This window comes from Sus scrofa, chromosome 13, assembly GCF_000003025.6.
Source record: "Sus scrofa isolate TJ Tabasco breed Duroc chromosome 13, Sscrofa11.1, whole genome shotgun sequence".
NCBI classification, from domain to species: domain Eukaryota; kingdom Metazoa; phylum Chordata; class Mammalia; order Artiodactyla; family Suidae; genus Sus; species Sus scrofa.
In genome coordinates, this window is record NC_010455.5 from 50,509,424 (window position 1) to 51,086,139 (window position 576,716).

The 576,716-nt window shown below is 40.3% G+C and overlaps 3 protein-coding genes and 2 long non-coding RNA genes across 14 annotated transcripts; 2 read left to right on the top strand and 3 right to left on the bottom strand.

The window, feature by feature from the left end:
* ARL6IP5 (ADP ribosylation factor like GTPase 6 interacting protein 5) lies at positions 354-28,581 on the top strand (the record flags this gene model as incomplete). Its single annotated transcript, NM_001048073.1, is given in 3 exon segments — positions 354-533; positions 24,519-24,736; positions 27,618-28,581. Coding segments are annotated over 3 exon segments (567 nt in total). The 3' UTR covers positions 27,791-28,581.
* Positions 31,984-44,923, bottom strand: LMOD3 (leiomodin 3). Its single transcript, XM_013981880.2, has 3 exons — positions 44,363-44,923; positions 40,049-41,428; positions 31,984-32,378 (listed from the first exon to the last, which is right to left on the bottom strand). Exons 1-3 carry the CDS (start codon positions 44,654-44,656, stop codon positions 32,352-32,354), a joined length of 1,701 nt encoding a protein of 566 aa, XP_013837334.2. The 5' UTR covers positions 44,657-44,923; the 3' UTR covers positions 31,984-32,351.
* LOC110256266 lies at positions 46,388-80,985 on the bottom strand. The gene is made up of 2 exons (XR_002337627.1): positions 80,709-80,985; positions 46,388-47,031 (listed from the first exon to the last, which is right to left on the bottom strand). It is a non-coding gene; the product is annotated as an uncharacterized LOC110256266 (long non-coding RNA).
* FRMD4B (FERM domain containing 4B) lies at positions 93,487-470,813 on the bottom strand. Of its 10 annotated transcripts, XM_013981882.2 has the most exons (25): positions 470,214-470,641; positions 352,745-352,872; positions 232,698-232,763; positions 230,096-230,190; positions 221,172-221,264; positions 204,901-204,985; positions 170,424-170,480; positions 169,633-169,655; positions 141,503-141,586; positions 139,373-139,438; positions 136,820-136,877; positions 134,333-134,419; positions 117,886-117,962; positions 116,483-116,621; positions 115,714-115,855; positions 114,756-114,889; positions 114,536-114,655; positions 112,952-113,180; positions 110,441-110,497; positions 108,927-109,074; positions 106,682-106,801; positions 104,461-105,272; positions 100,073-100,205; positions 96,685-96,773; positions 93,774-95,500 (listed from the first exon to the last, which is right to left on the bottom strand). In XM_013981882.2, exons 3-25 carry the CDS (start codon positions 232,761-232,763, stop codon positions 95,385-95,387), a joined length of 3,030 nt encoding a protein of 1,009 aa, XP_013837336.2. In that variant the 5' UTR covers positions 352,745-352,872; positions 470,214-470,641; the 3' UTR covers positions 93,774-95,384. The 10 variants fall into 10 exon arrangements, with proteins under 10 accessions (XP_013837335.2, XP_020924864.1, XP_020924868.1 ...); XM_013981881.2 differs by lacking the exons at positions 352,745-352,872; positions 470,214-470,641 and adding an exon at positions 261,375-262,858 and having other exon boundaries at positions 93,487-95,500; XM_021069205.1 differs by lacking the exons at positions 352,745-352,872; positions 470,214-470,641 and adding an exon at positions 239,949-241,073 and having other exon boundaries at positions 93,487-95,500.
* LOC110256517 lies at positions 532,721-547,452 on the top strand. The gene is made up of 3 exons (XR_002338107.1): positions 532,721-532,897; positions 541,045-541,225; positions 547,022-547,452. It is a non-coding gene; the product is annotated as an uncharacterized LOC110256517 (long non-coding RNA).

Sequence of the window (576,716 nt, forward strand, 5' to 3'; positions counted from 1 at the left end):
GACACTCAAAAGGGGTATTTTTAAAGGAGGCTGCATTCGAACTGCTAGGGAAGGAGTTGCCACTTCGCTTCAGACAGAGGACTTCCGCTGGTTTCTTTCTGTCCTTTCATCTCTGTTTTGCACTTGGTCTTTCTCTGGGCCTCAGTTTTCCTGTAACCAACCTCTTAGAGCCAATCAAGAAGTAAAGAAGAGAAGAAACGCCCGCCCGCTCTCACTTTTCTTCCTTCCACTGCCTACTAACCACAAAGCCGACTGCGCCAGGGCCGCTGTCATCTTTCACCTAGCTCAGCTGATCGGTTGCCGCCGCCGCCGCTGCCAGATTCCAGAAGCAAAGAACCACAAGCTGGTAAGATAGACATGGACGTGAATATCGCTCCGCTCCGCGCCTGGGACGATTTCTTCCCGGGCTCTGATCGCTTCGCCCGGCCAGACTTTAGGGACATTTCCAAATGGAACAACCGCGTGGTGAGCAACCTGCTCTATTATCAGACCAACTATCTGGTGGTGGCTGCCATGATGATTTCCGTCGTGGGGTAAGTGGGGTCCCCCTCCTGGGCACTGATCGGGGTCAGCACCGAGTGGGCTCTGGGTGGAAGATCCCAGGATATAGAATCGCTCTCCACGCCCAGCGCCTGCCCGGGTAACTGCAAGAGGCCAAACCAGTGGAAACTAGTTCGCAGGGCGAGGCCGCAGCAATCAAGAAGTCCCCTGTTCTTTTCCATCCTTCGGGCTGAAGTGTGATGGAGGTCCTAGGGGTGAAGAAATGTTGTCAACCTCGGACAAAAAAAAAATGACTTTCCCCCCGCCTGTGCCTAGATTACGCTCTTGTTGGTGGGTGGTATTTGTAGCCAGCCCTCCAGTCTTTTAAAAAGAAGAAAGAGGAAAGTGGTGTAACCTTATCCTGGGGCTGGCTGGGGCGGATGCCGCCCTGGAAGGAAGGCTTGAGGTGTCGTGGTGTGAATCCGGATTCTGCCTTCTGGGGTGTTAGTGTAAAAAGGGCATCAGAGAGGCGACCCGCTTGTTGGGTTTCTCTGCCTAGTGGCTGCCACATGGTACAGGAAAGCTGAGCTTGGGAGCAAAAGGGTGGGTGTTGCCTGGTGGCGCATCTCGCAGTATGGGATGAAGTCGGCCCTGACTCTGGAAACGGCGTCGTTTTGCTCTTTTTTCTTACAGGAGTTGCCAGGTTTGGTCACCTTATCTGCACACTTGATCTTAAAATGAACAGTGCCCTGTGTTATACACGATTTCACACACACACATGCACACACCTGAGCAGCTAGAAACCACTTTGTCTCCTAGTTCACCCTTTAAGAAATGCTTCACTCACTTTTGCAAGATGGGTGGTGATATTCTAGGTCTTGCTGATCCCATGCATCCGTAAAGAAAAAGCCACCTTCAGACTTTATGAAGGAACTCTCTTACCATTAAAAGAAGTATCAGACTTTTCTATTTGAAAGCAAACACAGAGGGAAAGAAAAAGCAAGCTGGCCTGGGAGAAAGGAAAAAAACCTAATCTTGATGGGTATGGGAAAGGGTGAATAGGGTGGTTTCTTAAGTTGCTTTGCTGTTCTTTGGCTTATTTATTGAGTCACTTTTCCGTGCCAAGCTCTGGCACACCAGGATCAATCAGACATGAATCCTGGCCAAAAAGCACATGACAGTTGTTGAGAAGCTGCTATAGGACCAAATATCTAGCACAGAGGAAAGAGAGAAAGAGTTCACAGTTTCTAGGTGTGGTTCAAAGGATTTGCCCCATGCAGAAGAGGACTCGCATTTGTGGGATTCTGGAGACGATTACACAGATCCTCATGATGTGTTACTTAAGGAATTTCAAACTCAGAATGGCGTGGTGTGTGGAGGACATGGGTTCTGAATTATACTGCAGCCAAGTTAAAATTAGTTGGAGTAGGAGAGGCCCAAAGCAGCTGCCTTCTGAACTGTCCCCTAGCTTTATGCTTAAGGCTTATTTCCCTGAGCAATAAAACATTTAAGATAAAATCAATTGTAAATAGGATTGCATCTACTGTTTTGCTCTCTTTTTCTTTTCTCTTTCTTTGTAATGAAGCGAGCAAAAGCATCTTATCTAGTGATCTAGCTATAGGGTCTTTTTTTAAAGGGATCCCCCCCTCCCAAAAAAAACATGTAGAAATGGGCAAGATTTGATGCAGATTAATCAAATGAACAGGAATATATTGCTTTTCAAAGACATGTACTGCCCGGACCAAACACAAGCTCAGGCAGCCTTGCCTCCTTGATGGAATTCATTTTTCACTGTGAATGCCAGGGGCCGGCCCCTGTCTAAATATAGCTCTCTCATGGTGTCTTAGCCCACTGAACTCAAGCAGTTTGGGTGTTGGCCCTTCCTATTTTCTTTTTCAAATAGCAGGTGTTGATTGGCAGTGAAATTTTTGAAGGTAAAAGTGAAAAATAACCATTTTATTTTTTATTCATCTTATTTTTAAAATCTTAAAAAAGATTCATACGAGTGAGTTGTTTTGAAAATTCTATGTCAAGTGTAGAATTTCCTTTGTTCGGTAAAATCTGGTGTATGATCTTCAACTGTATTTTATGTGTCTCCAAACACACAGCCTTTAGTTCTTTCCAAATTGCTCTTTTCTTTCTTTATAATCTAATCATAATAAAAGCTAACACTGATTGAGTGTTCTGTGTGCCAGACACGGATAACTTCACAAATTCCCTCATACAAATTTAGCGAATTAAGTAAATTCCCTCATATAACCCAAGAAATTATTATTTTATGGCTATTGCTATTATTTTTGTCATTATTGTTAAGGCTGAGGCTCAGAGAGATTGCATGACCTGCTCAAAGTCACAGATCCAGGGTTGTGCTCTTAACTATTATGCTGTCTTCCTATGAATCATGAGGTTTAGAGTACTAGTATCTTAAAGCTGGAAGAAACCAAATATCTTCAGGGTCAGGGAGCCTTAGTTGATTATGGGTCCATTCCTCATTCTAAAGAAAACTCTCCTCTTTTGGTGATGTCAGTAGATGAGAGTGTTGGAACAGTGCTGGAGGCTGTTTGTCTGAATCGTCTTCCGGCTTCTGATGGTTTCTCTTGGTATCTTGGTAGAGTGTGTGGGAAAATGAGGCCTGGGTGTTTCCTGAAGCAAGGACTGTTTTTGAAGGGTCTTCTTCAATGGTTCTGTCCCCTTCTGGACAGGAGGGGCCACGAGGTCATTGGTGGAGGGCTCCAGCCTCAACTCTGAAGGCTCCTAGTTGAAAAGTGTCTGGGGTGAGGCTGGAATCTGCTCTTAGAACAGGAAGGGAGGAAGAAGGGAAGGGAGGGAGAAGACCAAGTGGATATCATCTAGTTCCAAAATACCCAAAAGAGATGCCCAGATGAGATGGAGTTTAAGAGGGATTCAGATAGATTTAATCTGCATGTGAGGACCTGCTCACGCAGGACCTGGAATCCTTGGTTAGAGGTTGGTCTTAATCCTACAAGCATGGCCTCCCAGGCACACAACTTCCACTCATTAGATCTACTCTGCCTTTTAGGTTAACTTTTAAGTCTCTTAGCTAAGAGCCCTTGTTGGGGACAGTTGTCATATCTTCTAACTCTTCACAAGGTATATGATAGTGGTTGTTTAGGTACCAGAGCCCAGTTATATCAATTTTAACTAACCAACTGCTAGCCATGTGACCTTGGGTAGGTCCCTTGAAACACCCTGTGTCTTAGCTTCCTTATTTGTAAAATGAGACTAATTATAGTACCTGTGTCATAGGTCTTCTGTGACGATTATCTGAGTTAATATTGGCAAGTTGCTTAGAAGACTGTCTGGCTCCTACTTTTGGCATCACAAAATTTATTTCAGAATTTTCATTATTTTTATCATTGTTGATGCCATCATAGACTCACTGAGAAACATAGATAGCATCTTTACCCCAGAAGCTCCATCTACCCAAACACCAGTTCCCAATTTACTCATCTACTCCTGCTTATGAGGGCTCAGCTTTGGTACCATCTCTTTGAGGACATAGTCTCCCTTGTCCTTCACTCCCCACATCTGTGTCTATATCCTGCCTGGTACATACCCCACAAGCCTTTAAGTTGTTTGTTCACTTGTCTCCACTCTGTGCTATAGACTCCTTGAGGCCAGAGACCGTGGGTGTTTTTTGTGACTATTATTTTTTTCTTTTTCTTGTTGTTGTGCCTAGCATTATTTTTATTCTCTGTATCCTTGAGGCCTACAATAGAGCAGATGCTTAGCTGGTGAATGCAGAGAGGAAATACATGAATGTAAGGTTCCAACATGATCACAGGGGCATCATTTAACTTCCTGAATGGAATAAATTATCTTGAAGCACATAGCAGCATGCTAGCACAAAAGAGCAACAGGCTCCTGGATACCAGTTAGAATCTGGATTTATTGCTGACTGTGCTTGCTACATATTGCTTAGGAGTACTATGGCATAAATTATAATTTTTTAAAAATTCAGATTCTGCTAATTTCTATTGCCCTTGCCAATTTGGTAAAATACCCTTCTAAAGAGTTTCTTCCCCCTTCCAGGCACTGCTGACATTTTAGATTGTAGATTCTTGGTTGTAGGAGGCTGCCCTGTATACTGGAGAATGTTAACACTGTCCCTGCTCTCTACTATGTGAAGACTGGTAGATTAATTTTTATTTGTTTTATTCATAAATCATAATTTGGAGAAAGAAGCACCCTCCCTTTCAGTTGTGACAATCAGCAATACATTGCCAAATGTCCCCTGGGGTTCAAAATCATCCCTGATGTAGAATCACTGCTCTCTTGCCAAGATCGTGATAATTTCTCAATATCATCTTTACTAAATGCACGTTGCTTTATCACGAGTTATAAAAACAGAGTTCTTGGCAATGACAGAGCAAAGCAGTTTGACCTTAGCTCCTGGCTCCTGACTTTTCAAACCTAGAAATGGAGTGGATTTGAAGCTTTGTATAGCTTTGATCATTATCCTTAATTTATTAAATTTGTTATGCTATCATTCTTTTTTTTACTCTGCCTAGAAGACAACTGGTTCCGCAGACTCCATCTTTTATTTTTTGATAGACTTCTTGCATTTGCTTTTATTGGCTTTCTGTCCAAAAGTTCATGCTCTGGAGTTATACTGCTGTAGAATAGGAATTAAAAGACTACATGAACATAAAACACTCTTAGACCTAGTAAATGATAACACTTAAATGTTAGCTGCTGTTATTATATTAAATCATAGGTTATAGGCATATTTAAAATTCTTGCAACTTGTATATTTTCTTGAGCAGAAGTATTAGATGATTATTTTAGTAATTTTAGTTACAGTTTAGTAATTTTGTCATAATTTCAACTTGTGTTTCTTATAATACTTGTCTTCCCTGGGAGACTTGAGTTTCCTTTTGAAATGCAGATATCACTTCAGAAGAGATCCAATGACTTAAAAAAGCATAAATAACAAGCTGAGGATTGTGTTTTTTGCTGAACATGACTTTGGGTCCATTAAATCAAGAAAGGAACAATGCCTAAGATAGAAGGGGACATGACTTACCTTCTCTATCCTTGACAAGATATGTGTCAGGACTAGATATTATATCACGTATAGCAACAGACATCTCTGCCTCTATTTTCAAAGTCAAAAGCAAAGGCAACAGCGAATTGCACTTACAATACAGATACCAAGCATATGATACACTCTAGCCTTGCACAGGAATTTCTGTGTGCTTAACGGAACTCCAAAAGATTTGAGCTAGAGAAATCTGCCCAAAGCATGGGCCATGGAACTGCAGCATCTTTCACCCTGGGAAAGTTTTAGAAAGGCAGAATCTCAGGCTTGTTCCCAGACCTGTGGGGTCAGAATATGCATTTTAACAGCACTCCTAGATGAGTCACAGGTGCATAAAAATTTTAAGAAGCCCTGATCTTAAGAAGCACCGATCAAGTGTGGTTCAAAGGAAACACTAAGAACATTGAAATAACTATACCTATAAGCCCAGGTGTTACCTTTGGGGATTCTTCATATGCATTTCTTGGCTGGGTCCAGGCATCTGTATTTTTTTTAACTCCCCAAGTGATTCTGATATACACCCCTAGTTGAAGATGAGAAGTACTGATTCCATCCAACCCCCCAACTTTCACATATGTAAAGGCCTGAGATCACATGGCTCGTTGGAACCAAACTTGCTTATTAGGACCCAAAGTCACGTTCAGCAAAGAACACAATCCTCAGCTTGTTATTCATGCTTTTTTAAAGTCATTCAATCTCTTCTGAAGTGATGTCTGCATCTCAAAAGGAAACTCAAGTCTCCTCAGGAAGCAATGTATTATAAGAATAGTAGCTTCGGAGTTCCCGTCGTGGCTCAGTGGTTAACGAATCCGACTAGGAACCCTGAGAGTGCAGGTTTGATCCTTGGCCTTGTTCAGTGGGCTAAGGATCCGGCGTTGCCGTGAGCTGTGGTGTAGGTCGCAGACTTGGCTCGGATCCCGAGTTGCTGTGGCTCTGGTGTAGGCTAGCAGCTACAGCTCCGATTAGACCCCTAGCCTGGGAACCTCCATATGCCACAGGAGCAGCCCAAGAAATGGCAAAAAGACAAAAAAAAAAAAAAATAGTAGCTTGTTTTATTTTTTGAAGTAAAACACGTTGTTCTTTAAGCCATTACAAATATTCTAACTCACCAAATTCAGCACAATACCTGACTTACAACATTTGTATCATTATTATCTTCCTCTTACAAATTCCTCCCTGCCCTCAGAACTCATAATTTCCCATGTGACAGAAACCACACACAGATTTTGCAAACATACACATGCCTCTGCTATGGATCCAGCCAGAAAGACACTTTTATTCTCAATTGTGTCCACTGTGCCTATCAGTGCCTCTCTTTTAAGGCAATATAATGTAGGTGCTGAGTGAATGAACTCCTATTTTCTTAGCTGAAGTACCTCATCTCCACATGGTCTGTGGTGGTGTTACCACTGGGCAGAAACTAAAGTTACCACTTTGTGCTTGCAGTTGCTTGAGATAGTAAAGGAATTTCTGAAAGGCTGGTAATCTTACCTGAAAAGAGCATTATTGTAATCTTTTCAAAATGAGTGTGGTTCCATAATATGTTCCAGGCCGGTAGCTTCCTGCATCTGATTTTAAGAAATGGTCAGATGGTTTGTACCTTTTAATGCAACAAGAAAAAAAAACCAAGTTTCCAGATGGTAGAGGGAGAAATGAATCAGAGTGCTCTCAGACGCTCTGGGTGGGAATGTAGTAAAACATCTGCAGGTGGAATTAATTGTGATCTGTTTATGCTGAAACCTAGTAAAAAATGTTTCTTAGGTTCAGCAGCTTCCATGCCAATTCTACCATATTATTCTTATTTGTGTTGCTTCATTTGTTCACTCCATAAAAAGTATGAAGCACTTAACCAGCTTCTCAGGCACTGTGCTGGTAGATGCAGTGGAGAAGAAGTCAGCTGTGGTTCCTGCCTTCATCATGTTGAGAGTCTAGAGAGGCACCAAGAGGTTGCTGAATACATAATGATTTTTATACGAGTACACCAAGTACACGGAAAATGTACCTATAACATACATCATTTTCAACTTGACTTACCTGATCTCCCCTGTATGTTAGATTCCACATCCCCAAACTCTCAGGTGTTGGGAATGGCAGAAGCATTGAGTATGTGAATGGGGACAGGGTTATTAAATTGAATCATCCTCACCTGCAGCTCAGATGGCTTCTATTCCATTGAACAAATGTTTACTGAGTACCTGCTGTGTGCCAGATACTGTCGACACCCTGAGGACACCAGTGAGAGTACAAGTCCACCCAACCTTCCCAAATCCTCCCATAATTCATCTCTTCCTGCCCTCCCTGTACTTTTATTTGCCCTGAAGGCGTGCACATGGCATGCTGGCAAGTCTTTCACTAGCAGGTTGTGTGTTTCTTCTGAGTACAGAACTTTAAGAGGTCTATCAACACTCAATAAGATTTTCGGGAGATTCTGAGGGTACTGTCACTGCTGTGCCTTGGGTTCGATCCCTGGCCCAAGAACTTCCACATGCCACTGGTGTGGCCAAAAAAAGGAAAGGAAAAAAAAAAACCCACTCAATAAGGTTTTAATCTCAAAATTCTTCACCTAGTAAGAATTGTCTTTTGTTAAATCATTTTCTGACATTGTGTATGTATGTAACCTTGTCCTTCTTGGCTTATCCTCTCACACACACTTAAAAAAAATTCCTTGCCACTGTCAGCCTAGGGCTGCTAGTTGCTATCCCCTTCCCCTATGTAAGGATTTACAGTGATTCTGGGGAAATGTGCAAATAAGTAAGCATATTTTGGTTTCTTATTACTCCTTTCTTAGAGGGCAAAAGCTCTCAATCAGTTTACTAGGGGGCAGAGACTGTACAGGAAATGTAATTCTAAAAGATGAACTTGACCTGTCCACTTAATACCAAATTGAGCAATACCCTTGGAAATTTTCGGACAAATGAGTCACTTGAGTTTCAGAATACTTACTTTTAACATCCGCCTCTGTCTCACATAATGAGCTTGGCTTCCTTTTGCAGGAAACCCTTTTATGCATATGATCTTAAGCAAAACCTGCATGCGGGCTGCCTCTCCTTTCTGCAAGCATTTACCACGAATGGATAGGCTTTCCTGGTCTTTTCTCTCACAGAGCATGTGTATGTGGCAACACCTCAATGGCAGAAAGCCCATCTGAGGTGGAAAACTGGGGTTTGATTCCCGCATCTACTAACCTGCTTTGTATCCCATCAGTCAAGTCCTCTTTGTCTCCAGGAAACGAAGGGCATGCAGAAATTAGGTATTAGTGGGAGGGAAACAGACAGGAACTGCTTGTAGGAAGGGAGTTTATGTGTCACCAGGTTCATTAGCATTTGTCCAAACCCCTGTTCTCTTGCCCCAGCGCTGGAAGAACTTGCCATGTGACAACAATTTAATTAACTCCATGAAATGCATTCAGAAAGTGCAGTTTGAAAACAAATATCTTTCCACTTGAGTTCTAAAGCATCCTCTTCATGAGTTCCTAATTGTTGAAGGCAGTGAGGGTTCATTATCCCATCCTGTCTTTACTTTTTTTTTGCTTTTTAGGGCGACACCTGTGGCATATGGAAGTTCCTAGGCTAGGGGTTGAATTGGAGCTGCAGCTGCCAGCTTATGCCACAGCCACAGCATCTCTGGGATCTAAGCCATAATGGTGACCTACACCACAGCTCAAGGCAACGCCAGATCCTTAACCCAATGAGCAAGGCCAGGGATCGAACCTGAGTCCTCATGGATATTGATTGGATTCATTACCCCTGAGCCACGATGGGAACTCCTCTCTACCTTTAGAAATTTGCCACAATAAAAAGGTTAAAAAGTATTTGTTTTTTTTGTTTGTTTGTTTTTTGGTCTTTTGTCTTTTTAGGGCCATACCCACAGCATATGGATGTTCCCAAGTTAGGGGTTGAATCAGAGCTGTAGCTGCTGGCCTAATGCCAAAGCAGTGTGGGATCCGAGCCATGTCTGTGACCTACACTACAGCTCATGGGAATGCTTAACCTACTGAGCGAGGCCAGGGATCGAACACATGTCTTCATGGATTCTAGTTGGGTTTGTTAACCACTGAGCCATAATGGGAACTCCTCTCTACCTTTAGAAATTTGCCACAGTAAAAAGGTTAAAAAGGATTTGTTGCAGTCAAATTGGTCCTCTTGTATGGTGACTCTTTGTAGCTCCATTACTATGGGAGGTTGTGAGACTTATGGCCTCTGAGCCAGGTCCAGCCAGTTGTTTATTAAAACTAAAACCAGTTCTTAGCTTGATAAATACAAAAGAAAACATGGAGGTTCATAAGGTCTGTCTTATGGTGGAACTTTTAATCTGCCCACTGCTGCCAAGATGGTGGATCATTTGGATGTGTTTAATTTGATGGCACCAATACACAGGGTGCAATAAGCATGCCGTCCACAGCAAGTATGCAATCAAACCATGGACCTCCCTGATTCCATTGGTTAGGAACATCTCAAGGTTTGGTGACCCTGACCTTTCTGTGATAGGAGAGACAGGCCCCGGCCCACCTTAACTGCTTGCTATCTTTCAGACCCAGGAGACACTGATCACCTTAAGACTGCTTTGTACATTTATGTGTATACTTTACTGTCAGAAATTGTTCCTGCCAGGAAGGAAACCATGTAGGAAAACCAGAATAACCACAGAAGACTGTTGGGGTTATCTGGGGAATCAGAGAGCAAGAAGGGCCTCTACAGATAGGTTGCAGATGCATAAATCTCTCTCTGCCCCACCCACTCTTCCTCCTGGCCCCCACCCAGCCAGCACTAGCGACAAAACTTACAAAGATTTCTCCATCCAGCGAGCTCAGGTGCTCTTTGATCTCATCTGGTCCTCTTATATTTGTACAGTTTTTCCTACTTTGGGTGTTTCATTTGTTCCTTTCATCACAGCCCTGTGAAGGTATAAAAGTGGGAACAAATACTGTTTAGTGTACAATGAGAATAACTGTGATTTTTTTTTTTTCTTTTCTTTTTATGGCTGCACTTGTAGCACATGGAAGTTCCTGGGCTAGGGGTCAAATTAGAGCTGCAGCTAAGGCCTACATCACAGTCACAGCAACACAGGATCCAAGCTGCATCTGTGACCTATACCACAGCTACAGCAATGCCTGATCCTTTACCCACTAAGCGAGGCCAGGGATCAAACCCTCATGGACACTCTGTCGGGTTCTTAACCTACTGAGCCACAACATGCATTCCCAATAATTGTTATTTGTCCAAGATAAATCTCACATCACTTAATTCATAGAAAGTTCCTGAGCTTACTTTTAAATAACATGAAAGCGTGCTAGATTCCTACTTACCTCTTTTCTTTCAACAAATATTTATTCAATTGCTACTCTGTGCCTAGCATTGTGCCAAATGCTGGCAAGAAAATGTCATGGTCCCTGCCTTCCTGGAGCTTCATGCCTAGTGGGAGACAGAGACATTCATCCCATAGTCATTTAAATAAATGTCAAAGTGCCACTGGATTCAGGGCCATCAAGAGGCAGATGGTGCTATGACGTGGTCAGGGAGACTGAGAAAAAGCAGATTAAGCTGAGATTTGAAGGAGATAGGAGTGAATCAGGCAGAAAGAATGGCTTGTGCACAGGTCTGTGATGGCCAGGGGCAGGGTAGTTCTAGAGATAGATAGAAATGCCCACGGATGGGGTGCAGAATCGGGAGGAGGTGATGTGAGAAAGCTGGCAGGCACAAATGCTATCGCCCTCTGGGATCCCTCCTACTGATGGTAAGAAGCATCCCTTCCTCCTCACAGATTCAGCTCCAGCAAATTGCAGGCTTGGCAGGTGAAATGTGGCCTGGCTTTCAGGCTCTATTTACCCCCTCAGCCCAGCCCCCTTGTCCCAGGTACAAACAACACAACTATATGCAGTGGCCCTGACTGCAGAGGCAGGTGAGGCCAGACCCTATGCGGCCTTGCAGAATGTGTAAAGAATTCTGGGTTTTGTTTGCTTTTGTTTTTTGCTTTTCAGGGCCACACCTAAACCTATGGCATATGGAAGTTCCCAGGCTAGGGGTCAAATCAGAGCTGCAACTGCCAGCCTACACCACAGCCACAGCAATGAGGAATTTGAGCCCCGTCTGCAACATATACCACAGCTTATGGCAATGTCAGATCCTTAACCCACTGAGTGAGGATTGAACTCATATCCACATGGTTACTAGTCGGGTTCATAACCCACTGAGTCACAACAGGAACTCCCCTAAAGAATTCTGTTTTTATCCTAAGAGCAATGAGAAGCAAGAAAATGGATGGGTGGATTCACATTTGCAGTGATCCCTCTGGTTGTTTAAGGACCACAGAAAAACATCACCAGTTTGGAGAAGTCCACTATGAGTAAATTATTCCCCCCTTTCTTGGTGAGTCAGGCACTTCCTCAGGAACCAAACTGCAAAAACAGCTATTTGGATTAGAAAATTGACAACTCAGTGCAAAGCTGCTTCTACTGCTCAAGAAATGTTTCACTGCCTCTTTGGTTCTTGTTGGCATTACAGCATGGCAGGCTTTACCAAATATGCCCTTGAGTTGATCTGAGGATCTCTGGGGTTTTTTTTGTTTGTTTGTTTATTTGTTTGTTTGTTTTTTAAGGCCAAACCTGCTGCATATGGAGGTTCCCAGGCTAGGGGTCTAATCAGAGCTACAGCTGCCAGCCTATACCACAGGTTACAGCAACGCCAGATCTGAGCCACGTCTGTGGCCTACACCACAGCTCATGGCCATGCCAGATCCTTAACCTACAGAGCGAGGCCAGGGATCAAACCTGAAACCTCACAGTTTCCAGTCAAATTTGTTTCCGCTGTGCCATGACGGGAACTCCTGAGGATCTCTGTTTTGATAAAACTTTATCACCAACCCTGCAACTGGTGGCCTTGGAACAAATTTATTAACTTATCTATTCCTTACCTTGCTTATCTGTAGAATGAGGTCTGTTTTCAAATTCTATCCTAGCTCTAAAATTCTGCAGTGGTCCAGGATTTCTTTTTTCTCCTTTTAGCGACCTGTGCTGAAACTGTAGCAGTAGCGAGCTGAGTAACGTTGGCAACTTTAGGACCTGTGTCCACACCCTTCATAGCCAACTTCCTTCAGAGAAACATGAGGATGCTGAGGAATTTCCCAGAATGATCCTGAGTTGCTGGAAGAATAGGGTTTGAAAATGACTAGGCGGGGTGGGGTGGATCCCTAGAGCTGGCTAACAACACAGCATGGGTTTTACTGCTGTCACAGTTACATCAACTGGCACCATGTTTCTCTCTCCTTAGATCCTTTTGAATATGTTTCTTCACTTCTCTGGGCCTTTAGTTTATTCACCTGTGTAATGAGACTGGACTGATTCATCTTTGAAGACCATGCTACTGGATTCTTGTTGGGATTTTAAACTTTTTTATGATGATTCCACTAGAATTTTTAACTCTTACATTTATCTACTTATTAATTGAACAGAATACATATGTATGCAGGTATATATTTTTAACTCACAGTAGAAAGACATACTTAATGTTTGTGATTTGTAAAACCAGGCCCTTCTTATTTTCACCAAAAGACAGAAAATCACAATCTCTCCTGCTACTTCCTCTTTTCTCTCCTTCCTCTGCCTCCTTCTGTCTCTCCTCTCATTCCTTCTCACTTCCCTCTATCTTCCTGCCTCCTTCCTCCCCTTCTCATTCATGGACTACTAAAAATTGAAATGGCACCTGCGGAGCCCAATGGCAGTTGTTCACATGAAAGCTGGGGTGGCATATTTATGGAAGTTTTGTCCTAAAGGTCCTTGGGCTTCACTGTGACTGACGTCACTGAGAACCCAACTGCTGAGTAAAAGTTTTACTCATGTCAAGTAAGAACTGGCTCCCAAACTCCTAAACTCACTAGAAAATGAAGTTAACTTCTGGAGGGTGGTCTGTGTATTTTGTTTTGTGCCAAGTGCAGGCAGGTGCCAGGGCAGTAGGGGTGGTGTGCATTTTCACTCTTTCTTAGAGTAGAATTGCTCTTAAGCAGAGTAAGGAAGAAAATCATTTCTGCTCCAAGTAACTTTGTTCATTTTTTCCAGTTGGAACTTTGGTTGCTTTCTAATTATAGATTGTGGCTGGGCGTGTGGTAAGTTTAGACCAGTTGGTTCTATAGGAGGCTTTGCTCTTTTCTTTTCCCTTGAACATGAGCAACAGGAACAGGTGAAAAGCAGATTTGGAATTGCTTGAGTCAGGCCTGAATTTTTCTTTGTTCTTTGTGCTTGGCTTTATTTAGACTTTCAGCCTAGTTGTCTACTTCACTTGTCCCAAGGGAAATAGAAAAAAGCTTGGTATGTATTTTATTATATGAATTATTTTTATGTTTTTATCTTTGTTTTGTTTTTAGGACCATGTCTGCAGCCTATAGAAGTTCCCAGGCTAGGGATCCAATAGGTACTGCAGCTGCAGGCCAACACCACGGCCACAGCAAAGCCACATCAGAGCAGCATCTGCAACCTACTCTGCAGTTTGCAGCAATGCTGGGTCCCCTTAACCCACTGAGCAAGGCCAGGGATCGAACCCACATCCTCATGGACACTATATTGGGTTCTTAATACACTGAGCCAAAACAGGAACTCTGTGAATAACTATTTCAATAGGTATTCTAGGAAGAACCAAGTCCAAGACCTTTGACACTTTGCCACCAATCAACCATCTCCTATTTGCAGCTCATGCAAAGGAGTTTTCTTATACTTGAACCCTCTGTTCTAGTTCTTTGAGTTAATGTTGATTTTGTCAGCATCAAGGCTATGTAGAAGGGTTTATTTCATTCAGGCATCTTTCCCCGATTTCTTTTTCTTTCTCTCTCTCTCTCTCTTTCTTTACAGCCATACCTGCAGCATATGTAAATTCCTGGGGCCAGGGATTGAATATAAGCTGCAGCTCACTGTGGCCAGGCCAAAGATTGAATCTGTGCTTCTGCAGTGACCTGAGCCACTACAGTCAGATTCTTAACCCAGTGTGCCATGGAGGAAATGCTCTCTTTTATTTTTAAATATCAATTTCTTTTACTTTTAAGTAACACTCAGCTATTGAAAAAATATGAGAATAAAAACAAGCAAATGGGAATAAACTACCCATGATCCTACTACCCAGTATATTTACTGGAGTCTTTTGGTCTAACTTGTCTCAGAATCTTTTTGGTGTTAGAAATGAAATGTATTCATCTGTGAGAGCTTCTGAGTCTTTCCATCCAGTCTCTCCACCACCTGCTAAAGAGAATTTGTTTTGGCCCTGTCCAATTTTGTCTTTCCCAAGACCTATAAGGAGATTTTTGTCTCTCCCAAACTAAATCCAGGGTTAAATTGGATATAAAAATTAAAATTTTTTTTTTCAATCTGGAGCAGAGTATAACCATGATAAAATTGTAAAACGGAAAGAAAAAAGAACAAAGAGACTAAGTAGATCCAATTAATAAAAGAACTGAAGGAGAAGGTGGATAGCCAGACTAGCACGTGTACTAGATACTGGGAAAGCTTGGAGTACGGGGGTGGTGTAGGTTGGTTAGCAGAGCATCTGAAGAATGGGCAATAAACCAAGGTTTGAGTGGAGAAGGAACAGCTTAGCTGTATAATATGACTTGAAATGGCATGAATGTTATTGGAGAAATAATGCAAGGAAAGACTGGATTGTTGTAGTTGGCCCATTCCAAGCCTGAGCTGTGGGGTGGTGAGAAACTACTTTTTCATTCTTATATATATATTTTTTTTAATTAAAAAATTTTTTTTTTTTTTTTTTTTTTTTTTTATAGCCGCACCCATGGCATGTGGAGGTTCCCAGGCTCGGGGTCTAATCAGAGCTGCAGCTGCTGGCCTACACCACAGCCACAGCAATGCCAGATCTGAGCCATGTCTGCAACCTACACCACAGCTCACGGCAACGCCAGATCCTTAACCCATTGAGTAAGGGCAGGAATCAAATCTACAACCTCATTGTTCCTAGTTAGATTCATTTCCGCTGAATCACTATGGGAACTCCTTATGTATTTTTTCTATGTTCATTTTAATTTTGATTACAAAATAATTTACTAATTGTAAAAACTTCCTCTTCTGAGTTATATAAGTGATAAATCCACCTAACAGAATTGTTTTTACCCAATGATATATTATTGTCTTTCCATATTAAGGTAGTTGTATGTGCCACCACTTGTAAAACTTGTTCATCATAAATATCACTTATATGAGTACTGTTACAACACAGTCTATGAATTTGTATTCATTTTCTTTTTTAATTACTCAATGAATTTATTACATTTGTAGTTGTACAATGATCATCACAATCCAATTTTATAGGGTTTCCATCCCACAACCCCAGCATATTCCCCCAACCCCGAACTGTCTTCATTGGAAACCGTAAGTTTTTCAAAGTCTGTGAGACAGTATCTGTTCTGCAAAGAAGTCCAATCTGTCCTTTTTTCAGGTTCCACATGTCAGTGAAAGCATTTGATGTTGATGTCTCATTGTATGACTGACTTCACTCAGCATGATAATTTCTAGACCCATCCATGTTGCCAAAAATGCTGGTATTTCATTCCTTTTAATGGCTGAGTAATATTCCATTGTGTATATGTACCACATCTTCTGGATCTACTCCTCTGTCGATGCACATTTAGGTTGTTTCCATGTCTTGGCTATTGAAAAGAGTGCTGCAATGAACATTGGAGTACATGTGTCTTTGTGAGTCATGTTTTCTCTGGATAGATGCCCAGGAGTGGGATTGCTGGATCAAATGGTAGTTCTATTTTCTGTTTTCTGAGGAATCTCCATACTGTATTCCACAGTGGCTGCACCAATTTACAATCCCATCAAGAGTGACATAGGGTTCCTTTTTCTCCACATCCTCAAAAGTTTGTGGACTTTTTGATGATGGCCATTCTGCTGGTGTAAGGTGGTACCTCACAGTGATTTTGATTTGCAGTTCTCTAACAATGAGTGATGTTGAACATTTTTTCATGTGTTTTTCAGCCATCCGCATGTCTTCCTTGGAGAATTGTCTGTTTAGATCTTCTGCCCATTTGTGGATGGGGTTATTTGTTTTTTTGATATTGAGCTATAGGAGGTGTTTATAAATTTTGGAGATGAATCCCTTGTCAGTCGATTCATTTGCAAAGATGTTCTCCCGTTCTGTGGGTTGTCTTTTCATTTTGGTTAGGGTTTCCTTTGCTGTGCAGAAACTTTGAAGTTTGATTAGGTCCCATTTGTCTATTTTTGTTTTTACTGTCATTACTCTAAGAGGTGGATCTGAGAAGATGTCGCTGTCATTTATGTTAGAGAATGTTTGGCCTATGTTTTCCTCTAGGAGTTTTATAGTGTCTGGTCTTATATCTAGGTCTTTAATCCATTTTGATTTTATTTTTGTGAATGGTGTTAGGGAGTGTTCTCCTTTCATCCTTTTCCATGTGGCTGTCCAGTTTTCCCAGCACCACTTATTGAACAGGCTGTCTTTTCTCCACTGTATATTTTTGCCTCCTTTGTCATAGATTAGTTGGCTGTAGGTGTGTGAGTTTAATTCTGGGCTTTCTATCCTGTTCCATGGATCTGTACTTCTGTCTTTGTGCTAGCACCATATGGTTTGATGATTGTTGCTTTGTAGTATAGTCTGAAGTCCGGGAGCCTGATTCCTCCAGCTCCATTTTTTTCTTTATCAGGATGACTTTGGCTATTCTCGGTCTTCTGCACTTCCAAACAAAATTTACACTATTTTGTTCAAGTTCAGTGAAAAATGTCCTTGGTAATTTGATAGGGATTGCATTGAATCTGTAGATTGCCTTAGGTAATATAGTCATTTTAATAATATTAATTCTTCCAATCCAAGAGCATGGTATGTCTTTCCATCTGTTTGTGTCATCTTTGATTTTTTTCATGAGTGTCTTATAGTTTTCAGAGTAGAGGTCTTTTGTCTCTTTAGGTAGGTTTACTCCCAGGTATTTTATTCTTTTGGATGCGATGGTAAACAGGATTGTTTCCCTAATTTCTCTTTCTGATCTTTCATTGTTAGTACATAGAAATGCCATCTATTTCTGTGTATTAATTTTGTATCCTGTGACTTTGCCAAATTCTTAGATGAGCTCTAAGAGTTTTATGATAGAGCCTTTAGGATTCTCTAGGTATAGTATCATGTCATCTGCAAATAGTGATAGTTTTACTTCTTCCTTTCCAATTTGGATTCCTTTTATTTCTTTTACTTCTCTGATTGCTGTGGCTAGGACTTCCAAAACTATGTCGACCAGTACTGGCGAGAGCGGACATCCTTGTCTTGTTCCTGATCTCAGCAGGAATTCTTTCAGCTTTTCACCATTGAGAATGATGTTACCTCTGGGTTTGTCATCTATGGCCTTTATTATGTTGAGGTAGGTTCCCTCTATGCCCACTTTCTGAAGGGTTTTTAATCAGAAATGGGTGTTGGATTTTGTCAAAGGCTTTTTCCATGTCTATTGAGAGGATCATATGGTTTTTATTCTTCAGTTTGTTAATGCAGTGTATCACACTGATGGATTTGTGGATATTGAAGAACCCTTGCATCCCTGGGATAAATCCCACTTGATCATGATGTACAATCCTTTGAATGTATTGTTGGATGTGGTTTGCTAGTATTTTGTTGAGGATTTTTGCATCGATGTTTATCAGCTAAATTGGCGTGTAGTTTTCTTTTTTTTCCTGGTATCTTTGTCTGGTTTTGGTATCAGGGTGATGGTGGCCTCCTAGAATGAGTTTGGGAGTATCCCTTCCTCTGCAATTTTTTTGAAATAGTTTCAGAAGGAGAGATGCTAGCTCTTCTCTAAATGTTTGATAGAATTCACCTGTGAAGCCATCTGGTCCTGGACTTTTGTTTGTTGGAAGTTTTTTAAACACAGTTTCAATTTCAGTTATTGTGATTGGTCCACTCATCTTTTCTATTTCATCTTGGTTTAGTCTTGGAAGATTGTACTTTTCTAAGAATTTGTCCATATTTGCTAGGTTTTCTGTTTTATTGGCGTATAGTTGCATAGAGTAGTCTCTTATGATCCTTTGTATTTCTGTGATGTCCATTGCTACTTCTCCTTTTTCTTTTCTAATTTTATTGATTTGAGTCTTCTCTCTTTTTTGCTTGAGAAGTCTGGCTAAGGGTTTATCAATTTTGTTAATCTTCTCAAAGAACCAGCTTTTCGTTTCGTTGATCTTTTCTATAGTTTTCTTCATTTCTATTTCATTGATTTCTGCTCTGATCGTTATGATTTCTTTCCTTCTACTAACTTTAGGTCTTGTCTGTTCTTCTCCCTCTAGCTGCTTTAGATGTAAAGTTAGCTTGTTTATTTGAGCTTTTTCTTGTTTCCTGAGGTGGGCTTGTAATGCCGTAAACTTTCATCTTAGAACGGCTTTTGCTGTATCCCATAGGTTTTGGAGTATCATATCTTTATCATTTGCTTCTAGGTATTTTTTAATTTCCTCCTTGATTTCTTCAGTGATCCATTGGTTGTTTAGTAGCATGTTGTTTAGTCTCCATGTGTTTGTGGGGTTTTTTGCACTTTTTTTCTTGTTGTTGGTTTCCAGTCATATAGTGTTGCAGTTGGAAAAGATGCTTGATATGATTTCAGTTTTCTTAAAGTTACCAAGGTTTGATTTGTAGCCCAGGATGTGATCAATCTTAGAGAATGTTCCATGTGCACTTGAGAAGAATGTGTATTCTGATGTTTTTGGATGGAATGTCCTATAAATATGTATTAAGTCCTTCTGGTCTAATGCTTCATTCAGGGCCTGTGTTTCCTTCTTGATTTTCTGTCTGGATGATCTGTCCATTGCTGTAAGTGGAGTGTTAAAGTCCCCACTATGATTGTGTTGTTGTCGATTTGTCCTTTCAAGGTTATTAGCAGTTGCCTTGTATATTGTGGTGAACCTATGTTGGGTGCATAGATATTTAAAATTGTTATATCTTCTTCTTCTTGGATTGATCCTTTGATCATTATGTAGTGACCTTCCTTGTCTCTTAAAATATTCATTTTAAAGTTTATTTTGTCTGAGTATTGCTGCTCCAGCTTTCTTTTGATTCCCGTTTGCATGGAATATTTTCTTCCATCCTCTCACTTTCAATTTGTATGTGTCCCTAGAAGTGAAGTGGGTCTCTTGAAGACAGCATATATGTGGGTCTTGTTTTTGTATCCATTCAGCCAGTCTATGTATTTTGGTTGGGGAGTTTAGTCCATTAACATTTAATGTAATTATTGATATGTATGTTCTTATTACCATTTTATTAATTGCTTTGGATTTGTTTTTGTTGCTCTTTTTTCTTCCCTTCTTCTCTTGTTCTCTCCTATTCTGGTTTGACGACTATCTTTAGTGTTGTATTTGTGTTGATTTTCTTATTTGTTTGTGTATCAACTGTAGGTTTTTGGTTTGCAGTTATTCTGAAGTTTCGATGTAAGAGTCTATATACATATGAGATTGTTTTAAGTTGTTGGTCTCTTAATTGCAAGTGCATCTCCAGTGTCCTGCATTTGTACCCACGTCTTCTCATGATTTCTGATTTTGCTGGCATAATTGTACATGGATTATTTCATATCTTAACTGTATACATATCTTCACTGGTGAGCCTTGTCATTTGCGGAATTTTTGTTTCTGGTTGTGGCCTTTTCTTTTCTGCCTAGAGAAGTTCCTTTAGTATTTGTTGTAAGGCTGGTTTAGTGTTGCTGAATTCTCTTAGCTTTTGCTTATCTGTGAAGCTGTTGATTTCTCCTTCAAATCTGAATGAGAGCCTTGCTGGGTAAGGTAATCTTGGTTGGAGGTTTTTTCCTTTCATCACATTAAGTATATCATGTCACTCCCTTCTGGCCTACAGAGTTTCTGCTGAAAAATCTGCTGATAACCTTATCGGGGTTCCCTGTATGCCATTTGTTTCTATTCCCTAGCTCCTTTTAATATTTTCTCTTTGTCTTTAATTTTGGTCAGTTTGATTAATATGTGTCTTGGGTTTATTTTATGTGGTAGTCATTGTGCTTCCTGGATTCGAGTGAGTGGTTCCTTTCACATGTTAGGGAAGTTTTTGGCTATTATCTGTTCGAGTATTTTTTCTGTCCCCTTCTCTCTCTTCTCCTTCTGGCCCCCCTATAATACAGATGTTGGTGCATTTAACATTGTCCCAGAGCTCTCTGAGACGCTCTTCATTTGTTTTCAATCTTTTTTCTCTTTTCTGTTCCAAATCTGTAATTTCTGCTAATCTGTCCTCCTACTAATCTGTCCTCCACCTCACTTATTCATTCTTCTGCCTCCTGTATTCTGCTGTTAGCTGCTTCTAGTGAATTTTTTATTTCAGTTATTGTATTTTGCATCTCTTCTTGTTTAAGTTTTATATCTTGTATCTCTTTGCTCAGTGTTTCCTGTAAGTTATCCATCTTTGCCTCCAGTTTATTTCCAATGTCTTGCATCATCTTCAGCATCAACAGTCTAAAGTCTTTTTCCTGGAGGCTGGGAATCTTCTGATCACTTAGCTGATTTTCTGGGTTTTTTTCTTTCTCCTTCATCTGAGTTATAGTTCTCTGTCTTTTCATTTTTTATAGGATTTTGTTGTGGTGACCTTTTTACAGATAATAGGGTTGTAGCCTTTCTTACTTCTGGTTTCCACCCCCCTTGTGGCTGAATTTGGTACAGTGGCTTGCTGTAGGCTTCCTGATGGGAGGGTCTGGTGCCTATCCACTGGTAGGTGGAGCTGATTCCTATCCCTCTGGTAGGTGGGGCTTTGTCTCTGAGTGAGATTAGAGGTGGCTGTGTGCCTGGGGGTTCTTTAGGCAGCCTTTTTACTGATAGGTGGGACTGTGATCCCACCTGGATTGTTGTTTGCCCTGGGGCTTCTCAGCAGCTGACTGATGGGTGGGGCCAGATTTTCCCAAAATGGCCACCTCCAGAGAAAGGCATGCTGCTGAATATTCCCGAGAGCTTTGCTTCCAATGTCTTTCCCCCACAACAAGCCACATTCACCCCTTTTTTCCCAGGAGCTCCTCCAAGAACTGCAGTCAGGTTTGACCCAGATTCCTATGGAGACTTTGCTTTGCCCTGGGACCCAGTGTACGTGAAAGTCTGTGTGCGTCCCTTTTTTCTTTCTTTCTTTTTTTCTTTTTTTTTTTTTTTTTTGTCTTTTTTGCCTTTTCTGGGGCTGCTCCTGCGGCATATGGAGTCTCCCAGGCTAGGGGTCTAATTGGAGCTGTAGCTGCTGGTCTACACCATAGCCACAGCAATGTGGGATCTGAGCCGCATCTGCAACCTACACCACAGCTCACAGCAACACTGGATCCTTAACCCACTGAGCAAGGCCAGGCGTCAAACCCACAACCTCATGGTTCCTAGTCAGATTCATTAACCACTGAGCCACAAAGGGAACTCCTGTGAGCACCTTTTAAGAATGGGGTCTCTGTTTCCCCCAGTCCCATAGAACTCCTGTGCACAAGCCCCACTGGCCTTCAATGCCAGATGCTCCAGGGGCTCTTTCTCCCATTGCCAGATCCCCACACGTGGGAGTTTGATGTGGGGCTCAGAACTCTCACTCCTGTAGGTGAGTCTCTGTGAACCAGTTACTTTCCAGTCTGTGGGGCTTCCCACCCTGGACATGTAGAGTTGCTTATATCACATAATCACCCCTCCTACCTCTTGATGTAGCCTCCTCTTTGTCTTCTGGAGTAGGATATCTTTTTGAAAGTTTCCAGTCCATTTGGTTGAAGATTGCTCAGCATTTAGTTGTAAATTTTGTTGTTATTAGAAGAGAATTGAGCTCCAGTCCTTCTACTCCACCATCTTAATTCTCTATATTCATTTTCTTAGACTATTCTGAAGAGGAGATTTTTGCCTTTAAAGGTGTTAAGTATTTGCAAGAGTTTTGAATGAAATAAGCAACTTATTAATGGTTTTACTTTTAAATTCTGTGCTACTTGTTATCAACTATAATAAAAAAAATTTTTTAATAAAATAACCAAAAAAAAGTCTGTGCTACTTTTACCACTGTTTAACTCTGTTCATTTTGGTAGGAATTTTTAACTTTTTTTTTTTTTTTTTTTGTCTTTTTATGGCCACACCCAGGGCATATGGAGATTCTCAGGCTAGGAGTTGAATTAGAGCTGTAGCTGCTGGCCTACACCACAGCCATTGCAACACCAGATCCAAGCTATGTCTGCAAACTACACCACAGCTCATGACAACACCAGATCTTTAATTCACTGAGCAAGGCCAGAGATCAAACCCACGTCCTCATGTATACTAGTCAGGTTCAATAAACAATGAGCCAAGATAGGAACCCTGCAAGTTTTAACTTTTTAAAAGAAGTTTGACATACTTATATCCCTGATTTCATCCATTAAGATATGCAGTACTCTCATTCCTAATTGAAAGTATTTAAAATAGGTTTTGTGTTTCAGAAGACCAAATCAGAACTAAAATTTAAAGGGTCTTTTTAAAAAAAAAAAAAGAATCTTAGCTATCTTAAATATGAATTCCAATATGAGTATAAATCTTTCATCTTTTCTATTTCAGAGAAAGCAAACTCTTGGCATCACTGTTCATTATCCTGTCTTCCAAATCAGTCATGTTTATATTCAGAGCGTGATGAAAACACACTGACCCTCTTTGTCCTTCCCGAGCAAAATGTTCATTAGCCTCTTATGAGGGTAAAAGTTAGTAATAAATCATACTTGACAGTCACAAGTGCTTGTTAAGGATTTTGTATACACAGTGGGTTGTGGGGGAGTGGGGTGGGGGGGACTCCAATGCCAAGTCATTCTTACTCATGAAATACTTGATCTAAATTTACTCTTCGTCATGTGTTTTTCCCCATTATCAACAGTAATGTAAACATTGGCTCATGTAACAATGAAACTGGAGGTTCTGTGCTTGGAAATCTGTTGATAACCCATCTTCTAATGACACTCTGAGCCTTTTAAAGAATTATAAAGTCCTCTCTAGGCCAGAAATCATAAACTCAAATGCCTCCATGAGCCAGGCAGTTTATGTAAGAATGCAATGCAGGGCAGCTGCTAGAAAAACAATTATTAATGGCAACTCCCTGGGGACCTCTGTGTCTGAGATGCCATAGATAGTGGAGGGAGCTGAGGCTAAATGGGGAGCATTTATTCTATCTGAATGAGAAAGCATTCCAGCCAGTGGCTGACGTGGGAAAGTAGGCCTAGTTTGGTTAGATTTTCTTGTTTCCAGGAAAAGCAAGAAATCCCAAGTTTTATGGATTTTTAAAAACACATTGGAATTCAAGTAAAAGTGTCTTTAAAATTATTGTACAGTCCAAACACAAATGTGGCTGCAGGCTGGATCCAGTTCATGGAGCACCCTATGTGACCTCTGTTCACATCCATCTCTCATGGAAGCTTCTAGGAGGATTTAAATAAGCCCTGAGTGCTCAGAAAGTACACTCAATGTGTACTAGGGCCCAGGATATACAAAGGCTAAACACAGTCCATCCAAAAGAGGGGCTAGTCTTTTAAATGGTGGATGTTTCAGAGTTCCCATCATGGTTCAGTGGAAACAAATCTGACTAGTATCCATGAGGACACAGGTTCAATTCCTGGCCTCACTCAGTGGGTTAAGGATCCAGCATTGCCATGAGCTGCGATGTAGGTCACAGATGAGGCTCTGATCTGGTATTGCTATGGCTATTGTGTAGGCCAGCAGCTATAGCTCCAATTTGACCCCTAGCCTGGGAACTTCCATATACTGCAGGTGCAGCCCTCAAAAGACAAACAAAAAACAAGCAAACAAAAATCTTTAAATGGTGAGCTTCTAATGAGATGGGCTGTTTGGTGAGAGTCACGCTGCCTCGGTGGGAATCTTGGCACCAGCATTTTCTAATCTCTTTGCCTAACTGTCTTCCTTCGAGAAAGGAAATAATCACATCTACCTCATCAGGTTAGGAGGATTATATGAGACCATGTAGATAAAAGGCTTAGTAGTGCTTTGTTGTTCCTCCTCCTGACATAAGCTCCCTCTTTTCTCACATCCCAGGTTCCTGAGCCCCTTCAACATGATCCTTGGAGGCATTGTGGTGGTACTGGTATTCACGGGCTTTGTGTGGGCAGCCCACAATAAAGACATTCTCCGCCGGCTGAAGAAGCAGTACCCTACGGTGTTTGTCATGGTGGTCATGCTGGCCAGCTACTTCCTCATATCCATGTTTGGGGGAGTCATGGTCTTTGTGTTCGGCATCACTTTCCCTTTGCTGCGTAAGTGAACCAGAGTCTTCCTTTCCTGGTATCATAAAAAAATATAGGGGTGAGGAGTTTCCCCTGTACTAGAACGCAGTGGGTGGTATCTCTGCAGTGCAAGGATACAGGTTCAATCCCTGGCCCAACACAGTGGGTTTAAGGATCTGGCATTTCCATTGCTGTGGTATAGGTCACAGCCGCAGCTTGGATTTGATACCTGGCCCGGGAACTCCATGTGCCACAGGGTGGCCAAAAATGAAGAAAAAAAAATGTGGGCACAATTGTTCAGAGGGAGTTACCTATGCTGATTCAGAGGTGTGTTGGCTGGTCTGCAAACTTATCAGAATTTTCTGAAACAGCCAATCAAGTTCTAATAACCCTCAAATTGCACAAAAATGTAGTGGGGCACCTTCTCTGTGCCATTCTTTTGGGGACACAACAGTTAACAAAACAAATACAGATCCAAAGTGCTATAGCAGGAAAGTGGTAGGGCCTGCATTGGACTCCTAGCATACTGAGTCTGGCATAGAAATGAATGTATTTCATTTGGAAGTTAGCTGTTTACTTACTCAGAAGGTCATATTTAGTGTTGAAAGTTTCGGAAGTTGGCCCAGAATATAGATACCAAATACTCCAATTCTGGTGAAGAGGATTAGACATTTTCTAAATTTTATATGCATTCTTTACTGAGATTCCCAAACACGTGAAGCCTGAAATACAGAACAGATAAAATCCAGTCTCATCAATAGAAATCTGATTAAAATTATAGTATATTAAGTGACAGGAACATCCCTTTAACTTTAATAGCATTTCATTTGTACATCTATTCCACTGAATAAAATCAATCACTTGTTTAGAGTTTTGTTAGATTAAGCCCAGAATATTTATGTATATATCCCACACCTTATTAGATAAAATATGTGAATCTGGGCGTTCCCGTTGTGGCTCAGTGGTTAATGAACCCGACTAGCATCCATGAGAATTTGGGTTCGATCCCTGGCCTCACTCAGTGGGTTAAGGATCCAGTGTTGCCGTGAGCTATCATGTAGGTCGAAGACACAGCTTGGATTGTGTTTGGCTGTGGCTGTGGCGTAGGCCAGCAGTTACAGCTCCAATTGGACCCCTAGCCTGGGAACCTCCATGTGCCGTGGGTGCAGCCCTAAAGAGACAAAAAGACCAAAAAAAAAAAAAAAAAGAATACGCATAAGCTCAAAATGAAGGAATGGAAAAAGATATTCTATGCAAATGGAAACCAAAATAGAACAGGGATAGCTATACTCACATTAGACAAAAAAAAAAAAAAAGAGAGAATCTGCAAATTCAAACTTTTGGACATATTCTTCAGGTTTTCCTTATGTACTAAAGGCTTAGTATTTCATTGATTCTGCTTAAGCACACATGGAATAAAACACAGGCCAGTATAACAAAATGTATCACAGGTGGAGAGCCAAGGGTTCAAGTTTCCATTCCTAGACCTTTGGAAACGTGCCATGTTATTTGGACCAGTTATCCTATATGGTCTGTAATTCGCTATCTATAAAGTAAAGAACTTAGATAAGACCAGTGATTCCCACACTTTGGTGCTTGTGAGAATCATCCAGGATGATTTTTTAAAATATAAATTTCCCAGCCACATTCCCTTGGAGATCTCAATTCTTTGGGTCCACAGTGGTGCCCCAAAAACCTGTATTTTTTATTTATTTTTATTTTATTATTATTATTATTTTGTCTTTTTGCCTTTTCCAGGGCCACTCCCGTGGCATATGGAGATTCCAGGGCTAGGGGTCTAATCAGAGCTGCAGCCACTGGCCTACACCAGAGCCACAGCAACGCGGGATCCGAGCCACGTCTGCAACCTATGCCACAGCTCACAGCAATGCCTGATCCTTAACAACTGAGCAAGGCCAGGGGTTGAACCCAAATTCTCATGTTTCCTAGTCGAATTCGTTAACCACTGAGCCACAATGGGAACTCCAAGAACCTGTATTTTTAGAAAACTCTTCAAATGATTCTGTCCCTTTAGATTGGGAGCCTCCAGAGAACATGCACATGAGTGCCTCTGAAAACAAAGGCTCCAAAATCACCTACGTCAGAATCATCCACAGTGCTTACTGAAATTTTACATTCTGGAGCCCTACGTCAGTCTTCACAGTCTGAATCCAGACTGTGGAGAGTGAGATTTTGTCTATTTAACGGGCTCTCCAGATAATTTGTATATGCACACAAATATGAAAACTGCTGGTATAGATCACCTGGGGTGTCTGTTTAAAATGCAGATGCCCAGGCCTATCCCTTTAAGGTTCAGAAAGTCCAGCAGAGGGGCCAGGGAATCTGTTTCTCAATAAATAAACTCAGGTAATCCTTAATGATCAGACACCTTTGGAGAACACCAAGGTTACACAAGGTCCATGAAACCCTTAGCTTTTTACCTAGAAACCTATATCCAACACTGGAAATCTACCCCTTAGGAGGCAGCTTCTAAGAGGATTTCATCAGCATGCCTCTTGCAGGGAACAATATACAGATAATCCCTGCACTGAGCATGAGTTCTTTTCTGGAAAACTTAGTGTTAAGTCAGTTTTTACGTAGGTTGGAATCCCATGATTTGCTTTGAATTTCAGGGCACTTAAATAGCCTCCAAAAGGTAAGGATGTCAGTGTGTGCAGGAAAGAGCGTGGCTGGCTGATTGTGGTCCTTCTTGCTGAATCCACTTGCCGTCATACACAAGGAAAACCTTATGACTTTTCAAAGAGCTTTCTAGAAAGTCTGAGGATCCATGAAGAGACCTGTATTGATTAGAGAACCCGATTGAACTTCTTAATTGAAGTTTTTACAAAAGGGGTGAAGGGGAGAGAGAGAACTGTAGCTGTGGTGCTAATCACATCTCACTTCCCTGTAGTGATGTTTATCCACGCGTCGCTGAGACTCCGGAACCTCAAGAACAAACTGGAGAATAAAATAGAGGGAATCGGTCTGAAGAGGACGCCCATGGGCATTGTCCTGGATGCCCTAGAACAGCAGGAAGAAAACATCAGCAAGTTCGCTGACTATATCAGTAAAGTCAATGAGTAAATGGAGCTGACCTGGCGATAGGGTTGCTGCAGAAATCGACGTGCAGTGTGCCCTTGTCCAGACCTATTTTCCGTTTGTGTTTCTGACGTAGGAGGTTCCTGCACCATCCAACCATCCGTGGCAGCGTGCACGTAGTGGCCATGCTGTTCACATCTCTGCTTTTACAGAGAGCAGGCCTCAGAGACTGAAAAAACCACCCTCCTATTGTGTCTGAAGTTTCAGGTGTGTTTATGGAAGCTGATAGGAAATGGAGCACACCTATTTTTTTTAAGGGGAATACAAATAAAAGAATCATGGATTGTATAGCAACAATACAGTGATCTTGTGGGAAAAAATTCAATTGTAAAATATTGAGGCAGTATGAGTAAATGAAAAGACTGTTAAAGTAGATGATGTCATGCACTAGCCTGTTTTAATCTGCCCCCCCATCCTCCTCCTCCAAAAAATTTCCTTGTTAGAATTATAATGTGTAGGGTATATATTAGTTTTGTTTTTATTATTACGCTTTTAAAATCAAAGATGATCTCCATCACTTTGCCTCCTGTTTGATGTGCAGTGGAAGTTGGATAAATCAGTTTCTAGTTTGTTTACAAAGCTAGCTGTTTGTGAGAATATTTTGTCAACTTTTTGTCCGTTTTTGAAAGGCTAGTAATGTGTTTGCACTAGCAGGCATTTGTTGCAGACTAAATGCCATCTTCTTTAAGGAGGTTACAGTTCTGTAACCTGTATTATTCTCAATGGTCTTGTTTAAAAAAAAAAAAAGAAAAAATCAAAATAAAACTTGAGTTCTGTTTCTGTTGCACAGTTTTTCTTGTTCTAAGGAAAAAAAAGATGTCCACGGTAAATGTTTCCCTTTTTTCTTTATTGTTTAGTTTTTAACTGGAACATTGAGAAAGAAGGAAACAAACGTGCATTTTACTCATTCCTTAGGGCAGAAAGAGGACATGAAGAGCTGATCTTTTGAAATCTGAAAAGCATCTTTAGATGACCGAGCAAAAAGGCTTTTTAAAAAATGGGAACGAGGAGTTCCCGTCGTGGCGCAGTGGTTAACGAATCTGACTAGGAACCATGAGGTTGCGGGTTCAGTCCCTGCCCTTGCTCAGTGGGTTAAGGATCCGGCGTTGCCATGAGCTGTGGTGTAGGTCGCAGACACGGCTCAGATCCTGCATTGCTGTGGCTCTGGCGTAGGCCGGCAGCTATAGCTTTGATTAGACCCCTAGCCTGGGAACCTCCATATGCCACGGGAGCGGCCCAAGAAATAGCAAAAAGACAAAAAAAAAAAAAAAAAAGAAAAGAAAATGAGAGTGATGAGCAACTTCTGCAGTTCATAAAAATTTTAGATAATTCTTGGTATCTATAAAAGCCAAGTTTTTTTTAAAATAAAGCCATTAGAATTAAGATAGCATGAGTTTTTTTTCCTTTACTTTCTTGTACTTACCATGTATTTAGCAATAGGTGATACAAAATGTTTTGCTTGCCAGCTAAGTGATTTCATAGATGAATAGAAAATATTTAGGTTTCCCTTCATTGAATTATGAAGACAGTTGGAGCAGTAGTAATTGAAGAGACTCTGTACCTCCTAGAATAAGTAGCAATGCATATGCCACTCCTGATTTTTCTTGCATTTTAATTCCACAGCCAAACTGCAGCCTTTGTCACTAGCACAGTGACATAACCATGACTTCATACACATGGTCTAGAACTTGTACCCTTAGCAAGCTATCAAGAATAAAATTTATCAAAGGTTTTTTTGGGAGATGAGACTTTATTTACTGCACCTCTGTGTTAAATGTCTGAGAAACTCAGTGACAACTCTATCTATGTACAATGAGGGTGTTCTATACAACAAAATCACTCAGCTTGTGCTTCAAATAGTGTTTAATAAAACTTTAATACTCTATTCATTCCCAGTCAGGGTAAAATCAAATTCTGATGGGATCTTTTTTAAAACCTGACATGGGTTTATACATATTTTAGGCCCATTTTCTACATGGTGAATTCTGCAGACTAAATGTAGCAAATTTAGAGAAAGTGACAATGTGAATGAAAAAATATAGTCATTATAATTACTAATGGTTGGTATTCAATTCTGGAAGGATTATAATATAAAAAGCTAGCATGGTAATTCTATAAATTGTTTCATTTTAAAAACAAGTTAAAATCTTCATTAAGATGTTTAGGGTGGGAGTGGGTGAATAGAAGAGCAGAGTTCTGTCTTTGGACAAAACCTGTAGACTGAGGCAGTAACTTTGAACTGGAATCATCTTTTCTTTTTGCACATCTAAGAGTAAAGTCCTCTTTCAGGACTATTAACACTTTTTGAAATTCCTGATTTATTTATTAATACTGGTGCTATATAAGCAAACACAAAGGTTTTCCAGAACTTCAACTCCTCTCATTTACATTAGGCTTTTAAACATTTTCAGAGTGCTTTGTCCCATCAGAGTTTACCCTCCTAAATGCAGAGTATGCTAGACATTTTTAAAGTGTTATTTAGTGCAGCCCTTTTAAAACCATCTGGCTTGGGGAGTTCCCATCGTGGCGCAGTGGTTAACGAATCCGACTAGGATCCATGAGGTTGCAGGTTCGGTCCCTGCCCTTGCTCAGTGGGTTAACGATCCGGCGTTGCCGTGAGCTGTGGTGTAGGTTGCAGACGCGGCTCAGATCCCACGTTGCTGTGGCTCTGGCGTAGGCCGGTGGCTACAGCTCCGATTCAACCCCTAGCCTGGGAACCTCCATATGCCGTGGGAGCGGCCCAAGAAATAGCAGCAGCAGCATCAACAACAACAACAACAACAACAACAAAAAGAGTAAAAATAAATAAATAAATAAATAAAACCATCTGGCTTGGTATGCAAGAAAGTTTACAGAAATAGGAAAGTAGGAGAAAACAAAACTCTCAACCTTTGGCTATTCTAAAATTAGTTACTTGATTGAAAACTCTATTTAAATTTGGATACTTTTGTATCCACTAAATTATCTTTAAAAAATGGGGAGTTCCTTTGTGGCTTGGTGGGTTAAGGATCTGGCACTGTCACTACTGTGGCTCTGGTTACTGCAGTGGCACAGGTTTGATGCCTGGCCTGGGAACTTACAAAGGTATGGCAAAAAAAAAAAAAAAAAAAAAAAAAAAAACCATATTTCTTTCCCATGGCTTGTCCTTCCAAATAATGCATTAATTTTGTCCCCATTAAGTCCATTCTCTCCTAGCCTGTTTTGCCTGTGGTGTTACCACCTATGATTTATAAAAGGAGAACAGAGCCAGGTACTAATTAGTTGCTCAGGTAAAGAAGAGAGAAAAAGCAACAAAGTCTGATTTCCTGATTTCTAAGGTTCACACCACTTCTACACAAAATTTCAGATCTCTGCACCTAGTGACTAGAAGGAATAATTAATGGTTCTAAGAACTTTTTTTTTTTTTTTTTTTTTTAAGGTAGAAAGAACACTGGGGTTGGAGTTTTCTGGAAGATTTTTGTGGAGTCTCTCAGGACATTCTATAGAATGGTCAATGGGAGCAGAAGCATGAGATGTTTTATCAAGAATAATACAAAAAATTTGTGGCAAATAAGACAATTACTAAATTGAGAAGAGGCAACGGAGGGCCTTGAATGAGAGGATAACAAATTTAAATTTAATCCTATGGCTAGTTTCCTTTAGAAGATTTTTGAGAACAAGATCAAGATCATTCACAGACTAAACTTAAATACACACACACACACACACACACACACACACTCAGCTAAAACCAAAAGCTTAGCAATAACCATATTATTCATAAAGTTTTTTCCCCTGAAACCAGCATGCTACCTCCCATTGTCTCTATACGTATGGAACAGGGCAGTTTCACATATATGCATGGTTTATTTTCCCTGTTACTTTTTCTGGAAATACTGTTTTCTCCATGTACCGTGGCTTAAGTGTTCTGCTCTTCACAGATACCCCTATCAAAAGTATACCCTAACACACAGGGAAATGGGCAAGAGAGAAAGCTATCAGGATTGGAAACTGGAGCTCACAGCTGATTCTCCAAGAAAAGCTAATTAAAAATTCTCCATTTTCAAAGACTTGGAAGGGCCTGGAGTTCAATTTACCCCTCACCTTTCCATAGAGTGAAACAACGTTTTGTTCCCTTTAAGATACTGTGTGATGAATTACAGCAGAGTAGACATAAGGAGAAGAAAATGGAAATATAATAGTTAGAACTTTTATAGTATTTATTGTTTTTTACCAGGAGAAAGCAATAGTAAAGCAAACATTTATGAAAAAAAAATTTTTTAACTTTGGTTGGAGGACTCTACATTTCATGTAAGTCACTCAAACTGACTGCAAAGTAGAAAAGGTGCAAGATAAAGACTGATATTTTATCTCCTTCCCCCTGCCTTTTCAGCCCCTATCTTGTCTTGAGCCAAGCATTCTGCCTTTCACAAAATACTCCTATCAGATGTTAGCATTGTTCCCAATTCCACCACCTGGATCCAGAAGTACACCGCTGAAATCATCTGCAAGCTCTAATCCAGGAGTCATTACATCAGTTTCTTCTTCTAGATTATTTCATTGCTGCTTATGCCAGTTCTTTTGGCAGTTGCACCTGTGATTTAAGCATTTTTAAAAAAAAAAAGGAGAAAAATTAATCTGGATATTCAAGTGTTTTACAGCAAAGATGACAAAATGTACATGTCTCAAAGGGTATAAAATGAATTATAAATCCTAGCCAGAGTCCCCCCACCCAAATCATGATAAAACGACAATAAAAACCAGCCACCATGAACTGGGCATTTACTGATGACAGGGACAGATCCAAGGGCTCTGAGCACTCAGTGAAGCTTATCCTATAAACAAGAGGGCAGCTACTGGAATGTGCCTGGTTCAAATCCTAATACTAGCACTTACTAATTGTGTGGTACTGGGCACCAATTTTCTCAGCTATAAACTGACGGTATCTCATCCACAAGGCAACCATAAGGAGTAAATGATACTAGTTAGTAATCAACATTAACACTTCTAAAAAATATTTTAATTTTATGGCCACACCAATATATGGAATTTCCTGGGCCAAGGATTAAATTACAGCTGTAGCTGCAACCTACAAGGCAAAACCAGATCCTTTTAACCTACTGCACCAGGCCAGGGATTGAATCTGCACCTCTGAAGTGACCCGAGCCACCATAGTCAGATTCTTAACCAACTACACCACAGCAGCAACTCCAACTCTTATTATTAAAGCATTTTCTCACTTCATCTCACAACCACCTTGTCAAGAGGGAACAGGCTCAGAGAAAAATCAATTTGCTTAAGGTCGCAGACAGGGCTAGGAAGTGGAAGAATAGGATTTGAACCCGAGTCTGCCTGATTTCAATATGCATGCCTTAACCACCAAATAAATTCCATTGTAACAATATAAAATATATGTTCTTTTAAATACTGGTCTTTCCTCTTGGAAGCACATTCCTAATGTGAAACACTTAACTAAATTTTAAAATACTATTTGGCAACCCCCCCAAAAGAAAAATAATTATAAAAGAGTAATGTAAGACTGACTGCAAATCAACTCTGAGATTTGTTTCACAGAAACAATTTAAAGATAAAACAAGTTCTTAAAGGGTGTCAAGTGGTGAAACCTTTTAGGAGGAAGAGTCATCCATCCATCCTGGATGTACCTTTCAGAGAATGCTGAGAGAGTTCAAAGGAAGCTAAGAGTTCATATAATAGTGAGTAAAAAGGGATTGGTGGTGTCTCCGCATCGCCAGGATGCCAGTTCAATCCCCGGCCTCTGCACAGTGGGTTAAAGGATCCCATGTTGCCGCTGCTGCGGCTTAGGTTACAACTGTGGCTCAGATTCAGTCCCTGGCCTGGAAACTCACATACCATGGGGAGGCCAAAAAAAAGAAAATGAAAATGTCTCTCCCATTGCCCATGTCCACCTGCCATTTTGATGAACCATTTTGGCCCCATGCTATGGGCCCTCTTCAGCCACTTCTCTCTGCCCACAGCCTTTGGCTAAAAAGGTTTCCCAACATCCTGCCCATGGGAGAACCTTGGATGTGTTGCTACTGTCTACACAGCCTGCAAACCAAAAGGTCCTCCACATGCTTCTGACTCTCTCCCTCCCTAGCGCCAGACTTTTAGGAAGGGAAGGTATGACTATAACTTGGTAGGACTCACCCATGGAGAACACCAATCAACAAAATGGCTGATGCCAGTTGTTTAACCACAAAGCTGCAACAGTCAAAACTGTGTCCTTTGTATCGTTGAATGGAAAAATAGTTTTATAGTATGTTCTTCCTTATATATGTATGGAAGTGTTCCAAATCAATAAAAGTATTTTAAAAATCAAAACATGGCAATGACCCAACATAGTAAACCCAGAGACATATTGACATATTTAAAATATGACCAAGATGGCAGTTGAGATCACTGGGAAAAGAATGACTCCCTATGGGAATACCCATAGTGGCTCAGCAGAAAGAATCTGATTAGCATCCATGAAGATGCAGGTTTGATCCCTGGCCTTGCTCAGTGTGTTAAGGATCCAGTGTTGCCATGAGCTGTGGTATAGTTTGCAGATGGGACTCAGAACCCATGTTGCTGTGCTTGTGGCGTAGGCCTGTGGCTACAGCACCAATTTGAGCCCTCGCCTAGGAACCTCCATATGCCTCAGGTGCAGCCCTAAAAAGACAAAACAAAGAAACAAAAAAAAAAAGAACGAGTCCCTAAACGATCAGTGAGTGGTTAGCTATTTGGCAAAGAAATAAAGCTTCTTGCTTCCTACTTACTTCTAAAATTGAATCCTTTAATTTATAATATGGAATATTTTTTTAAAAACCAAAAGCTGGAGTTCCCGTCGTGGCTCAGTGGAAATGAAACTGACTAGCATCCATGAGGACATAGGTTCAATCCCTGGCCTCACTGAGTGGGTTAAGGATCCAGCATTGCCATGAGCTGTGGTGTAGGTCACAGATGCAGCTCGGATCCTGAGTTGCTGTGGCTGTGGCATAGGCCAACAGCTCCAGCTGATTCGACCCCTAGCCTGGAAATCTCCAAATGCTGCGGGTGCGACCCTAAAAAGACAAGGAAAAAAAAAAAAATCAAGCTAATACTACAAGACTGTTTGATGCCAGTGGAAATGCACATATTCAATAAAATTACTAAAAAATTAAAACCAAAAGCTATAACAGTAGAAAAATAGGCAAATATCTTACTAAGCTTCAGAAAAGCCATTTCTAATAAGCAGAACACAAAAGACAGAAACCAGGAGTTCCCTTGGGGGTCGGTAGATTAAAGTCCAGCATTGTCACTGCTGTGGCATGTATCCAATCCCTGGTGAGGGAGCTTCTATATGCTGTATGCACAGCCAAAACCAAAAAACCAAAACCCAGGAGTCCTCTTGTGGTGCAGCAGAAACAAATCCGATTAGTGTCCATGAAGATGTGGGTTCAATCCCTGGCCTCGCTCAGTGGGTCAGGGATCCGGCATTGCTGTGAGCTGTGGTGTAGGTTGCAGATGCAGCTCAGATCTGGTGTTGCTGTACTATAGTGTAGGCTGGCTGCCACAGCTCTGATTCAACCCCTAGCCTGGGAACTTTTATATGCCAAGAGTACAGCCCTAAAAAGCAAAACAAACAAACAAAAAACAAGAAACCAAACAAAAAGAAAAGCAATAGGAGTTCCCTCGGGGAGCAGTTGGTTAATGATTCTGCCTGTCTCTGTGGAGATGCTGGTTCAGTTCCTGGCCCAGTACAGTGGTTAAGGATCCAGCACTGATGCAGCTGTGGTGTAGGTCACAGCTCTGGCTCAGATTTGATTGCTGGCCCCGGACCTTTCAGATGCCACAGGTGTGACCAAAAAAGAAAAAAAAAGAAAAAAAGAAAAACAATAAAGACAGAAACTGTGAAGATCTGATGTAAAAACAGATAGATCTGATATAAAAACATAAAACTTATAAGAAACAAAAATCAACTTGCGGCATTGTTAGGGAGTTCCTCCTTCTCTTGTTAGTTAAAATTAGTTTTTTAAAATTACTCAATGAATTTTATTACATTTATAGTTGTACAATGATCATCACAACCCAATTTAAAATTAGGTTTTTATCTTCTTTTGCCTTTTTAGGGCCGCATCTGTGGCATATGGAGGTTCCCAGGCTAGAGGTCTAGCTGGAGCTACAGTTGCCAGCCTACACCACAGCCACACCAATGTAGGATCTGAGCCATGTCTGTAACCTATACCTCAGCTCATTGCAACACCAGCGAGGCCAAGGATCGAACCCACAACCTCATGGTTCCTAGTCAGATTTGTTTCCGCTGCACCACAATGGGAACTCCTAAAATTGGTTTTTCAAAAAGATGTGTGTGTATATAGCACAAAGGTTGCATATGATGCAGTGGGCCTCGGTGAATTAAATAGTTGCTGCAGATGAGATTTTTATCTCAGTGAAAAGTACAAATACTCATCTGGATGGTAGGTAGTGATCAGACCACAACATTTTTAAAGGTGAAAGGAAATCATACATTTATGAGGGAGGGATAAACCTGTACAAGCCTAATGTTTTTGTTTGGGGCTGGCATCATACTGATTCAGTTATCAACTCAAAGAAAAGTAAATTAGTGAATAAATTCAGTTAGACAAGACAAGGTTTAAAATAGCTAAAAATAGTAAGAACAACACGACAGACTAAAGAAATTGTACAGGAGTCAAATAAGTCATGTAAATGAGTGATAAAGCCAGGTATTAGGCAGTAGGGCATGGTAGAACTGAGGGAAAACTGCAGAGTCTATTACCTATCTTAAGGGAGAAGCCAATACACTGATCTAGCTGACTTGTGCCATGTACATGTAAGCCCCATGAGGCTGGATTTGATGTTCCAAGTGCTCCCCATATATCTAGATGTTATTTATTTATTTATTGCCTTTTTTTTTTTTTTTTTTTTTTAATAGGGCCTCACCCATGGCAGGTGGAGGTTCCCAGGCTAGGGGTCGAATCATTGCTACAGCTGCTGGCCTACACCAGAGCCACAGCAACATGGGATCTGAGCTGCATCTGCAACCTACACCACAGCTCATGGAAATGCCGGATCCTTAACCCACTGAGGGAGGCCAGGGATCGAACCCACAACCTCATGGTTCCTAGTCGGATTTGTTTCCACTGTGCCACGATGGGAACTCCTAGATGTTATTTATTATGTGTTATTCTATAATTTGTACTACACTCAGGTCAAACAAAACAAGCCTGGAGATTAGGTTTATAGTCCACTAGTTTTCAATACATCTTCTTAAACTGAATTAAATGGGCAACTTTTTGGAGGTGGCAGAAGTTGAGCTAAGCAATTACACAGTCTTTCCTTTCTGCTAGAAACTTCATTTCAAGGATCCCAAGCCAGAAGCATGAGATGAGGAGAGAATCAACATTAAAAGGAAGAAATACAAATTTAAAATATAACCTTACTAGTTTATGAGCTAGAAAACTCAAAAACATTTCCAAGTCTAGGAAAGAAAAAAAGAACTCATGGTTTTTCCTTTAAGAATAAATAATTGTTGTGGCATTCCCATTGTGGCTCAGTCGGTTAAGAACCCAACATAGTGGAGTTCCTGTTGTGGCTCAGTGGTAACAAACCCAACTAGCATCCATGAGGACATCAGGCTTGATCCCTGGCCTTGCTCAGCGTGGTGCAGGCTGGCAGCTGCAGCTCCAATTGAACCCCTAGCCTGGGAACTTCCACATGCCATGGATGTACCCCTAAAAAGACCAAAAACAACAACAACAACAAAAACCGACATAGTGTCTATGAGGATGCCAGTTCAATCTGTGGATTTACTCAGTGGGTTAAGAATCCAGTGTCACCACAAGCTGAGGCATAGGTCACAGATGTGGCTTGGATCCAGTGCTTCTATGGCTCTGCACGGACCTACTGCTTCAGCTCTGGTTCAACCCTAGCCTAAGAACTTCCATGTGCTGCAGGTACAGCCATGAAAAGAAAAATAAAAAGAATAAGTAATTTCTAAGGATGTGTATGGAAATTAATTTTTTAGTTGAGTATCAGTTAGAAAAATAATCATAAGATTTCCCAGTTGGGTTTTTTTTTTTCCTTTGGCTGGCTGGAAAGTTTGGTATGCAGAAGTTCCTGGGCCAGGGACTGAACCTGTTCCACTACAATGATCAGAGCCACAGCAATGACAACACCAGATATTTAACCCACTGAGCCACCCCGGGACTCCCCTCACATGGATTTTAACTTCATATATGAAAATCCAGGGTTTGGAGATCATCTCTGTCCTCCAACACAAATGGAAGGGGAAAACCCTGTAACCTTTAGTTTTATCTCCTTACAGTGAATATTGCTGTCTCATTTGACCATCCCAAAATAGCCCTTTCTGCTGGGATCTTGTGACATCACCACTGCTGAAGTTTATAGTATTTTACTGAGTCTAAAATATACATTTTGGAGTTCCCATTATGGGTCAGCAGGTGACCCACAGCCATAGCAACGTGGGATCCAAGCTGTGTCTGCAAACCTACACCACAGCTCACGGCAACACCAGATCCCCAACCCAGTGAGCAAATCCAGGGATTAAACCTGCTTCCTCATGGATAATAGTCGGGTTCATTTCCGCTGAGCCACAACAGGAACTCCTCCAGGGGCCACCTTTAATGCAGATTTTTATTTTATTTTATTTTATTTTTAATGCACATTTTTAAAAGACTACTCTTTATTCTTTTCAGACTAATGTTATTTTCTAACTGTGTAGCCACAAAGGCTACTTGGATTTTCTTTGAGGACTGGTTACAGAGTGACAGCGCTGGTTTCTCTCAAAATAACACCCTGATCCACCCTCTACAGAGGTCTGGCAGCCTGGAGAAGAGCAGGTTGATATTGTGCCCAAGGGCAGGCAGAGGACTCTTGCCTGATTTTATGTAACCTTTGATGTTCTCACCCTGGCCCCTTCCCCAGGAAGAATCAGAGTCCCTCTAAATCACAGTTCAAAGTCCTCTTCAATTTTGAGGAATGAAATGTTGTCAATTCTGTATTACTACAAGATGGGAATAAGGACATACATACATGTATATGAGAATAATTAATTATTTTAAAATATAAAGCTCTTTAAGCAGAAAAAGAACTAGGTTATATGAAAATTTTTTAAAATATCTTGAAAAAACTCTCCATCTATATGAAGAAATAATACACTATTTTTTCAATGTAATATCTTGGCTAAATTACACATTAGATTTTACTTTATTCTATTCTATTTTGGCCACACCATGGCATATGGAAGTTCCTGGGTCAGGAATCAATTCTGAGCTACAGCTTTGACCTACCTCACAGCTGCAGCAACCTCAGATCCTTAATCCACTGTGCACAGTGGGAACTCTCAAGGCTTTAAAATAATACAGTTAATTACCTATTACCTATGACTTTTGGATACACACCTTTCAGCCTCCATAAATGCCCTCATAGTAATGACCATAAAAAATTATTTCTATGGCTGCAAGGAATAAAACATTTTCACCTATCAGCAGCAGTAATAGTGAGCCATAGTCAATATGGCAACTGAAATAGTAAAATATTTTAAAGCTCCATTCATTTATGGAGACACTAATCTGAAGTTTATTATTGTCTGTCTGCTAAAAAAAAAGAATATAATTGCAGTTTTAGGTAGTCTCCATTCATCTACCAAAAAAAGAATCGAACATTCTAAAAGTACTGTGGAAGCACCCATCTACCAAGGACTGGCCTAATTTGGCCTCATTCTTACCTATTCCTGCATGAGGTTCCTGGGATCTCTGCTTGTCAGCTCTATGTGGATAGGATGAATAAATCTGACAGTTTCCTTTTTTTCTTTTTGGCCTGGATGGTGGCATGCAAAAGTTCCTGGGCCAGTGTTGGAACCTGCACACAGCACTGATCCAAGCTGCTGTAGTGACAACAGCCAGATCCCCAACCTGCTGTACCACAAGGAAACTCCTCAGCTTCCTCTTTTTACAAGACGGGGAGAATCATACCTACCTTATAGGATTGTTAAGGTGATTTTAAGTATTAATTTATATAATGAATTTGACCCACAATAAGTGCTCAATAAATGTTAGTTAGCTGTTAGTGTCACTGTTACAGAAGTTATAGAGATGTGTGTAATTTAGATCTATGGGTAATGCTGATGGGATTCCCTCAGTTCCAGTTAGTGAGAATCTCTTGGTATTAAAAGAACAGGGAATAGAGTGAAGAGATGGTGAACATACACCACAGTAAACATTTCTCCTTCCTCTTACTTACAGGTTTAAGATAGGCGATGTTGCTGTGACGAATGTCATTCAAGAGCTGATCTCTGGGCGTGATTTCCACCAATGGGGGTGGCCTATTTCTCGGCACCGGTTTGAGCGTTTTGATCACATCTTTGAGGTTGGTTTTCTCAGGTGGTTCTCTGGCTTCCGGCATCCGTGATTTGCGCTGGATCCTCTTGAGCTTCACCACGCGGAAGGAGTCGGGGTCCGTCCTGTATTTCGGAGGCTGCGCTGGTTTTGCCATTACTTCATTTCGTCGACTGAAGGGGGCTGTCTGGGGATGAAGAGATTTAGGAGGAGGAGGTTGGAGGAACTCCTGCATCTGGGAATCGGGCATTGGTCCTCCCAGCATCTCCCACATCCCAGGGGGCAGACCCAACCCGTTCTCCAACATGGCTATCAACTTCTTCTGCTCTTTGAGTTGCTGCTGTTTTTGTTCTTCTTGTCTTTTCTGCCTTTGTTTATCCTGATTCCTGGTGAGCAGATTGGTTACCACCATTCTGGGACCTGGAAGCTCAAAATGGTACCCCATCTTCAGAAGAGTGGTGTTTGCCTTCAAAAGCCTGGATATTTCCATTTCAGCATGATGGCCCAACATATGCCTTTGATTGTGAAACCGAAGTTCGGTGAGGGTCTCATTAAACTGGAGACACCTCATGATGGCCACGATTCCCTTGCCTGTGATGAAGTTGGACTCGATGTTGAGGGTGGTAATGCTCCGATTTTCACGCAGCATGTTAGCCAAGGCAAAAGCCACGCTCTCATCCGCACCCACATTGGCTAAACTGAAGGTTTTGATGTGTTTGTTTTTCTTCATCGCGTTGACAAAGTCCAATAACATTTCTTTGGGGATGTTTTCAATGTTGTTCAGGTTGAGTTCCTTCATGTCAGGGTCATTTTGTCTCACTCGCCTCAAGCTCCCATCCAGGTCTGTTTGGTTTCCAGAAGGCCGAGCACTTACTTTCAAAAAACTTGTATCTAGAGCCAGCTTCTTGGGATCTAATTTTGATATCTTTTTCTCAAATTTTTCTTGGGCCTCTGGTCTGTCTTTCTGTTCTTCAAATGCTTTATTAGGGACCTGCTGGCAGTTGCTCTCACCATTTCTGATTGGCTCCTTCACCTCACCTTCCTCTTCTCCTTTTGTTTTTTCATCACTCTCATCACCCTCATCTTCTTCATCTTCTGCATCATCTTCTTCATCGTCTTCATCATCTTCATTATCTTCATCATCATCATTTGTTTCTTGTTCATTGTCACTGCTCTTTGATTCTCGTTTATGTGCAGCAATTTCATTATTGAGCTTTTCCTTTAAATACTGGGACATATTTTTATTACCTTTGTCTATTTCTTTGCGCTGCTCTTGAGGTTTTTCCTAAAAGAGAAGTTACAATACATAGCAGTGAAGAAATATGAAGTAGATATATGAAGCAGAGCAATCTCTCCTGGAGGTAATAAAAAGATTTATTACTAAGTGAAAAAAGTAAGCAAATAAGCTGTATGTACTTATTCCATTTGTATGTGTGTGTATTTATGTGTATATATTGGTATATGTATACTGATATTACACACAAACCTCATGTAAAGGCTTATAAACATTTAGAAAAAGTCTGTTGTAGTGTTTGCCAGATTAGTCTTAGTATCTTAAGAGAACTGAGAAAGGGAAAGATTGGAGAGATTTTCAGATTTTACGTTATGTAACTTTAGAAAGTTTGATTTTTTTTTTTTTTTTGTCTTTTGTCTTTTTAGGGTCGTACCCACGGCATATGGAGGTTCCCAGGCTAGGGATCGAATCAGAGCTACAACTGCCAGCCTGCGCCACAGCCACAACAATGCCAGATCCAAGCCTGTCTGTGACCTACACCACAGTTCACAGCAATGCCAGATCCTTAAGCCACTGAGGGAGGCCAGGGATTGAACCCAAAACCTCATGGTTCCTAGTTGGATTCAATTCTGCTGCACCACGACTGGAACTCCAAAAGTCTGAATTTTTTAAAAGAAAGTACACATACTAGTTTTGCCAGCAAATACAACCAAAATAAAGATAAATTTTTATAGGCATACACACCCACACATACACACATTTTTGGTTGAGTTTTTCTCATCCCATGTATTAAAATAAAACCTAGTAAATTTTGTTTTCAGACACTCAAAGATGGTGTTCAATTCCAGAAAGTTAAAAGTTGTTTGTTTTGAAAATCTTATGGAGTCATTTATCCATTCATTGAACTCTTTGTTTTGTATAGAACTGAATGGGCATCTTTATGTTCAGTAGTTCTGGGTTCAATATTCAATAGCTCTGCATTACACAATAATTACCTTACTGTCCTAACCAAAATTCACATATCAATTTGTTTGCCAATCTAATATAATGTGTACAACAAAATATGAAGAAACGAGATGTTGTGGAAAAATTAGAGCAGTTTGATATTTTGGGACATACCAAAACCCTTAACTTTGTCTGCTCAGCTCTGTAAAAACTGCCCTGGATAGTCCAGGTTCAGATTTCTAGTCCAGTTCCTCCATATGGAAAGTGTCTAGGAGGCAGAGCCAGTTACAAAAGGACACAGGATTTTCAGATACTTAAAAACACAGCTTAGTCTGGGAAGGAAAATAATCATCTATTATCAATAATGTTTATTACATGTTTGCACATCAATTACACACTTTCCCATAAAGTATGTGTACTGCATAGGTATCATTTTAAAAGCTGGTGTAGTTTGAGGAGTTCCTGTCATGCCTTAGTGGAAACAAATCTGCTAGGATCCATGAGGACACAGGTTGAATCCCTGGCCTAGCTTCTGGCATTGCGGTGAGCTGTGGTGTAAGTTGCAGATGTGGCTCGGATCTGGTGTTTCTGTGGCTGTGCTGTAGGCCGGCAGCTGTAGCTCTGATTCAGCCCCTAGCCTGGGAACCTCCATATGGCTGCGGGTGAGGCCTAAAAAGACAAAAAAAAAAATATATATATATATATGTGTGTGTGTGTGTGTGTGTGTGTTTAGCAGTTTGACACAAGTGTTTTCTGAGCAGAAACTTGATCTTAGGGAGACAAAATGAGTAAAGGGGATCAAGTGTGTGGTGACGGAAACTAAATTTTTGGTGCTGAGTATGCTGTAGGGTATATAGAAGTATAAATATAATGTTGTACACATCAAACTTATATAATATTATAAACCAATGTTATCTCAATTAAAAATAAACCTAAAATTAAAAAAATGGCTTGATTTTACGGCTCATAAGATTACAGTACAACTTGAATTAACACCACACCTGAACTACCTAAAGCCTTCATCGCTGCATTTCTCATTTGAGTCAGGAGGGGGAGCCAACTATCAAGCTGTTTATACTAAAATGATGAGCAAGTGGTAAAAGTACCCTTTTCTTTTTAATCTCTAACATTGGTGTTCATACAGAATTGGCTTTTACTCTCATTGTAAAATGTCTGCAGATTGTACCTTACCCTTTAACCTGACCAAGCCAGCAACTTATTTTCTTCAGTGCTATACTTGTTTAAACTCTCCTGACCAGGAAACCTGTTTAGAACTTTCCTTAAGTTACAGCCAGTGTGACCATAATGTCACAAGATGGATCTCTATCATTAGGCATGACTAAAAGAGACTTTACCTATGGGAATCTCTGTCTTCTTTTTGCTAAGTCCTTTTAAAGTGAGACATTAATGATTATTGCTGATATACAAGTTCATTGATTGAACCACAGTTCTTGTTTTCATGTAAGAACATATTTAAAGAAAGAACTCTCTTTAAAACAGAGTTCTTAATAGCATCACCATCTAAATTCATCACTGATATCCAAGGCACCGTGGTGATACTGGATTTTTCTTGTTATTTGACTTAGTTAAATCGCAGGGTGTGTGACTGGACTTCAGGATCTGTATCACCCTTGAGATTAAATGTGAACTATCTATGCGTGTGCCAGAAAGAGAGGACACGGAGCTTTCTTTGGCTTATTAAAGGGAACTGTGAGCCAAAAAGCAATAAGGACAAACGTCTCTGGGTTATGAATTAATTCATTAAGTATCATGTCTACAGAATAGAGGCTTTCCTGCACAAGAAACCCCCTAGTGATTTTTTAAAAAGAGATATTAACAAGAAGTTACTACTTTTTCCTCCCAATTATATCATGTAAATATTTTACAGAGTTTTGATCCAGTGTAAGATTAAATATTCTGATTTATCTATAAAGGTCGACAAGACGAAACAGAGTCTTGAGGAATAACAGTCACAATATGAAAACGTGCCAGCCCAGCAATGAGCAGCCATTTCTCCTTTGTACACAAATCCCCGGTTACCTCAGATGGCACAAAGGTGACAGGAACCCGTTCGTCTTCCAGCATGCGCCTGGACGCCTTTTGCCAATACATATAATCAACGAGAGATTTATGGTCGAAGTTTCCTGTTGGTGGCTTGTCGGTCTGATCCTTCTGAATCATTCCCACAGGAAGCCTGGGGTCAGGGGCCATCACGTCCATTTCCGACTGCAGTTCTTTGAGCTCTTCTGGGGACAAGTTGGCCAAGATTTCATCTTCGTCAATCTCCCTGTCAAAGGGTTCTTCTTGATCTGAATTCCTGCTGTGCTCTGACATGATTCTTTTCTATACTTTTCTATCTTACTAGAAAAGGAAAAATAATCAAAGAAGTTTTTTTTTTAAAAAATTCTCAAGAAGTCCCCCCAGGTCAATAACACCTTGAGAGATGTTTTCCCCCAAGAACCCCAGTGGTGCTTGCAGAGCTTCTGAGAGTGACTGCAGCTAAGCTCATGCCATAACTATATTAAGCAGGGCTTGGCTGGAGAGGCTCAATTTATGGAACTACTATGCGCCTCTCTTTTCGGCAACTTGAGTCAGCTGTGCAAATCCATCTGACATTTCAGTACAGCTGCTTGGGTTCACCAGTGAGGAATAGGTCTACAGAATCTCTGCAGGAATAAAATTAATTCTCTTCCTATGTCCTCTCACACTGTCCCACACCAAATTCATGCAGCCCATACACACATACCCCAATACTGCAGGGGAGACCACTTTTTTTATTGAAATGATTAAAACAACTTACAATATTTCAGGAGGAAAATCCAAATGGCGACCTGAGTTCCACTGAAGTGAAAAATTCTTATGAAGGTGGAAATCAGGCTTTCAGGGCTTGCCTCTTCACTACAGTGAGACTCTGGAAGCAAATAAACCTGCGCAGAGCCAAGCAGAGATCTGGCTATCCTACTCACCTGCTGCGTAAACTGAACCTTTGCAAGATGTCCTTATTTGCATCTAGATCCTGTGATCTAACAGGTAGGGAAAAGCAGCACTTGAATTTCCACTAGGAGTGAGGAGTTTAGTATTTTAAATAATTTGTTTTTCTTATTAAGCATCCATTAAGCCAGGATAAAAATTTAAATGGATCTAAATTCAAATGCAAAAACAAACTCAAACCATTAAAATACGGGAAGAAATTATGAAATGATTTTTTACACTACTTCAGAGAACAATATGGCAATACGTATCCAGATAAGAAACCTACTATTCTTTGACTAAGCATTCCACTTTGAGGAATATATCCTTCAGATATATTCCCATTTAAGTGAAATGATAGGTACACAAGATTATTCAATATAGCAAACTACAAAACTGTGTACTGTATGCTATTATTTGTGTGATAAAGTGTAAAAAGAATGATGAATATACAAATTTTATCAACACAACAGATTCTTGGAAATATGCACAAGAAACCAGTAACACTGGATGCTACTAGAGAGAGAAATGGGCTATCTGGGAGACAGGGCTAGGAAGACTTTGTTATTCCATATCCTTTCATAGTTATCAAATTTGGGGACTTAAAATGACAATTCAAAAATGCACATTTATTGTGTAAAACTTGGGATGGCACAGGAAAGCATAAAGAAAATAAAAGTTTCCCCTTATTGTACCACTAATTAACATTTTATCATTCCAGTTAGTCCTTTCTTCTAGGCATATGAATTCAATAATCTTTTGTCATCTGTTTTTTAACTTACAAAATTACATTGTTCCCCCCCCAGGCTATATAGAGTATATTCTACTACCACATAATTTTCTTTTTTTGGCTGTACCCACAGCATGTCAAGATTCTTGGGCCAGGGAGAGAACCCAAACCACAGCAGCGACCCAAGCTGCTACAGTGACAAGGCTGGATTTTTAACCCACTGCTCCATAAGACAACTCCTCTACTATCACATAATTTTTTTTCTCTACTATTACATAATTTTTAATAGCTCCCTCTTAAGATTCTTGATACCTGAAGTACCATAATTTATGTAACCAGTCTCCAATCATTGGATATTTGAACTGTTTTCAATGCTCACAAGCTTCTGGAAAAATATCCCTGTAGTGAAATATTTATACACACGCAAGTTCTTTCTTTGGGATAGATTGAATACATTCCAAGAAGTTAAATTGCTGGGTCAAAGAATATAAAGAAATTAAAGGCTTTTCCCAGGTATGGCTAAGCAATCCCTCAATATTATCATCATTATTTTTTATTCTTAGCTATTTTTCTTCTTAGTTGTGCAACCATCATTACAACCCAATTTTACAACACCTCAATATTATTATAAACCATCCCCGACCCATATATATTGAATTACTTACAAATTATATACATTATTACTCTAATATATAAAATGTATATCAAATATATCCTTCATTATATTGTATTTATGGTATTTATAAATACAAATGAATTTGAATTTATATATCTACATAACAAAACAGGCAAAAAATTAATTTTGAAGTTTTCAATGGACATTTGAATATTTTTTCCTACCCCAGGGGTTTATTTTGAACGCCCCACAATTGGCAGCCTTTTCATATTTTCATATACACGGGTAATTATTTTCCAGAAAAATATTACCAATTTACTTGAATGGTCATTTTGAAAGAAAACAGATGCATAGTTGGCCTCTCCTTTGTGGGGACTTCCTTTCATCCTGGTCCTATAAAAGAGAAGTAAAACCTTGGACTCAGTGGGCAGAAAGGTAGAGCAACCATTTCACAGACAACCAATTTGCAGACCATCATTTTATAGACTTAGTTTGCAAAACAATGGTCTAAATAGACTAGATCTGGAGTTCCCATTGTGGCTCAGCGATAATGAACCCAACTAGAACCCATGAGGATGTGGGTTCCAACTCTGGCTTCGATCAGTGGATTAAAGATCCAGCATTGCCATGAGCTGTGGTGTAGGTTCCAGAGGCAGCTCGGATCTGGCATTGCTGTGGTTGTGGTGTAGGCTGGGAACTTTCATATGCCACAAGTGTAGCCCTAAAAAGAAAAAAACAAAACAAATTAAAAGCTTGACCAAAAAGAGTTTTGTGTTCAATGAGGTTTGGAAATGTATTAATTATGCGTAAGTATTTTAGAGATTTGTAAAGCACATGAACACTTAGAAACAGAAATCATACGTGAAAAAAATCCAATTGTTTACCCAATATTCTTCAACCTTAGTTAATTGGTGCTTTTTTTATTTTAGAAATCACTAATATCCTGTGTCATTACTTTCCAAAATTCATACTTTGGGAAATAGTGGTATAAATATGAAAGTGGAAGATCTAGAATCAGTCTACTGGATTCAAATCTCAGCTCTACTCCTTGGTAACTGTAATATTAGGCAGCTTCCTTAACTCATATTCCTTATCATATAATAGAGATATGAGAGTATTATTTCTTTTTTTGTATTTTTTAGGACCACATTCATGGAATATCAAAGTTCCCAGGCTAGGGGTCAAATTGGAGCTGCAGCTACTGGCCTACACCACAGCCACAGCAACATGGGATCGAAGCTGCATCTGTGACCTGCAACACAGCTCATAGCAACACCAGATCCTTAACCCATGAGCGAGGCCAGGGATCTAACCTGCATCCTCATGGATACTAGTTGGGTTTGTGACCACTGAGCCACGACAGGAACTCCTGAGAGTAATATTTCTATATGTAATTATTGAGAGAACTAAATGAGAAAACAGGCATTGGTAGAGATAGAGATACATAAATTACTACATTAATACATGTTAAATATTACTAGTCTCATTTTTCATGGATAACCACAAAAATATTTAAAGAAAAACAAAGGCAATTGTAAAATTCATACATAAGTCACTTCCATGGTAAAAACAATTATATTAATGACAATAAACAGAAGGTCTAAAAATCTTGTTCTTACAGACATCAACTCAGAGTCTTTTAAATGGAATTTAGTATAAAGAAAATAGCAGACCACCATTTGCATGCAAGTGTGAAGTTGTCCTGAGAAAATGATCTGAATTATGACTTGTAAGCTTTCAGATTCAAATTCTATTCTGGTGATCCAATGTTTTTGATTATCATGCAGATTTAGAAATTTCTGTGAGGGGCACTGCTTCAGCTCACTTCCGTCTTACTGAATGAGTTTAGGAAATGGGCACATCTCTCCCAGCTGCTTCCACTATGCATTTCATCCTTATGCTGACAGGGAGGCTTTTGCTGGTGTAATTAGCCTCATTTGATGCACAGATGATTTAGTCATGCTTTCTACTAATGATGTTCTGCTGCTGCCACCTCAGCAGCTTCTTACATCAGAATCCAGCTACGATGCCAAGAGAAAAAAACAAGCTGTAGGATAATCGATTGACTTTGAGAGCCAGAGGGGGCATCATAGATTAGAATCTCTGGTGGAGGTTTATTAAGAACATGGATGCCCTGAGACCTCCACCTGCACCCCCAGAAGCTACTAAATCAGAATTCTCAGGTTTGGATCCAAGAATCTCTATTTTTTGAAAGCTCTCCAGGAGACTGTGATGTATAAGTGAGTAAGGGAATCACAGCACTATTGCAAGCCACTCATTTTAAAGATCAGCCTCAGAGACCTTAAGAAACTTTGCATTTGCACCCTCAACTATGGCATCTTGGCATACTGAGGTTGTTTTTTGTTTTTTTCCTTTTTCAGCTGTACCTGTGGCATATAGAAGTTCGTGGTCCAGGGACTGACTCTGAACTGTAGCTGTGACCTATGTCCCAGCTGCAGCACCTCCAGATCCTTAACCCTCTGTGCCACAGTGGTAACTCCCATATTGAATATTTCAAACTAAAGGAATTTGAAAAAGAGTAGGGGTAAGAAGGATTTTTTGAACTTCTTCATCCCTATTGCAGGTCATAAGACCTTCCTACGATAGGAGCATCCTTATCCTTAAAGACAGAGGGACCAAGATGAATCCTAACATACAGGCCTTGCTCATCTTCTTCTAGTTTACTAATTTGCTCATACACTTCTGTCTTGTCACATTTTCCCATGTCTTTCCATTCTTCCAATCAAACCTAGTATAAAAACAGTCAAGTTTAGGGAGTTCCCTTGTGGTGCAGTGGATTAAGTATCCAGCATTGTCACTGTGAAACCAAGCAGGGCCTTGTGGGCTCCTGGGCACACAAGACTTTCCATGTCCCCCATTTCTTCTTTTTAGGGAAGAGACTTCAGCCTCCATGACCTTTCCTGAGTTCCAAAGGGCAGATTCAAACAGTTGCTAGTCAGGGAAGGGAAGGGATGCAGAGACCAGAGAGGAGCAGTCAAGAGACAATAGTGCAGCTTTGGGGCAGGGTCCTGGTCCCTCCTCAAGGAATATAGGTAACAATATCTTTGAGTTCTTCTGCAGACCTACTCCCCCAAAAAAATGGAAGATGTAAATGAAGCATACTTTATTTCAGAAAGAAGACCACCAGACCACTGAACACCAGCTTTAAAAACAATGCAAACTTGCTTCTACCCTGATCCTTATCTGTGGCACTATTTTTCACTCCCCAAACTGTAAAACCATCTCCCAATCTCTTCTAAGGGAGGACACAGTCTTTAAGGTATTAGCCTGCTGTGACCCTCCTTTGCCTGGCAAAGCAATAAAGCTATTTTTTCTTCTTCACCCAAAACTCTGCCTCCTCCACATTTCTATTTGGCTCCAGTGAGCAGAAGCCAAGTTATGGCAACAACTGCAGTGGCTTGGGTCAGTGCTGTGGTGTGGGTTCAATCTCTGGCCTGGAAGCTTGCACAGGCCATAGGCACAGCCAAAAAATCAAACCAAACCAAACCAAACCAACCAACCAACAACAACAACAAAAAAAAACGTTCAAGTTTAAGGAGTTCCCATTGCGGCTCAGCAGTAACGAATCTGACTTGTGTCCATGAGGATGCGGGTTCAATTCCTGACCTTGCTCAGTGGATTAAGGATCTGGCATTGCTGTGGCTGTGGTGTAGGCTGGCAGGTACAGCTCCAATTTGACCCCTAGCCTGGGAACTTCCATATGCCGCAGGTGCGGCCCTAAAACAACAACAACGAAAAAACCACTCCAGTTTAACCTTTCTTGGGGGGGGGTCTTCATTTTCTTGCGACACACATGCAACACGTGTGTTAAGTAAATGTGTACACTTTTCTCTTGTGACTCAGTCTTCTGTCAGTCCCATTGACAGGGACGCAGCTGGAAAACCCAGAGGGGAGCAGGAAAAAGAATTTTTTCCTCCCCTGTCCTGGGCAGGTCAACATCTGGGCCTCATTACTTCATCTAGATAAAAGTGGGATGGTACATTTATACTTGTGTTATAGGATTTTTGAATAAAAACTAAAGGACATAATCCACATTAAATGCTTATTCAACATTAGGTATATTCTTATCTTTTCACAAAGAAATTAATTGTGTGACTATTTTCTGTCTGTACCTAGCAAATATTGTTCAAACAGAAGTACATGGCTTTTCAATTTTATTCTTTCCAAGACAGCATATAAAACACACTTTATTTTTTTATTTTTATTTTTTGTCTTTTTAGGGCTGCACCCAGAGTTATATGGAGGTTCCCAGGCTAGGGGTCAAATCGGAGCTATAGCTGCTAGCCTACACCACAGCTCACAGCAATGCCCGATCCTTAATCCACTGAGGAGGGCCAGGGATCGAACCCATGTCCTCATGGATGCTAGTCAGATTTGTTTCTGCTGAGCCACGACAGGAACTCCTAAAACACATTTAAAAGAAATATTTAGGAGTTCCCGTTGTGGCTCAGTGGTTCAAGAACCTGACTAGAATCCATGAGGATGAAAGTTTGATCCCTAGCCTTGCTCAGTGGATAAAGGATTTGGTGTTGCTGTGAGCTGCGGTGTAGGTTGCTGAATCGGCTCGGATCTGGCGTTGCTGTGGCTGTGGTGTACGCCAGCGGCTACAGCTCCAATTCGACCTCTAGCCTGGGAACTTCCATGTGCCGTGGGTATAGCCCCAAAAGGACAGAAAAAAAAAAAAAAGAAAGAAAGAAATGTTCAAAGCTTGATACATTTATGAAAATCCTTAACAGTAAGAGGAAGCACTTTTTCCTTAGATCTATTCCTTTTCCACCCCCATCTTCATTCAGGAGAGGGAAGATGGTGAATAAGCCATCTCTTTCATCAGCTCCAAACACTAACTATAAATGGACACAACTTCTATAAATGGTTCCCAAATGTTACTAAATAAATCAGTTCTGTCCTGTTTGTGGCATGCTATTCTCTTATGCAATTCCATTTGGGTCACCATGACTCTGCTCACTGGCTGCAGGTTGCCTGAAGACTTTGGGAGTGTGAAATAAATGCCTAGCTCTCTCCTCAAATTTCCCTGACCCATGGCTGCATTACCTCAGAAGGCGCTCTTGCATTTTTGAAGCCATTGCTTCCCTAGAGTCAAAACGCCCAGCCTGTCTTTTGCTCTTACTAGACCTGAGTAGAGTGAATTACAAGTAGATGTTTACTACTTTGGCTTTATAAGCTTTCTCACAATTCTTATTCAATTGATTTGATTTTGGCTTAATTTCAAAGGTAAATTTATTCTATTACTTCGGAAGGTATGAGGATGTTCTTACGCTATTACTACTAATATTACTACTTCACTAAATATAGCTGGTACTAACAATATTGCTATTACCATCACCACCACTGCTACTAGTACAGCTACTACCGATATTACTACTGCTGCTACAATTACTAGCACTGTTGCTATTATTACCATTAGTATGACAGTCTACTGCTATAACTACTGCTATTAATTTTAAGGCCACATTGCCAACATTTTTTAATATTGCTACGACAGTGTTAAGTGCTTTATCCATAATATGTCAGTTTCATCACACACAATCTTGAATGGTGGATACTTTTATTATTTACCTCCTTTTACATACATTAAAACTGAAATATAGGCCATTGAGCTAAGGACTGCCTCCAAATTGGGGGCTCTTAATCCCTGTCCTCTATTAACTTTCTCAGTCCAGCATAAATGGCATCTCACATATCTAAAAGACTGGAATCACATAGCAGGGGAAGCAGCTGCTTTGTTTGTTGACGAAAGTAAGAAATGAGGAAGAGTTCCCTTGTGGCTTAGTGGAAACAAACCAACTTGTACCTATGAGGACACAGGTTCCACCCCTGGCCTCGCTCAGTGGGTTGAGGATCCAGCATTGCCGTGAGCTGTAGGGTGGGTCACAGATGTGGCTCAGATCACATGTTGCAGTGGCTGTGGCGTAGGCCAGCAGCTGCAGCTCTGATTCGACCCCTAGCCTAGGAACATCCATAAGCCACAGGTGCAGCCCTTAAAAAAAAGGAAGGGAGGGAGGGAGAGAGATAGAAAAGAAAGCAAGAAGGAGGAAGGAAGGGAGGAAGGAAGGGAGGCTGAAAATTGGTAGATTCAAGTAATGTAATCACCAAGAGCTGTGCTATCATTAAACACCTATTGAAAATGTTAAGACATCATAAAAGGATTCTTGGATCAAATTGGTCTGGAGAATGCTGCCTTCAAGTAATTTAGAGATATTTCTTAACCACAAAGTTTTGAACATGCCAACGAGAACTGTGCATTTTAAATTGAGAAATCAGTCAGTCTTCTGAACTGATGACCACAAACAGCTTTTTACCACACAACATGAGTCATGTTCCTCAGAACACATTTTGTGAAATCATGATCTAACAAAGTCAAAGAAAATAATATATCTTAAGAGTTTACATAGAAAAAAGACTGGAAGGAAATACTCTAAAATGTTACAACTCAAGTGGAGGGATTACAGATGATTTTTCTTTTATTTCTTTTATTTTTGGATCCAGCTTTTTTCTATGTCCAGAAAACCAAATGGATGCTACTTTCTTTTAAAAACAGAAAATAACCCCAGATCACCTTTAAATCAATTTCAGAATAATTGCTTTAATTTCCTTACTAACTTGGACTATGAACATCCTGCTATAACAGAGGAAAAATAAATGCAGGTCTAATCAGATTTGCAGAGCAAATACTGTCACCCTTAAAACTTCACCATCTTTTAAAACAACTCATTCTTAGTTTTCTATGACATTTGGAAACACAGCAGGCAAATGCCAAGTCTTTCTTTTTGGATACCTCATGAATATGATATTTCCCAATTACTTTGACAAAGGTTCGAATTATCAAAGGCAGAGATATCAAACTACTTAAAAATAAAGCAAGCCTAAGATTTCTTTCTTTTTTTTCTTTTTTCTTTCTTTTTTTTTTTGTCTTTTTGGGCCACAACTGTGGCATATGGAGGTTCCAGACTAAGGCATTGAATTAGAGCTGCAGCTGCTGGCCTATGCCACAGCCACAGCAACGCAAGATCCAAGCCATGTCTGTGACCTACACTGCAGCTCACAGCAATGCCGGATCCTTAACCCACTGAGTGAGGCCAGGAATCGAACCTGCATCCTCATGGATACTAGCCAGATTGTTTCTCCTGAGCCATGATGGGATCTCCTCTTTTTATTTCTTGTTCTTTTTACAGTCACATCTGAGGCATGTGGAAGTTCTTGGGCTAGGGGTCAAATTGGAGCTGCATCTGCAGGCCACGCCATAGCCGTGGAAACACCAGATCTGAGCCACATCTGCAACCTACACTGCAGCTTGTGACAACATGAGATCCTTAACTCACGGACATTTTGTTGGGTTCTTAACCTGCTGAGCCACAATGGAAACTCCCAAGACTAGGATTTCTTGAAGGTTGTTTGCAACACATTTCATCACAAAGAGATTTCTTCAATTGAGCTATGAATTCACACTCAGTTGAAAGCAGGGTGAATGTACTTAATGCCACTGAACCATACATTTAAAAATAGATTTTCTGATAAATTTTGTTATTACCACAATAATAAAAAACAAGAGTAATGAAAACTATTTAGGTAACATATTTTATTTTGAAAGATTCTCACAACTTCAGATATTTATAAGTGTGTTCAATACACTGTTGATTACAGTGACCTAGAAACAAGCTAAATGCCCAATATGGGGAACTGAATAAATCACATCTTATTCTACCCCCTAATATGACAAAATCTGTTTTTAAAAATTGATGTAGCACTGTATTTATTATTTGGTAGCATTATATTTATTATTTGGAATGCTAACTAGAAAATTATTAAATAAAAAATGCCTGTTTTTAGGTGGTCTATTTTGTTAAAAATTTTAAAACATTTAAATACAATCCCTCTCCCTCTCTCTATATATATATTATAAAATGTTTCACAGAATGTTTATCAGTATTAAACAATCTTTTTTCTGCTTTAAACATTTCCAAGTCATTTGAATATTTTACAAATGCATATATGATTTTAAAAAATGAGAAAAACCTGACCCCATATTTTAAGTGTGTTAGTATTAGGTAATATCCCTGTGGGGATCATTTTACAGCATTAAAATGTAGGCCACTATGTATTAGCATTATTATGGAGAGGCAAGCATGGGCCTCTATTTCACTGCTTTAAATGAAAACTTAAAAATGAAGACTTTTTTTTTTGGCTATGCCATGCATGGCTGGATGTGGATCTCAGTTCCCAGACGAGGGACTGAATCCACACTGCAGCGATGAACACGCTGAGTCCTAACCACTAGGCCACCAGGGAACACCCTAAAGAAAAATTTTTAAAGGAGAAAACAGAAAATAAATGGGACATGAAGTAAAATTATGTGGGGGAAGAAAACATAACCAGCATTTGTCCCCTTCAGATTAATTTATAAACTTTGATAGACTTTATCTTTTTTAATTGTTAAAAATTTTTATTTTTTTAGCCCCTCCTGCAGCACTCAGAAGTTCCAAACCAGTATCAAACTCACACCACAGATACAGCCAGAGCCACAGCAATGACAACAATGGATTCTTAACCCATTGAGCCACAAGGCAACTCCCTAGACTTTGACAGACTTTAATATAATCATGCAATCATGCTTAATATGTTAATGGAAATAAAGCGTAACTTCTATATATTTATTTGTTTGTTTTTGTTTTATGGCCTCACTTGCAGCATATGGACGTTCCCAGGCTAGGGGACAAATTGGAGCTGTAGCTGCCAGGCTATGCCACAGCAACTTGGGATCTGAGCCGTATCTGTGACCTATATCACAGCTCACTGAAATGCTAGATCCTTAACCATTCAGCAAGCCAGGGACCAAACCCATGTCCTCATGGATGCTAGTCAGATTCATTAGCTGCTGAGCCATGATGGGAATTCCCATAGATTGTTAAATAATAAGTATAGAAAAATTAATGTAAACCTTGAAATAAACACTATAGTTATTGAAATAAGCCTTGCAATGAATGGGATAAACTCCAGCTGAATAGAGAGCATATTTTTTAGCTGCAACATAGAAGTAAAATGTTCAGGGTGTGGTGGGGAGCCAAAAGGGTCAAGAATAATAGAAGTCAGGAGAGCATTTCTTAGGCTTCCATATTTGTTTAATGGAAATTCCAGAATAGGAAGGTTGAAAAAACAGTGAAGAAGCAGTATTAGAAGGTAAATTATGGCTAACTTTCCAGAACTGAAGAAAGACCCATGTCCTCAGAGTGAAGTGTTTTCTGAACAATCCAAAATAAGTTTAAAACATTTCAGACCATCAGCAATTTTCAAACTCTACACCTGGCCATACTTAGACAACGTATAGTAAAATTGCAGAACTTCAGAAGAATCTAGGTGGGGTGGGGAGGGAGAACAAAACATTATCTACAGAATAACAAAAATCAGAGTGACAGATACCTTATGCACAATGATAGAGGCCAACCAAAAGTCAAAAAGGTAATATAAAAACATGCATGGGCAAGAGAAGTACCCAATTCAGCAGAGTGACTCTTTCTGGGAAGAGAAAGAAGGGTGTGAAAGGTAAAGGTAGCCAAGGATCTCGTCTCTACCTACAATATTTGACTCCCTCAAAAAATATTTGAAGGACTATTGATGGGAATGCAGAATGGTGTAGCCACTATGGAAAATATAATGGCCATTTTCCAAAACATTCAAAATAGAACTACCCATACAAAAACTACTACAGCTGATAAGTGAATTCAGCAAAGTAGCAGGATACTAGATCAACATATAGAAATTGGTGGCATATCTTTATACTAAAAATGAAATATCAGAATGAGAATGTAGGAAAAAATACCTTTTAAAATAATACCCTCAGCCAACTAATCTATGACAAAGAAGGCAAGAATATACAATGGAGAAAAGACAGCCTGTTCAATAAGTGGTGCTGGGAAAACTGGACAGCCACATGGAAAAGGATGAAAGGAGAACACTCCCTAACACCATTCACAAAATAAAATCAAAATGGATTAAAGATCTAGATGTAAGACCAGACACTATAAAACTCCTAGAGGAAAACATAGGCCAAACATTCTCCAACATAAATGACAGCAGCATCTTCTCAGATCCACCTCTTAGAGTAATGACAGTAAAAACAAAAATAGACAAATGGGACCTAATCAAACTTCAAAGTTTCTGCACAGCAAAGGAAACCCTAACCAAAATGAAAAGACAACCCACAGAATGGGAGAACATCTTTGCAAATGAATCGACTGACAAGGGATTCATCTCCAAAATTTATAAACACCTCCTATTGCTCAATATCAAAAAAACAAATAACCCCATCCACAAATGGGCAGAAGATCTAAACAGACAATTCTCCAAAGAAGACATGCAGATGGCTGAAAAACACATGAAAAATGTTCAACATCACTTATTATTAGAGAAATGCAAATCAAAACCACTGTGAGGTACCACCTTACACCAGCAAGAATGGCCATCATCAAAAAGTCCACAAACAGTAAGTGCTGGAGAGGATGTGGAGAAAAAGGAACCCTATGACACTCTTGTGGGATTGTAAATTGGTGCAACCACTGTGGAATACAGTATGGAGATTCCTCAGAAAACAGAAAATAGGACTACCATTTGATCCAGCAATCCCACTCCTGGGCATCTATCCAGAGAAAACATGACTCGCAAAGACACATGTACTCCAATGTTCATTGCAGCACTCTTTTCAATAGCCAAGACATGGAAACAACCTAAATGTGCATCGACAGAGGAGTGGATCCAGAAGATGTGGTACATATACACAATGGAATATTACTCAGTCATTAAAAGGAATGAAATACCAGCATTTTTGGCAACATGGATGGGTCTAGAAATTATCATGCTGAGTGAAGTCAGTCATACAATGAGACATCAACATCAAATGCTTTCACTGATATATGGAACCTGAAAAAGGACAGACTGAACTTCTTTGCAGAACAGATACTGACCCAGACTTTGAAAAACTTATGGTCTCCAAAAGAGACAGTTTGGAGGGTGAGGGGATGAGCTGGGGTTGTGGGATGGAAACCCTATAAAATTGGATTGTGATGATCATTGTACATCTACAAATGTAATAAATTCACTGAGTAATTTAAAAAAATCATACCTTTCACAATAAATACTTAGGAATAAACTTGACCAAAGAAGTAAAAGACTCATACAATGAGAACAATAAAACATTAATAAAGGAAACTGAAGATGATTTAAATAAATAGAAAGATATTCTATGCTCTTGGCCTGGAAGAATTAATATTATTAAAATGGTTGTACTACTCAAAGCAATCTACAGATTTAATATGATCCTATCAAATTACCCATGACATTTTCCACAGAACTAAATATCCTAAAAGTTACATGGAAACATAAAAGACTCAGCATTGCAAAAGCAATCCTGAAGGAAAAAAAAATGAAGCAGGCAACATAGACATTCCAGACTTTAGACAATACTACAAAGCTACAGTAATCAAAGCAACATGGTACTGGCATGAAAACAGAATATAGATCAATGGAAGAGAATGAGAGCCCAGAAATAAACTCACACATCTAAGGTCAATTAATCTTTGACAAAAGAATCAAGAATATACAACGGGAAAAAGACAGTCTCTTCACCAAGTAGCATTGGGAAAATTGCACTGTCACATGTAAATTAATGAAGTTAGAAAACATCCTCTCACCAAATAGAAAAATAAACTCAAAATTGCTTAAAGCTTTAAACAGAAGACATGACATCAGAGTTCCCATTGTGGCTCAGCAGAAACAAATCTTACTATTATCCACAAGGATGCAGGTTCAATTCCTGGCCTTACTCAGTGGGTTAAGGATCCAGCATTGCCATGAACTGTGGTGTAGGTCACAGATATGGCTTGGAACTGGTGTTTCTGTGGCTGTGGTGTTTCCCAGCAGCTCTAACTCTGATTTGAACCCTACCCTGGGAACTTCCATATGCCATGGGTGCAGCACTTAAAAAAAAAAAAAAAAAAAAAAAAAAAAAAAAAAAAGACACCATAAAAGTCCAGAAGAGATCATAGGAGAAAACATTTTCTGAAATAAATCATAACACTGTTTTCTTAGGTCAGTCTCACAAGACAACAGAAGTAAAAACAAAAATAGGACCTTATCAAGCTTACAAGATTTGTACAGCCAAAAAAAAAAAAAATAGAGAAAGAAAAAGAAAAGACAACCTACAGAAGGAGAAGTTATTTGCAAATGGAGTGAGCAACAAGGGCTTAATTTCAAAATACAAACAGCTTATACAATTTTTTAAAAAAGAAAACCTGATTGAAAAATGAGTAAAAGACTTAAATAGACATTTCTCCAAAAGAAGTACAAATGGCCAATAAACACATGAAAAAATGCTGCCATCAGTAATTTCAGATAAATGCAAATCAAAACTACAAAGAGCTACCACCTCACAATGGTCAGAATAGCTATTATTAAAAAGTCTACCCGTATCAGACAAAACAGACTTAAAAATGAAGCCATAAAGACAAAGAAGGACACTATTTAATGACAGAAGGATCAATTCAAGAAGAGGATATTACACTCATCAATATATATGCCCTAATATAGGAGCACCCAGATTCATACAACAAATACTAACGACATAAAAGGAGAACTTGATGGTGTATATATAGGAGAAAATCAATATGGTAACAGAGATCCTAAATGATGCAATGGAAAAGTTAGACTTAACTGATACTGTCAGGACATTAAATTCAAAAAAATCATAGTGTACATTTTTTCAAGTGCACATGGAACATTCTCAAGGATTGACCATATAATGGGGCACAAAACTAACCTCAACAAATTTAAAGTATAGAAATTATTTCAAGTATGTTCTCTGAGCACAACGGCATGAAACTAGAAATAAACCACAGGAAAAGATATATGAAAAAACTGACTACACGGAGACTCAACAACATACTACCAAAAAACCAATAGGTCAATGAAGAAACCAAAAGAGAAATTAAAAAATACCTTGAGACAATGATAATGAAAACACAACAATTCAAAATCTATGGGATGCCACAACAGCAATTCTTAGAGGGAAGTTCACAGCAATACAGGCTTCCTTAAAAAGAAAAGCTCAAATGACAACTTAACCTACCACCTAAAAGAATTCGAAAAAGGAACAACAAACAAAACCTAAAGTCAGCAAAAGGAAGGAAATCATAAATATCAGAGAGAAAATCAGTAAAATAGAGATTTGAAAAACAATAGAAAAAAATCAATAAAACCAAGAGCTAGATCTTTGAATGGGTAAACAAAATTGACATACCTCTGGTCAGACTCACCATGAGAGAAAGAACTCAAACAAAATAAGAAATGAAAAAGGAGAAATCTCAATGGATACTGTAAAAATACAAAAAAACTGGAGTTCCCGTTGTGGCACAGTAGAAACAAATTGGACTACGAACCATGAGGTTGCAGATTTGATCCATGGCCTCATGAGCTGTGGTATAGGATGCAGACGCAGCTCAGATCTGGCATTGCTGGCAGCTGCAGCTCTGATTAGACCCTTAGCCTGGGAACCTCCATATGCCACAGGTGCGGCCCTTCAAGGACAAAAGACAAAAAATACAATAAAATAAAAAATAAGAGAATACCATGAACAATTATATGCCAACAAATTTGACAACCTAGAAGAAATGGACGACCTTCCATCTTCTAGATACATACATCCCACCAAAACGGAACCAAGAAGAAATAGATTAACTGAACAGGTCAATCACTAGAAATGAACTGGAAGTCGATCACTAGAAATGAAATGGAGTATGTAATAAAAACACTTCCTAAACAAAAGTCTAGGACCAGATGGCTTCACAGGTGAATTCAACCAAACATACAAAGAACTTATACCCATCCTTCTTACGCTTTTCTAAAAGGTTGAAGAAGAAGGAACACTCCTAAAGCTGTTTTATGAAGCCACCATCACCCTAGTACAAAACCAAACAAAGATACAACTAAAAAGAAAATTATAAGCTAATATTTCTGATGAATATAGACACAAAAATTCTCAACAAAATTTTAGCAACTGAATCCAACAACATAAAAAATATCATACACCACGACCAAGTGGGATTCATCCCATGTTCACAAGGATGGTTCAACATACACAAATCTATCAGTGTCACACACCACATTAACAAAAGAAAAGTCAAAAACCACACAATCATCTCAATAGATGCAGAAAAAGCATTTGACACAATCCAACATCCATTCATGATAAAAACTCTTACCAAAGTGGGTATAGAGGGAACATACTTTAACATAACAAAAGCCATTTATCACAAACTCACTGCCAGTAAAATACTCAATGGAAAAAGCTAAAAGCCTTCATGCTAAAATCTGGAACAAGACAAGGATCCCCACTCTCACATTCAATGTAGTATTGGAAGTCCTAGCTACAGCAATCAGACAAACCAAAGAAATAAAGATATCTGAACTGGAAGAGGTAAAATTGTCACTCTATGCAGATGACATGATACTATATACAGCAAACCCTGAGGACTCCACATAATAACTACTCAAACTGCTCAATGAATTCAGCAAAGTATTAGGATACAAGATTTACATTCAGAAATCAGTTGCTTTCTGTATACTAACAATGAAACATTGGAAAAAGATTATAAAAATACAATGCTTTTTAAAAATCACAGCCCCCAAAATTAAATACCTAGGAATAAACCTGACCAAGGAGGTGAAAGACATATGCTGAGAACTAAACATTAACCAAGGAGATTGAGAAGGATTCAAAGAAATGGAAAGGTAGTCCATGCTCCTGGATTGGAAGATTTAATATTGTTAAAATGGCGATAGTACACAAAGCAATCTACAGATTCAAGGCAATCCCTATCAAATTACCCAGGACATTTTTCACAGAACTAGAACAAATAATCCAAAAATTTTTATGGAACCATCAAAGACCCAGAATTGCCAAAGCAATCCTGAGGAACAAAACCAAGCAGGAGGCATAACTCTCCCAGACCTCAGGCAATATTACGAAGCTATAGAAATCAAGACAGTGTGGTACTGGTACAAAAATAGACATACAGACCAATGGAACAGAATAGAGAACCCAGAAATAAACCCACACACCTATGGTCAATTAATCTTCAACAAAGGAGGCAAGAATATAAAACAGGAAAAATTCTCTTCAGCAAGTGTTACTGGAAAACTGGAGAGCTGCATGTAAATCAATGAAACTGGGACACACCCTCACACCATGCAAAAAAGTAAACTCAAAATAGCTTAAGACTTAAACATAAGATAAGACACCATAAAACTACTAAAAGAGAACACAGGCAAAACATTTTCTGATATCAACCATACAGGTGTTTTCTTAGGTCAGTCTCCCAAAGCAATAGAAATAAAAACAAAAATAAACCAATGGGACCTAATCAAATTTACAAGCTTTTGCACAACAAAGGAATCCATAATAAGAAAAAACAAAAAGACAACTTATAGACTAGGAGAAAATAGCTGTGAATGATGCACTTGACAAGGGCTTTATCTCCAAAATATACAAACAACTCATACAACTCAACAACCAAAAAACAAACAACCCAATTGAAAAGTAGGTGTAAGACCTGAATAGACATCTCTCCAAGAAGACATGTGGATGGCCAACAGACACTTGAAGAAATGCTCAACATCACTAATTATCTGAGAAAAGCAAATCAAAACCACAAAGAGGTGGAGTTCGCATTACGGCCCAGTGGTAGTGAACCTGACCAGTATCTATGAGGATGCAGGTTTGATCCCTGGCCTTGCTCAGTGGGTTAAGGATCTGGTGTTGCTGTGAGGTGTGGTATAGGTGGCAGACACGGCTTGGATCCCATATTGCTGTGGCTGTGGTGTAGGCCAGTAGCTATAGCTTCAATTCGGTCCCTAGCCTGGTAACTTCCATATGCTGCAGGTATGGCCCTAAAAATCAAGACAACAACAAAAAACTACAATGAGGTACCACCTCACACTGGTCATAATGGTCATCATTTGTAAGTCTACAAAAAACAAATCCTGGAGAGGGTGTGGAGAAAAAGGAACCCGTTGGTCGGAATGTAAATTGGTACAACCCACTGCGGAGAACAGTATGGAAGTACCTTAGAAAACTAAATATAGAACTACCATATGATTCAGCAATCCCACTGCTGGGCATATATCCAGACAAAACTCACTGAAAAAGATACATGTGCCTCAGAGTTCCCGTCGTGGCGCAGTGGTTAACGAATCCGACTAGGAACCATGAGGTTGCGGATTCGATCCCTGCCCTTGCTCAGTGGGTTAACGATCCGGTGTTGCCGTGAGCTGTGGTGTAGGTTGCAGATGTGGCTCGATTTCTGAGTTGCTGTGGCTCTGGCATGGGCGGGTGGCTACAGCTCCAATTCGACTCCTAGCCTGGGAACCTCCATATGCCATGGGAGTGGCCCAAGAAATGGCAAAAAGACAAAAAAAAAAAAAAAAAAAAAAAAAGATACATGCGCCTCATGTTCATTGCAACACTATTTTCAACAGCCATGATTTGGAAACAACCTACATGCCCAAAGACAGATGAATGGATTAAGAAAAGGTGATACATATACACAATGGAATACTACTCAGCCATAAGAAGAATGAAATAACGCCATTTGCAGCAACATGGATGGAACTAGAGACTCTCATACTAAGAGAAGTCAGAAAGTGAAAGACTAATACTATATTTATATATGGTGAATCTAATATGTGGTACAATTGAACCTAACTATAGAAAAGAAACAAACTTATGGACCTGGAAAACAGACTTGTAGTTGCCAAGGTGGAACCAGGGATGGAGTGAGAAGACTTGTGGTTGCCAGGGTAGAAGAGGGATGGAGTGAGAAGTTGGGGACTAGCAGATGTAAGCTATTATACACAGAGGGAGTAAATGACAAGGTCCTACTATATAGCACAGAAAACTGTATTCAATGTCCTATGATAAACCATAATGGAAAAGAATATTTAAAAAGAAATGTATATATATATATATATATATATATATGTATAACTGAGTCACTTTACTGTATAGCAGAAATTAACATTGTAAATCAACTATATTTAAAAAATAAATTATTAAAAAACAATTGCCAGAGTTCCCATCATGGTGCAGCAGAAACAAATCCGACTAGGAACCATGAGGTTGCGGATTCAATCCTTGGCCTTGCTTAGTGGGCTAAGTATCCAGCATTGCTGCAACTGTGGTGCAGGCTGGCAGCTGTAGCTCTGATTAGACCCCTAGCCTGGGAATCTCCATATGTCACAGGTGCAGCCCTAAAAAAAAAAAAAAAAATTCCATTTACATTAAAAGAAACCATTTACAATAGCATAAAAACGTAGAGCTCTTTGGGACATATATATCTTTATTTTATTTTATCTTTTTGTCTTTTCTAGGGCTGCTCCTGCGGCATATGGAGGTTTCCAGGCTAGGAGGGGTCTAATCGGAGCTGTGACCACCAGCCTACACCAGATCAACAGCAACGCAGGATCCAAGCTGCGTCTGCAATATACACCACAGCTCACGGCAACACTGGATCCTTAACCCACTGAGCAAGTCCAGGGATCAAACCCACAACCTCATGATTCCTAGTTGGATTCATTAACCACTGAGCCACAACAGGAACTCTGGGACATATACATCTTGAAATATACATTATTTGTATGCTAAAAGCTACAAAATATTAATTAAAGAACGCATAAACAAAAAGCAATAGAACTACCATATGGTCAAGCATTCCCACTTTGGATATACATACAAAAGAACTGAAAACAGGGTCTCAAAGATGTAATTTTCTTGAGAAAAAGGTATGTTTACCTCAGTAATATTCACAATAGCTAAGAAGTAGAAGCAACCCAAATGTCCATCAATGGATGGATGGATAAGTAAAGTGTGGTATATACATTCAATGCAATATTTTTCAGCTTAACAAAGAAGAAAATCCTATCAAACAGTAGAGCATGGATGGACCTTGAGGACATTGTGCTAAGAGAAATGTTCCATTCACAAAAAGGCAAAAACTGTATGATTCTAATTACATAAGATACCTAGAGTAGTAAAATTCATAGGGTTAGAAAATGCAATGATGGTTGCCAGGAGGTTGCTTTATAAATGGGTATAGAATTTCAGTTTTGCAAGGTGAAAAAGTCCTGAAGATCCACTGTACAACAATACTAATATTCTTAACACTACTGAATTGTACTTAACATGGTTAAGATGATAAACTTTATGTTAAATACTTTCATTCCATAATTTTAAAAATACCTACAGATTGTTGAGTAAAAATATTTGAAGCGAATAATTTGATTATAAACCTGAATGTGTCTACTAATATTTAAGATTCTATTCATTTTTTTCTTAATTATTTTATAAAATTAAAAGCCACTTTAAAAAAGTTGATGGTATTAATTCCATCAACAAAAGAATGGGTAGAGAAATTGTCTACCCAACAAAAATATTGGTACAGAAAGAAAAATTACTCAATAAAAATGAGCTATTGATACACGTGGAAATATGACTGAATTTCAAGAACAGTTGGTTGAGTGAAAGAAGCCAGACACCCAAGAATACATGCAGTAAGATTCCATTTAAATGAAGATCTAGAACAGACAAAGTGAAACCATGGAGATAGATATCAAAAGAGTAGTTGCTTATGAAGGGTAGGAATTGACTGGAAAGTTGGTGCTAGGGAATTTTCTGTGATGACAGCTCTATCTTGATAGGGGTGTTGGTTACACAGGTGAATACATTTGTCACAGTTCATCTATTTGTATACTTAAGATCTAGACATTTCACTCAGTGCACATTTTACCTCAATACATAAATAAAATTAAAACAAAAAACAGGCCATTCACAAGCGGAAAAAGAACCACAACACTGGTGGCACCCCAAACTTGGGAATACAAGGCAAAGGGCATTTCAGTTGACTGAAATGAAAGGAGAAATTTAGGTATCACAATTCTGTTACTCAAGAAGCATTCAGGACACTGGAGAAAAAGCCAGAGCATTAAGAAACTGGAGAAGCATAACCTGAAACCACCTGAAACCATGTTCAATGTCTCAAGAATTTTATCAGATCTTACCCAGGTACAAACAAGCCTCTTCCTTGGTCCCTTTTCAAAGAAAGGGCTGGAAAATATTGTCATTTGAAATAAACTAACACATTCTCTGTTTAAAATAACTTGATTTAAATACACACAAATCATATACGTTCATTATACAAAATAATAACTATGGATAGGCGGAAAGAAAACAGTTGAATTCAGCAGTTAACAGAGAACTATTCAACATGTGGTTTGCTTTCTTCTGAGCACTCTCTTTTTTTCTTATTGTCGTACATTTTACTTTAGATCACAGACACGGAGAGCAGACTTGCGGTTTTCAGGGGGAGTGAGGAAGGAGTAGGATGGATGGGGACTTTGGGGTTGGTGAATACAAACTGTAACACTTGGCATGAATGGGCAATGGGCTCCTACTGTACAGCACAGGGAACTGTGTGTGATTGGGTCACTGCTGTACAAAAGAAATTGAAAAAACATTGTAAATCAACCATACTGTAATTTAAAAAATTATTTCCAATCTTTTCAATTGTGTGAGATTCTGCAACATCTCATTTTGCAGAAACCCATGGCTATCTTCGTTGGGGTGGAGCCCACAGTTAGCTTAAGTAGTTGATCATATTTTTCTTCCCTAGACTCATAGTGTGATCTTAAAATCCTTTCCTCACTTACTCTTTATCTAAAGGGGGGAGGAAAGGTGTCTATCGTTGTCTACCACAAAATAAATTATCTTTCAAATGTTAGCATTTATCACTTGGAATGTGTTATGTAATTTTAAAAGAGTACAATTTCTTCATGAATGATTTCTTCCCACAAGTATAAAAGGACCATTATCAATGCTTGTGTATGAAACAAGACTACAAATGACTGTAAAACATGATTTTGGGGGGGGGGTAGCTGTACCCACAGCATAAGGAAATTCCTGTGCCAGGGATCTGATCCAAGCAGCAACTGTGACATATACCGCAGTTGTGGCAATTCTGAATCCTTAAATCCACTGAGCCGCAGCAGAAATTCTATAAAACAAGGTGTTTTTTTGTTTTTTTAAATGAACAGAGTTTACCAATCCAAATGAGTTCCCTTCTATAGTTTTTTTGTACCACATGCAAAATCCAGGCATTTCAGCCGTTCATCAAAACATCTTTGCAATGTCTCTGAGAGATGCCTATAGCCTGTGTTGGATTCTGTTAAATATTTTGTTTGTTTGTTTATTTTATTTTCCCACTGTACAGCAAGGGGATCAAGTTATCCTTACATGTATACATTACATTTACATTTTTTTCTCCCCACCCTTTGTTCTGTCTGTTAAATATTCTCAATTTGATTCTTCTTCCTTAGGATACAAGCCATGCAAGATCAGAGATTTTGTTTGTCTCATTTGCTTTATTATCCCCAGTGACTAGAAGAGATAAAGAGGACTCAAAAATAATATGTTGAATGAACAGTAACAAATTTCATTTATTGAGGATCCATGGATTGCCAAATAATTTATAGTCTCCAAGATGACTATTCCCTTCCCTTCCTCCCATCTCTCCTCTCTTTCCGGTGTGGCAGGGGGTTAATGAGTGAGGGTGAGCATGACAGGAAGCAGGTCTAGGAGAGAGGCAGGGGCCAGAGAACACATTCTAAATGCAAATGGAAGCTACTGCAGGAGAACTGCATGGAAATAAATTGATCTATGTCTTTAAAAAAAAAAAAAATTTCCTCTGCCTTAACAAGGAGACCAGATATCATGGGGGCAAAAGTGGAAGCAGGGAGACATTTAGGAAGCAACTGTGGAAACCCAGAAGAGGAAAAATGGGAGCATGAGTTTGAGAGGTCATAATGACCATGGTGAGAAGTGAATTGTTTCTGAAATGTTTTGGTGATAGAACAGACTGGGCTCCAGGAACGTAGTTTGCAGGAACTGCAAGGGGTTGTCTTCCCCATGCCTTATAGAGACAAATAAATCCCTACCATTTCAGTCTTCAAATTTCTCAGGTAAAGATTCAAATTCCAGGAGTTCCCATCGTGGCTCAACGGAAATGAATCCAACTAGGAACCATAAAGTTGTGGGTTTGAACCCTAGCCTTGCTCAGTGGGTTAAGGATCTGGCATTTCCGTGAGCTGTGGTGTAGGTGGCAGATGTGGCTTGGATCTTGCGTTGCTGCGGCTGTGGCGTATGCTGGCAGCTGTAGCTCTGATTGGACCCCTAGCCTGGAAACCTCCATATGCTGCGGCTGCAGCCCTAAAAAAAAAAAAAAAAAAAAAAAAAAAAAAAAAAAAAAAAAAAGATTCAAATTCCAGGGAAGGGGCAACTGATTTCATTAACATAGATGACTGGGGGAAGGTGGGGCACCTTGAGTGGTTGTGCCATAAATATTCCTAACCGATGAGCAAGAGGATAGTTGCCCAATAATTACAGGGGTGCTGTTATTAGGAGAAGAGGAAATGATGGCTGAATTGGCAAAAATAAAACAGACATTTCCTACTAAGATTTATTAATTTTTTTGTTTTTTTTTTTTTAGGCCCACACCTGCGGCATATGGAGGTTCCCAGGCTAGGGGTCAAATCAGAGCTACAGCTGCCAGCCTACACCAGCCACAGCAAAGTGGGATCCCAACCATGTCTTCACAGCTCATGGCAAAGCCAGATCCTTAACCCACTGAGTGAGGCCAGGGACAGAACCCAAGTCCTCACAGATACTAGTTGGGTTTGTTACCTCTGAGCCATGATGGGAACTCTGATTTTTTAAGTTTTTTTTTTTTTTTTAAGATTTAACTAAGTTTATACTCACATCATTGATTCTTGGTAGGAAAAGAAATCATGCCATATTGTATTATTGAACACATGTATACTAATTTCTAAAATATTGGTGCAACACACATGTAAAATATTATAAAAAATTAAGGTATTAATCCCTAATATTTTCACCCATGCATACCTAAGCTACCTCCAAAATCAAGGACAAATTGGGAATGTTTTGCTATGTTAATTTTTAAAATTTTGAGTCACTTCTGTTGGGTTTTTTTTTTTTTTTTTTTTGATTTTCTCACTGTACAGCAAGGGGGTCAGGTTATCCTTAGATGTATACATTGCAGTTACAGTTTTTTCCCCCACCCTTTCTTCTGTTGCGACATGAGTATCTAGACATAGTTCTCATGCTATTCAGCAGGATCTCCTTGTAAATCTATTCTAGGTTGTGTCTGATAAGCCCAACAGGCTTTCCAGAACTCAGGTGAATACTCCAGGTTCAATAATAAAATCTTTCTTTTTCTTTAAAATGGACTAGGAGTTGCTTTATCCATCTTGTTCTCTTTATGTTCACAACTGCCCTAGTCAATATAATACAAGGCATTTTGTATTATACCAGCTAATACAAAGTGGAGGCAACTGTAAAGCAGTAGGGAAACCTGACATTTGGGTATTGGAACCCTGGAACCTGTCTCTTAGGAGCTCTTTCACGTTAGTGAATCGCTTACCCTAAGTGGAGTTTTCCCATCTGTGAAGTGTTACTAAATGTGTATATGTGACAGGTTAGAACTTAGAATGGGTGTGAAAACATTTAGGAAACTGTGATGAACTATACAAAGGCAAGTTAATGATTATTAACAAACTCCTTCAGAATTGGGAATCCTGATCTCTTTGTATTACCTATCAAGTTTCAGTCTTACCTTCCCTTATTTGTACATTTGACTTGAAACATCACCTACGCTTTGTTTTCCTCACTCATCTCCATCTGAGGTTTTTTTAAAGCTTAAATATTACGTCCTCTAAGAACTCTATTCTATCTTCTCCTGTTTAAGATGCTTCCTCTTTGGACCTTCAGCCACCTGTGCTATCTCTACCAGAACATGTATCACATTGAACTATTTTGTGGATACAAGGCTCTCTCTTATGAACTCTATTTCCTTGTGTGTAATTCTTTCTCCTGATTTTGTTGTCCTTTCATGGCAGGTTTTCTCGTCTTTTTGATGATGGTGATGTGTGTGTGCTCACCTTCGTTAACTTGTCATGAATGCTCATACATGCTACTGCAGCTTGACTGCAGTGATTCTGAAGAAGGGCTGGGCATGCTATTAGGCAGGATATGCCACTAGTTAGTTCTCCAAATTGTAATGTTTTCAATTAACAAACTTTTCCCTTTTCTTCGTAGTATGAAAAGGAGGAGAGATGACATTCTAACATACAAGAGATAAAAGCTAAGTATTAGCAAAATGATCAAAAGCCAACTTGGTTATTCCTGGCATTCTTAATAACAAAAGATTTGTCGATGTCTCAAGGATCAGAAAGCTGGGTAAGGAAGGACAAGGACTCTAAAATCTGTTTTTTGCCTGGTTCAGTGCATACAATATGGGTTACCAAGTATTTTGGTTGAGTGAGTGAATGAGCCACTCATGGTGGTTGGGGAGGATGTGTATGGCACATATCAAAAATATCAAGGTTCTTACCAAAACAAATTTGATACACGAATGAGGTCAACAGGAACATAAAGCCACAATTCATGTGTCCCCATCTCTGCCCTGATATGGGAACCAGGCCTTGGCATCAGTCTCTGTGCAACAGAGTGTCCAGAGGGGATTTCACCTCCCACTCCATCAGGACACAGATCTCATCATCTTGCAATTGTACGCAGCCTGGAGAGTAACCAGAGTGTCAGCTTACACAGTGAGGTTGTCAGTGGTTCTGTGACAACGTTTAAAACAGCTTGAACCAAAAATAACCAAGCATAGTTCAAAAGAGCCAACCCTACAGTAGTTGGTCTTCAGGCCGCAAATGAAAGTCATAATCAATTCACCTTGTGAGCTCTTTTTGTTCTAGATAAAACTGTTTAGCATTAGAGGTGAGGAAATGCCACTGATGACCAACAGAGAGCCAGTGTCATAGTTTCTCCAGATTTTTAAGGCACAGCCAATATGCATGATTATTTCAGAGTTTTTCAGCCTCACTGGTGTATATTCCATTTTTCAGTAAACCATTTCAGTGGGTCATGACCAGTTTTTAGCAGTATGGTTCTTACTATCTTTGGAATTTCTTATTTGAAAAAAAAAAAATCAGGTCTTTGTCTAGGAGTTCAGAAATTCAACCCTTACAGAAAGGAGAAACAACTACAAAACTATGAAGGGAATTCAAACTGGAGATTGATTCATGGTCACCCTACTACCACCATTTTGTTTTTATTTTTTTAGTTACAGTGAGGTTGTCTCCCTCATCCTTGACCAATGTCATTCCCTACATACTTGACATACTTCTTGTGTTCTATTTTTAAATAAATGACAGTGTCATATGCTAAATGCTTCAAAACAAATTTCATACTATTGGTTTCAATTTCCACCCCTCCCCCATAAATAGCACCAAGTGATTGATTTAACCATTTCTCCCTGTCTTAACTTGCCAGATCTTGCCTGACTTTGCTCAGCAAATGTTTCCACGTAGCACAAGCTAGGACCCCTTTAAAAAATATTTGTAGGTATGATGGAAGCTTCTAAGCTTGAAAAAAAAAAGTATCTGCCTGTCCAACTGCAATCCACTGAAATGCAATATGGGGATTACAGAGGGTCAGATGGTGCCTTTACAATAACAACCACACAGCAACTGGGGGAATACAAGTGCAAACGTCTGGGAAAAAGGCAAGGTTATGAGGACACAGTATCTGAAAGTTTAACAGCTAGGGTAGGCACGAATTGGTGGGGGAGAAATTATTCTGCTGTATTTTACTAAGATAATTAGTTTTTTTTTTTAAAACACGTCTTGGCATTTAAATTTCTTTTAGAATGACCGTCCCCATTTTTCAAAAGTGTATGTTTTAAGAATGAAGAGAAAAAACATTCCAAAAGTTTCATGGAAAAATTAAAACAAGGTATTTACTAGCATATTTTAAGCTAAAGTAATATCTTTCATTTATCCTGATAGATTTTTCCATCTTTCTTGGCATCAGAACATAATTTATTTATTTTTTTTTTTCTTTTGTCTTTTGTCTTTTTTGTTGTTGTTGCTATTTCTTGGGCCGCTCCCGAGGCATATGGAGGTTCCCAGGCTAGGGGTTGAATCGGAGCTGTAGCCACCAGCCTACGCCAGAGCCACAGCAACGCGGGATCCGAGCCGCGTCTGCAACCTACACCACAGCTCAGGGCAACGCCGGATCGTTAACCCACTGAGCAAGGGCAGGGACCGAACCCGCATCCTCATGGTTCCTAGTCGGATTCGTTAACCACTGCGCCACCACGGGAACTCCCAGAACATAATTTAAAAGTGCAAACACTTCTTAAGAGCTCATATACGTGTGTCTAATATATTTGCCAATCAGTGATTAACATTAAAATACAATTTTAATTAGTGCAAAAATAGTTCCTGTACATTAGACAAGATAAATAAATAGCAAAATTACCCAGTCGCTACCATGGCATCTGAATAGCCTGCCAAGACCATGTCAGGGTATGACCCAGCAGAAAATTACAACTACTACCACTGGCTGAGGCTTCTATTATAGATCAGGAATGACAAATACATGGCGCTCGTATTGACACTCCCCTAAGTCATGTCCATGGCAGACATTACTAAGTGATCATGGCACTCTCTCTGAGCCCAGGAGCAACCTCGGAATCTTTCACAGAGCCCCACACCAGGCAGCCACTATCCATCAAATCGGTGTCTGAGATGAAACCTATACTCAGCCTCTAATTAAAACCATTTATCAAATGAGATAGCTGAATAAGATGTCCCTCACTTGGGTCCTCCCTCAACAATAGGAATTCAGTATCTATCCCCAGACAAAACTGCCTTTGTGAGAGCTTTGGGATCAAGGTACTTTGTGGGAGTTTGGGGGTTGTAAAACCCCCTTCCAGTCAAAGTCTGAGGAGAGATGTTGTGAGAAGGCAGGCTTACACCCAGCTGGCTAACTCACAGACCGTGGTCTTTGTTACAGACCCAGAAACCACCTCATACCCCTGAGAACTTAGCTACAATCCCAACTTAGACAATTGTGTTCTGTCACCAGACCAAATGCCAAGAGTATCCAACAAGAGTAATACACTCTTTTTTTTCTTTTCTTTTTACAGCCACGCCTGCAGCATATTGAAGTTTCTGGACCAGCAGTTGAATCGCGGCTGTGGCATAGGGCATTTGTCTTCCTTTTCTTCCTTCCTCCCTTTTTCCCTCCCTCCCTTCTTTCCTTTTTTCGGCACCAGGGGCATATGGAAGTTCCTGGGGTAGGGGTCAATTGGAGCTGCAGCTGAGGGCCTACATTGCAGCCACAGTCACACCAAACTGCAGCTGCATCTGCAACCCACACTGCAACTTGTGGCAACACAGGACCCTTCACCCACTGATGAAGGGCAGGGATTGAAACTGAATCCTCATAGAGACAACATGGTGTCCTCAACCTGCTGAGCCACAATAGGAACTCTGTAATACACACTTGTATGTTGAGTAATAATCATACAGATCTCAGTACCAACTGTAGACCCTGAAGTGAATCACGAACCAGTTCCAGCCCCTCTTAACCATGGTCTGGGAGCCCCTAGAATTAGGTCCAGCAAACCCAGCTTGTAGATTCTGAAAGGGCCCTGAAATGGGTTTCCAGTCTGTCCCAGCCATAGACCATGGGCAGGCCTGCACAGGGACCCAGCAGGATACACTCCTACCTGTACTACTGGAGGTCCTGAGAGACCCCATAATCACCTTCAGCCCTGTCTTGGCTACAGCCTGCCATCAGTGAAAAATGATCACAAGAAATGAAGTGAAAAGAGGGTTATACAGTGATAAAATGTTTTATACAGTGGTAAAAGGGTTAACTCATTAAGAGGATGTAACAGTTATAAATGGACTGAATATTGGAGCATCTAAATGTTTAAAGCAAATTTTAAGATACCTGAAGTGAGAAATAGATGCAATACAGTAATAGCAGGGGACTTCAATACCACACTTTTAATACTGAATAAATCATCCACAGAGAAAATTAATAAGGAAACAGTAGACTTGAATAACAGTAGACCACCTGGGCCTAAGAGACATATAAAACATTCTGTCCAACAGCACACAGAATACATATTTTTCTCAAGCAAATATCAAACAGTCTACAGGATAGATGATATATTGGACCAAAAAGTAAGTCTTAACAATTTTAATAAGACTGAATTTTTTTTTTTTTTCTGTCCCACAGCATATGGAGTTCCCAGGCCAGAGACTGGATCCAAGCCACAGTTGCAAGCTATACCACAGCTGCCACAATGCCAGATCCTTAACCCACTGTGTGGGGCTGGGAATTGAACCTGTGTCCTGGTGCTGCAGAGACGCTACAGATCCAGTTATGCCACAGCATAAACTCCAAGATTGAAATTTTATCAAAATATTTTCTGAACACACAGTGTAAAATTAGAAATCAATAACAGGAGTTTGTCTTGAGACAAACTAAAATGAAAACACAATATAACAAAACTTATGGATGCAGCAAAAGCAGTTCTAAGACAGAAGTTGACAGCAACAACTATCAACTATGTTAAGAAAAAAGAAGAATTTCAAACAGCCTTACTTTATACCTCAAGGAATTAGAAAAATAAAAATAAACTAAGCTCAAAGTTATCAGAAGGGAGGAAATAATAAAGATTAGAGCAGAAATCAATGAAATAGAAAGACAGTATAACAATTCAAAAAAGAAACTGAAGATTGGTATTTTGAGAAAGTAAAAATCTGACAAAGCTTTAGCTAGACTCACCAGAAAAAAAGGACACAAATAAATAAAATTATCAACTAAAGAGGAGACATTACAATTGATACCACAGAAGCAGAAAGGACCACAAGAAATTACTATGAGTTCTTACACATCAACACATTGCATAACCTACAAAAAAATGAATACATTCCTTGAAACATACAACCTACCAAGACTGGATCATGAAGAGGTGGAAAATCTAAACATACCAATAGTGACTAAGGAGAATGAAGTAGTAATCAAAAATTTTCTAACAAAGAAAAGTCCAGGATCAGATGACTTCATTGGTGAATTTCACTAAATATTTTATTTATTTATTTATTTTTATGTCCGCACCCCTGGCATATGGAAGTACCCAGGCTAGGGGTTGAATTGGATCTGGAACTGCCAGCCTACACCACAGTCACAGCAATGCAGGATCTGAGCTACGTCTGCAACCTACTCCACAGCTCATAGCAACACCAGATTCTGACTAACCGAGCGAGGCCAGTGATCGAACCATAGATCCTAGTCGATTTCATTACCATTGAGCCACTGTGGGAACTCCTCACCAAACATTTAAAGCAAGAATTAATAATGACCCTTCTCAAATACCTCAAAAAAAATTGAAGAGGAGGGAATACTCCCAAACTCATTTTATGCTACCTGCATGACCCGGAGACCAAAGCCAGTTAAGGACACTCTTAGAAAATAAAACTACAGGCCAATATCTCTGTTGAATATAGATGCAAAAATTCTTAACAAAATATTAGGAAACTGATTTTAACAGCATATTAAAAGCATCATACACCATGGTCAAGTGGGGATTTTAGTATGAAACAAGAGTGGTACGAATATTGAATATGAATGAGCTACAGCTGCCAGAGATGGGTAGAATTGTTCTCATTCTACAGGTTCAGAAGCCAAGGCTTAGAGAAAAGGGGGAAATAAGATTAAATAGCTAATAAATGCTAAAGCTGCACTAGATTCCATTTAGGCTGAAACCAGTATCTTTTACACCATTACATTATGGGACCTCGTGACTTAAGGAGCTTCAGAAAGCGCTAGGAGAGGTCAGGTTAAGAGCTCTTTAGCACAATGACCACCTCACCAGTGAAATGTGGCCCAAAGGAGGTCTGATTGCCACCAATCCGATTAGCAACTCCTCCTTTTGGAGCAGTGGTTATCTACTGGGGCAGGGAGTTTTGCCGCTTGGCCATGTTTAGATACATTTTTAGTTGGCACAACTGGGGAGAAGGTACTACTGGCATCTAGAAGATAGAGGCCAAGGGTCCTGCTAAACATCCTACACTGCACATAAGACAATGCCCTACAACACAAGGATTCGGCCCAAAATGTCTATCATGCAGAGGTTGGAAGATCCTGTCTAAAGGAAAGAATGAGTGAAGAAAAGAAGAAGAAATCCCACAAGTATAGTATACACTCCCATACACGAAGAGGGAGCTTGTACCAAGAGCCATGCAGGAGATATCCTCTAGCATCCGTGTCCTAGAGTACAACTGACTGTGTGTCATTTGTACATTTAACTTAGCCTACAACACAGGAGCCACCATGAAGAATATGGCAGGAGAAGAATTCCATAGCTAAAGGGGCCAGGGCCCTACCAAAGGATTTTTAGAATTTATGATTATGAGAACAAGTTACTAGCACCATGATGAAACTTTTTATTTGAAACAAATTGCAATGTGTTTGGAAGCAAATTGCAACAGGAATCCTGGTAATTTAACATCAATTAGTTACTTTTTTTTTTTTTGGTCTTTTTGACTTTTTTAGGGCTATACTTGGGGCATTTGGAGGTTCCCAGGCTAGGGATCTAATCAGAGCCGTAGCCGCCAGCCTATGCCACAGCCACAGCAATGCCAGATCCGAGCCATGTCTGTGACCTACATCATAGCTCACAGCAAGGCCAGATCATTCTTGATGTTAAAGCCAAGCATAAGTAAAAGGAAATACACTATTTAAAATCATATTTATAAAACCAAATTGAGATTCTATTTAGGTTCTTTTGAGTCAGTAACACTACTACTGTCCTCTAAATTGGGAATTAATTTAGATGATGAGGGAGCCCACAAATTTGATCTTCCCAGATTGGCTTTTTTTTTTTTTTTGGTCTTTCTGCCTTTTCTAGGGCCTCTCCTGTGGCATATGGAGGTTCCTGGGCTAGGGGTATAATTGGAGCTGTAGCTGCTGGCCTACGCCAGAGCCACAGCAACGCAGGATCCGAGCTGCATCTGCTACCTACACCACAGCTTACGGCAACACCAGATCCTTAACCCACTGAGCATGGCCAGGGATCGAACCCAGAACCTCATGGTTCCTAGTTGGATTCCTTAACCACTGAGCCATAACGGGAACTCCCTGGCTTTGTTTTTAAGAATAGCCTGTGTCAAAGAATAATTATTGATGTGTTGATTCATAAATCAGTTTAAATTGACATAAATTCTCCTTTCACATATCATCTTTCAAGAAGGACTAACAATTGCTTTATTTATGTCACTAAATTGATTGAGAGCAGAGACCTAGATTTCTGCCACTGCTGTACTTGTGAAAAACATGTTGCGGATCAGAATCTAGGGACTCTTAAGTTTGGAACTATTTACTTTCTCCTGCTGGGTTTATCTGGTTACCTTGCTAGTCATATGGCATGGTAACCTCTGATACTGCCCAAACATAGACACTGGGCTAAAGATGTCTGTCTTTCTTGAGATTCTTGGTAGATCGCCAGCCCAAACCTTCTGCTCTGTTGAGACTGTGCCAGAACTACAGTGTGTGTCAAGCCAACAGCTTTTAAAGAGTATATTGCACCTTCATCCCTAGTCCAGCATTATTTATGCCTCCCTTCTCTATATTGCCATTTAATTATTGAGGCACTTGTGTTAACGGAGACCAGAATTTTAAGCTTATTAAAGATGTGAAGGTTATGAGGCTTTTCTAAATGCACCTTTGGCCAAAAGGTGTTGGTTACTTAAGTAACCAAAGGGGGTGGTTAAAGAGAAGGCTCATTTCTAAAGCGGTCCAGTGGCACCAATCCCAGTGGAGGAACCAGAGTGTGGAGATTCCCTCCTGAGTTATGTACTGTTTGTAGCTATTTCCCATCCACTTCTTTTTTCTTTTTTGCTTTTTTTTTTAGGGCTGCAGCCACGGCATATGGAAGTTCTCAGGCTAGGAATCGAATCGGAGCTGCAGTTGCTGGCCTACACCACAGCCACAGCAACATGGGATCCGAGCTACATCTTTGACCTCCACCACAGCTCATGGCAATGCTGGATTCTTAACCCACTGAATGAGGCCGGGGATCGAACCCACATCCTCACGGATCCTAGTCAGGTTCCTTAACCACTAAGCCATGAAAGGAAGTCCATTCCCATCCACTTCTTAAAACAATAAAACAGCCTCCTCATTCCCACTTGAGCGGTGAGGAAAATGACCTTGGGCATGTAATCTACTAAAGCATCGGTTTGTTTGTAAAATGCGAGTAAGAGAATACTTGCTTCATGGCAATGCTATGAGGATTAAATGGGACCACACAGGCAGAATCTTTCTATGTGACAAGAAGATTAGGTCTTATTATTTCTACTAATAGGACCACTGGGCAAGAGAGTAACCCCAAAGACTCTGTTCTTTCGACTATACCACTTGACATCCAAGAGCAGAAGCCATAGTTTTCTCATTTACATACAATATTTGTGACGGTTCAGATGGCGCAAATACATTGAACTTTTTCTATCTCCTAAATATAACTTATTATTTTCAGAACCCTTCCCCATAATCCCAAAAAAAGGAGAAGCAGGGGGGAACTGTAGATAGAGCAGCTTACATATGTTGTTCCCTAGTGTTAAAGTAGCCTTTCCTTCAGCTTTTAAGAAAATCATGTTTGTTTTAGTATGGTGTACTTGGATTACAAGGATCCATTACAGTCAGGATGACCCTGTAGCTATATGGTTCCTGGACAGGAACCCATTAATTGGCAGGTGCCCTGCAATGTTAACACCATAAATTGCTTGCTGCTGACTCTGCTCTTGAATGGTGACTATCCAATATTGTCTGATGCTTGATAATTATGAAAAAAATCTTTTTAAAAAAATTTAACAAGATAACAGAAAACTTCAACACACACAAATTGGAGGGGACTTCCCTCAGGAAGCCTTCCTTGACTGCATCTTGCCCTCAGCTGGGTTGACTGCCCACTGTCAGTTTCCTATGTGTCCCTGATCCTATCACTTTTGTACTACATTCCAATTACCTATGAACTTGACTGATTCCCTGATTAGACCGCAAACTTGTAGGAGGTAGAGCCCACATATGAGACTGCAGTATTCTCATTGCCTAGCACAGTACAGGTAATAGTTTTGTAAGTAATTGTTTATAAATAATTCTAGAGCATGTGAGAAACCAAGGACCTAAAAATACACCCAGAGTGTGTTTGCACACACTTGCATGGTGGCGTTTAAGAGCATAAGGAGAGAATGGGGAGAGTGGATGGGGGGAATTGCAGCCCTTGGAGATGAGTGAAGCAGTAAGGTGAACTAGAATAAGTATTCAGACTTGTGACATGAAAAAGAACTATTCTCCACTTTTTTTTTGGCCATGCCCATAGCATGTGGAAGTTCCCAGGCCAGAGATTAAATCCACACCACAGCATTGAAAATGCAGGGTTCTTAACCCACTGAGCCACCAGGGAACTCGTTTCCTCACTTTAAACTTTATTTTTTATGGGTATTTTATGCAAATGTGCCTTTGTATCTGCAGGTTTGAAGGAACAAAGATCATATGGATGCCTTCCAAAAAGATAGCAGACTTTCCTCTTGGTGTGTCTCAGGCCCATGTACACCTTGTTTTGTTTGTTTGTTTGTTTAGGACCGCACCCACAGCATGTGGAAGTTCCCAGACTAGGGGTTGAATTAGAGCTGTAGCTACCAGCCTACACCTCAGCCACATCAACTTGGGATCCAAACTGAGTCTTCGACCTACACCACAGCTCACGGCAACATGGGATCACTAACCCACTGAGCAAGACCAGGGGTCGAACCCTCGTCCTCATGGATACTAGTCAGGTTCATTACCTCTGAGCTGTGACAAGAACTCCCATGTACACCATGTTGAACATCCATCTACATTCAGTAGATCGGAGAGGAGCCTGAGATTGTGTGTCATGTCATAAGCTCCCAGGTGATGTTGATGCCACTGGTCCTCTGACAAATATTTGAGTAGAAAGGTTCAGATGCTGCTAATTTGACAACATTTGGTCTCTGGGGCCTTCACTTTCAAACTCCAAATCAGAGGGGACATGATTGCTATGTTCCACCTCAGGATCCAGGTACCTAAGGAGTCAGGTCAGAAAATAGCAAAACCACCCCCACCGCAAGCATGAGATGAGTGCTCACTCCGGGACTGTCTTTGTCTATGCATTTGATGCCTATTATCTCCTTTAATCTGGAATTCCTCTAATCTCATTCCCCTTTGAAGTGAGGGGAGAAAATGGAGGCTTAGAGATGTTAAGTGACTTTCCAGGATCAGAGCAGGGCTTTGAACCCAAACCACCTGGCTTTCCAGCCCCTTTGCTTCATTGACTTTAAGATTTGGCCATGGAGAAGGAAGTACCTTGTGAATGTGGAGAGTAGTCTTCAGAGAAAGAAGAATCATTCTCACCTGGGCAGTTACGCTCCAGAAGATTCACTGTATAGGCACTGCCTTAGGATCTGGGTATCACTTTAAGGGGACCAGTTAGGTTACTAGAGTTTTAAGGTTTCTTCAATAAATAATAAACCCAAGTTCAGAAAAAGGACAGAGACATTACATGAAACCAAAGTACACATACAGCTGACCCTTGAACAGCAGGGGTTTGCTGTTGCTACTGCACACGTCCACTTACACGTGGATATTTTTCAATAGTAAATAATACCACATTACCACACAATCCATGGTTGGCTGAATCTTTCTGTGTAAAAACAGTGGATATGGGGGAACTACAGAAATGGAGGAAATACATACATAGACAAAGAGCGACTCTAAGCTACTCAAAGATTTCCAAACTCAGAGAGGTTGGCACCCCTCACCCTCAAGGGTCAAATGTTCCATGAATAGCAGAAAAAGCCCAGTCGGAAGAAACAGTTTAGATGCCATAGACAAGAAAATGAAACAAAGGCAGGCCCTGGGAACACGTGAGAAATGCAGGTTCCAGGACTCTAACCCAGACTTCTGGGATCAGAACCTGCATGTCAACAAGGAGCCCAGGAATGGATAGGGTGGGGTTCATCAACACTACCTGGAATTCCACCAGCAGCTCTGGACCACCACAACACTCTTGGCACTCTTGCTGGAAGAAGCAACCATGCTGTCTACCCCATGGCCCGGGAGCTGACCGTATGGCCCCTTTGGGCAGGCAGGCAGACAGAGAGAGCAGGAAGAGGATGCCGCGCTAAGTGGAAGAAGCAGAGGAGGGGCGAGGTTTCCAAGCCCCCCACTACATATTACAATCACCTGAGGACTGTAACAAAAAAATCAGTGCTTGGCTTTACCCTCTGATGCAACAAGGGATCCGAGCCGTGTCTGTGACCTACACCACAGCTCATAGCAACACGAGATTCTGAACCAACTAAGTGAGGCCAGGGATCAAACTCAAGTCGTCATGGATACTAGTTGGGTTTGTTTCTGCTGAGCCACAATGGGAGCTCCCATCAGTGTTTCTTTTAAAGCTCCGTGGGTAGATATAACATACCCAGGTTTAGCTCAGTCCCTTCATGGAAACTTGTTGGGTGAGGAGCAAAAGTTCCTTCTTAACAGTAACCTTACTTTCAGGTGTGAAATTTGGGGAAGTTAAAGGGCAGGGCTCCTTCCACTGGAATGTGTTTCAGCATCAGCTGAGGAGCTTGTGCAAATGCAGCTTCTGACTCAGGAGATGCAGGCTGATCATTATTCTGTTTTCTCTCCCATCAATATCCCAGTATGATTGAGGTATATTCAGTTCAGTGTCATCATTCAGGGTAGTTGTGGGGTTTTTTTTGGCCACATCCATGTCATATGGAAACTCCCCCAGGGGCACAGGATCAAACCTACACCATAGCAGGGACCTAAACTGCAGCAGTGATAACACCTAATCCTTAACCATCTATGTCACCAGAGAACTCCCAAGGATCATTTTAAATCAGAATTTACCTCCCCAAATCCTTCCCTCAAGAATCTCTCCTTGAGATTCTTGAGATTTCTCACAAGAAATTCTAGATTTTTAAAATCAACCAGAGCCTGTTAGTCTATAGTTTTATGTAACTTGGACCTTACAAATATATTCTTCAGATACAGGTGAATTTTCGTCTTCGTTTGGTATGTGTTATGGATTGTGTCTCCTTCAAAAACATGCACTGGAGTCCTAGCCTCCAGTAAGTACCTCAGAATGTCACTTTCCTTTGGAAATTGCATCTTCACAGATGCGGATATGGTTAAGTGGGGCCTACTAATAGGCCTGGGAACCTTATGAAGAAGGGAAATGTGGACACTGGGATGTGAAAGGGAGAATGTCACATGAAGATGGAGGCAGAGATGAAGGTGATGGTTCCACAAGCCAAGGCATGCCAGAGATGTCCAGCCAACTTCCAGATGCCAGGTGTGATACGTGGAAGAGATTCCCCCTCACAGACCTCAGAAGACACCAATCCTCCCCACATCTGCTCTCAGACTCCAGCATTGGGAGCCAATACCTTTCTGTTAAGTTCCATGGTTTGTGGTTCTTTCTTTATGGCAGCCTTGGCAAATTAACACAGTATGTGTATACTCCACAATTCCACAAGTACTTGCAGAACAAGGGGTTGGTTTTAGATTCTAAATAGAACACATATTTATTTAAAAAAAATTTTATGGCCACAGCCTACAGCATGCAGAAGTTCTCAGACCAGGGATTGAACACACACCACAGCAGCGACCCAAGCCACAGCATTGACAAGGCACGATCCTTAACCTGCTGCACCACTAGGGAACCCCCAAAACGGAACACGTATTAAAATAAAACATGGTCTCTGATTTCTAAAAACTCACCACCTAGTGAGGGAGAAGGGCAAGCATAAATATGTGTGTGCGGTACACACACACACACACACACACACACACACAGCCAGCAATCCGGAAACTGGTGGGTTGTGTGACATGTTAGGTATTGCCCTGCGAAGGATTCATTTACCTGGGAGGGATCTAGAAAATTTTCATTGGGTAGGTAGGGTGTGAATTAGCATTTGAAATGATTGTTCAATCATGCACTTTCCTAAATGTCCATTGACATGTTTTAATGATTCACTCTTACATAATTAAAAGCCAAATTCCTCCAATGCTAAAGTTCAAGTTAGTCTTGAAATATTTCCCCCTCTCCATCTGCGTACAGCAACATTACTAGAAGAAATAATTGCTGACAATATGTTCAATTTACTGAGCTCCAAGGAGCCAAATCGGCTAGCTCCAGGTGAGCAACATGATTACTAGTATTTTTAAAGAACGAATTTCACATGTTCTCAATCATTTTCATTGCACTATGAGTAGAAGCAAATCATTGGACTATTGTTCTGCCAAGAAAATAATTTCTGTCATCTGTAGCTGGAGATCTCAAAATAACAAATAACATTTGTAGGACATGCAACACACAACACATAAAGCATTTTCTTTATTTTATTCCAACTCAGGCTTGTAATTTCTTATCCCAAAGCATCTCATTAAAGGCTAAAAAAGGGCTTTGGTAAAGCCAGATGAAGCTAAAACTGTCCCTTTGCCTTTAAAACCTAAGATTTTAAGCCATTTGCCTCTATTTTTATTTTATTTTTGCCCTTATCACTTTTGTAAAGCCATTTACTATTCCTGATCTGTGCTCAGGTTCAGATATGGCAGCTTAATCTAGCAGATCTATTCTAAAATTCTGTTTATTAAAATGACTGGTTGCCTTGGTGATGGGGCGGGGAGGAGGACTGTCAGATAAAGGACATGTGGGACACACACATACTAAAATTTGTTTTTCTCAACTTCAATTTTTTTTTCTTTTTTTTGCTTTTTAGGGTATACCTGCGGCATATAGAAGTTCCCAGGCTATGGGTAGAATCAGAGCTGCAGTTGCCAGCCTACACCACAGCCACAGCAACACCAGATCTGAGCCGCATCTGCTGGCCTACACCATAGCCCATGGCAACACCAGATCCCTGACCCACTGGTTGAGGCCAGGGATCGAACCTGTATCCTAATGGATACTAGTTGGATTTGTTTTTGCTATGCCACAATAGGAACTCCTCAACTTCAAATTTAACTTTACTTTTTATTTAGTAAATCTGGCCATTCTACATACAGCATGAGTGAAATTATACTCTGGGGTAGAAAACTGGTAGCCTACATCCCTTTACAAATGGGAACATTGAAAAGGCAAGACACAGGAGTCCTGTTGTGGCTCAGTCGAAACTAATATCTATGAGCATGTGGGTTTGATCCCTGGCCTCACTCAGTGGCTTAAGGATCCCGCATTGCTTATGGCTCTGTGGCTGGCAGCTGCAGCTCTGATTCTACCCCTAGCATGGGGACTTCCATATGCCACAGGTGTGGGCCTAAAAAGACAAGAAAGAAAGAAAAGAAAGAAAAAACAAACAAAAGAAAGGAAGGAAGAAAAGAAAGAAAAGGCAAGACATGAGGTTTAGAATTGTTCTGATCCAGTGCAGATTTCTGGCCTTATTCTTGGTTATGTGGCCCTGGGCAGTGTATCTGAGCAGTTCCTCTGGTTTCTCTTTCTCTCATCCAAAAAAAAAAAAAAAAGGGTATATTTAATTAAAACTTGCCTCTTCCAGTTGTTAGGATGACATGTGAGCACAGTGCAGTGCAGTGCAGGGTAGGGCTGAGCCTTGATATTTTGGAGTTCCGATTGTGGTTCATGGGGTTAAGGACAAGACATTGTCTCTGTGAGGGTGTGGGTTTGACCCCTGATCTCAACCAGTGAGTTAGAACCTTGCTTTGCCACAAGCTGCGGTATAGGTTATAGGTAAGACTTGGGGCCGGTGTTGCTGTGGCTGTGGCGTAGGTCTCAGCTGCAGCTCTAATTAGATCCCTAGCCTGGGAACTTCCATATGCCACAGGTGCAGCCATAAAAAGAAAAAAATTTTTTTGATATTTTGTTCATATTTTTTGCTGTTTTGAATATTTTAAAAAGATTACATTAAAATATTACATATTTGTCAACTAAGTTTTCTAGTGCCCCTTACATTTTGCACCTGAGCAAGTATTTTACTCACTGGCTCCAATCCTAGCCCTGGAGCTCCTGAATGCTAAATCTTCTTAGTATTGGCTACTTTTCTTTTATTAATACAGTTAATTATAACATTAAGTATTATAAATAACATATAAGTAGTATAATAATATTATATAATAATAAGTAATATAATTATATTTCACTTCCTTGCAGTGTCGCATTAGAAACAATAATGACAACAAACATTAATAAGGGCTCTGTCCCAGGCACTATGCTAGTGTGAGTTTGTTGCAATTATTATTTTTCTTTTATAGAAAAATGATAGTTTAAAAAACCTCACAATTTCCCCAAGAAGACATCACTAATAAATCAAATCGCTGAGCATTCAAAATTGAGTTTTTTCCTGAAGAGCCTCTGAAATTTGTACATTAAGTTTGAATCCAGTGCCATGGGGCGGCCCATCAGAAACCTCCTTCCTGCAATAACCCAAGGAGGCCTCTAGGTGTCCTCATAGACCCATTTTGTAAGCACAGGAATTCTAGGCCAGATAAAACCGGTTTAGAAAAGGTTTTTCTCAGGGGTACCTTTCCAGAACTTTCACATGTTCTGTGCATGTATATAGACCAAACTGGGCCTAATCTAGAAGGTTTCTGGTCTGAAGAAGGCTCTGGATTGAGCAGGGCCAACCTCTCAGTGTGGGTGTAACCTATCTCCCTAGCTCACCATCTTCAAAAGCTTCTCAAGCATCTGTTACTGTTTCACCTAACCTTGGACAGAAGTCTGGCAAGTAGGGTTGCCAGGTGTCCTGTGTCTTCAGAACAATGGTTTGTTTGATGTTCTTTATTGATTTTTTCCCAGGATGCCCATATGTCCCGTATCCAGCTTTTTTCCCCCCTTAGCAAAATTCAACATCATGTTTTACATGTAGGTCATCTGCATTCATTGCTAAACATGGCCACCATCCTGCTGCATGCTTTCTATGCACATGAAAAGGCAGGTACCGGTCTTTGAATCAGCATCAGGGACAAGCCATGGGAGAAGGATCCAGGAAGGCAGGGCACCCAATTGAAGGATCCCTCTTATAATGCGCACCTTGCTCTAGTTCTGGCCTTGCAGGAAGGCTCTGGCTGAAGGTCAGGAAAACAGCTTAACTGGTTTTACTCCTCCGGTTAAATGTCGGTGAAGCCTTCCTCCACAGTAGACTCCAGAGGGGCACAAATCCATAGTTTAAGGATTTGTAAATTGCAATCCAGGTCTAGATACTTTTTTTTTTTGTCTTTTTAGGGCTGTACCTGTAGCATATGGAGGTTCCCAGGCTAGAGGTCGAATTGGAGCTACAGCTGCCAGCCTACACCAGAGCCACAGCAATGCCAAATCCAAGCCACATGTATGACCCACACCACAGCTCATGGCAATGCTGAATCCTTAACTCACTGAGCGAGGCCAGGGATTGAACCCGCAACCTCATGTTTCCTAGTCAGATTTGTTTCCGCTGCGCTGGGATGGAAATTCTTAGATACTTTTCTTGATAAGTAGCTTGGGCGAACTATTCAACTTCTTCAAGCTTTTGTTTGAGATTAATTAAATCTGCATTGCAAATGTGCTGTGAGGATTAAGTAAGAAAATTTTATTCCAAATGTGCACCAGACAGTACCTGAGACATATGATGAGTTGTTCTCAAGAGTGCTGTCATTTCAGGGGCTAAACTAAGGCAGTGCAAATCCTCAGAATCCCAATTTTCTAGACCTCCTTTAATGCTCAATGTCACTTACCATCTTTTTTCAGGGAACTATTTATATTATGAAGCATCTGCTGGGAACCAGATGTTGTGCCCAAGCTGCTTATGTGCATTATCTTGTTCAGCCCACAAAATACCCTTGCATGATGTGTCCTAGAGAGGAAACTGAGGTCCGGGGAGGTTAGGAAATTTACCCTAGTTCATAACAACCAGGGAGCAGTGGGGTTAGGATGGAGCCCAAGCCCGGCAGCCTGTCTCCAGATATGCCTGACTTCAAAGCCCACACACTGAACCACTGCTTTATAAAGATGGTGATGTCTGCTCTGACACCCATTATCAACTCCCAGAAAGGCTTCTTCTGCGGTAATTGAAGGGCTGCTGGAAATGCCCTTCCCAATTTGGGGCTGCCAGCCTCCATGGTGAGATCTATCTCACCCTGGCTTCCCAAACTTTGATCTCCTTATGGAACCATTTTCTTCCAAAAATGAGGAGAGGACCACATAAAACATGGTGTTCTGGGAAGAGTTGTGTGTTTGTGTTGGGACAGAGCAGAGGCTGGGAGGCTGCAAAGCTTGTCTCATTCATAGGACTTCCCAGTGATCCCTCAAATGCCTTTGCTCTTTCCCTTCAAACTTTTTGCAAAGGTAATTCCTGCCCAGTTGACTGTTAACTGGCCATTAATTAGGAATATCTTCAAGCTACATTCTGATTGAAAGTGTCTCAATTGTGCCTCTTGGAAACCCATAAACTACAGATTGCCCAGGACACTCTTTTCCTTGGCTATCTGATTTCCATCCCCTTGATGCTCCCTCTTTCTCCTCCCCAGACTGACACCTGTTTGCTCCTTCTCTTACCTTTTCATTTGGCTTAGTTTCCAGTGAAGAGAAGTGCAGGGTGAGCAATTGCTTTTCATAAAGTCATCGTTAGTAGACAGCATGAGATTTGGAGTCAGACAGAGGTAGGTGTGCATTTGAGCTTTACAATTTACATTCTGCATGGTCATGAAACTAAGGCCATGGTAACCTTCCTGAGCCTCTTTATGTCCTTTTCTGGGATAAGACCACCTCTGTCACACGGCTGGAGGAAGGACTGAATGAGGTAGTGTATGATAACACTTAGCTCATTGTTGGGACTATAGTGAGGGCTCGAAAATGGCAGCTTTTTTATTACCTATATTCCTTTAATCCTAAAATAATCTGTCCTCCTAGTTTCAGTTTTTAGAACTGGTTAAGCTTCTCCTATCTTTTAAGACCTATGCCAAAATGCCATTCTCTGAACGCTAGGTGTGCTTCTTTTCCTTTTGCCTAAATGGATGTTTTCTTACCAATCCCCATCACTGCCACAAAGGTCCCACTGTGTCCCATAACCTAAGGTATCATCTACACCCCCTCTTTTCTCTCACCACTCTTGGCTCCCATAGGACTAAGGAACATTTTAAGTTACTCCCTTTGTTCACTTCCCTTTCTCCCTCCTTGGGCTCTAAGTGTCAGGAAAACACTGTATCTTCATTGCCTAGAACAGTGCCTCACATATAGTTGCTACCTTAATATTTCTTGGATATACTGTTTTTCTTTCCTTCTTCTTCTTCTTTATTTATTTATGTATTTATTTTTAGAGCCGCACCCCTGGCATATGGAAGTTCCCAGGCTAGGGATCTAATCAGAGCTGTAGCTGCCAGCCTACACCACAGCCACAGCAACACCAGATCCCAGCCATGTCTTCCACCTACACCATACCTCACGGCAATGCCAGATCCTTAACCCACTGAGTGAGGCCAGGGATCGAACAGACATCCTCATGGGTACTAGTTGGATTGGTTACTGCTGAGCCACAATCAGAATTCCTTGGATATACTGTTTTTGAAATCCCCCACCCTCAGAAAACCATCATCTCCTTCACTTCCCTTCTTCCTCCCTCCAAAATGGAGAGACCTCTGCTTTAAACACTGGAAAGCAGCATCCAGACACAGAGGTTGATGGTTGATGTTTAATGCCTGTTCCTAAATGAGTCACTGAAGGCTTCTCAATGGGGGTACTCTGGGCAGTTTAGATAGAGCATCTGTTTGTTGTATCAAATCAATCCAATGCCTCTGCAGTATATTTCACGTCCCTGGTTTCTAAATGCCAGTAGTACTTCCAAATCACTGGGAGGTTCCAAAACACAGCAACACATTTCCAAATGCCCCACTTGAAAATCACAGAACTATTTTTTCTTTGCCATGCTTGCAGCATATGTTAGTTCCTGGGCCAGGGACTGAACCTGAGCCACAGCAATGACCACGCCAAATCCTTAACCTCTAGGCCACCAGGAAACTCCGGACATCACAGAACTTCTAAACCTCAGGCATTTCGTAAATGTAAGTATTCAGAAAAAGATAATTATCTAAAACTCAGGAGTTAGGTCATCCCCCATCCCCTTCCAGGTCCCAGGCCACAGTTCTTGTTAAGGCTACTGGTATTCAGAAGCAAAAGGAAATGGAGAGAATGTGTCTGTGTGTTAATGTTAAGAACAGCACTCAAATGAGCATCACCAAGACAGATCTTGTGTATATTTCTTACTTTCTTTTGCAGGGGAGATAGATTCATTCAATGAATCATGAAAGGTATAAGAGGATGGAACTATTATAAGGACATTCTGGGAGTGGGCTCGGGTTCTAATAGGAGATTCAGATTTACTCTTTCCAAAGAGAATCAAAGAGCGGAGGGCACAAGCACAGACATCTCATAGAGCTGAATTCTGAGAGCACTCCTCAGGGCATGGATAGAAGAGCATAAAAACTTCATATTATCAGACTGCCTAGAGCAATCATAAATGTGGCAAGATCAATAGATATTTTCGGTGTCCCTGATCAATATTAGTTCATTATGGTTATCTGTAATTATAACAAGTCTTTTCACTGGCATAGAACACTTTATTGACAAGAAAATAATTTAAGAAATATACTTGGTCCACTGATGAGGTCCCAGAGCAATAAAATGCAGCCTCGTGGGCAGTCACCTAAGACTAGGTAGTATCCTAAATAAGAGTTATCTTAATCTGTGTTTAGACTGAAGCCTGCCTGTTTGTCTTTATGCTGCAGGTAAATGAAAAAAAAAAAAAAAATCAGGCCCATTATCTTTAAGAAGTAATGAGCAAGGAAAGCTAAGCTTAACATGTTTTTTTATTTTTATTAATGATTTTTATTTTTCCCATTATAGCTGGTTTTTCAGTGTTCTGTCCATTTTCTACTCATTTAAAAAAAATACGTTTGCTACACTTACTGTAGAGAAATTGTTCATGGAACAAGGTTGTAGTAGTTTGGGATGCAGAGTTTAACAGGTCAAATCTATTTCCTGCTTTTCTCCCAATGAGGTAGGAGGTAGCTGGGCCCCAGGCTGAGCAGCTGTGGCCAGCCTTCTGATGACATTTCACGATAAGATACCTGCAGGAGCATTAGGCCTCAGTTAGGTGAAAGACAAGATGACCACAATTTCCTCCTGCCCAACTTTGCTTGAGAGGTACTTCCAGACCAGTACATGCACAGAGAAGGTCTTCAGTCTAGGAAGGGGGCCTAAGGGGAGAAGGCCTCCAGCCCATAATATGTCCTGTCAAACCTCCCAGAAACCTTCATGCTGAAATCACCTTGGTTAAAAGATGTGTGAGCCCCACAAGGAAGGATCCCAAGTCAGACTAAGTATGGGCACAAGCAAGACTGTTGGTAGAGACAATGCCTATCCCTGACAAATCCAGCTGCGTCCTCCATAAAAGCAATCTAGGCCACGCCTATTGCGTGTAGCTCATTCTGTGAGCTGACCCATGTTTTGTGCTCTTTCATGTATACTGTGCTTTTATAAACTCTGTACCTGCTTCACAGTCTTGGCCTCCTTGCTGAATTCCTTCCCCAAGGAAGACAAGGACCGAGGTTCTCTCACTGCCAAACTCACCAATAGCTGCAGGACTTTTGGCAAATTATTTGAACTTTTAAATTCTCTGAGTCTGTGACATGGACGTAATAGCCTTGTATACTTGATTGGGCTGTTGTGGCGATTACATGAACTATTACATGGTAAAGTACTTTAGTGCAGTAGCCTGGCACACACTAAAGCAGAATTCAACAAATGCTAGCTCATTTTTGTAGAGGGACATACTTTTCTTTTTGCTACTTCAAGGAGGCACAAGGAAAGGGGTGGAGAGGAGGCAGTAGAGTAGAAAAGAGATACTGAAATCCAGGGGAGGGGAGAGGAATGGAGTGAGAAAAAGGGGATGAAAGGCTTAACAAACTTCACACTCAAACATGGGTTAAGTTTTGCATCATCTTTTGGACTCCAGGTAAGAGTTAAAAGAGCTTTCTCTCTGAAAATGGACAGCATCTCCATGCCTTGTGAGATCATAGGGGACCTGAACAAACTGCTTTTTTTTTCTTTTTTCTTCTTAGGGCTGCACCCGCTGCATATGGAAGTTCCTAGGCTGGGGGTTGAATTGGTGCTGCAGCTGCTGGCCTACACCACAGCCACAGCAACAGCAGATCTGAGCTGCGTCTGCAACCTACACCACAACTCACAGCAACGCTAGATCTTTTAACTTACCAAGTGAGGCCAGGGATCGAACCTGCAACCTCATGGTTCCTAGTAAGATTCGTTTCCACTGCACCACGATGGGAACCTCCCCACCCTGAATTGCCTTATTAATAAGCATGGAGGTAGCACCTCCTTTGATGTCACTCCAGATCAGTGCTACTCAAAGGGTAATCTGGAAACTGTTGCTGGAATTTAGAAAGCTAGGAACAGAAACCGAAAGTGTTTAAAAACTTTAAAACTTGGAGGTTTCCGTCATAGCTCAGGGGTTAATGAACCCAGCTAGTATCCATAAGGATGAGGGTTCAGTCCCTGGCTTTACTCAGTGGGCTAAGGATCCTGCGTTGCTGTGAGCTGTGGTGTAGATCACAGATGTGGCTTGGATCCTGAGTTGCTGTAGCTGTGGTGTAGGCCGGCAGCTGCAGCTCCGATTTGACCCCTACCTGGTAACCTCCATATACCGAGATTGTGGCCCTAAAAAGACAAAAAGACCAAAGGAAAAAAAAAAAAAAGAAAAAAGAAAAGAAGCTTTGAAATTTGACAGCATAGTTTAATGTCTGGTGAATGTAATAATAAATAAGAACATATATTTTTGTATCTCTGTTATTTCACCTATCTAGTAATTCATATTTTTGAATTAACTTTTCTTCCCCTTAGTAATTCACTTTATTTTTCACTTTACAAAATATAGGCCCACAATGACTGAAAAAAAATACTTTGTTTCTTTTTACAGCCCCACCTGTGGCATATGGATGTTTCTGGGCTAGGGGTCAAACTGGAGCTGCAGCTGCCAGCCCACACCATAGCCACAGCAATGCCTGCAGCTACCTACACTTGAGGCTGGTGGCAACACAGGATCCTTAACTCAATGACTGAGACTAGGGATCCGACCCGCATCTCAGAAATAATGACAGGTTCTTAACCCATTGAGGCACATTGGGAACTCTGAAAATTTTAAAAGCAGGATTTTCTCCACTGCTTCTAAGAGTTTAGGAAAAAACCATCAAAATTTTTCTACTCTACCAAAGAAAGTCATCATTCCAATTCTGAAAGCTCTTAAAGACTGATACTTGAACCTCTGTCCCTAAGAAAAGAGTTTAAACGAATAGTTTAAACAATTCTAGAATCTTTATTGCTTAACATTAAGCTTTTATGAACACATGGAAGAATTTTGAATGATCTTCTCAGATATAGAAAAAAATTAAACATCCAGGAAGGAGGAAGGTGAGGCAATTTTTTCAATCCACCTTGTAAAACATACATCTTCATGAGGTAGATCAATGTACACTGACAAAAGGTGAGGCTGAAGATACTTTGGTTAAAAAGTAAGTTGTGAAACTGAATTTGTAATATGATGCTTTTTTTTTTTTTTTTTTTTTTGTCTCTTGTCTTTTTAGGGCCACACCCGAGGCATGCGGGGGTTCCCAAGCTAGGGGTCTAATAATCAGAGCTACAGCTGCTGGCCTACGCCACAGCCACAGCAACGCCAGATCTGAGCTGTGTCTGTGACCTACACCACAGCTCATGGCAACGCCGGATCCTTAACCCACTGAGTGAGGCCAGGGATTGAACGTGCAACCTCATGGTTCCTAGTCGGATTCGTTTCCCCTGCACCATGACAGGAAATCCTGTTTGTTTTTTTTTTAATTACTATAGGCATAGAAAAAAATCTGCTGATATACAATAAATTCACAATTGTATCTGGTAATGTTAGGCTTATACGGCACGACTATGTTCTTATATATTTGCTTCATGTTTGAAATTAAAAATTTTAACACAAGTACATGATATTTTGTAGTAAAAAACATCAATTTGACATACTGAAAAATTTACCTCTGCCGCTTTTGGATTATTAATAAGCACATCAATAATGTGACTGAGAAATGTTTTTCAAAAAAGATGAGGGGAAAATCATGTAGCAGGCTAACTCTGCTTCCATTTCTTTTTTTGTTTGTTTCCTTTTAGAGCCTGTGGCATATGGAAGTTCCCAAGCCAGGGGTTGAATGGGAGCTGCAGCTGCAGGCCTATGCCAGAGCCATGTCAACACCAAATCCGAGCTGCATCTGCAGCCTATGCCACAACTTGTAGCAATGCTGGATCCTTAAACCACTGAGTTAGGCCAGGGATCAAACCTGCATCCTCATGGACACTATGTCAGGTTCTTAACCCTCTGAGCCACAATGGGAACTCCTCTGCTTCGATTTCCATACCTTCTCTTCCCATTTGGGAGCCAAGTTTTATTTGTTTTTTCAAGGTACACTTGCAATTCTGAGCATACCAGTTCTTGACTAGCAGAAGATTATTTCCATGAAAGGTACTTGCACAGAAATAATAACCTCCTCATATTTCACTTCCCCCTCCCCTCTCCCCATTGTAAGGGATAAAAAGATGTCAGATGAAATATATTCTTGAATTTAAAAGACCTATTTGCCAGTCTTCAAAACTAGAATGAATGACTTGTTACAAATAAACAACATTCATAAAACTGGGAAGCCTAAAAATTCATGTCACCCTCCATGAGGCAATTAACTACCGTATTTCATCAATTCTAAGATAAATAACTTTATTCTAAGGCACAGCAATATTTTATGTATCACCAAGAAAGAAAAAAAAAACAAAAACTTCCAACTCAAATAGAACATGCCAGGAATCAAAAGACGCATGCTGATTTTGGAGATATAAATGTGCAAAATGAAAAAAAAATGGGCATCTTGGAATCAATAAAATATGGTAATACTATAACTAAAATTTTAGTCTTTTCCAGCCTGATTACTTGAAGTAGAGCACTTTTAACTGCTTTATGTGAACCCTGAACATAAATGGAAGGATACATAAACATTTTCAGTAGCACACCTTTAATTTATTGACCTATGTAAAAAAAATAATAATAATAGGTCTTAAAAAGTCAGAACAGTAAAAGAATATGCAAAAGGTATTTCTGTTTCTAGAAGGCTATACAAATATGCAAAAAGAAATAAGTTATTTTTTGCATGTCTTTCGGTTTTCCAATTTTTTCCCCAAACTTCATTTTTAATAATACAAATGACTAAGGACCAGTTTAACAAATCATCTTTATGTATATATTACATGCTTTGGAATATATGTAGAAAATGTTCCCAAAAAGTTGTTCAGAAACTTCTCTATTCACAATATGAACAAGAAACCTGTATAAAAGAGATGGAAGGAGCACCTTTTATGGAATTCTGAAGCAGAGTAAAGGTGACAAAAAAGATGTATCTGGAATATGGAAATAGTTGCTTAAAACAAAAACAAAAACAAAACCAAAACACCCTATAATAAACCACAGCGAATTAGTTCTCCCAAGAAAAAGTATGAGGTAGTTTTAGCCTCATAATTAAATCTACTGCAGCTTGGAGGTTTTTTTGCTTTTGTTTTTTATAACTAATTTTGTTTTTGTCACTTGGTGACTTAGAACTACCTGTGGAATCCAGACAATATGCTTCATTTTCTAATGTCCACAATTTTAAGGCACGCAATTCATCTAAATGATGTGGTTTTCGTCTGTGTGTTTCTTTTTTCTTTATGCTGTGTTGGGTTCTTTCTGTATCACCCTAAAATACTTTTTCGAACTCTTGATTATAAAAACTCTCCATGTCAAGTTTACCACTTCAATGACAGCCGAGTTGGAGAGTTACCAGCCTGAATAATAATGCCATTGGCGTAGAAAGAAAGAAAGGAACTCAGTGATATTGTACCTCAGAAAATTCTCCAAGCAGAGTTTGTCAGTTATTCAATGGGCTGCTTCATTTTCCCCAATCTGCTACCAGAATGTTATATTACAGGATGCTACAGCAATAAGTCTTTCCAGAACCCATTTTATGGTGCTTATGAAAACCATCAGTCTTGATCATTGACTAGAAACATTTACACTCATCCAGAACTTCATGAAAATCCAGCTTTTCAAGTAATTTTCAAATACTGTCTAAACTGCTCATGTCCAGGTAGACACAGTATGCAATTCTTCTCCTGCTTACCAATTCAAACGTCAGTGACTATAAGGAGCTTCTGGTTTCCCTTCTGTCATCATTCTGAATTGTGCTCTGAAATCTCCCGTCCTTCTTTCCTTCCTTATGGAGTCCCTGAACGCACTTATCAGCGTTTTGAGGTCTGTCTTCCACAACTTTTATTCCCTTAAAAAGTGCCTGCTATCGATAAGGGCTGAGTCCTTCTTGGCCGGGGCTCACGTGCGGTCCGGCCTTGCTCTGTGAGGTTAGCGCCTGCACTTGGAAAGGCGGGTGGTCGTGCAGGGGTTTTGTGCGGCTTAGTGTGTGATTCACTTCCGGGGCCATGTGAGTCCTCTCTTCCGGCGTGGATGCCTCTAGGTTTCCAAAGCCAGCAGCCCTCTGGGAAGACGAACACGTTCTGCAAGGCACGCTAGTGTGAGGACGCAGTGCTGTGTGTGGTCCAGAGGCACAACTGCCGTTCAGACTAATGTTCCAGGCTTTGAGTCTTCGTGCCAAAAGAGCCTCTGCTCACTACTCTCCAGGCTGTCCTCCAGCCGGCTTCCATCTGTACCGTCCAGTTGACTGGTCTCTGTGTACTGTCTATTAAAGGAAACCAGAAATGTTACGGTTTGGGGTCATGTTTTGTTCTCAGAGTACAAAGATGACTACACTCAAAGAGGTTAGTAGAAAGCACTGTTAAGAACATTCTCCAAAACTCGGGAATAAGGCAGGGGATGGTTGTGTGGTTTTACGACGTCACACTGGAACACTGTCAAACAGCCCCATGTGAAGAGTACTGACTTCTCCTGAGTAAGTAGACGTTTGTCTAACTTAGGTTTACTGTGGATGAGGACTCAGATTGTTGTCAAGTTATATGTTAATATGGAGGCTTTGTCTGGAAGAAATACAAATAACTTCTGCCTAATAAAAAGATTATGGTCATAGTTTTATTGCCCGGTTGGACCTTAGCTGGTTTTGTATCGAATTGAGTAATCTCATCTTAAGACTCTCCCTTTCAGTGTATGGAATCCAGTCTCTCTTTTTCTCTGTTTTTCATTAACATATAGTTGATTTATAACGTTGTGCCAAATTCTGCTGTACAGAAAAGTGACTCAGATATAAATATATATACATTCTTTTTAAATATTATTTTACATCAGGGTCTATCCCAAATCCAGTCTCTTGAATTCTCTGGGCACCAGCGTTACCATTTTGTTAGTATTCTCATTAATGAGTTAAATGAATCTTTGACACGTGTTCATTTTCTGTTTGTGTGAGAGTCATATTTTGGACTTTTGAAGTATTTTTCATAGCTATCCTTTAAATATTCTTCAAGTTAAGGGAAATACACTAGATGTTTTCCTCAGAAACAAAGGAATATATTTGGAGTCAGGCAAGGGTATCTTGGGACATATTTCACATCCCTAGGCTGTATGGGTCAAGTGTAAACCGGAAACAGCATCACACAAAAATCTCAGGTCCATTCAGAAAGCATCATACTGTACAGACTAATCCAATATGCAAAACCTCATTCCTGTAACAGTAGGTTAGAATACGTTAAGATAGTTAGTAGGTTCTTTTTATTTTAAATTCCAATGTCTTTTAGTAAAGGTGAATATAAAGTCCTGGAAAGAAAGCTTGGGAAATTAAACACTATGCAAAGCCAGGTATTTAGTGTTTTTTTCCTAGTATAAAAACAAAGGCAGCTTTCCAACACTTCACACATCAGTCGGAGCAAGCAAAATACCTGCTATGGAAGAAGCAACACACGGGACTGTACTTACTACAGCTGGCTACACTTAAAAGAGAATTTAAAACTGATCTCATTTCTGGAGATACAACCATTCTCCCGGACAGAAGACTTTGGCTTTGCCTAGTAATAGGTAGAGTTAGATAAGGAAAAGGATTGGAAATGGAAAATAGGAAGTGAAAGAAAAAAATGTTATGTGAAAATACAGTTTGCAGCAGCAGAGCCCAGAATCTGACCATTATTACATACTAGGTAGCATAAGAGACTTCACTATTTCTAATTTTGGAAAGTTTATGCTGCTGACTGTTACACTACATCATACTAGGAAAAAATTTTTTTCTTGGTATAAATTTGTAGCTTTCTATATAATATTAAGACCTGGAAACTCTGGGGAAAGAATCTTAAAATAATATGCATTTCATTAAAAAAAAACATGGATCTATGGCTAAGTATTTCAAATCTTTAAGGATAGATCTAAAGTTTTTATCTTTATATTAAAACCCAATTTTTCTCTTATTTTAAAATTTTCATTTTCATAAAAAATAACATGTAGTTTTAGAGAAAATTTCTAAAGCTTTACGGATGATTGCTTGTTACTAGGTCAAGTTAAATTGATCAGACTGTATCATAATAATAAAAAAAAAGTCTTGGAGTTCCTGCTGTGGCACAACAGCATGGGTGGTGTCTTGGGAGCCCTGGGGGGCAGGTTCAATCCCTGACCCAGCACAGTGGGTTAAGGATCCCACATTGCCACAACCATGGCTTAGGTTGCAACTGCAGCTCAGATCTGATCTCTAGCCCTGGAGCTCCATATGCCATGGGGTGGCCAAAAAAAAAAAAAAAAGAAAGGAAAAAAAAAATCCTAAATAGATAATTGGGTAGAAATAAACATTCTCACAATTCCCAGAGCTAGGAAGATAAACTGGCAAATATTTCTAGTAAGCAGGAGTTTCAAAAATATGCTTTTCAATTTAATCCATTAATTCTACATATTCAAATATATCCTAGGGAAATAATATAGAATTCAGACAAATATTTTGCACAAAGATGTTAAAAACAGCATTACTCACAATAAAAAAAGAAAGAAAAATTTAAAACCATTTAAAATCAAACTATAGGGAACTGTTTAATAAAGTATGGCATATTTATTGAGTGGAATATCACACTGATCATATAAAATAAGGTTTAAAATTTTGTAAAAAAAAAAAGGGAGGGGACATGTTGATGCTAGGATATTAAGCAAAAAACTGGGATGTGCAATTCCATGTACAATGAAAGATGTAGAGTTGTATATACAATATCATTACGATCATGTTAAAAATGGATAGAGAAAAATGGGAAAAATGTGCCAAAATGTTACTAGCTACTATCTCTACATGGTGGATTTATGGGTAAATTATTTCCTGCTTATTTATTCCTTTATTATTTTCCTAATTTTCTAAAATGAGCTCATGTTATGTGCACACCCACACACACACAATAGGGATCTTTAAATAGTTTCTAATTTCCTGTACATCGTGCCCCTTCTGACACTGGACTCTGCTGTCTTGGGCTGGCTGAAATAGATGGGCAGACTTTGTAAACTAGATTTTTCTCTAAAAATGTTTAACACTTCCTGAGTCTGAGGAGACTGGTGTTAAGGATATCAGAACTGTCTTGGGCACTGCATGGTTTGTTTTATATCATTTCTAATTTAGGCAACGAAAAGGACAGTAAAAGTATACCAACAGGAAAACTATTTGCAAATGTATTATGCAAAATGATTAGAACTGAAGTGAAAAAGTCCAGCTCAAATTTGGGGCCAGAGTCATTTTATTTGCTGCTCCTAACTCATTTCCAAGCATTATTTACAGAAGCCCAAGCTATTGGACATCCTCTGGTGTATATTTTCATTAAAATTCTATTTTGAGCACACCCTTTGTTGAGTTGAGACAATTGGCCTAATATTTCAAGCCAAGAAAAACTTGTGCTGAATATGGAAAAGAAAAACAAAACTCTGGGGGCCGAATATCTTCCATTTGCTTATAATACTTAAGTGTCTTCATAAGAAACCAACCACTCAAAATCATTAGTAAAGGCACCTTTAAAAGTTTCAGTCTGTGTTAAGTCTCCTATGCCTGAGGCAATCTGACTTAAAGAAAGCAAAATTCAATTTTCATGAAAAGAAGAAAACAAATAAAAAACAACAGAAAATGCTCTACTTCTTGGCACCAGGGAGTGTGGATTATATTCTGTGAGAAATTAATAAAGAAAAATGACCTCTTCAAACTTAATTCTTCCATTGTTTGCAAAGAACTGAAAAGCACATAATCGAGAGTTGGTAATCTTTTTAAAAACCACATTTTAACAAGTTGGTCTTGTCTGTTTCCTCTAAATGTTTACAAAGAACTGCTATTACAAATGCACAGGACAGCTGGCTATGTCTGTTGCTTCTTAATGAACACAGTGGTCAGATAAAAAAAGGCAGCAAATGTTTGAAATCAAGCTCAACAACTGTCTATGAGGCATCTTGGTATGAACAGCCTTTTCCGATGTAGCTGTTTTTCCCGCAAGGCCAGAAGAATCTTAATGAAAATACCAATAATATAGCTTCAAGTAGAACAATTTATAAGAACCCTTCAAACACAGAATGTAATGTACAGAACTCTAAGAACAGGGTAAAATTGGAGTTCCCATCGTGGCACAGTGGTTAACGAATCTGACTAGGAACCATGAGGTTGCAGGTTCGATCCCTGGCCTTGCTCAGTGGGTTAAGGACCCTGCATTGCGTGAGCTGTGGTGTAGGTTGCAGATGCAGCTCAGATCCTGCATTGTTGTGGCTGTGGTGTAGGCTGGTGGCTACAGCTCCGATTAGACTTCTAGCCTGGGAACCTCCACATGCCTTGGGAAGCGGCCCTAGAAAAGGCAAAAAGACAAAAAAACAAAAACAGGGTAAAATTTAAATGAGCTAGATTAAGCATCAATAAGCTATTTCTTTTCTTTCTTTCTTTTTTGTTTGGCTGTGGCCATGGCATGTGAAGGTTCCCAGGCCAGGGATCAAACCCGCGCCATAGCAGCTACTGGAGCAACAGCAGTGACAATGCTGGATCCTTAAGCTGCTGGGCCACCGGCAAATTCCTTAATAAGCTTTTTCTTAAAGGGCCAGATATTTTTGGCTTCAGCCATATGATCTCTCTTGCAACCACTCTGCTCTGCCTCCATAGCACAAAAACAGCCATGGATAACATGTAAATGAATGAGCATGGGTGTTTTCCAATAAAACCTTATTTATAAACATAGGTGGCAGCTGGTTTTGGCCCTCAGACAAAGGTTGGCCTTTGACAAACCTTGAGCTAGATCACTTAGTGTTCATAAAATCAACTTAGATTCCTGAATTCTGACCAGGAACAGAGTAATAGCATTTTTGAGCATTGCTTTCTCACCTGCCTGGAGAGGACAAAGGATTATAGATGTTGCCATAGCAGCTGGTGTACGAAGGATGTGCTGGGGTCTCATATTCAGATAGCCCTACGGTTATCTGGGTCCTCCAGTTTCCAGAAGCATTTGTAGAAGACACTAAAAATGAAAAGATAAAATTAGTGGGACCATTCAAAGTGAACTATTTAGGCCATTTAGATGTACAATATAATCAGCTGTGTGCAGAGTTGTGCTTAAGAGCCAATGTTTAGAACCAATAGAGCTCCTATTCTAATGTGGTCACTTACTGGCCATGTGACCTTGGGCAAATAACTTAACCTCTTTAAGCCTCAGTTTTATCATCTGTAATGTGGAGCTAAGAGTATAAATATATTTTGTGTAGGGATAATATCAGGATTAAACAAATTAACTTGTGAAAATATTTAGCACTGTGCCTGGAAATAAATGATAACTATGATTACTGTAGATATGAATAAAGTTAATTGAAAGACATGCTATTAAAAAAAAAAAAACCCAAGGAGTTCCCTTCGTGGCTCAACAGTTAACAAACCCGACTAGTATCCATGAGGATGCAGGTTTGATTCCTGGCCTTGCTCAGTGGGTTAAGGATCCAGCACTGCCATTAGCTGTGGGGTAGGTCGAAGACTTGGCTCAGATCTGGCATTGCTATGGCTGTGGTGTAGGCCTGAAGCTGTAGCTCTGATTTGACCCCCTAGCCTAGGAACCACCATGTGCCACAAGTGCGGCCCTAAAAAGCAAAAAACCCGAAAAAACCCCAAACCCAGAAGACAAGCCAGAAAAGAAGTCTCATATATGGAAAGAATCTTCCCAGTCAGGCTATGGTGGCTGGATAGCTTCACAGGCTTCCATCATAAAGATAAGGTGACAAGTTTGAGTTTCCTGGAGCCCTTTGGAGGAAAAGCATTCTATACGTCGATTTGTTGAGACCTGTCCATTCCTCAGCCAAAGGCAATATTGGCCACTAGCAGGATCAAGTCATTTTTTGGGGGAAAAAAAAAAAAAAAGTGTGCGTGGGGGGAGTGGGAGTGGGGGAGGGTAACTAGGACAGGAAAGATTTCAGGAAGAAGAGACTTAGCTCTTCTGAGGGCACTAATCCGAACAAGGCAAAGGCATAATTTGGGAGCAAAACCCAGTGAATGCCTCATCGCTGGGCGTTTGCTGTCCTCTCTCTTAAACCGTCCATGAGTTCCCTGGTAGCCTAGTAGTTAAGGATCCAGTATTATCACTGCTGTGGCTCAGGTTGCTGCTGTGGCACTAGTTCAACCCCTGGCCAGGGAACTTCCACATGCCACAGGCATGGCCAAAGTAAGTAAATAAATATAACCAGTTCTGCTCTGTGCCTAGGATGCATGATGTCATGCCGGTCACCTAGGACTCAAAATACCACCATTGCTCCTGGGTCCTTCCTGATCTCCTCTATTTCCTGTTCCTGGCAGTCAACCTTCTCTCTTCTCACCCCCACAAAGCATGTGGAACCAGCATGCAACAAACACATTTCAAAACTCATCTGTGGTCCTGGATGCCCACAAAGGTTTGACTTAACGATGTAAGATCCTCACTTTGAGCTTCTAAGAAGGTTTCATATCTCTAAGTCAGGGGTTGTGAGGCGTGGTGGTTAGGATGTCACACTGTAATAGAATTCCTACTTCACCACTTACCGGCTTTGGAGATTGGGCAGGGTCATTTAAACCCTGTAAGGCAGAAGTGTCTCAGCTGCAAGATTAGGATAATAATAATAAACATGACAACAGCACTCCCTACATAGAATTGTCGCATACACTAAATGGGAGAGCGCAAATAAAGGGCTGAGCAAACTGGGTGGCACAGGGTAAGCTGCCAATAAAAGTGGCTGCTACTACTCCTAAAACTGAGTCACCAGGAGAGCCTTTAGGTGGCTGGAAGGGATTGCAAAACCCCTGACTAATTCAGCAAATAACTGGAAACTTATCTCTCCATGAGAATGGTGCATGCCTGTTGTAATACATCAACTATAAAATGTAGTAGGAAAGAGGAAAATCCCAAAAAGGAATTCTAGAAGCACTGATTCCATCCCTGTGATGCCTTTTGGCCTGTGGGGTCAATCCTGCTGGAATCAGCCAGGCTCACGCTGTCACACTGGGTCCAGGAAGCATTATCTCCATTCTCACCTTTGCCCCAGTGCTGAGACAATGGCCGGGAATGTTGAAGTTTCAGAGTTACAGCTGCTTCTTGTTTAAAGAGGCATTACCCCAGCCCTGTGCCCTGCTGACTATACACAGGTATCTCAGTCCTCCTTCTTTGGTTTCGGAAAGTTTCTCATGCAGCGCCCTGAACTTTGAAGGGGAAGAAAGGCAATCTCTGGATCACAGCCACAAATATGAAATAATTACAGGAGCCTTTTCATATGTTACATGTGGTAATAAATGGGGAAACCCTAGCAGAAGTCCAAAGTCCTGCACAAAGAGGAGAGAACTGGAACCCAAACAGAAATCTCCATGGAAACACCTCTTGTCAACAAACTTAGGAAACTTTTAAAGGTACAGTTTTCACAGATGATCACAAAATGATTCAGGAATCCCTGTGCTATGTCTCACTAAGGCGTCATACTTGCAAGAGGGGGCAAGACTCATGACCTTGGTCTTTTTTGTGCAGTTCGAGAATTCATTTCTTTAAGCTTTAGTGCTGCTTCATTTTCATACATCCCTCTGGCTGCTAACTAGACCGTGAACTTATCCAGGCCAGAAACTGGCTCCTCAGCATCTTGGATGTGCCCGCTTGTTAGCTGAATAAGTGAAACCAGAGGAAGATTTTTCTCTTAAGCCCTCATATCCCTACTTAAGGTAACTGGCACAGCTCGGGGTATGCAATAGACTTAGGGACCAAAGTCAATGCATGAAGAGAATCTCTCTAATCAAAATTACCTTTGAAAGTCCCTTAAATTAACCAGAAAGTGGAGGATATATGATTACTGGATTGAGTCAAGGCCTGAGGAGTATTTAGAACAGTGCCAAGAACAGTGCTTAGTAAATGCCAGCTCCAGTCAGACTTACTAGAAGACTTACACAGATTCCTAAGCACTCGGAATGAATGGCATTTATGTATGTATGTACGTCTTTTTAGGGCCACACGGGTGGCATATGGAAGGTCCCAGGCTAGTAGTCAAATTGGAGCTACAGTTGCTGGCCTATACCACAGCCAAAGCAACGTGGGATCCAAGCTGCATCTTTGACCTACGCCACAGCTCATGGCAATAACAGAACCGTAACCCACTGAACAAGGCCAGGGATCAAACCCACATCCTCATGGATACTAGTTGGGTTCATTACTGCTGAGCCACAACCGGAATTCCAGGAATAAACTGCTTTTAGATGATCCAATTCCTCGTGGTGAACAGGGAAGGATGTATAATCCTAAAGGCTTTCTTCTTACATAAGTGTTTATCCTATTCTTTTAATATATCAAAACTCAATGCCCTGAAAACTATTTTTATTTATTTATTTATTTGCTTTTTAGGACCCGCACCCATGGCATGTGGACATTCTCGGGCTAGGGGTCAAATGAGAGCCACAGCTGACGGCCTACGCCACAGCCACAGCAACGGGGGATCCAAGCCGTGTCTGCAACCTACACTACAACTCACAGCAACACCAGATCCTTGTGGATACTAGTTGGGCTCATTAACCAATGAGCCACAATGGGAACTTCCAATTTTTATTGAAGTATAGTTCATTTATGATGTTATGTTAGTTTGAGGTGTATGGCACAGGAATTCAGTTTTATATATATATATATATATAAAATTTTTATTAGTTTTATATAAACTATTATAAACACATATTCTTTTTCAAGTTATTTTCCCTTATGGCATATTACAAAATACTGATATATATATATAAAATATAATTTTCCTGTGCTATACAGCAGGTCCTTGTTGATTATCTATCTTATATATAGTAGTGGGTACATATTAATTGCAAAGCCTGAACACTTTAAAGAGATGTGGCCATCAACACAAGACCTAGAAAAGATAAAATACAGGAAAGCCTCTAACACAGGGCAGCACAGAGAGTAGGTGCTCAGTAAATGTTTGTTGGATTTTAACCTGTGGCTCCACCCAATAGCTACACCCTTATGATCTTGGGTCCTGGTCTCATGGTCCTTGAGGGGAGTGGTTTGGGGTAGCTGGGGACACAATGTTAATGAAATCTGAGTACAAAGGCCTCTGTGCTATTTTTTTTCCCTTCCTTTTTGGGCCACACCCAAGGCATGTGGGACTTCCCAGGCCAGGGATGGAACCCCTGCCACAGCAGTGACCCAAGCCACAGCAGTCACTACAACACCTGATCTTAAACTCTTAGGTCACCAGGGAACTCAGCCTCCAGGGTATTCTTACCTGAAGAATAGGAAGATGCTCGGCTGCTTGGAGAACAGGGTACCTGTAGGCCGGCAAAGCCCAGGCTTCTCTGCGAGCCCCGGTCAGAGTCAAAGCTAGTCTGTGTGCTGTGGCTCTGCTCCTTCTGCCCAGAGGCCCGCTGGTACCAGCCACGCAGGTGCTCTGCAACTAAGGCCTTGTGGATGTTTTTGGTGATGTGCTCTGACTTTGCAGCAGCCTTTCTTGGCAGCCGGAGAGTGGCGTATGGGTTGTGGGGTACCCGGTCGACCTCATCTTCATGAAAGGACCTGCTGTAGTCCCTGGGGCGGTCGTACCCATAGTGGGCTGACGACCGGTAGGAAGGGTTGACACTGTACTGTCCCTCCATGTCGTTCTCATAGACATAGCCACCACTGTAATAGAGATCACACTCTGCGTACGGCGTGTACCCGGCAATGTAGTAACTGGAAGATGTCTGCTCTTGACTCTTGGAGTAGACACCATTCCTCAAACTATCCTTTTGTGCTAGGTTGGGCATGCTTCCTGAATTTGAAGTCGAAACGTTCTGTTTTTTGGACCTTCTCCGGCCCCTGGAGCGAGTGTCCAGAGTCTGGGTAGTGTAATAGGGCCCGGCCACTGGTGTCACACAGTAATACTCCGTGCTTGACTGGCTGGTGTAGGAAGACCCGTCATCCAGGATTTCTGTGCTGCTGCTTCTTTGGGATTTGGAAAGGGAGAAAAATGGCTTATCGTGGTCCATCTCAGAGAGCAGGTGAGACTGGGACTCCAGGCTCCCACTCCGCTGGCGGCAGTGCTGAGATGACGATTCGGGTCTGCAGGAGAAGAAAGGCAAACTTGTAAAAGAAAAAAGGAGAGGAGTTCCTGTCATGGCTCAGAGGTAATGAACCTGACTAGTATTCACGAGGATGGGGCTTCGATCTCTGGGCTCTCTCAGTGGGTTAAGGATCTGGCATTGCCGTGAGCTGTGGTGTAGGTGACAGGTGGCAGGTGGCTTGGATCCCATGTTGCTGTGGCTGTGGTGTAGGCTGGCAGCTATAGCTCCAATTGGACCCCTAGCCTGGGAAGGGAACCTCCATATGCTGCAGATGTGGCCCTAAAAATACAAAAAAAAAAAAAAAAAAAAAGGAGAGGACCAAGATAAGGAAAAAAGGGACATCACTTCAAATATTTAACAGCTCTTGAACGGCAATAGGATTTTTAAGGTTTCCAAAGCAACCACACAACAGAATCCACTGGGTTTACAAAGTCAAAATGAGAAGAGAAACACGTTCTGTCAATTAGGTAACCTGTATCCTTTCTTGAAAACAGGGAAGATAAACTGATGATGTACAACTTGCATCAAAGCCTAAGAAAAACTCCACGCATCTTCGGAGGGTCTTTTATCCCAACAGGAGAGCAGTAGCTAGACCACAGTGAAGGCAGCCTTTGTGGGGGAGAAGAGGCTGATCTGACATTGGAAACCTGGGTTGAGTCACAGCTCCATCATTTCCCAGCTATATGAATGTGGGTAAACTATTTAATTAATCTTCCTTCCTCCTCTGTAAAATGAGGACCAAAACAGTATCTAACATCTTCAATTAGGCTTGTTGTGGGGACTAAATAATATAGTGCATATGGATGGCTGTGCTCTTTTCTACGCACAGCCATCAGTAAACACGTCAAAGGGTTACCACTGTCATTATCCACATCCTTAACACTGAATGCCAAATGGTACTGTCTGGTTAGAAAAATCCAGTATCTACGCAAAGCCCATTTTCAAGTACATTTTTTTTTTGACTGACATATTTGTTCTGTTTGTTTGTTTTTCTTCTTTTTATGGCTGCACCTATGGCATATGGAAGTTCCTGGGCTAGGAGTTGAATTAGAGCTGCAGCTGCAGGCCTACACCACAGCCACAGCAACACCAGATTCAAGCCACATGTGTGACCTATGCTGCAGCTTGCGGCAATGCCAGATCCTTAACCCACTGAGCGAGGCCAGGGATCAAACCTGCAGCCTCAGGGACTCTATATCAAGTTCTTAGCCCACTGAGCCACAACAGGAACTCCTTGACTGATGTATTTGAATTCTTAAGTGCAGAGGAAACATAGAGTCATAGAATAAGGGACTATGAAAACTCTCCTAACATGATTCAAACACAGCCAGGTAAAGCACAACCTTAAACCTTAAAGTAAAAATCAACAGAGACAAAGCAACCGGACTGAAGTTGAAGTGCTCTTACTCCAAGTGGCTGCTGCTGTAGGCATTTCGGGTCAGAACAGGTGTGGTGGGCATGCTTCGCCCTCCCTGGGGCCGCCTCTCCAGAGTTTTGTATGGACTGCTATGTGTTGACAGCATTTCTCTGTGATGGTAAAAAAGAAGAATTCAGGAAATGACGAACCTCCCAACATCTCTGGAAAACTTGTCCTAAGCTGATCAGAAACTACCTGGAAGCTGAAGGAATGGGAGCATAGAAAGAAAATTGAGAGGAGTTCCTGTCGTGGCTCAGCGGCTAATGAACCCAACTAGCATCCGTGAGGATGCAGGTTTGATCCCTGGCCTCACTCAGTGGGTGAAGGATCCAACATTGCCGTGAGCTGTGGTGTAGGTCACAGACACAGCTCGGATCCCATGTTGCTGCGGCTGTGGCGTAGGCCAACAGATGGCTCTAACTGAACCCCTAGCCTGGGAACCTCCTTAAGCCGAGGGTGCGCCCCTAAAAAGACAAAGAAAAGAGAAGAAAATTGAGAAAAAACTGTCTTTGTGTTTTAGTTATCCTGGTGCATCCCAGATGAGTTTTAGGGGAAGCACAGTGATCTGACTCGGAATCATAAATATGAAGGGAAAAAAATTAAAAAGACTTTTAAGAAAGACTGTACTGAATAAAACATTGAAAATAACTAAAGTAGGGCAGCATTTTTTTTTTTTTTTTGCCACACTCATGGCATGTAGAAGTTCCCAGGCCAGGGATCAACTCACACCATAGCAGTGACAATGCTGGATCCACCACGGAAGTTCCAGCAAATCTTTTTTATAGAAAGAGTGTTAAGTATTTTTGGCTTTGTGGGCCAGATGATCTCTATCTCAACTACTCAACTCTGCCCTTGAAGTAAGAGATCTGTGTAGACAATATGTATGTGATTGGAGGTGACAGTGTGCCAATAAAATTTGACCATGGACATGAAGATTCAAATTTCATACTATTTTTATGTCACAAAATATGACTGCTTGTGATTTCCCCTCCAATTATTCAAAAATATAAAAACCATTCTTAGTTCAGGGGCATTGCAAAAATAGGTCACGGGATGAATTTGGCCAGTGGATTGTCATCCATAGCATCCTTAAATCACTTTGTCTACTTCCCAGCACAGTGATAACACGATTTGAAGTTAATTTTTTCAATTAAAAATGACTTTGGGAGTTCCCGCTGTGGCACAGTGAGTTAAGAATCAGTCTGCAGCAGCTTGTGTCACTGCAGAGGTGCAGGTTCAATCCCTGGCCCGGCACAGTGGGTTAAAGGATCTGGCATTGCCACAGCTGTGACTTGAATTCAATCCCTGGTCCAGGAACTTCCATATGCCATGGGTACGGCCATAAAAGGAAAAAAAGAAAAAAGTTGGTAATCCTATATTGGGCGCTATTTTAAAAAACAAACAAACAAAAAAAACTAGTATTGATTCAGGCAGCCAAGTTCTGGCAATCAATGGTCTGTCATCTTTTAAAAAATTATATTGTTCTGTTGTTACTGCCCTGATAATATTTACTGGAGACACCTGAGAAAAAGTCGTACTATCTATTTTACAGATTAAACATGTGCTGAGGTCTCAATTTCATTTGAAAGATTAGAAGTCAATTCTGTGCTTGGTTTGGCAAAATGGACTTTCGTGACACTTTCCTGAGACCCATGGGTTATAAAACTAAACTTTTGACACCATACCCAAAACCAGGTGATAATTAATGTCCCTATAATTTAATATAAATCAAATAGATTTTAAAGTCAAGAAAAGAGCCAGGTGCTTTTCATTTTTAAAAATTTTTTTGGTCTTTTTAGGGCTGCACTCATGGCATATGGAGGTTCCCAAGCTAGGGCCTGAATTGGAGCTGCAGTCGCTGGCCTACACCACAACCACAGAAATGTCAGATCCAAGCCACATCTGCAATCTACACCACAGATCACAGCAACACCGGATCCTTAACCCACAGAGCGAGGCCAGGGAATGAACCCTCGTCCTCATAGATGCTAGTCAGACTGGTCTCTGCTGAGCCACGACAGGAACTCCCCAAATGCTTTTTCAAAGATCTCTTTAAAAACACTTCCACTTGCTGTCAACAACAATAACTGGGTGAGCTTCCATGCTTTGGTTTTGCAAGATAACCTCCTCTGAAAGAATAAATAGGATTAACACAGAAATGGGTTGACTAATTTAGAGAAAAGGTCTCCTAGTGAGTGGCAAGGCCTTTGCCTCACAGATGATGTGACCTCTCACCTGGACTGTCTGGTATCCACAAGCTGTTCATTGACAGACGACTTTCTTAAATGGATCCTCTCGATACCGAGAGACTTGGGAGGAAGAATTCTTGGAGAATGAGGTACTGAACTTGATCGCTGCCCAGACAGATTGAAGGTGTCATTGGCTAAAACAAGTAAACAAACAAACGAATGAACGAACGAATGAATAGATAAATAAGTAAACAAATACTCATCAACACCCCTAAAACAGAATGTGGAAGATTTGGCTGGTGCGCAAAGTGTTCTTCCACAAAGATGACGTTTTTGAAGGGGTACCTAAGTTTCAGGAAATGTAGCTTTGTATTTTACACAATAGAAAAAAGAAATTAATGAATATTCGTGTGGGGCCTGATCCAACCTTTAGCAGTTCAACTGGTGTCACTCGGAGCAGCAAATAAATCTCTCAGGTGGAATGGGTGATACTATTTAGCTTTTCGAGAGTTACATTACAGAAAAAACTCAGTGTGTTAAGGGCCCAGAAGTTGGCCTGTGAGGTAGGCTGGGATCAGTTTTGTTCAGCATTACTTTTAATGTTCTTAAGTCTTCTGGGCTCACCAAAGGCTCATCCTATCATTAAAAGTAATGAAACCGATTTATGGTGAGTCACTAGAGACCTGTTTTGCCTCTTACTGATATTTGTATTTCCAAGGAGGAATGGCAAATGCGACCAAATCTCAGCTCAGAGGAATTCTGAAATGGGAGACTTTCATGAACCATTGAACTTAGGGGAAGATAAAGCAGGGTTAGCAGCTTCCCTGAATTCTTTAAATCATATCAAATAGAGAGGGCCAGCTCCTCTGCTTCAGAACAAGGAAGGGATTACAAGGAAATACTCTTGTAATCACTTGATACGAAATGCATTCCACCATGAAACGTGTTGAACACAGCTCATCACAACAGATACAGCCTACCTCTAGGAAATCAACACAATGACAGGAAGCCCAATTTCTAAAATGTGTATTTCTTCCTAAGGAAACTAAAATAAACTCCCACTTATCCAGAACAAGTAGGCAGGGATAATCAAACTCTATACTATTTCCTGGTGATGTAGCATAGCTTACACAACACAAATTTCCTTGTTTTGCTATTGGACACCAAATATATAAGATGTCACCACTGGAGGAAGCTGGGTGAAGGATTCTGTATTAATTATGCAACTCCCTACGAGTCTGTAGGTACTTCAAAAGTTAAAAAAAAAAAAAAAAAAAAAACCTACAGAGCCTTACAAATCCTTATTGAGATACTTACCTAACTCATATTATGGTTTTCTGATTTTCTGACATCATGTGACCTATGTGGTACTGTATTTAATGTTGAGTTAACCTGCGTAGAAGTTAATCATAATCCTCCTCTCCCAACTGCTCTGGATAAAAGTAACTTAATTGATTCTTCTTTTCCCAACAGAATAATAAATAGGCTTTACTTAACTTAAAAAAACCTTCCTATTTCAGAATATGTAACATTTTTAACTGAAAATGGGGAGCTACTTACAATCATCATAGGTGGTGGTGTCAGACAAGGAGCTGCTTTCTGATGGGATTATGTCTTCTATGAATAAAATAAAAAACTGCCTTTAGTATCATGGTTGCATTTGTACACCCATAAGAGTTCAATAAAACTATTTTAAATGGAATGCATCTTATTTTTATTAAAAAAATGCAACTCATTATAGTACATGAGGAATAATTAACCGTTCTAAGAATGGATTCATTGACTACTGAAGATATAAACATCTTACAAATGGTACAAATGAATTCTTTCTTAAAGCAGAACAAACTTGGGCAACCCTCCTTTGAGAATCTACTATACTGTTAACTTTTAAAATAACTTATTTTTTTGAACGCTTCCCTGAAGAAAAGGGCTTTTTCTTGATAGAATGTGGACATTTTGGGGTGCTTAAGCTTCTCAACTAGAAGGGTTGATGAGGGTTCTCAACTATATCAGGGTTTTCTCAACCATAGGTGGCACTACTGACAATGTGGACTGGATGGTTCTTCACTGAAGGGAGCTGTCCTTTGCACTGTGGGATCTCTAGCCTCTACTAGTGGATGTCAACACCATGCCCATCCTTAGTTTTGATAATCAAAAATGTCTGCAGACACTGCCACATGTTTCCAGGGGTACAAAAATTGTCCTGGTTGAGAAGCCCTGAAACAGACAGACCTGGTTTCAAATCTTGGTTTTGTCATTTATTGGCTATGAGACCTTGGGCAAATTACATAATCTCTCTCAGCATCACTCGACTCAACTCTAAAACAGGGATAAGAATAGTACCTAGCGTTCAGTGACGTAATAGAAGTAAAGCCCTTAGCTCAGCTCCTGGCACAGGACAAATGCTCATTAAACATAACCTATACTAATTACTTTGGTTGCCTAAGCCCAGCATTCTGGTGAAAGAACACTGGTAGCTGGAAATACTCATAGTGATCTGATTCTTATTGGTGCCCATCACACAGTACAAAATGGATTTAGCAAAAAGTGAGATCTCAGATGTGATGATGTGTTTTGGCAAATCATTCCATATTCAATGTCAAGAATTTGCAAGGTTACAGGCAAACATAAGGCCTCAGGGTAAGCTCCAAAGCCATTAGGAAGTGAATCTCCCCATCCAACCTCAAATGTTCATCTCTGTCAGAGCCAGGAGGACACACAGTGGAGCTTAAAGGCAAGGTGCTAGCATAGTCAGCTGTCAGGCACGCTTTAAAAAAAACTACCCAATATGTGCTCAACCACTGGCACCTGTGCTGCCCAAAAATCAGCTACTATAAAGGATAACATGTGAATCTTACACAATTGGGATGAATGGGCCACAAGTGGCTATGAAAGTTAAGTGCATTACTAATCAACCATCTCTGTAAGGCCAGAACATGGTCACTGAAGAGACCAACTGAATTTCATGTCCAGAGTCAAAGCCATCCTAAATTCCCCAGCTGTAGCTAACACTTGCGTGTTGATATCTGTGCATTCTCTTTCCAAAAGCCTTATCTCTGCTTTATAAGTCATATGCCCTAAAGCCGAGTATACTTTAAGCCACATTACCATATTTCCTCAAATCTAAGATGTATAGTTAGTGTCCCAGTTAAAAAAAAAGTACTGCCAATCATAACTGTAACATACCATCTACTGTAAGAATTATCCCAAGTTTACAGATGTTTAAATGTGAAAAAAAAAAGTCTTGGAATGAAAGAAACAGAATCATATTTCAACCAAGGATCAAGGCTAAAAAATATGTAACAAATACCTAAGGCCAATTGGACTTGAAATCTACCTAAATGAGATTTTTCACTTTTTTTCTGAATATTAAAATTTTAGATACATAACATCAAGAATTTTGAAAATATGGAAGAAAATGAGGAAGCAAATTTATGTGATATTCTACAACTATTAATATTTTGAAATACTTCCCAACCTGCCTTTGTGTGTGTATATTTATACAAAGTCAGGATCATGTTGTGGCTACAATTCTGTATTCTGCCTTTCTGCATTTCATAATATACCCATGACATATGCCCACGTCTTTAAATAGCCTCGCAAAGTGACAGTAATGTTAAGAGTCTTCTCTATCCACATATGTTGGATAGGTCCCTTAAAAAAAAGGAAGGACTGCTGCGCTAAAAACTTTCGAGAAAGTCCTGAGGGGGCCCAGCTCTCTTAATACTCTGTGTTTTCAGATGTATTTCTTGCAATGACATCAGGCCAATTAAAGGTGAATCTGTTTTATCAGAGACCAATATTGCTGTGAAAACTCTTTCATCCTAAAAATTAAAGGAATGTAATAGTATAGTATTATAATAGTGAAAACGTCACCAAAAATCAAGTTAACACACTTGTAAGACTGAAATTTCAAACCATTTTTAATCCTAAAAAATTTAAGATTAACCTCTTTCTTTATCTCTCACCAGATGTACTGGTTTGGAAATGGTCCAGTCCAGCAAGAGGACTGACACACACACACACACACACACACACACACACACACACAAAACCTTACTAATTACTAACCTGGTAAAGTAACAGTTGCTTTCTGGCTGGGTTTCTTTCCACATCTAATGCGGTATTCATTTATTGCATTTTCAATCTCCTGAAGCTTTTTCACTGCATCCGTGTAATCTTGCTTTCGTTTTTTCTTCACGGTTTTGCAAAGGTCTGGCTCGTTGGCAAGTTTCTTTGCAGCTTCCACCAGCTTTTGCTGTATTAGGAAATTGCTCTCCAGTTCTTGCAAAGCAGGGTCCTGCATTTACATAATGATACTGCTTTATTTTTATGGACACACACAGTCACTCTCACATGTACTGGGTAATAAAATTTCTCTTTCTCACATTCTCAAATTAGATATTCTTTGAGAATTAAATCTTCCTAAGTTTTACTGATTAGGTATTCTCAAACTCTTTCCTAGAGGACAAGACTTCCCTCCTCCATTTACTTTAACTTTTTATTAGACCAAGTCTCTTTCCATTTCAAAGAAGGGAATGGTCTTCCATTCATTCAGTGATTGGGTGAAGATCATATTTTTCAAGACAGTTTCTTCGCCCAAGATTCATAGATATAAAATGTTATATTCACATACATAGCTTCAGAAACAGATACATTTAGGGTTTTTTTAATTTGTTTTTTTGCTTTTTAGGGCTGCACCTGTGGCATATGGAAGTTCCCAGGCTAAGCGTTGAATTGGAGCTGCAGCTCCTGGCCTATGCCACAGCCACAGCAATTCGGGATCCGGGCCACATCTGCAATTTACACCACAGCTCTCAGCAACTCTGGATCCTTAAATCACTGAGTGAGGCCAGGGACTGAACCCACCTCACATATACTAGTCGGGTTCTTTACCTGCTGAGCCACAATGGGAATTCCCACGCTTCAATTTTTTTCGTTTGTAAAATGGACATAACATCCACCTTTTAAAAGTAAGGTGAAGATTAGAAGAGATAATATACATGGATTGCTTAGCTCAAAGCTGGGTATATAGTGAACACTCAATAGCAAGCTCACTTATTTTTAATAGAAACCACTATCATTTTCTAAAATCAAGATGGCTAAACTTCTGCAAGAAACACAAGTGGGGTCATAGCATCTGATGACATGCAAATGACCAAGTACCCTCAAATATTGGCTAGCCAATCTTTCAATTTTATTATACCCAAGTGCTGTACATGTGTTATCTCATCGAATACTCCTTGCATACCTCAGTTGGAAAACATTCATTACTCCTATTTTATAGATGAGGAAACTGAGAGTCAAGGAATGAGACTTCAGAGAAGACTAACTATTTGCCAAAAGCTACTTGGCTTTAAGTGGGAGACTCTCATGCTGGAATTCTTAATTCTTATAATAATGCGTCTCAGTGTATCAACATTTAGGGTTCATTTAATGCTCTGTTTGGGGGCATAAAGATGTGAGAAATAACTCAATTTTAATTGGACTGTGCATGAAAGCAAGAATTCAACTTGGTCTCCATGATCCTTTGTAAGGGGTGAGATAAAAATGGTACAGCAGCAACTCAAAAACCAAAGGAACAAGTTGGCCACATCCCACAGCCAGCTTTTCTGTCTTACTGTTGATAGAAATTCTCAGAGCTGGTGCTCATACCTCTTCACTTGGCAGCAAGTTGTCATCTAACTTGAACGCGGTACCCACACGCCTTCTGACCTGAGGAGGTTTCTCACCTACATTCAGTGGATACTCCTTGGGGATTTTGCCTGTGAGCTCCTGTAAAACAGGACAGATATGAGAGGAGCGGAGGGTGACCCTGGCCAGAATTGTCAAACACAATTTGAAGTGCTCTCCCACCAAAGGAGAAGACACTCACAGCCTCCCGCAAACAGATCTTCTTAAGCTCTTCAACTTTCTTCAGGAGTTTTTCTTGCAATAGTTTTTCCTTCTTCTTGAGTTCAAGGATTTTCTCTCTCTTTTGCTCCTCACTAACTTCTGAGTCTTGAGAACCTGAGGGAGATGAGAGGGAGGGCAGGGAAGGGTTATACAAGGCATGTTTCCTTCCTTTTTAAAGGACAAAGGAGTTTTAAGCCAAACCTGCTATTTAATAATAGTTTATTTCTTTTCTCCTTGTTTCTGAACATAATCAAAGGAAACTGGAGAACATGTTCTCATGCTCTGGGCATCAAACAGAGTCTGGTAATAATATATGCCGTTTGCACTGGCTCAGTCATTTTAGAAGCAATGATAACATGCTTATCAATGTTTCAGCCACACCCAAGGAAAAAATTCATTTTTCTGAGCAGGAGAGAAGGTAAGATTTTCTTTGAGATAGTTGTTCCAAATGTTCTTTTAGAAAGCAGGCAAGATGAAGGAATGTTCTGTGCTTTAGAATCACAAGTTGACAATGGGATTTAGATGAGAAATTATTTTTAGTGAAATTACATATCCTTCGTGATAAGAGATCCCAGAATTTCTACAGAGGAAGGGCTTGGAGCAGCAATCACTTTAGGGGTGAGGTGGGGCCCAAAGGTTGTAGTCATGGTTCAATTTATATTAAATGAAGTAGATAAGTTCCTGTATCAAAAGCTACATATTGGAGAAAGAAGCACTTCAAGTGTTACTTATATAATCAAACTTTATCATTTTAACTTTCGTCATGCTCCTTTAAAGGTTAGTTTTTAAATTTTATTCAAACCTGCTGTATCCTGTAGATTTTCATCTGCTTATTTATTCCCAAAATAATGGGTTAAAAGATAAATTTAAACCAGGTTTAAAAAAAAAGTGAAATAAGATAAAGATCCCTTGCACATTCTCTAATCCAAAAATATTACCTGAGGAGATTAAACTGCCATTGCTTGCCATGATGAACTGACTTTTTGCCTCTAGTGTCACCGGTTTGGAGACCCGTGGTGCTCCTGTCTCCGTCAAATCCATTGCAATGTCGTCTAAACTTCTGGCTGAAGGGATTTTTGCCTAATACAATATTGAAATGGAATTCACTCAATTAAACCTATTTCAAATTAATGAAACAATACAGTTGCTGTGTATTAAAAATGTCAACACAGGACTACTTAGAAGTTTTACACACTAAAGTAATATATTTTCAGAAAAAAAAAAAAGACCTCAACTTTGCAGGTAAAATGTTTTAGTAATGCATGATTCTCTCTCATAGTATATTTCAATCATTAACTTTCAAATGTAATCAGTGTACACATACATGCATGCCAAAATGTTGGCAAATCTGACAACTTTCGAATCTGCATATATGTTGCCCATCTTTTAAATGTAAGAAAAATTAAAACAAATGGTAGTTCAAACATTATAAAGTGACTATACTGTAATTTAAAAAATTGGTATTAAAGTTTAAAAAATATGAGAAAAAAAGTGTATACACATATGTGTGACTGGGCCACTTTGTTGTACAGCAGAAATAGACACAACATTGTAAATCAACTATACTTTAATAAGAAAACAAAAAAAACCCATCAAAGAACAAAAACCCATGTGCTTGCATCATTTCTAAGAAAACTTATCTTCTGAACAGAAAGCAAATCAGTGACAGGACTTTTTGTCCTTTCAGAAGCGCTTCTGGTTACTTACTTTGCTTTGCTTCCGGTCCAGGTAAAACTGATGCTGACTAATTGCCATTACCCAGATGGACTTGATGAGAGAAGAGTTCGCATACCACGTTTGCACAAAGAGGCCACTTTGCCCAAAAGTTCTTCTAGATACTGAAATCCTGAAGGATTAAGGAAAACACTCAAAGTATTTGTCTCTGGCTCAGCACAACATAAAATGTACCAGAGCATTGGTTGTTACAAAGCCTCTTCTTAACTGATTTTCTGATGCCAGGCTCTTTGGCTGTCAGGGGCCAAACCTCCAATTTTCTCCTTTTCTGAGAAAACCAATCACACCTAGGTAATATCTTTCCGTAAAAGCAGCATATTAAAAACCACATACATACACACTCAAAATCGGGTGAGAATTAGCCAAATTAGAGGCTGTACTAAAAACATTCTGTTAAAAACCAGAGGACATGAGATTCTCACAGGACCTCAGTAATAGATGTATTAACTTTTTTGTGGTCTTTTTAGGGAGGCACCCCCAGCATATGGAGGTTCCCAGGCTAGGGGTTGAATCAAATCTACAGCTGCCAGCCTACGCCACAGCCACAGCAACAAGGGATCTAAGCCGCATCTGTAACTACACCACAGCTCACGGCAATGCCGGATCTTTAACCCACTGAGCAAGGCCAGGGATTGAACCTGTGTCCTCATGGATGCTAGTCAGATTCGTTTCCACTGAGCCATGATGGGAACTCCAGATGTGATAATATTTTAAAGCTGAAGCAACCAGGACCTATATAGCATCGGCAACTTCCTCAAGGTAAAAGAGCATCTCAGATCTAGGTAGAGCTGTCTGGCTCTGGCGTCACCAGAGGGTGAACATAAAAACACTGTCTGAAAATACACAGGTCCACAACTGGTTCAGAGTACTGCTGCTTATGCATCAGATAAAAAGAGGAGAGACATTCAGAGGAGGAGAGAGCAAGAGAGAAAGATGGGGGAAAGCCAGACACGGTGTGGGGGGGCAGGAGAGCAAGAAGGACACCAATGTTCTTTGTAGGAATTTGCCTTATCTCTTCCGGTCATCTTTTTGTCACAGCTGTTTCCTCCATCCTTTTAAGCTCTAAATATCCATAAACTTATCTGAAAAGCAAGCACTGAGGGCTGATAAGGAATTCCTCTGAGGAACTTGAAGAGCCTATACCAATCCTCACTTCAATTCATGTATACTGCTAGTGGGAATGAAAAATGGTATAGCCACTTTGGAAAACAATCTGGCAGCTCCTCAAAAGATTAAAGAAAGAGTTACCATGTGGCCAAGCAATTCCACTCTTAGCTATAAACCTGAGAGAAATGAAAACATCTGCACACGAATGTTCACAGCAGCTTATTTGTATAATCACCCAACCCACAGACAGAAAAGGCTGTGATTCTCACCTCCGAGGATCATGAACTTCCACAGCAAACTTCTTCTCACGGAAATATAAGTTCTCCAGCTGTTTCCATTGGAATAACTAAGCGATGACAAAAAGAGAAATGCCACCCAGCTTTAGTTAACTTTTACTAAATCTAGAAATCAGCTTAATACTTTAAAAAAAATCAAGAATTAAGATTAAGAATTAAGCACTAAGACGAGGCAGGAATACGGAATGCAATCTTTTTAAGTGAATCAACTACAACCTGAAACTATTTTATTCCTTCTTCTGACAGTCACCTTCACCTCATCAATCTTCCTTGAACAATAAAAGCAGGCAACTGTGGGGACCATGCATATTACTTTTCCTCTGACTCAACTAAATAAAAGAGTAAGGAAATGGTAGATTCCAGTAAGCACATGCCTTCTGATCAAAGATGTTGATTTCATATTTAAATGGAAAGATAACCAAAGAGATGTTTCCATAAGACCACAGATAAAATTTCAAAAGCAAGCAAAGTGAAAGTAAAACGGAACCCCAGAGGGGTGATTCTCTGTTTCCCCGCCTATAAGTGTTCCCCTAAAAGCAACAGAAACCTCCTGCCCGGAATTGGAGGCCGGGGAGGGTGGGAGTGAACGCTGGAGCTGCCCTCCTGGACCCTGAGCTAGAGCCTCTACTTTTTGTAAGGAGAACCCACTTCTACATTCCCACAGTGACATTCTAACGCTGCCCTGGGTGTTATTTGCCAGTTGGTTGGGAGAAAGATATTACTAGCAATGGGTGCTTGAAACTTAAGTAACTTGTAAAAAGTAGCTAGCTCATTCACAGAACTGAGCGTGGCCCCACTGTGTTTTCTGGGTTCACTCCCAAGTCTTAGGTGAGCCTGAACCCCAGCTCATCCTTTCAACTGTGACTTCAGAGTTAAATTCTTCTCCATCCCAGTCTTGATTACTGGGGAAAGACCAGAATAACAATTTCATTCCATTACTGGACTTTGGCTAGATTTTTAAATTACGTTAAAAGAATCTTCAAAGAGCACTTCAGTGGGCTAACAATTTCTCTGCAATGCATGATCAGCAAAACTATTTTCTCAGGTACAAGAACTAAGACTTTTCATCAACATGTAAACTCAAGTAAAGGAACAGCAGGATATCATAAGATATCACTTACGTGTAGAATCTAAGAAAATGATACAAATGAACTAGTTTACAAAAGGAAACAAACTCACAGACTGACAACAAATTTATGGTTACCAAAGGGGAAAGATGGGGGGAAGGATAAATTAGGAGCCTGGGATGAATATACACACACCACTATACATAACAGAGATAACCAACAAGATCCTACTATATAGCACAGGAAACTCTACTCAGTATTCTGTGACAACCTATATGGGAAAAGAATCTGAAAAAGAACAGATGTATGTATATGTGTAATTGAATCACTTTACTGTATACCTGAAACTAATACAACACTGTAAATGAACTATACTCTAACAGAAAATTTTAAAAATCAAATAAAAAGAAAGGAATAGCATGAGCTGAAGATTCCTATACATAAGCAGATTGGAGACAAAAGTGTTCACACTGGACTCTCACCCCAAACAGAGTAAAATACACCAGCACCCACGAAGCACACAGCCCTTCACAGGCTGAACTACAGAGTCTGTCACTATAATCCTTACTCAGGTAGAAAGAGGAATTAGCAAGAGCTTCAAGCTACATACCGATTTCCTCAGATGTCCATAGGTTTGAGGCTTTCATTTCTTTTAATCCCGAGGATCCAAAAATGGGACAGAAGTAGGAAGGAAAACTCCGAGGCCCGTTTCCCCTCCCCCCGTTTCCCCTCCCCCCTCCTGGCTGGCAGCTCCGGTGAGTTCTGAACAGAGTTTCCTAAGACACTTAGGTGTAACTCAGTTTCACAAACCGAGCCTCCCACGGCTGACACGCTACTGACATCAGCAACTCTACTGAGAGACACCTCCCGGGTTCCACTCCTTTCTCGCCATCAGGGAGAGGACATCCGAGTTGTCTTTAGCCGATTTTCCCAGGAGATAGATACCGTTTTCAACTGGGGGTACAGACTGGATTTGGATGGTGTTTCCTGGGAAGTAAGCTGCTTTGAATCCAGGGACAAATTTCACCAGAGGCTGGGTGAGGGAGACGTGTCTCCGGGTTTACTCACCCTGGCCCACGAACAGGTTCTACAGGAAGAGCCACAATGCAGCTCAGCTGTGTTTTCCTTTGCGTCCATTCCCACACACAGAAAAACCAGGGCTGGACTTGCAACCTGATCTCTGAAAGCCACCACCTCCCCCTCTTATCACTTACAAACGTGAAATACTAGCGCTTTTGCCTCCATTTAGCCTGGCCCTGCACGGAGAGCCGAGACGGGGCTTCCTGTGAGCAAGAACCCTACTTAAAAGACGAAGGGTTTCAGTTCATTTAAAGAGTCTGAAGTAATTAAATGGCAACTGAGTTTGCACACAAAGTTATGGGAATGAGACTGAGTTTTTGAAGTCTGAAAGGCAAAGCCCTTGCCCCACTCGAAAGCTTAAAAATTTGCAAAATGTGGTATCACGTATGTTCCTGTAATAGAATAAAAGTCAACAGTGTTCGCACAAACTTAATTTGTGACAGCGGTTGCCGCTAGGGTGGGGAAGGTAGAATGGATGAGGGGTTAAGTGGCACAGAAAACCTCAACATTACCAGTCATGTTTGATTTAATAAAAATAAGTAAATATGACAAACTACAGTAATTGACAATTTAAGTGGTTATGTGGGTCTTATCAGATTCTTGGTATTCCTGTCTATTTAAAGTAATGGAAGTTTATATAAAATGTACAAAGGTTGGTCTACCATACTAGAGTGAGATTTCCACTTCCTAACCATTTGGGGAGCTTCTATTTTAGAAATCTGTCACTACTGTGATTATTATCAAGGTATGAAGTTGATAGGAAAACACAATTGCAGTGGCACTGGAACTAGTTGGCAGGTAGTCTTTCTTTTTTTAAATTTCTAAAATCATCCTTCTACTGTGCTTCTCAATGATCTTGGAGTTCTTTTTTTTTGCTTTTTAGGGCCGCACCCACAGAGGTTCCCAGGCTAAGGGTAGAATTGGAGCTACAGCTACCAAGCCTACGCCACAGTCATAGCACACAGGATGTGAGCTGCATCTTTGACCTACACCACAGCTCACGGCAACGTTGGAGCCTTAGCACACTGAGCGAGGCCAGGGATCGTACCCGCAACCTCATGGTTCCTAGTCGGATTTGTTTCTGCTGCACCATGTCGGGGAACTCTGATATTGGAGTTCTTGTTCTCAGAGAGCCAGGATGAGGCTCTGAAGCTAGCAATGGAGAGGAGATGAAGTGGATTCCTTTCTTCATGCAATCTGCCTAGGACAGTGCCTGGCACACAGCAGGTAACTAACCAGTTTTCATTCGGGTAAGTAACACCCCCCCTCCACCCCCCACAGCAAAATTGCTTGAGATTTTGGACCAATGGACAGATAAGAGGAAATTGTCAAAGAAATATCCATCAGGCTGATCTGACTTCTTGGGGGCATCTATTTAGAGAAATGGCCTGACATATATAAGGAATACTCTAAACCTCCTGAAAGAAGAACAGCTGCAAGAAACCACTTAAGAGGAAAGATCAAAGTTCAGAGGAAGGTAGAAGGAGAAGAGGAGGCTTTCTATTTTCCATTGTTTGGAGAAAACAGGTGCCCATAATAGAGAGTAGGACTATTATAGGGTACGATGTCTTATAGGACAGAACAAAACTATTATATATATTGTATTATATGCATGTGTTTCTATAAACAACATTTGTAACTTTCATATTAAAACAGAAAAAATTTTTGCCCAGGCCCATTCCCATTGTTGGAGATTTAGTTGGGGGGTGGGGTGGGGTGGAGCTTTGCCTGCAAACAGTTAAGAGTATGAAACTGTGATCCAAAGTGATCATTAAATAAGCATAATAACAATTATTAATTGATATCTATTGTTGTTTATGTGGCACTCACTAGTAGCAATGAGTTTGAAATTGTGTTTATAATTCACAGTGTTTGTGACAAAAGGAAATACTTGCCTGGTGACAATAAAACTATGAATTAGGTAGGTCTTCCAGACTTCTTTCTACTCTATGCTCATCTAGAATGATTAATTGTGCCTTTTAGCATCAAAAGAAGGAAGTAGATAGCAACCGATGAAACAACAGCTGGGATTAAGTTTGAGATTGCAAAATAAATAAACAGAGAGATAAAAAAGTCAAAGAGGAGCAATCTGAACAGTGATAGTAACAAAAAGATAATAATAAAAATACTACGACAGGAAGAAAATGTATCTTTAGGTTACAAATCAACTTGTCTTAAGAAAAGTGTGACATTGTAAGTCAACTATATTTCAGGAGTTCCCACTGTGGCCAGCAGAAATGAATCTGACTAATATCCATGAGGATGTGGGTTCCGGAGCTGTCATGAGCTGGGGTGTAAGTGAAGACTGGGCTTGGATCCTTCGATGCTGTGGCTGTGGTGTAGGCTGGCAGTGCAGCTCTGATTCGACCCCTAGCCTGGGAACTTCCGTGTGTCTTGGATACAGACCTAAAAAGCAAAAAACAACAACAAAAAAACTATACTTTGATCAAAGTTTTTTTTAGTATCAAAAATTTAAAAACTGACAAAATCAAAGTGGAATCAAAATCTATCTTAAAAGCCAACTTGTATAAAATACCATAATCAGAATCTAGTCCCTTTATCCTTTGATGTAAAGTTAGAATAAGAGCCATGTTATTACACTCTATTTAATGAGATGCATGGCTTGAATAGTTAAGCCACTTTGTTGAAACCTATAATCAATATTTAGACCCCACCCACTATTACAGACTTAAATACAAGAAATCACCTCCTTCCCATGCCTATCCTACAATCACACTGGTTCCTAAAAATCCAAGGCCACTGCCAAACTTTAGAAAAAAGGACTATAAGGAAAAGAAGAGGGACTTTTAGGAAACCAAATGTCACATATTTAAGTAGCTCTTGGAGTCTTTTCATCATTCCTCTTCAGTTAGCAAATACTTCTTGTCCACCTTCTTCGTGAGAGGTCCTGATGTAGTTGGCAAATAATGGACAGGTCCCCTGCCTCATGGTGCTTACCTACTCACTGGACCCCATTGGACATTTCCATCCTGATTTCAACACATCTGTTTTATTTGGCAAGCTGCTTAACTTTCCTAGGTCTCAGTTTCCTCATCTGTGAAATGGGACCAACAAAGCCTTTCTCAGAGGGTTGTTGGAAGGGTTTAGTGAGATTATGTTTACAAAGCACTTAGCCCAGTGCCTGGCTCAGAATCTATGCTCAGTAAGTGATAAAGCTAGTCAGATCTGTCATGAAGGACTCTGAGTCCAATTCTCTTATTATCTCTTCTGAAGATGGAGAAGTGCCTATCTTTTCTAAAGATGGAGGAGAGCCACTTAACAGCAGAAAGAGAACTAGAAATGGCTGTCTGGATCCCACATCTGTCTTTCCACTGATGAGAAAGGGCCAAGTTACCCTGATGACACATCCGTGACTCTCAGGTTTCCAATTCTACGAGCTTTGCCCTCTGTAAAAACTGCTCTATCTCTGTTTATTTCATTGGTAGTTTCCTGATAAACCCTCTAGGTAGGAAATCTATTTTCTGCTCTAGTATCACAGAGGTCACAGAGGAGGGGCAGACAGATGGGTCAAAGGCACATCTGCTGGGAAACGCATGGCAGCAAGCTAGCAAGCTCCCACCTGTGTGGAATACTCAGAAAAAAAGAGACTTGCCACAGCATGTACACAAATTCTGAGAAATGTTCACCTGCCACCAGCAAGGGGCATATTTGGGGTAATGAGAGATGAGGAAAAGTCTCAGACAGAACGCATCCAACTGTCTTTTTGAATCTTGTAGACAGCACCCGAAAGTTTCACATGAGGTGAGGACAGGAAAGACGTCATTAAAAGCTTGGTTGGTTTTTTTTTAAATAGCACTTATAATACAGGTTAATCATTTAACTGCAAATTCACCTGGAAATGACTAAATTTAGGATAGTCCCAGCTGTAGTATATGACTGTACATCAAATAATGACTCACATAGGGTGATTCCCTGCTATAATGCGAAGCAAAACAAAATCACCATTTTTTTTTTTTTTTTTTTGTCTTTTTGCCTTTTCTAGGGCCGCTTCCTGTGGCATATGGAGGTTCCCAAGCTAGGGGTCCAATCGGAGCCGCAGCTACCGGCCTATGTCAGAGCCACAGCAACGCGGGATCCGAGCTGCATCTGCAACCCACACCTCAGCTCATGGCAATGCCAGATCCTTAACCCACTGAGCAAGGGCAAGGATCGAACCCGCAACCTCATGGTTCCTAGTCAGATTCGTTAACCACTGTGCCACGACGGGAACTCCCATAAATTACCATATTTTTGATTCAGTCTTTTTTTTTTTCATTTCAAAAAAGTTACACATGATAAATATACTATCAGTATCCATGATTCAGCTAGCAGCTCTGTTTTGCCCTCTGGAGTACCAGAAAATTAGAATTTTGCAGGATTATGAGCTTTGAGACAGCCAAATTGACCTCCCTTCTATCCAGCCAGCCATCCTTCAACCCATCACATATTTATGTGACTCTGAACAAGTCTCCAACAACCTTATGGGGAAGTGCTACTTAGCCCCATTTCACGGAAGATAAAGCTAAGGCTCAGAGAGGTTTAAGTAAACTGGCCAAGGTCACAAAGCTAAAGGTACAGATTTGGGATCCACGCCTGAGCACAATCATGGATCCAAACCCCTCAGTGCCTAAGTATAGCACACTATCCTGCCTTTCTCATCTGGGGAGAATCTTCTACGGAGATTCATGATGTTATCTAATAAAAGGAAAAGGGAGGAGTTCCCGTTGTGACCCCAGTGGAAATGAATCTGACTAGGAACCACGAGGTTGCAGGATCGATCCTTGGCCTTGCTCAGTGGGTTAAGGATCTGGCATTGTAGTGCGCTGTGGTGTAGATTGCAGGCTCGGACCCTGCATTGCTGTGGCTGTGGCATAAGCTGTTACTCTGATTAGTCCCCTAGCCTGGGAACCTCCATATGCCACAGGTATGGCCATAAAAAATAATAATAATAATAATAAATTAAAAAGGAAAGGGGGAAAAAAAGGAGTAGTTCCCAGCTCTACCTCCTAGGAAAAAACAGCAGCAATTACGGCAGTCTTTTGCAAAAAAAGGACTGTGAGTCTGTCAAATTTTAACTTAGACTACTGGTTCTCAACCACTGATTATTCTGCTTCACTTCTCAACTCATACCCACAACTACCGGAACATGTGGCCATGTCTGGAGCTATTTGTGGTTATCTCACCGGAGGCGAGGAGCTACTAGCATCTTGTGGTTAGAGGCCCGGGAGATTGTCGAATATCAGACCATGTCAGGACAGAATGATCTGGCCCAAAACATTGATAGAGTAGAGACTGAGAAATCTGACTCAGAGGATAATTTTTGGTGATGCAACTATGCTATGGTACCTGGAGTGTACTGATGAAGAAGATAAAAATTATCCTATAAAATAATGAATTTTGGAGTTCTCTTTTTCTCAACAAGGTGAGGCCTTCAGGAACAAATGGTTGTTTGGATTGTTTTCCAAATGCAAATACTACCTCCCAGCGGGACTTAGAACAACCCATCAGACAACAAGAGGCCACGTTCACAGTGCTTGGTGTGCCGAACTAAAATTTCACAATATACCCAATGGTACACACTCAGGGAGTGAAAACTCCTTTTTCAGATATGATGTCATAATCTTCCACACATAGAGTATCAGGTCTCAATGAGTGGAACATTTTTGGAAATGTTTGGACGAAGATGTTCTGGGTGTCAGAAAATGCATACTATGAAAATCTGACCATCTAAGAGGATGTCATCTCATGTAAATTTCCTCTGTGGAAGTCTCTAGCCTCGAAGGGCTGATCTGATGACTTCTGATTCCTTGCCTTAGAGCCCTCACTGTGTCTGGAACAACGAAGGCTGACCAGGGCTCAGAGACACCTACGTGGTTCTTCTGGGTGTTTACAGCTGACATCCCTTCCCACAGGCTAGTGCCTCATCTGCTTATTAAATATTTTCAATAAAAATCTCTAATACTGACTCTAATGTTCTCTTTCCAGATGGACTGTCAGGTCCTTGATGGCAGAGATTTGGCTCTTTCTTTAAATCAGATAAAGAATATAAGTATCGGCTCAGGGCCCTTGTACACACAATGGGCTCAAAAAATTTGTTGGGGGAGATATAAAAAAGGGTACCTTGCATTTTGTTCAAAATTTGTTTCTGAAGGATAAATAAAAGCTAAACCAATCATTGGTCTTAAGTACTGATTAAAGAAAACTTTAGTTTATACCCCATCATAGAAAAAATTTTTACAATGCTTTATGTACTAACTGTTCTCTCTGCATTTGGACTAGTCGATTCTACTAAAGAGTGAGCTTCCATTTTTCTATGTGTACTAACAACAATGCAGCCATTTGGTAAATGCCTAGAAACACAAAGCAATAGATTAAATAAATCTAATGACTTTGCCTGTCTAGTGGCCATTTCCTTTGCTTCAACCATCTCCTTCAGTATCTGCAGGGAATAAGCTTACTGTGTGTGTGTGTGTGTGTGTGTGTGTGTGTGTGTGTGTGTGCGCGCGCGCGCACCAATGGTATATATGGAAGTTCCTGGGCCAGGGACTAAATCTGAACTGCAGCTTCGACCTATGCCACAGTTGTAGCAACACTGAGTCCTTAACCCACTGTGCCACAACTGAAACTCCAGAGCATGCTTACTCTTTAAGCTCTGGTTGTAATGCTATCTCAGTTTTTGTAACGTGCCCATCTCCTGCCCATAAGTATACACTGTTCTCCATCTAGAACTTGCCAATCCATTCTTTGCAATTCTGGCTCCTTCTCACCCTTCAGGTGTCAGCTTAAATATCACTTTCTCAGAGGTCTTCCTTGATCCCACTGAACGTCCTCAGCTGTCCCATTACTGTCCCTCTAATTTGTTTCCATCAGGGACTACTGACAATTTCTAATTATGTCTTCATTCTTTGCTTACTTATTTGTTCCTCATTAACCATCCCCTTGAAAGGCTTTGAAGGAAACAAACAGAGGGTGACAGAAACTACTTATCATGCACAGGATCTATTTTTTCCTTCTTCCTTTAAGTAACAGAACACTTTGAGTGAACAGCTTTCCATGACCACCCATCTTGAGGATATACTTCCCAGCCTCCTTTGCAATTAGACTTGGTGACTTTATGAATAATAAGAATGCTTTGGGAGTTCCCGTCGTGGCGCAGTGGTTAACGAATCCAACTAGGAACCATGAGGTTGTGGGTTCGGTCCCTGCCCTTGCTCAGTGGGTTAACGATCCGGCGTTGCTGGGAGCTGTGGTGTAGGCCGGGGGCTACAGCTCCGATTGGACTCCTAGCCTGGGAACCTCCATATGCCGCAGGAGCGGCCCAAAGAAATAGCAGAAAGACAAAAAAAAAAAAAAAAAAAAAAAAAAAAAAAAAAAGAATGCTTTGCCTTTGCTTCTTTGCATCTGCCTACCAGTGGTGAGATGGAAACAGAGAATCACCAATGCCCAACCAATTCTCTGAGAGTTCCTGGCTTTAGAAGAACTGCTTAAAATTCTAGTTGTGATTAACTACGGAGGAAAGGACAAATACCTATGCTGGCTAGTAAACTTTCTATACATTAGACCACGGTGTGAAGAGAAAAGTAGGTAGTCAGCGAAAGAAATCACTCACTCACTGGGGCTCCATAATTATCTGTGAGAGAGAGTAGACAGAATTCTTCGAATTTGAGCGCTGAGAAAATAAAGGCCCAAAAGGTTGAGTGACAGCTCCAAGTCAGTCAACTGGTAAGTAGAGGGCAGGACTGGTTCTTATTTAAAATCCAGGCTAAGGGGTTTGAGTTCTCCTCCCACTGACTATGTAGAAGGTTTGAACAATCAAATTGATTACTGGTGTGGCTGGAGCTTAATTATACACTTTGCAAACAGGATGAACTGGTCTCCCGTGGACATTCTGTGATTCATTTTTCCCCCTGCATACCACACTTCATTTTGTATTGATGTAGAAAGTGCAACTGGAGGGCTGTCTCTTCTCCCTCCCCAAATTAACCTCATCTTGAATGTAAGCAGTACCAGAAGGAGAATCCTGTTTGCAGTCCACGGTGGTGCAATAGTGGTGGGGAAAGCAAGGGGCTTTAGGAAGGTTCAGGATGGCTGTGCTCAGAGAAATAAGCAAGTCACTGAGTTTAAATGAAATGAATCCTGTACTTTTATGACACAGAAACAGGAAGACTTTTGTGCTGGTTACTTAATTCATCTGGCTCTAGGCATTTGGGAATTCCAATAATTTTTTAAAAATCAGTTAACTGACTGGCTAACAAACTTTTCCCCACCCTGAAATGCCTTGGAGTAATGATGTGTATCACAAGACTTTTTTTTAGCAAGTTATAAAGCAGAACGATACTAATCTTGAAAGGTATTTTATCCTACTATGGTCAACCCATAACACCTTGACTAGTATGCCATTTTTATTCCTTCTATCTCTGACAGGTTCTGGTTTTTCCCAGGTGAAATAACTTGCCAGAGGGGTACAAATCAGTCATGACATACACTAATATTTTGCTCAGCTACAGATCCATTGTTGACTTCTTTGTGAAGAACAGATATTTTTCCTTGAAATACTGAGTGAACAATAAAGACCTAGAAGAAATATAAGTTTGCATTTTTTTAAGTAAAGCTTCCTCATTTTCTTAATTTTTTTTTATTTTTTGGCGGTCTCACCTGTGGCAGATGGGAGTTCCCAGGCTAGGGGTCGAATCAGAGCTGTAGCTGCTGGACTATGTCACGGCCACAGCAACTCGGTATAGGAGCCATGTCTTCGACCTACAGCAAAGCTCAGGGCAACGCTGGACCCTTAACCTACTGAGTGGGGCCAGGGATCGAACGTGCATCCTGGATACTAGTCAGGTTCGTTTCTGCTGAACCACAATGGGAACTCTGCTTCCTCATTTTTAAGTCTAAAGTCCTACTATTTGAAGTTAAATTCTGTTGTGTTTTCACATTCCATAGAGTTTGCAATGACACATTTCCCATACAAATGGAGGATTAAAAACTGCTTGTGATTTGAATTTTTACTACCTTGAATTTTTGTGGATTGTAACTCAGAGTTTAAAAATGCTCACTTAATTTGCATCATGACTTAGGGCATTTGGGTTAATGAATTGGGAGGAGCAGAATGCTTACCAGCCTCTGAAAAGAAAAAAGGGGAACGTGGATTTAGGTGGTATACCGGGGCTCCAGTTTGTAGCAATTTGGGGCCATTCCCTAACCAGTAATCTAAGGATACTTCCCATACCCTTCTTTATTGTCTCTCTCCCTCACTACCGATGAGTGACTACCAGTTCTGAAGTGATGACCATGTATAAGGCACAATGGTATAATCTCATTTAATTCTTATAACAACCCTGTGCAGCTGGTGGCATTCCCACTGTGCAGATGAGGACACTGAATTTAAGGAGAGATTAAGCAATATGCCCCTAGGTCACAGAGCAAATGGACATCAGAGATAGGATATGAATTGCTTCCCAAGCCCTTGCCCTGTGTCATCATATTACAGATTGCAAACAAATTGACTCCCCCCAGGTTCCCCCCCGACCCCCACCCCGACTGGCAAAAGCCTTACAGGCAATATACATGAAGAGCCTGTGCTGGGTATTCTGAGAGGTAGAACACACACAGTCCTCAACATTCAGTAGCTATAGCTAATAGATATTATGTGGAAAGGACAGAAGGCCTCAGCTTGTAGATCTTGGACCAACCCTTTCTCAAAACAGCCTTTTGACATCTTATTATTGGCAAATCTTCCTCCTTCTGGCCTGTTTTTAATCACCATAATTAGAACACAGCAGGCATGTGGCTTGAAGAGGCTGAGTATCTACACGGCTTCCCATTCCAGCCTTTGTTTCATTCCAATTTGCCAATATGACCTTCATTACTGCCTGGCCACTGGTAACTTTCTGGAGCAAGGTCCATGCAAACAGCTGAAGCATGAGCCTCCTTTTATATGTCAGCACTCACAGTTCTTTAAATTATGTATTCCTTCATTTGGGCCAAGTGAACCAAGACAAGGACTTTAGAACATCCTCCTGCTAATGAAACCCTTAAGTTGTCTGGACATGGAAACAGAGATACAGAAACAAAATTCATTGTCAGTCTAACAGAAGAAGTAAGGAGGAGTTAAACAATGGTACAGAGTGGACACCTGCTAAAATAATCAAGAAAGAGAAAGTAAAAGAGTGATGACACCAGATGGTCTGTTTATGGCCCTTTTCAAACTGAAGGACACATCTTGGAAATAGCAAAACTCTGCAAAGTGAAAAAAGGAAGTGGCTTCTGACCCTTGTCTAGACTCTGAAATGAACAAGCAAAACTGATTATTATCGGTGTCAGACGGTATTTACCAATTTCTATGAAACTGTGAATGTTAAGCAAAGCCTGTGAGTCATGAGCAACTGAGAGAAATTAACAGCAATATTTACTGTGCAGATTCTGATTCACCAATATTTTGGAAGAAAGCCCAGTTGCTTTTAGTAGATGTATTCAGAGTCTGTGAGAATCTCAATTTTATCAAGCCACATTCACTAAGAAATTACTAGTGAGTCGATTTAAGTTATATGTTACATGCAAGATCCAGAAAAACCAATTTTAAGAAATGTTATTCTTAAAGTAAAATTCAAGGGAAAAATAAATTACCAAAAAAAAAAAAATCACAGAAATAACATCTACCTGAAGAAAACATGAGAGGCAATAATAGATAAACTAGGGGCTAGTTATTTGTCTTGGCCGAAATTAATCATGCTCTGAGCAATCCTCCTTGTAATGGAAACAACCCAATTGTCTATCAAGAGAGAAGTGGTTAAAGACATGGAAACAATCTCAATGTCCATCACAGATGATTGGATTAAGAAGATGTAGTATATATACACAATGGAATACTAATCAGCCATAAAAAGAACAAAATAATGCAATTTGCAACAACATGGATGTACCTAGAGATTCTCATACTAAGTGAAGTAAGTCTGAAAGAGAAAGACAAATAACATATGATATCACTTACGTCTGGAATCTAAAGTGTGGCACAATTGAACCTACCTACAGCACAAAAACAGACTCACAGACATGGAGAACAGACTTGTGGTTGCCAAGGGGGAGGGGGAAAGGGTGGGGTGGACTGGGATCTTGGGGTTAGTAGATGCAAACTATTATTATTATTATTGAGGTTAGTAGGTGCAAACTAGGATGGACAAGCAAACAGGTCCTACTGCATAGCACAGGGAACTATATCCAATTTCTTGTGATAGAACATGATGGAAGATAATATGAGAGAAAAATATGTTATATATTTATATATATGTGACTGGGTCACTCTGCTGTGTAGCAGAAATTGACACAACATTGTAAATCAACTATAATTTAGTTAAAAATTTTTAAAAAGAGAAGTGGTTAAAAATTATGTATTTCTAAATCATGGAGTACTAGACAGCTTTAAAAAGGAAAGAGAGATCTGTCTCATAAGTGACTTGGAAAAATATGACATTATATGGAACAGTATACATAGTAAGATTTCTTTCTCTTTGGAAAAGCTTACTATATACAGTGACAAAGCCTAAATGAACAAGGATCATTCCCTGGACAGTGATTATCACAGGAGTGGGGTGGGGACTGAAGGACTTCCTGTCTCAATTGACATGTTTCCATAGCATTTGCTTTTTTTAGGGGGTAGGTTCTTTTACAATGAATATTTAAAACTTTTGGTAAAAAATTAAAGATATAACTGGAAATAAAAATGATTTTGAAAAATATTTGAGGGAGTTCCCTTTGCAGCACAGCATAAATTAACCCAACTAGTATCCATGAGGAAGCAGTTTTTTTTTTGTTTCGTTTTGTTTTGTCTTTTTGACTTTTTTAGGGCCACTATGTGGCACATGGAGGTTCCCAGGCTAGGGGTCTAATCGGAGCTGTAGCCACAGGCCTACGCCAGAGTCACAGCAACTCGGGATCCAAGTCGCATCTGCAACCTACACCACAGCTCATGGCAACTCGAGATCCTTAACCCACTGAGCAAAGCCAGGGATTGAACCTGCAACCTCATGGTTCCTAGTCGGATTCGTTAACCACTGAGCCACGACGGGAACTCCAAGGAGGCAGTTTTGATGCCTGGCCTCACTCAGTGGGTTGGGGATTCAGCATTGCTGTGAGCTGTGGTGTAGGCTACAGACATGCCTTGGATCTGGCATTGCTATGGCCCATAACTTCAGCTCTGATTCTACCCCCAGCCTGGGAACTTCCATATGCTGCATGTGCAGCACTAAAAAAAAGCAAAAGAAAAATTGCTATGTCCCTCATTTCTGACATTATTAGAAATTTGATCTTAGAAACAAATTTTCAAATACAACCAATATTACTCATATTCTTCCTGGAAGTTAAGTATTCCTTACTTCAAGTGATCTGGGTCACTGTGCTAAAATTACAGAGTCCAGGATGGGCATTCAAAAGGGGCTGTGGTTTGCCCTGGGTGACACTGTTTCACGTTTTCTGTGCCAGTTTTAAGACCATAAAATGCAGAGAAAAGGGTAGCTTTACTTATTCTCTAAACTCAGAGGAAGGTTGTAAGTGCTGGTTGAAGCTTAAAGGACACTTAGAAGATCAAGAGCGGGTGGGGAGGGAGTGGGATGGACTGGGAGTTTGGGGTTGGTAGATGCAAACTATTTCATTTAGAATGGATAAGCAATGGGGTTCTACTGTAGAGCACAGGGAACTATATCCAATCTCCTGGGAAAGACCATGATGGAAAATAATACAACAAAAGAATACATATATATGTATGACTGGGTTACTCTGCTATAGAGCAGAAATTGCCACAACACTGTAAGTCAACTACACTTATTTATTTATTTATTTATTTATCGCTTTTTAGGGCCACACCCTTGGCATATGGAAGTTCCCAAACTAGGGGTCGAATCAGAGCTACAGCTGCCAGCCTACACCACAGTCATAGCAACGTAGGAGCTGAGCCACATCTGTGACCTACACCACAGTTCAGGGCAACGCCGAATACCTGACCCACTGAGCAAGGCCAGGGATTGAGCCTGAGTCCTCATGGATATTAGTCAGATTAATTTCTGCTGCATCGCCACAGGAGCTCCCATACTTTAATAATAATAAATAAAAAAAAGAAGATCAACAACATGTGGTACTGTGACCAAGGCCTGACTTTATGAAAGATGGGGCTGTTTTTCTAGTACCCATTAAAGCCAGAGACATACAGGAGTGACAGGAGCTATTTAAGTGATGTCGGGGTGTGATAGGGCAGGCAGCCTGACCACAGTCTGTCATTATAGACCATTGTTTCACTGCTGTGACTCCCAGGGATGGCAACAGAGTGCAGCAAGGGTGGCAAAACCAACCAAGAGGTGTTAAGCTTTTATGTCATTACAGTACTGAGTAGGCCAGGGCAGCTAGATGGTTATCTACAGGGACTCATCAATTCTTATAGAGGCAAAAATATATTGTACATTTCTGCTTGGCCCAGAGGAACAACCTCATAATCAAACTGCAAAGAATGTAACTTAGTAGCTCTGGAAAATCCAAACCTGATAGTGTGACCCTTTAATCAACAGCAAATAACTTACTTTCCTTGACAAAAAGTAGAAATGTTGAATGTAGAAAATTGTGAAACAAAGATAAGCAAAAACAGCAGCAGTGGCAGAAAGATTACTTATAACCAAACCATTGCGAGGTAACCAGCACCCAAAATTTTGGCTTACGTCTTTATAATCCACCCATTTGTCTATCCAACCAATGTAAATACGTATATGTATACATATGTATGTATGTATATATTTTATATATACATATAAAATTTATTAAACACATGGCATCATCATGTTCATACTAACTTAAAATAGAAAACAAATTGTATGTGCTTCTAAACTATGTTATAATCAATATCCTTGTAGTTAAATCTTTGTGCATAATTTTATTTCCTTAGGATAAATAATCAGATGTGGAACTGCTGTGTGCATGGTGCATGAGTAAGTGATAAAAAAATATTTTACAGAGTTTCCTCGTGGTGCATTGGGTTAGGGATCTGGTGTTGCCACTACTGTGGCTTGGATTGCTGCTATGGCACAGGTTTGATCCCTAGCCCGGGAACTTCCACATATTGCAAATGCAGCCCCCCCTCCCAAAAAGTATTTTACATTTAACTTGAGTCTTCTCTAAACCTATAACTAATCAGAAGTTCTTTACCCAAGATTGTTTGGTGCTCTTTAAAGTGATGTTTTCAGATCTAGAACAGTTCAATGTTCTCATAAGTGTCTGAAATGACTCATACTTACTTTTCGAGGTTTCACTTTATCTTGTAAATCATACTGGCCAATTCCTTTATAGCTGATTCCAAGCCACCAAGGTAGCCCTTGTTTATCCTGGAAGATGGGAAAGCATGAGAACCAAGACCTAATTGCTAAGTCTTCTAGAGAAGCAGTAATATCTACCAATTTCATTTTTTAACATGTATCAGCAAGTCAAAATAATTTTGTCTCGGTAAACAATACTATTTAAAATCCTAACTTCTTATTAAAATGCTTTCTTAGAGTTTTTTTCAAAAAAGATCTATAAGAAAACAAACAATACTATTAATACCATCAAAAAGAAAGAAACATTACTGTTCTGATTAAACTGTTTAAGTTGGAGAGAAGAAATAAAATGTAAGCAATTCAACCAGGAATTAATCCGGAGTACAAAACCGGTTATCCATTTAAAAAAGAAGAAGAAGAAAGAAAAAAGGAAAAAAGCTCTTTGTTCTTTTGATTAGTAACTAGCTTTAAAGGTCAGGGACGTTTCCAAGGAATCACAAAGATGAGGAAAGTGGTTCCAAATCCTAATGTTTATAATATACTTAACAATGTACATGAGAATACAACAAAACTCTTTTGGAGAACTTTATGATTCAAAGACAGGATCTTGGATAATGACTTTGAAGTACACATGGGGAGGGGAGGGTTTTTTTTTTTCATAAATTCATCTTTTAGGTCTTGCCAAAGAAAGGGATATAGTGACATAGGGGAAGAAAAATGGATTTAAACATGTACCCACGTGCAAACAAACTAAGAACTAGGAGGAATTAAAGTGGAATCAGTACATTTTCTTAGTACAAGTGTCCTCATTATGCAGGTATTTATTATCCAATTCTCTACCATTTTGAGCTGCAAACATTGTCAGAATTTGGATTTCCCATTGTAGGTCAGTGGTTAATGAATCCAACTAGGAACCACGAGGTTGTGAGCCCAATTGTTGGCCTCGCTCAGTGGGTTGAGGATCCAGCGTTGTTGTGAGCTGTGGTGTAGGTTGCAGATGAGGCTTGGATCTCGTGTTGCTGTGGCTCTGGTGTAGGCCGGCGGCTACAGCTCTGATTAGACCCCTAGCCTGGGAACCTCCGCATGCCCTGGGTTCGGCCCTAGAAAAGACAAAAAGACAAAACAAAACAAAACAAAACATTGTTGGAACTTGAAAAAGTCACTCAAGATCAATCAAGTATAAAATTCTTCTTCTTCTTTTTTTTTTTCATCTTTTTGCCTTTTTTCTTGGGCCACTCCCACAGCATATGGAGGTTCCCAGGCTAGGGGGTCTAATCAGAGCTGTAGCCGCCAGCCTACACCAGGGCCACAGCAACGCAGGATCCGAGCCGCATCTGCGACCTACACCACAGCTCACAGCAACTCGGGATCCTTAACCCATTGAGCAAGGCCAGGGTTCGAACCTGGAACCTCATGGTTCCTAGTCTGATTCGCTAACCACTGAGCCACAATGGGAACTCCTATTCTTCTTTCAGATAAGACTGCCTTCTTAAAAAATTGCTTTATCCTTTACTATCTCAAAATATTTCTTAGTCAATCTCTCCCTATGTATAAACATCTGAAAATACTACACAAATATAAAACATACCAACTGAAAATTAGTATTGCAAGGAGTTCCCTGATGACCTAGCAGTTAAGGACCTGGCATTGTCACTGCTGTGGCAAGGATCACTGCTATGGCACGGGTTCAATGCCTGGCCTGGGAACTTCTGCATGCCATGGGCATGGCCAAAAAAAAAAAAAAAAAAAAAAAAAAATTGGTATTGCAAGTCCTATAAAAACTTGAGGATCTTATGGAGTTGCTGAAATGATATTGAAGACTGCATGATTCTCATACAAAGGCACTGTCAAATGAATATCTAGCAGCAATAGAGAGATACACAATTGGAAAAAAGAAAAATCAGCAAAAGTAGCTAAAAGAATAGTTGTGCCAAAAAAGAATGACCTGAATATCTTAGGGCTAATAACCACAGCAGTAGTTTGCAAAAATTATATGCTTTATAATTTGCTAAAAATGACAAGACATAATCTTTATTTTTTTTTTAAAGAAAATCAATCCTATTCTAAATGCTGAAATTTCTAGAGATAGTGTGCATGTATATGCACAACGATACAGGTGATTCTACAAAGTTGGTGTCGTTCACTAACTCTCATAACATAGGCATGATGAAAGCTTCATCACATAAAAGTATTTACCTTTACTGGAGTTCCCTTTGTGGATCAGTGGGTTACGAACCCGACTAGTATCCATGAAGATATGGATTCGATCCTTGGCATTGTTCAGTGTGTTAAGGATCTTGTGTTGCTGTGAGTTGTGGTGTAGGTCACAGACGTGGCCTGGATCTTACATTGCTGTGGCTGTGGCCAGCAGCTGCAGCTCCAATTCGACCCCTAGCCTGGGAACTTCCACATGCCGTGGGTGTGGCCCTAAAAAGCAAAAAAAAAAAAAAAAAAAAAAAAAGTATTTACCTTTACTGCATAATAATGGACTCCATAAGTTGGTAGAGCTTCTACTACTTTCATATACCTATGGAAAATGAGTAAATGTTACAACCTCTTATTAATTTAATTAGAGGGTTCTATTGGGAAAAGAGATCTAAAGAAACACAATTTGTATCTACTTTCCTCATTACAACCATGTCTTTGACTGAAGTGGAAATTGAATAAACCACTCTAGGGAGTAATATATTATACCTTATCCAAATGTTAGGAGGTTGCTAACAAAAATTCAATTTCAGAAAGCTACAGGAAATGTTATTTTCTGTATATTAAAATTTCTATGGCTTAGAAACATACTGTACTGCACCATAAACCCAAATTGCAAGTATTTTTCAAACTAGCAGCTAATGATGCAAGCAAGGAGAATCAAATTTTGGGTCACGCTTATAATAAGTAAAAAATAAAGCTATTTCATATATTGATTATGGTAAACTTTTAGAAATTCACACAACTATAAGTCAAACCTCTTAGAAACATATGCATTAAAAGGTTGAATTTTACTATAGATAAACCTGAGTTTTAAAAATAAGCACCTCCCCCCAAAATTAAAGTGTTGATGCTACTTCTTGTTTTTAATTCAACAAGTATTTATTGTATACGTAAAAAAAAAAAAACCCTTTTATTTATTTATTTATTTACTTATTTTCTTTTTAGGGCTACACCTGTAGCATATGGTAGTTCCCAGGCTAGGGATCGAACTGGAGCTACAGTAGCTACTGGAGCTACACCACAGCCACAGCAACTAGAGATTCGAGCTGCATTTGTGACCCACACCACAGCTCAGGGCAATGCCAGATCCTTAACCTACCCAGCAAGGGCAGGGATTGAACCCACATATTCATGGATATTAGTTGGGCTTGTTACCCCTGAGCCACAACGGGAACTCCTATTGTATACTTTTAAGACTTTTTTTTTCTGGCTGCACCCATGGCATGTGGAATTTCCCAGGCCAGGGATCGAATCTGTCCACAGCAGTGATCTGAGCCGCTGCAGTGACAATATCAGGTCCTTAACTGCAGGCCACCAAAGAATGACAAAACTAAATTGTGTTAAGATTTCCTCTCTGCTCACAAAAAATTGAGGTTCTTGTATGCTATGAGCGGACTCCATAATAACACTTCAAAGGACAATTGCTCTGGACTTTGTAATCAATAATTTGATAATTTTTTAAAGTAAAAGGTCTACATGTTAAGTGAATATAAAGAGTTAGGTAAACGTGCCAAGGTCAGGAAGCAGTTACTCTGCACAACCAGGATTCTCATAAAGCAAGTTGGCTCTGGCTCTACAGCCCAGAGCCTCAACTGTTGAATTAGTATCTTATTTGGAACCACAACGACAACAATCAAAAGTAAGAGGATGCTGCATTTAAGCAAGGATGCTTCATAATATGCTTATTAACCTAACTTAAAATCCTTCAGGGAAGCTGTTATTTTTCCCTACCCTTTTGTTTCCCCCAGTTCAGAAAACAGGCACAAATAAAGGATTAAACTTCAGTACTGCCAACTTCTGATTTCTGCCTTGACAATCACAGAAAGTGCGAGATGATAAAGAGGAGATTAGTGCAAGGGGAGAGATGTGGGGGGAATCTATACAGTGACAGGTGAATAGTGATCGCCAAGTTCTTATTTCACTTTTTTTTTTTGTCTTTTGTCCTTTTAGGGCTGCACCACACATATGGAGGTTCCCAGGCTGAGGGTTTAATTGGAGCTGTTATTTCACTTCTCAGATGCTCTAAGCAATATTCAGCAGAATTTTGTTTTTTTTTTTAAACTCCTATGGCCATAAAAGTTATTCTACAATTACGATGGCAATAACACTCCAATTGTTTTTATAATTTAAAAATTATAAAGTTATAAATTTGGTTTTTATCATTTAAAAACTTCATTGTAGCTTGTGAATTGTTCTTAAAAGGATGGTAACTCTAGAATTCTAAAATGCAGAAATATTGGAGTTCCCATCGTGGGTCAGTGGTTAATGAATCCGACTAGGAACCATGAGGTTGCGGGTTCGATCCCTGCCCTTGCTCAGTGGGTTAAGGATCCGGCGTTGCCATGAGCTGTGGTGTAGGTCGCAGACGCGGCTCGGATCCTGCGTTGCTGTGGCTCTGGTGTAGGCTGATGGCTACAGCTCCAATTCGACCCCTAGCCTGGGAACCTCCATATGCCGAGGGAGTGGCCCAAGAAATGGCTAAAAATAAATAAATAAATAAATAAATAAATAAATAAATAAAATGCAGAAAATGTCATTATGGCCTGTAGTTGGTAGTACAAAGAAACAGATTGTTCACTGCAGTCCCCACCATTCCCTATTGACCTACACTCAGTCTATATTTCTCATTTTTCTTACCTGCCTGAATTGGTGACACCAATGTATGGAATGACCCAAGGCATTTTATAATTCATGGTAAGATACTCCTAACCAGGTGAGGGCTTTATGCACACAAACTATACAACAGAAATCATCTCAGATGACTTCTTCAAAGAGAAGACATTACATCTATATTTAAGAAAAAAAGATACTTACTGAACCACTGCTTGACCGCGAGTCAGACCTTTGATTTTCAAATAATGTTCAATCACCCTGTCTTCACTGTAAAATAAGGAAATAAAAAGTATAGCAATGCATGACTACATGAGGAACAGATAATGTCAACATTCTCAGGAGGCTACTTGAAAAACTTGAGAAAGATGGTCTAGACCAACTTGTTTGGGAGATGGAAGCTGGCTGACTTTTGTTTTTGTAGGACATGGATTCCTGAACCTCAGACAACTGACTACTCATCTTGATTTTATATAATTTTATTTATTTATTTATTTATTTATTTATTTATCCTTTTAGGGCCTCACCCACGGCATACGGAGGTTTCCAGGCTAGGGGTCCAATCAGAGCTGCAGCCACCAGCCTACACCATAGCCACAGCAACGCAGGTTCCAAGCTGCATCTGTGACCTATACCACAGCTCATGGCAATGCTGGATGCGTAATCCACTGATTGAGGCCAGGGATTGAACCTCCATCCTCTTGGATGCTAGTAAGGTTCGTTAACCCCTGAGCCATGATGGGAACTCTGATTTTATATAATTTTATATAATATGTAAATCTTAAAATGTAAGTTCCTAGAAAAGGAAAGATATTATCAATTCATCAAATGAGAAACTAATATTCTTTCCCATCACTGAATGGAATATAATAAATACAAAATAAATTTTTAAAATGCAAGTTAGAGGGTCTTTCTGGGGAAAGTAAAAAGGTTTTTAGAGAGAATAGCAAGTGTTAGGTATTACAGACATTTTCCTTAAATTGTTCAGAAAGATCTAGAAAGAATTCAAACCGTTTCTGAATGTATGTTCAATGTAAAATACTCTGCTGTCACTACTTGTGGACACACTACTTTGGAGAAAACCCTTCATTACTGTCTTAGGATAAAACTATTTGACTAGAAAGGAGAGAAATAGGCTGAAGTCTGGTCACCTCTAACATCATTCAGGTATTTACCCTTCTTCTTTTTTTTTTTTTTTTTTTTTTTTTTTTGGTCTTTTTGCCTTTTCTAGGGCTGCTCCCACAGCACATGGAGGTTCCCAGGCTAGGGGTCCAATCGGAGCTGCAGCCGCCAGCCTATGCTGGAGCCACAGCAACTCGGGATCTGAGCCGGGTCTGCAACCTACACCACAGCTCACAGCAACGCCAGATCCTCAATCCGCTGAGCAAGGCCAGGGATCAAACCCGCAACCTCATGGTTCCCAGTCGGATCTGTTAACCACTGAGCTATGACGGGAACTCCTACCCTCCTTTCATACTGGTAGCTTGTCAGTCATATCTCAAGTTTAACTGAGAAGAATAAATATTTTTATCTCTATCTAACCAATAATCAATAGTAATTGGCCTTTGCTTTCTATCCTTAAGAAACTATCACTTAACAATGATTCATTTAGAAGGTTCCAGACTCAGGATGCAACAAAGTCTCAGTACTCACTCACTCTGTTTATTTGGGAAATCTTCCAATGTTCAAAGTAAAGCTATTCATGTTGAATATTTATTTTGTAACCAGGTTTTTATTGGAAAGGAAAACCGTCTTCAGGATTCACAGCCTTAAACCGAGGAAAATAGATTTAAAATGTATTTAAAGAATGTAAGTAATTCAAGGGGAAAAACGTACTTTCCTAAAAAAAACACTGCCATGGGACAAGGGTACTACGGATTCATTAAAATACAGACAAGTAAAACAACTCAAAATATACAATAATTTCAGGCTGTGGTAGACACCTCTGAGCATTTAGGTTGTTTCTGTTTGTTAGAAACGCCTCTGTCCAAGGAAACTCATATTTTATATGCTTTGCTCCCTACTAGATTAAGGCTGCATTACACAGTGACTGCACATACACTGAGCCTGATTCACATAAAAGCACACTCTACAAACTTTTCTTGCACTTGAATGAGAAGGCACATGACCATTCTTCACAAATGATTATAGTCTTGGGACGATAATCTGCAGAGAGCTTTGTCACAACCATGAAATTGAATTATCAAGGTTTTTTATGACTAGTCTGACATACATGTTGGGCAATCTGATATTTTTATTCACTTATATACAGGAACACTCAGTTCCCGTAGAGGCTATGGTAATGGGGTCACTGGCCTTCTTAGCCTGGCTTACCAGTAGGCAAGGGATGGGTGCTCCTGCAGGGTTTTGGTTGGAAAGGCGGGTAGTGTCTTCAAATCTTTCCTGGCATTTTCATCACTAAAAAGAAACATAAGACAGTCGCTGTTACCTAAAAGATTACTCAAGCTGGTCACTAGATGAAATCTGGAAAGTAACAACAGCACTTAGGGCTGTCAAATGTCACTGTCAACAAAATGCCATGAACTTTAACTAAAGACAGCCCCCCAAACAACCAAGTTATCCGATGAGATTTTTAAAGTTTTTAAAAAGACCAAAAAATGAAATAAAATAATACTAAATTGCCATAACCCCATTTTCCTTAAACTCAGGCTGTTTTCATTGCCTATTTCCTATTTGTATCTATTTTACTACATAATTATACTACACATTAATTACTAGAATCGTGCACATTTCATATTCTTTTTTTTTGGTCTTTTTAGGGCTGCACCCATGGCATATGGAAGTTCCCTGGTTAGGGGTTGAATTTGAGCTGGAGCTGTCAGCCTATGCCACAGCCACAGCAATGCCAGATCCAAGCTGTGTCTGACCTACACCACAGCTCACGGCAATGCCAAATCCTTAACCTACTGAGCAAGATCAGGGATAGAACCTATGTCCTCATGGATACTAGTGAGCCACAATGGGAGCTCCCTCATATTCTATTTTTACATAGCATTATTCAAATTTCATTATACACTTTTTCCATGCTCCTACAGCACTCTCATAATTATCTTTAGTGGCTACATAATATTCACTATGTTGGAAGAGTGGTTATCTTAAAACCATTTGCATAGTATCATCAATTTTTTTTTTTTTTTTTTTGGTCTTTTGTCCTTTTAGGGCCACACCAGCAGCATATGGAGGTTCCCAGGCTAGGGGTCTAATTGGAGCTGTAGCCACCGGCCTACGCCAGAGCCACAGCAAAGCCACATCTGAGCCTCATCTGCGACCTATACCACAGCTCACGGCAATGCTGGATCCTTAACCCACTGAGTGAGGCCAGGGATGGAACCCGCAACCTCATGGTTCCTAGTCGGATTCGTTTCCACTGCGCCATGCCAGGAACTCCACACCAATTTTTTTTATAATAGACATCAATGCAATAAAAAGGCTTATGTCAACCCTTCTATTACATGTCTATTATTTCCTTACCACTCTGAAATAAAATGGATTAAGGTGGCCGTCTGTGGAAAACACTTGGATGAAAGATGACTTGAGAATGCATTTCTAATGAAACCCAAAGTATCAACTCAATTTGTAATGAGTGAATTAAAATGTACCACATGAAATGTCAGCTAAATATGTCATACACTTAAACTTCTATACTATTCTAAATCAACTATACCTCAATTAGAAACAATAATAAAATGAAAACAAAACAAAACAAAGGCAAAATTCTGGTTGTCAAAATAGGAGGGTGTGATTTTTAAGGAACTTTACAGGAGGGAGAACAGGTAATATGACCCAGGCATATTTGGTCCTGTACTACAGGAGAGAAAACACTCTCTAATGGCCCAAGTATCTAAGGAGGCGGTCTCTGAGTAAACAGACACGACTTTCTAGGGTCTGTTAGAACCTAGGATAAGTGCATTAAAGAGCTACTCAAAATCCTCATCACACAGGTGTTCCGTACAGAGCACACTGATACCTCTTTTCTACTTTCTCTCCACTTCTTTGTGTCTTTGCCATTAGCTACTCCTTGTTGAGGTCACCAAGACCAGGCACTAAGAAATGAACTTACAGGGCATTATTTCCCTCATATAAGTCCCATCACAACACTTACTATGAGTTGGTACTATAATTACCCAGCCTACTTTACAGATAAGAGTGTGAGGTTTAGAGAGGCTGAGTCCCTTGCTCAGTGTCTCATAGCTACTATGTGGAGGAGCTGGAAGGCTTTGATGGCTAAGCCCATAACCACTGAATTTTTTTTTTTTTCTTTTTGCTTTTTAGGGTTGCACCCACAGCATATGGAGGTTCCCAGACTAGGGGTCCAATTGGAGCTGTAGCTGCCAGCCTAAGCCACAGCCACAGCAATGCCAGATCTGAGCGGCACTTCGACCTACACCACAGCTCACGGCAATGCTGGATCCTTAACCCACTGAGTGAGGTCAGGGATGGAACCCAGTCCTCATAGATGCTAGTCAGGTTCGTTAACCACTGAGCCACGACGGGAACTCCTCCACTGCATTTTATTACCTGATTCCCCTACAGGCTCCCAGAGCAGTGTCCTAGAGAACCAGCAAGAACATTCTCATCTCTGGCAAAGCAGAGCTTCCCTTCATGCTCACCCCTACTTATAAATATAAACTGATTACTTCCAAAATCCATCACTTAAGCATTTTTACATTAGTTTCCCAAGAGTGTGTCCCAGTGTGAATCATGACATTGAAAGAGATGAAGCTCCAACTGTAGGGCCAAACAGTGAACTCAAGGTCAATCTCCTCCCAGAGTTCATTCAGTCCTTTTAGAGAAAATGTTATAGGTCAAACTGTGGAACCAAGCATGGCCTGCAGACAGGTTTTGTTTGGCCCACTTTGTACTGCACTGGGTTAGAGATTGTTCTCTCCTGTCACCCGATTAGGTTGGGTGTAAGTGGTTCTCTGTCAAAGTCTGCAGGACATTTATTATTATTTAAAATACTGGTTCATGATTAACCTTTGGTAATTTATTGTTTTATTTAGTCACCATTTCTAGATATATAAGGTCTTCTACCTGGGGTAGGTTGTAAATGTGCATAGTGAAAATTACTTTTGAGAAATTTTTCTTTTTAGGGCTGAACCTGTGGCATATGAAAGTTCCTGGTCTAGGGGTAGAATTGGAGCTGCATTTGCAGGCCTACACCATAGCCAGGGCAATACCGGATCCAAGTCGCATCTGTGACCTGTGTCGCAGCTTGTGGCAATGCCAGATCCTTAACCCAATGACCAAGACCAGGGATTGAACTCATATCCTCATAGTCACTATGTTGGATTCTTAACCTGCTAAGCCATAAAGGGAACTCCTAGAATGTTTATTTTCTGGTTCTACAGCCAAATTTCCCAATGAGGCCACCCAACAAGCAAGTGAATCCACTGAGCAAACTGTCCATAAACTCACTGTCTTTCAGTAAGAACAGATAGAACTGAGGGTCACCTAGCTTGGAGACACTATGATTTGCACCTGTCAATGCTACATTTCAAAACCAGCCTTGTGGCCCTACCAAAAGCGAAAGATCCGGCTTTACAAATTACTCCAGGAAGTGAAAAGTCACTTGGCTCCTGTTCTTACATAAAGACAAATCCCTCTATTCATTTGAAATTTGAGCAGTATGGCTCAGCCACATTGACAATCTTGGGAAACTGGTTTGGACTTCCTGAACCAAAATATGCCACAATCCAATTTAATCATAGTAAAGGTCATCTGTCAACTCCTAGTAATGATATTTATTTTTCTTTGTAATTTCTTTCATGCTCTGTACTTCAAATCCCATTTCCTTCTCAAAGAAGTTGGCTTATGAGGTTTTTTTATGAAAGGCAAATACATGTATACATTCTAAATTGACAGACTAAAGGTAACACTTTTTGTTATTAATTACCACCACCAACCACATGTGTGTTGTTAACTCCTGGGTCCATGTAAACTGTATCCTATGTTCTAAGAACTTGGCCTTGCATTCACTTATTTCTTTGGATTATAGTTAATTTTGTGGCAATAAGACCTCACTAAAGTAGAAGAGTAGAAGCTGCTATTTACCACACACTCAGTTATTCATTTAGCACATATGTATTAGGTATGTACTGAATGCCTAGCATGTAGAAACATGTGTCATATGATGACGCTGTTCTTAACTTATGCAAATGCACTCAGCCAAAGAAGAGAGTGGGGGAGGAATAATAGAGAAATTTTAACCACTGTTCTATTCAACAAGCTCATGGTTGAGAATGTGAAATAGGAGGCTAGAAGTTGCTCTCCTTTAAGATGATTTTCTTTTGTATTGAGTTCCTGTCGTGGCTCAGTGGTTAACGAACCTGACTAGAAACCATGAGGTTGTGGGTTTAATCCCCGGCCTTGTTCAGTGGCTCAAATCCTATGTTGCTGTGCCTGTGGTGTAGGCTGGCAGCTACAGCTCTGATTTGACTCCTAGCCTGGGAACCAACATATGCCGTGGGTGTGTCCCCCTCCAAAAAAAGATGATTTTATTTTTTATTAATTTTTAAATTTTTTTGGCCACATCATGGCATATTGAGCTCCCCAGCCAGGGATTAGATCCATGGCCAAGAACTAAGCCACAGCTGCAGCAATGTCAGATCCTTAACCCAATGTGCCAAGCTGAAGATCGAACAGAATCCCCAGCACTCTCAAGATGCTGCCAATCCTGTTGTGCCACAGCGGGGGCTCCCCTTTAAGACAATTTGAGTTCCTATGTTCTTAAAGCACCAGCATTTCAATATACTGAGATTGTCCTAGTATTTAAGCATTTAAAACAGGTTTGCTAAATGCAAGCAACATATATTTAGTGCCTAAATAAAGAAAAAGCTATGTGTTTCAACCGGAGAAATATCCTACCTGTGGTGGATTTGCCTTTTGTCTTAGACATGTCACCTTCCCAAGGAGTTTTCAAAAGTTATTTTAACTATGTGCAATTAGAACCTACCCCAGTTCAAAGACATTATATATCTGGAAATGGTGATTGAATAAATCAATAAATTATCAAAGGTTAATCATGAGGCAGTAACCTAAGTAACAATAAATATTCATTCACTTAAGACTTTTTTGGGGGTACTAATCAAATCTCTGGGAAGCAATTAAAATGTGCATTAATAAGCAAGTGGCATAGGGATCATTTTAATGAGAGTTTAGATTAAGAGTGACATACTTAAGAAAGTGGAACACAAAGGATTTGGGGGGGTGAAACTATTCTGAATAGTACTGTTATGATGTATGTACAACATCACGCATTTGTAAAAAGCTGCAGAACCAGCACAACAGAGTGAACCATAATCTATGAACTTTTAATAAAAATGTATCAATATTGATTCACCACTTGTAACAAACGTACCACACTAATGCAAGATATTACTGACAGGAAAAACTGTGGGGGAAGGGGGAAAGGAGAGAAGAAATATGAGAATTCTCCTTACTTTCTGTAGCTTCTGGCCTACGCCAGAGCCACAGCAACGCAGATCTGAGCCACGTATTCGACCTACACCACAGCTCATGGCAACGCCAGATCCTTAACCCACTGAGTGAGGCCAGGGATCGAACCTGCAACCTCATGGTTCCTAGTCAGATTCGTTAACCACTGAGCCACAACAGGAACTCCAACTGTTCCATTTTCATGTAAACCTAAAACCGCTCTAAAAAATAAAGTCTAGGAGAGTTCTCTTGTGGCACAGCTGGTTAAGGATCTGACATGTCATGCAGCGGCCCAGGCTGCTGCTGTGGCACAGGTTCGATCCCTGGCCTGGGAACTTCTATGTGCCATGGGTATGGCCAAAAATATAATAAAGTCTATCAATATTTTTAAAAGATAAAAAATAAATAAATATTTAGACAGTGGCTCTTAACCAAAGCAATTTTACCTGGCAGGGGACATTTAGCAATGTCTTAAGACATTTCTGACAGTTACAATCAGTAAAGGTATTGTCACTGGCATCTATGAGCAGAGGCCGGGATGCTTCTATACATCCTGCAATACACAGGACAGACCTCCAGCAACAAAGAATCATCCTGTCCCAAATGTTAACAGTGTTGAAGTTGAGGAACCCTAATTTGGATTATTATAAAAACCCCTGATAACTCAACCCTAAAACTTCTAATTCTGTCCTTGAGACTTAAAGAACTTTTCTCGTGTGTCCCTCTTAGATGGTTAAGTATTAGATTATAAATCTTACATGCAAGTTTCTAACAGGAGCCAAGAGAGGCATTAGAAAACCAACTGTTGGAGTTCCTGGTACAGCGGAAACAAATCTGACTAGTAGCCATGAGGATGCAGGTTTGATCCCCGGTCTTGCTCAGTGGGTTAAGGATCTGGCATTGCCATGAGCTGTGGTGTAGGTCGCAGACGCAGCTTGGATCCTGCATTACTGTGGCTGTGGTGTAGGCCAGCAGCTATAGCTGGAACGCCCAGCCTGGGAACTTCCACATGCTACGAGTGTGGCCCTAAAAAGCAAAGGAAAAAAAAAAAAAAAAGAACTAAGGGATCTGAGAAAGGTAAGTCAAACTCAGCAGTAGACATAGGGACACAAAAGGGATGGTGGGGGGCAGGGGTGAAGAAGAGAAGAGAACACTGTCCACTTGAAGCATTACTTAGAGATTTGACTGTGTGAGACACAGATCCATGGTTTAGTGAATTTCTCTTGACAATAAAAGTCAGGGCTGGAACAGCATGAAGCTTACTGCTTTGCCACTTCTGGGGTGTTACTATCCTTCATGTGGGCCAAGACAGCCCACCGCCATGTCCACAATTCAGCCATTAGGCAGCGGGAAAAGAATAAAGGAAGACATACCCACTCCTTTAGGGGCAGAATCTGAAAGCTGCCCACTTCCCCTGAACCCACTGGCCATAATAATAATAATAATCACCATCATCATCATCATCATCCCTCTTGAATGCCAGGGACACTGGGATAGGCAGTCTTTATTTTGGGCAGCTAGACAATCATTCTACTAAATATGGAGGAAAGGGAGATGGATATTGAGGAAACAATCAGACACCACTGCTGATGGGGAACCACCACTCCTATCAAGGTAATTCCTACCACATAGGAATGTGGATCTGCTATTGCATTTTTTTTTTTCAAAAATAAGGCAAAAATCCCAGAGTTTTAGGCAGAATATCTGAATTTTAAATTTTAAAATATTGCTTCCACACACACACACACACACACACACACACACACACACACAGGAAAAAAAAAAAAAAGCCAAAAAAAAAAAAAAAAGGTAAAGCATTGTACAGGCCATATTTGTGACACAAACTATTGTAAAGAATGTATAGGGAAGACCTTCTCAGTTCCCAACTTGATTTCTAGTTTCTGGTAATTTATTTACAGTGCCAACTGTCAGTAGGGCATGGATAAATGAGACACATAAGTAATTTTGACAAATGTAGAATCTGGACCATCTCAAAAGATTACATTCTCAGGAAAAAAACAAAGCCTTATTTCTTTGTGTCAGAAGGGTTCCTATTATTCCTCCACATCTGTTCATTGTGCTATTGCCAAACATCCTTTCCTGTGAACACACAATGTCACTTTCTGTAAGAACCTATTTAATACAGGAAACTTCTAACAAGCCACCATCAATAAGGAGATTATTGAGCTGGAGACCTGGCTAGGACACTGAAAAGGACCAGGAAGATACAGAGATGGCTGAGAGAGATGGCTTGGCAGCAAGGTGGGTTAAATCTTCTAACAAGCAGTACATGAAAGTAGAAACCCAAATGGCCAAGAGGCAGAAGCAAGTGCTCAGTTTTATAAGTACTCAGGGAAATGCAAATGAAACCTTTCATGAATCACCACTTCACCCTAGACTGTTCAAACTCTGACAACACCTAGTTTATATGAAGATGTAGTGTGACAGGAACTCCAATCCATTGCCAATGGGAATGTCAATGGTATGATCATTTAGGGAATTTACATACCTAGGTATGACTCTAGTGAAATGTACACAAAAGAATAAGGTAATAGCAGCATTGTTCACAGTAAGACAAATAAAGAAAACAACCCAAATATCCCATAACAGTAAAAATGATAAAAGTAGGGTTCCCATTGCAGCTCAGTGGGTTAAGAACCCAATATACTGTCTGAGGATGTGAGTTTGATCCCTGGCCTCACTCAGTGGGTTAAGGACCTGGTGTTGCCATGAGCTGCAACATAGGATGCAGCTCAGACCAGGCGTTGTTGTAGCTGTGGTGTAGGCTGGCAGCTGCAGCTCTGATCTGACCCCTAGCCTAGAAACTTCCATATGTCACAGGCTCGGCTGTAAAAAGACAAAAAACAAAACAAAACAAAAAACAAACATAAACGTAGATTGTATTCATACAATGGAGTAACGTACAGCAAAGAAAATGTAGTCTAGCTTCACATAACATGATGAAATTCACAAATATGAGGCAAAGAAGCAAAACCCAAAATAACATACACATCACAATGCTGGGTATATAAAGTTCTGAAATAAGCAAAATGAAACTACAGAGAATCATATATAGGTGATACAGTATAAAGCAAAACAAGACACCATGTTTCAAAGAGTCACAGTATCTCCGGGGAAAGAGAATGTTTTAGTGGGGGAGGGTGCACAATGCTGGATTCTTAACCCACTGAGTGAGCCCTGGGATCAAACTCATATCCTCATGGATACTAGTCGGGTTCTTAACCCACTGAGCTACAACAGGACTCCCCTTCCTACAGAGTTGATGCATTCTTCTGGGTGACTGATATAAAGCACATTAAAAACAAAATCAAATATGATTAGTGGGTGATGGAGGGGGTTGGAGAGCAAGCCCATTGTTGTTTAGAGGGAAAGCGTTAGAAACACTGGCGCATTATTCTAAAGTTAATCCCAATCATTTTCAGAGTTTAGAACCAAGCAGGATTTCACGTTTGAGTGGACTGATAGTAGCTGAGTGCTTATTTGTTCACCCTCTGAAGAACCCTGGCTGGGGAATTTGCCTGGGAGCCCAGGCCACGTGGGTCCACTGAACTGGCAGGGCAGCCAGGTCTGGCTTGAGCACAGAAGGCCCCTCCCAGGGCTGACAGGCAGGGGGAGGCTTGGTTTGTATGAATGAGGACTGACCTCAGAACACTGGGGGCGGGGCCCCTAAGCAACTGGGAGGAGAGCAAGCCTGGATGGAGATGTCTCTGCCTTTCCCCAGCAGTAAAGGCACTTACCCCGTCTGGCTGTTCTTGACCCTAATGCAGTGAAAGTGTTATTTTAAAGATGCACTTGACCAGAACTGCCAAGGGCTGCTTTCTCCAGGTCAAAGCCAGAGACGTTGCGAATAAATCTACAAGACTTGCTACTTCTCAGTAACAAACCAGAAATGGCTATTCCTCCTTTTAGCAGGAATTCCAATGTCACAATGAAGACCACTGTGTTTTATCTGATTACCAAGGCCGAATCCCTCCTTGAGGTACTGCAGGTTCCTATGCCGACAGCGTTCTAGAAGGAAGCGGCCCCATGATCCACCATTTAGCCTCAGCAGCTCTTTTCCCCACGAGATGATTCCTTTTGGCGTTTCAAGCCCCCTTTCATAGGCTCTTGTTTTTCTTTACTGACCTCAAAAGCCCTGGAGGAATGTGCCAACCTCGCTCATTTTGGAGACAGCCACATGGCTGGCAAAAGTGAGGCTACCCTTTGTGTGTCCTGAAGCACGTGTGTGGAAACAGCCACCCCCAGCAGATGTGTGCACCTGTTTGTGTCTAATTGGGAACTTGCCCACAGTGACAATCAGCCACCTGCTTTTCTGGGGCGGGAGGGCAAGGGAGTATGGGTCATTAGCAAGCCCTGGTATTAGCACTTTCTTGAGCAAAGGAATAACTGAGTTCCCTCAAAGATGTTAGCTGTCAATGCTTGGGGTGGAAGCATCCCAAAGTTTCTAGGATGGTTTTTAAAAGGAAAAAAAAAAAAAAAAGCCCAAGCCTAAACTTCTCTTTTCTTTTTGATTCGAAAGCCCTTCCTGACCTGAAACTCAAAGCAAAGGTGCCTAGGAGTTCCCTGATAGCCTAGTGGTTAAGATTCTGGCATTGTCACTGCTGTGGCTTTTGGGCCACTGCTGTGGTGTGGGTGTGATCCCTGGCCCAGGAGCTTTTGTGTGCTGTGGGTGTGGCCAAAAAAAAAAAAAAAAAAAAAGCAAAGGTGCTTAAAAGCCTATGTTAAATATAATGACCCAATGGAAATGTCTGCAGAAACTTTATACAGAAAGAAACTAAGCTCTTTAAAAGTAACTTGGTACTAGAGTAGTTTTTTATCTACACATAAGCATAACTTAGAATATATGTTTCATAAAAATGCATACGCAAATTATAAAAAAGCTATAGTGAATGCCTATTTGAACAATCAAGATAAAGTCTATAATGTAGCTGAAGTATTATCAGAAATTAAATAGAGGAATGTGAAAAGATGCCTCCAAGAAAGCTGTCACAGCTGGGAGCTCTAGTTAATACTGTGCTATGTGCAAACTAAAGATTTACTGTCATTAGGGACTGCTGTAAATTAGAAACGTTTGCCATTCTTCTGGAGCTGTCTGCACAGAGTCTGGTGATAAGCCACTTTCTTATCTATGCCTGCAAGAGGGCTGTGGTAGCCATCAGTTTTGTATTATACTTAAGGAATGGGACATGGTAAGGATCACAACAGCCAGAAAAAGTGTATTTAATGTCTGTTAAATGGGGTACCAGGTGTCAACTCAACTACTAAAGCATTCGAGCTGGATCCAGTGTTTAAGGATGACAGCTTGCTTAAACAGGGCATTATTAGTAGGATCTTGGTTACAGTGTACAGCACTAATTTCCTCAACCCATCTACCAGTGTTGATCAACACCTCAGTGGTTAACAGTTTAAGCTATGTTATCAGTTTACTTGGAGCATTTTTTCACTGGCCAGATAGCCTTCAAATCATACTTTTTAAATTAAAAAATCATGTTTCTTTTTGGGAACTTGGCCTTCAATGATGAATCTAGTTTATCACCCCCTTGACAATAACTAGTCAGTTTTAACAGTAAATGTTTCTCCAGTAATTCCTAGGTAAAGGGATATTAAAGGTGACAAGCATGAGAAAGACAGTAGTCATTACAGCCCCCTCACCAGCAGCATCAGTATTATCTGAGAACTTGTTAGAAATGCAAATTCCCAGGCCCCACCCCAGACTTACTAGAATCAAAAGGGCTAAAGGTGGGCCCCAGCAATCTGTTTAATAGGTGACTTGAGAAGCAAAGCAACAGAGTAAAAGAATAGATACACCATATAATACAGGAAGATTTTTTAAGAGAGAAATAGCAATCTACAATCTAAAACAGGAAAGAAGGTCAAAGAGGCTGAGAACAGCCCAGGAGGTTAATTTCAGGAGACTCTCAGAGGCTGATCCAGCAGTTACACAGAGTGATCACCTTCATTCAGTTCCTAAAAGGAAACGCTGTGAACAACAGCTCACATTGGGCATTACTAGGTTTCAGAGACTAGGCTAAAACCTCTCTCTACAAGTGTGTTATAATTATTATCACCAGCATCCCCATTACATAGATGTGAAAACTGAGGTTTAAGAGAGATTTTATTTAAATTCACACAGCAAGAAAGTAGCAGATGGGACTCCAAGCCTGTGCTTTAATCGCTCTGCCTAACTCCCCTATGATTCTAGAAAGAAGGGGCAGAAAATGGGGAAAGAGGAGGTGAGGAGGAGAGAGAAGGCTTTCACCAGCTTAATATGAGGCTTCAGAATTTATAATTATGGTGGCCACTCTTCAATTCTACTAAAGTTAGTTTCTTGAGTGAGGATAGGCTGCTTTTTTATTTTAATTTTTTGGCCGCGCCTGTACCAGGCGGAAACTTCCGGGATCAAACCTGCGCCATATCAGCAACACAAGGATAGGCTGCTTTTTGAAACTAAATAATCTGGATTAGCCAAAAACTGGATGAGACCACATAAAGATATGAATACAGATAACAAAACAATGTGTTATCACTAATGTTTCTTAAACCAAAGCAAAACAACTACAGTCTAGTGGTCCCCTAATAGCAAAGATACCATATTTAGTTAAAAAAATTTTTTTAAGAGCTACAATGTCAGACCTCAGTCATTTTCAGCAGAATTTGGCAACTGGGCACCCCAAACCCATCTGAGATGCCTAACACTCAACAAGGGCTCCTTAAATCACACAATGTTCCTGGTGTCCAATTTTTTTAATCCCAACTAAAAAATGCATAGTAAAATCCTTATCCCTGTCGGGTTAGCTCTGTTACAGGTTTGGGAGCCAGAGAAAGTCAGAAACAAGTTATCAATTTCATTCATACTCCATCATGTGCCAAGGCAGAAAGCTAGGGCTCAAATCCACCCAATTCTAAACCCACTGCTGATTACTGCAAACAATCAGTTCAGTAAAACCTTTCACAGATTGAGGTGATTTCATATTAGCTAAAATGAAGTACCCTCCTCACTTTCCACCCCTCCAGACCAAACCCTGCCAGCCAGTCAAGCGAGCTGCACTGGTCTGACCTAACCCTGAGTTCAAAGGTGGGGGAAACAGACATTTCCCAATGCTCAAGACTTACCGAGGGCCCCCAGGTGAAGTGGCCCTAGAGGACCTGTGGCTGGTGGCTGGTTCTCAGGGACTCCAGGTCAAAGCAGAGCAGCAGAAGGGGAGGAGGAGGAAGCAGAGGAGGGAACTGGAAAGCCGGGGTGGAGAGAGAAGGGGGAGGGGCCGGAAAAGCCCGGTGACCAGGGCCAGACCTTGCCCCCTCCCCTCCCAAGTCACAGGGTCTTTCCATTCTTGGAATTTCCTCCCCACCCCATTTAAACATTTCTTGATCACACCTCAAGCCAAATCAGGTGGTAGCCATTTACAAAGTGGAAATTGAGAACGAAAGGATGAAATAAGCTATTCTCCTGGCTTCCCATTGCAGCTACAGATGCCCCTGACTGCTTCTGGGAGAAAGGGGGACATTCCCCTTCATCTTAACCAAATGAGACTCCCTCACTGGGTTACAGATGTAAGCATACCTTTTTAGGCTGCCTCGGGTTTCCAGCTCTCTCAACTTCTCAGCTCCTTTACAGGGAATAAAAAACCCTGGTGACTTTAAAAGAGGCTGTCCTGGGCATGTGGTGTGTGGCAGATAAGAGCTCAGCATTTTACTTACACAAAATATAAAGAAAAGGAACTCACTTCATCCTTATTGTGAACCTAGATGCTATTTCAAACTTACAGAGGAGGAAACTGAGGTTGACAGAGGTCACTTGCTCTCCCACCAGAGCTGGTACATGGGCAACCACAGGCTACTGCAAAGATTTCACATACTTAGCAACAAATCAACAGACCAGCCCACCAACAACTTGCGATGTGCAGTAATAAGGTTAGGACTTAGAAAGGGATTCAGTCCCAGGACACCAGGTTTGTAGGACATTGGTGGTCTTAGGTAAACTAAACTTTGTGAGCCTCTGTTTCCTCAGTATAAAGATAGGGGTAGTGACTTATTTTACAGGGTTCTTGGGAAGATGCTATGAAGGCACCTGCCTACATTCAATAAATATGTTCTTTCCTTTCTGATCAAAGCAAAGGAAACTAAAAATTTGACCACTTTATTCAGACTAGGCTGGGTGTGAATTATTACCACTGCATGGGGTGATAGGTGAGAGTTGCCAGATTAAACATTTAGAACACACTTATACTAAAAAAACTTACTCATGTTTATTTTATTTGCTGGATCTGGCAACCATTAGGGTTGGTAATAAACCACATGGGAAAAAAAGCTTGGACACAACTAGCCAAGTCCCAAGCTGAAAGAGGCTTTAGGTTTGGTTCAACAGAACCCACAGTAAGTTTCAGCCTTGAAACTTGCTCATCCCACATCACAACCAATCCATGGAATTTGAGCCGGACTCTCCTTATCTCAGCATTCTACCGAAGACACGAGAAATCTGCTTATGCTTTGGGAACCACAGCATCCTCTCAGAATTCCTTTGACATTAAATTTTTGTCTGTGGCCTAACTTGTAACAAAGGACAAATTACTCTGTCCATCTTCATGCTTGATAGCGATCAATGGTCGAATGACTTTTTTTTAGGTCTAAAGAATTTCTAATAATAATGAAAATGTGATGAGAGATTTTTCTAAACATTGGCCAGCTTGCCAAGGACTCTGATCCTGTCTACTTTGAAATTTCAAATCTTTGAAAGTAATACAATCCCTAAGAACGGGCTTGAGCTGAGATTTAGGTTAACATGGAGATCTGAAAATATTTAAACTATGAACATTTTGCAAATTCATATAGACATAGAGTAGAATGGTGGGTGCCAGGAGTTGAGGGGACAGGATAATGGGGAGTTGTTTAATGGGCCAAGAGCTTCCGTTTTGTAAGATGAACAGTTCTGGAGATGGGCTACACAGCAATGTAAGTGTATTTAATCCTACTAAGATGGACACTTAAAAATGGTTAAGATGATGAATTTTATGTTACATGTATTTTGCCACAATTAAAAAAAAATGTCATAGTTCCTGCTGTGGTGCAGTGGGTTAAGGGTCTGGTGTTGCCACAGCTGTTGCATAGGTCAAAGCTGCAGCTCAGGATCAATTCCTGGTTGGGGAATTTCCATATGCTGTGGCGGGTGGGGGGATGCACTGAGGGTTTAGGATAGAAATGCAGTAAAATTTAGTTGTTATGATTCTTGTACACCTATAAATGTAATAAAATTCATTAAGTAATAAAAAATAAAATAAAGATACAGATATGTATGTATCTTTAAAAAAATCCTCTCTCATACAAATATAGAGTTAGAAAAAAAGGGCACATGAAAATTAATCAATGCAGACAGCGTTTTCCTACAAAAGAATATAAAGTCAAAGACATCTGTTCCCCTCCTGAAAAACTTCCTATTAGACAAGGGAAAATTATCGATGGTCAACTCAAAGCCTCAAAGCTCAAAGCATGTGTGACTCAATGTGTCCTTCCTGTTGGCATAAAAACTGGATTAATCACATCAGCCATTTGAACACAGATAAGACTGCATATGTATTATGGCATCGCTTGATCTTTCTTGAACCAAACCCAAAGGCAATGAAATGTGTATCAATGAGGTAATGCAGACTATCATCCCCCAAAATGCCATGCCTTAGTGCAGACAGACTTTGGATGGTTTGCATTTGAGGAGGAGAGGTTGATGTCATGCTGCTTTCTATGTACACGGAATACCAAACATGCAAATATCTTAACTGGCCATTATCTGAAAAGCCCAATAAGGCTGAGTTTCACTTTGGTACCAAGAAGTAGTGATGGGTGGGAAGGTCTGGTTCACTCTTGGTGAAGGAAGCTGAGGACTCCCATAGGTCAAGAGTTACTTTCTGCAAAGGATTCATCAGTAGCTGAATGAATTAAGACACATTAAGAAGGAACTTGGGGTTTTCTGTTTTTGTTTACAGTCACCAAATATCTAAGCTGTGAGATGCAAAATACTTCAGCAATGAAATGTAAAGGCCTTGATTCCTAGTCTGATTTTTTCCTAACTCTTGGATCAAGGCCTTAAGTTTTAATAGAGATGCAACCTCTTTCCTCACAAGATCTTTATTTATTTATTTATTTATTTATTTGTGATCTAAAAAAATTTTATTGGAGTATAGTTGACTTAGAAAGTTGTGTTGGAGTTCCTGTCGTGGCGCAGTGGTTAACGAATCTGACTAGGAACCATGAGGTTGCGGGTTCGATCCCTGCCCTTGCTCAGTGGGTTAAGGATCTGGCGTTGCCGTGAGCTGTGGTGTAGGTCGCAGATGCGGCTTGGATCCCGCGTTGCTGTGGCTCTGGTGTAGGCCGGTGGCTACAGTTCTGATTCGACCTCTAGCCTGGGAACCTCCATATGCCACGGGAGCGGCCCAAGAAATGGCAAAAAGACAAAAAAAAAAAAAAAAAAAAAAAAAGAAAAGTTGTGTTAGTATCATGTGTAGAGCAAAGTCAATCAGTTATACAGACACATATATCCGTTCTTTTTCAGATTCTTTTCCCATATAGGTCATTACACACAATATTGAATAGATTACTCTGTGCTCACCGAATCATTTTAAAGTCCCAATAAGATAACAGTCTGAAAATGAGCTCTGCGAACTGCTAAAAACTATCCAAACAAACAGAGGTTCTTTCCTCTATTCCAACACAGGCAAACTTTTCTTTCTTAAAAGTTAAAGAGCCTAATAGCTTAGTAGTTTGGAATATTTGGCAATAAGCTAAAATACATGGTGGGTTACTTTACATAATCCACACAGTAATCCTTTTCCACAAGTGAGAGCACCACCCCCATTTTACAAATGGAAAAACTGAGACTGAAAGAGGTGATGAGACTTGAAGAAACCCACACAGCTCCTCTGAGGTGAGGTGGGATTGGAACCCAATGAGACTCGAATGTCTGAGCAAGCATCGATGACATGACATTGCTGCCAAAAATGAGCTAAGAAGAATCATCTGGCCTGCGGGTCTGAGAATTTCACGAAGTCTAACTACATTTGCATTATCATCCCAGAGCAGTAGATCCTGTCAAACATCTCTTGGATTTACTTTTGAGAAATCATCAAGGGCTAAGGCTGAGTGGAGATTCAGAGGATGAGGGTTCAAATCCAAGTACCACCATATGTGGACAGATTTGTGACTGTGATTGCCAGATCTGTCTTCACATTGGCAGAACGAGGATCTCAACAGTTACAATTTGAGGATAAAGTGATAAAAAGCACACACAAGTACCTGGCACCTACTAGATGATGATGAAAGCTGGGTGCATAATGGTGGATTAAGAAAAGCATGGCCTCTGCCATCAGATGGCTTGGATTCAAATCCCAGCTCTGCATTTTAACCAGCTGTGTGACTTAGGCAAGTTACTCAACTTCTCTGGGCCTCAGTATCCTCATCTATAAAGTGAGGATGATAATAACAGTACTTAGCTTACAGAGTTGATACAAGGTTATCAACTAAATATTTAAGAAGCTTTAAGAAATGAATTTTCCAGGTGCCAGGCACTGTTCTAATCCCTTCACAGCATTTTCTTTCTTGATTTTCACAATGGCCCTATGAAGTCTAGCTTATGCCACCCCTTGTGCCTCCGATCTGAGAGATCATGCAAACTGGAACTAGAAGGGACTAAGGGGTTCCTGGACATATGTGCAAGAAGGCCAGTCTGTAGAATTTTGTGTGGTTTCACCTTTTCAAAGGCATGCCTGTTTAGACACCTACAAGAGGACCTCTTCTTTAATAATCCATTCAACATCCAGGCCTTCTCAATGCCTTACAGTTTTCAACAGCCAGAACCAAGAGACGTAATTTGCAAGGCCCAGTGAAAAATCAAAACGTGAAGTGTCTTTTTAAAAAATCTTTAAAAATTTCAGGAGGGTGACAGAAGAGCATCAAACCAAGTTCGGGATGCTTCTGAGTAGGGGGTCGTGTGTGACTGCCCAGGTCACACACCCGTGGAGTCTGCTGTCAACAGCTTTCTCCCTGGTAGGTTTCCACTGTCTTAATTGCTTCCTTTCTGCCTGCCCAGCCTCAGGCGCCTGCGCCCAGAACTGAATGAGTCTGTTCACAAAGGCACACAGGCCCCTGGGGGCCAACAGGTTCTGGATAGGGCCTCCTGCGTGCTACAGGAATGACAAGCTTGCTGCTCTGGGGTAGCAGGGAAAAGCGTTAAGCCCTGGTTTGGGAAGTTTCCGTTAGGCTAAGTGGGTAGTGTTCCATGAATCCTAGACTCATTTTTGAAAAAGGATGTAGTGAAGGAGATCTGTTAGTCACTGTGCTAAGCTTTGAGGTTTTTAATTTTTTAATTTATTTTTAGGGCTGCACCCGCGGCATATGGAAGTTCCCAGGCTAGAGGACAAGTCAGAGCTGTGGCTGCCAACCTACACCACAACCACAGCAACATGGGATCCCAGCCACGTCTGTGACCTACAGCACAGCTCACAGCAAAGCTGGATCCTTAACCCACTGAGCAGGGCCAGGGATCGAACCCACGTCCTCATGGATACTAGTTGGGTTCATTACCACTGTTTCATGACGAGAACTCCCAGCTCAGTTTTTTAACAATACAAAATAACATTAAAGGGAAAGAGGGGTAAAGAGATAAATTAGGAGTTTGAGATTAACATATATGCACTACTGTATACGAAAGAGATTAAAAAACAAGAACCTACTTATACCACAGAGAACTATATTCAATATCTTGCACAAGGGAAAAGAATGTGGAAAAAAATATATGTATATGTATAACTAAATTACTTTGCTATACACCTAAAACAAACACAACACTATAAATCAACTTTACCTCAGAAAATCACCACAAAATAAAATAAAAATTTTATTTTATAAAAACAAAAATTCTGACAAAAGCACTATATTTTCATTATCAATATATGAAAACACACTGACATGCAAAGAAGAAGGAAAACTGTGAACATTTCTATCCCCACCATCTTAAGACAACTGCTACTCATGACAATAGTATAACGGCTTAATTTTTTCTGCCCTTACCATAAACCAGGCAGTGTGCAATGAACTATAATACCTTACTGTGTGTGTATTTGTGTGTGTGTGTATATGTGTGTGTGTGTATATATATGCACACACACACACACACATATATATATTTTTTTTTTCTTAAGGCCACACTGAGGCATATAGAAGTTCCCAGGCCAGGGACTTAATCTGAGCTGCAGCTGCAAACTACGCTGAAGCTGTGGCAATGCCGGATCCTTTAACCCACTGCCTCTGGCTGGGGATCAAACCCACAATTCCATAGCGACCCAGTGATCCACAGCAATCCACTGCTGCACTCGGATTCTTAATCTTCTATGTCACAGAGGGATCTCTACGATCAGTTTTTATATATGTATCACGTGCTTGAACATATTGGTATACATGATTTTTTAAAATAAAAATGAATAATATACATGCTTCCCCCCCACTCGCTATATTGTAATCATTTTTCCACCTCAATAAATATCCATCTACAATATTTTTAATATAAGTACTAGGTGCCTTAAGTACTAATTTTGATAGATAAGATCTGATGATTTAGAACAAGGATCTGATAGCCATCCTACATTCCTGTGCCTTCACCTCAGCCCCACTCCAATGAATGGTGGAATAAAAACCCCTGGAAACAAGGGGTTTTTAAAAATGCATCTCTCTTCCCAAAATAAATGAAATCAGTGTCTCAAAGAGCTATTTGCTGTTTGTGTTCATGTCAGCATTATTCTTAAGAGCCAAAAAGTGGAAGTAACCCAAGTATCTATCCATGGATTAATGGATGAACAAAAGGGATGGATACGTACAAGGCAATATTATGCAGCCTTAAAATACAGGAAATTCTGACACATGGTACAACACAGATGAACCTTGAGGACAGTATGCTAAGTGCAAGAAGCTAGTCACAAAAAGACATAATGTATGATTTCACTTAAACAAGCCACCCAAAACAGGCAAATTCATCGTGATGGAAAGTAAAATGCTGATTATTAGAGGCTGGGGTGGAGGGGAGAGGTGTTATTTAATAGGCACAGATTTTTAAGTTTTTAAAATGAAAAATCCTAGAAATGGAAGTGGTGATGGTTGCACAACAATGTGAAGGTACTTAATGCCACTGAACTGTACACTTAAAAAGGGCCAAGACTGGGAATTCCTAAGATGCTAATGAATCTGACTAGCATCCATGAGGACACAGGTTTGATCCCTGGCCTTGCTCAGTGGGTTAAGGATCTGGCGTTGCCATGAGCTGTGGTGTAGGCTGCAGATGTGGCTCAGATTCAACGTAGCTGTGGTTGTGGCTGTGGCCGGCAGCTGTAGCTCCAATTCAACCCCTAGCCTGGGAACCTCCATATGCCATGAGTGCGGCCCTAAAAGGCAAAAAAAAAAAGACTAAGAGGGTGGAATTCCCTGGTGGCCTAGTGGTTAAAGACTTGGCATTGTCACTGCTGGGGTTCAGGTTCATTCCCTGGCTAGGGAACTTCTGCATGCCATGGATGCAGCCAAAAATAAATAAATAAATGAATAAAAAAAAATAACACTTTAAAATAGCTAAGATGGTAAAAAATAACAACAACAACCACAAAAACACATCTCACTAGGAGTTCCTATCATGACTCAGCAGGTTAAGAACCCAATATAGTGTCCATAAGGATGCAGGTTCAATCCCTGGCCTCATCCAGTGGGTTAAGGATCCCACATTGCTGTTAGCTGCAGCATGGGTCACAGAAGCGGCTTGGATCCAATGTTGCTGTGGCTGTAGCACAGGCCTCAGCTGCAGCTCTGACCTGACCCCTAGTCTGGGAACTTCCATATGCTGCAGGTGCAGCCTTAAAAAAGAAACCAATTAAAATAAAAAACCCACATCTCACTCTACTAGGACATCTCATTCTACTAGACAGGACTTAGTGGAAGCAAACTCAAAAGTACTGTCTCCATTCTGGTGTAGGCAGCCTGCAAGGTGCTCTATTTCATTCATCGCTCACAAAGAACCTCTTAAGGAAGAGCCCTTAGGTTCAGATGGCTTGAATATGGCTCAAGGTCACACTTGCCTGCCTGTTTGACAGAAGCAGGCCCAGGCCTTTCCCCAGTATCTCTTACAAATGATGCAGAATGACTGTGGCTCAGTAATAAAAGAAAAACTGGAACAGCCTTCTTCCATCACAGCCCTTGCTGGGTCCAGTGCCTTGCACACTGTAGGTATTAGGTGTTAAACCTACAAGAATGAATAAGGTTGAGCAGTGAGAAAAAGGCAGGGTATTCCGAGGGCACTGCTGATCAAGTGCTCGTTTCCTGCCTTCCCACTCTTAAGCTATCTCCTCAAGTGACTAATATTAGACTCAGGCCCACTCCACTGATAACACCACTTACCATGGTAGAGTCCCCTGCCTGTTGTCCTCACTGCCTTCTATCAGGGACAGCAAGGAACCATGGAGGCCCCCTTGTACAAGTCTAAGTCTAAATGGTAAATCTGAGATGCTCAGGGAGCCCAGGTCTGGTCCTGTCACCTGAATTGCCATGGGTATACCACCACTTAGTTCATCAGCTATGAACCGTGGCTTCCAATGTGTAATATCGGGCAGCCCTAACATTCTATGCACAGAACAGATACAAAAGCACCCACTGTTTGGGACAGATGATTCTTTCCAGATTAGGGCTCTTCAGAAAAAGCAAGTTCAGAACTTGATGAATGTTTACTCTTTCTAAGAGTTATTGGAATTAAAATCAAGGGGAGCAAGAATCTGGCAGGGAGTACAAAGAAAAGGCTTGCCAAAACTGCTTATCTATTAAAGGCATTTTAATACTGAGCTTTCAGCAAATAAATAAACCCACACCTCACAAAGTGAAGTCCACAGAACACTGGTCTTACAAGAGGCTCACACATCAGGGACAAATAAGTGTGGGAAATACTGCTTATGTGCCTTCTTCTGGGAGATTCACCACACACACAAGCAGATTTAAAATTTACCAAAAAGAACTTGAACTTGGTTTAGCTTTTAACCATATATTTTTCACACTTTTGTCCATGGCTCCTTATTTGTTGTTGTTTGTTCAAGTCTTAACATCTGCAAGCCACGGGGAAATGTTAAACCATAAGATGGCAGTATAAATATAATTCACACCAAGTTTCTTAATCTCACTTGTAATAATATTCCACCAACCTTTTGGCTGAGATGATGAATGAGTTAGCTTTTGTAAAACACGTAAAATAGCCAACACTTAGAACTATTTACAAATCATTAAAAATAAATAAAATATTAATGTGCTGAACTGATTTCCAAAAGAACCTCTCTCTACCTTTAAGTCAATCCTTAAAATAGAGTCATTACACCAGGAGAGTAAAATGCTGTTTTTCAACAGGTTTTTCACAAAAGTATTTTGCTGATTCATTAAAGCCCTGGCCTAAAATCTGACAGAAACACAGAAACATTAAATGTCTGTCAAGTCAGCCTTCTTTACTCTGCCAGCAAGGCAGGTAGTGGTTCTTACAAGGTTGTGTAAGAGCATAAGAAGGGAGACTCCTGACAGGGGTCTGGAGCATGAGGCGTGGAGTTCTAATTCTGTCACTCTCTAAGCCACATGCCTTATCACTGTCCCCAAAGCTCAGTTTCCCTCTCTGTAAAATGGGGGTACCGGTAGTGCCTATAGTCATGGGATTGGTGGAAAGATTAAACATAGAACAATAATAACAATAGTGACGCCAAGTAATAGAGACAAAGAAACTGGATTCCAGAGAAGTTATCTGATCACAGTTACACAGCAAGTACATGGTAGTGGATGTGAACCCAAGTGGTTAAATTCCAAAGTGCCTGTCTTCACTCTTGCCTCCTTATTTTTGCAGGAAATTCATACCCTGCACAGCACCTAGCCTACGGGAGTTGCTATTTTTATTATTGTAACTGATGTTAAAGGTCCTGGAAATGGAGTGACATTTTAAAGTTTTAAGTGCTCTAGAAGTGTAAGAAGTAGGAGGAGACGTTCTTTCAAGTCTTTGATTTTTTTTCCCCTCCCTTCATTAACTTCTCTCAAGGCATCCAGAGAAGTTCCTTTCCCATGAACAGCTGCATTTTGTAGCACAGCTGTAAATTGTGAATTATTCCTTTCTATTTGAAGTTGAGTGACAATATACTCTCATTCTGACCCAGCACTGAGTTGTAAATTGTAGTTCACTCACTTTTTCTTATAAGCAGAAGTGCCCTAGTAACATAGTTTCTTGGAAACTTTCACCTTTTAGGATTTTAAAAAAAAGAAGAAGTAGAAGGAGAAGAAAAGGGGGAGGGGGAGGAAGAAGAAGGAGGAGGAGAAGAAAGAAAAAGAAAATGCTTTGCTTTTACAAACTCATTTGTGGCTGGCTGAGTGATAAAACCTTGCCTCCTTGTCGTGTCAGCTTTCAGGAATTCTCTGTTTGTCTGTGTTGTGTTACCCGAGTAGCTTGTTATCTTTGCAGCTTAAGGCTGACTTAGAAATTCAGACTGTCAACTATTTAAAGAAAATGGAAGTCCCCACACCACTGGTTTAATTAACTTTCAGTGAGCAAGGTTTCCTACTGGTTATGATAATGTTAACTTAAAATACTCTTAAGGAAACAGGGAAGGAAACAAAACAAGTAAGGGAGGACTGTTGTTTTTAAAGGCATTCTAGGAGAAGAGTTTGAGCAAAGCCATAAGGCAAAGCAGTACAGGATATAAGGAGAAAGAGAAGAACGGCATAAACAGATAGTAAGGAGTATGAGCAGTAGAGTAAGGGAGGTTAAAATGTATCATGCAGATTATGCAGAGCATTAAATACCAGATTAAGGTTTTGGAAGATGAGTGTCTGGGCAATGAGAAACTGCAAGAGATTTCTGGAAATCAACAATTAATGATCACATTTATGTCTTAGGAATATAACAGGGTTATATGCAAGTGGTAGTGTGTGATCAGAAAAGATCTAGGAACTCACTGACTATGGTGACATAGTGTCCTTGGGCCTAAATTTCCTATCTATTAATTTGTTAAATGGCAATGATAACAACTGTGGTGGGAACTGAATGAAATCAGGCATGGACCTTTTTTTTTTTTTTTGTCTTTTTGCTATTTCTTGGGCCGCTCCTGCAGCACATGGAGGTTCCCAGGCTAGGGGTCGAATCAGAGCTGTAGCCACTGGCCTACGCCAGAGCCACAGCAACATTGGATCCGAGCCGCTTCTGCAACCTACACCACAGCTCACAGCAACGCTAGATCCTTAACCCACTGAGCAAGGGCAGGGACTGAACCCGCAACCTCATGGTTCTCAGTCGGATTCGTTAACCACTGCACCACGACGGGAACTCCAGGCATGGACTTTTAAAATAATGTTGTAGAAAGCAGTCAAACAAACAATACACCTCCCCAACTGCCCCTCTCCACACACACACTTTTTATAGTCAGGTTAAGAGGAGGAGACTGAGGGCTGAGAAAGCCAGGGTTCTGATAAACAGAGGAAAAGGGATCTGTCTGACTCCTGCAGAAAGAGGGTGTGAAGGAAAGAGGAAAATCCTTACAGATGATTCAAGAGAGAATGGTGGTTATTCAAGATGAGACAGTGGGGGAGGAGCTGGTCTGGGGCTGGATGCTGGTGATTTCAGCTTTGGAAATGCTCGATTTGAGAAAGGAGATATTCACTAGGAGTGGGTGGACCAGAGCAAACTTAAGAATTCAAGGTGGTCAACCATTTCTTAATTGAAAAGCTGTCCAAACACTGTTTAACTGAAAAGACCACACTGCCCTGGCTTAGAAGGGTGGCATTTGGGGATCTTTTGGGGTCCATGTTTATACCTCAGTGAGTAAACTCAGTGAAGTTCTCAAAGCCAAGAGCCAACATATAAACCAAAAAAGAAGTGGAATTCACAATTGTCACTGAGGTAGCCCTTGAGATAAAGCCAAATTTTCTGGAAGGAAGGCCCTTTCCTGTGTACTTCTGCATGCTCATTGCCTAGACTGGGTGCTGACCTATTTTAGGCATTCAATGTTATTGGATAAAGCTGTGATTTTTGCATAAGTTTAATTTAGCAGGATCAAGAATGAGTAAATTCTCCAGAGAAAACCATGACTCAAAAAGATATATGTACTCCAGTATTCACTGCAGCACTATATACAATAGCTAAGACATGGAAACAACCTAAATGTCCATCAACAGATGAGTGGATAAAGAAAATGTCATACATATACACAATGGAATATTACTCGGCCATTAAAAGGAAAGAAATAATGGCATTTGCAGCAGCATGGATGGACCTAGAAATTACCATGCTAAGTGAAGTTTGTCAGTGAGACACCAACGTCATATGCTATCACTTATGTGTGGAATCTAAAAAAAGGACATGATGAACTTCTTTGCAGAAGAGATACTGACTCACAGACTTCAAAAAACTTATGGTTTCCAAAGGAGACAGGCTGGGGGGTGGGGAGAAGGGCTGGGAGTTTGGGGTGGAAATGCTATAAAATTGGGTTGTGATGATCACTGTACAACTATAAATGTAATAAAATTCATTGAGGAAAAAAACCCCATAAATTCCATTTCAGTGCCTCATTCTTTGCCTTCTTTTTAAAAATAATTTTGATGAGGGGCCACAAAATTAGAAGTTTAGAAGTTCCTGGGGTCAGGGATTGAATTCAAGCTGCAGCTATGTCCCAGGCCACAGCTGCAGCAACATCAGATCCTTTAACCCACTGCTCCAGGCCAGGGATCAAACCTACTGGAGCCACCCCAGTTGGATTCTTAACCCATTGCACCACAGTGGGAACTCCCATACTTTTGCCTCCTCTGAGGAATTTCCCTTTGCTTGTTTCCCACCTGAGAAACATGCTAAGAAAATAATCACAGGCGTTCCTGTCGTGGCTTAGTGGTAACAAACCCAACTAGTATCCATGAGGACTCGGGTTCAATCTGCCCTGCTGAGTGGGTTAAGGATTGGCTGTTGCTTCGGTGTAGGTCACAGATGTGGCTCAGATCTGGTGTTGCTTGTGACTGTGGCTGTGGCCAGCAGTGGCAGCTCTGATTAGACCCCTGGCCCGGGAACTTACATATGCCATGGGTGCAGCCCTTAAAAAAAAAAAAAAAAGAAAGAAAAGAAAATTATTACAGATAATCCCAATCCCAACTACACAGAGATGTTCATCACAGCATTACTCATATTAGTAAAAAGATAGGAAACAATTCATATTTAAAACAAGGGAGCAGTAAGTCATGACCATCAATTTGATGGAATATGAAAGTAGTGTTTGCAAGAACCACTTTAAGTTCATTAATATTATTATTAATTCATTTATTGCTCATGGCAGTTATATGGGGTGTGTATTTTACAGATGAGGAAACTGAGGCTTGGTAAATTTAAATAACTTGTTCAAGATTACAAAGATAATAAGTGGCAAACCTGGGATTTGAGTGAGGCTATCTGTATTCAGTGTCTTTTCTCTAACCGCTACTCAACATTGTCACATTATATATATATATTCTATATATATTTTTTGGCCTGATTTTCTTTCTTTCTTTTTTTTTTTTTTTTTTTTTGTCTTTTTGCCATTTCTTGGGCCGCTCCTGCAGCATTTGGAGGTTCCCAGGCTAGGGGTCGAATCAGAGCTGTAGCCACTGGCCTACGCCAGAGCCACAGCAACGCGGGATCCGAGCCGCATCTGCAACCTACACCACAGCTCACGGCAACGCTGGATCGTTAACCCACTGAGCAAGGGCAGGGACTGAACCCGCAACCTCATGGTTCCTAGTCGGATTCGTTAACCACTGCGCCCCGACAGGAACTCCCTGATTTTCTTAAATTGGTTTTATAACAGAACTTTGGTGGAAACATATACTCTCTCCATTCAGAGGAGGAGGAGATCTGATAGGGAAGGGGTGGTAAAAATGAACCAAAATTCTACTTCAGTATACACGCAATGACAAAAGTTCACATTTCCTATTCTTTCTTTCACCCTGACCAGCAACAACTAATGCCTGTCAAACTAATTATAATTTACAAAGTCCTTGAATACGATTCATAGCCTCAAAACTACCCTGCCAAGTTGCATTTTCCCTAATCCCAATTTCCAGAGGAGGAAACCAAAGATGATAAAGGACAGACGGCTCATTCAGGGTCATGTTGCTATTTTCTTGATTCCCAGTCACAAGCTCCTCCTACTACTCAGCGTGGTTCAGACAATTTCAAAAGAGTGTTCTCCATTTCTTTAGCCTAATAATCCCTCAGGAGACCACCAGGAGTAAACTGAAGTTATGGAAAAAGATTGGTTTGGGCTTGACCAGACTAACTCCCCAAACTTGAAGTCTGAGGGCTAAAGGTCTGAACTACCCAAGGACTGTTCTTTCTAAGACTTCTTCCTCCACAGGCAAGTGATCTTCCCTCAGGAAGGTTTGTGGAATCAACCTTTCTCTTCGACTGTTTCCCCTGATGCATGATTACAGCTTCTTCACACCCACCTAAGTCCCCAGAGTCTCTTCAGAGGTTGCCAAGAGATGGAACAGGATGGTGAAAATGAGGAGGGCAGTAATGATACTATAATAATTAAGAATTATAGCCAAAGGATATATAGAGATCTTGCTACATGCCATATACTGCTCTGGGCAGTGTTTTTATATATATTTAATCTCACATAAGACCTAGGAAGGAGGTGCCATTCTCCTGATGAGGAAATGAGGCTCAGAGGCTGTCCATCACATGCGTGACTGGGAGAAAGTGGGGGAGGAAGGGTTAGCGGTCCACACAGCAGAGTGTGAGCTTTTGGCTCTGAAGCCCTCATTTATAAATCAACTTCAGACTCACCCCCTCCAAGAGACAGCATTCCTCGCATATCTCATCTTCCTAGGAAATATAGCTCCTCCAGGAAAGACAACAGTGGAGAACACACCCACTCTTGATGTTAACGATCTAGAGACTAATTTGTCCTCCTTTTATGCCCTGACATTGTCTTTTAATAAAAAAAAAAAAAGTTTGGTGTTCATGGATTTTTATGTTTCCTTCAAAGCATATTTTCTAGCCAAAACAATTAAAAATAATAATAATAAATCACAAAATAGAGCTAACAGGAGAGAATGGTGCGCAGATCATGGCGTACTGAGTGGACGCCCCACTCACTCTCCGCAAACTCAATGGGCAGATGTGGAAAGTACTAGGAGCTTGGAAGGTATTATTTGGTTATCAGTCTGTTAAGGAGCACACTATTCAAACACTTGGCTGGGAAGGAGTATCTGTAAATAATCTACAGGTAAAGTTTACCCGGAGTGGAACATTAACACAGTAGAGGGGAGCCTTTCAATAGGTCCTTGGCCTGTGAGCTGTTTCTAATTGGAACTCCTGATGATCTACCTTTAACCCTTTTTACTACTCCAACTGCAACTATTGCATTCAAAGACCAGAATGGGGCAGATAGAGGTTGGATTCAAATACAAACACTGTCTGAAGATTTGGCCAGTTAGGCAGTTAGAACCAGTAAGTGTCTCGGTGGCAACAATACAACTGTTAGGTCAAGTGTATGAAGGGTGAGGCCCCTTCAGGGCAGCTGCAAAAAGAAAGCCCCTATTAATCCCTTAACTAAGCAGCTGATGGAATAAATCTTTTTGCACTTATGGTGTAACTCTTCAAACACAGGATTATTATAAGTTTAAAAAATCGGCACAGGCTACCAAAGCTTTTTATAGATTTCTTCATCTTGCTAACAGATGACCAAAAATAGAACTTTGGAGGGCTTCGGAGTACAATTTGCTGTCACTCGGGCTTGAAAAATTATAAGAAAGCTTCCTCCCCGGATTCATTCACAAAAAGAATAGGTCTCTATTTGAAGAGGAAAGACCTCAGCCTCTAGTTGGGGGATCTACTTTCTTTTGATTTAGCATCCATTGTTATTTAAAACAGCATTAAAGGATTCAGCCAGGGTTATTCTGCATAGTAATATCAGAAAAGGAACCATTACCTGATATAATCCCCTTTGGCTTCCTGAAATGAAAAACAAAGATAGAAGATCAATTTGTACTGATATTAACTAAGCTTAATGAATTTTACTCCTGACCCTTTTACCTCTGAAAATGCCTATTTTTTTCACAAGGAACCCTTTCCCTAGGACTGTGGAGCAGAACGTGGCGTTTAAGAAGTAGCTAGTGCCCCTTAACTCTTTCTTGTTCCTAACAGAAGTGACAAATCTCTCTGGAAAAAGCACAGATGATTATTTATCCTTTTATGTTTCAAAGATCACATGACACATGCTTGTCTATCAGAGCAGCAAACTTTAGTCTGGATACAGACCTTTTAAGCCATGACACAGGTAAATCAACATGTTATTTGTTTTCTTTCTTTTTTCTTTAAACTAGCATGAAACACACTGGTTTTCAGCTACTTGTGCCTTTAAGAATTAAAGGGTTCTTGTACTCAACCTCAAGAAAAAGTACAGAAAAGTTACTAAATTTAAATGCAAATTACAGCTGTTGTAACAACTGCTGCCTCCCAAATTCAAGGAACCCCAAGCTCTCTCTGCCCTCAACATGGTCCTAACTCTTCTCCCTCAGCAATACCTAAATTTCAATTTATCTGAGACAAACAATAAAACACTCTTGCTCATGTGAACTATACTAAAACAGAAAATAGTAATTCACACTGGCAAACAAACAGAGGGCTTGAAAGAGCCAGCAGCCACTGATCAGTGCAAAAGTTTCAGAGTTGCAGGCAGTTCACAAAACCAACAAACAGAGGCAGTTTGTCAATTCTTACCTGTAAAACAAGCGCCGCTAACCTGAAGATAGTTTCGCTGTCTACTTCAATTTGCCCCTGTGGGTGGAAAAGGAAAGCATCACTGAACACAGGCTCCTCTAGGTTGTAGCAAATGGCTGTGGATATGGGGAAGCTGTCACAGCTTGGCACCTCCAGTTTACGATCAAATGCAGATCATACCATTGTAGGCAAAAGGGAGGGGGGCATGGAGAGACGCATCCAGAGTTAGGGGGAAGCCTGTGTGTGTGTGTGTGTGTGTGTGTGTGTGTGAGAGAGAGAGAGAGAGAGAGAGAGAGAGAGAGAGAGAGAGAGAGAGAGAGCCAGCAAGAGCGCTTTAATTAGCTGTGGGAAATTGTGCTTGGTGAGCAGTGTTCTGGAAGGAACATGCATGACTTTAAAACTGAAAATTCAGTCAGCTTCTAAATGAATAACTTTTATCACTACAAGTTCATTTTTGAGTTCTAATTTTCTTAGATTAGTTTGGTCAGTATTTTTCTGGGATAATGTTTTCCCCCTCTGTGTCATAGCACAGTTATTATCTGCACACAGTGCAAATATTATAAAAAACATAAGTTCATTCTTCTGTCAATGACACATGATTAAATTAATATTTGTACCATTATAGAGAAAATACAATGCCTTAAGAACCAGTTGCAGCAAATGCTTAGGAGACTAAGATTCTGTTGATTCATACTAGAGTTTGATAAACTCTAATTTATCATTTTTCCATTATTTTATTTCTTCATCTTGCATGATCTCAAAGAAAAATAGGAGTTTTAGGCTGTAACTAACAGGAATACTTCTTCAGTTGCCTGGTAGGTAGGCATAAGTGTATGTGTAGGGGGGTACTGCTTCTATCAATAACACTCACATGCATCTTCATTTATTTTGTAAAATGTGATGAGGTATATCAATACTATTATTGCATTATGTGATAAATTACAACGTTGAGCAGGATCTTTTTTTAAAATTTTTGGTGAGATGGTAGTTTTTAAGCATTAACATATGCTAAAACACGATTCTGGGAGTTCCCGGTGGGGCACAGTGGGTTAATGATCCTGCTTGTCTCTGTGAGGATGTGGATTCAATTCCTGGCCAGCGCAGTGGGTTAAGAATTGCCACTGCTGTGGCATAGGTCACAGCTCTGGCTCATGTTCAATCCCTGGCCTGGGAACTTCCATATGCCACAGGGGCGGCCAAAAAAGAAAGAAAAAAAACGAACAAAAAAACAAAAATGAAAAGAGATTTTTTTTTTTTTAAGGCAGTTCCTGACATGGATCAGTGGTAACAAACTGACTAGTATCCAGGAGGACATGGGTTTGACCCCTGGCTTCACTCAGTGGGTTAAGAATCCAGGCAATGCTGCGAGCTGTGGTGTAGGTTGCAGACATGGCTTGAATCTGGTGTTGCTGTGGCTGTAGTGTAGGCCAGTAGTTATACCTCTATCCCACTCCTAGCCTGGGAGCTTCCATATGCCTCAGGTGCAGTTCTTAAAAAAAAAAAAAAAAGTAAAGACCCCCCCCAAAGAAAAATGATTAAAAAAAAAGTTCCATATAACCCCCTCACTGCATAAATACTGTACAATTAGTAGTACATAGTATTTAAGAACATGGGTCTGGAAATTGCCCTGCACTTTTTCTTTCTCCTTTCTACTTGTTGAATTGAGCTGCAAAGTTTTCTCATTACACCAGATGCATCAGTGGTGAGTAATTTAGTTTTAAAAGTAAATGCACGTTGCAGTTCCCGTCGTGGCTCAGTGGTTAACAAACTCGACCAGTATCCATGAGGACGCGGGTTCAATCCCTGGCCTTACTCAGTGGGTCGGGGATCTGGCATTGCTGTGAGCTGTGGTGTAGGTCGCAGATGTGGCTCAGATGTGGCTCAGATCTGGCGGTGCTGTGACTGTGGCATAGGCCAACAGCTGCAGCTCTGATTGGACCCCTAGCCTGGGAACCCCCACATGCTGCAGGTGTGGCCCTAAAGAGACAAAAGACAAGGAAAAAAAAAAGTAAATGCACATTGCCAAGACAAAGCAATAGTTGCACAGGGAACAATACTCAATATCTTATAATAACGTATAATGGAAGAAAGTGTAAAAAAAAGAATAAATATATATATGTATAACTGAATCACTTTGTTGTATACCTGAAACTAACACAACAATGCAAATCAATTATATTTCAATAAAAATTAAAAAAAATAAAGTAAATGCACACTAGGCAGGCTTACAGAAGCAGTTAGCTCAGTGAGAATTTCTGGAAACTTTATGCTTGTCTCTCAAGTTTCCAAGTGATGTGCCTGGACATCTCAGAAAAACAAACTAATAACAATCATTCTTTTAGAAGCCATAAAACAAAATAAACCCCAAACCCAAGACATTATAATGTCAGCAGTGATAATTATCTGTGTTTCCCTTATATTACAAAATGAAAACAAATTAATTTCATCCCTCCTGAAACCTAAAGCAGGAGATCTGCTTCAAAGTTTTTTGCTTCAAAAGCTGACAGGCCCTGAGCTTTGGAATTCAAAGCTCGTCTATAATCTCTAGAAACAGATTATAAAATCAAAGAGAAGCCAGGTTAATTGCAGAAATCAATTGCCTTCTGTCTTTCAGGCAAGAGACAGTGGTTTTCTAATCTGGTGAAAGATGATCAAACAGTTAGTCTACAGGTGAGTGAATGTTGATCAAGATCAAATTTTAGAAACGCTAAATTCCTTACCTTCAGAGAAAAAGAAACTCACGCAGAGGGAGGGGGCTTGGAGAAGGGACGCAAAAACATCTTGGAGCTTGGAATTAGACCTGAACTCAAAGTTAAAGTCAAATTTGTCTTAAAAGCAGGGAGAAGAGAAAAAGTAGCTTAGTTTGAATAATTAAAAAAAAACAAAACTAAAGGTAAATAAAAATATATTGAAAATTTACTGTCAACTCCTCTGACACCCTGTGACCCCTCTGCCTTATCAGAACCTTAGATGAGTCATTCAAACAATATTTTAGACACCGGCTTTTCAATCTAGTAAATGGAAGTTCGATAGATAAAAAGACGTCAAACAGATACTCTTAAGGAAGCTGCCAAATAATTCCCTACCTTAGAAGGGTCATTAAATATTGAAAATGCTGAAATAGGGAGCTGAAGCATTAAAAGTACCAGGCTCAGACAGCTCCAGAGGAGTGGGGAGGCAAATCTGAAACTCACCTACACACGTGGCCCCAGCACAATTCTAGTGTTAAGAAGGTGATGGTGGGATGGAGGGATAAAGCCTTTGAAAATCTCGTTGCAGGAAGAGAGGAAAATGCATGGTTTGGCAAAGCCCCACATTCTTTTATACATCTCAGAGGCCCCCACCTCTACCTTTCAGTTAACTACTATTCTGAAAATCCAAGGCAACATATATTATGTCCTATGACTGATTGTCAAGGTTACTTGTGTGTGGAGTTCACCAGACAATGGATTAACCAAGAATAATACTCTTTTGCCTGGTTCCCAGTGATTTCATATGTTGAAATTTAATTAAGACTTAAACAGAACTCTAGAATTTCATGCCTGGATGGTAAAAGTTCTTTAGAAACTGCAGTCTGCTCTAGGGTAGAACATTTCTTTTACTTACAACCATGGCAACAGAGGTAACCTTATAGGTACTGAGCAAGCTAACACCTGAGAAAGGGAGCACCTCAAAGACAGAGGTAATGGGATCCTTCAGAGGGTTTCCATGACTGTCAAGGATAAACAAGGAGAAGCAGAGAAGTGAATCAGATGATGTGGCAGAATACACAGGGGTAATATGAAACACCATCAGGTTCTGGTGCTACCCCCTCAGAACTCATTTAACTGGATTATGGATTCAATTGCTAGGTCACTGGGTTAGGCTCCACATTGGACATCTTATTTTTGTCCTTGGCTTGTTGGCCCAGTTGACCAAGATATCATGCCGATGAGGTGAACTCTAGGTTTTGATCCCCATGTAGAACAGAAAACTTTATTCAAAAGAAAACTTTAGAACTTGAAAGGGAATTTAGTGAAAATATGAGTCCCAGGATTGTACAGATGATGGCACTGAGGACCAGGATAGTGAAGAGTGATACTCAAGCCTGTAGTAGATGTGGACTCTGGACTCTTCCTACTTTACCATGTCCTAGTTAACTCACGATGACTTCAGTGCAAATCTCACTAGGAATCTTCTAAAGAAAGGCATGCTTTTGGTAAAGACGAATCATCTAAGTCCAGAAAAATGACTTCAAAGGCCACCTCTGCCATTGGTGAGACAGTAGGTCACTATCAAACATACATACTCATAGTAGAATGGGAAAACTATCTCTGAAGACCTGTTCTGCAGTTTTTGTATGGAAGTAGTACTCCAAGGAAACTTATTCTGTAGTACGGCACAGAACATTAATAATAACTTGGTCACAAATATTTAGGACTGAGAACTACTTGACAAAATGAGGAATCTCAGTTTGTTTTTAGGTCTACTACTAATCATCTATAGGAACTTGTAAAATACCACCAAACACAGAAGAAATGAAAGTGATTTTAAAAGTTACCATTTGGGAGTTCCCGTCGTGGCGCAGTGGTTAACGAATCCGACTAGGAACCATGAGGTTGCGGGTTCGGTCCCTGCCCTTGCTCAGTGGGTTAACGATCCGGCGTTGCCGTGAGCTGTGGTGTAGGTTGCAGATGCGGCTCGGATCCCGCGTTGCTGTGGCTCTGGCGTAGGCCGGTGGCTACAGCTCCGATTCAACCCCTAGCCTGGGAACCTCCATATGCCGCGGGAGCGGCCCAAGAAATAGCAACAACAACAACAACAACAACAACAACAAAAAAAGTTACCATTTGTAGCAATCATAGTACTAACTGATTCAGGCAAAAATCTTCAATAAATAAAAACTACTGGGTGAAAGATGAGAAACAGGACAGAATAGTCACGTAGTCACAAAAGGTCTCTCCACAGAGTATTTAATTACAAAGGGGAAAATGGCAACTCTTCAATGGGGAAACCTGACAGGTACCATTTTAACCAAGGGTGAGAGATAACCAGTGATTGGGAAGACCAGCACTATATGTGCCTCCTAAGATATGCACTGAGAAGGATTTAACTTCACCTATGTACATTGCTGTGCTGGAAAATGTCAATGATTCACCACCAGAAAGGGGGGTAGTTACAGGCCATGATTCGTAGCATCGTTTGATTTCCATGGTGTAAATATTCCCACCATGGCTGATTTCAAGCTATTGATAGGACATCACAGAACATGGAGTTGGAAAGAGATATGAGAACTGGCTCTCATAGCTGGTACTAACTGGCTCCAGCACACCGCTGGGTAGTATTCCTGCCAAAAACACATCACTAGATCTAATCATGAGGAACCCTCAGACAAACATCTGGCCCAAACTCTTAAAAAATGCCAATGTGATGAATGCCAAAGAAGGGCTGAGGAACAGTTTGAAAGCACAGGAGACTAAATAAAGAGTCCTAACAACTAAGTGCAGTATGTTATCCTGGATCAAGAGGAAACATTATAAAAGCACTACAGGTACAATTGGATTGCGTAATAGCCAACAGTACAGGTTCAACGTTAAATGTCCTGAATGTGATCATTATATGGTTATATAAGAGATATCCTTGATTCTAAGAAATATACCATGAAATGCTTGGGGGGTAAACAATGTAATTTACTCTCAAATGGTTAAAAAAAAATTACACACATTTGGAGGTGGGGGAGATAGAGAGCAAGAGTACAAATGTGACAAAATGTCAACACTGGTAAATTTAGTTTGATAGACACACTGGCATTTTTGTGTGTTACTCTTGCAACTCTTTGGCAAGTTTGAAATCATTTCAAAATAAAAAAGGTTGTTTAAAAATTGATGTATTTTCCTGAAGTGCTGGCTATCTATTTGTCTTCACTGCCTCAAAGCTCAACTCCCTTGGAGAACATTGCTTCTTTCCTTACTGGATCTAATGGGAAGAGAATCATCCTTCTGTGGGCAAGTGATGAAAGAAGGTTTAAAGACCTTCCCGGGGACTTCCAAATTAGAACTAAGGGAAGAAAGCTCTCTTTCTTCATGAACGACAATGAAGAGATATGAACCAGAGAGATTCAATGACCACAGATGGAAAAGGGCTGCTTCTGCTTCTTCTCTTTCTCCTTCCCCCTCCTTCTTTTTTTTTTTTTTTTTTTTTTTTGGCTGTGCCACCATCATGCAGAAGTTCCAGGGTCAGGGATCAAACCAATGCCACAGCAGAGACCTGAGCCACAGCAGTGACAATGCCAGGTCCTTAACCTGCTAAGCCACAAGGGAACTCTGAAAGGGATTTCTTAAGATTGGTAGTCAACTGTATCCACTGCTGACTGGGCCAGACTTCAAAGAGTCTGATTAAAATTCAAAAACTGTCCAAGAAAGATGCCTTGGATGCTGCTTAGATGTTCCCACCTGCATTAACCACTAAGCCAACTAATTTTAACACAATTAGGCTGCAGTGGTGGCCACATCAACACTTAACACCCACCATCTAACAAGGCAGTTCTTGCTAGGCCATAGAAAGATATTTCCCTGGGCTATTTCCTATTTTCTAGGGGTTACCATGCCCCTAGAAGGCCAGGCCATAATTACCACACCTGCACTTCCTTCTCCTCACGTATAAATAAACCAGTACTTTCTCCTTTTTCATCCAAGCTAGTTGTGAGAGGCAATGTTTACAGAGGATGTCACAATGAATACTGTCTGTTCATCCTTCCAGATCAGGACTTTACAACCTCAGTACAACTTATATTTTGAGTTATGTAATTTCTCCTTTTTGTCTTTTTAGGGCTGTACCCGCAGCCAGGCTAGGGGTGTAAGTGGAGCTGTAGCCACCAGCCTACGCTAGAGCCACAGCAATGCAGGATCCAAGTTGCGTCTGCAACCTACACCACAGCTCACGGCAACGCCGGATCCTTAACCCACTGATCAAGGCCAGGGATTGAACCCGCAACCTCACGGTTCCCAGTCAGATTCCGTTTCTGCTGTGCCACAAGGGAACTCCCTGAGTTACATAATTTCTTATTGTAGGGGGGCTGTCCTATTCATTGTAGGATGTTAAACAGCATCCCTGGCCTCTGCTCACTAGAATTCAGTAGCAGTCTCCCCACAAGCTGTGACAACCAAAAAAATGTCTCCAGACATTTCTGCAGGATTCCTTTTGGAAACCCAATTGAGAATCACTTCTCTATATACTCTAAATTTACTCTTGGATTAAGCTAGAATCATCAGAAACCCACAAAACTGAGCCATAAGGTTTGTTCCAGGTAAAACTGCTTTTTTGAAACTGTTTTCTGGCATCACTTTCCTAGCTTATGTCGAGAAACAAAACAAGACAGGCCTCAGAAACTCACAACTTCAATAACTCTAGTTAAGGACATAGTTTATTACATCATGTGACATCCCTTTACAAGGACCCCTGGGGGTGTTTCTGATTTTTAGGATCAGTGGTGACTGTGTTCCTTTGAGCAGCTGCTTTGTTTTTACCTTAATGACCACTGTGCATTACATAAGCAATCATAACTCCCTCTGTGCTTTGGCTCTTAAGAGAAGCTGAATTTCAAATCTGTGGGCTAAATGCTTTATACTCACCATGCTCAATGTTTTATAGTAACCTTAAACTTAGAGGCATCTAATTATTTCCACCTTCATTTTCTCACTTACAGGTAACTCTGATTGTATCAGTTAAAATATTTTAGTATTCTCCCCCTTTTAATTGCAGTATATACAGTAAAATGCACACCTTTTAGTGTGCAGCTTGATGAATGTGACACATGTCTACTCATATAACATTAACCAGGTCAAGATATCAAATACACTTATGAATTTTTTCATCTTGGGGAAACGTATTTTTATAAACCAGATCAAATCAATAAAATTAATTTTGCTAATTAGAAAGACTTAGGAGTTCCCTCTGAGGCTCAGCAGTAATGAACCTGACTAGTGTTCATGAGGATGCAGGTTCAATCCCTGGCCTCGATCAGTGGGTTAAGGATCCAGCATTGCCATGACCTGTGGTGTAGGTTGCAGACGCAGCTTGGATCTGGTGTTGCTGTGGCTGTCGTGTAGGCTACAGCTCCGATTTGACCCCTACCCTGGGAACATCCATATGCTGCATGTGTGGCCCTAAAAAAAAAAAAAGATATAAAATAATGCTGCAAAATTGTTGCAATTTGTTTAATTCTATGATTACTAACCAATTTGAGTATTTCCCTTGCAATTGCCTATTATTTGCTACTGCCTGTGTGTGAAATGGCCCTTTGTTCACTTAACCTGTGTGAGAACTTATGTTTACTTTGGGCTATAAATATTAATGCTCTGTCTTGTCTACAGGGCAGAAATTGCATCCTTCAATCTGTTTTCTGATGTGCTCTCCTCCTGTGAAGTCAGATTGGACCCAGGCCTCCCACACTAGAAGAATCTATGGGGCCTCGAGCAAGTAATTTTTTCTGAAACTCACCCAGTTCCTCCTCCGCAAAATGGGGAGGGATACTATTGGATTTACTGAGTTGTTTGGAGGATTAAATGAAGGAAGAATAGAAAGCATTTATCATGAAGTCTATCCCCCAAAGACTTTCAGTGTTATTCTCTCTGCACAAATGTTGACCCTGGTGCTTTTTTTTTTGAATTTTTATGTATTATCATATCTATGGTTTTCTACTTTGTTTTGGGATATTGTTCAATTTTTGTGTAGTTCCATAGTATTCAGTCACTTCTCTACTGGACTATGTCTCAGTATCTGATACGATAAAGGCTTTAACTCTCGACAGTAATCTGACATTCTTTTTTACTTATTTTTTAAAAAGAAATTTAAAAATGATCTTGTAAGTTTTAAAAATAATAATTTGCCTTCCTCTTTGGAACCAGAATATGTTTCTATTGAAAACCGCTTTATAGCAATCATAAAATTTTATAATATGCCATGAAGATCACACAAATCCTGTGTTAGGATTAATAGTATTTCATATTGTCTTACATAAATGGGCCGTTTTTTTCATTCTATTAATCTGGTTATCATTATGTAGGATTATTATTATTTTTACTGTAATTAACTTGTATTCAATTTTGTCACCAAAGCCAATAATGCCAATAAGTTTTAGTTATTTTATTTCCACTTCCTAGGCACATGGTGAAATTGTCTCCAAATAATATTTTGGTTGGCTTTCTTTGCAATGTATGGGAATATAGCTGATTGCATTGTATGAAGCAGACATTTTACTTACATCAAAATAGCACTCCTCTCATACACTGCTGGTGGTCCAACTTCAGTTCTGAACCAACATTTTGGCATCATCATCTAAACTGTAACACACATACACACTATGGCCCATCAGTTCTATTCCTAGGTATACACCTAGCAGATATGTTTGCATATGGCCACTAAGGGCACGCTCTAGGATTCATATGACAGCACTATTTGCAAACTTCCCAAGGATCACTTATATTCACTCATATTCTAGCCTGTCATTCAGCAGGGAAAATGAGCAAGTGGCTGCAACTACACACAACATGAGTGAAGCTCAAAAACATAATTTGAGCAAAAGAAGCTAGATATTAAAAAAAGCATATACTGCATGACTTCAGTTACATAAAATACAAAGTCAGCCCAAACTAATAAATACTATTAAAAGTCACAGTAGCAGGGTATTAATGACTGGGAAAAGAACGTGCCAGGGGCTTCTCAGGTGGTGGTAATGTTTTCTTTTCTTGCTATTGATGCTAGTTGCACAGATGTGTTCAATTTGCAAAAGTTCATTAAGCTTTACATTTATATACATTTTTCTAAGTGTATGCTTCAATATAAAATTAAGAAAAAAAAACCAAACATAACTACTGATTTTCTCTTGGCCTTTACTGTCTTAATGTCAGTTTCATCTTAAGTAGCTTAGGTCCAAGATTGTCATGGTACCACTGGGCACAGAATTGGGCAGTTAGCAACCTGTGCAACTGTATTTGGTGACCCTTTTTGCAACTCTGAAAGTAGTATAGCCTTATGTTCTCTTTACTGTCTTCTCTACCCACTATCACCTCTGCCTAAAATGTAAAATCCTTATGGCATGGTTTTTTATCTATTTTGGCCCTACTTATATCTTCAGGACCTAGAAAACTCCTGAAACACAACAGGTGCTCAAAACATTTGTAGGGTATTAACTAAAAGAGGAGTTAGGTAAAAAGCCACTGGGAGTATTTTATTTTTCTTTAAAAAAGGGAATGATTATGTTTCTTGATTCACTATACAATTGATTTGCCTTGATTTTCAACTCAGAGTAAGGAATCCCATCTTTCTGAACGATGAGAACATAGCCCAGGCTTTAGCAGCTATGAAAACTGTTAGCATAGTACCTAGGTAGCAAGGACTATATATAAATATAAATATATATGCATACACACACATGTATATGTATGTGAACTTATCAGAAAGTCTTGTGCTTTTCTGATTTCACTTTCTAAAAACAAAAAGAAGGAACATATTTGTCTCACAACTCCCTGGAGTTTTGAGGGCAAAAAGGAAAATGAGCTATAAAGATGCTCTGAAAAAGTAAGCAGCATTACAAGAAAAGCAAACAAGTACAGGTGTTTTTCTGGGTGTGTATTACAGTTTCAAAGACATAAGGAGTAGGACCAAAGTATCTGTACAGACCGCTTCTCAGAAACTTGATAGCAATGAAGATAGAAGCAAAGGGAAAGAGAGAGAGAAAGTTTGTAGTATGTGGATTAGTGTTTCACTGTGGAAGGATAATACCAATGAATTTTCAGATATGGAAATAAGAAAGAAGGGACAAGGAACCAGATCATCTTTTCCCAAGGTTCAGCCCAGGTGTGGTCTGTGCAAGGCGTGTTATTTTTCAGTGGACAGGTGGCCCGTATCTTTGTCCTTGGATGAAGTTCCATTTAGTTTAGACAGAAACTAGACCTTGGTTTCTAGACACTCTTCTCCACTGGAAGGAAAAATGGCTGATTCCAAGGCTACAGCAGTGGGAGAAGTTAAAACATCAAAATGAATGACAGAAGGGATGGTGATGTGCTGAAGGAAAAGAAACCGAGGAGTCCATGCTGATATTTTAAAATATTTTTAAAAGTTGGGGATGGAGAAGAAGGGAAAATTGTTCTTTGCATATGAATGTGAATAAATGTCAAAGGTGAAAGAATTAGTGAATCAACATTTAAAATCACCATATACTATGGTAATAACTGGCTTAGGCAAGATCACCACTGGAGACGAAGAACCACTGGGTCAAAGGCTACTGGAGAAAAGGATGGTCAAACAGCCTCAAACTGTTGACTCCAGACAAATTATTAATTATAAAGGGGAAAAGATGAAGAGAAATCTGGTAGATAACACCTTAACCAAAAACAAAGCCTATTGACACTGCAAGCCTCTTGTGAGATACTTGCCACAAGAAAATTAAGAAATTGTAATAGACTAGTGGCTTTGAAACTTTCGTGTGTAGCGGTTACCCAGAAACCTACTAAAGAATACAGAGGCCCAGATTCACTAAAGAAGGATAGGGTGAAATCGGGCAGGTTATGGGTCTTTGTGTTTTCACCAAGTTTCCGCATAATTCTGAGACATGGCCGACATAATACCAGTGTACCAGTCAGACTAGTCTAAAAGTCTACAAATAACAAATTCTGGAGAAGGTGTGGAGAAAAGGGAACCCTCCCACACTGTTGGTGGGAATGTAATTTAGTGCAACAGCTATGGAGAACAGTATAGAGATTCCTCAGAAAACTAAAAAGAGAATTACCGTATTATCTAGCAATTCCACTCCTGGGCACATACCTGGAGAAAACAATGATTCAAAGGCACACATGCACCTGAATGTTCATTGCAGCTCTATTCACAATTGCCAAAACTTGGAAACAACTTAAATGTCCATCAACAGATGAATGGATTAAGAAGATACGGTACATATATACAATGGAATACTACTCAACCACAAACAAGAATGAAATAATGTCATTTGCAGCAACATGGATACAACTAGATATTCTCATACTAAGTTAAGTCAGAAAGATAAAGACACATACCATATGATATCACTCATATGTGGAATCTAAAATGTGTCACAAATGAACCTATTTACGAAACAGAAACAGACTCACAGACATAAAGCATAAACTTGTGGTTGCCAAGGGAGAGGGGGTAATGGGATGGACTGAGAGTTTGGGGATGGCAGATGCAAACTACAACATTTAGCATGAATAAGCAATGAGGTCTTACTGTACAGCACAGGGAACTATATCTAATCTCATGGGATAAACCAAAATGGAAAGGAATATAAGAAAATGTATGTATGTGCATAACTAAGTCACTTTGCTGTACAATAGAAATTAGCACAACACTGCAAACCAACTATACTTTAACTTAAAAAAAATAGTGAAATAAAAGCCACAGAAAGACTGGACATCTGTTTCCCATTATGGACATTATAGAGTCATGACAACAAAAGGCAATGTGTGATCCTGGATGGATCCTGGACCAGAAAAAGGGGGAAAAAACCCAAAGCTATAAAGAACATCACTGAGAAAATGAGAAAAATGTGAATGGGAACTGCATACTAGATACACACAATTTGTGAAATATGGTATTAATGTCACAAGACTCTAAACCCCACATAGAGATCTAAGTCACCACTGTACACCCAGTACCTGTATGCTGCTTAGCACATAGTGGACATTTAACAAATATTTTTAACTGAATTAATCTATACTTAAAAACCCCCCCCGAGGAGTTCCCGTCGTGGCACAGTGGTTAACGAATCCGACTAGGAACCATGAGGTTGCGGGTTCGATCCCTGCCCTTGCTCAGTGGGTTAACGATCCGGCGTTGCCGTGAGCTGTGGTGTAGGTTGCAGACGCGGCTTGGATCCCGAGTTGCTGTGGCTCTGGCGTAGGCCGGTGGCTATAGCTCTGATTAGACCCCTAGCCTGGGACCCTCCATATGCCGCGGAAGCGGCCCAAGAAATAGCAAAAAAGACAAAATAAATAAATAAATAAAATAAAATAAAAAACCCCAAAACTGAACTTTTCAATAACAAGGTTCCCCCAGATAATGTTGTACGAAATATCCCCAGAACTATGAGTCTTCCTCCATCCAATTCATTTTGCCTCTCCCCATTCTGAGATCTGGAGGCTCTGCTTCATTTCCTTGGTGCCCAGGAAGGAGATTGTCACATGTTCACAAATCAGAGAGACTGGCTCCGCCATTCTGCCAGTATCAGAATCCTTTGAATAAACTTGCAGCAACACAGCTGCAAAGCAAGGGACTGAATATTTATGAGACTGCTCTGAAAGTTAGAGGTGTGGTGATCTAGTCAAGTTGTTAGAAGAGGCAAGAAGGGAAGCCTAAATAGGTCAGGCTCTGCTAATAAGCATGGAGGTTCCAAAGCACCCACATCTGATAAATAGGAGGGGAGACAAGTGGAGAACAGATGAAAAACCGTCATTAACCAGACACTTAGAACCCAGCTTTCTACTTCTGTACTTATCCTTATGCATTATTAGATTACATACACAGCAGTCTTAATTATAGCATTCTAATTGCTTAAACGTACCCTGGCACTAATTTATGATTACAATTTGAATTTGTAGCAGTGGAGTGTTCTGATGAAAAGAAAAATTGTCATATTAAAAAAAAAAAGCACAAGGTGCTTACAAGATAATCAAGGATGATTAGAGGGAGAAAAGGATGACTCATGAGAAAGAAAGTTATGGTCATGATGTTAAAACACAGAGCTTTGGAATAAAGAAGTCCTGCTAAAGTCAGTATGCTATCCTAACATCCTAAATGCTTTTTTGCATGAGTAAATATGGAATGATACTTTCATTTGTAGGACTATTGTGCATCCACGTGATTGGGCCACCCACTTACTTATTTTCTCCCACATTTAAACTATTTTCACCAACATTCTCCTTATATGCTACTTATGCCATAATTGTAGTTATTTATGCTCAAGTACTCCTTTATTATTTCTTATTTTTATCAATAGTTTTTGTCCTTGCTTGAGGCATGTAGAAGTTCCTGGGGTCAGAGATCAAACCTGTGTCACCTGAGCCACAGTAGTGACAATGCCAGATCCTTAGCCCACTAGGCCACCAAGGAACTCCCTCAAGTACTTTTTTTTTCCTTTCTTTTCTTTTTAAGGCAGCACCTGTGGCACATGGATGTTCCCAGGCCAGGAGTTAAATCAGAACTGTAGCTGCCAGCCTACACCACAGTCATGGCAACACCAGATTTAAGTTGCATCTGTGACAAAAGCTTGTGGCAATGCAGGATACTTAACCCAATGAGCAAGGCCAGGGATCCAACCTGCATCCTCATGGATACTATGTTGGGTTCTTAACCTGCTTAGCCACAACAGGAACTCCTCGATTACTTCCTAAAAATGAGTGCATCTTAAAATAGTCCTTTTGGGAATTTTGGAATAATATTGTCTATAACAACAACAAGGAGAAACATTTAAGTGTTAATCATCTTTTCCAAGAGGTTGACATATATTAATTCATTAAATCCTCAGGACAACTCTAGGAGCAGGTAGTGTTATCACTTTACTTCACAGGTGAGGGACTGAAGCTTAGGAGAAAAGAGCAAGTTGTTGTTTAAGGCCACCCAGCCTGTTAGTGGCCCAACCAAGATTCAAGGCTACACAGTTGGGACCACTCCTCCTCAGTCATGTCTCTTTTCATGTCATGCACTGGACCATACTTTGGATGGTATCTGCAAGGAGGAGACAAACAATCTTGGTTGGTGTCCAACATCTATGAAATACTTACTGACTTCACTTTAGCTAACAGATAAATTGTATTCTTACAGCCTATGTTACATGTGTTTTTAGTAAATGAAAAGTTGTAATTATTTGTGGCCAGTTTAATAGTTTAACTGAAAAGGATAACTTAGTCTATTTCCCAATGAATCTATATAGCAAAACTGTCATATTAAGCCTACTTAATTATGAAATGAGAGTCTTCCACTCAATTTCTTCTTCCTGAAAAATATGAAGATAGCTTTTTAAACCTCCTCCTTAGGCCTCTTAGGCATGTGTAACATGGCAGAAAGGCAAATGACATCTGCTTCTTGAATGTTGGTACAGTAAATTTGTTCTTAGAAGTTTCACTGCCAAATTCCCTTTGAAATACAAGATTTGAGTCCTCAAAGATGTCAACTTAAGCATTTCAAAAGCAGGAACTGTACAAAGAAATTTGATTTCTAAAATAAATTGAGAAAATATCTTCTAGAGTCTTTTCCTCCATTTCTAGATTTTAAGATACTGTATTTTTAGCTGAAAGGCTATCTACATCCTCCAAAACTTTATCATACTATTTTTATGACTTCTTTTGAGTGACAATTTATCTGTAATGCTATTCTTTTTTTTTTTTTTTTTTTTTTTTAAATGGCCATACCCAAAGCCTATGGAAGTTCCCTGGCCAGGGACTGAATTTGAGCTGCATGTGCAACCTATGCTGTAGCTATAGCATTGCTGGATCCTTTAACCTACTGCTCTGGGTTGGGCCAGGGATTGAACCTGCACCTCTGCAGTGAACCAAGCCACTGCAGATTCCTAACCCACTGCACTACAGTGGGAACTCCCTTAATGCTATTCTTATAGATCCTTTCTGAGATAATGGTTTACCAAAAGTATCAGTACTAGGTTTAAATATTTTAAGATAATTCATGTTAAATGTTACCATTATGAAATACAAATCTTCCAATTGGATGTTTTGTAGCTCTTTTCAATGGAATCAACAAATATTTGAGTGCCTACTTGTGCTGGTAATACATTGATGAATAAATAATTCTTTTTTTTGTAAATTTACCCTGGTTAGTGTCAACTGGAGGGCATTTTTTCTGTTCTCTCAGGCCATGTCCTTTTATTTCTTTGGTGGGTTTTTTTCATCGAGGACTAAACAATTTTACCTTTAGCACCTCAGGGAGGTAAAATGACATCACATGTGACAGGTTTCTGAAGATTACAACTAGCATGTGTTATAAGCTATTATAATGAAAACTTTAATTCTCACAAATGCACAAGGCAGCACATATTTGAATGCTCATGGCTCAAGACACACATACTTTCAATGTTAGGGAAAACACAGAAACAAAATCACATGAAACATGAAATAGTTATTATAAAAATCTCAATATCCCTTTAAAATACAGCATTAGATTTTTTTGTTCCTCATGGATTGGCCAGTCTTCAAATCAACTCTGATGTTTTTAGCTTAGTGACTTCACAGGGTAAAGATCAATGGCTAGTTATTATAAGAAGGCACGTTCACCTCTTTGTAGACAGAACTTAAAGCCTGCAAAATTCAATTTCTCTTACTGACCCTTTAAATGATTTCAGCACCTAGAAATGAATTTGAAGATTAAAATACACACACATTCACATACGCAAACAGTCTCAAATCTCAAATGCTAAACTCTGCCAGGTTAGCAGATACACCGAGCAGATTTTATTTATATTTTTAAAGTTTCTCTCCCCCCCGCCCCCCCCCCCCCCGCCGCCATACCAACAACATTTGGAAGTTCCTGGGCTAGGGATCAAACCTGACCACAGCAGTGACCCTAGCCACAGGAGTGACAATGCTGGATCTTTCATCACCAGGCCACCAGGGAACTCCCATCAAATAGATTTTAGTCCTCAGTAGCTACTCAAATTGTTGGTTGTGGAACATGCAATAATTCCAAGACAAGAACCATGAATGTGATGCTGACAGTAATAGACTGGTTACAGAGGAATATCCCTCATGTTCTGTTAGGTTAAATTGAGCTGAGACTAATTCCTCTCCTTTAAGGTATTATCAACAAGGATACTAAGTCTCACCATGAATGTGTACTTAAAAGTCTCTGTCATTTATAGGCAGCTGGAACAGTACCAAATTATCAAATATCTTTCTAGGTTTTAGGAGAATGTTTCCCTCTCAAAACAGTCACTTCTTGATTATTCAAGAACTCATCATTGACTTTTGAGATGATTCATTTCTCTGATTTTTTCTTCCACTCCTGCTTTATTGCTGCCTATATGTCAACTTTGGCTTTTGTAAGAAGGAAAAAGGAAAGCCAGTGATACTCAAATAGTTTGGCTGAATAGCTTGGGCAGAAGAATACACTGGATGATCTGGCTAAAATAAAATTTAGGATTAACTGGACTCCTCCTATATATACTTGCCTAAAGGCGATCAAATATTGATGATAGAGCATTTCCTTGAAATTCCAAGACATTTGAATCGAAGACCAGAGAACTATGTCAACCTTTCCTTGTAGCTGATTTTACAGCAATTCTTCTAAATGTCTCCAAAAGATACATACAGTAAATAAAGCAGCAAAGGTTACAGTACATATATTGAGACTTCCGTGCTTTAAAATCCGATCATGCAATGCCACCAAATTGTATTCCAATAGGTTCAATATATTCAATATCAGGGTTACAAGCACAAGATCAGTACTGGAAAGCTCAATGTAGGAGCAGAAGCTTCATCTTAGGGAGTAAAAACAAAATAAGATTGAAAGCTGAAAAGATCTAATTTTATGGTGGTTACTCAGAACTGATTTTCAGTCCAGCTCAATCTTTTCACAAGCCCATTTTGCAAAATTTGATCAATTTGGTTCGCTAGTGTAAACTACATTTATTTTGCTCACTTGACAAATATTTACCGAGGACCTATTATGCATGCCCATCTCTGTGCCAGTGGCTGGGACGTGAAGATGACTAAGGGCTGACTCTGGTCCCAAGAAGTTAATCCAGTTGTGGGGTGGCAGGTAGATAAACAAATGACTCAATGCAATGGGAAGAAAGCTAGAGAGGTATTTAGAGGATATTTGGGAGGTTGGAGAAATCTCATTCCTTTAGGATATGGTTGGTGGTGGTACACAAGGGAAGGGTAGAATTGGTTAAGGGGTAGGAACTCTGGAGCTGAGTTCAGAAGGATGAGTGAAAATTTTCCAAAGGGAATCAAAGGGAGAGAGAAAGGCATTCAGCAAAGAAACAAAAACTTGAAAAAGAGAAGGGACTTTCAGCACAGGGACAACTATACTAAAAAGTCACCAAAGGAGTTCCCTGGTAGCTCAGTGGGTTAAGGATCTGGCCTTGTCACTGCTGTGGCCTTGGTAACTGCTGTGGTGTGGGTTTGATCCCTGGCCTGGGAACTTCTGCATGCTGCAGGTGTGGCAAATAAATAAATAAATAAATAAAGTCATGGAAGCTTGAGAAAGCTGCTATTAATCAGGGAACAAGGAGTTATTTCAGTGTGACCACAAGGTCAGTGGGGAGGAGGCGAGAGTGATGAGCTGGAGCGTGGGTGTCCTATGAAGGCTTGATATGTCAGAATAGTAAGAATAGTAAAAAGAGCAAATAGCGTCTGTGTCAAACACTGTTCCACACACATGGCATATATTAACTCAGCTATTGTAGTAGGAACTATGATTCCCACTTTACAGTTGATAAAACTGAGGCTTAAACATGTAAGTAACAAGCCCAGTTTAGAGTGTCTCATTTCAGTCTAACAACCCCCTCCCCACTGCATTATACTGCCTCTCTAGCTAGCAGAGCTAGGCTAAGACGTTAAGCATGGAGTATACAAAGTCTTGATTTTACATTTTAAAATGCCTCAACCCATCCATTTATTCATTATTACTCTTTTCTTTTATTGGCTGTGCCCATGGCATGTGGAAGTTCCCAGGCCAGGGATTGAACTGGTGCCACTGCAGTGACCTTAGCCACAGCAATGACAACACTGGATCCTTAACCTGCTGAGCCACCAGGGAACACCCATTTGTTCATTCCTTAATCATTTGCTCCTTTGCTTATTCATTCATTCAGCAACCTTCTACCTAACATTAGGTCCTAGAGATTACAACATATAAAAAACCCTGGTCCCTCAATGCCAGGGTTTCTATTTAATGAAATAAAAATGTGACTTTTCAGAGCATCCGTGCAATCCTTCTCCATCTTGCAACCTGGTTCTTATAACACAAGAACATATAGAAATTAGGAAGAAAAGTGGACAAGATGAGGCCAATATAGCCAAAATATCTAAAAAGTTAAAAGTCTAAAAAACCGTGAAATATAGGCAGCAATTGGAGTTCCCGTCGTGGCTCAGTGGAAACGAATCCGACTAGGAACTGTGAGGTTTTGGGTTCGATTCCTGGCCTTGCTCCGTGGGTTACGGATCTGGCATTGCTGTGAGCAATGTGTGGTGTAGGTCGCAGATGCAGCTTGGATCTGGCGTTGCTGTGGCTCTGGCATAGGCTGGCAGCAATAGCTACGATTAGACCCCTAGCCTGGGAAGCTCCATATGCTGCAGGTGAGGCCCTAAAAAAAAGGACAAAAGACCAAAAAAAAAAATATATATATATATATAGGCAGCAATTGACCTCAGCCAAGAAAAATATATGCTCCAAAGAAATATATGCCAAACTAATAAAATTAACATTTCAGTATTAACCCAGGATTATGGATTCTTTTTTTTAATTTTTTTTGTCCTTTTCTATATTTTCTAAATTCACAAGTATTTTTACAGTCAAAAAAAAAAATTTTGTATGTTGTCTTTAAGAGTAGATCTTTTATTTTTCTAAATAGAGCAATTAGGTATTTTCAGCTTCTACTTAGCTTTGTCCAGTGAGAAAGATGACTGGGTGTTTTTCTAATGGAGGAAAAGTGATCATCATGACATTTTTATTTTCTTCATACAGTTTCAAAGAGGTACATTTTAATGGCTACACTGATTATTTTTGTCTTTATTTTTCTGGTATAAAATGAAAAATTCAAGTACCCTGTTAAAAAATTTAAGAAAAGCATTATTTAGAAAGCAAAAGCCCTTCCATATTCTGGCCCTTAGAGATAATAAAACCACTGTACTCTATTTACTGTCCAACAGCTTGCTTCTTTTTCAACTTAACAATGCAGTTTGGACATACTTCCATGTCAGCTTAGAAGGGCTATTCTATTTTTTTTTTTTTTTTTTTTTTTTTGTCTTTTTAGGGCCACCGCGGTGGCATGTGGAGGTTCCTAGGCTAGAGGTCGAATCAGAGCTGCAACTGCTGGCCTATGCCACAGCCACAGCAACAAGGGATCTGAGCCTCGTCTGTGACCTACCTACACCACAGCTCCTGGCAACACTGGATCCTTAACCCACTGAGTGAGGCCAGGGATCGAATCTGCACCCTCATGGATGGTTTCTGCTGAGCCATGAAGGGAACTCCTAAGATCTTTTTATATTTATCTTTTCAAACTTCAGTAATATCTTCCATGCACTAATTCCTAAAGTTGGTAGCACACTGAGTAAAAATATAAACTCTTCTTTTTGGTGAATGTGACCAAATGCCTTCTGAAGTGGTTTTTTGTTTGCTTTTTTGTCTTTTAGGGCTACACTCATGGCATATAGAGGTTCCCAGGCTAGGGGTTGAATCAGAGCTGTATCTGCCAGCCTATACCACAGCCACAGCAATGCAAGACCCAAGCCCAGTCTGCGACCTACACCACAGCTCACAGCAACTCTGATTCATTAACCCACTGAGCAAGGCCAGGCCAGGGATTGAACCTGCATGCCCATGGATGCTAGTCAGCTTCGTTTCACCTGAGCCACGAAGGGAATTCCCCGAAGGGGTTTTAAGAGAGCTTTGGAGCCTCCAGTTTCACACGCTTAAATGAAAATGGCATTAAGATTCTGAGAACATTATGCAACAATTTCTATCACTGCAAGTGTGGCAAGAGCATGTTTTGGGATGAGAGGCTAAGACTCTCCCCAAGTCGCCTAATGAAAGAGCACACCTAATAAGCCCTTGGTCAAGAAGTGGGGTAAGAGGGAGGGTAAAAATAAATGTGATTGGAGAGTCTTGCAATAACTCTAGATTTTAAAAGGATTACTAATGTTTGGCTCATTAGTATTTCCACATTTATTTAAAGTATAGAGAGATGAGTGCTTATTGGAACAGGGAACACAATAAAATCTGTGAAAGCATCAGTGAACAACCATTTTCTCCTGCACCTCGACATGGGATCTGCTCCTGCGCCTGGGGGCAGGGGAGGTGCAAACTGGCTTGTACCCAAGTTAGCATCTTTTGATGGACTCCTAAGATGTATTATTTAAAGCATCTGAATAGTTGTAGGTTTTATCTTGTGGCCAGATCTAACCTAAGATAATACCCAAGAAGCTTACAGATGTCTGTTTTTGCTTTATGATTTATTGGTATAGGGTATATCTAGAACAGCATTTTCAAAAGGATGGTCAACAGTCCATTAATAATTCATTGCTTGAAAGAAGAATTACATCTGCAAGTAAATTGGAAAACACTGGGTGAGACAAAGTCACACATTCGTGTATTGAAAAACTTCTTAAAGTCTTCACTATGTGGTGAATTTCCAAGAAGGTGGTCTATTATTTAGAAACTTTAAAACTTTTTTTTTTTTTTTTTTTTTTTTTTTTCCTGTGCCTGCAGCATGTGGAAATTCTGGGGCCAGGAACTAAACCCATGCCACAGCAGTGACCCAAGCCATTGCAGTGACAATGCCAGATCATTAACCTGCTGCGCCACAAGAGAACTCCCTAAAACTATTTTTGCTCTGAAAACAGCTTGAGATCATGAGGTACATTCTTGAACTGTAGATTTAAAGTATAATATTCCTGTGTGTGCATGATTACAAAATCCTAATTATGTTTGTGAGATGTCTTACATTACAGAACGAGGAAAATGTCCCAAAAAGCTTTTTATGTTATTTTTGGTAAGAGCAATATATAACACCGAGGAATTCTGGGTATGCTCAGTCTCTCCAAGGTACCCAGCACCTTTCAGAAATATTATGTTAGAGGTAGTTCCCTCAGTGGCTCAGCAGTTAACGACCCTGGCTAGGATCCATGAGGATGTAGGTTTGATCCCTGGCCTCACTCAGTGGGTTAAGGATCTGGTGTTGCTGTGAGCTGTGATGGAGGTCACAGATGCAGCTTGGATCCCACGTTGCTGTGGCTGTGGAGTAGGCCAGCAGCTGTAGCTCTGATTCGACCCCTAGCCTGGGAACTTCCATATGCCATGGGTGTGGCCCTAAAAAAAAAACAAACAAAAAAAGGTGTGCTAGTGGTCAATGTTACCTGATTCCTAAATCACAGATAATGGTTGAGGAGGCCTCCAAAAATCATCAATGGGGGCAAATCTGCAGCCAGCTTCTCATGCATTCAAGGTTTTCTAAGTAGGCTGCAGGCTGTCCAAGGCAGACCACAGCCCATGCGCTGAGGACTCCCAGGGTTTACTGGCATCAGTTTCCACACTTTCTCATCATCACCACCTGGCACAGGTGGTGGCTGTGGGCAGGCCAGCTGTGCCTCTCTGCATTCTCACCAAGGAAGCCAAACAGGCTCAGGAGCCCTCCCTTGAAAGACGACCCAGACAACAGCTCCTCCTGAGGAACACTTGCACAGAATGGGCAGTTCTTAATGTTCTGGTGGGTTTTATACCAACATGAGCACTAGTGTTGTGCCCCAGCCCAGGCTGTCAAAACCATCTGACCCCTAAGGTACTTAACCTCTCTGTGCAGCAGTTCTTTTATTTGTTTTGTTTTGGTTTTTGTGTTTTCTAGGGCCACACCCAAGGTATATGGAGGTTCCCAGGCTAGCAGTCCAATTGGAGCCGTAGCTGTTGGCCTACACCAGAGCCACAGCCACATGGGATCCGAGCCACGTCTGCGACCTACACCTCAGCTCACGGCAAAGCCGGAGCCTTAACCCACTGAGCAAGACCAGGGATCGAACCCAAAACCTCATCGTTCCTAGTTGGATTCGCTAATCACTGCCACGATGGGAACTCCAGTTCTTTTATTTGTAAAAGGATTCTCATGGGCTACAGTGAGGATCAAATGGAGTTAACTGTATACCATTGAGCATAGTGCTGGCACATGATAATGTAGAGAAAAGCCCTTTGGACATTTCTTTCCTTCCCATTAGTCTCAGTGCTAGAAACAGATTTCTCCCGCCCCCTCCTTTTTTTTTTTTTTTTTTTTTTTTTTTTTTTTTTTTTTTTTTTTGCTTTTTAGGGCCACACTCGAGGCACAAGGAGGTTCCCAGGCTAGGGGTCGAATTGGAGATGTAGGTGCCGGCTACAGGCACAGCAATGCCAGATCCAAGCCTCACCTTCGACCTACACCACAGCTCACGGAAACACTGGATCTTTTAACCCACTGAGCGAGGCCAGAGATTGAACCCAAAACCTCATGGTCCCTAGTCGGATTTGTTTCTGCTGCGCCACGATGGGAACTCCTGGAAACAGATTTCATAGCCTTCCTCTGCTTTCCTGTTTTTAAGGTGAAATGACTTCTTTTTTAACTGCCAGTAAAAAAGAGAAGGAGAAATGAAAAGACATTTTTCTAGAGTCTTGTCTCTGTACTTTGATTCATAACAGGTTTTAACATGTATTTTAACATTCTTCATATTTAACATGCAGAAAATCCAGCAGTTCTTCAATGCAGGTGTTCAGGAGAAATTACCTGAGAACCTTGTTGAAAAGGCTGATTGATGTCCTGCTCCCCCCTCAATTCAGATTCTGTGGTCTGGAGAGAGACAAAGAGGCAGGGGCCTGTGCACTGAAATGAGTGCTTGTTGTAAATCTGATAAAAGGAGTCAAAAGTTGGAGTTCCCACGGTGGTGCAGTGGGTTAAGAATCTGACTGCATCAGCTTTAGTTGCTGCAGAGGTGCAGGTTCAACCCCTGGCTTGGTGCAGTGGGTTAAAGGTTATGACATTGCTATGGTGTAGGTCCAGGCTGCAGCTCCGATTCAATCCCTGGGTCTGGGAAATTCCATATGCCTCAGGTGTGACCAAAAAAACCCACAGTATGATTCTTAATGTATTTTCTCACATTGCAAATTTTAGCAGGTCATAGAAAACAGGAACACCTAATCATTTGGATTACTTTATAAAGAGAGGCATATAGTTGTGAGAGGAGAAAAATCAAGAAATTCTCAGCATTCCCAGTTAGAAACAGACTCAAATAGAGATGGCAGGCAGTAGGCATGCAATAAATATCTTCAGAATAAATACTCTTACATGTCCTTAGCTCTGGTCATGACTGAATTTGACTTTTACACCAATGGCTTCATAACTGAAATCAACCAGAACTAGTTTTCTATTAGATTACTACTAACTTTTAGTTGCTATCTCAAAACAAAAATAAACAAATGGGACCTAATTAAACTTAAAAGTTTCTGCACAGCAAAGGAAACCCTAAACAAAACGAAAAGACAACCTGCATGAAAATCTTTGCAAATGAATCAACTGACAAGGGATTCTCCAAAATTTATAAATACCTTCTGCAGCTCAATACCAAAAAAACAAACAACCCCATCAAAAAATGGGCAGAAGATCTAAACAGACAATTCTCCAAAGAAGACATATGGATGGCCAAAAACACATGAAAAGATGTTCAACATCACTCATTATTAGAGAAATGCAAATCAAAACCACTATGAGGTACCACCTTATACCGGCCAGAATGGCCATCATCAAAAGGTCTGCAAACAATAAGTGCTGGAGAGGGTGTGGAGAAAGGGGAATCCTATTACACTGTTGGGATTGTGGATTGGTGCAATCACTGTGGAAAACAGTATGGCGATTCCTCAGAAAACAGAAAATAGAACTACCATTTGATCCAGCAATCCCACTCCTGGGCATCTGTCCAGAGAAAACCATGACTTGCAAAGACACATGTACTCTGATGTTCATTGCAGCACTCTTTTCAATAGCCAAGACATGGAAACAACCTAAATGCCCATCGACAGAGGAGTGGATCAAGATATGGTACATATACACAATGGAATATTACTCAGCCATTGAAAGGAACAAAATAACAGCATTTTTAGCAACGTGGATGGGCCTAGAAATTATCATGGAGTGAAGTCAGTCAGACAATGAGACACCAACATCAAGTGCTTTCACTGACATGTGGAATCTGAAGAAAGGACAGAATGAACTTCTTTGAAGAACAAATACTGACTCACAGACTTTGAGAGACTTGTGATTTCCAAGGGAGACAGTTCGGGGGTAGGAGGATGTGCTGGGGTTGTGGGATGGAAATCTTATAAAATTGGATTGTGATGATCATTGTACAACTATAGATGTAGTGAATTTATTGAGCAATTAAAAAAAGATTAGAGAAAAATCCAACGGCATTTGATTTCTTAAAATCCTATTAGGCTAAACATGAAATTTTGTTCTTTACAGAATCATTCTCACTCATTCTTTGATGGAAACTGTAATTCCAGTTAATATAGCATTGCTAAATATCACTCAGTAACAGCTGGAAAATAGATTTTTTTTTAGCATTTTATATGTTCAATTTCTTAGTAAATTTAGATGTATTTCATACTCAATACTAGTCAAATTATACATCAGATAAGCTCATCTGTTTGTTTCCTGATTTCTTGGGACATAAGGGATGATCATTAACAATATCCATTCATTTATTGAGTTGATCAGCAATTCATCCAAAGCCCAATTTGTAGTTGATGGTAACAAAGGAGTTTGCTTTGGAGTAAACAAAAGTGAGAAATCTTTTCCCCTTCTTCAGACTATCCAAGACATGAAAACTCAGAAATGAGGCACACTATTTCTCTCAACACATTTAGGCGTCACCAGTGGCTTATTCACTGTGTAGCATGAACCATGATATTTGGAAAACCATTGCAAACCAGTGTTTCCAATGACACATTCACAAGGCTGAGTTTTGTGACTATAAATCCACATTTACATAGCTATGCAGAGCTTCGGCAACTGTATTAAACCTCATCGCAAGTCATATTTCTTACAAACTAAGCATTCAAATAGATACTGCGGCTTTGTCAGTATCTGCAGTCAGAGCTCTCTTTTCCTGCCTGTATATTTCTGTCTTCGGTGGCAGAAGGGGAAAGCTGTCTGGTAGAAACAAAGACATGTGGTTAGGGGGTGACAGAGGTACTAACAGGTCATTGAGGGGAAGACTGTCCCCTGAACAGTGTGAAAGGGAGCCCTATGCACTCTGCGATCTAGCAGTGAGCCCTGAATTAACAGCAGCTGCCACCAACTGATAAAAAACCCATCCACCTATGTATGTTCGAAAGCTGAGGCTAGGTTCTCATAAAGCTTATTTACTCTGGTGGCTGTGATTCAGATGATATTCCTTATGCACAATGTTCTTAAATTATCATATATCTTAAAAAAAAAAAAAAAGAAATTATTTGAGGGAGTTCCCTGGTGGTGCAGTGGTTAGGATTTGGCCCTGGTTCAATCCCTGGCCTAGGAACTGAGATCCCACACCAAGCCACTGCATTCTGCAGCCAGAAAAAAAAAAATTACTTGAAAGCTGCCTAATCCTATTATCTTATCACTTATCAGATCCTACAACATCTCTTGGGATTGTTACTAGCCATCTTCATATTACCTAGATAGAAAATATCAAACTGTAAATGCCTACAATTGAATTTTTAAAAATTATCCCAATAATGTAAGTTGCAGTGCCTTAAAACACTACGTTTTGTACAAGTTCTGAATTCTTTGACAAGTCATGGAATAAATTCTCATTTAGAAAGGCACTCCCAGGAACTGACATTCATAAAACAGAGGAGAATTTAAAAGAACTCTGCTTCCTCAAGACCAACAGAAATAGCATACAAAGCCAGAACTGAAACACCAAGAGTTAAATTTTGCGTCCTGTTTTTCTATTAGCAACAGAGCAAACAAGTCCTCAAGGAGAATACTTCTTTGGACCTTGGCCAGGTAGGCAGTGAGAAATATCACAAGGGATAATTGTATTTCCCCACATCAGAGATGATGACCAACTGTGGTTTAGAAAATGTTTTCCTGACTCAGTAAATGCTGTATTTGCTATATGGGTGTTGACTTATCAGTCAGACCATGGAGTTCTTAAGGAAGTCCAGGATTCAGAAAAGAGAGGCTATCATACAGCCTTTTGTGCTGGAGACATTTTACTTTCCCTATAAATCTGCCCCAAACTCTGATTTGAGTAATTTTGCTTCTGACTAAGATGGAGTAACAGAGACTGGATTTACCCTCTTACCTTAAAAAAAAAAAAAAAAAAAGGAAAAAGAAAAAACTAGACAATACATATGAAACAACTGTTTTCAAAACACTGAACATCAGGCAACAAAGAAAGGGGAACCTTGAATGAGGAAAATCTGACTGTTGCCACTTGCTGCCAGGAGGTTTCTAGACTGTGAAGGGAAAACCCAGGTGGAGCACAGGGAACTCTCTGAGTTGAAGAGATGCAGCTGAGAGAAGGGGGAGAACAAAATAGATAGAATTTGCAGAACAGAACGTCAGAGAAAAGAGAACTGCATAGGGAGTGAGTCCTAAAGCTATGCAGAGGGTCTTTAAGTATTTAAAAAAGTGCTTATGGAAGGAAACCACCCAAGGCTGGAGGAAAAAACTATCAGAAAGGATGAAAGGGAAGGGTGCCTGGTCCTCACACAGGGCTGAAAATGGTGTCTATTCCCACCTGCCAGACTAAAAAAACTCAGGGTTCATGGGGCACTGAGTAGAGTATTCAAAAAGTTAAGCAGCCAGAGGCAAGATGTAAAAAAGACCCAAATCAAACCTCTAAAGATAAAAAATCCAATATATAAGATGGGATAGATGGCGGCTTAGATCGAAAAAAAAAAAAAAAAAGAAATAAAAAGAGAAAATTGAAGACGCAACAATAGAAACTATCAAAATAAAACACAGGAAAAGTGAAAAGAGCAGGAGTTCCCACTGTGGCACAACAGCATCAGTGGTGTCTTGGGAACAGTGGGATGCAGGTGCAATCCCTGTTGCTGGCACAGTGGGTTAAGGATCTGGCATTACCACAGCTGTGGCTTAGGTCGCGTGTGTGGCTCAGATCTGATCCCTGGCCCAGAACTCTATATGCTGTGGGGCGGTCGGAAAAAAAAAAAATGAAAAGAGCATCACTTAGCTGTGGAACACCTTCAGGTGGCCTAGTATATGTGTAATTGGAGTTTGTAAAGGAGGTATGGGTGGGGACAGAAAAAAACAGTTGAAGAAATAATGGCTGAAATATTTCAAAATTTGATAAAAACCATCAATTCACAAGTCCAAGATGCTCAATAAACAACAGTTACAAGGAACGTGAAGAAAGCTACATCAAATTGCTCAAAGCAGTGATAAAGAGGAAAATTTGAAAGCAGAGATGATCAACTCTTTACGCAAAAGAATAACAATGTCATATGCATCTATAACACATCTAAAAATAAAATGCATGTATGATAACCAGTAACATAAAGGCCGAGAGGGGAAAATAGGAATATAGTATTATAAGGTTCTTGTACTACACGTGAAACGGTATAATATCACTTGAAGGTAGACTTGATAAGTTGAAGATGCATACTATAAATTCTAAGGCAATCACAGAAAAATAAAACTAAGAGTTATAGCTAATAATCTAACAAAGGAGGAACCATAAAATACTCGATAAATCTAAAAGAAGGCAGAAAAAAGGAACAAAGAACAAATGGGACAATATAAAATGAATAGTAGGTTAGAGTTAAGTTTAACCACATTGGTAATCATATTAAATGCATACAACATAAGCAACTAGTTAAAAGACAGAGATGGATAAATGGATAAAAACATCAAGATGCAACTCTAAGTTGTCTATAAGAAACGCACTTTAGGAGTTCTCACTGTGGCTCAGAGGTAACGAAGCTGACTAGTATCCATGAGGATGCAGGTTCAATCCCTGGCCTCGCTCAATGGGTTAAGGATCCAGCGTTGCCTGAGCTATGATGTAGGTCACAGACGCTTCTCAGATCTGGCATTGCTGTGGCTGTGGCATAGGCCAGTAGCTGTAGCTTCAATTCGACCCCTAGCCTGGGAACCTCCATGTGCTGCGGGTGTGGCTCTAAAAAGACAAAAAAGGGAAAAAAAAAAAAAAAAAAGAAAAAAGAAAAGAAAAAAAAAGAAAGAAATGCTCTTTAAATATGCAGACACAATTTACAATTAAAACGACAGAAAAAGATGTACCATGCTAACACTGACCCAAAGAAACAGGGAGTGGTTATATTAATATCAAACGAAGCAAATTTCAGAATGAAGAGGATGATTTTTATAATGATAATCAAGAGGACATAGCATTCTTAAATGTTTACACTCTAATAACAAAACATGAAAATACATGAAGCAAAAACTGATAGAATTTGCAAAGAGAAAAAGAAAAATCAACAATCATAGCTAGAGATTTCAGTACCCCTCTGTCAATAGCTGATATAAGAAGTAGACACACAATCAGCAAGACATGGTAGACCTAAATAATACTATCAAATTAACCTGGTTAACATTTTTAGAATGCCCAATTAATGACAGCAGAATTCCCATTCTTTCCAAATGTACATGGACAATTTACCAAGACGGAGTATAGCCTGGGACATAAATGAGTCACAGTAAATTTTAAAAAATTTAATTCATGCAAAGTGCATTTTCTTAATGCAATGAGGTTTCATTGGAAATAAAAGATTCATAAAAATCCCCAAATGTTTGGAAACCAAACTGTACTCTTCTAAAAAACAATGAGCCAGTGAAGATATATCAAAAGGAAACTGAAAATATTTAGAACTGAATGAAGATGAAATCATAACATATCAGAATTTATAGGATATAAAATCAGTAGTAGGGGGCAGTGTTATAGTACTAAATGCCTATATTAGAAAACAAACATTTTTAATCAGTGATCTCAGTTTTCATCTTAAGAGACTAGTGTAAGAGCAAATTAAACTCAAAGGAAGATGAAAAAAGGAATTAATTAATATAAAAGATAAGGAGTTCCACTTGTGGCTCAGTGGTTAATGAAACTGACTAGGATCCATGAGGATGCGGGTTCGATTCCTGGCCTTGCACAGTGGGTAAAGGATCCAGCATTGCCATGAGCTATGGTGCAGGTCATAGACTCAGCTTGCATTGCTGTGGCTGTGGCATAGGCTGGCAGCTGTAGTTGTGATTCAACCCCTAGCCTGGGAACTTCCATATGCCACGGGCACAGCCCTAAAAAGCCAAAACAAAAAACAAACAAAAAAAGATAAAAGTTAAAATAATAAAAGTCAGAAGTTCCTATTATGGCTCGGCTGTAACGAACCAGACTCATATCCATGAGGATGAAGGTTCGATTCCTGGCCTTGCTCAGTGGGTTAAGGATCCGGCATTGCCATGAGCTGTGGTATAGGTTGCAGGGGGCTCGGATATAGCATTGCTGTGGCTGTGGTCTAGGCCCATCAGCTACGGCTCTGATTCATCCCCTAGCCTGGGCATTTCCATATGCTGCAGGGAGTAAAAAGTTGGGGGTGGGAGGGCTAGAGGTCATAGCAGAAATAGAAAACAAGAAAACAACAGAGGAAATCATTGAATTCAAAAGTTGATTCTTTGAGAGGCTCAATAAAGCTAACTTCAAGCAGTGATAAGAAACAAACAAAAAAAGGACACCTTTTATTTTTTTATTTTTTTAATTTTATGGCCTCACCCAAGGTATATGGAAGTTCCTGGGCCAGGGACTGAATCTGAGCTGTAGTTGCAGCAACACTAGATCCTTTAACTCCTGCACTGGGGCTGGGGATGGAACCTGAACCTCCACAGTCACCTGAGCCACAATAGTCAGATTCTTTTTTTTTTGGTCTTTTTAGGGCTGCACCTGAGGCATATGGAGGTTCCCAGGCCAGGGGTTGAGTCGGAGCTGTAGTTGCCAGTCTACACCACAGAAGACACAGCAATGCAGAATCTGAGCCACGTCTGCGACCTACATGACAGCTCAAGGCAACGCTTGAAGTTAGGCCAGGGATCTAACCCACAACTTCTTGAATACTAGTTTGGTTCTTAACCTGCTGAGCCATAACTGTAACTCTAGAATAAATAACTTCTTAAAAGAACAAAGTTGGAATTTGTTCTGATTTCAATACACAGTTAAAAGCTATAGTAATCAAAACAGTATGCTATCGGCATAGAAGTTGACAAATAGATCAATGGAACAGAATAGAGTCCAAAAGTAAACCCATATGTATGTGAATAAATTATTTTTTTTTAAGGTGCAAAGGCAATGTAATAGAGAAATGATGGCCTTTTCAACAAATGGTGCTGGAACCACTGAATATCTATATGTCAAAAAAAAAAAAAATTTGCAAAAAACCCCAAACAGAAAAATTTCAACTTTGTGTCATATTAAAAATTATTTCCAAATGGATAATAGACCTGAATGTAAAACTTAAAATTCTAAAACTTCTAGTAGAAAACACAGGAGAAAATCTTTGTGACCTTGGGTTAGGCAAAGTTTACCAAGATACAATATCATAATCCATAAAAAAAACACATTGATAAAATAGATTTCATCAAAACAAAAGCCTTTTAGCCTTTGAAAGACATTAAGAGAATATATAGCAAGCCACTGACTGGGAGAAAATATTTGTAATCCATATAACCAATTAAGTACTTGTATCAGGAATATACACATTCTGAAAACTCATGACAAAAACCAACAATCCAGGAGTTCCCTTGTGGCACAGTGGGTTAAGGATCTGTCGTTATCTCTGCAGCAGCTCAGGTCACTGCTGTGGTGTGAGTTCAATACCTGGCCCTGGAACTTCCACATGCTGTGGGTATGCCCCCCTCCCCCACCAAAAAAAAAGGAAACAACAATCCAAAGAAACTGTGCAGAAGACTCAAACATAAAGAAGATATATGTACAACATCATGAATCAACTCTACTCCAATAAAATTAAAAAAGAAGATATACAGACAGTAAATAAGTACATGAGAGTTACTCAAACATCCTATATTAGTTACCAGGGAAATGGAAATTAAAACTGCAGTGAGATACAATTGCAGTCCTATCAGAATGGGTAAAATGGAAAAGATGATGCTGTATGTTGACGAGGATATGAAAGAACTAGAAATCTTATAAAGTGCTGGTGGAAATTTAAAATAGCACAACCATTTTGGAAAACAGTGTACCAGAATCTTAAAAAGTGAAACCTATCTACCATACGGTCTAGCCACTCTACTCCCAGATATTTACCTAAGAAAAAAAGAAAGTACATTGTCATACAATGACTTATACATAGATATTCATAGCAGTTTTATTTGTAATAGTCTCAAACTTGTATAATCCAAATGTTCATCAAGAGGTGAATGGATCATTTTTAAATATGTGCACATATCAAATCATATTGTACACAAACTTATACAATGATAAATATAAATTATATCCCAGTAAAATGGGGAGAAAAAGGGGAAAAGGAGCAACAATTTAAGCTATATCCATACTGTGGAATATCACTCAGCAATAAAAAGGGAGGAGCTATTCATATAAGCAAAAATAAGGAAAAATATCAAAACAATTATGCTCAGTGAAAAAGGACAAAAAAGATTTTCTACTGTATGATTCCATTTATATAAGACTCTAAAAAATATAATCTAATGTGAGAAAAAGCACATCTGTAGTTGCTGGGTATATATCTTGATTATAATAATAATTTCAAAGTTATTATTTATATTAGAACATACTATTAAATACATTAATTATGTACAGTCAATTATCTAAATAATGTTGTTTAAAAAAATTCTGTGAATTTCTGTTGTGGTACAGTGGGTTAAGAACCCAACTGCAGGGGTTGCCATTATGGCTCAGCAGTAACAAACCCAACTAGCACCCATGAGGATGCAGGTTTGATCCCTGGCCTCACTCAGTGGGTTAAGTATCCAGGGTTGCCATGAGCTGTGGTGTAGGTCACAGATGCAGCTCGGATCCCACGTTGCTGTGGCTGTGGTATAGGCCAGCAAAAGTAGCTCCAATTTGACCCCTAGCTGAGGAACTTCCATATACCACATGTGTGGCCCTAAAAACCAAAAAAAAAAAAAAAAAGAATCCAACTGGGGTGGCTAGGGTTGCTGTGGAGCACAAGTCTGAGCTCCAGCCTAGTGCAATGGGTTAAAGGATCTAGCACTGCCACTCACAGCTGCAGCTCAGATTCAAACCCTGCTGGTGTAGCCATACAAAATAAAAATTAAAAAAAATTAATTCTTCTCGTTGCCAAGTCTTATGCTAATTAAAGATGTATGTGTTGCAAAGGGTCATCCTTATCATTTTGGGGACTGAGGGAAGGAGCACCAATGCAAGTCCCCTAATCTGCAGCCTGTTCTCTTGGCTTTCCCCACCAAGCACCCTCTGGCTGTCCCTGACCACCCCTCAGATTTGGGGTGATGTATATGGGGAGAAGGGGCTACACCAGCCCTGGAAGCAGGTGTGGCATCTGAGATCCTAAATCTTCAGACCATCACCTCGAAGGGAGGATGTGGGCCCCCTCAGGAGCCTGTCTGAGCCCAGAGACTCCCCATCCTGGCCCGGGGTGTGCTTTGATGAGACCAGATTGAAGCCTCTAAAGCAATGCTTATCTGCAAGGAGATAGGATAAAAATGGGAAATGTTTAAAGCTTCTACATCAATCTGACTGAAACAACTGCAACACCCAAGCATAAGATCATTTTTCTAGCCATTCATGTTGACTGAATTTTACAGAAGCTGTGTGTCTTCCACAGATTGGATCCAAATAAAAACAGTAAGGCAAAAACAACAACAACAACAACAACAAAATAGGTCCCTGGCCACAGGTAACTGAGACTCTGCCTTAAAACACACTGTCCTGGGGTTCCCTGGTGGCCTAGCAGTCAAAGGTCCTGCATGGTCACTGCTGTGATGGCGGTTTGATCCCTGGTCCATGAATTTCTGCATGCTGTGGGTAAGGCCAAAAAAACTCAAATGCACATGTGGTGCTGAGCAGAGGACTCTTCTTCTTTTTAGGACCACATTTGAGGCATGTGGAATTTCCCAGGCTAGGGGTCGAATCAGAGCTGCAGCTGCTGGCCTGCACAACCATGGCAATACCAGATCTGAGCAGGCGATACCAGATCTGAGCAGCATCTTCAACCTACAACCTATGCCTCAGTTTGCAGCAATGCCTAATCCTTAACCCACTGAGCCAGGCCAGGGATAAAACCTGCCATCCTCACAGATGCTATGTTGGGTCCTTAACCCGCTGAGCCACAACAGGAACTCTAAGAGGACAGTGTTGAATTATGATAAATGTAGGGGTGTATTCTGTTAGAAGAGATTTCTGGCCTGACTTGGCGAGGCTTCGATCACAGTCTGACTGATGCATCTTTGTGTACTTCTGTGTCATTCTGAGTAGAGTCTGAGCTGCATTTCAGGCAGTGAGGATTCTGTGTGAGGTTGATGCCTCTGCTGTCGGCCATCTTCCCCACTCAGAATTTGAGAACAGCTGCCTTCTTTCTTGATTTCTTTCTCTTATTTTTGGTTGAGTAAGATATATCAAGGAAAAAGATTACGGACTTTCTTTCTCCATTTGAACGAGGAAACAGAGGTCCTGCCCTTCCTCGCTTCTGCTCAAGTCTCGCTAGAGTCTGTCACCGACCAGAACAGGGCCCTTACCTTGTGTACACAGGACTTCGCATTCAGGAAAAACAGCTCCACGGTGGTCTTATCCTTCAAAAACGATATGCTCTCAATGTAAAACCTGAAAAACAGTACAGAAGTTTGTTCCTTCAGATCCCCTTCCTTCTCTCTGCACAATTTCACTTCCTCCTTTAATTTCTCCCAAAGCAGAGACTTTTGAAGAAGTGGGGGATGGTTGGGCTTGATTTCCCTTTTAAAAGCAATCTGGTACATAGACCTGTTTGTATGTAGGAAAGAAGATATGCATATATTTGCAGATATGCAGAAAAAAAATCTTCTACAGAAGGTTTTTGTGTGTTAGAAGGTAAGTTAAAGAAAAAAGTCTGCAGTTACAACTACAGAGCCAACTTTAATATTTATTGCACATTTTCAGTCACAGGTCCTGGAAGCTCAAAATACCTCAGCTTGGAAACAAAGCCCAGGTGAGCTCTGAGCCTGGAAAGCAGAAGTCTGCTGAGTAAGCACTACTATAAAATTGAACCTTGAGGCCTGCATCTCAGTGGTTTTTCAGACTAGGGGGTGGCTGTGAGGGCCCCCACGCTTACCTCACCCCCATCCACCCAGGGAGAGTTTCAGTCACACTCTACCCCTTTCCCTCTCATCCTTTCAGACTCTGGGCCTTTCCTTGGCTGGAAGCCAAGCCCTCCATACTACTTAATATTGGTCTTTCTCATGCAAATCAGGGGATTCTGGGCCTGCCCCCCCCGCCCCTTTTCTGGGCCTTGGCTGGTGTCAGTCTGTGGGGCCAGGTCCCTCTCTAGGAGAAAGCTGACAGCCTTGAGGTGGGGAGGGGAGGAGAGTCTTGTGTTTTCATAATCCCGTCGTGTTGAAACTGTCCGGTGAAGGCCAGCACTCTGGTGTGAGTGAATGGGCCAGCTGAGGCCCCAGAAGTTTCTCTCAAGTGTTGGAGCCCGACTTGATGAATAATGCATGAAGAGACTTAATACCCAAAGACAGCTCACAGCTAGGGTCCTGGAAGAAAACTTGCTCTCAATGTGGTGAGAATCAAGATAAACCAGGGCTGGAGTAGCACATGGGGAACCTTTCCTTAGCTCTGTAAAAATCCTGGTGGGTCCTGGGCATTGGCTCTTTTTATTTTTTTCCTCCCTTTCCACAAGAAGGAAACAGTTGATAAATAAATGCAGTGGCTTAAAAAGGCCAGGAACGATTATTATCACTGAAATGGTAAAACCATTTGAAAAAGTCCACCCCTAATACTGAATCATCACGGGAAGTTCCAGAAAGAGAATAAATCCTTGTTATTTTCCCTTACAAGGGTTTATCTCATGTATAAGTGAGGTTAATGAAGATTGATGAGTGTCAGGTGTGTGAGGAGGGAACAGTGAAGGATTAGGGCAGGAGGGAGTTGAAGGGTTGGAGGGAAAAACAGGCTTTGGAATTGGAAAGATCTAGCATATGGAGTCCCAGCAGCATCATTTATTACTGTGTGGCCTTGGGCAAGTTAATTAGCTTCTTTGGGTCTTTTCTAAAATGTGTGTTATGACTACACTTACCTCACAGGGTTTTGGAAGGATTAAATGTGATAGTATATGTAAAACAATAAATACTAAGAGTTGCTATTAAAAATCAATTTTCTGGAATTTAATGCAATGTGGCTTGGGGATGTAGATTAAACTTTGAGTCTGAAGATCCCCTGTCTATAAAATGGGGATAGGGAGTTTCTACTGTGGCTCAGTGGGTTATGAACTCGACTAGTATCCATGAGGATTTGGGTTCGATCTCTGGCCCCGCTCAGTGGGTTAAGGATCCAGTGGGTTAAGGATCCCAGTGGGTTAAGGATCCCAGACAAGGCTGGTATCTGGCATTCCTGTGGCTGTGGTGTTAGCCAGCAGCTGCAGCTCCAATTAGATCCCTAGTCTGGGAACTTCCATATGCCACAGGTACAGCCCTAAAAAGACAAAAAATAAAATACATAAGGATAATGATGGCCTTAGGAAGGCCTTTATTAAGTGCCCAAAAGTAGGAATTCAAGTGTCCTGGCACTTGGTAGGAATTCAAGCAATTCCAATTATTGTGGCTTGGCAAGCCTTGCATTATATTTAAAAAAAAAATAAAAGGCTTACAGGACAAGATGAGATTTGAACTATATTTGAAGGCTAAGAAAAAAAACCATGATTCTTTAGGATGAAAAGAAATCTAGGTGGGGAAAATACAGTAGGTAAACAGCATCTCTGGGGTAATGTGGTAAACATTCATAATTTAGCTTTCACCAAGAAAGAATATGTTATAAGCTGAGTACTCTCCCATCAATTTAGATCTCCTGGCCATGGCTGGAGGCAACCAGTGACTTAAGCTGATGAGCATCCTTTGAGGTGGGATAGGGAGAAGAGAGCTCAACCCAACACAGGCTCCCTATATGGGATAAAGAGTGGGTAAACCAATCATCTATGGTCTCCTAGACTGAGAGGCCAAGAGACAGGTCCAGAGAGAAACATCGGGGGCAGAGGAAGGCACTAAGCAGAAACCATGAGGCAGAGAAAGGACACAAGTCAATGGCAGGTGCTGATGGAGCAGAAACAGAGCGTAGGGAGTGGCTGGGATGGTGGACTCAAGGTCACCTGCTGCTTAGGGCTGAGATCTCCTGTTACTAAGTTTCCTGAAGGACCTTCCACTTCAACCAGGAGGTGGTGGTTTTTCCTGCTTCCTTTGCTTTTGCAAGTATTTTTATCTTTGTCAATTGAGATAAAAGAAGCAGGTTTCCAGTAGGCAGCCTGAAAGGGCAGCAGCAGGTTCACAGCTAAAGTTTCCTGAGCTCTGACTTACGTGCAGGGTCACATGCTAAATGTTTTCCATGCATCGTTTCATTTAATTCACACAACAATCCTGGGTGGGAGAGGCCTATCATCACCCTCATTTCACAGATGCAGAAAATGAATTTTAGAGACCTGCCTACATGCACGGGCAGGAGGAGTTCTTGATTTGTGTCCCTTTGATTCTGTAGATAATGCTTTTGGACAGAACTTCCACTTGGTTGCCTCTCTTGTTCACTCAACCAGCATTTATGTGGAAGTTAAGCCCTAAATAGTTGTGTGCAGAAACAAGATTAGTAAAGTAGAAGTAGGTTCATTCTCTTTTGCTTCAAAAATCGGAACCAGGAGTTCCTGCTGTGGTGCAGGGGATTAAGGATCCAGCATTGTTCTCTGCAGTAGCTTGGTCACTGCTCAGGCTCAAGTTCAATCCCAGGCCAGGCTCAGTAGGTTAGGAAATCTAGCATTGCTGCAGGTCTGGTGTATGTTGCAACTGTGGCTTAAAATCAATCCCTGGCCTGGGATCTTCCATATGCTGTAAGTGCAGCCAAATAAATAAATAAATAATAAATTTAGAACCACATCAATGGACCAAAAAAATTAAAAAATTTTTAAAAAAAGTGATAGATTTTGGATGAACTTATGAAACACCCTTTAAAAAGTTAACGTGTTCTTGGAAGGGTCTCCCTGCCCTATAAGAGTCCAGGTCAGATTGGTAGAACTCAGGGTTTGTTTTTTATACCCTGAGTAATTCTTTAGACCCCAGTAATTCTTTTTTTCACTTTGAATTACATCAATATATATCTCTAACAGGGATCTTATTAAAAGGATAACATCAATAGGAAGTTCCCGTTGTGGCACAGCAGAAATGAATCCAACCAGGAACCATGAGGTTGTGGTTCGATCCCTGGCCTCACTCTGTGGATTAGGGATCTGGCGTTGCCAGTGAGCTGTGGTATAAGTTGCAGTGCAGCTCAGATCTGGCATTGCTGTGGCTGTGTCATAGGCCAGTTACAGCTCTGATTCAACCCCTAGCCTGGGAACCTCCATATGCTGTGGGTGCGGCCCTAGTAAGACCAAAAAAAAAAAAAAAAAAAAAAAAAAAAAGCATAACATCAATGTATTTTCACACTAGCAAAGTTCATAATTTCTTAATATTTAAAATCCTATCTTCATTCAAATTTTGCCTTGTTTTCGAAGCTCTTGTTTTTAAACCCTGAGGTTGTGCTATTAAATAAACAAATCTGCAGTGGTCTTCAGCAGGAGTCACATAGGCAAAAGCCTTAATGGTCATCAGCTGGATATAAAAGATCTGAGAGCATTCCTTTTAATCAGGTGGAACTCTCTCACCAAGGTATGAGTGACATGTGACCCACACCTCACCAGTCAGATTCTTTCACCCTAAAATAGAAAAATGATTAGAATGACCTAGCAATCAAAAATAGTTGGAGCCTATTTTTCTGCCGCAGTACCCTGATGAAATTGTCCATTGGTTTCTGCTCCCTAGAATTCCACCAGAAGCCTGGCTTGCTATCTTTTTCTGAGGCCTTGTTGGTCCAGTTAGAAGAATCCCAAATTATGAGAAGGTTCCCCACATGCTAAGGACAATACAAAGGGCCCTACACTCATTGTTTCATTTTTTTTTTTTTTTAACCCCCACACCTGTGGCATATGGAAGTTTTCAGGCTAGTAGTCGAATCAGGGCTGCGGCTGCCATCCAACACCACAGCTACATCATCACCAGATCTGAGCCATGTCTGAGACTATGCCATAGCTCATGACAACACCAGATCCTTAACCCACTGAGCAAGGCCAGGAATTGAACCTGCAACCTCATGGAGACTAGTCAGATTCTTAACCTACTGAGCCACAACAGGTACTCCATTTCATGTAACTTCAGTGTAACCAGATACCATAGGAAGCAAGTTATGAACCCCTCTTACAGATAAGAAAACTGAGATACACAGATGTAAAATCAACTTTCCAAAGCCATACAAGTGGGAAGTGGTGGGGTTTTCCATGATTCGAATTGAGGTCCTTTCAGATTTCAAAGTTCATATTCCAAACCAATATGATAGGATGCTTTTCTATAGTAACAATCCCAATTAAATATAACATGGACACAATGCCACAGTGCCCAAGGGAGGACTGCAATTATGTCAGCTTATAAATCAAGAGGGAGAAAGCTGCCAAACTGAAATCCATAGGGCTAAGTGTCACAGGACACGGTGTTCCCTTGGACAATTGAGCTGAGTCTTAAAGAATGCATGAGTTCACCAGGTAACAAAGGTAGAAAGAGCATTCTGGGGAGAGGGCATATTAGCCAGACCAATCCTCTTGCTAGTCTTCAAGAATTTAAGAAACCACAAACAGGGAGCTGAGTGGCTCAGCACCAAATCAATTTGTGGCTCGTCCAACTCTGAACAGATAACTCTGTACTAGAAACTAGGTTCACCTTGTTTCTAAAGCCCAGGCCCCTGACTATACCCTAGTTTCAGTCCCTATCTTGAAGACATGTCCCTATCTTGTTTCCCACTACTTTCTGGCGACCCGCCTCGCTGCCTTCTGCTTTTCTGCCTAGGCATCCGATTACTCTCTCTCTGAATCCACAATCCCATCTCTCCCTCAAGGGAGCTGCTGTAATGACTTCATATTTATAGAGTGTATGAAAAGCACGTATGGTCCTTGGGGAGAATGGCTTCCCAGGCACACCTATCAACACATACCGTGAACTGAAAACAAAATCTAGGGCTTCCTAATACAATGAAACAAACTATCCCAGACTATAAAATAAAGACATTTCGTTCCAGTCTTTTTTGGCAAAAGGATATTGTTTCCCTTCTGCATGCTTTTTATTTTTTATTTTTTTTTTGCCATGACCCTAGCATGCGGAAGTTCCTGGGCCAGAGATCAAACCCATGATTAGCAACCTGAGCCACTGCAATGACAGTGCCAGATCCTTAACGCACTGCACCACAAGGCAACTCCCCTTCTGCATGCTTACTGCGAGCGTTTTCACTATGATTTTGTGAAGCTTAAGCCTTAAAACAAACCCAGAAATTAAAGATTCAGCATTGTCTCTGCAACAGCTTGGGTTGCTCTTGAGGCGTGTGTTTGATTCCTGGCCTAGCACAGTGGGTTAAGGATGTGATGTTGCTGCAGATGTGGTGTAGGTTGGAGCTATGCCTTGGATTCAATCCCTGGCCCAGGATTTTCCATATGCCATGAGTACAGCCAAAAAAACCCCAAAACAAAGCCACACTTTGGGGCTAGGCACATATTTTAGACACAAACTTCATACAGTTTAACAAGTATAAGTTCTTGAAAAGGCAATCTGCCTTCTTGAGAATAGGTTTAATCTCTACTTTTCCTATTCTTCCCATTAGCAGTTTTTCCCCTTTCTTGATGGGACAGGTGTTCACTTAAGCCCTCTTCAGTGACAATAGATCATCAGCCTCAATGACATGACAAAAGTGACTTGGAGGAGAGGCAGGTCTATTAGACAGATGCCAAGACACATGTGTCAAAAAGCAGAAGAGGAGTTCTCACTGTGGCACAATGGGATTGGCAGCATCTTGGGAGTGCTGAAACTCAGGTTTGATCCCGGGCCCAGCATGGTGGGTTAAGAATCTGGCATTCCCACAGCTTCGGCTTAGGTGGCAACTGCAGATCTGATCCCTGGCCCAGGAACTCCATATGTTGTGGGGCAGCCAAAAAAAAAAAAAAAAAAAAAAAAGAGAGAGAGAAAAGACTGTGGTTTGGAATGGGCTGCCATTTAGCAGTCACTTCGGCGGAGGTAGCCAATATTTCCCCTCTGGTGGCATCTATTCATCATGGTCAAAAGTCAACACAATGGTGTTAGGGAGATATGTGGTTGAAACCAAGACCCAACAGTGAGCTATGTTAGGGTCTCTCAGTGCTTTCCTTTCCTTATCAGGGAAATGCAAGATGGGTGGCATGTAGTTCAACAAGCAGTCACTAAGCAGCGGTGATTACTATGATTCTTCTTCTCTCTCTGCCAATTGAACGATAGTAAAAGGTGCAGACTTAGTGGGGAAACTTTTTTTTTTTTTTTTTTTTTCTTTTTAGGGCCCCACATGCAGCATATGGAAGTTCCCAGGCTAGGGGTTGAATTGTTGATGCAGCTGCCGACCTACACCACAGCCACAACGAGGGATCTGAGCCACATCTATGGCCTACAAAGCCAAATCCTTAACTACTAATGGAGGCCAAAGGGTCCAACCTTCATCCTAACGGATACTAGCTGGATTCTTAACCCGCTGAGCCACAACAGGAACTCCAGAGGGGAACCTCTTTAAAACTTCAACTGTAAAAACAGGGAATGGAAATTCCAGGCATCTTTCCTAAGCTCTTTCTCTCAAGGAAGCAACCTGCTACAAAGGTGTCCGTCTTGCCAGAAAATTGGGAAGTTTTTGTTCCTCTCACCACCTAGGACTTTTTCTCCCCATCTGAGCATATTTCCTTTGTTTTCTAGGGCCTCTGCTAAGTCTGAGCAGAAGCATTAGAGAAGGCGAATTGGGCAAGAATGACTCAATTATTTTGCATTGTGAGCAAGGCTGACTTCGTGACTGGTGTCCAGCGAGGGCTGTGTGAAAACGTCTCATTCTAGGCTTCATGCAGTTATTGTGGGTAATTTTAGTCACTCACTGCAGCCACCTGCCTAAGGAGATTGCTATCAGGTCCTAATCCACAGGCCAACCCTGAGATCTGTATTTATTGCTTGTAATGGCCCCACAACCTCAATCCTGCTTTGTTATGCACGCTGAAGACAGTGGGGTGATTTAAGTGTATTTCACTTTCTCCAAACGATGATGCACAACTTATGAGAGCCTCATATGCTCCCTTTTATCTCTGGGAGGGGTGCACGCTTGGAAAATTCCCCAAGGGAAGCATAATTTGCTTCTACTATGTGCTCCCTGCCAGGAAAATTCTTCCTCACTTCCGGCTTTCCCCACATCCCTCACAGAACCAGAGAGGGCCCTGGGGGACACCTGTAGAAACCTGTTTTGTTGCTCCTCTCTCACAGCGTGACTCTTTCAGAGTTCTCCAGGGAAGGGCTGTGACCTGTCCAAAAGGGGAGGGAGTCTTCTGCCCCAGGCACTGGGAAGGGTTAGAGTCACGTGATGAATTTCAACTAAAAACTGCCAGACAGCCTGCTCCCAGGCCTCCAGGAGGGACATAGGGACCTGTGCTCTGAGAAGGAGACAGGAAGAGGCAGGGAAGGTAAGTGTTTAGGAAGGAGATGGCCAGGCCTGGTGAACTGATGGAAACAATGAAATCTTCCACCCATTGGAAGGTGTGTGGGTCAGACTCACACTGGGGAGTCCACAAACTTCCATATTCAAAGGCTGTATATCACATTATAGAATTCTTTTTTTTAACTTGCTGAACACTTGGTTGAGGCAATCTGTTATTTACATCATTAAAATAGTTAACATTCGAGTGTCTTTGTTACATGTTAACATATATAACTCCATTAACTTCCTTGCTTTATTTACCACGGGCTCCTACTCCATCATACAGGTGAGGAAACAAGCCCACAGAGGGTGCCAAAGGCCATACAGCTAATACAGGGACGAGTCAGGATTAGAACTCAAGAGTGATGATGAATCACTGGATCTCAATGGTGGAGTGAGGCATCTTTGGCCATGTTGGAGACATTTTTTTCTTTTCTTCTCTTTTTGGCCACCCTGCGGCATGTGGCGTTCCAAGGCCAGGGATCAGATCTGAGTTGCAGTTGCAACCTACACTGCAGCTGCATCAACACCAGATCCTTGACCCACTGTGCCAGGCTGGGGATCAAACCTGTGTTTGATCCTTGTGCTTCAGAGATGCTACCCATCCTGTTGTGCTTCAGAGATGCTGCCCATCCTGTTGCATCACAGTAGGGACTCCTGGAGACATTTTCTGATTGTCCTGACTTGGCACCTCTCTCGTGGAGCCCAGGATGCTGCAAACATGCTAGAGCCCGGCACGGCTCCCCTCAAAGTTAACAGCACTGCTAAGGAAGGAGAAACCCTGGACTAAAGGCCACACTCTGAACTTCTTGTACTGCCACAGCCCCTTTTCACCTTTCATAATCTTAATGCTTTCCTTCCACCCTTTTGATGTCACCCTGAGGACAGGTTACAGAGAACACTGAGTAGATTCCCACAAATGCTGTCTGATCTTTGATTGGGGAGCACACAAAAACATATAATCCTATAAGAAATTGGAATCAGGACTGAGCCTGAGTTTTGAAGGACTCTGTGTCTTTCTGGAACTCTCACATGAATTAGGATGGTGGATCCTCAAAGACAGAGGCCACTGACCAGCTGCATGGAAGTTCAAGAATGCGTTAGGCCAAGAGCTAACAAATGCCTCCCTCAGGTTCTAGGATACTGCATGTTCAGTTAGGAGTGCAGCTAGTGGGCAAAGTGCTCTGGACAAATCATACATCTGCCTCCAATACCTCTGCTGGGCCCAACATAGAAGGAATACTTTATTGCTCTATGCTTTCTTAAATTTTTTATTTCTCTTTTGTTTTAGAGCCATACACTCAGCATATGGAAGTTCCAGGCCTGGGGTCGAATTGGAGCTGCAGCTGTGACCTACATCATAACTCATAGCAACGCCAGCTCCCCAGCCCACTGAGTGAGGCCAGGGATTGAACCTGCATCCTCATGGATACTGATCGGGTTCTTAACTTGCTCAGCCACCCAGGGAACTCCTCTCTGTGGTTTTGAATCACATTCCTCTGGGAAGGGATAAACTTTTCTATCCTCTTCTAACTGTAAATTACATACTCTTTGATAGCTCTAAGATAACTCAAGGCTATCCAGTCACAAACATTTTACCTTTTCTTCCTTTTATCACTTCTCACACCTGCATTTGAAAAAGTTGCTTAAAGAATATGCTCATTGTAGGAAAAAAAGATATAGTTAAGCAAAAATCATTCCCACAATCATTTTACTCAGAAACTAGCTTCTGTTAACATTTAAAATTTTTTTCCTATTCATATTTTTTTTTCTCTTTTTTTTTTTCTTTTTAGGGCTGCACCTGTGGCATATGGAAGTTCCCAGGCTAGGGGTAAAATCAGAGCTACAGCTGTAGGTCTATGTCACAGCCACAGCAACACCAGATCCGAGCCACATCTGTAACCTACACCACAGCTCACTGCAACGCCAGATCCTTAACCCACTGAGCAAGGCCAGGGAGTGAACCTGAATCCTCATGGATACTAGTTGCGTTCTTAACCCACTGAGCCACAATGACAACTCCTTCCTATTCATATCATTTACTTAAGTGTAATCATGGGGTCTGCCTCTTTCCCCTAAAATATAAGGGGAGCATTTTTCCATATCAATAAATCTTTCTTTACAGAATCTTTACCTGTTAAGCCATATTTCATATATTTGTCTCTCTCTCTCAAAAAAAAAAAAAAAAATCAGGTGTGATAATGTGGACCTATAAGCTGTACTCATGATACTTCCTTGAGTCAAATTCTTTCTAAAGGCTGAATGTTCTAGAACCAGGCCAAGGGGTGCTAAAAGACAAAGAAAAGTCTTGGAAAGGCTCTATGTTTGCAGCAACTTTGACAGAAAGACAGCAGTCTTCCCCCATACCTCCTACTAGACCGAGCGTGGTAAGTTCTCAGCCCCAAGTGTCACAGACAATGCTTAGGGGTACCTGTGAGTGGCCACCTACAGTCCTGGCCCATAGCAAAGGTGACTTCAAAGAGGTGGGGGAAAAGAGGCTAAGAAGAAAGGGTAGACCAGAAAGTAAAAAAAAAAAAAAAAAAAAAAAGAGGTAGTCAGATGAATAAGGAGGTAAAAGATCAAGATCCTAGGAGTTCCTATTGTGGCACAGTGGAACGAATCCAACTAGTATCCGTGAGGAATCAGGTTGGTTCCATCCCTTCCATCCCTGGCCTCAATCAGTGGGTTGGGGATCTGGCACTGCTGTGAGCTGTGGTGTAGGTCACAGACACAGTTCAGATCCCGAATTGCTGTGGCTGTAACATAGGCTGGCAGCTGTAGCTCCAATTCAACCCCTAGCCTGGGAACTTCCATATGCCTCACGCTCAGCCCTAAAAAGAAAAAAAAAAAAAAAAGAGGAGTTCCCATCGTGGTGCTGTGGTTAACAAATCTGACTAGAAACCACGAGGTTGCAGGTTCCATCTCTGGCCTTGCTCAGTGGGTTAAGGATCCGCCGTGAGCCGTGGTGTGGGTCGAGGACTCAGCTCGGATCCTGAGTTGCTGTGGCTCTGGCGTAGGCTGGCAGCTACAGCTTCGATTAGACCCCTAGCCTGGGAACCTCCATATGCCGTGAGAGCGGCCCTAGAAAAGGCAAAAAAAGACCCAAGATCCTGGCTTTGTGTGGAGCTGGGTGGTACCAGCCGCCAGGCAGAGCTACTTCTACTTGCCCTCCCCTGAGGGTATGGGAGTTTTCCAACAAGGTCACGCCCAGTCCCTGCTCTCTGATTTAAATGCCTGCTTGCTCACCTCAAGCTTTTCAAATGCTTACATCTGGGGTGCATTACCAAAGAGGCCCATGTGTTTATGGAAGATAATTTACAGCAGCAGATAACAACCCCGAGTCTGGAGGAGTCCCCCAGCAGCCTGGGGGCGTTTGGACTTACATGGAAACAGAGGGTGGATTAAATGAATTATGGTGCAGAAATAAATTATGGGGCATCTATACACACATGTGTTACATACATAGTTAGCACATATCATTGAGGTTTTATAACTAAAGCAAAGGCAAAGGTTTAACCCCAAAGTTCATAAAGAGGGAACTTAAGTGCCTTCATCTTAAATGTTTTCTTTCCTCCATGCAGAAGCAGCCTGTGTTTCTGAGCCTGCTCCCTGCATCCTGGGGAATATTCACCAGGAGAAAGCTTTCTCCCAACTATCTGTAGGATCCCAGCGTTTAGCTCAGGAATCAATGAGACAATATAGGTCCAAAATTTAGCCCAGTGCCTGCCACAAGGTTAATGCTACATTTCAATAGAGAGGAAACTTCCCCCCCTTTTTCTTCTTTTTGGCTGTGCCCATGGCATGCAGAAGTTCCCAGGTCAGGGATCAAACCTTTGCCACAGCAATGATAATGCTGAGCCCTTAACTGCAAGGCTACTAAGGAACTCCTAAGAGGAAACTTCTAGAGAGCAAAAATGTATAGTATTTTTCTTTTTCATAAATGCTAGACTTTTAAAAAAATGACATTTTCTTTTATTTGCATAACAATCAGCAAAGACATTTTGTATCCCCTGATCTCTACCCCCCCCCTTTTATCTTCTTTTTAGGGCCACACCTGTGGCATATGGAAGTTAGGCTATGGGTTGAATTGGAGGGGCAGCTGCTGGCCAAGACCACAGCCCCAGCCCCCCATCTCTTTGTAATTCACAACCAACTTGCCCCAGATCACCTTCACCATCTCTAGGGTACTGAATCAGAATCTGGGCCAGGAATGAGGAGGATTTGGGGGTTGGAAACATGACGGTCTAGTTTTAAAAACTTTCCTATGATGATTCAGATATGCACCCCCTCTGTCTTCAGGGAAACTCTGAAATGTAATGTACTTTTTCATCTTATCTCTTTTGATTAATCAAGTTTTCACTGTAAAAATGCCATTAACCTATCTTTGCTGTTGGCATTTGGATTCTTCCAACATAACAGTGATGTACATGCATATAATGTGTTATCTCTGTGGGAATTCTTTGTTCTTGGGTGCTTATTGCTCAGCAAGGGCTCACCTTGGTGTCCAGAGTGAGCAACCCCAAGTTCCAGGGCAGGTAGCAATACATGCTGATGGGAAAGGCAATGGCCCCGATATCAGAAGTGGTCATGTGTAGGAGTTTCTGTTGTGGCTCAGTGGGTTAAGAACCCTACATAGTGTCTGTAAGGATGCTTGATCCCTGGCCTCAGTGGGTTAAGGATCTGGCATTGCTGCAAGCTGTGGCACAGGTCCCAGATGTGGCTTGGATTGGTGTTACTATGACGTAGGCTGGCGGCTATAGCTCCAATTGTACCCCTAGCCTGGGAACCTCCATTTGCCGCAGGTGCAGCCCTAAAAAAAAAAAAAAAAAAAAAAAAAAAAAAGAGAGAGAGAGAGCGAGAGAGAGAAAAAATGGCCATGTGTAAATTTAGCGGCCTTTCTGGTGACCAAAGGTCCAAATAGGAATCAAATGCTACCTTTGGTTCTCTTCTTCAGTGACTGAAAATGTTGTCATCCCAGACAACCTGGAGGAGGGGTGGTGGTGTCTATTAGGATGTAACTACCACCAGCAGTTCTGTTTTCTCTTAAGAGGAGGCTTGAGGTCCCTGAGAGGCAACTGGGGTGCTTGCAATCCCATATGTTCAAGACCTCCAACTGCATTCCACTCAGTGACCTGGGTCGGTTCCTTTAATTCTGTGGTGTGTGTTTTTGCTTTATCATGTCTTTAATTAAATTGGAGTAACAGCCGGCCCTTAATTGGAATAATAACAACGACTATTATGATCTCACTGTACTGTTGGGAGGAAGAATTAAGTGAATAATTAAAAACTTGATAAGAGCTTTTAAACACGCAAGTCGTTAGGAGAAAGTAATGCCAAGCAATTAGGGGACGCTCTTGTGATAAGGGCTGAAACTCACAAACAAGCAGCAGGCGACCCTGGAATCCCAAGGAAACCTGCTTTGAAAAGATAGGGCTGCCTGTGAATGACTACACTGAACAGAAGACAGAGTATTCTCCCCTGGCATTTGGAGACCCAAAACAGACCAGACAGTGATTAAAGAACTAGTACACAAATCTAATTGTTAAGTCAATGGCACTTGCAAAATTCTCCTAAGACAAAACACTTTCACTCAGTAATTAGGCTACATCAACACCACATATGCGCGTAAGGTGTAAAGGATCTTAAGTGCAGCCAACATTTTAATTTTTTTTTTAATTTTTATTTTTTTAGGGCCACACCTGTGGTATATGGAAGTTCCCTGGCTAGAGGTGGAATCGGAGCTACAGCTACTGGCCTACCCTATGGCCACAGCAACATGGGATCCAAGCCATGTCTGTGATTCGTACCATGGCTCATGGCAACTTGGGATCCTTAACCCACTGAGCAAGGCCAGGGATCGAACCTGCCTCCTCATGGATATTAGATTAGTTTTCGCTGAGCCACAAGGGGAACTCCCTGCAGCTGACATTTTAATAAAATCACTGGAAGCAATGGACATGCTTAACAGAAGTCTGGGTAGCTAAACTATGGAAGTGCAAAGAAATAACAGGTTTTTATGTACCCAAGGAAAGACCTTCAGTTCAACAAAAAAAAGCAAATCACTATACAGTTTATCAGACTTATTTTCCTTTAAGAGGAATGAATGGGGAGTAGGGTGAGGGAAGAAGCCTGACAGAGGGTAACTCTTCCTTTTCACTTGGTACTTTCATAAAGTTCGAAATGTTTACAGCAATAATATAATTCTTTGGGGGAAAAAACATATTGATTTATGTTGAGCCATTTCCCCTTTCTAAAACGAGATTAAAATTTCTCTATTCTCTGACCCCTGCTTAATTACTAATACTCATTTTTCCCTACTGCTGGCTGGTTTGTGTTTGTCTTTTTCTTCATTTCCATGGACATCAGCACTCATATCACACTCTTTCCAGGAAACTCCTATGTTTTTCTTTAGGATTTCTGTGCACTATTCTATATCAGCTATGCTCCTATACATATCACCATTATGGTACATTCTTCCTGGATTTTAAAAATATCACTTCTGGTGGTAAGGAAAAAAAAAGACAAAAAACACCCCCCCCCAAACTAAGAAACGACAAAAACCCAAAACAAATTGGGGACTGTCAACACTTAATTTACTAATGGGCAGCCTCCATCCACAATTGCCATCAATTCATATGAAAAAAGAGCCATTAAAAAAAAAGGTAGGATATCAGGGTATCTTATTACCATACTTTTGGATTTCATTGAGCATAAGGAAGTAAAAACAAAAAACAAAAAATAAATGTTTGTGGAAATTGACATGATTTTGGCAGGTATTCATAGTTAAACCCATCTCCCCCAAAGAAAGACAAGAACCCTCCATCATCATGTCATAAAATAAAGCATACCTCAACATCTAAAAAATAATACAAGTTCAGAATATAGATCTATTCTTTAGGTTGATCTCACATCTTTAGATTTATGGGAAATCTCCTACCTTAGCTTATTTGATCATACTTGGCTTCAGACCAGGAAAACAAAATTTACCATGAAAATACACCAAATTCATCATAAGCTAGTGCATAGAGAGGGGCTTTCAGTAAAACTGGTAACGTTTTATTTTATAAGCTTTGTATAGGAACATGGGCGCTACTCTTTATAACAGTTTATTATCTTAGAATGTGAACAATTAAGATGAAAAATATTTCCATCATAGGCCAGCTTTCAGAAATCACTGATTTAGGAGTTCCCATTGTGGCTCAGTGGAAACGAACCTGATTGGTATCTTTGAGGATGAGGGTTCAACCCCCTGGCCCTGTGGTGTAGGCTGCAGATGCAGCTCAGATCCAGCATTGCTGTGGCTGGGGCGTAGGTTGTCAGCTGTAGCTCTGATTCTACCCCTAGCCTGGGAATTTTCATATGCTGCACCTATGGCCCTAAAAAAAAAAAGAAAAAAAAAATCACTGATTTAGCTGAATTCAGCCATTTCAGGAGGAAATCACTGAGGTCCATATGGATAGTTAAGTGACTTTCCCAAGCAAAGCTCAGAGAACAAATTAAGGATTCCTTCTCAGCAGTTTCCCTGCAGGAAAGAATTCAGATTTCTGCACATACTTCTTTCCATGAGCATTTGTTCACATTTTATCGTCTGTAACAATGAAGGTGTGAAATTGTATAAAATTCAATTATTTCTATAGTCTCTGGGAAACATTCCTACATAAAGCATAATAGTAAATGTTTGCTATATTTCAAGTTATAAAAATCTAGAAGCTTGTTGAGTCAGAAACGGGATTATGTATTAAAATATATTACTTATGTTTTTCAGCCTTGCCATGGAAGTTCCTGGGCCAGGGATCGAATCTGAGCCACAGCTGTGGCAACACTGGATACTTTACCCAACTGCCCCAGGCCAGGGATGGAACCCATGCCACCACAGCGACCAGAGCCACTGCAGTCAGATTCTTAACGCACTATGCCACAGTGGGAACTCTACGTTTCTCAGCTTTAAGTAGACTCAAGGGTCTCTGAGAAATAAAAGAAGATGATGTTATCTTTCATCTTCAATGAAAACAGTTCTACAGAGTATCTGTAGTAACTTGGTCCCCAGACTAAGACAGCAGAAAATCTCTTTCACATAATCATTTTTTTGATAGGCCCCCTTTTTTAGAAAAAAATTCTCTCTCTCTAATGACCAGGAAATTTTTTTTTCCATTAAAAGAAAAAAAAAAAAAAAAAAAGGAAAAAGGCAGGTGGGATGGTGGGTGTGTCTCTGTATACATACCTCACAGAAAAGTACAAAATGGTTGGGCCTGGTTTCTTGGGCAAATCATGGTCAAGAACTCGGTGGTCTAACTGTAGCCAGTTCTGCTGACCTCTGTAAGAGTAAAACAAAGGAGAAGGATTAAGCAAAAAGTCAGAAAGATTCCATAACACACTGTGTTGGCAGAGCTGTGAGGCAAGTTACTCTCACACACTGATGGTAGGAGTATAATCTGTTATGACCAGTAGTGAAGCCAATTTAGCAATTGCTATCAAAATTATAAAAGCACCTGCTTCTGAACCAGGGTTTTCATTTCCAGGAGTTAATCAAGGTAAACCTGCACATGTAGAAAATGTCCTATGTATAACATCAGGCCCCGTAGCATTCATTATGTGTAGCAGCAAAAAGCTCAAAACAACCTAAATATCCAACAGGGCATTGTTTAAAAAAAATAAACTTGGAGCTCCCGCTGTGGTGGTGCATTGGGATTGGTGGCATTTCTGCAGCGCCAGGATGCAGGTTCAATCTCCGGCCCAGGGCAGTTGGGTTAAAGGATCCAGCATTGCCGTAGCTGTGGCATGGGCCGCAAATCTGGCTTGGATCTGATCCTTGGCCTAGGAACTCCCTATGCCATGGGGCAGACAACAAAGAAAAGGATTAATGAAAGAATTTAGGAATTTCCATTGTGGTGCAGCAGAAACAAATCCGACTAGTATCCATGAGGATACAGGTTTGATCCCTGGCCTCGCTCAGTGGGTTGGGAATCTGGTGTTGCCATGAGCTGTGGTGTTGGTGGCAGATGTGGCTTGGATCCCATGTTGCTGTGGCTTTGACCTAGGTCGCCCTTGCCTGGGAACTTCCATATGCTGAGGGTGCCGCCCTAAAAAAAAAAAAAAAAAGAACTTAAACAGCAATGAAATACAATGCACAAGCAATACAAAAGATCAAGAGTATCTTTATAAAGTTATCATGAACAATTTTCAAAATACTATGTTAAGTTTAATACCAAGTACATTATTGCCATTTTTTTAAATCAAAAAAAGAACAGCTGGACATATATGAATTTATATAACTAAAAATATATCAGAGAAGTTACATCATGAAAACACTGGATGCCTTTGGAGGTAAAAAACTAGATGACATTAAATGCATCAATCTTTAAATTTTTAGTAAATATAAAATCAGAAATATTTTAAGATGGTCAAGAAGGGAAAAACTTTTTTTGGGGCCATGCCTGCAGCATGTAGAAGTTCCCTGGCCAGGATTTAAACCTGCACCACAGTAGCAATGTAAGCTGCTTCAGTGATAATGCTTGATCCTTAACTCGCTGTGCTATAAGAGAACTCCTCAAACTTTTGTTTTAATGAAATCAGATAGACACAGATAACGATACTATAGCTTTTATAATAGTATGGGGTTGAATACCTTGTTGGATGCTGTTTTTGGATTAAATTATAGACTTCCTAATACTTAAGCATCTATTTGTTGATTCATTCAGGAGCTTCACTAAATTCATGGGTATAAACATTCTCCTGAAATTGTGACCTGGGATGGCTGGGGATTGTTTACATGACTTTTCCAAGACTATCTCACTAGTTGATCCATTTTAGGTCATAAATTCCCAGAAGGCAGACTCCATTTTGCTTGCTTACAGAAAACTTAAGAACATGCTGATAGTGGCAGGGTGTCAAATTATTACAAAACCTGTCATAAGACATTTTCCAACCTATTTTGGTCTTTTGAGTAAAAGATTTTTTTTTTTTGTCTTTTGTCCTTTTTTTTTTTTTTTTTTTTTTTTTAGGGCCACGCTCACAGCATATAGAGGTTCCCAGGCTAGGGGTCCACCCAGAGCTGCTGCTGCTGGCCTACGCCGGAGCCACAGCAACACCAGATTCGAGCCTTGTCTGCGACCTACACCACAGCTCATAGCAACGCCGGATCCTTAACCCACCAAGCAGGGCCAGGGGTCAAACATGCAACCTCATGGTTCCTAGTCAGATTCGTTTCCGCTGTGCCACAACGGGAACTCCCTTGAGTAAATGATTAAAAAAAAAAAACCTCCAAGCTGTATGCATTGTAAGTAGATATGAAACATGGGCAATAATAACAATAATAACAATAATAATAATAATAATAATAAAAGTTACTCTTTATGGAGCAACAATTTTGTGCCAACCAAACTGGGGCTTTTTATATATTAATACTAAATTTTACCATAAGCCTGCAAGGAAAGTGGCAGAGCTGAGATATAAACCTGGGACTTCGGATACTGGAGAAAACAAGAGTAGTAAAAGGTTGAGTTAGTTTTTGTTTTTTTTTTTTCTTTTTTATAGTCACACTTGCAGCATATGGAAGTTCTCAGACTGCGGGTTAAATAGGAGCTGCATCTGCAATATACACCACAGCTATAGCAACACCAGATCTGAGCTGAATCTGCTGCCTATGCTGCAGCGTGCAGCAATGGTGGATCCTTAACCCATTGATCGAGGCCAGGGATCGAGTCCTCATCCTCACCGACACACTGTCAGGTTCTTAATCGGCTGAGCCACAACAGGAACTCCTGAATCTGCCATCCTCGTAACTTTTAGCTTGATTTCTGTCACTTAATAGTTTTAACGCAGGAAGAAGATATGTCTTTGTTTATGAAACTACTAGACGGAGGCTGATAATTGTTTCTAGCTTTCCTTAGAGGAATATTATGAAGGTAAATAAGCTTATACAAGTGACATAACATAAGGTTCTTAGAATTACTGCTTTTTTGGATTAAAAATATAAATATCAGGGACTAGAAGTTAAAAGAAATACACCATATTTCAGTTTAGAATGCAACTGATTTAAAGACATAACCTAATATCAGAGATGTTCAAATGTACATCTTTTGTATACGAATTATTGTACACTATCACGTCTCAAAGGTTTTCTCACAGAAAGTGAGAATAATTTTGCCTTTTTGGTTTTGCTTTTATATAGGAAGATGTGGTATCATTTAAAAAGCATAATGTATATTTATATGAACTTGTATGAAATGATGTCCAAGAATGAAGCAAGTTGTATAATAACATGTAGAACATAAATCAATTATATTAACCATAGAAGACACTCAAGCACTACTATATATGAATGAAAATTCTTAGAATTCTTAGATATTCTTGCAGAGAGATACAGAGCAAATTGCTTCAATCAAAAGAGACCAGCCTCAGCTATGATACTGTGTTTTTATAAGAAGCTATTTAAAATAATTTTTTAGAAAAAAAAACCTAGAAATTAGATTTTTTAAAAAGCTCATCTAAAATTTAATTGATAGGATAAAGTTAGGATGCAGAAGTAAAAGTTATCTCTAACTTTATCGCTGAGATATAATCCAAGTTAATCTGCTGTTTTTTAATCCTTGAGACTAAAATGAGATCCTAAAGCACTTATTGCAATGAGATCCTAAAGCACTTATTGCTTATAACCTGCTTGTTTCAAGTTCTTCCACCAGCAAATGGAACAGATCTAACTGATAACTCAAAAAGATAGCTGAATCTACACATTCTCCTCTATCAGCTGTGCTAGGCAACTTTGAAGCAAGTGTCCTTTTTGGCTAGAATTGTATCAAAGGCCCATCAGGTTCATGGGATGGAACGGTGATCAAAAATCACTATTGTGTTGTGAAACCTGTTTTTTTATTTCTTAATAAACAAAGCGTATACAGCAAATCCTTTCAAAACAAGGGAAGGAAAGGAGTTAACTGGGCTGAAAGGGATGGGAACCATTTGGGTGAACAGAACTTCTGCCTCAGAAGGGCCGTGACTGCCCTCTAGGGGTGAAAGACTCACCCTGCACACAGAACGCCAGCAGGTACTAATTAGCCTGAGCTCAGGAGCTAACCTCTCCCTCTGATAGGACCACAAATTTGTTTTTGTTGGTCACCAGCACTACTTTCATTATGTAACTGCACAACTCCATTTTTCCACATCTCTTCTTGGCCTGTGGAATGTGATATAGACAGTGGCTGGTTTCATCGAGGGTTTCACCCCCTTGGCTTTGCCTGACTCTATTTAGAGAAGTTCACCAAAGGCAAAGAGCTGATGTGGCATCTAGGCTGGAAAATGCAACTCAGACAGCATCCTGGGAGGGATCAGACTCAGTGGTTTTAGCGGGGCGGGAAGGGGAGTGCTGAAAGAAAATACTTTCCAAAAATATTTACCAGACAGAGAAAAAGGACTAGGCTTATGACCAAGACATTCCAAGGAGACACCCTTCAACAGAAGCAATTTTCCAGACCTGTTCCCCAGAAAGGTAGAGATGGCCAACTCCCACTCCCCCTCCAAAAGCCCAGCTCATTCTTCTTCTGAAAATAAACACAGCTGGGGCCAGAAGACACCTTCTAAACTGAGCATAATTCACATACAGACTCTGCTGTCACTGGCAGAGGAGGTTATGAAGGACATTTTGGAGCCAGGTTTCTTGGAAAGACTACCTCCACTGACCAATGGCATCAAAGGGGATAGATGAGGAGGCACTTGAGTGAGACATTCTTCTTCCACCAGAGCATTTAGAAAGGAATCATCCCAAGGCACACTAAGGGGAAGGAGGCCCATGTCAGGAAAGGAGGTCATTCATACGATGTATTCCTTTCTTGCTGAAGAGAAGGTCCTAGAGTCTGAACGCCTGATTTATGCCCTGCCTGGTTAGGCTCACCTGAGCTTGGAGTTTTCCCAGCAGCCTGCCGTGTGACCAGGCTGCTTTTCCAACCCACCATGAACTCTGTAGCCTGGGAAACTTGCAAGACCACAGTCATTAATCAGGCTACTCCCCTGCAGAACATCCTTCAGTGGCCTCGGCGTGCCTTTTCCATCTACGTGATTCTCAGGCTCACCTCTGAGATTGTGCCTCTTATATCTTACTCCACGATCAGGACACCTTCCACCCCACTGCACAGATGTACCGTGTTCACGACCACATCCGTGCATCGGCACACAAAACGACTCTTCCCTGGAATGTCAGGTCCTCTCTCCTCTGCCTAAGGGCTATCTGCCCTCCCAGTCACCTTTCTGTGTGGGCTCCCACCCAGGTCCTCCTAAGCCTCCTTCAGAACACATTTTCCTGCCATGGCTATGAATAATAGGATGATAACAATAGGATGGGCAGCTATCATAGCAGCTATTTTTTTGCTGCTATGTGCCTGGACTCTGCATCCCTTTCCTGCCTAACAGAATAATACTATGATCCTCTTCTATGTACCTTCTCTAGTACTTTTTATAGTAGTTATTTTGGTACTGTTATTATGCCCATTGTACAGATGAGGAAACTTGAGTGTCATATATGTTAAGTCTAAGACCACAAAGCTTCCAAGCCTAAGATCACAGAGCTGCCAGGCTTCTATGATTTCTATCCCTGCTAACCTCTCGACCTTATATTGTACCACTTTCCTCATACTCTCTGTATTCAAGTCATATTGGCTTTTTTTTTCCTTTCTCAAAACTGAAACATAAAAAACCAAAAGTCAAGCTTATTCTCATTTTTGCACTGGCTTTAGTAGGGAACGCCTGTCCAGACTTTTGCAGAACTGCTGCTGCTTCTTTTTTTTTTTTAATGGACACACGTGCAGTATATCAGCATATGGAAGTCCACAGACTCTAGGGGTCAAACTGGAGCTGCAGCTGCCAGCCTGTGCCACAGTCACAGCAACGCCAGACCTGAGCCACATCTGTGACTGATGCTATAGCTTGTGGCAATGCCAGATCCTTAACCTACTAATTGAGTCCAGGGATTGAACCTGCATCCTCAGGGACACTACATCAGTCCTTAACCCACTGCGCTACTACGGGAATTCCTTCTTCTAATTTTTTTTCTTTTAGCATGAAGAAGTTCCCCAGGCTAGGGATCAAACTGGTGCCACAGAAGCAAGCCAAGCCACAGCACTGACAACACTGGGTCCTTACAACAACCCACTGGGGAACTCTACTTCTTGCTTTTTATTATCCATGAACTTTTAGAAGCTGTCCTGGTCCATCCTGTCTAAAACTGCTCCCAAACTTTTCTTGATCATGGCCTCTCATTTTATGTCCTCCAAAGCATTTGCCATTTCTGGTATTTTCTCATTTATCTCTTTATTTACTTTTTTGCTGGACCATTCCAGTGCAATAAAGCTCCATGAGAGCAAGAACCTGGTCCATGTTGTTCAAGCTGAATCCCTGGAAGCTAGACTGATGCTTAGCATTTAGTAGCGGTCAAGAAATATCTGTTGAGTGGATAAATTACTCCTATATTCATGATTTTAGTCTCTAATTTATGTGACCTCTCCCTAAACTACAGTATTTGTGTACTTATGGCTTTTACCATGTAGCTTAGCCGTCATGTGTTTATGGCTTTAAGTCTTATGCTGTTTGCTATGATTTCATTCATATTCAGACTCAACCTATGTATGTATGTTTAAACTTTTTTTTTTTTCCTTCCCGTCATATGGAAGGTCCCAGGTTAGGGGTTGAATGGGAGCTACAGTTGCTGGCCTACGCCACAGCCATAGCAATGCAAGATCCGAGCCGAGTCTGTAACCTATACCACAGCTCACAGCAGGGATCAAACCCACTGAGCGAGGCCAGGGATCGAACCCACAGACTCATGGATCCTAGTTGGGTTTGTTACCGATGAATCATGTCGGGAACTCCTGTATGTTTAAACTCTGAATCTCATGAACTGGTCTTGTCTTTCCAGCTAGAGCCTGTGCTCAATGGACCCCTGTAGTTCCTATTTCAGCCAGCAGAGGACTGATCACATATGGTCTCAAACCCATGTTGAGTGGATAGACAATTTTGTGATTCTGAATGAGGAGGGTGATGGCAAGGGTACTTTTTTTTTCAGCTTTGTAAAACTCCATTCAGGAAACATCCTGAGTCTGAAATCAAAGTTTCCATGTTTTTCTATGTTTCCTGACAACCTAACTGTCTGGTTTTTGCCCAGCCCAAGTCCTTAGCCCATTGTCAATTCCAGGAGGTCCTAGGCTTGTAGCCTGCCCAGGATGGAAATAATCAAAAGATACAGTGTTAAAGGCAAATTAACCATTTCTCATATATCTGGAGAAAACAATAATTCAAAAAGATACATGCACCCCAATATTCACTGCAGTACTATTTACAATAGCCAAGACATGGAAGCAACCTACATGCCCACCAATAGATGAATGGATTAAGAAGATGCGGTAAACATCTACAATGGAATACTAATCAGTCACACCAAAGAACAAAATAATGCCATTTATAGCTACATGGATGGACCTAGAGATTATCATACTAAGTAAAGCAAGTCAGACAGAGAAAGACAAATATCATATAACATCACATATGTAGAATCTAATAAAAGTGATAGTAGAGAACTTATTTACAAAACAGAAACAGACTCACAGATTTTGAAATCAAATTTATGGTTACCAAAGGGGAAATGTGTGAGTGGGGGGTAATAGATTAGGAGTTGGAGATGAACATATATATACTACTACATATAAAACAGATAACTAACAAGGACCTACTGTATAACATAAGGAAATTTACTCAATATTCTGTAATAACCTATATGGGAAAAGAATCAGAAAAAGAATGGATATATATGTGTAACTAATTCACTTTGATGTGTACCTGAAACTAACACAACTTTCTAAGTCAACTAGATTCCAATAAATAAAAAAACAAATTACCCCATTTTTGAGATTATTTTCTGCCTGGTTAACCTGAAGAATGGAAAAGTATTTAAATTGGGAGAGTTAGAGAAAGAATGCTGGGTAGTTAGCCAATATATTTTGTGTCTGGAACACATTTTCTTGAATTTTAATATTTGAAGAGTTCTCTGGAAATTATCTCATAAAGGGGAAGAATTTTTCTGATATATTAAGCTGCATATAACTTAACAAACCAGGCTACTGTAAAACACACAGAGACACACACGGGAGCCTGTAGTAAAAACTGTTAAGACTAAACACTTTTGCTTACATGGAGTTTTAAATTCTTAGGAATTTATTTGTTGTACACCTGCCTCATTTCAAAAAGGACAAATAGAAACAATATCCAAATTAGCAGTAAAAAATGTTTAAGTAAAAGAAAAAAAAGGTAGTAAGGAGGTAACATAAAATGGACCTACATGAAAGTTTAAAAATTCATCCTACATTAAACTATATATGTATTTGTCAGATGGGCCACAAAATTGTCTTTAAATTTTTTTTGCCACCAAATTCAAAGATTAATTCAGTTTCAAGATATGAGTGGATGACACTGCAGGTATTTCTATCACTGATACATAAGCTAAAATAAGCAAAGAAATGTGAAGATACACTATCACCTAGAATAACAAACCTGGAGCTCCTGTTGTGGCTCAGGAGGTTAAAAATCAGACATAGTATCCCTGAGGATGCAGGTTCCATCTCTGGCCTTGCTCAGTGGGTTAAGGAACTGGTGTTGCCATAAGCTGCGGCATAGGTTGAAGATGTGGCTCAGATCCAGAATTGCTGTGGCTGTGGTGTAGGCCAGCAGCTGCAGCTCCAATTTGACCCCTAGCCTGGGAACTATAAAAAGGGGTGGGGGGAAGAATAACAAATTCATGTGTTACTACGGCAGTGCAGTGGGTTAAGGATCCGACTGCAGCTATGGTTCGTAGGCCGCAGTTATGGCTGGGATTTGATCCCTGGTCCAGGAACTTCCATATGCCACGGTGCGGCCAAAAAAGAAAAGAGTAAAAAACTTATTGCAACAAACTTCCAAGGCACTTAATACATTTTGAGTTCTTAGAAAGATGAATATTCCTTCTCTTCTTTTACAATCATCCTAAGAGAAAAAATCTTGTCTTAAAATATCTCTAGCTAAGCAGGACATATTCTAATTCCTGGGGCACCCCCCGCCCTTTGCCCACTGTGTATAATGCACACAGGTAGTCCAATCAAAAGGTAAAGAAAGATACACTATGCAAACACTTACGTGTCATCTGTAAACGTGATTCCAAAGTACTCTTTCTCTTTCAGGTTGAAATGCGAAGCCACGAGGTCTAGCAACTCTCTTGATAGAAGTTTGGGCTGTCAAGATAAAAACCTGATTAGAAACAATTTGGTTGCCTCTCTCTTTTATTGCTACCACCTTCTTCTTTTCCAAAGGGTTTATTTATTTTGGTTTGTAGGGCTGCACCCACGGCATATGGAGGTTCCCAGGCTAGAGGTCGAATTGGAACTGTAGCCACTGGCCTAGGCCACAGCCACAGCCACAGCAATGCGGGATCCAAGCCACATTTGCGACCTACACCACAGCTCAAGGCAATGCCAGATCCTTAACCCACTGAGCAAGGCCAGAGATTGAACCCACAACCTCTTGGCTCCTAATCGGATTCTCTTCCACTGTGCTACGACTCTTTTTTTTTTTTTTTTCCTCTTTCTTTCCCAAAGAGTTTAAAGCAACCTTGTGTTTGTTCATTTTTGAATACCTGTGCCCTTCTGCTGCTTTGGTTAATCTACCATAGAACATTGTCTGGGGGTTTGGAAAGGGGAGGAAATGGGAAAAGAATCAGCAATGAGATCGTAATTTTTCATTATTTGCAATTTAGTCCAGTACCTTTGTTTTTTCCTCTAAGGTGAAAGAGTGTTTACTGATGCATTGGTGTTTTGCAAAAAATGCTCTTTTATATGTAGCAAAGTGTTACTGATAAAGGCAAAGAATATTAAACATCACCTAGATTGCAGGAATAACTTTGCCTGCTGATGGCCAAATGAAGAGGCTCAAGTCTCAAGGGTGAGAGGTGACAGAGACAACCACTACCACCACCACCAACAAAACAACACAACACAATTTAATAATAGTGGCCATTTATTGTGCTGGACTCCTTACAATGAGTCTATGAGTAGGGTTTGGTTGTGTTTTTTTCCACATACATGAGCCAACAAATTCTAAGAGAAGTCAAGCACTTTGCTTGATGTTCCAGTTGGTTAAGGACTGGCTATGAACCCAGTCTGTCTGTTCCCAAAGACTAAGCTGTTCATCTCTCTTCAGGGATGCAGTAAGTGTATCCATTGTGCAGCTCATCATCACCAGTATTTACTGGGCACCTAATCAGAAGAAGAATCTGGTCTTTGAGCTTTGGGGAAGCACTAGCTCTGGTGGGAAGAAGCATGGTTTGGAATCAGCCAGAATGTCCAGGGTCAGAGTGGATTGTGGATTTGCAGTGACTTGAGAAGGAAAAGAGGGCTTGAAGTGGGGGATTCAAGAGGGACTTTTTAAAAATCTTGAGCCAAACAGTTTAGGGGTCATTATGGTAGTTTGAGAGTTGGCAGTTTGCTGCTGGGGAAGAAAGAATGGTCATTATAAGAAAGAAAGAAGGAAAGAAGGAAGGAAAGAAGGAAAAAAGAAAGAAAGAAAGGAAGGAAAGAAAAGAAAGGAAGAAAGAAAGAAAAAGAGAAAGGAAGAAAGAAAGAAAAGAAAAGAAAGGAAGAAAAGAAAAGAAAGAGAGGGAAGGGAAGGAAAAAGAAAGAAACAGAAATCTAGACTAAAAAGTCTACTCTGGTGAAACTATTGTTGACTGTACTATTTTCATTCTAATTGAAGCCTGCATACAGTGGACTGGGCAGAAGCCTCAGAAAGAAAGAATTTAGGTTTAGTCCAGGGAGAACACTCTCATCACAGCTCTAGGTGTGGCTGCCATCAGGCATTTCCACAATTTTTTAAGCCTCTGAGTCAGAGTGTTGGGTGAATAAGAGAGAAGCATCAATAATCAAGATGTCATCGTAATATAGTCCCATACATTTTCCAGAGATTTCATTCTTATATATATATATATATATATGTATATATATATGTATATACATATATATATATATATAAAATCTTGCTTGATTTTAACCATAATTCTGTGAGGAAAATTAGGCAATCTTTTTTTTTTTGGTCTTTTTAGGGCCACACCAACAGCATATGGAGGTTCCCAGGTTAGGGGTTGAATTGGAGCTGTAGCTGCCAGCCTACACCACAGCCACAATAATGCCAGATCCAAGCCACATCTGCAACCTACACCACAGCTCATGCAATGCTGGATCCTTAACCAAGTGAGTGAGGCCAGGGATCAAATCCATGTTCTCATGGATACCGGTCAGATTCATTATTGCTGAGCCATAACGGGAACTCCAGATTAGGCAATGTTAATCCCAGTTCACAGCTGTTGAAACTACGTATTTAACTTGGACTATGCCACGTTGCAGAAAAGTGGCAGAATGCAGTCTCAGCTCACAAAAACCCTTTCAGGAAAACATTATAGTCTCCAGTTTACCAAAAAGAGGTGATTCAGAGAAGTCATGACACTTGTCCAAGGTCACACAGCTGCTGAGTATTAAAGCTTCGATCAGAATCCAAGCATCTCTGAATCCTGTCACCAGGCTAGAGTTACTCGTACGTGCAGATCAGGTTTCCTGGCTTTGAAGCTCCCTTTATTCCCCTCAAACAATCCTGTGTCACTGGCTTTGAAGCACATATAGGCAGACTGAACAGAGGCCATGAGGCCCACAGAGGGAACTAGGGTGGGTTGTCCCCGTGTGGCAACACCTACCTGAACCAGCAGCTCCAATCTCCTGTCATCCAGGAGGTGCACCTGGCAGTGCCTGCCTTCTGTCATCTGTGGGGATAAGACAGCAAGAGTGGCATCAGCCTGGGGCTGGCAGGCAAACCCTTGAACCTGGTATACCATTTCTTTTACATGTGATATGCTCAGCCTAAAATGGCATCAGCTGAGTTAATCAACAGGTTTGGTCATCGAAAGATTGATTATACGGCATCAGCTCTTGGATTTCTTTTTCTTTTTTTTCATATTTTATTTATTTAAAAAAATTCAATGGATTTTATTATACTTATCATTGCATAACCATCATTATTTTTATTTTTCTAGCTCTTAGATTTAAAAAAAAAAGAATGAAAATCAAGGACCACTCAATATGTTGAAAAAAATAATACCTAGATAACACGTGCAAAACTATACTGTGAAAAGTAGTTTTTCTTCCCAAAGGAAATTACCATATTTTTCTTTGAATCAATACTTTATTTTTCAAATGAAAACAGTTTTATTCATTGGTGTGGTTTATTTACTTATTTTTGGCTGTGCCTATGACATGCATAAGTTCTGGAGTCAGGGATCAAACCCATGCCACAGCAGCACCCCAGTACAGCAGTGACAATGCCAGATTCCTAACCCACTGAATCACTAGGGAACTCCAATATATGACATCCAATATATAACTTTCAATAAAATTGAAAGTCTCGGAGTCCCCATCGTGGCACGGTGGAAATGAATCCAACTAGGAACCATGAGGTTGAGGGTTCAATCCTGGCCTTGCTCAGTGTGTTAAGGATCTGGCATAGCCATGAGCTATGGTGTAGGTTGCAGATGCGGCTCGGATATGGCATTGCTGTGGCTCTGGCATAGGCTGGCATTGCTGTGGCTCTGGCATAGGCTGGTCCAATAGACCTCTAGCCTGGGAACCTCCATATGCCACGGGTGCGGCCCTAAAAAAGGACAAAAGACAAAAAAAAAAAGAAAGTCTCTATTTTTGAAATTTTGGACCCCTTTGTATTATATCACCACCATAATTAACAGTTATCAACAGTTAAGACACCTAGGTAAGAACAGTTTGACGTATAAATTCTAATTAATTTTTATCACTTAAAATTGCAATGCTGAGAAAGTATTTCTTGTAAGATGTTAAACAGTGCATAGAATGCAAAGATTGCCCCTTCTTTTTGATGGCCACATCCGAGGTATATGGAAGTTTCTGGGCCAGGGATTGACCCAGTATAGAACCCGTGCCTTCACAGTGACCTGAGCTGCTACAGTTGGGTTCTTAACCCATTGCACCACAGTGGGAACTCTAATCCCCCTGGGATTAGAGTTCCAAATCATCCTACCATGAGAAATATGTCAGTTTGAAGAGACCCCACACAGATCATTTTTATGTGAATTTTCAGATGTATACATGTATATGTTTTAAAAAAACATCCTCATGTTAAATATCTTACTCTAATATTAGTATGTTGTACATATTGTCCTGAAAATGAAGTAAATGCTCTTAATATTTGTGTGCGTAATTATATAGAAATTTTATACATATGTACATGAATCTGTGTGCATGTGTCTCTATAGTGCCCATGTATGTGGAAATATGTGTGTGTGCATGTGATTTTTTTTTCCCATTCAAGTGGAACTACATTATACTCACTATTTTGCCTCTTGCCTTTTTTTTTTTTTTTGGTCTTTTCTAGTACCACACCCATGGCATGTGGAGGTTCCCAGGCTAGCGGTCTAATCGGAGCTGTAGCTGCCGGCCCACACCACAGCCACAGCCACAGCAATGCCAGATCCGAGCCGGGTCTGTGACCTACACCACAGCTCACGGCAACGCTGGGTCCTTAACCCTCTGAGCAAGGCCAGGGATCAAACCCAGAACCTCATGGCTCCTCGTTGGATTCGTTAACAACTGAGCTACAATGGGAACTCTGCCTCTTGCTTTTTTAATTCAATATTTCTTGGAAATCTTTCCAATGTCAACACATATAGACCAGCCTTATTCTTTAGAAGGTTCCATAGTATCAAATAATCATGCAGACGTGTTGATTTAATGAGTCTCCTCCTGAGAAACACTTAGCTTGCTTCCAGTCTTTTGCTATCATAAGCAATGTCACAATAAATTTTGCATATTCATCTTGGTCCATGGATGTGGAATTGCTGGGTCATTTTTGAAAAGCATGGGCAGTGCTTTGTCTCAGCTGTTTTACAAAACTATAAGACCTGGAAACTCAGATACATATAAACCCAATTTAAAAAGAAAATTGCCTCCATTACTGGGCACCAGCTATATACTTAGCATTGCCCTAAGTGTTTTATAATATGATCTCTGAGCTGCATAATTACTTTCTGGGATTGGCGTTATTATCCCCAGTTCAACAGATGGGAACACTGATGCTAAGATGAGCAACCCGTTTGCAAAGGGAAAAATACTAACTACACAATTGCTCTTAGTTTTTTTAGGGCTGCACCTGCAGCATATGGAAGTTCCAAGCTAGGAGTCGAATCAGAGTTACAGCTACCAGCCTACACCACAGCCACAGCAACGCCGGATCCTTAAGCCACTGAGAGAGGCCAGGGATAAAACCTGCACCATCATGGATACTAGTCAGGTTCATAACCAGCTGAGCTACAATGGGAACTCCTGCACTTACATTTTTGACTGAGCTCTGCTCTAAAAGTCTAAGAACTAGCTCGCAGTTGGTTGGATCATGGTATTATGGAGATGCAGCCCATAAGAAACTTAGAAGTACTGCTAAGAGCTAAGTGGGCAAGTTTACATTGTCTCATGGCCCCTGGTTATATCCTTCAGGTAAAGCCAGGTTACATACACATTTTCAGCATCAAGAAGGAAGAGAACAAATCTTTATTTGTTTCAGGCACTAAGCTGGGAACTTTATGGAAATAATCTTATTAAAGCTCCAGAAAACCAACATTATGGCAATGTCCCCATTTTACAGACAAGGAAACCAAGGTACAAAGTTGGTGGTAATTTATCAAAGTTTCCTGGACAAGATAAAAAACCAAGGTATGATTGGAATAAATATCTAATTGAAAAAAAAAAAGTCTTCTTTTTTCCTACTCTTTTCTACCACAGGAGGAAATAAATCAAAGTGTCAGTTTAACTCATTTTACCTCTTTTGTAAAACCCACACAAGCAAACCCCAAGCACATGTCCTACAGACCAACATAAAAAAATAATACTCAAAAGATCAATGAATACAATATGAATCCATTAATAAATATGTCAGAACTAACTAACTATTTTAAGGTACTCTGTTGTTGCATAACCCAAATGAGTTTATTTCCTGATCAAAAAAACACCCATCATTTCTCCTTTCCATTTTTCTTTGGACTTCCCTTTATCTAGTCAATGTTCCTTTTGTTGAGACAAAATTTTATCCTAGAAAGTAAGTGGTAAATATTTTTCAGGTGTACCTATCTATCTCACGACAAACATAGACAGCGGTGTCCATGTTTGTACAACTTGGTCCTACCCCATTGCCCTTAGGTGACTGGACCAGGGAAAAGACACCCGACTCAAGCTGGGGCAATCAAAACCTCAATCCAAGGAATCTGGAACTGCGTCTAAGTAGATGAAAATAGGGTGGCTGCAGGGCAGCCATTGTCTACTGTGTGTGAAGAGAAAGGAAAATCATCTTCAGAGAAAATGAAGGAGACAGAAGCTAGAAGGAGGCCAGAGAAATCAGCAGCCTAAGAGGAAAAGCCTGAGAGTTGCTGCCAGTGTTCCTGATGCCTTTCCATTCACTTCTAGCCCATTCCACTGGTCTGGGTGAGTCCTGTTTTTGAATTCCATAAAACATCCATGCACTCCTTCAATAAATCCACTTTCTGTCTCTCTCTTAAGCTAACTTGAGCTGGAATCTGTTTATTTTAACTAAAAGCATCTTTCAGAGTTCCTGGTCATGCAGTGGGTTAAGGATCTGGCGTTGTCACTGCAGTGGCTTGGGTCACTGCTGTGGTGTGGGTTCAACTCCTGGCTGGGGAACTTCCACATGCCATGGACATGGCCAGAAAGAAAAAAATAAAAATAATTTTAAAAAGCATCTTTATCAGGTACCACAAATTACTTACGCCTAAGCCAAGGCAAAAAATTCCAGAGGCTAGATTCCCCAGAGAGGTCATTATTATGGTACATAAAGTCTGCTCAAAATCACGGATGCTCCCATCTATGACAATGCAATGGCCAATGCAATAGCCAAGAGAGGAGCTGACATCTGAGGACACGTGGAGGAACTCAACAAACACCCCACTGTGGGATGTGATGATACACACATGCAAGCTGTAGAAGGGCAGTGCAGACAAACCAGGGAGAAACCGTGCTCCAGTTTTATACCCACACTGGCACATCTGTGTTCCGTATTCACCAAGCCCTTTCCTACCTAGGAAGACGGTTCCTCTGGTCAATAACAACAGAAAAACCTGCTGTTGTCATTTGTGTAATCAAAGGCTGAAAGGTGTGGCTGTATTTTGTTGCTCAAAACAAGGCTTATGAATAAATTTCAGCAGAGGATATAAGAAATCAGGAGGTGCCATTGGAAAAAAAAAAAAGTAGATGGTAAGATCTGGAAGCACTGGGCTGGATTTGCATCCTGGCCACATTTGGCCAGGGAAGGGCAGAGGAGCTCCCTTTGTCTATGGTATGTGCGGTCTGTGGCTCACATGCATTTATTATAACAGGATTCCTGGGAATCCTGTTATGTCTTATCAGTTATTTCTAGTCCTCATTTAAGAAAATCCCATTTAAGTTCACCCAGTACCAAGGAAGAGACACAAACATCAGAGGAGGGTGTGCTGTGTGCCAGGCAGAGAGCTTGCCTCGGGATCCTCATTAACATACAGTATTTCAAAATGAATGACCAAAAGTCAGGTAGTCCTTGCTTAAAGCTTTCACTCTAACAGGGTTTCTAACAAAGTATAGGAGGATAAAATTTGAAATCCAAGCTATGTGTGGACCAAGTGTGAACCAATATGTTTATGTGCAATGGCAAGAGAAAAATAGGAGAGGCTTCACAATAAATATACCATTCATGTTCTCTTCTTTAAAAAAAAAAAGACTACAACTTTGAGAGCGCCCGTTGTGGCTCAGTGGGTTATGAACCCGATTAGTACCCATGAGGATGTGGGTTCAATCCCTGGCCTCGCTCAGTGGCTTAAAGATCCAGTGTTGCTGAGAACTGCAGTTTAGTTCACAGATGTGGCTTGGATCCCGCGTTGCTGTGCCTGTGGCGTAGGCTGGCAGCTATAGCTCCGATTCGACCCCTAACCTGGGAACTTCCATATGCTACACGTGCAGCCCTGAAAAGCAAAAAAAGAAAACCAAAAAACCAGAACACTGTTTCAAACTCTATGCAGGCCTATAAAGCAGACACCCTCATTTCAAACACTGGGAAACCAAAGCCCGAGACATGATGGTACTTGCACAAGTGTCCTAAGCCAGAGATGGGCTCAAAATCCCATTGTATCTCTTACTGCCCATGTTACCTTAAAAATGGTTAATCTTTCCAAGTCTTATAAACAGCGTCCACACAGCTTTCAATCTGACACCCTTGAGAGTAAAATACACTGTATTTTTGAGGACCACATTTATTAACAAGCAAAGAGCTCAACTTTTCTGTAATCATTTGCTCTCCCATTAAAAAGAAAAATTTTTAAATAGGAGGAATATTTCTAAGCAATTTTAAAGATGATAAATGACAGGTAAAGTTAAAAAGCAAAGGGCAGAAACATTCTCCAGAGGTGATGGAGCAGAAATAAAAAGAGGGACTACTAATTCCTGTGTGCCTTCTGTGTCCCTGACATCTGGATAAGCATTTTAATAAAAACACTAATACCACTAACAGACACTTTTTATATTCCAGACACTACACTAAGCACTTCACATGTATGAATATGGTCAATCCTCATGATACTCACACAAGGCAGGTAATCATCTCCCAACATCGCAGAGGAAGGAAGAAGGTTATTAGACAGGTAATATAACAAGGTTCATAATTGGCAGAACTAGAATCAAACCCAAAGTCCAAGCTCTTATAACCACTTAGCTACCCACAAGGTACTCCCTCTACTATAAAGTGGGAGAAAGCCTTTATGGGAAAGCCTTCCTACGCAGCTCATTTTCAGGAGAGATGAGTGGGTAGAAAAGGGAAAATAATGCATCAGAAAGCAGGCGTGAAAAATCACCTCAGTTCCAGAGCACTGTAATTTGACTAGTAATAGTTAGAATTGTAGAACCTTATATATATGAATAGAAAGTATCTTAGAAGGTATCTAATCACCACCACGTCTTTGAGATGTGCGGAAATTAAGGAAAGACGCGACCAACGCCACACAGCTAGTCAGCGCGAGACCAGGGGTTAAAACTCAGGACTCTGGAATCTAAAAGATAAAATAAAAAAAAGAAAAACAATAAATAAAAAATAAAAAATAAAACAAACTAGTGAATATAGCAACAACAACAAAAAAGAGGCCCACAGATTTAGAGAACAAATGAGGTGTTACCAGTGCAGAGAAGGAAGAGGGGAAGGGGCAAGATAAGGCTAGAGGACTAAGAGTTACAAACTACTATGCAGAAAGTAAATAAGCTCCAGGGTATACTGTACAGCACAGGGAACACAGCCAGTATTTTATAATAGCTTTAAAGGCAATATAATCTTTAAAAATTGAGAATCACTATGTTGTACACCTGTGACTTGCATAATCAAACTCAGGACTCCGTCTGACCTGGAAGACGGAGCCCATGTGGTGGGGTGCAAAGTTACTCAGCTGCTAAATGCCACCTCTGCAAATGCACTTTTTTCCCCCAATTGAAGGATTTTCTTTTTTTAATTTTCAAAAATACTGTAACCACAAACAACAACAACTGGGCAGCTCTTATTTATTTTCAAACCTGACCCCCCTGATGGTTTCTCTTCTCATTTCAAACACAGAAGTTCTAGGTGAAGAAAGGGAGCTGTTCATGGATCAGCGTGATTTTATCTACTCATCCAAGATCACTTTTGAACCCCACAAACACCATTGGAGCAGTTTTAGAATTAACACATACCCAGTGGTAGCTAATAGCAGCAATGCCTCACATAGCATAGAAAAACATGTAAAAAAAAAATCTTTGGAAAGTTTCACTTGACACCCACCCAGACTTGACACCCTCCCTGCCAGCCCCTACCCCATTCAACCTCAGGAATTCAGAGGTTCAAACAATGCACGTTGGATGAAAGCTCCCACCTCAGTGGCTGCCCTGCTTTTGCTTCCCAGCTGATAGCACAGGTCCTCAGAGGCTAAGCGCTGAGTGCTGGTGGAAGAGGACCTTCTCCATCTGGTCAGTGGTTAAATGAGGAAGATCAGAAGGGAAGTGAGAACTGGACACAGACCAGACTTCTAGCTTCATGGAATGCCCTGATGTGTAGTTCATGGTGGGGTTCAAGTCTGAGTGAACTTCCTCACCCCCATGCCCAAACCCACTACCTGATTTATATGAAGAGAGAGGAGAGAATTAGTTAAAATTAAAAGAAAAAAAAACCCAACAATACCCCCTCCCCCAAATCAAAAAACCTAAAATTAGGTCTAGACAGGGCAGGGTGGGATCATTCCTCATTCCTGGGGGCAGCTCTGAAAGCAACAGGAAATAACAACTACAAAAAAAGCCTACTTTAGTTTTGCTTTGGTTGCTCTTTGGAACACGGAAATGTGAAAGCTCGGTAAGGAAGCAGCAAGTTTCTTTATTTCTTCTCCCTCATCCCCTTTTGACCTTTCCTGAAAGTTCAGCCAAAGAGGGTCTGCCTCATGAAGAGGACTCCCCAGGATTTTTAGTGGGGTGACCTACCCAGAGTCTAATCCGCCATCATCTCTTGCCTGGGTGTGTGCAAAACCAGCTACGGAATCAGCTACTGTTGAGTCTGCATGGCTAGGTGAGGGGTCTCTTGAAAACACAGACCCTACCCCTTCACTTCCCTGTAGCTGCTCAAGCAACACAGTGGAGAATCTGCTTGTCTCACGGACGACAACCATGAGACCTGACCCCCCACCTTCTCTAATGTAATTTCCAACCCATCTGCATTGCCTTGACATACCAGCCACAGTCACCTTCTTTTCTTCCTCAGAATAAAGGTTTGTTCCTACTTTGAGACTTGGCCTATGCTGCTCCCTCTGCCTGGAATGCCCTTTTCCCAGATCAGGGCATGTCTGGGTGCTTCTGCAATTTTCAGATGTTACATCAGGTGTCACCATCTCCAAGAGGTGTTCCCTGTTCTCAGTGAGTGTGTAGGAGCCTGGACACTGTCTCTCATGTCATGCCGCTTTATGTTCTTTATGGCCAATCTTTCTTTCTTCTTCCCTCCCTCCTTCCCTCCACTTTCTAATTGTGTGTGTGTGTGTGTGTGTGTGTGTGTGTGTGTGTGTGTGTGTGTGTTTTAATAGCTTTACCTGCAGCATATGGAAGTTCCTGGGCTAGGAGTCAAATTGCAGCTGCAATTACAGGCCTAAGCCACAGCCACAGCAACACCAGATCTGAGCCACACCTGAAAACTATGCTGCAGCTTGCGGCAACACCAGATCCTGAACCCACTAAGCAAGGCCAGGAATTGAACCCAAATCCTCATGGACACCATGCTGCGTTCTTACCTGCTGAGCCACAACAGGAGCTCCAACTGTTTTTTGTTTTTGTTTTTTCCCTTTTTCTGGGCCACCCCTCAGCATATGGAGTGCTCCATGCCAGGGATTAGATCCAAACCACAGCTGTGGCAACATGGACCCTAAATCCATGTGCCAGGCCAGGGCTCGAACCTGTGTCCAGTGCTCCCGAGACACTGCCCATCTGTTGTGCTACAGTGGGCACTCCTAATGTTGCTTTTTTTGTTATTGTTTGTTTATCCATCTCTATCTTCCACCATCAGAATCAGAATGTAATTTCCACAGGAGGGACTTTAGTTGATCTGTTCACCACTACATCCCTGAGGGACTGGAATAGGGCCTGGCCCCTGGTAAGAAGGTGGACAATAAATACCTGCTCAGGGGAGGAACGTTTTAACTGGACAGAACCTAGACACAGTTACTAAGTAAATATATTCACGAATGACTGACATCTGTTGAGCATAATGTAAAGTAAGGATGTTCCAAAAGCACCTCCCACACCTTGGCCCAGACAAACTTACAGGTTAAAACAAAACAAAACAAAAACAAAAACAAGCTTTCTATTAACCTGATACAAACTATTGCCTTTGGAATGGGTTAGCAATGAGATCCTGCTGTGTAGCACTGGGAACTATGTTTAGTTACTTGTGATGGAGCATGATAATGTGAGGGAAAAAAATGTATTTTTTTGTCTTTTTTTTTTTTGTCTTCTCTGGGGCCACACTGGCGGCACATGGAGGTTCCCAGGTTAGGGGTCTAATCAGAGCTATAGCCGCTGGCCTATACCACAGCCACAGCAACCCAGGATCCGAGCTGAGTCTTCAACCTACCACAGCTCACGGCAACACCAGATCCTTAACTCACTGAGCAAGGCCGGGGATTGAACCTACAACCTCATGGTTCCTAATCAGATTCGTTAACCACTGAGCCACGACGGGAACTCCCAAAAATGTATACATGTATGTGTAACTGGGTCACCATGCTGTCACAAAAAAATTGTATTGGGGAAATAACAATTTAAAAAACAACAAACAAACAAAAAAACACAAATTTTCCACCCAGAGAACAAGGTGAGCTATTAACTCCTCCTCAGATGAGGTATTCTGGGAATTAGAGAAAGGTAGAAGGGACAGATCTAGGATGTACTTACTTTTGGGAGCTATTGAGTGGATGGAGTTTTAGATTTCGCCCCAATGATGTCAACCCTAGAGGAACAGGGTCCCTTTATATCAACTCTGGGTGCTGAGTGAATATGAGCCATTGACATTCTCGTTCAGAGAACGGCCTGGACTGTCACAGCCGTCTCCAATCCCAGTCAGCTGAGACTGCCTCTCAAGGTCTTTCAAGATGCTGCCTGCCCTCCCAGCTCAATCACTGGGAACCTCTTTTCTCAGAATCAATCAACAATTCTCCTAGGAAACACAGACGACATGTCACATGAGCACTAAGCACCTCACGTGGGCAGTGTCATCTTTCAGGCTGTTAACAAGCCCAGAAGATAAGAAGTTCCACTGTTTAGGTTTAATAAGTGGCAACAGTGAAGGGCAGAGAAGTTCAATAACTTGTCTCAGGCCAAGGGGCTATGACCTGGGATAGAATCTCAGGACCCATTAGTTACATCAAAGTAGGACTCATGTGCATTTCCTGCAGGTTCACTGGGACTGGAGGAGGAAGATGAGAGACATTCTTTCGTGGAAAAAAGAAGGGTGGGTAGCCTAAAAGAAGCAGAGAAGAAAGTAAAATGGGCCAGGGTGTGGGAAGTGATAAAGAAGGGGAGAATTCGGGAGTTTCTGCTGTGGCTCAGTGGGTTACAAACCCAACTAGTATCCATGAGGATTTGGGTTCAATCCCTGGCCTCACTCAGTGGGTTAAGTTTCTGGCATTGCTGCAGGCTGTGGTATAGGTCACAGATGAAGCTTGGATCCCTCATTGCTGCGGCTGTGGTATAGGCCGGTAGCCGCAGCTGCAATTTGACTTCTGGCCTTGGGAACTTCCAGATGCCACAGATGCATCCCTAAAAAAGCCAAGGAAAAAAAAAAAAGAAGAAAAAAAAAAGAAGAAAAAAAAAAAAAAAAAAAGAAGAAGAAGAAGGGGAGAATTCAGTTAAGCAAAGATGAAACTGAGTCACTGAGTTATCTGCCTTAAGAAAAATGTGAGTACATGGGCTGCTGTGTGCCGCCTCTATCCAGAGACCTCTCTTTAATTTACAGGGACATGTGACTTCACTACTAACAGCCCTGTGACATGGATTCCTATCCGGCTTCACTGCATGGGTGAGAAAATCCAGGTTCATGGAAGGTAAATGACCGACCCTGGCCCACAAGGTCACAGAGCTAGGAAGAGGTGGAGTAGGACATAAGCACATGCATCTGATGCCACAGTTCATGGCCTTCACTGCTGTGTTACATGACTTCTGTTACAAGGTATTTTCCACCTACTGGTCTCCTCTATGAAATTACACATAGTTTAAGCATTTGACATATCATCTTGATCACCATGCATAACACTGTTCTGGAAATGCTTGATCTAGATTCACCAAACCACAGCTACCTGGTTCCAGCCACTATCTAAAGCAAGACCAGAGGAGGAGATAGGCTTTTGCAATCACCATTCCTTGGCTATCTCCTGGCCCTACAATGAAGAAATACAGGCAGGGGTTCCCTGGTGGCCTAGCGCTTAAAGATTTGGCATTGTCATTGCTAGGGCTGGGGTTTGATCCCTGGCCCAGGGACTTCCACAGGTGCGGCCAAAACAAACAAACAAACAAAACCACAAAAAATGGTGGTGTTCCCATTGTGGCTCAGCAAGTTAAGAACCTGACTAGAATCCATGAGGATGTGGGTTCAATCCCATCCCTGGCCTCACTCAACGGATTGCTGTGAGCTGTGGTATAGGTTGCAGATGTGGCTTGGATCTGGCACTGATGTGGCTGTGGATTGGACCCCTAGCCTAGGACCATCTGCCACGTTCGTAGCCCTAAAATGAAAAAAACAAAAACAAAACAACAACAACAAAAAAGGGCATGTGGGTAGCTGCTCAAAACGGTGTCTCTGTGTTTGTTAATGATTATCAGTGAGTATTAGGATGGAATTCACTCCTACCTTTTGGGCTGCTGGCTCTGTCCTGCTATGTGAACACTCAGGGTACAGGATGATTATCAGTCAGGTGCCTGCCTGGGCCTGACTCCAGTACCCTGGGCTTAAGATGCAGTCTAGCATACAGTGCAGTTAATTCAATATGGAAAAATCTCTGGATCATATGTACCTTCTTTCACTCAATCAATATTTACCGAGCACTTCCCACATGCAAACACTGTTCTGGGCACTAATACACATCTGCCGATGAGATCCACAGGGCACTGTCTCTGGAGCTTGTCCTACAGTGGAATTTCTCAATGTTGGCAGTATTGACATTTGAGGCCAGATAATTCTTTGTTGTGAGGGCTACCTCCAAGTACTGTAGGATTTTTAGCAGCATCCCTGGCCTCTACCCACTGGATGCCAGCACCCCTTTCCCCCTTGTGACAATCAAGTATGTTTCCAGATCCTGCCAAATGTCTTCCAGAGGACAAAATCATACCTGGTGGAGGACAACTGCTTTAGAGACAAGTAGAATAAAAGAACTATTAACAATTAAACACCAAGTAAAACTCATAGATGGCCAAAGAATATATGACAAGATGCTCAGCATCAGTAATTATCAGAGAATGCAAATCAAAACTACTATGAGGTACCTACCCCCTTACACCATGCAGAATGGCCATTGTCAAAAAAGTCTACAAACAATAAATACTGGAGAGAGTGTAGAGAAAAGGGAACCCTCTTACACTGTTGGTGGTAATGTAAATTGGTGCAACCACTATGGAAAATAGTATGGAGGTTCCTCAAAAAAAACTAAAAATAGAATTACTAAAAATTGAATTATCAGTCATTAAAAAAATACAACTCAGCAATCCCACTCCTAGGCTTCTACCTGGAGAAAACCATGGCTCGAAAAGATACATGCACCCAATGTTCACTGCAGCACTATTTACAATAGCCAAGATATGGAAGCAACCTAAATGCCCATTGACAGAGAATGGACAAAGAAGATGTGTTACATATATACAATGGACTATTACTCGGCCATAAAAAAGAACTATATAATGCCTTTTGCAGCAACATGGATGGACCTAGAAATTATCGTAGTAAGTGAAGTTGTTAGTCAGACAATGAGAGACAAATATCATGTAATATCACATGTGGAACCTTAAAAAAGGATACAAGTGAACTCATTTGCAAAACAGAAACACAGACTTTGAAAAACTTATGGTTAAAAAGTGGGTGCTAGGGAGGGGTGGACTAAGGGTTTGGGATGGAAATGTTCTAAAATTAGGTTGTGGTGATGGTTGTATAAATATAAATATAATAAAATTTCCTGAACTATTAAAAAGAAGCCAACAAGATATTTTCAGATATCTTAAGTAGCTCAACTGGAAATGGAGTTAAGTTCCAAGCATGTTCAAAATTCACATCAAAACTCACCTTCCTGAAGAAATCAGTGGAGAGAATGTATACTGGACCAGCGCTCTTGCCAAGTGGCTCTCAAGAGAGATTGGAGGGATAACCCTGTTTTCTGGATGTTAGCATTCAACTGCTAGCCCCTTTCTGCCCGGTAGAGGTTGGAGAAAAGCAAACAAGAAATGCTGGACAGCGAACAGCCATTTCTATGGCTTTAGCATCAACCTGGTCAGCAATTGTGGTCAACTTTGGCAGACAATCCCTGGGGAGGGTGTTCTCATAAAGGACGACCCCTTATCAGATTATCTCCTGATTTCATAAGGCAGGTGAAAAGAAAAGCCAGGTTTGAAATAGAGAAATGCAGAGAGAAAGAAAGGAAGGGAGGGAGGGGGAAGAAGAAGAAAGGAAGGAAGGAAAAGAAAGTGAGAAAGAAAGAATGAAGGAAAGAAAGAAAAAAGAAAAGGAAAGAAAGATTATTAAATCTGGAGCTAAAGGCCATCAGGAGAAACCAACCTGTTGTCAATGAGGTGTACACAAGATTTAGAATCAGGAGGCTTGGGTTTGTGTCCCAGCTTTGCCATGTAACTAAGAGCACTGGCCTAAAAATCAGGGTCGCTCTCTAAACCTCAGTTTCTGACCCTGCGAAATGGGAATGTTAAGAATCGATCTCATTTAAAATGCTTTGTTTGTCTCTTGTATTAACACAGGTTGAACCTAAAATTTACCCCAAAGGCACAGATGAGAATCACATCATGAGTCATACACTCTATTTATTGGTCATAAAATAGGTGTTACAGTCTGTCCTAAATGCCAGACATGCATTATCGGCTTCATGCTAGTGCAATGGGTCCCATAATTAATTAAATGTGGAAATGATCTGTAAACTGTTGAATGCTATGATGTTCACTGCAAGTGGTTGTTTTAAGTGGGTTAAATAATTACCTTTTTCTCCAGAAAAAAGTTCTCCTGAATTATGAAGAGGTCAAGCTGTGATATTAGAATTGAAAAATCAATCCACCAGTTAAATCCTGTAGAGAGCAGGCAACCCAATGGCTGAGGATTAATTCCATTCTGATTTCTCAGTGATAAGCAACAGATTAACTCAAAACCACCACCTGCAGTGCCGGTGTTCACAAAGCTGGGGAAACTCTTGCAAACTCTCCTTATCTGATCATGACCTGCTCATGTCTTGGGCTAGCTACTTTTGTTCTCACCAAAATGGAAATAAATACATGTTGACTGCTTTGTCCATGCCCTGTGCTTTGACATACATTTCATCCATTGCATTCTCACAACCACTTTATGAAGCAGATATTTTTGGCCCTTGGGGTTGAGAACGATTTGCCCGAGGGTCCCAGGTAATAAGGGGCTGAGCCAAGCTCAAGAAAGAGTCACCAAAGGACAAAGGGGAAAACAGGCGACATACCTTCACGGAAGCTTCTTCACAGAAAGCAGAGCTCTCTACAGAAATACATACTCTGAGTTGTTTTCCAATTAAAAAGTCAGAGGAGGTACTAATGAGAGACTGTCAAACATTTATTTTCAGAAAACCATGAAGGATATTTCTGCTGTTTTTTTTTTTTTTTTTTCCAGGATGAAACATCCTTTTTTACTTAAAACCTATCGTTAGGCTGTATTTTTAGACACCATGGTACAACATCAATGAGTCAAAAAAAAAAAAAAATGGGAGGGCACAGATATTGTAAACAGGAAAAGTCACAAAGTGGAACCAAGAAAAGCTGAGAACACAGCCCGTGGGCTGTGGGGGATTTTCGTTCTTGTCTGAATTTCAGGTTGACCAGAAAAGAAATTCTCCAGTCGCTGGGTAGAAAGTGGAAACTTTGGCTTCAGTGATTATGCAAGTAGCAGACACCCTGTGGTTTGGAAACTTTTGCTTTGCCAACTGTCAAGTTTTCTCTTTTGCCGTGAAAAACAGCCTGTAGGAAGCAGTTCTGCATCTTTCAAAAACTTTAAAGACAAGCGCAGCTCGGGTGAAAGGATTTTAAAAATAAACTGCTGTACTTGTAATTTAAAGATATTTGGGTACTGTTTTTTCAGGAAGGTACATTTGGAAATCTCGGCTCAACATAAGCCATCCACAGAGCATAGAAATCACACCTATTGCCCTAAAAATGAACCAAAATTAATCAGAAAACCTAATTTTCGTCTTCTTTTTTTTTTTCTTTTCATGGTTGCACCTGTGGTCCATGGAAGTTCCTGGGCTAGGGATCTATTTGGAGCTACAGCTGCAGACCTATGCCACAGCCACAGCAAGACCAGATCCGAGCCACATCAGTGACCTATGTCACAGCTTGTGGCAATGAGGAATTCTTAACCCACTGAGTGAGGCAGGGATCAAACCTGCATCCTCACAGACACCATGTTGAGTTCTTAATCCACTGAGCCACAATGGAAACACCTACACTAATTTTAGAGAGCACATCTATTGTCAGTGTTTTCATGTTTCAATTTTTCATCATGTTTCAATTTTTTATCAGCTCTGTTAGAATGTCTCTGATATATGCTTTTCAAAATCTCTGTTCTTTGGGGTCCATGCATAAGGAGAGGCTGAAATAAATCCTTAGGAAGTTCATAATTAATACAAATGGATTATATTCGGTTCGGAGTCCTAGCTTGGTTGGATGTCATATTCGGGTAGGGCTTTAGAAAAGCATTACCAAATTGTGAAAACAGGAAAGTCAAACTCATTTGGACAATACACAACATTTCTTTTTTTTTTTTTTTTTTTTTTTTTTTTTGTCTTTTTGCTATTTCTTTGGGCTGCTCCCACAGCACATGGAGGTTCCCAGGCTAGGGGTCGAATTGGAGCTGTAGCGCCAGCCTACGCCAGAGCCACAGCAACGCGGGATCCGAGCGAGTCTGCAACCTACACCACAGCTCACGGCAACGCCGGATCATTAACCCACTGAGCAAGGGCAGGGACCGAACCCGCCACCTCATGGTTCCTAGTCAGATTCGTTAACCACTATGCCACGACGGGAACTCCAATACACACATTTCTTAAGGCCTACGAGTCATTTTACCGTCACAGAACAAACATTCCCTCTCCACCTAGATGTTTCCAATACTTAGTGATGAAAATTTTATGTCACCCAACATGGGCTGTGTTTTCAAAGAGGATTCAGTCTTTTTTTGAGGCTAACCTGGGATTCAAGGATTAAGAGAGAGCAAACAAAAACAGGAAGGCCACAGGTCAGTCAGATGAGAGAAATTTGCAGAAGGAGCCCCAAAAGATTTCTAGGTGAGCACCAGGAAACAGAATGAGGGGGAACGGACCCTTTGAGGGAGAGAATGGTGATGTGGAGCCATCTCATAACAGCTCACAAGAATCCACTGTCCTATTTTCAAGCTGTTTTTAAGCACAACCAATACCAAATATTAAAATGTATACTTAATACATTACATTAAAAACAAAGGTAATATATGCTCAAAATTCATCACTCTCCAGTTATTTTACTCCCTTTTACTATTCTCTTTGCTCTTGAGGTTATTAATGTCTTGTGAATTGGTGAGAGCAAAGGCTATTTAATGGTGCCTAATGTTCATCTTTTCCCAACTTAGTATTATGTTGGTACCAAGGAGTCAGTCAAAGTGAGAGTATTTACACCACAAGCATTGGCAAATGCTCCTGATCAGTGCCCTCTGCCCCAGAGAGCTGGCTGTTAAACACTTAACAGCACATCACTGGAGAAGTTCAATGGGAGAGGGAGGTCTGGGGACAGGGCGCTACTCAGAGTTCTAGGTCAGAATGTTGAGGTCATTGAGAGACCATGGGACACAGATGAAAGAAGAGAGGCTTTGAATTCAGACAGAACTCTGTTCTAAGCTCAGCTGACTTAAGGAAAGCTTCCTAGGATTTATTTATTATATCTCTAAAATGGGAATAATAAATCCCTACAAACAGAGCACAGAGTTTGGCAAACAGAGGCCAACATAAAAGGTGCCTATTGTACTTTATTGTTAAACTTAAGAAAAATCCCCAGTGGGCAAGCTCGCCGCTGAGGTTCTCAACTTTCACATCAAATGCTCAGTGTCATCTGCTTTTCCTGTTCTTTTGCCACTGGATGTAAGTTTCATTTACTGCTGCTTTCTTAGCTCCTAAGACTGTGCCGAGTCCATCATGGGGCTAAATAAATATGTGTGGAATGAATGAATTCCCTTTCATTTCCAGCTCCTGATCCACTTCTGAGTTTTCTGCCCATTTCTACTGTTAAGGTCTCAATTGGCAACAGAACGATTCTTCTGCCTCTGAATTGCCAGATTCCAACCAGCTGTGTTGCCGCTGGCCTTCTGGAATCTATCAAACCGTTGGAATTTTTCTTCTGCTAAAGGAGGCCACTCTGACCTTAAAGCCTCTGTGGAAGACTTTTCCAGCTTCTCCATCACAAGCAGAACTGAGCATGTGTCATTATGCTCTGTCGGCAAGTTTCTCGCCACTTCTATTCCTGCTCTGAAATAATCTCAGTTCCGTTCTGCCTCCCTCAGAAAGGAAGAGTCTTGTGAGAGGAAATCTCACCCAATGCTTGGGACTGTAACCAGGGAACCAAATATTTGCCCCTGTGGCCCTACGTTGTTTCTCAGACCTGTTCTTCTGGAGCAGAGTTTCTGAAGGGAAGGAGGTGTGGTCATTTAAAAAAGGATGAGTGCCTCTGGTCAGCGCATCCTGGAGGGTGAATGATGCAAACTCATTGGGAAGTCATCAATCTGCAGGATTTCTAATGCTTTTGGATCACACTTACTTTAGTCAGGGAGCAAGTCAGGGTGGAGCTGCCATCTCAGCTACTTGGAGCAGGGTTACGGTTGGGAGCAGTCCCTCAGAAGTCAGATGGGCATGCCGCCTCATTCTGGCTCAGCCTTGAACTAGCTGGAGGCTTTCGGCCGGCCACTTACCTTCTCTAAGCAGCTGCTGTAAATTGGGGATAATGGTGCTTGCTGCATTATAAGCATTCCAAAAAAAGCAGCTCTTTAATTAGCTTTTAAAGAGCATAGGTTCTGTTCTGAATCATACTTGGGGTTTAAACCCAAGCTCCCCTTTCTGTGGCCTTATGCAGGTACTTCATTTCTCTTGAGCCTTGGATTCCTCAGCTGAAATCAGGTGATAATAGCTGATAATATCATCCCCACCCAGGGCTGGGGAGGGGCGGTGCGGGGAAGGGGTGCGGGGGGGGGGGACTGTCACATGAGATAATAAACAAAATGCTTAGCAGGTGCACACTTTACAAATGGTAATAATGTTTACTATTATTGTGCTTTTCACTAATAAAAACCAGGCAATTGCTACAGACTCATTCAGGGTAGGTGTTCTCCAAGGCCATGTTCAGGTGCTAAATGGGTGGCGAACCCTAGGGAAGGGAAAAAAGCAAGTAGCTCAGGCCATGTATAAACTTGGTCTGAATGTTCCAGTAATAATATACCTTGGCTGTCTGACGTCCTTTAAACTTTCAAAGTGCCTTTGCCTCTATTTCTCCTTTTAAATTTTACAAGTGTTTTGTTTGCCTGTTTTATGACTGCACCTTGGGCATATGGAAGTTCCCAGGCCAGAGACTGAATCTGAACCTCAGCATCTGTGGCAATGCCAGATCCTTTAACCCACTAAGCCAGGCTGGGGATCGAACCTGCACCTCCACAGTGACCTGAGCCTCTGCAGTTGGATTCCTAACCCACTGTGCCACTTCAGGAATTCCTACAACAAGTTTTGATGTGACAGAAGTATCATATCCCTATTTTTTCTTTGTTAATTCATATCCTTTTTATTCTTTTTAAAACTGAAGTGTATCGGTAATTTACAATATTATGTTAGTTTCCAGTGTGCAGCAGAGTGATTCAGTATTTTTGCAGAGTATACTTCATTTGTCATGTCCCTGCTTTACAGATGAGACCATGAAGGCTCAATGAAGGGATGTGACTTCTCTGTGATCACACAGCTAGACATAGAGATAGACATAGCATTCCTTCTTTCTACTGCCCCAAACCACCTCCTTGCCCTTATAGCATTATCCACCAAAAAAGTAAAGGTTTTAAAAATAAACCCTAAAGTATAAGCGGGCTCCTGAATGCAAGGCTTCCTCTTGTGTACACTGGGAAGGCTTCAATTAGAACTGTAACTAGAGGAGTTCCCATCGTGGCTCAGTGGGTTAAGGATCTGGTATTGCTGCGAGCTGCAGTGTAGTTCTCAGATACGGTTTGGATCCGGTGTTGCTGTGGCCGTGGCCTCAGCTGCAGCTTCAATTTGCCCCCTAACCTGGAAACTTCCATACACCTCAGGTGCAGCCTTAAAAAAAAAAAAAAAAGAATTGTAAAGAGGATGTGCTTTCTGAATCCACAGGTGCTTTGCAGAATCTGCGATGCTCCCTCAGCAGAGTCCTGGCTGCTTTGAGGGCTCACCCTGTTAGTCCCTGAAGCAACTGAAGTCAGTGACGAGAAAAGCACATTTTTTTTTTTTTTTAATGGCCACACCCTCAGCATATGGAAGTTCTCAGCCCAGGGACAGATTCCGAGCAGCAGCAGCAGCGCCTGATCCCTCAACCCACTGCACCTGGCCAGGGATTGAACCGAAGCCTCCACAGTGACCTGTCACAGTTGGACTGTCAACCCACTGCCCCACAGCAGGAACTGCAAGAAAAGCACTTTTAAAGAGTTGGAGAACTTTACAATAAGCCTGCAGAGAAAAGTCTGAGATGAATAGTATGAGAAGTTGGACTTGGGAAGACCTGGAGAAAGAACCTTCCAGACAGAGGCCTAATGAGTACAAAGGTCCTGTGGCAGGAATATGCTTCATTTGTTTAAGTTTTGTTGTTCAATTTTTTTTTTCATTGTTATACTCTTAAGGAGCTTCTTTAGACATATATTTTCCCCTTATGCTCTCCTCCTTCATGAAATTTTAATGCCACAGATATACTGCATATCTGCTGAGTAGAGTGGCGTTTTTGAGGGCCATAAGTTATTATAATATGTAAGGTTTTAATTTTTGCCTCCACACCCCCCCCGCCCCCGCCAAGAACCCATTTTCATGCTCCTTAAAGTCGTCCAACAAGGCATAGGAAGTTTAGGGAAAAAAAGGCAACAAATGTGGCTGGGGCTTGGTACCAGACAAGGTCAGGGAGTTAATGAGGGGCTCATCATTGGTGTTCAAGATTGGTTCCTGCACTGGCGGTGTCAGTATTAACTGGAGCGCACTAGAAATGGAGTGGCACCCAACCATCTGTGTTTTAGCCACCCCTCCTGGTCACTCTGTGCAAGCTGAAGTTTGAAAACCACTGGGCTATCTCACTGATTGCACTATGGGTCACAGGAAGGGGTAGGGGTTTTATTCCAAATGCAGTGGGAGGCCACTGGAAACTTGTACACATGGGGAAATAAGATCTGAGGACATTTTTAAAAGGTATCTCTGGTTATTACAAAGAGATGAGACTGGGGGTGGGGTGGCAAAAATCAAAGAAAGAAGCAAAGACAGAAAAGACTGATGCCCTGGTCCTCATCTATTAAACGGAGATACCAATATGACCAAGGAGAGAGTTTCCATTGTGGCTCAGTGGGTTAAGAACCTGACATAGTGCCCGTGAGGATAAGGGTTCAATCCCTGGCCTCACTCAGTGGCTAAAGGATCCAGTGTTGCTATGGCTGTGGTGTAGGCCAGCAGCTGCAGCTCTGATTCGACCCCTTGCCCAGGAACTTCCATATGCCACAGGTGTGGCCATAAAAAGAAAAGAAAAATATGACCAAGTGTATCAGCTCGTTGTAGGGACTGAGTGAATACACATAAAGCACAGTGCTTGGCATATAGTAACTATTACTTACTTATAATAAATATTTAAACTATTCTGTTTTATTTCCAATTCTCTCTTCCAAACTCCTACGGTTAACATTGAAATAAAGATTCTCCCACCCCTTTTTGACTCCACTATTTTTGCTAGTGATACCAATTCAGTGGGTGGGGTCGGGGGTGGCCTGGTAACCTATCTTGGTGGGCTGGTAAGTCTGTAACTTGCTGCAAGGCTGCTTCGGGTCATGGTGAAGGTCCATGGTGTTCTAGTCAATGTCCTTTCTTTTTCAGTTTTCCTATGAGATTTAACATTGGCCTGGCAAATAAAACTTCATGTGAAATCTGAGGTTTAGAATCAGTTCTATAATTAACTTTGGAGAGTTTTTACATCTGTAAAACAGGAAGTGAGATATGCAGGGTTAAGCATGGACTTTGTCATCAGGTAACCTTGGATTAAGACCTAACTCCAGCAAGTAACTGGTGGGATCCTGGGCAAGTCATTTAACCCCTGTAAATCAGTTCTATGAAAAATACGGATATAATACTATCTACCTCATGGAATTGAGGCTGAAACACGAGAAGGAGTAGAAAGCATCCAACACTGGGCCTGCCGTTCTGTGTTAGCCTCCATAATGATGACTATTGAACCTGCCACAGAGGCTAAGTAGCTCCACAGACCACTATAAAAAATGTAGTTCTTCAGGCCCTGGAAAACATTTGGGCTTGGAGAAGACATCAATGAAAAGGTTGATGACAGAGATAAAACATCTTCAAGCAGTATGCATTTTTTTTTTTTTTTTTTTTTTTTTTAAGGGTTGCACCCACGGCATATGGAAACTCCCAGGCTCAGGCTCGGGGGAACCAGAGCTGCAGCTGCTAGCCTATGCCACAGCACATGGATCTGAGCCACGTATGTGACCTACACCACAGCTCATGGCAACACTGGATCCTTAACCCGCTGCGCAGGGGCAGGGATGAAACCTGCAACTCCATGGATATTAGTTGGGTTCATTACTGCTGAGCCACAGAGGGAACTCCCAGGATGCTCTGTATATATACAAAGGTAAATGGATCTGAAATAATCTAGCCAGGTCAGGAGAACTCCCCTCTACGGTTTGACCTCACAGGAATGGGAGGTTCCAGAGAGGGTTTTCTTGACCAAGGAGTTTAGCTTGGGAGCAGACCTAATTCCATTAGAAGAAAGCACCCATTGCCCATGCAGCCCACCTAGCCCTGCACTGCCTGTTCCCTGCCCACCCCTCCCCTGGTCTTGTACTTCTTCCCCTCATTCTCTAGTAACACTGGCCCCCTTCCAGTTCTTCCTCTGTCTGAGCTTCTTTCCACCTCAAAGCATGAGGGGATTTGGAAAGTGCCTGGCTTAACCAGCTGATCCTTAAAAACACAGATTAAAGGTGAGTTCTCCAGACTCATAGACATGGAGGACAGACTTGTGGTTGCCAAGAGGGAGGAAGGGGGGAGGGCGATGGACTTGGAGTTTGGGGTTAGTAAAGGCAAACTATTACATTTAGAATGGATGGCCAAGGGGGTCCTGCTGTACAGAATAGGGAACTGTGTTCAATTTCTTGGTATAGAGCATGATAGGGGATGATATGAGAAAAAGAATCTGTATAGGGGAGTTCCCATCACAGTGCAGTGGTTAACGAATCTGACTAGGAACCATGAGGTTGCGGGTTCGATCCTGGCCTTGCTCAGTGGGTTAAGGATCCAGTGTTGCCGTGAGCTGTGGTGTAGGTCACAGACGTGGCTCGGATTCCGAGTTGCTGTGGCTCTGGCGTAGGCCGGCGGCTACAGCTCCAATTAGACCCCTAGCCTGGGAATCTCCACATGCCTCGAGAAGCGGCCCTAGAAAAGGCAAAAAGACAAAAAAAGAATCAGTATATATGTATGACTGGGTCACTTTGTTGTACAGTAAAAATTGGCACAACATTGTAACTCAACTATACATTAATAAAAAGAAAAAAGTGACTTTCTCATAAAAGCCATTGTGTAGTGGTTATGAGTGAAGACTCTGATGTCGGATCACCCAGGGTTCAAATCCTGATTTAGACAGCTGGCATCACATGGGCAAATAAACTCATGTTGCTGTACTCTGTTCCCTGATCTGCGTAATGGAAACAGCACTGGTGCCTTGCTATGAGGTTTGAATAAGCTGATACACAAAGTGTCTGGAAGAGCTGTGGGCTATGGACCCTGACTCTATGTGTTATGTGTTATTTGTTCTTTTAGCTCCCTATACCTCTCTTTTTCAGCACTTTTCACATTGTAATAAAATAGTGATGTACTTTGTTATATACTATCTGCCTCCAAGGACCACATCTGCCTTCTTAACCACTGGGCCCTGAGCAAGCATCTTACAAAAGCAGCTGCTCAATAAGTAACTGCTGGATGAATAAAACAGAGCTGCTTATTCATTTTTTAAAAACTGAAAGCACAAGGGAGTCTTCTTTTTCCATATACAATATTTAAGAGCTGACCCTAGTTGATGAGTAGTTTCTTTTAAAAACAAGGGAAAAAGGATAATGCAACGTAAGATCTGTGGCCGGATGGACCCCAGTACTTGTTCCAAGAATGAGGGGTGCTTGCCTCGGAGGTGAGCACTGGGGGAAGTGCATGGTTACTACGAACAAGCTCCTAGTGTTCCCACTACAACACAGTGGTTACTGTGAAATCTCTGCAGATTTTCAGATGAATCCCTCAAGCCAGGTGACGGTTCTAATGGTGAACAGAGCAATTACTTTCAGGTCCCACTAGAGTGACCTTACTCTCAACTCAACACAAGGCCAAGTACCAAGAGGGAGGTGGCGTCCTATAGGCCCTGGTTGTCAGTAAAGATACAACTCCTCTCTGAGGAGCAGTATAAACAGCTGCAGAGGAAGAAGGGGCAGGCCTAGCTCTTAGGTTCTCAATACCTTCTATGGAGCCCATGTCAGGTCCAGGACCCCACACTTCTAGGGGGCTCAAATAAGATTAAGTGCTAAAGAGGTCCAGGACCCCACACTTTAGGGGGCTCAAATAAGATTAAGTGCTAAAGAGTTCCAGAAAAACTCATTTCTTTGGAGTCACACACACTTAGTTTTTCACCATTTTTCTGAAAGATACTCACATTTATTCCATTTCTTCAGCCAGGATCCAGGATCTCTTATCTGCCTATTAGTGGGAGTAGAAGGGTTGCAAATAGACTCTCACTAAAGTACAGAAAAAATGTGTTTGTGAGAATCTTTCCAGGAAGATGTACTATAGCTTTCCTTAGATTTGTATATTGGGCCCATGTCTTAAAATGGTTTAGAACTAAATCCTTAAAAAGATGAACACTTGACCTCCAACCCAAGACCAAAGTCTGCAATGGGCAGCCTGCAACAGATTACTTATTTGTGAACCTGTGCCCTATGAAATCCAGACAAACGTCTGCAGGGTCAAGTGATCTCATGTGTCCAAAAAGACAGAAGGCTGATGGATATCCTGACCATGATAAGATGTAAGCTAATGAATAACTGGGTCATACTGATGCTCTCATGAACATGAAGGGCCTGAAAAAAATGACTCATCCATTACCTTGTACACTTAATCTTCTGTTGGTATTTACATATTTTCATGACACCATTGCCTTTACTTGCTGTACTGGGATAGATGTATGATAACATTATTTAGTAATATTGACTGCCATTTACCAGGTATATCTTCAGAACCAGAGGCTAGCTCTAATCCCCTCAACAACCTAATAAGTTCAGTTTAATTGTGACTATCCTAAGGCTGAAGGGGCCACTCATTTTTTAAGAGGACGAGCAGGATTTATGTGCTAAGATATGTTTAATTTCTCCTCCATTATTATTATTTTTTTTTTTGGCTAGACCCTCAGCAGCATGTGGAAATTCCCAGGCCAGGGATCCAATTTTGCACCACAGCAGTGACCTAAGCCACAGCAGTGACAATGCTCGATCCATAACCCACTGAGCCACCAGGGAACTCCTATTTCATTCGCATAGAGCCTACAAAAAAGAGAATCTTTACCAGTGAACTAAATGCTTTAGGATGTCACTGTTTGCTATTGTTGACAGTATTCCATTTCTACCTAAATATATCCACCAGTTTAATTATTTAGCCTCAAAATTGTATTAATGAAACTCTGCTACTCACAGTCATCCATGTCAATAGCTTTTCCACTCTCCAAGAGTTAGAGGCAAATGAACTAAAAGTCAAGGTTAGAAGAGCTACTGGGAATCACTGGAGAGTTCCCATGTGCCCCCACCCCACCACCCACACACACACACACACACACACACTGGTAGGGGCTTACAGAGCGGCTGCATCTCATTCACCTTTGTAAGCCCAAGGCTGGCACACTGCTGGTGCAGGACACACCCGGAATTATGGATTGACTTCTAAGGAATTTGGAATCCAAGGAACAGACTCTAATTTCCAGACAGGAGATGTATCCATTACCCACAAGGTCCAGATTTCTTCCTAGGTAGCATCTCTTGATCTGACTCCAGTCAGCAGTGTGGGGATTTCTCCATTCCAACTTTGCTCCTACTCATGGACTTGACTCTGGCTCTACTGGCATGTGAGTCACTGGAATCCATGCTCTGGATTTTTTATGGGAAAAGAAAATAACAGTGGAAAGGAAGAAAGAAGGGAGAGAAGGAAAGACGGAGGAAGAGAGGAATGAAGAGAGGGAGAGGGAGGGTCATAGAGAAGGAGATGCAGTTGTAATTGATCTGTAAAGAATCTGTAGTTACTTCACAAAATTAGAGCCTTTTTTTGAAGCTGAAAAGAAGCCTCAACACTTCTTCACCAACAGCTGTGGGTTTGGAGGCATGGCTAGGAAAAACCAGCTCCGCAAGGCCAGAGAGTTTATCAGTCAGTGGCAGACTTAGTCCTGGAAACCAGTTTTCTCTCACACTGCTCTTCAGATAAAGATTTTTCTATTGTGGAAGGTCAGCTTCTGCACTAATCCCATTCCTGATTGGAAAACCTGAATACAAATATCTCTCAGAGAAACACTGGTACAGAGTAAAAGCTTGAAAGAAAAAAAACCAAGTACAAACTCTGCTGACTTGTGCATTCTAACCTGGGAGGACAGAAGAAAAGAAAACCAAAAGGGGAAATAAGTCAAGACAAGAGGACAGACGTGAACATGTACTTTACAGCCCCATCTGCAAAGGTTTATTTTAAGGGAGGGGGAAAAAACCATCTAAAATAAAAAGTATGTGTCCAATACTTTTTCTTTACATTGACTGCTTTTAATGGAATGATAAACTGTTTACCTCATCTAGCCAGATTATACTAACATATGTTAATGCATATTTTACCTGTACTCAGCTTAATCTTTCCAGTTTAGAAAAACTCTTTCATTTAAAAATGTTCATAGTTTTCCAACATTAAGCAAGAAAAATTGTTAACTGGAGTTTCATGGAACCCAGACCAGGGCCTAAGAAAAGTCTCATACTTGAAGGATAATCTGAAATAGGCCTTTGCCAAGAGCTAACTAATATATTCAGGATCCGACAATATTTTCAAAGCAAAGAGAAAGTGTTTCAGCACATTTTCCCCTAGTACTACAGCTTGTTATGACTAGTGACAGGACTGCTGGCTCTTTTTCTCGGGGTCTTTCATGTCCCTGCCCACTGGTTTCTGCCAGCAGTTGGAAACAGCACAGGATAAGCAGAAGTTCATTTGGGATGCAGCTCTATAGAAGCTTCTCATGCATTCTATAGAAAAGAGTGCATGAGAAGAAACTCATGCTGCATGAAATGCAGAGATGCTGGCCATGAGACAATACAATCAGCTGGTCCTAGAAACAGCACAGTGGTGACAGAGTACAGAATCAGGATGCAGGAGAGAGGGCGCCTAAGCTGTGCCCTGCCTCTAATGAGATAGGAGATTTTAGGAAAATTCCTCTAGTACCCTGGATTTTAATCTCCTCAGTCACAGCATGAGGGGACTGGAAAAAGTGATTTACAAGGTTCCTTTCAGCTCCAATATTCCATGGCATAAATACATTTAACAACTCTACTCAACCAATGGTATTTGTCCAGCACTCATGCCCCACTCTTCCAACATAGTTACTGAGCACTCTCTCCATGGGGGGTGGGGGTAGGGGCAGTATACTTGACCGCAGGAACCTCCATTCCAGCAGTCACAATTCCTGGATTCTGCAAATGAAGGACCACATAAATTGTGCATTGGAACACAGGAATATGTTCCAGAGTGGAATTTGGGATGTCTGGGAATATTTTAGACCTTTGCTGAGAGATGTAGTTTCAGATTCCTGAAAGGGCTGCATTATAAGATGGTATCATTTCTTTGGAGATGCTATGGCTTTATCTGAAGAAGAGGATCATCTAATGTGAAGCTCTGGGTCACTGTATACCCACTGAGAATTCACGTCGTGGATACATATCTTGGATACAATTATATCCCTTTTTCCTCTTTCAGCTCATTAGATACCTTTAGATGGGACTAATTTATTAGAGACAAATGACTTAATTCTAAGGCCATTTTAAGGCCACACTATTGTGTTAGCATATGATAAGAGGGTACTATCCCAGCCCCTACTGTGATAAATTTATTTCCTTGACGTTTCTTTTCTCTACCCAATCCTACCCACTTCCTCCACAGACTTCCTTCTATACCCTAGAGCTTTGCAGCCTCCTGGATGAGACAATTTCCTTTGTTTTCTCAAGTCTACCCAGATTTTTCTCCCCTCCTCCACTCCAATATCTACCCATGGAGGCGGGGGGGGGGGGAATGAACACACAGAATTGGATTTGATGAGTTTACCATAACCACATTATAAGGGAGGAAAGAAAAAAAAAAGCTTCCCTTTAATTAGGATGTAGGACTTCCTCTGACAAATCATAAAAGTTTTATTAATTAACTTTGACAGCCATCCCCCCCCCAACTCAACATCATTTCCGAGGTCTCTACCTTGAGCTGTTGAATTCTGATCACATAAAATCTTCACTGTAAACTAGACTGGGGGACGGAATTCAATTTTCCTGCTTCTGTCTCAAGGCAAGACAAGGATGAACATTAAAAGGTCTTTTTAGAAAAAAAAGCTACCAAAGAGTTCGAGTCCCCCACAGGATTTTTGCTGCCAAACGCTCACAGAGAGAAGGCTCCAAACACTTCATTGAGGAGATGATTAACAACTGCAAATCTCAAGGCATTTTCGTGCTGTTTACTGACACCGTTCCTGCCCTTTCCCTGTCCTTTCCTCATCCGTAAAATAGCTCAAGTCTTTATAATTAAAAATACAATGAAATAAAAAGAAAGAAATGAAAGAGAATGGTAGTGGGTGGAATTGGGGAGGGGGACAGTGAGGTGGAACTATACACTTCAACAATAATTACCAAAGTCTAAAGTAAAAAAACAAGAAATTAGCCTTTTAAGACCTTTATGGGAGCAGAGATAACATTTAAAACAATGACAGGAAAAGCCTCCAAAAGATGAGCGTTAAGGACGATCTTCACTTGGGTATCAAACTGGAGCAGATCCAACTCTTTTAGGGGAAGGAATAACTCTTTGCAAAGAGCGAAGGCAAACATTTCTTTGAGTTTCCTTTTCTGAAGTTGGGTTCTGGAATATTAGTGCTTAAGATAGTCCACCCCACTATAATATTAAAATCTGCCCGTGATTCTCTAAGAAATGCCAGGAAGAGCCCAAGGAGCATTTTTACACTGTCTGTAGTCAAAAGAGAATAAGAGAAATTGTTCTTACCTCTGAACCATGATCTCGGCTCATTTAAAGGGACTGGAGAGAACAGACAGGACAAAGAACACATGTATTAAGTGCTTGTGGTGTGTGTGTGTGTGTGTGTTCTCCAAATACAAGCCGGTGGAAGTAGGGACCTAAAAACCCCGACGCCTTCCGCTACCATATAATCGCAAGGAAATGACCTTACCGTTTGTTGCTTTGATTAGAAACAAAAGCCTTTCAACATGAGTCAGGAGAGCAATGGGAAAAAAAAATTACAACCACCAAAAACTTCTGCTATTTTTTTTGGCCACCAAAAGCCTCTCTTCCTAACGTGTTTAAAACACATGATGAAATGTTGTTTACTTCATTAATAATGCATGGTCTGAGTTGGATAATAATTCAGAGATGGGCCATGCCATCTAAGAATCCGAACTTTGATTTCAGCTCTTCAATCTGTCCGCATTCTGAACAGGGCAGGGAACTTAATGAATGCAAACAGAAATAAGATTTAACTCAACTGTGCCACTCACAGCCATTTAATGCCAATAGCTTTTACACTCAAAAGGAAACTCAGAATTCCAGTGGATAACCTTCGTAAGATCAGTCACCATCAGTGATGCTAGCCAGACACAGAAAATCTTGGCAGGATCACTATGGTCCCAAAAAGGATTTACTTTGTTTGCATTTAACAGAATCATTACTATTGAAATTACTGACTGGGTGGGGAATAATCAAAATCCATTATATTTCAAGGTGAAGCAGAGAGAAAAATATACAGAATCCAGGAAAAATAATAAATCCACTTGCTATTTTTAGAATGGTTAAATAAGCACTTGTGACGTGGTACCATGCTTCTCCCATCTGAAAAAAGAACCTTCTGGAATTGTACGTAAGTGTGTGGTATGGCTAAGAACATGAGTTCTCGAGACAGACAAACTTGGTGTTTTGTCACTATATGTTCTTGGGAAAGTTACCTGACCGCTTGGAGAATCTGTTTGCCCCTCAGTAATATGGGGATAAAAATCTCAATTTCACTAGGGGTATTGGAGGAATTAAATGAGATAATATATACAAAGCACAAAAATTTTGGCAGGCAAAATTTATGTACATAGATAAAAGGTGAGGTACCCTCTCCTCCAAAAAAACTCTTCTCCCCCAGAAATAAGAGTGTAGCCTTGACTTCAAGTCCTTTTAAAGACTCCAATTACTTCGAACTATAATGTACTATTTGGGGAAGACACCATAGCTTGAAACGACGTCATTCAGTGCCACGTTTGGATGCTTCTACAGGTCACACGGTGAAATCAGTAGAGAAGGTGGTAAAGAATTTAACAGAGTCAGTAATTATTGCGGGCATGTGAACTCTCAATTGGAGAGGTTGAATGTTAGAAGAAATACGTTACTTAAACACTACTTGAAAAGGCCATGCATTCTGAACCTAGAAACTATCATACTAAATTCAGTTAGTGAAAGACAAACATCATATGATATCACTTACATGTGGAGTCTAAAAAAGGATTCAAATGAACTTATTTGCTAAACAGAAACACACTTACAGACTTTGAAAAACTTATGGCTACCAAAGGGGACAGGTGCGGGGGCGGGGGGATGGACTGGGGGTTTGGGATTGGCATATGCACACTGAGGAACACGGAACGATTGGCCAACAAGGATCTGCTGTGTAGCACAGAGGACTCCACCCACTGTTCTGTGATAATCTCTGTGAGAAAAGAATCTGAAAGAGAATGGGTGTGTGTGTGTGTATGTATGACTGAATCACTTTGTTGTATAGGAGAAATCATCACAACCTTGTAAATCAACCATACTTTAATAAAACTTTTAAAAACCCACAAATTAATAGAAAAAAAAAAGGCCATGCAGTAGGTGCTTATACTGGAAGACAATGCATATACACCTATAAAATGAAGGAAAAAGGGGGAAAATATCATGCAATAATATTCGCAGTGAAGTATCACATACAGAGACTGAAAAAGTGCTGTGGCTCAAACAACAGAGTCAGAAGCAAAGATACTATGCTTGGGTTAGCTAGGAGGGTGACTCAATGAGAGACTTCTGTGTCAAGGACAACACACAGGTGCACGCGAAGAGGCTGCAAAAATTACTTCATAAAGAGGGAAAGTGCAAGACAGAAACCACCCAAATTACTGATCTATAGGACAAATGATCTTAAGTATTAGAAGTAAATATTTGACTATTTCATCTACATTCTTAAGCTTTTAAATATTCACGTTGTCCTAAAACATTGTTTTGAATCTTATTAGTGAGAAGATGGGGAAGTGGCTTTGTATTTGGGGGAACCCCTATTTGGCTATATATAACATCAAAAACTCAATAAACAGTGACTTTTCTCATCAGGTTAGACAGTCTACTGAGAGGACTAGTGTGACATTTCCAATTGTAAGGTAAGAAATATTCATGACAGAAGAATAATTCAAATTTTGATTAATAGTTTTAGAATCGAGGCAGCAGAACAGGCTAAAATCTGGAAGCGAGGCCAACCTGAAGTGTCAGCTAAGGTGATAGACCAAATACAGGATTGGGGCAAGGTCAGGTACTGGCTGTGGGAGCGCACAGGAGGATTAAAACTAGGAGGTGATTAGAATGAGTGTGTGCTGTTTTTGCCTATCCAAAGTCTGCTTCACATTTCCTAATCACAGATCCATGCTCTTCTATGAAGGCACCATCCAAATGAATAAAGTGATCTAACCTCATGACTCCATATCAAAGCATAAAGATGTGAATCAGAGGGTTTCTTGGTGGTTTAGGTTAAGGATCTGACATTGTCACTGCTCTGGCTAAGGCATGATCCCTGGCCCAGGAACTTCTTCCTGCCTTGGGTGCGGCCAAAAAAAAAAAAAAAAAAAAAAAAAAAAAAAATGTGATTTAGGAACAACCAATAAAAATACTTTACCCTCATATTCTCTAGTTATAGGGATCAGGGAAGAAGTGTGTTTGTTTTTTGTTTGTTCTAGAATTGTGAAGCTGGGATGAGGGCCGGGGCTTTCAGAGTACTTCGGGCCGGACAGAAGAGGTAGAGAGAAGCAGACTCCAATGACTATCTGCATCACTGTAATTTCTACTTCTCCTGAGATAGTTTAAATTTAAAAAATTCATTTGCAAACAAAAAGGTCCTATCTAATACATCAGTTCATGGGAGACAGTATAAGTGGAATCAGATACCCTTCGTCAGCTGACCAGCAATGCTCAGTGGAGTTCCCATCGTGGTGCAGCAGAACTAATCTGACTCGTAACATGAGGACACAGGTTCCAATCCCTGGCCTCCCTCAGTGGGTTAAGGATCCGGCGTTACCGTGACCTGTGGTGTAAGTTGCAGATGTAGCTTGGATATGGTGTTGCTGTGGCCAGCAGCTGCAGCCCTGATTCAACCCCTAGCCTGGGAACTTCCATATGCTGTGGGTGTGGCCCACAATGATCAACAAGTTGAGGGATTATCAACGTAGAATTGGGGAGCTTGGTGGCACTCCAGGGGCAAAGACCAGGGTAGATCAAGGTGCCAGGGATTCAGGCTTGGGGAAAGGATAGTTCCTGCAGCAGTAGGGTATCAGATAGGAGCTCTGTGGTCAGTGTAAGTAAGCACTTGCATAAAGGGCCCACATAGGAATAGCAGCAAACTTCACTCCACATCCAACCTGCAACAACTACTCTTCCAAAAGGCTCCTGCAGGGCAGTCAGACACTGGGCAGGGCTTAACTAGGGAGCCAGGAATGTAGACTTGGGCAGCTCTGTTAAGAGGTCTCATTGAAAATGAAATTAAATTTTAGGAATTCCTATTGTGGCTCAGTGCATTAAGGACCTGACACTGTCTCTGTTAGGATGCGAGTTCAATCCCTGGCCTAGCTCAGTGGGTTAAGTATTTAGTATTGCTGCAACTGTTGGTGTTAAGTCGCAGATGTAGCTGGGATCTGGTGTTGCTACGGCTGTGGTGTGGGCCTCAGCTGCAGCTGCGATTTGATCCCTGGCCTGTGAACTTCCATATGCCACAGGTGTAGCTGTAAAATAACAAAAAAGAAAAAGAATTAAAAGTAAAAAAATAAAACTAGAAATACAACATTGTAAATCAACTACACTTCAATAAAATAAGTTTTAAAAAAATGAAAAAAAGAAATGAAATTATATCCCCAGAATAAGTCCAAATGAAATATGGGTATTTGTGGAGTTCCTATCATGGCTCAGTGGTTAGTATCCATGAGGACAAAGGTTTGATCCCTGCCCTTGCTCAGTGGGTTAAGGATCAGGTGTTGCTGTGAACTGTGGTGTAGGTCACAGATGCAGCTCAGATCCCATGTTGCTGTGGCTATGGTGAAGGCCAGCAGCTACAGCTCCAATTCGACCCCTAACCTGGGAACCTCCATATGCCACAGGTATGGTGCTAAAAGACAAAAAAAGGTGTAAAAAAAAAAAAAAAAGAAATATGGGTATTTGTGACATTATGCCTATAAAATGTAAATTGTGACACAACTGGATGATCACTAGTGAGCTTGGACAAGTATACTGGTGACTTTGTGGGGGGTTTCACCACTCTTGGAAGCGTGTCCATCACTTTAGGGAAAAATATGTGGAAGAATAGTCTGATTTTTAAAGAAATACAGTCTTAGAAATCTTCAGCCTTGCATTTATCACAAAACTATCACTTTTATCACAGAACACTTCAAATACCAAATGAAGGCCAGACACACCATAAAATCTCAACACTGACAATGTACTGCAGTTTTCCAAAACTCCAACAGCTAAGCACAGCTCTGAACCCTTGTCACAAACTAAAAGGACAAACTTTAAGCCTGGCTCATCTCCTAAATTTAGTGAGGTTGGCATTAAAGAAAAGAATATTACTTTCATAACTCCTCATCCTTCTCTAACTCTGCCTCTAGAACAATTCAGTTCCTTTCAAATATTCATGGTGCACTGCCTATGTGCAGAAGCCATGCAAAGAAATCATGAAAACACCATGGTCCTGACCTTCACGGGATTTATAGTCCAGACTTGATGTCTCTCAAGGTGAGTGGAGTGATCTACCTTTTTTTTTTTTTTTAACCTTACAATCAACCCTGCATTTGAAGAATTATGCATCCCTTTTACACACATGCTGGTTCCTGTTTTCCATCTTTTATCAATCTGGATGCCAGACTTCCTTGGGTCCCTGATAATTTTTTTTCTCTAGATTTGCATTCATTCCAATAACTATTTTTGAGGTGCCTAATAGTAATGGCTGTGTGGAGTCCCCACAGATTGCCAGGCTCAGAAAGGCACCACTCTTGGTTTAATGCTTGGCTGTCCTGTCATTCTTATTATGTTTTGAACAAGGGGCCCCACATTTTCAATCTGCACCGGGTCCTACCAATTGTGCAGGTGCTTCTGCTAGGTATTGGGCTAGAAGGTGGGACATAATGGTGAAAAGGAGAGATGTTCAGTGAAGGGCGGGAAATAAAAAATAAATGAAATTCCAGGTGAGGATAAAACCTACAAAGCAGGAGGATAAAGAGGCATGCAGGGCACGGGGTGGTGAGAGCAAGCTTCCAGGCTAGGACCAGAGGTTAAGAAGCTGCCAGCTGTGAGAATGGAGATGGGATGGAGGGGAGGGGGTCGCTGAGTTCAGGACCATTTCTGCCTTCTGCGGGGCGATACCATGTGGCACATGGAAATCTCTCAACTAATATTTTGAATGAATAGAACTTCTGCTTCAAAAGGAAGAGCAACCAAATATAGAAAACAAATTCATAATTTACTAGAAACTGGGACACCCTCGCTGACCAATAAGGAACATTTGCAGTTTACTCAAGGTCTCCTTCAGGATCACATGTTTTAGCAGATGGAGGGGGTACAGTATGTCCAGAAAAACAACCCAAATGGAAAAGTCCATTACTCATATTCCCCTCCAGGCAGAAAAAGAGGGAAGTTTCTTCTTCTAGACAGATTCTCTTGCTTTCTTAGCCATAAATAGAAAAATAGAAATGAAAAAGTTAAGGAGAAAGGCAGGCACTGTGGGATGGGGGTTGGAGAGTTCCTTTCTATCTGTTTCACAAGATGAGTGCCATGACTTTTGATTAGGTTTTACTGTAAGGCATGTGCAGTTTTTCAGGCGATGGACACTAAAATCTAATCTCACTCCTATGTTTGGAAAAATGAATAGAGAAAGGCCTGTGAAGTTCAGAAATCATCAAAAATGCTCCAACATTCACTGAAAAGTACATATATTCATTGTTTTATTTTCTGCTTTATTTATTTTTTGGCTGCCATGTGCAGTGACTTAATGTGGGATATCAGTTCCCAGACCAGGGATTGAACCCAGGCTGCAGCGATGAAAAGTACCAAGTCCTAACCACTACATTACCAGGAAACTCCTTATTTTCTGATTTTAAAAGGCACAATGAATAAATAGTTAACAGCCTACATTTATTGAGTGCCAAATGGTACCAAGTACTGTGCTCTGTGCTTTACATTCTTTTAAAAATTTTCTTTTTAAATTGTATTTTCCATCATTGGCTATCTCAGGAGACTGGACATAGTTCCCTGTGCTGTACAGCAGAACCTCATGGCATATCCATTATAAATGTAATAGTTTGCATCTATTAACCCCAAACTCCCAGCCATCCCTCTTCTCCTACCCCCGCCATGCTGATCTAGCAACCTCAAGTCTGTTCTCTCATGTCTGAGTCTGTTTCTGTTTGTAAGTAGGTTCATTTGTGCCATATTTTAGATTCCACATATAAGTAACATCATATGGTATTTGTTCTTCTCTTTCTGACTTACTTCACTTAGCATGAGAAATCTAGATCCATCCATGTTGTTGCAAATGGCACTATTTCATTCTTTTTTAAGGGCTGAGTAGTATTCCATTATGTACATATACCACATCTTCTTAATCCATTCATCTGTCAATGGACAGTTGGGTTGTTTCCATGTCTTGGCTGTTGGGAATAGTGCTGCAGAAAACAAAGGGCTGCACTCATTTTTTGAACTGTAGTTTTGTCTGGATATATGCCCAAGAGTGGGATTGATGGATCCTATGGTAGTACTATGTTTACCTTCTGAGGAACCTCCATACTGTTTTCCACAGTGTTTGTATCAATTGACACTCCCACCAAAAGTCTAGGAGGGTTCCCTTTGCTCTATACCCTCTTTAGTATGTTATTTGTAGACTTTTTAATGATGGCCATCTGACCAGTGTGAGGTGATAACTCACTACAATTTTGATTTGCATTTCTCTAATAATTAGTGAGGTTGAGCAACTTTTCGTATGTCTGCTGCTGTGCCCCAGGCTTTACATAAATTCTTCTTTTATCCTGACAAGAAGCCTATGAAATAGGTACTAGTTCATCTCCACTTTACAAATGAGAGGCAGAGGCTCAAAAGATCTAGTAAGAAAAGTCCCCTCAGTTTGGTGAAGAACAGGATTTGAACCCAGAGTTTACAGTCTTAAACACAGCCTTGACGTTTGGCTGTTGTAGACAATGAAAAAAATCCATCTAGAGGTTAACATTCAGGCATGCTGTCAGATTTCCTTCCTGTATTTCTGCAGAATCTCATTTTTTTTTTTAGTTTTGTTTTGTTTCCCCCCTTTTCACTCCCTTTGTCTTCTTGTGAAATCAAAACAAAACTTTATGATGAAAATTTCAAACCCTTACAAAAAGTAGCAGACTGATATAATGAACCCCCATGTCAGTTTCAACAATTTCAACAGTTATCAACACACAGCTAATCTTTTTTTTCTATTTAAATAAGCTTTAATAAGCTAAAGCTCAGTTTTTTTTATTTTTTCAGTTACTGTTAATTTACATTGTTCTGCCAATTTCTATTGTACAGCAAAGTGACCCAGTCACACACACACACACACACACATACACACATTCTTTTTCGCACATCATCCTCCATCATGTTCCATCACAAGTGACTGGATGTAGTTCCCTGTGCTATAAAGCAGGATCTCATTGCTTATCCATTCTAAATGCTATAGTTTGCATCTATAAACTCCAGACTTCCAGTCCATCCCACTCCCTCCCCTTCCCGCTTGGCAACCGCAAGTCCATTCTCCAAGTCCTTGAGCTTCTTTTCTGTATATTAAATTCTATACAAATGATATCATATGGTGTTTGGCTTTCTCTTCCTGACTTACTTCACTTAGTATGAGAATCTCTAGTTCTATCCATGTTGCTGCAAATGCCATTATTTATTCTTTTTTATGGCTGAGTGGTATTCTGTTTTGTGTATGTATGTACACAAAACATCTTCTTAATCCATTCATCTGTCAATGGACATTTAGGTTACTGCCATGTCTTGGCCATTGTGAATAGTGCTGCGATGAACATACAGGTGCATGTGTCTTTTTCAAGGTAAGTTTTGTCCAGATATATGCCCAAGAGTGGGACTGCTGGCTCATATGGTAGTCCTATATTTAGTTTTCTGAGGTACCTCCATACTGTTTTCCATAGTGGTTGTACCAATTTACATTGCCACCAACAATGTAGGAGGGTACCCTTTTCTCCACATCCTCTCCAGCATTTGTTCTTTGTGGACTTGTTAATGATGGCCCTTCTGACAGGTGTGAGGTGGTACCTCATAGTAGTTTTGATTTGCATTTCTCTAATAATTAGTGATGTTAAGCATTTTTTTTCACGTACTTGCTGGCCATCTCTATATCTTCTTTGGAGAAATGTCTGTTCATGTCTTCTGCCCATTTTTCAATTGGGTTGTTGGGTTTTTTTGCCGTTGAGTTGTTTAAGTTGTTTGTATATTTTAGAGATTAAGCCCTTGTCAGGTGCATTATTTGCAGCTATTTTCTCCCATTCTGTAGGTTGTCTTTTTTTTTTTTAATGTTTTCCTTTGCTTTGCAAAATCTTGTCTGTTTGATTAGGTCCAATTGGCTTATTTTTGCTTTTATTTCTGTTGCCTCGAAAGACTGACCTAAGAAAACATTTGTATGGTTGATGTCAGAACGTTTCGCCTATGTTCTTTTCTAGGAGTTTGATGGTATCTTGTCTTATGTATAAGTCTTTAAGCCATTTTGAGTTTATTTTTGTGCATGGTGTGAGGTGTGTTCCAATTTCATTGATTTATATGTGGCTGTCCAGTTTTCCCAGCACCAATTTCTGAAAAGAATGTCTTTTTCCCATTTTATATTCTTGCCTCATTTGTCGAAGATTAATTAACCATAGGTCTCTGGGTTTATTTCTGGGTTCTCTATTCTGTTCCATTGGTCCATATGTCTGTTTTTGTACCAGTACCACACTGTCTTGATGACTGTAGCTTTGTAATATTTCTTGAAGTCTGGGAGAGTTATGCCTCCTGCCTGGTTTTTGTTCCTCAGGATTGCTTTGGCAATTCTGGGTCTTTTGTGATCTCATATAAATTTTTGGATTATTTGTTCTAGTTCTGTGAAAAATGTATGGTAATCTTTTTTTTATCTTTTTTTTTTTATTTTGTATGGGTAATCTGATAGGGATTGCATTGAATCTGTAGATTGCTTTGGGTAGTATGGCCCTTTTAACAATATTAATTCTTCTAATCCAGGAGCATGGGATATCTTTCCATTTCTTTGAATCCTCTTTAATTTCCTTAATTTAAGGAATGTTTATAGTTAATGTTAATGTTTATAGTTCTCAGCATATAAGTCTTTCACCTCCTTGGTCAGGTTTATTTCTAGGTATTTAATTTTTTGAAGTGTAATTTTAAAAGGTATGGTATTTTTATATTCCTTTTCTAATATTTCACTGTTAATATACAGAAAGGCAACCAATTTCTGAATGTTAATCTTGTATCCTGCTACATTGCTGAATTCATTGATCAGTTTGAGTAGTATTTGTGTGGGGTCCTTAAGGTTTTAGATATATAGTATCATGTCATCTGCATACAGTGACAATTTTACCTTTCTTCCAATTGGATAACTTTTATTTCTTTTGTTTGTCTAATTGCTATGGCTAGGACTTCCACTACTACGTTGAATAAAAGTGGTGAGAGTGGGCATCCTTGTCTTGTTCCATATTTTAGTGGGAAGGCTTTTGGCTTTTCTCCATTGAGTATTACATTTGCTGTGGGTTTATCATAAATGGTTTTTATTATGTTAAGGTATGTTTCTTTTATACCCACTCTGGTAAGAGTGTTTATCATGAATAGATGCTGGACTTCATCAAATGCTTTTTCTGTATCTTTGAGATGATCCTGTGGTTTTTAACTTTACTTTTGTCAGTGTGGTATATGACATTGATTGATTTGTGTATACTGAACCATTCTTGTGAACTTGGGATGAATCCCACTTGGTTGTGGTGTATGATCTTTTTAAAATGTTGTTGGATTCAGTTCGCTAAAATTTTGTTGACAATTTTTGTGTCTATATTCATCAAAGATATTGGCCTATAATTTTCTTTTTTCAGTAGTATCTCTGTCTGGTTTTGGTATTAGGGTGATGATGGCCTCATAGAATGTCTTTGGGCATGTTCCTCCTTCTTCAACCTTTTGGAAAAGTTTAAGAATGATGGGTATAAGTTCTTCCTTGTGTGTTTGGTAGAATTCGCCTGTGAAGCCATCTGGTCCTTGACTTTTGTTTGTAGGGAGTGTTTCTTTACACATTCCATTTCATTTCTAGTGATCAGTCTGTTCAGTTGATCTACTTATTCTTTATTAAGCTTTGATGGGCTGTAAGTCTCTAGAAAGTTGTCCATTTCTTCTAGGTTGTCAAATTTGTTGGCATATAATTGTTCATAGTATTCTCTTGGTTTTGTTTTGTTTTTATTTCTGCAGTAAATGTTGAGATTTCTCCTTTTTCATTTCTTATTTTGTTTATTTGGGTTTTTTATCTCCCCTTCTTGGTAAGTCTGACCATGGGTTTGTCAATTTTTAATTTTTGTTTATCCTTTCAAAGAACCAGTTGTTTTATTGATTTTTTTCTATTTTTTTAAATCTCTATTTTGTCGATTTCCTCTCTGATCTTTATGATTTGCTTCCTTCTGCTGACTTTAGGTTTTGTTGTTCTTCTTTTTCTAATTCATTTAGGTGGGGGGTTAAGTTGTTGATTTGAGATTTTACTGCTTTTTCGAGGAAGGCCTGTATTGCTATTAATTCTAAGCACTGCTTTTGCAGCATCTCATACATAGATTTTGAATGGCTCGGTCTTCATTATCATTTGTCTCAGAGTGTTTTTAATTTCTTTTTGACTTCCTCATTGACTCACGTTTTTTTTAGTAGCATGTTGTTTAGTCTCCATGTAGTTAGTTTTTCCCCCTTTCTTTTCCTGTGGTTGATTTCTAGTTTCATGCCATGTGGTCAGAGAAGATACACGAAATAATTTCTATACTCTTAAATTTGTTGAGGTTAGTTTTGTGCCCAGTATGTGGTCATTCCTTGAGAATGTTCCATTTGCACTTGAAAAGAACGTATATTCTGATTGTTTTGGATGTAATGTCCTGAAAATGTCAATGAAGCCTAACTTTTCTACTGTGTCATATAGGACCTCTGTTGCATTACTGATTTTCTGTTTAGAGGATCTATCCATTGATGTGAGTAGGGTGTTAACGTCTCCTACTATTATTGTATTCCCATGAATTTATCCTTTTATGTCAATTAGTATTTGTTGTATGTATCTGGATGCTCTATGTTAGGGGCATATATGTTGAAGATTGTAATATCCTCTTCTTAAATGGATCCTTTTACCATTAAATAGTGTCCTTCTTTGTCTTTCTTTATGGCCTTTATTTTAAAGTCTATTTTATCTGATATAAGTATTGCAACTCCTAATTTCCTGTCTTTTCCATTGGCATGAAATAGCTTTTCCAGTCTCCTCACTTTCAATCTATATCTGTCCTTTGCCCTAAGGTGAGTCTCTTGTAGACAGCACTGCAGGCTCTTGCTTTTTTAATCAATCTGCTACTCTATGTCTTTTGATTGGAGCATCCACACCATTGATGTTTAATGTAATTACTGATAAATATGTATTTATTGCCATTTAAAACCTTCTTTTCCAGTTGATCTTATATTTCTCCTTTGTTCTTTCTTTTCTTCATTGGATGACTTCCTTTTATTTTATGCTTGTGTCCTTCACTTTTTAGATTTTTTGAATGCAATGTTTGATTTTGATTTGTGGTTGCCCTGTTTTTCAAGAATGTTAATCCTTTCCTATATCTGCTTGCTTTAGCCTGACAGTCATATAGGCTTAAATACATTCTAAAAAAAAAAAAGAGTCTAGATTTTCTTACTTTCCTTCCCCACATTCTATGATATTGAAATCCTTTTTAAACATCTTTATGTTTGTCCTTTTGCTGTTCCCTGTCTTTATCGTCACTTTTACAATAGTTTTTTTTTTTTTTTAGATCTGTATACTGGCTTATTTAAATGATTGCTTTCCAACTGTGATTTCCACCATCCTACTTATTCTTACTTCTTTTTTATTTAGAGAAGCCCTTTCAGTATTTCTTTTAGAAAGGGTTTAGTACTGCTGTACTCTTTTTAAGTTTTTGTTTGTTGGAGAAATTCTTTATTCTCCTTCTATTTTAAATGATATCCTTCCTTGGCATTCTAGGCTGCAGATTTTTCCCTTTTAGAGCTTTCTATATACCTTGCCACTCTCTTCTGGCCTGTAGAGTTTCTATGGAAAAATCAACAGCTAATCTTGTTTCATTAACATTCTCACCCACTTTCTGTCCTTCTGTATGTATTACTTGGGAGCAAATCAAAAACTTCAAATAATTTCATCTGTAAATATTTCAATATAAGTGATAAGGACTATTAAAAAACATAATTCAATCATCTAAAACAATACTAATATCATCAGCTATCCAGTTAGTGTTCAAATTTCCAATTTTCTCATTAAAGTATTTTTCTTTTCAAGTTTGTTTGAATCAAGATGCAAAAATGTCTACATTTTGCAATCTGTTGGTATTTCTCTTAGGTCTTTCTAAATCTGTAAGTTCCCATTCCATTCATCTCTCTCTCTTTTCTCTCTCCTCTCTGTCCCCTGCTGACACCCCCATTGCTACTTATTTTTGAAGAACTGGGATGTTTAACCCATAATTTCTCCTACCATCTGAGTTTTGCTGATTACAACTCTCTGGTGTCATTTAACATGGTCCTCTGTTCACCATATTTCCTGTAGGTTGGATGAACCTGAAGGCTTGGTGAGATTCCAGTTAGATCTTTTTTGGACAGATTGTCTCAACAGTCACCAATCTCTGTTTCCTCATTAGGGCTATCTCTTGCCGTAACATTAGATCAATTGCTAGATCATTTAGTTGATTACAGGTTGCAATATGATGACCTTCCAATTGTATCATCCTTTATTTATGGGCTAAAATATCTGCATAGTGTGAAATTTCCTCTCATCTACCAATGGGGTTACCCAGGGGTAAAATTCACATAGGAAGGACAGAGAAAATACTTGATTCTTCATCTTTACTTACGAGTTTTCAAAGTAATGAGTTGGTATTTCCAATGCTGGCCAAATTGGTTTTCTAAGTGTTTATAAACACATATATTTAAATATATGTGTTTCAATCTATTAAAGTTATTGTTCTTACTGATGTTCAGACTGTCCCATACTAGTCAACAGAAATGTCCTCTAGTCAATTCCTGTGTTGTTTTGATAAGACTCTCATAGTCTTTGATATCTTTCTTGCTACCCTGGGTTGAAAAAAATGTTCATCTTGTACATTTACTTCCCAAGATCTCTGTAGCATCTGCTATTGGTTTTTGTTTCATTTAAAAAATAGAGTTATAAATAGTAAAACATATGTATATTAAATGTTACAATTTGATCGATTTTGACAAAGGTATACATCTACATTATCCACACCCCTACCAAGATACAGAACATTTTAAGAATATTCTGCCAAATGCTCCTGCCAATATTTCCCCATCACCTATAACCAATCGCCGTCCAGATTTCTATTACCACAGATAGTTCTCCCTGTTCTGGAACTCCATAGGAACTGAATTAAAGCGTATATTTTTTTTGATGTCTGGCTTCCTTCACTAAGCAAAATGTTTTTGACATTCATTCATGGAACTGGATATTAACTTGAAGTTAATTTATTTTTTTATTGTTGAATAGGTATTCCACCACATGAATATACTAGTTTATCTATTCTCCTATTAATGGAAACCTGAACTATCTCCATTTTGGGGGTATTATAAAGAAATATGTTATGGGACTTCCTGTCATGGCACAGCGGAAACAAACCTGACTAGGAACCATGAGGTTGCGGGTTTGATCCCTGGCCTCGCTCAGTGGGTTAAGGATCTGGCATTGCTATGAGCTGTGGTGTAGGTCACAGACATGGATTAGATCTGGCATTGCCATGGCTGTGGTGTAGACTGGCAGCTGTAGCTCTGATTGGACCCCTAGCCTGGGAACTTCCACATGTCGTGGGTGTGGCCCTAAAAAGCAGAAAAAAAAGAAATATGTTATGAACATTCGTTTATAAGATTTGTGTGTGTGTGTGTGTAACACACATCCATGTGTTTGTATGTGTGTATATATGTGTATATATACACATTTTCATTTCTCTTTAAAAAGGAGCGGAGCTAACAGATCATAGAGTGTATGCATATTTCATTTTAAAGAAACTCTCAGTTTCCCAAAAGGCTATATACTATTTTACACTCCCATCGATAATGTATGAGAGTTTTTTGTCAACACTTAGTATTATAGTTTTTCTTAGTTTATCCACTGTAGTAAATATGTAATAGTAGAAGCATCTGTGTTTAAGTGACTTTTTCTTTCTTTCTTTTTTTTTACAGGCATATAGGTTTAGCTGATAATTGCAAATTAACAATAACAAACACTTACATAGTACTTAATATATACCAGATGCTGTTCCCATCATTTATAAGGATATACCCAATAATACCTTTGAGATGGGAACTATTATTATCTTTATTTTACAGATGATGAGAAAACTGTAGCTGCCATTCTTCCAGGCATCACATCTCTACTCCAAAAGGAGGATTTTTTTTTCTCCTATGTCTCTTTTTAAGAGAGCTCTTCAAGAAATGCATCAGCAAATGGCAAGCCACTGGCCAGAGCTGGGTCATATGTTTACCCCAAAACAATCACTGGCAAGAGGAATAAGGTCATCATGATTAGCTTTGACTATAGCTTCACAATCAAGGTGTGACTAAAACAGGTAATAGGTTTCCTGAGCTATTGGTCCTCTCAGCACTCAAGACAGCCTGAGGTCCTGCAAATGGTCACCTCAAGCCCTGAGAAGCCTCACATACAGTTACCCTGGGTACCATACAAATATTATCATCTCATATATACTATGTGACATGGAAAAAAATTGGGAAGCACTTTAGAGACCAACCAGGACATTTCCGAGTAACATGGGAGGTGATACTGATCCCTGAACCAAATAAGGCCACTCAGGATGGAAGAAGAGGAAAAAAATGGCTCTTTAAGCAGGCTTAGAAAATGAAGAGGAAACAAAGAACCCATAGGGAACAAACATAGCTGACACTGTCATACGACTATCTTGTCTGCATTTCGCACTGCTGTCTTAATGCTTCTGACTTCCAAATGTTTCCTCTTCTGGCTCAAAACTGAGGGTGCAGACACCTACAAGTATCACAGCCAGGCTGAGGCCTCAGGCCTGCCCCCTAGGTGAATGGGAGTAGGGGTGGGGCAAACAGAAGATTTGTGTCCCTTGGTGGCCACAGCAGGAAGCCTGTACAGGGACCTGCCTCTTAGCTACTTTTCTGATGAGCACCTCCAAAAGAGAGATGGGAGCTAAGAGAAAGCCTGAGATGGCTGAGTCCTGGCCAGCTAACACATGACAAATGCCCTCTTTGACGGATCTCCTGAAGCATTCCAATTTACTGCTGGCTAGGCCAGCTCTGGTGAAAGTCTATACACAAACAAATCTACAGTCAACTCATTCTCATTCGCAGGGTACATTCTCTCAAATAACCATGACATTAACAGGACCAGCAGTTTCAGTCATCTCCTGAGTAATCCATTCTGGTGCCTTCCAAAACGAGACAGATGACAGTTTCATGGTTGCTTTCAGCTATGAAATCTCATTGAAAGAATTCAACTCTGGCTAGATTATATTTAAGTTAATAAATACAGATTTAGAGGGCCAAATAAGCTTGAAGGCCTTGGGCGTTCAAAAGAGAAAAGGTGAAAAGGAGAAAATAAATGGTGCATCTTCTATTCTCCTGCCCTAAGGTTTATCCTTTGTTGAAAAAAATAGTAATAAATAAAGCCTTGGTGATCCTTTTCAAGCTTATCTAAATGAGTTGAGAACATTTACAGAGATAAAGACTGTTGAAGTCCACTAATTTGTACCTGAGGAAACCATAGTATGAAACCAAACAGTATAATGAATGTAAAAAGAAAGAACTCTTTGCAGCTTTTTGCAAATCTTAAGACTTTAGTGCATGGCAAAGAGATTCTATGAAAATCTATCCTTATGACACTTGGATTTTAACCAGAAACACTCTACATAAACTTATTTTAACTATATAAGGATATTCCACATCACTTTGAGATGGTAAACATTTTCTTTCTTTTTTTTTTTTTTTTTTTTTTTTTTGTCTTTTTGCCATTTCTAGGGCCGCTCCTGCGGCATGTGGAGATTCCCAGGCTAGGGGTCTAATCGGAGCTGTAGCCACCGGCCTACGCCAGAGCACAGCAACTCGGGATCCGAGCCGCGTCTGCAACCTACAGCTCACGGCAACGCCGGATCGTTAACCCACTGAGCAAGGGCAGGGACCGAACCCGCAACCTTATGGTTCCTAGTCGGATTCATTAACCACTGCGCCACGACGGGAACTCCATAACATTTTCTAAGAGACTAAATTTCACTCTGAAAGCCTGCACACTAATTTATACTGTGATGAAATGCAGAATATGCTTTCCCTCATGTTCTCAGGCAAGCACAATTCCAGTGTTTCAGGCATCAGGGCCCTTAAGAAAGTTATGAAAAGTTGGACAGCTCCACTAACTAAGGAGATAACATGAAAACAGACATAAAATATAAACTTTTCACTAGTAGAAATGGTATAAATCAAAAGCTGTTGGCTACAGTATAGAAAAGAAGGATTTTTGTTCACTCATTGGCATCACAACTTTTTTTGGAAATCCAAATTCCTTCCAAAAAAGGTATGTATCTTAAAGTAATTCTCCCACAAATGTTTTACATATAAGGATGTTCACTGCAGCACTGCCTTAGCAAAAGTTGGAAACAACCTATATGCCCATTAATATAGGATTGGTGAAATTAATTGAGGTACATTCATACCATTGAATACACAACAGTTATGAAAAATAATGAGCTAGATCAGTATCTAAGATGTGTCAGTGAGTAAATATTTTTTTTAATGGTTGTACTCACAGCATAAGGAAGCTACTGGGGCTAGGGACTGAATGTGAGCTCCAGCTGCAACTTACGACACAGCTGCAGCAACCCCAGATCCTTAACTCACTATGCCACAACAGGAACTCCAGAAATAAATACTTTTTTTTTTTTTCCAGTCTTTTGTCCTTTTTAGGGCTGCACCCTCAGCATATGGAGGTTCCCAGGCTAGGGGTCTAATCGGAGCTGTAGCCACTGGCCTACGCTAGAGCCACAGCAACTTGGGATCCGAGCCGCATCTGTGACCTACACCACAGCTCATGGCAACACTGAATCCTTAATCCACTGAGCGAGGCCAGGGATTGAACCCACAACCTCATGGTTCCTAGTCAGATTTGTTTCCACTGCACCACAACGGGAACTCCATAGATACATTTTAAACTAAGATGTATAGAATGATCTTACCTCTGTAAAAATTTCTGTTAATGTATTATGCATGTCACTATACATTTAGGAAATACCTGGTAAATATATACCATTGATAAAATACTTTTACTTTTAAGCCAGATATTTCAATAACAATTAAATTTATGGACTTAGGCTATTTTAATGATAGGAAAAAACTCTATGGTTCTCCAAGGAGCACATATACTGCTTTTTATTCAATAGTAATCATATCAAATCCTACTGTATAGCACTGGGAACTATATCTAATCACTTGTGATGGAGCATGATGAAGGATAATATGAGAAAAAGAATGTATGTGTGTGTGTGAGATTGGGTCACTTTGCTATACAGTAGAAAATTGACAGAACACTATAAACCAACAATAATGGAAAAAATAAAAATCATTAAAAATAGTAATCACATCAATAATAACTAATGGCATTATTAGACAGACATGCTACATAAACACTTGGAGAGACACTGCTACATGCTGGGTATTGTGATGCAAGGTTAAACTGGACAGATCCCGGGTCTCTAGGAATCCTCTACACAACAGACTGGATCAAATGTTTTGAGTAGGAAACTTTACAAAATGACAAAAATTACATATATTCTTGCCATAAACAATTTAAATTCAGAATTATTAAAGTAAAAAAAGCAGACACCTTTCCCTTTGTCCACTTACATCTCCAAGGGCTAAGAATTATTAATGGTTTTTTGCATATGTTTCCAACACTGTCCTCCATGTACAGGGACATTTACACACATTTCTTACATTTATTTATTTATTTTTCCTTTGTGTCACACCTATGGCATACGGAAGTTCCCAGGCCAGGGACTGAATCTGAGACGGAGCTGTGACCTACACCATAATTGGCAACAACACTGAATCCTTAACTCACTACACCAAACAGGAATTTCAATGTCTTTTTGCCTCTATAGACACATACACACCCATATACATACACATCTTACATTTTTTCTGTCCTTTATGTTTATTTTTACCCTAAAATAGGTCACTGACAGTTCTGGGGAGCTGTGACATATAAGTCTACTTCATTCTTCCTACTGATCTCATAGACCCCCAAGGTTCAGAGACACTATCATTTCATTATTCATTCTCTTATTCATGTCTCTGGTGGTTTGCTATTTCAAATAATGAAAATCCTTACACATATACCATTATACTATTAAGATGATTTCCTGAAATGGAAATGTTTGGTCAAAGAGGGCCCATATCTTGTATTTTTATTGGATACAACCATACTGTCCCATGAAAATGTTGTAACAAAATTACCAAATTATAAATCAGTCTTCTGTTTCAAAATTATCCACCTCTTTCTTTATCCATATTTTAGGTAACTTCATCTAGAGAGAGAGGAAGTAAGCATCCCATTTCTAAGACTTTTCCTTTTACTTTGGGGTCTATTGTAGTAACCAGGGTCTTTTTTCTTAAACTACAATTTCTTGACATGTCCTGTCACGTCCCAGACACCAGCGTGAGCAGTTGCAGGGCATTCTCTCACTTAAACTTGGCAACAGTATGATAAGATATTATGTTCCCATTTTAGAGATGAGAAAATCGAGGCTAAAAGGGACAAGGCATCACACCCTGGTCGTAAAACCAAGTAAAGGGTGAGGCACACAATTAGAGCTCACATCCATCAGACTCCAACATCCTTAGCTCCCAAAGGATATGTGCAAATCATTCAAAGGGAACAGGTAGAGCTGCTCATCACATTACAAGTTCTATTAAAAGAGACTGATGCCATTAATACTTGTAAATAATGAACTATTTGGTCAAGGAAGGTAGCAGAGTTGTTTCCTAGGCTGTTTCCTGCATCTCTTTGCTCACTGGTCCCTCAAACCCTTAACCACCCACCTCGTCCTCCTTCTTAGATGGGGTTGCTGGGGAAAGTAAGAGGGCAAGAGCTGTATTTTGAATAACTTGCTCTTTTGTTCTCTACTTAACACCCAGTACCTCCAGTGTGTCCCAAGGCATGGCCCCATTTCACAGACCAGTGAGCTGAGCCAAGCCAGGAGGTGAGATGGGAGCTTTTACACATCACCAATTCTCTGGTTTTCTAATTTCTTGCTTTTTTTTAAACCAAAGGAAACAGATGAAGTTGTTTACCAAATTTTCATTTGCTGAACTTCATCAAAATTGAAAGCAACTTCCTAAAAAATACAATCTATTATGGAACCTAATCATTTTACTAGTATAGGCTAAGGTTATAATATAACTTTGGCCACTTCTGCGGCATATGGAGTTTCCTAGGCTAGGGGTCTAATTGGAGCTGTAGCCGCCGGCCTACGCCAGAGCCGCAGCAACACGGGATCCGAGCCACATCTGCAACCTACACCACAGCTCACAGCAACGCCGGATCGTTAACTCACTGAGCAAGGGCAGGGACCGAACCCGCCACCTCATGGTTCCTAGTCGGATTCGTTAACCACTGCGCCACAACAGGAACTCCCATAATATAACTTTAGAAGTGATGTTGAGGACTGGGGCAAAAAGCAATATTTAGTAGATGTGTTGGCTCCTGGTCTTATTTTCTGGAAAAACTTCACATATCGTGATATTTTTATGTGTGTTATTTATACATTTTATGTATAAATTATGCATTTATACATATACACATAGATATGAATGAGTCTTTATACATTTTCATATGTACGCACACAAATATATACACATATATGTAATTTATCTACACATTTAAATGTGATCTATTTAGCTCAGAGAAAATACACCAAAAAAAAAGAGAGAAGAAAGAAAGACAGAAAGGACAAATTTGATTTACCTAAAAGACATAATACACAGTGTAAAGGTGTGGCAAACTTTTACTATATCTGTAACCTAATGGACTATATGAGTCTGAAAAAAAATTTAAACTCATGCAACTCAGTAGTGAATAAAGGGTACTGTTCAAACTCTGGCACTAACAACTCAAAAAACATTTTTTTTGAAACTCAGAGTTGGCTTCTGAAGTTTATTAAAGGAAGAAACACATTCACTAAAAACAAATCTCATTTCCAAAAAAGATTTGAGAGCAAAAATCTTATGAGGTTAACTGGAACTATATCTGGCATCAATACCTAGAAAGATTAATTTATAAAAATCTTAAGGAAGGAAAAACCCCATAAATTTAAATATGAGTTGACGGTTAAGATTCCTTACATCCTGTACCAAAATTGTTTCAAACTGAAACATTAATTTCATTTAAAAATTGATATTGGACTACTTATTAAAAGTAAACATACTTTATCTTCAGAAATATTTGGGAAATGCCTTTTATTCCTTTTTGTTCTAGAAGATTATGGTTCTGTCATTATTTGAGGTTAATAATTAGACACAATAACCATCTCTTGTTGCTCAAGGGTCAAATTCTCTATATATTGTCTGTGCTTGCAGAATTTTAAAAAGCTTGGACACAGCCAAAGACTTAGGGAAAGCAAGCCTTTAATTAAACACTAATGAAGACCAGAAATAATTTTTTTTCTCACTAGAATCCAGGCACATCTAAAGGGTCCTTCTATCCTTAACTCCAGGGGGTGGGAATGACCCAGGACAAGATCAGGATGATAAGCCATGTCCACAGAAGGACAAGAAGGGAAAGCCAAAATGTCTGAAACGGCTGTCAACACTGGTCAGGCCAAAGAGGGCACCTTCCAGAGCTTAACCGCAGGGCTGGGCACAGGAAACAGCCATCACTGACAGTCAGAGCTGACGAGAACTAGAGAAACTGCCAACTTCCCCACCCTGGGCTGGGCTCGAGTGGGGACCTGCAGCTGGCTGTACCCAGAAGCTGGGTCCCTGAGTGAGCCGTTTTCACAGGGGCTGGAGGAAATAACCTGTTCTGCTCTCCACAACACTGCTTCCTGAATGAAAAGGCACTAAGAGAATGCAAACGAATGTATTCTAATCAGCTTACCCCAACTTGGGGCTATTTTCCAGAACGCGAAAGAATAAACACACACATACAAGTACATTTCAACACACATGGCTTTTGTCTTAGATGTTTCCAAAACTACAGAGACTGCAAACATTCTCTTTGGACAGAGTCCCCTTCACGCTGCTTCCTCCTCCTCTCAATTCTCCTCCCACATTTCCAACCCTGCCTCCCTGCCCAGTCGCTGTAGTAACCTGAGCCACAGCAGTGACAACAATGACTCCTTCACTTCAAAGCCACCAGGGAACTCCTCCTCCCAGTTCTTAGTGTCTTCCCATACCACATGCAGCCACCAACCCAGCCCAGACCCCCACTGTCCCTCAGCTGAACATCAGAAATGGCCCCCTAACTCTTACCCCTCTCCAACCACTGCCCCCTATAGTGGCTAGAGCAAGCTTCTTAAAATGTAAAGCAGATTCCTCTGTTCATTTAGTTCAGAAATATTTCAGAAGGAATATCAGGTTCCCAGCACTGAGGATACCTCGGTGAACAAAGCAATGTTTCCACACGCCTTCAGCTAACATTCTGGTCAGGGAGACAATAAGCATATAAGCAAATAAATTCCTAACGTCAGGTGGTGATAGGGTTACAGAAAAGAATAGAGCAGGGTAAGAGAATGGTCAGGGGTGTCCCCTCTGGTTGGGTGGCATCTGAAGAAAGACTTGCAGAAAGTGAGGGTCAGAGCACACCACAGGAACCCCTCTGGGTGACAAAGTTCCAGGCAGAGAGAATGTCAAGGGCAAAGGCTCTGAGGTCAGAATGTGGTTGGTGGGGTTGAAGGAACAGCAAAGAGGTCAGTGTTCTGGAGAAGACTTAGAAAAAGAGTGTTGGGTGCTGAGACCAGAGGATGAGGGCGCACACAGGCACAGAGAACACACACTGGCAGTTGCCGGGGTGATGGGTGGGTGAATGGGGTCAAAAGTTATAACTGGTTATAACAACCTCCAGTTATAAAATAAGTAAGTCATGAGGATGTAATGTACCACATGGCAACCACAGTTAATAATACTAGATTGTATGTTTGACAATTGCTAAGAGAGTAGATCTTTTGTTTGTTTGTTTGTTTTAGGGCCACACCTGTGGCATGTGGATGTTCCCAGGCAGGGATCGAATTGGAGCTGCAGCTGCCAGCCTACACCACAGTCACAGCAATGCCCGATCCTTAATCCACTAAGCAAGGCCAGGGATTGAACCCGTAACCTCATGGACACTATGTCAGGTTCTCAACCCACTGAGCCACAACAGGAACTCTGAGAGTAGATCTTAAAAGTTCACATCACAAGAGCAAAAAATGTGTAACTATGTATGGTGACTGATATTAACTAGACTTACTGTGGTGATCATTTCATAATATATACAAATATCAGTGGTGTAGGCCGGCAGCTGCAGCTCCAATTAGACCCCGAGGCTGGGAACTTCCATATGCCATGGGTGCAGCCCTAAAAAGACAAATATATATACACACACACAAATATAAAATTATCATGTTGTACATTTGAAACCAATATAATGTGATATGTCAGTTATACTGCAATAAACAAACAAATAAAAACAGTGAATATAACACTAATACTAACAAAAAGATCAGAGGTTGAGTATGTTTGTGGGGAACACGCAGAAGGGGGCGCCGATCACTCAGGGTCTTGTAGGTACAGTGAGACTGGCTTATTCTCAGAGTTGGGAGGTCGTTAGAGGGTTTTACACAGGACAGGAACCTGATCTGACTTACTTTTAACAAAAATCACTCTGGAGGCTGGATTGAGAATAGAGAGTAGAGGGAAGATGGCATTTAGTCATTAAGGCTCAGTGAGTTTACTAACATTGGCTACAGGGTTTTGTGGAGGCAGAGAAAAGAGATTGAGAAAGTGCTAGGAAGGATTCTGTGAAGGCAAATGTAGAAAAGGAAGTGGCTGAGTGGTTTGCAAATGAAGCCCATTCCATGGCTGAGGGAATGGGATCTGGATTTAGACAGATCTGAGTTTCCACTCTTTGCTCCTGGCTAAGTGACTTAACAGTGCTAAACAGTTTCCACATCTGCCAAATGGGTTCAATAACATCTATTTCATGTCCTTGTTAGGAGAATGAAATGAAATGGTAAATATGAAATGCTCAGCACTATGACTGACACATACAAAGTGTTCATTAAGTAAAAGTCACACTTCTTAATAGCTGACTATGAGTCAGGCACCCTGGTGAGACCTTTATTACGTGACCTTGTGTTATTCTGGCAAAACCCCCTAGAAGTGGTCACTATTGTCATCCCCATCATATACACAAGAAAAGGAAGCCAGGGGTGATGATGTAACCTGCCCATGTCACACAGCTAATAAATATGGGCATTTCCACTTAAATCCTGGTCACATTTTGCACTCATCACAACCAGCATGACTTTAGGCTTAGGATCAACTTTGTGAATGGATCTAAATTTTTACTTTTGTAAAGTTACCTTTTCTCAATTTATATATATATATATATAGTTATTCATATTTATATATACACATATATATAAAACATTTCATCAATTTTTTTTTTTGTCTTTTTGTCCTTTTTAGGGCCGCGCCTGTGGCATATGGAGTTTCCCAATGGGAGCTGTAGCTGCTAGCCTGCGCCACAGCCACAGCAATGCCAGATCCAAGCTGCGTCTGCGACCTACACCACAGCTCACAGCAACACCGGATCCTTAACCCACTCAGCGAGCCCAGGGATTGAACCTGCAACCTCATAGTCCTAGTAGGATTCGTTTCCGCTGTGCCATGATGGGAACTCCCATCAATGTTATTTTTAACTGTTATCCAAACTTAAGGTGTAGATGTTGTCACTTTGCTGTACAGCAGAAATTGACAGATAGTAAATAATAAATTGACAGATACTAAAATAATAAATAGATACTATAATAAATAAAATTTTAAAAAGTGTAGATTTTAGCTTTTGAAGAAGAAACAAGCTCAGAGCAATCAAGTAACTTGGCTCAAGGTCACAAGGTAAGTGATGAAGCCTTGTTGTTTTTTTGTTTTTTTTTTTTTTTTTTTTTTTTTTTTTGCTATTTCTTGGGCCACTCCCGTGGCATATGGAGATTCCCAGGCTAGGGGTCTAATCGGAGCCATAGCCACCAGCCTACACCAGAGCCACAGCAACTCGGGATCCGAGCCGCATCTGCAACCTGCACCACAGCTCACGGCAACACCGGATCGTCAACCCACTGAGCGAGGGCAGGGACTGAACCCGCAACCTCATGGTTCCTAGTCGGATTCGTTAACCACTGAGCCACGACGGGAACTCCAATGAAGCCTTGATTTTAAGTCAGGTCCAGCTGACTAAAGTCTAGTCATTTTCCCTATTTCTGTCTAAGCTCTTTTCTCTCTTAGCTAATAAGCATCTAATCACATTTTAATGAGACAAACTAATTCCTGTAAAAACATTTGCTGGCTACATTACCCAAAGGTAGCATGACGCTTGTAATAACTGGTCTCCTTGGCAGTTGCAGATCTGAGAGTCAGATCAGAAGAGTTTACACAGATGAGAAAGCAGTCAATGGGGTACCAGAGCCTTCAGGCATGAGAAGGTTCTTAGTCATAAGGGGTGGGGTTTAGGATCTAGAGGGAGAAAGTTTAGTGGCTTCCTTCTGGAGAGACAGAAATAAAACAATAAATAGTTGTGAGAATCTTCACTTTCATAGAATAAACCAAGAAGACAGCAGCATTGGAATGCTAGAGTCTCCTGATAAAGTGCTGTACCATGAAACTATGGGCACAATGTCTCTGTGCAGTGATCAATGGGCCCTTTTCCTACTCGCTACACTGGACTATATTCTTAATGTGGAATAGAGGGGAGGAAGAAGAAGAAAAAGCTTCTCGAGATTTCAGAAGCACCAAAGTTATTTATATGCATAAGATGGAGAACAGTGCACATAAGAACATAACTATTTATCAGAGATTAATCCAGCCAGCCAGCCATCAGTCCATCCATTCATCCATCCACCCAACCACCTGCCCTTTGTCCATTCATCCATCCATCTACCCATCCATCCAGGCATATGTCTAACACTGTTTTCAGTCCTCTTAAATATCAATGCACTTGATTTTATAACAATCCCAGAAGTATAATTCTTTAAGGGAGGTACTATAATCACATCTTATAGCAGAAAAGAAGTTAATGAGAAAAATCACAGAGAACTCTCATGGCTAATGAAAGGTGAGTTACGATTTGAATTCAGGAGTTTGCAGACTTCATTTTTAAGCACTAAGCTATGTTTTCACCCAGTATTTGCTGAATGAATAAGTGCATAAAGGAGATTCTATTTTTATGTGTTGTTTACCTTTTAATAAAGCAGCAAGTCAGTGGCAAGAGGCTAAGTGCTGCAGTCTGCTAGAGCTCTGTTCAAATTCCAGCACCATGTCCTACCAGCTAATAAGTGTATAAAACCAATAAAGGAGGACTCATGATATTATCTTGAAGAGTTGTTATAAGAGATAAGGCACAACATCTAATAAAGTAAAACCTAGTAAGTCTCCCTTTTAGTATGTCCCTGGAGAACCTCTTGCTCACAAGCACAAGGAGACAAATTTTTGTAAAATTTCAGTGTAGTATTTTGGGATACTGAAAATTTATAAACATCCTAAATTGTCAATCAACAAGAGGTTGGTGTGTTTAACGCAATGGAACATAGGATTAAAATGTTAGAGATAGGAATTCCTGCTGTGGCTCAGAGGTAATGAACCTGACTAGTAACCTTGAGGACACAGGTTCAATCCCTGGCCTCACTCAGTGGGTTAAGGATCTGGCGTTGCTGTGAGCGGTGGTGTAAGTCAAAGACACAGCTTGCATCTGGTGTTGCTGTGGCTGTGGTGTAGGCCTGCAGCTACAGCTCTGATTGGACCCTTCACCTGGGAACTTCCATATGCTGTGGGTTTGGCCCTACAAAAAAAAAAAAAAACAACAACAACAAAAAATGTTAGAGATAAATACCCAAAGCCTATTCAGAGAAAAATAAGTTAGCAGAATGACATGTCCTTATATAAACTGTAAAATCACAAAATATAATACATATCATCTACAGACATGAACACATGTTAAATTATAAAAACATGCCTGGGGGGGGGAACATGTACTTCAGAACAGGGTTTTGCAGCTGCGGCGCAGGTCGCAGCTACAGCTTGGATTCAGTCCCTGACCTGGAAACTTCCATATGCATTGGGTACAGCCATAAAATTAAAAAAAAAAAAAAAAAAAAAAAAAGAAAGAAAAAAGAAAAAGAAAAGTGGTTTCAAATGATTCTGTAAAATTTTAATACATTACAAAGAACCTATCTGGAGCAAACATGGCAAAATGTTAAGTTGCCTTACCATTGAGTGGTAAGTGCATGGGTTTTTATCTATACTATCCTTTATATTTTTATATATTGAAATCCTCCCCCAAAGGCATTGTTCTTAAAAAAAGATAATGCATGTAAAGTGCCAGGGACATGGCAAAGCACACAGCAGCCACTCAATAATTAGTATCTATGAGTTCAGTCAGGGTTGTAAGACATATAAAAGTATAAGCTAAGGAGAAAATATTTAAGCAATAAGCTTTGCCCAAACACAAAATTCAAGAAACTGAAAATGATTAGGACATTAGGGAAAATGGTATTATTTAATTTACTATATTTACCAGCCTCTTTCATGGCAGAAGTTTATTTCAAGGATGCCAGAATTTATATCCACTATGTAGGTACATATACACACATATATATATAATTACTTAGGAATGCTGATTTCAATTTTTTCTTAAGAGCTTAATTTCTGTCTCCTGTCCATGCTATAAGTCACATGGTCTTGTTTATAAAATCTAGATTACACAGAAATCCTACTGTGTAGCACAGGGAACTATATCCAATCTCTGTGACAGAACATGATGGAAGATAATATGAGAAAAAGAATGTGTGTGTGTGCATATATATATATTTTAAAAAAGAATTATATGGGAAAGGAATCTAAAAAAGAATGGATATGTGTATATGTTTAACTGAATCACTTTGTTGTAGAGCAGAAATTATCACAACATAACAAGTCAACTATAATTCAATAAAATTTTAAAAAATGGAAAAAAAATTAGAACTACAGATCTTATTCCCCACTTGATTTATTCACACTTCCCACAACAACCAAATTGACATCACAAATATACACAACAGTGTTCAGAATGAACCTAAGCAGGGGATGATCAAGCAGTTATTTTATGCTGTAGCTCCATCAAGAAAGGATAGAAGGAGAAAAACAAATACCAACTCGAAAAGGCAGGAGTCTAGTCTTAACCTGGTGTTTAAAAAGCTTGAAAAAAAGGTTCAAAAATGCTGTTTAAAGATCCTGAGACTAATCTTCTTGACCTTAAATCATACAGTTTTTTAGAAATTTATTTGTGCCATGTGATGGGCTAAAACATTACAACAGTTTTCCTTCTCAGGTTGGGGGTATCTTAGCATCTCAATTTCCTGCCATAAAATCCTAGTCTTTGTTTACCAGAAAGGGGAGAAGATGAATTTCCTCAGTGATAAGCAGACTCATGTTTCATTTATCAACTAAGTTTTTGCTTTTTTCTGTATGTGTTGCTACTAGTAATTGACTCCATGGTCGCCCAATTCCTTCAACAGAGTGCAGGATCCAGTTGGGAGACCGCTCTTATTGTCAGGCCATGTTTTAGAGCTAAATTCTACATCCTTCACATCAATTTGATCCTTACTCTGCTTCCTTGCTGCTGGCCCTGCTGCAGTTCAAGCTTTGATCCTAGCACCTGTTGGGCAGACGTTTGTAGAAGATGCTGTGTGATGTGCTGCCCAGACTTATTCTATCAGCTGCCTGGAGGTGTTTTTTTTTTTTTTTTTTTTTTTTTTTTTTTGAGCTGTCAGCTCTCAGACCCTCTGGGAACTGCCCTTCCTAAAATAGAGCTACCCGCTTCAAGGTCACACTGCTTATCCAAGAGCAGCCCAGCTCCAATGATGGGTTGATGAAGGTGGGGAGGAAGATCCAGCCCTCTTGCTCTAAGTGGGAACAGCTCTCAGTTTGGCAGTTACCCTTGAGTTCACCAGAGGCCTTCGTTGAGTCTGCACTGTAACCCAATTTCTCTCTCTGCTCAAACCTACTTCTTTCTATTCCCTTTACAAATGTTGATCCTCAGAACAAATCTCTAATAAATGTCCTGCTTGTTCATCTCTGCTTCAGAGTCTGCTTCCTAAGGAACCAAATCTGCACCAGCATTCATGCTGTTCCATGGCAGGACTGCTTTTCTTGGGCCCTGAAGTTGAGTGGGTTCCATGACCAGCTCTGACCAAGGAGGAGATAAGTGACACGAGCTACTCTGACGTCAAGGGTTTGACTGCCAGTGCCAAGCCATGAAAAAGTCTTCCCTCTCTATGGCACCTGGCAATGTACAGGAACATTCTGTGAGCCCGAGTGACAGTGATGAACAGAGCTTACACCCAACCTGTGATTGGACAGGTACGGTGAACCAAAACTAAACCTTGGAGTTCCCGTCGTGGCACAGTGGTTAACGAATCCGACTAGGAACCATAAGGTTGCGGGTTCGGTCCCTGCCCTTGCTCAGTGGGTTAACGATCCGGTGTTGCCGTGAGCTGTAGGTTGCGGTGAACTGTAGGTTGCAGACGCGGCTCGGATCCCACGTTGCTGTGGCTCTGGTGTAGGCCGGTGGCTACAGCTCCCATTGGACCCCTAGCCTGGGAATCTCCATATGCCGCAGGAGCGGCCCAAGAAATATCAAAAAGACAAAAAACAAAAACAAAACAAAAAAAACTAAACCTTTATTTCTTTAAGCCATTAGGATCCTGGAGCTGTCTGTTGCCATAGTAAAACCTATCCTATCCCGACTAAAACATCACTGCTCCAGCCTCTGAACTGCTCCTCCGTAAAACTGCCACCATGATGCCACCCTCTTCCAAATCCATCATCCTCACTGCTGCCAGGGATAGGTCTAAATCAGCCTGTTCCTGCCCCCCAAGTTCTGAAGACAAACATCAAAGACTAACCTTAAAATAAAAGATCATTCCAGTTCGGATGTTATTCTCAATCAAAATCTGTGTCTGTCTCTGACTATGACTCTGTCTCTCTCTTTCTTCATCAGCCTTAACAAATTCTTTATAACCCGCCCCACCTGAGCTTTGTTTCCCCACACCTGAAATGTCCTTCCACCTTTCTTTATCCATCCAACTCTTACTTGTCCCCCACTCAGGTTGAGAGTCACCTCCTCTAGGAAGCTTCCCTGGCTGCTATCCCTTCCCTTTTGGCTTTAATCTTGTCTGATTGAAACTGCCTCCTCTGTGCATCTAGGGGTCCTGAGCCAGGCCTTTCCACTGAGTTTCATCTCCTTAACTGTCTCCCTTACTTGACAATTGAGTCCTTGAGGGTAGGTAATCATCTATCTGACTTTAACAACTTGGCACAGTAACTGGGACATGGTAGGCACCCGATAGATAATTCTTTTAGGTATGAATAAACAGGCAGATGAATCAATGAATCACTCCAAACATGTTCTACAATGAAGGATCTAGTAAAGGCACATGGAACATCTATTTATTATTATTAATATTTATTCATTTCATAGTGATGATGGATTTTTATGAGAAAATTCTTCCATATTCCCTGAAGTTCTCTTTTTCTATGATTGAATTCTAAACTTTTCTTTCTCTATTTTCTCTGCCCAATATACAGTTTTTTCTAGACCAGGGATTGGCAAACTTTCTCTGAAAAGAGCCTGGGAGTAAATATTTTCAGCTTTGTGGCCAATACAGTCTTTGTATCAACTATTGAATGAGCAGGGCTGTGCACCAATAAAACTTTATTTACAAAAATAGGAGGCAGGCCAGTTTTCACCTGCAAGTTGTAATTTGTCAGCACCCCCTTCTAGCCTATAGAATTCCAGAGGCTGTGGAGAATGGAGGGTAAGCAAAGGTTATATAGTTTGAAATGAACACAGGTCACTGAATGCCCAATGGAGTACTGCTCTCTGGGGAAACTGGTCTTTCATAACCAATGTGTTGGGATGAAAAGTTCATGTGTTACCAATTTATGGATCATCAGAGCCTTGGAATAATAAAGACATTATCTCCTTAGAGACCTTACTGCTGCCTGTGACCCTAGATTTTTTTGTATGGGTCTTAAAAAAACGTAGGTCTGCTATTTAGAACACAAGTCCAAATACCCAAAGGTCACCTTATATTCGCTGCTGTGGGAATTCCACAGTCTCTCTTAGTGTCTTTGCATGTAAAAATGGGAATTCAGTTTCCAGAGAACTAACCTCACTTATAAAAACAACAGGAACACCCTAAGCTACCCTTTATAAAGTACCTTCTGAGGGTCTGGTGTTAGGTCATTTGCATAACCAAAAGCTAACATTCATTGAGTATTGGCTTGTGCCACAGAGGGCAGTCAGTGTTATATACATTATCTCATGAATTTTTCACAACCCATAATGCCAGTACTACAGTTATTCCCTCTCACCCAGGAGGAAAGGAGGCTCAGAGAAAAAATGTAATCCGCTCAAGGTCAGATGTGCTCAAGTTTGAGCCTACAGCCTCTGCCGTGATCTATCCTGCATGTCACCCACTCAGTGCCAGCTCCCTGCCCAGAGGAGGTGACCCAGCCTCTGCAGGTCACTTAAGTATCCTAGAGTCTGTCCAAGTTGCCTCCTGCTGGAGGCAATGATTCCATTCAGGGTTTGCAAGAAATTCTACCTTTGAGACATTGGTCACGAAAGGACAACTTATTCCCAAGTAACGAACTGAGGGCTTTGTGAAAACATGTCACACTTAATAAAAAGCAAAGGGTGGTGATCCTTTTTCATCAACTTTCTCCCATCATTTTCTGCCTTAACTGCCTGTTAAACTAATTAACTGGGGTAACGCAACCCATCCGGGCAAGATATAAGCAGGAGAGATAGATCAGCTTTTCATGGTCAGCCCCCAATTGAAGGTGAGGGTCTCATGTCTGCTGCTTCAACAAATTCAAACCTTCACTCATCAAGTAAGTCTTTGTTAAAAGGCAGCCTCAGTGCAGCCTCAGTCTGCTTTTTATTTAGTACCCTGACTACAGAAATGCCTTACAGCTAGTATCTTAATTATTCATGGTTTCTGGCAAATTAAGTCTCTTGCCTCTCCAATATCTAGAAGTGGAGGAAGTGTTCAATTCCAAAGAAATTATGCCTCCCTGGCTGTGCTGGCCAGGCAATAACATGGTTGCCAAGTTCCTTATGAATAGGCAGAGATCTCATTTCACTTACAGTATATGAATAAACAAAACATCCCCAGGGGACTTCCAGGTATTTCGTGTAATGGATAGCTCCTGCCCCACCCTCTCTACTCTCTAGAGTGGTTGGATTCTGGATTTTCTTACAAACAAGACTATTCAGACTAGGAGCAAGATAACTGACACCTTTTTATCACCAAGATGATAAAAAGTTGGGTTCAGTAAAATATGTAACCCTATGGTGTTTCCAGTCCACAGGCCAGACACTTCAGCAGTCAAGTAGAACACTCTCCTCTATGCTTTAGAATTCATAATATGGAACAGTATAAGTATTCTAATGAAGGGCCCCCACCCTCTTAACTCAAATTACTGTCGCAAAAATACTTAGACATATTTGTACATCAGTCTTTGTACTTCTCTTGAAAAATAATCACTTCATTTAAAGAGCTCTAGATTTGAGATTCTAATAATGAATGTACAGTGGACACTGCATCCCTTCCCTATTGTCTGGCAGCTTTGTGGTCTGGGTGGAATCAACCTCACCCACGGTTTCACATATGAGTCTGCTTCCCCACTGGCCTAAGTCAATCAATGTAATTCTGAGTTTCTCAACCTTTTAATTCATTATCACTCCCCCTTAAGGAGCTTTTGAGGATATTTTGTTTGTTTGCTAGTCACACCTCTCCCCCATAAATTCTAAGGCCACATTTATGTTACATGTCTGTTGATGTATTGTACATATACTTGCACTTTATACATAAAGACTAAGACTTTTTTGCCCCCTTCCATCCCTAAAACCTGATTTTTGCCTATTGGGGATCATATCATTCCCTTTGAGAATGCATGAAGTATATTCCCATTCCCTATTCCAATCAATGCATGGCATTGGGGTGGTACAGACCTTAAGCTGACCTGTCAGGGTGCAAATTGAGAATTTTTTTGGGATAGGTAGTGCTGTGAGAAATGCACTTTTTGGATGAGTTGATATATGGGGCTGAAAGAGTCATGGGGAACAAGCACAGTGCCCTGATCAAGCCATACCTGAAGTTTATCCTATTGTTAGATTTTTCAGTTCCAAAAGTTCCTTCTTTATATTCTGTAGGTTACTTTGAGTTGGATTTCCTATTACAATAAAAATTTCAATTGATAGAGCAGATAACATTTATTGACTGTTTTCCAAGCTTTTGGCACTGTGCTAAATATCTTACATATCAATTAGTTCTCATATAAATCTCTGTGGTTAGTACTATTATATTTCCCATTTTATAAACAAACTGAAGCATAGTAAAGTTAAGTAACTTATCCATGATCACATGCAGGCAAAACTAGGATTTACTCCTATGTCTATTTAGCTTGGACATAAGGTATTAACTACTTTATTTTACTGCCATTCAGTTCCATACCATTTATGTTATTACTTTCTTGCTCAAGTTTGAAAGGCATTAAAGCAGAGTATTTCTTTGCTAATAACAAACTATGCTGTACAATTTAAAAAATCTATACTTCTCTCAAGTTTTAAAATATTTTAAAATTTTCTCCAAAGACACAGATCATTTTCTATTTATGGCTCAATACTCATAAAATGGCCATCATTATTTCAGATGTTCCTTTTTATCATTATGAGAGGGTACTGGTTCAGTCACTACCCATTTACAAAAGAGAAAACTTTTCATTTAGTAGTTTTGTTCTGCTTAAAAATAAGCACCGATCAACCTAAAGACTCATGGAGTCTCAAATTTCTGGTACTGTCATTTTTAATGGGTCACTAACAGAACAGAGAAGCCATAAGTCCTCTGGGTCATCGTAGAGACAGAGGCTTGAATATTTGTGTTTTCCTTTTGAAAGTTTCTCAAACGCTAAAAAGCAAAACCAAAAATATATCAGGGTCATTTGTCCAAACTAAGCAATGACTTCCCAAGGGAGGAAAAGGCTGCGAGGCACCTCTAACAGCCCAGGTGATATGTGTAATGCAGCCAGATGGGATATATCCACAGCTTGGTGATACTCTCAAACCACCAAATGCTGGCTTTTGGATTCTTTCAAAATGCAAGACATCCCAGATATACTATCCAAAGCAGGAGCCAGGAAAGCCCAAAGTATAACGTTCCACACATTTTAATAAGGATGACCCGAGGACAAGGGGCCGCTGATTCTTTAGATGCCCACGGTTTAATCTCAGGTGCTGGTCTTTTAATGTTGCCTGATTGATGGAAGGCAAGGGCTTGTCAACACCTGAAGCTTGATCACACATGGGACTCAATACAATGAGATGTGAAATTATGGCCATATTGAGAATGTGGTCAGAAAAGGGAGATTCCATGAACTGCAACAAAGCTATTCTGCATTACAGGAAAGAAAATGTGATGCTATATTTCTATGGTTAACACCAGGTATGATGTTTCTACATATAATGTAGTTCTTCTTTTTTTAACCTCAAAGATATTAAAGACCAAAGCACAGGGCTTTGAAATCCACAATGACTATTTTAAAAGAATGAATGGAAGCCAGAAGCCACAGCTCCAGAGAGGATGAACAAAGTTGCTGCATTTTTTGCCTGCAGGATGGGACCTAGCAGGAAAATAAAGAGACTGTGTTGTGTGACAGGGAGTAAATCCAAACGTAAGCATTCCAATGCTCAGGACACCCCTCCCTTCCCTAGCCCGTCATCCTTCTGCAAAGTGTTCACAATTTGCTGTCCTTCCTTCCAAAAGCTAGTAGACACAGAATCAGCTTTTCCTGGCTCTGCCTTGCAAGTTGGAACTGCTGGATGAAAAGCTGAAATAAAAAAAAAAAAAAGGGAAGAATGCAAATCCATTCATGCCCTTCAGACACCAAAAACTGGTAAAACCCTTGCTTTTAAAATGTCTACCTTCACCTCAAGGCAAAGAAAAAGAAGGGATCCTATGAATGTCAAAGTTGCTCCCTACAGACCCTCTGCTGCAAAGCTACAGCTTTCTGAGCTAAGCGCCTGCTGGTACACCATCACTCTGTAATAGATGTCTGGAAAGACAGGCACTGATTCACAAGTGGCCCCCGTGCTCACCGGGGAAAATTCACCAGCTTTGTCAGGCAACAGTGACCCATTGCTGCTGAGCTTTTGACCCAAGCGTCCAGCAGCCTGCTCGGAGTTTAAAAAGAGAGCGGTGGAAGGTGAGGGAGAATAAAATCATACAGGTGGAACTGGCTTCTCACGAGCGCCCGGCATCCTGCTCCAGCCCTCGGGCACCGCGCGCCCGGACTCACCTGGTACACGTCCCGCAGCCCACACCACGTCCGCAGCACCTGGTGGCAAGCCCGAAGCCTCTCGGTGTACCATCTCCGCAACGTGGACACGGTCAAGTTCCATACGAAGCGGCTGCCGCTGAATAGCAGGTCCTCCACTCCGCACATGAACACAGAAGCCATGCCTCCTCCTTCCCTCTGAACCGGGGAAGGGGGGGATGCCCGGCGGCTCCCTCAGTCGCAGTCCGGCGAGCCGGATAGATCACAGAGGCCCCACCGCCTGGGCTCCCGACACCGGCTTCTACTGGTCGCTAGGGGTCAAGCCTGCCCCCAAACTGGTCTCTCACGGTGCGTGCTGGCCAGGCTCCGGCGGCATGCCCCGGGATTGGGCGCCCGCCAGCCAACGGCTGCAGCGGGCACACAGAAGCCCAGTGTCCACCCCGCCCGATCTTTGGCAGCGCCGATCAAGCAGCGCTAAGCTCCGCCAGGCGAGCCCTCGGCGCTCCCGGGGCGCAGGAAGCCCGGGCCGGCGAGGACTCCCCCTGGCGCTCCCCGAGTGCGCTGGGCAGCTAGGGGAGTGGAGCAACTCTTTGCAGGCAAACAGGGAAGCTGCATTTCAGCGCAATTGGCTTGCACGTCCCGCACACACCACAAATGCGCGCTCACACCAGCCCCAGTCTCTGAATCGGCTTTGGGGGATCACCTTACTTGACACGCTACGGTCTTTGCTTGGCATCTTGTTCTGTTCACACTGATAAATATCTCTGGGCAGCCACAGATGCAGGAGAGGAAAAAAAATATTCCGCAGCATCCCTTTGGACCCCACTCCTGGGGGAACAGCCTGAGTGTTGTTTCCTTGGTTGTGCTGAAGCCAGTAGGTGAAGCTATCAGTCTCAGAGCAAGTGTGTGAGTGACTTCAGAACCTCCCTTTGCTCCTAACTTGAGGGTCTCCGAGAAAATGACAACCTGCCTATTGCTGCCAGCTGCAGGGCAGGATCCCACACCTCTCACATTGTGTTAATTGTAAATGCAGCAGTCAGTTCATGCGAAACACAAAGCGTGTTCTTGGTCTCTAGCAAATAGCCTCCAGTTAGTGTTTTCTGGGAAAGAGAAGCTCACAAGAGAATCCTTGGTTTGCTTCTGGAAAATTCAGCCTCTGGACGTGGGTAGTAGCTGCTGCCAGCATGAACCTGCACAGGTAGTTTATTCTTGACTCAAAACCGAAGGAAGCTGTTCCACTACTCACCAAGTCACAACATAATTAATGTTTTGTTTTTGTTCTTTTTAAAGTCTCCCCCTAGGAATTGATATTGCCAAAGGCATTCGGGAAAAGGAGCCCGAGGGGGTCCCATATATCACCAGTCCCTGTTTTCCTTAGGAATATGTGTAGATTTCAGCCCCAAATAATAGTATATCATTGCTTATAGCAAAAGTACTGCAGCAAATTTCAGGATTTTGTTTTTCCTTGAATCCATCTGTTGGACAGTTATCTGTATTTTATTGGTGGTTTCACACCTAGGCTGTTTATCTTTGATATTCAGTGGCCAAAAGGTAAAGGCACCAAAGCCTTTCTCCTGAACTAGCTCTGAAGGCTTCAGAACAGATTATCGACGAGTAAATCAGCTTTATTTCAGGTTTCAAATGTGCCTTTGGAATCTTAATTCAGGTGAAACTGAACCAGTCCAAAGAACACAAAAATCTGTCCTCAAATCACCCGTTGTTTTCAGACTGACCATAATCAGGAAACTTTTAAATGCCTTCTCTTTTCTTTTTATTACTAATAAAATTGCCTAAGAGTTTTTGCTGAATGCATTAATAGGACATAAGACCGGATCCAAGATTTACAAACCATTCTTTGCAGTATATCTACTCTATGTGCTCAACTACTCTTAGCATTCCGAGGATATTTTCCAAGATAATAGTCACAGTGTTTACAGAGAATCAGAATATACTAGGTCCTACTCAGGCAAAACACAATGAACTGCGTATAGTTTGAAAATGAAATGTCGGCATTCCCGTCATGGCTAAGTGGTTAAAGAATCCAACTAGGAACGATGAGGTTGCAGGTTCGATCCCTGGCCTTGCTCAGTGGCTTAAGGACCAGCATTGTCGTGAGCTGTGGTGTAGGTCGCAGACGAGGCTTGGATCCCGCGTTGCTGTGGCTCTGGAGTAAGCTGGCAGCTACAGCTCTGATTAGACCCCTAGCCTGGGAACTTCCATATGCCGCAGGTGCAGCCTAGAAAAGGCAAAAAGACCAAAAAAAAAAAAAAAAAAAAAAGAAGAAGAAGAAGAAAAAGAAAGAAATGTCATCCTTCTAATGGAAAACTATTGAGACCTCAAAACTGGCCCATGAGCAGGAGTGAATGATGATGGTACATTTTATTATTATTTTTAAACGAGGCAACATGACTGTTCTCAGAAACATCAGGCAGCCAAGGGAATACCAGAATAAAACCTACAACAGGTCAATTACCTCCGTCTCATGACACCATCCTCTCAGAAGAGATGTTCTAGAAACACTATGGCTGTTACCTATCCGTGCATAGGCCTAATATCCGTGGTCAATTCCAAGCTCAGTCATTTTCCTTCAAGGTTTTCAAAGTCGGTGATTACACTGTTTTCGAGAAAATGGGTGTAGTTTTAAGAGACGTTCTCAAAGGGCAGTCCCTGAACCAGCAGCATCAACATCACCTGGGAACTTGTTAGAGATGCAAGCTCTTGGGCCTCCTCCAGAATCAGTGGTCAATCAGTGGGAATTCTGACTCACCCTAAAGATGGGCATGGTAGTGAGGAACTAAGTCTCCTAAGAGAGACACACCTGATTTAAACCCCTGCTCCTTAAGATCTCTGGCACCTTGTACAAGCTCCTTAAACCCACAAAGCCTCAGCATCTTCATCTATAAAATAGTGATAATATCGGAATCTATTACATAGGATTTGGGGGAAGATTGTAAAATATTCTGTATCAAGTGTTTAGTAAGTGGCTGGCAAAAGGTAAGCACCCTAAAGAAAAAAATGATCACTATCACCATCACCAAAAATCATGAATTATTTCATTTTTTTGGTACCCAGATAGAAGAGTATAAGTAAAATGTGTTTTTAAAAATATGTCTACTAATTTTCAACATCTGCTTTCCTCTCCCTTTATGTGAGTTGGAGGTTAAAGTTGGTGGTGACTTGGTTTGGGAGAGCAGTTCTTTCACTTTCTCTAAGTTCCTGAAAAAACTCTTTGAAGCTGGATCTTCCCCATCACACAGTCAACCTTTCCTGGGGACCCAGTGAAACAGTGGTTGCTCCAAGCTGGATACAAAACAAGAAAAGACATCTTGTTCCTGCCAATATAAACACAGATGCTTCTTTTTATCCGAACAGCTTTCCTCTCCTGTAGAAGGAGAAGTTTGAAGTTCTAGGTAAAGAGGGCTCTTCGAGGGAAGAAAAAGCAAGTTCTTCACACCAGGTGCTGACTGGGTGGCAAGTGAACCCAGATGTGGAACAGTGGAGAAAAGAGTGACCCAGGTATGGCATCCTTCTTTAAAATGGATGAGCCATGTGGGACAAACGCACACCTTTGAAGCTAATCTAAAATTTCATGTGGAAATGGAGCTAAATCAAGCTGACTTCAAAATTATCTTGCTGAAATTTCTTTTTTTTTTTTTAATTTAAGAAGAGAATTTTTTTTCCCTTCTCCACCATCAGAGTTCCCTGCAATACACTGTAATTTCCTGTAGCTCTCTCCGGAGGCTTAAAAAGATGCTTCAGGTGACAGGATGGCCCATACGCCTGGGAGTTCTTCTACAGACGTAAAAGAGAAATTGTCATTATCCCCAAGGCTCCTGTAGGGTCTCCTCTGAGCAATCAGCAGGAAGAAGAAAGCATTGCCAGGAGGACAGCACAAAATGCCAACCCCTGTCTCTAGAAGGAGATAAGCTGTTCTATCACAGTGGCTTCCAAGGATCCCCTCTGCCCATCAACAAAAAGAGTCCATCAAATGCTTGCAGATATTTTTCACCTCTACTATCTTCATAGCTGAAAAGCCAGTGGGGCTAAATTCTGACTGACCATGTTTGGCACAGGGCTTGAGGGGAGATAAAAACAAGTTCAAGTTCGGAGTTCCCATCATGACTCAGTGGTTAAGGAATCCGACTAGGAACCATGACATTGCCGGTTTGATCCCTAGCCTCGCTCAGTGGGTTAGGGATCCTGTGTTGCCGTGAACTGTGGTGTAGGTCACAGGCGCGGCTCAGATCTCGCACTGCTATGGCTCTGACTTAGGTCGACAACTACAGCTCCGGTTAGACCCCTAGCCTGGGAACCTCCATACGCCATGGATGCAGCCCTAGAAAAGACAAAAAAAAAAAAAAAAAAAAAAAAAAAAAAAGTTCAACAGCTTTCAATCAGGCAGATTTGCAACCCCACCTACAATGTCTGGAGGCATTTTGGGTTGTCCTAACTTAGGGAGTGGGTGCTCCTGGCATCAAGTGGGTACAAGCCAGGGAGGCTGCTCAACATCCCACAAAGTCCAGGACAGCCCCCTACAACAAACACCTCTCCTGCCCAAAATGTCAATGGTGTGGAGATTGAGGAACCCTGGTCAAGTTCAGCCCCATACCCTGCTCTTCCTCTCATAGGACTCCTTGTAGGGAAACATTCTTCCCTCTTGATGTTTTCTCAAGAGGCAAATTGGGGATGTGGCCATCAATCTATAATGGTTTTCACACACTCACAAAGAGATGTCATGGACTCAAAGCCCATTGAGAAAGAACTGGAATGCCATTTCTTATCATGTCCACGTGCCTTTTTGGGGGGGTATTTCTCATAAAAATGAGGGATAGTCACTTTCATCATGAGCTTTTTCTCTTTTGGTACTTTAGTTTTTGACTTTATTATGCCATTTAAGTCAGAGGCTCCTCAGCAGGGTTGAAGCCTTCTTTTGGCACATTACAAAACAACCCCTACCCCTCTGTGTCTTGAGCTGCCACAGAAATTTCTCATGTACATACCACAGAATACTGCCTCTTTCAGTCCACTTTTCCCTGTTGGACTGTAAACCTTCTGAGGAGTCCCTGAAGGTGAGTGGAGGTGGGGTAGCTGGATGGTCCCTCCTTGTGCAGGAGAGGGACCCCGTCTACTGGAAAGTGTTTAGTGACCTTGGGCTCTGCCTACCACATGCCAGTAGTGACCCAAACCACATGACATCAAGAGCAAAAAACACTTCCACACAGTCTGAGTGCCCCCAGGTGAGGTGGTAGCCATGCCCATTCAGAAACCACTGGTGGAAGTAGGGAAAGGGTCTTACTTATATTCGTTTCCCCAGTGGCTGGTACATAACAGGCCATCAATAAATATTGTTTGAATTGACGAATGACTGCTTGTCTCAACAGTGAATAGAGAAGGAAGTTCATCTACTCCCCAAACACACACTCTTGCTCATTAAAAAATTACTGATTTGTTAAGACGTGGCAGGCGGCGAACTTAGAATGCATGATGACGAAACAGAGACAATCTCTAAGTCAGTCTTAGAGTAAGAAAGGCAGACATCTGAACAAGTAATATAGAGGAAACAGGCACTGCCACCCAGGGATATGGTAGAGACATGTGATGCAGGATGTGGGGGAGAGGGAGGTAGAGGCCTGGGAATGACTCCCTGAGGATATGACACTGCAGCTGAGACCTGAAGGCTGAGTACAGGAGAGTGAGGTGATGGGAGAGGCAGACAGAAGCAGTGGTCCAAGGCATAATAAGCTGTAAGAACAAGGGATTTATAGCAAGAGGGATCCCGGATTTGTGGGACTTGAGGGAAAAAGGTGAGAGAGGATGCCTGAGAGGCAGAAGGGCAGGGAAGCAGCTGCAGAATTCCAGGGTGAGAAGAGAGGCTCAACTAGGATCATAGAAATGGCTACATAATTAAGTTAAAGTCAGCAAGTCACCCTGGGACAGGGCCTAAGTATGCATAAGGGATGAGTTTGCTGGGCAAAGGTACCCCCTTCAAAGCAAGCACCTCTTGTGGCCTCTGGGAGGGCTGTGCAATTGTGCAGAAGAGGCTCTTCCCTCAGGAGATCTGCATGCCCCTCCCCCTTCTGCATCCTGCCCCAAGAGGAGGCCGGAAGGCCAGCAGGAGACAGGTTCTGCTTCAATCCCACTGGAGCCAGAGGCAAGGTTCCTTGTTCCTCCCACCCCTGCTTCCTGGCCTCTTCCCCTTGGGCTGAGAGAACAAGGAGCATCCTTCATTCTTGGCCTCCAGTGGAAGGAGATGGATGGGAGCATGCAGAAGCCATGAGATGCTGAAGGGGAGGGTACCAGTCATTATCATCATCACTGACCAGTAGTCTGGTTAAGTTCTGAAGCTATCCTTGTGATTTTAAATGGCTTTTTGGCATCACAAGCCACTACAAACTTGATAATATCCAGCACTGAGGCATCTATCCAGCTCCTTTTCTTTGGCAAACTCACTCTACTTCTAGAAGAAAAAAGCAAAACAAAATTTTCTCATCTTTCCCCCCAAACCCCACCTTTTATTTTATTAAATCAAATTCTCCTGGCTCATTAGGAAAGACAATTCATGAAGAAGTACAAAAAGGGGAGCAATACATTAGACTCTATGTGGTATTCATTTTTACTAGTTAATCCACTTAACAGATTCTAGAAATTTTTGCTCTAATTTTAGAAGTCATCAGTGTAGATATGAAAGCACTTGAAGGGAATAAAGGTTCCAAGGAAGGCAACATAGATCAGAGGGAAAGGGCTGACCTTCTTCTTGAAAGAAGAAATAGCATCAACCTTTTTTTTTTTTTTAAGGGCCGCACCCACAGCATATGGAGGTTCCCAGGCTAGTGGTCCAATTGGAGCTGTAGCCGCCAGACTAAGCCACAGCCACAGCATCTCAGGATCCCAGCTGTGTCTGCGACCTACACCACAGCTCACAGAAATGCTGGATCCTTAACCCACTGAACAAGGCCAGGGATCGAACCCTCAACCTCAGGGTTCCTAGTCAGATTCGCTAACCACTGAGCCACGGCAGGAACTCCTGAAATAGTATCAATCTTGTGACTTACCTCCCACCCCTATAATTTGTCACCTTTTATTTATACTTAATTTACATGCATACCAACGACAAAAATAAAATAGTAATAAATTGGTCTATATAGCACCCTTTTTAAAATAAATAAAAGCAGCTCCACATATAGCATCAGTTGATTCTCACAATATTCTCCTGAAGTTGGAGAAAGGTATTGCTGGCCCTATTTCATGTATAAAGAAACTGAGGCACAAAAAAGCTGGGTGATTTGCTGCAAATCAGTGGAAAATGTAATTTAAAAGCATCTTAAATGCAAATCAAAACTATAATGAGGAACCACTTCACAATGGTTGGAAAGGTCATCAATAAAAAAATCTACAAATAACAAATGCTAGAGAGGATGTGGAGAAAGGGGACCCTTCCTACACTGTGGATAAGAATTTAAATTGGTGCAGCCACTGTGGAAAACAGAGTAGCGGTTCCTCAAAAAACTAAAAGTAGAGTTGCTGTATGACCCAGCAATCCCACTCCTGGGCATATATCAAGACCAAACTATAATTCAAAAAGATACATGCACCCCTATGTTCACAGTAGCACTATCTGCAATAGCCAAGACAAGGAAACAAGCTAAATGTCTATCAACAGAGGAATAGATACAGAAGATGTGATAACATACACAATGGAACATTACTCAGCCATAAGAAAAATGAAATCATGCCATGCGCAGTAACATGGATGGACTTAGAGATTATCATACTAAGTAAGTCAAAAAGAGAAAGATAAATATCATATGATATCACTTATATATAGAAACTAAAATAAGACACAAATGAACCTGTCCACAAAACAGAAGCAGACCCAGATATAGAGGCGATCTGTGGTTGCCCAGGGTGGGATGAGAGAGCAAAGTATTGGGAGTTTGGGATTAGTAGATGCAAACTTTGTATACAGGATGAATAAACAATAAGGTCCTACTGTAAAGCACAGGGAACTATATTCAACATCCTGTGATAAGCCATAATGGAAAAGAGTCTATCACTTATGATGGAGCATAATAATGTGATAAAAAAGAATGTATACATGTATGCATGACTGGGTCACCTTGCTGTGCAGTAGAAAATTGACAGAACACTATAAAGCAGCTATAATGGAAAAAAATCATTTAAAAAAAGAATCTGAAAAAGAATATACACATGTGTAAATGAGTCACTTTGCTGTTCAGAAAAAAATAACACAATGTAAATCAACCATAATTCAATAAAAGAAAAAATTAAAGTATCTAAATGGCATACCTGCTAATTTTTCAATCCTTCCACTTTAATTGAGAAATAAAAGGACAATTTTTCATATACGTTATCATTTGCTTTGGCCTCATGCTAAAATTTATAGGGTATGGATGGCTCTAGTACTCAATTATTATTTAAGAACTTAATGTGACAAAGAGCTTATTCTTTGGGTTTACTCAATTTAACTAAGAATAAAACAATGATGAGAAGAAAATCTATAAAGAAATATTACAAAGACACAGTAATCAAGACAGTGTGACACTGGCACCAAAACAGACAGACAGACCAAAGGAACAGAATAGAGAACACAGAAATAAACCCAGCACAGTAATCAAGACAGTGTGACACTGGTACCAAAACAGACAGACAGACCAAAGGAACAGAATAGAGAACACAGAAATAAACCCAGCACAGTAATCAAGACAGTGTGACACTGGTACCAAAACAGACAGACAGACCAAAGGAACAGAATAGAGAACACAGAAATAAACCCAGACACCTATGGTCAATTAATCTTTGACAGAAGGGGCAAGAACATAAAGTGGAAAAAGTCAGTCTTTTCAGCAAGTATTGCTGGGAAAACTGGACAGCTGAATGCAAATCAATGAAATTAGAACACACCCTCACACCATTTACAAAAATAAACTCAAAATGGCTGAAAGACTTAAACATAAGACAAGACACCAATCAAACTCCTGGAAGAGACCATAGGCAAAACATTCTCTGACATCAACCTTACAAATATTTTCTCAGGTCAGTCTCCCAAAAGCAACAGAAATAAAAGCAAAAATAAACTAATGGGACTGAATCAAACTGACAAGCTTTTGCACAGCAAAGGAAACCAAAAAGACAACTTGCAGAATGGGAGAAAATAGTTTCAATTGATGCAACTGACAAGGGTTTAATCTAAAATATGCAAGCAACTTATACAATTCAACAGCAAAAAAGCCAACAACCCAAGTGAAAAATGGGCAAAAGACCTGAATTGACATTTTTCCAAGGAAGATATACAAATGGCCAACAAGCACTTGAAACAATGCTCAACATCCCTGATTATTAGAGAAATGCAAATCAAAACTACCACTAGATACCACCTCCCACCAGTCAGAATGGCCATCATTAATAAATCCACATATAATAAATGCTGTAGGGGGTGTGGAGAAAAGGGAACCCTCCTGCACTATTGGTGGCAATGTAAGCTGGTAAAACCACTATGGAGATACCTTAGAAATCTATACATAGAACTACCATATGACCCAGCAATCCCACTCTTGGGCATTTATCCGGACAAAACTTTCCTTAAAAAAGACACATGCACCCACATGTTCATTGCAGCACCATTCACAATAGCCAAGACATGGAAACAACCCAAATGTCCATTGACAGATGATTGGATTAGGAAGATGTGGTACATAGACAAAATGGAATAACACTCAGCCATAAAAAATAATGAAATAATGCCATTTGCAGCCACATGGATGGAAATAGAGACTCTCATCCTGAGTGAAGTAAGTCAGAAAGAGAAAGACAAATACCATATGATATCACTTATATCTGGAATCTAATACATGGCACAAGTGAACGTTTCCACAGAAAAGAAAATCATGGACTTGGAGAATAGACTTGTGGTCGCCAAGGGGGACGAGGAGAGAGTGGGATGGATGAGGAGCTTGGGGTTAATAGAAGCCTTTGCATTAGCAATGAGATCCTGCTGTGTAGCACTGGGAACTATGTCTAGTCATTTATGATGGAGCATGATAGTGTGAGGCAAAAGAATGTACACATGTAAAAAAAAAAAGAAGAAAAAAGGAAAAAGAAAAGAAACAGAGTTTTTTTTGTTTTGTTTTGTTTTGTTTTGTTTTTTAACAAGAGATAAGAGAGCAGTTATTTAAAACCCAAATTTGGACCTGATGGCTCACCAGGTTAAGGATCTGGCATCGTCACTGCTATAGCTCAAGTTCCAGCTGTGGCATGGGTTCAATCCCTGGCCTGGGAAATTCTGCATGCTATGGGCACAGCCAAAAACAAACAAACAACCCTCCCCCACAAACTTCACTCCTATATGATAAATGGTAGAAGAAAAACAAAATAATAAATGAAAAATCTTGACTTTCCAAAGATCAATTGTACTACCGCTATAGAGATAATTATAGTAAAATGAAAAACAGAGATTAGTTAAGATCAATGGCCTTCAAAGCATAAAAACTCTTGAGGCCAGGTATACTCTGGCTATCAAACAACATGAGCAACAGGTTATAAAAATAGATCATTTTGCCATTATTACTAAAAAATACAGAATGATCTTGTAGGATTATTGCTAGGAATTTGAAATATTTGGCCCTTAAGTAGCAAGAGCAAAATAAAAGCAAGGTCTAGCACACAAAAACAAAAAAAAAAAAAGACATAAAAGTATTTCTTGTGTCTTGCTATCCTAAGATTAACTTGATGTTGACAGTAGCAACATACTGTTCTCAACTATAAAATGGATTGTCTACAAGAAGATAAAGAGGCCAAAAAGCAGCATGCCACATGCCTGAAGGCTTATGAATATTTTATAAAGTTGAAAAAGCAGTTGTGTATTCTTCAGAACAAGAAGAGTTCAAAGAGCTCCAGGCAGTATTTGAGAGGAATGAAGAGAACTACACAATCTGGACTTGAGTCCACAACAGTGGAAGAAAACAGGTTTCATTTCTGAAGGTCCTGGCACCAAGAAATTTAAGATAGACCTCTTTGCCCTTTCAGCCCAGTGGACTTACAGATAATTTTGGTTTATTCTTTATATGTTTATCTATTTTGGCAGATAGTGTTGGTTGAGTATTCATCAGCCATTAACCCTTTTACAGAGACTCTGATTTTGTGGGGGGCCATTTTCCATGTCCCTGGGATGAAGTTGATTGGTCTAAGGGAAGGCAGGACACCCCATTCTGGAAATAAGATATAAAGTGAAGATTTCTAAAGAGTCCTGGAAAAGCTTCTGCTCTTTGAAGAGCTAGAACAACACAAGAATTTTTTTAGCACATTCCTTGATTCCTGCTTAGGACAATATTGAATGAAGAAATAATGCTTTGAGCTACAGAAGCCATCCTGTTACCAAGAAGACATGTGTTCACAGCAAAGATAGTAGAAAAGAGGGTGGTAAAAGCCTGGGTCCTTGATGGCATTGTTTAGATATCAAACCAACTCAGGAGCAGCCTGTTTTCAGATGACTTATAATGAGCTCTTAAAAAAAATAAACAATCTCACATAGTTTAAGCTACTTGTAGTTGAGTGTTTTGTTCCTTTCAATAGATCACATTTTGAAAATTACTACAGAGCTATAGTAATCAGGACAGTGTGGTACTGACATAAGGACAGAATATAGAGCTACGAAATAGAATCAAGAGTCCAGAAATAAATCCTCACGTTTATTGGTCAACTGATCTTTGACAAAAGTGTCAACATCATTCAATGGGAACGCACAGCGTTCAACAAATTGTGCTGGGACAACTGAACAGCCATATGCAAAAGAATGAATCTGAACCCCTACCTCACACCTTATATAAAAATTAACTCAACATAGGGCAAAGAAATAAAAGTGAGGGCTAAATCTATAAAATTCTTAGAAGAAAATGTAATTACATATCTTTGTGATATTAGATTTGGCAGTGGTTTCTTAGATATGCCATGAAAAGCATAAGCAACAAAATGTATATAAATTGGACTTCATAAAAATAAAAAATTTTTGTGTTCAAAGAATGCTATGAAAAAATGAAAAGGCAAGCCACTGATTGGGAGAAAATATTTACAAACCTTATATCTGAAAAGGAATTCATATTCCGAATATACAGTGAACTGCAACTCAACCACAAAAATACAAATAGCCAAATTTTAAAATGGGCAAAAGTTGTGCATATACATTTGTTCAAAGCAGATATATGAATACCCGATAAGCATGTGAAAACGTGCTCAACATCATTAATTAGGGAATCACAAATAAAAACCACAATGATATACCATGTCATACTTTCTAGAGTGGCCATCATCAACAAATGGAAAATGACAAATGTTGGTAAGGATATGGAGAAATTGGGACCCTCATCTATTACTGGTGGTAACGTAAAATTGTGAAGCTGCCATGCAAAAGATTAGCGGTTTCTCACACAGAACTTCTATGTGACCCCAGCAATTCCATTCCTAGGTATACACCCAAAAGAAGTCAGAACAAGCGTTTGTTGGCTTCCCCCCCTCCCCTTTTATGGGCTCCCCTCAGCATATGGAATATTCAGGCCAGGGATCAGATGTGAGCCTCAGCTCTGCCAACATCAGATCCTTAACCCACTGTGCTGGACTGGGGATTGAAACTTTGTCCTGGCGCTATAGAGATGCTGCTGATACTGCTGCACTACAGCAGGAAAGCCAAAAACAGATGTTTTATTTTTTAAAACTTGTAGGCAAATGTTCATAGCACTGCTATTCATAGTAACCCAAAACTATAAACAATCCATATGTCTATCGACTGATGAACAGATTTTGATAAAGCAGTATATCCATACAATGTAATATCATTGAACAATAAAAAGGAATGAGGTAGATACCCAAGAGGATTGAGAAATTTACTCACACCCAAATTTGGACATGAATGTTCATAGCAACATTATTCATAATAGCCATAAGCTGGAAACAACTCAAATGTCACTTGATGAGTGGAAACATAACACGTGGTATAGCTATATAAGGAAATATTAACAGCCATAAAAGGAATGAAGTACTGACACATGCTAAAACATGGATGAATTTTGAAAACATTATGAGAAGTGAAAAAAACTAGACAAAGAGGGAACATATCCACAGAGACAGAAGGTAGATTAGTGGCTGCCAAGAAATTGGGGAAGGGAATGGGGAGTGACTGCCAATGGGTATGCAGTTTCTTTCCGGGGTAATGAAAATGATCTAGAGTCAAACAGGGGTGACAGTTACACAAACATGTGAATATACTATAGACCATTAAATAGCACCTTTAATAGGGTAAAATTTGTGGTATGAGAATAAACAGAATAAATAAATCAAGAATCAATAAGCAAGCAATCAGTAAGAAATACATAACTGAAAAAAAAAAAGATACATACTGCAACATGGGTGACTCTCATAAACAGTACACTAAGAGCAAGATGCCAGTCATAGGACGTTCCCTTGTGGCACAGCAGGCTAAGGATCTGGCATTGTCACTGCAGTGGCCCAGGACACTGCTGTGGCACGGGTTCAATCCCTGGCTTGTGAACCTTCACAAGCCACTGGCACAGCCAAACAAAACAAAACAAAACAAAAAAACACCAGAATAAGCTAATCATAAAAGACTACACTTTTTAAACTTTTTTAATTTTTATTTTTTATGGCCACACCTGTGGCATATGGGTTCCTGGCATACAGGAATCCAAAGCTGCCACATCAGATTCTTTAACCTACCGTGCTGGCCAGGGATTGAACCTGTGCCTCCACAGTGACCCGAGCCACTGCAGTCGGATTCTTAACCCACTGTGCCACAGGGGGAACTCCAAAGACTACATATCTCATAATTCCATCTACACAAACTCTCCAGATTAAGCAAATCTATAGAGAAAGAGAGTAGTTTAGAGGTTGCCTAGGGCTGAGGGAGTCTAGAGAGTAGCTAATGAGTACAGTGTTTCTTTTTAAGATAATGAAAATGTTCCCAAATTAGAATATAGTGATGGCTGCACAACTTCATAAATATACTAAAAGCCATTGAAATGTATACTTTAAACAGGTGAGTTTTATGATATGCAAATTATCTCAATAAAGCAATGACCAAAATTAATGAAAAAAAAGCAAAAAATATTTCTTAACCCTTTACCTAGATCTGCTAAATATTCTACAATGAGCATGCCATACTTTCATCTTCAGATAAAGATGTTAACATTTCTCTTGATTGGAAAAAATGCCTATTGTACAAAAAAAAGTCAAAATAAAAGCACGGGGAAGGTACTGCATATGAACTTCATTGTGAAACGAAGTGTATGCATATGGGAAATAAAGTTAGAGAAAAATATATCAAATTATTGCTTAGCAGTGATTTCTGAATTGGCCTCACTGGATGATTTCCATTTATTTTGAAGTAGGCTTTCTTTTTCTGGTTTTCTATATCAGTACATCTTACTTTTCAATTTCCAGTTTTGAAATGCACATGTAATCTTACAAGAGGCTATATTCAGTGAATGAAATGTAAGCCTCTCTCCCATCCTTGCTCTCCCAGCTCATTTCCAGGGCTGCTATGTAGGATTGCTCAAGTTGTTTACTGCACAAGGGCATCTGGCTGAGGCAGTGAGTGGTGGTTATAAGGTAGGCTGGGCTCTGCTGGATAAGCCATAACTCATGGCTCTGAGGAAAGAGTCCTTTACATCTAATCCATATTAAAATGCTGTGGAGGTGGTCACCTTGCCCTTCTCCTTCCCTTAAAGGCTACCACTCTGCCTAGTTCCTTGCATACCCCTCCAGACACAGCCTATGTTATCTAAATATATACATCATACTGTATGTAGGTAAAAGTTATTTTAAAAGAACAAAGAGATAGCAGGAAAAGGCAATATAATATAATCAGAATTCAAGTTCTGCTAGAGAAATCCTTCCAGGTAGCATGGTAAAACTGGATTTAAAGGAAGAAAAACTTATTTTGAACCAGTAAGTCTTAAGGGAAGAATTCTAAGTGCAACAATCGTTGGGTTGATTTCCACCTTAACAGTCCACAATTCGCATATATTGCTTAAGTAGCAAATGAAATCTGTTGTATCCATGGCCAAGTGGGTTGATATTTGGTACTTCGCCCACCACACTCCTCACGGCTTGGAAGTGCATGGTGGTGTGTGTGTGGTCCAGTTTCCATTATGGAAAGCTTTAGAATTTTAATCTGCTGAGAAACCTGAGAGTGAGCATCTCCATGTGAAACCTGGCACTTCCATAAGTTCTCTTGTGTTGCAGTGGGTTAAGGATCTGGTGTTGTCACTGTAGCAGCTTGGGTTGCTGTTGTGGTGTAGGTTCTATCCCTGTCTGGGCAACTTGTGCATGCAATGGGTGTGAAAAAATAGAAAGAGTGAAGGAAGGAAGGGAGGGGGAAAAGGAAGGAAGTAAGAAAGAAGAAAAGAAAAAGGAAAAGAAACCCTAGGGCACACTATTAATCTGTACTCTAACAAATCTATATTCATTCAACTTGGGCTGAAGTTTCTACCTGTTGAGGGAAAGCGATAGTTAAATAAATAACTTGAAATGAAAGACCTGACTATAAGACTTTTGCTGTCACTTTGAATAACATTTGCAACTAATGTCTATATTTCTGTTTCAGGTTTTGCCTCATTACACAAGGCCACACTGGTCTTCTTTTGGATTCGAACTCTTTTGCTTTAGGCTCTTCGTATTTGCTGTTTCTTCATTCTTTAACATCCTTTTCCACTCCAGGATTTCATCCAATGAACCCCTCTTTATCTTTCAAGCTTTAGCTCACATGTTGATCCCCTGAAGCAGGTGTGTGCCCCATCACAACAGCTTGACCTTTCCCTCTCATAATAACCATCACATTTTAAATTACCTGCTTAAAGGCTGATTTCACCACTAGACCCTGAGCTCCCTGACTGCAGGAACTATACCTAATAGATGTGAAAACTATCCATGGCCCTACAAAAGGAGAGCTTTCCTCATTTAAAAAAAAAAAAAAAGAGAGAGAGAGAGAGAGAGCGAGCTTAGGATGGATTGAGAGCCAAGAATAATAATGCTTGGAACCTACTCCCTAGGTCTAGAAGCATTTCCCACGGAAGGCTAAGGGGAGAACATGGGGCTGGTACTGGATTAGGGAAAATCACTGGATGAAAACCATCAATGGGATAAAATAGTTGAGACCCAGGAAGGTGATCAGATGGCTTAAGTGTGAGATATTTCTAAGAGAGTTGGGGGACAATGTATGAGAAGAAAGAAAGTGATATGTAAGGTCTCTGTGACTGAAATATCTTAATTTTAATTTGACCTGATTCAAATGGGTCTTGACAAGAGCAGCAGGGATTATCTGAGACATATTTGTCCTCCTAAGTGGCTTAGTTCTCTAAACCCCCTTTCAAGAGTGGCTTTGGGACATTCAGAAACCAGTTCTGTTTCTATTACCTCAAGTTATGCTAGGAGGAGGATAAGAAGACTTGAACTCATTAGCCTGGCAGATTTGTTCTCTGTTTCTATTTCTAAAACAGAATGCTTAAGTCTGTTAACTGATTAACTACAGTTCTCTGAGTACAGAGAACATCAACAATTCTTGGCATTCTTTACCTCTGTTTTGAATGCCCTTTTCCATACACACTACTGTATAGTTTTAGGGGGGGATAAAGAATTAAAATAAATAATTTAAGCTCTGCAGCATAGAAATATATAAAATACAAAAATTATATTCACATGATAGAGCAGAACTACCATAAACATCAGATTATGATCAAGCTGGAGGAGAATTTTCAAAAGCCCACAATAACTGAAATATGGCTGTATGGAAAGAAAAGAATCCAGATTAATTAAATTTCTTTCCACAATTGTGAAAACCTATGGAAACTAGCCCTCTTCTACTATTTCATCCAAGTAAACTACATAGCAAAGGGGAGGGAATACGTACCATCAGGGGCTAGGAGTAGGTCCCAAAGCAATTTTACCAAGCAGAAAGCAAATTCCCTTTTTTAAAACTAAATGATTCATGTAGATTTTGTACTCTTCTTCAGTATAACTTCAACGTTCTTTCTAAAAATACAGTAAGCAAAACTGACACTCCAGGAAGATGCACATGTTTATTTTTGGTTTCCCAGAACCTCTTAGGACACCTCCCAACGCCCTGCTGAAAAGTACATTACCCAGTGTAAGAAGCACAGAGGTAGATGTTAGGGGATACAATCATTATAATCTGTGCAGACTTCAGAAAAGCTTTTAGCGTAACAAAAAAAGTGTTTCATCAATAAATGATTAAATATGGCAGCCTACATAGAGATAATTCTTCTGGAATCTCAGAGACTTCAATCACAGCACATATCACCCTATAGTGAATTTCTAAATTCTCATGTTTATCCAACTGTTATGGTAATGGGGAACACCCCAACATCCATCCTACCAAAACAATTAGCCTAAACCAGTTACGGGAATCCCACTCTCCTCACTGTGTGGTTATGATCCAGTCTTGGCCATTAAGACCCAAGGAAAGGTCTACTGAGGGGGCTTCTGGGAAACCCTTCCTGCCGCCACCTTGAGGATGGCGATCAAGAATGGCTTTGGGACATTCAGAAACTAGAGATTTGATTTAAGCAAGACAATTATCAAGAAGAAAAACTACGGAGTTCCCTTCATGGCTCAGCAGTTAACGAATCGGACTAGGATCCTTGAGGATGCAGGTTACATCTCTGGCCTCATTCAGTGGGTTAAGGATCCAGTGTTGCTGTAAGCTGTGGTGTAGGTCGCAGGCGTGGCTTGAATTCTGCATTGCTGTGGCTGTGGCGTAGGCTGGAAGCTGTAGCTCCGATTAGACCCCTAGCCTGGGAACCTCCATATGCCAAGGGCGCAGTCCTAAAAAGCAAACAAAAAACCAAAAAAAAAAAAACTGGAGCTTTCAAGAATCGTGTGTGTGCCGGAGCATACTTGCTTATATGAGACCTTTCCTTATTAATTAATTAATACGTGTGGCTTCTTTGTTACTTTAGGAGATCCTTAATAATACACTCTGCATTAGACTGGAAGTTTTCTCAAGGGCAAGACATGGGGTTTATTTATCTTTGTATCCCAGAGCCTAATGCAATATCCCACATATAGTAGGGATAATTAATAAATGTAGGGCTAAACTGAACCAATTTTCAAACTCACAATATACAAAACAAATTTCACAGCCAACCCTAGGCCTCCTGAACATATAATATCCAAAGGAGCAACCCAGATTTTAGACACTGTGACATGAAGGTAGCTGAGGGTTGTTGGTATCAAGAGACAGTACAATTGACCTCAATATACTATTTATATCATACATTACATACAGCAGTCAAGAGGGATAAGGAACAAATGACATGTAAGTATATGGAAAACAGCTAGGTGAAGAACAACTGAAAAAGATCCAAGTGATTATTTTATTTAAAAGAAGCACAATCCTTGAGTGTCTGGATTATAGGGAATTCAAGTACAGAATACATGAGAGGAATAGTGCTATGTACTGTGGAACATTCCAGAAGACATGCCGGTATCAGCTAGATGTGCAAAAATCCAGATGATATTGTGTGTAAAACAGAAAGGCTAGGTAAGATCAGCATGATTTAATTTAAGCTGTGTGTCAGACATTGCTGTAGTGTATTCCACACTCACCAACTTGCCCTAACGTCCTCAACAACTCAGAAGGACTGTCACTATCCCCATTTTAAAACTAGCCTGAGCAATTACTTCCATTAACCAAGAAACGAATTCATTTAATAATAAATGCAACAGGGGCGCCATGTAAGGCAGCATTCTACCAGAGTTCTTTTTCCAGCAAAGTAAGGAATTCAGTCACAAGGATTTCAACAAGAAAGAAGAGAACCCTTTCTCCCTAGATAAGTGGAGAAGTGGGCCCCATTCTTGCCATTACTGCATTCCCCCTGAGACTATGAAATATTAGGTGCTATTCAAACACAGTTACAGGATCCTTTACAGAGAAGAGAAACGGGCCCAACAGGTTTTGCAGCATAGAAACCTTAAATATGCATCTAATGTGATCAGCTGGAAATAAAAGAAGCTCAAGGACATGGTTAGACCTCAAAGATTCAAATGTACTCTATTTGCAAAATACAATGTTCTCCTTCTATATTCCCCACATGTGCATACACACACACACACACAAACACACACACACACGGGTCTTCTTTCGCACATTTTAATTCTACCTAGAATCACAGACAAACCTATTCCTCAGGGTATTTTATTCTGGATTTTCTTTTTTTAAAAGTCAAATAGGAAATACAAGGCAAATGTATTTCTTCCCATGAGATTTCTGCCCAGTAACAGAACTCTAATAATCAAAATAAAACTTGCACAGCCTTTCAAATTTAGGATATTCTTTTTATAGTATTACTGTTTTCTTTAATACTAAAGATGGAAAAATGTGAGTGTACATTTAAACTTGTCTATTAGAATTAGATGAGTTCCTGTCATGGTGCAGTGGTTAACGAATCCAACTAGGAACCATGAGGTTGTGGGTTCGATCCCTGGCCTTGCTCAGTGGGTTGAAGATCTGGTGTTGCCATGAGCTGTGGTGTAGGTTCCAGACATGGCTCGGATCCCACGTGCTATGGCTCTGGCATAGGCCGGTGGCTATAGCTCTGATTAGACCCCTAGCCTGGGAACCTCCATATGCCATGGGAAGCAGCCCTAGAAAAAGCAAACAGAAAAAAAAAAAAAAAGAAAAAAAGAAGAATTAGAAGTATGACACAATAACTTCTACTACTGCATATTGATTTCTTATTATGAAATATTTGATCTCCACCACAACCTATGAAATAGGTATTATTATTATTACCTCTCTTTTACAGATGGCAACCTGGGGCTTGGAGAGGTTAGAGAGTGAGATTCAGAGACTAGAAAAAGCCAGACGCTGAGCCACCCAGTGGCCAAGAATTAAGGCAGAATTTAGTGCTTTGTACTGAGTAAACTTGGGCAGGAAGTAGGTCAAGAAAGACAAACAGCCAAGTTCATGTGAGCAATTGGGAAGGAGAACATCAGCAAAGGAGGACAAGGCATAGGGAAAGGTGAACCTTTTGATTCAGAATCCCAAATGCCATAGGACTGGAAAGAAGGTATGAGAAATTTTGTTAGACCCATGCATGTCCTAAGACGGCAGGGACCATGACTGTTTTCCTAAGAGTCATATCCTCAGAGCCCATCACAGCGCTGGCACATTAACAGACAAAAGAGAAGCTGGCTGAATCAGGCAGGAAGGAAAGTGGTTAGAAATATGGTCCAGCAGCCTAGGAGAGAAATGTAGAGTGCCAGCTTTTTTTGTTAAGGTTTTTGCTTGCAAATGAAAGGAACATAATTCCACATAATTTAAGCAAAACAGGACATGTATGGGCTTTTGTGATGAAACTAAGAGATGGGCAGGGTCGAAAAGATTTTTTGGATGCCAAGAACTTTCTCCTTCTTTCTCGTTGCACTTGCCACTCTTTGCATGATTCATTCATTCTCTCAGTTGCAGTATCTCAACAGGGTATAAAACTACAACCAGGAGTTCCCGTCATGGCGCAGTGGTTAGCGAGTCCAACTAGGAACCATGAGGTTGCGGGTTCGGTCCCTGCCCTTGCTCAGTGGGTTAACGATCCGGCGTTGCCGTGAGCTGTGGTGTAGGTTGCAGACGCGGCTCGGATCCCGCATTGCTGTGGCTCTGGCGTAGGCTGGTGGCTACAGCTCCGATTCAACCCCTAGCCTGGGAACCTCCATATGCCACGGGAGCGGCCCAAGAAATAGCAACAACAACAAGACAAACAAACAAACAAACAAAAACAAACAAACAAACAAAAAATAAAACTACAACCAAAAGCAGCTCCAGGTGCATATCCTTAGCCTACTACTCATGAGGAAAGGGAGCTCTCCCCTGTCAACTCCAACACGTTGGCTCATTGGAAAGGATGCTGATTGACTCGCATAAGGATGTGGCCAGGGTGGAGGGATGGGATATATGTGTAGTGATTGGCTCATCCAGAAACAGGAGCCATCCCAGAGTCCAGGAGGGCAGAGTCACATGACTGGCAGCTCCTTACTGAACAACCTGGCCAGAAGTGAAAAGTTTTGTTTTTTTAAATTTCAAGTTCACGAATTTATCTTATGCCAGTTAAGTACAGAAACAGAATTGTATTTATACAAGCTTCATAATAAAATAATGAAAAAGACAGGTGACAGTCAGAAGAATGACAATATAGAAACAGCATATCACTTTTTTTGGTCTTTTTTTTTTAGGGCCACATATGGAGGTTCCCAAGCTAGGGGTCCAGTTGGAGCTGTAGCTGCTGGCCTTCAACACAGCCACAGCCACGCGGTATCCAACCCATGTCTGTGAACTACACCACAGCTCACAGCAATGCTGGATCCTTAACCCACTGATCAGCCCAGGGGTCAAACCAGCATCCTCAGAGATACTTGTTGGGTTCGTTAAACACTGAACCACAGTGGGAACTCTTAGCATATCATTATTAAATGGAGAATAGTTGAGAAAAGTTGGCTGACATCTTTATTGCTTTGGGGAAGAGGATGTACCAGAGGAAGAGGGGGAAAGAGATGCTGGGTAGCAGAAACAACAGACGTTCTCTACAAAGTCTCTTGCCCTTGAGGCAGACCACCATCCAAGCTAAAGCAGAATCATGGCTAAGCTATGGCATTCTTTCCCTGGAACACACCAAGGCATCCAGCTTACTTCAGTACCACATTCCCAGCCCTTCTCTCATTTGTGCCATAAATTAAATAATCCATGGTGATCTGCTTTCTGGTCTACAAAAAGGGCCTTCTAGTTCCAGGGCAGCCCATCCAACTGAAATTGAAATTGAACCTTTTAGTGGAAAAGTACCCCAGGATATGTACTATATTAATAGTAACAGTCTTTATCTTAATGTGATTTTGAATAATATTATCTTACATTTTCAATGTTTGGTGATATGGCACCTTGGGTATCACACTTATTAAATTCTTCTCTCTGTTTCAGGAAAGGATGCATCCTTTTTCACTCAAAGAGCATAAGCGACACCACATTATTAATTTTATTGGGATCCCATAAACCTAAAAGCTTAAAATATTATTAAAAAGGCCCTTACCATTGCCATCTGGGAGGGTACATCTTATTCCTTTTCCATCAATCCAACACAAAAAGACACAAGGTCCCAAACACTAAAACTTTTTGCCAAGGTTAGCTTAAAGTTTTTAAAGGGCCAAATGTCATTCTCATACTCTCATTGGCTCCACTTTTATGAGATTTATTTTTTTAATGATTTTTATTTTTCCATCATAGCTGGTTTATAGTGTTCTGTCAATTTTCTACTGTATGGCAAGGTGACCCAGTCATGCATACATTCTCTTACAACTGGCTCCACTTTTAAAGCTCCACGTATGATGAACAATGGCTTTTGGAAAAACTCATGCTGGGTTCCAGCCAACACTGTAGTGGTGCATAAAACTTGGCTGTCAAGATGCCAGTTGTGCAAGGCTCTAAGTTTCCCAGGTGCCTGGATTCTTCCAGTCAATAGTTATCATTCCTACAAGACCAGTTGCTCCCTAGCCAGTAAGAAGAAGCAGGTCTCTTTCCAGGCAACTGCCCCCTTAAACGGTCTTGCCACATTGCTTTGTAAAATATTCACCCTCCTTCCTGTTCTTGCCTCCAAACACTGGAGGAAAAAGAAGCAAGAAACCACCAAGTGATGCCACCTTCTGATTGAAAGCTTACCCATCACCTCCTCAGAAACCCATTAGGTCAGTTTTGGGGCAGCAAATACGGTCTTTGGCACAGGTCCCTACAGCTGTCAATGGATATTTATCTTTAGTCAAATCTTACCTTGTGGTTGCCTGATGGGAGGGGGAGGGTGTGGGAGGGATCGGGAGCTTGGGCTTATCAGACACAACTTAGAATAGATTTACAAGGAGATCCTGCTGAATAGCATTGAGAACTATGTCTAGATACTCATGTTGCAACAGAAGAAAGGGTGGGGGAAAAACTGTAATTGTAATGTATACATGTAAGGATAACCTGACCCCCTTGCTGTACAGTGGGAAAAAAAAAAAAAAAAATCTTACCTATGGAGGTTGCTGAGCAAGTATCTGCTCTAGTAATTCAAAAGAGTGTCTTTGAGGGGCTTCTGAAATTTGGCTTGGTTTAGGTTTGGAATGGAAAATGCTGTAATTTCCATTTGGGGTGATGCAATCAGGAAATTCAGTGCTCTCTGCACTGGCTCCACAGGGTAGGTCTGGGTGGGGGAGGAAACAAGGCCAGTTCTCCTGAGGGGAGGCCACCAGGATTTGGAGATACTGCATAGATCCTGGCAGGGGGACAAGGTCACTCTGAGAGTGACAAGAGTTTCCAGCAGGGAAGGGAGGAAAACTGGACAGCTCGGCCCCAAGCTGCACCTGAGATCAATATTCAGAGTGTTTATGCAGAGATAGGCTAGTGAAAAGCTGAGGGTTGAAGCCAGATTCTACCCAACACTCAGTAAATTCCAGCTCTGCCTACCAACCCTATGGCCCTGGAGGAATTATTTAATCCCTCAAAGGGTCTGGTTTATCATCTGTAAAAGAAAGAAAAAAACCACTTCCTTCCTAAGGTTATTCATGAGGAATACATGTGCAGCATCTATACAGTCCCTGACTCCCAGTGGGTTTTTGGTTAAGCAGCGTCTAGTTCTCTACCACTCAGACTGTCTCAGCAGAACTCTGGCTTTGACTTGGTTCAAAGAGACCACAAAAGTAGGTTACCAGCAAATTCTAGCTTAATCACTAACCTGGAGTAAGATGCTTAAATTTCTCTCCTGAAGTTGGAGGGCCAAAACTACTAGGTTGTGGAGAGGTTTCAAAGAAGAATTCACAAAAAAGGAAAGTGATGCAACCTGGGAGAATCTTCCCTAGCTGGGCTCCATTTCTCTGTGTCCACCATAGAAAGGTGATGATGACTTGGGAGCAGGGTCATTAGTGTGTCACCCATTGGTCCCAACAGGGTGTGGGGAATATAATGAGCCAGGACCACTGACATTCATCCTCCTTCTCAGTGCAAAATCCCAATTTTTATATATTATCCACCTCCATACAACATGTGTGGCCCCAATCCTCACATCAGGGGGAAACCTAATTAGCATAAGCATAAGTTAGCAGATGAATAGATCCAGGACATAAGCCAGTCCACTAGAGAGTCTCAGGACTATTGCTTGGAAGCATGGATAAAGGTGCCTTCTCTTCTCTGTACACGTAAGGCCCAGATATGAAGACCAAACTGCTACAGCCAGTCTCACTGGGATAAAGGAAGAAAATGCAATCATAAAGCCCATGGTAGTGGCGGGGGGGCAGAGCTGATTCACAACATTGTGAATTCACAACACTGTGTTAGCTTCTTGATCAAACCTCACCTGAAGTCAGACCTCTTCGGATCAAACTTCACCTGGAGTCAGACCTCTTTGGATTTTCTGACTGTTTATCACATCTACCCCAGTCGATAAACAGTCATTATTTAAGCCAGTTCACACTAGGGTGTCTATTGCTCACACACATGCTTCTACCTCCTAGGATCCCCAGAACCTCCAGCAATGCCAACAAGAACTCCACCCTTTCCTCAAATGGACCAGATTTCCTGACAACACATGCAATTTCCTAGTACACAGAACAGACCCTGGCTTGCTGCCCTCAGGCTGTGCAGCAAAAAGACAAAGGGATAAAGCTTAACTCTGGCAGCTTCCCCCCTTCCTCGCTGAGCCCATCTCTTGCTCTCCAACGCTCCTCTGGGTCCTGACATTCCTCTTGGAATGATTTGCCATCAATCAAGTCTGACCAAATTCAAGTTCCAAAAACAAGATCTGATAGTAATTCTGAAACTCTCATAATTCTAACCTTTTGTGCAAAAAAGTCAATGTGTGAGTGTGTGTAAGTGCAAATGGGTACACACAAGTGTATATGTACGAATGAGTCTATAATGTGTATGTGCTGGGAGTGTGTGAATGTTTACAGTGTACATACAGGCCGTTTCTGGATGAGCACTCCACCTAGGGGTGGACTGTCAGACTGATAGCCCCTGATGATACAGGAAGTAGGTGTGACTCAGGCCTGGCCAGGAGATCAAGGGAAATAGAATGACAATACCCAGAAGGTACAGCTTTCTCTTTTAACAAGCATAATAAGAGAAAGGTTGTGGAACAAACAGAAAAGCGAAGAAAGCTTTTTATTGGAATAAAAAACTCTGTACAAGCCTAATGTTTGCAAATCTGTACGTGGCCCATGGAACAGGGGCTACAAACCCTAGCGGGTCAGTCAGGTCAAATCTACAAGTCCTGCGGGCAGTGTTCTCCTGTGACAAACTGGACATTGCATGCCTGGTCATAGGGGGATGTTGCCATTTAGCTCAGCTGGTTGACAACGGATTACAGTGGCCCAGAGATGCCAGGACTCCAGTTTTGAAACAAAGCACACCATAATAAGTTATCCAGATTTATATGTGAACCATTCCAGTTTTCCATCTGGTGGTGATTAATTCCCATGATATTTAAACTAAGTCTCCAGTGTACGACTTACATTTTGAACCTCAGTTACTTCTTTAGATTCAAGAAAGTTTAACTTAGGACTCCTTTAAATTCTCATTGCTCTGAGAGTACTTAACAACAATGAGTCAACTCACAAAAAGTACAATTGGCCCCCCCACCAGAGTCTGAAGTAAGGGAAACCTGGATGATTATAATTATGTCTGAGCAGAATCATTCAATAGGTAGAAGGGGAGGAGTTGACAACACTGGGTTTCTGAATTCTATTTTTCAGCCCACAGGATATGAATCACACAGGCCCTAAACCCTCAGCAGGGTACATCTCTTTGTCAGAAGCATGAGGCATTAGAAATGTCCTGTCTCAATTTCACAAAAACATTTGCCTACTGAATAAAGTCTTTAGTTCCAAAGCTGACTTTCCACTCTTCTCTAGGGGAGCTCTGAAGAAGCTTATCACCTAAAGTACACAGTGAATAATTTGCAATACCCCAGAAAACCATCTAGGGACCTGGTGGTAATGTAATTCACATTACAGATAGTGACACACTAGCCTCAAATCCTAGTTGCACCAGATACTTCTTCAAGTGGAAGATTTCCAAGGGTCATGCTTCTGAATAATTATCTATATCAAATCCCAACACACCTCTGAATGGATGATTTCTAAATTTGACTATTTGTAAGCTGTGTTGCGAAGCAAGCGGCTGATGTTCAGAAAAACATAGCAAGAATAGTCCCCACCTGCTGAGCCAGCTAGGAATCTCATTTCTCTAGTAACAACAACCATGGCTAACATTTACTGAGCACTTACTGTGTTCCAAGCACTACATTAAGCACTTTTCATTCATCCACTTATTTAATGTTTTCTACTACCCTATGATGGGGAGCTATCATTATCCTATTTTTCAGATAAGGCAAAGGAGGGTTAAGAAAATTACACAAGGAGTCCTAGTTGTGGCACAGTAGAAATAAATTTGACTAGTATCCATGAGGATGTGGGTTCAATCCCCGGCCTCGATCAGTGGGTTTAAGGATCTGGCATTGCCGTGAGCTGTGGTATGGGTCACAGACATGGCTCGGATCCTGCATGTTGCTGTAGTATAGGCTAATAGCTATAGCTCTGATTCAACCTGGGAATTTCCATATGCCATGGTATGGCCCTGAAAAGGAAGGAAGGAAGGAAGGGAGGGAGGGAGGGAGGAAGGAAGGAAGGAAGGAAGGAGGGAGGAGGGAGGGAGGGAGGGAGGGAGAAAGGAAGAAAGAAAGAAAGAAAGAAAGAAAGGAAGAAAGAAAGGAAGGAAGGAAGGAAGGAAGGAAGGAAGGAAGGAAGGAAGAAAGAAAGAAAGAAGAAAGAAAGAAAGAAAGAAAGAAAGAAAGAAAGAAAGAAAGAAAGAAAGAAAGAAAAAATTACACAAGATTTTCTAGCCAGTAGGTTTCAAATTTCAGGATGTCTCACTGGCTTGAAATGCAGATTCAAAAGACCTTCTGAGTTATAACAAAGTAAAGATAAACTGAGTATACTGATGTCACAAGAAAAGGACATCTGGAAGTAGAAGAGGTTGTCACTGGGGTTAGACAATATGGTGGATGGGCTAACTTTCAGTAAGGTGATTTTATTTTACTGACTTTTTTTTGGGGGGATAACCCAAAAGTCAGAGCATAGGAGCGTGAAAGTCAGTAAAAGTGGGAGAAGGAGATAAGAGTGGAATGTGGGGAATGTGGACGGTCTAAAGTAAGTAAGAGCACTAAGATAGACCCTGGTTCAAAGTTCTCCCTGTTGAGGCCAAAGAGAAACTCAGGTGGCTGAGTTTAAAGCACCAGTGGCTGTAATATAATACAGTATCATCTTCTCAGGAGATCCTACCTTCCTAGCCATGAATTTGCTTAAGTTATCTGAGATTCAGAACTTGACATGAATCTTTCCAATCATTTATGTTTTACTGTACAAAGGGTTGAACTTGTGTCCAATCCTCAAGTTGGGGGTTTGGGCAGCAGGAAGTGAAATGAGAGCCCCAGGGGGTGGTGGATGGAAGGCAGTTGGTGGATACTTCAGAGAATGCCAAAGACAAACTCTAGTTTCTTCCCAGATCCTTCAAGTTCAGTGGGAAGCTTCATACCCTTCAGGCACGAAAACCTTCTTTGTGGTTCCCTAGAGTACAGGTAGATCTCAGAGAGATAACCTTCCCTTTGGTTCCACAAAACATTCTACTCATATTCCTACTATAGTAATTCCCATGATCTGTGAGTCCATTACTATGTTGTGTTTTTGGGGTTTTTTTTTTTTGTTGTTTTTTTTTTCAGGGATGCACCCATGGCATACAGCTAGGGGTCAAATGCCACAGCCACAGCAATGCCAGATCTGAACCGCATCTGTGACCTACACCACAGCTCATGGCAAAGCCGGATCCTTAACCCACTGAGTGAGGTCAGAGATCAAACCTGCGTCCTCATGGATACTAGTCAGATTCACTTCCACTGAGCCATGACAGGAACTCCCTTTACTTATATTCTTCACAGCTGGCCCAGTGCCTGGTATATGCTGGGCACAAGAGTCATGTCTGTTGAGTGACTGGATGGATTAAAGACACCCAACTAGACTAACATATGAAACCAGTCAATAATATCAATAAAAGCAACAGCTAATATATATTGAGTACTAATGAGCTAATAAGTACAAATACGTAATTTCATTTAACTTTCCAATTACTCTATAATAGAGACATACTCATTATCTCCATTTTACCATTAAGGAAACTGGGGCACAGGGAAGGAACCTACTCAAGGTCACTCTGCAAGCCTTGACTTAGCCAGGTGTTGCCTGGTCTTGACCTGATGGGCTCTGCTGTTAAACTCACTTCTCTTAACCTAACACTGTATCTCCCCTCACCTACTGTCCTACCTGAAGGCAGTTAGCGTCCCACTAGTTCTCTTCAAATACTTTCCTACCATACTTACCCTCTCACAAGTGCACCTGTGCATGGTCACAAATCATCATAACCCTAATTATTAGCCAAGCTTCCACAAGTCATCAAATCCAAGAGCGGCTTTAAGACAGAGACAAATATGCAAGATGCATGAAATACCAACATTTCCCCTCTTCGTTTTCACTAGCTTTAGAATTTGACTTGATTGCTTCATTAATCCCAAAGGCACGTGATAAATCTACCATGTGCCCCTAAGAGATGCAGCATTTGGAGAAGTAGTAGAATAAAGAGAAGACAAAACAAAACAAAACAAAACAAAAACCCTGCATGTCATAGGCTGTTCATGGCAGAGGAAAAGATTAAAAGAAAACAGAGCAGGCTGCTCCTAGTTATTTCTCAGAGATGTGAGGGAGAAAAAGTGGAGAACAATTTCTGCTGGCTTAATTTCTTTTGTTTACACTGATTTCATTTCCCTCCCTTGGGAATTTCTGATTCTGAAATTTCTGGATTCTGGCGGTTTTGCTGGGGTTTTCATGACATTGAATTTGTTTCTTTTCAATAAGGATGATGTTGGCCTCAGGGGGAGGTATACATATGCAATTGTTTCCACTGTTTCTTGTGACATGTATGCTCCTTTATCCAAAGGGAGACTAGAAGTTATCACACAGCAATATTTCATTCACAGAGAGGGGGGATCAGAAGGAGAAAGATGGCTACAGGTAACAGATGAATATCTGAATAGCACTACGAGGTTGTGTATAAAATACACAACACCTCCCTCAAAAGACCCCATTCAGGAGGAAACAATGCACTTTTTAAAATATATAATGATTTTTATTTTTCATTATAGCTGGTTTACACTGTTCTGTTGCACTGTTTTAACAGTGGAGAGAAACACACTAGAATAAGACCAAGCAGATGAACAGCACAAACCAATTCTGCACTAAAAGGATGCCTCCTTCCCTAGAACTAATTTCTATTTTCTGCCTGAGAAGCACACATCTTAGAAAACACATGGCTCTTCCTTTCAGGAAGTGAGAATAATGCTTCCCTTTTAATTAGAAGGTGTTCCCTTCAATGACAGTCTAGTGCCCCATGGGCAGAAGAAGTCAATGGTAATCTTAGATCTCCAACAGGGTAGATCAAGGGACACTGTTTGCCAATGCCAGTTAGCACTGCCATTTCATTGGGTTTGACAGCAAATTTGGTAGCAAATTTCAAGGGGTGGCATTTCAAAACCATTACAGGCAGTCATCTAAGGTAGAGAGTGTGCCTGGGAAGAGGTCCAGCCAGCCTTCCGCAGGCAGTTGTGTTCTCCTCCAGGGAGGTCTATATGGACCACTCTGGCTAATCTTGACTTCTACTGAGGCTGAGATCCACAGATCACAAGCCTTTTAAGGTGCTGACCATTGCCCAGTGAGAAGAGAGGAATATCAGACTTTGTGAACCAGCAACAGTATGAGTGAATCACTCAAATAGGCTTAAGAAGCTCAAATAATGGTTTTTCAAAGCTGAGCAACTGCCTCTAAAGAGAAGCAAGGTCACACAATGTGGTGAATTGGGCAGCAGATTTATTCTCCCATTTGTTTTCATTTTAACCATATGCGCCTGACCTTCCTTCAAGAGACTTGTGTCTTTCTGTGTCCCATGGTCAGGCTCTGCTCACCTCTTCTGTCCTATCTTGCCCCCCTGCCTCACTTCCTTTTTGGTCCTCAAATGCATCACATCATCTGATCTGGTCACATGCCCACTGTGTGTGTTGTCTCCACACAGACCCCTCAACCTTCTTCTGCTTGAGTACTATTCAGTTTTAGCCCTCAGCAGCCAAGTCACATCTGGGAGAAGGCTAGCCATGATTCTGCCTAGGCAGGGTTCTTTTGCTAAATATCCTCCTCAAAACATGTTTCTTTTCTTCAGACTTATGTCAGTGTGCAATTACACATTTATTCATGGGACTATTCATTTTTGTCCTCTACCATGGACTGTGGGATTTTTGAGAGTGGGAAACATTGTGTGTTTTGGTCTCTATCTCAGTTCATCACGGCAATTTGTAGAGGTTCAAGAAATGTTTTCTGAATGAAGAAGTACTCAAGAACATGTGGTTGATATTTTAGGGACCAGAGAGCAGTGCTTGTGGAATCAATTGCTTATCCAAGAGGAAAACTAGATTCCACTGCTAAAAAAGCATCCCTCTCTCCCAATTAGAAAGATTAAATATGAAAAGTCATATACTGGGGGGCATTTTTACTCTAACCACGAGGTAGCAGCAAGTAGCCAAATTTGTGGTCTGCCCTTTAGAAAGTGCATTAAAAAGTGGTTCTGAGTAACCTATTCTTAAGCAAGCATCCCAGAAGATACAAAGCAGGTGCTCCAAGGACTTTCAGGGAGAAATGTTATTTCATTTATTTTTATGTTATTTATTTATTTTTAGGGCTGTATCAGTGGCTTATTGAAGTTTCCAGACTAGGGGTTAAATAGGAGTTGTAGCTGCTGGCCTACACCACAGCCACAGCAATGCAGGATCCTTAACCCACCAAGTGAGGCCAGGGATCGAACCTGTGTCCTCATGGATACTAGTCGGGTTTGTTACCACTGAGCCATAAAGGGAACTTCCGAGAAATGTTCTGTTAGACTGAAATCTGGCTAACCAGACTCAAAAACCTCATGCAAACCTCCTCCTCAATCAGACACTATGGGCACCAATTAGTTTCCTGCAGCTGCTGTAACATATGACCACAAAATGAGTCATTTAACACAGCCGAAATTTATTTTCTCTCCATTCTTCCAGAAATCGTAAGTCCAATATCAGCCTCTATGGGCTGAAATCAAAGTATGAGCCAGGCCACACTCTTTCTGAAGGCTTTGGGGGAGAATACATTCTCGCAGCTTCTGGCTTCTGGTGGCGGCCAGCATTCCTTGACTTGTAGCCACATCACTTCAGTCTCTATCTCCAACTTCACGTCGCCCTCTCCTCTGTTTGTCTCCCTACTCACCCCCTGCCTCTCTCTTCTAAGGATAGAAGACCATGTGGGGCTCAACCAGGTAATCTAGGCTAATTTCCCCACCTCAAGAACTTTAATGTAACCACACCTGCAAAGTCTGTCATATAAAGGTAACATTTACAGATGGAGACCTGACATCTTCAGAGGGCATTAATCAGCAGAGTGCAGCTATTTTTTTCAAGTCTAAAAAAGCATACCTAGGGAGTACCCATTGTGGCTCAGCAGAAATGAACTCAACTAGTATCCATGAGGATTCGGGCTTAATCCCTGGTCCCACTCAGTGGGTTAAGGATCCATCGTGAGTGGTAGTGTAGGTCACAGATGTGGCTCAGATCTTGTGCAGCTGTAGCTGTGATGTAGGCTGTCACTGTAGCTCCAATTCGACCCCGAGCCTGGGAAACTCCGCATCCTGCACCTTGGCCCTAAAATAAATAAATAAATAAATAAATTTTAAAAAGCACACCCAAACACACACACTGTAACACATACATTATAACTAATACTATATTTTAAAAGATTTTACAACTTTACTAATTCATAAATATCACTACTTTGAATTAAGTTTTGATCCTATGGTGGAAGGTTATAATTTGAAGCAATAGGAAGAATTCTAATGTGGCCTCATGATTTCACTGCCCTGGTGTTATGTCATTATGTTGTGTATGGTCTTCTCCTCTTGAGTGTAGCTGGAGCTTGTAACTTGCTTCTAGTTAAGAGAAAATGGCAAAGATGACAGGTTATCACTCGCCTGATTAGGTTATGGATAGCCGAGGGGGATGGGCTGTCACTGCCATGATTACCCCACCCTAGCAGACTGGAGAAGAGGACATTCTCCTGCTGTCTTTAAAGAAGCAAACTTCCATGCTTGGAGGGGCCACCAGGCAGCTGACGACAGGTGTCCTCTAGGAGCTGATGGCCTCAGTTCTCCAAAGCTAATAAAGTGAACTGTGCCAATGTCAGTGATCTTGGAAGAGGTTCCTGAGTTACAGACAAGATCACAGTTCCAGCTGATACCTTAACTTCAATCTGGTGAGATCCTGAGCAGAAAACCCAGATAACCTGTGCCCAGATTTTAGAACCACAGAAATTGTGACATAATAAATATGTATTGGTGAAATCATTAACTTTGTGCTAATTTGTTAACAATTTAAAACAAATACATTTGGGTTGCATAGTATTTCTTACTCACATCTGAGGTAGAGACTGGATAATCATAAACATCCCAAATGAAAAGCATCAATTGAACCAAATGCCCAGATAGCAAAAGCACTCTGGGAAGAACATATCCGTTGCAAACATGAACTGGTCTGGAGCCAGCAAAAAGATTTGTGTTAGCTGGGAAATATATTGGGAGACAGATATCGGGGAATTTAGATGTGGAAAGGCAAGTGTTAGCAGAACTCTTTCATTTACAGGGATAGAAATTCAATGTAGACTGGCCAAAGCAAACATGAATAAATAAACCCAATAACGGTGGATGTGGAGAGTTTATTGGCTCACATAACTGACACATCCTGATGCTCTGGACTCTGTCTCTCTGTCTCTCAGTTCTCTTTCCTTGGTGTTGACCTCATTCTCACTTCACAGTGAAGCCAGAGGTGGCCACTGGCAGGTCAAAGCTCATATCCAGCTGGTCTAGCAACCCTTCTGGAAGGAGAGCTTCTCTTTCCCAATGATTCCCATAAGACTCCTCCCATTATATTATTTTTTACTGGCTCTGATTGGCTAGACTTGGGTCAGTGTACAACCTTGACACCAGCAAAGGCTGGTGGAGCAGCCTCATCTAAGCCTAAAAAAAAAAGTTGGGTGTTCTCTTACCAGAAGAAGGGGGACTCGATGCTGAGCAGGCAAAAATCACAGGAGCCCATTCTCCAGCCTTCAGTATGGCTGAAGTTACATGGACAACAGCTTCCCACTTGGGACAGGGAGGGAAGAGACTTTTTTTAAAGCCAAGAACCAAATAGTGAATGGGAGTCTCTATGCGGAGTACACAGAACAGAACTTGCAGATTGAGATGCAGGAAGACAATGTATGGGGTTAAAAATGGGTCAAGGTGGTTGATCTGCTGGAGTTTACATACAAGGAAACCACAGGGAAGGAATCCAGAAAGATGCGCCTTGATGGAGCTAGCAGATCCCTCTCTAGCAGAAGCCCATAAGATGTACAGGAAGGGCCACAGTGAAATGAACACTATATCCTTTCCATCTATGAAGCTATCACATATCACAGGTACCAAGGTGGGTTTATTTTTTCTTTTTTTCTTTTTTATGGCTTCACCTGTGGCATATGGAAGTTCCCGGGCTAGGAGTCAAATCAGAGCCACAGCTGCAGACCTACAGCCACAGCAACCCTAGATCTGAGCCACATCTCCAAACTACACTGCAACTTACAGCAACGCTGGATCACTAACCCACTAAGCAAGGCCAAGGATTGAACCCACAGCCTCATGGGCACTATGCCAGGTTCTTAACCTGGTGAATCACAATGGGAACTCCTTTTTTTTTTAATGGCTGCACCGAGGCATATGAAAGTTTCTGAGCTGGCAGCTGATGCAATGTCAGATCCTTTAATCTACTGCACCTGGCCAGGGATCAAACCTACCCCTCTGCAGCAGCCCAAGCTGCATTAGTCGGATTCCTAACCCAATGTACCACAGCAGGAAGTTCCAAGGTTTTTTACCTTATTCTCATTATTAGATTTATTCCTCAGCCCTATGAAGTAGCTATTTGATACTTAAGAAAATTCAGGCTCCAGGAGGTTAAGGGATTTCCTCTAAGGTTCACTGACCTGGGACTGGCCAAGCAAGGGCTCAAATCCAGGTGGCTCTATACCCATCGTCACTGAGCTAAATCTCCTCTTCCTGATTTAGCCTTGACCTGAACAGGACAAGAGGCTAGAGAAATACCCAGTAAAATGTACCTCTCCTACAAGGAAAGACTATTTGAAAACTTTCTTTGTAGATTTAGGTAAATACTTCGGCCCATGATTGAATTGACCAGGACTTCAGAAGTAAGTCAAAGCCCTTTGAAAAAAGAAACATGGACCCACGTGAGCAGAACTACACCAAGCAGAGGTCCCAGGGAGGATAAGTAGCCAACGATGGGTTATCAGAGGCACCATCGTTGAGAACACTGAGACCGTCAGAGGTAAACAATGAGAGAGGAAGTCAGTGAGGGAAATGGCCAGGGAAAGTTCAGGTCTCTCTCCCTCCCACGCCCTCACTGCCCATTGTGACTCGCAGTGACTCAGCCCAGATGGGAGGAAAGCATAGACCTCACTCACCCAATGTCCAACCTACCCGTTGCCTGGAAGGAGGGGAGGATGAGGCTTGTGAGTGCAGTTCAGACACACCCAGGTAGCTAGGAGTACCTGCCACTGCCCACATATACCCAGAGATTTCAATCAGGCCCTAGAGTAGAGAGGCCATGGCCAGGGGATTCTGGTGTGAATCAAAGCATTAATTACTGGACAACCTTGAGTAAGGTACTTACTGTCTCTGGGCATTAGTTTCCCATATGATAAGTATGACGTAGAATCAGATTAGGGACTGCACATTCAAATGCCAAGAGAGACCAAGCAGGTAATGACAGTGATGCAGCAGACTGAGTGTAAACAACAGGAAGTTGGGTGGTGGGGGGGACTAAAGATCACATATCTTGTTTAGAAGGGGCACCCCCAGTGTTGCCAGATGCTCCAATTTTCCACAAACCAAAATGTGGACCTTTAGACAAAATTCCCCAGTCTTTAAATGCTGGCAACATGTCCTAAAACACTGTGCAAGGTAAAGAAAACAAGATGACAGGCTTGACTCTGGATGTGTCCTGTTCCATTAGGTAGCTACTTCACCTTAAATTCATTAACATTAAATACAACTTAAAACTCAGTTCTTCCTGATCAACAAATTCAGCAAAGTAGCAAAATACAAGATTAACATTCTGAAATTGGTTGCATTTCTGTATACTAATAATTAAATATTAGAAAAGGAATAAAAATATAATACCTTTTAAAATCACACCTCAAAAAATTAAATACCTAGAAATAAATCTGACCAAGGAAGTGAAAGACTTATATGCTGAGAATTATAAAACATTAATCAAGGAAATTAAAGAAGATTCAAAGAAATGGAAAGATATCCCATGCTCCTGGATTGGAAGATTAATATTGTTAAAAGGGCCATACTACCCAAAGCAATCTACAGAATCAATGCAATCCCTATCAAATTATCCATGACATTTTTTACAGAACTAGAACAAACAATACAAAAATTTATATGGAACCATAGAAGACCTAGAATTGCCTAAGCAATCCTGAGGAACAAAAACCAAGCAGGAGGCATAACTCTCCCAGACTTCAGGCAATATTACAAAGCCACAGTCATCAAGACAGTGTAGTACTGGTTCCAAAACAGACAGACAGACCAATGGAACAGAATAGAAAATGCAGAAATAAACCCAGACACCTATGGTCAATTAATCTTTGACAAAGGAGGCAAGAATATAAAATGGGAAAAAGACATTCTTTTCAGCAAGTGGTGCTGGGAAAACTGGACAGCCACATGTAAATCAATGAAATTAGAACACATCCTCACACCATGCACAAAAATAAACTCAAAATGGCTTAAAGACTTAAACATTAGACAAGATACCATCAAACTCCTAGAAGAGAACATAGGCAAAACATTCTTGACATCAACATTACAAATATTTTTCTCAGGTCAGTCTCCTGACGCAATAGAAATAAAAGCAAAAATAAACCAATGGGACCTAATCAAATTGAAAAGCTTTTGCACAGCAAGGGAAACAAGAAAGAAAGAAAGAAAGAAAGAAAGAAAGAAAGAAAGAAAGAAAGAAAGAAAGAAAGAAAGAAAGAAAGGAAGGAAGGAAGGAAGGAAGGAAGAAAAAGACAAGACAGACAAAAAGAAAAGAAAAGAAAAGACAGACAAAAGACAACCAACCTATGGAATGGGAGAAAATAGTTTCAAATGATGCAACTGACAAGGGCTTAATCTCTACAATATACAAATGACTTATACAACTCAGCAGCAAACACCCAGCAACCCAAATGAAAAATAGGAAGAAGACCTGAATAGACATTTCTCCAGAGAAGATAGCAAACAACACAGATGGCAAACAAGCACATGAAAAAATGCTCAACATCACTAATTATTAGAGAAATTCAAATCAAAACTACTATGAGGTACCACCTCACACCTGTCAGAATGGCCATCATTAACAAGTCAATAAATAAAAAATGCTGAGGAGGGTATGGAGAGAGGGAACCCTCCTGCACTGTTGGTGGCAATGTAATGGAAAACAGTATAGAGGGACCTCAGAAAACTAAATATAGAACTACCATATGACCCAACGATCCCACTCTTGGGCATATATCTGAACAAAATTTTCCTTGAAAAAGACATGCACCCGCATGTCCACTGAAGCACTATTCACAATAGCCAGGACATGGAAACAACCTAAATGTCCATTGACAATGAGTGGATTAGGAAGATGTGGTATATACACACAATGGAATACTACATAGCCATAAAAAAGAACAAAATGTCATTTGCAGCAACATGGATGGAACTAGAGACTCTCATAGTAAGTGAAGTAAGTCAGGAAGAGAAAGACAAATACCATATGATATGACTTATATCTGCCATCTAATATATGGCACAAATGAATCTTTCCACAAAGAAGAAACTCATGGACTTGGAAAACAGACTTGTGGTTGCCAAGGGGGAGGGAGTGGGATGGACTGGGAGTGTGGGGTTAATAAATGCAAACTATAGCATCTGGAGTGGATAAGCAATGACATCTTGCTGTATAGCACAGAGAACTATATCTAGTCACTTGTGATGGAACATGATGGAGGATAATGGGAGAAAAAGAATATATATATGTGTGTGTATGTGTATGACTGGGTCACTTTGCTGTACAGTAGAAATTGACAGAACATTGTAAATCAACTATAATGGAAAAAATAAAAATCATATTTAAAAAAACCTCAGTTCTTCAGTGGCACTAGCCACGTCTCAAATGCTCAAGAGCCACATTTATTACTGGCTACCATATTAGAAAACACAGATAGAGACCATGCCCAACTCCACAGAAAGTTCTCTTGGTTAGCCTTGGTCTAAATGATCTCTAAGATAACATTTAAAAGCCCAAATAAAGACAAACTGAAAAGAACTTTACTTTCTTCATGGATAGGAAATGAAGCTCCTAGAATTTCACTGCCTAACTTCAACACAAAAAGGTTCATGTCAGCTTTTTTAATTCACCTGGTGAGTTCCCTTCAGGTGCATTTAAATTGGGTTCAAGAGATTTCTTCTTAGAAAGAGACCAACACTTTATAATCTGCTTCAACACACAGTAAATTCTTGAGTTACTTAATGTATAGAGATTTGAAATCTAAACTTGTATTTCAAAAAGGAAGGTGGGAATGGGGAAAAGAAAGGTCTCATTTTATGGTATGGTATGTTGCCTAGAACTTACCCTTACCTGCTAGAAAAGTTACACTATCATATGAAGCTTTTCATTACCTGTGCAAGACCGTCCAGTGTGACAACCAGCAGTGTTTTAGACCATGGATCATCTAACTTTCCTATAAAGAACCAGGCAGTAAATATTTTCAGCTTTGTGGGCTTTGTGGTTTCTACGGCATCTAGTCATCTCTGCCTCATTACAGGAAAGCAGTAATTGAAATATGTAAACAAATAGACATGGCTATGTTCCAAGAAAACTTCACCTAGAGACACCAACCTTTAAATTCTGTATAATTTTCAAGTGTCATGATACAGTCTTCATTCGACTTCCTTCCCTCTAACCATTTAAAATGAAAAAATCCTTTCTTAGTATGGGACTCTCTCAAAACAGGGAGCATGCAGGGCTTTGTGCATAGGCTGGAGTTTGCTGACCTCTAAGTCCTGGAAGCTCTCAGATGGAAACTGGAGGATCAAGCTCTGGCACATACATACCATTAACTGAGCACTTATCCAATGTAAGTTCTATCCTTAGCAAATGTTGTTTGGGAAGGAGGACTAGAAAACCCAGACCATTTTCTGGGAGACCAGAGTTGATCCTCATTATTCCTGGATTCCATATTTGCAAATTCATCTACTTTCATTAACTTGTGACCCTGAAATCAATACCTGTGGTGCATCTGCAGTCCTTCTCAGGGGCAGAGGTGTGGAAAAATTTGAGTCAGCCCTGGAGCAAGACCCTAGCTAAGGTCAAATAAGGCAAGACTCCACCTCCTTTTTTTTTTTTTTTTTTTTTTCCCCTCTTTGTTTTGGGGGCGGGGAGTTGGAAGTAAACTGTTACATTTGGAATGGATGGTTAATGGGACCTTATAGTACAGCACAGGGAACTGTGTGTGATTGGGTCACTTTGCTATACAACAGAAATTGAAGAAACGTTGTAAATTAACCATACTTTAATTAAAAAAAAAAAGACTCTGCCTTCTTGTTTGCGCTCACGTAGCTAAGCAAGTGTCCTCTTTGTGATCTCTGTTGAGGTCTTTCATGTTTTAAAATTTCGCTGCTTAAAATGCACCCCTCCCCTACTCCCAACAGAGGGCTGAATGTTGTTAGTGTCCAAACATAAGGCTGTGATGTGCCTTCTGGAGAAAAGCCATGTGTTAGAAAGTTCCATTCAGGCATGAGCTGTAGTGATGTTGGCTGTGAGTTCAATGTTAATGGCTCCACGCTATATAATAAAGGTTTGTATTGATCAGTTGTTGAGAGTGTTGAGTAGAGACTCGCAGGAACTCAGTATTTCTCCTAGAAGTGACAGTTCAGCGTTCACTAATTGTGTGTTCACAGTGACTTGATGGAACATAACCACCATGAATAACAGAATTGACTGTATATATATTTTACTGACATTCAAAAGGAGTTGCTGTGATATCCTGTGTTCCCTCTTCTCTACCTTATAAATTGTATTTAAGCTTTACTGAGGAAGGTTGAAACTATTTTAAATGAAGTTTGGAGTTATTTCATGACTCAAGGTTTCTATGATTCCCTGTTTCCTGGTTCTCCAGATAAATGGGCTTTTGCATGGTAATGGCATAGAACGTTATTTTCAATAAATTCTTCACTTGTAGGTAATTTGCAAGTGCACAAACTGTGTTCCAACTAGTGAAACACCCAGCCCTAAAATCTCAGCAGGCCTTTGTTGGAAACTTGGCTTTTGAACATTTTGCCACACTGTAAATACTCAACACAATTTTGTAGACTCCCTACAAACCGTACTAAATACAAACATAGTTAATAACCCAAACCAAAGTATTTATTGTGTAAGTCAACTAGGGTTTTATAGGAGGCCTGGAACCTTTATTAGATGTCCTTGGGTATGATTTTCATTTGTAAAAGTTGGATAAAGTATACTGGCTTTGCCCTTTGGAAACACATGATATAAGGTGGTCCAGCAGGGGAAGAAATGGAAGGGGATGTTGCAAGCTGATATTTCTGAGAGCTGCAGTTGCTGAGGTTGAGGCAGCGCCAGACACACACACACACACACACACACACACACACACACACACACACACACACTTTTTGGGTTAATGATTAACTTCTCTTGACCACATACAATCTTTCTGTGATTATCGATGTAATCGCTGGCATTGATTGAGCTCTTCATCATGACTTTGGCTTCTGGCCCAAGCATTTCTAAATCTTAGATGACATTATAGTACTTACTGTATGCCAGGCACTATTCTAAGCACTTTAAATGTATTAACCCATTTAATCCTCAAAAAAATCTTATGAAGTAGGCACAGTTATGATCATCTTCATTTTATAGATGATGAAACTTAAACACAGAGATGTCATGGAACTTGCCCTGTGTTACATAGGAAATAATTGGCAAAGCTAGAATTTGAACCTGGGAAGTCTTCTTCAGAGTCCTTTCCCTTTACACTCAGCAAAGCGCTGGATAACTGTGGGAAAAAACCCAGCTCCAGTACAAAGGGATTTTTACAATGGCTAACTCTATTAGCAGCAATATTCAACTCATCTTTCTCTCTCTCATTCACCTCTTTCTCTTCCTCCTTTCCTTTTTTTCTTTTTCTCTCTCTCTAAAGTACATACCATAAAATTCACCATTTTTGACAAAATTATACAGTTATTAAACCACCATCACAATCTTGTGGCGCAGGGAGTTAAGGATCCAGCATTATCATTGTAACAGTTCAGGTTACTGCTGTGGCTTGGGATTGATCCCTGGCCCAGAACTTCCTCATGATGCAGGTGTCCAAAAAAAAAACAAACAAACAAACAAAAAAAAAAAAACCAAAAAAACGAACTGAGCAGCTCTATCCATCTCCCTCAAAAACCCCAAGCTCTTTTGTAGCCACCCAGGGCCCTACCCCAGTCTAGAGACCAAAGGATTTTAGTATTTTAGTCAGGGACCCATGACCTCCAAGGGATCCTTGTACAGAACTCCAGAATAGAACCTGGGGGAGTTCCTGGAGTGGTGCATTGGAAATGAATCTGACTAGGAACCATGAGGTTTCGGGTTTGATCCCTGGCCTCGCTCAGTGGGTTAAGGATCCGGCATTGCCGTGAGCTATGGTATAGTCACAGACATGGCTCAGATACGGCATTGCTGTGGCTGTGATATAGACTGGCAGCTGTAGCTCCGATTTGACCCTAGCCTGGGAACTTTCATATGCCACGAGTACAACCCTAAAAAAGCAAAAAAAAAAAAAAAACAGAATGCGGATTGCAGCAAAAAAAAAAAAAAAAAAACCCACATATTTTAAAAAATTTTCACTGACTCCCAATTAATCTTTAGCATTCCTTCAGCTAGGAGGATAAGTAACAAACTACAAAAATATTAGCAGTACCGTCACTTGGTCTTCACTGGAATTCACAGATATTCTTTTATCACATTACAGTCATTGTCTATATCACAAAATATTGGCTCTACACTCCTGACTAGTTTGAAATTATGATACACAAGATCTTCTTATTGCATAATATATAAGCATCTTTGTTATTACATCACAAATGTTTTAGTAAGTATATTTAAACATATTTTTTCTTTCTGTTTCTTTTTAGGGGCATACCTGGGGCATACGGAAGTTTCCAGGCTAGGGGTCGAACTGGAGCTGCAGCTGCAGGCCTATGCCACAGCCACCGCAACACTAGATCTGAGCTACATCTGTGACCTACGCCACAGCTTGTGGCAACGCTGGATCCTTAATCTACTGAGTGAGGCCAGGGATAGAACCCATAACCTCACAGAGACAACAGTGGGTCCTTAACCCACTGAGCCATAGGAGGAACTCCTGAATAGAATTTAATTAAAATGTAACTTTCAAATTTACCTCTAAGAAGAATTCTACTTACTGAAGGGCTCCTCTTCCCTAGAGCATAATGCTTAGAGAAGCTGTATTTGGAATAAACTGAGTCACTCATCATTCATTTCACTATCATCCCAATCACCCTTTGCCCAGAGTAGAAGATGCAGAAATGACTAAGAGGCAATCACTGCCCAGACTGGTGGAGGAATAATGCAACTCCCATCCTTAAAACTGATGGTGGTGGTGGAACGTGCGCCTTCGCAGCCAAATGTTGCTGCTGCCTTCTGTTGAGGAAGTTGGTCACACAGCTCCACCTGCCTCCTCTCTGGAACTCCGCAGGGACTGCAAAGATGCTGTCTTCCCAGCCCTGTGCAACCCTCCAACTTGATGAAGACCACATACACCCCTGAAAGGGGAACCAGCCATCTGTGAGCTCAAGACTGACTCCAAGAGGGACAGAGACACCCAGACAGCAACTAGGAAGATTAGACAGAAGCTGAAAATTCACAATTTCCAATTACTCAGAATTGTTTTGTGATCAGGACTGTGTTACTAGGACACATTGCTTGTACTTTGGTGTGTCACCTTTGAATCAATTATTTCTTTCCTTATTTATTAATGTAATCAACAAATCAATAGAAAAAGGTGATTTTCATAAGAATTTATGAAATTCACAGGCAATTTTCATAACAAATACAAATGCCCAATAAATATAAGAAAAAATCCTCCTCAACTTGATTGACGGTCAAAAATAAATATTAAATGAATGAGATGAAAAATTCCCCTTAGATTGTCAAACGCCAAAAAAAATTTATATGACAAATGAAGTGATACTGGACATATGTTGAACTACCTTAAGTCCTAATATGGAAATTTATGATTGAAATAAAAGCAACTCTTTTGAAAATAAAAAGATGAAACTGAAATTTGCTTAGATGGGCCAGTTTAATTCGTGAAGTAATTTCAAGAGGCAAGCTAAAAGAATGGATATATCGATATGTATGACGGATTCACTTTGCTGTGCACCTCAAACTAGTACATTATAAGTCAACTATACCCCAATAAAATTAATGTAAGATTCTAAATCACAATTTAAATAGAAGCATATGAAAATCATGGATGCTGTTGATATTGACTTTATTTGCTAGTAATTAGAACTGAGAATACAATGGCCTTATTTCTACCTACCTCTGTCCCTCTGTTTTATCTACTTTTTAGCCCCATCCCTCTTCCAATCACTGTGACTAGACCATGTCTTACACTGATAGGCAGGTGGAAGACGGGCCAGGGCTTTAAAAGGTGTCTTCGTCTTTCAGTTTTTCTCAGTATTATTATCTCTCTTTCATCGTTAACTTATTATTGATAGGATTTCCATAATTCTTTTTTTTTTTTTTGGCTGCACCCACAACATATGGAAGTTCCCAGGCCGGAGATCAAATCCCAGCCACAGTTGCAACCTATGCCACAGCTGCCCCACGCTGCCACAGAGACAACACCAGATCCTTAACCTGCTGCACCACAGCAGAAAGTTCCTTAATATTTTCTTAATAATTACCCGATATACCAACATCACTTCCTCTTCCATAATAATCTCAAGTACATCTTTTTCATTTCAGAGTGTCCTGGTCAGAGGACATTTAATAAATGGTAAGCAATTCTGCTGCCATAAGAATATGGATGGAGTTAAATTTAGCGGGAAACAGAAGCTAGAGAATTAACAGCAAAGTTGAACTTGCTAGTCATAATTTTCAGTCACGCTAGCCTAAAGGGAAGGGTGACATCGTCCCCTGAAACTGTCTTGGAAGCAGCTATTCTGTTCACACAGCACCCCCCACTGGCCACTGAGGAAAGTTCACCTCCAATGCACAAATAAATTAAATTTTGACTCTGCTGGCCTACCAACTAAATCTCATTTCTCACAGGTGTGCAATTCAAGAAGATGCATGGCCTTCTTTTTCCCCACCATTCATGTTGGCTTCAGCTGAAACATGAGTACTTTAAAAGAGGAGTAATAATAGGATCATTTCAGGGCAAGGTGAATTAAATGCCTAATTCCATTCAGTCCTCCCAAAGATGTTTAATATTTGATACAAAGTAGAAGCAAGTAACATTTATTTTATAAATGAACAATAACAAAGAGTTGTTATCACTGACTTTCTTTTTCAGAAGCCTTGGCAAGCTTAAGCAGTAACTCATCACAGGCTTCAAAGCAAGTAAATGGCAGACCAGAGCTGAACTCCGTCTAACTCCAGAGGTCACACTTAATGACTACCTCATGCTTCACTCTTTACTAAATTATTAACTAAGTTTATATACATATAATTACATAATTGAATAAACCTATGTTTATTAAAATAAATTTTCAGCATTAAAAAAAAAAAACACCTATTGGAAAAGAGTTTCAAAGCCTAACATAACAGGTGAGGTTTTAAAAAAGCTGACATAGATTTTGCTGAACTTCAACACAGCACAGGCTGTTTCCTGAGCAACTTATACAAAGGCAACTCCAAGGACATTCTAATTGCAATGGGGCCTATGCCACATGATGTCAATTACAAACAGAAGTTAAACAACAGAATGGGGCCAGTTTGGAGCCTCTAGCACAGGCTGGATGTAACCACCCTCCTCTTCCAATTAAGAGTGTGTTACAGATTCGGTATGGATAAGGATGTGATGGGGCTGGAGAGGAGACTTTCATTTTTGTGGACCTAAATTAAAACAGACTTTTAAAAATGTGTGTTTGTATGTGTGTGTACGTATGTGTGTATGTGTACAGGATAAGGGTGATCATATTCATCTGAGAGAGTCATTAAAGAAGATTCCAGAGGTGGGTGGAATTTATATCCTAGGTTTGGATAAGAGAATTTTCCCGCTCACATTAACAGCACTCTATTGGTAATGCCTGCCAGAGCCCAGGGTCAGGAAGGATTCTGAGTTCTACAGAGAAAGTATGCTGTGCCAATTAACAATGTCTGCCCTGGCATGGGACCGAGAGGCACATTTACTGTGAATTTAATCAAGATTAAAACACTCCTGGGGCTGCCATATCTGTTCATTATCACAGAGGCACCTCAGAGCTACCAACCAGGAGTGAGAAGATCACACAGCAGATGGAGTTCCTGGGTGGTCTAGTGGCTAAGGATTCAGTGTGGTCACTGCCATAGTGTGGGTTCAATCCCGGGCCCCAGAAACTTTTGCATGTCACAAGTGCAGCCAAAAAAAAAAAAAAAAAAAAAAAAAATGATGGAGCAGACCTTGGAAATTTAAATCAGAAAAGAATTAGAGCTGTGAAGACAGAAGGGTCTGTGAGATTCATCCTCAGCTGTGATAACATAAGGCCATAGACGCTTTTGGGAGCCAAGATGACAGAAAGGCCACCTGGCTGAGAAACAGGAAGAAAAAAGGCAAGCGATATGGCTGAGGACCTGTACTCCATACTGGCCCAGAATTTAGCAGACTTGCTGTTTTTCTGGCTCAGCCTCATGGATTTGGGAAATATGACTATGCATAGGGCTCATTAATTTTCTTATTTCTTTCCTTCATTCCTTTGAAAAGTTTTTTAGCAAAGTCTGCTTAGAAATGCCAACCTGTCTCAGATATGCTGAAGGAAAATCAAGTTTTGGTCAGTGTTTAAATCAGAATGTAAAAGGGGGAAGAAGCGCCTCCCGGTGGTAGATTTGGAAAATTCTCAGGACAAGATTTCCCAAGTGTTCCTGGAAGCATTAACTGTTCATGACTTTCCGTGGGGGTGGCACTCTGTGGTAAAATAACCCAGGGAAGCAATTTTCAAATTATATAATATATACTCATATATAATATATTATACATATCTCTTTTTTGGCAATTCACAGTATTTATTAGCATGTTGAGTACCTAAGAAGTCCATCAGTCAAGAAATTCTAACTCCTTCTAATTCAGCGTTTACTAAATTGTTTTGAAACTTTTTTTAAATTAATTTAAAATTTTGGGAGAGGTGATCCTTAGGGAGAAGGAAAGAACATGAGGTTCTGTTTTCCTATTCCAATATGGATACTGCCTTTCCAGAGTCTTCCCTGATAAAACCTAGAAAACTTGCATTTTAAGAGCATTCTCTGTCTCTTTCATGGCTGGCATTAGTAAAAAGCTGGGGAAACATTAAAGAATAATTTCCAGCTGGTGACAAATCATTTACATACATCAGGTCACAGGCTTCTACCGAATACACTCAAGTATTCTGAGTAGCAATACTAGAAATGATCAAACGGTGTATAGACAGATCTCTGGATAATAAATCTCTTCATAGTTAGGAGACGGGAAAACAGTGGCTCAGAGTGCTGTGGGCTCCGGAGCCATATTTTCAATGTTGGACAACCATCTCTGCCTCTCATAGCTATGTAACTTTGAGCAGCTTGCATAACCTCTCTGTTCTCATGGTCCTCATCTGTGAAATGAAAATAGGAGTATTTCCTAGTTCTCTTGCAGATTAAACGAGTTAATACATGTAAAGTTTTAAAAGAGTGCCATACAGTTGGCTAGGAATTTGTTGCTCCTGAATGTGCACTACTAAAGTCAGGAGTAGGAACTATTGTTTAAATGGAAAATAATATTTTTCCCCTTAAAAATTCTGTGCTTTTGTTTAGGTCATGAGACCATTTAGAAATGTTGGCCAACTGTCACTAACATGTATTCAGGTAATATTTTAAGCTATTAACTTTTAAAATTTGGAACATTGGGAATTTTCCTCCTCAACATTTTTAAGTGTTTTCCTCATTATTAAAAAGTTTTCTTTTTTAAAAATTTAAAGTATAGTTGATTTACAATGTTGTGTCAATATCTGCTGTAAAGCAAAGTGACTCAGTCATACATATGTGTACATTCTTTTTCTCATATTACTTCCATCATGTTCTATCACAAGAGATTGGATATAGTTCCCTATGATATACAGTAGGACCTCATTGCTTAACCATTCTAAATGTAATTGTTTGCATCCATTCACCCTAAACTCCCAGTCCATCCCACCCCCTTCCCCTCCCCCTCCCCTTGGCAACCACGAAGTCTGTTCTCCATGTCTGTGTGTTTCTGTTCGGTAGCTAGATTAATTTGTGCCACATTTTAGATTCCAGATATAAGTGATATCACATGGTATTTGTCTCTTTCTTTTTTCTTTTTTTTAAAGGGCCGCATGTGTGGCATATGGAAGTTCCCGGGCTTGGGGTCAAATTGGAGTTGCATCTGCCAGGCTACACCACAGCCACAGCAAGCGGGATCTGAGCCATGTTTGCAACCTATACTACAGTTCACGGCAACACCGGATCCTTACCCACTAAGTGAGGCTAGGGATCAAACCCACATCTTCATGGTTACTAGTCGGGTTAGTTACCACTGAGCCACAACGGGAACTCCTTTGTCGTTCTTACTCCACTTAGTATGAGAATCTCTAGTTGCATCTGTGTGGCTGCAAATGGGATGATTTCCTTTTTTTTTTTATAGCTGATTAGTACTCCATTGTGTATATGTACCACAGCTTCTTAATCCATTCATCCTTCAGTGGACATTTAGGTTGTTTCCATGTCTTGGCTATGGTGAATACCACTGCTATGAACATACAGGTGCATGTATAACATTTTTTAAAAATGCAGTAAAATTTATATAAAACAAAACTTTTAAACCATTTTTAAAGTACATTTACACTGTTGGGCAATCATCACCATAATTCAGCTCTAGAATACTTTCATCATCCCCAATGACACTATATATACACAAAATAGTAACCCACCCATTTCCCCCTCCCTCCAGCCTCTAACAACCACCTTTCTTCATCTGGTCTCTATGAACTTTATACTGTATATAAATGTGTCTGCCTTATTTCACTTAGCCTAATTTTTGTCCTATTGTGTCTGTCTCACTTCATTTAGCATATCTTCATCATTCGTCTATATTGTGCTATAAGTTAGAATTTCCTTCCTTTTTAAAGGCTGAATAATATTCCATTTTAAAGAAACTCCACACTGTCTCCCTCCATGGCTGCATCATTTTACATCCCCATCAATAGTGCAAAGGATTCCAATTTCTCCACAGACTCACAAACACTTTTATATATATAACTGCTGTGAAGTGCTACCTCAATGTGGCTTTGATGTATATTTTCCTAATGATTAGTGATGTTGCGTATTTAACATTTCTACATAATTTTCAAGCTGACTTCCATAGGAAGAGCACATATTTCAATCACTAGCACTCATCATCTGACATTGGGATTTCCATATATTGAGATTTTTCATATATATCATATATGTATAGAAATACATGAAAATCTTTATTCATTTTATGAAAATCTTCACTTCAAAGACGTATTAAATACATTTTCGATATTTTGCGTGTGTGTGTTGTCTTTTTAGGGCCACACCCATGACACATGGAAGTTCCTAGGCTAGGGGTCGAATCAGAGCTCTAGCTGCCGGCCTAAACCACAGCCACAGCAAAGCAAGATCTGAGCTGTGTCTGTAACCTACACCACAGCTCACAGCAACACTGGAGCCTTAACTCTCTGAGTGAAGCCAGGAATCGAACCCACATCCTCATGGATACTAGTCAGATTCATTACCCCTGAGCCACAACGGGAACTCCACATTTTTGATGGTTTTAAAGTTACTCCTTGCTTTGAAAGGGGAAAAAAAGGATATGTGTGTGTCTGTTGTTAATTTGTTTTAATTTAAAAAGTGTTTCCAGTTAACTTTGAGGCATGGATAATGAGAGCTTTTAATTTTCAACATCACAAAATACTTTTACTATTTGTGCATTTTTACAAAAACTCAGGCATTAATTTTGAAACAGATTTTAAAAATAAGAAATTTTAAAAATAAGAGCCAACATTTTGTAAGATTCAGAGCCTCAGGGGAGTCTCTTTGTTTGTTTTAATCTTAACTTCTGCAGGAAATTCAGGTACCAGCAGAAACACAGCAAATTCCTCACTATTTAGTGTTCTAAATGCCAGTCAGGCTTCAAGAATCTGCTTCAAATCCTATTACTCACACCTAATGATTATCTGTTACATACCTGGGAAAATGTTTAAATTATTTGTGTTTCTTTAAAAATGTATTAATTATTTTACTTTTCTTCAAATGTATTTTAACCAGACTGTTTTAACCCAAGTCTAGAAACTACACATATTTCCAGACACCTAGAATAATTATTCTAAGAACTAAAAAACATGCAAACAAACATACTGGCTTTTAAATATGAAAAGAAAACTACCCAATCTAAAGTAATAAATATTTAACTTCATATCTACAGGAGCTAACATGTTCCCCACTCATTACATGATGTCATAGTATTCACAGATTGCATTATTTTTAAAAATAATTTTTAGGTTTGATTTTTTTTTACTTGGCATGAATCAACAAGAATGTATGATAAGTTCTGAAAATTTATAGCAAATAATAAAATGAATTTCTTATAACAATTTCAAAAGAAAAATTATAGTTGTTGTTTTTTATTTTATTTTATTATATGGCTGCACCCTCAGCTTATGAAGTTCAGAGACTAGGGAAAGAATCCAAGCCACAGCTGTAACCTATGCTGCAGCCAGCTCCTTTAACCCACTGGGCCTGACTGGGAAAAGAACTTGTACCTCCACAGCACCTGAGCAGCTGCAGTCAAATTCTTAACCCACTGTGCCACAGCAGGAACTCCAAAATTATAGAGTCTTTAAACAATGTACAGAGTAATAAATTATTTATTATGTGGGATACCTGTGCATTTTATTATGCTTGATACTATGTGGAGTAATTATCTAAGTGTAAAAATTCCTAGGGCTCACAAATATCTTTAAATGTCCCTCACTGTAATAATTCAAATTACAAGTCACACACATTAAAAACATCTGCTCTTTGACAGACACTGTTGAGAAGAAAAAAAAACAACAACTAGAAATTGGGAGTAAACCTTAGCAAAGTATATTCCTAATAAAGGACTTGTATCCAGAATACACAAAAGAACTCTCAAAACTTATTAGGAAAGCAAACCAACTTGGGGAAATGCACAAAAGACGAACATGGCAAGTGAGAACATGAAAAGATGCTCAACATCATTTGTCATTAGGGAAATACAAGTTGAAACCATGGTGAGTTACTACTGCATATTTATTGAAATAGGTAAAATGGAAAAAGATTGATCATACCAAGTACTCACAGTGCAGGAGGGGATGTACAATGGTACAACCACTTTGGAAAACAGTTGGGCAATTTGTTAAAATGTTAAACATGTATCAACCATATGATCCAGGTATTCCATCTTATGAGTGTTAACCCAAAAGAAATGAAAGCATACGTCCATACAAAGACTTGTACATGAACGATCATAGTAGCAGTATTTGTAACAGTAAAAACCTACAAACAACTCATATGTCCATCAATAGTGAATAAATAAACCATGGGGGTTTATTCATATAATGGAATACAACTCAACAATAAAAAGGAATGAGGAGTTCCCGTTGTTGCTCAGTGGTAATGAACTCGACTAGCATCCATGAGGATGCTTGTTCAATCCCTGTCTTCACTCATTGGGTAACGGTCCAGCATTGCTGTGAACTGCGGTGTAGGTCACAGATGCACCTCAGATCTGGTATTGCTGTGGCTGTGGTATAGCCCGGTGGCTACACATCCAATTTGACCCCTAGCCTGGGAATTTCCATAGGCCAAGTGTGTAGCCCTAAAAAGACAAAAAAAAAAAAAAAAAAAAAAAAAAAGAATGAAATATCATACTCATTATAACACGGACGTATCTCAAAATAATTATGCTGAGTGAAAGATGCCAGACAAAAGGATTATGTACTACATGATTTCACTTATATGAAATTATAGGAAATGCAAAATATTGCAAAATGACAGAAACAACATCAGTGGTTGTTGGGGCAAGACAGGCGCTGGGTGGGGTAGGAAGGTGGAATTACAAAGGAGTATGGAAATTTTCATTATCTTGATTAAAGTGATGGTTTCATGGGTATATGTGTAGGTCAAAACATCAAGTTGTACACTTAATTTTTAAATTTTTAATTTTGGGGGCTTCTTAGTTCTGATCTGTTCCTTTATTTTATTGCCTAAGTGGTGCTGAACATTCAGGACAAAGCAAGACAGTTGTAGTTATCTGATAATCCTCTGTCTTAATTATATTTGAAAGTATCTTGTCCATTTCATCATTCTACCATCTTTCCATCTCTCTTTGGTTTATTGAGATAGAACTGGTATACAGCTCTGGGTAAGTTTAAGATGTGGTGCACAATGACTTGACATACATATACTGGGAAATAATTACCAAATGAGATTAGGTAAGATCCATCTCCTCATACAGTTACAAAAAATACTTTCTCAAATTTTACACTTTAAATATATGCAGTTTATTATAGGTCAGTTATACCTTAATAAAGTGATTAAGAAAAGGCCTTAAAATCATGGACTTGGAGAATAGACTGTGGTTGCCGGGGGGCGGGGGGGGGGGAATCGGAGCCTGGGGTTAACGATGAAAACTATTGCTCTTGGAATGTATTTACGATGAGATCCTGCTGTGTAGCACTGAGAACTATGTCTAGATACTTACATCGCAACATGACAATGGGCAGAAAAATTATGTATACATGATGTATAACTTGGTCCCCATGCTGTACGGTAGAAAAAATAAATAAATAAAATTTTAAAAAGAAAGGAAGGGTCTTAATGATAACAATTCAATACCACACCGGCATATAAAGAAAAATAAATACTCTTTCATCTGATGTCATCCATCAGAGAATCTCTTTGAGGTAACAAACATTAGTAGCCTGGTAAGTGCCTCCTTCCATATTTTCTCTTTACTGACACCAATTTATGATCCCATTATAGGGTTTAAACTTTTGATACAATGGGTGACTCATTAAAGTGGTATTTTCTGCAACAATTTATTAAGGTTTTTAAAAATCTCTTAGTCTGCATAAAAACTTTCAGGTGTTCTGAGCTTGAGGATCTTTTTTTTTTTTTTTTTTTTTTTTTTTTTTTTTTTTAAATAGCCAACATGCCTTAAATATCAAAGAAAGGGATGTAAAACTACAAATAGAAGCATCTTGCTTTACAGTAAATTACTAGATAGAAGAGTCAGTCCTCATTGAGGGAACAGAAGACCAAATTCTTTCTAAATTTGAGAGCCTGTTTTTCTACAAGATGTAATTTAATCTCGGGAAGGAAAACCATTCCGTGTTTTAAACCATAATTAAACTCTCACCCTAGGTTAAATATTGCACAGGATATTAGATGCAAGCAAGTTCAACTGCAAACAGACCTTTAGGATTGTTTCAGTTATATAAGCTAGAAAATTGTACCAACTCCAAGGTTTTACCACAGGTCGGGTCGACTTTTAAAAAACCCTTCAATTAAAGAAATTACAAAATAGATGCTTACTGTGAAAAATGCCAAAAATAGAACAGTACACAGGACAAAATTTTCTTCTGTTCTTCCTTGAATTCCATCTGTTAGACATAACCACCCTCAACAATCCGAACACGTCTTTCCAGACTAGATGGTGTGCGTGGGCACGCATGCATGCATGTGTTTTCCTCTTTTTATTTTTTGTCTGTTCATTTGCTCCTTCTTTAAAGTTTTTTAAAATTGTGGCACAATATCTATGGCATAAAACCTGCCATTTCAATCAGTTTTAAGTGTACAATTCAGTGGCATTAATGACATTCACACCGTTGTGTGATAATCACCACTACCTTTTCATCACTCCAAACAGGACCCGTGAATCATTCACTTGCCATCTTTCCCTCACCCAGCTCCACGTAATCACCAATCTTCTCCTATCTCTATGAATTTGCTATTCTTCATGTTTCATATAAGTGGAATCATTCAATATTTGTCCCTTTGCGTCACACAGCATAATGTTTACAAGGTTTATCCATGTTTTAGCATGCATTAGAACTTCATCCTTTTTAATGGCTACATGATATTCCATTGTATACCAAATTTTGCTTATCCATTCATCTGCTGATGGACACTTTGGTTGTGGTCATTTGCTTTTAACAAACAATATTAGAGTATACACAATTTTAGCAGCTTTTTTCCCCATTTTACTTAATACATTTTAGATATCTACCCTAACACTTTTTAAAAGCCACATCATTCTAGTAGATGGAAGTACCATTATTTCTTTACTACCCTCTATTAATAGACATATAAACTGCTGCCATACTTTTGCTATTAAAATAGTGCTAGAGTGGACATACTTGTACCTACATCATTTTGTATTTGTACCAGTTTGGAAGATGAACTCCCAGAAGTTCTATTATTTGGTCAATAGAAATGTGCATTTAACAATTTGATAGAAACTGCCAACTTAGCTGCCAAAAATATCACCCCTACTGACATTCTCATCAACAGTGATAAGAGCCTTTTTGTCCACATCTTTCCCACAAGGAGTATTTGGAATTTCTTTCATCCTTGCCAGTCTGACAGGTGATAAGTTTGCTTATTTAAAGAATGCATAACGTGGAGTTCCCTGGTGGCTCAGTGGGTCTAGGATCTGGCATTGTCACTGCTGTAGCTTGGGGTCACTGCTATGGCGCGGGTTTGATCCCTTGCGGGGGAACTTTGGTACATTGCAGGTGTGGCCAATAAATAAATAACTAAATTAAGTATGTACAAGAAAGGACGTACGGGTGTGTCATGAGTGCAGAGGGCACTCGGAGGTGAAGTATGAGGATGTCAGATCCTCCAGATAAAGGCAGAGAATGGGTTCCAGTACCAGAAGGGGTACGACTTTTTTCTATAATCAGGGCTGATATTTAGTAGGAATACACACATGCGCCTGCATTCGATGTTTAAATACTGACAATTCCTCCACAATGGCTGGCAATAGATCACTATCCTGAGTCCCATCTCTGAATCCTACCCACCTCCCCACAATCCAGCAACTGAGGGTTAACACCCTGCCCAGCACTACAGCCAATGCCTGTTCCAACTGACCTTTATTTTTGCTGACTGGTTGTTAAGGATTAGAATATTGATCCTGCCTACATGAGTCTAATTTTTTGAGACCCACTGATTCCATCCTCACTCTCTTTCTGAACCAATAACACAAAGCAATTCTCTATTTCATTGATGAGACCTGTGTTCCTGAGGGCAGGGAGCCTGTTTTCTCATTCGTTCTTTCACTCTCCAAATGTTTTTATAGCACTTCCAATACTGCAGTTTCTGGGCCTGGAACCCAGAATATAACTGTGAAAAGGCAAACACCACCCCAGGCCTCACAGAACTTATCCACTTTTTAACTTACAAGTGAAAAAAAGCAAGTGAAAAATAAGGAAAGAGCAAAATAAAGACAGTAATTCCTGGTAATGATGAGTGCTACAAAGGAAACAGGCTCTTAAGGTGAGGTAATGAATGATTAACCTGGCCCTCATGGAATAACTCTGCCTCTTCCCTTATACCAACTTAAATCACCACATTTATCATCAGTTAAACTGGCAAGGATGAAAAACAATTTGAACGCTCTTTGTGGCAAGAATACGGACAAAAAAAAGTTCTCACAGTCAGTGTGGTGACAAAGTCAGTACAAATGATATCTTTGGAAGACAACATCACAAAGGGACCTTTCTGAGCAGAGAAGACAGAGAAACTCCAATCTGAGATTGAAGGAAAAGGCCAGGAGTCATGTGCTGAGAGAGAGAGCGCCCCCTCAGGTTGCATTGGGGAGTGTGTGCAAAGGCTTCAAGTGGAAAAGAGCTGGTGTGATTTAGAGGGTCAGGAAGGAGGTAAGAGTGCGCATGAAGAACTAAGGGGTGAGGCTTGGGAGAACAGGTAGCACCAGGTCACACCAAGCCTTATAGGTTACAGCAAACAGCCTGAGCTGAGTCAATTTGTGATGTAAAAAGATCCTACATCATTTAAGCCTATATTCTCCAATATTCTCAAAGTTCCTAAATTAGTAAAAATTTGAGAAATGACCTCAACTTCCCTGTAACTTCCTTGTATCTCTGCCTGATGCCTGGGCAGTTCCAACGAGAGACTCTCACAGAGGGCAAATATGCCCAAGGTTAGACATATCACCCTCCACTTCCATGACGTCTTTGGGGTTTTTCCACACCTCTGCCTGCCCCAAAGCAAACAACCGAAATGTCCACCCCAAAGTACATGTTACTCAATGAAAAGAAATCAGCTAATAATTATTAAACTCTCTTTACATACTGGACCTTTGTCCAAGTGCTGTGCATATATTAACTCAGTTCATCTACTCATCCTCCTCTACTCAAGGACAATGAGGCAAAGAAAGATTAATGATTTTCATCACAGTCCATGTCCTTGATGGCCACACACTAGTCTTTTCCAGCAGTGGCTAGCACACAGGAAGTGTAGTCCCGCCATTTACTTCACAAGAGAAGCATCAAGAGAAAACTGGGAAAATGCTGTTTTTAACTGATATACATTCTACTAATGCACAATTCTTTTTTTTTTTTTTTTTTTTTTTTTTGCCATTTCTCGGGCTGCTCTCACGGCATATGGAGGTTCCCAGGCTAGGGGTCGAATCGGAGCTGTAGCCACCAGCCCATGCCAGAGCCACAGCAATGTGGGATCCAAGCCACGTCTGCAACCTACACCACAGCTCAGGGTAACGCTGGATTGTTAACCCACTGAGCAAGGGCAGGGACCGAACCTGCAACCTCGTGGTTCCTAGTCAGATTCGTTAACCACTGCGCCACGACGGGAACTCCACAATTCTTATTTTTTACATATTTACATCAATACCCCTCAAATCACCTTTGCCTATCAAATATGAATCACTGAGGTCAGCAAATGCAGAAAAATCTTGAGTGATCATATGGGAGTGCTACCTACACACTGCATTTGGTTTCTATTGCACTGTTATTGTTATGGCAAGGCCATAGCAACCACTGGAATATTTCATTTTCCCCCTTACTGTATTCTAAAGAGCAATAACAATGGAAACAAATCCCAAAGCATTGATATAAAAGATATATCTTTACTACAACTAAACAAGGGAAGAAAATCCTTGCATGTATAAAAATAATCATTTAGCATTGCTCAGTTGTCCACTGAACTTAAGCTGGTCAAATGTTCAACTGCGAATAAAAAAATTTTTACAAACATGCAAATAAAATGTTGGAGATATACTGTAGGAAATGTGTCTATGGCAAAGAAGAGTTAGAGCATTGTTATTTTTGGTTTGTTTTTATTTCTGAGAACCCTTTGTAAAACGTAATTGATTATTTAACTTTTGGGTACTTAGCTTTTATGGGAGAGTAAGGGACCAACTGTATTTACTGATTTTCTTCCTCATTGCTCATAACATAAATGTTTTGATCATATCATATATATCATATCCTATCCCCACTTGACATGCCAACTCTACTCGCACACAAACATGCATAAACTTACTTTCCTGTTCTAATGTATCAGAGCTCAGCATTTGCAGAGACATCCACTTACCTTGAACTAGTAAGTACTGTCTTTCCTTCCTTTTGTTTTCACTGTAATAACTTTTGGATTCTGTTTGCCAGGCACAGATGTCATCTTTTTCCTTCACACATTCTTTCCTCTGGATTTCTTGTTAAAACCTGTAACACGGAAGGGAGGATGTTCCTTGATTTCTGTAGGCACATAGGAAAGAACTAGAAACCTCAAATTAGTGACACTTCTAATTTATTTCTAGTTCTCCCGGTTGTAATCACAGTTTTTGAAATTCACCTAATTAGATGAGATTTAGAATAGATCTGTCTCAAAATACAAAAAAAAGAGGCTAACCTCCTTAATAATCAAAGATTTGATACTGATTTGGCTTCTTATGTAAGGCATTTCCTTGAATATCAACTGTTAGGTTTCTTTCTCTGTAGAGATTGTGAGGCACTAAAAGTTACCTACAGTCAGTTGTAAAATCAGGGCTGTCAGAGCAGAAGAACTCAATAAAACACCACCTCAGAATTGTGTTTCAGAATTACTGAAACCAGAATGGCTCTTCGGAATCTTATTTTTAATAGATGTGGAGAGAATGAAGCATATGTCACGAATACTGATGAAATTTAGTGTGTGTGTATTGCACCATAAGATACATTCATCTATATGTATTTGTCATTCTCTCTATAGCAGAAAAGGAAATAGCTTTTTCTCAGAAACTCTCCTTAGGTCAGAAAACACACTTCTCCTTTGTCAACTGTGGGTTCAAACTGTTTCACACACAGCAGGACAAGAAAAGGAGGGTAGAGGCGGCAGATGTGTGTTCATTGTTCTGCCTTGTGGTTAAAAGAAACTCTACAGCTGCACCATCACCGATATAGTCCCATCCCATGCCATCTGATCCTCTCCTCTTAGAGGTGGATGCAGGTGTGAGGTAGAAGACAACAGCAGGAAGCAAAAAGCACTTGGTATGATTCCTTCACAAGCACCTTTGCCCCCTCGATCCTTACTGCTGCCAGATGACAAATCCATTGTTTCTAACAGGAACTCTTAACAGAGAAAGACAAACCTGAATCCATATTGGATCTATCCCGTTAGATCTAACCCTTGTGCTCTGTTGCTTGTGCTTAGTCAGGCTGGCTCTGCTTCTTTTGCAAAAGAATGTTGTCCTGGAATTCCCTTGTGGTGCAGCAGGTTAAAGATCTGGCATTATCACTGCAGTGCCTTGGGTCACTGCTGTGGCAGGGGTTTGATCCCTGGCCCAGGAACTTCCACATGCCTCAGGTGTGGCCAAAGAAACTAACTAAAAATATCACCTGTAGCCTAAAATCCCAAGGCTCTGACCTTCAAAGATATAACACTTTTCAATTCGTAAAGAGATAAAAAGTTACAGAACAAAGAATAACGTTTGTGGTGAGGCTTATAGGAACATTCTGACTAGATCTATGCAGACGGCTGCAAGAGCAAAGACTGTGACACCAAGAAGTTTGTAACAGCCTATCACACTCCCTCCCCTGTTCGTATAAAAAAAGCCTGAATTCTGATGCAGGTAAGATGGTTCTTTGGGACCCTAGTCCACGATCTTCTCCAACCGCTGGCTTCCTGAATAAAGTCCCTATTCCTTGCCCCCACAGCTTGTCTTTTGACTGACTTACTAATCTGTCATGCAGTGAGAAGTATGAGTTTGGACTCAGGTATGGAACTATATATTCCAAAAACACATTTACAATGAGAGCATGGTGTAGGTTGGGACTTTCTTATAGGCAATATTTTTCAGCATCCTTTTAGGAAGAAAATAGCTCTTCAAGCTAATTAGAGCTAATTTTATGTTAGGTGTTTAAAATTAAACATTAAAATGCTAACTACATTATGGTGATCCCATTATAGCTCAAAGGGTTAAAAACCTGACTAGTCTCTGTGAGGATGCAGGTTCTATCCCTGGCCTCACTCAGTGGGTTAAGGATCTGGTGTTGCCACAAGCTGCAGCATAGGTTGCAAATGTAGCCAGCATTGCTGTGGCTGTGGCAATAGGCCTGCAGCTGCAGCTTTGATTTGACCCCTAGCCTTGGAACTTCCATATGCCTCGGGTACAGCTGTGAAAAGAAAAAAAAATGCTAACTGCATTAAATCTAAACAGTGAATTCTAATGTTGATAGAGTATAGTCATGGGATGGGGTAATGGTTTGGGTCACGTTAAGTCTGGATGAAGATCTCTTACACCCAGTCATCCCCTTGGTCCCCGTGACTTTTAGGTAAAATATTGGGCTTAGAAAGAATATACTAGAGATACATTGCAGTCCAAGCCCCTACTTTATAGATTAGATAAACAAGCCTGAGAGAGAGAGAAAGTGATTTGCAAAAGACTGTACACAGGGAATGACTTAGTTTATTTTCTGCTTTATTGAATCTCTCCACAACTGTCATGGGTCCACCAGGTAACAAAAGTTCCTTGAGGGGTTAAGCCTTATAAATAATGATTTAATAAGCGGCATTCAGCATCACGTTTGAGGAATTAGTTAAGTCCTTTACCTCTTTTAGTCTTTACTTCTTTTGCAAAGCTTATGTCTGCTCAGATCACAAGGACATAAAAAAGAGAACTGAAGAGGCAGGTTCTGCTTGCCTAGAAAACTACCAATACTGACTGCCCACCATAAGCCATAGCTGAGCACATCACTTACATTGCTCCTAAGGCATTAGAAACTCTGCATATAATATTGGCATTATTATATCATGAAGATGAGGAAATGGTATCAGGGAAATGTGATACCTTGTCTGAGGTTACACACAGCTAGTAAGTTCTCTGACTACATGGTCCCAGGCTCACTGACATCCAGTCTATGAAAACAGCACTGTAAGTCAAGGAAATGTGCACCTATTTGAAAATCCATAGCCCAGGAACAGACACAGAATACAAAGTATTTGGAAGGAGAATTAAGAAAGGAAGAGGGGAAAGGTGAGCTAAGAGCATTATGGCACTAAGAGCATTATGGCAATACATTCTACAATGACTCTTTTTTCTTTTTTTTTGTCTTTTTGCAATTTTTTGGGTCACTACCGTGGCATTTGGAGGTTCCCAGGCTAGGGGTCAAATCGGAGCTGTAGCCGCTGGCCTATGCCACAGCCACAGCAACATAGGATCCAAGCCGCGTCTGTAACCTACACCACAGCTCACGGCAACGCCAGATCCTTAACCCACTGAGCAAGGCCAGGGATCAAACCCACACCTCATGGTTCCTAGTTGGATTCGCTAACCACTGAGCCACGACGGGAACTCCTACAATGACATGCATGATGGATGTGTTTTAAGATCTTCATACATATCAAATGTGTAAATGCAATTAGTGTATATCATATAAGTTCACCCATAAAATCTAGTGAAAGACACTTGTGACATTAGGTACCTGATGAGAAGCAAAGAAGTGCATAGTCTCAACGACTTAGGATGGATGAGTTACAATCACCCCATATATTAGTTTGTTAAACCTGCCATAAACAACAAAATACTACAGACAGGGTGCCTTAAACATGGAAATTTATTTTTCTCACAGTTCTGGAGGCTGCAAGTTGAAGATCAAGGTGCTGGCATGTCCATTTCTCCTAAAGCCTCTCTCCTAGGCGTGCAGATGGCTACACTCTTGCTGCCTCTTCACATGGTCTTTTCTCTGTACCTGCACATCCCTGATGTCTCCTTCCATGGCCAAATCTCCTCTTCTTGTAAGGACACAGGTCAGATTGGATTGGGGCCTACCCTACCAGCCTCTTTAATTTAATCACCCCCTCAGAGGCCCTTATCTCTCTGTATAGTCACAGTCTGAGGTGCTAGGGGTTAGAACTTCAGTATAAGAATTCTGGGGAAGCCACAATTCAGCGCATCGCACCCACTAAGTAATTAGTGCTGGTGCCACAGCAATGAGCATCCAGACATTAGAAAAGTGACAACTTGCTACATGTCATTCACCTTGAGTGTCATTCATGAAGAGATGAAGCCCTCTATTGAATTCAGGAATTCAAGTCTCCAGGTTGGGTTTTGTGTGTGTGTGTGTGTGTGTGTGTGTTTTTTAAAGGCAGGAATGGCCATCATGACATAAATATAAGTCATGATGGTCTAAGCCAGAGGTCAGAAGACTACTGCCTAGAAACCAGATCTAGCCTGCTCAGGCCTGATTATGTAAATAAAGTTTTATGGACACAGCCACATTCATTCATTTATGGATTGTCTATGGTTGCTATGAAACGACAACTGCACAGCTGAATCATCATGACAGACACAAGGCTAAAAGTATTTACTATCTGGCCCTTCACAGAGACAGCTTGCCAACTCCTGATTTAAACTATGTCAGTCAGGTTTCTTTACTGTAGGATTCTCAGAGTCTTGAAAATATATATGTATTTTCAAACATCAAGGGGGGATATATGTAGTAAAAGTGCATCTTATATAGCAGTTGTTTCTAAAGACAGCTCAAAATGAAAACTGTGTGTGGTAAAAATTAACACTGAAAATCCCTTAAGAAAATCCTTAAGCAAAGTAACACCCACCATCCCAGGGCATCATCAATATGGTCAGTTTTTTCTCCAAAGTTGTAATAGATAAAATTTTCTTTCAGCATCATATGAAAGCGCTGGCTTTATTTATGGGCTATTTGTATGAAAAGATGAATATCTTTAAATAAAAGAACTGGACTTCCCATTGTGGCTCAGTGGAAACGAACCCGACTAGTATGCATGAGGATTCAGGTTCAATCCCTGGCATTGCTCAATGGGTTAAGGATCCAGCATTGCTGTGAGCTGTGGTGCAGGTTACAGACATGGCTCAGATCCCTCATTGCTGTGGCTGTGGCCTAGGCTGGCAGCTGCAGCTCAGATTCAGTCCCTAACTTGGGAACTATCATATGCCTGAGGTGTGGCCCTAAAAAGAAAAAAAAAGTACTCGAATGATTGGCTTGTAGGATATGCACAAGTTTGACTTAATTTCTAATAAATTATTTTCTAAAATGGTTTTACCAGCTTAGAAGTATCTTAGAACAATGAAAGCTCCACTCTCCAACTCATCTCATTTTTATGCCTAAGAAAAAACCATTAATAGTTACTCTGCATGGAAGGAGTCAGACACTTTTTATCCATTTACAAACATCTACCTATTGATCTATCTACCTATCTATCCATAATAGATTAGACAATTTGAATGAATAAATATAACTACTTTTACCCCTACTGACAAACTATAATTTTTCAATGGATTTGAGTTTAAGAAGTGAGATTCCCAGTTCCAACCCTAGAGGCTGTGATTCCACAAACCTGGGTGGGGGCACAGGAGTCTTCATTCTCAACTCACACCCTTGATAATTCTGATGCAGGTGGTCCCCAAACACCCTTCGGGAAACACTCACCTAGGTCAAGGCAATTTAATGTCATCCTTATTTAAAAACCACAAAGGGGGAGTTCCCGTCGTGGCGCAGCGGAAACGAATCCGACTAGGAACCATGAGGTTGCGGGTTTGATCCCTGGCCTAGCTCACTGGGTTAAGGATCCGGCATTGCCCTGAGTTGCGGTGTAGGTCGCAGATGCGGCTCGGATGTAGTGTTGCTGTGGCTCTGGTGTAGGCCGACAGCTATAGCTCTGATTCGACCCATAGCCTGGGAACCTGCATATGCTGCATGTGCGGACCTAAAAAGCAGAAACAAAAAATAAAACAAACCAACCAACAAAAACCCACAAAGGAAGGGACACAAAGAAGAAAAGATCATGCACCTCCTGAGCACCAGGGGGCAGATGGAGCCACATGTCGGCTTAAGGTCAAGATGTATCACAGGCCCTTTACTCAAGGAGAGGGTGTAGAAGACCCTTGTGCCTCTGCTGAGACCCCAAGAGTCTCATGAAGTACTTATGAGCCATTAAAACAATCAGGGAAGCAGCTCAAAACTGTTAGGAAGGAAACCTGGGTTCTAGATTCTGCTGTCCTGGGCCTCAGTTGCTTCATATGCAAAACAAGAAGTTGCAGATAACTGATCAAGCCCTTCTGGCTCTTGTATTTTATGAGAAGCATTAACATTGCATGAATTTCTTTTTTTAAATTTTTTAATTACACCTGACTTACAATGTTCTGTCAATTTCTGCTAAACAGCAAAGCGACCCAGTTATATATATATATATACACATTCTTTTTTTCACATTATCCTCCATCATGTTCCATCACAATTGATGAGATATAGTTCCTGGGCTAAACAGCAGAATCTCACTGCTTATCCACTCCAGATGAACTAGTTTGCATCTATTAACTCCAAACTTCTGGTCCCTCTCCTTCCCTCCCCCTCCCTCCTGGCAACCACAAGTCTTTTTTCTGTATGGATTTCTTTGTGATTAGGCTTTGGATGATTTTCATTTTGTATATTCCAATTTTTTTTTTTTTTAGAATGAGCTTATATTTTAAATGGAAAATAAAATAATGCAAAACATTTTAAAAGATAACATTTCTTATTGTTACTCAAACGTGATTTTCATAAGCTAAGGAGCTTACTCAGGGCTAAGCTTATTACTCTCCTCTCCATGAATATAGAAAATGAGATCTCAACACAGGCTTAACCAACAGATTGTTTAAAACAAATTTAAAATTTGCTTTTAATAGGCAAAATTGGATCTATGACTCTATATGAGATGGAAAACATGGAAATGAACAGCCCCAAGATCCAGTCTCAGCCAAAATCTCACACCACATAGAGAAATTAGCAATACTTACATATTTAATAATACCTTGTAATTTTTTTAGACTTCTGGGTTTCAAAATTTCTGACAAAGTACTTCCCAAGCCATAATTAACAAAAACAGGCAACCTTCCCAAAAGTCTCCCAGAGTAAAAGTAAATTTTTCAGAACCCTCCCCCTGCAGTGAGCATGTTGTGAACAGTGACACACCAGCAACAAACAACAGAAGCCAGAGAGGGTTTGGATCTTGCCCTGAACTGGTGTCTGCAGAAAAAGGCTTCAACAAAAGAAGGTTGTGATTAGAAGATCATGACATTTCCAGCACCCGCTTATTAGAATGTCTAGAGGATCACAGAGAGAGATGATATGGTCTTTACAACCAGAGTTCCCATCACAGAATATTTACAAACACGAACTTCTGTTCCAATCTTTGGAGCCATTTAGTCACTGCTTATCTAAGGTGGACAAAAAATGCAACATCCCAGCCAATCAGGCCAGGTGGTCTCCTAAGAAAGACTCCCATCACTTCTGTATTGTTCAGCCCATAAAGCTATGAATTCTTTTTTTTCATCACCCCATTTCCCATTCATCAAATCCTAGCAGCTCTCCCTTCCATTTGTTCTTCTCTCCTTACTTCCAATGCCATTCCTAGTCCAAGCCTCCACGATCTTCCCCTTAGCCTGCTTCCACAGCCTTCTTGCCAACTTCCCCTCTTTTTTGGGGGGGCGGGGCCACACCTGCAACATAGGGAAGTCCCAGGCTACGGGTCAAGCCTACACCACAGCCACAGCAGCAGCAGATCTGAGCCTCATCTGTGACCCACACACAGCTTAGGGCAACACCAGATCCTTAACCCACTGAGAGAGGCCAGGGATTGAACCTGCATCCTCACGATCACTAGTTGGCTTCTTAACTTGCTGAGCCACAATGTGAACTCTTCCTCTCTTAACTCTGAGTCAATCCCTTCTTCATAAGGTGGCCATATTTGTGTATCAGTTCATTTCTCTCTTTGCTTAAAACTCTTCATTGTCTTCTAATTTTCACAGAATAAAATGTAAACCCCATCCCCCTTCACCTCTCAAAACAAACCTCACAGCATGACAATCGTCCCTGCACCCTGGGCACTTCTCAGAGTGGCCTCCTTTTTCCTTCCTTCCTTTGCCAAGCTCATTCTCACTTACTGTCCCCACTGCTTACTTAGATCACTGTTTCTCCAGATTGTCTTAGAAATGGCTCCATCCACTCATTCCCACTTAACCCACAGTGCCTTCCCTGACCACTGTATCCTAAATAGTATCAACCTGAATGTATGTTATCTCTACCCCTGTTTATGCCCTGTATGGTTCTGAAATTATATTGTTTGATTGCTGGTTTCCTCCCCCAATAAGCAAGAATGTAAGCTCTATGAGGAGGAAGATATTGCTCACACAGTACTAAAGCCCCAGGGCCCAGGACAATGCACACAGTAGACAGTGACTGTTCACTTTGACACAACTTTTCAATGCTCCCTGTCCTTTCAGAATCAAAACTCAATTCCTTGCCCAGATGACAAGTGGTTAATTTGCAGAAGAGACATCTCTCCTTCTGTGAATATCTTCATTGCCACTTCGCAACTAGGCTAGTCTCTCACACAGCACATTGCCCTGGAAACAGAAGATTCTTCGAAGATGTCAAAGGAAACTTAAACTTAGGTGACAAGCTAAGATGACTCGTTCAGTGTGTCTTGACTTAGGGGAGCAGCTGTGTAGGTTGTCAATGACGGGCTCAGAGTCTGAGTGGGTGGATCGGTATGTCATATCTACTGAGACAGGCAGGTATTTTTAAAGTGCTAAGGAAATGTGCTAGGATTCTCTGTGCTTCAGTCCGGAGTTCAAAATGGGGAGAGTTCATTTGGGGCACAGATAAGAGGATCAATGACCTGAAACTTTAAATGGGCCTCATTGCAAGGTAATTTCACTCTGAGTCAGAGTGAACCACAGATTGGCAGCGAGCGCCAATTCTCTGCACAGTGTCCTATTTCAACAATCACTTCTACACATTTATCACTTTTTATTATTATTAGATGAATTTATTACATTTATAGTTGTACAGTTATCATCACAATCCAATTTTATAGGATTTCCATCCCACACCCCTGGTGCATCGCCTCACTCCCCAACTGTCTTCTTTGGAAACTAAGTTCTTCAAAGTCTCTGAGTCAGTATCTGTTCTGCAAAGAAGTTTATTCTGTCCTTTTTTCAGATTCCACATGTCAGTGATGGCATTTGATGTTGGTGTCTCATTGTATGGCTGACTTCACTTAGCATGATAATTTCTAGGTCCATCGATGTTGCTACAAATGCCAGTATGGTTTTCTCTGGATAGATGCCCAGGAGTGGGATTGCTAGATCAAATGGTAGCTCTATTTTTAGTTTTCTGAGGAATCGCCATACTGTTTTCCACAGTGGTTGCACCAATTTAGGATCTCACCAACAGTGTACTAGGGTTCCTTTTTCTGAACACCCTCTCTAGCACTTATTGTTTGTAGACTTTTGGATGATGGCCATTCTGGCTGGTGTAAAGTGGTACCACATAGGGGTTTTGATTTGCATTTCTCTAATCATGAGTGATGTTGAACATATCTTCATGTGTTTTTTGGCCATCTGTATGTCTTCTTTGGAGAACTGTCTGTTTAGATCTTCTGCCCATTTTTTGATGGGGATGTTTGGTTTTTTGGTATTGAGCTGTAGGAGGTGTTTATAAATTTTGGAGATGAATCCTCGTCAGTCAATTCATTTGCAAAGATGTTCTCCCATTCTGTGGGTTGTCTTTTCATTTTGATAGGGTTTCCTTTGCTGTGCAGAAACTTTTAAGTTTAATTAGGTCCCATTTGTTAATTTTTGTTTTTACTGTCATTACCCTAAGAGGTGGATCTGAGAAGATGTGGCTGTCATTTACGTCAGAGAGTGTTTGGCCTATGTTTTCTTCTAAGAGTTTTATAGTATTTGGTCTTATATCTAGGTCTTTAATCCATACTGAGTTTATTTTTGTGTATGGTGTTAGGGAGTGTTCTAATTTCATTCTTATCCATGTGGCTGTCAAGTTTTCCAAGCAGCACTTATTGAAGGGACTGTCTTTTCTCCACTGTATATTCTTGCCTCCTTTGTCATAGATGAGTTGACTGCAGGTGCACGGGTTTAATTCTGGGCTTTCTATCCTGACCACTGATCTATATTTCTGTTTGTGCCAGTGCCATATGGTTTTGATGACTGTTGCTCTGTAGTATAGTCTGAAGTCTGGGAGCCTGATTCCTCCAGCTCCATTTTACTTTTTCAGGATATCTTTGGCTATTCTGGGACTTTTGTGCTTCCAAACAAACTTTAAAATATTTTGTTCGAGTTCTGTGAAAAATGTCCTTGGTAATTTGATAGGGATTGCATTGAATCTGTAGATTGCCTTAGGTAGTATAGTCATTTTGATAATATTGACTCTTCCAATCCAAGAGCATGGTATGTCTTTCCATCTGTTTGTGTCATCTTTGATATCTTTCATCAGTGTCTTATAGTTTTCAGAGTAGAGGTCTTTTGTCTTTTTAGGCAGGTTTATTCCTAAGTACTTTATTCTTTTGGATGTGATGTTAAATGGGATTGCTTCCCTAATTTCTCTTTCTGCCCTTTCATTGTTAGTATATAGAAATGCCATCAATTTCCGTGTACTAATTTTGTATCCTGCGGCTTTCCCAAATTCATGGATGAGCTCTAACAGTTTTCTGGTAGAGTCTTTAGGATTCTCTAGGTATAGTATCATGTCATCTGCAAATAGCGATATAGTTTTACTGCTTCCTTTCCAATTTGGATTCCTTTTATCTCTTTTACTTCTCTGATTGCTGTGGCTAGGACTTCCAAAACTATGTTGAAGAGTAGTGGCAAGAATGGACATCCTTGTTTGTTCCTGATCTCAGCAGGAATTCTTTCAGCTTTTCACCATTGAGAATGATCTTAGCTCTGGGTTTGTCACTTATGGCCTTTATTATGTTGAGGAAGGTTCCCTCTATACCCACTTTCTGAAGGGTTTTTACCAGAAATGTGTGTTGGATTTTGTCAAAGGCTTTTTCTGTGTCTATTGAGAGGATCATATGGTTTTTAGTCTTCAGTTTCTTTTTTTTTTTTTTTTTTTTTTTTTGCCGTTGTTGTTGTTGTTGCTGTTTCTTGGGCCGCTCCCACGGCATATGGAGGTTCCCAGGCTAGGGGTCCAATCGGAGCTGTAGCCACCGGCCTACGCCAGAGCCACAGCAACGCGGGATCCGAGCCGTGTCTGCAACCTACACCACAGCTCAAGGCAACGCCGGATCGTTAACCCACTGAGCAAGGCCAGGGACCGAACCCGCAACCTCATGGTTCCTAGTCGGATTCGTTAACCACTGCGCCACGACGGGAACTTCCTATTCTTCAGTTTCTTAATGCGGTGTATCACACTAATGGATTTGCGGATATTGGAGAACCCTTGCATCCCTGGGCTAAATCCCACTTGGTCATGATGTAAAATCCTTTTAACGTATTGTTGGATGCAGTTTGCTAGTATTTTGATGAGGATATTTGCATTGATGTTCATCAGTGAAAATGGCCTGTAGTTTTCTTTTTTTTTTTTTGTGGCATCTTTGTCTGGTTTTGGTATCAGGGTGATGGTGGCCTCCTAGAATGAGTTTGGGAGTATCCCTTCCTCTGCAATTTTTTGGAATAGCTTCAGAAGGAGAGGTGCTAGCTCTTCTCTAAATGTTGATAGAATTCGCCTGTGAAGCCATCTGGTCCTGGACTTTTGTTTTTTGGAAGTTTTTTAAACACGTTTTCGATTACAGTTCTTGTGATTGGTCCACTCATCTTTTGTATTTCATCTTGGTTTAGTCTTGGAAGATTGTACTTTTCTAAGAATTTTCCATTTTGCTAGGTTTTCTGTTTTATTGGCGTATAGTTGCATAGAGTAGTCTCTTATGATCCTTTGTATTTCTGTGATGTCCATTGTTACTTCTCCTTTTCCATTTCTAATTTTATTGATTTGAGTCCTCTCTCTTTTTTGCTTGAGAAGGCTGGCTAAGGGTTTATCAATTTTGTTGATCTTTTCAAAGAACCAGCTTTTTGTTTCATTGATTTTTTCTGTGGTTTTCTTCACTTCTATTTCATTGATTTCTGCTCTGATTGTTATGATTTCTTTCCTTCTACTAACTTTAGGTCTTGTCTGTTCTTCTCCCTCTAGCTGCTTTAGATGTAAAGTTAGCTTGTTTATTTGAGCTTTTTCTTGTTTCCTGAGGTGGGCTTGTATTGCTATAAACTTTCCTCTTATAATGGCTTTTGCTGCATCCCATAGGTTTTGGAGTGTTATATCTTTGTTATCATTTGCTTCTAGGTATTTTTTAATTTCCTCTTTGATTTCTTCAGTGATCCATTGGTTGTTTAGTAGCATGTTGTTGAGTCTCCACGTGTTCGTGCTTTTTGCAGTTTTCTTCTTGTTGTTGGTTTCCAGTCATATAGCATTATAGTCGGAAAAGATGCTTGATATGATTTCAATTTTCTTAAAGTTACCGAGGTTTGATTTGTAGCCCAGGATGTGATCAATCTTAGAGAATGTTCCATGTGCACTTGAGAAGAATGTGTATTCTGATGCTTTTGGATGGAATGTCCTATAAATATCTATTAAGTCCATCTGGTCTAATGCTTCATTCAGGGCCTGTTTTTCCTTATTGATTTTCTGTCTGGATGATCTGCCATTGCTGTAAGTTGGGTGTTAAAGTCCCCCACTATGATTGTGTTATCATTGATTTGTCCTTTTAAGGTTGTTAGCAGTTGCCTTATATATTGTGGTGAACCTATGTTGGGTGCATAGATATTTCAAATTGTTGTATCTTCTTCTTCTATTGATCCTTTGATCATTAAGTAGTGTCCTTCCTTGTCCCTTAAACATTTTTCAAAGTCTATTTTGTCCAACATGAGTATTGCTATTCCACCTTTCTTTTGATTCCCGTTCACATGGAATATTTTCTTCCATCCTCTACTTTCAATTTGTATGTGTCCCTAGAAGTGAAATGGGTCTCTCGAGGACAGCATATACGTGGGTCTTGTTTTTGTATACATTCAGCCGATCTGTCTTTTGGTTGAGGCATTTAGTCCATTAACATTTAAGGTAATTATTGATATGTATGTTCTTATTGCCATTTTATTAATTTCTTTGGATTTGTTTTTGTTGCTCTTTTTTTCTTTCCTTCTTCTCTTGTTCTCTCCTCTTGTGGTTTGATGACTATCTTTGGTGTTGTATTTGAGTTGATTTTTCTTATTTGTTTGTGTATCAATTGTAGGTTTTTGATTTGCAGTTATTCTGAAGTTTTGATATAAGAGTCTACATACATACAAGATTGTTTTAAGTTGTTGGTCTCTTAATTGCAAGTGCATCTCCAGTGTCCTGCATTTGTACCCACCTGTTCTCAGGATTCCTGATTTTGCTGGCATAATTGTGCATGGAATATTTCATATCTTAACTGTATACATACCTTCACTGGTGAGCCTTGTCATTTGTGGAATTTTTATTTCTGGTTGTGGCCTTTCTTTTCTGCCTAGAGAAGTTCCTTTTATTTGTTGTAAAGCTGGTTTAGTGTTGCTGAATTCACTTAGCTTTTGCTTATCTGTGAAGCTATTGATTTCTCCTTCAAATCTGAATGAGAGCCTTGCTGGGTAAGGTAATCTTGGTTTGAAGTTTTTTCCTTTCATCACGTTAAGTATATCATGCCACTCCTTTCCGGCCTGCAGAGTTTCTGCTGAAAAATCTGCCGATAACCTTATTGGGGTTCCCTTATATGTCATTTGTTTCTATTCCCTAGCTGTTGTCAATATTTTCTCTTTGTCTTTAATTGTGGTCACTTTGATTAATATGTGTCTCAGGGTATCCCTCCTTGGGTTTATTTTATATGGTAGTCATTGCACTTCCTGGATTTGAGTGAGTGGTTCCTTTCCCATGTTAGGGAAGTTTTCAGCTATTATCTCTTGGAATATTTTTTCTGTCCCCTTCTCTCTCTTCTCCTTCTGGCACCTCTATAATACAAATATTGGTGTGTTTAATGTTGTCTCAGAGTTCTCTGAGACTCTCTTAATTTGTTTTCAATCTTCTTTCTCTTTTCTGTTCTGCATCCATGATTTTCACTAATCTGTCCTTCACCTCACTTATTCGTTTTCTGCCTCCTGTATTCTGCTGTTAACTGCTTCTAGTGAATTTTTTATTTCAGTTATTGTATTTGCATCTCTTCTTGTTTAAGTTTTATATCTTGTATCTCTTTGGTCAGTGTTGCCTATAATTTATCCATCTTTGCTTCTAGTTTATTTCCAATGTCTTGCATCATCTTTAGCATCAAAGTCTAAAGTCTTTTTCCTGGAGGCTGAGAATCTCCTGATCACTTAGCTGATTTTCTGAGGTTTTTTTCTTTCTCTCTCATCTAAGTTATAATTCTCTGTCTTTTCATTTTTTGTAGGTTTTTGGTGTGGTGACCTTTTTACAGATAATAGAGTTGTAGCCTCTCTTACTTCTGGTGTCTTGTGGCTGAAATTGGTATGGGGACTTGCTGTAGGCTTCCTGATGGGAGTGACTGACACCTGCCCACTGGTAGGTGGAACTGATTCCTATTCCTCTGGTAGGTGGGGCTTTGTCTCTGAGTGAGATTAGAGGTGGCTGTGTGACTGGGGGTCTTCAGGCAGCCTGTTTACTGATGGGTGGGGCTGTGATCCCACCTTGATTGTTATTTGGCCTGGAGCTTCTCATGCTGATGGGTGGGGCCATATTTTCCCAAAATGGCCACCTCCGGAGTAATGCACACTGATGAAGATTCCCAAGAGCTTTGCTTCTAATGTCCTTCCCCCACAACAAGCCACATTCACACCTGTTTTCCAGAAGGTACTCCAAGAACCATAGCCAGGTCCAACCCAGACTCCCACAGAGACCCTGCTTTGCTCTGGGACTCAGCACATGAGAAAGTCTGTGTGTACCTTCCAAGAATGGGGTCTCCACTTTCTCCAGTCCCATGGAGCTCCTGCGCACAACCCCCACTGGCCTGCAATAACAGATGCTCCAGGGGCTCTTTCTCCCAATGCCATATCACCACATGTGGGGGTCTGATGTGGGGCTTAGAACTCTCACTCCTATAGGTGAGTCTCTGTGATACAGTTACTTTCCAGTCTGTGGGGCTTCCCACCCAGGAGGTATGGGGTTGCTTATATCACGTAATCACCCCTCCTACCTCTTGATGTAGCCTCCTCTTTGTCTTCTGGAGTAGGATACCTTTTTGAAAGTTTCCGGTCCATTTGGTTGAAGATTGCTTAGCATTTGGTTGTAAATTTTTTTGTTTTTAGGAGAGAAGCTAAGCTCCAGTCCTTCTATTCTGCATCTTCCATCACCTTTTTAAAAATTTAATTTTATTGTAGTAGAGTTGCTTTACAATGTAGTATTAGTTTCAGGTGTACAGCAAAGTGAATCAGTCATATATGTGAAGATATCATTCTTTTTTCCCATTTAGATCATTATAAACAATTGAGTAGATTTTCCTGTGCTATACTGCAGGTTCCTGTTAATCATCTATTTTATACAGTAGCATGTATGTGTTATTCCCACCTTTCCAATTCTTCCCTCCTCTCAGTGGTTTCATTTAAGGTAACCACAAAATTGGTTTTTCCTTTTTTTTTTTTTTGTTAGGGCTGCACCAGTGGCATATGGAAGTTGTCAGGCCAGGGGTCCAATCACAGCTGTGGCTGCCAGCCTACATCACAGCCACAGCAACATCAGATGAGAGCAGCATCTGTGACCTACACCACAGCTCATAGCAAAGCTGGATCCTTAAACCACTGAGCGAGGCCAGGGATTGAACCTGAAACCTCATGGTTCCTAGTTGGATTCATTTCTGCTGTGCCATGATGGTAAATCCAAAATTGGTTTTGAAATCTGTGGGTCTGTTTCTTGTTTTTTTTGTTGTTGTTGTTTTCTTTTTTTTTTTTTTGCTTTTCAGGGCCACATCTGTGGCATATGGTAGTTCACTGGCTAGGCACTGAATCAGAGCTACAGCAATGTGGGACCCAAGCTGCGTCTGTGACCTATACCACAGCTCATGGCAACAGTGGATCACCAATCCACTGACTGAGGCCAGGGATCAAACCCACATCCTCATGGATACTAGCTGGATTCGCTTTAGTCGCACCACAACAGGAACTCACTGTTTCTGTTTTTTAAATAACTTTTTTTGCAATTTGTTTTCCTTTTTATGGTCACACCTGTGGCATATGTAAGTTCCCAGTCTAGGGGTCAAATCAGAGTGGCAGCTACAGCCTACCCCATAGCCATGGCAAAACAGAATCTGAGCCACATCTGCAATCTATGCCTGCATCTTGCAGCAATGCCAGATCCTTAATGCACCAAGCAAGGCCAGGGACTGGACCACCCATCCTCATGGATACTATGTTGGGTTCTTAACCTGCTAAGCCACAACAAGAACTCCTATATCATTTTTTATTCGACTCCACATAATAAGTGATATTACCACTTCATCATCTTTTTGGTTCTCAGGGCAATTCCAAAAAGTTGGCCACCTGCAGTTATTATATTTACTTTATACATGTGAGTATGAGATTCACGATCCTACAGTAAGTAAATACCAAAACTTAATTTAGGATCAAGATCTTAAATCAAGTGTAGAGATACTAATGAACCTACAAGAGAAATACTACAAAACATTTTTTTCTTCTTTTTCTTTTTTTAAAATGTACTTATTTATTTATTTTTATTTCCCCAATTCATTATTTTTTTTCCTACTGTACAGCATGGTGACCCAGTCATATATACGTATACATTCTTTTTTCTCACATTTTCATGCTCCACCATAAGTGACTAGACATAGTTCCCAGTGCTATACAGCAGGATCTCATTGCTAATCCATTTGAAAGGCATAGTCTGCATCTATTAAGCCCAAACTCCCCATCCATCCCACTTCCTCCCCCTCTCCTTGGCAGCCACAAGTCTATTATCCAAGTCCATGATTTTCTTTTCTGTGGAAAAGGAGCTATTCAAACTGACAAGCTTTTGCACAGCAAAGGAAACCAAAAAGAAAACAAAAAGACAACTTATAGAATAGGAGAAAATAGTTTCAAATGGTGCAACTGGCAAGGGCTTAATCTCTAAGGTATACAAACAGCTTATCCAACTCAACAGCAAAAAAGCCAACAACCCAATGGAAAAATGGGCAAAGACCTGAATAGACCTTTCTCCAAGGAAGATGTACAGATGGCCAACAAAGACATGAAAAAATGCTCAACATCACTAATTATTAGAGAAATGCAAATCAAAACTACCATAAGATACCACCTCACACCAGTCAGAATGGCCATCATTAATAAGTCCACAAATAACAAATGCTGGAGGGAGTGTGGAGAAAAGGGAACCCTCTTGCACTGTTGCTGGGAATGTAAGCTGCTACAACCACTATGAAGAACAGTGTGGAGGTACAATAGAAAACTATACTCAGAACTACCATATGACCCAGCAATCCCACTCTTGGGCATATATCAGGATGAAACTTTCCTTGAAAAAGACACATGCACCCGCATGTTCATTGCAACACTATTCACAATAGCCAAGACATGGAAACAACCCAAATGTCCACTGACAGATGATTGGATTAAGAAGATGTGGTCTATATACACAATGGCATACTACTCAGTCATCAAAAAGAACAAAATAATGCCATTTGCAGCCACATGGATGGAACTAGAGACTCTCATACTGAGTGAAGTAAATCAGAAAGAAAAAACAAATACCATATGATACTACTTATATCTGGAATCTAATATATGGCACAAAAAGGGTATTTTTTAAATCAACTTTTTTGAGTTATCATTTACAGACAATAAACTACTCCCACTTTAAGTGTCCAGCTCATTGGATTTTGGCAAACATATACACTCCTGCACCTATCACGTCAATCAAGATATAGTACATATAATCCCCTGAAAAGTTACCACATATCTTTTCATACTCTATTCTTCTCCTTGCCTCCCACTTCAGTCCCAGGAAGCACTAATTGGCTTTCTGTCACTATTATCTTGATGTGCTTTTTCTAGAATTTCATACAAACTGATTCAGGAAGTCTGAATTTTTTTTGCACCTGGCTTCTTTTGCTCAGCCTAATATTTCTGAGACACATCCATGTTGATACACATATTAGCAGTTTGTTCTTTTTTATTGCTTTGCTTTATATTATAGTATTCTATTCTATAGCTTCACATCAATTTGTTTATCCATTCATCTGCTGATGAATATTTGTTTTCTGGATTTTTAATTTTTTTTAATAATTTTTATTTTTTCCATCAAAATTGGTTCACAATGTTCTGTCAATTTTCTACTGTACAGCAAAGTGACCCAGTCACACATTATATACATACATTCTTTTTCTCACTTTATCCTCCATCATGCTCCATCATAAGTGACTAGATATAGTTCCCAGTGCTATACAGCAGGATCTCATTGCCTATCCATTCCACAGGCAATAGTTTGCCTCTATTAACCCCTTATTCCCAGTCCACCCCACTCCTTCCCCTGTTTTCTGCTTTTTTTTAAAATTGAGGTATATTTAATGTAAAATATGTTTCAAGTGTACATCATAATAATTCACTATTTTTAAAGGCTATATTCCATCTATAGTTATTATAAAATACTGGCTATATTCCCTGTGTATACAATATATCCTTATAGCTTATTACTTTATACCATCAACTTTTTTTTTTTTTTTTTTTTTTTTTTTTTTTTTTTTTTTTTTTTTTTTTTTTTTTTTTTTTTTTTTTTTTTTTTTTTTTTTTTTTTTTTTTTTTTTTTTTTTTTTTTTTTTTTTTTTTTTTTTTTTTTTTTTTTTTTTTTTTTTTTTTTTTTTTTTTTTTTTTTTTTTTTTTTTTTTTTTTTTTTTTTTTTTTTTTTTTTTTTTTTTTTTTTTTTTTTTTTTTACTTTATACCCAGTCAACTTTACCATTTAAATACCTACCCCTAACTCGCCTCTCCCCCATTTTGTCTCCCCACAAGTAACCACTAGTTTGTTCTCTGTATCTGTGCATCTGTTTATTTTTTGTTAAACTCATTATTTTTTAGATTTCACATATAAGTGATAACATACAATATTTGTCTTTCTCTATCTGACTTATTTTGCTTAGCATAGTATGCTCTAAGCCCATCCATGTTGTTGCAAATAGCAAAATTTCATTTTTTTCTTATGGATGAGTAGTATTCCACTGTGTATATATATATGCCATATCTTCTTTATCCACTCATCTATTGATTGATACTTAGGTTCCTTCTATATATGGGCAACTATGAACACTGGGGTATATGTATCTTTTCAAATTAGTGTTTTCATTTTATTTGCATATATACCCAGAGTAAAACTGCTGGGCCACATGGTAGTTCCATTTTTAGTTTTTTGAGAACCCTCTGTACTGTTTTTCACAATGGCTGCACCAATTTACATTCCCACTAACAGTGTAGAAGGGTTCCTTTTCTCCACATCCTCATGAACATTTGTTGTTTAATTATCTTATTGATGACAGCCATTCTCACAGATGTGAGTGATAACTCACTGTTGTTTTAATTAGCATTTTTATGATAATTAACTATGTTGAGAATCCTTTCATGTGTATATCTTCTTTAGAAAAATGTCTATTCAGGCCTTCTACAATTTTTTTTTTTTTTGGTTTGGTTTTAACAGCTTAATTCATGTCCTTATATGTTGAAATGGACCCTCCCTTCTGCCCATTTTTAAACCAAGTTTTTTTTTGCTGTTGAGTTGTATGAACTGTTTATAGATTTGGGGTATCAACCTCTTTCTGGTCATTGCTGATGGATATTTGGAATGTTTCTAATTTGGGGTTATCATGAATGCAGCTGCATGAACATTCCAGTACGATATATGGAAATATATTTTCATTTCTTTTCTGTAAATATCTTGGAGTAGAATGGCTAGGTCCCACGATAAGGGTATTTTTAATTTCATAAAAACTAAAAACTATTCTACAGAGGTTTTACCATTTTACATGCCTACCAGCATTGTATGAGAGTCCAGTTACTCCATGTCCTCACCAACACTTGGTATTGTCATTCTTTAATTTCACCCATTCTAATTGGTATAAGGTGAATCTCACTGTGGTTTGAACATGTATTTCCTTGACACTAATAATGTTGAGCATCTTTTAACATGTTTAATCCCCATCTGTAGAACTTCTGCAAAGGGCAACTTGAGAGGTGAGACATAAATAATTTTTTCTCATTTGTAAGAACTTGATTTATTTTAGAAACAATTTTTAGAAAATGTAATGGAAAAAGAGTTATAAAATATTCAGATTATAAAGGTCAAATATATTTAGAGGCCAAATCAAAAATAAAGAAAGCAAAAATATAGTAGAAAATAACATTTATTTAGCTTTGTATTTTTTACTATACCTTCATCTAATGCTCTAAGAAACTAGGAGACCTGAATATGCAGGAAGGGCTGAGATTGAATTAACTTGATCTCAGCAAAGAAGGGAAAAGCTTTGCTCTCTTCACTTCCAATTACTCTTTCTTCCCTAGACTTCATTTTATAGACCATGGGCTCAATTATTCACTGTATCTTTTTATATCTAGTCTCATAAAACTGTAAGGTGAATCATTACAAAATTAATATTCAACAGGCTTTATATAACTCTGCTTAATGCAATGTATAACTCAGATTTTTATCGGCCCAAGGCCTCTCAAGAACTATAAATGCAACTAAATTAATAAAACACTAATGTTAACTCTAACGTTCCCATCATAACCTCAACATCACAAAACCACTAAATTTAAACTAGACAAGCAGACAGACATTGATGACAGAAATGGACTGTACAGAAATGTTCAAGCTCTATATGAAGACTCCCATAATAACAGCCTAGATCATGTTCTAACACATTTGTTTTGAGAAACTTGTGATTCTAGTAAAAATGAGCTTATATTGCTTCTAGAGCACTCACAGAGGAACCACGGTGAATTTTTTATATCACGTGGTCCCTGAAGAGTTTCTGACTCTTACATAATCATCACCTCCACAGGAGGAAAAAAAGCCAATGAATGCACCTACTAGATACCATTCCCTATCATCTGACCAAATAAATGTATTTAATTGACAACCTAGAAGGAATCTTATGGATCTTTCTGCCAGTGATCACACCTTGGAGAAAAGGAAACCAAGACAAGACTAAAGTTAGACAATTATTAAAAAGTGCTCAGTATTAAATTCAGATCTGATTCTGACTCCAGATTCACTGCCTTGTGATTTTCTTAAAAATGGGGGAGGGCCCATTTTCAATAGTCATACAGGGTCAATGTGGAAAATCGAAAACTCAGAAAGGCAAGATAAACAACAACAACAACAACAAAACATTGCTGAATCACTTCTAACCCCAAGACTCTGAGACAATCACTCTCAAATCCTGCGTGGAGCAATACGATGCAGAGGTTAAGAGGGCTGCTTTTTTTTTTTTTTTTTTTTTTTTTTTTTTGTCTTTTTGCTATTTCTTTGGGCCGCTCCCGCGGCATATGGAGGTTCCCAGGCTAGGGGTCCAATCGGAGCTGTAGCCACCGGCCTACGCCAGAGCCACAGCAACTCGGGATCCGAGCCGCGTCTGCAACCTACAGCTCACGGCAACGCCGGATCGTTAACCCACTGAGCAAGGCCAGGGACCGAACCCGCAACCTCATGGTTCCTATCGGATTCGTTAACCACTGCGCCACGACGGGAACTCCAAGAGGGCTGCTTTTGGATTCCTACACTTGGCTTCCTATCATGGCTCATATACTTGATAAGCTAACTACTAAACCTCCCTCAGGCTCAGTTCCCAGTAAAATGGGGATGATGGGGACTCTTACCTTTAGTGCTGTTGTGAGAATGAGGTGGGATGGAATCTGCAAAGCATTTTTCACAGTGCCTGGCAGTTAGCAGACACTCCACAAACATGAGCCATCATGACTATGTCCTTTTGGACATTCATTATACATATGCTCTTATTCTTTAAAAAGAGTAAACCAGTTCTGTGGCTTTATTTCACCTAACAGTGTATCTGCCAGGAATAGTCATTTCCCAGTGGCCTTTTTCACTACACCAAATTAGCCCAGAGAAATCCAAAGTTAAACAACTGTCCGGGAGCCACACACTGGAGTTGTAACCACTAAGAAAAATTCTCCCAATCTAGCAAATATCTCAGCATTTGGGGTAACATCACCCCAGTCAAGGCTACAGCCCCTTTCCCACCAAGTCCTAATGATGACTCCCTGGTAATGTTTCAGAAATAATATGGCCCTTGGCCAATTTCCTCAGTCTCAGCCCAGTCAAAGCTCTGTCACCTCAGTGTTGCCAGGTACCAGAAGTGCCCGAATGACCTTTCCACACCAAGGTCATCTCAAAGGATGGTTTGTGATATCATCATGACCAGGGTGGCAATTTGCAGGTAATGCAGGGAAGGTTTTAGAAAATAAAAATGGTCCTACTATGATCTTTTCTCTTCTCCCTACCCTGCACAGAAAGAGGAAGAACTATTGGCTGGACAATGGTAAGTGACTAATGAGTGACAGCTATAGGAAGTGCTGTGCTAAGGTTTATGAAGCTATAATCTGAAGCGATGGGAAAGTATACTGTGATTGATTAGCAATGTCTGCAATGGAAGATGGCAACAGCAGGGTGGTACATATGTCACAATGCTATCTTTCCTGATATATTTTATGCCCTCAGTTTTATACAGATATGAACACAAAGGTATCATGAAAATGAGGAATCATGGCTCATTCAAGGTTAGAGGGATAGTAAGCTAAGACCAGTAATCATTCCTGTGTAGTTCAGTACTCCTCTTTCTATGTCTGGCTACATTTTTTCTCTGGTGGGCAGAACAATTTCCCATATTATAACCACTAGGTGGTCCTGGTATGTTGAAATCCATTCAAATATTTCCCTGATAAATAAGCTGTGCCCAAGACTATGTAAAAAAAAAAAAAAAAAAAAAACACAAAACCCACTGCTCTCGAGTTTGTATCAAGACCCTGATAACAGCTAGCACACAGCTGTTATGAGGATACAGCCTCTACTCTGATAAAAGACAGGTGGTCAGCTTAATTATGTTGGTAAGCTAACATAATGAGCACAAAGCGAGACCAGCAGGGAAAGAGAGATTTCCTCCCCAGACTAAATGGATTTCTTTTTTGCATTCTGAAGCGCTAAATAAATAAAGTACAAAATGAATGTTGACAATATTATTTACAATTGTTGAGAAAACAGCTCTAGAGTTTTATTCCAATTTGCATTCTCTCCAGGAAAATGGAAGTCAACATGAATTTTATAATAGTGGGAGGAAGAAGGCACCATTGTTTATTATTAAATATCTTCAACAGACATTTACTAAGGTGCCAGGCACGCACGAAGCCCCAGGGATGCAACAGGGATCAGCAGAGAAATAGTTTCTGTTCTCCTAGGAAGTCTAATGGGAAAGATGGACTATGAATAAGCACTGTGTATACTATGTGTATATACAAATGAGACAGGATTTAGGGAGCAACTAAATCCTGCGGCGAAGGGAGCAACTAGAGCTGGGGTGAAGGATTCTCAACAGGATCAGGATCTCGATTTGGAACCAGAAAAAAAGTGCTGGAACCCTATTTTCTGCCACTTACCTAGTGGTGACCTTGAGGAAACCGCTTAAACTTTCTCTCCCAATTTCCTTACCTGCAAAACAAAGCTAATAATTCCTACATTCTTTTACTTATGCCAAGTATTGAGTTAAAGTTTATTAAGTTCCCAGGGGAGCCTGGCACAGATCTAAGATCAACATATATTTGTCAGATGAAGGAAAGAATCATTATCAAACACACATTGAATTTCTTATAGCAAAAGGGGCACCTGAGCAGGGCACAGAGTGAGGAAACACAGAGGAAATGAGACATTAGTTCTGTTTTCTACCAAATTAGGGAGACTAGGAATACAAATTATACACATGCACATATGTGCATGTGTATATATATATATATATATATATATATATATAATAAATATTGAGCAGAGTCATAAAGAAGCATATTGCATGTGGCTGGGTCAGGGAGAGTGCTAAAACAGGACTCTGAAGAGAGGTTCATGTACAATTTTCAAACTTCTAGTAGCCACATTAATAAGAGTAAAAAGACAGAATAATTAACCCATTATAGCCAAATATTACCATTTCAACCTGCAAGCAATATGAGGGTTTTTTTGGTTGTTTTGTTTGCGTTTTTGTTTTTTTGCCTTTCAGGGCCACACTCCCAGCATATGGCTGTTCCCAGGCTAGGGGTCTAATTAGAGCGACAGCTGCTAGCCTATGCCACAGCCACAGCCACACCAGATCCGAGCCATGTCTGCAACCTACACCACAGCTCACAGCAACACCAGATCCTTAACTCATTGAGTGAGGCCAGGGATTGAACCCTCAACCTCATGGTTCCTAGTCGGATTTGTTTCCGCTGCATCACGACAGGAACTCCACAATATGAGTTTATTAATGAGATATTTTACATTCTATTTTTGTGTGTGTACTAAGTCTTCAAACCCTGTGTGAATTTTATATTCACATTGCATCTCAGTTTAGCCTGGCCACATTTCAGTGGACGGGCAGCCACATGTGGCTAATGGTTTCCATACTGGACAGCACAGTCCAGAAGTTTGGAGAAGGGAGAGTTCGGTGAAGACAGAGGCAGTCAGGTTGGCTCATGGAGGAAGTGGGGCTTGAAAGGGACAGGGGTTAAAAGACCTGAATTGGTGTTTTTAAGAGCTATCTCCTGGCATGAAGCCTTTGGTTGCAGCACCTTCTAGAAGTCTCCTTGACCTGGCTGGTTCTGCCCCAAGGAGTTTCGGAACCTACTCCCGCTGGTGCGGATGCCACACTTGGATTTGGTTCTTACTCTTGCTGGACCCTCTGGACTCTCACACTGTCCTTTCCTTCCTGGTACCCCCTTACTCAGCACAGTGCCTGGTAGACAGGGAAGCACAGGCATGGAAAAGTGATTTCATCTTTGCACTGAACAGCTCTAAATAAACAAAAACAAAATGAAGAACTTGAGATAGCCAAACTCTAGGCCCCAAACTACTAGGTCCGTCAGAGCCCTAGTCTGCCCTCTAGCCACAGAGACTTATGAACTAAACAAATGTCAGAACCATCCCCAGCAAAAAACCAAAGGGTACAAGGGCTCCAAGGGCGGGGTGAGGGTGGGCACATGGCCAGGTCAAGGGTGTGGCATTTGGCAGAGATGTGCTAAGAAAAGGAGGAGACAATGGTTTGACCCTTCATGTGCAGGACCTGACCAAGTCCATTTTCTAAGGCGAGATGGAGGATGGAGACCCATGTGATCTAGAAGTGTGTTGTGACATGAACTCAAAAGGAATTCAGGGGATGAATAAAAAACACATGAGAAAGATGGATGTGAGAGGAGGACGGCAGAGGCCCAGAAATCAAGAGTCATTTTAGAGGCTGTCCCCTCCACAGCAACTTGATTGACCCTCACTAAGCAAGCCTTTGAGGCATCCCCTTCTCTCAAGTCACGGAGGAGGCAGGGCATACATTTTCCCCACAACTCCCTGCTGTGTCCCAACCACAGACTTACTACTGGTTTGAAGGAGGAGGAATTTCTGAGCGGCCCATAATCTTAGCTCAGTAATGTCATTATTGGAATGCACGTCCCCTGGGTAGATGAAGCCACCCGTGACCCACCCACTGTCAGCAAGTGGGAGTGTGACCCCAGTGTGCCCAGATCTTGCAATTTTCCCAAAGTTTTAAATAGAGATTTATGTGACATGTTCCAGTTTTTAAATGTTTGGAACTGTGTCAATACATTTTTAAACCCAGGGCGGGCCACACTGTGTGAGCCAAAGAAAACAGACCTCGGGGCTGCCAGCTTGAGATTTCTACTCTAGTTCAAAGACACGGTCATGGTCAGGCTCCACCATCATCAGGCCATTTGCAGTTTCTCAGTTCTATTTTGTTCTGAGGCTTAATTCAGATCAGGCACATACAGGGCTTACCAGAGTTTCTGGCACATGGTAAAGGCAGTTAGTAACTGGTGTCAGCTAGCTCTACAGAACTTCTGAGATTTATTTCTAACTGTTATATAGGGAGCAGATCACAGAAAGCCCCAGAAGAGAAAACATCTGAAACAGGGCTCTCTCCCACGACTGATTCCCTATCTCTTTATTTCTGTTTTATGGCTTAGATTTACACCTCTTTCATTTGACTTTGTCAATTCCTGAAACTAGATCTGGGTGCACAAAGGAAGAAAGGTTGGGAAAAAACGGTCAGCCCAGGCAAAAGAGTGAAAGTGGAAGTTGTAGGTAATAAGTTTTCTAGAAAGTACTTTGGCAAGGCTTCGAAAAGGACGAAAAACATTTGCATGCCTTTTGACACAGGGATTCCACCTTCAGGAATTGTGCCTAAGTTGAAAAATGATGGTTTTTTCATAAAGACTTAACCCTAACAATGCTTAAGACAGGGAAGTCCACAATAGAAACAAGGAAAGAAATTAAATGCCCACTAAGAGGAGACTGGTTGCCAAAATTAGAATACACGAGAAGACTGATTTTTGTCTGTTCGCAGCATCCTCCTTGACGTTCAGAGCATTTATATTCTTATGATCCCCTACAGGATACACCAGGAGAGCGGAGGGCCTACCGGTCTTGTTCACTGCTGCATGCACTACTGTATGTGAGCTGGCACATGATAAAAACCAATAAATATTTCATTACATCCAAGACAATTATGTAGCATGACTGAATTTTTGTAAACATTTTTTAAAGGCATGTATTTCTGGAGTTCCCATCATAGTGCAGTGGAAAGGAATCCGACTAGGAACCATGAAGTTGTGGGTTCAATCCCTGGCCTCACTCAGTGGGTTAAGGACCCAGCGTTGCCTCGAGCTGTGGTATAGGTCGAAGATGTGACTCAGATCCTGGCTTGCTGTGGCTGTGGCTTAGGCCAGCAGTTGTAGCTCCGATTTGACCCCTAGCCTGGGAACCTCAATATACTGTGACTGTGGCTCTAAAAGCAAAAAAAAAAAAAAAAAAAAAATCACGGCATGTATTTCTGGAAGTTACGTTATTAGCACTCTTCCCTAGATGAGGGGTCAGCAAATCACAGTCCCAGGACTGTCCACTGGTTTTTTGTAAATAAAGTTTTACTGGAACTCAGTTGTGTTCAGTCTTTCTGCATTCTCTGTGGCTGCTTTTGCATATAACGCAGAGTTGAGTTGTTGCAACAGAGACTGTCTGGTCCTTTAGTGAAAAAATTAGCTGACTCCAGCTCTATATGGTAGAAATCCTTTCTAAGTGGTCTAACAGACACATACACACAGATATACATCGCATGTGTGCACATCTCTGTATTTTTTTTATAATGGCCATGTATTACTTTTATAACTAGACAAAAGTAAGAATTATTTTTATAAAGAAAAGGAACTAAGGGAAAAAGGGATGGAGGAAGGATGGTGGGAGGTGGGAAGCAAAGAGGGCAGAAATTGTTTATCCTTATTTATCAATATAGAAAAATGTCGATAATAAGTGAGAATTTTAAATATGGTAGGAGTAGAATGGTTTCATTTTCACAACACTTGGATCAAGTGCCAAAAGGAAATATACAAAAAGGCGAGCATAGCTGTCTCTAGTTAAGTGAGATATAAATGGCTTTTATTCCCATCTTTGTTCTTTGTTGTCTTTTCTAAAATTTCCAGAATAAACATGTTTAAGTTTCATAGTAAGAAAAAGAAAAAAATAAGTGATTGTAAAAAGAAAGAGAAAAGAAAATACCAACCTACATAAATGCTGACATGTAAACAAGGGGATATCTACTCAGGGTGGGTGATAGGCCTTTAAGTGTTCAGCTGTCATGACTGCAACCCATAAAACTGCATGGCCAAGAGGGAGAGGTTAATTACCCCACCAGCCACATTTTTTTTTCTCAAAAAGTATTAATGATAGGCCCCAACGTGGCCTGAATGCTTGTTCTTTACATTAAAAAAAAAATTTTAAATCCACTTAATCCCTTCCAAAGCAGTTACCATTTCTATCTAGATTAGAAAGAATGCTTAGAAAAGACATTTTCTGACCAGTGCGAGGTGGGGCCTCATTGTAGTTTTGATTTGCATTTCTCAAATAGTAATGCTGAGCATTTTTTCATGTGCCAGCTGGAACATGTCTTCTTTGGAGAAATGTCTATTTAGGTCTTCTGCCCATTTTTCGACTAGGTTGTTTGGGGATTTTGCTGTTGTTGTTGTTGAGTTGTATGAGTTGTTTGTATATTTTGGAAAATAAGCCCTGGTTGGTTGTATTGTTTGCAATTATTTTCTCCTATTCCATACATAGGTTGTCTTTTTGGGTTTTGTTTTTCTGTTTCTTTGCTTTTTATGGTTTCTTTTGCTTACGCTATCTACAAAACAGAAAAAACCCACAGACATAGAGAACAGACTTGTGGCTGCCAAGGGCTGGGAGGAATGGGATGGACTGGGAGTTTGGGATTAGTAGATTCAAGCTGTTACATTTAGATGGATAAACAGGAGTTCTCATCATGGCTCAGCCATAACAAACCTGACTAGGATCCATGAGGATGTGGGTTCCATCCCTGGCCTCTCTCAGTTGGTTACGGATCCAGCCTTCCCGTGAGCTGTACCGTGGGTCACAGGCGCTATTTGGATCGCGTGTTGTTGTGGCTGTGGTATAGGCCAGCAACTGCAGCACTGATTTGACTCCTACCTGGGAACTTCCATACGCCATGGGTTTGGCCTTAAAAAGCAAAAAATAAAAAAAATAAATAGAATGGATAAGCAATGAGGTCCTGCTGTATAGCACAGGGAAATATATTCAGTCTCTCAGGATAGAATAAGATGGAAGATAATATAAGAAAGGAAATGTAAATATTATATGTATGACTGGGTCACTTTGCTGTACAAAAGAAATTGGCACAACATTGCAAATCAACCATACTTTAATTTTAAAAATAAATAAAAGGATCAATTAGTCTATTTATATTAATATTTTTTAAAAAAGATATTTCCTGTCCAGGTAGCCAGACATTTGTAGCCTCCCCCTACCTCAATCACGTTTCCGTGATTTCAGTCTTTGCCAAGGTGGACATTTCTGGCAATGTTGAGAGTTCCCACTTAATGTTTCTGTAGGCAACCCTCAGCAATGAGGGGGTAGTAGGCAAATGCCCCAGCCTCTTGGCTTCAATCAGGGTCCTGGCAGAGGTGAACACCAACTTCTGGGCTTTTTCTCCTTCCCTTGCTCTCACACCTGTCCCCACATCTCTCCACCCCTCTCTTCTCTTCCTGGAAATCTCCCAAATTAGCTTCCTACACCCAGGACCTAGTTTTAGTTCCATTTTGGAGGAACTCACACTAAGGGAGTTCACTAGCAAATATCAAACCAGTAACAATTACACCACAGAGCTCCTGAAAGCTCCCACAGACAGTGTCAAATAGAGTGTATTAGTTTATAGAATACATTCTTTCATTGTACAGCTACTTACTAGGTTTCTATACTAGGCCACACACATGTGGGATATGAAATTGTAATAGGGAAGAATTATCTTACTCATATTGGATCTATTTCTTTACTTTAACCTTTATATTCTATTGCTTTTGCTACAAGTTAACAATGCTGCCTGCCTATAGCTTGAAACACACAAGGTAGCCAATTTCTCAAGGCTCTGATCTTTAAAGGTATAATAACTTCTCCATTAACATTGAGATAAAAAGTTGCAGCACCAAGAGAATAACATTTGTCTTATTGGAGGTTTAAAGGAACATCATGACCTGACCTACATGGACAACTGCAAGAACAAAAGATTCCAACATCAAGAAGTTTGCGACAAGCAACCTCACCTCTCCCCTTTTAGTATAAAAGAAGCCTAAATGTCCACCAACAAATGAATGCAGTAAGATGTGGTACATATACACAATGGAATATTACTGAGTCATGAAAAAGAACAAAATAATGCCATTTGCAGCAACATGGATGCAACTAGAGATTACCAAAGTAAGTGAAATAAGTCAGAAAGAGAAAGACTAAAATCATATGATATCACTTATATGTGGAATCTAAAACATGGCACAGATGACCCTATCTACAAACTAGAAACAGACCCAGGCAAGAAGAATAGATGTGTGGTTGCCAAGGGGAGAAGGAGTGGGATGGACTGAAAGTTTGGGGTTAGTAGATAAAAACTTACATTTAGAATGGATAAGAAATTAGGTCCTACTGTATTGCACAAGGAACTATATCTAGTCTCTCGTTATAGAATGTGATGAAAGAAAAGAAAAACAATGTGTATATATGTGTATTACTGGGTCACTTTGCTGCACAGCAGAAACTGGCACAACACTGTAAATCAACTATCCCTTAATTTGAAAAAAAAAAAGAAGAAGAAGAAGAAGCCTGAATTCTAACTTGAGTTAGATGATTCTTTGGGAAACCATTCCACCGTCTTCTTGCTTTGCTGGTTTTCTGAATAAAGTCACTATTCCTTGCCCCAACAACTCATCTCTTGATTTACTAGCCTGTTATGTAGGAAGCAGTATGAGCTTGGATTTGGTAACATAACGGTGAATTAGATAAATACAGTCTATACTTATGGACATTAAACAATGACTATGTAAACTGTACTATGAAAGTAGAGGAAAATAGAGGAAAGCTTAATGTTTGGGAGAAAAAATATCTTCCCCTCTACCCTTCTGAGTTTTTAGCTGAGATGTCGGTAATAAAATATAGATTGATAAGAGATAAATAAAATGAAGGTTATTAACATTTGGCTCATGCATATATGGGAGATACCCAGGGAAGAATGAGTACTCAAAGAAGTGGCTTTAGAATTCAGGATTAAATACCATCTTAACAGGAAAAAAGAAAGGTGCACATATGTCTCTTGGGGGAAAAGTAAATGATTTTTAGGGAAGACAAATGGTCCTTTAAAAGAACAAATGAGAGGTATGATAGTTTGTAACAACGTTTTTGCCTGAATGTGGTGTGGACTTCTCTCCTGTGATAAATCAATTTTCCTTGGTTAAGGAAACTCCCTGGGAAGGGATTTAGGACAATTGAGCTCCTTTTGAAGAATCTGTCTTTAGGCAGATAAGGGTAGTTCAGAGATAATCATACTAAGTGAAGTAATCCAGACAGTAGAAGGACAAATATCATATGATATAGCTTATATAAGGAATCTAAAAAAAAAAAAAAAAAAAATATATATATATATATATATATATATATATATATATATATATACATACATACATACAAATGAACTTATTTACAAATCAGAAATAGACTCACCAGCATAGAAAATAAACTTACGGTTACCAAAGGGGAAATGGGTGAGGGAGGGATAAATTAGGAGTTTGGGATTAACAGATGCACACTACTATACATAAAATAAATAACCAACAAGGATCTATACTCAATATTTTGTAACAGCACAGGGAACTATACTCAATATTTTGTAACAACCTATAAGGAAAAAGAATCTGAAACAGAATATATATATTCTTTTATATACTATTACTGAAAAAGAATATATTAAATACATATATTCTTTTACATACTATAACTGAATCATTGTGTTGTACACCTGAAACTAACATAACACTGTCAATAATCTATACTTCAATATATACATATATATCTTAAAAAGTCCTACAGTTGTTAACTTTCACTAAACACTGTCTTCTCAAAAACTTATGCTGAATCACTTCAGACTAGGTTCAACTGAGCCTTAAAGTAAGAGTCAAAGAGTGGGGAAGGGCTACGTTTTATTTCCTCCCTGTACGAAGAACCGGGCAAGGACGTGGGTATTTGATGCACTGTCCAACCATGCTAAAGGTTTGAGGACTTCAAAAAGTATATAGTCACCAAACATCCCCCCCTTTTTATTTGTCACAGGGTGAATATCCTAAGAGCTGAGCAAATGCTTGCACACCTTCAGGGTGTTAATTACCAAAAGGATGCAAGTTGGCCATTAAGATTTAAACATGGCCTGGAGTCAGATGGCACACCTGGTGGATTGTTTAATCGGGAAGAGCAGAGAGCACGGCTCTTCTACTAGGTTGTAAAAGGCACTCTAATGTGTTTCAAAGGCCCATGGGTATCTGCTTGACAAAGATGTCACTTTAAATTGGTTTGAAGGGCGCCTGCCTGCTGATTCTTTCAAGTAGCCTCTGAAGAATCTGATGCTTACAAATCTTCAGGGCACACACCCTTCCCAAGAATGTGAATCAGCTGAATTCTTCCTCAATACGTGTACTTTTGCACAGAGCTTTATACACCAAGAAAACGCAATAAACACGTCTTTGATGCTTCTGTGCTCATGATTGATGACCTTTTTTGAGCAGCAATCTTGTAAGGGTTTGACTTATTTTTATTATTCTCATTGCATACAAATACTTGAAACATTTTAGTCAATCATGGTTCTCTGGTTCCTACTTCAGAACCATTTAACTGATTTAACAAGCTCTGTCTAATTATGGCATTTCACCTTTCATAGTGCAGCAATGATTTGGCTGAAATAGCTGGTAATAGCTCAAATACTCAGAAAGGAAAAAAATGAGGATAGGTAATGCAGGACTCATAACAGTTCATTTTATGCCAGACAGAATTCTTAAAGATATATGTGTATAAGTATATGCAGATATACAATTGTATATCTGCATTAATTCATTCAGACATTTATTGTATATTCATCATATATGCACCAGGTATCACAGAAGACACCAGATCAGCTTAAACGGCTCTTTCTTAAGTCTTCCTCTCTTTGTGGGGGCATAAAACACAACGGTTAAAGATCTTGAGATGGACTGTGTATGCTTAAATGCCACGTGACTGTGGGTAAGCCAATGAACCAACCTGTGCCTCAGTTTCCCCATCTGTAAAATAGGGGTTATTATAGCAGCCACCACCATAGGATTATTGTGAACATTTAATGAGTCAATACAAACCAAAACACGTAAAAAAATGCCCAGGGTATCACAGGCACCCCATAATTGTTGCCTCTTGTGTTACAATTATATTGTCTATGTCACACATGGCCACTGTAATTGCCTCTCTACTTATCAATCTATTTTATTAGTTATCTATTATTTATTGTTTGTTTGCCTCCTTCATCACAGAGTATCCATAAAGACAGACTAAGTTCCCTGCGCCTGGCATTGTTCATGGCTTATAGTACAACACCCAATAAACGTTTACTGAAGGAGTGAACCAATGAATGAGTGGTTCTCTTTGGAGACATGTCATCCCTCTCACTCTTGACAAGCCTTTTATTTCAGAGATTTCTGCAGCACATGCCTATCAAATGCCATTCATTGGGAATTCCACATGGTTTTCTATCCAGATGGTGCCCAGGACAAAAAGATGGCATTCTGGCATGCAGGGAAGTTAGGCTGCCAGAAGCCCAGTCAATTCACTGTGTTATTCATCATCCAATGGCTGGCCAGGGAACTGATTGCTGTCAGCTGAGCTCCAGGGTGGTGATATGAAGGGCTGATTTCAAACAGAAACTAGAATCAGCATTAGGGAAAGAGAGTGCCGTGGTAGGAAGAAGGGGCTTAAAGAGTGAGAAGTTTCTCAGTCCCGCCTTGGCTTTGCAACCCTGGACAAGTCTCTTCACCTCTCTGGGCCTCTCTGCTTACTGATTTTACAAATGACAGACACAAACTGTCATCAGTGTTTCCCAAATCTGGTTGTGTCCCAGAATCTTCAGAAAAGCTTTTTATTCATTTTACATTTTTTGGCCAAACTCATGGCATTCGAAAGTTTTCAGGCCAGGTATCAACTTGCGCCACAGCAGTGACCTGAGCCACGGTAGTGACAATGCTGGATCCTTAACCCTCTGCGCCACAAAGAAACTCCAAGAGCTTTGATCCTCTTTTCGTACTTTCACTGTGAGAAGCGGCTACTCTCAGTCAACACTATTTAGACAGTAATCTTAATATTTCAAAGGCATCCCATTTGGGTGTTAGTTTCTATATTTGAAGTTTCTACTCTCTCAAAATTCAATTCTCTCTTCTACTAGAAGTTTGAACAGTCCTTCTCATTGCATTTAGAGGTAAAGCACTTCTGCGTGTGATATCCCCTGTTAGTTCTTTGTGACAATTTCATATGAGAGGTTTAATATTATCCTATTTAAGCACTAAAGGAATACAATGTGAGCTTCCACTTTAAGAAAGGATAATTAGATAAAAATATGAAATGATGAAATGGTTATGGGTGTTTAGAATGTTGGGGTAGAATTTCCTCTGTATGGAGAATTTTTTTCTATTAAAAGTCATGACTGTTGGGTGATAATACATCTTAGTTTCCTAGGGACAATCCCAGTTGTCACCTGTGTTCTCTGAGCAATCACACAGTGCCCCCTTTCACTCGAGGTGACCTTGAGGGAAAATGGTCAAAATGACTGCTCCATTTATTTTGCACTTTCTAAAAAGCAGACACTGCTCTGAGGTTTTGTTGATATTTTCCCAATTAATCATTATAATATTTTTGCTAATGGTTGATGTCTTTAGGTTGGATTTCACTAAAAGCAGACCCTGAGGCAAGGATCTGGAGATGAGTAATTTGGGAGGAAAATGCTCTCGGGAAGCATGAGTAGGAAAGTAAGAAAGCAAACAGGGAAGGGAAGCCAGGACACAGCACATTTGTTGAGTAGGTCATGGCCATGAATAACAGGGGCTCAGTCTCACTAGGAACCCTCTGAGAGATCACATGAGCAGGCCTCAGAATTTTCCCATGGAGGGACAGGGAAGCTGCAGTTTTATTCCACAGCTCCCATACCTTGTTGGTTGAGGGTCACCCCTGGAGATGTTCACTCTCTCTTCAGCATGTCTGGCCCACCCCATAGTTAGAGGAAGGTCACTAACTGAAGCGGCCAGAGATGACCATCCTCAGGAAAAAGACACTCAGAGCTTTATCAGTATGTAGACCTGTCTGCAGACAACCTCCAGGGTAGGTGCCAATCATTTCCTGTGTTTGAATCCTAGTTCTACCATTATATTACTTTACACTGCATCACCAGTCCATGATGATGGACAAGTCACTTGACCTCTTGAGTCTCAGTTTTTTCATTTGCAAAATGGGGTAATAACAGTCTGCACCCAGAGTTCTCATAAGGCATAAATGAGATCATATAAGCACAATGGTCATGTGTTATTTTTGCCTGCTCAGCATCCACAGTGTCTTCCTTTGGCATATTCCCTGGATTCTCCTTAGAACAGTCAGCCTCTCTCCATCCCTGATGTTTGAGAAGGAGGGACTACTCCCAGCTCCAGGGGTAGACTACTTGGAGCACCCCATCCTCCTGGCCATCACTGGTTTAGATCTGGGTATGGAATCTGTCCTGGATCAGTGGGATCTGCAACTACTAAAAAGAGTTCCTTTCCTCTGGGGTGGTGAAGAAGTGGGAGCCAGCCAGAAGCTGTGGGGCCAGTGCACAGAGAATGAAGAGAACCCACCAAGGTAGAAGAAAACACAACCAAAAGATGTGATCTCCTGGCCTGCAGCTACCTCTGAAAGGGTCCATCACACCGACCAATAAATTCTCCTGTTGGCCTGAGCCTTCTGAACTGGTGGACAGAGCTCCTAGAATAGAGCACTCACTCACTAAATGTTAGCTAGCATCATTGCTACCATGAACACAGGTCAAATTTCTCTTGCTACATTTTTCTTCCATTGCTTTGCCTGGATTATTTATTTACTTATTTTAAGGCTTTTGTTTTTGAATTACAGATAATTTTAAGCAGGTACCAAATCAGAGAGAAAAGCATAATTAAAAAAAAAAAAAAAACATGAACTCCAACAATGATTAATTCCAGGGTAGCCCTGTTTGCCTGTGTTCCACCCATTTCCACTCTCCTATAGTATTTTGAAGCAAATCCCCAACATAGATGTTTTCATTTATTTTTTTTTCAGATCCTTTTATGGTGTTTCCTTGTGGAGTAGACACTGTTGGTGGTCTCCCCATCATCCATGTCCTCAGTTATTCTATCCAGGATTGTTCCTTTTCTCCCAATCCTTCTTCTATTCAGCCAGAGAAACAGATGCCACTCAAGCCCCTGCAATACACCTGTTTGGTCCAGGGGTAGTTCCATTTTCCTTGTCAATCACAGGGTCAGGAATGTGGCTCTATATCAGTTGTTAAAATATGAATGGGACATGGCTGGGAAATTGTTCACTTCAGGGAAGTTTTCTGCTCTGAAAGCCGCAAATAAAGTGGTTTCTCTTTCTCCTCTGAAGGTTGTCCTGCCTGGATGTGATGCTCAAACTGAAACATTCACATTTGCTGCTGGCTTAAAGACAAAGCTAATTAAGAATGACAGAAGACAGGGAGAAGGAAGCTGAGACCTTACTGATATTATTGAGCCACTGAATCAAGCAGCCTGAAAGCCTGACCCATCTCTGCACTTGAAGTTCTAAGAGTTAAAACTGTGCTTCACTGTTTAAGCATGTGTGCATCCACCTAGCTGTTATTTGCTGCTGAAAGGACCCAGCTTTGCCATCAGTACAGACTTATGACTTGTACAGCCTGGTTTCAAAATTCCAGAGTGAGGGATCAGACTGGGATGATGTAACAAAGATGCCCTGAAAGCGAGTCTCTTAATCCAGAAAAAAAAGTTGATTTCTTTCTCATAGAAGAGAAACCATAGGTGGTCCTGGACAGGTTAAGGTGGCTCTACAATTATCAAGATGAAGTTTCTCCTGCATCCTTAGCAGGCAGCTTCTATCTCTGAAATCAGCCCACTGCTCCAACTCCCACCAGCGCATACACCCCTCCAGACGCTGGAAAGTAGACAGAGTAATGTAGACACCCAGAGGTTGTGAGGGGACAACACAGAAATCAATCACTCCCATCACAACTCATTGGCTGGAACGTAGCCACATGGCAACAACCAACTGCAACAAAGGCTGGTACATGTGGCTATTATTCTGGGTGGTCGTAAGTCCAGTTCTACTTCTGCTAAGAAAAAGGAAAAATAAATACTGGGGCACAACTAGCAGCCTCCACTAGAGAAGAAGCAGGGAAGATTAATTTGATTTGTTTCAACTGACAATTTTTAGTTCAAGTGTCTTGAGAATGTAAACAAGATTGAAAAGAAATGTTCCAAAGCACTCTCCCCAAAATTTAACTGAACATATTTACTTAGAAATAGGTAAAACTGTGTATCTCTTTCATCTCTTTTAGGTAGATCTCCAAGGACTGCCAGAACCAGTATCCCATATTAGCCCAGTTTAGTACCTTGTACACATGAAATTAATAACTGAATTTCACTGATTTCCCTTTATTCCACATATCTTTTCCTCAATTAGACTACACAACTATGGTTTAATTACCTTCTGTTTGATAGTCACCAGAATCCCATAACAAACTCCTATTTCACAATTCTATTATTAATCCGGGTAATCCAATTTACAGGAAAATAAAGACAGACAAATAGAGAAAAATGGCAGAGCCGGCAAGAAGCACAGTATTCAGCTGCCCAGCTGAAATGGCTGTCAAGGAAGAGTTTCTATAGTTAAGATAGAAGCGAGACTCTGATTCAGTGGCAGTAGGTTTTAAATGATGCATGAGAAGTCACCAAAGCAAATCCCTTTCTCCATGGTCCCATCAGGGTCAAGTACCATGTTTCAATTATAATTTCACCAAATTGCTGTGATGCAGCGAATGTTCCAGATTAATAGCAATACAGCACCGTTCTCTGTGGACAGAATCAGAAAACCTAGTTCAGAGGGTTGTTGAAATGTACCCCAAGACACTCAGCTGCAAAACACATTAAAGACTCCAAGATGATGGGAATATTTCTGATCTGTATTCCCCAAAGAGGTTACTTTTGCAGAAAGCAAGTGTATTATTTATGGTAGCAAATAAAATTTTTCAGTGCAGCCAAGGAGGCTTCTTGCAATTACATCAGGAAGGCACCACCATGCAGTCCATTATGGAAATCATATTTACCTTAATAGGGAAGGCTATTGTTTTTGCCAAGATGCATATTTCTTTCTAGAGCATGCTCATGAAGGGTTTGCAAGGAGATAATAAATTGTTTGGTTCGACTTTTCATTAAAACAGCTTTATTTCTTGGAAAAGGATTTTGTATAGCAAGATGTTTATTTTGCAAATTCTACTTCAAACTATCAGTTGAGTTTTAGGAGAATATCCCATAAAGGCTTGCCATGGGTCAAATGGCCATGGCATTGCCACACTGCGTGTTGTGAACTGGAGATTGGCACTTGCCATCTATCTCTACAAAGACTGAATCATGAGTCACTGCAGCTGCTGACCCTCAACACCCACTGAAAGGAGCCCAGGGTGGAGATCAGGAGTGAGGCCTTCTATGCTCTGGAAAAACTGGCAAGAATAGGTCTTCGGATAGATATTTTCACATCTCCTTGTATTCAGAAAAGCACTAAAATTCTTCATGGTGTTGTCTGCTCCTCGGGACTAGCAATAACCTGCACGAGATTAGCAGCAACCTTCTGTAAAATGTGTGCATGGTTGCATGTACCTCCCTCTTCACCCAAATCACATATATACTGATATTTACCCCTGCCTCTTTGGAGAGGTATTTCAGAGCTCTCAGAAATGCTGCCTTCCGGGCTATAGTCCTCATTTTGCTCCAAATAAAACTTAACTTTCAGCTTTTAGGTTGTGCATATTTTTTAAGTCAGCAGGGTACTACAGATAGAGAGCTTCCAAGGGCTGTGAGTTTTATCCACACTGGTGGCTCTGTTAGCATTTTCAAGTCATGAAGCAAGTCTTTGGGGAACTGTATTTTTGGCTAATTCCCTCTGCATCCTAAAGAAGTAAAAGCTATTTGGGATCTAACTTCCATATATGAGGGGTATTGCTCACTAACTCATGATTCTAAGTAGAGCAGGAAGAGCCTTCCCTACAAGAGATCAATGTTGGAGGAAAAATCTTTGGACCCTCTCTCAGGAGTAGTTACCTAATAAGAATGGGAGAAGACCACTTATTAATATACAGCCTCTACTTTTGTTGGCCTTTTCTCTTCCTAAACTGCACCCTTATAGCAAGCCTGCATAGTCTCCCTGCCCTAATCTTGGGATTTCCAGGAGTGAGGCAAATTGAGTTCACTACACCACATCAACTCTTTTCAAGTTTAGGCTCCAAAGTCCAGACATGGAGATAGAAAATAATGGAGACCATTCTGGCTTCCAGACTCATCATCAGGAGAGCTCCTATCTTAATCCTTATCTCAATTCTTACTTTGAATAAACCCCAACACTTGGTAAGGCTTTCAGAGTACTCTTGTCTTTGACCCTGATCTGCCTCTCCAACCACCTCTGCCCTCTTCCCTAGAGTCATCCTAGAAGTTCCATTTCTCCAACATCCTGATATTTTTGTGTCTGTAGAGAATTTATCTGGTGGTTTATAATCCATCTGCATGACTGTGTATTTTTTTATTTTTAAATTATTTTAATTTTACTGAAGTATAGTTGACTTACAATGTTGTGATAATTTTGGCTGTACAACATGATTCAGTTATTTATGCACACATATCCATTCTTTTTTGGATTCTTTCCCATATAGATAATCACAGAATATTGGGCAGCATTCTCTGTTCTATACAGCAGGTCCTCGTTGGCTGTCATTCCATATACCTCAGTGTGCACAGGCCAGTCCCAAATCTCCAGTCCATTCCTCCCCCTGAGTGTGTATTTTTAAGGGTGAGTTTAATTACTAATGTAATTTATGAAAATTTGTCACTGCTGAATGTGACGTGAAAATTTAGGTGAAAAAAACAAATCAGCTTTAGGCATGAGGTCTGAAGGAGTGCTCCCACATAACATTTAGTCAAGAGGAGGAAAGCCCGTCAGATTCAATAAGAGAAGGCTACTCCTTTTCTTGTCACTGGCAGCAAAATAGTATCGATCTTTCAAGCCTTGGCTCTTGGGCCACCTTCTTTCCCTAGCCTTCTCCCATCCTGCCATACAACTTCTCTTCTCCTTCTTTTCCAAACCCTGTAGGCAATTCAAAATTAGAGATTTCATTTGAACCTCTAAAATGCAAATGCCCCAAAGATGACAGATCCTACCAGTAATGTAAACAATGGTCTGAATTACTTGTTTTCCTCTTATGTCCTCATTTTTAGTCTGGTCTTAGCTCATGTACCTGCTAGGAACTACTGAATACAAGTGACAGAAACCTGTTCTAGCAAACTGAAGATAAGCAAGGAAGAGAGAAATGTGGTCCCGGTACTTCTACGAGCATTTCTGTCCCCAGAGCTACAAGTTCAGATGCACCTGTATGATGACAATGGCAAATGTAAAACACAGCAAAAACCAAAAAATTACAATGGGGAGATATGGTCCAATAACATATAACTCAACTGCCTTAAACCTCAGACCACTGCTGCACATCCTTGCACTATTTTATTCATGTATTCTAGTTACTGCTAAAGCTCATTAAGCATATGCCACATGAGGGGCAATAATGAATAAGATATACAGGGTTCTGGCCTTCACAGAGGCTACTATCTGGTGGAACAGACGGACTGCTGAACAAGCACTTAAACCAGGAATTAAGTACTATGAATAAATAAAGAGAGGGTGGTAGGAAAGTCTATATGGCTAGAGCAATTCATCAATCTAGAGACTGGGAAGACTTCTGGGAGGAAGTTGCTTTTAAGCTTAGACCGAGAGGGTGTGGATTTTGTTTTTGTTTTGTTTTGCTTTGTTTTGCTTTTTAGGCCACACCCACAGCCAAGTTTCCAGGCTAGGTGTCAAGACAGAGCTGCAGCTTCCGGGCCTACACCATAGCCACAGCAACACAGGATCCAAGCCAGGTCTGCGACCTACACCACAGCTCATGACAACGCTGGATCCTTAACCCGCTGAGCGAAGGTAGGGATCAAACCTCTGCATCCTCATGGATATAGTCGGGTTCATAACCGACTGAGCCACAATGGGAACTCCAAGAGAGTGTGTTTGTAGGAAAAGGCAAATGTCTTGGTGTAAGGAGTCAAAGTCAAGTTACAGGACTCTACACAGTAGCTATGTGACTTTGGGTGTGTACCTTAGCCTCTGAGGGCCACAGTTTTCAATCTGTAAAATAAGCGAGGGTTTGGAGAGCTCATTCTCTAGGGTTCCTTCCATCTCTGCGAGTCTCCAAATCATGGAAGAGCTTAGCAGTTTAGTAAGTTTTCAATCCTTTCTGAAAAACAGCAACTAACACAAGAGAAACTCAAAGAAATATCAGTTGGGAGATTACAGTGGTGAAACTGGGAAAACAAATACACTTTGAGGTCCAACCATCAGGTTCACATTCTGGCTCTGCCCTTGACTGGCTGGGTAACTCTGGGAATATTTAACTTCTCAGGGTCTCAGTTTCCTAATCTGTAAAATGGGGAAAGGCTATGACTTACCTTGTCATGAGAACTGGAGTCTGAGATACTGCATGTTAATTTCCTGACGTGTGTCTATATTTTCTCTCTTCTCATACTAGTGCTGGTTACTGTATGAGATTCAAATGGTATAACAATCACTTGTCTCCTATTAGGGTGTGTGTGTGTGCGCGCGTGAATGTGTGAATAAACTCCAATGGAAATTTATGGATAAATAAACTCCGATGTGAAACATCTGAAGCAAAAAGAGAAATATAGATAAGGATATTCTGAGACTTTACATATCAGTGAAGCAGTAGGAAAGGCAGGGCAGGAACCGGGATCTCAGGAAGGACATAATCGGGGGTTCTGATGCAATCAGAACCCTAACTCTTCTGGAGTTAGTAGATGCAAACTATAACATTTAGAATGGATATGCAATGAGGGCCTACAGTATAGCAGAGGGAACTAAATTTTTAGATCTTTTGAAATATACCACGATGGAAAATAATATAAGAAAAATAATGTATAGATATGTATGAGTGGGTGACTTTGCTGTACAGCAGAACCTGACACAACACTGTAAATCAACTATACTTTAATAAGAAATTGATTACCAAAAAAAAATAAGAAACCTAACTCTCCTTCTGCATGTCAACTTTAATCTTTTGGTTCACGGACCTTTTCTATAAAGGAAAACTTGCCCACAGCAGCTCCAAAGATTCACCTTTTATAACTTCAGTCCCCAAACAGAGAAAACTTCAAACTTTAAGGTTCCAAGGTGAAGGATCCCAGGGAAGAGCTCCAGCTGGCCCAGCTGAAGTATGGTTCCTGTCCCTGGACAAACCACCAGTCAACAGAGAACAGCGTGCTGATGTATCAAACGCCTGATCCTATAAAAACCACGGAAATGAGGTTTTGGGGGGGCAATTCACAAAAGATTGAGCTGAAAAGTCCCACAATTGCTGTTTAGACTTTTTTAAATGCAAACTGTTTCCATAAAGTGATACCAAAGACAAATAATTGGATAAACAAAATCAATTCTTTTAAAAGATGAAATTCCACTAGGGGTTAAAAAAAAATCACCACCTGGGGTTTCAGAAATCACCGAGTATGTCCTCATTGGTTTTGCTCATGCCAAAATGTTCTTATGGACCTGTAGTGCAATGCCCAAGTTCAAGTTCCTTAGTCTTTCTTTGCTTTCTTAGGGGATGAAAGGTAAAATCTTCAGTGAGACAAAGCATTGTTGCTGAGAGCTCTTCTGCAGCCCTAAGAATATCACAAAAGTGAGTAAGCTGGGAATTACAGGTCATACCCTGGAGACATGTGAAGTGTGTCTGCTCCTGTACTTAATGATCAAAAACACACTCCCACTGGTGACTGGTCTTGTGAAGATGACTAATAAGTGAGAAGGAGAAAGGAGAAGCAGGAAAAGAGAGGGGAAAGGATGGGAGGAGCAGAGGGGAGAAATGAAGGAGCAAGACAGGAAAGTTAACCTAGTCTGATTTGCAGCACTGGGCGCTGATGTAACATCCCTTTTTTTTTTTTTTTTTTTTTTTGAGGGCTGCCTCTGCAGTATATGGAGGTCCCTGGCTAGGGGTCAAATCAGAGCTGCAGAAGCTGACCTAGGTCATAGCCACAGCAATGAAGGATTCTAGCCACACCAACAATCTATGCTCAGCTTGCAGCAGTGCCAGATCCTTAACCCATTGATTGAGGCCAGGGATCAAACCCGAATTCTCATGGATACTAGTTGGGTTCTTAACCTGCTGAGCCACAAGAGGAACTCCTGTAACATCCTTCTTAAAAAAGCAAGTTTCACACTAACATTTCACACAGTGGAAATTTCTCTAGACATTCACACCAATTTTCCTCTAATTTAAAGATCAAAGCTTTCACCAACATTTTCAGAACTATGATGGAGGGGCAGGAATTGCCAAATCCAGGGACTGCCAAAGTGTGGGCTTGTGCCACTGCTTGAGGTGACCTCGTGACCTCAGCGGGGTGCCTCAACAACATTCCATTCTAGGGTAAAAGTTATCCTTTTGTGCTTCTCTTTGAATTCCTCTGAATAGTCCTCAAAGAGTCTCAGTTTGTTACAGTTACCAAAGGGAAAAGGGGTGGGAGGTTAAATTAGGAGTTTGAGGTTAACACATATAAACTGCTATATATAAAATAGATAATTGATAAGAACCTACTCTATGGCACAGGATTCAATAATTTGTAATAACCCATTAGGGAAAAGAAATTGAAAAAGAAGTTTTATATAAAACTTTTATATATATATGATTTATATATAAATAAATAAAAATTCTTTATTTTTATAAAGAATATATATAACTGAATATATATATATATAACTGAATTACTGTGTTGCACATCTGAGACTAACACATTATAAATCAACTAGACTTAAATTAAAAAAAAAAAATAAGAGTCTCAGGAGTTCCTGCTTTTGTGCAGCGGGTTAAAGATCCAGCATTGTTTCTACTGTGGTACAGGTTCAATCCTCTGTGTGGCTCTGTGGGTTAAGGATCTGGCATTGCTGCAGCTGTACCTCAGATTCAGTCTCTGACCTGGGAACCTCCATATGCCAAAGGTGTGGGCAAAAAAAGAGTCTCAGTTTGGTGCTAATACATATTTAGCACCTCTCTAAAACCAATTCTAGCAGTTCCTGTTGTGGCTCAGCAGTAATGAACCTGACTAGTAACTATGAGGATGTGGGCTTAATCCCTGGCCCCCCTCAGTGGGTTAAAGATTTGGCGTTGCTGTGAGCTGTGGTATAGGTAGAGGACATGGTGTGGATCTGCCATTGCTGTGACTATGGCTGGCAGACGCAGCTCTGATTTAACCCCCAGCCTAGAAACCTTCATATGCCATCAGTGCGGCCCTAAAAAGACAAAAATAAATAAATAAATAAATAAAGCTACCCCCTGTTGTACAGGGAAAAAGCAGAGCCTCTAGTGGGCAGGAGGATTGCATAACAAAGGTGTGTTTTCATTGCATTTACTATCCCAATAACCTCCAATTTTAGGCCAGGAATATTAGTCTCCTTTTATAGTGGGCATGGAGTTAACCTTCAAAAAAAAATTTTTTTTTTTAGTTTTAAAAAGGCAGCAAATTTAAAGAAAAACATCAAGAGTGGTAGTAGTAGATTATAGCAAAGATATGGAAAACACTCTTTTAATGGCTGAGCATGCTTGATGGTGAGACTCCTGGGTCAAAAGAAGACCCCATGTTCCCAACCTATGTTGATATTATGGGGGTAACAGTCAAACATTTAGGGTGGGAGAGAGCGTCTATGTACTCTGAGACCTTTGCCAGAGCTTCATGTGTTTGAAAATGAATCTTTAGAACTTCACCTTTCCTTCAGCACAAGATTTTCCCTTACAAAATGCTCACATTGGTGACAATGATTAAAACAATTTAGAATCCTAAAGACCTTTCCTCTTAAAATCTTAGTCTTTGAAGATATTGTGGAGTCCATGAAGTGTGCCAAGGCTTAGCATTTGACAAATGGAAAGCTGAAAATGGACTGAAGAACCACCTCACCTCCTATTAATGATAAAACACTGGAAAATATGGGACTGTCTTGGGACCTGGCCACCAACGGGACATTTCTCTACACTTCATGCTGGGAAACTTCAGGAGGGGGAAAAGACACAAAAACCTGGAAACTGCTGGTGGAAAAACAGTGACCAATCTCTTTGCCAACTCCTAAAAATAAAAGCAGTAAATGTTAACCAACTGTGGACCCATAAAGTTATTTTTAAAATCAACTAAAAAAAAAAAAAGAATATTTAGTTTCTATTATGATGACCTTATCAAAAGCCCCAAGTTGATTACTTTATTTGAAAGAAAATATCATTTAAAAATAAAACCCAGTTACATCCAACAAATTAATAATGTAACCAGAATACTGTTTAGTGAGGCTTTCCTGGGTTCGGCTTGCAGATTTGGTTTTCTTGAAATAAAATATATCTTCCCTTTTTTTCCCCTTCATATATGAAATCTTGGCCATCACGTTTATAACATTTTCCTAGAGTCTTTGGGTCTGGTTCTTTATTTGAATTTCTCCTCTACTTCTTTATAGGCCTTTTAAAAATACTACCTAAGGAGTTCTCATTGCTGCTCAGTGGTAACAAACCCAGCTAGTATCTATGAGGATACAGGTTCAATCCCTGGCCTCGTTCAGTGGGTTAGGGATCCACTGTTGCTGCAAGCTGTGGTGTAGGTCACAGAGGTGGCTCAGATCCCAAGTTGCTCTGACTGTGGCTACAGCTTCCATTCAACCCTTAGCCTGGGAACTTCCATATGCTGAGCGTGCAGCCCTAAAAAGACCAAAAAAAAAAAAAAAAAAAAAAATACTACCTAAAATTCTCTTAAGCAAGAGGTGGCATATTTTGAGCAGGAAGTAGAAGGTTAAAATCACCTCAGGGCATTTAGTTAGTACCTTTAGTACCTTACACATACAAGCTCTCATGGGAGGTATCACAGGAGCATTTTAATTTAATGATTTTAACATTCAAGATAACAAGAAGAGGTAGTCATTAGACCTCACAGGATTAACTGCCCAGGCAGATGCCCACAGGGGCTGAATGGAAAAAAAACATGAGAGATGGGTCGGGGGCACCCAGTACCAAACACAGAGCAGCACAGTGCTGTGCACACACAAACATCTTGGCTAAACAGGGAATCTCAATAGAACAAGCACAGGTAGTTACCGCCTGGGAACTCAGAAGCCTGCTTTGAATTTTTTCAAATTGGCTGGAAATCTGATTTTTATAAAATGTGATATATCAGATTTTCAGCTGTTGGCACTAATTAAAAATTTCTTAAAAACAGAGTGCGGAGGAAAGAAAACATATGCACACTGGATTTGGCCCATGGATTGACATGGAACTAGGCTGTTAAGGACTGAGACTTGAACCAATCACTCACTGTTGAGTAACTCGAAGAAACAGAATTTATACTGAATCTAAAAGAAAGGGAAATCTGTATAAGGAGAAGGGAGGGAGAGTGGCAGACACACAACATGAGGAGCAAAGAATAAATGAAGCTCCAAAGCAGGAAGGCTGAAGGTATGTTCGGGAAACACTGAACAGCTTGGTTTGCAAAAGAGAAACTCATGTATGGAGGAAGCCAGAGAAAAGGCTTGGAGAGCAGATAAACAGGGGCCATGAATATTAACCTAAGAAGTGTAGGTTTTATCCTACAGGCAATAAAGATTTGGGGCCTCTAAAGACTGATGGAATCAGTGAGGTTTTTCCAACAAAATTAATCCAATCTATCTGGAAGAGAAAGACATGGCAGAGGAGGAGATTGGCTGGAAGGTTACTACACCATTTCAGGAAAATCACCTGGAGGCAAGAGGGATGGAAATCTAGTAGATAAGACAGACCTATGGCAATGGGTAAATCCACAGGGCAGATACAACGTCTGCTCTTTTAAAATGTCAGCGATAATTCTTCTGTTTGGGACCTTCCATCTTAGTAGTGTACTAGTGAAAATATCTAGTCATTTAGGACCTGGGTTTAGGACACTCTCCACAGATACTGATACAGTTTGGAGCATTATCCACAGAAGGATGATCCAGGGAGAAACTTCCCAAGGGGAAAGCATTATTACAGAGAAGAAGCATAAATCTTGGAAGGACGAATCCTCAATGTCTATGTTTCTTATACTTAACTTCAAAACTTTTGCTAAATGAAGAAATCATTAGCCTGAGATTATGTGATTATGTGATCTAAAATACCCATATATTCTAATCTAGTTACGTTATTGTTCACATCACCTAATTTAAATGTTTCCCTTGTATCATGACTGTACCTCTCATCTCTTCATTCCAGTTATGTTTTCCAAGAAAGGGAAGAAGAAGGGAGGAAGGGAGAAGGAAGGAAGGAATGGGAGAAGGGGAGAAGGTGGGACAGGAAAAAAGAAAGGAAAGAAAAAGAGAGATTTAGAATAGATATTGCCCTGTCAGTGATGGTTAAGATGAAGCCCTATTAAATGTCTGAGAAGTGCCTGAAGGACCTTTTCAGTACTATAAGTAAATGATACCAGAGCTTTCATCCATAAATTCATTTTATAGCCAGAGAAAATGAAGCCTCTTCAATCAGAATTTACCTGAGAGCTGCTTTACTACCCAACCAGAGCTTGGCTCTCTGAAACCTTCACACCATGTAACAAACATGCCATCAATTAAAAAGGCATCCTCCTTAGAGCCCAGAAATAAACTCTAATGTCCATGGTCAATTGATTTTCTACAAAAGAGCCAACATAATTCAATAAGGAAAGAATTCTCTTTTCAACAACCTGTATGTGCTAGGACAATGGGATAAGTGTATGAAAAATAATGAAGTTGGAAAAATACCTCACAGCATAAATAAAAAATAACTAAAAGTGTATCATAGACCTAAATACAAGAGCTAAAACTATAAAACTCTTTGAAAAATACACTCTGAAATTACTGTGACCTTGGGATTTCCCAGATATATACCAAAAGCACAAGCAAAAGAAGAGATTAATAAGTTAGACTTCATTAAAATTAAAAAATTGTGTGCCTCAAAGGACACCATGAAGAAAGTGAAAAGATAACCCTGTCTGGTAGAAATATCTGCAAACCATATATCTAAAAAGAAACTTACCTCCAGAAAATAGAATTATTATAACTAGAAAAACTAAAAAGGCAAATAGCTCACCTAAAATATAGACAAAGGATGTGAACACACATTTCTTCAAAGAAAATATATGAATGGCTAATAAACACATGTGAAAATTCTCAACATTATTAATCACTAGGAAATGCAAATCAAAAAACACAATGAGACACTACTTTACAACCACCAGAATGACTATAATAGACAGACAAGAGTTCCTGCTGTGGCACATCATGATTGGTAGCGTCTCTGGAGCACTGGGACGCAGGTTTGATCCCCAGCCTTCCACAGTGACTTAAGGATCCACTGGATCCAGCCATTGCAGTGTAGGTTGCAACTGAGGCTCAGATCTGATCCCTGGCCTGGAACTCTATATGCCAAGGAACAGCCACAAATGAAAAAGGAAAGAAAGAAAGAAAGGAAGAAAGATGAGTGGTTACCTAGGGCTGGGACTGGGATGATTGGAAACAGAGGAAATAACTGATAATGGATACAGGGTTTCTTTTAGCAGTGATGAAAATGTTCTAAAGTATGATTATGGTGATAGTTACCCAACTCTATAAATATACTGAGCTATTAAACTGCACATTTTAAATGGATAACATTTCAAATGGATAAACATATCTCATGAGATGTTAGTATATCAATTACAGCTCACTGAGGCTATTTAAAAAATACATCCACAGCATATACTGCATGAAGTTTTTAGCACTAGCCACAACACTTGCTACTATGCTTAGTCTCCTTTCATTCAGACCTTTGCACTAGTTCCTCCCTTTCTCAGGAATTCCTTAATTCTGTTCATCACAAACTGGGTCCTCTCATTTTTCACAAATGTCTCAAGCACTTCAGTGTTATTTCCTTCTATTTGGAAAACTTTCCTCCAAGATCTTCACATGACTGCCTCCTTTTCAACATTTTGGTTCAATGCAAAAGAGAAGCCTCAGACTTCTACAGTTAAATTAGCCCATGGTCACTACCTACCACTCATTGTTTTGCTTCATGACATGCATTTATACCTAATGTTGCCTTCTGTGTTTATTTACATATTCACATTTGTGTTGGCTTATGGGTTTACTGTTTGTCTAACACCCTAGAACATACAGTCTCTGAGAACAAGAACTCTGCCATGGCTGTCTCTATCACTCCAGGCCTATAAGAAAGAGTTGTCGGCCAACCAACTTTTAGGTTGAGTGGAGCACAAGACAAGATTGCCTATTTTGGCCCTTGTAACAGTGAAAAAAAAAAAAAAAGAGAGCCTTTTTCCTCTCCTAAACCACTGTCATTCAGAGGCTAGCTCGCCCTTCTAATGAAAGGAAAATCAAAGCAGAGCTCAAACAATAGGTGTCAGGAAGCCAGGCAGTGTTGTGCTCTGTTCCTCTTTTCAGTGAGGCTTTCTCCAGTTAGCGACCCCCTTGACGAAATGATGATTACTCAGGAAACAAAGAGGAGAATGAAACGGCTTACTGTGGCGTTCTCCTTGAATTTATAAACTGCCTTTGTGCAAAGCATCGAGCCCTTCAATCTTTAACAAAGAAAGAAGGAGGGAGGGCAGGAACAACATATACACACTACTGTATAAAAGAGATGATTAACAAGAACCTACTACATAGCACAGGAAAATCCACTCAATAGTTTGTAATAACCTATATGGGAAAAAAGAATGGATATATGTGTATGTATAACTGATTAACTTTGCTGTACAACTGAAACTCATACAGCATTGTAAATCAACAATACTCCAATAAAATTAAATTAAAAAAAAAAAAGAAAGTAGAAAGGATTTGAAGAGTGTGCCAAGAGGAGAGAAAGGACTGAATGACAGTGCAGAACACTGGGAATATTAAATATGTTCGACATGGCTGGAACTCAAAGGGTGAGGCAAGAGGAGTAAACTATATGTTTTTCATCCCTCTGAAAAACAAAAATAAATAAATAAATACACAATTTAAAAAGGAGAGAGAAGGAGGGAGGAAGGGAAAGAAAGAAGGAGGGGGACAGACAGAGGAGACCAGAGACAAAAAAAAAAAAAAAAAGGAAAAGAAATAAAAACCAGAGCATATCCCCATCTAATATTCTTTCAGATAAGAGAATCAAAAGAAAGAAAATGACACCTATTTAGAATTGAAGAAACTTTATGTAAAAGCATCCTATTTTTTTTTCTTTCAGCTTTTTATCTGCTTTTTACATTTGAATCTTTAATCCATTAAGAATTGATCTGCTATGTGTTTAGGGTGAGATGCTCTTTTTTCCAGCTTGTCAATTGTTGCAGTACTGGTTTGGAATAAAGTATCCTTTTTCTTGCTAGCTTGTAACACAACTTTATCATAGGTTACAATTTAATAAACATAACAAGGATTTACTGTTTGGTACAGGGAATTATATTCAATATTTTGTAAGAACCTGATAGAAAAGAATCTGAAGCTGTACATCTGAAACTAACACAAGGTTGTAAATCAACTGTAGTTAAATTTTTTTTTAAGCACAAAATCTTTTTTCATTTCCTGAACGATTTCTCTTCTGTGAAAAAGAAAGAAAAAGAAACAGAGCTAAAGTTAGGAAAACAAAGCCATTCAACCAATGCTTGATTCCTTTTTAACCTAAGACAGTGCTGGTGAACAACAGAGTCAATGAGAAAAATGTCAGGAGTTCCCACTGTGGCTCAGTGGTAATGAACCCAACTAGTATTCATGAGGACTCAGGTTCAATCTCTGGCCCTGCTCAGTGGGTTAAGGATCTGGCATTGCTGTAGCTGTGGCATAGGCCAGCAGCTGCAGCTCCAATTTAACCCCTACCCTGGGAACTTCCATATGTGGCCCTAAAAAAAAAATAAATAAATAAAATAAAAAAGAATAAGAAAAATGTCAGAAGTCCTTCACAATTTACCTGTGACACCAGGAGGGACATCAGACATCACATCCAAAGACCTCAATGGCATGCAAACCTCAAGCCAGGTGTGCAAGAGATAGGAAGATGACGTTTGGATAGAGCAAAACCACTCCTGCCACTGTATCCAAGTCTTGGGCACGAATGTTTGAAGACCAGTCTCATATCTGAGTGACCATAAGTATTTAAGATCAACATTCAGGAAATGTTCTCATGCTCAAACAAGAGGAGATCAGAGATTACCAAAGGATCCTTGCACCTAAGCCCCCTCTTCTCCCTCTTCCACCCCACCCCCACACACACCAAGATGGTTTGCCAACAACAAATTTAGTATCAGCTTATCCTCAGCTCTAGACAGCCCTGCAATTACATCCTGCCTTGGCAGGAAACAGAACCTGGCAATCAAGACTCCCTCTTGTCTCTGATTTCTACATCTTGCCTGTTTGGGGAAGTGCCAGAGCATGTGGAATGACCACAGGCAGAGGTGGGAGTTTCCAAGACCTAGTTTGGGCTTGTGAGCTTGGGCAGCTGGCTGTTTGTAAGGATAGAGAACATCTAACAGTTCCTGGCACCCAGGAACCACTCAATAGGAATTTGTTCCCTTTATATAAGGTTTCTGAGATTTTTTTTCCACCAGTAGTTGGGCTTAAAATGCCCAAGAGGACAAATGCAAATGGCCAGATGCCTGCAGCACAGCAGTAGTTAAGAACACAGGATTAGACTTAAGTTAGATCTGCATTTCTGGGACTTCTCTGGTCAAATTCCTCTTTCTGACCTGAAAACGCATTCATACTCGGTTTCACATAGTGACTCTCTTCCAGCACCCCTGACACAAAGGAGAAGTTGAAAATTTGCGGTCACACTGGCTTCTGTGTGTCCCTAACCACCATTTCTACATATTCCAACATAGATAGTGAATGCTAATGTTTGTGAAAATTCCTGAGGGAAAATTCTGGTGGATGTTTTTTTAAGAACAACAGTGGAGGACCTGCCCATTCCGTTGGCCCCAAGTGAGGACACAGAGTTATGACAAGACGTCACTGTAGGTGATCACTTCTGACCCAGGTGGGTAATAAAAGAGAGCATTTCCTTTCAAGAAAGTCACCTGTGTCTCTGCAGATGTTCCTTTCTCTGGCCTAGAGAGCCACATCAGCTTTGGAGCCAGGACTGCTCAGGTGTAGGAGAACAAAAATCTCCATGGCCAAGAGCTGTGATCAGTGGGGACTGTTCACATGATGTGTGGTATAAGTAGACTGAGCAATGACAAACCTCACTTTTTCTACCATTAACTACATTTTTTAGTTTAAAAGAATCCAAGTATGACCTAGTCTAGAGAAGAAACCCAACTCTAATTTGGGCATGATCTTAAAACTATGGGTTCAAATTCTAGCTCTTAAAACTATGGGTTAACATCCAACCTGGGTGGTCTTGAGAGACTTTCTTGGTTGTCCTGTGCCTCGGTTTCTCTATCTGACAAATGGGGATAAGGAGTTCCCATTGTGGCTCAGCAGAAATGAGCATGACTAGTATACATGAAGTTGTAGGGTTGATTCCTGGGCCCACTCAGTGAGTTAAGGACCCAGCGCTGCCATGACCTGTGGTGTAGGTTGCAGATGAGGCTCAGATCTGGTGTGGCTATGGTGTAGGCTGGCAGCTCTGGCTCCAATTCGACCCCTAGCCTGGGAACTTCCAGATGTCACAGATGTGGCCCTAAAAAGCAAATAAACAAATATAAATAAAAATTGGAGGAGTTCCCATCGTGGTGCAGTGGTTAACGAATCCGACTAGGAACCATGAGGTGGCGGGTTCGGTCCCTGCCCTTGCTCAGTGGGTTAACGATCCGGCGTTGCTGTGAGCTGTGGTGTAGGCCGGTGGCTACAGCTCCGATTCAACCCCTAGCCTGGGAACCTCCATATGCCGTGGGAGCGGCCCAAGAAATAGCAACAACAAAAGACAAAAAGACCAAAAAAAAAAAAAAAAAAAAAAAAAATGGAGATAACAGCAGTACCCACCTAAAGGTACAGGTTCAAGTGATACTGTACATACTGTATAAATGATGATGCACTGTACACAAAGTATCCCTGGCTATAGTGTATTGCTTGGCACTCTCCTCAAGAAGGACCAGGTAGTGAAAATACAATTACCTGATATGTCAACAGTAATTTGGCTTCAAGGAAATTTGCCCAGCCTGCTCTGAAATTGAACCCAATTGATCAAAGTCATCGAAAAAAAACACAGGATACATCATCAAAAGACTGTTTAACAAAATATGGAAGAACTTCTTTCGATCAAGTTCGATGGTTGAATTCCATTTAGACGGCAACATCTTTTTTAAAGAAAGCTTTTATTTCTTGTTACGTAAAGAGTTACCCTCATATTATTTTTTCTACTAAGGGAGAAATACATTCAAGAAGGAAAACAAGCTTTAAGGTCTTCAAGTCAGTCAAATGCTATCTGGCAGAAATTAAATGCAATACAATAGAGTGAGGAAGGGAAACCATCACTTCTGAATCAGGTTGAATAAAGCTGTTTAAGTCTTGGATCAAGAATCAAAGGTTATTCATGTGGGAAATCCCCATTTTAGAGATTTCATTCCCTGAGTTTCATTTTACCACGAGTAGGAATACACGTACAACTATATTAACACCAAACCTTTTTATTTCCTAAGAGAAATATGACTTTTCACAAACTTTAATTTTCCTTACCTCTGAAAAAACAGCCTATATTGTTTTCTTCCAATTTTAACCAACTTCTGATAATATATGTTTAGGACTCAGATCTCCAGAACTCTAAATTCTTGAAATATCTCTGGGTCAAGCCAGACCATCTGAAGGCTGCAAACTTGGGTCATTCTTGTCTTCACAGGATCATATTATAATATGCCCCTGGCTTTGATCAAAGGCTGATGCAAGAAACACCATGATGGAAAAGACAAATGGACAGAGGTACCCACTGCAGCACTGTTCATAGTAGGAAAAGGTTAGAAATATTCTAAATCAATAGGGTACGGTTAAATGGATTAGGATACAGCCATACAACACAACAGTATGTGGACATTAAGACAAATGACACAGCTTTATAGGTACTGAAATGGCGTGAGTTCTAATACATATGAAATAAAGTAATATGCAGAACAATGTATAGAGTGTACTCAAAATTGAAATTCACAACATATTTACACACACATGCACATACAAACATGGCTGCACATCTTAAAATCAATGGTTGACCCTCAAGAGAGAATCTCGGGGTCAATGGTTAAAGGGAGACAGACAGACATTTCTACTAAATACGTTTGCATACTCTGAAGTCTGAGTTTACCAAATGTGTCTATTATCTACTCAAAATTAAACCAGAAAATAATGGTTGTTATGAAGTTACCCTGGCTGTGTGTATCACAAAAACTAGCTTTTTAAAATGCTAAGAGGCACACACTATTACATTTAGAATGGATAAGCAATGAGGTCCTACTATACAACACAGGGAGCTCAATCCAGTCTCTTGGGGTAGACTATGATGGAAGATAATATGAGAAAAAGAAGATACACACACATACACACACATGAATGGATGACTTGGTCACTGTGCTATATAGCAGAAATGGCACAATACTATAAATCCACTATACTCCAAAAAAAAAAATAAAATAAAATACATGAAAATACAAGAAAAAAAAAAACATGCTAACAGGTGTCCTACAAGAAAAGATTTATGCTGCACCTGTCTTGGGGTTTCACAATGCACATTCCTACAGCAGAGTCTCTGAGAAGGTCTGCAATTTAGAGTCTTGTGTAACTTAAATTTACCACAATATTTCCCAGATTTCTTTATCATAGAAATGCTCCCCCTCTTTTTGGAGTGGTATCTTCTTTAAACACCACACCATGGCAAGTAAAACATCACAGTAATTATGTTTTAAAGGCTTTGACCATCCACTCACCATCTCTAACTGACAGGTGAGAATTTAGCCGTAGGATTACATTTGTTTACTCTGAGGAATGACTGTAGTTCCTATGCTAGAATCTTAAGAAATCTGTATTGAATTGGAATTTTTTTACACCTTGCCCACCAGGAGGAAAGAGCAACTATGCTTCAACTTGCTCATCCTTAAAATGGGTATAACCACACCAACTACGTGGGCAGCCCTGAGGTTGAAATTGGCTATCTCATATAAAAACGCCTCTCATCAGAGAGGTCCAGCAAAAAAAGACTCCTGCCAGACTTTCTCTCATCTAGGCAATGATTTCATAAATGTACGTTGCTGTTCTCAAGAGGCAGCAAAGTAAAGATTGAGACAAATCCATCAGCATCACCAATGACAACACTGGGGAGCCTCAGGCGTGCAGTGGATGGTCTCTGTACAAAGAGCAGCGTATTTTAATCACCTTTGTTGCTCGTGACCAGAAAGGTCAGCAGAGGAAGAATATCCAGGGGTGAAGGTGAGGGCAAAATAAGCTGTTCTAATCATCATGATTCAACGAATATTTTTCAAGCTTTAGAAAGATTAGACACAGCTGTAAGTGAGGCAACTCTCTTATCTGCTTCTAGTTGGTTGCTGCAGAGACCATTCTATTTGTAAACATTATCCAGGATTCACACTGACTAAGGCTTAAGCTTGGTGTTTACCCACCAGCTGCCTTCTCTGCAGGATCCTTTCATATAATAAAGAAAAAAGTGTGAGGAGATTTTACCCAGGAGGCCACCCCAAGAGCTTAACAGCTATGTTGGATTAATATCCACAGCATGTAGAAAACAAATTTTCACTTACTTTCACATGTTTAAAGAAGGGGGGAAGTCAGTTTAGCTATACATATTATGAATAAATAAGATTATGAGCCTAATGATACTTAGCTGCCTAGGCACTGTGAAACCTTGGGTCCAAATTCCACTGACACAAGAAATTATTTTTTTCTGGATGTCAACCACTTCCAAGAAGTTGGTAGGGGAAATATATACTTAAAAGGACAAAGTGAGACAATTTAAAGAGATGATCAACCACTTACAAGTCTCTGCTGATTTTCCTTCATGCCCAACGACAGTGAGTTTTCTAATTGAAAATGATAAAGACTGACAGAAGTAAATAAATTTGTTCCCTTTAGGTGTAGCACAGTCCATCAGAGCCTCTGACACCCGGTATAGGATGGAATCCTTGAGAAATGGTTCTTTTTCTTATATTTTTATTAAAGTATAATTGGTTTACTGTGTTGTGCCAATTTCTGCTGTACAAAATAGTGACCCAGTCATAGATATATATACATTCTTTTTCTCATATTATTTTCCATCATGTTCCATCCCAAGAGAATGGATATGGTCCCCTGTGTTGTACAGTAAGACCTCATTGCTTATCCATTCTAAATGTCATAGTTTGCATCTACTAACCCCAAACTCCCCATCCATCCCATTCCCTCCTCCTCCCCCTTGGTAACCACAAGTTTCTTCTCTACGTCTGTGAGTCTGTTTCTATTTTGTAGATAGGTTCATTTGTGCCATATTTTAGGTTCCACATATAAGAGAAATGGTTCTTTAGAATATCAGCAATTATAATTAAAATGAAATTTATAATACAATTTTAAAAAATTGTAAATATCTCCAGGTGTCACAAGGAATACAAAAAAAAAAAGTTTTGTAGTTCATACGATGAAGACAAAGGAAATCATTAAATGCGCTCAGATGACAGACTGGATTAGAAGTGTCTGATAGTCAAACGTCTGGAAATTATGTGCATCATATTTGACCCAGAATGTTCAAGTCTAGAAACGCATTCAAATGAAATAGTTAAGATTAATCTATAAGATTATTCATCATGGAAACAATTCAAGCATCACTGATAAATGGAGAATAAAATGTGATACAGCTACACCATGGGATATCTGGCAATAAAAAGGAATAATGTGCTGATTGTGCTACCATGTGGGTGAACCTCGAAAAACATTATGTAAGTGAAAAAAGCCAGTCCCCAAATATAATATACCGTACGATCCTATTTCTCTGAAATGTCCAGAAGAGACAAATCTATAGAGACAGAGAGTAGATTAATGGTTGCCTGGGTCTAGGAGGGCTGGAATGGGGTGACTACCATGGGTACAGATTTCTTTGTGCAGCGACAATAATGTTCTAAATGAGATTCTGGTGATGGTCACACAACTCTGAATACACTAAAAATCACTGAATTGTACACTTTAAGTGGGTGATTTGATAGGACATAAATTCCATCCACCTGTTAAAAAAGACCATTCATTACAGTGTTATTTAAAACATAAAAACCTTAGAAAAAAACATAAATAACCAACAACAAGGGTTGGTGAATAAATTTTTCTGAGCCTATAAGATGTTACACTGTATAGCCACTAAAAATGGATCCACAGCAAAATATACACTATGCTTTCAACTATGCAAGATACGTATGTGTGTATATAGAAGCATTAGGAAAAGGTATAAAAATATCCCAATATACTTCTTAACAGAAATCAGATATGATCCTGTAGGATTATGGATGATTTTTTTTTTCTCTTTGTGGATTTAAATGCAATGACCATTACTTCTGTGACAATAATCTCATGTTACATTTTACTGAGTACTAAGGATGCACCAGGCAAGGCCTGGGCTAAGTATTTGACTGGATATAGTGTATTTAATCCTCCCATGGCCCTGTAAGGCAGGCACTATTAACTGCTGTCATCCTGCAGAAGAGGACAGTGAGGCTGGAAAAAGTGAATTCACTGGAGGTAGCACAGTCTGCCTGGTAGCAAATACTAAGTCTTAACCAGTGGTCTGCAAGATAGGGAGTGTACACACCCAAGAAGGTGTGCAAGATGTGGTGTGGAAATACATATTCAACTTCTAATTTTATATTTTGATCTCACCCTTAAAATACTTGTGTTTGGAAATGAACCTATCTACAAAACAGAAACAGACTCACAGACAGACAGAACAGACTTGTGGTGGCCAAGGGGGAGGGGGGAGGGGGGAGGGAGTGGGATGGACTGGGAGTTTGGGGTTAGTTGATGCAAACTATGACATTTAGAAGGGATAAGCAATGAGGTCCTGCTGTATGGCAGAGGAAATTATATCCTTGGGATAGACCATGATGGAAGATAAGAAAGGGAATGTATATGTATGTATGAGTATATATATATGTATGTGTGTATGTATGAGTGGGTCACTTTGCTGCACAGCAGAAATTGGCACTACACTGTAAATCAACTATACTTTAATAAAATTTAATAAAATTTTTTTAAGAATTTGCATGTGGGGTACTTTTCATACTACAGTATAACCCATATCCTACTGACTTCATGGCAGGCATTGTTCTAAGGGCTTTGCACATCATTATTTCTCATAGACCGTACAAAGAAACTGAAATACAGCATCCATGTTCACACCTATTATGCCATGCACAATATATCAATATGTTAATGTGCATAGACTACATGAAATTTATTAACAAATAAATACACAAATTTTGGTTTGCCTGAATTTTTTATAAGATACATAACCAAAAATATAATTGTGCCTTAAACATACATAACACTACCTCTCAAATAATAATAAAAAAGGCAGAATTGCTCTTGCAGAGCTTCTGCTGTGATGACTTCCCTCGAGATGTTTCCTTATTCAGAGTGAAACTGAAAGAGAACCACTGTCTCTCCTCATCCCTCGCTTGATCTTCAAACCAGATATCTTTGCTGTAATTTTTTCCAGTGCCTGCCCTGGAAAGGTGAGCTGCCATTTTAGGAAACTGGACCAGACACCAACTTGGAGGCTCTAAATCAAACAACCCCAAACCCATCTCTTCCTGAGTAGGAATACAAAGTCTTCGAAGCTCTGACTCTCACCCCTAGTCTCTTCACGAAACATGTACCATGCCCGCCCCTCCATTCCCCTAAATGCCCTCCCTCCCCTCCCCCACCTAGTCAACCCCCAACCAGCAATAAGAGTCCAAGTCAGAGCTCCCACCCACACTCTCTGCCTTCATCTCTCGCTGCCCCTAGGGCACACATAGATGCCGCCGCTGCCCACACACTGTAGCAGTCACACTCTATCTCCCTCCCCTGCAGTGGTTTATGGGTGTCACAGTGTTTGAAGATTATTATTATAAATCAGTAAAAAAGAGAAAAGGAGAAGGAGGTGTGTGTGCACGTGTGCATGTGTGTGTGTGTTTAAAACAAGGCCGATCCTGTGATTTGGAGTGAAGAATGACGTCCCTCTTGTGCTGCTGGCCCTTCATTTGCCATTCCAGATCCTTCTTCCTCCCCTTCCTCCCTCTTCTCTCCCCCTCAGACAGGCAGGAGACAATAGGACCGAGGGGGTGGGTAGCCCTCCTTGCTCCCTCCTACTCCTGGGCCACTTCCCTGGCAGCAAAGGTTACCCCTAGGACTCCAGCCCCTGATGACAGCTCATCCTCTATGGCTTCAGGTCTCACCTGCTCAGGTAACTACAATTCTGTCCTTTGTCTTCTTTGCCCTCAGAGTGGTAACAGTCTGCCCTGCTGATAGACTCTAGGTGATTCCCCAGATCTTTTCTTTGTTTTTCCCTTTAGCCCCACCCACACCTGTGCAAATAGGTTTTGCCCCTGTTCCTTCCTTCATTCTCTTCAAATGAACCATCAGAGGTGAACCCTGTTTCCTGCTAGGGTTCTGACTACTTGACTCTTTACCTCTACGTTCACTCAGGAGACTTTCAAAAGCTAAGGATAACTTACTGGCAGAATTCAGATTTCCTTTGCATTAAGACTCTATCTAGGGACCCCCTAAGCATCATCAACCAAGAAATGATCATTGCCAAGTACAGTTGAAGTTATAAAATCTATTTTCATAAATCCTGACGTGAATTCTGCCAGTACACATGCGTAATTTCAACCACATGCCTGACCTTAAGTCTCTTGTTTGAAGCCAACTCCAGAGCAGCCTGGGGACAGCTCGCCCCACCTTGCTCTCTGTCCAAACCACAGTGGTGACCCAGCTCCACTGCACCATAGAATTCTGGAACCTGCTCTGATTATAGAAAGCAGGGAGCCAAAAGGGCCAGGTTGTCATCCTCTAGACTCTGGTCTCTGACCCGAGTCCAGACTCCCTTCTGGAATGCCATCTGTCATCACATGTTGGCAGGCAGGTACACGAAGTCTTCTTGATCAAGTCATGACACTGGATGCAGGAAGTAGCTGAGACAAAGGTCAGCACTAGGCAACAAGAAGGCCAGTTGGGTTGATATTATTGACCTCTTGATCTTTTTTTAGATTGAAGGAACTAGACATTAAGGCAGACATCCTCATTGGCAGAGCCAATGCCCCACGGCTATTACTAACCTAGTCAGGAGGCTTGAAGCAGACATCTGAGGTGGGCAATCTGAATTCAAATGCAACCTGTAGATATCAATCGCTCTCCCTGCTTCTTATAAGATAACACTTCAAAAGGAAGAATTTCTCACTATTACAGGCATTTAGATGATACTTGCCTTTCTGAAGAGATCACTGGGGTTTTAAAGAAATGTGGGTTGAATTTTATGTATTACAAACATTCCTGATTTAATTGCTTTGGTCAAAAACACACACAATGTCTTTGTTTCCATTCTTCTCCTTATCTCTGTCACTAGTCCACCAACTAACCCTGCCAGCTGATACCAAAAGATGTCACAAATTCACCTACTTCTCTTTATTTCTATTCCTACAATGATGGTCAAAGCTTAGCTTTCTCCTCAGCTGACTTTCTTCTTATGCTCCAGTGTACCTACTTGCCCATTCTACGAAGGAACTTCTTAAATCCTATGACTTTACTGCTTAAAACCTTTCAATGCTTTCACACTACCCTTGGATAAAATTCAGGTTCTTTACTGTGGCCCTAAAGAGTCTGTCATCTCTTGGCTCCCAGCTCTTTCCTGGGTTCACAGCATTCCCACCATGTGACTTTCTCTTTCCTGTTGTCAAATCTGTCCAGCTGTTTCCTGCCTCAGGCCCCTTGCACTTGCTGTCTCCTACTTAGAATGGTTTTTGTCCCCCTGAATTCCTTCTCATCAATCCCATCTCAGCTATCTTCCCTTTACAAAGGATTTCTAAAAAGGTCCTTTTTATTGTGCTTAGTTATATTCTATCCTTTGCCCTGTTTTACGCTTCATGGTATTACACAAAATTATACTATTTGGTTTTTTGCTTATTTATCTTCCCAAATAGAGCATGAGCTCTATGAGGACAAAAAACTTATCAGGTTACACTATTTACTTGAAAACAATCTGGCATACAGTACTCTATAAATGTTTTTTGAAGGAGCAAGTCCTGGTACTACTTATATAAACTTTGAACAATGATATGTACTTGTGAGTTCAAAAGCAAGTTAGTTAAGATTTGTAGGTCTCAGGCTTCATGTTTATAAGTACCATTAATTGGTGTCCACTAAGTGTCAATTTTTACAACTCTAATAGGTGTGTATATATTACATACTATAGAGCTATTAAGTACATAACTTATGTTAGTATAAGCATATGCTTTTTAACTAAACCATAACAAGCTCTTATTTCAGACTTATTTCACAGTTTAAGAAGTAATAAACACTGAGCACAGCTGAAGTCATCAAAGTTTCTCTTCATTAAACTGCAAAGCTAATTCCTTGAAGAGCATGCTGTTACGTGATATCCCTCAGGCTCTACAAACAGCTCTGACAAGTAAAGAGCATCAAGTGCTTGGAGTTGGAAGATTATAGGACCACACAACAGCTAGACTTCACAGTTTGGCCTCGGGCTAGAATATTCAAACTGGGTCCTTAAGCAGTATATTATAGTCTGGGTACTTGTGTTGACTTTGGCTTTGGCTTATGCAACAAATACAATATACTCTGATCTTCAAATACTGGGCTCTCATGGAATTAGGCTCAAGGGTCAGCAATGGGACATTTTATCAAGTCCCATTTATCTGTGCCATTAACTTTACTTATACTGGGGCAAATACGTCATCTTATTTTTCACGGTGCATTTATGAGATCCTAGAGACCAGAAGGGAGAGGCTTAAACCCCAGAAGTCATTCCTGCCATCACTTTCCTCTTCTCCCTCATCTAGTTCTTCACCAAGTTCAGCTGAACTTACCTGCTAAAGATTTCTGATGTTGTTCTGTGTATCCATTATCACCTCCCTGTTCTAAGCTACCCACATTCTTCAGGGAATCCCTGCAGTAGCCTTCCAACTAATCCTGTGTACTCATTATTACACCTTCATTTCAACACTGAAGCTGGAATAATCTTTTCAAAAGACACCTCTGACCGTGTCCTCTCCCTGACAAAGTAATATATCCCTCTGGTAAATATCTCACGGTTCTTGAAACTTTCCTGCCTTGTCATTAATCTCATTGTAATTTTATAGTTATTTATGTGATGATTTAATCGCCCCTGTTCCTTCCGAGACTCTAAGTTCCATGAGGGTCACAGACGATACCTGATAGCACTTGCTATTGTATTCCCAGGTGCCTAGCACACTGCCTTTATTTTGGCTGTGCCCATGCAATGAAGAAGTTCCCAGGCCAGGGATTGAACCGGTGCCTCTGCAGAAACAATGTGTTACTGCAGTGATAATGCCAAATCTTTACCTGCTGAGCCAAAGGAAATTCCTAAGAAGAATCTTTATTGAAAGCCTCAATTCCCAGATAATATTTCTAAGCCTAATGCCTCCTTTTCCCCAACTAGCTCACATTTCGATCCTGTGCACAGCCATGCACACATGTGCACATGTCCCCACCACACACAGCTTTCAAACCATATTATTGGAAAGACTTACTCCTCATTATTCAGAGATGTTTGTCCTAAGAAATAGTCATGTCATAAATCCTCTTTATTCCCTTTTCCAAGATTATTAATTAATTAGCTCAACCAATGCAACCTTCTCTCTCTAGAAAAATAAATTTGCCAAATGCCACTTGAAAACAAAGAATGCAAAGAACCCCAATAGACTCTGGTGTCCTTCTCAGTTCTGACTTGAGGACCAAGTCTGCAGGCACTGTTCTTTTTTCATTTAGCTTCAGCATACAAAAAATTCAGGGAATAAATGGCTATCTTACTTTTCAGCATATTTCCTCAACTCCCCTCTGTGTAGCCAGCATTCTCCCCAGTTACTGTTTCCTAGAATGATATAGATGCAATTTTTAAAATGATGACTTGGGAGTCTCCCCCAGAATGCCATCTGTTAGGAAGCAGTGTTTAATATTGGTTAGGCTTACCTTGGACCCTACCCAAGGGGGTCTGTTACTAGAAACATCAAAAAGAGTTCGGCAGGGCATTTTCTTCTACAATGGTAAAAATAACAGTTACCATTTACTGAGTGTTTTATCATGTGCCCTGCACTGGGTTTAACCTGTATGTACAAAAATCCTAAGGTACTATTATTATAAGGAGGACACTGAATCTCAAAGAAATTTGGTGGCTTATTATTAAACCATAGCGACAAAGCCCATGTTCTCGGTCATCACTGTGTATACTGGGGCTATGACCACCAAAAGAATGAGAAGCAATCAATCATTCCAAATTCATTTCTGTTAATTTGCAGGATATAAATTTCAAAAATTATAGATGCTCTAGGTTTATACTCAATTATAAGCTTTGGCAAGCACTCCAAAGGTAGCAAGTGTATTAGTCGGCTCTTACAGGTTATACTTCATTAACACCACCAGAGCATCAATAATTTACAACAAAATGAATTTATTTCTTGTTCATGTCACTTGTCATATGTGAGTCAGCTGAGGCTCTGCTCCAAATATCTTCTCCATTCTGGGATTCATTCTGGCATTTATGGCCACTTGACAGATTTTAAAAAAAAGAGAGAGAGAAAGTGGCAGATTTGTATGATTGCCTGTAAAGCTTCCGCATGGATACAACATTTGGCATTTCTTCCCACATTCGACTGACCAAAGCAAATCACATGGTCAGACTTGGCACTAAGGGTTAGAGAAGTATTCTCCTTCCATAAGGTAGGTTATGCCAGTCACATGGAAATGGGTGGGCATGGAGGCTCATGGGGGAAGAACAAATAATGCATAGTAATAATATAATCTACCATAACAAAGACGTAACATTTCACCACAATCAACACATCTCAGGCATAATAATCACCATATTTCAGGCGTAATCAACATATTTCACCTATGTTAGATCTGAGTGACAGAAAACTCAGCCCAATTGGTTTAAACAAAAAGAGTGACTCTCCTGATTTGGGTTAATGAAAAGTCCACGCAGCTCTAGGTATGAATTGATAACTTACCCTAGACATTCATATGATGTCATTAGAACCCAATCCATCCCTCTCCCTCTTTCTATTTCCTATCTCTCTGTCTATCTCTATCTCTACCTCCATCTTCAACTTTCATCTATGTTCTTCTTTATGCTGGCTTCATTCTTAAGTAAGATGACTGCCCACAGCCCTTAGCTTACTGCCTTATAGCTCCAAACCATCAAAAAAACAAAGCATGTTCCTTCTGATAGATCCTGAGTATATCCCAAAATTGGCCCTCATCTAGCCCACCTCTAATTCTATCAATATAGTCAGAGTTCAGGGTTTTGACTGGGTGATTCCAGAGGAAGAGGTGGGTTCTTCTGGACCCCATGCACTGAGAGTATTAATTCCTTTTCTCTAAAATTCCAAAAAACCCCACAATCTCTGAAGAGTTTCAACATTAACCAATTTCAAAGCATTCATAGTAACTTGCATAGTCAAACAGATTTGACAGCCTGGCATTTTTACAATATTTACTAAAGCTACCATCTGTAACAATTTCTCTTCTCTCACTTTACAAATCTGACTTGTCTTCCTAACAAACAATAACTAGTAAGATAATGCGAATGACTAACTTAACATTTACTGAATAAAACAGATGAAATCCTAAATAAAACAAATTTTGACTTGAAACACAACCTCAGCTACTTATGAAGAACAGATCCCAAATTTTTTCCATCCAGGATACAGACCAAATACTCACAATCCATTCTCTTGACAAATAAATAAATAAATAAATCACTGAATGCTGATTTGGGATTTTTTTTTTCCTTTTTTTAGGTCACACCCTCGGCATTTGGAGGTTCCCGGGCTAGGGGTCCAACGGGAGATGTAGCCACTGGCCTACGCCACAGCCACAGCAACGCGTGATCTGAGCTGCGTCTGAAACCTACACCACAGCTCAGGGCAATGCTGGATCCAGGCCATGGATTGAACCTGCATCCTCATGGATACTAGTCAGATTGGTTCCGCTGAGCCGCAACAGGAATTCCCTGGGCGATTTTAATTAGAGAAATCTGTGCTGTGAATTGCAGGTAAATTTTAAGGAGAACAAAGGCCCTCAATAAAGTTGAGAGAAAGAGATCATAAACAAATAAACAAAAAAGGAAATTATACCAACTGTAATAAGTGCTAGAAAGGGGATTAAAGGAGTGTTGGAAAAGGTAATAAAAGGAGGGATCTACTTGGATACAGTGATTAAACTTATGAGACCTGAAGATGCTTCCCAATCTTGTACTCATCTTCCATCCCAGAAACTAGAAAATTTCAAATGGCAGCCACTCAGCTTGGGCTTATCAGACACTCCTCGTTTAAATACAGTTTTCCGGGTGTTTTTTGTGGCCAGCACACTTCAAAAAAAAAAAAAAAAAAAATCAAGTGGGACATGGTTTTCCAGTTTCCCCCAGGCCTTATCTCTCCCTATTGATTACTCAGCCTCAATTATCCACCTAGGTAGGGAGTTCCCATTGTGGCACAGTGGAAATGAATCTGACTAGGAACCATAAGGTTGCTGGTTTGATCCCTGGACTCACTCAAGTGGGTTAAGGATCTGGCATTGCTGTGAGCTATGGTGCACATCACGGATCGACTCGGATTCTGCGTTGCTGTGGCTGTTGTGTAGGCCAGCAGCTGTAGCTCCGATTGACCCCTAGCCTGGGAACCTCCATATGCCACGAGTGGGGCCCTAAAAAGCAAAAAAAGTAAAATAAAATAATCCACTTATGTAATGTGTCTTATTGGCCCTTTCTAGCATTTTGAGTTTGTAATTCTTGACTCAATCCTCAAAATACTTGAGGCAACACATTAGCTCTCTAGTCACTCCCCATCCCCTGCAATGTGATAAATTCACAAATTTATGTAGCCAACACTCCTCTTCCTCTAGGTGTTAAACTGGAAATGCAGATGTTAAACTGGAAATGGATGTGAGTTTGCAGTCTTGAGTGTGTATAAAAGGAAGCACATTGCTGGATGCTTGCAAGATAGAAGAGTTTAAGTTGGCCAACTCTTGTAGTTCTTACCTTGATAAGGACTTCAGCCAGTCACTTAATCCTAATGGAGCATCTGAGACTGAAGATACAGAAGTGGTCACTCAAAAACATCTCTCATCTTTGAAGCATCCATCCATAAAACAGAATTTATGTCACATTTAGAAGACCAATGGAGTTTCTGTTGTGGCTCAGTGGTTAACAAATGCAACTCGTATCCATGAGGCTGCAGGTTTGATTCCTGGCCTTGCTCAGTGGGTTAAGGATCCAGAGTTGCCATGAGCTGTGGTGTAGGCTGCAGATGCGGCTTGGACCTGGTGTGCTTGTGGCTATGGCATAGGCTGGCAGCTACACCTTCGATTCGACCCCTAGGCTAGGAACCTCTATATGCCGCAGGTGGAGCCCTAAAAAAAAAAAAAAAAAAAAAAGGCAAAAAAAAAAAAATTCAAAAAAGACCAAGATCACCAAAATGTAGCATTACCAGGCATGAAGCGATCAAGGTCTACTCATAAAGTTTGTAAGAAACTTAGCAGACACACAAGACATGCCAGCTATGCTAGAAAATTAGGTAGCGAAGCATCAAATTTGTCAAAAATCAGGACTCCCTATGTGGAGCACTTAGTGTAATTACAGTTGAACTCTCACTTTATGGAATCCTGAAATTACAAGTCAGGTAAGTTAGGAGATTGGTTCCTTGACAAAACAGTTTCTTCCAGGGTCACAGAAGGGCAGACAATGTATTTATTCATATAGGAAGGTCCCTGGGTCCCTTCAAATATGTATATTTACACTGGATTTATCTCATGCCTTACTCCAAAAGGATTTACAGATAGCCTATAATAACTCATAAAATACCATCAAAGGATATAAAATAAAGCACTTCTTCCCTCTTAAATCAGAAAGAAATCTCCCAGGTTAGAATGTAAGTTTTCTCTTCTGGGAATATTTATATCTCCCAAGGTTTCTATTTCCTTTAATATAAAAAGAACAGAATAATTTTGCCTATGTCAAGGGTTGTGGGATTAAATTATACAATCCTCATAAAGCATTTAGTACATAGTAAACTGATTATAATAATAGATATTTTTGTTATTAGATTAGAATTCCTAAACAATTAAATAGATGATAATATCATAATATAAAATAAAAGAATCCATGGCCAAATGAAGATCAGAAATGAAGTCAGTCCAAAATTCTTTATATGAAATGTTAGGTAGTCTCTTTCATGGTGATGAAATTAGAGATGCTTTTTTTTTTGATAATGAGTTGCTTTAATATTACTTTAATTATCAGATAAAACAATAAGGCAATTTCCATTTGAGGTGAAGAAACTTAAATGAATTCAAGGCATATCTGAAAATACAAATACAGGGTCAAACTGGATTCTACTTCCAAACACCTGATTTCATGCCCCTGTGGAGGAAAGAAATCCAGCACCTTGAAAACCCTTGTAAATTACAAATCTAAATTTACACTGGGAGACCTACTGAGCTCAAAGAGGCAATAGGAAAGCAAATGGGGTTGATGACCACAGCAGGCAGGCTCACATTTAAAATGCCACTTGGGGAGTTCCTGTCGTGGCTCAAGGGTTAATGAATCCGACCAGGAACCATGAGGTTTCAGGTTTGATCCTTGACCTTGCTCAGTGGGTTAAGAATCCGGTGTTGCCATGAGCTGTGGTGTAGGTTGCAGACGCGGCTTGGATCTGGTGTTGCTGTGGCCCTGGCAAAGGCCGGAGGCTACTGCTCTGATTGGACCCCTAGGCTGGGAATCTCCATATGCTGTGGGTACGGCCCAGGAAAAAAGACAAAAATAAATAAATAAAATAAAATAAAATGCCACTTGGGGCCCTAAACTGCTGTACATTATATAGTGTAAGTAAAAAACTTTTGAGACCACCCGCATTTACAATAGCAAGTCCACGTACAGAGTGGAAGTTCTCATACATTCCTGTCACAGTGCCCAGATTTCATGCCTGCTCTCTTCTGACACTTCCTCTTTTTGCCCAACTTCAAAGCAGCGAGCAGGAAGAATCATCTACATTTTTAGAGCTGACCAGTAAATCTGACCATCTATCTGATCCCTGCAGACCAATAAAGCATTTTATTTACATGGGGAGGTCTTTATAAATACAGCACTTTATTAAATGCATAAAGATATGTCAGAACAGGAGTTCCAGTCCCGGCTCAGTAGTTAGTGAACCCGATTAGCATCCATGAGGACATAGGTTTAATCCCTGGCCTCGCTCAGTGGGTTAAGGATCCAGTGTTGCCATGAGCTGTGGTGTAGGCTCGGATACCACGTTGCTGTGGCTGTGGTGTAGGCCAGCAGTTACTGCTCAGATTGGACCACTAGCCTGGGAACCTCCATATGCCGTGGGTACGGCCCTAAAAAGACAAAAATAAATAAAAATAAAAAATAAATAAATAAGCACATAAAGATATGTCAGAACAAATGCCATCTTTCCAAGCACAATGAATAAATAATGGGGCTTTAGATTTTCTTAGGGTTAGGTATTTCTAGTACTTGATCTGATTAATGGCCATAAGGACATTTATTTTATTAAAGTTCATCTAATAGAGATTTTCAGTAGTTTACAACCACAATTGCAGACTATATTTATTTTGAACTTCATTCCCCATCCACCTCCAGGGCACATTTTTCTTTAAACCAGGTTGAAGAACTTGTTTTAAATTTAAAAAAAAAAAATCTTTTTTTTAAATTTAAAAGAATTACTTTATTTATTGAAGTATAGTTGATTTACAGTATTGTGCCCATTTCTGCTGTACAGCAAAGTGACTCAGTCATACATATATATACATTCTTTTTTATATATTATTTTCCATCATGGTCTATCCTAGGAGATTGGCTATAGTTCTCTGTGCTATACAGTAAGACTTTATTGTTTATCCATTTTAAATGTAATAATTAGCATCCAATAACCCCAAACTCCCAGTCCTTCCCTCCTCCCCCTGGTAACCACAAGTCTGTTCTCTATGTCTATGAATCTATTTCTATTCTGTAGACAGGTTCATTTGTGCCAGATTTAGATACCACATATAAGTGATGTCATATGGCATTTATTCTTCTCTGACTTACTGAGTATGATAATCTCTAGTTGCATCCATGTTGCTGTAAATGGCACTATTTTGCTCTTTTTGTGGTTGAAAAAAAGTGTGTGTGTGTATGTATATACATATATATACACTACATATAAAAAAGTACCACATCTTCTTTGTCCATTCCTCTGTCAATGGACATTTAGGTTGTTTCCATGCCTTGGCTATTGTGAATAGTGCTGCTCTGAACACAGGGATGCATGCACTCTTTTGAATTAGAGTTTTATCAAGATACATACACAGGAGTGGATTGTTACATCCTATGGTAGTTCTATTTTTAGTTTTCTGAGGAACCTCTATACTGTTTTCCATAGTGGTTGTACCAATTAAAAGGATTTTAAATTAATAGTTTAAAAGTTCAGTTTACCTTTGTTTTATTTTTTATTTATTTATTTATTTATTTTTGGTCTTTTTGCTATTTCTTGGGCCGCTCCCGCAGCATATGGAGGTTCCCAGGCTAGGGGTTGAATCGGAGCTGTAGCCACCAGCCTACGCCAGAGCCACAGCAACGCGGGATCCGAGCCGTGTATGCAACCTACACCACAGCTCACGGCAATGCCGGATCGTTAACCCACTGAGCAAGGGCAGGGACCGAACCCGCAACCTCATGGTTCCTAGTCGGATTCGTTAACCACTGCGCCACAACGGGAACTCCTACCTTTGTTTTAAAATGTGCTAGGACAGTGTGCTAGACCTGGGATATCATGAAAAACACATAGTTCTTTCCGTCACGGAGCAAAGAGTGGTACAGAGAGGGAAGAGCATAAGAATACAGTGCCTATACAGCACACACACACACACACACACACACACACACACACACACACACACACACGGGGCTTAGAGAACAGAGAAGGTGGCTGAAAATGCACCACTCACACCTCTGACTGCAGGCAGCATAGCTCACTGACAGCCCAGCTGATCTTCTCTTGATCCTTTGGACTCCTTCCAGCCAATAGCTGAGCAGAGTGGGGGCCCATCCTTTGGAAGTCAAGACTGCTCCAACGGGCAACTTGCACTTGAAGATGCCCCAACAACCTCAATGAAATGTTCTTAGAGGAGCCCTGAGTCTAAGACCCTTCCAACCCAGTCCTTCCTTCCACTTCCCCTTCCCCTTTCCCAGGGGCCAGATCTGCATCATGATTCGAAGGTCCTCTCTACCTACTCCTGCTCCTTGCACTCCCAACTTTAAAGTGAAAAATCATTCTTCCTAAAAAATCTCCTTTGCACATCTAATCTCTTTCTGGTGTCTGTTTCTCTAGGACCTCAGCACATAAAAAAGGAAAACAACCTAGTTTGTGGGGTTAGGGAAGACTTATGGGGGAGAGGATAACTGAACTGAACTAGAAGGCAATGAAGCCAGGAAGAAGAGAATAACATCCCAGATACATGTTAACATGTGCAAAGATCCTCAGGAGAGACTATTGTCTACTTGGAGAGAGAAGAGAGAAAGAGAAGAGCTTTAAGTAATTTTTCTAAAATAGAAAACAGAGTGAGTGAGTGAGTGTGAGACAGAATGTGCAAGAAGAAGATGCAAGGTGCAGAGATAGGCAAGTACCAGACAAATAGAAAAATAATAAAAATATCCATTCCTACTTACCATAGTGAGATATCACGTGGTGCTCAAGTTAAAAGGAAAAGAACTAATATGGTTTGAGAGCTATTTCATTTTTCATAAGCATTTATTTACTAATTTAGATTTAATGTCTTAATAAGGAAGGCCAAGAAAAAAGTCAATATTATATAACTCTTTGAATCAATGTAGCACTTTTGCTAAAATTAAAGCATTAATATGATTCATGCTATGCTGCTATCAAAAAGAGATTCCAAAATACAATGATTTTATTGAGATAAACACATATTTCTCTTTTACATCAGAGTCCAAATAGAAGGAGGTCACCTAGGACTGGTAGAACATTATTATCTGTAGAATCACACAGGAATCCATGATGATGGCTTGGCTCTGCCATCTTTCATACATGGATTCCAACATGGCTTCTCAAGATGTTGCCATTTTCCTAGTTTTCCACCAATGAGAATGGGGGTTAGAGGAAAAAGAACACCCTATCAGCCCAAACTTAGGAACATGGACAAACCCATTTGCAAAAAAAAAAACACAAATTAGGGAAAATAGTCTCTAGTTGGGCACCTACATGCCCAGGTAAAACTTGGAGGATTATTGTATTAATAAAAGGACAACAGGTAAACAAGCAATAGGTCAAAGAAGAAATCACACAGAAAATTAACAAAGTACATTGAAACATATGCAAACAAAGCACAATACACCAAAACTTATGGGATGTTGTGAACGTAGTGATAAGAAGGAAATTTACAGTTGTAAACACTTACATTTAAAAAGGAGAAAGATCTCAAATTAAAAACTTAACCTTGGAGTTCCTGTTATGACTCAGAGGTAGCAAATATGACTAGTATCCATGAGGATGCAGGTTTGATCCCTGGCTCTACTCAGTGGGTTAAGGATCCAGCATTGCTACAAGCTGTGGTACAGGTCACAGATGCAACTAGGATCACACATTTGCTATGGTTGTGGTGTAGGCCAGAAGCTGGAGGTCCACTTTGACCCCTAGCCTGGGAATGTCCCTATGCCTCAGGTGCGGCCCTAAAAACAAAACAAGACAAAACAAAACAAAATCTTAACCTTACACCTCAAGGAATTAGGAAAAGAACAACCTAAACCCAAAGCTAAGAGAAGGAAGGAAATAATAAAAATTAGAACAGACATAACAGAAATAAAGAATAAAACAAAAAAGTCAACAAACCTAAGAGTTGATTTTTGGAAAAATCAACAAAAGTGATGAAACATTAGCTAAAGTAAATAAGAAAAAAGAGGTAAGACTTGAAGCTTAAATCAGAAATGAAAGAGGGAACTTTACAACCAATACCATGGAAATAAAAAGGATTATAACAGACTACCATGAACAATTGTATATCAACAAATCGGATAACCTACAAGAAATGGACGAATTCCTAGGAATACATAACCTACCAAGAATGAGTCATGAAGAAACAGAAAATCTGAACAGACCAATAAATAGTAAAGAGATTGAATTAGTAATCAAAAACTTCCCAATAATGACAAGCCCAGGACTAGATGGCTTCAGTGGAGAATCCTCTGAAACAATTAAAGAACAATTAACACTGTTCCTTTTCCAAACTACCAAAAAAACTGAAGAGGAGGGAAAATTTCCATATGCATTCTATGAGGTTACCATTACCTTGATAACAATCCCAGGCAAAGATGCTACAAGAAAAGAAAACTTGTATAAATAACCCTGATGAATATTAATGCAAATACCTCAACAAAATACTAGCAAGCCAATTCAGCAGCACATTAAAAGGATTACCCACCACAACCAAGAAGGATTTATTCCTATAATGAAAGGATGGTTCAACATAAGAAAACCAATCAACATAGTATCCACATTAACAGAGTGAGGACAAAACCATTTGATCATCTCAACCTATGCATAAAAAGTATTTGACAAGATTCAATGTTCCTTCATTATAAAAACTCTCAATAAACTAGGAATAGAAGAAAACCATCTTAACATAATAAATCCATAGACAAAAGCCCACAGTTAACATCACACTCAATAGGGAAAGACAAAAGTGTTTCCTCTAAGATTAGGAACAAAATAAGAATGTCTGGTCTTGCCACTACTAGTTAACATAGTATTGAAAATGCTAGCCAGAGCAATCACCAAGAAAAATTAATAAAAGGCATCCATGTTAGACAGGAAGAAGTAAATTATCTCTGCTCAGAGATGACATGATCTTGCATGAAGAAAATCCTAAAGATTACATACACACACAGATACCCACTCAGACACACTTACACAAAACTGTTAGAACTAATCATTAAATTTAGCAAAGCTGTAGGATACAAAATCGATAAATAAAAATCAGGTGCATTTCTATACATTAACAATGAACAACCCAAAAGAGAAATAAAGAAAACAATTCTACTTACAATAGCATCAAAAAGAACAAAATACTTAGGAATAAATTTAACCAAGGAAGTGAAAACTTACAAACTGAAAATTATAAAATATTGCTGGAAGAAATAAAAGAAGATACAAATTATTGGAAACACAACCCATGTTCATGAGTTTGAAGATTTAACATTATAAGATGACAATACTACCCAGAGAAATTTTTAGGTTCAAAACAATCCCTATCAAAATCCCAATGGAAGTTTACTTTTAAGAACAGAAAAATCCAGGAGTTCCTCTCATGGCACAGCAGAAACAAATCCAACTAGGAACCACAAGGTTGCGGGTTCAATCCCTGGCCTCGCTCAGCGGGTTAAGGATCCAGCGTTGCTGTGAGCTGTAGGTGGTGTAGGTTATAGATGCAGCTTGGATCTGATGTTGCTGCGGCTATTCCACAGGCCAGCAGCTGTAGCTCTGATTCAATCTCTAGCCTGGGAATCTCCATATGCTGCTTAATGCAGCCCTAAAAAGCAAAAAAAAAAAAAAAAAAAGAAAAATCCATTACAATTCATATGAAATCACAATAGCCAAAATAATTTTGAAAAAGAGGAAAAGAATTGGCAAATACTCACATCATGATTTTAAAATATATTGCAAAGCTACAGTAATTAAAACTGGGTGGTAATGGCATAAGTATAGACATGTACACCAATGGAATAGAACGGAGAGCTCAGAAATAACCCTTGCATGTATGGTCAAATGATCTTTAACAAGCATGCCAAGACCAGTCAATAGGGAAAAGACAATCTCTTTAAAAAAAGTGTTGGAAAAAAACCGTAAGAAGAAGAATAAACTTAATACCATTATCTTACACTCTATGACTTTAAAAAAAAACAAAAAACCTAAAAATGGTTTAAATACTTAAACATCAGATCTCAAAATATAAAACTCCTAGATGAAAACATACAGGGAAATCTTCATGACATTGGGTATAACAATTATTTCTTGGCTATGACACCAAAAGCTGAGGCAAAAGCAAAAACAGACAAATAGGACTACATAAAAATTTAAAACTTTTGCTCATCAAAGAACACAATCAAAAAAGTGAAAAAGCAACTTATAGAATGGGGAAAATATTTGCAAATCATGAATCTCATAAGGGGTTAATATCTGGAATATATAAAGATTTCCTACCACTCAACAAGAAATCAAATAACTTGATTTCAAAATGGGCAAAAGACTTGAATAGATATTTATCCAAATATGTTATACAAATGGCCAACAAGAAAAGATGCTTAACATCATTAACCATCACAGTAATGCAACTCAAAACCACAATGAGGTATCACTTCACATCCATCAGGCTGGCTGGTATTAAGAATAAATAAAAAACAACAAGCATTGGAGAAAATGTAGAGAAACTGGAACCCTTGTGCACTGTTGGTGGCAATGTAAAATGTGCAGCTCCTATAGAAAACAATATGGCAGTTCCTCAAAAAATTAAAAATAAAACTACCATATAGTTGAAATAATTTCACCCTCATGTTCACAGCAGCATTACTCATGATAGCCAAGAGATGGAAGCAACCCTAATGTCCATCAACAGATAAACAGATAAGCAAAATGTGGTATATACATGCAAGGGAATATTACCCAGCCTTTAAAAAGAAGGAACTCACATGCTATAATATGAATGAACTTGGAGGACATTATGCAAAGGGGAATAAGCTGGTCACAAAAAGACAAATACTTATGATTTCACTTATAAGAGGTATCTGAGGTTGTCAAAGTCCAAGAACAGAAATTAAATGGTGGTTGCCAGGGGCAGGGAGAAGAGGGGGATGGGGAGATGTTTAATGAGTACAGAGTTTTGGTTTTGCAAGACAAAAAGTGGTGGAGATACAACAACGTGAATTTTTTTTTTTTTTTGGTCTTCTTAGGGCCACACCCACAGCATATGGAAGTTCCCAGGTTATCGGTCCAATCCAAGATACAGCTGCCAGCCTATGCCACAGCTACAGCAATGCCAGATCCGAGTCGCATCTGTGACCTATACCACAGCTTGTGGCAACACTGGATCCTTAACACATTGAGCGAGGCCAGGGATCTAACCTGCATCCTCATGGATACTAGTCAGATTCATTTCTGTTAAGCCATGATGGGAACTCCCTGCATATTCTCAACACTACTGAACTGTTCACTTAAAAATGATTAAGATGGTAAATTTTATGTTTAAGAGTAAAGTATAATATCACAACTGGGATACTGACATTAATCTTTATTATTTATTGACCAATCTTTTTCAGATTTCTCCAGTTTTATCTGTAGTTCTGTGTAGGTGTGTGTGTATAAAATTAGTTTTAACAACTAAATTTTTTTTAAAAAAAAAAGACAAAAGTGAGAATGGATGCAAGGGGACATTTAGCAAGTCACAGTGACAGTTTATTTCTTATTTATTTCTTATGTGCTTATTTCAGGTCAGACATGGTGCCAGGCCCTGAGCATATAACAGGTAACATGACATAGTCCTTGCCCCTGAGGAGGTTACACCATATTGTAGACACAGGTAGTTACAATTCAGCATGATAACAGAAATTCAGCCAAGAGCAAAGGCTGTGGAATCAAAGAAAAGTATTCGAGGTGTGAGAGAGGGCAATGGTCAGGGGACGCTTTCTAGAAGTGTGCTGTCCAAACTACGACAGGAAAGAGAAGCAGGGATTTGGCAGGTGAAGACAGACAAGGGCATTCCAGGCAAATGTCTGAAAGCAAAAAATTATACAATGCCTTCTGCTGAAAATCTGAAACAGTTCAGCATTGCAAGAGCTTAGAAGGAGATGGGGCATGCTGAGAAATATCACTGCCAATCATGAAAGGGCTCTCACTACACTAAGGAGTTTGTACCACTTTCCAGGAGCAATGGGACATCCACCCTAGGAAGGCACTGCCCTTAATTGTATGCCAAGCAGCATGCCGTGAACTTGACATTCATTATCACATTTTATCCTCCTCACTATAATCCAGCTGGGTAACTGCTATGTTCTTACAGATGAGAAAACTGAAGATAACTATGTTTATGATGCTTTCCCAAGGTTGAACAGCAGCTCGTAAGTAGCAGAGCTAGGAACATGAACTCCATTTTTCTGATTTCAAAGCCTACAGTATTAAGTATTACATAACACTAACAATAATACTGGCTTCAAGCTTACAATCTCTAGAATCAGTTGGCTAGAGTTTAAATTCTGACTCCAACTTTTACTAGCTGTGTGATCTTTGGCAAATTACTCCATAAGCTTCAATTTTTTTCCAGTATGATATGTACAGTTCAGAGAAATACAACAACCGTGAGTTCTTAATTTTTCATCTTTTCTTTTTTGGCTGTGCACATGGCAAGTGAAAGTTCCCTGGCCAGGGATCCAACCCATGGCACACTAGCAACCCAAGCCACTGCAGTGACAATACTGGATCCTTAACCTGCTGCACCAAAAGGGAACTCCTCGACTTCATTTTTAACAATGAGGATGATAACATTAATAACACATGTAAGCATTCTAAAATTATTAGCTATAATTATAATTCTTGCATACTTCTTTCCCATCTAAATATCACCACACAGAGAAGATGCTGTAAAGAAAGAGAAAGGCAAAAGAGGACGAATGTAAATTGTACAGAGTTCTATAGAAACAATGCCATGATAGAGTGATGGAGGTTGATCCCATCACTAACTTGCTGATCAATCACTCAGGGTCTACATTTAATCTCTCATAAATAGGGTTACCAATACCCTAAAAATCGAAACCACAGATTTATAGGGAGGATCGGGAGAGATAATGAATATCAAAGTACTGTAAAAACTCAAAGCACTATACATATGCCTCTTCTTATTATTGAAGTGTCACATGGATTCAGACATTTGATATATTTTTTATGAAATGTCTACTATACTCTTGGAATTGTGCAAAGGCTATGAAGACTCAAATTACAGGTGAAATATTATGTATTTATTCATGTTTGTACTTTCTTTGCAACTGGCACCATAATTATTAGATCCTCCAAAGTACATGTGACCCTAAAACAATTAAGAGGTACTCCATCAGATACCTAGGATAAAAAAGGTAGCAATTCCCCTAAGATCAGAAACAAGACAATGATGTCTGCTCTGATCCTTTCTATTCAATGTTTTGTTGGAGGTTCTACCTAGGGAAACTAAGGAGAATCACAGCTTCCCTTTTACAGAAATTGACAAGTTGATCATAACATTGATATGAAAATATAAGAGACCCAGAATAGCCAAAATCATCTTGAAGATAAAGAGCAAATTCAGAGGGCTCACAACATTTTCCAATTTAAAAACTTATTACAGGAGTTCCATTGTGGCTTAGTGGTAACAAACCTGACAAGTAAACATGAAGATGCAGGTTCAATCCCTGACCCTGCTTAGTGCGTTGAGGATCTGGCATTGCCATGGCTCCAATTTGACCCATACCCTGGGAACTTCCATATGCTGCAGGTGCAGCCCTAAAATAGACCAAAAAAAAAAAAACCTTTTTGCAAAACTATAGTAAACAAGACTATGTGGTATTGGCATAAGGATAAACACATGGATCAATGGAACCGAAATACACCCAGGTATCTATAGACAACTAATGTTTGACAAGGGTGTCAAGACAATTCAAAGGAGAAAAACAATCTTTTCTGTTTTTCCTGATACAAACAGTATCAGGAAAATTGGATATCTACTTGCCAGAGAATAAATATGTACCATTATCTCATCATATACAAAAATAACTCAAAATGGACGAAGATCCTAACGTAAGAGCTAAAACCGTGAAACTCTTAAAACATAGTGGTGAGACCTTGATTTGAACCATTTCTTAGATATGACATCTAAAACACAAGCAACCAAAGGAAAAAATGGATAAAATAGAATTCAACAAAATTTAAAACTTTCATACTTCAAAGTATTATTAAGAAAGTAAAAAGACAATGCACTGGCCATGAGAAATATTTGCAAATCATATCCTTAGTAAAGGTTACTATCCAGAACATATAAAGAGCACTTACAACTCAGTAATAATAATTTTTAAAAAAGCTTAAAACATGGCAAAGAATCTGAATAGACATTTCTCTGGAGACTGCAAATGGACAATAATCATATGAAAAGTTGCTCACCATCATTACTCATTAGGGAAACAGAGATCGAAACCACAATGATGCAGCAACATGGATGGACCTAGAAATTATCATACTAAATGAAGTCAGACAGAGAAAGACAAATATCATATGAGATCACTATTATGTGGAATCTAATTTAAAAATGGTACAAAAGAACTTACTAAACAGAAACACAGTCAAAGATTCTGAAATGAAATTTATGGTTACCAAAGGGGAAATGGGGAGACTGGGGAGGGATAAATTAGGGGTCTGGGAGTGACGTATACATACTATCTTACTATACATAAAATAGATAGGTAATAAGAACCTACTGTATAGCACAAGGTAATCTACTTAATACTGTGTAATAACCTGTATGGGAAAAGAATCTGAAAAAGAGTGGATATATGTATACATACAACTGATTTACTGTGCACCTGAAACTAACACAACTTTATAAGTCAACTATGTGCCAATAAAATTTATTTTTTAAAAAAAATCACATTTAGGAGTTCCTGCTGTGGCTCAATGGGATCAGTTGCATCTCTGGAGCACTGGGATGGAGGTTCTATCCCCTGCCTGGCACAGTGGGTTAGGGATCCCAAACTGCCGCAACTGCAGCATAGGTCACAATTGCAGTTCAAATCTTATCTCTGGCCCAGAAATTTCATATGTCATGGGGTGGCCAAAAAGGGGAGAAGTAAATAAATAAACAATACATTGAGATACTACTTCACACCCACTAGATGGCTATCATAAAAAAGACAGAAAATAACAAGTATTAGTGAGGAGGGGGAGAAATTGGAATCCTTAGACACTACTCATGGGAATGCTTTTGCAAAATGATTCAGTCATTTTAGAAACCAGTCTAATAATTCCTGAAGAGGTTAAACAGAGAGTTAAGATAAAACTAAGTGATACGCAATGAGATCCCCTTCTGAATAGCACAGGCAACTATATCCAGTCACTTGCAATGGAACATGATTGAGGATAATGTGAGAAAAAGAATGTGTGTATATATATGTGTGTGTGTATATATATAGATGATTGGGTCACTTTGCTGTACAGCAGAAATTAACAGAACATTGTAAATCAACTATAACAGAAAAAATAAAAATCTTAAAAAAATAAAACATAAAACTGAGTGATTCCACTCCTGGATATATACTCAAGACAACCGAAAAGCCAGGTTCACACAAAGATCTGTGGGGATGTTCACAGCAGCATTATTCATAATAACCAAAAGGTGGCAAAAATCGAGTATCTACCAACATACAGAGGGATATACAAAATGTGGTGCATTTATCCATACAATAGACAACATGGATGAACCTTGAAAACATTAAGCTAAGTGAAAGATGCCAGACACACAAAGCTACATATTTTATGACTCCACTTATATGAAACATCCAGAGTGGGCAGTGGATTAGTGGTTGCCAGGTGCTGGGTAAAGGGGGATTTATTGGTATAAGGTTTCTTTCAGGGTGATGAGAACGTTCTAGAATTAGATAGGGAACATGCTGAAAAAAACACACTGAATTGGACATTTTAAAAGGATGGATTTTGATAAATAAGGTCAATTTTTTTAATAATTGAAACTTACAGCTACTATCTTCACATAGCTTATATTTTAATCCTGGAGTTGCAAAGTCAAATATCTATGGGAACCAGGCGAGTTACAAACATGTTGTGGTTGGTGACTGTAAAAGCTAAATGCTAAAATGCTTGTATAATGACTTGGCATAATACTTACCTCTTAAAGCAATGTCCGGCCCAGAGAATGCAGCCAATCAATATGTGCTTACCAGTTGTATTTGGCCCTGCAGCTACCTTTTGCAACCTCTAAAATTATTTTGAGAGGAACTGATAAAATAAAATTGGGAAATCTCATTGCTACAAACTATGAAAAGGAAAAAGGAGGAGAGGAAGGTCATCCAATTTTAAAAGGTGAGCCTTTCTAGTTGAGCCATAAGTTCACCTAAAGTAATAGGGAAAGAGAAATCATCATCTGGATGAAATATGACTTTTTAAATAAAACTGTTATTTTGGAACAGTGTTAGAATCACACAAAAAACTGTGAAGACAGCACACAGTTCCCATACACCCAACCCTAAATTCATCTCATACTAACTTCTTGCATTTTTATGGTACATTTGTAACAATGAATAAATCAGTACTGATACATTATTTTTATTAACAAAGTCCAGATTTCATTTAGATTTCCTTAGTTTTTTAGTTTTTTTATTAAAGTATATCTGATTTACAATGTCCTGTCAATTTCTACTGTACAGCAAAGTGACCAATTATACATATATTCTTTTTCTCATTTTGTCTTCTATCATGTTCTATCACAAGTGATTGGATATAGTCCCCTGTGCTATACAGTAAGACCCTCTTGCTTATCCATTCTAAATGTAATGGTTTGCATCTACTAACCCCAAACTCCCAGTCCATTTCACTCTTTCCCTGTCTCCCTTGGAAACCACAAGTCGGTTCTCCGTGTCTGTGAGTCTGTTTCTGCTTTGTAGATAGGTTCATCTGTGCCATATTTTAGATTCCACATGTAAGTGTTAGCATATGGTATTTTTCTTTCTCTTTCTGGCTTGCTTCACTTAGCATGAGAATCTCTAGTTGCATCCATGTTGCTCAGATATCCTTAGTTTTTACCTAATGTCCCTTTTTTGAGATACTACCTTACATTTAGTGTAATGTCTCCTTGGGTTTCCCTTGGCTAAGATCATTTCTTAGCCTTTACTTTACTTTTTTTTTTTTTTTTTTTTTTTTGTCTTGTTAGGGCCACACCCTCAGCATATGGAGGTTCCCAGGCTAGGGGTCTAATCAGAGCTGTAGCTGCTGGCCTAAGCCACAGCCACAGAAACATGGGATCCGAGCCGAGTCTGCAACCTACACCACAGCTCATGGCTATGCTGGATCCTTAACCCACTGAGCAAGGCCAGGGATCAAACCTGCATCCTCATGGATGCTAGTCAGATTCGTTTCCACTGAGCCAAGGCAGGAACTCCAGACTTTCCTTGTTTTTGATGACCTTGACTGTTTTGAGGAGTATTGGCCAAGCACCTTGTAGAATATCCTTCAAAGGGTTTTTTTTTTTTGTTTTGTTTTGTTTTTTTTCCTGATGTATTCCTCATAATTAGACTTGGGTTATGGATTTTGAAAAGAAGACTACAGAGGTTAAGTGTCATTATCATTACATCATATCAAGGATGCATTCAATTAAAAAGACATCACTATTGATGTATACCTTGATCACTTGGCTGAGAAAGTGATGCCATGTTGTTCTCTGTAGTTACCTCTTTTCCTCCCTTCCCATACTGTACTCTTAGGAAGGAGTCACTATGCAGAGCCCACACTTAAGGAGTGCGCAGTTATGCTCCCTGTTTCAGGGTGAAATATCTACATGAGTTATCCAAAATTCCTTTGCAAGGAATATTTGTCTATTCCCAATTTATTTACTTAGTCATCTATTTCTGTATGGATTCATGGGCATTTTCATTTTTTCCATGTCTACTGAGATATAATTGACATAAAACATTGCAGAAGTTTAAAGTGTACAACATGATGACTTGATACCTTTCTATTTTGTGAAATAATCATCATCATAGAGTTACCTTACATCTCCAACGCCTCACATAATTACCGTTTCCTTTTTTGTGGTTAGAACATTTTAGATTTGCTCTCTTAGCAAGAGCTAAGTACATAATCCAGTGCTAGTAACTGTAATCACCATGCTGTACATGAGGTCCCTGGAACTTATTCATCTTAAAACTGGAAGTCTGTACCCTTTCACTGACATCTCCCTATTTCTCCTACTCCCTAGTCTCTGTGGCAACCACCATATCGACTCTCTGTTTCTAAGTTTGGCTTCTTCAGATCTACATATAAATGAGATCATACAATATTTGCCTTTCTATGTCTCACATTTCACCTAGCACAATAACCTCAAGGTCCATCCATGTTGTCATAAAAAAAAAATCCTTCTTTCTCATGGATGAATAATATTTCATTGCTTATATATATCGCATTTTCACCATCCAATCATCCATAGATAGACACAGAGATTGTTTTCATATCTTGGTTACTGTGAGTAATGCTGCAATAAAAATAGGGGAGGAGAAATCTCTTCAAGATTTTGTTTCCTTTCAATGTACACCCAGAAGTGGTATTGCTGGATTACAGTAGTTCCAATTTTTTATTTTTTGAGGAACCTCCATACTGTTTTCCATAGTAGCTGCACCAATTTACATGCTCACCAACAGCGCACAAGGGCTCTCTTTTTCTTCACATCCTTGCCAATACTTGCAGTCTTTTATGATTTTAATTATAGCCATTTTAACAGGTATGAGGTGAGATAACATTGTGGCTTTCACTTGCGTTTTTCACGATTTAGCAAAAAAGACCATCTCTTCATTTACCTGTTGGACATTCAGATGTCTACTTTGAAAAATGGCTATTCAGGTTCCTTCGCCTACTTTTTAATCAGATTGTTTGTTTTCTGCTATTGAGGTGTATGAGTTCCTTAAAAAATTTGGATATTAACCCCTTATGAGAAATATGATTTGCCAATATTTTATTCCATTTCATAGGCTGCCTTTTCGTTTTGTTGACCATTTCTTCTGCTGCGCAGAAAAAAACATTTTCAGTTAGATGTAGTCCCACCTATTTATTTTTGCTTTTGTTTCTTATGCTTTTGGTGTCATGTCCAAAAATAATTGTTACCAAGAGCAATGTCAGAAAGTTTTTTTACCTACCTATTTTTCTAGCAATTTTACAGTTTCAGGTCTCACATTTAAATCTTCAATCCACTTCAAGTTCATTTTTGTGAATGGGGGACAGATCTGTTAGTATTTGCTTAATGTATTTAGGTGTTCAATATTGGGCACACATAAATTTACAATCGTTGTACTGCCTTAATGACCTGACCCCTATATCATTATATAATGACCTTCTTTTTCTCTTGTTACTATTTTTTGTTTAAAGCCTACTTGGTCAAAGATAAGTATAGCTACCTCCACTTTCTTTTTGTTTCCACTTGCACGGGATATCTTTCCATCCCTTCATTTGAGCTTATGTGTCCTTGAACCTGAAATGAGACACTTGTAGGCAGCATATAGTAAGGTCTTGGGTTCCTCTTTGTTTTTGTTTTTTAATTTTATGGCCACACCTGAGTCATATGGAAGTACCCAAGCCACAGCTATGACTTATGCCTGTGACCTATGCTACAGTTTTGTTTTATATCCCATCAGCCACATTATGCCTTCTGATCCAAGAATTTAATCCTTTTACATTGAGTTATTATTGATAAGTAAGGACTTACAAATGTTATCATAATATTTGTTTGCTGGTTGTTTTGTAGTTGCCTTATTCTTTTCTCCCTCTTTTGCTCCTGTCTTTGGAATTGATTTTTTATAGCAGTATGCCTGTATCCTTTAACTTTTGTGTATCTACTATAGGACTTTGCTTTCATAAAATATTTTATAGATATAGCAGTCTGTTTTACAATGATAAAAACTTAACTTTGGTGACATACAAAACTTTACCCCATGCAGTCCCCCCTTTTTATGTTTTTGATGTCACAATTTGCCTCCTCTTATATTGTGTAATTATTAACAAAATTCTGTGGCTATAGTTATTTTTAATACTTTTATCCTTTAGCCTTTATACTAAAGTTAGTGGTTGACACACCACAATATGCCAATAATAGAGTATAGTCAATCTGACTATATACTTACCTACCTTTGCCAATGTGTTATATATTTTTATGTTTTCTACTTATTTATTAGTGTCTTTTCATTTTAGTTTGAAGAACTTCTTTCAGTGTTTCTTATAAGGCAGGACTTATAAGTCCCTTACCTTTTGTTGTTTGTAAAGTCCCTTACCTTTTGTTGGTTTGGGAAAGTCTTTATTTCCCCTTCATTTCTAAAGGACAGCACTGCCAGATAGAGTATTCTTGGTTGGCAGTGTTTTTTTGTTTTTTGGTTTTTTTTTTTCCCTTCCAGAACTTTGAATATATCATCTCACTCCCTGGCCTGCAGGTTTTCTGATGAAAAATCTGCTGATAGTTACAAGCTTTTTTCTCTTCATGCTTTAAGATTCTTTTTGTGTTTGATCTTTGACAGTTTTTTTAAACTGTGTCTTGGAGAAGTTGAGTTTGTTCAGTACTCTTAAGTTGAGTTTGTTTGGTAATCTATGAGCTTGATCTTGAATTTGGTGACTATGAACTTGGATATCCAAGTCTCTCCCCAGATTGGGGAAGTCTTCTGCCATTGTCTCTTTAAATAAACTTTCTGCCCTTCTCAACATTTAGGTTGTTTCCATGTCTTGGCTGTTGTGAACAGTATTGCTATGATCATATGGATGCACGTATCTTCTTGAATTATAGTTTCATCCAGATATACACCCAGGAATGGGATTGCATGACCATATGACAGTTCTATATTTAGTTTTCTGAGGAATTCCATACTGTTTTCCATAGTGGTTATACCAATTTACATTTCCACCAACAGGAGGGTTCCCTTTTCTCCACATCTTTTCCAGTATCTTATTTGTAGACATTTTTTAAGTTTTATTGAAGTATAGTTAATTTACAAGGTTGTGATAATTTCTGCTCTGCAGCAAAGTGATACAGTCATACATATACATATATCCATTCTCTCTCAGAATCTTTTATTTTCACACTTTTTGATGATGACCATTTGACCAGTGTGAGGTGGTACCTCACTGTAGTTTTGATTTGCATTCTTCTAATAATTAGTGATGTTCAGCATCTTTTCAGGTACCTACTGGCCATCCAGATGTCTTCTTTGGAGAAATGTCTACTTAGGTCTTTTATCAATTTTTCAATTGGGTTTTTTGGTTGTTGAGTTTTACGAGTGGTTTCTATATTTTTGAGTTTAAGTCCTTGTCAGCTGCGTCTTTTGCAAACCTAGTCTCCCATTCTGTAGGTTGCCTTTTCATTTTTTTCATGGTTTCCTTTGCTGTGCAAAAGCTTGTAAGTTTGATTTGTCCCATTTGTTTATTTTTGTTTTTATTTTTATTGCCTTGGGATACTGACCTCCATTAGGAGTTCTTTCAGTTGGCTCCTCTGTCCCATTGGCTTAGCCCCATCCTAGTGGTCAAATATAATTTTTTAAATACTAAAAATATAATTCCCTGATAAATATAAAGAGAACTTGTATCAAAATATTTAGCTCATTTATGAGGAACAAAAAGGATGAAAAGCTAATTCAAAAGAAAATGCAGGGAGTTCCTGTCATTGCCCAGTGGTTAGCGAACCTGACGAGCATCCATAAGGACGTGGATTTGATCCAGGCCTCGTTCAGTGGGTTAAGGATCTGGCATTCCTGGGAGCTGTGGTGTAGGTCACAGTCGTGGCTCAGATCCCGCATTGCTGTGACAGTGGTGTAGACCAGTGGCTACAGTTCCAATTGAACCCCTAGCCTGGGAACCTCCATATGCTGCAGGTACAGCCCTAAAAGCCAAAAAATTTAAAAAAAAAAAGACCAAAGAGAATGCAAAAATCTGATGCACATATACACACACACACACATACATACACACTACCTGACTCTGACCCCATTACTTTCATCATGTATAAAATATATACAATAAAGTATATACAAAACATATACATACATAGATTCCATACACACACACAAAATGAGGTTCCTCCTCACACTGGTCAAATGTATAAATACACAATGTTGAAATGATGGCTAAATTCAATATAAAACTGATTAATGTAACAGTGTATTAAACATAACTTTTGAGATTAACCTGTCTAATGAAAGACAATCATTTGTATTTTTGTGGTAAACAGAATAATGGCCCCCTAAAGATGCCCTGAGCCTAATCTCTGGAACCTGTGAATATGTTACCTCACAAGACAAAAGGGGCTTTACAGATGTGATTAAGTTCCAGCTCTTGAGATGGAGAGAGTATCCTGGATTAGATAGTCAATGTAATCAAAAAGTCCTTATAAGAGAAAGAAAAAGGCAAGGAAGTCAGAGACAAAGAGAGATTGGAAGATGTTAGACTGCTGGCTTCAAAGAGAGAGAAAGGGGCCAACAACCAAGGAATACAGGTGGCTTTGAGAAGCTTGAAAATGGAAGGGAATAGATTCTCCCCTGAAACCTCCATCAGGAACACAGCCTTGCCAACATCTTGATTTTGGCCCAGTGAAACCCAATCAGAACTTCTGACCCTTGGAATTATAAGATAAGAAGTGTGTTGTGTTGTAGCACTCAATCTGTGGTAACTTGCTGAAAGCAGCAATAAGAAATTAATGTCTGCCAGAGCGAAGTCATTTGGAAATGTATGACTGGTTAGCTAGAAGTTAACAATTACCTTTACAGAATTTGGGCTCTAATCACCAGTTCATCATGAGTGAAAGGTTACGTACCCCTGGAAAGCTGGATGACTTGGGTGGGGTAACGGGTGCCTCAACTGAATAATGCTCTGCTATCATGTTGAAAAAGAGATACAGTGATCTTTTTGCTGCGTTTCCAAGTTTCAAATAACCTTTTTAGCTTCTATTTGCTCTGCCTATATTCCCTTCTGCAGCAATCACATATTCCTATTCTTCTTCTCCCTCAAAATCTATTGACCAACTAAGCCTATACATCAGCCAACACTGTTCCTGAAGCTAGAATCTGTGAGCATGCATTTCTTCTTTTTCCAAGTAGCAGACAATCCATACAATAAACTCTCTGTTCCACTTTCCTCTGTGATGACTTGCCCAGCCACTACCCTACATCAGGCTAATTTGTTCAGCCCAGCTTTTTTTTCAAGGAAAAAAAAGCAATAAATCATACACATAAATTTTTTAAATGAGCATTGTAAAGGCTGAGGAAGGGCTGAATGAAGGTAGTAGCATCGGGATCAAACATATGACCTTAATCCTTTCAAAGGGAAGGAAGACTCCCCGGCCACCTTCTCTCATCATAAGATTATATCCTTTCAAACACCTCACTGCATGAAGAATCCAAAATGACCACGGGCTTCAAGGAATGGAACAACGTGTTCCTATACATTTGTAGTGACAATGGGACCTTTCAGACCCTGGTGTAAAAGAGACCTGGTCTTCTTGCTTTCCAATCCATCCTGCAGGGCTTACCTAGCCTTTTCTTCAGAAAACACTCACACCATTTTTGTGCCTCCTTTGGCTTCCAGGGCAGGCTCTCAAGTGTCTCTATCAACCATCTGCCTTCATCTGAGCTGCTAGTTTAAAGAATGCTCAGGTGACCTTGTGCAGTGGTTTTCAAACCTAAGCTTCCATCAACATCATACAGATTTTGGGGCCTCACCCCTAGAGTTTCAGAATCTGCAGGTCAGGGGTTGAGCCCCAGGATTTCCACTTTTAACAAGGCTTCCAGAAAAGGCTGGTGCTCCTGTTGAGAGAACACACTTTGAGAACCACCACCTGAATCTGAGCCTGAACAATTTCCTTTATTAAGCAAACTGAGAGACTTTGATGGTGATAAAAATGTTTGACACGTGGTTACACTGGTTTATACACTCAAACTCATCAAACTGTCCACTTAACATAGGTGTATTTTATTTTGCATCAATGATGCCTTAATAAGGCTGATTTAAAACTTTAAAAAAATAATGGAATCAGGAGTTCCTGCACATTTTTAGTGATATTTCTGATCAATCATCAGCCAGTAGCTATTTATTGAGTCCATTCTTGGTGATAAGTTCTCTGGTAAGTTTAGGGGATATAAGGGTCTCATTCTCAAATTTCTCTCATTCTGATGGTAAATAATGAGAAGTATACTGCCAATTATGACATTATAAAGTAAATGTTAGAATAAGAGAAAACCAACTCCATGTGATGTTGTACTAGAAATGACAATTTCTATTCTTCTTCTTAAAAAACTGCTTGGTCTTGTCACTGCAGAGAAGGTGACACAAGTGCAATCTACACTTCCATCTCCTGGGCCACAGTTGGCTGGAGCAATGGTGACCCCAACCTAAGCTGGCTCAATCCAGGATCTGGGGTTGGGGATTCTGAGGCTGAGCCAGTTGGCTGTTGAACTATAGAGTTTAGGATTGACAGACCCATGGGTAAGCAAAGGAGGGCAACTCAGGACACCGGTGAGGAAAAAAAGAGATCAACCTTCTACAGATCTAGAAAGATGCTTAACAAGGTTGTAGTTCCTCTGAGGCCTGGCTGTATGTACTCCTGTCAAGGAGCTCTGGGAGAATATCCCGGAGCAGTGGTTCCTGAATGGATGTGCAGAAAAACCATCTAGGCAGCTTGTTTCTGTATCAATTCCTCAGACTTCCAGATGAGCAGGTGTGGGCAGGGTGCAGGGCTGGGTACTCAGAATAAACAACCTGGTGATCCTGATGTAAGGAGTCTATGGATGACATGCTGAGAAACACTACCCTACATCCATTTGTTTGGTTGTTTATAACTTGAACTCTTCGAGTTGAGGTTTGGCTCCTAGAGTCACAAAGCTCTAAGACAGTGTATATTACCAAGTTTGGAAAATTAACGAAAGCCATCAAAGTGAGATGTGGGTCTGCAGGGATAAGTGAGAATTAGCCAGGACAAGTGTGTATGTGTGGGCTTGGGAGGGGCAGAAGGAGGGGTTGGGCAAAGGACCTAAGTCAAGTCAAGAGAGTAGCATATTTGGGGATCCAAAAGTTCTTTCTCCTTCTCTCTCTGTGTGTGTGTGTGAGAGAGAGAGAGAAAGACAGAGAGAGAGAGACAGAGACATATTGCCGAACTATCACAAAACTCTCTTGAAAAATAATTCTCTCTTACATCTCCCCACAAGTAACCTTCTACTCCTCCCCAGACCTCAGGGATCCTGCTGGCTTTTTGACTGCCATCTTCTAATTTTCCCTACCCAGACCCTTTTTTCTCTCTGGCTAGCTTCTCTGCATTTGTAGAATCAAAACCCAACATTTTAAAAGAGCATTTCATGCTAACACCCACAGGGAAAGAGCTTGGGGCGTTCTGCCCTGCGGCTTGCCAAGGAGCTTGTCTGGAGCGATCAGCATGAGGCCTGAGCAAACCTGGAAATAAGAGCAAGCTCACATTCAAGAAGTAACCTTAACCAAGAAGGGGCAAGAGCCCCTGGAAAAGGACTTCTTTTTTTCCTCCCACTGTATAGAAAATTCTAAGGTGCATTTTGTGTGGCCTCTCAGAGAGTATCTCCAAGTGGCCCAGTTGCCCACAGGAAGTGGTGTGCATCCTTGTTCCTTGCGTGGACTACCTTGTTGGAGCCCTCAAGCCATCAGCCACCACAGCCACAGCTGCTGGATGGGCCTGCTGAGGGGATTCAAGATGGAGAAAAGCAGGATAGGGGTCCTAGATAGTTAAGGTACATGTCAAAGGAAAGATTTCAATGAGCTCAGACTCTTGGATCTTCCCATACTGCAGAAAAGCACTAAATTCATTAACTTGAGATGTTTGTTTTTTCTTCAAGAATAATTCTTTAGAGTTCCCACCGTGGTGCAGTGAGTTAAGGATCCAACTGCGGTGGCTCAGGTCACTGTGGAGTCATGGGTTTGATCCTCAGCCCAGCACCATGGCTAAGGATCCGGCATTGCCACAGCTGTGGGGCAGGTCACAGCTGTGGCTCAGACTAATTCCTGGCCCAGGGAACTTGCATATGTCACAGATGCAGTCAAAAAACGAAAAAAAAAAAAAAAAAAAACCATAATCCTTTAATGTTCCCATTACCTGGTTTTTGTTGCAAAATTCCTAATATCCTGACTCCTCTGTTTCCTCTTTGGAACAGTCCCTAAGAACTAACTGAGAGCCTGTCTCCTGGACTTAAGTCCTCAGCAAGTTCACCAACCAAAAAGTAATTCTCAACTTTTACATTCTGCATTTTCTTCAGTTGACACTTGTTTCACAAACCCCACTCCTGCTGCCCCAGATCACCTCCTAAAATAAACTATAAGCACCCAAGCACTGTCTCCACCTGTACTTTACAGAAAAGCTCAATAATAATGATGAAAGAGAATGAAAGTCAGAAAAATATTAAAAAGGCATATTAGTCCCTCCTGGTGTTCCTGAGAAGGTAAATGGAGCTTGTTCAAGCCCTCAGCACTCTCCTATTTTCACACTGTTCTGGATATTCCCAGAAGAACACTTAAATCTTTCTGGAGAATCAGCACTTACAATCATGCTGTGAATCAGATCATGTCACCTCTCTGCTTTATGTTCCATTGGCTTCCCACTATATTGAAAATAAAACACAAACACTCAGCCAAACAAGGCCTCCATGATTTATTCCCACCTCACTACTCTCTCCCCTGCTCATTCTGTTCCAGTCACATGGGGAAATTTTCTCTTCTTAAAACCTAGCAGCTGGAATTCCCATCATGGCGCGGCAGAAATGAATCTAACTAGGAACCATGAGGTTGTGGGTTCAATCCCTGGCCTTGCTCAGTGGGTTAGGATCTGGCTTTGCCATGAGCTGTGGTGTAGGTCACGGACATGGTTCAGATCCCAATTTGCTGTGGCTGTGGTATAGGCTGCCAGCTGTAGCTCCAATTGGACCCCTAGCCTGGGAACTTCCACATGCTGCAGGTGTGGTCCTAAAAATGCAAATAAACAAACAAACAAACAAACCTACCAGGCATGTTCTTACTTCCAGGCCTTTGCACTAGCCTTACCTGTGCTGGGAATGCACTCCCCCAGTCAGTCACATGGCCCCTTCCTTCTCAGCCTTCTGTCTCAGATGAAACACAGACTCCAGAGACAGGCTTTCCTTCATATCTAATCCAAAGTTACACTCCCTCCCCAGGTTATATCCTCTCAGTCACTGTAGGTACTCAATAATTGTTTCCTGAATGAATGAATGAATGATGAACCCTTTAGCAAGTTGTGAAGTCTGCACATGTTTAGCGGTACTTTAATTAATTCCCTTAGTATTTATTCTAAGCCATTTTCCGACCTAGATTCTTGAGACCCAAGAGGCCTTAGGGTCAAAGGCTGCATTTTAGAAGTCTGCCCATGTACTAGTGATGGTAAGTAACACTAATATTTGTAAAACCAACCCACAAATCTCAGTGGGTTAGTACATCCAAAGGTTGCTTTCTCATCGTGTCATGATCCAGCACAGGACAGCTGTGGGAAGGAGAGGAATTCTGTTTCCTGAAGTTTTCTGGTCATTCTAGGCTCCTTCCTTCTGTCTGTTGACTTCAAGGGACTTGGAATGGGGCACCCGATCTTCTGCATCCAGAAGGTAAATGAAGGTAAAGAAGGCTAGGAAAGTATTGGAGGCAGTTTTGTTTTGTTTTGTTTTGCTTTTGCTTTTTAGGGCTGCACCTGCAGCATATGGAGGTTCCCAGGCTAGAAGTCAAATTGAAGCTACAGCTGCTGGCCTACACAGGGCCACAGCAATGCAGGATCCGAGCCTCGTCTTTGACCTACACCATAGCTCACAGCAACACCGGATCCTTAACCCACTGAGCGAGGCCAGGGATCGAACATGAAACCTCATGGTTACTAGTCAGATTCACTTCCGCTGTGCCACAATAGGAACTCTTTGGAGGCAGTTTTTATGGACCAGGCATAGTAATAGCATATAACACTTCTATCCTCATTCCACTGGCCAGCTCAACATTCCCCTCTGCCCCACCCAAAACTCCAGAAGGAAAGGCTGAGCAAAGTAATCTCTCGGTGTACCACCTGGGAGATAAAAGAAATGGGGTTTGGTGAAAAGTGTCCATCAGCCTTCAGAGGACATCGTTTGGGACTGGGTCACTCTTCCCATTCAAGTATGCATTTGCAGCCTGAAGTACCACTGACATCTAAAGATGCTGGGAAGATGCAAACTTGAGATGGAAAGAATAAATCCCTTCTCCCGTCCTCCTATATCCCAATTTGTGGCCAATACCTCACAGTGATAGAGCCTAATCAGAAGGCAGCTAATAGCAGCATGTGGCAAAGGTAGTTTTTAGACCTCTACCCTGTATAATAATTCAGAGAAGAGCAGGATGGGCTTGGAGATGAGAATCAACAGATGAGTAACCAGAGAGTTTCTAGTTTATTCATCAAACAGAAATGACCATGAGGCAGCAAACCTCAGGTACCCTCATTAGTTATGCTTCTAAGGCTTTTTCCAAGGATCCCTTCTTTGAGGGAACAATTGTCTGGAATCCACCTATTCAGAAGAGCAAAATACAAGAAGCACTACAGTATTTGGGGAAATTTTCCTAACCACCTGGTAAGGCCATTAAAGTCAAAAACATCAGAAAGCAGTCAAGCACCCAAATGTTCAGCCCTGACTAAGTGCAGTGGACAGAATGGTGGTATCATATGCTTATTCAGAGGGGAAGGTGGACCCTAGGCATTTGCAAGAAGGATGAAAAAATCAATCCAGCCACATAAGAGGACAAGAGTAGTTATACAGTGCTTTAGCAGGGGGCTTTGAGTCTCAAAGGCATTTGAAAAAATGCAAAATGAGACTAAGGTCCACTCATACACCTAAAGCCAAAATGGTGGGAAGAGCTTTGGGTGACCCTCAGATATTGGAGTGAGATAGCCATTTCCAGCAGAAAGAAGGTTCCCTTTATCTTCCCCTCTGCCATCCTGAGCCTGTGGCTTCTACCTTCAGAGACACAAAATGGCTGTTGAAGCTCCAGCCATCACTTCTCTGTTCTAGGCAGCAGGAGCAGGAGGACAGGAAGGCAAAAGAATATGTCTCCTACCTGAGTGAGCCCCTGACTGGGACCCTTCCTGAACATCCCACAAAGCACTTCTACTTACACTTCACTGGCCAGCACTTGGTTACAGAGTCATATTTAATAGTGTGGAAGGAAGGGGAATGCAATCTTTTAGCAAAGCACATTACCACCTCAAATAAGACTGGGGTTCTGTTACTAAGAATGGAGGAAGTGGTTATCAGGTAGGCCACCAGCAGTTGGCAGGCACTAAGGATGTGGCTTCTCAGGTTGGTCAGGTAAAGGGTTCAGGTTTCTCCTGACTAGCTGGTTCCCCTACCCTCGCTTCCACTCAACTTTTGTGAGGGATCAACAAGCACCAGCCCAGAAGCCTGTCCACTTTATCTATAAGACATATCTTTACCCAAGGAAAGTAAACACTTGCCACCTTCAGGGGCCTAAGGGAACACATGGTTTCTGCTGACTGCTCATTCACCATGGTTCACCCAACACCTTCAGAAATTAGCAAAATTAATTCCAGACCTAAGAGCCAGCAGGTATAAAGTTACCAATACTGTTTGGCGTGGTAAGCAACAACTCAGCACTGTGAATAATTAATAGTGAGATGAATAATATCAATAGCCATCTTTCATTGATTTTTGACTACGTGCCAAGCACTGTGCCAGGCATTCTACCCCCAGAGGTCTACTAAAGACATTAAATATGGTAATTCATGCCACAGTCTCAGAACCTAGTTTCTTATTCAATATCATCCCATTAGTAGATGACAGAAACGGGATTAAACCAGGTCTTCCAGATATAACTCTCATGATAATTCCAGTAACTCCCAGCTGGCTGAGATGAAGTCATGTTTTGAGCCTTTATATCGGTTACAACATAGGATCTTGGTTGTAACAGAGAACCAGTAAGAGCAGTTTAGATTTACTTGTTTTGAGGCCAAATCCAAGTTGAGGGCTGGCTGGCTGGGGGCAGGAGCTGGTAGCACAGGTCTGAGCCATACAGAGGTAGAGGGATCCAGACCCCTTCCACTTTGATACTCTATGACCCTACAGTGTTGGAGGTCATTGAGAGGGCATGCCTGCTAGCTGACCCACAAGCTGGGCCTGGACAACTGGAGGCCCTTCACCACCCCACCATCTTTGGAATATACATTCCACCCACCATTCCTGCACTTGGAGCCACTTCAAGGATGCAGCCTTGAGAGAGCAACGTAAAAAAGGAAAGTAAGAAAAGACATCTTTACTCAAAGCACTTATTTAAGAGTAAATCTCTAATAAGAAATGATACAAAATAACTTATTCACAAAACAGAAACAGACTCCAAGATTTTGAACCAAACTTATGCTTGCCAAAGGGGAAACACTGGGGTGAGGGATAAATTAGAAGGTTGGTATTAGCATATACACACTACTATATATTAAATAGATGGGTAACAAGGACCTACTGCATAGCACGGAAATTACTCAATACAGTGTAATAACCTATATGGGAAAAGAATCTGAAAAGGAATGGATATATGTACATGTATAACTGATTCACTCTGCTGTACACCTGAAACTAACACAACTTTGTAAGTCAAATACAATGCCAATAAAAACATTTTATCTATGCAAAGGAGGCAGGAAGATACAATGGAGAAAAGACAGCTGCTTTAATAAGTGGTGCTGGGAAAACTGGACAGCCACATGCAAAAGAATGATATTAGAACATTCCCTAACACTATACACAAAAATAAACTCAAAATGGATTAAAGACCTAAATATAAGACCAGACACTACAAAATTCTTAGAGGAAAACTTACGCAGAACACTCTCTGACATAAACAACAGAAATATCTTCTCTGACTCACCTCCTAGAGTAATGACAATAAAAATAAAAATAAACAAATGGGATTTAATTAAACTTAAAAGTTTTTGCACAGCAAAGGAAACCCTAAACAAACAAAAAGACAACCTCAGAATGAGATAAAATCTTTGCAAATGAAGCAACCGACAAGGGATTCATCTCCAAAGTATATAAACACCTTCTGAAGCTCAATACCAAAAAAACAAACAACCCCATCAAAAAATGGGCAGAAGATCTAAACAGACAATTCTCCAAAGAAGACTTACATATGGACAAAAAACACATGAAAAGATGTTCAACATCACTACAGAAATGCAAATTAAAACTACTATGAGGTACCAACTTACACCAGCCAGAATGGCCATCATCAAAAAGTCTACAAACAATAAATTGCTGGAGCGGGTGTTGAGAAAAGGGAACCCTCCTACACTGTTGGTGGGAATGTAAATTGGTGCAACCACTATAGAAAACAGTATGGAGATTCCTCAAAAAACTAAAAATAGAATTATCATTTGAGGAGCTCCCATTGTAGCTAAGTGGTAATGAACCCAACTGGGACCCATGAGGATGCAGGTTCGATCCCTGGTCTAGCTCAGTGTGTTAAGGATCCACAGTTGCCGTGAGTGAGCTGTGGTGTAGGTCACAGACATGGCTCGAATCCTGCATTTGCTGTGGCTGTGGCATAGGCTGGCAGCTTTAGCTCCAGTTCGACCCCTAGCCTGAGAATTTCCTTATCATTTGATCCAGCAATCCCACTCCTAGACATCTATCCAGAAAAACCCTGTCTCTGGGTTACACGTACCCAATGTTCGTTCCAGCACTACATACAACAGCCAATATATGGAAGCAACTTAAAATGTCCATCAACAGAGGAATGGATAAAGAAGATGTGGTAATATACACAATGGAATATATTACTTGGCCATAAAAAGGAATGAAATAATGGGCATTCCTGTCATGGTGCATTAGAAACTAATCTGACTAGGAATCATGAGGTTGCCTGGCCTTGCTCAGTGGGTTAAGGATCCAGCGTTGCCGTGAACTGTGGTATAGGTTGCAGACTCAGCATGGTTCTGATGTTGCTGTGTATGTGGCGTAAGCCAGCGGCTGCAGCTCTGATTTGACCCCTAACCTGGGAACCTACATATACCATGGGTGCAGCCTCCCCCCCACAAAAAAAAAAAAATAAAAGGAATGAAATAATGGCATCTGCAGCAACATGGATGGACATAGAAATTATTATGCTAAGTGAAGTTAGTCAGACAGACACAAACATTATATGCTATCAATTATATATGAAATCTAAAAAAATACAATAAACTTAAACAGAAACCGACTCAGACTTTGAAAAACTTATGGTTATCAAAGGAGAAAGGTTGGGGGGGCTGGGAATTTGGGACGGAAATGTTGGAAAACTGGGTTGTGATGAAGGTTGTACAACCACAAATATAATAAAATTCAATGAGTGCAAAAAATTTTTAAGAGTTAATAAATTTTTTTTTCAGTCTGACAATTGCCCATCAAGAAGTGAACTTAAAACTGTAATTGCAATGTATACATCTAAGATAACCTGACCCCCTTGCTGTACAGTGGAAAATAAAATTAAAAAAAAAAAAAAAGAATGAACTCTGTGTTATCTTTTTTTTTTTTTTTTTTTCCCACTGTACAGCAAGGTCAGATTTCCTTAATGTATACATTACAATTACAGTTTTCCCCACCTTTCTTCTGTTCAACATGAGTATCTAGACATAGTTTCAATGCTATTCAGCAGATTCCTTGTAATCTATTCTAGTTGTGTCTGATAAGCCAAGCTCCGATCCCCCACCCTCCACTCCTCCCTCCGTATATATACACAATGGAATACTACTCAGCCATAAAAAAGAATGACATAATGCATTTGAGCAACATGGATGAACTAGAGAATTCATACTGATGAAATGACCAGAAAACAAAGACAAATACATATGATATCATTATAATGAATCTAATATCCAGCACAAATGAAATTCCTCAGAAAAGAAAATCATGGACTTGAGAAGAATCTGTGTTATCTTAACCTGTTATTGTTTTACACACACTGAAGAGCTGAAAGCAACCTCCCTCTCTCCCTCCCTCAGAGCCTAAGTATGACTCTCTTTTTCCAGACCTTCCTCCAGGGATGGGACAGCAAAGGTCAGAAAGAAGGGCACAGGCTCTGTTGCCAGGAGCAAGGATGGTTTGAAGGGAGAGACAGCAAGGATAAAGTGGGGATGTGCAAATGCAAGGGGGGGTGGGTAGGGAAAAATAATACTTATTTAAATATAAACAAAATCCCATTGTTGGTGTGAGATAACCATATATATATATATCATATACATACATACATACATGTGTACATAGATGTAGGGTCACAAAAATGTTCCTAAGATCATAAGCAAAATTGCCCATTTTCTTGGCATACCTTCATTTACACAAATCTGACGCATCTTTCTGAGGTTTTCTTTTTAAGAAAGGAAGGAAGGGAGAGGAAGGAAGGAAAGAAAGAAGAAACCATGTACAGTAGTTTTTTGTCAATTTCTCAACTGTGGCAAGATTTTAATCCAGTATTTTAAGGAAAAATGAAAATTACCCACATGAGGTCAGATGCTGTGGGGGCAGTTTCCATGTATCGTTCAAAGTTTGGGTTCTGGCTCATTCAGGACCCCCCTGAAGCCCATCCGGACAGGAAACATGACTGAACCTCATTATGGTTTCACATAAACTTCGAAGATTCTGGTGGGCAGGTGTGAAGATCTACTTATCTTTCGGCCACCCAAGACAAGCATTGTATGTAATTCCTTGGTTATTAAAACTGCCATTTACCAATCTGGAGTGATCTGCCTCTTTCCTCAGTCTTTCCTTACTTACCCTCCATGTAGAGGAGTCAGTTTCAGGATTCACCTGGGGAACCCCTAAGGTCGTGAACCAACACCTGGAACTCTGCCCTCACACTCATGGTGGAAAAGGCCTCACCACCACCTCCTTGTTTCAGCTCAAGGGAAGGAGGCAAGGACAAGAAGGTGTTTCCTTCCAATAGAACAACTCAGAAGCATGCTTCCTCTCACATTCCTTCTGGTGGCGCTTGGTCACATAGCCACACCAGCCACAAGGGAAGCTGGGAAATGTAGTCCCTATCCTTGGAGGCCACCTGCCCAGAGAAAACCCTAAGGATGGGAATTATTAGTAAAGAGAGGAAGGGAAATGGGCTCTGGGGACAAAAAGCAATCTCTGCCACATTCCTGGGTTGTGTCACATGGAGGGAAACAATCTGGTCTCACTGGTTCAGATGAAGAGGTGGGCACTGCCGCATCAAGAGCACACAAAATAGGGAACTTCCATAATAGACGAGGGGAGGGTGGAAGAGGAACACTAGAAGCTGTAACTGCTATGGTGCTCAGTAACTACATCCTGGAAGAAAAATGACCCTAAGAGGCAGCAGGAAAGCAAGCTGTTACCTCCTAAGAAAAACAGAGGGGAGTTCTTCCCATTGTGGCACAGTGGAAACAAATCCAACTAGTGTCCATGAGGATTCAGGTTCCAGCCCTGGCCTCAATCAGTGAGTAGGGGATCTGGCATTGCCAAGAGCCATGGTATAGCTTACAGACAAGGCTCAGATCCTGCATTGCTGTGGCTGTAGTGTAGGCCAACAGCCATAGCTCCAATTTGACCCCCAGTCTGGGACCACCACGTGCCATGGGTGCAGCCCTAAAAAGCAAAAATAAACAAAGAAAGAAAAACAGAAAAGTTCTTGCTAATCATGTCACCAACCTACATTTATTCCTCCGTGTTCTTAGCTCACAATCCTCTTTTTAAACTCTCCTTCCCCTGAGCACTCAGGGTGTGTAAAATTTGGGTTCTGGACATGGAGAGGAGGTGCCTGGGTCTTTGAGCCAAAGCACCCAGTCTGGCTCCTTTCTCTGCACCCAGACCCCCAAGGCAGCAGGTGTTTTGATGTTCCTCAGATGGAGGGACTCACTTCTGAAAGAGCCCAAGGTGGAGGGCTGGACAGACCTGGCATTTGTTAGAAGTTCACGATTAACAGATGTGGGCTGACCCCAGGGAGGCCTTGAGGTGGGTTCCTGAGAACAGTTCTAGGTCAAGCAAGGATTCACAAGACTCAGGCTAAGCCCTCAGAAGTCCTTTCACTGTCAATTATTTGCATAATCATGGCAGCCCTAAGCCTGTCACTGTGCATATAGTTCCCAGTTTTAACCTCTGTAATAGGTGCTGTTCTCACTGTTTCCACACTCCCTCTCTTTACCACTTCAGGACACGTTGGCCTCTTCCAACTACCCCACCTGCATTTTTTGCCAAGGGCTTTCTTGGACTGATGGTCCTACTTTGCCAAGCAAAGGATACCAGGGAAGCTTTCTTGGACTGATGGTCCTACTTTGCCAAGCAAAGGATACCAGGAATAAATATTCCACCTTCCAGAAGTAGCTGTCAATTAATGACTCTCAGGAGCTGGAGTATAAACACACCAGCTCCCTCACCCCTCAGATAGGATTATTCTGAGGCACATGCATTATGCTGGTTCACATTTTCTGCAGTGGGACGGAGCACTACTGGCCACCATGTGGTAGCTAAGCTGCCAACACATTTGTTTTGGGAAGCCTTCCATTTCTCACCTCAATTCCTGATTTCTCTACTGGTGTTTTCTGCACTTCCCAAACAAACGACTTGCAGTCTCTCTTAGAATATGCTTCTAGACGAACCCCCAAAGACCACCAGTGTGATAAGTAATTATGATCCCCACAGAGAGAACCAGGCTTCCACAGGCTCAAGAGGTAGCCTGACCCAGATGTGAATTCTGGCTTCATCACTTAGCAGCTGAGTGATGCTGGGAAACTTATTTGACTGTTTGGAGCCTCAATTTCCTCATGTGTAAAATGAGGCCATCTTGCAGGACTGTGAAGTTTCAAATGAAAAAATTCCACTAATGCCCACACTGACCCTCATATAGAGGAGGTGCTCAACAAAGGTTAGCTTTCCTTCCTTCTCATATCAATTTTATAAATGAGAAAACAGAGGTTCAGAAAGGTTTCCTGACCTGCACAAGGTGATCATATGGTTAGGGGACAGACCTGGGATTCAAACATAAATATCTTTCTGGTTCCAGATCTACTTATGACTTTCCCACTAAGCCTCACGTATCAACTTCAAGGTCAAAGTCACCTAATTTGATACATAAACTCAATTTAACCTTCAAATTCCCAGGTCTTCCCTTCACATTGCACTATGCAGACAACACATCTGGATTCTGATTCAGAGATTCCTACATCCGGGTGTATTCACACCCCTGCTATTTATGTCCTCAGTCCTGGGCATGACTCTCTCTCATTCAGCTGTGACACACTCTGCTAATTTAGGTGCAAAGATCTTGGCAAGTTCATCTCTGATTAAAACACAATGTCACCAAAAATAGACGAACACCCAGGAGAAGAAAGATGACAGGTAGCCCAGGGCAGAGAGAACACATGGTTACATGGTTTCCCCTTGAACACGGAGAGGCAACTTTTCCAGGTTCCCCTTCACACCTGAAGAAGAACCCAGAGCTTCAAATGTAGGGAGCAAGGGAGCGAACCTGCCAAACCCCCGCCTGATTGACTGAGTGGAGGTAGTGAAAGGGAAGAGGCAGAGAATGTTTCCAAATGCATTCCCTTAACTAACAGTGCTGTGTTACTCCGCAGCCCACCATGTCCAAACAGCAGCAAAACAGAGGCACATACAAAAAGGAAAACCAAAGTTCACTATTAAACTTACTCTGATTTTTTTTTTTTTAATCTTTTCAGGGCCACACTTGCAACATATGGAAGTTCCCAGGCTAGGGGTGGAATGGGAGCTGCAACTGGAGCCACAGCCACAGCAACGCAGGATCCGAGCCACATCTGTGACCTACACCACAGCTCACGGAAGGATTGAACACACATCCTTGTGAATACTAGTTGGGTTCTAAACCTGCTGAGCCACAACAGGAACTACTTACTCTGATCGTTACAATTAGAAATCTAGACACAGCCATTTTATTTCCATATACATCTAAGTTTGGAGTCTTTTTTTTTTTTTTTTTAATCTTTTGTCTTTTCAGGGCCGTACCCACAGAGATTCCCAGGTTAGGGGTCGAATCAGACCTGCAGCTGCCGGCCTACACCACAGCCACAGCAACACAGGTTCCAAGCTGCATCTACGACCTACACCACAGATTATGGCAACACCGGATCCATAATCCATTGATCGAGGCCAGGGATTGAACCCGCAACCTCATGGTTCCTAGTTGGATTCGTTTCCACTGTGCAATAACGGAAACTCCCTGGAGTCATTTTAAAATTATAATTTTGTTCTGGAATATATATGTATTGGAGGGACATTCCAGAGGTTAGACTTTCAAAGGTCCTGAGTGTGACCGACATCTCTGGTGGGGTGATCAGGAGTTCCTGTGTGGTTCAGCAGGTTAAGAACCCGTCTAGTCTTGGTGAGGCTGCAGATTCTATCTCTGGCCTTGCTCACTGGGTTAAGGCTCTGGCGTTGCAATAAGCTCTGGTGTAGGTCACAGATGTGGCTCAGATCCCACATTGTTGTGGCTGTGGTTCAGGCTGGCAGCTGCAGCTCCAATTCGACCCTTAGCTTGGGAACTTCCAAATGCCACAGGTGCAGCCTTAAAAAGAAAAAATAAAGTAGGGTGATCAACTCAACAAAGTTTGCTCAGGACTTTCCCAGTTTTAGTACTAAGGGTCCCTCATCCCAGGAAATTTCTCAGCCCTGGGCAAACCAGGATGGCTTGTCACCCAATCAGAAAACAAATTTGATTCTCAAATTGTATCTTTTGAAATACAAATCTCCTTAAGCAGGGTAAGACAATTCGCCAATCATAATCTAGAGGTTTGCTTCTCAAAAAATACCCCATCAAATAGTACCACTTTAAGAATCTATTAAGTATCTTCTGTCGCAGGCATGACAAATTCAGACACCCATAGAGGCAAGGTGGAAAGTGTGGGTACTCGTTAGTCCAGTCTATTTCACCTGCCTTCTCTAATCAAGGTCATTTTAATTGTTGCTACAAAAGACTTGCACATTATCCATACAGCATGGGACCTAAACAATAAGATGTTTACCAGAATTGTATTTCAGGAACCTGGAGTAAACTGTGTCTAATTTAAGCTGAGCCAGTTAAGACTGGCTAGGACCCCCTACCCTCCCAGTGGGCATGCGCTAGTGTCCTTTCTGTGACGCTTTGATGTTAAAGGGTCCAAAACTCCACCCTCACTTCATGATAAGCACCTCTATTTTTGAACATAAAGAGGCTGGTCACATACCTGCATAGAGGGATGATTACATACCTTTTGCCAATCACCTTTCCCCATGCTTCCCATGCCTGAGACTGCCCTGCCGCTTTATTCTTCATTCCATAAAGACCCTGTATACCTTGCCTTTGGGGCAGCAGATTTGTTCTCCCGTGTCCTCTCTTGGCTGTCTTGTGAATAAACCTCCTCTTTGCTGCAAAACTTGGTGTCTCAGCGTTTTGGGGTGAGTGTCAGGCAAAATGAATCTGGTACGATAACAAGACTTCAATAAGTGGAGAAGGTCACCTGCCTAAAAGCTTTCTGTCTATTCTTACTTACACAAGGAAATCCACTCCCATTCTTTTGAAATTCTCAGTCCATTCAGTCCTTTACCTTCCTTCTTTTGAAAGATGTGGGATGGATAACTATTCCTTTACCCAAGAAAAACTGCCCAAGCATGATGAAAAACAAGGGCAAATCTCATTTGGCCTCAGTAGAGGAGCTGCAGTTTTCTTAGTCTGATTTCCTCCAGAAGCTGACCCTGGACAAGGGGCAAGTGCAAGGTGTTTATCTGAGAGGTCGCCCCAGGGAACAGCAGTGGGAGAGAGGAGGAAAATGAGACAAGGGAGGAATGGCCATCAAAACAAGGTGTCCTGGAGTTCCCGTCGTGGCGCAGTGGTTAACAAATCTGACTAGGAACCGTGAGGTTGTGGGTTGGGTCCCTGGACTTGCTCAGTGGGTTAAGGATCTGGCGTTGCCATGAGCTATGGTGTAGGTCAAAGATGCAGCTCGGATCTGATGTTGCTGTGGCTCTGGCGTAGGCCGGCATCTACAGTGCTCCAATTGGACCCCTGGCCGAGGAACCTCCATGTGCCACAGGAAGCGGCCCTAGAAAAGACAAAAAGATAAAAAACAAACAAACAGAAAAACAAGGGGTTCTATGCCTACAAAGTGGCCTATAGTCTACTATGAGACTATATATATATATATATACACACACACACACACACATACAATAGAATAATATTCAGCCATTAAAAAGAATGAAATAATGCCATTTGCAGCAAAAACAACATGGATGGACCTAAAGAATATCATACTAAGTGAAGTCATAAAGATAAAAACAACATCGTATGATATCAATTATATGCAGAATCTTTAAAAAATGATACAAATGAACTTATTTACAAAATAGACTCACAGACATACAAAACAAATGGTTACCAAAGTGGGGAGGGATAAATTAGGAATTTGGGATTAAAAGATACATACCACTATATGTAAAATAGAGAACAAGGACCTACTTGTAGCACAGGGAACGATATTCAATATCTTATGATAACCTATAATGGAAAAAAATCTGAAAAAGAATGTAAGTGAATCACTTTTCTGTACACCTGAAACATTGAAAATAAACTATATTTCATTAAAAAACTATTTAAACGTGTCCTATTAAGTCACCTATCACTGTGGGTAACCGGAGTTTAACTCCATGGGGATACTCCAGGAAATGATGCAGAATACTCACCTTAGTTATCCTACAAGATTGGCAAGGGAGCTGAGGTACCCAGATGCTAAACCCTTCATCATTGGAGAGGTGAGTCTTAATTCCCCAGTATTTCCAAACCACCACCTCAGAAGTCAGAGAAAGCCCTCAGAAGTACAAATGCAGGTGCTGGCGTGGGGAAGTCACACTAGTTTGACTGATAGACCAGAGCCAGAGCATGGGCTGGGCACCAGCTGCATCACTAGAGCAATCAGTAATAGAGCCCAGGGGCCCCCATTACCCAGGACTGGTCCACTGCTGCCATGCACAGATGTAGCCAGTGTTGTTAGAGCGTCTGAATTTTTAACAGAAACCAGGAATCCTGAATTTTTGCAGACTCTTCTCACTCATAGTTGCTGATGATGAGTTTAAATGTTTAAAAAAACACTCTAGGAGATAATAATCAAACCCTCTGTAGGCAGAATTCAACCTGTGAGCAACCAGTCTATATTCACTAATCTAGGTGAAGCCCATTATTTCATGGACACAGAAGCCAAGATCCTAAAGGGTGACTGTCAAAGACTGTCTGGTACCCACATCCCATAACTCCAAACCCAGGGCCTAGTCTAGCCCACTGAGCTGCCTTCGCTAAAAAACCCCTTCCCTCCCACCACACATCGATCCATCATGAACAGAAGCCTATTGCTGCCCTCCACACACCCAGAGCAAAGGAATGCAGTATGATATTTTCTCACTATAAACTGGTTTTGTTACAATGTGATATTTGTTTCTCTGTCTGACTTACTTCACTCAGTATGATAATGGTTCATCCATGTTGCTGCAAAGGGCATTATTTCATTCTTTTTTATGGCTAAGTATACTCCATTGTATATATGTACCACATCTTCTTTATCCATCCCTCTGTTGTTGGACATTTAGGTTGCTTCCATATCTTGGCTATTGTAAATAGTGCTGCAGTGAACATTGGGATGTATGCTATCTTTTTGAATTATGGTTTTCTCTGGATATATGCCCAGGAGTGGGATTACCAGATTATATTGTAGCTCTATATTTAGTTTTCTTTCTTTCTTTCTTTTTTTTTTTTTTTACTGTTTGGATGGCTTTTTTTTTTTTTAATTTTTGTATAATGATTTTTTTTTTCCACTATGGCTGGCTTTTTGAGGAACCTCCATACTGTCTTCCATAGTGGTTACACCAATTTAAATTCCCATCAACAGTGTAGGAGGGTTCCCTTTTCTCCACACCCTCTCCAGCACTTATTGTTTGTAGACTTTTCGACAACAGCAATTCTGACCGGTGTGAAGTAGCACCTCATTACAGTTTTGATTTGCATTTCTCTAATGATTAGCAATGTTGAGCATCTTTTCATGCGCCATCTGTATGTCTTCTTTGGAGAAATGTGTATTTAGGTCTTCTGTCCATTTTTCAATTGGGTTGTATGTTTTTGTGATATAAAGCTACATGAGTTTGTATATTTCATTAGAATTCTTAATTTCTCAAAAAGTTACATAGTGCTTATACTGTCCTGGGCACCCTTCTAAGTACCTTATAAATAATTCCTTTGACTCTCAAAGCAGCTCTTAAAGAGAAGGGCTACTATTTTCCTAATCTTTAAGACAAAAAATCAAGTCACAGAGAGTTTAAGATACTCGACTAAATTAGAATAGTTAGTGGTAAAGCTAAGAGACCAATCCAGGCATTTGTCTCCAGAGTCCCTGGGTCAAGTCACTATTCCACACTGCCTCTGAACTAACTACCTAGTTTGGCTTTTTAAATACCCTGAGTGGTTCGTTTTATCTAGGAGTTGCCAAAAATTATAAGCCTGTGAGCCAACACACTGCTTATTTTTATAAATAAAGTTTTACTGGAATACAGCTTCATGCATTATTTTATGTATTATCTGTGGCTATTCTTGCCACATGGCCTGCAAAAGCCCAATACATTAAATACCTGGCCCCTCACAGAAAAAGTTTGCTGACCCTTGAGCTATAGCCTTGCCAGGCATTCCTCCAATGGTAGGTTTCTTGATTATGTTACTAAATCAAGAGGCAGTAAACCTTATAATCCTCCACAAAGCCTCAGCATACACAGTGATGATTTCACAGGTTTGACTTCCAGAAACTGCAACTGTATAGAAGATTCCTGAGAACCTCGGAATCAGCAAAAATACCCTCAGAGCCCCATTAAGGAAAAAGATTTCAATTTAACTGCCCCATAAAAGAGGCACAGACCTAATCTTGGGTTCTTACCCAAGGTGAAGGTTTGAAAAGCAAAGCAATAGACAGATATATGCAGAGACAGGAAACAGAGCAAGAAGAGGCAACTTTTGCAGTACCTATCAACAGGCATCTTACAGTTAGAGAACCAGATTCAAATCCCCAGCTTCCACTTCTCGCTACTTGTTTCTTAAATCTCAATTTTCTCACCCCTAACATAGAAGGAATAATGTCATTTCCTGGGGGGGGGGGAAATTAAGCAGATTATCCAAGATTATAATGTATATGAATTCCTAGCACCCTTGCTGGGATTTGCTCAGAGGCACCCTATTATTGAGAATAATGGTAACTACAAAAGAATAAAAATTCATGCGTATTTATACAGAGGCACTCAGCCTCACACAAGTCAGCTGTCAAAGCGTAACAGGATGATGGCAATGAACAAAAGGGATGTTTATCATGAGGAGCCCCAGTCAAGGAAAGCTCTAACTCCATTTATAAACTTCATGTAAAAAAGTAAAGAAGCATGTGCCGTGTTTCCATCAGAGACAGCTAAAGCAAAAAAATAATGTAGGTGGGCAGAGGTAAGCTTTAATCACCCAGAAAAATCACCTCGGTGAAACAAATTTCTTGTTTCTTGACAATGCCAGATAAATGCAACTGTATAAGGAAGGGGGACAGGAGTTTGTATTGTATACGGTGCAAGAAGAAAAACATCCCCCTCTTGCTGTATAATGAAAGAATCTACCCAGTTGGCTGATGAACTGTCAATTTTTAAACACCCTTTATCTGGAGTTTCTGTTGTGGCTCAGCAGAAACGAATCTGACTAGCACACATGAAGACGAAGGTCAATCCCTGTCTCGCTCAGTGGGTTAAGGATCCGGCAATGCCATGAGCTGTGGTGTAGGTCCAGGACGCGGCCGGATGTGAACGTTGCTGTGGCTGTGGTGTAGACTGGCAGCTACAGCTCCAGTTAGACCCCTAGCTTGGGAACCTCCATATGCCACCGGTGCAGCCCCCTAAAAAGACAAAAATAGCTAAATAGATACACTTTGTCTCTGTCATCTTCACAACTTTTCTCTGAGATCTAAAAAGGACCAATGAGAATCTTTCAGTACGCTTTTCCAAGTGGAACTAAGCTTAGGGCTAGAAAGTACATCAATAACCACTCATGATTTACATTGTTTAAAGCAGCTGAATCACTACAGAAATACGTTCTTACTCTTAATTTGGTTGAATCAAACTTCTGACCTCTAGTAAACTGGATGGCCCCTTCTTTTAGGCAGTGAAAGTACAGCTAGGTTGGGCACAGGGAAGTATATAAAACAGCAGACTTTTTTCCCTCTTCAAAATACAAATTGAATTAATTTAACACAGTTGGAGCAAATTACTGTGATATGTCCTCAATTTGAGTCTTACGGTCCCACTGGGACTGGGCTCTCTGGTCCCAGTCTAAATGCACGTGGTTTTCATTACCTTAATCAGGATCCTGCATTTCAACTTGCACATCTAAATGGATGCAATCAGTTCATTTGTGATGGCCTGAAATACCCTTAACTTTCCTGAATGATTAAAGAAGTCACACTATCTTAATGTTTCGAGATTTGTTTCAGTACTGAAAGATTACTTGATAGGACAAATTACACCGAGGATCATTTTACGGCACACCAAATAAATGTACTGAAATGTTCCACCAACACACTACTGATAAAGGTCTTTTAAATGCGCTGATTTATCTGAGACTTTCAAAAATTAGAGTTGACTTACAATATTATATTAGTTGCAGGTATACGACACAGTGATTCAATATTTTTATAATCCATTGAAAGTTATAAAATACTGGCTATATTCTGTGTGCTGTGTAATATATCCTTGCAGCCTATTTATTTTATACTTAGCAGTGTAAAATACTACTCTTAATCTCCTAGCCCTATCTTGCCCCTCCCCCATCCCTCTCCACACTGGTAAGGAGAGAGAGGTGTTCTCTACGCCCTTTAAAAAATAATAATAATAATAACCAATCGTGGCTCAGCGGGTTACAAACCCAACTAGTATCCATGAGGATATAGGTTCAATCTGTGGCCTTGCTCAGTGGTTTAAGGATCCGGAGTTGCCGTGAGCTGTGCTGTAGGCCAGCAGCTGCAGCTCTGAGTTGATCCCTAGCCAGGGAACTTCCATATGCCAAAAGCGCAGCCCTAAAAAGCAAATTAATTTTAAAAAGTTCAAGTGAGAATAGTCCCACGGCTATGGATAAAGTAAAAATCTCTAGTAAGTTTTGAAGGTCTGAGTGCACTTCTGGTGGTTAATAGTGTAGATAAAGGTTCAGGGGTGGAAGGAGCTGTAAATATCAACACCCACTTAACAAATCCAGAGAGCTAATTAACACAGTGCAGGTCAGCCTGCTACTGAGAGGGGATACGAATTCAGCCTTCCTGACTCTCCACCCAGGGCCATAGCACCCCCTTTTTCTGAAGCTCCTCCTTCCTCTGGCAGAATCCCACTGGAGTATTACACTTGGATGAACCAGGGCCAGAGCTGGCTCTGTGATTTGTGCCCCCCCACCTCCATTCCCCACCCAGGTCACATATGGTCCCCCTGCTCTTTTGCGATGACTGAATTAATGGGATGGGCTCAGTCAGGTGCAACAAGGAAGCCAGAAAACAATCCTCAGTCTTCATCCGTTGTTGGGTTCCCTACTGCCGCTGTCGGCTGTTATAAGCACCAGCTGGAAGATGGATGCTGGTATTCCAGAAAGACCTTTAAATCAGGAGGGACTGTGACGGGCCCCCTGCTGTGGCAGAGGCATAATTATTTCCAATAACTGTCTGGCTAGGCGACTTGGCGATTTCCAAAGGCAAGCGCCTCCTCATTGCAACAAAACATGCTGAGTTTATTTGCAGGAGTGGGGGATGGGGTAAGGGGGCAGTTGCAAACTTGTTTCTCTGGGAAGGTCACAATGCTAAAAACTCCAGCCTGGTCAGAGTTTATTCGGCAAGGCTGAAAGGAATATAGTCAGCTTTGGTTGTGGCTTCAAGGATCTGTGTTGGGGGCAACATTCCTTCTTCAAATAAGATGAGCTATTAGAATTCCCAGCAAGATATGCTATCTGCAGAGAAAGCTAAGCGTCTTGGGCTGTGACTGTCAGGGAAAATAAAAATCAGAGCCACCTGCAGGTGTGCTGTCCAAGAGTTTAAAATCCAAGTCCACTACCTACTAGCTGTGGGATTTTGAACAGTAACACAGCCTCTCCAAGCCTCCAGGCTCTATGAAGTATGAGCCCCTCCCTGGTTCCTGGTGGAGATGGAATGAAATGCGTACCATCTGGAAAGTACTTGGCAAGTAGCTGGCACGTAATAAGGACTCAATAAATGGGGACTATGATGATGGGGTAATAGGGCTTGTTCTTTGAAGAGGGAGGTTATTCTAAATCAATGTTTCAGTGTGTTGACCAGTTTCTGAAATCTCCACTGCATAGTGCAAGCGTTTTTTGGAGTCTTCCCTCTTCCTTGTACCCTTCCTCCTGCTCATCATTCCTGTCTGGGAACTCTTCACTTGCTGCCACAAATCTTTCAGGCCAAAGTGAAACTCCACCTCCTCCTGCCACCCCACCCCAGCAGCTCTGGGCAGATCACTATGTCTGTACACCATACCCCACTTTGGTGTCACACTTTCTCCGGATGGGGGAGTTTACCTCTCAGGTTCATTCACATCGTCTCTCCCCAATTAGCTTAAGCTTTGGGGAAACATGGGATTCCCTTACATTTTGTTCTTTTTTTTTTTTTTTTTTTTTTTTTTTGGTGGCAACCCCTGGCACATGAAAGTTCACAGGCCAGAGATCAAACCCTCACCACAGCAGAGCCACAGCAGTGACAATGCTGGATCCTTAACAGTCTGAGCCACGAAGGAACTCCTATTGGGTGTTTTTCAAAGTATAGTTGAGGTATAATAATATATGTTATAGGTGTGCAATATAGTGATTCGCAATTTTTAGAAATTATGCTCCATTTGTAGTTATAAAATATTGGCTAAATTCCCTGGGTTGTACAATATATACGTGTATATAATAGGGTGCACCTCTTAATCCCCTACCCCTATCTTGCCCCACCCTCCTCCCCTCTCCCCACTGGTAACCACTAATTTGTTCTTCATATCTGTGAGCCTGTTTACTTTTTGTTATATTCACTAGTTTGTTTTGTTTTTTTAGATTCTACATATAAGTAATATTATACAGTATTTGTGTTTGACATTTCACTTCGTATAATACACTTCAAGTCCATCCACATTGTTGCAAATGGCAAAGTTTCATTCTTTTTTATGCCTGAGTATTCCACTGTGTATGTATATATACACGTATACATATGTATATATACACATATACACACATCACATCTTTCACTCATCTGTTGACAGACACAGGATGCTTCCTTATCAACAACTGTAAGCTGCTAGGAACACAGAGTGCATGTACCTTTTCAAATTAGAGTTTTTGTTTCTTTCGGATATATACCCAGGAGTGGATTTGCTGTGTCATATGGTAGTTCTAGTTTTAGTTTTTTGAGAAACCTCCATACTGTTTTCCACAGTGGCTGCACAATTTACGTTCCCACCATCAGCATGTGTCGTTTGAAGATTTTTTGATGACAGCCATTCTGACAAGAGTGGCGTGGTATCTCATGGTACCTTACACTGAATCCTCCACAGCACCCAGGACATGTCCAAGAATATTATAGGTTCTCTGATCCCTTCCTAGACAAAGTGTGGTCCATAGACCAGCACTATCGGCATCAGGTGGGAGCTTATTAGAAATGCAGGGTCTCAGGCTCCGCCCCATAACTCCTGAATCAGAATCTGATGCCCAACCAATTCCTGTGCAAAGAGTTGGAGAAACATTGCTCTCATCCAGTATTTCCCTGACTTCAGTCCTTCACATCTTCCCTTCACAGTTTTTGTCATATTTCAATACTCCCCCTCCCATGTTTTACCTAACATATATTTGAAGTGATTTTACAGTGTCTTGCTTGCTAGCCTCACCTAAGCAATAATATTCAGTCTGTTAATAGTTTATTCAGCAAGGCAGAAAGAGATTGTTTAATAAAGTTGAAAAGTCTGAGTGAAAAAATTGGTGGCACACATTAAAATAAACAATCATTAAAGTAAAATGATTCTCTATTATCATCTCAAATTAACTCATATACCACCAGAGGTTCATCTACCCCAGTTTAGTAAAAACATCTCTACAATTTTTGTAGCTGGATTAGAAAACATCTCCCTAACCTCTGGTCCCTGCCTGCTCCCACCTAGCAAGGTTGCCCCATGGGGTGGATGCATTTGTCTTCAAAATAGAGACAGATGATCATGGGAGGCAGAAAACCTCGGATCTGGCCCTAAACCATTCCTTAAAAACTTGCCAAGTCACATCCCCTGCATTGAGGCTCATTTCTGAGGGTTAGTTGATCTCAAAGATCCCTTCCAAGTCTAACAATATGACATAATAAGTGAGCAGAGGTTCTGGATTCAAAATGACTTGGGGCTGCAGTTAAGGCTCCATTACTTTCTAATGTCATTAAGTCTTAGTTTTCCTTATCTGTAAAGTGGAAGTAACAATAATACTAAATGAAATAACACCCAGATCACAGGATTATTAAGAATAAGAAACAACAGCTGAAAAATGCTTAGGTTGAAAAAAATGTAGCTATTAATATTTGTTTCTAGCCTTCACAAAGCACAAATAATTACAGCCAACATTTGTGGAGTATTTAAAATGTAGCAGGCACTGCATGAAATAATTTAATTTGCTCCTTACCATCATCTGATGAGGTAGTAACTTACTCTTCATTTTAGAGATGAGGAAACTGAGGCACAAAAACGGTTAAGCCACTTGTTCAAAGTCACACATTTAGTAAGTGGGACAGTTGGACTTGAAGGCAGGTCATCTGACTTGAGAGCCAGTGTTTATAACCGCAATCCGTCCTGCCTTTTTGGAAAATATTAGTCTACACACAGACATTGCCAACTCAACAAATATTACATAATCTTGGCAGAGTCATTCCCAGCACAGGTGAGCTGCTCCTCCTACCATTAGTTCTACTGTCATTTACTGAATCTTTACATCTCAACACGGTGCTCCAGGCATCAAAAGTCTCACCCTTCAGTTATGGTAAGAACTTACTCTTTTTTAATACCACACCCACAACATATGAAAGTAGCCAGGCCAGGGAGCGAATCCAAGTAACAGCTGCAGCAACCGAGGATATTTTAACCCACTGTGCCAGGCCAGGGATGGAACCCATGGCTGCTCCACAGCAGCCTCAGCCTCTGCAGTCAGATTCTTAACCCACTGTGCCACAGTGGGAAAGTTCTTATTTTTTAAATGCTTTTTTATTTTATTTTATTTTGTTTTATTTTTGCTTCTTGTTAGGGCCGCACCTGTGGCACATGAGATTCCCAGGCTAGGGGTCGAATCAGAGCTACAGTTGCCAGCCTACCTGACAGCCACAGCAACGCAGGAGCCAAGCCTCATCAGCGACCTACACCACAGCTCATGGCAACACTGGATGGTTAACCCACTGAGCGAAGCCAGGGATAGAACCTGCCACCTCATGGTTCCTAGTCAGATTTGTTTCTGCTGCACCACAACAGGAATTCCTTTTTTTTTTTTAATGTTCTTATTTTTTGGTCTTTTTGTCTTTTTAGGGCCGCACTCAAAGCATATGGAGGTTTCCCAGGCTAGGGGTTCTCTCAGAACTGTAGCCACCAGCCTATGCCTGAGCCTCATCAACACGGTATACGGGCCACAATCTGGGACCTACACTACAGCTCATGGCAATGCCGGATCCTTAGCCACTGAGCAAGGCCAGGGATTGAACCCTTGTCCTCATGGATGCTAGTCAGGTTCACTAACCACTGAGCCACACAGACAAACAGGTAAAGAAAATATTAGTGTACAGCTCAATAATTATCCTCAAGTGAAGAACCATGTATCCATCACTGTTTTGCCCCAGAAGCTCCTCGATAGTTTCACTCCCTCCTCTTCAACTGTAACCACTGTCCCGGGGTTTCTCAACCTCAGCACCATATGCATTTGAGGCTGGATAACTGTTTGTTGTGGAGAGCTGTCCTGTGCATGGTGAGATATTAACCAGCATCCCTGACCTCCTCCCACTAGATTCCAATAGCACCCTCCCCCAAGTGGCAACAACCAACAATTTCCCTAGACCTTAACAAATGTCCCCTGAAGGGACGATCACCCCTGGTTTAGACCCACCACATTCTCCTGACCTTTTGGCAATCACTTTCTTGCTTTCCTTTATACTTTTACCACATAAGCATGAAGCCCTAAATATCATTTAATCTTGCCTGGTGAAAGGAGGTCTTTATAATTTAATCTTTTAAAAGACCCCCTAATCATAGCTCCCTAAAATAGCCTTTATAGGTAAAATGACCATATAATTTATGGGCCAAACTGAAGGCACAGACATTAACCAGGATTGACCCGGGCAAGGCAGCATGACCACCCTACTTCCAGGGATGTGAACTCTGCTGGGAGTGAACATTACCCTCATGCCCACATACAATCGGGGCCCCTTCCCACTGAATAATTATATATAAAGTGACAGAGGACAATAAAAAGCAGCACATCCCCGGGGCAAAGCAACAGAGACCCCAATAAATAGCTCCGGTCTGAAGAGCTGCATTCACCTTGGGCTTAAGGAGGTGTACTCTTCAAATAATTTGCTTTGACAACACTACTTAAATACCTACTCCAGCCAGGCACATGTGCACAACACATTGATTAAAATAACTGCCTTCCAAGATTTACACATAGATGTGAAAAGGACCACCATCACCTCCTTGTAAGAGGGCTAGGGTCTGCAGTGGCTTTTAAATCAACAGATCTGCCTTTTTTCTCTCAGTGCCATTGGAAAGTACAGCAAGCACTATCAGTCTGACGTGTTCTGCATTTTGATCTCCTAAGTCCTGATATTGACCATGGTAAAAGTGACAGCTAAGGCTTTCCTCACATACATGAGACATCATATTGGATAACTTATGTGCCTGAATAGAATTCAGTTCATACTCCATTATCTGAGGGATCAAAGAGAACAGAAATCAGCCTACACTGAGTTAAGCACTTGTACACTGTGGTGAACATTTATTTGACTCCGCAGCATCCATTTGCCCCTTTTCCAGCAACTGTATTATCTGGAGGTCCAGGCCTCTGGTGCCCTTGGTCCACATGGCCTGGGTAGGACCCCCACCCCTGGACGCCACTCCACCTCCTGCCACACCAACTGGGCCAGTCAGAACTGATATTAAGATTTTGTTCAACACCTGGGGAAGGAGGGTTTAGCCTTTTTTGTTGGACTTGAACTTGGAACTGTGTAAACTGACAACTGCTACAGTCATCTTGCCATCCAACAAGGAACCCAAGAAAAGAGGAAGGAAGAGAAAGGCAGAGCTGAAGATGAAAAGAATCAGATCCTGAAGTCACTGTTCAGCCCTGAGCAAGATGCTTTTGTAGTCAGTCCTATGTTCCCACTGAACCTATAATATGGGTTCAATATATATTATATATATATATATATAACATTTGTATTATATATATATTTCCTAATTCCCTTTAAATTGTGTTTGTTCCTTATTATACAAAGGTACCATAATAGCAACTCGCAGTATAACTTAAATTTTATTCTTCAACCCCACATGTGCACACAGTCCCAGATATAGGACTGACACAAAGTTTCATGAAACTGCAGAACCTTTACTAATATATGATGATGCTGATATTTTCTGTCATGTCATACTTAAAAAACAAAACAAAACAGTGGTTCGGCCCATTAAATTGATTCCATGACCTTCATTTTGAAAAACACTGTTTTATGAAAATAGGTTCACTACTGATTTCACCAGGAAGAATGAGATTAAAAAAATGACATGATCATTTCATTCAGGTTATTGAGGAAAACAGGTGTGGCCTCTAAATCAAGCATCTAGCAATAGAAAATTGCCATCTTATCATTTCTCTCTGACTGCACAGGACACATGTTTACCAGAAAAGAGGGAAAAAAGTCTTAATGACCTAGAAATAAATGAATTACCAAAAAAAAAAAAAAAAAAGAAAAGAAAGAAAAAGGGTAAGTGCCTTTTAAAACAAAACCAAATAAAAACAATGTCTGAAAAGAGAGAGAAAATAGATACCCAAGTCCTGTTGATGAGCTAAGTTACATGATTTATTTATCTGCAGCTGAAGATAGTAATTTCAGTGAACCTCAGCAGTTGCTGAGTATGTAAAAATAGTGCCTAAATGATAAGATCAGATTTAGGGGGAGGAAGAGAGGGGGAGAGAGACAGAGAGAGACAGAGAAAGAGCACACTTATGTATAATAAACCTTAAGCCTTCACTTATGTGTGTAATATGTGTAAAATTACTGTGAAGAGTTCCTGAAATATCAGACAACTACTGCAGGCTGGACAAGACAGGATATTTTTAACTGCTTTCCATGTAACTTATTTGTATTGTCAGTTAACCAAAACTTCCTTTTTGTCTGCTCAAAAGCATTGCAGTCTTGATTACATCTGTGGATTCAAATGGAGAGCTCTGATTCTCAGGCTTGCGGTAAATAGAGGCCAGTGAAATGAAGAGTAGAGAGAAAACTTGAGCTGCATTTATATTTTGGAGTGGCTGGGAGGAGTGGCTGTGAACTTAACTCCTCCCACACTTCTCCAGATTGTCAGGCTCAAGGGCAATCTTCTGCCTATTTGAGAAACCTGCGAATTTTTCTGCCACTAAAATGGAAATGTTTCAAAACAGAGTGAAATTTAAGACAATCACGTGCACACCCAGAAGTGACTTCTGAGAACTTTCCCAGGGATTATGAAAATCAGACCTCACTATAATGGTATTTTAGGTAGATTTCTTGATTTTTATCATCATATTGTTCAAATACATTCCACCTGCATTACTGAATTGAAACGAATGGAGTGTTTGATTAATCCTTGCAGATGTCATGAGAAAGCGATAAACCTCCTCTGTTCAAGAAGTTCTTGGCATTGCAGGAATTCTTCTGGGCCTCTTTCAGGAAATGTAATAAGCACTATTCAAAAGGTAAAGGGGTGTGCGTGTGTGTTAGCGTGCGTGTGCACAGAGCACATATATTTGCTTATTTCATAATTTTCAGATACACAAAAAAAGGGAAAATCATCTAATCATCAGTATACTCATTCCCTAGTTCATGACCTTTAGTTTAGAGACCAAAATATCACTGAATGGCGACCTTGGTTCCCTCACTCTTAAAAATCACCTGATTAAACTTATGAAAAACATATGACATAGTTATTGCTGTTTTTATTGTAATTACTTTTGATTCATCATCATCAGTGCTACCACAGCACAGCCTTTTTAGAGACACCGTCATGGTTAAGAGCCTGGCACCTGGAATCAGACCTCATGTAAACCAAAAATCACCAGTGTGACTTATGGCAGGTTATTTAACCTCCCTTGAAGGCTCAGTTTACCACTCTATGGACTATTTATGATGCCCCCCAAAATGCTAACTGGGTGCCTGCCACAAGGCAAGCTCTCTTCACCACCATTCTTAACAGTATGTGTATGGCAGATCAAAGTACAGCCTGGTGAGGTTAAATAAGGCCAAGCTGCTTTTCTTCCCCTGCAGACGTTTGATTTGGAAGCTTCACAGATCCACTCTCTTTAGGACAGGAAACAGCATGCCAGATATTGCACTAAAATCTTGTACCCAACCACCAAAGGGGTTGCTAAGTTTCTGGGGCAAACGCTGGCTAACCTTGAAGGATCAACCACCTTTCCGGAAAGAATGCGGCTGTCGGAGCTGGGGAGTCTCTCCCCTCCCCGCCCCAGGGGCCGCCTTCCAGACGCAGCCGTCTGGGTACCAGCAAGCCGACCAAGTCGGTCCGCAAAGTTGAGAGGAGTTGGCTTTGGTATGTTTACAAGTCCTAGCAGATCGCAGGAATGTTCAGGATAATTACTACCCCACCCAGGAGCGCCCAGCCCAACCCTCACATCTGGAAGGAAGCGGCCACACAAAGGAGAACGGGAGAGACCTCCTCCCGCGGCAGCTTTCTCAGGTCTGGGGAAGGCTTAACACAAGCTGTCAACCCTTGGGTGAACAAGACCAGGGCTATTCAGCAGTATCGTTCGGAGCACAGGTCACTCAATGCAAAGGAAGAGTTTATTCCCTAGTCCAAACCGAATGGCATTTACCAAAATATCATCTTTGTTTTTCCCTCCCCAGAGGAAAGTAAAAAGTGAAATACTCTACAATATGGATAGGGAGATCCACACGCACACAGCCACTTCAAAACAGGAGAGGCTAGGGTCAAATACACCTATTTGAAAAGGGCAGCCAAACCAAACCCTTAATATCCTTTGCTAATGCAAGGGATTTCCCTCCTCTCCTCTCGACGCCTTTTGAAACTATCTCTGGGCAGCCAGATCTGGGATTCATCAGCGTTTCTCCCCACCTCCCACGAACGCGCGGCAACCAAAGCACATGGTCCCTGGCCGCGCGTTTGCAAACCCCACCAGCGCCAACGCCCCGAAACCGCCAAACTTCCTGTCTTCACACTACCAAAGCAACCAAAGCGCCGCGCCAAGTGTCCAAGGGACTCCAGCGAAGGTTGCAGGGAGTCGAGGAGTGGTGGGGCGGGGTTTCCTGCCCTCGGGAGCGCCCGGGACCCGCACCTCCACTGGGGGTCTCCAAACGCGCGCGCTGCGCTCGGGGCGCACGAGGAACGCCGCTGGGGCCGCGTTGCATGTCGCGCCCTGGCAGCGCGTTGGGGCACCGGGGGCAGTCGGCCACCTACCTGCTCTGCTGCCTCCTCGTCTCGGGCGCTCCGGGGCTGTCGACCGCTACTTTATTGTCTCGGCTGCTCACCGCGCAGGACCTGGGAACCCGGCTTTGCTCCAGCAACTCCGCTCTACGTAGCGCCTTCCCCGGCAGCTGCCTTCCTCCTCTTCTTCCTCCTCCTCTCTGCCCAAGCTCCTGCTCAGCACGTGAACCGCGCAGACCGACTCCCGGGCTTGCTGGTCAGCCAGCGCCCGCCGCATCCCCCGGCCCGGGGCTGCTCTTCGCCCCCTCCGCCAATGGGTGCGCGTCCTCGCTTTAATACACACTTAACAGCTGCGCCCCGGGCCTCTTTACTCGCGCCCTGTTGTCCTTCCGTCCTGCCTTCCTCCTCTCTCTGTCAGCCCGGGCTCAGGGCTCCGCTCTCCCCTGCTGCCCCCGCCCGCCGCCTCTCCGGGGGCTGGGGCGGCCGCTGCCAATGAGACTCGGCTGATGCGCTGTTCCGGCCCAGTCATTGTATCGGGAGGAGAGGAAGGGGAGGGGGAGCGGGAGGAAGGGAGGGGGCGCCCTCGGCCCCCGTCGCGCGGCTGCGGGCTAGACTCGCCTTCCCAACAGAGAAAAGGCGCTGGTGCCAAGGGGCGCGGAGCGGCTGGCGCTGCCAGGAGTGAGAGAAAGGGAGAGGTCACCAGCCCGCGCCTATCATCTCTCCCTCCAACTCAAAAGCGCTGGGAGGGACGTGATTGCGCCTCCCAGGCTTTAAGCACCCCAAGAACCGACTGCCCTTAGAATAAAGGGAATGAGGTACTGGCGGCAACGGGAGGCACAGAATCTAGCCAGAAATGGGACTGGGTCTGGCTAATGACTTAATTTGAGATTCCCGCAAACTGTCGTTTCTGTTCTTGAAAGAAATACAAAGGAAGGGATGGAGGGTATAGAGAAAGAAAAAGAAAGAAAAAAGATATAAACAGAGACAGATAAGAAGAAAGAGAACGCTTACCCGATGGCAGGCGTTTATCCTCCAAAACAGTTTTGTGATTCAGGAATGTTTTATTATGCTTTCTTCACAGATAAAGAAAGGAGAAAGAGAGGTTAACTCAAAATAGCAAATAAGTGACGGGGCATAAGTTCCAACTTGATCTGATGCCTATAGCAAAGGAGAGCAGGGGAGGAAGAAAAGGGGCCATTGGTGAAGAATCTACTGAGATTTTCCTATTATCTCCGAATGGGCTGGCAGGTAGAGCCTCGGAGGTACACTAACAGCGCAGAAAGAAAATATTTCCCAAATAGCTTTAAATGTGTATCCCATTACCACACCCACTTCTCTGTACATCATGAGTGCATTCATTTTTAAAACTAAATCCACTTTGAAAAGTTATTATCTTGCGACTACGCAATTATACAGCTCTACATTTTGGTGAAAATTTAGTTGATTCGTCCAGTGCCAAATCTGAGAGACTACAGTTTCTTTAACCCTGGCATTGGCATTTCTCCGCCTCATCTTCCTTCACCTCCTTCTTTTTCTTCCCCTTCTTCTCCCTCTTCTTCTGACACATCACCAGCCCTCAAGTAAAAGATGGGACGGGAGGAAAGAGGGCTCCCAATTTCCCAAGTCCCAGCAAAGCTGCCCCTAACGTGAAATGCAAAGAAAAATCTGAAAAGGTTTGAGATGGAGGGATGTATAATATTATATCTGTGCTGTGTGAGATTGAATTAAATGTTCTCTAATGTCAAATGGACCCCTTCATTTTAATTAAACAGAAGATATTGAATGAATAGCCAACATTTATTGAGTGTCTATTACACACCACCCCCATCCCCCAACCTGAACTAAGGAAGCACTTCATTTGGCATCATCTCACTTCCTTCTCCTGGGAGAAAGGGATTGGTTAAGAAGCTCCAGGAGGTCAGGGTCTATGTTTACCTAGTTCAGCCCTTGGCACACTGCAATGGCTCATCTGATGCCAGCTAAGGTTAAGGATCCCCACTTTGCAGAGGAGAAACCTAAGGCTCAGAGAGGTTAACTGACCCACCCAAAAATATGAGACTGGAAGGAAAGTGGTCATGCCTACTTTTAGACTCAGATCTGACCACCCCCTAACCACCACACAGTACTATCTTCAAGGCAAAGAGCAGCAGAAGAACTCCAGGTAAGGAGGCAGTGCAGAGAATAACAGCTTGCTGGGCTCTCATAAGTGCACATAATTTCTTTGGAGAGGAAGCCAGTACATGTGACAGAGTCACTAGAGAATCACACAGAAAGTGTAGGGCAAACAGAGCCATGCAGGGGAGATGAGTATCACAAGGCTGAATATCTAAAAAGTGCTGGGTATATGTTCAGAGGGAAAAAAAAAAAAAACTGGACACAGACTAGAAGAGGAAGAATACAATATAAAATGTGTCAGTAAGGTTGATCTGGGTCAGAGTGGTCCGGAAGAATTTTCTGGAAGACGTGAGATATTTAGTGGATTTTTGTAGTACAGTGTGGCTCTGGTTTGACATTGGGGGGGGCGGTGAGGCTGCTCTCTCTGGGTTCAAAGTCCAGCTTTTCTAATAACTTAATAAACTTGTTATAAGGACCGAATTAGTTAATACATAAAAAGCATTTTTAATAGTGCTTAACCCATGGCAAACGATTAACAAATATTTGCTAACATTAAAGTAGAGGAGATTTCCCAACTTTAATCTTAATAAGCATTTACAAAATACCAAAAACAGCTAAATAAAAGATACAACACAATATAACAAAGAAAACTTTTAAAATGTATTTTTACTCCATTACAGAAGTATCAACTCTGGCTGCATTAAATTAGAAGGGAAGGGATTATTTTGCTTTAGTTTTTAATTCTTGAGACACTGAGATTAGAATCTCTGAAAGTGGAATTAGGCTCCTAGGTGCAATTAATTATAGTTACGATTGAGAACTACTGCAAAGTTGGGTGTCTAGGAACTAATTGCAGAGCTTGATAAAACCTTAGAAGAGTTCTCACTGTGGCACAGCAGGTTACGGATCTGACTGCAATAGCTCCGTTGCTGCAGAGGTTCGGGTTCCATCCCTAGCCAAGCACAGTGGGTTAAGGATAGGGCATTGCTGCAGCTGTGTCACAGGTCGAAGCTGTGGCTCAGATTCGATCCCTGGCCCAGAAACTTCCGTACGGTACAGCTGCAGCAAAAAAAAAAAAAATAAACAGAGTTCCCCTCGTGGCTCAGTGGTTAATGAACCTGACTGGCAACCATAAGGACGAGGGTCCGATCCCTGGCCTCGCTCAGTGGGTTAAGGATCCAGCGTGGTTGTGGCTGTGGTATAGGCCGGCAGCTACAGCTCTGATTGGATTTTTGCCTGGGAACCTCCATATGCTGCACTGAGGCCCTAAAAAGATGAAAGAAAGAAAGAGAGAGAGAGAAAGAAAGAAAGAAAGAAAGAAAGAAAGAAAGAAAGAAAGAAAGAAAGAAAGAAAGGAAGGAAGGAAGGAAGGAAGGAAGGAAGGAAGGAAGGAAGGAAGGGAAAGAAAGAAAAAAACCCTATAGAGTCCTGGACCCTAGCTTCAGAAGGCTCATAGACTGGAAATTACCTTTTTTTTTTTTTTTTTTTTTGGTCTTTTTAGGGATGCACCCCGCAGCATATGGAGGTTCCCAGGCTAGGGGTCAAATGGAAGCTGAAGCCACCAGCCTACACCACAGCCACAGCAATGTGGGATCTGCGCCGCATCTGTGACCTATACCACAGCTCACAGCAACACCGGATCCTTAACCCACTGAGCGAGGCCAGGGATCGAACACTCGTCCTCATGGATACTAGTCAGGTTAATTAACCACTGAGCCTCAATGGGAACTCCAGAAATTTGCATTTTTAAACAAGCTTTTCTGTTATTCTCATTGAATGAGAAACACTACTTTGCCTTTCCCCTATACCCTTTGTTGCCCACCCAACCTCACTGGCCCAAAGATTTTTTTTCCACCCTAAATTGCTAAATTCTTGTAATGAATCCAACATGGTGTATGTGTTTCTATTTAATTCAATGCACATTTATTAACCACCAATTTTGTATAGATCACTCTATTTGGGGCCTAAAGGTGAGTAAAACCCTTCACACTCACGAGGACTTTACAATCTGGAAGAAAAGATGCAAACATGAATAGGTTTAATAATAAGGCTACTGCGTTTTGAGTTCTGACTGTGGGCAAGACCCTGTAACAAGTCCTTTCTTTAACCCAAAACAAGGTGAAAAATGGTACATATAAGAGAAATTCAAAGGGTGCATTTGGGAAAGGAAAACTAGAAATGGCTTCATGAAGGAGGCGTACTTCCAAACTGCTTTCTTTCTTTTCCTCTCTCTCTCTCTTTTCTTTTCAGTTTTCTTTTTCTTTCTTTCTTTCTTTCTTTTTTCTTTTTCTTTTTAGGGCTGCACCAGGGACATATGGAAGTTCCCCAGCTAGGGGTAGAATTGGAAATACAACTGCCAGCCTACACCAGAGCCACAGCAACACGGGATCCAAGCCACATCTGCAACCTACACCACAGCTCTACACCATAGCTCACAGCAACACCGGATCCTTAACCCACTTGAGCAAGGCCAGGGATCAAACCCTCAACCTCATGGTTCCTAGTCAGATTCGTTTCCTCTGCGCCACAACGGGAACTCCCCAAACTACTTTCTTGAAACTGTTCCACTTACAGGACAGCATGGTCAGAAGTCTGAACAGAATATGAACAAAGCAGTGAAGCCTCAGAAACAATATGGGTGAAGAATCAGCCAGAGAACTTCTTAACAATAACAAACTCAGTTTACAAGTAAGTAACAAATCAGTGAACTAGAGAGGTGTGAAGTAATAGGGAATGGTGGGGACTGTGGCAAGCTGGAGGGTGCATTCTCCCCTTCTAAAAGATGCAGCCACTGTCATTCCTAGCACACTGCCATGTGGAATACTGATCTAATTGATCAGATGTTTTGATTTTTCAATCAAAGCTGGAAATGTGGATTTTTGCATGAAACCTCCCAATGTTTAAAATATGTTTGAGTTCTCTTATGGCTTAGTTGGTTAAAGATCCAGTGTTGTCACTGTAGCAGTTTGGGTCGCTGCTGTGGTAAGAGTTTGATCCTGGCCCAGGAACTTCCACATGCCATGGGTGTGGCCAAACAATCCTGACAACCAACTAAGAATTTTAAGATAGTCTGTACACAAAACAAAACACATCTGCAGGGCCAGTCCACTCATGGCCACTCATTTACCATCTACTATGGGCTTGGCTAGAAGAACCACAGCCAGAGAAAAAAACAACTAACAACTCCTGCGCTTTGGGGATGACTAGTAAATACTTAATGCTGGGCTGGGCACTATGTAGAAATCCTGTCACAATTGAGATAAAATAAAAGGGTCTTGACTTTGACAAACACAAAAGTCAGTTGCAGAGATGAGACAAATACATATAGACAAAATGACAGCAATAAGCAATAAGAGAAAATAATTCTGTCCTGAAATGTAGACTTTCCAGGTGAAAAATGAGGGCCTCAGTAATAACTGTGCATAAAAAATAGTGTTGAAGCTTCAGCTTACTCTCACTGAATTTTATTACATTTATAGTTGTACAATGATCATCACAACCAAATTTTATACCATTTCCATCCCAAACCCTCAGTGCATCCCCCCAACCCCCGAAGCTTCAGCTTTTTGATTCAAGATGGTGGTAGAAATTCCCTGGACACCCACTTTCAAGCCCTTTATCTCTGTTCTGTGCAGTATAAAAGAATGTGTTTTGGTATGTGTATCATGAGACTCAGCCTCTGAATTAATAAGAACATGCTTCATAAATATTTAATTTCCAAATTAAAACAGGTCTTTTATGTATTTATGTATGTATGTATTTGTTTATGCTTGAGGTAGATATATACTTACTGGAGAAGTTGTTGATAGTACAAAGAAATATGTAAAAAATGGAAAATTACCTCCACCCTGAATGAGCACCTTTAACACATATACTCACAGACTTTAAAAAACGTGTGTGAATCCCACCCAACTCTCCACTTTCCACCCCTGACCCAACACAATTCTTTCTCTTGGGGAAACACTACTGAAAAAAGTGCATTTCCCACACTCCTTTGCAAGTGTGGCAGAGCCAGTTTTGGCTTCTAATAGCATACTTCTGGGGATGTTTTGTTTTCCCTTTCTTCCTCCTCAATTCCCTCCTTTTCTCTGTCTCCATAGGATACAGCTGTGGGATTGGAGCCGCCATATTGCAAGGAGGTCAAATCATCATATAAATGAGAACCAATCAGAGATAAGTGGATAACAGAGCAGAAAGATGGAGCCCTGGATACAGATATCATGGGACAGGCATGCCAGCCTGGAATGCACTTTTCTGGACTTTACCCCTTTTAAAAAGGTACCGTGTGTCATGCATTTCCATGTAAGTGCTGGACACACTCTGCCCTGAGGGCACTTCACACACACATAAATAACAAAAGGGTGATCTGTAGCTTCCTGCCTCCATGGAGAGTGCTTACTGTAATTGATGCCTCATTTTTCCATCTAACCTCAGGGCCTTTGCACATCCACTGAGATAAAATGGAAGCCTCTCCCTTCACTAACCTAAGGCTGTCGTGTTTTTACGGTCAAATGTAGCACAAACATAGGAAGTCATTATCTCCCATCTTTGAATCCATCATGATGGAAATCACATAAATAAGCACTTTGTTTTAAGTGTGCTAGTTAGGATGCCCTGAGACTAAAAAATACGAAAACTCAAATGATTACATTTAAACACAAGCAAAGATTAGGGTAAGTCATAGGAAATTGCCTTGTTGTGGTTAAAGGTCAAGTATCAGCAATGTATCAGCAATTTCATAGGCTTCACCTTAGTATGAAGCTGTTGCTGATGATTAATTGTGAATGTGAACTTGTGTCATTAGGCTTACTGTGACTGCCTTTGCTTCTAGATTATCTACATGATAAGAGGCTCACAACAATGCATGCCTGTCTTTGGAGGTACATCACAAAACCCTTTTTATATGTAAAAATACTTTTTAATACTGTTCTTTTGGCATTTCCCTGGCTGAAACACCATGGAGGCCAGCACTGCAGTCCAGCTCCTTAGTGAATAGGAGACTCCAAGGGAATCTTAAATCAGATTGTTAAGAGAATATCATCTTTCCTTCCAAAGGGCAAGGACACTCCATGGGAAATAAAACAAATGTTCTTTAGCAGTTTTGCAGCCATGTTACCTAATCGCAAAGATCCCAATCTTGTTAGAGTAGATAATTTGGTAATGACTTTAGACATAATTCTTTTTCACTGGAAAGTTTGCAAACGAGCATGTGTTTTGGCTTATTGGTGTTTTCTAAGTTGCTGGTGGTTAAAACTGGGATATTTTAACATACACACCTGGATTTGTGTGTGGATGTACCTGGGTGTATATGGAGGAAGATTAAAAATCCAGGCTATACAATTTGAGGTTATTTCATTTTTTCTAAATGGAGATTTTTAAAATGTTATTCTACACATGCTAATTTTCTATAAACAGGACACTCTTTAATAATTAGACTTCCTTTTCATATTGCTAGGATGATTTCATCAAAAATTCATGATTTCATAATTTCCTTTAAAAATAAATAAAACAGGGAAACAAAATTTCCATTAGCTCATCATAGTTTTCCTCCCCACTCCAGAAATGAATAGACAGGACTTCCAGTTTGGTGGTGGCATTGTTTCAGTTTCCCTCATGTCTGTTTCAGCGTGCGGATCCTGTTGTCTTGCTTTTTCTCTTAGCATCAAGAAAGGATGAGCTTCAAAGGGATTTAGAAAACTTTTGACCCACAGGTTACAAATTCAAAGCTTTGAGGGGCCAGGCAAGAACATACATAAGTGCAATGGATCAAGTATATGATAATAGGGAATGGTGGAGACTGTAGCAAATTTGAAAGCACATACCCTGTCTATAGGGCCCTCGTTACTCAGTAACAATCCATTATTGAGAAACAGTGTTGCCAGATTTTCTTTCCAAGAGAAGCAAGAGTCTGGATTTTTACTAAAATCTCTCAACTATTAAATGCTGACAACTAATGTGAAAGCAAATTTAAACACTAAGCCAAACAAAAACATTTCTTTGGTCCTGACATTATTCAGTGGCCTCCAGTTTGTGACTGATTCAATCTAACCCCCTCATCTTCCAGGTCATGAAAGTGAGACTCAGAGAGTGAAGGTGACTTGCCCAAGAGCATGTGGCTACTTAACAGTTGAACAGGAAGTGGAATCTTGGTCACTTGGCTTCTAGCCTAGGACTTTTCCAATACAAACATCTGCTTCTATTTTCTTGCTAAGACTGAAATGATGTTCCTAATTACATGATTTCAGATGTCCATTGTTTAAAAAAAAAGTTCTAATGATGATATTTACTGGCTTTAGAGCACATAATTTACAATAAATGGCTTTTCAGTTACATGATCATGTAACCTAAATCAGTCCTAACATTTATAAGACAAGTATAAATCTACTTCCATTCACATACTAAGAAAACTTTCTGCTTTTCTACTCCCCATGTGTTCCCTCTCTTCCTCTCTTTACCAAGTCTGGCCAAATATAGAGAAAAAGTGAAATATTTAAGAGGATCCATGTTGACTTCTCTACCATGAATAAGAACTAGGTGGGCAGGAAAAGAAAAATACTCTTAAGAATCAGTGACTGTAAAAATGAAGCCATGCATGCAAAGCATTTCAGGACAGTTTGCTTGTTTTGCCAAAGCAAACATAGTACACAGTAAACTTGTAAGGAGCCCAGTACACTTCAGAGGAGTGGGATAATTTTTCTAAGCACTTCAGTAACTGAAAACCTCCAGCATATTATCTGAGTTGTCTTTTTTTCCCCCTCTTTCAGAAAGTTTTTCAAAATACAGAATAGTTCAGAATATAACAAACATCCCAGCAGTTATCTGTCAGGATTGGGCATGTTGGAATTTTTTGCCCATTATTCTTTGGGTTTGATCAGAAGAAATAAGCCTTTCCAGAAAAGTTGACATTCCCCTGCTTCCTCTTCCCAGCCTGATTCTCATCTCTAATTCCCCAGAAGCAACTATCATCCTGAATTTTGGATGAGTCCTTCCAAACTGCCATACAGATATATGTGTCTGTGAATGTTATTTAGTACTGTTTCATCTGTGGGTTTTTTTACATACATATACATACATGATATCACACCATATGAAAGGTACCACAGCCAGTGTGTTTTATTTAATAACAGATTTTTTAAAGTAATCCAAGTTGATGTACATGGAACCAGTTCATTTTTTTAACCACTATATGATATTCTACATTTTACTTGTTCATGTCATTAGATGGCTATGTAGGCCACCTCCAATATTTGAATGATTTTATTTTAATATATTTAACATAGGATACAATTTTACTAAAAAGAAGAATAATGACCAATCTTGAGCCAGGAGCTCACTATACCATCCAAAGGGCAAGGAGGAGTAGAAAATATTCTACACATTTTTCTTTTTTTCTTTTTAGGTCCACACTCAAGGCACATGGAAGTTCCCAGTGCTAGGAGTTGAATCGGAGCTGCAGCTGCCGGCCTATGCCACAGCCACAGCCACATGGGATCCAAGCTGCATCTGTGACCTACACTATAGCTTGTAGCAACGCTGGATCCTTAACCCACTGAGCAAGGCCAGGTGTCAAACCTGTGTCCTCAAGGAGACCAGTCAGGTTCTGAACCTGCTGAGCCACAATGGGAACTCCTACACATTTTTCTTGATCCAGAACTGATTTTTGTGGAGGTTTTTTTTGTTTTGTTTTATTTTGTTTTTGTCTTTTTAAGGCCTCACCCGATGGAATATGGAAGCTCCCAGGCTAGGGGTCAAATCGGAGCTGCAACTGCCAGCCTACACCAACCACATCCACAGCAACGCGGATCCAAGCCCCATCTGTGATCTACACCAGCTCATGGCAATGCTGGATCCTTAACCCACTGAGCGAGGCCAGGGTTTGAACCAGAGTCCTCATGGATACTAGTCAGGTTCGTTTCTGCTGAGCCACCATGGGAACTCTCACTTGATCCAGAGCTCGTGACCTCTCTAATATATCATTGACCCTATTGCTTGGAAAATGTGTTATGAATGGTATTTTTAGGAAGAAAACATCCAAAACTCTTGTGAGATTTTTGAAGTTTCTCTGTGCTCCCCAAAGGATAAAGAACCATTATTTTAAAATGTCTCCAACATACCGTGGGAAGTAACCATTCGGCTTCTGCAGTTCTTCTGCTTCTCATTACCATTTTCTGAAGGAATTTTCGTCTCTCATTGTAGCTTACAATTAATTTAAGTTCAACCATTAAAAACTGAGAATGCAGTGAAGGTCGGTAGCCCGGACAAGACTAAGTCAGGAAAGCCCCAGCTCTTACTGTCGTGAAAGTTTAATGAGGAAGATAATGCCAAAGCCTAGGACAGTGCTTCTCACATGTGGCACTACTAAAACTCTGGTTGGATAATTTAGTGCTGGGGGTATAGGCGCTGTCTTATGCGTAGTAGGATGTTTAGCAGCATCCCTGGCCTCTATACCCATGAGATAACCAGTAGACCCTTGCCTTCAGGTTGTGATAACCAAAATCTCCCCAGACATTGCCGAATGTCCCTCAGAGGTCAAAGTCTACCCAGGTAAATAGCACTGGTTTAATGGGGTGAGCAGTGCTGAAGGGCAAGTATAGATTTAAGTTTGTAAAACGCTTCCTTTAATGAACAATCTGTGCAAAATGGAGGCATGAGTTCATGAAAGGCAGGAAACACTGACCGGAATTCTCAGGGAGGGATGTTCTTGTCTTGGCAATGTGACAAACTATCTAATGACCTTGGGCAAGTCATTCAATTTTTCTGAGCCTCCGATCCTTTCTTTGTAAAATGGATGATTGGCTACCACTAGCTCTAACATTTAATGGCATCCTTGACATTTGAATCCTGGTGGAATTATCAGAATGGGGGTAGGGAATTAACATTTAGAAGCAGCTACTATTTGGGGAAACATAAACACAGAAAGAGTGAGCTGCTAAATATTACATGTCATCGAAAGCAACCTTTTTATTTGAAAACATAGCCTCTGGATGCATTTACCACATTACTTCTTTTCAAATGATCTTGTCAATTGCCTTCCTCATTATAAAGCAATCTCATAGACTCTATTAACAGAAATTGCAGGCTGTTTATCTCTCTTGTAAACTTCATCTTCAGGAGAGGGGGCCAGATTTATAGCCAATGACATTTTAAGAGTTCCTTCTCTTAGCCACAGAGCAGATATAGTCAATGCAAGCTTCTTGTAGACCAATTCAAACAATGGGATGTGGATGAACTGTCCCAAATATAGCAACACCACCAGGTTCACTAACTATGTGTCTTTAATTTTTGCTAGGCAAGGGCTGATATAGGCACAAGTCTATTTGTACCTAAATGGACACCAGAAATAAATATCATTAAAGAAACATTTTAGCCTGACAGTCAAAGTCAGGATTCAAAATGGATGTAAAGGAGCTTTAGTACTGGATATTCTCAAACACTTGCCTGCAGTAACTCTGTGCATACTGCCCTCCCTGCCGGGAATTCATTTCCCCCAGGGTTTTGCTTGGCTGGCTCCCTCTCGTTATTCAGACACCAAGAAAAAGGTCACCTCTTCAAAGAGTATTCCCCTGCCCACCCTAGATACTAAAGAAGGTGTCTACATTCTGTATTATTTGTTCACCTGTTTATTAACTGTCTTCCTGAACGACAAGGGAATCTCCATAAGCATAGGATTTATTCTAACTTATTTATTTATTGTTGCATCACTAGCATCTAGGACAGAACTGGTAAACAGCAGGCACTCACTAAGTACTTTTTTTTTTTTTAAATCATGCTTTTGGTGTAATGTTTAAAATCTCTTTGCCCACCTCCAGGTGATGAAGATTTGACTACGTGTTTTCTTTTCAATATTTTATACTTTTCTACGCAACATTTAGATCTTTGATTAATTTTGAGTTTAATTTTTGTACAAAGAATGAGGTTTGGGTAAGAGCTTCATTTTTCAAACATATAAGGTATCAAATCATTTCAACACCACTTACTGACAAGGCTCACATTTCTCAACTGAATTCTTAGACCTTTGTAGAAAACAAAACAAAACAAAACAAAAAAAACCTCCATGGGTCGTATTTGAATATTTTTGTACTATTTGGTTTTATTGATCTATGTGTAACCCCCTTAGACAATATTACACTGTCTTGATTACTATAGCTTTATAGTAAATCTTAAAGTCAGGTAGTGCAGTTCCTCCAACTTTTACTTTTTCAAGACTGACTGCTTCATGGAGTTCCCGTTGTGGTGCAGAGGAAATGAATCCAATTAGGAACCATAAGGTTGTGGGTTTGATCCCTGGCCTTGCTCAGTGGGCTAAGGATCCAGCATTGCCCTGAGCTGTCGTGTAGGCCGCAGACTCAGCTCAGATCCTGCATTGCAGTGGCTGTGTTATAGGCAGACAGCTGTAGCTCCAATTCGACCCCTAGCCTGGGAACCTCCATATGCCACAGGTGCAGACCAAAAAAACCTGACTGCTTCTTGAATGAATGAGTGAGCGAATGATGAGTTAATTAAACACTTTCCTGTCTTTCTTGGAACTGTGAAATCCTGTTAATCACTGGGATCTTAGCTCAGACATCGTAGCCTGAGAAATCCTTCTGGGTGATAAAGCCTGTGTCACATCACTGACTGTACCCTCTGGATAATACCATGAATCTCTCTTCTCTTGGCAGCCTCTTGATTCTCATTCAGAGGTGACTGTGCCCCTCAGGGGACATTTGGAGATGTCTGGAGACATCAGTGGTGGTCACAGCTGGAGAGGAGTGGTGTGGAGATCCCTTAGTGCATGGCAGCCAAGGATGCTACCACACATCCTACAATGCAAGGCCAAAGCCTCAACAAGGAATTATCCAGCCCCAAATGCCAACAGTTCTGAGACTAAGAACAGATTGGTAATTTTACATTTATTTGGGTAATTCTTTGCTTAATGTCTATCTCCCCTACTAGACTATAAAACTAGAACTTGGGATTTAAAACCCATGAAACCTTATCTAGTCACTTTACAATTAGGACCACCAGGCAGCTCACTTAGCTGTTGACTTTGCCAGTTCCTAGATGGAGCTGATAATGAGTTATATTAGAAACAAGCCAAACATTAGTTCTCCTCGGTAGGAACAAAGCAGAGCAGATAATTAACAATTTAACCATGCTTAACAGAACCTGAGAAGCAAACCCCAAAATACAAAGAGCCAAATACTGTAGAATACTCAAACATGAATAAATAAAATGCTCAACCACAAGAAGAGATGAAAGTATTTTGCTTTGGCCTTATTATAAGTTAGATATGCCAGACCTACGTCTTTGAGTACTGATGGGGAAATAAGTCAATTGACTGCAGAAAGACCTGAGGCTCAATATACATAAAAACAGTATCCTCCTCACTTGAGAGACAAAAACTTAGGCATGATGTCCACTTGAGAAAAGGATAGAATTCAACAAAGTAGGAGAATGAACGCTCACTTCTACGTATTATGAAGAAAGGCAGAGAGAAGGGTTAGGTAGTGGTTAAAAGACAGCCTTGTTAGAAATTGCAGGTTTGTGACAACTGTAATGAAGAGAAAAGGCTTTCTTCCTTCTTTTAACTATTTTTTTATAAGAAAAAGTACAAAGAAGATGACTTCGTTTATTTGTTATACTCTTAAATAGATCAAAATAAAATAGGGAAAGTTCATATGTCCTTCAAATTGTTTTCTAAAATTTTAATAGAAAACCACGATACCCATGGATTCACTTTTGGATTCTATAGTTTTCACTAACAGATTCTAAGTTGATGGAGGTCTGATGTAGTCTAGACTGTTTGGCAGACAATGTACTTCACTCAAATATATACATCACCAGGAGACTGGAAATATAAGCTTTGAATTGGATTTGAAACAAACAAAAAAAAGATTTAGCCTGATCCTCACTGCCTTTAAAGTTATCCGCAAAGACCTCTTTACTGGCTTACTTTAGGGATTCAAAAGATTTAAAATTTCTGTCCTTCTCTACAACTGCAATAATTTGAAGTGGGAGACCGTTAGGAAACAGATGGTAAAAGAATCTTTGTTTATTTTCTTATTTTTGATTTTAATCTTTTCAAGTTTCCAAGGACTCAAAACAGATGTTTGTGACCTGCTTTTTTTAAAAAAAAGCAGTCAAGAGAAGCTGACCCAAAAGTGTTAGGGAGAAGTCTGTTTAATCAGTAGTTAGATTTGATCTACCAAGTTCCCAGATAGTCTTTTAATCATTCAAGACAAATCATGACACACATTTTAAAACACTCTTCTTTACTATGTGAATCTTTTTCACTAAAGAACACTGTGTAAAAGTGCTCTGTACCAGTCATCAAGTAGATCTCAACTATTTGCTTTGGTGCCAATTTATAGAGATAGTTCTATTTATAATCTCCAAAATCCAGATGACATTTTTTATCCCTTATAATTACACTTAATGAAACAGAAATACGAGTTTTCGCCTTTTTTTTTTTTTTTTTTTTTTTTTTCCTGGCTGCACTCACAGCATGTGGAAGTTCCTGTGCCAGGGGTGGAACCTGCACTCCAGTTGCGGCCTGCGCCACAGATGCGACAACATCAGATCCTTAACCAGCTGCACCACAAAGGAACTTCCAAAAGTTTTCTTTTTTTGAAACTCACTCGACTATCTCTGAACTTCAAATCTCTGGATTTAATTTCCCTGGAATATACCATCCATGAACAATGATTCTCATCCAGGGACAATTCCTCCCACCCTACCCCACCTCCAGAATATTTGAAAATTCCTAGAGATAGATTTGGTTGTCACAACCTGCCAACATGGGATTGGAGAATGTGCTCCTGGCATCTAATGGGTAGAAGCCAAAGACACTGCTAAATATCCTACAGTGCCCGGGAGAGCCCCACAAGAGGGAATTATCTGGCTCAAAATGCCAATAATGCTGAGGTTGAGCAACTCTGATCTACAATTTTTCATCACCAACATTAATGGAATCAAATGTATGTGTATTTGACAGACCATTTTTAATGGAGTATTTTTAAAACAAGATTAGCCTTTACTTTCTTATCTTTCATGCAGGTTAAAATATTAATGGGGAAATCAATGATTTCCTCAATTAAGACCTCCAACATAAAGATTCCATTACTGATCTTTCAAAATAACTTCTTTTGGTACCTGAGAAAACCATGTAAGTATAGTTAGTAAAAGCTCCACCGGAAGAGTCATCCAAGGAAATCCAGACTTGGCACCTTCTCTAAGGCTTCAGAGAAAAGGCTATTGATTTTTTTGGGGAGTCATTTAAAAAAAATTTTTGGCTACACACTGTTGTGGTTAAGTTGTGATTCTAAAAATTCCAAAAGAAGTAAGGGCTAGTTTAAATGGATCATTAACAGTCCAATATTTTTAGAACTGCACTGTCCCTAAAAATATAGGCCAAAGGAAGTCAAGCGCAAGTCAACTTACTTTCTGGTGTTACCAGATAATGATGTTCTATCTACAGTAGGTACTCAATAAATGCTTATCAGCCAATTCTTCTTAGAATGGATTCTCCCAGAAGAAGGCCCTGAGCCAAGAATCAGGTTCTCCCACGAAACACTGATGATGGAGTAGGGTAAGTGGGGCAGAAAAGGGAATAAGGCAATGTAAGGGTGAGATCTCCAGTCCAGCCCCAGCCTCGCTGTGACCCTGCAGGGAGTGCTAGAGCAAAAACTACCCCTCAGACCTTATTCCACCTGGAAGGAAAGAAAGTTGGGTTTTGTACTTCAACACAAGTAGCCAGCCACTGGCTTCACTGGATGAAGGGAGGAAATTCCCAGGCACTTTACTTTCCATCCAGGGTAGGGGCTGCCATTCCCAAAGCAGACCTCTGAAGGACGTCCCATGTGGGCGTTACCAGTCAAGCAGCAGATGCTGATGGTAACAGGGATCTGAAGAGATTGGTGACTTCCACTGCTTTGTGGTCCTGATATGTGACAGTACATGCTGTCTAGGGAGTCTGAAACCTTCTTTCATTCAGTCAACCATTCAATGAATACTTTTTGAATTTCTGTTGTGTGCCATGAACTGTGCTATGAGCTGGAGGTATCTGATATACACAGAGTGGGTACAGCAAACAGGTAACTGTAACACAGTGCTGAGTGGGGAGTGATTAGATGGGAGAACACCTTATCGGCTTGGGGGAAATGATCCTGGAGGAGGCAATATTGAGTTTGAGATTTGAAAGGTAAGAAGGAGCAAGCCTGGGGGAGAGGTCTAGAAGTCAAGGTTGGAAGGTGGATCACAAAGATGCTCCAAGGTGCAGGAACCCTACTGGCTGACATCCTGAATGACACCCTGGAAACAGAATAGTGGAAGAACAGGAAGCAGAATAGAAACATGTGTTTAAATTGTGAGTCCTTAAGCAAATACTCAGTCTCTGTTCTCCCTGAAGCCAGAAAAATCGGTGCAGTATTTCCTAGGGACACCATCTTTTGAGCAGGAGTTCATACTTTTCCCAGCATGTGTACCAATGAGGACCAGGAAGCTCTTGAGAGCTGTTAGGTTGGAGGGATGGGACCAGCTGGGGCGCCATGGGTTTCATTATCAGTGTGGAATATTGCCAGGGCAATGGATAAGCAATGAGATCCTGCTGTATAGCACTGGGAACTATATCTAATCACTTATGATGGAGCATGATAATGTGAGAAAAAGAATGTATATATGAATGTGTGACTGGGTTACCTTGCTGTACAGTCAAAAATTGACAGAACACTGTAAATCAGCTATGATGGAAAAAAAAAAAAAAGAATATTGCCAGGGCAAAACATCTTAAAGAGGCAGAATAGGTTTTTTTGTCCTTGCTGTTTTGTTTTGGTTTTTAGATAAAAAGCTTTTTAAAAACTTCATCAAGTCGATCAGCATTGCTTGGTCAGAAAGTAGCAAAACACAGCAGATATGCGACAGCAAAATCCAAACTTAACACTGAAAAATAGATGGTATAAAAATGCCACTCTCAACTTAGCAGGTGAAGAGTGTTTACAGGCACCCAGTGCCTTTGCTCTGCCAGGTAATCCTCAATCACCAGTGCCAGGGAGAGGGGGCTGCAGTGGTTGTGGACAGCAGAGGACACTGAGGGGATGGGGAGAATGGCTTTTTACCAACTAGTACACAGAATACTTTGCTATTTTAAAAACTAGTAGTGCTGCACAGGTGTGTATCAGCTGAACATTAAGTGAACTGAGAGATATATACAGTATTAAAATGTCTTAAATCACTTAGTCATTTTTCTATTCTCTGCTTTGGATAGAAAAAGGGGTGCAGGGAACATCTTATTTTTCTCTTTACTATAAGAAAAGTCATAACATGGAAATGTAACAATAGTGTTACACACATAGTTTAAATGTAACATAGAGAAGAACAGGGTGTGTTAAGGATGGAGGAAACCGGAGAAGTGTCCCTCCAGTGGAACCACTGCCACTCAGCTGAAGCCAATTGGAAACATGGGGGAATGCAGGCCCAGTATTACCAACATTTCTGATTTTTCAAAGGAAGCCACAAACTACACAATTTAAGAAATATCTTCTGATTTTTTTTATGCTAACAGCCAATTTAAAAAAAAAATTAACACTGTGTGAGCCAAACAGAATATGTCTGAGGGTGGATTTGGCCCATGGGCCACCATTTTGCATGGCTTTGGCTCTCCAAGGAGCCCAGGTCCATGCCAGTCTCACTGCCATTCCTCTTCTTTCCCACCACACTCTTCCTTCCATGCCTAGAATTCCCAGGGGCTAATGGGCTAGAATGGCCTGTTCCCTATAGTTGAGACAATCCATCATTTCTTACAATGGTGGTCACAGCTGACAGGGGTGCCAGAGGATATTTTAGGTGTGTCACTCAGCTGGAGGAGATGATTAGGCTTGTTCATACTGGCAGTCTTGCGAGGGAAATAGCAAGGGCTGGGGGAGACCTCGCAGCTGAGCTTAAGACAAGGATGGTTAATCATGGTTACTTCACAAAACTGGAAAATATGTCCTTTGAAGTTCTTAGGAATGTTAACAAAATGACCAAGTAACCTGTAAATGGCCATGTAGCTTCCTACCTACCTTGATTTATCAGGCTTTTTCTCTTCTTCTTCTTTTTTTTTTTTTTTTTTTTTTGGCTTTTTAGGGCTGCATTTGCAGCACATGGAAGTTCCCAAGCTGGGGGTCAAATAGGAGCTATAGCTGCTGGCTACAGCCACAGCCACAGCAGTTCAGGATCTGAGCTGCGTCTGCCGCCTACACCACAGCTCATGGCAACACTGGATCCTTAACCTACTGAGGGAGACCAGGGATCAAACTGGAGTCTTCATGGATACTAGTCTAGTTCGTTACCTCTGAACCACAACGGGAATGCCTTATCAGCCTTTCTATCAGATATTCGCCTCTCTTAAATGCCATTGCTGCTTGATGTGTGGAGACCACCACTTGCTTCAAAGTCAGCATTCAAGGAAGAGAGCTACAAGACAGTGGAATCTCACCACACACATGCTCAAGTTATTCAAATTCGACAGTGTGAGCTTGGCCAAAAGAAAAACATCCTTTAATTCACTCATTCTCTCTGCTACCCTTCAAACTAGGCTCTGGCCTCTATTGCTTTAGGAAGAGCCTCAGCCAAAAACAAAAGCAACGAAAAATTAATTCTTGGTTTTTGATCTCCCTGCAGTTTGAGCTCTTTTGATTTAAGGACAATCAATACATCTTCGAGGGAAATTCTGAATATGTATGATTTTTTGCTTATTTCCTGACTTTCAAAACTTATCTCTTCATAAGATGAAACTTCTTAGCAGTTACCATCATAATCATAAAAATGGCAGTAAGAGTGATCATTTATTTGATGCCTTTTTTATGTCAGCTTCTGAGCTAAACATATCACATCATAAAACTCATGTAAAGTAGCTTATTTAATCTTCCCAGCAACTCTATAGTGTCAGGCACTATAATTATTCCCATTTTACAGATGAGAACATGGAGGTCCATATACATATCTAATAATCAGCCTTACATGTAACAAGGCTATAAGTGAAACAATAAAAAGTCCATCTACATAAAGCATACATTCTTTGGAGGGAATATTAACAGTTATCCCCTTATCTGTGATGGTAAAGATTCATTGTTTGCTAATTAATAATCACTGTAAAAAGCTTTTACTAGGAGTAATGATCCTGGCAGTGAAGTACAATCCTGCCACTTTGGGGTCTTCAGGCCAGTTAAAAAAAAGAGATAAATGATTCAAGTACAAGATGAGAGTTATTACAGAAGCTTCCCCAGAATAACTTTTGTGTTTCTTTTCCGTGTATGCCATCATCAATTCTAATCCTCGGCTGTTGGCCAGGTTGGAAACTTCTAGGCTGCGCCTCACATCTCTGGGCAAAAAATCTTCATTGGCAAGTTTATACCCCTGAGCAAGCCAGGTAGCATCTACTCACCTGTTTTAATTAGTTTTCCTGAGCTGGTTAATAATCGTGCAGTTTGCAACTTTTAATATCTAATTGTTCTGACATCATCGCAGAGATTTCCTCTTGGGACATGATTTCCTAACATCCTCCTGGTTCAATTTATACTTTTGTTACTGCCAAGCATGAGGCAATAGTCAGACCACTAACAGGCTACAATACAGTGGATCTCCTTTCTCTCTAGAGTCTGGCTAATAGTCCATCACAGAGGGACAGGCCTGGAAGGAATGCACCATAGAAACCACTTCAAAAGTTTGAAGCCAAACAGAGGAACCCTCTCATACACTTCAGGGCTTTGGGGCCTAGATTTCATTAGGCTAAGAAGATAAAGATTGACTTTTGGCTGCAAAACAAGAGTGTGTGACTGACCAGAGATAAGTTTAAACAAAAATGATCATTCTTTCTGACACATTTGCTGAGAGTACTTTTTTCCCTTGGATTTTACAAATATGCTGAGTGTTGCAAAGAAGAACAGCATCATTGCTAATTCTTTAGAGAATATGGTTTCCTGGGTAATGACATCTCCAGGGGGATTGCTAGAGAGTTTCTGATCTGTTGAAAAATTGCCTTCATAAAGATTTGGGAGCGTTGCAATAAAATATAGAAGGTAGGCGTGTCTCTGAATATCTCATGACACTCGCCTCCGAAGAATTATCTTGTTAAATCTCCATGTATCTTGTTGACCTCTGTTGTAAGAGCCATAATTTACTGTGTGTCTACACTGTTTCAGGCATTGAACGATAAGATTTGTATCCATTATCCCTTATTCCGGTGAGGCAAAATGTTGGAATTCAATCTGGGTTGTGGATTTTTTTAAAATATGTATTTTCATTGGGAATAATATCATCCCCAAAGAGGTGCATGCTGGTTTTAGGGTGGGGGAAACAACTCTTGGTTGCTGTTGTGGTTCTGTTTTGTTTTTCTAGCTTTATCCAGATATAATTGACTATAACAGTGTATTGTTTTTGATATAAAACATGATTATTTATATAAATATATATTGCAAAATGATTGCTACAATAAGGCTTATTAACACACCCATCATCTCAATTAGTTACCACTTTTCTGTGTGCATTGAGAACTTTTAAGATTCATTTTCTTAGCAAGTTTCAAGTATAAAAGATAATATTGTTAACTATATTCACTATGCTGTATATTAGGTCCACAGAACTTATTCATATTATAATTGGATATTTTTACCCTTTTCCCCAATTCTACTGCCCCTAGTAAACGCCAATCTACTTTCTGTGAGTTTGGTATTTTTAATATTCTACTTATGAGTGAAATTTTATAGTATTTGTCTTTTTCTGGCTTTTTTCACTTAGCATAATGCCCTCAAGGTCCATCTATGTTGTTGAAAATGGCAAGTTTTCCTTTTTTTCATGGCTGAACAATATTCCATCATTCACTTATACTTCACATTTCACATATATATTTTCTTTATTCACCAATCAATAGACACTTAGGTTATTTCCATGTCTTGGCTATTATCAATAATGCCTCATGAACATGGGGGTGCAGTTACCTCTTCAAAACAGTTATTTTATTTCCTTGAGCTACATACTGAGATGTGGGGTTGCTAGATTACATGGTGGTTCTAATTTTTTGAGGAGCCTCCATACTATTTTCCATAGTGGCTGTGCTACTTCATATTGCCACCAATAGTGCACAAGGATTCCCCTTCCTCCAAGTCCTAGCCAACATCTGTTATCTCTTTTCTTTTCAATAATAGTCATTGTAACAGTGTGAGATGATATCTCTTTGTGGTTTTGACTTGCATTTCCATGATGATTAGTGAAATTGAGAACCTTTTTGTATGTTCCTGTTGGCTATTTGTGTATCATCTTTGGAAAATGTCTATTCAGGCCCTTTGTTCATTTCAAATTGCATTTTTCAGTTTTTGCTACTAAGTTGGATGAATTCCCTATATATTTTGGATATTAACCCCTTATCAGATATATTATTTGAAAATATTTCCTCCCATTTTGTAGGCTGCCTTTTCATTTTGTTGATTTGTTTCTTTTGCTGTGCAGAAAGAAGCTGTGATGTAGTCCCACATTTTAATTTATGCTGTTGTTGCTTGTGCTTTTGGTGTCATATCCAAAAAGTCTTTGTCAAGCCCAATGTCAAGGAGCTTTTCCCTATGTTTTCTTCTAGGAGTTCAACAATTTCAGCTCTTACAGTTAAATCTGTAGTTCATTTCAAGGTAATTTTTGTGAGTGGTATAGGATAGGGGACCAGTTTCATTCTTTAGCATGTGGATATCCAACATCATTTATTGAGGATATTATCTTTCCTCTATAGAGTATTTTCAACTCCCTTGTCAAATATTAGTTGACCATATCTGCATGGGTTTATTTCTGGCCTCTTGATTCTGTTCCCATGGGCTATGTGTCTGTTTTAATGTTAGAACCGCACTGCTTTCATTACTAGAGCTTTGCAGCATAGTTTTAAATCAGAAAGTTGAATACCTCCAGTTTTGTTCTTCTTTCTCAAGATTGCTTTGGCTATTTGGGGTCTTTTGTGATTCCATACAAACTTTAGGATTGTTTTTTCTATTTCTGTGAAAAAAAAAATTGCCAGTGGAAAATGCAATCTATAGGTAGATCTGGGTAGTATGGACATTTTCACAATATTAACTCTTCCAATCCATTAAGAAATTACTCCTTTTGTAAGTAAAGCACAGTTATACATACAGGACATAAACAGATATGACGTGTATCTGTGGTATTACATTTTTATGATGGGTTGTGATTGGGGGAAAAAGTGTCTTAAAAAGCTCCTTTAGGGTGGCAATTATGAAAAAAAGATGGAGAAACACCACTTTAAGAGACATCTGACCCCCAGTTTTGGTTTGGTTTGCGGGGTGTGTGTGTGTGTGCGCAGGAATTTTGTTTTTATATTCTAATATGACAAAAAAAATGAGTTACTTTATCATTACTCAGAAAATCATGACTCAAAATTTCCCATTTGTGGAGTTCCCGTCATGGCGCAATGGTTAATGAATCTGACTAGGAACCATGAGGTTGCAGGTTCGATCCCTGGCCTTCCTCAGTGGGTTGAGGATCTGGCATTGCTGTGAGCTGTGGTGTGGGTTGCAGACGCGGCTCGGATCCCATGTTGCTGTGGCTCTGGTGTAGGCTGGCAGCTACTGCTCCGATTAGACCCCTAGCCTGGGAACCTCCATATGCCGTGGGAGCGGCTCAAGAAAAGGCAAAAAGACAAAAAAAAAAAAAAAAAATTCCCATTTGTATATTTGATTTCAAATGCTCTTATGTTTATGATTCCTCATATTTTAAAATTTTAACAGAATATTTCTTTCCTTGGATTCAGAGCATTCACCATGGGTTGAGGGCACATGATGACACATATGGAGTAACACACTCTCCCCCTTCTGCCCCTTCAAATCTGTGCTCAGGATGCTGTGCTCCTGTGTAATTCTCACACCAAACATAGAAGAAAGGTGTTATCATTCTCCTAGTTGTCCAGATAAGACAACTAGTATTTCAAAAGGTTAAGTCATTCTTTCCCCACAGTCTCACAGGTGGTTTGTGGTAGACGGCATTAAAACTCAGTTCTGTACAGGTCCAGTGCCTACCTAGATTTGATCCAAATCCCATAATTTTTAAAATGATGGTCCATGAGCCAGATCCAACCCACTGACCTGTTTGATTTGATTTAGTGTACTTAAAGTATTTGAATTTGTTGTCACTGTTTAAAAATTGAGAGTCTTTTACACGAAAAAGCCTGGATTTCCAACTTCTCTTTAAAAGATTAGAGGCTATGGGCTTATATCCTCCATAGCAGCATGACTAAAACTAGGTGGTGGACACTTTTTAAAATATCATATACACACTCCAGTTTGCCCAAGTCCCCAGCCCTCCCTGTCATCTTATACTCAAATCCCTTGAGTCAAAGGCCCTGCAGACATTTGACTCTGTGACCCCAGATATGTGGTATATTTGATTCCTTTGACTCCCAATGTTTTCTAACATCCTTGCATGTTTTTTTTTTTTTAGGACCTCTTCACTAATCTATGCAAACATTTATGTGAGTGATTTCTGAATCCAGTTTATTTGACTACTTTATTTTTTCTCATTTTCAAGATCTCTCTGGCAGACCAACTTACTTTCAATAAAAATGAGAGCAGTATTCTTTTTCTTCTTCCAACAGCTATGTTATATTTTGTTTGAAATCCTTTTAATTCATTTCTTGTTTCCTTAGGATCTCCATTTCTGACACTCATATGTAGCTAAGCCATAAAATATTCAGTCTCTCTCGGCTCGTAGTTTTGAGCTACACTGCTAGGGCATATCAATTGTACCTCACAGTGATGATGGGAGGACTTTTCTCCCTTCTGACCTTTTATGGGTTAAACTGAGCTTATGAGTCTATATAAAGCGCTTCCCTTCTTGAATTTTTTCCTTACAAGTATCTTTATTTTGACTTGTGGTACTTGGTAGATTAAGAGCTTGAAAAAGAAGTGGTCTGCATGCCAACTGTACATGAAACTCAAGAACTCAAGAACTTGATCAGGGAAAAGAAGAGAACACTCAAGGAGTATAACTGGTTGGAGCGTTCCAATCTGTCAACAGCTCCATCCCTCTGAAGGCATGAGAAGCAAATGCAAAGCAAAGACAGTAGCAGATAAGCATGTCTCTCCTGGGAGCAAATGTCTGTGTTCTCATACAGCAGTTTTTGTTTGTTTTGCTTTTGTCTTTTAGGGCCACACCTGCAGATTATGGAAGTTCCCTGACTAGGAGTCCAATCAGAGCTGTAGCCGCCAGTCTACACCACAGCTACAGCAATGCGGGATCCAAGCCATGTCTATGACCTACCCCACAGCTCATGGCAACTCTGCCAGATCCTTTAATCCAGGGACCAAGGCCAGAGATCGAACCCATGTCCTCATAGACACTAGCTGGGTTTGTTATCGCTGAGCCACAATGGGAACTCCCTCACACAGCAGTTTTACACTGCTGCAATTTTCACCCAAAACATTTAACTTTCTAACTATGACCTAACAGAAGAAAACACAAACACTACCAGAAAATAAGCACTATATTTTGTGGGGTTTGGGGTGGGGTACTTTGGCTGTGCCTGTGTCATATGGAAGTTCCCAGGCCAGGGACAGAACCCGTGCTATGGCAGCAAGGCAAGCCACTGCAATGACAACACCGGATCCTTAACCCACTGCACCACAAGAGAACCTCTTAGCACTATGTTTTGATACATCCAACAATACACTTTTGTGCAGTTGCTTTAAGCATTTTGTGTGTAAATCCACTTTTGAAATATAAATCAGAATACAGGGAGTTCCAGTTGTGGTGCAACGGAAACGAATCCAACTAGGAACCACGAGGTTGCAGGTTCAGTCCCTGGTCTCACTCAATGGGTTAAAGATCGGGCATTACCGTGAACTGTGGTGTAGGTGGCAGATGAGGTTTGGATTTGGCATTGCTCTGGCTGTAGCGTAGGCCGGCAGCTGTAGCTCCGATTCATCTCCTAGCCTGGGAACCTCCATATGCCTCGGATATGCCCCTAAAAAGCAATAAAATAAAATAAAATAAAATAAATCAGAATATAACATTTAACATTTTTCTCCTAATTTCTTATAAATACATTGTATACATGTAGGATTATCACTTACTCATTTGTTTGTTTATTAATTTACCCATTTATTCATTCATTCAATAAACATTTAGTGAGTTTTTTATATTTATATTATATTTATATTATATTTTTATATTACTGTTGAGCTTTTTGGGGAGGTGGTAAGAAAGCACACATATGGAAGATGCACAAACACACAGGGGGCAAGGGCCACCCCCCCCCCCCAAGCCCTGGGCTAGATCTTGCCTCTACATTTCCGTTGCTTCTCCTCTGTCCTTGAGTCAGCAGCCAAATGGGAGTGCACTGGGGCATAGATAGATGCCTTCAGAGTGGTCCACCATTAGACCAATGAGCACCACCCATGAATCAATTCCCTTTTCTCAGGCCCTGCAGTTCTGTTCCTAAATGCTGTCCCCAGTGACACAGCTTAAAGATGTTGACCTGAACTATTAAGAGACATTCAGGGGGACTGGGGCCCTCTGCCTCACAGAGACTGACTGCCCAGTAGGGAAACATACCTGCTCTTTGAACATAGTTTTCCTCAAAATGAACTCATCACAGTAAGGAAACACTGTACTTGGAAGTTTCCACCAGGGAGTTGCACTTTCCCAAGAGGGAAGATGCCTGCGACAAAGGGTACTGATGCACACCTGCACCCAGGGAGCTCACGAGCACGCTTCCTGGCCTACAACCTAGGCAAAGACCCTTCACTCAGACAGCATGGAAACCAAATGCCATTGGAGCCATTCCAATGCCAGACTTTGTGGAAAAATACCCTGACAGCCATTGGATCACTTCCCATGGGTCCTTGTACTTTCATAAGCCAGGGCTGGCAGTGTCGTGACCTCAGAGCTTTTAAAAATACACATGCCAGGGTCCCAGGCTCAGAGATTCTGATTCATTTGGTAGACAGTGGGATTCAGACATTGGTATTTCTAAGAATATTTCCAGGTATTTCTATTGGTTAAGGACCAGTGTTTAAAGAAAATCTTTTGTCATAGTGCTTTGTCCAATAGAGGTGATCATTTGAAGAATTTTCATGGAAGATATTTTTAGATTAAGTGTGGATACATCTTGGAATAATAACAACAACAATAATGTGCCTTAATAACTAATAATGATGACAGTTAAAAGTTATTGAGGGCCATAGGTACTGGGTGAGGTAATTCACATCTGGGGACACTTTATTTAATTTCTACAGGAGCTCTATAAGCTAGATATTATTATTCTTGTTTTGTGTGGAGAAAAAGATATTCAGAGAGTATGTCCAAGGTCACACCACTAGATGCTGTTTAGCTGCTGGGGTCTGAAGTCCCTATGTCTGATTCCAAAGTCATATTCTTTCTCCTATGTGCACAATTCAGAACTTTTGCTTTGACATACCTATATTCATAAGAATAATTGACTTTTCTCCATAGAGCATTTTCAGATACATGATTTCATTCAGTGGTCCTGATTGCAAGGAAAGCTCTAGCATGGCAGAGCAGAGGCACTGTGGCACTTAGAAGGATAGTGAACTACTGAAAACCACTGCCAGGTCTGCCTAGAACTTGAGTTTCAAATTTGGGCTTTTCCTACTGTGTTGCTGTGCTTCCTCATGTCTTTTTCATTTTCCAATTCTGCAGGTTTAGGTCATAAAAACTGCTTTGGCCCTTGGGGCAGCAGAGCCAGTACCACTGCTTGCTTGCTCCAGCTGACTGGATCAAAGGTGGACACTATACCAGGTTAAGCTAATCAAATTCATTCTCTCTCTCTTTCTCACTGTCCTATCTCTCAGGACTCCCACTCCCCCTGCCCCACCCCAGGTATTTAGAGTTGGTACTTGAGGAGAATGGGTCAGTTACCTGAGGGTGTTGCACTAATGTATACACATCAATGACAAATGAAATCACATTAAGATGGTTTCTTAAGGACCAGGGACGAGGAGAATGGAACAGTGTTTGTGGAGCAATAGAGATAACCTGTGAAAACCGAGATAGACAGAAGCGAAGGGCATAGCTGTCTTGGCTCCTACTGACTTTCTTTGTGATGCCTAACCTTGATTCCTGCCCTTGGGTGATTAATGTAACTTAAAGTCCAATTCCGGCATTAAAATTAAAAGCATCGAGGGGGTATGATCATAAGAATGCAATGAAGAATAATGCTTGCTGATGTGCTGTGTAACTTCTTCCAGCCCTTTTCAGGAGATCTTGAATCACAAGGGAAAGGCTGGTGACAGAAAGTGCCCACTGACATAGAAAAGGCACAGCACGCTACACCATGGCAATGAAAAGAGATGCTAGAGGAAATGCTTTTTCTCCTCTCTTCATTCCTTTTCCCTCTTATCAAGTGAGCAACCCTGGATGTGATACAATAAACTCCTTTCATTTGATCAAATTCACTCAAAGTTTTCCCTACTTTAAACCATATCACCCTTGACTAAATTAATGACCATATATTGGAAGACATACATACAATTTATGATTTGGGGTTACTGCAGAGTGCCTTAACTTTCAGTCCTAAATCTCCCTAACTTAGTCTCTCGATCTGAGCTATTCTGACTGCAAATAGCAGAAACTGAAATCAACCACATTAAGAAGGGTAATTTTCTTTTTGTTTTTTTGCTTTTTAAAAAAATTTATTTATTTTTGTCTTTTCTAGGGCCGCACCTGTGGCATATGGAGGTTCCCAGGCTAGGGGTCTAATTGGAGCTGTAGCTGCCGGCCTACACCAGAGCCACAGCAACATGGGATCTGAGCCACATCTGCAACCTACACCACAGCTCACAGCAACACTGGATCCTTAATCCACAGAGCGAGGCCAGGGATCTAACCTACAACCTCATGGTTCCTAGTCGGATTTGTTTCCACTGAACCACAATGGGAACTCCTTGTTTTTTTGCTTTTTAGGGCCACACCTGCAGCATATGGAGGTTCCCAGGCTAGGGGTTGAATTGGAGCTACAGCTGCCAGCCTACAGCACAACCACAACAATGCAGGATCCGAGCTGCATCTGCAACCTACACTACAGCTCACAGCAACACCGGATCCCCAACCCACTGAGCAAGGCCAGGGATTGAACCCAAGCCCTCATGGGTACTAGTTGGATTTGTTTCCACTGCACCACAATGAGAACTCCCAAAAAGGATAATTTTTTTAACTATTGTATGTGAAACGTTCAGGTCTTGCTCTAGCCTAGATGATGTCACCAGGAAAGTTTCTCCCTCTCTTGGCTCCATTTCCTCTTTGAAAGCTTCATTCTCAGGTAGTCATGGTGTGGCAGATACAGTGACCAGAGACTCCATGCATGCACCCTATTTGTTGAGCAATTCCTGGGGTTAAGAGAGTGGCTCTTTCCAGCCAGTACTAGGGAAACACCAAACCCTGATTCTCATTGGTTTAGGCTGTATCAGGAGCCTATCCCTGAACCAGTCATTGTGGAGCAGGAGATGATAGCACCCTGATTGAGAGTTGGGCAGGTGTTCACCTATAGCTGTGAATGACATCTCTCTCCTGAACCACAAGGACTGAAAGAGGGGTAGCTCCCCTGTGGGATGGTTTGGGATTTGTGTCTATAGAGGGGATTTGGGGCAAGCAAAAGAAAGACTGTTTAGAAACCCACTTGCTAATATCCCAACCTCATTCTTTATCAGTACCTTGCTTTCTTAATATTTTTTTCCAGCCTTATTCATGGTTGCATTCTTAATTTTTGTTTTGTTTTGTTTTGCTTTGCTTTGCTTTTTATGACCACACCTGCAGCATATGGAAGTTCCAGGGCAGGGGTAGAATTGGAGCTACAGCTCCAGCCTACGCCACAGCCACAGCAATGCTGGATCTGAGCCATGTCTGCTACCCACACTTCAACTCACGGCAATGCCGGATCCCCAACCCACTGAGCGAGGCCAGGGATCAAACCTGAATCCTCATGGATACTAATTGGATTCATTTCCACTGAGTCACAATGGTAACTCTCTGCATTCTTAATTTTGGTTGTTCCTTGTTCTTCTCAAGGAATTCATTGCTGGTAGTACATAGGTTCCTTGTTAGCCTTCTTATTTATACCACCTGCTTCTTTTATTTTAAAGTATTATTTTTATTTTAAATTATGCCTTTGACAATTCATATTATCTTTGATGTATCTATTACATCTACATGAGAGAACAATTTTAACACTAATCTAAATATAATGATTCAAGTCCTTAATCCATTCACTGATTCAAGTTGTTTTAATACAGTTTGTGGTGTTCTCTGATTGTTTCTTATGGATGGCAATGAATACCCCATGACTCTATAAACCTCAACAGGTAACTTCAGGAATCAAGGCAGAAATAATGGGGGCAATATTCATCCAACCTTTCCTCTAAGAAAATCCAATTTTTCCTCTATGGAAAATTCTGTGACTTTTACCAAAGCAACCCACCTGTCAAATGAAAAGAATGTCTGTTTAGTCCTTAACACTCTGGAAGTCTTTGCTGCTTTGGATCTACCTTTCCTTCTTGAAATTATTTAATTATTCAGCTTCCATGAAAACCTATGCGAGATTCTCCTCCTACATCTCTGGCCACTCATTCTCTTCTCCTTTATGATTTTCCCATCCTTGTCCAATACTTTGAATATTGTGGTCCCCAAGATTCTGCTCATGGCCCTCTGATGTCCTCACCTCACCAACATACTTAATCCAGATGATCTCATCCACTTGCATATTTCCAGTCCCCACCTATTTCACTCTGAGAGTGAAACTTAGCTTTGACCTCTCTTCAGAGCACTTCAGATTTATACATGCAACAGCCAGGGGACTTCTCCTTATCTGTGTCCCCAAGATAACACATCCAAAACTGATCTCAAGATCCTTCTCAGAAGTGCATTTCTCTCTACTTTCTCTCTATTCTTATCCGAATGCAGACATGTCCCATCTCTCACGTCAGCATCTGCCAGCTACCTCTCTGACTCCAGTCATGTTCTTTGAACTCACTACTAAGCTCATGTGATCCTCTATGCCTTCCTATCACCTTCAGGGTAGAGTCCCATCCCCAGCCCAGGTTAAGGATCTGATGTTGCCACAACTGCAGCTTAAGTCACGACTGCAGCTCAGATCTGATCCCTGGCCTGGGAACTCCATATGCCACAGTACTGCCAAAAAACAAACAAACAAAAACAATGATGGCCCAGACTTGGCCAATAGGCCATAGTGTTTTATCCCTTGGTCTGGTCTATTGCCCTCACAGGAGAAGGCCTCAAGATCCTGCTTGAAAAAAAAAAAAAAAATGGTGTTCCCATCGTGGTTCAGTGGAAACAAATCCAACTAGAAACCACGAGGTTGCGGGTTTGCTCCCTGGCCTTGCTCAGTGGGTTAAGTATCCGGCATTGCTGTGAGCTGTGGTGTAGGTTGCAGATGTGGCTCAAATCCCATGTCGCTGTGGCTCTGGTGTAGGCCGGCAGCTACAGCTCCAATTAGACCCCTAGCCTGGGAATCTCCATATGCCACAGATGTGGCCCTAGAAAAGACAAAAAAAAAAAAAAAAAAAAAAAAAGTCCTGCTTGGTGTGGCCCCTCCAATCCTCTGCATTCTCATTTCTCACCAAGTTCTGCCTCCCATTTTGCCCTTCTGCAAAGCTTCATGGCTTGTAGGGCAATGCTCCATGCTGTTCCCTGCCTCCTGGTTTCACATGTGCAGCTCCCTCTATATGTGGCTTGTTTTCTCTCTCTTCCACTTCGCTACCAGACCAATTCCTATGCATTTGTTGATACTCACCTCAAGGACTTTGGTAATATCCTCAGCACAGGGCTGGGTACCAAGCACACATTCACTAAAAGCCTACCAGCACTTAATTCTGTTACTGTCTAGTTTTTAGTAGAGGAAAGGTATTAAATCAGAAATAAATTCTTGGAAACACCTGGATTGCAGCCTCACCCTCTACAGTGTCAATGGCCTATTTCTAGCTCAGGGAGATCTATTCCATTATAATAGTCTGAAAGTCATTTATGGATGGCTAGTTCCTCTGGGTGGTGCATGGCCCTAATAACATCAAGGCCAGGGATTCAATAGCTATTTAGTTCAGAGTGCTTTGCTCTGCCGAGTGACCAGAGGCTATATCTCCAACCCAGCTGGCTCTTTTTCAGCTTCCTGCCATTTGTCACAAGGAACTGTAAGCTCCAGACACAGAAATCTATCACCCATAGCTAGGGAAAACTGTTCAAAGCCCATGCCTCTGACTAGAAAATAGAACACACTCCTTTTAGGAAATGAACAGTGTATAAAAAAAGAATATTTAATACATAGAATAGTATAGAAAAAGAATAAACATAATGAAGTAGAGAAAATGGTTCAGACATCTTTCTACCAGTGGGAGTCAACCACTGTTAAAATGTAGACACAACTTTTTCTATAATTTTCATCACTGCTATGATTCTGTTTATGCCATTTAGTTTCCCAGGTTTTTTTTTTTTTTTTTTTTTTTTTTTTAATCTAACATGATATCTAGAGCACTCTCTCAGGCCCCTAAGACTCTTTGAATATTATTTTTAATTATTGCTTAATATCCCTCTATATGTCTATACTATGATAATCATCACTGCTTATTTGTTGGAGATATCTGTGGCATTTAAAAGAAGAGAAATTAACATAAAAGTCTTCCTTTGTTCTAGCCCGCCAGTTCAGGTTTAAATACTAGTCAAAATTATTTCTTTTTCTATCTAAATAAGCAAAAGACAGCCAGCATGTAGAATTGGCCTTAGGGCTGAAACCAACAAAGAGATCATTTCCTTCCACCCCTTGTTTGACAGATGAGAAGAATGAAGGTGCAGAGAACTTATGATTTATCCCTAGAGACCATCACCAAAAATTCCACCACAAACAATCCAGAGTTCTTTCCAAAAATTGTGGTTCAGGGCCAGCCTGCTCAGAGAACAATGAAACAATCAAGATGTAACATCTTTCCTTTTCAGTAGAACAGTGTCAGATATGTGTTGCTTACATCTGCTTACATTGCAGAAGGTGAGCCCTTCTAGTTCAGTGGCATCTCTCTTCTCCCTCAATCTGCCACCCTCTCCCATTCACCATCACAAAAACTTACATTCAGTGTACAAAAGGGTGAAAACAAACATGCATGCAATGTATTTTATTGATTCCACCCATTCTATGGGAACCCTTAAGTCCTGCTCATTAGTATGTGGATTTGGTCAGATACGCATTCCATCATCTTTTCTGTAAAGGATTTTCAGAGAGAGAATAGCATGAATGAGAAATAAAAAATCAGATTAAAAAAAAAAGTTCACCTGGGCTGGAGTGCCCATGAGCAAAAATATAGGATTGAAGCATTCATATTCTATATGAGAGTCCTAACCAAGGAAAGAATGAAAAATAGCAGCCCTCATATATTAGCTGCAGACATAATGTTCACATTTATTTGTCTTGGCCGTCAGGTTTTTCTGAGTGGGAATGTGACCATATGCTTCTCTTTCTAGGAACAGAACCATTCCTAGTCAACATGCTAGCTTGGGAGCATAAGATGGCTTTACAGCATATTTAATTCCATCCTTCACTTTGAAATGAAAATTGATGTCAGTTTCCCCCACCCCAACAAGCTGTGTCCCAAATGCTCAACTCCTCTGTCTTTCATCAAACCTCTCCCTAATTAATTCGTTAATGTCCTGTCACCTTTGCAAATATTTTCTACTAAACTTAAGATTCAAATGAACTCCTTTCTGTCTTCTGCTGTCTTCCCATAGTAATATGTTCACTGCTATTAGAAACCTAGGAATAGAAGGTCTCAGAAGAATTCCTAAGGAAGGCAGTGTGAGGCCCGTGCGCCAGGGGAGACTCCATGAAAAAAAGAGAGGGGAGCTCCCCTTGTGGCTTAGCAGTAATGAACCTGACTAGCATCCATGAGGAAATGGACTCCATATTGGCCCTGCTCAGTGGGTTAACAATCCTGTCTTGCTATGAGCTGCAGCATAGGTCGCAGATGTGGCTCGGATCTGGGGTTGCTGTGTCTATGGCTCAGGTTGGCAGCTATAGCTCTGATTCGACCCCTAGCCTGGGAATTTCCATATGCCATGGGTGCAGCCCTAAAAAGACAAAAAAAAATAAAAAAGAAAAAAGAAAGAGCGAGAAATGTCCCAGTTATCTTCTATCAGCATCTCCCCAGGAAGGGAGAATATGAGTAATTCATCTTAAATAAAAGGACCTTTTGCCATTTCAAGTTCAAAAGCCTTACTTTCCATGATTTCTAATGTAATGTCCTTGTAAAGTGGCCAGAAAGAGGATGAAGCTGGCATGAAGCATTCAAGAATCAAACTAGGACAAAAGCAAGTCAATGATCCTGATTTTTTGAGCATTTACTATGTGCCACTCACTGGCCATATTCTTCAATATATTATCTCACTTTGACTTTCATAAAACCCCTTAGAGTTAAAGCTATTAGTATTGTCCACCTTAAGACAAGAAGACTGAAGTTCACAGAGGTTTGTCCATGCTCACTGAGGTAGTAAGCAGCACACCCAGAATTCAAATCCAGATTTCATTTGTTTATTGAGTATGTACTATGTGGCAGGGATAAGTAACCAACAGGACATATTGAGTCCCAGGTTTCATGGAGTTTACTCTTTTGGGATAAAGAGAAGAAGGAACCAGACTAAAAATAATTGAACAAATATATGAAGGAGAACATTTTAGATAACTAGTAAGTGCTGAGAGGACAATAAAAGAGAGAAATAGATATAGATTAGGGATGAGAGTGGAAAAGGAGGCTCTCTCTGAGAAGGTGACATCTGAGCTGAGCCATGAATAAAAAGAAGCCAGTCATGGGGCGATCTTACAGCAGGAAAGTTTAAAACAAGGGAAAAACAAGTACAGGGAATCCAAGGTGAGAATAAACTAGAATATTTTAGACAAAAGGAGAACCAAGTGGCTGGAACAGAATGTTAAAAGATAATTTTCAAAAAAACGGGAGTTCCCATTGTGGCTTAGTGGTTAACAAATCTGACTAGGAACCGTGAGGTTGCTGTTTCGAGGATCCAGTGTTGGGGTGAGCTGTGGTGTAGGTCACAGACGAGGCTCGGATCCCACATTGCTGTGGCTCTGGCGTAGGCTGGCAGATACAGCTCCGATTAGACCCCGAGCCTGGGAACCTCCATATGCCGTGGGTGTGGCCCTAAAAAGAGCAAAAAAGAAAACAAAACAAAAAAAAAAACAAAAAAGAAACTCAACCAAATAAACAAACAAACAAACAAAACGGGTAAAATCGTATTTCTATACAGATACAAAAGAAACACTGGGTAAAGATGTTATGTCATTTCTTAATCAACAATGGAATGTGGCAAATGTAATAAATGGTTCAAAGAAGAAATCACAACAGCACACTTTTTATGGAATAAAGGGATTTTGAAATAAATGTACCAAAAGAGAGGCAAACTTTGCTGCTCTCACAGGTGAGAGGGGAGCCAGCTGAACTTCTGGACAGAACAGATCTGCCACGTCTAGAGATGAAGATTATTTTTGCATTGCCAGATTACAGAGTTATGATATAACTTGCACAGAATCAAAATCAGGTAGCCTGGAGGGGTATCATCTAGTGTCTAGATATGTGTAGTTTTCTATGGATACACAGATTCTTTTCCCTATGGTCTGAGAGAGAAGGGATAATAGTAGGAGAGAAGAGAGGTAGGACCCCCATCTGCATGGCCTCCAGACCACCTGGTGACTTGAGGTTTTATTTTAAGTAAAACAGGAAACTTTGAGAGGATTTGAAGACAAGGAGAGACATGCTCTGTTTACCCATTTGATAAGGACCACTTTGGCTGTTGGATGAAGAATGAACTGCTATGGGGTGTGGATACAACTAAAGGACTGAAATGTAGTGTTAAAAAAAAACAAAAAACTTTCAGGAGTTCCTGTCATGGTGCAGCAGAAATGAATCTGACTAGGAACCATGAAGTTGCAGGTTTGATCCCTGGCCTTGCTCAGTGTGTTAAGGATCTGGTGTTGCCATGGGCTGTGATGTAGGTTGGAGACACAGCTCAGATCCTGCGTTGCTGTGGCTGTGGTATAGGGAGGCAGCTACAGTTCCAATTGGACTCCTTGCCTGGGAAACTCCACATGCCCTAAGAATCAAAAAAAAAAAACAAAACAAAACAAAACTTTCAAAAAAGGGCAACCTCATGACTCTTATATAAATATAAAATAAACACCTGCTAAAGATGTTATTTTAATTAATCAATGAGGGAACAAGACAGTTGACTCAATGAGAGATGGTGGCAACTTGGTCTTGGAGGTGGCAAGATCAAGAGAAATGAATGGATTCAAGGTGAGTTGGAACTGAAAGAGCTCACCTTTATTTTTACCTGGAATCTTGTCGCTTAGGGATACTCAAAGAGAAAAGAACCTTGATCCTCAAAGCTGAGAAAGGAGGGTAAGGGAGAAAGAACCTTAGCCTGGGACAGAAGATCAGGTGAATAAGCAGGAAAGAGCAGAGCCGAAGGCTAGAGGTACCAGTTTTTCAATAACAGTGAAACAAAAGCTCAACACTGAGCCCTGAAGTTGTTCCTTGTACCACATGGGACTATGGTGGGTAATTAACCTTGTCTCTTCCAAAGTGCTAGCTTGGACATTCCCTACACTCAGCCAAAATCATGGTGAATCCAGCTCTGCAGAGTCATGGGACAAAAAAATACCCATCAAAAGAGAAAAGGAGCTAAGGTTACAGTTTTCAAGGGTTCATCTGTAGAGTGGACCCTTACCCCTTCCTTATCACTACATGCCCTGTGATCCAGGAATCTGCTCAGTACAAGTGACAGCAGGAAGCCAAGTACTGGAGTCTTGTAGAGGGGCTGCCGAAGGAGACTTACTCTCTGCCCTTGTTTGACAGATGTGAAAATCAAACCCTGAAAAGACTAAAAGATCTCCCTAATGTCACAAAGGGGTGGTGTTGTTACTGGAAACTGGAGTCTCTGGACCTTCACAGTGCTGTCCTGTCCATCACTGCACCACATAGCTATCTCTTTATGGTGCTTATTAATTCAAAATAATATAAGGCTCAATTCCCTGTATCAGCCCTGCAATGATGGAAGTGTTCTATAACCACAATATCCAGTACATTAGCTACTGGCCACATGGGGCACTGGACCACTTGAAATGTGTCAGTGATATGGAAGAACAGAATTTTTAATTAAATGTAAACTAAATTTAAATAGCCATATGTGTAAGACATGATACCATAAAACTCCTAGAAGAGAACGTCAGGTAAAGCATTCTCTGACATAAACCGCACAGAGGTTTTATTAGGTCAGTCTCCCAAGGCAATAGAGATAAAAAAAAAAGTAAACAAATGGGTCCTAATCAAAGTTACAAACTTTTGCACAGCAAAGCAAACCATTTTTAAAAAAAAAAGAAATAAAAGAAAAGAAAACCTACAGAATGGAAGAAAATATTTGCAAACGATGCAATTGACAAGGGCTTAATCTCCAAAATATAAAAATAACTCATACAACTCAACAACAAAAACACAAACAACCCAAGCAAAAAATAGGCAGAAGACCTAAGTAGACATTTCTCCATAGAAAACATACAGATGGCCAATAAGCTCATGAAAAAATGCTCAGCATCACTAATTACTAGAAAAATGCAAATCAAAACTGCAGTTAGGTACTACCTCACACAGGTTAGAAGGTCACCATCAAAAAGTCCACAAATAACAAATGCTGGAGAGGATGTGGAAAATAGGGAAGTCTCCTACATTGCTGATGGGAATGCAAATTGCTACAACGACTACAGAAAATAGTATGGATGATCCTCAGAAAACTAAAAACAGAATTACCATATGACCTAGCAATTCTACTCCTAGGTATATATATCTAGAGAAAACCGTAATTCGAAAAGATACATACACCCCCAATGTTCCTTGCAGCACTGTTCACAAAAGCCAAGAAATGGAAACAACCTAAGTGTCCATCAACAGAAGAACAAATAAAGAAGATGTGGTACATATACACAATGGAATACTACTCAGCCATAAAAAGAATGGAATAATGCCATTTGCAACAACTTGAATACAACTAGAGATTACCATAGAGTTAAGTCAGAAAGAGAAAGACAAATACCATATGATATCATATATGCAGAATCTAAACTATGACAAAAATGAACCTATCTATGAAACAGAAACAGACTCAGAGAACAGACTTGTAATTGCCAGGGGGGAGGTGGTGGGGAGAGGAATGGACTGGGAGTTCAGGGTTAGTAGATGCAAACTTACATTTAGAAAGGACAAACAAGTTCCTACTGTATAGCAAAGGGAACTATATCCAGTCTCCTGGGATAGACTATGATGGAAAATAATATAAGAAAAGGGATGTATATATATGTACAATTGAGGCAGTTGGCTGTACAGCAGAAATTGCCACAACATTGTAAATCAACTAAACTTCAATTTAAAAGTTAATATTTATGGAGTTCCTGTTGTGGCACAGCAGAAACAAATCCGACTAGGAACCATGAGGATTCGGGTTCAATTCCTGGCCTTGCTCAGTGGGTTAAGGATCTGGCGTTGCCATGAGCTGTGGTGTAGATAGAAGACACAGCTCAGATCTGGTGTTGCTGTGGATCTGGCGCAGGCCGGTGGCTACAGCTCAGATTAGACCCCAGCCTGGGAAACTCCATATGCTGTAGGTGTGGCCCTAAAAAGACAAAAGACAGAAAATAAGTAAATAAATAAAAATTAATATTTAATTTAAATAAATAAATAGCCATGTGTGGCTAGTGGCGCTATCTTGGTGCACCGAGATCTATATCATAGCACGCTGCACTTTTTTTTTTTTTTTTGCTTTTTAGGGCTGCACCTGCGGCATATAGAAATTCCCAGGCTAGGGGTCAAATTAGAGCTGCAGCTACCAGCCTTCTCCATAGCCGCAGCAATGTAGGATCCAAGCCGCATCTGCAACCTACACAGATCCACAGCAACAATGGATCCTTAACCCACTGAGAGAGGTCAGGGATGAAACCCTCATCCTCATGGATACTAGCTGAGCTCATTACTGCTGAGTCACAACAGGAACCCCCCAGCTGTACTTTTCTTAATAGAGCCATAATGTGGACATTTGTCAATTGCTTTTCACCACCCCTCATGTTTGAAAACTTTTCCTGTGTTTGAGGAATGTTCTACAGTTTACATCTCCCCAAAGTAGAAGCCAGACAAATGCTTTCTCACCCTCCCTTGTATCTAAATGCAGACATGCGATGTAAGTTCTGCCGATCAGATGCAAACACCAAGCTGACTCTATTTTGGTGAGACAGTGACAGATACGTCTACCTACCAGAAACAGGAATGATAGAAAGTCCGTACAAAGGATCCAGATCATGTTCAAACATAGGCAGTGCAAACTACAAAGCCTCTGCCCAGAGGCAACAGCTGCATTGTCTCTGTAAAGCTAACATGCAGAATAGTCTGGTCATTGTTCCTGGCTGAGAAGACCCAGACTTATTACTGGACCATCCAGAGATGTGGTGAGGCACCCAACATCTATCCTAAAGTACACTTCTGCTTAAATTAAGTAGAAAAAGTTCTAATATTTACAACTGAGCAGTCAAAACACTAATTAAAAAAAAACAAACCTGCCCAGGTATTTTTAGCCAAGAGGGAAGGTATATGTATCGGTCAGGTAAGCTAGGTTGAGCTGCAGTAACAAACTAAAAATCTCAGTGACTCACAGCATTGAAGTTCATTTCTCACTCATGCTAGACATCATGGCTGTTGTTGACTGGCTGCATGTTCCACATTGTTTTCACTCCAAGACTCAGGCTTTTGGCACAGCCCATAACTGACACATTGCTGGTTTCATGAAAGAGTCAAAGAGAAATATGTAAATTATGAACTGATTCTGAAAATGTCTTCTTGGAAGGGACAGTTCTATCCATGATTCATGGGCACAAGCAAATCATTTGGTGTCTCTTGAGTTAAACAGGCCTGGGATATATAAAAAGAAGGTATATGGGCTGTTTTGAACAAGAGGATATTTTACAAAGCCTACAAACAGCTAATAGTTACTATGTGCTTATTTTATAGCAGCCAATAGGTTAGGCCCTTTCCAAACATTATCTTAAGTTTTACAATGATCCAATTTTGTTATTTTTTTCATTTTCAGGTGAGAATACAGAGACTCAGTAAGACTGAGTATGTTGTTCTGAGTCACACAGTTAATAAGTAAGGGAGACAAAATTCGAGCATAGTTCTCTTTAACTCTAAACCCTATGCATGCTTCCTTTTAACTCACTGCACTGCTTTTGATGTAAGAGGAATATCTCTGAGAGAAGTGAGAAAAATTAATTAGATTTCTGAAAAAATAAACTTTTCTTCAAATCTGAAGCTTCATGTTCCTGGTACTAAATAGCTTCTTCTGGAGTTTCCACAGTGGCACAATGAGATTGGCAGCATCTTATGAGCGCTGGGTTCAATTCCCAGCCCAGCATGATGGGTTAAAGATCCCACATTGCTGCAGCTGTGGTTTAGGCCACAACTGAGGCTCAGATCTGATCCCTGGCCTGAGAATGCCATATGCCTCTGGGAGGCCAAAAAAATCAAAATAAATAAATAAATAAATAGCTTCATATTTTTAAGATTCTCTGAAAATTAGGAAATATAAATCAACTTTCTTTACAATTCCTTAGCTGTAAAACATTTTAGGATTCTAACTGGCACAATAATGTCTTGCAATAATAAAATTCTTCAGCTAATTTTTTGGCCATGTGCCTGGCAAGTGCAAGTTCCCAGGCCAAGGATCAAAACTGTGCCACCAGCAGTGACTGAGCCAAAGCAGTGACAATGCTGGGTCCTTAACCCACTGTGCCACCAGGGAACTCCTCTTCAGCTAATTTTCAAAAATACATTCTTCTCTATTTTTAAATTTTTGGTGTATATAACAAATAAAAGCTTACACTCTCCTCCTCTAATAACAGTTGCTCCTCCTGGAGGAAACACCGAAATAGCTGGGTGTGTTACCCTCCCAGACATTATTTGATCCATTTATAAACATGCACTCTATATGTCTATACAAAGTCTTTAACAATTTGCTTTTACACAACAGGATTATATGATATTACTCTGCTTCTTGTTTGTTCTTTTATCGTATTCTGGGTATCTTTCCATGGTGGTATATATAAAACTATCTCATTCTTTTTAACAATTCACTTTATTTTGTAAAGCAGAGTTGAAATTGTGATTATAACACATATTCTCCTTTTCCCCTTGTCAAACAAACACTTGTAAAAAGCTCATAAAAAGAATGCTGGGTCTGAATTTCTCTAACATGAGCGATGTTCTATTTCCCCTTCTGGTATAACTCTAGTGGAAGTCATTTTCCTCTTGCATGTATTTTATTACCTGGAGTGCTTCATTTCCTCCTGCCTGGAGCTGGTCTTCAGCGTGAAGGAAGCTTTTTTGCTACCAATTGTTCTGTTTTTTTAAAAAAAGTGAGGTCTCAGATGCATAGACCAGCAATGTCTTCCAGAAAACTTTCAAAATAACTATATAGGCGATTCCTTTTGTCCATAGGAGTCATCTGTGAAGAACAGATAATTTAATACAAGTTGGGGCCTCCCACCTCCCAGTTTTGTGCTTGTAAGAGGCTGTAACGAACAAGCAGATTAGTATTTAATGCACTAATCTGTACCATGCTCTCCTCAATAAAGCTTTAATTATTTAGATGGTCTTGAAGGCAGCCAACGTGCTTAATACACTGCACAGCGCAATGCGCAAATCACCAGAGCAGGGGAAATTACAAGTCAAAGGAAAATGAATGGTCAGCTCACAGTCAGAGCCCACCGGGTCCTCCACAATGCCACTTGATTACGAGCTGAATAATATCACTGGGCAGCGACACTGAAGCTTTTAGCTTGTATGTGCCAGGGGCTTTTTAAGAATCATGTAAATCCTGACTATTTAATTTTAAAGGTCCCCATGCGGGGTGGGGGTGGCCTCTGTGAGTTGGACTTAAGTGAAACGTTCTGGTTCAGGAAGGAAGAACCATGGGGGAGGGGCCACAAAGCAAGCTCCTGGAAAGCTCCCGAGATTGTGTCTTCAGAGACCAAACCGGCTGAGGCTTTCTGTCACGGTTCCAGAACTCACACAACCAATTAAGAGTAGTCTCGAATAATTAACATCTGTGCTACCAGACAGTTTTGCCTCGGGACCATTAAGAAGCAAATCCAAAAGTGAACGGTGCACAATGAGCGATGGGTGCCTCGGGGAGAAATACATCCTCCTTTGTCCCCCTCGGCAGACTGGTCTGAGAGGCATTTCAGAAGGCTCTTCGGAAGGTCCCGGCAGACCCTAGGATGATCACCAGGAGCATCAGCTTTACACTGTCCCACCTTCTCCGTGACACTTCCCATCTCTCACTCCTCCCTGGGGTCCCTTCTCACATAAACTGCTCGTGCGCGTGCGCACGTGCGCGCGGACACACACGCATGCACGCACATGCTGGCAGAGTGAATGGCGTGGTTTGAAAGCACAGGCGATGCTTGGGAGGAGGTAAGGGAGAGGGGGAACAGCATAGAGGATGAATAATGTCTCTGTAATCGATATCTTTGAAATTAAGTTGGGACTATTTCTGAATACAATGAATTCTGGCGAAGAGACCAACTCTGATATAAATCCTATATTAATCAAACTAGATTAGAGATTTACAATTCAACATGTAAATAATTTTAAATCTTTCGTGGGTTTTCGTTTTTTCACTCATAACATGGAAAGTCAGTCCCTTCTCTTTATGTATTTGTTCTTTAAGATGAGGACCCCTTTAGCTCTTAGGTTTTTCTTTAAAAATCAGCAAGAGAAGCATAGTTGATGGAGCAAAGTGGTTTTGACCACATGTTTGACTGTAGCCATAGCTAGTGGAAACCCGGCTATGACCAAGCTATGCATTAATGCACATTCTTCTTCCGATTAGCTAATCCATGCCGTCAGGAATGTGAAACAAAGTCATTGAGTTAAAGTCCTGGAAATGATTTCTTATAATGTATAATTGCCTGAAAATTGATAAATGTAGCAATTATTAGGCCAAGATGGAGCTGAGACATGCCTGTTCCATTTATACTATGATTTTGTTTATAGTGTGTTTTATATAGCGTCTCACTGGTTGAAACATTAGCAGCATTGATTGTCTCTGTACAGTAATCACCACACACATATTTCCTTTTTCTGGATGGAAAGTCAGTGGGCAGAAATGTGCTGTTAATGATGTGTTGGCATTGTATTTCCTATATTACGAAATGTAGCCTGAAAATTTAAAATATCCTCTTATCAAGTGCAAAATGAAATTAAACAAACTTTTCTACTAAATGAGTATAAATGTCTTTATGCTCATAGTGATATCACAAATATTAAGGAAATTGACTATATTTTTTTTTATTTTTTGTCTTTTCTAGGGCTGCTCCCTTGGCATATGGAGGTTCCCAGGCTAGAGGTCTAATTGGAGCTATAGCCACCAGCCTGCGCCAGAGCCACAGCAACGCGGGATCCAAGCCACGTCTGCGACCTAGACCACAGCTCACAGCAATGCCAGATCCTTAACCCACTGAGCAAGGCCAGGGACCGAACCGGCAACCTCATGGTTCCTAATTGCATTCGTTAACCACTGCGCCACTATGGGAACTCCAGAAATGGTTGTATAAACTGACTAACTTTATACCATTTTACAAGTACTCAGAAAAAGGAAATTGTTAATATTTTTACAGACTAAGGACTGAATTAAATATAGATATCTTACAAAATAAAATTTTGTAATTTTATTTCAAAATAAAATTTTGAAAATTTTATTGCTTAGTTCTTTAGAAATAATTTTTCTTTTGCAATCTGAGCTCTAGTATTTACCAGTTACATGATCTTAAGTAATTTGTTTAATCTCTCTGTGCCTCGGTTTTCCCATCTGTAAAATAGCTATCTTAATTAGATGGTATTCTGTAAATTTGTTTTGAGGATTGAGATACTCTATCTAAAGCACATAGCTCCATTCCTCGCATTTAATAATAGTCAGCACTCAATAAAAAATTGTCCTTATCTATAAAAGAATTTAACAACTGTCTGAAATCAAAGCTTCCATGTTTTCTCCTAATAAAACACAGTTTTGAGATACTGCTAGATATTTGGGGGTAGATACACAGTGAAATATAAACCTCGTTGTTACTGCCTTTGAAGAATTTATAGTACTTTTGTGAGGCACATCGCTATTGAGGTTAAATAAGTTACCAAGAAACATGGGATTAAGTAATAAATTGACTTAAATTTCCTGCAACTTAAGGCCTCTTATAGAGAAAAGTGTTCTCTTAGACTCCCAGGGTTGATTTGAATTTCTCTTACTATAATACTATTTAAATATGTACAAAGATAAAAGCATGTTGTAAACTCCTTATTGCCCTCAGGTAACTATAAGACAAAAGCAAATTAAAGACAGACCATAGAATCAATAAGATCCAAATCAATGGCTTTTACTGTATGTGAGAGTTTGCTAAAACCAAATTATATTTTAGAAGTTTCATTCAGGGAGGTAGGGAGGGAGTGGATGTTGGGCAAGGCTTTCTGGTAAAGGTAGAGTTTGAGGTAGCAAAGAAGTTGAAGAGGAATAGTATTAGAAAAGTCTATTTTTTTTGCCACACCCAAGACATATGGAAGTTACTGGAGTAGGGATGGAACCTAAGTCACAGCAGTGACAACACTGGATCCTTAATCCACTTAGACGCCAGAGAACTCTGCAAGATCTCTTTAAAGAGGAAGTCAGCTGCCTGGAAACCTGAAAAGATGACTTACTAGAGAATTCTGATGAAAGGAAGGAAAAAAATAAAGTGAGAAGAGAAGGTTATAAAGTTAAGAACTTTTTCTTTCAAGCTAGGGGATGTCTGTCCTTGATTGAAGATATAAAGAAAGAATCAAGTGAAAGGGAGACAGATGCTGCAGAGAAACAAATCGGGGACAATTGTGGAAAAGCCAGGAGGTAAGGATATGATAGTGGCCCTGCAGAATATTTCACCCAGCATATTTCTCCCTGTTCCTCTCACCACCCTCCCCCTACTCCACTGTGATTGATCTGTGGAGGGCCTCTGAACCAGTTTTAGCCAATCAGCTTATGTCTTCTGAGATTTTGCAACATGAGCAGAGACTTGGAAAGTTGAGTCTGGTACTATCATTTTATGGCACCATTTCAGAGCAAAGAACCAGAGCCTCTACTAAGTCAAGGTCTTTACTAAAGTCTTGTTTTAACTTTCCTGGATAAATCATTCTTTGCCTAAACTACCCAGAAGCACATTAAGTTAAATGCAACCAAGAGAAAGTAAACTGATATATTAGTGGGGATTCTAAATATTGAGGTAGGGACCCACTCTTCTTTCTTTGGGGCCGAAGGGAAACATAATGGATAGGTGTTAATCACAGATTGACAGACAGATTCAAGGATTGTTTTGTTTGTTTTTTTGTTTCGTTTTTGCTTTTTAGAGCTGCACCCAAGGCATATGGAAGTTCCCAGGCTAGGGGTCGAATTGGAGCTACAGCTGCCAGCCTACACCACAGCCACAGCAATGAGGAATCCAAGCTGTGTCTGTGACCTACACCACAGGTCATGGCAATGCTTTATCCCCCTCCCACTGAGTGAAGCCAGGGATCGAACCGACATCTTCATGGATACTAGTCAGATTTCTTTCCACTGCACCACAACAGAAACTCCTAAAGCTTGTTAACAGAGAAAGAAGTTGGATCATCTGCCAAGTGTAAGGTGATGGAATGTGACTATAAAAAGAACTTAAGGAGTCCCCATTATGGCTTAGTGGGTTACAAACCTGACTAGTATCCATGAGGATGCGGGTTCACTTCTCGGCCCCACTCAGTGGGTTAAGGATCAAACCTTGCTATGAGCTGTGGTGTAGGTCACAGACGAGGCGTGGATGGATCCCACATTGCTGTGCTGTGGTATAGGCCGGCAGTTCGAGATCCAATTCAGCCCCTAGCCTGGGAACTTCCATATGCCATGGATGTGGCCCCAAAAAGCAAAAAATTAAATATAAAAAAAGAGTTTAACATTTGAAGACACTTTTTTAAAATCTTTTTCTAAGGACCAATCCATGGCATATGGCGGTTCCCAGGCTAGGGGTCAAATTGGAGTGTAGACACCAGCCTACACCACAGCCACAGCAATGCAGAATCTGAGCCACATCTGTGACCGACACCACATCTCATGGCAATGCCAGATCCTTAATCCAATGAGCAAGGTCAGGGATCAAACCTGCATCTTCATGGATGCTAGTCAGATTAGTTTCCAGTTAGCCACAACAGGAGCTCCTTGAAGACACTTTTATCTCCTTAGCTCATGGTACAAAAATCTTAGAGAGAGAGATCCAACATTGGAAGATATTTTGAAAATACAAATTTTAAGACTTTGTGATCTAGGTTTAGAATAAGAGTCCTGTTTTCACAAGGGAAAGGAAAGGTAGTCTAATTAAGAGAAGGAAGAGATTGGATCTGGTATGTGTTGGGGGATGTATAGAGAGAATCCTAAGAAGAGTAGTGATGCAACTAAGCACTGTTGGAGGAAAGGTAAAGGCAGAAGACCCCCCTGAACCTGCACGACCAAAGTGGAAATTTGCTGAGATTAGAGATGACTAGTGAACAGGCATTTATCATGAGGTTCCCCCCCGCCAAATAATAGGCTATTTAAAATGTACATATCCTCTCTACAATCTTCTCCAAGAAAGCTTCCATAAATGTTCCATCACTCTTTTGTGCTTTGGAGGCAATAGATATTTGTGCAGGAGAACAGGGAAGGATAGACTATAGAGTTGGATATGGGTTACACAACCAATCACTTGGGAATCAATAAGAGACAATAAATTTTTTTCAGGCAAGAATCTACAATAGAAGAAGTTGTTGATATCCCAGGACTTGCTCTGAAAGTAGTATGGTTTGATAAGCCTGGAAGCAAAAAACAAAAAGCATATGGAGATGGAGTTGGTGTGTATTCTGGCTATAAAGGATTAGAAAAGTCAATAAACTCTCTCTTCAAAAAAACTGGCTATAAAAATGGACAAAATTGTCAAAACAATCATTTCAGGAAGCTGGAAAATGACCAAAAGAAAACAACAAATTGAGAAGCATATATTCATGAACAACTGCTGAACTTCCTGATAAGAACAGTTGACGTGTGTAGCTTTCTTGCTTGTGGTTACTCCCACACCCGACCCCAAGTTGGTCATTTCAGTAGTTCTACCAGACAGGACTGACCATGAAAATTAACAGCTTCAATATGGCAGGGGCTTAACTTGATCTAGAGCATAGAATGGGAAGTCTATGACCACTGGTGAATGAGTAAAGTCTACAGCAACCTGGCCTGAGATTTTGGTCCCTATGGGGGTGAATGATAGACTGAAGGACTATTAGCCATTGAAACAATTAATCAGCAATTTCTAGAACCCCAGCTGTCTGGAAGCTTGTACTCATGCACAGTGAGGAACTGAGAGAGCCCAGTGGCAAGTAAATGCTAGGAGAGACTTGAAAATTACCCAAACTTTGAATGCGTCACTCAAACCAAATATATATCCACCCAGCACAGGGTGGAAGCCTTTTGAGATGAAGGTATTTGTACACAGCCACTGACCAATCATTGGTTGACCACTGGGCTAAGCAGACACAGACTAAAAAATAAAATTATAGAAACAGAAGAGACATCGGAAGTGGCACACTATGCAAGCAATCTGATTCTGCAATTAAGTACAGAGAAATTACTTAATTAAGCAACAAATAAAAAGAGCAACAGTAAAAACTATCATAGGAATAAAAGGAAAATTAAAATCTTTTGTTGCTATATTTTCTAAAATATCCAATTTTCAACCAAAAAATTATAAGACTTACAAAGAGAAGGTGACTCATCTCATGAAAAAAATAATAAGTACAAACTTTCTGAATGGGTATAGATGTTTGATAGAAGACAAAAGACCTCTAGGTAGCTATTATCAGTATGTTCAAACAATGGGGAAAAAACATTTAAAAAACAAAGGAAAACATGATGACAATGACTCAACAAGTAGGGAATATCAGTAAAGAAACAGAATCTATTAAAATGAAACAAATGGAAATTTTAAAATACAATACTCATATGAAAAATTAACTAGATGGACTTAGCAGCAGACTTGAGATGGCAGAAGAAGGAATAAATGAATTTGAAGATGAATCAATAAAACTGATTCAATGTGGAGGACAGAGAGAAAAAAAGATTAAAGAAAAATTAAAGCCACAAAGAACTATAGGACATCAAGTACATTAATTCTTTTTTTTTTTTTTTTTTTGCCTTTTAAGGCCATGCCTGTAGCATATGGAAGTTCCCAGGCTAGGGGTCAATTCAGAACTAGAGCCTACGCCACAGCCACAGCAACACCAGATCCAAGCCACGTCTGTGACCTATACCACAGCTCTGAGTGAGGCCAGGGATCCAACCCACATCCTCATGGATACTAGTCAGGTTTGTTTCTGCTGCACCACAATGGGAACTCCATGTTAATTCTTGTATAATGGGTACTCTAAAGAAAGAGAAGAGAAAGGAGCAGAAAAAACATTTTGAAGAAATAATGCCCTCAAACTTCCCAAATTTGATGAAAGCTGCTAATCTATATATCCAAGAGTTTCAATGGACTCTAAGTAAACACAGAAATTCTCACTTAAACAAGTCACAGGCAAATTGTTGAAAGACAAAGAAAAAAATCTTGAAAGCAGCAAGAGTAAAACGACTCTTTATATACAAAACAATTAGCTGTTGGGTTAGCAAAACAATTAGCTGTTGACTTCTTATCAGAAAGAGTAGAGGCCATAAGGCCTCAAACTGTTGAAAGAAAATGACAATCAACCAAAAATTTTGTATCCACTAAAACTATTCTTTTTTTTTTCTTTTTTCTTTTCCTTTTTAGGGCTGCACCCATGGCATATGGAGGTTCCCAGGCTAGGGGTCAAATCAAAGCTACAGCTGCCAGCTTATGCCACAGCCATAGCAATGTGGGATTGAGCCATGTCTGCAACCCACTCCACAGCTCACAGCAATGACAGATCCTTAACCCACTGAGCAAGGCCAGAGATCAAACCCACGACCTCATGGTTCCTAGTTGGATCCGTTTCTGCTGTGCCACAACAGGAACTCTCACTAAAACTATTCTTAAAAAATGAAGGCAAAATAGAAATGTGCTCAAATAAACAAAGAAAGCAAGAACTCACTGGCAGAGGCCTGCCTTACAAGATTATACTAAAGGAAGTACTTCAGGCTAAATGGAAATATCTTCAGGCAGTAACTCAAATCTTCAAGAAAAGAAGAGCACAAGAAATAGGAAATATAGCAGTTCCCATTGTGGCTCAATGGAAACTAATCTGACTAATATCCATGAGGACACAGGTTTTATCCCTGGCCTTGCTCAGGATCTGTCATTGCTGTAAACTGTGGTGTAGGTCACAGATGTGGCTCAGATCTGGTGTTGCTGTGGCTGTGGCATAGGCTAGTGGCTACAACTTCTATTTAACCCCTAACCTGGGAACCTCCATAAACTGTGGGTATGGCCCTAAAAAGACAAAAAAAAAAGGTAAATATAAATATTGTATGGATATATTTTTTCCTTTCTACTCCTAATTTCTTATAAAATTGAGTAAAGCAATAATCAGAACACTGTAAGCAAATAGTAGCCATAAGGGACCTGGGTTGACAATATTGATAGCAGACAAAATAGACTTTAAAAAAAGAAATATGACTAGAGACCAAAAAAAAAAAAAGATATTTAATAATGATAAAATGGTCAATATGTCTTGAAGATACTATAATTGTAAATGTATGTGAGCCTGATAAAAGTGTTCCAAAATACAGGGAGAAAAACTGAAAGGTTGAACAGTTCTGTGAAATAGTATTTCACTTATTTATTTTCATCAAAAAGACAATTTGAAAGAATGATTAGTAAAGATGAGTATTACTCCTTTAGGGTCAATTTTTTTTTAATTTAAAAATTTTTTAAATTTTCACTTATTACTCAGTGAATTTTATTACATTCATAGTTGTACAATGATCATTACAACCAGATTTTATAGCATTTCCATCCCAAAACTCCAGCTCATCTTCCCACCCCCCCAACCTGTCTCATTTAGAAAACGTAAGTTTTTCAAAGTCTGTGAGTCAGTTCTGTTCTGCAAAGAAGTTCATTGTGTCTTTTTTTTAGATTCCATATGTAGGTGATAGCATTTGATGTTAGTGTCTCACTGTCTGACTGACTTCACTTAGCTTGATAATTTCTAGGTCCATCCAGTTGCTGCAAATGCCATTATTTCTTTACTTTTAATGGCTGAGTAATATTCCATTGTGTATATGTACCACATCTTCTTTATCCACTCCTGTTGATAGACATTTGGGTTCTTTCCACGTCTTGGATATTGTATATAGTGATGCAATGAACATTGAAGTACATTTATCTTTTCAAATCATGGTTTTCTCTGGATAGATGCCAGAAATCAACTGCATTTCTATATATTAACAACTAGAGATCAGAAAGAGAAATTAGGGAAATGATCCCATTTACCATTGCATCAAAAAGAATAAAATACTTAGGAATAAACCTGCCTAAAGAGACAAAAGACCTCTACTCTGAAAACTATAAGACACTGATGAAAAAAATCAAAGATAACACAAACAGATGGAAAGACATACCATGCTCTTGGATTAGAAGAGTCAAGATTATCAAAATGACTATACTACCTAAGGCAATCTACAGAGTCAGTGCAATCCCTATCAAATTACGAAGGACATTTTTCACAGAACTAGAACAAAATATCCTAAAGTTTTTTTGGAAGCACAAAAGAGCCAGAATAACCAAAAACATCCTGAAAAAGAAAAATGGAGCTGGAGGAATCAGGCTCCCTGACTTAGGACTATACTACAAAGCAACGGTCATCAAAACCGTATGGTACTGGCACAAATACAGAAATATAGATCACTGGAACAGGATAGAAAGCCCAGAATTAAACCCACGCACCTACAGCCAACTCATCTATGACAAAGGAGGCGAGAATATACAGTGGAGAAAAGACAGCCTGTTCAATCAGTGGTGCTGGGAAAACTGGACAGCCACATGGAAAAGAATGAAATGAGAAAACTCTGTAACACCATACACACAAATAAATTCAAAATGGATTAAAGACCTAGATATAAGACCAAATACTATAAAACTCTTATAGGAAAACATAGGCCAAACACTCTCCGACTTAAATGACAGCAACATCTTCTCAGATCCACCTCTTAGAGTAGTTAATGACAGTAAAAACAAAAATAAACAAATGGGACCTAATTAAAAGTTTCTGCACAGCAAAGGAAACCCTAAACAAAATGAAAAGACAACCCACAGAATGGGAGAAAATCTTTGCAAATGAATCAACTGACAAGAGATTCATCTCCAAAATTTATAAACACCTTTAAAGCTCCATACCAAAAAAACAAACAACCCCATCAAAAAATGGGCAGAAGATCTAAACAGATAATTCTCCAAAAAGACATACAGATGGCCAAAAAAACACATGAAAAGATGTTCACCATCACTCATTATTATATAAATGCAAATCAAAATCACTATGAGGTACCACATTACACCAGCCAAAATGGCCATCATCAAAAAGTCTCCAAACAATAAGTGCTGGAGACGGTGTGGAGTAAAGGAAACTCTATATACCGTTGGTGGGAATGTAAATTGGTGCAGCTACTGTGGAAAACTGTATGGAGATTCCTCAGAAAACTAAAAATAGAACTACCACTTGATCCAGCAATCCCACTCCTGGGGTCAATTTTGTATCATAGTATTTTCCTTGTAAAAACTACAGACATTGATATTTACTGCCTTAGTGTTGAAGAGAAATCTGGTGGTGAATTTAGTTTTTGTTGTTATTTACTTAGACTTTCCCCGCTACAACCTCTACCCCCTGCCCTCATCACCATTCTAGGCCTTTTTAGATTTTATATATTTATCCTTGAAACTCAAAAGATCTTCTAGGATAGGCTAAATTTTTTCACTGACCAGCTTAAATAATGGCGAAACATTTCACAGCTACATACACAGGATTTCATATTGGTTACTTTGCTTCATCTAAAGGTTTGCTCCTTTCAGAATTGCTTCTGTTGAAAAGGCTCCTTCCTCACAAGTACCTACTGAGAATAAACTATAATCTTTATTCCACATTCACTGAATTGTCTTATTGTCCTTCTGAGCCTAGAAGAGCATCTAACTTCATCTTCTTCAACAGTGATATAATTTTTAGCAGTATCTGTCTCTTGATATGACGTAATATTGGTTTTTTTATTTTTTTATTTTTTATTTTTATATTATTTTATTTTTTGTCTTTTTGCCTTTTTCTAGGGCTGCACCTGTGGCATATGGAGGTTCCCAGGCTAAGAGTCTAATCGGAGCTACAGCTGCTGGCCTACACCACAGCCATAGCAATGCAGGATCCAAGCCAAGTCTGAAACCTATACCACAGCTCACAGCAGCAGCCAGATCCTTAACCCACTGAGCGAGGCCAGGGATCGAACCTGCAACCTCATGGTTCCTAGTCGGATTCGTTAACCACTGAGCCACTATGGGAAATCCAATATCGTTTTTTTTGTTGTTGTTTTTTTAATTCTGCCATTGTAATTTTAAATTTCTTACTATCCCCCCTTAGCCTATTCTTTTTCATTGTACTCCATCTTACTTTAATTTCTATTTGATTTCCTTATGGCAGCCTTCTTTGCCACGTGGAGGTTATATCTTCTTGCGTTCAATTTAGGACACCACCTTTCTTACTATTTCCCTGTTTTTGTGGTAAAACCTTTTCAGAGGCCATTGTTTCAGAATCTTCAGGGCAGCAATTCCTTTCCCCCTTCTGTCATTTTTTGGTAGGTTCCTTTTTTTTTGTTGTTTTTTTTCTGCTTACTTGGAATGACAGAGTCCACTGGTCTCTTGTTTGTTAATCAGTAGGGTGTACAGATTGCCAATGAACACATACTTAGTTCTCTTGGTTGTATGTGATATTCACTTGAGAGAGTCTTAAAGGAGGCTTTTATTTCAGGGAAAGAAGCCTTGAAAAAGGACTAAGATATAACCTTGGAGAATAAATTCATGTCTACAACCCTCATCCCCATTCTCAGTGTTTTTGCAAGGATTCAAGCACATCTCTGTTGGCCTCAGATGTTCTTATCCTGTTACCCTTATCTAGTGTTTGATGAAACAAATGAAAAACAACAATCCCAGCTGGTATTGGGGACATTTCCTAAGTCTTCTCTTGTCATTCCTCTCCACTTCCTGTCCATTTGATTTCTGGGAGCTCTGGCCTCTTAGTGGATATAAAAGAAAGAGCGATCTTACTTGCATAGGGAGCAATCAAATGTAAATGGAAAGAAAATAGCACCATATGACTACTTCAAAAAGAGCACCTATAGGGTGGGAGGTAGGGATGTAGTTTACTAGTAAATCTAATCTGGTATTTTGGCAACATTGAAAGGATAAAGATCTTCTACTTCCTATTAACAGGCATTATTTTAAGTAATGGAACTGCATACCATATATTGTTCTAGACTGACCATCAGTCCTGGTTTGGACTACTGCTCTTATTTTCACCTCATTCCAAGACTTTATATGTATTTGGATGGAAAGTTGTAAGTGTTTGAATCAGGGTCTGCTAATCAGATGCTGTTCTAAATCTGAAGTCACAAGGGAAAACTTTAACTGAGCACTTACCCAAATGATGATGAATGTCAAGTCAGTGGAATCTGAAATAAGGAAATCTGACTGTATGAGAGCAGAAAAATCATCTTTTCTAATTAAATGAGGATCTCATCTTGGTTTCACTGCATTTATTATTTTCCTTTTGATGGAGAAAAAAATAAAATTCTGTCTACACTGGATCCAATGGTATTTTTAAAGGGAAAGAAGCATCATTTTTTTTGTATTTCATTACACTGTAGCTCTTCTATAAATTAGAAATGATCATGATACTATGAAAATTTACTGACATCATAAATATGGTGAGATTACTTTATAATAGTCTTACTCATTTCTCATCTATAAATGCTTATCTTCCATATTTCTGGTTTTCTAGGGGAGACAAAGAATGACTCTAGCACCACATAATTTCATAAATTTATTAGTACATATTTTAAGAAAAATGGTCAACATTTCTTTCTTCTTCCTGTAAAATCGTATGATAAACTTGTTGACTATTTTTAATCACAGAGTATCTTTTTCTATTGTTGGATGTTGCATTTCACAGTCCAATTTTGTTTGAGCAAAACCTCATTTTTAAATGCTTATATTAAAACCAGGGGCAAATAAATAGTGCTTGTACAGGCAAAACAGGATTTTGCTGGTTTTTTATGAAAGATGACTGGTTCACCCATGTTATTAACATAAGCACTTCTTAAAGGAAGCTTTTTTTTTTTTTTTTTTTTTTTCACGGATAAGAAGCCTCACAAAAGTATTCAGTGCCATTGTTAAAACAACAGCCTTTGCACTTGTCAAGGGGAATAAAGAAGCATCAGGCTGCTATTTTTCAAATACTGCAGCATCGATTTAGTGTAGACAGCCATGGAACATTCTTCATGTATTCGCTATGTAAAAATGTAAATTCTTAACTCACTAATTTTTCTCCAGGCTCCTCCCACCCTTGCTTTGTCTTCATTCCTCAATTCTTTGTAGGAAATAGGTGGCTCATTATTCATGGGTCAGAAAGAATTCAGTGAGTCATGGAGAAAAGGTAATTTATGAAGGCAAGTCACTCTCTTCATTGTGCATAAACAATGATAATTTATTGTCATGATACAATGACCTGTTTTCTGTTTGTACTTTTGGCCCTGAGAAAAATTAAGTGCAACATAATTTCCATGTAAAAAGATCAATTTATGAGCCACTTGTCTATCAAAGGCGAGCATCTCTTGGAAGCAAATGTATATGCCAGTGAATAGCATTGTATTTTCTCTCTCTTTTGGAATTGATACAAGCTAAAAATTATGCTATCCACTTATGTTTTTTGACAGAATCATTTCAAGAGTGAATACTAAATGATTTCAAAGTAGAGTTCTTTTTGATTACTATGTATTGGTTTGTAATGTTCCTAAAAATTTATACACATATATTTTTTTTCCAAAGTGTGTGTATCTAAATTATGTGATGCATATACTGCTATCTTCCTACCAGGGTTGCAACTGCTGACATGGTTTTTAGTTGAAGTTTGATAAAGTAATTTGCTTCTTTATACTGTTAGCTATGGCATCAATTTAGTCTGGTGAACAGTTTTGCTCAAAACTTCTCTTGTCAACTTAGCTAAACTTGAGATAAAAAATACATGCAGCAATATAGGTCCCTCTTGTTGAATATTTGTATATGTCCACTCCTGTGTAATCACGGTCCAGATCAAGATATAAAGCATTTCCAGCCACCCAGGGGAACCAGTATTTTTACCTCTTTTACCGTATAGTTGTTCCTGATTTTCTTTTCTTTTTTTTCTTTTTTCTTTGGTTTTTTAGGGCCGCACCTGTGGCATATGGGAGTTCCCAGGCTAGGGGTCGAATCAGAGCTATATCTGCTGGGCTACACCATAGCCAGAGCAACACAGGTCACCGCATCTCTGACCTATATACCACAGCTCACGGTAATCCCCGATCATTAGCCCACTGAGTGAGGCCAGGGATCCAACCGACATCCTCATGGATACTAGTCAGGTTCACTAACGGCTCAGCAATGATAGGACCTCCCTAGATGTTTCTGGTTTTGAACTCCTTGTAAATGGAATCTACAACACGAACTCTTATGTCTACTTTGTCAGAGGAGCCAGTAAAAGACTGATTTCTCTTCAGTCAGTTATTCTTAGGTGAAATTGAGTCAGAATGCTAGTTTCTCTCTCTCTGTTTGTTTGTTTTGAGACTGAAGAGCAGGTTTATTTTTTGAAAACAGTAACATGCCTCTCCCTCATGAGGTTTTGGGTAGAGTTTTGTCCTCTTTGGAGAAAGGAACATTCATTCAGTCATTTATTCATTCACTAAATATGTATGAAGCATCTACCACATGCCAGGGGCTAGCAGAGAAGGGAGAATAAAGAATAAAGTCAACATGATGACCAACCTTAGGAGTTCACAGTTCAGGGAGAGAGAGACAAAAATCAAGTAGGTGAGCAAATGGTGGTAAGTGCTATGAAGAAAAAGTAAAGGAGGTGATGAAAGAGAATAACAGGGGAGTCAGACTTCTGAAAGGCTTGATAGGGTATGCCTCTGAGAAATTGTAAGCTGAAGACTGGAGGCTGAGAAGAGGCCAGCCAGGTAGAGAGTTAGGCAGAGAGCAGTCTTGGCCAAAGGAACAGCATGTGTACAGGCAAGGTGAGAGAGAAGAGTGCATGGGGAAACCAGGAGCAAGCTAGTGAGCTCATGCTGTATTGAGGGAGGGGGAAGAGAGTGCGAAATGAGAGGGGAGAATTCATAAAGGCAATACACTCCAAGATTCTTTGCAGTTTGCACCTGTAAACTTGACATTGATTTCAGTCCTGAATATATTGTGAACTGGAGTTTGCACTGGATATTTGGGTACAAGGAGGCAGCACATCAAGGGTGTCTTGAGGCCACTGGACAAGGGTGGGCTGTGAGGAACAGAGAAGGTCCTCCAATTTAAATACCGAGACAGAGACCCTATACACATAGTGACTACTTTTTAATCATTATTTTGAGTTTAAAAGAGAAGAACTGAAGGGAGAGACTTCATATTCAAGTCAGGAGGATCCTGATGGGATGGAATTCAGGATTTCTGATATCAGTTTGAAGTCTATGATATCAGTTCAAGTCCAAGTATTTTTTATTTCAAAGTAGTGCCAGAGGAATATTTTATTACTGACATTGTTTAGGCTTGTCAGAGTATGTTCCTAATAAAAAGTAGACAGACTTTTCATTGATTTTACTTTTCTTTTAAAATCCTATACAGAAAATACACCCTTTTATTGCTTATACTCAGACTTAGTACATCCACTTTGATACACCTCTGTTTAGAAACATTGATTTGGGAAATTTTTATTTCAACCATGAGGACAGTTTAAATTTAGAGCTTGAGAAAAAGTTCAGAAAGCACCTTCGATTTTCTAAAATTCACAAGCTCTGGAATTCCACAAGAAAAATATATAATGAAATATAAAGAAAAATTATAAATTCTCACTAAAATCTAATGTAACACTCATTCAACTTTTGATGAGATTGTATTAAGGTGATATCTGATTTATGTAAAATATTAACAAGGATTATTTGTGCTAGATAAAAAGTATCACTGCTAATGCTGTGAATATTTTGAATCATACTCGGAGTATTGATTCTCAAACTTTTTAATCTCAAGACCTCTTTACACTCTAATATTGAGAACTTCAAAGAGCTTTCCATAGAAATTTATAGAAAACAGCACAAATCAGAAACAAATATTCTATTATCCACCAGGGAAATCACATCATCACAAGTCATGGAGCCTCTGGAAAATTCCACTGTGCTCTCAGAAGAGAATGGTTGTAGAAAAGACAAATAATACCTTAGTGTAATAACAAGAGATGTTTTGACTTCCTAAATCCCTAGAAAGAGTGTTGGGCATCCCCTTTGGAAGTTTTTAGACCACACTTTGAGAAATGTTAGCATAGAGGTTGATAATATGGGCTTTAGACAACTGAAGATCACCTCCTAGCTGCACTATTGCTCAGATTCTCTCTTTGAGAATTGATATCTTCAGCTGTAAAATGGGTACAATAATAGTTACCTCACAAGCTAATGTTGAGCAAAAGAGGGTAAATTATTGAGAGTAAATCAGTCTGGAATCTTGGGTTGCAAACAACAAGAAACTCAATCCAACTTAGCTTAAGAAAAACAAGCCCTTATCTTAAAAGGTCCAGAAGGGTTTCGGCTCCAGCTACTGTTTGATCCAGAGTTCATGGGAGCAAGAGGAATCTAGCTCTGTGTCTGGACCCTCCTCTAGATGTTGGCTTTGTCCCCAGAAAGACTCACCTCATCACATAACAATGGCTGCAGAAGTTCTAAGCCCCACAGCCTCATACCATACACTTTAGCTACGTTATCTCTTCTAGAGACTTCCGTGGAAGAGGGAGACAGCTTCTTTTCTCAGTGTGTTTTATTTATATGCCCATTCACAAATCAATCACTGTAATTGGAGGAAAGAAATACCTTTCTTTGAAAGTGGTGGGCGTTCATGCCCAAAAGGTAGAAGTCAATCATACCTAAACCTTATGGCTACAAGTATGGAGTGTTGACTCCCCAAAGGAAAACTGGATGCTTTTTGTGGTAAAGAGAGAGAGAGAGATGCTGAGGGACAAACAAGTGGCCAAATAGTATATAAAGTCTAAAAAAAGAAAAGTAAATTAAAAAAATTAGGAGTTCCCATTGTGGTGCAGCAGCAACGAATCCAGCTAGTATCCCTGAGGTTGCAGCTTTGATCCCTGGCCTTGCTGAGTGGGTTACGGATCTGGCATTGCCATGAGCTGTGGCGTAGTTTGCAGACACAGCTCAGATCCCACATTGCTATGGCTGTGGCATAGGCCAGCAGCTGTAGCTCTGACTTACTGAATGAATGAATAAATAAATAAATAAAATCTAAGACATAGGAGCTATTCAGCAATATTGATATCTTCTTCTTCAAATTCAGAAAGTCTTTTCATGGTCTTTACGTCTGGGATCATCACACTGGTGAACAGCATGAAATGTCTCTGACCTTATAATCGTGTATGGTGGCAGTCATAGAGGAGATACTTGACTCAGTCAAACAATTAGGAAAGCCTGACTCCCACAGAATGTCAATTTCAATAAACATCATTTTAGCCTTTGAGCATTTTGCAGTCCAATAGTGCTGAAAGGGCCAAAGAAAGTGTCTCTAAAGGGAAATAAAAACTGAACTAAAGAAAAATAAATATCCTATTTTGGCAGGGGGATGGGGTGGGGGAGAGCAAACTCAGATGTTTTTGTATGCCAGCTGAGATTCTGGCCATCAAACACTGAAGTGAAAATGTGAGAGTTCACCTCCCATAAATAAGTTGTGGCTCCAGGGAAGACCTGGGTGCCTGAATCAAAGCAGGCTATATTTTCTAATCAGCACTTTTCTTACATGAAAATTCCTAGCTGAGTTATTTTTCTATAAAATGACATTCATTTTGGTGCAAAGGTTTGAACACTTAAAAGGCACACATTGGTAAATGGCACTATTTGGAGAATGTTGATTGATTCAGTATGTGAAAGGATAGGATTTTGACATGTCACAAGTACCTGAACATGAGCATGAGATATACAAAATATTAGCGAGACCAGAGTTGCTATGATGTCTCTAAATGCCATTATTTATCAGTAAGTATAAAGAGGAGCATAAGCTTTTTACCTGCTGGATTTTTGGTCAAGTTTTTATTTTAGGACTTTATGGTAGAAATTCTAAGTGTTTTCTTTTTGCCAGTGGTTTTATTTCTAGTCTAGCCCAGTCTATTTTGTTTCTTCATAAAATCTGCTAGGGCCTAAAGAAGGAAAATGTACTAGATGTGAGAGACTCAAGGGCTGGCCCAATTGAAACTGCCTTCTTGGAGCTCCCATCATGGCTCAGGGGTAATGAACCCAACTAGTACCCCATGAAGACACAGGTTCCATCCCTGGCCTCGCTCAGTTGGTTAAGCCATCCAGCATTGCCATGAGCTGTGGTGTAGGCTGGCAGCTACAGCTCCGATTCAACACTTAGCCTGGGAACGTTCACATGCCAAGAGTACAGCCCTAAAAAGATGACAAAAAAATAAAAATAAAAGATACTCTGCCTTCTCTCTAATGTGTTCTATCTCCCTTTACAATAGATAGCAATAGATAGCTACAAGCAGTTGTGAAGATGGGAAATCTGAAAGAGAATTAATCTGGCCAGCTGTTGATCAAGTTAGCAAACTAATTATAACTTTTTTTGCACATATTTTGTAAGTATTGCATCCTCATTGTAGAAACTTGGAAAATATAGTAATATATGTAGTTTCAATAAGGTCTGTTCTTAATCCTACAAAGCAGAAACAACTGATACTCTTCCTCAATTAAGTTTTGTCTGCTTTGTTCACTTAACATTATATTGTGAATATTCCTGCAAGTCAATAGAAACTCTTCAAAAAGTTATTGACAATGTATTTATTTAAGAGAAAGCATGAAGGATGCATCCTGTTTCACATATAAACTACTTAAAGATAACCAAATAGCCATGATCAATATGTGAAAACTGTTGTTTATAAAAAGAATTCCAGCTAAAAATGTGGAAAGAATAACAGAACTTTTTGAATTACCATTTTGACTCAAGGATCATTAGGGGATGAACCAACTGATGAATGGTTGGAAGGATCAGGCATTGCCACCTGAACTTGCTGATCACCCTTAAGCTAATAAGGATGAAACAACCAGACATTATATGCCAAGATGTGAAGCCATGTAAAGAACACAGCACCACCCATAAAATATTCTTGCTTTAAAAAGAAAAGTCCATAACAACTACAGTGGCTAAAATTTTAAAAACTGATAATACAAAGTGTCGCTGATGGCATGGAGCAACTTCAACTCTCAAACCTTGCTAATGGAAACGTAAAATTGTCAAATATTTTGAAAAGTTGGTAGTTTCTTATAAAGTGTAATGTACACTTATTGTATAGTCTAGCAGTTTCATCCTTAGGTATTTACCTAAAAGAAATGAAACGTGTCCATATAAAAATATGTTTAAGAATGTTCATAACAGCTTTATATGTTAATAGCCCCAAACTGGAAACAAACTGAATGGCCATCCACAAATTTATGAGTAAACAATTTGCAGCATATTCATACAATGGAAGATTACTTGGCATTTAAAAAGAAAGGACTATCACTATATACAATAATGTGGATAAATCTTAGAAACATTAAAAAAATGAAACAAGCCAGATGTAAAGGGGAATATACTATATGATCCCATTAAGAGAAATTCTAGAATTTCCAGAAAATTTGTAACAATTTGCCCAGCAATCAGCAATGTTTGAAAGTCCCCACCTTGGCTTATTGTCATTCATTGAAGCTTACCAGTTTCTAAAATCTATTACTTAGATAGGTAGCAGTGCCTTCTCCATTTTAAAATTTGCATTTCTTTGTTTTCTAGTAAATTTGAGTCTTTTTCATTTTCGTGGGGTTGTTGGAGGTTTTTTTTTTTTTTTTTTTCTGTCTTTTTGCCATTTCTTGGGCTGCTCCCGTGGCATATGGAGTTCCCACGCTAGGGGTCCAATCGGAGTTGTAGCCGCCGGCCTATACCACCGCCACAGCAACACGGGATCCGAGCAGTGTCTGCAACCTACACCACAGCTCACGGCAATGCCGCATTCTTAACCCACTGAGCAAGGCCAGGGATTGAACCTGCAACCTCATGGTTTCTAGTTGGATTTGTTAACCACTGTGCCACGATGGGAATTCCTGTTGGAGTCTTTTTGACCATGGTTTTTTTTTTTTTTTTTTCTATTTCTCTATTACCACCATGCTGCTTTATTTATTGACTTGTGAGAGTTCTTCATATATTAAAGATATAAATAATAATACTTGTGGCAAGCATTTTTTCTCAGTTTGTTCATGTTTTCGTTTTATTCATTTTGAAATACAGAGCCTTTTTCTGTTATAATGGCCAAATGATTGATCAGTTGGGGAGGATTTATTTCATGCTATTATTTCTACAGGCAGAAATACAAAAATACTTGCTTAAACTTTCCTGTAATTTTTTTTTCTTTTAGGGCTGCACCTTCAGCATATGGAAGTTTAATAGTTGCCAACCTATGCCACATCCACAGCAATGCCAGATCCAAGCCACGTCTGTGAGCTATACCATAGCTTATGGGAATGCCGGATCCTTAACCCACTGAGCAGGGCCAGGGATCAAACCCACATCCTCATGGATACTATTTGAGTTTGATTCCACTGAGCCACAAAGGGAACTCCCTCTTGAAATTTTTTATAATTTAATTTTATGTAAACATTTATATTCATTTGGAGTTACTTTGATATTTGATGTCAAATATAACCATTTTTTTTCATACATAGATGATTATGCAGCACGTTTTGGATAATCTGTTCTTCTCTATTGTATGTCCATCAGATATTAAGAACTTATATATAGTAAAATTTATTATTGACTAGATAATTATGACAGGCATTCAGCTATGTGTCTGTTATTATGTGAGTACCACATAGTTTAAACACTTGTTGCTATATATTCTAATATTTAATGACTTATGTATCTATTTACTATTTTTGACTTGTTCCTTGTCTTTCATCATCCATTTCATTCTCCAAACACTTACTAACTATAGTTTGTTTACCAGGTACTGTGCCAAGAAGTGGAGATAGAAATCTGAAAAACTAAACAGGCTGGCTCTGCATTGTAATGTTGAAACATTTAAGTGCAGCAGTAAATAACTAAAATAACTAACCCTTGGTGCTTCCCATGGGCTGGCACTATATAAATATTTTATTTTATTTTTTTATTTAAATATCTTAAATATGCTAACACATTTAATCCCCAAAACAATCATATAAGGTAGGTACTATTCTATTCTTCTTTGGTTATGATGGAAATTAGGCACAGGGAGTAGCTTGCCCAAGGCTTGCAGATTTAGTACGCAGCAGAGCCTAGCTTCAAAACAACTGGAATTCTAGCAACTGGAATGCATTTACACTGCTGGTGAAAATGTAACATGATACAACCACAGTGGAAAATGTTTGATGGTTTCTCATATTTAAACACAGATTTATCATATGGCCCAGCCACTCTCCTCCTAAGTATATACCCCAAAGCATTGAAAATAGATATGCAAACAAATACTTGTTCATGAAGGCTCATAGCAGCACTAGTCACAGCAGCTAAAAGTGGACACCACCCAAATTTCCATCAACTGATGAATGCATAAACAAAATGTAGTATATCCATACGATGGAATATTCTTCAGCCATGAAAGGAACGAAGTCCTACAACATGGATGAACCCTCAATAACAGGCCAAGGGAAAGAAGTCAGACCCAAAATCGGTCACATATTGTTACTGACCCTTCCAATTTAGTTCTCAATAAAGGACCTCCTTGTTTGAGACTGAGATGAAGTTCTGTCCAGAAGCAAAGTCAAGCTTTATTTTTTGATACAAGAATGGAGAGGTGTGAGCTCATGCTTTGGAGCACATTCTGCTGGAAGTGCTGTGGGCAGGGCTGCTTTACTGGGATCTGGAAGGGGGAGAGGCGGGCAGAGTTCTCGCAGGTCCAGCACATGCGCTGCTGCGCTGATCATGTTGCATAAGATCCACCTGCCTTCTGGGAGCAAGCGTCTGCGCTTGGCGGGCCTCCGCCATCTTGAATTGCAGTGGCCTGGGTGGCACGTCCACACCGTCTGCACATGGTCCCCTGAGCTGAGGTGGCAGGCACAGCCATTTCGCCCTAGGAACTCTGGTGTGAAGTGCTGAGGGCCAGACCTCTATACTGGTACCGTGTGAGCAAATGAAACTAGATGAAGCACAAAGGAAAAGGAAAAAACAGGTTAGACTATTTTATTACCTAGATTCTATTTTTATTCCCTGGGAATTGTTAATGGACTTGGCTGGTGATAATATTGATATAATTCTGTTTGTATGAAATATGTAGAATAGATAAATTCACAGAAAGCAGTTTAGTGCAGGCGCTGAAAGGAGGAAGCAATGGGGGAGCTACTGGTTAATGGATACAGGGTTGCTTTTGTGCATTTGAAAATACTTTGTAACTAGAAATGATGGGTTGCGAAATGTTGTAAATATTCTGAATGCTGCTATACACTTTAAAGTGGGTGATTTTAGGAATGTCTGCTGTGGTGCAAAGGGATGGGGATGTCTCTGCAGCATCAACTCTCAGACCGGATCCCCAGCCTGGTACAGTAGGTTAAAGAATCCAGTGTTCCCCCAGCTGTGGTATAGTTCACAGAAGTGGCTCGGATCTGATCCCTGGCCCAGGAATTCCATGTGCTGCAGGGGTGGCCAAAAAATAAAAAATAAAAATAAATAAATAAATAAATAAATAAAAGAAAGAAAAAATGGGTGATTTTATGTTATATCAGCTTTATCTCAATAAAAGGGGGAGCAGTTTCTTATTAAGACTTCTTAATAGAGGTCATAAACCCCAGCTTAGCTGATCCTGGGTGTCAAGTATGGCTTTACAGTGGAGCTGATGCTTGAGCTGGGTTTGGAAGAATGAATAGGGGTTCACAGTTTCTGAAAATTCAAAGGCAGAAAACAGAAGAAGTGAAGGTAATTTGGTGACAACAGCATCTAGGGTAGGTGGGAAAGAGGGAAGTGTCAAGAAATGAGGTTGAAAAATGATATTGAGCCAACATGTATCATGTAACATAATTGTATGTTTTCAAAAGCCACAGATTGGAAATCTCAATTGTCTGAGGGTAGCAATATAAACTCAGGTTGGCTAGGGGCACATTTTTACGGGGTTATCCAAACCTATTTAGCTGCAGAACCCCCATATAATGATGAGCTGCTTATGCATCTCTAGTTGTAGTCTTTGGGCCAGCTTTAAACAACTTCAGACACGTTTTCTACAAATGTATTCATTTGGTGTTGATGTCTCTGAACACATGCAATTTAATTTTTATTTACCTATAGCGGACATCATCAGTGCTCTGTACATATGCCTTTGGCATTGACTGTTTCTATGCCCATCAACCTGACTGTCAAATGCTCATGCCTGAGTCTTCTTGCTCTGGTCATTTTCTTTGCTGCAAGACCTCACACTTTCAATATGCATAGCAGGCCAGAATTTCTGGGAATTAAACCCCTGAGAAGCAGCCTTTAGCAGATGGCTTTTGGGAGTTGCTGGATAGATATCCCAACACCCTCTCCCATTGCATGAGTTAACTCTGGGGTACATTTTCAACCCTGTCTCACAGAGTCCAAGGAAGAATTAATCACTTCTTGCAGTGCTTATTTACTTGATAATGCACCCTTTTTTTCAATTTATTTTATTGAAGTGTAATTGATTTATAATGTTAATTTACACTATACAGCAAAGTAATTCAGTTATACATATATATGAGTTATTTTTCATATTGTTTTCCATTATGGTTTATCACAGGATATTGAATACATATAGTTCCCTGTGTTATGCAGTAGGACCTTATTGTTTATCCATTCTATGTATAATAGTTTGCATCTGCTAATCCCAAACTGCCAAACCATCCCTTCCTCCTCACTCCACACCTAGCAACCATAGGTCTGTTCTCTAGCTCTGTGAGTCTTTTTCTTTTTCTTAGATAAATTCATTTGGGTCATATTATAGATTCCACATGTAAGTGATATAATATTTGCCTTTCTCTTTCTGACTTATTTCACTTAGTGTGAGAATCTCTAGTTGCATCCATGTTACTGTGAATGGCATTGTTTCATTCTTTTTATAGCTGAGTAGCATTCCAGTGTGTGTGTGTGTGTGTGTGTGTGTGTGTGTGTGTGTGTGTGTGTGTATGTATATACCACAAATATATACCATATCTTTATCCATTTCTCTGTTGATAGACATTTAGGTTGCTATTGTGAATACTGCTGCTATGAACATGGGTAGATAATGTACCCTTCTTTTGTTGCTTTTATCGTTGTTGTTGTTTGTTTTGCTTTTTTTTAGGGCCGCATATATGGCATATGGAGGTTCCCAGGCTAGGGGTTGAATAGGAGCTGTAGCTGCAGGCCTATGGCACAGCCACAGCAATGCAGGATCCGGGCCTTATCTGTAAACTTTCCTGCAGCTCACTGCAGTGCTGGCTCCTCAACCCACTGAGCCAGGCCAGGGATTGAACCCACATCCTCATGGATGCCATTCAGGCTTGTATCACTGAACTCCCGATAATGTACCCTTCTTTATTCATCCCTTTCTCTTTTTTTCCTACTTCTCCACTCCCCTACTTGCCTTCAAATCCTTTAGGATTTTGTCTGCTCAAGTAAAACCCCAAATATATTTTAATGCATTCATTTTCTCAGTACATCATTCAGAGTCTTATCAGAAAAAGAGAATCCCTGGAGTTCCCGTCGTGGCGCAGTGGTTAACGAATCCGACTAGGAACCATGAGGTTGCGGGTTCGGTCCCTGCCCTTGCTCAGTGGGTTAACGATCCGGCGTTGCCGTGAGCTGTGGTGTAGGTTGCAGATGTGGCTCGGATCCCGCATTGCTGTGGCTCTGGCGTAGGCCGGTGGCTACAGCTCCGATTCAACCCCTAGCCTGGGAACCTCCATATGCCGCGGGAGCGGCCCAAGAAATAGCAACAACAACAACAACAACAAAAAAAGACAAAAGACAAAAAAAAAAAAGAAAAAGAGAATCCCTCCTAGGTATTTCAAACATAGGGCTTTAATACAAGAAATTGGTCATCAAGAGAAAATGGGTGATACTCAGATATCGGAAGCTCCTTCTGTCTTGAAACCAGTAGCCTACATTGGACCTAAGCAAAATAACACTCAGGGAAATCTTTATTGACTTCAAGACAAAGCAACAACCTCCTACTACCTGCTATTCACAGCTCTCCTTTGTTTTAGTTTAACTTTCATTTCTGTGAATATTTGATTCATGTCTATGTTCCTAATTTACAAATCCAAGAGAGTAGAAACAACATCTGTGTTTTGATCATACGTGTATCCCCAAAGCCAAGCACAATATCTGGCACTGAATAGGAGCTCTCTAAATGGCTGGTAGAAGAAATGACTGGATCAATATTGTGCTGAGCTGGCTTACACCAGCTCATGAAGACTAGTTGTGCAGTTTTCTTCTTAACCTCCTAACATATTCAGTGATATTGGGTTGGCAGTTTAAGATTGAACGTTGTAGGAGTGTTTACACCATAGAAATTAGCAAACACTGCAAATAATGGCTGTTTTGTTTGCAGAACTAGTTCTTTTTTAATAAAAAAAAAATTTGGAGTTCCCATCATGGCGCAGTGGTTAATGAGTCCGACTAGGAACCATGAGGTTGCAGGTTCAACCCCTGGCCTCGCTCAGTGGGTCAAGGATCCGGATTGCCATGAGCTGTGGTGTAGGTTGCAGACGTGGCTTGGATCCCACATTGCTGTGGCTCTGGCATGGGCTGGTGGCTACAGCTCTGATTAGACCTCTAGCCTGGGAACCTCCACATGCTGCGGGAGCAGCCCTAGAAAAGGCAAAAAAAAAAAAAAAAAGAAAAAAAAAAGAAAAAAAATTTAAGTATAGTTGATTTACAATGTTGTGTCAATTTCTGCTATATAGCAAAGTGACCCGGTCACATATATACATTAAAATATATATATATTTATCTTCACACACACACACGCATGCACTTATATATATATGTATATGTGTATATATATATATATTTATTTACAAATTCTTTTTCTCATATTATCTTCCATCATGTTCTGTCCCAGGAGATTGGATATAGTTCCCTACGTTCGACAGCAAGACCTCATTGCTTATCCATTCTACATGCAATAGTTTGCATCAGCTCATCCCAAACTCCCAGTCCATCCCACTTCCTCCCCTTCCACCTTGGCAACCCGAAGTCTGTTTTCCATGTCTGTGATTATGCTTCTGTTCTGCAGATAATTTCATTTGTGCACATTTTAGATTCCACATATGCGATATCACATGGTATTTGTCTTTCTCTTTCCGACTTCATTTAGGATGAGAGTCTCTAGTTATATCCATGTTGCTGCAAATGGCATTATTTCATTATTTTTATGGCTGAATAGTATTCCATTGTGTAAATGCACCACATCTTCTTCATCCATTCATCTGTCAATGGACATTTAGGTTGTTTCCAGGTCTTGGCTATTGTGAATAGTGCTGCAGAAAACAAAGGGCTGAACTCATCTTTTTGAACTGTAGTTTTGTCTGGATATATGCCCAAGAGTGGGATTGTGGGGTGCATGTATCTTTTTGAATTGTAGTTTGTCCAGATATATGCCAGGAAGTGGGATTGCTGGATCACATGTTAGGTCTCTAAAATCTCCATACCATTTTCCATATGGTTGTGCCAGTTTACATTCCCACCAACAGTGTAGGAGAGCTCCCTTTTCTCCACACCTTCTCCAGTATTTGTTATTTGTAGACTTATTAATGATGGCCATTCTGACTGGTATGAAGTACCTCATTGTAGTTTTGATTTGCATTCCTCTAATAATTACTGATGTTGAGCATTTTTTTTCATGTGCCTGCTGGCCATCCTTATGTCTTTTTTGGAGAAATGTTTATTTAGGTCTTCTTCCCATTTTTCAACTGGGTTGGGATTTTTGTTGTTGTTGTTGAATTGTATGAGTTGTCTATATATTTTAGAGATTAAGCCTTTGTTTGTTGCATCATTTCCGTAGACTGTCTTTTCTTTTTAATGGTTTCCTTTGCTGTGCAAAAGCTTGTCAGTTTGATTAGATCCCATTTGTTTATTTTTGTTTTTATTTCTATTGCTTTGGGAGACTGACCTAAGAAAACATTTGTATGGTTGAGGTCAGAGAGCATTTTGCCTATGTTCTTTTTTTAGGAGTTTTATGGTGTCTTGTCTTATGTTTAAGTCTTTATTTTTTTGCATAGCATGAGAATGTGTTGGAGAATTAGTCCTTAAACATTTATCAGCATACGACTAACTGAATCCTATCTAATGATGCAACATACACAATGCATCCATTTCCATAGCTCAATTATCATGACTTTTATGACAGTCTTAGCATCTGGCTGCATGATTGGTCGTGTAAATTCAAGGATGTCTACTGTAGATTATCTTTATCCCATTATTTAACAAATAGAAGGTCAGAAATAGCAAATTGGGTCAGCAACATGGTCATTATCTCCACCATTCATGGACACGTGGTTCTGGCCCCACAGCCTGCCCAGCAGCACATAGGACTCACAGAGGCATCCAGCCAAGTTGTATTTCAAATTTCTGTAAGCCCAGGCATGTGCTAATGTGACTCCAATCTTTCTGTAGATTCAGTATTTTAACATGGATTTATTTTTGTGCATAAGAAGTGAATGCTTTCCATGGGAGCCTCAGTTTCTGCTCTGTAACCTTTTCTAAGCACCAAGGAATACCATAGAGAAAATAGTAACTTCACCTACATGAATAAAATTGAAATTACTTTAAAAAAATTTTTTTAGGGCTCTACCTGTGTCAAATGGAAGTTCCTGGGCTAGGGGTCAAATGTAAGCAGCAGATGCCTGCCCAGACCACAGCTCACAGCCACACCAGATCCTTTAACCCTCTGAGTGAGGCCAGAGACTGAACTCACATCCTCATGGATACTAGGTGGGTTCTTAACCCCTGAGCCACAATGAGAGCTCCTTAAATTACTTTTAAGAAAGGGAAGGGTTTGTGAGCATTAGAATATCTCATAAGGCTGCTGTTCGAACCAGTCTTTGCAGTTAGGTTGTAAAAGCATATTTTAGAAAGTGAGGAAATGGTTTAATATATTTTAAATTTAAAACCTGATCTCTCTTCTCATTTCCATACCATAGAAGAACTAGAAAAATACACATAAAAATTTTCTCCCACAATCTCTCTGTGACAGTCTCACCAGTTTTTTTTTTTTTTTCTTATTTTTTGGTACTAACCAGTATAAATATTAGATTTGTAATCAGAAAAAGTATATTATGGAGTTCCCTTCATGGCCCAGTGGTTAACAAATCCAACTAGGAAGCATGGGTTGCAGCTTCAGTCCCTGGCCTTGTTCAGTGGGTTAAGGGTCTGGCATTGCCATGAGCTGTGGTGTAGGCCGCAGATGTGGCTTGGATCTGGTGTTGCTGTGGCTCTGGCATTGCTGTGGCTCTGGCGTAGGCCGGCAGCAACAGCTCCGATTAGATCACTAGCCTGGTAACCTCCATATGTGGTGGATGCGGTCCTAGAAAAGGTACAAAGACAAAAAAAAAAAGAATAAGAAAAAAAAAAGAAAAATTATATTATGAACTAAGATGCAGCAGACATTTTTTTTCCTTAGCATCCCCTTCCACGTCATGTAAAATTAGTAGGGATGTCACCATTGTGGTCTTTCTACCTTGCCTTTATGGGTGAGCACATAGTCAAGTCTGAGCCAATCACAGCACCACTTCCTCCTAACTCAGTGATCCACCCAGGGGTAGACATATGATCCCTGGGAAGCACCAAGACAGGTCCTTCCATGTGGCTTGACAAATGAATACTGGGAGACAGAAAATATCTCTCTCCCTTTTGAATTGTGAGCTATAGGGATATAGATCTGGGCTGTGAGAAGTTTTCTTCCCTTACTTGTGGAAGTTATCTTTCTGAGAATGAAGCCAAAATACCACACACACACAAAAAGAAATGAGACCTGAGCAGTAGCAGTGTCTAACAACATTGTTTAATCTCCTGGATTCCGCTATTCCTGAGGCCAAAACCATTATTGGACTTACATGAGCCAATGAACTTGCTTGTGGCTTAGGCTGCTTTCAGCCAGGATTCTCTCATTGGCAATTGTAACTATTTTTACTGCAAACAAAACAGAAAGACTGTGTGTTATGGCCAAAGATCAAAGTGGGTGAAATCTTATGTTATTTTACACAATCTACAGTACAAATATGGTCATTTTAATTAAGCTTTAATTTTCACATCAGTCTGTATAAGAGCAATCCTTTATCACTAAATCTTGAATCCAATGTAACAAATCAGTTATTGAGTATCAGTTTTCTCTGGTTAGTTAAGTGCTAGGATCCACACAGGTAAATGTGAAGGTTTCCATCTTTGTGGAACTTTTAATTAAATGAAATGGTTGGACAAGAAGAATGAAGATGAGGGGGAAGGGAGGAGAGAGAGAGAGACCTGTATAGTAGTGGTAGCCAGATTTGCATGCTAATCCTACCTTTGGAATTAATTTAAATGAGCACTTTTTTATGTGTCTCTTTTTCTCCAAATTATAAAATGAAGGGGTTCAGTAATTATCAAAGTATAGTCTAAGATCCTCTGGGTTCTCCATGAACCTTTCAGGGGGTCTATGAGATTGAAACTATTTTCATAGTAACATCAAAACATATTTGCTTTTTACAATCATTCTCTCAAAAATGTAAAGGTTTCCCAAATTGCATGATAAGTGATGACATCATCACTTTAACAGATAATGGAAATATTCTTGTATATTCTTCTGATGTCTATACTTTTTGCAGGTAGTAGGTTTAAGGTGTAAGTGTATATCTTCGGAGATGAACTCAGTTTGTTCTCATTACTCCTATTGTTCTCTCACTAGCAACCATAACCTCACTGATGTCTAATAATTTATTTCAAAATTCCTGAAGTTCCCTTGTACACACACAATATGCACCGGAAATGAGCATATTTTGTTGTCTTGTTTTTAAATACTATAATTTTTTAAAAACTCAATTTAAAGTTTTACTTAAATTATTTTAGAATTTATATTTTATTCTAGAATGAAAGAATATTTATATTTTCTTGTATTTAAAGATGGATCATTGACTTAAAAAAAGAGATATTAGAAGACATGTTTTCTGAACCCACAACCACACTGTCTAAAGATGCTGAAAAAGATGAAACTGATCACCAGACAATCCTCTGCCTCATGGAAGGGAGGAATATCTTGCAAAGAAACTGGGGAGAACTGTAAATCAGAAACAAAAATATAATGTGAGCCATATTTATAGATGTTAATTTACATTATTGTGGTTTGTACAACAGGACATTTCAAGTAGTATTTCGGTGCCAATTGAGACATCACTTTGAAAGGAAGCATTAAGAGGTTGAAGAAAAAAGAACTGAATATTTTAAGAATTGATGTGATGAGCTCTTTAAAAGTCAGAAACTGTTTGTTGCACATCTTTAAACTACACATGGAACAGCTATTGGTGCATCTTACAGGGTGAGTAATTCATTGGTCAGAGAAACACACACAACAGCTGACAAACAAATAAATCCTCTACAGTTGACATTGCTTAATGCCAGCTGCCTGAAAAGTCAGGTTGCAGTTTCATTTTCCAGTGATACAGTAACTCATCTATTAAAAAAATTAGCCTAGAGATCACGCTAATATCTCATCTGCAAACTTTCATTATATCTTATAAATGGATGAACCTAAAGATGAACTGGACTTGCTATTTTGCTTACATTGTGTGCATCAGCTCGTTATCACAAAGTATCTTTTTTGGTGAATGCTCAGCAACAAATACAGAAAGGGCTAAAATATTCAAATTTTAAGTATTTTTTTTTTGGATTTCACAGTTTAGTCCTGGTACAATAGTTTTGACATTTACATGTCTGATGCAAAAGCAATGCACTTTAGCATTAGGGCTGTGGCAGCAAACCTCTATCAATCATCAAATTCTTCACTACCACACAATCACAGGAACAAATAGCAATAATTAAAAAAATAAAAACAATAGGAGTTCCCGCCCTGGTGCATCAGGTTAAGGATCTTGCATTGTCTGCAGCCCCTTGGGTCACTGCTGAGGCATGGATTTGATCCGTGGCCTGGTGCAAAGGGTCAAGAATCCAGCAGTGCCACAACTGTGGCATAGGTTGCATCTGCAGCTTGGATTTGATCCCTGGCCTGGGAAGTTCCATGTGGTGCCAGTGCAGCTAAAAATAAAATTAATAAATAAATAAAAAGTCTTTTTAAATTAAACAAATAAATCATAATAAAAAATGAAAATAATAAATGCCAGTTTCACTTGAGTGTTCTTGACAAAGCAAATTGTTAATTTTATTAAATACCAACCCTCAGTATTCCTTGAGACAAAATGGGAAATATGCATGAAGCATTTTTCCTAATTTTGAAGTACCATAGTTGTCTTGAGGAAAAGCACTTGTGCAGTTTTTGAGTTATGAGCTGAACAAACTGATTTTTTTCATGGAACAGGATCTCTATTTGAAAAACTGCTGACAGACAAACCATGATTATCCAAACTTGGATATTTGGCAGATATTTTCTTGAAAATGAACTGTTAGACTGTCACATCAAGGAAAACAACTGACAGTATTTGTTGCCAGTGACAAAATTCAAGATTTTACATGAAAATGAGAATTTTGAAAAAATTTATAAGCACCACTGTGAGCTCAATACCATGAGTCTGATGCCATAGATGTTTCTAATGAAATTGGTGGTAATGTTTACATATGTGGTTTTTGGTATTTTAATGGAATCTGCAATATTTGGAAGATCTGCTTAACTCAGTGAACCAGTGTTTTCTATGATGAATCCATGATGTTATAAAATCATACATGGTTAAAAGATCCACTCAAAGTTCAAGGTAGACCAATGGATTATAATGCAACAAAATACTTAGCTTAATGAAACAAAGTTCATTGATACATCAGATTCCACATTGAAACTAATCTTTCAGAAACTACCTCTTGTCCTTTCATGGTGATAACAAAGTGAGAGCAAGTTCCATAGCCTAAGACCATTTCATGCTTTTTCTTGCATCATTCCTGCTAAAATACCATTAGAAAAATAAAGCATACAATATACTTTATTTATCATATCTCATGAAATGCCCCTCTCAGAAGTAGCTGGAATAGGGACACTTAAGAATCCAACACCACTTGGAAGCTGGCTAAGCCAGGGCTCTCATCAAAACAGTCTCCAGTTCTTCTAACCATATCATGTGCTTGCAAAGACCCATCTTGTAAGAGAACCGTATTACCAGTAGAATTACATTTCATATAGGAAATCTTAATTCACCAATTGCTTTTATTATGTACACTTAGATAATCTCTAAGGTATCTATCCCAAAAGGAAATCCTAACTTGAGGATCAATAGATTCGTCTTTTTGCCAAATCCAGCCAACTGGTGATAGCTATCTGGATTCACCAGTCTGTGAAGGATCTGAAGCCAGAGAGGAATCGGTGTTGGCAGAAATGTCTGCTATGGCTGAGCACAGAGGGGGGAATGGTATATGTGTGCCATTTTTAAGGTGGCTTGTTTTTGCCTTCAAGATCTTACTGAAAAAGCAGTCTTCTCTTATATGAGATGCACGTAAGAAATATTATTGAAAGAGGTGTACATATTTTGCAACTATGCAAAATAAGATGTAATGATTTAAACAGAAATAAGCAGCACTTATTGAACTAACTTTGTAAGCACAAACCAAACAGTCGCAAATGTTTCATTCATTCACTCAAGAAACATTTTTAGGAGCCTGCCTTGGTCATGCAGGTCCTAGGGAAACCAGTTGTAAAACTTGTTCCATGTCCCCAGACACTGTACAATCTAAGCTCCAAAAATGTAAAACCTTACTTTCTATAGAAGGGATAGCCTGGTCTTAGGTAAGTTTTCAAAATGAAAGTGATCTAATAGGATTAATATTATGGAATTATCTGACCCGAAAGCAGCCTTTTAATATTCGCAATAGCTTTCTGTTCCAAGACTTTGCAGACTCATGGCACAGGCCCTGAAGGAAATTGTATGCACACATTCAATTACCTTTATAGGTACAAATTATCCATTGCTCCTCTCTCTAATGAAAATATGACATGTTTACTTGCCTGAAATGAGGCCCATTATCCTCTGTAGCAGATGTGTAGCTGGATGGGTTGACATCAAATCCTGAGCTCTGACGGCTGCTATCCCTCTGTTTTGACATGTCTCCTGGCTTGTAATTCCTTCTTGAGTTACAAACAGAAGGATTACCCGTGGTAGTGTTCACACTGCTTGTGCAGTATGTGGTGGGTGATTTCTACACTGTAATTAATATTTTGGATCCTCACTCGTTGATCTGGCAAAGGAAAAATAGTAGCACATATTTGACAGTTGCAGTCCTGACTGGCCAAGCTAATTGTGTTGGAGGGAAGTACCTGTTCCCCAAAGTCTGTCCTGGTGACTTGGGACATGATCAAGTCTTTACTACACCAGTCATGACTGTACCACAGCGTGTGTTATCTCACCTTTGCAAAGGTCTTGAAGAAATCCACTGCAAAGTAGTGAACAAACATAATAAAAAATTTCTAGGATGTTTTCCATTGAGCCTGCTGTGTTTGTCCATACAGTACTGTTTAGCCATCAGAGGAACAGGAATACAAATAGGCAATAGGAAAGATAACAATCCATTGCAATAACAAAATCATCTTGAGTTGCCTTTTTGTTAAAACTTCCCCATTGGTCTTTGTGTCTGGAAGGCTGCCTGCTTGGAGACAAGGGCATGGGCTTTGTGGTTGAACAGCCATGGATTCAAATTCTAGTTCCCCATTTACTGTGTGTTCTTAGGCAAGATGTTTAACCTGAATAAGCCTCGTTTCTTATCTATGAAATTATGCTAGTGATACTTCCTGGGGCTGTTGTAAAGGGTAAATTACATATTAGACTCAATATGATTGGCACCAAGCTGGTACTCAATGGATGTTTTTATCCTTCCTCTTGAATCTGTATCACTTTATAGAATTTTGATGATAAGGGGAGTTTTTATGGAATCACCAAGTTTTTACATTTTAAAAAATTATTTCAGTGCCTTTGATAACTAAAGACTGGTTGTTTGGTTTTTGGTACAAGGTAAAACATTGACATGAAATGTTTTCATCCTTTGCACTATTTTTAACATTATATCTGTGACAATTATTTCTCCTCTCTCTCACCACTTTCTGCTCTTTAAAGTAGACAAACACTCACTTTTGCAAAGGTCTTGAAGAAATCAAGCCACAGCTATTTATCTTCCCCTTTGCTGCTGGTGGGGTGATGGGCTGTGTACAGTGCAGTTGTGACTGAGAGGAGCAATGACCTATCATTCCTTTCATCCAGCTTAGGAGGCCCCTCTGTCTTTTGGCCACTGACTCCAGCTGCTGCTCTCAAGTCTTTACTGGGCAGAGCAGTGGTGGTTTTAGAACACACATAGGAGATGAAGGCCATTCATTTGTCTAGTTCTTTCATAGAACCTTGGTCATTTTTACTCTGGCCAAAGGCTGCATGATTGGGGTAAGCCACATGGTGTTTCACCAACACGGCCAACCTCTGTGGTGCATAACAACCAACTGTCAGCTCTGGCTGCTGCCCATCTCTCAGCAGGGCAAAAAGAATCATTTCAGGCAAAGATGCTAGAAATGTCTGTGAAGAAGGGACATGGAGAGTCTTAGTTTCACATAGAATAAGCAACAGAACATTCCTCCTCTCTGCTCCCTAAATAGGGATGATCCATAGTATCTCAATATTCAAAGGGGATTGGTTGAGGCTGAGTGTAGCCAGGGGCTACTCTGGGGACCAGGGTAGGGGGATGGGGTGTGGGGGTGGGAAGGAAGTGATGTGAGAGATGGTTTCTAAAGCATCAGGAGCCAATGGGAGCTTGAGAGTGTCCCAGATGTATCCAGTGTCAACCCTTCTCAGTCTCCCTCAGTGGGGATGAGGTGGGTTGGAAGGGATACCTCTGCACAAGTTGGAAAACAGCCTGAAAACCCATTATTCATGTTTTCAGCAAAAACAATTCTTAAGTTGTACAATTAATTGTTCATATTTTGGCAAAAAGTATTCTTAGGGAGAAATTCCCGGCAAGTGGCTTTTATTTCTGTATTTTTTTTCCCTAGTGAATTTCAAAGTAGGGTATTTATAGCTTCTCACTGTTTTCATGAGTATAATTTTGTTTTTTAAGTGCTGCATTAGGCTTTCAGAGAATTTGTATTATTGTTGCTGTGGGCAGTGGAAAGAGTATAGAGTTTAAAGCCAAAAAGATCATGGTTCAAATCCTGGCTCGGCTACTCTCTTTATTATGTGAAAAAACCTCTCAGAATTCTATTTTTTGGAGATTTTATTTCTTCCTCTATAAAATGGTGACAACACTATTCTAGTGACTTACATTGTTTGTATATCCTGGATCCTTTCCTTTGTGGGCTATCTCGTCCCACCCACTGTTCATAAGATTCAGAAAGAGTTAACTACATGATAGGTTGGAAAATTATCTAACCTTGGCCAAAAGCTTCATCTTCCTGGCCATGATCATTATTTCAGGAACATGATCCAGGCCATGTCAAGGAACATCCACCAAGGGACTTTTCTGCCAAATCCATTAGGAAAATACCCCTTCTTCCTCTGGGGTTGCAAGTAGGATGACCAGTTCATCTGTATTTGCCCAGGACTTGCTCAGTTTTAGCAGTGAAGGTCCCCACATCCCAGGAAACCTCTTAATCCTAGATACAACAACATGATTGGTCATTCAAATCACAAGCTGTAAGAATGATTTAAAGCTGGAGTTGCTACAAGAGGCTTCATGGAAAAGTTGTCTCTGCAATGGATCCATCACACAGAGGAAAACAGTTGAGAGATGGAGGGGGAGAATCAAAGATCACATTTGAGCCCTTGGGCCCATAACTAACCTTGCTGTAACTCAGATGTGTTAGGTAACTTTGACTGGTTTACTTCCCAGATAAATAGACTTTTGCTTGAACTTGTTCATATGGGCACTCTGTCATTTGCAATCAAGAATCTTTATTATCATAGTCATGGAATATTGTCAAATTTTAACCTGATTAATGCAGAGCACCAGGCACTGAGAGGGAGAGGCTCCAGAATTTTCATCATAGCTCTGGCTAAGGGCAAACGTGACCTTGACTTACCATCCATCCCTCCTTATATCCATGACCTTTACCATGTAATTCTAGTGACCTCCCACTCTGACATGTCATTTCTCTGACTGATGGATATTATCTCTGGCTCTTTCTTTCTTTCATCCTGAGAAGAATATGACTGAAATTTTCTGTTAGAAGATGAAACCCGTGGAGCAGAGCTGATCAGCCAGTAGCCAGCTGAACCCGACAGACTCATGAAGTAAATTGATTGGCCATAGAGTTTGGGGAGAATTTATGCAGTCCTTTTGTGGCCATAGATAACCAACAAAAAGGCTAATCATGGAATGCTTACTATGTGCTGGGTGAAGTTCCTGGAGATTTTCATGTATTGTATCATTAATCTTCACGACAACTTACTAATATAGTAGTAATTCCACTTTACAGATGAAAAAAACTGAGGCACAATGAAGTTAAGAAACTTTGGTGCAGAAGAGCCAGGCTCAAAGAGAAGCAGTCTTATTTCAGAGCATTTTTTACCACCATGCCTTAATCTTGGTCTTTACTATTCTGCTCATCATGTGCACAATATAAATCAGTATTTGAGACTGCAAGCCATGATTCACTGAAGGGTCATTAAATCAATTGATTGTGTCATAACCAGCACTTTAAAGTGGAATTGATTGAATAGAAAGTATCAGAGTATTGTTTCATGAAACATAGGTTTATTTTATATATATATATATATATATATATATATATATTCATATCAATGCTTGTACATCCTGAGCTACTTTGTAAAATGTATTTCTCACTGTAAATCATAGTTAAAAAACCCTGAAAGCCACTACAATGAATATTAGCCGTTCCTATTGTTATTCCTAAATGCTTTCATTAGCTAAATATTGTTTGTGCCAAGTTTGTTTTTATCCCACTCCCTACCCACACAGCACTGGTTCTTAAAGAGCAGTTTCCTGATCTTCCAAGAACAGAGGCAGTGATGTTCTCATAACATAGCCTCTTTAGATCTGTCATATTTCAGATGTCGCCATCTGAGCATGCTTTTTTTGCTCTAAGGGGACAGGAAATCCTGTCACTGTGTGAACCCAGGAGATTCCTTTGAACTGAACGAATATTCTCCAACAGACCCAGTCAGATCCATAAACATAAACCACGCAGGGTAACTCCACCCCCAAAAGACAGTGTATTGGCTGGAGAGGCAGACTTTTAAATTGAAGTTTGTAGGTTGCCATTTTCCCTCTAGAGGCCTCTGGTGGCTTAAATGTGTTAATCAGTCTGGGAGCTCTGTAACTAAAATTTATATCCAGTCATGTACACTCTGAGGAGTCATTAAAATCAATGCTGTAATTGATAGGTAGTGAAGAGCCATTTTGGGTGCATAATTTTTTCCATTTAGTCTCTATTAAATAGTGCCAACCAAGCAGAAAAGATAGGAAGAGATGTGAAAGGTAAAAAAATATGACATAAATAATTCTTCTCGTCAATCTTGGTGTCTCCCATTCAGGGGACCCAAAAGGCTATAGCCAGCACTTTCTGTCTTCATTGATACAGAATCCTCTTGTGTAGATGGGCCTCTTTGACAACTCTATTTTGAAATTCTGTTTAGACCAGTATAATGAGTATATGATAGAAAATGTAGAATACTGTCAGGATGATGTCTGCATATTGCATCTTCATGTGCAAAGCAATCAGGGAGCTAAATTAAAGGAAATTGACTTTGCTTCCTATGAGGAGGTGTTTTGACATTTACATTGACAGCTATGTAATGAAATGCCAGTGTTTTGGTGATCAGGGTGGCACCTTGCACCATAGGCACTTGGGTTTTTATTGCCTAAGAGAATTATTCCTCACTCTTCTCTGTGTGGTAATGGGATTGTCTTCCATTCCATATAGCTGCTAGAGTATTCACATGAGGATACTAAAAGGACCCCAAAATCTAGTTAGGTTTCCCCCGAGTCATTCAGGTCTGAATTCTCCCAGAAAGAGAACAGCTGTTCTCTAAGCCACCAGTTAAGATCCCTTTCAGTATTCTCTGTCTGCTTGCTAGCACATGAAATCACATCTTCTGCAGGGGTTAAAAAAAAAAAATGGGTAAAGTCAAAATCCCCTTGGAAAAAAAAAATCCCTTAAGTTAACCATAAGGTACAGTGTTATTCTATCCATCACTGAGACCAACAGGCAGTTTCTCTCCCAGCCCTGGAACAGATGGCTGGTTCTGTGATCGACACCAGATGAAGTAGTTGGCTTGTGCTGAGGAGCCATGTTATTTGAGAAATACATCGTTTTATATGCCAGAATCACACCTCCGGACAAGATGATTCTTGCTTTATGAGGAACATGCGAGACGGGAAGCCAACTGAAGGACAGGGATTAGTGTCTCCCACCTTCCGCTGATGGTGGATGGCTTGTCCATCTAGTGAATTTCTCACTGTTTTTAAACTATTTGCTCTGTGTTATCTTTCTTTAATCCAGTGGTGCTGTGACACTTCACTGGAAAAGAAATTTTTGGTAACCTACTTAAAGGGAATTAGAAAACTCAAAATGGCACTAAGCAATTATGGACAGTTACAACACTGTCACCACTACAGAAAACCTCACCTTATAGCGTCTAGAGCTCCATTGACTTTATCATCTCTTTGTGATGTGTTGCAGTTTGGGTAGTTCTAAGTGTGCTCTCTTATATACTGAAGAAACACATTTATCACTCAGTCTTGATTCATCCCAGGCTTCACTTTAAGTGACATCCAGCAGTGTCCTGGTAAACTGACACTTTCAATGAGAAAAAAACCCTTATTTGTAGCATTTGCTAATTGTCGCAGTGCAAATACCCCCACCATGGCTGATTTTAAGCAACTAACATAAAGTCACTGAACGTGAACTATTTTAAGCAACTAACATAAAGTCACTGAACGTGAACTATTTTAAGCAACTAACATAAAGTCACTGAACATTAACTCAAGAAGAGATGGGCATAAGCCACTCTCTCAAACTGGCTTCTGCAAACACTGGCTCTTCTTTCATCTGGTCTTTCAGTAAATTGCGTCCTGTGACCCACTGGGCTCAGCGTTCAATTGTCATAACCACATGCACTACCATTCTAGATATTGGACATGATTTTGCTGCACATCTATGAAAGATTTTAAAGCACATGGGTTGTATCACACAGGCTGAGAGTCAGGACTATAGGCAGTTGCCAGGGGATAGAACCATTTGCTCTTCCAGATATTTTAAAATTGTACTTTGGATCAAGCCAGAACAGCAGATATCTGGTTACCTGCTGTTGCTAACAGCCCTTCCCAATGAAGCCATGGGTGTATATCATGAGAGGGCTCCCAGAAACAGCCGCAATGACACATGACTGTACGTCTGCTATGGGCTTTGTTTTAGTAGTTACTGCAGACATCAGATGGTACCCTCCTCACAGAGACACCTCTGGAAATTTCATCGGTTCTCCATACTGGAGCAATTTACTTTTAATGTAATAGATCCTGATGTGTTTAATCAATCAGGTCACCCTTTTTTATTGGCAGCCAGAAAATGTGGTTTCACATGTTCACTCTGCTCATAATAAATGTGTCAGTTCATTAAGACATCTTTTGTTTTAGCTTTCTTTGTTTCCTTTTTCATGCATGCACTCATTCAATAAATATTCTAGTATCGATATGTCAAATACTACGCCAGAGGTTTGAGATGCTCTTAAGAAAAAGATTTTAGAGTTTCCTCCCTGGTGGCTCAGCGGGTGGGGACCTAGTGTTGTTGTTTCTGTGGCTGGGTGTTCGATTCCTGGCCTCAAAACTTCTGCATGCCGCAAGAACAGCCCCCTGTAAGATTCTTATCCTTTGATGATTTTGGATGAGAGAAGTCAGACATTAAATAAATCATGTCAAATAAATATATCGCTCTCAATGGTGCTAAGTGCTCCAAATTAAAGATGCAGGCTGGGAGACAGGATTAAGATGGCAGAATAGAAGGACTGGAGCTCAACTTCTCTCCTAAAAGCAACAAAATTCACAACTAAAGACTGAGCAATCTCCACCCAAATGGACCGGAAACCCATACCCTACTCCAGAAGAAAAAGAGGAGGCCACATCCACAGGTAGGAGGGGTGATTTCGTGATATAAACAACCCCATACCTCCCAGGTGGGAAGCTCCACAGACTGAAAACTAACTGGCTCACAGAGACTCACCTATAGGAGTGAGAGTTCTGAGCCCCACATCAAACCCTCACATGCTGGGATCTGTCACTGGGAGAAAGAGCCCCTGGAGCATCTGGCATTGAAGGCCAGCCGGGCTTGTGCACAGGAGCTCCACAGGACTGGGGGAAATGGAGATCCCATTCTTAAAAGGTGCACACAGACTTTCACATGCATTAGGTCCCAGGGCAGAGCGAGGTCTCCACAGGAACCTAGGTCAAACCTGACTAGAGTTCTTGGAGGACATCATGGGAAAGCAGGGGTGAATGTGGCTTGTTGTGAGGGAAGGACTTTGAAAGCAAAGCTCTGGGGAATATTCAGCAGTTGCCTTTCTCTGGAGGTGGCCATTTTGGGAAAACCTGGCCCCACCCTGTCAGTCAATGCTGAGAAGCCCCAGGGCAAACAACAATCCAGGTGGGATCACAGCCCCATCCCTCAGTAAACAGGCTACCTAAAGAGCCTCAGGCACACAGCAGCCCCTAATCCCATCCAGAGACTAAGCCCCACCCACCAGAGGGATTAGAATCGGCTCCACCTACCAGTGGGCAGGCACCAGCCCCCCCCATCAGGAAGCCTACAAGCAAGCCCCCCATACCGACTTCAGCCACAGGGGGGCAGACACCAGAAGGAAGAGAGGCTACAGCTCTATTATCTATAAAAAGGTCACCACACCAAAAACCTATAAAAATGAAAAGATAGAGAACTATAACTCAGATGAGGGAGAAAGGAAAAACCCCAGAGAATTAGCTAAGCAATGAGGAGATTCTCAGCCTCCAGGAAAAAGACTTTAGACTGTCAATGCTGAAGATGATGCAAGACACTGGAAATAAACTGGAGGCAAAGATGGATAACTTACAGGAAACACTGAGCAAAGAGATACAAGATATAAAACTTAAACAAGAAGAGATGAAAAATACAATAACTGAAATAAAAAACTCACTAGAAGCAGCTAACAGCAGAATACAGGAGGCAGAGGAACAAATAAGTGAGGTGGAGGACAGATTAGAAGAAATTACGGATGCAGAACAGAAAAGAGAAAAAAGATTGAAAACAAATGAAGAGAGTCTCAGGGAACTCTGGGACAATGTTAAACGCACCAACATCTGTATTATAGGGGTGCCAGAAGAAGAGAGAGAGAAGGGGACAGAAAAAATATTCCAAGAGATAATAGCCGAAAATTTCCCTAACATGGGAAAGGAACCACTCACTCAAATCCAGGAGGCACAATGAGTACCATATAAAATAAACCCAAGGAGGAACACACCAAGACACATAATAATCAAACTGACCAAAATTCAAGACAAAGAGAAAATCTTGAAAGCAGATAGGGAAAAGAGCAAGTAACATACAAGGGAACCCCAATAAGGTTATCAGCAGATTTTTCAGCAGAAACTCTGCAGTCCAGAAGGGAGTGGCATGATATACTTAACGTGATGAAAGGAAAAAACCTCCAACCAAGAATACTCTACCCAGCAAGGCTCTCATTCAGATTGAAGGAGAAATAAAAACCTTCTCAGATAAGCAAAAGCTGAGAGAATTCAGCAACTCTAAACCAGCCTTACAACAAATACTAAAGGAACTTCTCTAGGCAGGAAAGAAAAGATCAGCAACAGGAAACATAAGTTCCACAAATGACAAGGCCCACCAGTAAAGGTATAGATACAGTAAAGATACGAAATCATCCATGCACAATTATACCACCAAAATCAGAAATCATGAGAAGAGGTGGGTACAAATGTGGGACACCAGAGATGAACTTGCAATTAAGAGGACAACAACTTAAAACAATCTCATATACATATAGACTCTTACATTAAAACTTCAGAATAACTGCAAACCAAAAATCTACAATTGATACACAAACAAGGAATCTCTGTAGAAGAAATATATCTCATAGTAAATATGTGCATAATCCACCATGAAGTAGGTCATTTGACATCATTCTTGGAATGCTGAAGTCTTCTTAGATCTGATTCTGATTTCCTCTCCATCAAAGAACTTTTGATAATTATAATTAAATAATGCCACTGTACAATTAAATAATACAGTTCTACAATTGTATTATTAATAACCATTTCTCTCCATGGTACAATGTAAAGTCTATAATGTCTTGTTTATCACATCACCTAGAATGGTGTAATGCCTTTATTGAAGAATCAATGAGATGGAACAAATTGTGAGGACATATTTATATAGTTACACTGTTTTTTAACCAACTTATGCATTTTATATTTTACTTATTTTCAGAGGGTATATTATTTTTGTTATGCTTACCAGTTGTTATTCTTTTTACTATGCTATATAAAATATTTAATGGTATATAAGGCTTTCTTCTTTATAAATTTTAGTTGCATAATATAACAATTTAATATAATGCTAATTTTTAAAGAAAAATTGAAATGTAATAGATAAAACCAAGTAGTAAAGATGAAAGCCATAAAATTGGGATAAAGTATAGAATAAATTTCCTATTTGTCTCAGCATATTTTCCATTCTACTTCTCCAGTGGGAGTCACTTAATATGTTTCTTAAGATCCATGTTATAATAATCTGTGTGAATGTAATTGTGTGTAAATGTATGCATTTTATTCTGTAAAAAAATAAAAATAAATAAATAAATAAATAAATAAATAAATAAATAAATAAATAAGATGCAGGCTGTATATAGATTGGATTGTCACGTTGTGCTGTTATGCTTGTTTTTTTTCCTTTTCATCTCAATCTTTAATTATCCTTATTTTGTATTTTATGTGTTCTTAAGAGTGAACAGCTTTAAGCGTGTTTTTTAAAAAAACAAATGAATGGCATTCCCTGGTAGCCTAGTGCTGTGGCTCAGGTCACTGTCCTGGTATGGGTTTGTTCCCTGGCCTGGGAATTTCTGCATGCGGCAGACAAGGCCAGAGAAAACAAAACAAACAAGAACAAAACAATGGATGACTAGATAACCAGTGATAATTTTTTATGCTTGGATTCTAACAGCAGTTGCCATTTAAATGCAAAGCATGATCTTGACAGCTCAACATGCATTAAATGAATTACGATAAAAATAAATTATAACAATAACCGTGTGCTAGACATTATTTGAAATGCATCATGTGTTTTAGTAGTTGGTGCACTGTGTGACCCTGACTCCTCCTCTAGGACTGTTAGAATCTGACAGCTCTCAGTAGTCATCCCTCACCAAGAATTTCCCTTGGCTGGAGAAAGTTCCCAGGCCCAAGGTCACGCCCTTTTTCAAAGACAGCCTGGGTCCAAAGACTGATAGATCCAAGGGGATAAAGTTGTGACATCCCAGGACAACTTGGGATACTTTTAAAGGGCCATCTGAATTCCAGAGCTAAGGTCTTATTGTAATTACAGTTTGAATTTTGATTAGAATTGCAACTGCAGCTTGATTTCTTTTTTGGCCATTCTATTGCACTCATTCCCTGACACTGCTGATCCTGAGACAGTCCCTAATAAACCTCCTACCTCTGTATTTTCAAAATCTGTCTCCCTAGACACCTAACCTGCAATGCATAATCTGTTCTTCCAGGCCATACAGTGCCCAGGGACTTATACTTGAGGTACTTGGAATTCTCAAAACATTCAGGAGTTGGTTGTTTTACCTTTGGGAAGAACCATAGCCAAGCATCATAAAACTGCCTATTTTTTAGTCTGTTCACACACTTGCCTTTTGAATGCCTTCCATCCTCCCTACTTCAAATCAAATGGATCATCCACTGTGTTTTCATCCTAGCATCTGATCTAAGAAGTGATACTACTTAATGGCTGCTAATTACTCTGTTGTGTGGACAGATGGGATTTCATTGGATCTTAAATGATCTTACAGCTCTGTCTGTTCAGACAATCCTAAAAATACCTGCTGGAAGGATTCCCACGTCTACCCCAAGGAAATGTTTTTGATAGTCCACACCGTTGGACTAGGTTAGACTTTGGACTAGTTTTCATAAAGAAAGTAATTGAATGTTTACAGTTTCTGGGTCTGGGATCTTATAGGTGGCTGGCTTTGTGCTCAGGCTTGACAGGTTCTACCCCACTGGATCTTCACAATGACAAAGGAGGAAACTGAAGTCCAGAGAGGTTTTGCTATTGTCCAAGGTCACAAGGCTGAGAAGAGGCTGACCTAGGATTTAAAGGACTGTCTTTTCCAGAGCCTGTACCCTCCACAAGCATGCCATGGTTCTCAAGTTTTAGGTGTGCACTATTGGTTATCTTTTACAGAGTAACAAACTATCACAAACTTAGCAGCTTGAAATAACACATATTTATTAGCTCCCAGTTTCTGGGTCAGGAATCCAGGCACAGATGGCATCACTGGATTCCAGGATTCTGGGTCTCAGCAGTTTGCATTCCAGGTGTCATCTGGGACGTCATTCTGATCTGGAGGCTAGGCTGGAGAAAGAATTTCCTCCATGCTTCCATTAGCAGAATGAAGTTTGCACTTGTGGGATTGAAATGCCTGTTTTCTTTGTGGCTGTCAGTGGGAGGCCCCTCTCAGTATCTAGAGACTGCCATCGTTCTTGCCACATCACCCCTCACAAGAGAGAGTTCCTCCTTCTAAAATGCCTTATCCAATATAACATCACCATGGGAGGGACATCCCATCAGCTTAACCCTATTCTACTGGTTAGAAGCAAGTTAATAGTCCTGCCAGCACTCAAAAGGAAGAAAATACACAAAGGTGTGGACACCCCAAGGCAGAAAATCACTGGGGGACACCTGTCTGTTCATACAGGTGTGCATAAAACATACTAATGATGATGGTTTTAAAATCAGATTTCTGAACTTCAGTTCCAAAGGGTCTGAATCATAAATTCAGAGATCCAAGGAGCAGCATTTCTAATAAGTCCCCATGGTTGATTGTGGCTCTGGTGGCCAGGAGCCCAAATCCAGAGAAACACAGCTGTAAACTTGCCTAAAATTGCATCTGTAGCAATTTACTCATTTCTTTTTCCTTCTAATTAGGAAAGTTTCAGATCAGCTGATTACCGTTTATTAAAAATCACCCTATTAAGACTTTCTCTTTTGTCTTTCTTGGGAAATAAACTTTGCTTTCAAGTTTGACCAATGTAATAGAAAACAATCCACTTAATTCGTTGTTGCTCTGTTAATATCTCTCCAAGCTCATTTTGCCAGAGGCCTGTGTTCCAAATATTTGGTTGTATTCTCTACTCTAGCAAAGAGATTAAAGGGGACAACTTCTCCTGGGCTGGTGCCCTGAAACTGACTCAGTGAGAGCCACCAACCCACCCTATTTGCCTGGAACTGAGAAGTTGCCTGGCATGTAGGCCTTCAGTGCTAAAACAGAAAATCTCAGACACCCTACTTTTGGTTATCCTACCTTTGTTCTCAGTCACCCTACTTTTGTTGCTAGCACAGGGAGCATCTAAGGAGCAAAAAACAAGTCTAGGTCTGTCTAAGACTGAAGGAGTTCTGGTGTGTAAGATTTTCAGTGCTAAAACCAGGATTATCCTGGGCCACTATGGTAGGCTAAAAAAAGGTGCCCTCCTCCCCCTGTGTCTATATTCTAATCCCTGGAACCTATAAATGTTACCTTATTCAGGAAGAGGATCTTTGGCCATGCGATTGAATTAAGGATTTAGAGATGAGGATATTATCCTAGATTATCCACATGGGCTCTAACAAGTGTCCTTACAAGAGTGAGGCAGGGAGGAGTTCCCATTGTGGCTCAGTGGAAACAAACCCGACTAGTATCTGTGAGGAATCAGGTTCAATCTCTGGCTTCTCTCAGTGAGTTAAGGCTCTGGCATTGCCATGAGCTGCAATGTAGTTCTTAGACACAGTTCAGATCTGGTGTTGCTGTGACTGTGGTGTAGGCAGGCAGCTGTAGCTGGGATTCAACCCCTAGCCTGAGAACTTACATATGCTGCACTTTGGCCCTAAAAAAAGCAACAGCAACAACAACAACAACAAAAAGTGAGGCAGGGAAGACGACACACACAGAAAAGAGGGGGCACTCTTTCCATGGAGACAGATTAGACTGATGAGGCCACAAGTCAAGGATGCCAGTAGCCACAAGAACCTGGAAGAGGCAAGGGATGAGTTCTCCCTGAAAGCTGCCAAAAGGAGCACAACCCAGCTGAAAACTTGCTTTCATCTCCATGGTATTAATCTTGGACTTCTGGCCTCCAGAACTGTGAGAAAATAAAGCCACCAAGTTTGTCATAAGTTGTTACAGCAGCCATAGGAAGCCAATGCGGTCACCCTACCAAGTTTCCCTCACTCCCTGCCTCCCTAGATGTCAGCTGGAGTCTTTGGTTGTGAGCAACAGAAAACTCTGGCCAACTTCAGCAAAACAAATAACTTGTTACATATTTAAGTGAAGGGAAAGATACGGGGTGATCTTGAAGGAAACACTGAAGAATCGGTCTTGAGGAAGAAACCAGGGCAGAAACGAATGGACGGTCCCTGTGTGAGGTGGCCAGCATGATGAGAATCAGCTGCTTTCAGTCTGGTTCGTTCTGGAGTCAAATTCCAGAGAAAACAGCGTGGCTGATGATCCTGGCTGGGGTAAAAGGAAGGTGAGACACATTGATTGATAGTTCTTCCATGACTATCCAGTGGTGGAAAAAGCTGTTCACTGGAGCCAAAAATCAGACTTTTTTTTTTCTCTTTAGTGCCACACCTGTGGTGTATGTAAGTTCCTAGGCTAGTGGTCAAATTGGAGCTACAGCTGCCAGCCTACATTACAGCCACAGCAACACCAGATCTGAACCACATCTCCACCCTATACTAGAGCTCACACAAATGCCAGATTCCTTAACCCACTGAGCAAGGACAGGGATGGAACCGGAGTCCTCATAGATACTACTCAGGACTGTTACCACTGAGCCATGATGGGAACTCCAAATCAGACATTTTAAGTGAAAGAAGAGGCAGGGAAAAAACAGCAGGTGTTCATTACATTTGGCTCCCAAGTGTGGTACCCACAATCCTCAGTACCACGTGGGAACTTGTTAGACATGTAGATTCACAGGTCCCACCTCAGAGCTACAGAATCAGAAACTCTGGGGGTGGGGGTGGGGGGACCTGGAATACATTGTGTTGACAAGCTTACCACGTGGTTTTGATGTTAGCTAAAGTTTGAGAACCACTTACTGACTGCAAGGCTTGCTTGTCTTGACCTAATACTATATTTAAAGGTAAAACTTCAGTACCTCTTGTCTGGATGATTTCAGCCGTCTTCTAATTGGCTTGTCTGCTCTGTTCTTAACCCCCACAAACTCATTTTCCATTCAGGGTGACAATATTATCCTCTTGACTAAAGTCCTTTAGTGATTTCCCTTTATTTCTAACATTGGCAGTTCAACAGGCAAATTGAGGAACTTTTTTTTTCATTTTTAAAAAATTTTATTGAAGTATAGTTAATTTACAAGGTTGTGATAATTTCTGCTGTATAGCAGAGTGATTCAGCTATACATGTACACACATCCATTTTCTTTCAGATTCTTTTCCCCCACAGATGATCACAGAATACTGGGTAGAGTTCTCTGTGATGAACAGCAGGTCCCCATTGGCCAATCATTCCATATACCTCAGTGTGCATATGCCAATCCCAAACCCCCCAAACTGAGGGACTTTTTATAATACAAACTTCCAAGCCTTACCCAAAACCTACCAATCCAGAATAAACAAAGGCAAGACCCAGGAATCCAAAGATGATAATGCCACCAATCCAGGACTGTTATTTGTCTCTTGATCTCTCAATGCTGCATTTTCTGTGAAATCTTTGGTAGCGTCTGCCAAAAAATATATATATATATTCATATGTGTATGTATATAATATATACATATGTTCTCATTGATTATAGAATCATTGAGGCTATTTTTTATTTCAATTACTATATTTTTCATCTGCAGGATTTCTAGTTTTTCAAATCCTCCTTTTGTTATTCCATTCCCCATTCCTCTATTTTTGTTTCATAATTTTTGTACCTTTTTATGGATATTATTTTCTTAGGAAATCCTCAACAGTTATTTTAAGGTTGCTTCCAGACTTCTTCATCATTTTCATTTATAATGGAGTGAATTCTTCTACCAACTATTACTTTGTTGGGTGTCTCATTGTTCCCTTTCCTCTTGTGTTTTGGAAGTTTGGTCTTCAAGGCACATCTTAAGTGGAAAATTTGTCTGCTGTCTCTCTTTCCTCTTTCCATGGCCAGTTGTCTCTATGTTCTAGCCACCCCAGGTCTTCTAGCCCAGACCAGGCTTATATCATCTTCTCAGGCTTCTTGTCCTTTAAAGACTCACCTCGTGGTGAGTACCACACATTGGACTCTAAGACTGAGTCCAATTCCTTCCACCTCCTGGGGTCTCACCTTGGTATAAGCTAAAGACTGAGACCAGACATCCTGTTCCTCACACAGTTATTCTTTAGTCTTGCAGCATGTTACAAAGTGAGTTGGTGGTACCTTTTTCCTTGTTTCATGAGAGTTCTATATTTAGTACAGCTGGGGTATTGCAGTTAATTAAAACTTGCCAAGGGAATAAAGTCCAAATAGAAGTTTTGTTGTGTAAAAATAGCAGGCTAGGGGTGGAAAGCTGCTCAGACTCTTGTGGGACTTTTTAGTAGGACTGAACTCCACTAAGATTCCTCTAAATTTCATTTCATAAGCAGAGAGTGCTCTACTATTTGTTATCTGGACTTGCCATAACTAGCACGAGCAATAGGATTTTAAAGTGTCTTTGGCAAAGTTATCCAAAAGACAAGCACTTAAATTTCCCCAGAATTTTGTGCATGCAGATGAAATTATAGCCAAATCTGAAAATGTCAGACATCAGGTTTTTACACTAAAAGGGATTCTGAGTGTGTAATGTCTACATCTTTCTGTCTTTCCCCTAAACTGAGTCCCCATTAACTGTTCTATAATCAGGACAAATGTTATTAATTCACAATAGAATTAAATATGGGATTACTTTGCTATTTATTTACAAGTGTATTTTTAGTTAAGAATTTGACATTTAAGAGTGCTTTATGGAAAAGTTGGTAAACAGAAGAAAAAAATTAAGGTAACTGCAAGGAAGTAATCTCACAAATAATGGGGGATCTTCAACAAAACAACTTAGTCTTTCAAAAAGTCAATGTCATCAAAAACTATGGGTGGAAGAAGAAAGTGGCCTAGAATAAAAAGACATTACAGGCTTCCTGGTGTGGCATAGTGGGTTTAGAGTCTGACTGCAGCAGCTCAGGTCACTGTGGAGGCATGGGTTTGATCCCCAGCTTAACACAGGAGGTTAAAGGATCTGGCATTGCTGTAGCTGCAGTGTAAGTTGCAACTGCAGCTTGGATTCAGTACCTGGCCCGGGAACTTCCAAATGCCATGAGTATGGCCATTAAAAAAAAAAAAAAAGACATTACAACCAAAGGCAAAGTATGAAACTAACCATGTTTGAAAATATAGTATAAAAATCATTTGGAGAATAATTCAGGAAATCTTAATATTAACTGAGTATGAGATAATACTAGGAAATTAATGATAATTACCTTAGGTTGGATAATGGTAGTGTGTTTTTGCAGGAGGATGTCCTCATTCTTAGAAGATGCCAAGTGGAGTATTTGTGGGTAAAGAATATGCTGTCTAGGACTTACCTTGAAACAGTCACAGAGAGAGAGAGGAAAGAAGGAAGGGAAGGAAATGAAGAGAAGAAAGTTAAAAGTTTAAATCTATATGATTTATCAAGTGAGTGTTCATTGCATTTTTTCAACTTTGGTGAATGTATGAAAATTAATAGTAAACTTTGGGATAAAACAGAGCAGTGACTTTGGAGTTGAGCCTCCCTTCTAGCTCTGCTACTTCATAGCTTGATGTTATCACAGTTCTCCAAGCTTTGGTTTTCTCATCTGTAAGAAGAGGTTAATAACAGTTCTTTTCCCATAGAATTGTTATAAAAAGAACATGTGATGACACATAAAGCATGTATATTTTACATATGCACTTCACTCATACCTATTATGATAAAAATATTTACAAAGATAATTATTACTAGATAATTATCACCTGTTACTAGATAATTAATACTTCTCATTTTAGATATTACTACCTTTTACCATCAGTTTTTAAGGTGCAATTTTGGCTTTTCAAAGCACTTTTATAAATACGTTCTTTGAAGTTCACATTAAGTTTGGGACATAAGCAGAAAAGGAAAAATATAATTATTTTCTATTTAATGTTAACTGAAGTTTTCTGCATATTATATTATTATAGTAGAATAATTAGAAAAATAAGTTCCCTTGTGGCACAGGGGGTTAAGGATTTGGCATTGTCACTGCAATGGCTCAGGTCGCTGCTGTGGCTTGGGTTCAGTTCCTGATCTAGGAACTTCCAAATGCCAGAGTCGTGGCAAAAAAAAAAAAAAAAAAGAAAAGAAAAAAATTAGAAATAACTGCACAAGGATGAAGTGAAAAGTAGTACAGTGTTACTTTTCAAAAATAAACACCCAGACTTTAAAATAAAGCTGTGGGAAATACTCTCAAAATATGACATGTATTTTAAACAAAGATATTTTAAGCAGTAAAGTATTTTAGTATTAATTCTTGTAACCCAGTCATTTAATTTGAGAGACAATTTTTCCACTCTCTTTTCTTCAAAATAGATGGTAACCACGGTTTATCATGGGATAAATAATTCCATTGTATTCGATAGCAAGGCTTGAACATCAGATATAGGATATGCTTATAAATCAAGATACATTAATGCAATAGAAAGTCCTATTGATTTTTCAAAGATGCATTAGAAGCCTGGCTGAGGAGAGAATTAGGAATGTTTAGAGTCAACCACTGCTGAGGTCTTGTTAAGACCTTCAATGGTGGTAATAACAACAGTGATATTAATAATAATAGCAGCTCCCATTAAAGGAAGGCTTATTGAGTGCCAAGCATTATCAAAGCTGTATTTGTCATAATCTTTTGGGTAGGTATTTCTGAGCCTAATTTTTCTTTTCTGATAAAACTGAGCTATCAATAAAACACCCACCTGCTCCTCCTATGTGAGGGTCAAATGAGATAAGCAATGTCCTTTAGAAATTGTAAAGTGCTTTATGAATGCAGTGTCATTAGTTTCTGTTGAACTATCCACCTGGGAGGAAGCCGAGGGAAGGATGTTTTCATTCTTTCCTGCAAGCACTCTATGAACTCAGAAGTGTAGGAAACCTGTATTTGGAAGACAAAATGCATTTCTCTGGTGAAATTGAAAGGGACAGGTTGCTTATTGCTTTGCAACCTCCCAGAATTTGAATTTTCTTCCCCTTTATTCTTTTCTTGGTGTGCTCATCATTTGCAGTTTGATAGAAGCCCATTGTGCTTCACCTGAAAGTGTGTCAAAGGAAAAGAATATATACCACCCAAGACAGGGCCAGAGTGAATATTTATAAACAATAAAAATGCTCTATTTGTCTTTCAAATAAAGCATCATTGATTTTTTTTTCAATGTCAAAATTTACTGGCATGTTTTATGATGCCAAACCACTGAGTTAATCTCTTAGAAAAACACACAATTTCGAGATTAATATTTCTCAGCTCTTCAGCTTTTGGAACATTTCAAATGCCATTGATATTCCTCTCATGCCTAGACACCAAAGGGTGAATGTAATTAAAATGCAATGAGACAGTACGTGTCAAATAAAAAATGTTCCTCCCCCACGTGTCCCTAGTACATCTGTTCTGTGTGTCACCCCAGAGTGGGGAATCGTTGAGAATTTTGCTTTTTAGGCAGTGATGCTGAGTTCATAAAGCTCTAGTCTTTCAAGTAATGGTTGATTCATTCTAAAATTTAAGTTATCCTGAAGGCCATAGGGTGTGTTATTTTCTTCCCCTTCTTATAATAAGGAAATAAAACTTGCCTATATACTTGAGCTGCATTTCTGAGGTCCATGGAGATTTCATTTCTATCCCAGATGTCACAGTGAATAGTCTCAGAATAACTGACTGGTTCTTCCTAGAAACAAAGATGACAGTGCAAATACATAAGACACCTCACAGCAGCAACCTGGACTTTTTTTTTTTTTTTTAAGTTTTAAATGTCATTGGTCATCAGGGGTAGGTTCTTCCTAGAGTGCAATGAAATCCACCAAAATGTATTATCCTTGGACCCCACAGCGAATCTCTGAAGGTGCTAGGAACAGTATTTCAAAGTCAGGCTATGGAGTTAATTCAACCTGCAAACAGTTATTCCCCTAAAAGATGTGAACAGGAGAGGCGTGGGTCAGAGAGGAATGAGCTAGATCCTCAGGCCTGGTGGGATTTGTGTCCTTTGACCTGGTTTACCTGGGAAATTGTAGTAAAATATTTGGCTGCTGTGTTAACTCCCTGCTGCTTACCATAAACCAGGACAAACTGGCAACTCGCCTACATTATCTTTGGAAAGACAGATAATGTAGGTATTAAGACTCTAATAATTATGAATGAAAAGGTAAAATGTGTATATCATTTGACTTAGCAATTCCACTTCTAGGAATTTTCCCCAAGGTAGTAATCAGAGGAGGTGACAAAGGACTATTTCAAAGTGGTTCACCACATTTTTTATGATATTTTAAAAAAGGGGAGAAGCATGATTTCTGTCAAATAGGAAAGGGGTTAAAGAAATCATGGTTAACGGAACTACACGTAGATCAAAAACAATGGTACAGATTAATGTATACTAAGTAATTGTTAATTTGCATCAACATTGACATTAATCAATTAACACTATTGCATGAAAGCCACATTTTAGAATTGAAGAGTTCCACATCAGTACTGTGAAGGGTGGGGCATGTGTAACCTTACAACTGACATGCTAATCACCAAAATGTTATCAACATCCCTCTCTAGGTTACAGAGATGTGATTTTTATTTTCTTCATGTTTCATCAATTAATTAGATGTTTTATAAAGCTCACATGTCAGTTTTATTATTTTAAAAATCATTTTTATTCAGAAAAAAATTATTTTTTCGGCAAAACCCACACTATTTCTTAATTATTTGCCGACATGGGGGCATGTGTCCCTCCCCTTTATAAGGGATTTTTTTGTTTGTGAAGGAGAGAAACCTATGAAATGTGACTGTGTGTTTCTGCATAAAACATCCTGGGACTAGGGAGCCCAGAGACACTCAAGCAAAAGCTACGCCTTGGACATTACTGCATCAGAAAGATGTCTGTTTTTTGTCCACAAAATGAAGGTTGCAGCAATTGTCATTCTTGTCAGGAGATGTGAATCATATCTTAAAATATTACTGCATTTCATTTTTACTCTGCCCCAAGGTGATCACAGATGGGCAGTAAAATCCCCCTTTTGCAGATGAGGAAATGGTACCTCTGTTTCTTCATCTGTTAACTGTGAAGAAATATCACATATACTCCCCAAAGAGTTATTGGAAAAAGTAAATAAATTAATTCGTGGAAAATGCTTGAAACAGGGCTTGGTGTATAATGAATCCTTAATCATATTAGCTGTTTTTATCTGTTATTATCAGCAGCAGCATCCTTACTAAGTAGCTTAAATAGTTTCCCAAAGCCCAGATGATTATCATCTTTTTAAGTCATCCTCTGAAACTCCCTTTGAAATGGCAGAGCCATAGCCACTCCTAACTGTGAACCCAAGAGCCTATGGCAGGGCCACTTCACAGGTGAAATAATTAAGTGTTTCATTTGATAATTAGGATATTGACACTCCTTGAGGGGCGTAAAAATATATCCTTTAGATGTTCTCATTGTGGATCAGTGGAAACAAACACAACTAACACCTATAAGGACGCGGGTTCGATCCCTGCCTCACTCAGTGGGTTAAGGACCCAGCATTGCCATGAACTGTGGTGTAGATTGCAGGCACCACTTGAATCCCATGTTGCTCTGGCTGAGGTGTAGGCTAGCAGCTGCAGCTCTCATTCAGCCCCTTGCCTGGGAACTTCCATAGGCCACAGGTGCTGCCCTAAAAAGAAAAAATATGTGTGTGTGTGTGTGTGTGTGTGTGTGTGTGTGTGTGTGTGTGTGTATCCTTTATCCTGAATCTATACTGATCTGTACAGAAAAGTAATCTGGCAAAAAATAATTTCTGCTTCTTTCTCTAATTGAAATGAAAACAGGTCTGTAAGTTAGATGTATTTGGCTAAGGATTTAGCATCCTTGGTAACGTTTCTTTTTGCTTATAAGGAAGAATAAATAGGATTAAGCAGACATAAATTATATCGTTAATTATCTGTACAATGACTTTCCATGCCACCATTCAATCTCATATTTTAGAAGAATATTATTGATATGAGAAAATATTCACAGGGTGTATTATAATTAAACATTAGGCTACAACGCAGTATATAATTACAAAAAAAATAAGAAGAGGAGTACTTAATAATAATATTGCTTGAGCATTTCCCCTGTGACAGGCATGGTGCTGAGCATGGTATGTGCATTTTAGTATTCACTCTCCAAAACAACCCTAAGAGTTAAGAATGGCTACACTAGCTCTGTTTTACAGCTGAGCAATGTGAGGTGTAAATAGCATACTCAGGATCCAGCTGGGATTACAGTCCGTGTGTGCCAAATGCAAAGTTCAGGGTTTCAGTCCCTATACAGCATGAGTGTGTGCGTGTGTAGGCAAAAGGAGAAAAATGTGGAGGGAAGGGTTCAGGGGAAGAGGAGGAGAGAGAGAAGAAGAGGCATAGGAAGACCATGTCATTTTGAGGGTGCATCCATCTTCCTGGGGATGACAAGCCTCCGCAGCATAACCTCCTTCACCATTTGCAATAGTAGGAACCATAGTAAAAGGTAAAAACTCTTTCATTACAGTCTTTCAAAGTCAGTCTCTCATCACTGCTGAATTCACGTTGACACAAAACTAGACCTTGAGGTCACCCTCCAGAGTTTCAGAAAAAGATATTCTCCCCTGAAATTGGAATGACATCTCCCACGGCTGTCCTGGCAGCAGAGCCCTCCCCAGCGGAGATCCGCCAGCCCCCACCAGGCAGTGGGTGGACCTCAGCCACCTGTCACCATGCAGCTGGAGGGCCAAGGGCAGGGGGTGGCTCCAGAAGGTGACCTCTGGGTGACACACATCAGTGTTTACATGGAAACGTCTCTGTTGACCTAGTGTTATCAGGGATTCCAGTATCAACTGTGCAGAATTTCCCAGTCACTCGACCTGCCCTCTGGGAACATCTTTACACCAAGCCCTGGTTTATCCATAGTTTTCAGTGACGGTCTGCAGGACACATGGTACGTGTTCTTCAAATACAAGGCACCACTCAATGGATTTACCCAAATTTGATTGACTCCCCAAATATTTTGATGGGAAATAAAGGCCCACAATAATCTCTGAACTCTATAATAACTATTAACCTCATTACCCTTGAAAGTGATTACGAGCAATATGAGTTCCCTGTGTATTTCTAACTTCTGGCTGTGCTGTTTTCCCACTTAGGACAGCATATCAGCATGCAGGGCAGTTACATTACTGTAGGGACAAACTTGAAGCTTTTCTCATTTATATTTTTATATTGCATTTACTTGCTCATTTTGCTATTTAAGTGTTACAGCAGCATTCACATTATGTATGCATTTAACTTAGGCAAATTCAAATATCCATTGGTATACAAAAGTCCTGCAAAATCACATTTTAATATGTGCCCTTTTAGAAACCTTATTGTATACCGACTGTATTTATAAATAATACTCCAGATCTATACTGCCGATGTCTAACTGTACTTTATGGGAAATTTAAGTAAATTCCCAGGGTAATTTTGGCTGTAACTGCTTTTTGCTTTAGGCATCATCTCCCCTCTGCCTCCCACTACCCTCACCAACATCTTAAGCTGAAATTCCACTGTGTTTACAACAAATTACTTTTGTCACTTTTCAACAGTGGCCTGGAATCCACAAAGTACTATCGGCTAGTGTTTAAACATTATTCATGACTAGTTCAGGGTAGCAGCTGTTTTTTCTTGATTTGAATTTGTGCCGCTCCCATCATCATCTGTTAATATTGCATGTCCATCCCCACTGGGTACCAGACACAGTGTCACTCTAAAAATATACTTCCTTTTCCACTGGGCTTTCTGAGTAGTCTGAAAACTGGCTTAACTACCTGCTTTTATTTTGGTGTCACTAGCAATGGAATATTGAGGATGATAAAGTTGCATTGACATCAGAAACACTTGGGTTTGTTTTTCCTATACAGATCATGGAATCATCTTTGTACAACAGAAATCTAATTTTGTTGCTCTTCCACACTTAAAATCCTTCAGGAGCTCCCCATTATCCAAAAGGATGAAGTATAAACTTCGTGTAAGCATGACTTATAACATCTGTATGTTCTCAGCTTCTCCCATTATTTTCCTCCCTTCCAATCTCTGTGTTCCAGTCAACCCAACTTTTTCTTTCTTTCTTTTTTTTTTTTTTTTTTGTCTTTTTGCCTTTTCTAGGGCTGCTCCCATGGCATATGGAGGTTCCCAGGCTGGGGGTCGAATTGGAGCTGTAGTCCCCGGCCTACGCCAGAGCCACAGCAATGCAGGATCTGAGCTGCGTCTGCAACCTACACCACAGCTCACGGCAACACCGGGTCCTTAATCCACTGAGCAAGGCCAGGGATCGAACCCAAGACCTCATAATTCCTGGTCAGATTCATTTCCACTGCGCCATGACGGGAACTCCCAGTCAACCCAACTTTTGATGGTACTCAGTCATGCCAGGCTCTTTTACAGCTCCAAGCCTTTGACCCAGCTCTTGTCTCAGTCAGGAATGCCTTTCACTGTTCCCACTCCTTTGGAGGGTTACATAATGAACACTGTGATCAAATATCACTTCCTCAACAGTACCTTCTTTGATGTCTTGACTATGCTTAGTTACACCTTCCTCTTATCCTCAGTTTATTTCTATATCTTGATTGAGTCAGTTCTCACACATTACCAAGGCATCAAAAGCAGAGGTAATGCCTTATTTACCTTTATAATCCCAGGACCTAACATGGTACTTGGATCATGGTGCTTCAGTAAATCTTGAATGAATGAATCAATGAATAAAGAAGAGACACAATCTTAGCAATCAACTGGTATAGGTGATTTTAACCAGATAAACTGCAGGGATTCAGTGAATTTTCTCTAAAAATGAATGCTGGACTCTGATTGAATCTGGGTGTGGATATTTGTGCATTTTTATCTGAGTAGCTGGACAATGTGTCCATCATATTCCTATTTATGATCCAGTGGTAGGGTTGTTGCTATAGTTCAATCTCCTCCATAAACTAAGATCCAGCTTTTCTTTATTGCATGACAAAAACAAACAGACAAAAATCAAATCCCAGGAGAATGGGGGCTTTTGACAGATGTAAGAGTGGGCTCAAGTGTCCTTTAAGAATGAAGTCAGCAGGGAGTTCCCATTGTGGCTCAACAGAGATGAATCCAACTACTATCCATGAGGATGCAGGTTTGATCCCTGGCTTTTCTCAGTGTGTCGGGGATCCTGAGTTGCTGTGGCTGTGGTATAGGCCAGCAGCTGTAGCTCTGATTCAACCCTTAGGCTGAGAACTTCCACATGCTGTCTGTACAGCCCTAAAAAGTTTAAAAAAAAAAATGACGTCAACAAAACTGTTTTGTTTCTGTCTTAAAAGTGGTTTATGCTCTGGAGTTTCCTGGTGGCCTAGTGGTTAAGGATTCGGCAGTTAAGGGTTGTCACTGCTGTAGCTGGGTTTGATCCCTGACCCAAGAACTTTCGCATCTCTCGGGCACAGCCAAAAGAAATTTTTTTTCAGGGTTATCATATACACAACTGTCATTTAAACTCTGTGAGCTGTAGTTTCTTTTCTTTTCTTTTCTTTTTTTTTTTTTTTTTTTTTTTTTTTGTCTTTTTGCCATTTCTTGGGCCGCTCCAGTGGCATATGGAGGTTCCCAGGCTAGCAGTCGAATTGGAGCCGTAGCCAAGGGCCTGTTCCAGAGCCACAGCAATGTGGGATCCGAGCCGTGTCTGCAACCTACACCACAGCTCACGGCAACGCCGGATCCCTAACCCACTGAGCAAGGCTAGGGATCAAACCCGCAACCTCATGGTTTTTAGTCGGATTTGTTAACCACTGTGCCACGACGGGAACTCCAGAACTGTAGTTTCTTTAATCATATTGTGGGGATGATCCCAGTTACCTCAAAGGGTTGTTAGAGGTAAATGGCACCCAGTATAGCACTTGGCATATGTTAAGGTCTGCATATATAGTAACTCAGTGAAGAGTGGGGGATGCTCAAACTATCAGTGCTTTGAAGTATGTGAACCTAAGTAGCATGCCTGCAAGTCTGGAGCCTAGTTCTTTCACTCTTCCGTTCATCGTGGACTTTTGGAATGACAGGGAGTGTGGGAGGTGAATTTGTCTCCTTTCCTGTTGAGTCATTCCCTAAAACAGTCTCTCCAGGACATTCAGAGTGCCAGAGGAAGTGACATTAGTTTGTGTATTCCTTGTGATTTGAAACCTGTAGCTAAATTACAGTGCCACTAGCTGTGGTGCACCTGCTTACTTGCTTGCTTTCTCCCTTCCTTCCTTCCTTCTTTCCTTCCTTCCTTCCTTCCTTCCTTCCTTCCTTCCTTCCTTTCTCTCTCCCTCACTTCCTTCCTTTCTTTCTTTTTTCCTTATAAATTTTCCTTACAGTTTCAACAGGGTGAGTTATCTGCCATTTTCTTTCATAATCTAGTGTTTGTGCAGTGTCATTGGCAAAAGTTAATATGTGCTTCTTGCTACCCCAGGGATTCCAGCCGCTCCATCATGATGAAATTAATCTATAAATGTGGTCTCTGAAAGCACCTCTGGGCTTGACTCTTTGAATGAAAGGCAGAGCGGAATGGAAGGGATCTGTTGGCATCATCATCATTATCTAAATGGATGCAAATGCAGCAGATTGAAAATGCTCATCCTTACCAGAAATGATAAGAATCAAAAAGCCTGCTATTTGCATATTTAATTGTAATGGTGCATTGAGACCAAGTTATAGAGTGGGGGTTATGAGCTTTTCACAGAAGGTAATTGGCCTCCATATTTATTTTTGCCATCTTGATGGATATTAGATGATGAGGCTTTCTAAACATTTATGCCCTTCCAACTCGGGAGACTATTCTGGCACATTAGGAAAACATGGCACGAGTTCAAATGAGCCAAGTTACATTAGCCTCCTTTCTGGTTAATTTGGGACAAATGGTTATCCCTCTCTGCATTTTTTGAGCCCAGGCCATGTTTCAGGCACAGTGCTAATCTCTTTACATACATTTTCTCATTTACCTCTCACAACCATACGATGTAGATTCTCTTATTATTCTCATTTTACAAAGAGGGAATGAGAGAGAGAAATAAGTAACCTAGCTAAATTCATGTAGTAAATCATTAAGACAAGATACAAACACATTTGTCTGAGTCCAAAGCCAGAGTTGATATGTGAAATACTTTCTTTTTCTATCATCAAAGCATTTATTTATTATTATTTTTTATAGCCACACCATGGCATATGGAAGTTTCTGCATCTTCCCAAGCTGATGCAGTCAGATTCTTAATTAATTGCTCCACAGCAGGAACTCCAAATATTCATTTATTTACCACTGATTCATTCAACAAATACTTACAGAACACCTGTTATATGCTAGTTGCTAAATACAAAGAACAAAACGAAATCAAACCAAACATTGTCTATTCCTTCAAGAACTTGCAGTCTCCCAGAACATGCTAGAAAGAACCAGAAATAAAATTTCATTGTTGTCTTTTATACAAACATCAGCAGCATCATTCTTGCCGTCTTCCTCTTCATCAATGTCATCATCACCCAAGTTACTACTTATTGAGCATTAAATACATGCCAGATGCTATACTGGGTACCATTTACCTCTAACAACCCTTTGAGGTAAGCGTGATCATCCCTACAATATGAATGAAGAAACTACAGCTTACGGAGCTTAAATTAATTTGCCCATGTAACCTGGACAATAAGTGGTAGAGCCAGCATGTAAACCCAGAGTTGTCTGATTTTATTTTATTTTATTATTTTTATTACTCAATGAATTTATACATTTATAGTTGTAGAATGATCATCACAATCCAATTTTATAGGATTTCCATCCCACAACCCCAGTGCATCCCCCCACGTACTGAAATGTCTCCTTTGGAAACCATAAGTTTTTCAAAGTCTCTGAGTCAGTATCTGTTCTGCAAAGAAGTCCAGTCTGTCCTTTTTTCAGATTCCACACGTCAGTGAAAGCATTTGATGTTGGTGTCTCATTGTATGACTGGCTTCACTTAGCATGATAATTTCTAGGTCCATCCATGTTGCTACAAATGCCAGTATTTTGTTCCTTTTAATGGCTGAGTAATATTCCATTGTGTATATGTACCACATCTTTTGGATCCACTCCTCTGTCAATGGACATTTAGGTTGTTTCCATGTCTTGGCTATTGAAAATAGTGCTGCAGTGAACATTGGAGTACATGTGTCTTTGTGAGTCATGGTTTTCCCTGGATAGATGCTGAGGAGTGGGATTGCTGGATCAAGTGGTAGTTCTATTTTTAGTTTTCTGAGGAATCTCCATACTGTATTCCACAGTGGCTGCACCAGTTTATAATCCCAACAGCAGTGTCATAGGGTTCCTTTTTCACTACACCCTCTGCAGCACTCATTATTTGTAGACATTTTGATGATGGCCATTCTAGCTGGTGTAAGGTGGTACCTCATAGTGGTTTTGATTTGCATTTCTCTAATAATGAGTGATGGTGAACATCTTTTATGGTTTTTTTTTGGCATCTGTATGTCTTCTTTGGAGAACTGTCTGTTTAGATCTTCTGCCCATTTTTTGATGGGGTTGTTTGTTTTTTTGGTATGGAGCTTTAAAGGTGTTTATAAAATTTGGAGACGAATCCCTTGTCAGTCAATTCATTTGCAAAGATGTTCTCCCATTCTGTGGGTTGTCTTTTCATTTTGGATAGGGTTTCCTTTGCTGTGCAGAAACTTTTAAGTTTAATTAGGTCCCATTTATTTATTTTTGTTTTTACTGACATCACTCTATGAGGTGGATCTGAGAAGATGTTGCTGTCATTTATGTCAGAGAGTCTTTGGCCTATGTTGTTTTCCTCTGAGAGTTTTATAGTGTATGGTCTTATATTTACGTCTTTAATCTATTTTGAGTTTATTTTTGTGTATTGTGTTAGGGAGTGTTCTAATTTCGTTCTTTTCCATGTGGCTGTCCAGTTTTCTCAGCACCACTTACTCCGCTGTATATTTGTTCCTCCATTGTCATAGATGAGTTGGCTATAGGTTCATGGGTTTAATTCTGGGCTTTCCTTCCTGTTCCACTGATCTATATTTCTGTCTTTGTGCCAGTACCATACAGTTTTGATGACTGTTGCTCTGTAGTATAGTCTGAAGTCAGGGAGCCTGCTTCCTCCAGCTCCATTTTACTTTTTCAGGGTATCTTTGGCTATTCTGGGTCTTTTGTGCTTCCAAACAAACTTTAAAATACTTTGAGTTCAGTGAAAAATGTCCTTGGCAATTTGATAGGGATTGCATTGAATCTGTAGATTGCCTTAGGTAGTATAGTCATTTTGATAATATTGACTCTTCCAATCCAAGAGCATGGTATGTCTTTCCATCTGTTTGTGTCATCTTTGATATCTTTCATCAGTGTCTTATAGTTTTCAGAGTAGAGGTCTTTTGTCTCTTTAGGTAGGTTTACTCCCAGGTATTTTATTCTTTTGGATGCAATGGTAAACGGGATTGTTTCCCTAATTTCTCTTTCTGATCTTTCATTGTTAGTACATAGAAATGCCATCGATTTCTGTGTATTAATTTTGTATCCTGTGACTTTGCCAAATTCTTAGATGAGCTCTAAGAGTTTTATGATAGAGTCTTTAGGATTCTCTAGGTATAGTATCATGTCATCTGCAAATAGTGATAGTTTTACTTCTTCCTTTCCAATTTGGATTCCTTTTAACTCTTTTACTTCTCTGATTGCTGTGGCTAGGACTGCCAAAACTATGTTGAATAGTACTGGTGAGAGCAGACTTCCTTTTCTTATTCCTGATCTCAGTGGAAATTCTTTCAGCTTTTCACCATTGAGAATGATGTTAGCTTGGGTTTGTCATTTATGGCCTTTATTATGTTGAGGTAGGTTCCCTCTATGACCACTTTCTGAAGGGATTTTATCAGAAATGAATATTGGATTTGGTCAAAGGCTTTTTCTGCGTCTATTGAGAGGATCATATGGTTTTTATTCTTCGGTTTGTTAATGTGGTGTATCACACTGATGGATTTGCGGATATTGAAGAACCCTTGCATCCCTAGGATAAATCCCACTTGATCATGATGAATAATCCTTTTAATGTTGTTGGGTTTGGTTTGCTAGTAGTTTGTTGAGGATTTTTGCATCTATGAAAATCAGTGAAATTGGCCTGTAGTTTTCTTTTTTTGTGATATCTTTCTCTGGTTTTGGTATCAGGGTGATGGCGGCCTCATAGAATGAGTTTGGGAGTATCCCTTCCTCTGCAATTTTTTGTAATAGTTTCAGAAGGATAGGTGTTAGCTCCTCTCTAAATGTTTGATAGAATTTGCTTGTGAAGACATCTGGTCCTGGACTTTTGTTTGATGGAAGGTTTTTAATCAGTTTCAATTTCAGTTCTTGTGATTGGTCTGCTCATCTTTTGTATTTCATCTTGGTTTAGTCTTGTACTTTTCTAAGAATTTGTCCATTTCTGCTAGGTTTTCATCTTGGTTTTTCATCTTGGTGTAGTCTTGTACTTTTATAAGAATTTGTCCATTTCTGCTAGGTTTTCCATTTTATTGGTGTATAGTTGCACATAGTAGTCTCTTATGATCCTTTGTATTTCTGTGATGTCCGTTGTTACTTCTCCTTTTCCATTTCTAATTTTATTGATTTGAGTCCTCTCTCTTTTTTTGCTTGAGAAGGCTGGATAAGGGTTTATCAATTTTGTTGATCATTTCAAAGAACCAGCTTTTCATTTCATTGATCTTTTCTATGGTTTTCTTTTCTATTTCATTGATTTCTTCTCTGATTGTTATGATTTCTTTCCTTCTACTAACTTTAGGTCTTGTCTGTTCTTCTCCCTCTAGCTGCTTTAGATGTAAAGTTAGCTTGTTTATTTGAGCTTTTTCTTGTTTCCTGAGGTGGGCTTGTATTGCTATAAACTTTCCTCTTAGAACAGCTTTTGCTGCATCCCATAGGTTTTGGAGTGTCGTATCTTCATTGTCATTTGCTTCTAGGTATTTTTTAGTTTCCTCTTTGAATTTTTCCTTTGATCATTATGTAGTGACCTTCCTTGTCTCTTAAAATATTCTTCATTTTAAAGTCTATTTTGTCTGTTATGAGTATTGCTACTCCAGCTTTCTTTTGATTCCTGTTCGCATGGAATATTTTTTTCCATCCTCTCACTTTCAGTTTGTATGTGTCCCTAGAAGTGAACTGGGTCTCTTGAAGACAGCATATATATGGATCTTGTTTTTGTATCCATTCAGCCGTCTATGTGTTTTGGTTGGGGCATTTAGTCCATTAACATTTCAGGTAATTATTGGTATGTATGTTCTTATTGCCATTTTATTAATTGCTTTGGATTTGTTTTTGTTGCTCTTTTTTCTTCCCTTCTTCTCTTGTTCTCTCCTCTTCTCAGAGCTTTCTGATTTTAAAGCTTCATATTGTAATAGTGATATTACTGAGCATTCAGAGGTCACTCTAACAGTGCACCTTAGAATTTTTTTTAAGGTCATGTTGAAAAAAGTGGAATAAAAAGCTTAGTGAAAAATAAAAGCTACTGTGTACTGAGGGCTCATTCTTGCAGGCACGGTGCTTGGAATGGTTCATATATACCCTCCTTTAAATGTTTCAGTATCCTGCAGGTGGGTGTTATTAGTGCTATTTTTCTACTTTTCAGATGAAGAAACTGAGGCTCAGAGTAAGAGCCTGGGTTAAGTTGCCCAAGGTCCACATGCAATAGGGGTGATGTTTAAGCTGAAATCTAATTCTAATGTTTCATATTTTACTACTATTTCTAAAGAAATGCTCATTTTTCAGAAAGAAACCAGATAAAGCCATATAAAAAGCAACCATAAAGGATACAAACTGCTGTTCTGGCTCCATCTGACAAGAACCTCTCATCCCCAGACAGATGTGACATTATTTTCCCCCTATTTTTAAAAAATTTTATTGGAATATAGTTGACTTGCAAAGTTGTGTTAATTTCAGGTGTACAGCAAAGTAAGTCAGTTATACATATACATATATCCATTCCCTTTCAGATTCTTTTCCCATGTAGATTTTTATGGCTAATATTCCATTATATATTCCCCTCTTTTAAAACTACCCTTTGTTTTTTGTTCTTGCTTAGTGGGAAGATGGTGTGTGTGTGTGTGTATGTGCGTTTGGGAATGGAGCAATAAAAAGGAGAGAAGGAGGGAGTTCCCTTCATGGCACAGCAGAAACGAATCCAGCTAGAATCTGTGAGGATGCGGGTTCGATTCCTGGCCTCACCCAGAGGGTCGAGGATCCAGCATTGCCATGAGCTGTGGTGTAGTTTGCAGACTCTCCTCAGATTCCGAGTTGCTGTGGCTGTGGTGTAGGCCAGCACTTACAGCTCTGATTCAACTCCTAGCCTGGGAATCCCCATGTGTCACGGGTGCAGCCTTAAAAAGCAAAAGAAAAGGAGAGAAGAGTGCTCAGAATGAAGCAATTGTAGAAAACTCTGGAAATCCATGGAGATCTATCTAGAGTCTTAGGTCTGGCTTCCTGCAGTCTCCTTTTATCTGTTCATAACAGCTCATGTCTAGAGGGCCAAGGTGTGACATTTTTAAGGAGAGCCTCTGGCTAAGGTTAGTTGAGCCCTTTCACCTTATTCAGTAAAGGGAAAGAATCCTTTCTCTCATCAGCTTTCCCTGGAATGTTGCTGAGTCCCAGATTCTAATTCAGCTTCAGGAGGTTGGGATTCACAAAGAACATTTGAAGGACTGGCATGATAAGAACAAGATCATTTGCTAGGTGTCTATTATCTAAATGTTTTGCATTCATTATCTCACTTAACCTTCTCACCTGGCCACCAAAGGAAGCACTTCTATATCCATTTTACAATCTACAAGATTGCAGTTCAGAGACACAGAACTTTCCGTCAGGTTGTACAGCTTATATGATAGACCTGGGATTTTTGTCCAAGATTAGATTTTAGTGCAATTTGCTTCTCTCTTCAGGTTCCAGGAACAGACCAGAACCTCTGATTAAAGCTGGTTGCTGTCTCACATCCTTATCTGTGTCACTGACTCAGGTTTTTTCCATCCTTAGGTTCTACACTTCTCCTTTCATTTGGCCCCCTTCGCATGGTCCATTGATGGACTTGTAGGTAGGATGTCTGTCAGCCACCTCTCCCTTCTAGGGCATCCCCACCTACGATATCCCTTATGCATATTATTAACCAGATAATCTCAGCCACAGACTGGGATTGTACAATTCACCTAACAATAGCCAACCCAGAGTTCTTGTTGTTGTTCCCTGCCTTATGAACTCAGTATTATGTTGCTGAGGATGTGGGTTCAATCCCTGCCATTGCACAGTGAGTTAAGGATCCGTTGTTGCCACACACTTTGGCATAGGTTACGGATGCAGCTCAGATCTGGCTGTGGCTGTGGCGTAGGCTCCAACTGCAACTCTGATTC

Coding starts and splice junctions, on each gene's coding strand:
- FRMD4B (XM_021069203.1), bottom strand. CDS start 296,714: ATGGCTTCTGTGTTCATGTGCGGAGTGGAGGACCTGCTATTCAGCGGC. Junction 204,986..221,171: donor ATTTTGTACTTTTCTGTGAG/GTATGTATACAG, acceptor ACTGTTTTTCAG/GTTTTACATTGAGAGCATAT. Junction 169,656..170,423: donor TAGCGGCGCTTGTTTTACAG/GTAAGAATTGAC, acceptor TTTTCATTTCAG/GAAGCCAAAGGGGATTATAT.
- LMOD3 (XM_013981880.2), bottom strand. CDS start 44,656: ATGTCAGAGCACAGCAGGAATTCAGATCAAGAAGAACCCTTTGACAGG. Junction 41,429..44,362: donor TCACCTTTGTGCCATCTGAG/GTAACCGGGGAT, acceptor CTTCTCTTTTAG/GAAAAACCTCAAGAGCAGCG. Junction 32,379..40,048: donor ACATCGCCTATCTTAAACCT/GTAAGTAAGAGG, acceptor CTTAAATCACAG/GTGCAACTGCCAAAAGAACT.